Here is a 576716-nt window from a genome sequence, read left to right on the forward strand (position 1 = left end):
TTTTCATGTTGACAGGTGCTATTGACTGTCGGCTGGGAGAGCCAAACTTTTCACTTGCTACTGGCCTTTCTTTACTGGGACAACTGCGACCTCTAGTGGCTTGTGTTGGGTAATTGCGAGTAGGCTGGGTCTTTGTGTGTTGCCCGGCGGATATCAATGGATCTCCCTTTCTGTGGGCAGGGTTTGCTTTAGGCTGTTTCTCTGCTTTCGCAGCGCCTGGAGGGGTAATGGACCCGGGGGGGGGGTGCTGTTTGGCTGTTTACCTCCATTAGGGGTCTCAGAGCTGTTGTCCAGGGGGTTAGTGCGCCTGGTTTTCCCTGTAATTTCCTGCCACTGGACTGTGACCTATGCTGTTTCCGTCAAGCTGTTAAATCCCTGTCCCTTTAAGACTTTCATAGAGCCTCCGCTTTTCTTTGTCACAGGGGCATCAGCTTTGGCACCTGCTCAGAGTTCTCGCTGCCCTATTTAATTAGTTACCAGCCCTCCACGCATGCACTGTGCCTGCGCTCTGGTGCGGGTGGCTGGGGCTAGGTGTTCTGCAGTCCTGGCTCCGTCTCCCTCCCGCTCTGCCTACTCTTCTCCTACCGGGAGCTGGGGGGAGGTGTGCTCGGGTCCCGCCGGGCCGGGGCTTGTATCTTACCCCTTTCACCATGCTCTGGGTTCTCGCTGGTGTAGTTGTATTCTGTCTGTTGTCCTGTGTCTTCTGGTCTCTCTTTTAGGATTAGTTGTATTTGTTGTATTTTCAAAAATATATATGTTTTTGGGAGGAGATTCCCACTGTCCTACTCACGCCGCCATGTTGGCTCCACCCCCTAAAGGATCTCTTAACCTACAAAAGTTTACAGACTCTCCCTCCCTCCAGACTCCTGACCTTACTGTCCTCTTTCCTCCAAAATTCCATTCACCCCCTTTGCCATCCATACCCGAATCATGACTTTTTCCTCCTTAATGCTCCCTCACTCTCTCTCGCTTTTTTCCCTCATTCCTATTGTCTTCCCCGCCACCCCAGCCTCCTTTGTATGGTGATTCAAAGTAAGACAGACTTACACACAGCATCAAACAAAAGTTACTGCCCTCATTGCCACATCAGACTGCCCTCTGAAACGCTGCTCTGAGCCTTTATACCTCCACTTTCCTCCCTCCACCGAAGTGTTCACTAGCAGCTACCTTTATTCTCCCTACCTCTGCTTCCTCTATGACCAAAAACAAGCCTGTTGCAGGTGATGGCCAGACACCTACGGAGATGTCCCTATTGGTCCTGCACCATTCACTACATGGGTAACTCCCAGTACCCACAGTATTACTCCTCCAACCCATTCTCTTCAATACTAACAAACCCCTTCCTCACCTGGCTGTGGCCCATTGCAGGACCTATAATAATCATTCTCCTCGCCTGTCTCTTTTTGCCTTGTAAAGTTTTTCAAATCTCAAGTTGGTAAAATCTCTAATCAAACTTTCTACCAGCTTTTAGCCACAGAAGATCCCTCACCCTCACGTAACCTCCTCACCACACGCTGAGATGGACCCCTCTCTCCGCTGGAAACTGTTCCTGGAAACAATGGCCACAGACGCCTGGCTCCTGACACCCGTATCCTCTTGGCACCATTAGAATCAACAAGTCCTCGACCTATGATTACAGGGAACCTGCATTGATTTCCAACCTGAAGAAGTTCACATCTACTCGTCCTTACTGTGGGGAGTCCTATCAACCCTTTCCTCCCAGTCCTCAAGCCCTCACTCCCTTCTCCGCCCCCGTTCAGCAGGAAGCAGTCAGAGAGAAAGCAATGTCCACAACCCCATAGAGGAGAAAGGGGGGAGTGAAGGGCCCCCACTCATAAGATGGCGAACTTCCTGCTTCTCTTCTGGGTCCTCGGTTCCCACCGGCACCACCTGAAGCCCAATCACCCCTCGCCCCCCTCCCACTCCCAGCACCTAGCCAATAGCCACCAGCCCAGTAGAAGTGACACCTCAATCAGCTCATTCCCCTTCCTATATAACCCAGCACCTTTCCCTAATAAAGCGGAATTCTCCGGTGAATTGCTGCTGTGTGTCACTCCTTTCCTTTCAGCCTATGTCTTCATTATGTCATTAGATCATGCCATTGTAAGGTTTACTCTAGCCTGCTAGAAGGCCCACCTATAAACAGAATAATAAAGACAGGAAGATTCCATATTAAAGCTTAAAGTTCAAATTGTATTTTTAAAAAACCCAAGAAGTTAAGATTCTAAACATACTCTTTAGCAAACAGACAATAATTCAGCCCCACTTGGACAAAGGGCAGGCAGTCTTGATTGATATGCTCCCAGACAGGGAAGCTGCTATCCTAGGAGGGAACCAGAGCAGTAAATTTCTTGTGTTAAGCTAATTTTACAGAACTACCTGGAGGACTGAGAACACTTAACAAGTCCACACTCCTACCCCTTTGTCACATTCCTGAGAAATCCTTAAAGGGCATGTAAGTTGAGGAAGAGGAAATCGTGGGGCAAAATACCTCTAAAAACTGAAGTCATTCAGAGGGAGAAATAAAGTTTAAAACCTGTTTATTACTTACAAACTGCAGTCCAGCACCAACTCTCTCCCCTGTTCCAGAAGGAAGCAAGCCAGCAAACCAGCCAGCCAGCTCCCCTTAATCTCTCAGGTTCAGACGTGCCCTGGTTGCCCAGGTAATTACCCATTGACATGGAGATGAACTTCTCTCCACCCCTAAGGGTATGTAAATGCACTAAAGCCAGGCAAGATATTCTGGAAATGTTACAATTTTACCCACAGGCCACCCCTCCAGAAGTCTCGCTTTACAATCTATGCATTCAGCTTCTTCTGTAATGGTCCCTGGGTGAGAAAACTGGAGCACTGTGACCAGACTAATGACATAACAATAACAAGAGCAATAAAATCATGACAATCCTCAAGGTTTCATTTCATTTAGGTTCAAAGTCTTATGCAGATTAAGTACGTAGCTCATCCATGCCATAGGCAGGCAGTAGTCGAGGGTTCAGAGAAATCATCATGCGGCAGCTGTAGCCAGGGGGTGCATTCAGGCCACAAGGACTGTAGGAGAAAATAACCTTAAGGGTGATAAGATACATTTTAATGACCCCAGCACAGACAAATCATGTTCATCAGGTAGCATACATTCAAGAGAGCGGTCTTGTGATGAAACAGTGGCAGGAATGGGATCTCATACTCATCTACTATACCAGACTTTCAACCCCCTCCCTGTGGGAGTTACAGATGGGTCAATATATAGGGCTATGGGAGGTACATTCACTTGCCATAAAGATCAAACAAAACTTCCCCACAAGACCCTCTTACCTCCTGGACGTTTTGGGTACACTACCATGACTTTGGGGGCCATTTAGCTGTTATTCCAGGAATACACAGGATGCCAGCTTCCAGGTCTTTGCCCCAAGGTGCCAGAAGGGCCAGTCATCACTGGTCCATGTGTCAAAATGTCCAGGACCAGGTCCATTCAACAGGGTCTCCAGGGTTTAATGCAGTTGGGGCTGGAAGCAGGATGTTGCTCTGCTGGCCATATCCTGGCTTCAGTAACTCCTCTGTGGTTTGCACATACAGTTGTATAGGAGAGGCAGCAATGTGTGTTAGCATGCCACAGGGCTCAAGTCTCCTTTATGTGGCTTCTCATTCAAATGCTGCAGCACTGTCCATAGGTGAACTGACCAACCCCATAGACTATTGGTATCCGACTTCAGGACAGATTTCAACAAACCATTGTCCTTCTCTATCCTGCCTGCCCCAGTAGGATTATATGGTACATGAAACTTCCACCTTATTCCTTATTGCTGCTTCCATCCTTGTAATGCATGTCCAGTAAAGTGGGTGCCTTGATCGCTCTCAATAACCTGCAGCCAGCCATAGGCTGCAAAGAGATGCTCCAGGCCCCTCTTGGTGGTTTGCTGATCTAAACGACGTGCAGGAAAAGCAATCAATAGTCCAGTAGCCACGTCCACACAAGTCATGGCATACCAAAATCCTTCTGATATGGGCAGAGGCCCAATACAGTCTATTGGCCACGTGACAAGGGGTATTGGCCCCCTTAATTGTCCCATGTTGCTGTGGGACTTGGTGTAAGGCCATCTTACAGCATACAAGGCACTCCTTCCAGGCTCTGCTGACTTCTTAAAATGTCAATGGCAAGCTCCACCTATGCGCTACAGCCCACATTGTCTTTTGCCCCGTGTGCAACAAATGCTGGTGCAGCAATTGGGCCACATCAGAGGCAGGCTTTCCTTCTAGCCTATGCAACTGGGCCAATGTGTCTGGTTCATCATTCCCAGAGGATGTCAAAGGCAAATGGCCAGTCACATGATATACAGTAACTGTCTTAGTCTGACCAGAGGCCCACAGGTCTTGCCACAACTCTTGCCCCCAAAGGGGCCAGTGACCAACCATCCAGTTGGCATGGTACCATGTCAGTAGCCACAGGGCCAAGCCCCAATAGACAGCCCAGTTGTCAGTGCAGACAACTGTGGGGGAAGGCTCCTGGGTGATCACGAGCCATACGGCCCACAACTCGGCCCATTGACTGCTCTTCCCCTCTCCATCCTCCATCCGTATTGTCTGAGTCTTAGGATGGACAGCCCCAGCCCTCCACTTCGGGGGCTGGCCATTACTTGAGCCATCTGTGTACCAAGTATCTTCAGGTATAGGGGCTTTTCCCTCCTGATAAGGAGTCTTGGCTACCAAGGGCTTAAAAGCAAGTTCTTCCTGCCTTCCCCTGGTATAGGTCACTGGCCCCAATAAGCACTGGAGCTCTCCACTTAAGGGGCTAGTAGGTTACTGTGCTGCTGAAAATATGTGCTCCATTTGGTCAGTGGATGTGTCTGTGCCACACCACTCTGTGGCCTTTGGGTCCAGTCTCACACCCACCCTGTGATGTGATAGGTGGTTTTTACCTTGGTTGGAGCTGTTCTGGTGATGAGCTCCAAGACCAGCAGGGCATGGTACACAGCAGAATTGCCCCTTCTAAATCTGAAAGAGAATCAGATGTGAGCATAACATCAATGTAGTGATACAAACGCACTGTTTGCAGTTTCTTCCATGTGGCCAAGTCCTGGGCTACAAGTCCATGACAGATGGTGGGACTGTAGAGATATCCCCGTGGAAGGACAGTGAATGTCCACTGCCAGCCTTCCCACGTGAAGTCAACCATAGGCTTTCCTGTGCTATGTCAATAGAGAAGAAAGCATTAGGAAGATATACTATATAATGATACATAATAATCCCAGCTCATGACTGAGGGTGTCCAGAATGTCTGCTATAGAGGGGACAGCAGCATGAAAAGGGGGTGTGACTTTCTTCAATTCCTTATAGTCCACAGTCATACGCCCAGAGCCATCTGGCTTTCTCACTGGCCACACTGGGGAATTAAAAGGACTCTGAGTGGGCTTTATGATGCCCACCCTCTCCAACTCCTGTAGAGTTTCTCCAATGTCCTTGTATCTCCCAGGCAATTTATACTGCTTAGTATTTGTCACCTGGCGAGGTACAGGCAGAGCTACTTACAGTGAGTGCTTAGAATGTCCCCTCAGAACTGCCTTTACCACACACACCCTCAGTCTGAACTCACCTGCGGTGGTCTGCAACCACAGGCCCTGCAGAATATCTACCCCCAAAATATAGTTAGGGATGGGAGAAATGCACATAGTATACTCTTTTGGGAATAAACGCCCTATCCCCAATGGGATTTGGACTTTCTTCACTCTAATTGCCATACCCCTGTGGGTAAAATTGTAGCATTTCCAGAATATCTCACCTGGCTTTAGTATGTCTGCATTATCAATAGGCATTAGAGGTGGAAAGAAGTATGGCTTTAGTGCATTTGAATCTTTCCTCCGGGGTGGAGAAATTCACCTCCATATCAATGGGTGATTACCTGGGCAACCGAGGGCTTATCTGTACCTGAGAGGTGAGGAGGAGGCTGGTGTGGTTGCTGCTGGAGCTGAAAGAAAGACAGACTGGGACTTCAGTTTGTGAGGAATAAATGGGTTTTAAACTTTATTTCTCCCTTGAACTGATTTTGGTTTTTAGAGGTATTTTGCCCCGAGATTTCCTCTCCCTGGACCGACACCCCCATAACCATCTGTTACAGCAGGGATCACAGGAAAATGCTCAGGGTTGCCATGAATCAGAGAACACTCAGCTCCTGTGTCCACCAGCACCAGGACACGTATATTCACAGGGGACCAATGAATTGCTAATTCTACATGTGGCCTCTGGTCCCCACCACGTCCACCAAGGTGGGGACTTTGACCCCCAACTCAGTCGAACTGTGATGCCCAATTGTCCTCCTGTGGGGGTGAGGGCTCAGGCAAATCCTGAGTACTGCCTCCTATGAAGTTTTGCAGGGACATAGGCCAGGCATGAGGCCTTGACTCTGGTTTCCGTGTCCTGGACCTCAGTGGTTGGAACTGCTGCTCTGGCTTTAATTGGTGCCACAGTTCTAACAATATTCTATTGGGCTGCCCATCGAGTTTTTCTTTCACTACCCTGGTCTTTATCAAATCAGTCCACATCTGGGTCATTGATGTAAGATAAATTCTAACCAAAATAACTAAGCGACGAGAAGCAACAAAGGGCCAGGCAGTTTATTTGAGCGCAATTCCCGGGTGATGGTCTGGCCATCACAGGCTGGGGAAGTCACGCCCAGGAGGAGAGGAGGGGAGTTTTTAAGAGAACAGGGAAGGGAGGGGGAAGTGGGCCAAGTTAGGGGTAGGTGGGGAATTTTTATTGGCTCAGGGTTGGGTGATGGACAGCCAGAGGTCTCCTCCTTCTGGATGGAGGGGGTCTGAATCAGGGGTTTGTCAGCACGTCATGGGACTGGAATCCAGGAAGAGCTGTTTGTTCCTTCCCCATATGGCACAGAGCTACTTGGCACTGTCTCTGCTCTGCCTGCATTGTCCTCGCCCTTGTCCCTCCAGTACCTCCAGCTTTACATTCCAGCCTTTTGGTCATAATGGGTGATGACCCAATCTGGCTACTTCTGGCTGACAAGGGGCGCCGTGGGGTGGGGGTGGGGGTTTCCTAGCATGTAGTTACATTGCTCTGACTGCAAATATCCTGCCTTGCTTTCTCCAGAGGCTCTCCCTTATTCTGTCTAAGCCTATGGTTCCTGTCTCATTTTCACTTCTACAGATATACTCTAGCTGCTGCTAGGGAAAGGGGGTGATGACCGTTCTGGCTCTTCATGCTGAGAGGGAATGCAATAAAGGGTGCAGCTAGGTTTCCATCACTAGTCAGTTGAGAGGGCTTCAGAAGGTTGGTGCTTCTATTCTGGGTTTAATTTCTATTACTATTTGCAGTTATGTGACTTCTAGGAAAGATAGAACAAATTGTGTTATTAGGTTAAGTAGCAACATCTGGATTTGGATTTTCTATTCTGGAAGGACAAACTTGATGAGATTAAGAATGCATGGCTGAATATGAGAACTAAAAATATGAAGAGTCTAATTGAGAATCATAGCCAGGTATCATGGGGAAAGTAGAATTCTGGATCAAGTTTACATCACAATAACTAGTATTAGGATTTAGTATAGATAAGACTGTATTACTGAAACAATACTTTTCTCTAAAATCACTCTCATTTTTATTAGAAGTAGCCAGATTAATAAAATAATTAACAGTTGGCTTGATTATTTACATAAGTACAGCAAGAAGAGTAATTGATTACATGAGATGTTTTAAATGTGCTTTGCTGGAACTTTTTGTAAGGAATTTCAGATTGAACTTTTAAAGCCCTCTCGAGGCCAGAAAGCCAAGTAAGACTTGCCATCAGGTTTTGCCTGAGGTACCTGTAGATTTGGGTGAATTCCTCTCTTCTCGAGGTCCCCAAGACATCTTGAGGTTCCTGCACCTGCCAGGAAGTGACTTTCCTTACTCACCTGGTAAGGCTGCTGGGAACCCTGTAAGCAAGGTACCAGGCCAGTTCTTCCAAGTGGCTTGGTTGGCTATATAAAGTCAACCTTAGTTCCTTAAAGCTGTTCATATCTGAGCTTTATGCACATGTCTCTCAGGTATGACATTCCAGTCAAAGTCTTGGTAGTATAATCTGTGTCTTTAATTGGTCCTCTTACAAGGGAAGCAGGTTCTTATTGAACTTATGCAAATACTGCCACGAAATATAAAAATACTCATTGAGAGTTTTTAAATTCTGGAGGGATTAGGTAGAGAGAAAGATAAATGTTTCAATTCTGCTTATAAACATATGGTCATTTACTGAACTGTTGTCAGCTTAAGAGAAAAAGCTTAAAACACTTTATCAACAACATTTGAAGCAAAAAGCCACAAAATTATCTTCCTTAGTTTACTTAATCCTATGTAACTAATACCTGTTCTGCTGAAATCTAGTTTTTCACTAGTTTAGGAGTAATAAAACAGTGAGGATAGATGACAAAAGACTTACAAATGACAATGGTTAAAGATCTGATGAGAGCTTACTGTAAGACAGTTGTCATAAGGAAATTTGGATCTTTCTGTAACACAAAACATTCAGTAACAAAGTTTAGCATCATTCCCTGTGACAGTGCCTTCTAGGTAATTAAGCAGGTAAATAAGCCAAATTAGCCAAATATTTTCTCCAATGAGAAAAATTCCTCTGACATGTTCCAGGGGCCCTCTGGAAAATATGAGTTAACTAGAGATAAAAGCACCTTTTTGCATTTGATTTTGGGAAGTTGTCAGAAGAAAGTTTCTTTGGCACTTGCTTAAATAGGATTATAGGTTGCCATGAAGCAATACTTATCCAATTAACTAGAATGACAACAAAGTACTTCAAAGGCAAATAAAGAAGGTTATACAGTTGTTAGCAAAGTTTAGCTTTTAGTCCTTTTAATATTAAGATTTCATTTTCTTAAAGACTCTGACAACTCACTGAGACTTTAAGCATAAGAAACTGCTTTGATAAAACAATTAGAAGAACTCTCTGCTATCTTTCAGTATTAAGAGCAGACTAACAGTTAAGAAAACTTTGTCTTTTTAACTGAAAACAAAATTCTAATTTTGCTGTATACTTGATACTGAGACTCATTTGCTTTAATGTTATATAGCATGACCATATTAAATTCTTCCACAAAATTTTTACAATTTTCTTTTATCAAAAGACATATATTTTTAGCATGCAGAAATGTTTTCCTTACAATTTTAAGTAGTTTTGATTAGAACTTAAAATTATTACTTTAACCTTCAGTGAACACTGAAAAATAGGCTACAGTAAACTGTTACACTAGCATTCTTCAGATTGATACATCTATGAATGTATATTATCAGTTTTGGAAATGTGCTTTATAGCACAATTTCTCATTTGGCACAAAATATGTCTATATAACTTAGCAAACTTTAAGAATTTCGGTTACTACAAAGATTCTCAGGCTGTAGGTAGGTATACACACTGTAACACACAATTAAAAAGGTGTTCACTTGCCACACTTATTTAGTTCACTCATTCCTAATAATTATGCTAGATTACTTACAAGACCTTTACTGAATATTAGACAAAGCCAATCCTTTAAGCATTTTATTCTTAAAAGATTTAACAGATAACATCAAGTTAAATGACTTTAGGTAAACTTAGGCAGCTGATAACCATAAGGACATGTCCGTTTCAGTTAAACTTAAATTTGCATTAATGCTTAATATTTATTAGATTTTCTGGAAGTTTTAGAATGCCCAATTTTCACAAGCACTTGTTTTTAAATCAATTTTTATTAATACCATCCGGAGGTAGGAAAATATTTTTCATTTACACACTTAGACACACAAACATACAAATTGAGACATAATGAGTACAGCTAGCAACACTTTTCATATAAAAACATATACACAGATAGACAAATGGATATAAAGATTTGAGTTACTGATATTTAATTGCTTTCTTTCTTTTTAGCTTCTTGTCCATGGCTTCTGGAACCAGAGGGCGGGAGGAGTGTGTTCCGGTGGGGGAAGAGGGGGGTGAAGGTGGAAGGAGAGGGGGAGGGGGTGGTGCAGCCACTGGAAGAGGAAAGGATCAGGAAGACAGCATGGTTGAGAATGTAGGACTTTAAGATGGCAACAAAATGGGGGAGGACAAAGATCTTAAAGATGGTGGCAGAGAGGGGTAGGGGTAGTGAGCTGAGGGAGGTGGGAGACCAAGGTCCTCCGGCGGATCTGAAAAGGAAGAAGGACTGGGCAGAGTAAGAGACTGACAATCTTTAACTGGAGATCAGGCCAGGAGAACCTGGGTCATTGAACACTTAACATAAAGGTCTGGGTGGGAGAGCAAAGTCCAAAAAGCCTGCACATATGGGATTTCACCCTACTTTCTGCTCTGGTGGCAATAATTAGTCAAGTCGGTGAGGAGGCCAAAATTGAAAGTTCCCTCAGGGAGCCAGTGAGATTGATTGTCCAAGGGATACTGAGGCCCGGCCTCAGAGCAAAGAAAGACCAGCTTCCATTTGTGAACTTCCCGGGACAAATATAGAGTAGCCAAATTAGAAATGAGGCACCGCAATGGGGTCTGAGCCTCCACTTTCTAGGGCTGGTTCCCCATGTCTGCCTCACCTCCCCAACTAATCCCACTGAGAGGAGCGGCCAGCATCCCAAGCATGCCAAGTCAGGGGAGACGTCCTGGGACCCTGGGTGAGGGACATCTCCCACACTGCAGGGCCAGGAGTGGACCAGATGCCAGCAGAGGGTGGGCCAGATGCCCTAACCTGGACGTAGCTATGATTTCTAATGGACCAGGTGAAATGGAGTTAGGAACAGAAACAGACCAGGGGAAACTGAGGGACTCACCAGAAAATAGTCCATGCAGCAGAGAGCAGGCTGAGGTCCCGGGTTGGGGAAGGAGAGGGCAGGGCCGCCAGTGGCCAGTCGGAGCCCCGCGATCATGCTCCTTCCCAGGATTTCGGCACCAAATGTAAGATAAATTCTAACTGAAATAAGCAGGCGACGAGATGCAACAAAGGGCCAGGCAGTTTATTTGAGCGCAATTCCCGGGTGATGGTCTGGCTATCACAGGCTGGGGAAGTCAGGCCCAGGAGGAGAGGAGGGGAGTTTTTAAGAGAACACGGAAGGGAGGGGGAAGTGGGCCATGTTAGGGGTAGGTGGGGAATTTTTATTGGCTCAGGGTTGGGTGATGGACAGCCAGAGTCTCCTCCTTCCGGATGGAGGGTGTCTGCATCCGGGGTTTGTCAGCACGTCATGGGACTGGAATCCAGGAAGAGCTGTTCATTCCTTCTCCATACAGCACAGAGCTACTTGGTGCTGTCTCTGCTCTGCCTGCATTGTCCTCACCCTTCTCCCTCCAGTGCCTCCAGCCTTACACTTGAGACCTTCATGGGTGTTTTGCACCTCTCCTTTCAGTCGAAGCCTGTACTTCCTTCTGTTCTCATTATTTCAACCTCCCCAGATCTGCTAAAGTACAAGTAGCCTCACTTATGGGTTGCCCTAGGTAGGGGGTGGGGTTGGGGGGAGAGTATTCACTAGGGACACAAAGAGAGATATGGGGGGCTGTATGTAGCACCAGATTTCTCATTCCTGTAGTGAACACCTCCTCATCAATTCCCACAGTACCTGTTGGAGTTCTGCAAATGTTTTCCAACTACTGGGAAAATATGGTAAATCACCCTGATTAGGCCTAACTACCGTGATGGCAGCTGTCAGCCATTCCAGGAGTGTCTGATTCTCTGAAGTGTGATGGTCATTTTGCAACCACTGCTGGAGGGAAGAGTGAGTCATCAGGGAAGTCATTTTACTCATCTCAGTACTTGACATAACAATGTTTTCCACCCCCAAGTCCCAGAGATGTAAAAGCCATGTAGGCAGAGGTTCCGATGGCCTCTGCCTATACTGGACTCTTGTGTCTACCAGCTCATCCTGGGTATGGGGGTGGAGCATGGAGTGTTCTCCAACCTGGGGAGGGGGCTGCTCCTTCCCCTGAGGAGCCCGCAGTTGTCTCATTTTTCTTGTTTTTATATTTTTAACATTTTTTATTTTGATATCATTAATGTACAATTACATGAACAAAATTATGGTTACTAGACTCCCCCTATTATCAAGTCCCCACCCCATACCCCATTACAGTCACTGTCCATCAGTGTAGTAAGATGCTATAGAATCACTACTTGTCTGCTCTGTGTTGTACTGCCTTCCCCGTGCCTCCCACTACATTATATGTGCTAATCATAATGCCACTTTTCCCCCTTATCCCTCCCTTCCCACCCATCCTCCCCAGTCCCTTTCCCTTTGGTAACTGTTAGTCCACTCTTGGGTTCTGTGAGTCTGCTGCTGTTTTGTTCATTCAGTTTTTGCTTTGTTCTTATACTCCACAGATGAGTGAAATCATTTGATACTTGTCTTTCTCTGCCTGGCTTATTTCACTGAGCATAATACCCTGCTGCTCCATCCATGTTGTTGCAAGTGGTAGGATTTGTTTTCTTCTTATGGCTGAATAATATCCCATTGTGCATATGTACCACCTCTTCTTTATCCATTCATCTACTGATGGACACTTAGTTTGCTTCCATTTCTTGGCTATTGTAAATAGTGCTGTGATAAACATAGGGGTGTATCTGTCTTTTTCAAACTGGGTTCCTGCATTCTTAGAGTAAATTCCTATGAGTGGAATTCCTGGGTCAAATGGTATTTATATTTTTAATTTTTTGAGGAATGTCCATACTGCTTTCCACAATGGTTGAACTAATTTACATTCCCACCAGCAGTGTAGGAGGGTTCCCCTTTCTCCACATCCTCGCCAACATTTGTTGTTGTTTGTCTTTTGGATGCTGGCAATCCTAACTGGTGTGAGGTGATACCTCATTGTGGTTTTAATTTGCATTTCTCTGATGATTAGCAATGTGGAGCATCTTTTCATGTGCCTGTTGGCCATCTGAATTTCTTTCATTTTTACTTTCTTAATTACACCTGGACAGGACTTTAAAACAGAAGAAGATGGTACCTCCGGTGGTGGCCTGGGTAGCAGATCCATCAGTGGCCCCACCTCCTCCTCTTCTCCCTCAGGCTTCTCCACCAATGGCTCCTCCTCCACCATTTCCGGGGCTGAAGGCACTACTGTTTCCTCCCCCTCCCCCATGGCCTCCTGCAATGTGGCTTTTCCTGCCATCTTCCCCCTCACCACTGCCAAGGTATCTTCTAGGAGCGTGACCTGCCTTTTCAGTAACTGTCTCTTTTCTTTAATAGCATTCCATAGGTTATCACCCAGCTCCTCTAAGCGATGCGGAAGTGTCTCTCTCCTGCCTAAGTCCCTCTCTCTCCTCACTACCACTCTTGATAATCCTCTCTTTTTCCTGTATAACATTTTTCACTATCTCGATGAAAAGAAACCCTACAATGCCAGCCTTTACATAGCCCCCTAAGCAGTCTTCCAACTCACTGAGGGCTAATTCTGCAGTTTCTGGTGTTTCCATCCTTCCCCAGTTCTAGGGAAGGCCCCACCCCTCTAAGAGGTTCTTTACTCTAGACCAATTCCCCAGTAGGGGTTCCCAAATTGGAAGCCCCACAACTGGGGGGATAATAACAGGTGAAGTGGCACCCTCTGCTGCTGCATCCACTAGGGACTCCCCACCATCCACAGGAGCAGCCCTCCCAAAGGTTGCACCCATTATGACAAATTTCGGGTACAGAGGAATCCTGCCAACTGCCACTAGATGTAAAACCCATTTGTTGCTCACAAACTGCAGTCCTGGGCCATCTCTCTTACCTGCTCCAGCAAAATCAGCTGTCTTCCTCACCTCTCAGGTATAGATAAGCCCTCCAGTTGCCCAGGTAATTACCCATTGATTCTGGAAATGTTACAGATTTACCCACAGGCTACCCCTCCAGAAATCTCACCTTACAATTTACTCATTCCCCCTCCCTCTCCCCCCAGGGTTCCAACTAATCTAATAACACCCAATAGCAACAGCAGTAAAATCTTGATAATCCTTAAACCAGAGGATTCAGGCTATGCAGATTAAGTAAATGTACTTTACAGCACAATCTCCCACTAAGCACAAAATATGTTTCTACACTTGTTTACTCATTCCTAACAACCATGATAGATTGCTCACTGTGGGTAAAATTGTAATATTTCCAGAATATCTCACCTGGCTTCAGTATATCTGCATATGAATAGACATTCAAAGGTGCAGAGAAGTATGGCTTTAGGGCATTTGCACCATTCCTCAGGGGGTGGAGAGAAGTTCATCTCCATATCAATGGGTAATTACCTGGGCAACGAAGGGCGTGTCTGAACCTGAGAGGTTAAAGGGGGGGTGCTGGCTTGCTTGCCAGTTTTGTTGCTGCTGGAGCAGGAGAGAGACCTGGGCTGGACTGCAGTTTGTAAGCAATAAACAGGTTTTAAACTTTTCTCCCTCTGACTGATTTTGGTTTTTAGAGGTATTTTGCCCTGGGATTTCATCTCCCCGTACTTACACTTTCGAAAATTTTACCAAACATTAGACAAAGTCAAGCCTCTCTTTAAGCATTTTTTTCTTGACAACAGCAACACAATCATGATAATTCTCAAACCTAAGAATTCAGCTAGGTTCAAAATCCCATGCAGATTAAGTCTCAAGTTCATCCATTCCAGCCATTACATGGCAGCTGCAGCCAGGGGGCATCCAGGACACAAAGACTGTAAAAGCAAATAACTGTGATTTTGGGGGGCATTTTGCTATTATTCTAGGAGTACAAAGGAGGCCAGCTCCCAGGTCTTTTCCCCAAGTTGCCAGAAGAGCCAGTCATCATTGGTCCACGTGTCGAAATGTCCAGGGCTATGTCCATTTTATTCCTAATTGCTGCACCCAACCATGCAATGCACGTCCAATAAAGTAGGTGCCTTGATCATTCTCAATCACTGGCGACCATCCATAGGCTGCAGTGAGATGCTCTAGGCCCCTCTTGGTGGTTTGCTGATCTGCACAACATGGAGGGCACTACTTCCAGGCTTGGCTGACTTCTTCAAAGGTCTATGGCAAGCCCCACCATCAGGCTACAGCCCACATTGCCCCTCGTGAAACAAACGCTGATGTAGCCATTGGGCCACATCAGAGGCAGGCTTTCCATCTATCCAGGGCACCTGGGCCAATTTGCCTGCTTTACCATTCTCTGGGGATGCCAAATCAAATGTCAAGACACATGGTATATGGTAGGTGTCTGTGCCACACCACTCTGTGGCCTTTGGGTCCAATCTCCCTCCCACCCTGCAATGGGATTGGTGGTTATTAGCTTGGTTGGAGCTTTTGCAGTGATGGGCTCCATAGCCAGCAAGGCGTGGTACACAGCAGCCAGTTGCTTCTCTATCAAGGTGACCTGGGCCTCTGCTCCTTTCCATAGTTGTGACCAGGCTCCAGCTGGCAGCAAGAGCAGCAGCAGTGGCAGAAGCAGTAGCCTTAGGCTCGGGCCACGGGCTGGGGACAGCATGGCCAACAGTGGTGGTGGTGCCTCCACGACCACACGAGTGTAGACACATGTCTCTTGGCGTGAGTGCCACTTCTCCCCATCATTTCTAGGGGTGGCCCTCCCAAAGGTCACACCCATTATGACAGATTTCAGGTTCCTGCCGACTGCGCCAGAATGTAAATCCAGAGAGAGGAAATCCTGGGGCAAAATACCTCTAAAAACTGAAATTAGTCAAAGGGAGAAATAAAGTTTAAAACCCGTTTATTGCTCAAAAAAGTGCTCTCCCAGGTCATCTCTCTTTCCTGCTCCAGCAGAAGCAAAACTGTCCCTCCCCTCACCTTTCAGGTACAGACAAGCCCTCCATTGCCCAGGTAATCACCCATTGATATGGAGATGAACTGCTCTCCACCCCTGAGGAATAATGTAAATGCACTAAAACCATACTTCTCTCCACCTCTGAATGGCTATTGATATGCAAATGTACTAAAGCCCGGTGAGATATTCTGGAAATGTTACAATTTTACCCACAGAATCTTAGCCTTAGGATAGGTCTCTCCTGTTCTTACTGTTTGTATCTCAGCATTTTTCATCATAGGCAGGAAATATTAATCGTGATGCTTGTTCCATGTTCCTGCCCCACCTCACTACCCTGAATTTGTTACAACTGACAGGTTTTGAGAATGCCCTAGGAATTGCCCAGTGAGGTCATTTAGCATTTGCATGAGCTTGATCATATTACAAGGAGAAGGATCCTGCCTCATTTGTAGTTCTAAAGTTCTTCCAGTATTATCCCAATTGAGAGTGTTTGTCCAGTGCTGGGCCCAGCTCTTGCCAACAAGTATGTAATTTAGCTGGTAATAATCTGTGAAATGGGGTTGATAAGTTTGAATAACTATAGTAAATTCCTCAGCAAATTTGTGAGGATCCTTAGTCACTCTGGGAATCTTTGACTATACCTTGCAATTCAGCTTTAGTCCAGGGAACATAAGAAATTATGGGTTTAGCATTCAAATCCTCAGAGGGTCTGGCTTTAGAAGAGCAGGTTTTAATAGGTTCAGGAAAAGAGGAAAGAGGAGAAAAAAGAGCTCAGCGAGAGGCTTCGAATGAGGAAGCAGAGGGCATAAAGTAGGTGGGTCCAGTTCGGAGCTAAAGAGGAGGCAGCACCGGGCGGGGCCTTGGTGTGAAATGGCTGTTGAGTTCCTGGAGACAAGGAGTGGGCGTAAGCAAGCACACCAGGACAAAAAGGGCAGGGAGAAAGAGGTCTCGGATGCTTTTTTGTCTTCCTTTAACTGTTTACTCACCTGAGTTAATTTAGAAATGATATTTTCTGAAGAGGTGATTTTAGAATACTGAAAATGTTCGGAATCCTCAAGGTGCCAATTAAAGTAGGCATCCCATTCATCTTTTAAAAAATTGAAATATAGTATATATACAATGTTATATTGGTTTTGTGGTGGGAAGCCAAGCCAAGAAAAGGGACAATGTTTCTTTAAGGTTTTAAGAATGCCGAGGAATACCAGGGAGCTTGAGTTTGAAGCATTGTAACAATGTCCCCTCCACCAGACCCACTGATATGGAACAGCTTGTTGATCATAGTCATGTAGGCCCATTAGTTTATAATAGAGTATCGGGTACCCTTTATTGAGATAGGTTAAAATATAACTAGCATTCTGGCTGAACCTACAGGACACTAACAGCTTCCACTGCAGCATTCCTGGGGCCTACTCTCCTTTACCCTTGTAGTGAATGTATAAAGGGCAAGGCCCCCGCTATGATATGAATCCGCAGAGCCAGTGCTGCACTAATAAACTGCTTCTCGCCAAATGTCTCGGTGTCCCGACTCCTTGTTTGTAGTTGCTGCAGTTCCTGCAACAGTTTCAGATGAACACCTTAATGATTCTTCAATTACATACATTACTAAATGCTCACTGTAATAAGTGCAGTTACCCTCCATCACCATACAAAGATATTGCAATACTATGAGTTATATTCTTTATGCTATACTTCGATCCCTGTGACTAAATTATTTTATAATCTGAAGTTTGTATGTTTTTATCCCTTTTACCTACTTTACATGTTTTGCCGCCACCACTACCAAGGTAACCAGCCCTTCTCTGTGTTTGTGAATTTATTTCTGTTGTGTGTTTTGTTCATTTGTTTTCTTTTTAAGTTCCCCATATAAGTGAAACCATTCAGCTTTGACTGACTTATTTCACTTAGCATGATACCCTCTAGGTCCATCCATGTTGTCACAAGTGGCAAGATGTCTTTCTTTTTTTATGATTGAATGGTATTCCACTGTGCATATGCACCACACCTTCTTTATCCATTCATCTATTGATGGACACATCAGTTACTTCCAAATCATGGCTATTGTAAATAATGCTGTGATAAACATAGGAGTGAACGTATCTTGTTGGGTTAATGATTTTGTTTTCTTCAGGTAGATTCCTAGAAATGGAGTTGCTGGATCATTGTGGATAAAACTGCAATATTTCCAGAATCTCTCACCTGCCCAGTCCATCTCCATAGCAATAGGTAATTACAAGGGAGAGTGAAGGCATATCTGGACCACAGAGGTGTGGTGGGGTCCTTTTGCACCTGATCTGTGAAAGACATGGGCAAGCAGAAGTAGACAACTGCTTGTAAGCAATAAATGGGTTTGTTCCACTTTATTTCTCCCTTTGACTGATTTTGGCTTCAAAGGTTATTTGCCTTGGGCTGGGAACATATTCCCCCTTCCCCACCAGAGTTATAGTTATATAGTTTTATTTTAGTTTTTTCAGAAATCTCCATACCATTTTACACACTGGTTGCACCAATAGTGCAGGGTACAATCCCACTGGTAGTGTACAAGAGTTCCCTTTTCTTCACATTTTCACAAACATTTGCCATTTCTTCTTTTGTTGACACTAGCCATTCTGACTGGTGTGAAGTAGTATCCCATTGTGGTTTTGATTTGCATTTCCCTGATGATTAGGATGTTTAGCATCTTTTTGTCTGTATGTTTTCTATGGAAAAATGTTTGTTCAGGTCCTCTGTCCATTTTTTAATTAGATTATTTGTTTTTTTGGTATTGAATTATATGACTTGTTTATATATTTTGGATATTGGCTCCTTATTATATATCATTTGCAAATATATTCTCCTATATGGTAGATTGTCTTTCTGTTTTGTCTATGGTGTCCTTTGCTGTGCAGAAGCTTGTTAGTTTGATGTAGTCCCACTTGTTTATTTATGCTTTTTTTTTGTTTCCTTGCTCAGGGACATCTATCCAGAAAAACACTACTGATGATGTTACTGCCTATGCTTTCTTCTAAGAGTTTTATGGTTTCAGATATTATATTTAGGTCTTTAACACATTTTCAATTTATTTTTGTGTATGATATAAGACAGTGATCCACTTTCATTCTTTTGCATGTAGCTGTCCAGTTTTGCCAACACTATTTATTGAAGAGTTGTCTTTTCCTCATTGTATATTCTTGCCTCCTTTGTCATAAATTAATTGACTATGTATGCATGGGTTTATTTCTGGGCTTTCTATTCTGTTCCATTGATCTATGTATCTGTTTTTATGCCAATACCATATTGTTTTGACTATTATATCTTTGTAATATGGTTTGAAATCAGGGAGCATTATGACTCCAGCTTTGTTCTTTCTCAAGATTGCTTTAGCTATTCAGAGTCTTTTATGGTTCCACATAAATTTTAGGATTGTTTGTTCTATTTCTGTGAAAAATGCCATTGGAATTTTGACAGATTGCATTGACTCTGTAGATTGCCTTGGGTAGTATAGACATTGGGTAGTATTAATGATATTAATTTTTCTAATCCATGAGCATGGAACAACTTTCTATTTATTTGTGTCTTCTTCAATTTCTTTCATCAATATCTTATAGTTTTCAGTTTACAGGTTTCTCATCTCCTTGGCTAAATTTATTCCTAGGTGTTTAATTTTTTTAATGTACTACTTATAAATGGGATTGTTTCCTTAATTTCTCTTTATGTTAGTTTTTTATTACTATGTAGGAATGCAACAGACTTTTGCACATTGATTTTGTATCCTGCAACTTTACTGAATTTGTTTATTAACTCAAAAAGATTTTTGGTGGAGTCTTTAGTATCGTCTATATATATTATGTCATCTGCAAATAGTGATGATTTTACTTCTTCCTTACTAATTTGTTTATTTCTTTTTCCTGTCCTATTGCTGTAGCTAGGACTCCTATGATTATGTTAAATATAAGTGGTGAGAGCGGGCATCCTTGCCTTGTTCCTTATCTTAGAGGAAAATATTTCAGCTTTTCACCATTGAGTATGATATTAGCTATGGATTTGTCATATGTGGCCTTTAATATGTTAAGATATGTGCCTGCTACACCCACTTTTTGAGAATTTTTACTACAGTGGATGTTATATTTTGTCAAATGCTTTTTTTCAGCATGTATTGAGATGATCATATGGTTTTTAACCTTCCTTTTGTTAATGTGGAGTATCACATTGATTGATTTGCAGACATTCGACTATCCTCACATTTGGGGGACAAAGTATTTTAATTATGGTGAAAGATCTTTTCAGTGTATTTTTGAATTCAGTTTGCTAATATTTTGTTAGGGATTTTTCCATCTATGTTCATCAGGGATATTGGTCCTCAATCTTCCTTCCTTCCTTCCTTCCTCCCTCCCTCCCTCCCTCCCTTCCTCTCCTTTCTTTCCACTTTCTTTTTTTTCTTTTTGTAGTGTCCTTGTCTGGTGTTAATACCAGGATAATGCTGGCCTCATGGAATGAATTTGGAGAGTTTCCTTCCTCTTCACTTTTTGGAATAGTTTGAGTAGATAGATAAATTCTTCTTTAAGTGTTCTGTAGAATTCACCTATGAAGCCATCTTGTCCTGGCCTTTTGTTTGTTGGGGGCTTTTTGATTACCAATTCAGTTTTATTACTAGTAATTTGTCTGTTCAAAATTTCCATTTTTTCCTGCTTCAGTCTTCGAAGATTGCATGTTTCTAGGAATTTATACATTTCTTCTAAGCTGTCCAATTCATTGGTATATAATTTTTCATAATACTCTCTTATAGTTGTCTGTATTTCTGTGGTGTTTGTTGCAGTTTCTCTTTCATTTCTGATTTTATTAGTTTGAATCTTCTCTCTCTTTTTCTTGATGAGTCTAGCTAAAGGTTTATCAATTTTTAAAATTTTTTCAAAAATCTAGCTTAGTTTTATTCATCTTTTGTATTTTTTTAGTCTCTATTTCATTTATTTCTGCTTTGATCTTTGTTATTTCCTTTCTTCTCCTAACTTTGGACTTTGTTCTTCTTTTTCTAGTTCCTTTAGGTGTTGGGTTAGTTTATTTATTCCAGATGTTATTTTGCTTGTTGAAGTATGTTTGTATTATTAAAAACTTCCCTCTTAGGACTGCTTTTCCTGCATCCCAAAGATTTTGAACCACTGTATTTTTATTTTCATTATTCTCCAAGTATTTTTTATTTCTTCAAAAAAGATGCTTGATATTATTTTAATCTTCTAAATTTATTGAGACTTGCTTCATGGCCTAATGTGTGATCTATTCTGGAAGATGTTCCAAGTGCACTCGAAAACAACAAATATTTTGTTTTTGGATATAATGTTCTGTATATATCTGTTAATTCTATTTGGTCTAATGTGTTATTCAAATCCACTGTTTCCTTCTCTATTTTTCTGTCTGGATAATCTATCCATTGATATAATTGGAGTATTAAAGTCCTCTACTATTATTGAATTACTGTCAATCTCTCCCTTCATGTCTGCTAATATTTGCTTTATATATTTAGGCATTCCTTTGTTAAGTGCATAGTGATTTACAACTTTAATAGCTTCTTGCTAGATTGTGCCTTTAATTATTATATAATGTCTTCTTTGTCTCTGTTCCAGTCTTTGTTTAAAGTCCATTTTGTCTGATATAAGTATTTCTATTCCAGCTTTTTTCATTCTTATTTACACAAAATTTTTTTTCCTTCCCTTCAGTTTCAGTCTGAGTGTGTCTTTAGGTCTAAAATGAGTCTCTTTTAGGCAGCAAACAGATGGATCCTTTTTTTCTTAATCCTTTCAGTCACCCTATGTCTTTTGATTGAAGTATTGAATGCATTTAAATTTAAGGTGATTATTGATAGGTATATAGTTATTGCTATTTTGTTAAATGTTTCCTGGTTGTTTTTGTTCTTCTCTGATCTTTTCTTTTTCTCTTGCTCTCCCCTTGTGCATTATGACTTTCCTTAGTGTTATGTTTGGATTCTCTTCTCTTTATTTTTTATTTTATTTTGTTTTATTTTGTATGTGTTTATCCATTATAGGCTTTTGTCTTGTGGTTCCCATAGGGTTCTTATATGTTATCCTACATATATAGCAATCTCTAATAAGTTGATGGTCACTTAAGTTTGAAGATTTTTTTTTTACTCCCCCTTCTCCATATTTTCTGTTATGATGCCTTCCGTTACAACTTTTTAGTGGTTCCCTTAACTATTTTTTAGATTTAATTGATTTTACTGCTTTACTACTTTTTGACCTTCATAATAGCTTTTAAGTGATTCTACTATATCTGGCATATGTTTTATTTTACCTGTGAAGTATTCCATTTCATATTTTCTTGCTTCTAGTTAGGGTCTTTTCTTTTCCTCTTAGAGAAAACCCTTTAACATTTCTTGTAAGGCCAGTTTAATGGCCAGAAAATAGCTTATATTTTCTATGAAGTACTTTATCTCTCCTTCCAATCAGAATAACTTTGCCAGATAAAGTATAATTGTTTGGAGGTTTTCTCTTTCAGCACTTTGAATATATCATACCATTCCCTTCTGGCCTGTAGAGTTTCTGTTGAAAATCAGCTGATAGCACTATAGGGTTTCCCTTGTCAGTAACTTGTTGCTTTACTCTTGCTGCTTTTAAGATTCTCACATTGTCTTTGATCTCTGACACTTTGATTATGACTTGTCTTGGTGTGGCCCTCCTTGGGTTTATCTGCTTTGGGACTCGCTGTGCTTCCTGGCTTTGGATGTCTGGTTCTTTCTTGAGCTTTAGTGAAATTTTCACCTGCTATTTCTTCAAACAACTTTTGTATTCCATTCTCTCTCTTTCTCTCTTTCTGGGACTCCTACAATGTGAATATTTGGACATTTGATATTATATACTAGAGCTCCCCTATCCTTATTTCTTTTTACTCTTTTTTCTTTCTAATGTTCAGCTTTCCATTACTCTGTCTTCTAAGTCACTGATCCACTAATCTACAGTTGATTCCCTCCAGTGTATTTTTCATTTAGTTTATTATATTCTTCATCTCTGATTGGTTCTGTTTCATATTTTCTATCTGTTTGTAGAGGTTCTCACTGAGTTCCTCCGCTCTTCTCTCAAGTCTGGTGAGAATCTTTGTAATCATTAATTTGAACTCTGTACCCAATAGATTGCTTAACTGCATTTCATTTAGCTCCTTCTGTGAAGTTTTATCATGTTCTTTTGTTTTAAGCATATCCCTCTGTCTCCGCATTTTGTTTGATTTCCTGTGCTTGATTCTATGAATTAGTAGATGTGTTCTCTCTCCCATTCTTGTAGGTTTGGCCTTGTGTAGGGAAGGCCACCTGGGTAGACTGCATGTGCCTGATGGTTTTGACTGGCTGGCTGGAGGCCCAGTACATGTGAGCTGGTGCTCTCAGAGTATGGCTAGAGGGAGACATGGTTGGAGGGGGCCAATCAGAGTGCCTCTTGAGTAGATACCAATAGGGCCCATACTGACAGAGAGGCAGCAGGCCCTGGTACAGTCTCCAGGAAAGCCTCACCTCTGCAGCTATTGTGCAGTGGTGAAGCAGTGGCTCAGTGCACTCTTCAGAAACCTGTGGTTACTGGCTCTGCTGTTGTGGTGCAGTCCCAAGTCCGGACGTGGCTTCCAGGGAAACCCCGCATCTACAGCTCCTGATTTGGGACCTACAGTGCAGCAGCAGCTCTCCGGGGACCAGTGGCAACTGGCTCCATGATGTCAGGGCAGCTGTGGCTCAAGTGCATTTTCCAGCTGATGAATCTAGGTGTGGTTGGGCACTGAGAAGCTGCCTAAATCAAGTCTTAAATTGGTGTGGGCACCCCAGCCCTGCTTCCCCTTCACTATCAATGGGGAAGGAGAAAATAAAGGTGCTCACAGGACCTCCGATTGGTAGAGAGTTCCATTAATCTCCCCACAAAAGGGTGGGTGCTTTAGTTCTAAAAATCAGTATTTTCACTTATAGTTTAGATGACTTTTAAAGCATGGCTTTCTTTCTCTGCCCTCGGGCAGAGTCTGTGTTCTGGTGTTTCAGCAATATCCCTTCTCTGTGCAGGTCATTGCACTGGCAGAGAGGTGCCTTGTTACCTTGTCTCTTTATCTCCTGCCATTTCTTTAAATGTTATCTTTCCGTTCCTCACTGTGCAGGTGTTTACTCTTCTTCAGGATGAATTGGTCTGTATGTAGGTGTAGATCTGCTGTGAAGTTGGGAGGAGGTGAGTTCAAGCTCTCTCTGCACAGTCACCTTCACCCATTTAGCATTTTGAAAAGGTACCAGAGCCATGACTTTCTAATTTATTCTTGAGAAAATTAATTTGGGGAGATCAAATGTTCCCCATAATAACCACTGAAGTTATAAATTATCTTAAGTTAAACTGGTCTGCTTGTTTAAACCAAAAATGTGCATGAGGACAGGACATAGCTTTTAAAAAGAAAGCCCGGTGGCATCCCAGAATAAGACCTCTTCTGAGAGATTTTAGAGGATTAAGATCCCATTACTTAAAACCAGAATTTCAGAAAAACAAATGAGTAATCCCCAGAAAGGACAAAACTTTCACCAGTATTGAAAGGACAAAACTGTTAAATCCCAAATAAAGCCTGGAGAGCTTAAAATGCAGAGTGGACCCTGGGTCCAAGAGACTTTCAAATTGCAGGGTCAATGAGAAAACTGTAAACTTAATGGGCTTAGTGAGTGCCCACGTCCTGTCTGCTCACCAGCTTTGGAGTTATTGGGGGTCTTCTATGGATCCCACTTCTCTAACACCAGTACCGACCCTAGAAGTAAAACAGCCAGTTATTTTATCATTTTACTATTTACCAGCAAAATGGGTTTATTCAGGAATGGCAGAGGAATTGCAATTAGGAATGTAAAAGCTATCATAAACATAGGCAAGTTCAGAGATCAAAGGAGAGGAATATTTATAGAGAAAAGGAGGAAATTTGGAGGGACTGCTCTGAACTAAAGTCCATTGGAGGAAAGCAAGAGTTCAGGGTGGTGGTGGTTTCTCATTGGCTGAGTTGTGGTATTTTTTTATTGGCTGAGATTGTTACTGGGCTAGGTGAAATTCTTATTTCCTCCCACTGGAGTAGTAAAGTAGGCTTCTAATATTTCGGAGTGCAAGGTAAGTCTTTTCCTGTAGGGGTTTACAATTGGATGATAAGTAGTGTGGTGTAAGAGCTCCCCCTTCTGGCCTCTCAACTCCATTTTAAATGACTTTTCATTTATTTAGCTTCATAAGTGCAACAAAGACTGACCAGATAGAAACACGGAGATGGGTCCAAATGAGTCTAAATTAAGAAGGTAAGGAAAAAAATGTCAAAAGCTTAGAAATTCCACTTTGGGGTGTAGGTTGTTTGGTGTTTAAAATGTGTTTGTAATGAAGATATGATAAATTAGGGTGTCAGAAAATAATTGAAATTAAGATGAGCAAAATTATAAAGTAGATTAAGTATATGAAAGAATTCTAATTGTAATCACATACAAGAGTCACTTAAAGTTTTAAGCAAAAATGGTCTGTGATTGTGCAGCATAATAATCTCTTTATTAAGTTAGCCTCACTGCTATTTTTTATTAGAATGGTAAATTCTATTTGTGTATACTCTTTGTAAATCTGTCTTCACATAATGTGCCCCTTCATTCACCACCTGAAGCAGCAGATTGATCAGAGGGATCTAGTGGCAAGAAACCGAGGCAAGAAGCAGCCAGTCAGTAGCCAAGGACCTCTGCCAACGGCCATCACACGGTGTTTTGAACTAAGTGGATCATCTTTGAGTGAATCAACCAGCCCTGCTCAAACCTTCAGATGACCATAGCCAGGGCCAATGTCCTGATTTCGGTCTCATAAAAGACCCCAAACCAGAACAACTGGCTTGTGGCACTCTCAAATTTCTGACTCACAGAAATTATTTGATAACAAATATTTGTTATTTTCAGCTATGGGGTAATTTGTGATGTAGCAATACATGCTACTACACCCCCACTATCTCTGTGCTGATTTTTAAATCCTTTTGTTAATTTTGCCTATTCTTGAATTTCATACAAATAGTGTCATACTGCGTGTCATTAATAATTGATTTTAAAAATCTAATTTTATTTTTAATAGTTGGAGCTTTTCATGAAAAATTTCTAGAGGAATTAGCTGTTCATTGAATTATCAAAAGAGTAACATTCAATGGAGAAGCATTTCTTAATTGTCTCAGCAGTTTCTTATTTATGTATGTATGTTTGCATGTGTGTTCTTTCCCATTAGTTAGCCTTTTATCACATTTTTTTTTCTTTAAGAAAAATACTTATTTAATTCTTAGGAATGATCCTTCCATGGTATCTCATACAACTAGGACCTAGCTCAGGGCCTTGAACCCCGTAGGTGCTCAATAGCTACACAATAAGTAGATACAAAGCTAAGTCAATGGGTTATTGCCAACAATTCCAACTGCCTAAGTGATAAAGGATCAGATTATGTGGTCCTTCCTGCCTTCTGCATTTTGTTACACATGCCTTCTGACCTATAGCCCGTATAACTATAACAAAAGTAGGTGTTTGACAGGCCTACTATGAGCTTTCTGTAGCAATCAAAAGCACCCGAAACAGCATCTTGCATCACTCTGGACATGAAGCACATACCCCACTTACCACCTGCAGGTTTTGGCTGGTGATTTGGCCTCAGAAATGTCAGGATTAAGTCATAAAGATATGCAAAATGATTTTTTTTTCCAAATCCAAGTTTAACCACCTTCTCTGAATAATGCTGTTACTTGTTTTGGAGAACACATACACTGCTTAATTTCAAAGATACCAACATAGCGCTTTCTTTCTGTTTGCATTCCTGGTGGTGGTATCAGGTGCACCCTCGAGGTGCAGAACAGCACTGGTGAGTTTGCGGACCTGTACCTGCTGCAGAAACACTCTGCCAGCAACTGTATCATAAGCACCAAGGGTCACATGGCCATCCAGATGAATGTGGCCAAGGTTGACAACAGGTACAGAAAGGTTCAAAACCTACATTGTCTGTGGGGCCATTCGCAGAGTGGGAGAGACAGAGACTCCATGAATGGACTGGCCACGGCGAATGGCATCATCTCAAAGACCTCTGACTGAAGAGGATCATAAATGTGGAATATTCGTTGTAAAGAAATAGTGAAATCTGCCCACCCCCCAAAAAACCCTCCACAAAGATGCCAAGGTAGAAAAATCAAGGTCCATTGTTTCTATAACAAGTATGGGGTGAATGCAGAAAGCAGGTAACAAGAATGTAAATTCTCACATCTCAAAATATGATGGGGACAAGAAGGATGAGAGAGCCAATCTGAGGGACTCCCAGTGGCTAAATCTGGGACAACTGAAACAATACCAATAATGATGATACTAGTAAATTATAGCCCACATTATATCCCATGAATAAAATAAGAATCCATAGCTTCATGCTGATATAAGAAAAACATTGAATAAATGATAAAGAATTAGGAAAAGCTATTTATCGAAGTAGAACTCTAAGTAATAACAGTAGATGGAATGATGGAAATAGAACATTATTTTTGGCAAAAGTACAGAGATAATTGTTTTATACAAGAATCATCAATGGATGCTAAAATTGGCACATGAAAGTATTTACATAGTCTCAAAGTATCTTCCCACAAGATATTAATTAGTTACAAAAAGGAAAATAGTAGTCACAGCTTTGACCAAGTGAACAAAGTCAGCCTCATTATCAAAGGGACAGAATAATATCATGTGCCTTCTGATGAGCCTCATAGGGGGGACACAACATTATTTCTGTTACATTTTGGCCAAAAAATGCATAACCTGAATTTAATCATGAGCAAACATCAGTCATATCCAAACTGATATATATATTTCATTATAGTATTGATATACAACTTATGAAGGTTTCACATGAACAACATTGTGGTTTCAACATTCACTCATATTATCAAGTCCTCACCCCCCCCACCCCACCCCCATTGCAGTCACTGTCTGTCAGCATAGTAAGATGCTGTAGAGTCATTACTTGTCTTCTCCATGCGGTACTTCTTCCCCGTGACCTACCTATATCATGATTGCCAATTATAATGCCCCTTAATCTCCTCTCCCTCCTTCCACACCCACCCTCCCCAACTCCTCCCCTTAGGTAACCACTAGTCCCTTCTTGGAGTCTGTGAGTCTGTTGCTGTTTTGTTCCTTCAGTTTTTTTATTTTATATTTTTATTTATTTATTTCTAAATTTTTATTTTGGTATCATTAATCTACAATTACATGAAAAACATTATGTTTACTAGGCTTCCCCCTTCACCAAGTCCCCCCCACATACCCCTTCACAGTCACTGTCCATCTGTGTAGTAAGATGCTGTAAAATCACTACTTGTCTTCTTTGTGTTGCACAGTCCTCCCTGTGCCCCCCATGCACTATACATGCTAATCATAACATCCTCTTTCTTTTTCCCTCACCCTTATCCCTCCCTTCCCACCCATCCTCCCCAGACCCTTTCCCTTTGGTAACTGTTAGTCCATTCTTGGGTTCTGTGATTCTGCTGCTGTTTTGTTCCTTCAGTTTTCCTTTGTTCTTACACTCCACATATGAGTGAAATCATTTGGTACTTGTCTTTCTCCGCCTGGCTTATTTCACTGAGCATAATAATAATACCCTCTAGCTCCATCCGTGTTGTTGCGAATGGTAGGATTTGTTTTTTTCTTATGGCTGAGTAATATTCCATTGTGTATATGTACCACATCTTCTTTATCCATTCATCTACTGATGGACACTTAGGTTGCTTCCATATCTTGGCTATTGTAAATAGCGCAGTGATAAACATAGGGATACATCTGTCTTTTTCAAATCGGAGTGCTGCATTCTTAGGGTAAATTCCTAGAAGTGGAATTCCTGGGTCAAATGGTATTTTTATTTTGAGCATTCTGAGGAACCTCCAAACTGCTTTCCAGAATGGTTGAACTAATTTACATTTCCACCAGCAGTGAAGGAGGGTTCCCCTTTCTCCACAACCTGTTTGTCTTTTCGATGATGGCCATCTTGACTGGTGTGAGGTGATATCTCATGGTGGTTTTAATTTGCATTTCTCTGATGATTAGCGATGTGGAGCATCTTTTCATGTGCCTGTTGGCCATCTGAATTTCTTCTTTAGAGAACTGTCTATTCAGCTCCTCTGCCCATTTTTTAATTGGACTATTTGCTTTTTGTTTGTTGAGGTGTGTGGGCTCTTTATATATTTTGGATGTCAATCCTTTATCGGATCTGTCATTTACGAATATATTCTCCCATACTGTAGGATACCTTTTTGTTCTATTGATGGTGTCCTTTGCTGTACAGAAGCTTTTTAGCTTGATATAGTCCGACTTGTTCATTTTTGCTTTTGTTTTCCCTGCCTGGGGAGATATGTTCATGAAGAAGTCACTCATGTTTATGTCCATGAAATTTTTGCCTATGTTTTTTTCTAAGAGTTTTATGGTTTCATGACTTACATTCAAGTCTTTGATCCATTTCGAATTTACTCTTCTGTATGGGGTTAGACAGTGATCCAGTTTCATTCTCTTACATGTAGCTGTCCAGTTTTGCCAGCACCATCTGTTGAAGAGACTGTCATTTCCCCATTGTATGTCCCTGGCTCCCTTATCATATATTAATTGGCCATATATGTTTGGGTTAATGTCTGGAGTCCCTATTCTGTTCCACTGGCCTATGGCTCTGTTCTTGTGCCAGTACCAAATTGTCTTGATTACTATGGCTTTGTAGTAGAGCTTGAAGTTGGGGAGCGAGATCCCCCCCACTTTATTCTTCCTTCTCAGGACTGCTTTGGCAATTCAGTGTCTTTGGGTGTTCCATATGAATTTTTGAACTATTTGTTCCAGTTCGTGGAAGAATGCTGTTGGTAATTTGATAGGGACTGCATCCAATCTGTAGATTGCTTTGGGCAGGATGGCCATTCTGACGATATTAATTCTTCCTAGCCAAGAGCGTGGGATGAGTTTCCATTTGTTAGCGTCCTCTTTAATTTCTCTTGAGAGTGTCTTATAGTTTTCAGGGTATAGGTCTTTCGCTTCCTTGGTTAGGTTTATTCCTAGGTATTTTATTCTTTTTGATACAGTTGTGAATGGAATTGTTTTCCTGATTTCCCTCTCCATTGGTTCATTGTTAGTGTACAGGAAAGCCACAGATTTCTGTGTGTTGATTTTGTGTCCTGCAACTCAGCTGTATTCCGATATCAGTTCTAGTAGTTTTGTAGTGGAGTCTTTAGGGTTTTTTATGTACAATATCATGTCATCTGCAAACAGGGACAGTTTAACTTCTTCCATACCAGTCTGGATGCCTTTTATTTCTTTGTTTTGCCTGATTGTCATGGCTAGGACCTCTAGAACTACGTTGAACAAAAGTGGAGAGTGTGGGCATCCCTGTCTTGTTCCCCATCTCAGAGGAAAAGCTTTCAGCTTTTCACTCTTAAGTATGATGTTGGTTGTTGGTTTGTCATATATGGTCTTTATTATGTTGAGGTACTTGCCCTTTATAGCCATTCTATTGATAGTTTTTATAATGAATGGATGTTGCGTTTTGTTGAATGCTTTTTCAGCATCTATGGAGATGATCATGCGGTTTTTGTCCTTCTTTTTGATGATGTGGTGGATGATCTTGATGGATTTTCGAACATTGCACCACCCTTGCATCCCTGGAATAAATCTCTCATGATCATGCTGGATGATCTTTTTGATGTATTTTTAAATTTGATTTGCTAATATTTTGTTAAGTATTTTTGCATCTTTGTTCATCAGGGATGTTGGTCTGTAATTTATTTTTTTCTTTTTGCGTTGTTTTTGCCTGGTTTTGGTATTAGAGTGATGCTGGCCTCATAGAATGTGTTTGGAAGTATTCCCTCCTCTTCTACTTTTTAGAAAACTTTAAGAAGGATGGGTATTAGGTCTTCACTAAATGTTTGATAAAATTCAACAGTGAAGCCATGTGGTCCAGAGGTTTTTGTCCTTAGGTAACTTTTTTTTTTATTACCCATTCAATTTCATTGCTGGTAATTGGTCTATTCAGATTTTCTGTTTCTTCGATGGGTCAGCCTTGGAAGGTTGTACTTTTCTAGAAAGTTGTCTATTTCTTCTAGGTTATCCAGTTTGTTAGCGTATAATTTTTCATAGTAATAATAATTCTTTGTATTTCTGTGGTGTCTGTAGTGATTTTTCCTTTCTCATTTCTGTTTCTGTTTGTAGACTCTCTTTTTTTCTTGATAAGTCTGATTTGGGGTTTACCTATTTTGTTTATTTTCTCAAAGAACCAGCTCCTACTTTCATTGATTCTATTGTTTTGTTCTTCTCAATTTTATTTTTTTATGCTCTAATCTTTATTATGTCTCCCCTTCTACTGACTTTGGACCTCATTTGTTCTTATTTTTCTAGTTTCATTAATTGTGAATTTAGACTCTTCATATGAGATTGTTCTTTCTTGAGGTATGCCTGTATTGCAATATACTTCCCTCTTAGCATGGCCTTTGCTGCATCCTACAGATTCTGTAGTGCTGTTATTGTTGCCATTTGTCTCTATATATTGCTTGATCTCTGTGTTTATTTGGTCATTGATCCATTGATTATTTAGGAGCATATTGTTAAGCCTCTGTGTGTTTGTGGGCTTTTTTGTTTTCTTTGTGTAATTCATTTCTAGTTTCATACCTTTGTGGTCTGAGAAGCTGGTTGGTACAATTTCAGTCTTCTTGAATTTACTGATGATCTTTTTGTGGCCTAGTATGTGATCTATTCTTGAAAATGTTCCATGTATGCTTGAGAAGAATGTGTATCCTGCTGCTTTTGGGTGGAATGTTCTGTAGATACCTGTTAGGTCCATCTGTAATGTGTTGTTCAGTGCCTATGTCTCCTTACTTGTTTTCTGTCTGGTGGATCTGTCCTTTGGAGTGAGTGGTGTGATGAAGTCTCCTAAAATGAATGCCTTGAATTTTATTTCCCTCTTTAATTCTGTTAGCATTTGTGTCACATATGCTGGTGCTCCTGTGTTGGGTGCATACATATTTATAATGGTTATATCCTCTTGTTCGACTGACTCCTTTATCATTATGTAATGTTCTTCTTTGTCTCTTTTTACTGTCTTTGTTTTGAAGTTTCTTTCTTCTGGTAGAAGTACTGCAACTCCTGCTTTTTTCTCCATATTTGTTGTGTGAAATATCTTTTTCCATCCCTTCACTTTTAGTCTGTGTATGTCTTTGGGCTTGAGGTGAGTCTCTTGTAGGCAGCATATAGATGGGTTTTGTTTTTTTACCCATTCAGTGACTCTGTCTTTTGATTGGTGCATTCAGTCCTTTTACATTTAGGGTGATTATCGATAGGTATGTACTTATTGTCATTGCAGGCTTTAGATTCGTGGTTACCAAAAGTCCAAATGTAAGTTTCTTACTATCTTACAGTCTAGTTTAACTCATTTAATATGCTATTAAACTCAATCTAAAGTTTCTTTTTTATTTCCTCCTTTTTCTTCCTCCTCTATTCTTTATATAGTAGGTGTCACATTCTGTACTTTTTGTCTGTCCCTTGACTGATTTCAGGAATAGTTGATTTGATTTTGCATCTGCTTAGTAAATAATTAAAATGCTCTCTTTACTGTGGTTTTACTTCCTCTGCTGACAGCTATGTAGCCTTAGGAACACTTCCATCTTTAGCAGTCACTCCAAGATACACTGTATAGATGGTTTGTGGGAAGTAAATTCTCTCAACTTTTGCTTATCTGGAAATTGTTTAATCCCTACTTTAAATTTAAATGACAGTCTTGCTGGGTAGAGTATTCTTGGTTTGAGGCCCTTCTGCTTCATTGCATTAACTATATCATGCCACCCCCTTCTGGCCTGTAAGTTTTCTGTTGAAATGTCTGATGATAACTTGATGGGCTTTCCTTTGTATGTGATATTTTTTCTCTCTCTGACTCCTTTTAATACTATGTGTTTATCCTTGATCTTTGTCATTTTAATTATTATATATATTGGTGTTTTCTTCCTTCAGTTCCTTGTGTTGGGAGATCTGCGCACCTCCATGGCCTGAGAGACTATCTCCTTCCTCAGACTGGGGAAGTTTACAGCAATTACCTCTTCAATGACACTTTTGATCCCTTTTTCTCTCTCTTCTTTTTCTGGTACCCTTATAATGTGAATATTGTTCTGCTTGGATTGGTTACACAGTTCTCTCAATACTCTTTCATTCCTAGAGATCCTTTTTTCTCTCTGTGCCTCAGCTTCTTTGCATTCCTATTCTCTAATTTCTATTTCATTTACTGTCTCCTCTGCTTCATCTAATCTGCTTTTATATCCCTCCATTGTATGTTTCATTTCAGATACTGTATTCTTGAACATTTGTATCTCATTCCTGAATTTCTCCCTGAATTCTTGAATATTTTTTTTGTAGTTCCATGAGCATGTTCACGATTTTTATTTTGAAATCACTTTCAGGAAGATTGATTAGTTCAGTTTCACTTGTCCTTCTTTCTGGTGTTTGTGGGATTTGGGTTTGAACCAGGTTCCTTTGATGTTTCATATTTGTAAGTGGCACCCTCTAGTGCCCAGAAGCTCTACTCTCTGGAGGTGCTTAGCCCCTGGAGCGATGGCAGGGGTTGCAGGTGAGTGGCGCTGGTGCCTACCATTACAAAAATGTCCTTTTTTGCTTTCCAGCTGCCATGCTTCTCTCCACTGCCAGGGCCAGTGGATCAAGCACACAGGGAGGAGCCTCTATGTTTTGCAGTTGTGCTGTCATAGGCGGGGCCGCCCTCTGGATGGCCTGGCAAAATGGTGGGGGCTGCTGGTTTGTGAGCTGATGCCGATTGAGAGAAAGGTGCAGCAGGCTGCGTACTGTGGTGGGGAGCCTTGTAGAAACATTGCCATTCAGGCGATGGAGCCCTTGAAGCTCCTGAAAGTTCCCAACCTGCTGGGCAGTGTGTGCCTGGACAATTTTGTCCACCTGTCCTTTCTCCTGAGCAGCAAGGTCTGTGCAATCCTTGTCTCTTTAGCAGCCTTCTCACTGTTAAGAAGTCTCTCAGACTGCCTGCCTTTCTCTTCTCCCAGAGCGGTCGGATCTGCACCCCTATTTTCCACAAACAGCTGGAATCTCAGTGTCTCCAAGTATTCCACCTGTCTTAGCTTTCCATCACCCCTAGTGTCCAGAGCACCATGTAATGTTGGTTTATGCTCCCAAAGCAGATATCCAGAGCTGGGTGTTCAGCAGTCCTAGGCCTTCACCCCTTCCCTGCTCAGTTTCTTCCTCCCTCCTGTGAGCTGGGGGAGGGAATTGGCTTGGGTCCCTCTGGATCACGACTTTGGTACTTTATCCTTTTCCTTGAGGTCTGCTGGTTTCCCCAGGTGTAGACAATCTGCCACAGCCTTCTTTCCTCTTGCTCTTTCAGAACTTCATATATTTGCTGTATTTTCATATTATCTGTGGTTTTGGGAGATTTCTGTCTCACCTGTCATGCTGCCATCTTTAATCTTCTCCCCTCTATGTTTAAGTTTTTGAGGAACCTCCATATTGCTTTCCACAATGGCTGAACTAATTTACATTCCACCAACAGTGTAGGAGGGTTCCCTTTTCTCTGCATCCTCACCACCATTTGTTTTTTCTTGTTTTTTGGAAAGTGGCCACCTAACTGGTGTGAGGTGATGTCTCATTGTGGTTTTAATTTTCAATTCCCTGATGATTAACGATATGGAGCATCTTTTCATGTGCCTGTTGGCCATCTGAATTTCTTCTTTGGAGAAGCATCTGTTCAGATCCTCTGCCCATTTTTAAATCAGGAATTCTGTTTTTTGTGTGTTGAGGCATGTGAGCTCTTTATATATTTTGGATGTTAACCCATTATAAGTCATTTATGAATATATCCTCCCATATTGTAGGATGCCTTTTTTTTCTGATGCTGATGTCCTATGTTGTACAGAACGTTTTTAGTTACAAAATAGTCTCATACTCTTCAAAAGTGCCAAGGTGTTAAAGGCAAAAAGTGAGGAATAGTCTAGGTAAGTGTTATAAAACTTTAGTATACATCATAAACTCCTGTGAGGGCTTGCTGAAACACAAATTGTGCTTCTTGCCTCTTTCCCTCAGAGTTTCTGATTCATAGGTCTAGGAGAGGGCCTGAAAATTTGCACATCTAAGTTAATAGGTTATATGTGTGCTGGTAGACCATAGTTGGAGAACCAATTGTCTAGAATGGACAAGCTATAGCCCATTAGCCAAATCCAGACGACTGTTTTTCTATGTGAAGTTGTATTGGGACATAGCCCCAACCATTTGTTTATGTACTGTCTGTGGCTACTTTTGGCCAACTTCAGTAGTTCTAACAGAAATCATCTTCTCAGAGAGCATAAAATATTTATTATCTGACCCTTTGTAGAACATGTTTGCCAACCTTTGGTATAATATTTAAATTAGGGAACATGATAACTAAATATGTCTCTTGAATTGGAACCTGGATAAGAACAATGGTGTTAGTGGGACAATTAGCAAAATTGAATGAGGATTACAGACTAGATAATAGACCTTATTAACATTAATTTTCTGATTTTGATCTTTACTGTGGTTATGTTAGATGCTAACATTTCAAGAATCTGATAGATGGTGTATGAGAATTCTTTGTATGATTTTTGCAACTTTGTGTAAGTCTGAAATTATTTTGAAATAAAGTGTTTTAAAAATCCAAAATAAAATGATACAAAAAATAGGTCTGTGTTTGATAAGCTTAATACTGCACAGGCAGTTGGGTGGAAGATGTGTTAATAAAGAGTACCTGGGCTATGAATGTTTAGTTTCCCCAATCTGAATTGTTCCCTGAATCATGAGGAAAATTCTATTTATCCCCAGTGGTACAAGACAAGCTTTAACCTACAGTTTGGAAATTGATTTCAATTCTCAGGTGGACTGAAATGCCAGAGGCGATCTGTCTGAATTTAGATGGAAGAAAGGCACCCAATTGACCTCTCCAATGCAACTTCTTGTCAGGAGATATTTCCTGTTAGGAGCTTTCATGGGCAAAACAGTACTTGACTGCTTATAATAAGCATTTTCTTGTTACTATTATTGTGCTTCATTTTCTTGTAATGAAATCCTTGGGGTGCCAGTTAGTTGGTGTCTTTGTTAGACTCAAAGAGTTGCTGGTCAGGACATACATCAAATTTTGCCTACTCTAGGGAATTGAGTAGTGCAGAGATTCAGGAGTGGGAAAGGTTTCTGGCTTTCAGTGTTTCTCATTCCCCTGGGCCTCTGTATTATAATCATGCTCCTTTCCCACTTCTCCCAATAGATAGCAAAAAGATATCCACTCTGCTTTTCTTTATCTCCTACTCAAGTCTTATTAAGCCATCACAGATATTTTCTGGGAACAAACAGTATAGTGATTTATCTGTATTAGGCAAACAGCTTCAAAAATTTCTAATCTCACATAAGTTATCTATATATATTTTTGTTTGTTTGTTTGTTTGCTTTTGTTTTAAAGAAAGAGGCCAATGTGAAACTTTTTTTCTCTATGCAAATTTTCACTTTTAGTTTGCACTTGAGACTTTTCTCAGGCCTGGTACTTAGGCCTGTCTTAGGCACTGAGCTCAAAAACAGCTCTGCTGAGTGAAAATGGAGCTCCTGCCCTACCACCGCTTGCTCCTTTCTCATGATTATACTTAATGGGTGACCTAGTTTTGACCCCCACCCCCACCACCTTTTACAACCCAGGGTAGAAAAGAAGAGGAATGGGCCAGAGTCACACCTACTCCAAAATTGGACCACAGGGGTAAGTTGGGGAATTCCAGTGAAGTCTCTAGAAGTATATTCCACCCCTTGCAACCTTGTCCCTATAGGACGATTTCTATGGAGCCCTTCTGTGCACATTCCCTCCAGCTCTCCCTCTCCTGACACTGGTGAGGAGTAGGCCTGGGTGCCCCTATTTCCAGGCTGAGGAAAACAGTGTTAGGGATGATTGACTTGCCCAGGGTACATGGCTTGTAAATCACAGTTTGTTCATATTTAGCTCATTCTTTAAAAACCAAAGATTATAGGTAATATGCTAGGAGCCCTGCAGTGGGCTCCAATCAAACAAAGTCCCTTACCTTCATAGCTTCAATCTGGTGATTGATGCATTTTCAGTCATCCTCAACTGTTTTCTAATTCCTTTCCCACACAAATCAAAATATAGTACAACACATACGCGCCCCAATGCACACTTAAAACAACAAACAGTCATAACAATAAGTGAAGCCAACACCAGTTCCTCCATACTTCAGATTTGGGAAATGCTTAGTTTCCTTCAGTGTCTTTTTACTCATTTCATACCTTTTCTCATTCCACTTTCACTCATCTAAGTGCATCTTTGGAATAAAAAGCATCTGCTATATGGCTAAGGGAAGAGGCTATGGTGGAGAGGAGTCAAGATAACCTTTCACCTGGGCATGGGTATTCTGTCTGGAGGAGAACTGTCTGGCCAGCTGCCTTGACCTGTCACCTGATGATGCCCCTCATAGACCTGGAAGCTACCAGGGACACCAAACAGTCAGGGCCTCTGCCTTGTTGGATCAAGGGTATCTTCAGAGTTCTCAGAGAGGTACTATGTTGCATCCCAAAATAACTTTCTCAGAAAAACTAACTTTTTCCCATTAATTTTAATTTTAAAAACTCAGTGTATAAATTGGAATTTTCCTTGTGTGATATGGCAATGTGCTTATTTATTAAAATGTGAATATTGAAAAGAAGTTTTAAATAGATGAAGCCAGTGGACAAAATCTTCATAATCCTCGAATCTGGATCATGATAAATCATTGGCCCATTAGTTCTACTCTTCAGGGTATTATGGAAATTTTTATCATGACAATTTAAAAGAAAATGAAAAGGGGTGATTCTTGAAGAAGACGTATAGAGAAGACAAAAGTATTCCCAAGACTTCAAAAGCTCCTTCCCTGAGTAAGGTTGTCTTACACTGGAGGTGATGAAGCTCCTTGTTTTGCCATTCAGAATCTAGTAGCTTACCTAAACCCTCGGAGCCTCAGTTTTGTTAGTCACTTGTTTGAAAGTCACATATTTTTAGGAAGTGGTAAAAATGTCATGAAGTCCAACAAACGATGAGAAGGAGTGCAATTCCTAAAAGATTGGAACTCTGTTTGGGTCTCTGCCCTAGTGCTTAGAGCATAAAGGGAATTATATCTTTTATTCATGAAATAAAAAAACTGGTTTTTGGGTAAAAACAATAAAAAATATAGGAAACACTTTGGTGTTATAAACAATATAATAAGAAGAGATTTCTCAAGATGGTGGCAGAAATCTCCTCCTAAAACCACATATATTTTGAAAATACAGCAAATACAACTATTCCTAAAAGAGAGATCAGAAGATACAGTACAAATCCAGGCTACATCTACATCTGTGAGAACTCAGCATCTCACTAAAAGGGTAAGATACAAAGCTGTGACCTGGTGGAACCCGAACACTACCCCTATCACAGCTCACTGGTGGGAGGAAAAGAATCAGACTGGGGAGGGAGTGGAAGCACAGGACTGCTAAATATCCAGCCCTAGTAATCTGCACCAGGAGCACAGACACACATTTCATGGTGTACTGGATATTAGAGAAATGGAAAAGTAAAATCCAAGACTGAGACTGCGAGTGGGTCCCCACAGCCAGCTGTCCTGGGACAACAGAAAAGCAGGCACTTTAAAAGTCTTAAAGGGACAAGGGTTTAACAAGTAGACAAAATCGTCCTGGCACACTCAGCCCAGCAGGCTGGGAATCTTAAGGAACTTCAAGCGCCCTAACCCCCTGGGTGGCAACACAGCTCTGAAGTCCCTCATGGCAATAAGCAGCCTGCCGTTCATTCTCCCCCACCAATACCGCAAGCAAACCGACTGACCCGCCATTGCTGTGGACCAGCCAGGAAGCAGCCCTGCCCACAGCTACCACACAGAGTCTTCTCCAAGTGCACACCTAACTGGGCCACACCCAGAGGCTGCCCCCTGCATGCATCTGCCCAGCACAGACAGAGGAGAGATGGCACAGAGCCCAGAAGGCCCAAAGGGGCTTTATCCTCACAGCGCACCTGTGCTGCTTGTCTGCAACTCCTGCCAGTGCCCTAGGCCATCCCAAGGGCTGCCCTGCCCACAGCAGCTCAGGAGATCAACCCAGAGGATGCACCCTGCACCGGGTTGACTGTCACAGGCAGAGGAAGCCAGCGTAGAGTCAGGAAGGCATGAAGGGGTGCTGTTCTCATAGGAGAACACATTCCTCTTGCGGTTGACCCCCACCAGTGCCCTGGGCCATCCTGAGGGCCGCACCGCCCAAGGCAGCTCAGAGGATGAACCTAGAGACTGCTCCCTGTGTGCAGTTAACTGACACAGGCAGCAGAGAAGAGCAAGGCAAACTGCAAGCAGGAAGGGACTTTGTTGTTCCAGCTGACACACTCACCTCTCACCGGCAATCATTTCAATCACCATGAAAAGGCAGAAGAACCTGGTCCAGTCCCAAATCATTCAAACACCAGAGAGAGGGCCTGGTGAGACCGAAATAACCATTCTTCCTGAAAGAGAATTCAAAATAAAAGTCATAACCATGCTGATGGTCTGCAGAGAAATATGTAAAAGCTAAGGGATGAAGTCCGGAGGGAGATAACACAAATGAAACAAACAACAGAGGAATTAACACCAGACTGGATGAGGTGCAAGAGACTGTTAATGGAATAGAAATCAGAGAACAAGAATACAGAGAAACTGAGGCAGAGAGAGATTAAAGGATCTCTAGGAATGAAAGAATATTAAGAGAACAGTGTGACAAATCCAAATGAACAATATTCACATTATAGGGGTGCCAGAAGAAGAAGAAGAGAGAAAAAGGGATAGAAAGTGTATTTGAAGGAATAATTGCTGAAAACTTCCCGAAGCTGGGGAAGGAAATAGTCTCTCAGACCATGGAAGCCCCCAGACCTCCCAACACAAGAGACCCAAGAAGGACAACACCAAGACATATAATAATTAAAATGGCAAAGATCAAAGACAAGGACAGGGAATTAAAAGCAACCAGAGGGAGAAAAAAGGTCACCTACAAAGGAAAACCCATCAGGCGATCATCAGACTTCTCAACAGAAACCTTACAGAACAGAAGAGAATGGCATGATATATTTAATGCAATGAAACAGAAGGGCCTCAAACCAAGAACACTGTATCAAGCAACATTATCATTCAAATTTGAAGGAGGAATTAAACAATTCCCAGATAAGCAAAAGTTGAGGGAATTTACCTTCCACAAACCACCTCTATAGTGTATTTTAAAGGGACTGCTCTAGATGGAAATACTCCAAAGGCTAAATCGATGTCACTAGAGAAAATAAAAACACAGCAAAGAAAACAAACCAACTAAATACTAACTATAGGCACAAAATAAAATCAGCTATCCACAAAAGCAGTCAAGGGAAACACAAAAGGAAAAAGAATAAAACACCTAACATAGAAAGAGTGGAGGAGGAGGAATAAAAAGGAAGAGAAATAAATAATCATCAGACAGTGTTTATAATAGCATAACAAGTGAGTTTAGTTAGGTGGTTAGATAGTAAAGAAGCTATCCTTGAACCTCTGGTAACCACAAATTCAAAGCCTGCAATGGCAATAAGTACATATCTATTGATAATTACCCTAAATATAAATGGACTGAGTGCGCCAATAAAAATACACAGAGTAATAGAATGGATAAAAAAGCAAGACCCATTTATATGTTGCTTACAAGCAACTCTCCTCAAACCCAAAGGTATACACAGACTAAAAATGAAAGGATGAAAAAAGACATTTCATGCAAAAAGTAGAGAGAAAAAAGCAGGCATTGCAGTACTTGTATCAGACAAAATGGACTTCAAAAACAAGAAAGTAACAAGAGATAAAGAAGGACATTACATAATGATAAAGGAGTCAGTCGAACAAGAGGATATAACCATTATAAATATGTATGCACCCAACACAGGAGCACCTAAGTATGTGAAACAAATACTAACAGAATTAAAGGATGAAACAGAATGCAATGCATTCATTTTAGGACACTTCAACACTCTACTCACTACAAAGGACAGATCAACCAGACAGAAAATAAATAAGGACACAGAGGCACTGAACAACACACTAGAATATATGGAACTTACAGACATCTACAGAACTCTACATCCAAATGCAGTAAGATACACATGCTTTTCAAGTGCAAATGGAACATTTTCCAGAATAGACCACATACTAGCCTACAAAAAGAGCCTCAGTAAATTAAAAAAGATTGAAATTCTACCAACTGACTTTTCAGACCACAAAGGTATAAAACTAGAAATAAATTGTACAAAGAGAACAAGGCTCAAAAACACATGGAGGCTTAACAACATGATCCTAAATAATCAGTGGATCAATGACCAACTTAAAACAGAGATCAAGCAATATATGGAGACAAACGGAAACAACAGTACAATGCCACAACTTCAGCGGGATGCAGTGAAGGCACTTTTAAGAGGAAAGTATATAGCAATCCAGGCATATTTAAAGAAGGAAGAACAATCCCAAATGAATAGTTTAAATTCACAATTATTGAAGCTGGAAAAAGAAGAACAAATGAGGCCCAAAGTCAGCAGAAGGAGGGACATAATAAAGATCAGAGAAGAAATAAATAAAATTGAGAAGAATAAAATAATAGAAAAAATCAATGAAACCAAGAGCAGATTCTTTGAGAAAATAAACAAAATAGATAAGCCCCTAGCCAGACTTATTAAGATAAAAAGAGAATCAACACACATAAACAGAATAAGAAATGAGAAAGGAAAAATAATGATGGACACTGTCAAAATACAAAAAATTATTAGAAAATACTATGAAAATCTAAATGCTAACTAGATAATGTAGAAGAAATGGACAATTTCCTAGAAAAATACAACCTTCCACGACTGACCAAGGAAGAACCAGAAAATCTAAACAGACCAATTACTAGCAAGGAAATTGAATCAGGAATCATAAAACTACCCAAGAACAAAAACCCAAACCAGATGGATTCACTGCTGAATTTTATCAGACATGTAAAGAAGACATAATACCCATTCTCCTTAAAGTTTTCAAAAAAATAGAAGAGGAGGGAGTACTTCCAAACTCATTCTATGAAGACAGCAGCACTCTAATACCAAAACCAGGCAAAGACCCATAAAAAAGAAAATTACAGACCAATATCCCTGGTGTAGATGCAAATATATTCAACAAAATATTAGCAAACCAAATTCAAAAATACATCAAGAGGATCATACACCATGATCAAGTGGGATTCATCTCAGGGATGCAAGGATGGTACAACATTCAAAAATCCATCAACATTATCCAATACATCAACAAAAGGGACAAAAACCACATGATCATCTCCAGAGATGCTGAAAAAGCATTTGACAAAATTCAACATCTATTCATGATAAAAACTCTCAACAAAATGGGTATAGAGGGCAAGTACCTCAACATAATAAAGGCTATATATGACAAACCCACAACCAACATCATACTAAACAGTGAAAAGCTGAAAGCTTTTCCCCTAAGTTCGGGAACAAGACAAGGATGCCCACTCTCCCCACTTTTACTCAACATAGTACTGGAGGTTCTAGCCACAGTATTCAGACAAAACAAAGGACTAAATGCATCCATATTGGTAAAGAAGAAGTCATACTGTCCCTGTTTGCAGATGACATGATATTGTACATAAAAAACCCTCAAGACTCCACTCCAAAACTACTAGAATGAATATCTGAATTCAGCAAAGTTGCAGGGTGCAAAATTACTACACAGATATCTTTTGCTTTCCTATACACTAACAAAGAACTAGCAGAAAGAGAAATCAGGAAAACAATTCCATTCCCAATTGCATCAAAAAGAACAAAATACCTAGGAACAAACCTAACCAAGGAAGAGAAAGACCTATACCATGAGAACTACAAGACACTCTTAAGATAAATTAAAGAGGACACTAATGAATGGAAACTCATCCCATGCTCTTGGCTAGGAAGAATTAATATTGTCAAAATGGCCATCCTGCCTAAAACAATCTACAGATTCAATGCAATCCCTATCAAAATACCAACAGATTCTTCAGTGAACTGGAACAAACAGTTCAAAAATTCGTATGGAACCACAAAAGACCCCAAATACCTAAAACAATCATGAGAAGGAAGAATAAAGCAGGGGATATCTCACTTCCTAACTTCAAGCTCTACTGCAAAACCACCGTAATCAAGACAATTTGGTACTGGCACAAGAACAGACCCATAGGCCAGTGGAACAGAATAGAGAGTCCAGATATTAACCCAAACATATATGGCCAATTAATATACAATAAAGGAGCCATGGATATACAATGGGGAAGTGACTACCTCTTCAACAGCTGTGTTGGCAAAACTGGACAGCTACATGTAAGAGAATGAAACTGGATCATTGACTAAGCCCATACACAAAAGTAAACTCGAAATGGATCAAAGATCTGAATGTAAGTCAGGAAACCATAAAACTCTTAGACAAAAACATAGGCAAAAATCTCTTGGACATAAACATGAGCAACTTCTTCATGGAAACATCTCCCTGGGCAAAGGAAACAAAAGGAAAAATGAACAAGCAGGACCATATCAAGCTGAAAAGCTTCTGTACAGCAAAGGACACCATCAATAGAACAAAAAGGCATCGTACAGTTTGGGAGAATATACTCATAAATGACATATCCAATAAAGGGTTGACATCCAAAATATATAAAGAGCTCACACACCTCAACAAACAAAAAGCAAATAATCCAATTAAAAAATGGGCAGAGGATCTGAACAGGCACTTCTCCAAAGAAGAAATTCAGATGGCCAAGAGGCACATGAAAAGATGTTCCGCATCACTAATCATCAGAGACATGCAAATTAAAACCACAATGAGATATCACCTCACACCAGTTAGAATAGTCAAAATCCAAAAGACAAACAACAACAAATATTGGCGAGGATGTGGGGAAAGGGGAACCCTTCTACACTGCTAGGGGGAATGTAAGTTAGTTCAACCATTGTGGAAAGCAATATTGACGTTCCTCAAAAAACAAAAAAATACAAAAACCATTTGACCCAGGAATTGCACTACTAGGAATTTACCATAAGAATGCAGGAGCCCAGTTTCAAAAAGTCATATGCACCCCTATGTTTACTGAAGCACTATTTACAATAGCCAAAAAATGGAAGCAACCTAAGTGTCCATCCGTAGAGGAACGGATAAAGAAGATGTGGTACATATACACAATGGAATATTATTCAGCCATAAGAAGAAAACAAATCCTACCATTTGCAACAACGTGGATGGAGCTAAAGGGCATTATGTTCAGTGAAATAAGCCAGGTGGAGAAAGACAAGTATCAAATGATTTCAGTCATCTGCAGAGTATAAGAACAAAGCAAAAACTGAGCAGCAGACTCACAGAACCCAGGAATGGGTTAACAGTTACCAAAGGGAAAGAGACTGGGGAGGATGGGTGGGAAGGGAGGAATAAGGGGACAAAGGGGCATTACCATTAGCACACATAATGTAGGGGGTGGGCATGGGGAACACAGTACAACACAGAGAATACAAGTAGTGATTCTATAGCATCTTACTATGCTGATGGACAGTGACTGTAATGGGGTATGTGGTGGGGACTTGTTAATGGGGAGAGTCTAGTAACCGTAATGTTGCTTATGTAATTGTACATTAATGATACCAAAAAACCCCACAAAACAATATAATAAGTAGTAATATGTAATACAGTGTAATATATAAGATAACAATACTATAGTAGTATTATAAATAACCATTATTAGTCTCATAGATTGTTAGCATTATTAATTTATAAATAGGCCTAATAGATATTGGTACCACACTACCATGGATCCTTTGATATCTCTGTGTACAACTGAGGAAACAGCAGTTGGCTATGTGAATGGCTCGGCCTTTCTGGTGGTGTATTAGAACAGACTGAATTATGCTATGATTAGAAATCTACTTTCTTCATTAAGCTGATCTCCATGTCTTTCTTATCACGAGGTCTTATGAAATGGCCATGTAAACACATAGTTGTAAGTGGCCACAGTAGGGGAAGAGAAAACTGGAGGGTCATTTGGCCCAGAAATAGGCATGACCATTTCATACATCAGTCCATTGTCTAGTAGCAGTTACAGGGTCCTCCTAGCTGTAAGGAGAGTGTGAGTGAGGCATGCCATTCAGCAAGCAGTAATTTCTCTGACACAGGCAGATATATGGTAGATATAGCTCCAACCAGATCTGAATGTGAGATCACTTTTGGCTGTGAAGATCTGAAAAGGCTTGGGAAGACTTATTGTTTTCACTGGATCTTCTAGAATGAGCAGTCACTGGAGAAGCTGTGTTGAGAATGGGGAGGAACCTCGCAGATAATGGAACAGCACAGGAAGAATAAAGTACTAAATGTTTTAGGAATCTATTTTGCTAGAAAGGATAGGCTGTACAGGACATCCTGGGAATGAAGCCTAGAAATCAGTAGGCAACTGGATAGAGCATATATATAATGCTAATGGGTTTATACTATAGACAAAATTACTGAAAGCTTTTAAAACTTGAATAGATATTATGGAATGGGAAGGGATAGTATAATTGTGCCATGATATGGATGAAGATTCCCCAAATCCAGAAAACTAAAGTGACTTACCCAGGGTCATGTAGATAATTTGTAAAAATCCAGGATTAAAATTCATATCTCCTGATTTTAAGTTCAGATTCTGTGTAACTCTCTCATGATTATGACATGATTGTAGAAAATTAATCTGGAAGTGGTACACAGAATGGATAAGATGGTGGGAAGCCCAGAAATGGGAAGACCAATTTAAAGATTATAATTTCCTTCCAAATGATGGGGAGAAGGACTCTTACCAAGGCCACTAACCAAGAGGTATGGAGAAATGTGCGTTTGGAGCTGGACGGAGAGGAGTAACTTCCTATTAGAGTTGGAGAGTACTTTCTGCTTCCTGCATGACTTCATGTGCTATGACTTCAGCCAAACTTGTACTCCTCTTTCTGGTGAGGCTGAAAGGAGGAAATGAGCATATGTGGTCCTCTCCACTTACTTTCCTTCTCTGCTATGCAGTTGGGGGACTTAGCCTTTGGTGAGTGAATTTAATTCTGTATTGTGGGAGAGTGTTAGCAGGCTTATGTGGCCATAGATTCAAGCCACATTTCCAAACTCAGCATTATCAGTAAGAAAGCTATTCCCTTTGTTACCATTTGTCTCTCTAGTATGCTTTGATTGTTAACTGGTCCTAAACTAAGGAAGAGAAAGGTTGGTTATTTACTATCCTCCCTAGACTGCGAGGCTATAAAAAGAGAATCATAATTTTAGAATGGAAAAGACTTCAGAAATTTTCCAGGTCAACACTGTTTATAAGAAAAGTAACAGTTCTAGAAAGTTTGTCATACCTGAGGTCACAGTTGCAGTTAAGTATACTAGTACTAGTATTAGAATACTAATTCAGAGATTTCTCCTGCTTGATTATGGATAAGATGGTTATGGGAAAATAGCCATAGTATAAATGGACATAGGAAGCCAACAGCATGGACAGCAGGGAGGTGAAAATATAGGCCCAGAAATATAAATTTGTTTAAGTGATTTTTTTTCCTGTGGACTTTATATATTTTTGATAATAAGTCTTCCACGAATTCATTTATGCTTTCCACCTTCAGTGGCGTGTGTTCAAAGTCCTTCCCCTCCTCTGCATTATGAAAATGTGCACCTAGAAAAGATAAGTAAATACAGAAGACATAAGTAAATATATGTGATATTTATAGAAAACACAGGTAATTATTTACAGTTTGGTTTTTTACATTAAAAATCTTAATACAGTTGAAGTTTTGACAGTAGGTTTTAACTTAAAATTTCATGTCAAAATATCGTTTGTTGGAAAAATCTATCCTTTTCTCACTGATTTGAAAGACTACCTCTTATATGCCTGGGACTATTTCTAAATTTTCCTTGTTGTCCATTGATCTGTCTGGCTATATCTTTGCCAATTCAACCCCATTGTAGGTATTTTTGGATTTCATGTGACAGTCTTCATGGACAGCATGGGAAACAGTTAGGCACTGGGTTCAAGCTTACCTGGGTTTGAATCCAGGCTGTCTCACTTGTAGATATATGTCCATAAAGAAGTGAATTAACCCTCAGAGCCTCAGTTTATTCATTGAAAGTGATAAGAATTGTCTAAAACTAACAAAATTGTTTTGAAAGTAATTTTTATTATCTCCTGCCACCTGGTGTCTTGACCAAGTTCCTACAACATGTAATTGTGGGTTGTTAATAAAAACCATCATAGCTAATATTTATTAGATATTTTTCTGGTCCAGGCACTGTAGTATACCTTTTATATATGATAATTAGGTAATTCAACAAATACTTATTGAGTGACTGCTTTGTACAAGTCTCTTTTATATATTATGTAATTTCATCAACATTACAGCCCTCTAGGTAAGTCTTAGTGTTCTCATGACACTCAGAGAGACTGAGTGATGCACCCAAGGCTTTGTAGCCAGATATGGAAGAACAGGTATTTAAACTAATTATTTTTCTCTCACTGCCTCTATAATATATAACAGTTAATCTACTCTTTATTTATGTGGCCATTTTTCTTTTATAGGATGGTAATGATGTTTCTAATATAACAACTTTATCAATAATCTTTTAATAAATTTTAATAAATGTGTCTTCCTTGGGTGTAAATGACTTTATTTCATTTAAATTCCTTTGTTAGCTTTTTGGCTATACCTCTTTGAAAGATTTTGGTGTTTGCTCAAGGGATTGTAAAATCCATTCTTTATATATCACTATTAATCAAAACACTATGGTGTTGACATAACAGACACATAGATTAGTGAAATAGAACAAAGCGTAGATATACATGTATGCTCAATTAATTTATGACAAAGGAGCCAAGAATATACAATGGGGAAAGGGTTGTTTCTTCAATAAATGGCATTGGGAACGTGGGGAAGTTGGGGTTCCTATGGCCAGGATCCTCACTGAACTTAAAGCACCTGATGATGTAACTGGCCTGTTGCTAGGCTACTTCTTCCACACCTTTAGTCAATAAGCTATTATTGCGCTACATAGAGAGCTTGGCTCAGTGCTCTGGGCGGAGGGTGAGACGCTACTGCTCAACCTACCGCAGTGAGAACAAGCTGGGTAATAAACCCTTTCACCCCAAAGAATGTTTTGCTGTCAATTTCTTGGTCACATTGAATCCACAGCGAACTTGCCTGGGGCTGAAACCCATTGGCAAGACAATTAGCAAAGTTGGCAGGGTTCATTGTTGACCAAGGAAAAAGACAGGCTGCCCTTATGGGAGGGATGCTTTAGCGGGCTGCCGCTGTGAATGGGGAGACAGTGGACTGTCCCCCAATGGGTATGTGTCTGAGGTGGCTTGCCTCCTAGAGGACTGGGCCCCACCCCAGGACTGGAGGCAAGTGGAGGTGATATCTGAGGCAGTACGGATAGCCCTTGGTATAATAAGTAGGTCTTTTGAGAGACAGAGTGCCCATGAGGCAGTGGGGACTGTGGGTTGGCTGCTTCTCACAGTATTAAAAAAGTCTACAGAAGAGACCCAAGAAATGGCAGCATGAGAACACAAGCTGCAAACTTCTGTGGATTCTTTGAAGAAGGAAATGACATTGATGCGAGAGGAGGTGGCATGAGAACACTGGCAGCAAGGTGCCATTGAAGAGGTAAAAGATTCCTTATAGAGGAAGTGGAGTTGGTAGTGCTGCCAGGTCCTCTGAAGGAGGAAAAGGCCATCAAGGAAAAAGACGAACTCCTGAGAGAAGCACAGGCAGAGGTGGCACGAGGACGTCAGCTGCGAAGCATTGAGGTGAAGGTAAGAGAGCTGCTGAAGACTGAGCTGGCATTGCTGCGAGGCACTGTAGCAGAGGAGGCACTCGGGGGAAGGGAGAGAAAGGTGCCATCAGCCCCAGAAATGGAGGAGCTGGGGAAAGATGAAGGGGTGGTGCCAGAGGCACTGACCCCTCCTGTATGGAAAGCATGTCCAGTGGTTGTAAAGAAAATAAAGACCCAGCAGCTGAAAGTTCCCCCAGGAGAGGAGCAGCCGCCTCTCCAGGTTGTGGAGCAGTCTATGGTCCGCCCCTACACTCAGGCTGAGCTGGTGGATTTGGGCTCCTGGTTTAGGCAGAAGCCCTCGGAGTCAATATCAGCTTGCCTCCTGTGTCTGTGGGTCTTAGGGGTGGATGGAATTGTTCTGTTGGGATCAGAGATGGGAAAGCTGGCTTCCCTGACAGTGCAGCCTGCCTTGAGGCAGCGATTAAAAAATGCACATCAGACCCCAGGGAGTCACTCCCTCCTCAACTGGCTTATGTCTGCACTTCATGCTGTGTGGCCCAATCAGGGTGATCAACCATTCTCTCCTGTTAGATGGCAGACGTATGCTGAGCTCCAACAGGTGCTACAAGAGCTAGGCATAAGAAATGCCATCTATAGTCTAGAGAATTATGGCCCAGATGAAGATATTTTCACTTCTGGGATGAAAAATGTGCTTCAGATGGCTCCCACATCCCTGTTTGGGTCTCTAGTGGCCATCCTTTCCCCTTACTTACGGCAACCCATAAGCGAGGTGACATGTACAGTAGCAGACTTAGGAGAGGCTGAAGCAATGAGAACCTGGAAAGAAATAAGCTCTGCTACTCACAAGAAGGACTTACAGGGCCCCATGAAGGTTACGAGGACCCAGATGTGGGTTGATTTAATATGGGCAGGAGCAGATGGAAGGAAATTAGATGGGAATTCAAATAGGATCTTACTAGAGCTATGGCAACAGCTGAAACCAGAGCAGTAGTTCTAGCCATTAAGACCAAAGAGGCAGAGGTCAGAGACAGAGCCATGAGGCTGGCCTGTGTGTTTGCAAGACTTCCTGCTGGAGAGTGAGCCAACCTCACTTGAGCCCACACAGGAAGATCATTGGGGAACATGGTTCAACTGAGGGGAATTCAAGGTATCTGCCCTGAGGGACCAGTGGGGATCAGAGGACACATGTTAAAATAGCTATCCATTGGTTCCCAGTGAACATACAACGTGTCCTGGCTCTGGTGGATACTGGGGCTAAATGTTCACTGATTCATGGTAACCCTGAGCGGTTCCCCAGGATCCCCACTATCATAGATGGATACAGAGGAAAGGCTATCAGAGTGAAATAAGCCCAAATCCCTTTGGAAATAAGGCATCTTCCTCCAAAAGAGTATACTGTGTATATATCTCCTATCCCTGAGTAGATTTTAGGGATTGATATCCCTGCAGGGTCTACAGTAGCAAACCACTGCAGGTGAGTTCAGACTGAGAGTACGTGTGGTGAAGGCAGTTCTGAGGGGCCGTGCTAGGCACCCACCCATAGCTTTGCCTGTGCCTCAGCGGGTGACTAATACCAAACAATACAAACTTCCTGGAGGGCATAAAGAGATTGGAGAAACTCTCCAGGAGCTGGAAAAGGTGGGTATTATAAAGCCCACCCATAGTCCTTTCAATTCCCCAGTGTGGCCAGTAAAAAGGCCAGATGGCTCTTGGCGTATATGACTGTGGATTACAGAGAACTAAATAAAGTCATACCCCCTATGCATGCTGTTGTCCCCTCTTTTGCAGGCTTGATGGATACCCTCAGCCATGAACTAAGAACATACCATTATGTGGTAGATCTTGCTAATGCCTTCTTTTCCATTGACATTGAGCAGGAAAGTCAGGAACAGTTTGCCCTCATGTGGGAAGGACGGCAATAGACATGCACCATCCTCCCACAGGGATACCTCCACAGCCCCACCGTCTCTCATGGACTTGTAGCCCAGGACTTGGCTACATGGGAGAAACCGCCAACGGTGCAGCTGTACCATTATATTGATGATGTCATGCTCACGTCAGATTCTCTTTCAGATCTAGAAGGTGCCGTCCCTAGACTGCTGCAACATTTATAGGAGAAAGAATGGCCTGTGAACAGCACCAAGGTTCAGGGACCTGGTTTGTCTGCCAAATTCCTGTGGGTTGTCTGGTTAGGTAAGACCAAAGTTATGCCAGAAGCAGTTATAGATAAAGTCCAGGCCTTTCCTGCCCCTATAACTGTAGCATTACTACAGGAGTTTCTGGGTCTTCTAGGCTACTGGAGAGTGTTTATCCCACACTTGGCACAAATTCTGAAGCCCTTGTACTGGTTGGTATGAAAGGGTGTCAGGTGGGACTGGGATGAGACATGTGCATCTGCCTTTACTACAGCAAAATGGGCAGTCAAGGCCATGCAGGCCCTGAGTGTGATAGACCCATCAAGGCCCTGTGAGCTGGATGTTCATGTGACTGAAGATGGTTATGGCTGGGGTCTCTGGCAATGACTTGAATGAACTTGCCCACTTATTGGATTCTGGTCACAACTCCAGAAAGGGGCAGAGGTATGATATAGTTTGATAGAAAAACAACTGGCTGCCATGTATCATGCCTTGCTGGCAACAGAACCCATCACTGGAATGGCCCAAATAAAGGTAATAACCACCTATCCCATCTTGGGATGGGTACAAAACTGGACCCAAAAGCCAAGGAGTGGTGTGGCACAAACATCCACACTAGCCAAGTGGGGTGCTTACCTACAGCAGCATAGTGCCCTCTCTAGTAGTCCCTTGAGTGAAGAACTCCAGCGCTTGCTGGGGCCAGTGACATATACTAGTGAAAAGCAGGAAGAACTTGTTTTTGAATCATTAGTAGCAGAGAGACCCCGAAAGGGAGCCCTGAGCCCCATAGACACGTTAACACATATGGCTGCCTCCCCTATACAAGTGCAAGTACAAACCAAGGAAGAATCACTGAAGCTGAGATTTGGCCACCAGAATAATATCTTGCTGCCAGCACCAACTGCACTGAACACTGGAGACTCCACTGAGTGGATGTGGCCTTGGACGTTTCAACACATGGACCAACGATGGCTGGCTTTCCTGGCACCTTGGGGACAAGGCCTGGAAGCTGGCCTCTTGTGTATTCCTGGAATAACAGCAGAGTGGCCCCAAAGGTCACAGTAGCATATCCTGAATGGTGAGAAGGTAGGAGCATCTTACTGGGGAGTTTTGTTTTATCATTATGGCCAATGCATGCACCCCCAGTAGCATTATTGAATGTAGACTATGAAAGTGTACAATTGTTATTGTTGAATTGTCTATTTCTCTCCTTCACTTCTATTAGGTTTTGCCTTTTGTATTTCAGTGCTTTGTGTGTAGGTTGCATATATAATTGTTACAGCTTCCTGATGATTGACACTTTTAACATTACAAAATGTCCCTATTTATCTATAGTAATTTTTTTTCGGTCTTAAGAGTCTATTTTATCTGGTGTTAGTGTACTCACTCTACCTTTCTTGTGGTTGCTGTTTGCATGATATATCTTTTTCATCCTTTTATTTTCATAGTTTTAAATGTAAAGTGTATCTTTTGTAGACAGCATTTAGTTGGATCTTGTTTTTTGAATCCATTCTGACAATCTGTGCCTTTCGATAGTCTGTTTTTTCTGCCTCTATTGATCACTTTTTTTCCTTTTTCAGTCTGTTGATAATGGTGAATTGTATTGACTAATTTTCAAATGCTAAACCAACCTTGCATTCCCATGCTTAAATCCATTTGGTCATGATGTACTATCTTTGTTAATATATTGCTTTGTTATATTACTAGAATTTTGATGAGGATTTTTATGTCTATGTTCTGGAAGAATATTTGTTTTTAATTCTCCTTTCTTACAATGTCTTCATCTAATCTTAATATCAGGGTAATGCTATCATCATAGAATGGATAGGGAAGTATTACCGTAATCTTCTATATCTTGCAATCAAAAAAATAAAATTGGTAATATTCTTTAAATATTTGATCGAGTTTTACCATTGAAACCATCTGAACTTGAAGTTTTTCTCTATTGGAATGTTTAAAGCATGAATTTAATTTCTTTGATAAATATAAGATTATTCAGATTATCTTCTTGCTCTAACTAAAGCTTTTTCTAAACTCCTTCCATTTCTGTGAATCTAATGCCAAGTCTTTTTATTCTTCACTTATACATATATTTGGAATTTGTAGACTTCTGTCTGTTGTAATATTTCTGTAGATATGAATTGGTTATGATTTATTTGCTTTCTCTTTTACATTTTTTCTTTTTAAGGGAAGATGTGGGAGGATTCAGATTTATGAAGCCACCATTATCCTGCAGAATCCAGAAGCATATTAAAGTAGTCTTTAGTGATAATGTTCCAGTCTGTGTTGAAGTATCCAGAGGAAGGACTTTCATGCTAAAATTTTCATGACTGGAGGGGCTACACAGGTGCCTCCAAGGCAGAATGACTGTGTGGTCACTAAGTCTTCTTCCAGCTTCCAAGTGCCAATTCACTCTTTTGGTGGTTGCAGCTCCTTGATTAAAGTTTGAGTAACCTTTTACTTTGTATATAGTCTTGGTCAGCAAGATACCCTTCTCTTCCTTAGACAAGGGATAACAATGAGCAATCTGGACTAACCAGACTCTCTCCTCGAGGAACGCAGCCTTGAACAGAATCACTCAAAGACAGATAGAACAGTTGAAGTCAATTCATCCTAGGAGTTATGATAAACTTTATAAGGCTTTAAATTACCCCGTTTTAGATCTCTGGGGTGGCTGTGGTTTCTGCTTTTTCTGAGATGTTTGTTTCTTCAGTTTTTGTGGGCCATCCCTTTTCTTCTAAAGTAATTACAGTGCTGCTTAAATATGCCAGAGATGATTTCTGTAACTTGTAACCAAATAACCCTAACTGATAAAGGAGTGAGTGGGGGTAAGGTGGTGGCTATTCTTCTCTAGACAGAGAACACAGTGCACAGAAAGACTTTGTGGTATTTGTAGGGGATTGTCTATGTGATATATGGACCAACCATGTGAAGCTTATTAAAAATGCAGATGCTCTAGTCCAGTCCCAGTGAGAAAGAATTTCTCAGTGTGTGTGGGTCAGGGAATCAAATTTGAACAAATTTCTCAGGGATTATTCTGCATAATACATTTGAGAAACACCACATAAGGGAACAGATTTTGAAATTAAAAAAAACATTGTTTGGAATGATCGAAGCTATTTAAACTATGGTTAGTCAATTAATCTCTCTGATCCTGTTTTCTCACCTGTAAAATGAAGATGGTAAGACCTTGCTCATCAAGTTGAAAGACTGATATATGTATAAAAAGGATTTGAATATTGCTTCAATAGAGGACAATTGTACCATTTGTGGGTGTTAAGATTCCAAAATCTAGTATGTCTAAGGTAAAAATTGTGAGCAGCAAAAATTATGGTTGAAAATCATGTGAATCCACAACAGTAACATGAGGCCACATTTAGATGTTGTGTTGCAGACAAATGTATTGTCTTTCACTAAGCATATAAGTGAGAATTTTCCTTAAGTTAGAATAGTTAGAATAGCTGAATATCATTAAAGAAGTTGGCTTGTGCTTAAGTTGAATTTCACTAATAAAAAAAAATTCACAACTTTATATTCTCAAATTATTTCTTACTCATGCTCCATGTCAGACAAGGGTGGATGGAGGAGGGTGTTGCTCCAGGTAGTGTCGCTCCAGGAACAGGCTGATGATGGCTGTGCTAGTGTCAGGAATGTTGCTAGTTGATTAGGCAGAAGAAAATAGAGAATTGGCCACCAGCTCTTAAATTTTCGTCCCAGGCATAGTTCCTTACACTTGTGCTCAAATTCAGTGGCAGAGCAAGTTACAGCGCCATGCCTAATTTCAGGTGGCTAGGGAAATGCAATCTGCCTGAGTTCTCAGAAGCACAGGGAATAGAAGTATTTGTGAGTATTGCTAATGTTTACCACATGGAGTCTATTACATCAGTATGTTTTGAAAGGTCTCTAGGTGATTCTAATGTGAAGTAATCAAATCAATTCAAGTAAAATCAAAGTCAATACAAATGTATATATTCTTATTAAGTATTCAAAGAGAGTTAGAATAAAGAGCGGAAGCTCTGAGTAATGATTCCCGCAGTTCTTTGAAACTCAAAACCAATGATCATGCCAATCCATAACCCTTTCCATCCCTTCCTTATAGCATAGAATAGGAGAGAATTAAAATAGGATGCACTGCAAAAAGAAAGTATAAATCTTAAAAATGAAAGCCATGGGGACTGCCAGTGTATATGGAACTTTAGAAAGAACAGCCCCAGCCTCGCCGTGAACACCGCGGACCACAGCGCGCTGCAGTGCCCCGCGGCCGGCAGGGCGAAGGCTCCGCCTCCAGGCACCGTTTACTCGGAGGCCACCTGCGCGCTCCGCCTCAGCCCTCACACTTGCGCACAGCGCCAAACACCGCCCGGCCGTCCTCGTGGCCTTCCCCACCCCCGGGTTCCGGGCTCCGGTTGGTCCGTTTCCCGGGACCGCCCCTTGGGCCCAGCCAATGAGGGAGCCACCTCGGAGATCCGCCCTCCCTGGCGGGCGGGGGCGGAGGAGCCGCGAACCCCGGCAGCCAGTGGGCATGGCGGCGGCGGGGGCGCCTGCTGGCCGGCTGCTGAGGCTGCGTGCGGCGGGTGCCGAGGGCCGCTGGCGTCGCCTGTGCGGGGGCCCGCCCATGCGGGGCTTCCTGCAGCCCCCGACGCGGCAGGTGGCCCACTTCACGTTCCAGCCGGACCCGGCGCCCCACCAGTACGGTGAGTGGGGCTGCCCTGCCGCTCCCGCTGCGACCCGGGCTCCCCGGCCCCCGGGCCTGGCAAGGAGGCCGCCTGCCCGGGCGCCGGCGGCTGCTGTCTCCTCGCGCTCCGTTGCATTCCCCGTCTTGCTTCCCGGAGCTTCCCCGCTCGGGTCCGACGGGTGTTCCCCCTCCCCCTCCCAGGCGGCAGCCTCCGGGCGCCCTCGGGCGGGTGCGGGGCGCCCTGCTGTCTGGGGCGCCCGGGGCGGGGGCGGCGCCTGCGGAGCGCCTTCCCTTTCTCCGCTCTCCATCCTTGCTTTCAGAGCCCTGGGCTGGTGTTTGCTAACTATAGGCAGCGGTATCAAAGGAAACAGAAGTTTGTTCCATTTCTTTTTTTCTTTTCATTGGCAGTTAAGGGAAAAAGGCGGGCCTAAGTAATTGAGTTGATTTACTAAGGTCACAGAACTGGTTCTTCCTACAGATGGGAAAGAATGCAGGCTTCTGGGCTAGACTGCTGCCTATCCAAGGTGGGGCAGTCGGTGGAGGTGACAGGAGAAGGAAGCCATTTAGTTCTTTTAAGGGTAGGAAGGGCATGTATCAAACTACTCACGGTATTACAGTTGCGTGACTCCTACCATTTCTAATGTGAGTTTTAATTTCTTAAAGAGCCAGTGTCTGTCATCAGAACATCAGAAACAATGAGAAAAGTTGCCTTTTCTTTGTCTAATAACTTCATATTATAGGGCTGACGTTTTTCGAAGTGTGACTTTACTTGTGAATGGTAAGAGTAAACATATCAAGTGCTTACCACAGGTAGGCACTGTGCTGAAAAAGTTACATTCACCATTTCATTTGATGCTTAGGACAACCTTCAGAGGTAGGTGATGTTTAATTCCCACTTTTCAGTTAAGTTACTGAGGTCTTGAGATAGGTTGTCCAAGGTTATACAGACAAATTAGTGATCACTTCTGCTCTGGAATCTAATTATTCAGATTATTATTCTAAACAATTATCTAAATATCTAAATTATCTAATTATCTAAATTATCTAATTATCTAAATATCTAAATAATCTAATTATTCTAAACAACATGCTAAAATTTATTAAGTGTCCCAGTTGTGTGAAAACAATAGATACCATAAAGGTGAATAGCAATTTTTTTCTCACCTCCTGGATGAATCTTGAATTCTGTCTTCAAAGCAAAGAAACTTTAGCTCAACACTTGAGAAATACAGCACTGGTCTTCTAATCCCCTTCCATAGTTATGAAATTAATAAAATCCAAGTAATTTGATAATCCTGTTTTTTTTAAAATTATAAAGATAATAGCATATTACAGATAATTTGGATAATAGGAAAAGGTAAAAAAAGAGTAAGTCTCACTACCCACTACTGTTTGTAAATATTGCTAACATTTTGGGATATATCCTTTAAGGTATTTTCTTCTAGTTGAGTGGAATTAAATTTTCCCTTAATTGTACCTTTACTACCAATGCAATCTGCATTATTTAATCAGAAGCATTTTATCATATCGTTGTAACATTTTTACAACCTTTAGAAGAAGACATTCAGTGGAGTAGAAACACTATAATTCGGTGATTAAAATCTTGGCCCTTGTACAGATTGTCCTAGGTTTGGTCTTGACCCTGTTACTTATGACTTGGACTCATTACCTACACATTATAAGCCTCAGTTTCTTTATAAGGAGATAATAATATGTACTTAAAAGGTTGTTAGGACTAAATAAAAATAATGTGTGTAAGATACTTAACAGTCTGATTACTAAGAAGCATTCACTCAAATGGAAACTTAATTATCATTATGTTTTTGTTTTACAGCTTTGCAATGTTGTAAATAATGTAGATAGGAACATTTCATGTATCTTTTGTGTATCTGAAATTATTTCTTCAGGTTAAAGTCCTAGGGATGAGATTTCTGACTCAAAGACATGAATAGTTTAGTGGGTTTTTAATGCATACTTCCAGTGACCAGTTTATACTTCCGTCTGCATGTATAACAGTAAGTTTTGGGTGTCATGTGAAAATCATAGATGTGCTGTGATAGTGTTGATTTATATTAAGAAATATATGTTGGTTTTTGTCCCCTTGTCCTGGCACAAAGCTCCTAAAACCCTTGAAATTTCCTGTGAGGAGAGCAATAAGGTTGTTTTTTGTTGTATAGTTGGTACTTTTGGAAAGCCTATAGATCACCTAAACATGGTGGCTGGTCACCAGAGGAACCATGTGATTAAAGGGCTGGAACTTTCTGTCCTCCTCTGGGGAGGGGAGAGAGCCTGAGGTTGAATAAATTTAATCAGTTATACCTACATAATGAAGCTTCTACAAAAAACCTGCAAGGATGGGGTTGAGGGAGCTTCCAGGTTAGTGAATAGGTAGAGATTCAGAGAGAGTGGCAGCCCTTCTTCCCCATGCTTTGCCCTTTGCCCTGTCTCTTCCTTGTGGTTGTTCCTGAGTTACATCCTTTTATAATAAACCAGTCATCTAGTAAGTAAAATATTTCTCTTAAGTTCTGTAAGCCCCTCCAGCAAATCAAGGGCAGCAAAATAAGCCACCCTTACGGAGCAGCTGCTTTGACCTCCACAAAACCAGGGTGGAAAATCGTTTCCCAGAAGAAACAAAGACAGCAAGGGTGAAGGCGCTTAGTGGAGCCATCCTAGTTGGGTATGGGGAGTAGGCAACTCTCAGATCAAGGGTGGACTGAAGAGCCCTTCTTTATGGGGATGAGGGTCTTCTTTCCAGTACTAGAATTTGTAGAGAGGGGAATAACATGAGTAAAGAGGTTGAAAATCATGGGGCTTTATGAGGAACAATAAGTAGTGAGTTGGTTTGGAGGACAAAGAAAAGGGGTAGGAAATAGGACTGGAAACGTAAATGGAGACCTCAAAAGCCAGCATGAACACTGGGAGAGAGAAAAGATTGTTTATCTCCATTGGGCCCTACACTGTGCCAAGTGTATTGTATTCAGTTTTGTTCTGTGTTTCCACTCATTCTATCATTGCTCATCCAAATCTTACCATTCTGTTCCCCAAAGAATGATGATAATGATGATAGCAGACACTTTTATCAGCACTCACCATGTGCCAGACACTATTCTGAATGCCTTATATGTATCAATTCATGTAATCCTCATAAAACGGCGCTCTCATGGAATCCTATTATACACATTTTATGGCTGAAGAACCTGAGAGACGGAGACGTTAAACTTCTACTTTCTGACATTTAAACATCTGTAGGTCACACCACTTATAAGAGGTGGAGCCAGGCTTCACTTTTTAAAAAAAAATTTTGGTATCATTAATAGTGGGCTTCATTTTTAAGTAGTCTGGCTCAGTTTGGCTCCAAGACTCCTTGCTCCTGAGCAGTCTACTACTCTCTCGCATGCATTATTTTACATGCTTGAATTTCTTCAAACACTTGACCCCCTCAGATGTGGCTTTCCCCAAATACACTGCTTCTTTAGCATCTTGTTTGAGTAGAGATCTCTATATGTCCTTTTCACTGTAATGTACCTACTTCATGTTTCTTTTTTTTTTTTTTTTGGTATCATTAATCTACAATTACATGAGGAACATTATGTTTAATGGACTCCCCCATTCATCAAGTCCCCCACCAAACCCCATTACAGTCACTGTCCATCAGCATAGTAAGATGCTATGGAGTCACTACTTGTCTTCTCTGTGTTGCACAGTCCTCCCTGTGCTGCCCCCCACATTATACATGCTTATCTTAATGGTCCCTTTCTCCCCCCACCCCCCACGTTATCCCTTCCTTCCCACCCATCCTCCCCAGTCCCTTTCCCTTTGGTAACTGTTAGTTCATTCTTGGGTTCTGTGACTCTGCTGCTGTTTTGTTCCTACACTTTTTCTTTGTTCTTATACTCCACATATGAGTGAAATCATTTGGTAGTTGTCTTTCTCTGCCTGGCTTATTTCACTGAGCATAATACCCTCTAGCTCCATCCGTGTTGTTGCAAATGGTAGGATTTGTTTTCTTCTTATGGCTGAATAATATTCCATTGTGTATATGTACCACATCTTCTTTATCCATTCATCTATTGATGGACACTTAGGTTGCTTCCATTTCTTGACTATTGTAAATAGTGCTGTGATAAACATAGGGGTGCATCTGTCTTTTTCAAACTGGGGTGCTGTATTCTTAGGGTAAATTCCTATAAGTGGAATTCCTGGGTCGAATGGTATTTCTATTTTGAGCTCTTTGAGGAACCTCCATACTGCCTTCCACAGTGGTTGGACTAATTTACATCCCCACCAGCAGTGTAGGAGGGTTTCCCTTTCTCCACAACCTCACCAACATTTGTTGCTTGTCTTTTGGATGGTGGCAGTCCTTACTGGTGTGAGGTGATATCTCCTTGTGGATTTAATTTGCATTTCTCTGATGACTAGTGATGTGGAGCATCTTTTCATGTGTCTGTTGGCCATCTGAATTTCTTCTTTGGAGAACTGTTCAGCTTCACTGTCCATTTTCTAAATGGATTATTAGCTTTTTGTTTGTTGAGGTGTGTGAGCTCTTTATATATTTTGGATGTCAGCCCTTTATCGGATCTATCATTTATGACTATATTGTCCCATATTGTAGGATGCCTTTTTTGTTCTATTGATGGTGTCCTTTGCTGCACAGAAGCTTTTCGGCTTGATATAGTCCCACTTGTTCATTTTTGCATTTGTTTCCCTTGCCCGGGGAGATATGTTCATGAAGAAGTCGCTCATGTTTATATTCAAGAGATTTTTGCCTATATTTTTTTCTAAGAGTTAAATGGTTTCATGACTTACATTCAGGTCTTTGATCCATTTCAAATTTACTTTTGTGTATGGGGTTAGACAATGATCCAGTTTCATTCTTTTTTTTAAAAAATTTTTTCTTTAGTGTTTTTTATTTTTTAATTTTTATTCATATTATTATCATTAATCTACAGTTACATAAAGAACATTATGGTTACTAGACTCCCCCCTTCACCAAGTTCCCCCCCACAAACCCCATGACAGTCACTGTCCATCAGCATAGTAAGATGCTGTAGAATCACTACTTGTCTTCTCTGTGTTGCACATCGCTCCCTATGCCCCCCCACATTATACATGCTAATCGTAAGGCTTCCTTTCTTTTTCCCTGCCCTTATCCCTCCCTTCCCACCCATCCTCCCCAGTCCCTTTCCCTTTGGTAACCATTCGTCCACTCTTGGGTTCTGTGATTCAGCTCTGTTTTGTTCCTTCAGTTTTTCTTTGTTCTTATACTCCACATATGAGTGAAATCATTTGATACTTGTCTCTCTCCGCCTGGCTTATTTCACAGGGCATAATACCCTCTAGCTCCATCCATGTTGTTGCAAATGGTAGGATTTGTTTTCTTCTTATGGCTGAATAATATTCCATTGTGATGTACCACATCTTCTTGATCCATTCATCTATTGATGGACACTTAGGCTGCTGCCATTTCTTGGCTATTGTAAATATTGCTGCGATAAACATAGGGGTGCATCTGTCTTTTTCAAACTGGGCTGCTGCATTCTTAGGGTTAAATTCCTATAAGTGGAATTCCTGGGTCAAATGGTATTTCTGTTTTGAGCTTTTTGAGGAACTTCCATACTGCACAATGGTTGAACTAATTTGCATTCCCACCAGCAGTGTAGGAGGGCTCCCCTTTCTCTGCAACCTCACCAACATTTGTTGTTTTTGTCATTTGGGTGGTGGCCATCTTAACTGGTGTGAGGTGATATCTCATTGTGGTTTTAATTTCTCTGATGATTAGTGATGTGGAGCATCTTTTCATGTGCCTGTTGGCCATCTGAATTTCTTCTTTGGAGAACTGTCTGTTCAGATCCTCTGCCCACTTTTTAATTGGATTATTTGCTTTTTGTTTGTTGAGGTGTGTGAGCTCTTTATATATTTTGGATGTCAATCCTTTATCGGATCTGTCATTTATGAATATATTCTCCCATACTGTAGGATGCCTTTTTTGTTCTATTGATGGTGTCCTTTGCTGTACAGAAGCTTTTCAGCTTGATATAGTCCCACTTGCTCATTTTTCATTTTTGCTTTTGTTCCCCTTTCCTGGGGAGATATGTTCATGAAGAAGTTGCTCATGTTAATGTCCAAGAGATTTTTGCCTATATTTTTTCTAAGAGTTTTATGGTTTCATGACTCACATAGGTCTTTGATCCATTTCGAAGTTACTTTTGTGTATGGGGTTAGACAATGATCCAGTTTCATTCTCTTACATGTAGCTGTCCAGTTTTACCAGTGCCAACTGTTGAAGAGACTGTTATTTCCCCATTGTATGTCCATGGCTCCTTTATCATATATTAATTGACCATATATGTTTGGGTTAATGTCTGGAGTCTCTGTTCTGTTCTACTGGTCTGTGGCTCTGTTCTTGTGCCAGTACCAAATTGTCTTGATTACTGTGGCTTTGTAGTAGAGCTTGAAGTTGGGAAGTGAGATTCCCCCCCCACCCCCAACTTTATTCTTCCTTTTCAGGTTTGCTTTGGCTATTCGGGGTCTTTGGTGTTTCCATATGAATTTTTGAACTATTTGTTCCAGCTCGTTGCAGAATGCTGTTGGTAATTTGATAGGGATTGCATCGAATCTGTATATTGCTTTGGGCAGGATGGCCATTTGACCATATTAATTCTTCCTAGCCAAGAGCATGGGATGAGTTTCCATTTGTTAGGGTCCTCTTTAATTTCTCTTTAGAGTGTCTTATAGTTTTCAGGGTATAGGTCTTTCACTTCCTTGGTTAGATTTATTCCTAAGTATTTTATTCTTTTTGATGCAATTGTGAATGGAATTGTTTTCCCAATTTCTCTTTCCATTAGTTCATTGTTAGAGTATAGGAAAGCCACAGATTTCTGTGTATTAATTTTGTATCCTGCAACATTGCTGAATTCCAATATCAGTTCTAGTAGTTTTGTAGTGGAGTCTTTAGGGTTTTTTATTTACAGTATCATGTCATCTGCAAATAGTGACAGTTTAACTTCTTCTTTACCAATCTGGATTCCTTGTATTTATTTGTTTTGTCTAATTGCCGTGGCCAGGACCTCCAGTACTATGTTGAATAACAGTGGGAGAGTGCACATCCCTGTCTTGTTCCTGATATCAGAGGAAAAGCTTTCAGCTTCTTGTTGTTTAGTATGATGTTGGCTGTGGGTTTATCATATATGTCCTTTATTATGTATAGGTACTTGCCATCTGTACCCATTTTGTTGAGAGTTTTTATCATGAATGGATGTTGAATTTTGTCGAATGCATTTTCAGCATCTCTGGAGATGATCATGTGGTTTTTGTCCTTTTTCTTTATGTGGTGGATGATGATGTTGGATTTTCGAATGTTGTACCATCATTGCATCCCTGGGATGACTCCCACTTGGTCATGGTGTATGATCCTTTTGATCTGTTTTTGAATTCGGTTTGCAAATATTTTGTTGAGTATTTTTGCATCTATGTTCATCAGTGATATTGGTCTGCAATTTTCTTTTTTGATGGGGTCTTTGCCTGGTTTTGGTATTAGGGTGATGTTGACTTCATAGAATGAGTTTGGGAGTATTCCTTCCTCTTCTACTTTTTGGTAAACTTTAAGGGGAATGGGTATTATGTCTTCTCTAAATGTCTGATAAAATTCCGAGGTAAATCTGTCTGGCCCGGGGGTTTTGTTCTTGGGTAGTTTTTGATTACCACTTCAATTTCATTGCTGGTAATCGGTCTGTTTAGATTTTGTGTTTCTTCCTTGGTCAGTCTTGGAAGGTTGTATTTTTCTAGGAAGTTGTCCATTTCTTCTAGGTTTTCCAGCTTGTTAGCATATAGGTTTTCATAGTATACTCTAATAATTCTTTGTATTTCTGTGGGGTCCATCATGATTTTTCCTTTATTTCTGATTCTGTTGATGTGTGTTGATTATCTTTTTCTCTTAATAAGTCTGGCTAGGTGGTTATCTATTTTGTTTATTTTCTCAAAGAACCATTTCTTGGTTTCATTGATTTTTTTCTATTATTTTATTCTTCTCAATTTTATTTATTTGTTCTCTGATCTTTATTATATCCTCCTTCTGCTGACTTTAGGCCTTTTGTTCTAGTTTTTCCAATTTCAGTAATTGTGACTTTAGACTATTCATTTGGGATTGTTCTTCCCTACTTAAATATGCCTGGATTGCTATATCCTTTCCTCTTAAGACTCCTCTCCCTGCCTCCCAGAGAAGTTGGGGCTTTGTGTTGTTGTTGTCATTTGTTTCCATATATTGCTTGATCTCTATTTTAATTTGGTCATTGATCCATTGATTATTTAGGAGCATGTTGTTAAGCCACCATGTGTTTGTGAGCCTTTTTACTTTCTTTGCACAATTTATTTCTAGTTTTATACCTTTGTGGTCTGAAAAGTTGGTTGGTAGAATTTCAATCTTGGAATTTACTGAGGCTCTTTTTGTGGCCTAGTATGTGGTCTAGTCTGGAGAATGTTCCATGTGCACTTGAGAAGAATGTGTATCCTGTTGCTTTTGGATGTAGAGTTCTATAGATGTCTATTAGGTCCGTTTGTTCTAGTGTGTTGTTCAGTGCCTCTGTGTCCTTACTTATTTTCTGTCTGGCGGATCTGTCTTCTGGAGTGAGTGGTGTGTTGAAGTCTCCTAAAATGAATGCATTGCATTCTGTTTCCTCCTTCAATTCTGTTAGTATTTGTTTCACATATGCTGGTGCTCCGGTATTGGGTGCATATATGTTTATAATGGTTATTTCCTCTTGTTGGACTGAGCTCTTTATCGTTATCTAATGTCCTTCTTTATCTCTTGTGACTTTCTTTGTTTTGAAGTCTATTTTGTCTAATACTAGTACTGCAACTCCTGCTTTTTTCTCCCTGTTGTTTGCATGAAGTATATTTTTCCATCCCTTGACTTTTAGTCTGTTCATGTCTTTGGGTTTGAGGTGAGTCTCTTGTAAGCAGCATATGGATGGGTCTTGCTTTTTTATCCATTCTATTACTCTGTCTTTTGATTCGTGCATTTAGTCCATTTACATTTAGGGTGATTATTGAAGTGTATGTTCTTATTGCCATTGTGGGCTTAAGATTCGTGGTTGCCAAAGGTTAGCTTCTTTTCTATCTTACTGTCTAATGTAACTCGCTTATTGAGCTATTATAAACATTGTCTGATGATCCTTTGTTTCTCTCCCTTCTTATTCCTCCTTGTCCATTCTTTATATGTTGAGTGTTTTATTCTGTGCTCTTTTGTGTTTCCTTTTCCTGCTTTTGTGGGTATTTGATTTTATTTTTTGCCTTTAGTTATTGTTTGTTTGATCTGCTTTCTTTGCAGTGATTTTATTTTCTCTGGTGACATCTGTTTAGCCTTAAGAGTGCTCCCATGTAGGGCAGTCCCTCTAAAATACCCTGTAGAGGTGGTTTGTGAGAGGGAAATTCCCTCAACTTTTGCTTGTCTGGGAATTGTTTAACCCCTCCTTCATATTTAAATGATAATCGTGCTGGATACAGTATCCTTTGTAAGGCCCTTCTGTTTCATTGCATTAAATTTATCATGCCATTCTCTTCTGACCTGTAAGGTTTCTGTTGAGAAGTCTGATGATTTTTTCTTTGTAGGTGACCTTTTTCCTCTCTCTAGCTGCCTTTAAAACTGTGTCCTTGTCCTTGATGTTCACCATTTTATTATGTGGCTTGGTGTTGTTCTCCTTGGGTCCCTTCTGTTGTGAGTTCTGTTTGCTTCCGTGGTCTGAGCGACTATTTCCTCCCCCAGTTTGGGGAAGTTTTCAGCAATTATTTCTTCAAATACACTTTCTATCCCTTTTTCTCTCTCCTCTTCTTCTTCTGGTACCCCTATAATGCAGATATTGTTCCTTTTCAATTGGTCACACAGTTCTCTTAATATTGTTTCATTCCTGGAGATCCTTTTCTCTCTCTCTGCATCAGCTTCTCTGTGTTCCTGTCCTCTGGTTTCTATTCCATTAACAGCCTCTTCTACTTCATCCATTCTGCTTTTAAGTCCTTCCAGAGATTGTTTTATTTCTGTAGTCTCCCTCCCTACTTTGTGTTAGCTCTTGCATTTTTCTCTGCAGCTCCATCAGCATGGTGATGACCTTTATTTTGAATTCTTTTTCAGGATGATTGGTTATGTTTTTCTCGTGAAGTTCCTTCTCGGGGTTTGTCTGTTAGTCTAGTCTGGATCAAATTCTTCTGCCTTTTCATGGCGACAGAGGTAGTTGTGGGGAGTTGGTATGTGTGTCAGTTGTAGAATGTCCCTTCTTGCTAGTTTGTAGCCTTCCTCTCCTTTGAGAATGGCATCCCCTAGCAGCTTGTGCTAGGCAGCTGCGTGCTGACGGGGTCTCTGATTCTTGCCCAGGCTGCTGTGGAGGAAGCTCTGCGTGGCTGCTGTGGGCGTGGCCACTCTCAGGCTGGTGCTCTGGTATGGCTGGGCCATGCCGGAGGGGGAATGGATGGGAGGCTGTTTATCACCGTGAGGGGCCTCTAAGCCGCACTGCTGTCCAGGGGGTTAGGGCGCCCGTAATCTCCGGGATTCCCAGCTGCTGGGCTGAGTGTCCTGGGATGCTTCCGTCTAGCCGTAAGGCCCCTGTCCCTTTAAGACTTTCAAAGAGCACTTTTCTTTTGTCCCAGGGGTGCCAGCCTTGGGGACCCACTCGCAGATTTTACTGTCCCATTTCCCTAGTATCCAGCACACCATGCACTGTGTGTCTGTGCTCCTGGTGTGTATGGCTAGGGCTGGGTGTTTAGCAGTCCTGGGCTCCCTCTCCCTCCCCACTCCAACTCATTTCCTCCTGCCGAGGAGCTGGGGTGAGGGGTGCTCATGTCCTGCTGGGCTGTGGCTTGTATCTTACCCCCTTTGCGAGGCGCTTGGTTCTCGCAGGTGTAGATGTAGCCTGGCTGTTTTCCTGTATCTTCTGGTCTCTCTTTTAGGAATAGTTGTATTTGTTGTACTTCCAAAAATATATATGGTTTTGGGAGGAGATTGCTGCTGCTCTACTCACAGTGCCATCTTTGCTCCTCCCCCAGCTTTTTGTATTTTTAAAAAGTCATTATTGAAACAGCCTCATGTGTTTATTTGTTCAGTCATTCTTTCAGCATATCTTTATTGAGCATGTATTGCATATCAGACATAAATGCTGAGCATATACCTCTGATCAAAAGCAGATGAGAACCTCTGCCTTCGGGGAGGTTATGCTTTGTTGTGGCCATACGTTCCACTGATGTCTTTGCAGCAATGATGATGACCTTGTTTTTCACAATGTTCCATATAGGACAGTATCAAGTGAGATGCTCATTTCCAACCATAAAGCCCTGCTTTGCTAATGGGTACCTATTAGCTTTCATCCTTGACTTGGAAAATTATATTGCTCTGTATGTTCTTACATTTGTTTTGGTATAACTTATCTTGGAAAGAAGAGTTACCAGTCTGGTTTTGAAATTTAGCAGCCATTTATTAACACTGGTAATTGCATGATTTGGCATTTGTGTTTAATAATTTTTTAGTGATGTTCATAGGCATACCTTTTTCTCCTCTTTTTTAAGGTCTACCAGGTTATAGCTGGTTAGATGTGCTGTGCTACAGGTGTGTTTATTTTATCATGAGGGAACATAGGATGGTTTTATGGAACATATCAGTGGTTTTTGGTATAACCTACAGGAGAATAAATAACTCTAAAGAAAATATTTCAAATATTTGTACCTGTGAATAACGGTGCTTTCTTTCTGACCCATACACGAATTATACCAAACTTTAAAAAGAATTGGAAGTAGATGCTGTTTTGTCATTTAAGATTTCTATAAGCATCTAGTAGGAGAGAAGTTAATCCCAAGCCCTAAACTTTTGAATCTACTTGAAAAAAAGTATTCAGGAGTAAAAATTTATGTGCTTACATGGAATTATAACCTTTAAATACCATTGCTTGTAAATTATTTTCTCATAGGATGAGTACATTCTTTGTGGTTATCAAGCAATACTTCCAGGTTTACTTTGTGCGATTTATATTTTTAAAGTCTTTTTTTATTTTGTCCTGCTGAAAACTTGCTGAGCAGCAGTGACATGAGATGACATGGGGACATTCAGTATTAATTCAAATGGTCAGCAGGCTTGAAGTAATTACCAGCTTAGATGTTTAGGCATTTTCATTCACCTTAGCTTCTTAGCTATGAAAATCCTAATGGACAAATAAAAATCATACTTTAGGAAATATATGAAATAGGGGATAGAGTAGGGGTGTCATGGTAGTTGGAAGAAAAGTTTACCCTAACCCATTATCATCTGATGCTGGGTACATAAATACTTTAGAGAATTTCTATAGAATGGAGAAGGATTTAAGAAAAATATCTATTAAGTGATAAAGTCTTAGCCTGAAGAAAAATAAGTCATGAACTGATTGTGGACATGCGATGTGATTATGTATCCTTTAGCAGAAATGGTATGACATAGTTTCTTGAATAAATTCCTATTATTCCCTTCAGAAGAGTACAAACAGGCCTTTGTTCTGGGCACAGAGAGCAGCAGGGCATAACTGATTGGGTATTGCCAAGACCGGAAGCCATCGGTGTTGAAAGTGTCAGAGAGAGAGAAGAGATGTCTGAGGCCCGAGTGGGTAGAGAATCAAAAGGTCTGGTGTTAGTGAATATGGAAGCTTTAAGATGTCATAGATCAGAGCCTGCTGTGGATCTGAGATGGGCTTGAGAAGATTATGGGTCTCCAGGAAAAGGATGGCAGTAGCAGTACCTTTGTGACCCACACTGGGAACTTAGACCTTGGTTGTAGAACTTCTCAGGCTACTGAAGAGTACAGGGGACAGTAGTCAGGGCAAGCAGCAGGTGTTAAAGGAATTTAATATCAGCATGGCTGTGGGTCAGTGTGGTATCAGTGCATTGATCAGGCATTAAAATGAAGACTGGGCCTGGGTCAGAGAAGATACAGGCAGTAGACTTTTCTGCTCTGAATGGTTCTTTGGGAGAGAAGTTGACCTAAAGTTCTAGGATGACTGTGGGCACTGGACAGCACTGAGCCTTAAACAAACCTCTAAAGTAATGATGTTTCTGAATCCCAGTATTTGGCACTTTACCAAATAAAGCATTATACCATTCAGAATAATGCCAAGGTCAAGATGAAGGGCATGGAGAAAGTCTAAAAGCTAACAATATAGTTAATATTCAGCATACACTGTATCAGGGATTTTGAATGTATTGTTTCATTTAGTCCTCCCAGAAATGCATTTAGGGAGATAGAGGTTGGCTTGCAGAGATTCTGTGTGAGCAGTAAGGTAATAGGAAGGACCCAGTCGAACATGTTGGGGTTGGGATCGTAGTATTTCCACAGTGGTGACAGGTCTGGGTCCTGACGTGTATTGCTAGCCCTCCTCATTGTCTTACTGCCCATGACCATTTGCTCTTACTGGCATGGTTAACACATGCCACTGGTCATGTGCATTTGTTATGGCTTATGTTCCCAATGCCCTTCCAGGGCGTGTTCCCAGGTCACTCTCACTCTGGCTTGTTCCTTTTATGGTTTTCTATAGTTTTTACTTATTGTCTACTCACATGTCATCAGTTGATAATACTCACTCTTCCTTTCTATACTTGTTTTTAAATTGTTTATTATGTTTTAATTTTGCCTCATCACCAAGCATCTTGAAGTCTGTGTTGCTTTTGTATCTTTCCCAGAGCCAGTATCATTGTAAATCATCCAATAAATTCATATAATATATTCTATACCATCCTTTCTGTCTTGATTTTAATCACATTGTAATCAACTATGAAAGAGTTTCTATTTTAGTATATTTAATGATGTGTGAAATGTCACTTTTTTTTTTTTAATTTTCACAGGGCAGACTCAGAAAATGAATCTTTTCCAGGCAGTAACGAGTGCATTGGATAACTCATTGGCCAAAGACCCTACTGCAGGTAAACTTCCTTTGTGCTTGACTGTGTAGCTGTGCAAATTCAGAATTAAAGATTTGCTGTAAATACATATCTGGAGCTCAGTGGTTAACATTACATCTACCTGAAGTTTTTTAAAGACCTGATCAAATGCTTAAGGTTAAATAATCAAATTATTATATTAACACATTTTTTTATCCACAAATTATGAATTTGTTCTCATGTTTAATATCAAGTTAACTTTCTCCCATATTATGTCTGGTCCTGATATGATATTAATACCTTCTGGATTAATATTTTCCTGTGTACTCTTGTTTCTCTAACATATAGGAAAAAAGTACTGGTTTGTTCAGATATTCATTTGTAAAATAAAGATTTGATTAGTGCTTTCCTTTGAGATACATTGTCGTTCAAAGTGTAAGACATTTTGTAAATAATTTAAATATTTATAAATGACTTTATAAGTAACTTAATCTGAACAATTTAAATTATTGACATATGAACAGTTGTCCTGCTGTATATTTTATGAATTTGGTTGGCTTTACTTCATATATATTTATATTTGTACACCTTGGGATTCCACTTGAGAATCCCTAGGTTTAAGTCAAGTAAAAAGCAGATTATTTTTTAAGAGGAAGTGGGAGCTAGACTAGTGGATGATTAGACCTTGCTTTGTTTTGAATGCTAACTGAAAATGATTGATTCAGATGATTAAATAAGGCTGAGTTATTTTTCTTGAGATATACAGAGGTACATTACTGGGACTAGAATTCAGCTCTGTGAATACCCATTGTGTTTTTTTTCTTTGCCTTACTATGAAGCTTCTCTGAATTTCCACCTGCACTATTCTTTGCTTTGCTCACTATGTTCCGCAATGCTTGCCTCCTTTCTTTTTCACACAATCTGAGTCACTTCCCCATTTGTGACTGTTCTTTCAGCTTGGAAAACCACTGGCCAAGGGCCCCAGAGCCTGGAGTGTGAGTCATGGTTCTGCCTGTTGCTTTCTGACTTGTCAAGTCACTTTAGTACTTCTCTGGCTTCATTTTCTTCATGGATAAAACAAGATGATGCTCTAGATCTGTGGTTCTTTCTTGACAGGGGTGATTTTAATCCCTTTCCTTACATTTAAAATGTCTGGAGCACTTTTGGCTGCTGTGGCTGTGTGTGTGGAGCAACTCTCATCCACTGGGCAGAGACCAGGGATGTGGCTGTGCATCTGCAATGCACAGGACAGGCTGCTGCAGCAAAAGAGTCATCTGGTTCAAAATGTCAGTAATGTCAAAATTGAGAAACCTAGATTTAGACCTACATTTATTTCTATTTTCTGATTTAAAATGCAAATATTAAAGTACTTATTTCTCGTTGCTGGTATCATGTAGGATTAAATAAAATGTCTTCCTTTAACATTGATTTTCAGTAATATTTGGTGAAGATGTTGCCTTTGGTGGAGTCTTTAGATGTACTGTTGGCTTGCGAGACAAGTATGGTAAGTTAGTATCTTCATATGAACAGTATTCCTATAGAACTTTTACTTAAAGTTATCTAAAAAATGCAAAATATGCCTGCTAAATTGTCTGCCATATCCTTATTGTATGGATGGGTTCCTTTTCATTTTCATAGCCATCCCAAGAATCCTTCAACATAGATATCTACAAATGTGTTCTAGCTGTAATGTCCCTCTGATCTAGTTCATATTTATACACATAGATTCTGAAATACATTATTTACCATCTCATTCATATGTCCAGGAATCTTTGATCTCTTATTGCTGCCTACATTAGTCAATTTCATTTCTAGTGCCTCTAGTTCAAGATTCTGCCCGATTGGTCTCCATTAATGGATTACGTCTTTTATTACCTGCATTAGTCAGGGTTCTCCAAAGAAATAGAAGCATTAGGATATATCTGTATATCTATGTCTATTTTTGTGTATGTATATATATGTATTATTTATATGTATCTATATCTTTGTGTGTGTGCATATCTCTATATCTGTATATATCTGTATCTATGCATGTATCTATGTGTATGTCTATATGAAAGAAAGAGAGAGAGATTTATTTTTTAAGGAATTGGCTCACACAATCATGGGGACTGGCAGGTCAGAAATCTAGAGGGCAAGCCAGCAGGCTGGAGACCCAGGAATGGGGTCTTGCCTGAAGGTTTCAGCCCGGGGCAAGGTCACTGTAGATTCAGTGAGACCTAGAAATGACAGTGGAACATTCTTGGGGTAAAAGGGTTTACACCTGGCTTTATTGTACTGGTGTAGGTTGAACACTAGGATTGCGTCTGCATCCACTAGCCTGCAGGTCTGTAATTCTCCTCTATCTGCCTCCTCCCAGAGCACTGGGCGGAGCTCTTTGGATAGTGACGCAGTCAATAGTAGCTTATTGCTTATGGGTGTGGAAGCATTAGCCTAGCAGTGGGCCAATTACATCAACAAGTAGTTTCGGGTCAGGTGAGGATCCTGGCCATAGGAACTTCCAATTTCCCCACAGAGGGTTTCTACATTGCAGTCTTCCAACTGAATTTCTTCTTGCTTGGGAAACTTGTTTCTTCTAAGGTCTTCCAGGGATTGGATGAGGCCTACTCACATTATGAAGGGCAATTTCCTTTACTTAAAAGTCTACTGATTGAAATACTGTTATGGGTGATTTTGAGGTGCTTTTGACCTTTTATTTCTTCTCTCAGTCTTATCTAACCTGGAAGTCCACAAAGCAGTTAAGTTTATGGTCAGGAGTTGATACCTGCTTTTCTTCTTACCTTTACCACTGCCCTGTAAAGCTCAAGTTTGTCTGCACAGTAAGTAGAAATTGTCTTTTATATGTATATTTTTCTAACTGTTTCTCCTTCTTGTCTCACTTCTCTCTGAGGCTATGTTATACTAGAGTTCAAGAAACCATAGCATGTTGCATCTCACAGTAACTTTCAGATAGTTGTTTTTTCTTCCTTTTACTGCAGGTTGATTTTCTGGGTTCTGTGCCTCTGCTTTTTCACAGTTGCCTATTTCTAACAGTTTAGAATTTGAGATAGTTTGTTCAATATCACCTGTCTCAAACTGTCAGTTTCAGCTATTCAGACTCCTGTGAACTTCAGATATTAAAAAAAATTGAAAACCTTTTTATACATTTGATTTCAAAAGTAATTGTGGATAAAATGAAAGTCCCTGTGGTCAGCATTCTCTTCTGGCCCTGGTCAGCTAGCTCACTACACATGTGTGGGCAGCATGTTGCTATTAACTCTATAAAGAGCTCCACCCAGTGCTCTTGGTGACATGGTAGCCTGGCTGCATGGCTGCCAGGCTGCAGGAGAGCAGAGACTGGAGTGGTGGCAGTGCTGAGGAAAGAGACTGAGACGGCTCTGTGGGCTGAGAGGCCCAGAGAGAGACAGGCTTGCTGCATGCAGACTCACTCTGAGTGGATGGGATCCTAGTAATTGACCTGCCACCATGGGAATAAAGTTGGGTATAAACCCTTTCACCCGAAGAACGTTCCATTTTCATTCCTTGGTCTCATTGAATCCGTAGTGAACTTGCCCGGGGCTGAACCCCATTGGCAAGACAGTAATGCATATGCATTGTAGAACATTTGGAAATACACATAAAGGAGAAAATAAAAATTCCCCATCCTTCCAGAGATAACCTAGAGAAAATCACTGTACATTTCTTGATGTATACACTTCTAGACTGCATTTGAATGTGTTCGTATATATTAACAATTTTTAAATTACTATTTTATTATTTTCTAATTTTGTTATCATAAGTGTACAATTACATGAACATTATGGTTACTAGACTCCCCCTATTATCAAGTCCTGACCACATACCCCACTACAGTCACTGTCCATAAGCGTAGTAAGATGCTATAGAATCACTTCTTGTTTCCTCTGTGTTATACTGCCTTCCCCGTGTCCGCCCCCTACATTATATGTGCTAATCATAACTCCCATTTACCCCCCTTATCCCTCCCTTCCTACCCATCCTCCCCAGTCCTTTTCCCTTTGGTAACTGTTAGTTCATTCTTGGTTTCTGTGAGTCTGCTGCTGTTTTGTTCCCTTCAGTTTTTTCTTTGTTCTTATACTCCACATATGAGTGAAATCATTTGATACTTGTCTTTTTCCACCTGGCTTATTTCACTGAGCATAATACCCTCTAGCTTCATCCATGTTGCTGCAAATGGTAGGATTTGTTTTCTTCTTATGGCTGAATAATATTCCATTGTGTATATGTACCACATCTTCTTTATCCATTCATCTACTGATGGACACTTGAGTTGCTTCCATATCTTGGCTATTGTAAATAGTGCTGCGATAAACACAGGGGTGCATCTGTCATTTTCAAACTGGGCTGCTGCATTTTTAGGGTAAATTCTTAGGAGTGGAATTCCTGGGTCAAATGGAGTTTCTGAGGAGCCTCCATACTGCTTTCCACAGTGGTTGAACTAATTTGCATTCCCACCAGCAGTGTAGGGGGATTCCCCTTTCTCCGCAACCTCACCAACATTTGTTGTTTTTGTCTTTTGGGTGGTGGCCATCTTAACTGGTGTGAGGTGATATCTCATTGTGGTTTTAATTTCTCTGATGATTAGTGATGTGGAGCATCTTTTCATGTGCCTGTTGGCCATCTGAATTTCTTCTTTGGAGAACTGTCTGTTCAGATCCTCTGCCCACTTTTTAATTGGATTATTTGCTTTTTGTTTGTTGAGGTGTGTGAGCTCTTTATATATTTTGGATGTCAATCCTTTATCGGATCTGTCATTTATGAATATATTCTCCCATACTGTAGGATGCCTTTTTTGTTCTATTGATGGTGTCCTTTGCTGTACAGAAGCTTTTCAGCTTGATATAGTCCCACTTGCTCATTTTTCATTTTTGCTTTTGTTCCCCTTTCCTGGGGAGATATGTTCATGAAGAAGTTGCTCATGTTAATGTCCAAGAGATTTTTGCCTATATTTTTTCTAAGAGTTTTATGGTTTCATGACTCACATAGGTCTTTGATCCATTTCGAAGTTACTTTTGTGTATGGGGTTAGACAATGATCCAGTTTCATTCTCTTTCATGTAGCTGTCCAGTTTTGCCAACACCAGCTGTTGAAGAGGCTGTGATTTTCCCAATGTATGTCCATGGCTCCTTTATTGTATATTAATTAAACATATATGTTTGGGTTAATATCTGGACTATTCTGTTCCACTGGTCTGATGGTCTGTTGTGCCAGTACCAAACTGTCTTGATTACTGTGGCTTTGTAGTAGAGCTTGAAGTTGGGAAGCGAGATCCCCCCTGCTTTATTCTTCCTTCTCAGGATTGCTTTGGCTATTTGGGGTCTTTTATGTTTCCATATGAATTTTAGAACTGTTTGTTCCAGTTCATTAAAGAATGCTGTTGGCTTTTGATAGGGATCGCATTAAATCTGTAGATTGCTTTAGGCAGGATGGCCATTTTGATGATATTAATTCTTCCTAACCAAGAGCATGGGATGAGTTTCCATTTGTTAGTGTCCTCTTTAATTTCTCCTAAGAGTGTCTTGTAGTTTTCAGGGTATAGGTCTTTCACTTCCTCGGTTAAGTTTATTCCTAGGTATTTTATTCTTTTTGAAGCAATTGTGAATGGAATTGTTTTCCTGATGTCTCTTTCTGCTAGTTTATCGTTAGTGTATAGGAAAGCAACAGATTTCTGTGTATTAATTTTGTATCCTGCATCTTTGCTGAATTCAGATATTAGTTCTGGTCATTTCAGGGTGGAGTCTTTAGGGTTTTTTATGTACGATATCATGTCATCTGCAAATAGTGACAGTTTAACTTCTTTACCAATTTGGATTCGTTGTATTTCTTTGTTTTGTCTAATTGCCGTGGCTAGGACCTCCAGTACTATGCTGAATAACAGTGGGGAGAGTGGGCACCCCTGTCTCGTTCCCCATCTCAGAGGAAAAGCTTTCCGCTTCTCACTGTTAAATATGATATCGGCTGTGGGTTTGTCATATATGGCCTTTATTATGTTGAGGTACTTGCCCTGTATACCCATTTTGTTGAGAGTTTTTATCATGAATGGATGTTGAATTTTGTTGAATGCTTTTTCAGCATCTATGGATGATCATGTGTTTTCTGTCCTTTTTGTTGATGTGGTGGATGGTGTTGATTGATTTTCAAATGTTGTACCATCCTTGCATCCCTGAGATGAATCCCACTTGATCATGGTGTATGATCCTCTTGACGTATTTTTGAATTTGGTTTGCTAATATTTTGTTGAGTATTATTGCATCTATGTTCATCAGGGATATTGGTCTGTAATTTTCTTATTTGTTGGGGTCTTTGCCTGGTTTTGGTATTAAGAGTGATGCTGGCTTCATAGAATGAGTTTGGAAGTATTCCCTCCTGTTCTATTTTTTGGAAAACTTTAAGGAGAATGGGTATTATGTCTCCTCTAAATGTCTGATAAAATTCAGCAGTGAATCCATCTGGCCCAGAGGTTTTGTTCTTGGGTAGTGTTTTGATTACCGATTCAATTTCATTGCTGGTAATTGGTCTGTTTAGATTTTGTGTTTCTTCCTTGGTCAGTCTTGGAAGGTTGTATTTTTCTAGGAAGTTGTCCATTTCTTCTAGGTTTTCCAGTTTCTTAGCATATAGATTCTCATAGTACTCTCTAATAATTCTTTGTATTTCTGTGGGGTCCATCGTGATTTTTCCCTTTCTCATTTCTAATTCTGTTTATGTGTGTAGATTCTCTTTTTCTCTTAATAAGTTTGGCTAGGGGCTTATCTATTTTGTTTATTTTCTCAAAGAACCAGCTCTTGGTTTCATTGATCTTTGCCATTTTAATTACTATATGTCTTGGTGTCATCTTCCTTGGGTCCCTTGTGCTGGGACATCTGTGCATCTCCATGGCTTGAGAGACTATCTCCTTCCCCAGATTAAGGAAGTTTTCAGCAAGTACCTCCTCAATAACACTTTGTATCCCTTTTCCTCTCTCTTATTCTACTGGTACCCCTGTAATGTGGATATTGTTCCGTTTGGATTGGTCACACAGTTCTCTCAATATTCTTTCATTCTTAGATGTCCTTTTTACTCTCTGTGCTTCATCTTCTTTGTATTCCTCTTCTCTAATTTCTGTTCCATTTACCGTTTCTTCTACTACATGTAAACTGCTTTTAAATCCCTCCATTGTATGTTTCATTTCAGAATATGAAATTTATTAATGATTGAATCTCCATCTTAAATTTTTCCCTGAGTTATTGAATATTTTTCTGTACCTCCATGAGCATGTTTATGATTTTTATTTGAACTCTCTTTCAGGAAGATTGGTGAGTTCAGTTTCATTGGCCCTTTTTCTGTGGTTTGTGAGATTTTCGTCTGAACCAGGGATCTTTGATGTTTCATAATTCTATGTGGTGCCCACTAGTGCTCAGAAACTCTGGTCTCTTGAGCTGCTCCACCCCTTGGGGGTTGCAGGAGAGTGGCATTGGTGCCTGGGGAGGGAGGAAAGATCTGTTTCCTGGTTCCCGTCTGGGGTGCCTGTCTCCGGTGTCAGAGCCAGTGGGCCGAGCACACAGGTGTAAGCCTCTGTGCTTGGCATCTCTAGCTGTTGTAGGTGGGGCCTTCGTCTGGCTGGCCTGACGTCAGTGCAGTGATTGCTGGTTTGCAAGCAGGTACCTGCAGGCCATGAGGAAGGCGCAGCAGGCTGCGTGTCACAGTGGGGGGCCCTGGAGCTGATAGCCAGCCAGGGGGATGGAGCGCCTGAAGCTCCTCAATGTTCCCAACCTGCTGGGCAGAGCACGCCCAGACAACCTTGTCCAGCTCTCCCTTGTCCCACGCAGCAAGCTCTGTGCAAACCCCGCACCTTCAGCAGCCCTTTCACTGCTAGGAAGCCTCTCAGACCACCTGCCTTTCCTTTGTTCCAGAGTGGCCAGATGTCGCTTCCCGCCCTCCACAAATGGGTGGAATCTCAGTCTCTCAAGCACTCCGCCCGTCCCAGCTCCCCAATCCCACCAATCTCCAGAGCACCACACAATTTAGGTCTGTGGTCCAAAGCAGATCTCCAGGGCCAGGTGTTCAGCAGTCCCAGGCTTTCACGCCCTCCCCGCTCTGTTCCTCTTCCTCCCTCTGGTGAGCTGGGGTAGGGGAAGTGCCTGGGTCCCACTGGATCAAGGCTTTCATACATTACCCTATTCCGTGAGGTTTGCTCTGTTTGTGAGGTCTGTGTGCAGTCTGGTGCAGCCTTCTTTCCTGTTGCTGTTTTAGGGTTAGTTGTATTAACTATATTTTTGCACTATATGTGGTTTTTGAGAGGAATTCTGTCTCACCTCTCACACCGCCATCTTCAATCTCCATATTAACTAATGTTTAAAACAATTATACTTTTGTTTTTTCCTTAGGATTTTCATCTCTGCTTACATTGCCCATCTGTTCCTGCGTGCTGTCTGCTGTTTCATTAGCGCTGTTAGCATATAAAACTGTAGGTGTTTTAAATTCTTGGTTTGATAATTTCAATATCCTTGCCATGTCTAGCTCTGATGCTTGCTGTGTCTCCTCAATTTGTGCATTTTACCTTTTGGTGTGCCTTGTAATTTTCTCTTGATAGCTAGACGTGATTGACTGAGAACAGGAACTGCTGTAATCAGACCTTTAGTGACCTGGTGGTGAAAAGGGGGGTGGAGGAGAAGCACCTGTCGTTCTTCAAGGTCTCAAGCCTTTTAGTGAGCCTGTCCCTCTGGTCAGTGAACCTCACCAGTGTTTCAGGTTCTTTCTTCCTCCTCAGGTAGGAGAGGATCACTAGAGTGTGCTGGAGTGGGGGCTTACCTTCCCCTGAGTTGATTGGGCTCCGATAATACCCAGCAGGTCCGGCCTTCTTAAAAGGAAGTGCTCTGATGCATTTCACGCTGATTCCTTGCACACTTCCCCTGCTGGAAGCAGGAGGGGATTCTTCTCCAGTATTGATTACAGGAACCTGATGGAGTTCCTGGGGGTAAACCTTACAAAATTGTAGGGTCCCAACTATGGCTGGGTCCCCTAGAGTTTTTAACTCTCAGACTTACTCTTGCTGAGCTTCCAGCAAGTTGTTAATTCCAGTTCAAGTTTTCCTGACCTGGCACTGGCTCCTGCAGTGATTTCTACTAGTGAGTCTCTGTTCAGGTAAGTTGAGATTCCCTACATTTGTCTCTCCCGTCTTGGGGACAGCAGTTTGCTCTGTGTCTTCCCTCTCTAATGGATCCAAGAAGAGTTGTTGATTTTTTTTAGTCTGTTCAGCTTTTTACTTGTTAGGACAGAATGGCAACTTCCAGATTTCTTAGATGTGAAATTGGAAACCAGCAGCCAAATTATGCTTTTGTAATTTAGTCCTTTTATCTGGTATAGCTATGCTGCTGAGTAATTTTTAGCCTTCAGTGTTGTCTTGCTGTCTTGCCAATGGGTTTCAGCCCTGGACAAGTTCACTATGTATTCAATATGATCAAAGAAATTGACAGCAAAGCGTTCTTGGGGTGAAACGGTTATATCCAACTTTATTACCAGGTGGCAGGTCAGTCACTAAAATCTCATTCACTCAGAGTAAGTCTGCATGCAGTAAGCCTGTCTCTGCCTCTGGGCCCCTCTGCCTGCACAGCTGTCCCACACAGCCTTCCTCTGGGCCTCTGCACAGTCATCCCACACAGCCAACTTCTGGGCTTCTGTCCTCGGTGCTGCCACTACTCCGGCCTCTGCCCTGTCCTCCTGCAGCCTTGCAGCCCTGCTACTGTGTCACACCTGGAGCACTGGGCAGACCTCTTTATATAGAGTGAACAGCTATGTGTTGCCCACAGGTGTGCAGTGAGCTAATCAACCAGGGCCAGGTGAGAATCCTGGCCACAGGAGCTCTCATTTTGTCCATACTCCACCCCTCCTGGATTCTCTCCTCTCAATCTATGTGCCCTTAGTCCTCTGCAATGGTCCCTGTGCAAGGAAGCTCGAACATTCTTCTCCAGCCTCTCCAGCAAAAAGTCTTGCAGACACACAGGCTGGACTCGTGGCTCTGTCTCTGACCTCTGCCTCTTTGGTCTTAATGGCTAGAAATGCTGCACTGGTTTCAGTTGTTGACATAGCCCAGTAAGATCCTATTTGGCTTCCCATCTAATTTCCTTCCATCTACTCCTGCCCATACCAAATCAACCCACATCTGGGTCCTTGTAAGCTTCATAGGGCCCCTTAAATCCTTCTTGTGAGTAGTAGGTCTTATTTCTTTCTGGGTTCTCCTTGCTTCAGCCTCTTCTAAGTCTGCTACTGTATGTGTCAACTTACATTTTGTAATCGCTGCTTCAAGGTGGGCTGCACTGTCAGGGAAGACAGCTTTCCCATCTCTGATCCCAACAGAAAAATTCCATCCACCCCTAAGTCCCACGGCCACTGGCTCAGACTGAGTATAGGGGTGGACCATAGAGTGCTCCACGACCAGGGGAGGGGGCTGCTCCTCTCCTTGGGGAATCTTCAGCTACTGGGTCTTTATTTTCTTTACAAACACTGGGTGTGCTTTCAATACAGGAGGGACCAGTGCCTCCAGCACCACCCCTTCAACTTTCCCCAGCTCCTCCATTTCTGGGGCTGATGACACCTTTCTCTCCACTCTCCCAGGTGCCTCCTCTGCTACAGTGCCTCGCAACAATGCAAGCTCAATCTTCAGAAACTCTCTTACCTTCACCTCAATGCTTTGCAGCTGACATTCTCATGCCACCTCCGCCTGTGCTTCTCTCAGAAGTTCGTCTTTTTCCTTGATGGCCTCTTCCTCCTTCAGAACACCAGTCAGTGCTGCCATCTCGTTCTGTAAAGAATTGTTTACCTCTCCAATGGCACCTTGCTGTTGGCATTCTTATGCTGCCTCCTCTCGTATCAATGCCATTTACTTCTTTAGGGAATCCACAGAAGTTTACAGCTTGTGTTCTTGTGCTGCCATTTCTTGGGTCTCCTCTGTAGACCTTTTTAATACTGTGAGAAGAAGCCATGCCACAGTCCTCACTGCCTCACGGGCACTCTGTCTTTCAAAGGATCTACTTACTATACCAGGGGTGACCCCTACTGCCTGAGGTGTCACCTCCACTTGCCTCCAGTCCTGGGGTGGGGCCCAGCCCTCTAGGAGGCAAGCCACCTCAGACCACATACCCATTAGGGATGATCCACTGCCTTCCCATTCACAGGGGCAGCCCGCTGAAGCACCCCTCCCATAAGAGCAGCCTGTATTTTCCCTTGGTCAACAATGAACCCTGCAGACTATGCCAGTTGTCTTGCCAGTGGGTTTTAGCCCCAGGCAAGTTCGCTATGGATTCAATGTGACCAAAGATATTGACAGCAAAATGTTACTGGGGTGAAAGGATTATACCCAACTTTATTTTGAGGTGGCAGGTCAGTCACCAAAATCTCACTCACTCAGAGTGAGTCTGCATGCAGCAAGCGGGTCCCTGCCTCCGGGCCCCTCTGTCTGCATAGCTGTCCTCTGGGCTTCTCTGCACAGTTGTACCACACAGCTGTCCTCTGGGTCTCTGTCCTCTGTGCTGCCACCACTCCAGGCTCTGCTCTGCTCTCCTGAGGTCTTGCAGCCCTGCCACCGTGTTCCACCCAGAGCACTGGGCGGAGCTCTTCATATAGAGTCAACAGCCATGTATTGCTGTCTTGCCAATGGGTTTCAGCCCCAGGCAAGTTTGCTATGGATTCAGTGTGACCAAAGATATTGACAGCAAAATGTTCTTTGGGGTGAAAGGCTTTATTACCCAGCTTGTTCTCCTGGGGTAGGTCGAGCAGTAGCATCTCTGCCTCTGCCCAGAGCACTAGGCTGAGCTCTCTATATAGCACAATAATTGCTTATTGCCTACAGGTGTGGAAGCAGTAGCCTAGCAACAGGCCAGTTACATAATCAGGGGGTTTAAATTCAGTGAGGATCCTGGCCACAGGAACCCCAACTTCCTCACACTCCACCCCTCCAGGATTCTCGCCTTACAGTCTACACGCTTTTAGTCTTACGCAATGGTCCCTGTGTGAGAAAGCTAGAGCACTGTAACCAGATTCCACAATAGCAACAGAAGATAACAACAACTTAGAGATAATAAAAATTAAGATACAGCAATATTTTGATACAGGTAACAAATTATAATAATCCTCAAGCCATAGGAGTTTCCTAATAACAAAAGTTATAATCATCCTCAAGCCAGAGGAAGTTCCCAATCCACAAAGACTTTAGGGGCGATAAGACACATGTTTTAATGCCACCAACATAGGCGAATCTTGTCCATCAGGTAGGATGCATGCAAGAGAGTGGTCCTGTTATAGGATTGTAGCGGGAAGGGGTTCCCTTCCAGGTCTAGTATGCCATACTTTTACTTCTTTCTGCCTGGGGGTTACTGAAGGGTCTGTATATGGTGCCACTGCAGGTGCATGCACTGGCCATAATGATAAAACGAAACTCCACAGTAAGATGCTCCTACCTTCTGGCCGTGCAGGCTATACTGCTGTGACCTTTGGCGGCCACCCTGCTGTTCTTCCAGTAATACACAGGAGGCCAGCTTCCAGGCCTTGTCCCCAGGTGCCAGGAGAGCCAGCCATCTTTGGTCCATGTGTCGAAAGGTCCAAGGCCACGTCTACTCAGTGGAGTCTTTGGGGTTCAGTGGAGTTGGTGCTGGCAGCAAGATGTTATTCTGGTGACTGAACCTCGGCTTCAGTGATTCTTCCTTGGTTTGTACTTGCAGTTTTATAGGGGAGGCAGCCATATGTGTTAACATGTCTACAGGGCTCAGGGCTCCCTTTCAGGATCTCTCTGTTGAAGCTATAGCCTAGCAAGAGGTCAGTTACATCATAAAGTGGTTTAAGTTCAGTGAGGGTCCTGGCCATAGGAACTCCAACTTCCCCACACTCCACCCCTCCACTATTCTCCCCTTACAATCTTCACGCTTTCAATCTTATGCAGTGTTCCCTGGGTGAGAAAGCTGAATTTCACAATAGCAACAGAAGATAACAACAACTTAGAGATAATAAAAATTAAGATACAGCAAGATTTTGTTACAGGTAACAGAAATTATAATAATCCTCAAGCCAGAGGAGGTTCCTAATAACAAAAATTACAATAATCCTCAAGCCAGGAGAAGTTCCCAATCCACAAAGGCTTTAGGAGGAGATTAGACACATGTTTTAATGCCACCGACATAGGCAAATCTTGTCCATCAGGTAGGATGCATGCAAGAGAGTGGTCCTGTTATAGGATTGTAGCAGAAAGGGGTTCCCTTCCAGGTCTAGTATGCCATACTTTTACTTCTTTCTGCCTGGGGGTTACTGAAGGGTCTGTATATGGTGCCACTGCAGGTGCATGCACTGGCCATAATGATAAAACGAAACTCCACAGTAAGATGCTCCTACCTTCTGGCCGTGCAGGCTATACTGCTGTGACCTTTGGCGGCCACCCTGCTGTTCTTCCAGTAATACACAGGAGGCCAGCTTCCAGGCCTTGTCCCCAAGGTGCCAGGAGAGCCAGCCATCTTTGGTCCATGTGTCAAAAGGTCCAAGGCCACGTCTACTCAGTGGAGTCTCTGGGGTTCAGTGGAGTTGGTACTGGCAGAAAGATGTTATTTTGGTGGCCGAACCTCAGCTTCAGTGATTCTTCCTTGGTTTGTACTTGCAGTTGTATAGTCGAGGCAGCCATATGTGTTACCATGGCTACAGGGCTCAGCGCTCCCTTTCAGGGTCTCTGTGTTGAAGCCATAGCCTATGAAGAGGCCAGTTATGTCATAAAGTGGTTTAAGTTCAGGGAGGATCCTGGCCATAGGAACCCCAGCTTCCCCACACTCCACCACTCCAGTATTCTCGCCTTCCAATCTATACGCTTTCAATCTTCCGCAGTGGTCCCTGTGTGAGAGAAAGCTGGATTCCACATTAGCAACAGAAGCTAACAACAACTTAGAGATAATTAAAATTAAGATACTCCAAGATTTTGACACAGGTAACAAAATGATAATCCCCAAGTCAGAGGAGTTTCCTAATAACAAAACTTACAATAATCCTCAAGCCAGAGGAAGTTCTCAATCCACGAACACTTTAGGGGCGATAAGATACATGTTTAAATGCCACCAACAAAAGCAAATGTTGTCCATCAGGTAGGATGCATGCGAGAGAGTGGTCCTGTTATAGGATTATAGCAGGAAGGGTGTCCCTTCCATGTCTAGTATGCCATACTTTTAGTTCTTTCTGCATGGGGGTTACTGAAGGTTTCATATATAGTGCTACTGGAGGTGCATGCACTGGCCATAACGATGAAACAAAACTCCCCGGTAAGATGCTCCTACCTTCTGGCCATTCAGGATATACTACTGTGACCTTTTGTAGCCACCCTGTTGTTATTCCAGGAATACACAGGATGGCCGCTTCCAGGCCTTGTCCCCAAGGTGCCAGGAGAGCCAGCCATCGTTGGTCCATGTGTCAAAAGGTCCAAGGCCACGTCCACTCAATGGAGTCTCCGGGGTTCAGTGGAGTTGGTGCTGCCAGCAAGATGTTATTCTGGTGGCCAATCCTCGGCTTCAGTGATTCTTCCTTGGTTTGCACTTGTAGTTGTATAGGGGAGGCAGCCATATGTGTTAACATGTCTATGGTGCTCAGGGCTCTCCTTCAGGGTCTCTCTATTGAAGCTGTAGCCTAGCAAGAGGCCAGTTACATCATAAAGTGGTTTAAGTTCAGTGAGATTCCTGGCCATAGGAACCCTAGCTTCTCCACAATTGCCCACAGGTGTGCAGTGGGTTAGTGTACCAGGGCCAGTTGAGAATCCTGGCCACAGGAACTCTCATTTCATTCACACTTGCCTGGGTGTTTCAGTCCTGGACAAGTTCACTATGAATTCAGTGGGAACAAAGAAATGACAATGGAATGTTCTTGGGGTGATTGGTTTTATACTCAATTTTATTCCCCCAGTGGTAGGTCAATCACCAGAATCTCATCCAATCAGAGCGAGTCTTCATGCAGCAATTCTGTCTCTGTGCCTCTCTAGCCGCACAGTAGTCTCAGTCTCTGTCCTTGGTGCTGCCACCACTCCTGTCTCATGTCTGCTCTCTTGCAGCCTTGCAGCCATGCCACTGTGTTGCCCAGAGCACTGGGCGGAGCTCTTTATATAGTGTCAGTAACAATGTATTGCCCACATGTGTGTAGTGACCTAGCCAACCAGGACCAGGTGAGAACCCTAGCTATAGGAACCTTCACTTTATCCACAACTTTTTCTTCTTGCATGAGGCAGTGTGGTAGCATGCCATGTCCTTGTTTGAGCTGGTGAGTCTTGTGTTGGTTGTCTTCCCAGGTTCCCACCCTTGGTGCTCTTCTTACTGTGCCCACTCTGGGACATTTCATCCATGTCCCTTGCTGCTCTGGAGCCTAACTTCAGGTCATTAATAATTCTTATTTGGACAGTTTTTATCGCTTTTCCTAATTAGTAATCACCTTCCTTCCAATCCCTACTTTGTTGCCAGTGTAATAATTTAAAATGCACATTTCTTGGCAGATTGTGCAAAAGACTTTGTTTTGAGATAGGCCCTTTACCTACCTATCTGGCCTCATTCATTTTATTCCTTATATTGGATTACTGGATGTTTCCCAAAGCCCCTGTTTCTTTCTGCCTTCCTTTGCATGTGCCATTTGGATATCTCTCCCTCATCTAACTACCTGGTAAATTCCTATTTCACCTTCAGAAGATTCCTCTATAATAGCTCTTCTGACCCTCTGAACAGACCCAGGCTGTACTTTATCACTATTCAGATTTTGCATCTTTTCATATTGCAAAGCTGTGTTAAAATTGTCTCCTCACCAGATTTCTGCACCAGACAACTTCTCAAAAGCAACAGATATTTAAATAATCTGTGCATCCCTAGCTCCTAATATAGTGTCAGGCAGTACTTATTTATAAACAAATGGTGTTGAGTGAATTTACTCTTCACTCTCACACCAAGATAGTGAGTGGCCTAAGGCCTCAGAAAGAGGATTTTCTTACCTCCCTTTAGTGACTTCTTGTTATTCTAATTTTCTTTCATAAAAAGTAGGTTAAAACAGGGAGAAACTAACATTTACCTTGAGAAAGTCCACTACTCATAAAGGGCAGCTGCAGATTTAATGTCTGCATGAGAGGAGGTTGAGCTAATTAACTTGGAGCTTCATTGTCAGCAGCTGTTGTGAATCTTCACAGTTACAGGACTAAATTCAAATTTAGAATGATTTCAGGTTGATCAGTATGAACAATTAAATCACCACTACTCTCTAATGAGAAGGAGTGAGTTTCAGTTTTCAGGAGAGAAGAATAAGGAAATGTTGAAGAGATATTAAAATAGAACTTTCTGCATATTTAAAAAATAGTGCATGCCTTTTAAAAAGAATAGTTCTTTGCCCTTCTGAGTATAGGCCAGAAATTTTTTAGCTCTACAGAAACATGTTGGCTTAGTATTCTTTTTTGAAGGTACACGAATTTGTGATTAAAATAATTAAAAGGTTATATTGATATAATTGAAGTACATTGCATTGAATGACGTTGCAAAGAAAACCTCTTAAGGGATTGTTCGTTGGCTTTCTGGGGAGAGAGAGCTTTATGTTGAATGGAAAGGAATCGCTGTCGGTAGGTGGCAGCCTACACTTTAAAGTGAGACTCTCTTTGTTGACATTGTACCAGTCCTCTGCAGCTGCCGAGAGGCATTTTCAGTTCCATCCCAGTGGAGATGTTGAAGGATTATAGGTTACTGACATAATATTGTAAAACTGGATATTACTTAATATTAAAAGAAGGAATTGCATAATTGGGGACGATGCTATAAAAAAAGGAAAAGAGCTATTTTATACTCCAGGTAATCTAGCACCACTAACCTGCTTTTCTCCTCCTTTGTCCTTTGATAGAACAAAATAATAGGAGTGCTTTGAAAATTGAAAATAGAGTAGTATAACACCATCAACACTTTACATACCAAATGGGACCTTTAAACTTTTCAGACAAGGGGCTCCCTTGATCAGGAGCAACAGTTGAAACAATGGAAATTCTAGGGATAGGAGAGTCAGTTAAAAAGGTTGTTGATTTTTAGGGTATGTGTGATTTTTTATGTTGAATACTACACATCCTTTCATTTATATAAGTAATGAGATAGATTCGACATGTCATATACAAAGTCTGTCCTCATTATTGCCATTCTTTGTATGAGAGAGTGTGTGTTTTTTATTCAAATATGACTTTGTGATGTCAGGTTCTTGGTGTGTCTTTATTTAACACTGTACTGATGTGAATATTGCTGGGCTGTGGTTCATGAGGTTATATTTTCGTTCACTTATTGCAGGAAACCTAGGGTGAGAAAACGAATAGCAGAGGACTTGCTGATTTCACCCATATGCATAAACATCTGCCTTTTCATGGATTTGATGTTTTTCCATTACTATATTCATTTCTGTACACCACAACTGTGGCCTGTTATAGAAGCTTGGGAAAATGAATATAACCACTTATTTGTTTTCTTATGTAAACATCACAGAAATTGTATAACTAGATACTTTAATACACTGAGTGCAGAAAGGAAAACTAGAAAGACAAGTTATCCTCTGACATGCACCAGTATTTGGGAGATGACTTTGGGCCTCTGTCCTCATCAGTAAACTGAAAGAAAACGACCAGATGGTCCTCAGGGACACACATGTACGTGTTCTTTGTGCTTTTCTCTTTTAAAAAAGAGGAACACATTTGCTTTATGCTTTCATTTTGCGTTTAGAGGTGTTATGAATATGACAATTGTTAGGTCATAGAATTATGGACTACCTTAGGTACCTGATTTTCTCATAAGTCCTTTTTCGATTATAATTTTAAAATTTGGGTGCTGAAGGCAAAAACCTTTTTACAGTCTTCTACATTTTTACATGAATTTTAAATGAACATCTTCATTGGAAAAAGTGACCTTTGCTGTGTTCGTGCTGCAAAGAAAGGGTTATTTGGGTGATAATCATATTCTTGGATTCAGTGTCAGGGTTCCATTGAAGGATGGCAATCTGAAATAGGGTTTGGCCTCTAGGCAGTTGAACCTGATTTTTTAAAAAATTTTATTTTGTAATCATTAATCTACAATTATATGAAGAACATTATGTTTACTAGGCTCCCTGCTTCACCAAGTCCCCCTCACGCACTCCATTACAATCACTGTCCATAAGCATAGTAAGATGTTGTAGAGTCACTGCTTGTCTTCTCTGTGTTGCCCAGCCCCCCCCATTATACATGCTAATCGTAATGCCCCCTTTCATTTTCCCTGCCCTAATCTCTCCCATCTCACCCATCCTCCCCAGTGGGGAGAGTGGGCATCCCTGTCTTGTTCCCAATCTTAGAGGAAAAGCTTTCAGCTTCTCACTGTTAAATATGATGTCGGCTGTGGGTTTGTCATATATGGCCTTTATTATGTTGAGGTACTTGCCCTGTATACCCATTTTGTTGAGAGTTTTTATCATGAATGGATGTTGAATTTTGTCGAATGCTTTTTCAGCATCTATGGAGATGATCATGTGGTTTTTATCTTTCTTTTTATTTATGTGGTGGATGATGTTGATGGATTTTTGAATGTTGTACCATTGTTGCATCCCTGGGATGAATCCCACTTTGTCATGGTGTATGATCTTTTTGATGTGTTTTTGAATTCGATTTTCAAATATTTTGTTGAGTATTTTTACATCTACGTTCATCAGGGATATTGGTCTGTAATTTTCTTTTTTGATGGGGTCTTTGCCTGGGTTTGGTATTAGGGTGATGTTGGCTTCATAGAATGAGTTTGGGAGTATTCCCTCCTCTTCTATTTTTTGGAAAACTTTAAGGAGAATGGGTATTATGTCTTCCCTGTATGTCTGATAAACTTCTGAGGTAAATCCATCTGGCCCGGGGGTTTTGTTCTTTGGTAGTTTTTTGATTACCGCTTCAATTTTTTGCTGGTAATTGGTTTGTTTAGATTTTGTGTTTCTTCCTTGGTCAGTCTTGGAAGGTTGTATTTTTCTAGTAAGTTGTCCATTTCTCCTAGGTTTTCCAGCTTGTTAGCATATAGGTTTTCATAGTATTCTCTAATAATTCTTTGTATTTCTGTGGGGTCCATCATGATTTTTCCTTTCTTGTTTCTGATTCTGTGGATAGGTGTTGATTGTCTTTTTCTCTTAATAAGTCTGGCTAGAGGCTTATCTATTTTGTTTATTTTCTCAAAGAACCAGCTCTTGGTTTCATTGATTTTTTTCTATTGTTTTATTCTTCTCAATTTTATTTATTTCTTCTCTGATCTTTATTATGTCCCTCCTTCTGCTGACTTTAGGCCTCTTTTGTTCTTCTTTTTCCAATTTTGATAATTGTGACATTAGACTATTCATTTTGGATTGTTCTTCCTTCTTTAAATATGCCTGGAGTGCTGTATACTTCCCTCTCAAGACTGTCCCACAGAAGTTGGGGCTTTGTGTTGTTGTTGTCATTTGTTTCCATATATTCCTTGATCTCTATTTTAATTTGGTCATTGATCCACTGATTATTTAGGAGCATGTTGTTAAGCCACCATGTGTTTGTGGGCCTTTTTGCATTCTTTGTACACTTTATTTCTAGTTTTATACCTTTGTGGTCTGAAAAGTTGGTAGAATTTAAACCTTGGAATTTACTGAGGCTCTTTTTGTGGCCTAGTATGTGACTTATTCTGGAGAATGTTCCATGTGCACTTGAGTAGAGTGTGTATCCTGTTGCTCTTCGAAGTAGAGTTCTGTGGATTACTATAGGTCCATCTGTTGTTCTAGTGTGTTGTTCAGTGCCACTGCGTCCTTACTTATTTTCTGTCTGGTGGATCTATCCTTTGGAGTGAGTGGTCTGTTGAAGTTTCCTAAAATGATTGCATTGCATTCTATTTCCCCTTTTAGTTCTTTAGTATTTGTTTTGGTGCACCCGTGTTGGGTGCATAAATACTTATAATGGTCATATCCTCTTGTTGGACTGAGCCCTTTATCATTATGTAATGTCCTTCTTTATCTCTTGCTACTTTCTTTGTTTTGAAGTCTCTTTTGTCTAATACTAGTACTGCAACACCTGCTTTTTTCTCCCTGTTGTTTGCATGAAATATCTTTTTCCATTACCGTGACTTTTAGTCTGTGCATGTCTTTGGGTTTGAGGTGCATCTCTTGTAAGCAGCATTTAGATGGGTCTTGCTTTTTTATCCAATCTATTACTCTGTGTCTTCTTATTGGTACATTCAGTCCATTTACATTTAGGGTGATTATTGAAAGATATGTACTTATTGCCATTGTAGGCTTTAGATTCGTGGTTATCAAAGGTTCAAGGTTAGGTTCTTTATTATCTTACTGTCCAGCTTAACTCACTTATTGAGCTATCATAAGCACTGTCTGGTGATCCTTTATTTTTCTCCGTTTTTATTCCTCCTCCTCCATTCTTTATATGTTGAGTGTTTTATTCTGTGCTCTTTTGTGTTTCCTTTAACTGCTTTTGTAGGTAGTTAATTTTATTTTTTGCCTTTAGTTAGTATTTGGCTGGTCTGCTTTCTTTGCTGTGATTTTATTTTCTGTGGTGACATCCATTTAGCCTTAGGAGTGCTCCCATTTAGAGCAGTCCCTCTAAAATACCCTGTGGAGGTGGTTCGTGGGAGATAAATTCCCTCAACTTTTGCTTGTCTGGGAATTGTTTAATCCCTCCTTCATATTTAAATGATAATTGTGCTGGATACGGTATCCTTGGTTCAAGGCCCTTCTGTTTCATTGCATTAAATATATCATGCCATTCTCTTCTGGCCTGTAAGGTTTCTTTTGAGGATTCTGATGATAGCCTGATTGGTTTTCCTGTAGGTGACCTTTTTCCTCTCTCTAGCTCCCTTTAAAACTCTTTCCTTGTCCTTGATCTTTGCCATTTTAATTATTATGTGTCTTGGTGTTGTCCTCCTTGGATCCCTTATGTTGGGAGTTCTTTGTACTTCCATGGTGTGAGCGATTATTTCCTCCCCTAGTTTGGGGAAGTTTTCAGCAATTATTTCTTCAAAGACACTTTCTATTCCTTTTTATCTCTCTTCTTCTGGTACCCCTATAATGCGGATATTGTTCCTTTTGGATTGGTCACACAGTTCTCTTAAAGTTGTTTCATTCCTGGAGATCCTTTTCTCTCTCTCTGCATCAGTTTCTCTGCATTCCTGTTCTCTGGTTTCTATTCCATCAATGGCCTCTTGCATCTCTTTCATTCTGCTTTTAAATCCTTCCAGAGTTTGTTTTATTTCTGTATTCTCCCTCCCTACTTTGTCCTTTATCTCTTGTAGTTTTCTCTGCAGCTCCATCAGCCTGGTTATCACCTTTATTTTGAATTCTTTTTCAGGAAGATTGGTTAGATCTATCTCTCCAAGCTCAGAGGTTTTCTCTGTGATTTTTGGTCTGGATCAATTTCTTCTGCCTTTTCATGGTGATAGAGGTAGTTGTGGGGAGTTGGCAGGTGTGTCAGCTGGGAGAACGTCCCTTCTTGCTAGTTTGTGGCCTTCCTGCCCTGGGAGAACAGCGACCCCTAGCGGCTTGTGCTGGGCAGCTGTGTGCAGACAGTGTCTCTGATTCTTGCCTGGCCCCTGTGGAGTAAGCTCCGCCTGGTTGCTGTGGGTGTGGCCAGCCTCAGTCTGCTGCTCCACTATGGTGGGGCCAGTCCGGAGGGGGAATGGGCGGGAGGCTGTTTATTGCCATGAGGGGACTCACAGCCGTGCTGCTGCCCAGCGGGTTAGGGTGCCCTGTGCTCCCTGGGATTCCCAGCTGCTGGGCTAAGTGTCCTGGGATGCTTCCATCCAGCTGTGCGGTCCCTGTCCCTTTAAGACTTTCAAAGGGCACTTGCTTTTCTTTTGTCCCAGGGACGGCTGCGGGGACCTGCTCGCAGGTTTTACTGTTCCGTTTCCCTAGTATCCAGCACACCATGCACTGTGTGTCTGTGCTCCGGTGAAGATGGCTAGGGCTGGGTATTTAGCAGTCCTGGGCTCCGTCTCCCTCCCTGCTCTGACTCCTCTCCTCCCACTGGGAGCTGGGGTGGGGGACGCTCGAGTCTCGTCTGGCCGTGGCTTGTATCTTACCTCCTTTGCGAGGTGCTTGGTTCTCGCAGGTGTAGATGTAGCCTGGCTGTTGTCCTGTATCTGCTGGTCTCTCTTTTAGGGATAGTTGTACTTGTTGTATTTTCAAAAATATATATGGTTTTGGGAACAGATTTCCACTGATCTACTCATGCTGCCATCTTGGCTTCTCCCCTAGTTGAACCTAATTTTACTGAAGAAAAACTTGGTAAACTAATGACAGTTCTTCAAGGAAAGGGAATACTTGTTTATTCCCCCTATTGAAGTATATATGTTTATGACTTAAGAGTAGATTGAATACCAGATACAGATTGTAAGATGTCTAAGTGTTCCATGAATTTGAAGTAAAAACAGGTATGGATAAGATGGAAATAATTTTTCTTCTAATATTCTTATTGAAAAATATATTGAAAGGATTGTTAGTAGCTTCAAATATTTTTCCCACTTCCTGAAAGTCACTTTAAATTACTCCTGGTATTACAAGGCCTCTTTGATTTCTAAAACTACACATGTGATAGAACTAGATAAAGAACATGTTTAATATGTGTTTCTCTTTATCTGTTCCAGTTGAAGGAGTTATCCTAGAAAATAAGATGAAAATATTATTGACATATACTTGATTTACATTTGTTTCCCATATACACTGCCTTGTTAGAATTGGTACAAATGGTCCCTTTATTTCAATTTCTGTAAAAACCAAAATGAGTATCCTTACAGCTGGCATGTTGATCAGTGGATTAATAAATAACTTTTAAGAAAATAAGATACTTACTATGATTTGTAGGATATCAGCTGGAGAGAAATTGAGGATATGTCTAGTGCAGTGGCTCTCAACTGTGGGTGACCTTTGCACTGCTGGGTTGTTTGGCCCCGTCTGGGGACAGTTTTGGTCTCAGAGCAGGGCATTGCAGGGCATGTAGAGGGCAGAGGGCAGGGGTACTGACAAGCATCCTACGATGCCTGGAGCAGACTGCTCCCACCAAACAGATTACCTGGCCCAAAAAATCAAAGGTAGCTGATTTTTAGGGTAGGTGTGATTTTTTATGTTGAATACTACACATCCTTGTGTAGGTTGAAAAACTCTGATCTTGTTCTTCTCCACGTAATGTAGAAACTGAAGTTCTCAGAGGTTAGTGTTATGAGTTGCCCTGTGGCAAATGGGTAAACCGGATCCCAAGCTCAAGCTTCCAAAAACCCAGTTCTGAGCTTTTTATAAATACATTGTTTTTCCTTCTTATTTATAAATGAACAACTCATTAATTTAAAACAAGAGAAATGTAAGGAATTTATAAGATATTTCAATAAAGTTCAAGGATTTTGATTATTCATGGAGTAGGAAGGAGCTTGTCAACAATAACCGACATTAAAAAGTTTTAAAAAATTCTTTTGTGAACAAGTTTTTTGATTAGTGCTTTATGTTTTGGGATGGTAGCTGCTGCTTTGACAGTTTTTTTCTTTATTTTTCTTTCCTTAGTTGATTAAACAATAAATATTAGAGCTGCCAAGAGGTGTTCTCTTTCACATTTTAAGTATCAGAGTGTAATGCCCTTAAGCCAGTTTTTCTTCAACATTAGTTGATGGCAGACTTTTAAAATGATCAATTATGAATATAAACAGGGGTTTAGGAGATAGCCTTGAACTAAAGTAGAACATGAAAAATGGGGTTGTAGGTCATTATTGTCAGAAAATACAAAATTGGTTTATATGTCTTTTTAAATATGAGAAGAAGTAATGAAACCATTAGTATAGAGTAGAAGTTATTTTACATTTTCTCTGTCAAGTATGATCTACATATCCATTTAATATTAGGGGTGATGTGGCTAAGTTAGCTTCCCAAATTTGTTGCCAAGTCTTATGAAAGTCCTCTTCCAGACTGGTACTTTTAATTGAGGCTAAAACATGAAATTTTTTTCCTTTGTTTAATATTTATTCAATTTTGATGCACTAGACACTTTTAATTCTCCTTTTTTGGACAGTTCAGTTTCTAATTTTTATACACCAGAGCTAGTGGGTTTTCAAAAAATTATTTTAATTTTTATGTATTCAAATTGTGACTTGATTCAAATAAAGTTTTTAATTTCGAGCCTTTTTTTTAAATCCCAGAAATGATCAGAGATGGAAAGGGATCAGTATAACAATTTTTATATAGACGGTTCAGATGGCTCAGTATCTGGGAATGCCTGGATTCTCCTATTTTGTTCATCTTGAGGAAACTGATCACAAAGCCCATTAAATTACAACAGACTGAATGTTCTTCCTTCTAGATGTGGTATGTCTGATGGCCGTGGGGCAACTTTACGCCAATGCTGAGCTCAGAGACTGAGCTGTTGTCACTTACCTGAAGCTGTTTACTTGTCTCAGGAGGTTTGACTCTAAGTGTGTAGGTTATTACATAGCTGCACCGTCCATGCTTAATTCTAGCTTGGAATTCCACTCTTGGCACCTTCAGTGCAGTTATAAGGTCACATAATAGCTATGTTCACCAGGAAAAACAATTTACCAGTCAAATTGGGAGTAGCCAGTAAAAGCAACCCCATGTGGAAGACAACATTAATGGCATTTGGCAGAATTTGTTGAGTGAGGCCTTCTATGTAACATCGTAGAAGATTGGAGAGCAGTGCTTTGTTTTCTGTTCCCATTTAGCGAGGATGAGATTTCTCAGTTGCTTTGATTGGCAGAGGAGATGAGGGATCAGTTAGGTAAAGGTTGGCAAATATCTTGTGCTAAGGAATCACTTGGGAAGCTTGTTGGACAAAAAGTTTTCAGTTTCCTAGTGAGCAGCTACACCCAAAGGCAGCTTTAGCAATTAGGTGCTTGACCTACTCTAGTGGCGTCCTGCCATCCCTCTCCCCCCGAGGTCCTTTGGCCACCAGCCAGAAGTGGTGGCATCTGGCCAACCTTATATTAGCCAAAAGATTCTTTTTCTTTAGTTTTGGATCCTGGACACTCAAGCATCATCAATAAGGGGTTTCCGTTCATCTCAGTTTCTGGGTAGGCTACTAACTTAACCTTCATATTTTCCTCTATTGATCTCGGCCAGTTTATAGGCCAGCAGAAACAAAGACACTTGTTTCTAAGCCAAAAGGGAACACAAACACAGTATTACCTTCTTAATTAATAGAGATCCTGTAAACACTGAATTTGAGTATTTCTTTCTTGAAAAAGTTTCCTTGAAATTCAAAAGGTAACTTTTAAATCACTTTAGAAACATGTTAATTCTTGAAGAAACAAACATTTAAATGGCATAAACCCCATTACATCTGTTCAAATCTCAGTTGAACACTGACAGGATAAACATTAAAGAGAAAAGTCCTGCAGCACTCTTCGACAAATTCTTAGGTTTAATAGTACAATTCAAGTCATCTGCCTGCAGAAGGCACCTTTGTCTTTTGTTAAAGATTCTGGAGTTTCTGCCCAAGGCTGATTTAGCTATTTAGCTTTTAATTACTCTATCTGTGTATCTATATCAAAAAAGTTTACATGTCTGCCGGTAGTGTTTCTCGTTGTACAAAAAGAGGAAAGTTAGATACTGTGGTGCACCCCTACTGTATGAATTGCATTCTCTTCAGTGGCTGCATTCGCCCGCAGTCTGCTGCATCAGGAGAGCCAGGGTGTGTTGTGTGCCACTAATCTACCTAGTCTCTCCTGATTTCTCTGAGATACATGTAAGCAGAATTTGAGCCAAATAGTCTGCATGAAGCATTCCTCTTTTTCAGTTATTGCCAGATTACCTTTATTTGCCCTCATACCTAGTTCATGCTATATTTCTTCAGATATGGATCAGAAGATAGCTCACTACCCAGTTTTAGCTTCCATTGTACCTAAAGATTTCAGTAAAGTAAAATTTCAGTAAAATGAGTTCCCTATTTTTCTCAGCTAGGTGATCTTTAGCTGTCAATATTCATTTTACTAAAGGAGCAACAGCCAAGGTACTGCAAATTCCTTCACTATTTAAATTTTTTTGTAGGAGGATAGTGTTACTGCTGACACTTGCACCCTATGTCCTGTTCCTCTCATAATTCCATGTTTCAAGCAATTACAAGATCAGATAATAAATAATTGTTCTTTATAAGACTTATAGATGGTCTGTGACTTGCAGTGGGAGATGAGTCTAACATACCAGGATTTCCTTGCTCCATTTTATTTTTGCAGGTCCCCTTCTGGTATTATTTGTACCTATGTGTGATCTCTAGGAGGGTTTGGCTCAACAGCATGAGCCTTTCCTCCCTAATTTCTGCTGGACTGACAAAGAATTTGGTCCAGTTGTTAGCACTGATGTACTGTCTCCCTTCCAGACCCCATAGAATCTATTTTTCTCTCATGGGTCCCTTTTGTGGAGAATTTAACAGTTTGTCACTGTCTTGCTTTCTCTGTCCTCTTCTTGCCATCACTGTGTTTGTGGCCATCAGTGGACTGAGATCCATCCTCTGGAGAACAGCCAAAGAAGGGAATGAAGACGCCTCTGCGGATAGGGCTGTGAGGTGTGGACCAGTGGTCCCTGCCTTTGCCAGTGCTGCATCAGAGGTGCTCGAGGTCACTTTCATCTTCATCGGTTTCCCCAGACCGCCTTGTGCACACATAAATGCAGGTAAAATCAGTGGGCTAGCTGTGCAAGTGGAAGCTCAAGGTGAGCCATCTGGCTTTGTCTCCAGCTAGAATCCTTCTCCTAAATCCCCCTGTATAGAAATCATGGAGCCTCTGCTGTCTGGCATCTCCATCAGTTTCTTTGTTTGGGTCAGTTTTACAGTTTCTGCAGACTGGAAGGTTGCTACTCACAATAGTCCTGGGTCCACTTAAAAATTTGATATGATTGCTAGGCCAACTGCTGGCAGGTAACAAAGGGATAATGAGGGTGGTGATGGGCTGAAGGGCAGTCAGCAGAGAAAGGCTGGCACTGACTGTTGCCATTGCCACATGAGCACAAGAATAGGTCGTTCATATTTAAAGTGTCACCTGACTGGTGGAAACAACATCCCCTAACTTTATTTTGGGTTTAGGTACTTCTTTAGTATGTCCTTTTGATTTCTCAGTTTATTTTCCTGGTTACAGGATCAATTTATTAGGCCTAAGAGCTTGTTGGAGATGCCAGCCCGGGAAGGTAGATTCTGTTCAGGTGTGTGCGTGTGTGTATGTGTGTATCTACTTGTGGGCTAAGTGTTTGACGTCGGTCTCCAGACAGCAACATTGCCATTCACTTCACAGCACTGCCTCTCAGCCTTGCCGTGATGTTGCACTACTGACGTGTCCATGTCAGCCCAGAGACTGAGCTCTTGTCTGGGATGTAGACAGGGTGTTGGACAGGGACCTCTAAGAGGTCCCCAGGTGACTTAACTTAAACCAAGTTTGAGAACTGGTCTAGAAAGTACTAAAATTAAGATATGATCCCTGCCTTTAAGGCAATCCCAGTACACTTGATAGGCCAATCATAACTCTAGGGTAAGTAAAATAACTGTAAAGAATGAAATAACAATGTAACACTGTGTAAGAAGGGCTCAGTTACTTGGTTTCTCTTATTTAGGCCAGAATTTAAATGACAGAGGTGAACTAAATTGTACACTAAAAGTTTTGATAGAAAATGGTTTCTGAAACTTCTGGAAAGAGACTATTGAATGTAGGGATCTATCTACTTTTGTTCCCTCTCAAAGCCCTTCTAAAATGTCAAGTGATCTTTTGTAAAGGCCAAAATCCACAAGGAAGGGGAGAATGAGATTGGAGACATTAACTATATGTTGGAGGGTGGAAGGTAAAGAGTGTAATAGGCTGAGAAAAAGAGAGTCCAGAATGGGCAGTGGGGCAGCTAGATTACAGCACAGGATCACCCTAGAGCCAGCCTAGGTTACGGCACAGAAATGCCCTAGAACCAGGCTAGTTACGGCACAGAATTGCCTGACCCCAGAAATTGGCAACACCAAGTACCTCTAGGAATAGGGGTGAAGAAGATGGGCTCTAGAATAGGAGAGTTGGTCGACAGTCTTTTTTTAAGAAGCCCTCAGATCTCCAGCTTCTCATTACCACCTGGCAGAATCCCATAGTTTAATTTTCCATGGAGAGGGTAGATGTAGATCCATATAGAGGTAAGGGAGGCTGGTAAATGTAGTCATTGTTTTGTGCAGGTGTATGCTCAGCTAAAACTTCTGGGTTCTGTTACTGTAGAAGGGAGAATGAATATTGGGGGATAATTATCGATCAGCACTGTGCTTACATATACTAGTGTGGCTGCCTCAGTATAATCATACTAGTGACGGTAAGGATGCTGATGATAATAACAAATGCTTCCACATACGCCCAACGTGATTCTCGGCACTACAAACACTAACTCGCCTGATCCTCACAGTCCTGTGAAATTAGTTCTGGTATCCCATTTTGAGATGGAAAAATTGAGTCACAGAGGATAAGTAACTTCCTCAAGGTCTCACGACTGGAACCAGGTTGAAGGCCTCATCTTTCTGTGATTAAAGCTGACATTGTGATTGTTTCAGAAAAACTTGATTTCTAATTAATGTGTAATGTACTGGTTTTGTATTCCCTTTGGGAAAAAAATGATTTTACTGATAGGTATACTTGATAAATATGAGGAATTGTTAGTTTTATAAAACTTTTATGTTTGAACGCATTCAAGAAATATTAGAATACAAATAATATTAAGTTAACATTTGAAGTCTTTTAACTTTCTGTCTAAAATGGGTTCATATGTTTTTGAATACTGTTGTAGATGGTGGCAAGTGTCACAACTGGTAATTCAGAACACAGCTCCGGCCGCAGCGTTGGGGAGTTGTGAGGCTAAAGGCAGGGAGATCAGGGTTCAGAGGTTGTGTGCATTAGAATCACCGGGAAGGCTTGCCCAACCGCAGTACTGGGCAGCACCCCCAAAGCTGATTCAGAAAGTCTGAGGTGGGAACTAAGAATTTTTACTTCTGGTGAGTTTCCAGGTGCTGCTGCCCCTCCTGCTGGTAAAGGGAGCACAGTTTAAGAACTGCTGTCTCTAAGAGGTAATGAGGGTTGGCAGTGGAGGGAAGATGGAGTCAGGGAGGGGTCAGCGAAGAGTCAATCTGGGAGGATTGATGAGATTTTTGATTCTCCGGAAGGTGAAGCAAATAGGAGGGTCTAAGGCAGTTGTTAGGGGTTAAATAATGAATGGAGGATGTATTGAAAAGCGTCTCTTGGTATGCAGATAGGAGGCCATTGGTGACTTGCTGACTTGAAGCAATTTTCCTGGCAAAGTGGGGTCAGAATCAGATGACTAAGGATTCCTGAAATAGCAGATAGAATATAGATTTTTAAACACTCTCGGACACTGGAGTATACCCCACCATTGTTCCTGGCCAGCCCTCAGGTCTGGGCCAGACCGATGCCTTCCATCTTGTCACGCAGCCTGGTGCTTTCTGGTTCTCCTTTGACCTTTTGTTTAAAAATAGATCTGACTTAAAAGAAAATGCCCGTATCCATTTTATTCTAAATGAAACTCATCCTTCTGCATTTTCCTTGCATTTTATTAGGCATGGCGACTGAGGCTCCGTCTGCCTCTTGGGTCCTGCTTGTGGATCTGAAACATCTCAGATGCAAAGCCTCACAGTCGACAAGTTCCCTTGGACTTGCGTGGGTTCCCTCTCACTGTTGTCCCTGGTGCTGCTGTCACAGTTCATGCCCTCACTACTTCTGATCTGTATGGTAATAGATTTGTCATAAGAGTTTTTGTTCTCACTATCCTTCCTATTCTGGGTCATATTATATACTTCTGAGATTAATTTTTCCAGAATACAGCTCTGATCACAATACTTCCTTGCTTACGTAAAACCTTCTACATATTTTATAGTAAAGTTCAGTTTTCTTAGGTTAGCATTTAAGATCTTAAGTGATCTGGCTTTGACTCTTTTAACTTTGTGGCATCCCTTGCTCCTCCCCACCCCATCTCTTGGCTGTGTCCTGCTTCTCTTGAGTCGCCCTTAGGCTTCTCTGCCCCTCTGCCTTTCATGCACTGTTACTGCCCCTTAAGGTCCTCCCGCTGCTTCAGATCCAACTGGTACTTCCAGACGCCACATGTTGTCCTCACAGCCATTGCTGCATAAAATTTCTCTGTTATTCTTGTCAGTTTCAATCTAGCACTGCATCTATAGCTCATTATACTTATTTTATCCCATATTTAACTTACATGTAAAAATTCATCTTTATGTCTCCTGTGATGCCCATAATAGTGACAAATGCAGAAATTGGTTGAATGAATAGAAGAATGGGAAACCAGTTGTCATGATTAAGTGCAAATAAAGTGATCATGTAGCTGACACAATAAGAGTATTGCATACTGTGAATGATTTCTGATGGGATTTCTGATGCTGCTGTGGGGGAGGGCTTAATGGGCCTCCTCTAAGGATGGTCCATCAGCTCTTCTGTTGATAGACTTTTTTCATTGTTCAGAAATCTTATTTAACTTATTTCTTAGTGCTTGATTGTCCTAGATATTTCAGTGAGCTGAATACTCTCTTTAGTGTGAGATGTCACTGTTATAAATTATGCTATTCATGGCAAGCTTGTTAAGCATTGCCTTGATGACACGTGTGTAAGTACACATGTACACACATGAATTCACACATTTTACCTGGGCTTAATATGACAGCAAACTGTGTTTTCCACATAGTGGTATTTACTAGCCTGATTAATGATCAATAATAACTTGCTGCCTTTTGATAAATTCCATTGATGTGTTTTCTGATTCTGCTTTTATTTACTCATTGGAGTGTAAGCTGGAGAAGTGCTGTACACAAAGAGTTAGGCTGTAGAAGTGATGTGTGGGATTTGTTGGTTATAATTGATTTTATAGGAAGAGACATCTAGAGCCATTGTTAGAAATTAAAATGCTGTAAATTATAAAAATTATAAAACTGCAAATCTAGAATGGAGTGATATAATTGAATTTTCAAAACTTGTTTTCTTTTTGGGTAGGCATCAATCATTTGGGGCTTTCAAATTATTCCTTTTGGACCATACTAAGAATCACAATAATTATATTTGTGTTTTGCTCTTCCTATGTGTGGGCTTTCAATTAGTTTTTATAGCAGTGAGACTCACAGATATATATATTTTTAAAGCATATACAGTTAGTGAATGTTGTTTATTTTCTAGCTAAAACTGGTTCTTCATTCTTTTGAGCTTTATTTTATTAATAGCTCATCAATTTAGACTTAGATTTGGTTTAATGTTAACTCTCTCCTGTTTACCAAGGGGAAAGCTCATTTATTTTTCATGATTCTTTGTCAGGTTGTTTCCTTGGCTTCTGAGAAAAGGGCACCAACCTATTTAGATAGGGAAGTTTAGGCTATTTATAAAGCTAGGCAGGTTAATTGAAATTGACAGCTTGGTAATGTCCTCCTTGGTGAATGACGCACAGGGGTTTTAGATGATGTTGGCATGCTGTTTTCACTTATAGTCAGGAATCAGCCAGAGGAATTTGTGTGCTTTGAGCTTTGATGTTGACGTAGGTACTGGGCACAGATAAGTTTTAGGAAACATCTCATTTCCATGTAAATGAAGGAAGACTAAAAAAAAAAATTTAGATGGCTTGCCCTTAAATTCCAGCTGGTATCACAAAGATGATGAAAATATATTTCTTTTGACTTTCTGGAAAAACTGCTTTGGTATTCAAGCAAAGTGAAGTAATTACAGTTTTATTCAGAAATACTTTTTATATTCACTTTTCTGGATCTCTGTTCAGTATCAGCTATGTGTATATATATTTGAAAACTCTCCAAGTATCACTTTAGGAAAGTCTAACTTAAGCTTAAATATTTATATGGTACATACTCCTTAGAACCCAAAAATTTAGACTAAATTTGTTTAAATTCAGTTTCATTCAAGATAAGGTGATTTTATAAGTGGGAATTTTACCTATTTAAATCACATCGATTACAATCAGAGACAAGATTTCAGTTTGTGCATAAGTGTCAAAACACCAGTGGTTGATCTATTACTAGTTATAATATGTCTTCTGTGGTTCCATAGCCCTCAACAAAGCCAGTGCTGGGCAACTCCTGGAGATGTCCGGGGCTGCGGGAATGCTGAACCTGTGCTGCCAAGGTCATGCTGAGCCTTTTTGGATCATCACGTCAAAAGGGTCTAACTCAGACATAATGCAAATAGCACACAGCACATTGTTCAGTCACCAGACAACAGTTTGCTCAGGTGCCCTTGAGGGTAGTATAGAGCCAGGACTTCCACATGGCTGCTTGCTTCAATAACACTGATCAACTGGCCCTCATTTCCAAGGGCACTTGGGGGCTTTGGGTTCCTTTGGATTCAGTCCTTGGCCTGCATAATCTCCAGGCCCCTGCAGATACATTGCAGCTGCAGCAGCCTTTTTCCCTCAGTCTAGGATTTGCTTGTGAGTATCAGTTCTTCACTGTCACTCCTGGGATATCTCTTGCAGGTTAGTAGTGGCTGGGCCTCCTGTTGATAGCCCTACTCTGCTTAGTGGTAAATCTCAGGATCTGTGAATGAAGATGTGTGCGTCTTCTGCTGTGCCTATCCATGGTCTTGCTAATGGAACAAGATTTTGGTTCATAGTGTAGCATTGCTTGTCACAGCTCTGCTGCCACGACTGACCTTCCTTCTTAGCCCATTCTTCACCCCAAATGGAGAGAGAGCTTACTGCGGAGTCTCTAAGTGTCTCAGGAGGTTCTCTGCTCCCATGTGCCTCTCAACTAATGACTGTTAAATCCTGTTTATTCTATAGTGTTTCTCAAGCCCATTCTCCTTTTTATTTTCTTGACAACTGTCCTGATAAGTTTGCAAACCATAAAGCATTATAAGAATGTAAAGAACTTGGATATGCCTTATCTTATTTGACCCTCAGATGAACCCTGGTTGGTATGCAGGTTAGTTGTTTTTACCCTAACTTTATGAATGAAGAAACAAGCACAATCCAAGACCATACGACCGGGGAGGTGTGGAGTCACATCTAAACCCAGCTGTTCTGCGTCCAGAGCCTACGCCTTTAAACACTATGCTAAATAGCATATATACACCAAATTTCCTAACTGAATCTTTTACTACTGTTTCTAATCCCTTTATACTTCTGCTTCCTTGGTTCACTTCCCAACTCTGAATTTGCATTTCATTTTCTGCCTGTGTGCCTTTGGTCATACTGTTCCCTTTCCACTTCTACCTATCAAGATTCTGTCCATCCCCCAGTGCCTTCTCTTTCATGAAACTTTGCATAAGGTCCAAGCCTGAAAGAATCTCTCCTTCCTTTCTCCTGTAATTGCATTTTATTTTTACACCATTTTCTTGAAGTAGTTATTTATATTTTACTTATCTCCTTATAACATAAGTTGTTTGAATGTTTAAATGTTTAAAATTCTTTAAATGGTATCTCACTTATTCTTGTTATATGTAGCATCCAACTCTGGTGCCTTCTTCATGGCCAAGTACATATTGTGTAAAATTTATTCCACTGGGTAAAAACAAATCATATCAAGTTATATTTTTCACTGCATCCGAATTAAAGCCTTTGATAGTGTCAAAAGGATTCAGGAGGGTTTGATACTATATCCTTTGCCACATCTACCTAATAAACTTAGGAAGGTGTACTTGAGATAGCTATTTTTATTATATCCTCAGTTTGCTTTACCTCTTAGGATAGAACTGATTTATTGAAGATCATATCTAAATTGCAACCAATTGAACACTTTATCTTAAAATAATTTAATTCCAGTGTTCCCTATTTCTAGTAGTCTCTAATTTGGCCATTGCTAATGGTAATTGGCAAGCAAAAGAAAATCCAACTTTTAAGTACCAAAATAATTTTTATTTTATCCTTTAAGGTTTCTTTATAATTCATAAGAAAGTAAAATCTCTTTAAAGTTTATGTCTTATTCTAAGAGCACAGCAAGCAGGAATAGAATTAAATTTTTAAAATAACTAAATTAGGGTAATTTGAACTATGAAATTTATAGTCAGTTGGAGCGATTCAATTGAATATGAACTGATATGAGGACTTTTCCTAGAATGTCTCTTAAGTCTATTTTTCCTTTCCCCTCTACCACTTTTCTCGTAAGAATAGAATACTGTAAAACTGTTGGATACTTTACTATCATTAACATTAGTTTTATGCACAAGTTTGGAGATTTTATACTGTTTTCTTTTAATTTTTTATTTTGTATCATTAATCTACAGTTACATGAGGAACATTATGTTTACTAGACTCCCCCCTTCACAAAGTCCCCCCCACAAACCACATTACAGTCACTGTCCATCAGCGTAGTAAGATGTTGTAGAATCACTACTGTCTTCTCTGTGTTGCACAGCCCTCCTGTGTCTCCCCCCACGTTATACATGCTAATCTTAATGTCCCCTTTCTCCTCCCCCTGCCTTATCATTCCCTTCCCACCCATCCTCCCCATTCCCTTTCCCTTTGGTAAATGTTAGTCCATTCTTGGGTTCTGTGAGTCTGCTGCTGTTTTGTCCCTTCAGTGTTTCTCTTTGTTCTTATACTCCACATATGAGTGAAATCATTTGATACTTGTCTTTCTCTGTCTGGCTTATTTCACTGAGCATAATACCCTCTAGCTCCATCCATGTTGTTGCAAGTGGTAGGATTTGTTTTCTTCTTATGGCTGAATAATATTCCATTGTGTGTATGTACCACCTCTTCTTTATCCATTCATCTCCTGATGGACACTTGGGTTGCTTCCATTTCTTGGCTATTGTAAATAGTGCTGCGATAAACATAAGGGTGCATCTGTCTTTTTCAAACTGGGGTGCTGTATTCTTAGGGTAAATTCCTAGAAGTGGAATTCCTGGGTCAAATGATATTCCTATTTTGAGCTTTTTGAGGAACCTCCATACTGCTTTCCACAGTGGTTGAACTAATTTACATTCCCACTAGCAGTGTAGGAGGGTTCCCCTTTCTCCACAATCTTGCCAACATTTGTTGTTGTTTGTCTTTTGGATGATGGCAGTCCTTACTGGTATGAGGTGATATCTCATTGTGGTTTTAATTTGCATTTCTCTGATGACTAGCAATGCAGAGCATCTTTTCATGTGTCTGTTGGCCATTTGAATTTCTTCTTTGGAGAACTGTCTGTTCAGCTACTCTCCCCATTTTTTGATTGGATTATTTGCTTTTTGTTTGTTGAGGTGTGTGAGCTCTCTATATATTTTGGATGTCAACCCTTTATTGGATCTGTCATTTATGAATATATTCTTGCATACTGTAGGATGCCTTTTTGTTCTATTGATAGTGTCCTTTGCTGTACAGAAGCTTTTCAGCTTGATATAGTCCCATTTGTTCATTTTTGCTTTTGTTTTCCTTGCCTGGGGATATATGTCATGAAGAAGTCGCTCATGTTTATGTTGAAGAGATTTTTGCCTATGTTTTTTTCTAAGAGTTTTATGGTTTCATGACTTACATTCAGGTCTTTGATCCATTCCAAATTTACTTTTGTGTATGGGGTTAGACAGTGATCCAGTTTCATTCTCTTACATGTAGCTGTCCAGTTTTGCCAATACCAGCTATTGAAGAGGCTGTCATTTCCCCATTGGATGTCCATGGCTCCTTTATCGTATATTAATTGACCATATATGTTTGGGTTAATATCTGGGCTCTCTGTTCTGTTCCACTGGTCTGAGGGTCTGTTCTTGTGCCAGTACCAAATTGTCTTGATTACTATGGCTTTGTAGTAGAGCTTGAAGTTGGGGAGTGAGATTCCCCCCCACTTTATTCTTCCTTCTCAGGATTGCTTTGGCTATTTGGGGTCTTTGGTGTTTTCATATGATTTTTTGAACTATTTGTTTAAGTTCGTTGAAGAATGCTGTTGGTAATTTGATAGGGCTTGCATTGAATCTGTATATTGCTTTGGGCAGGATGGCCATTTTGACAATATTAATTCTTCCTAGCCAAGAGCATGGGATGAGTTTCCATTTTTTAGTGACCTCTTTAATTTCTCTTAAGAGTGTCTTATAGTTTTCAGGGTACAGGTCTTTCACTTCCTTGGTTAGGTTTATTCCTAGGTATTTTATTCTTTTTGATGCAAATGGCAATGGAAATGTTTTCCTGATTTCTCTTTCTGTTAGTTAATTGTTAGTGTATAGGAAAGCCACAGATTTCTGTGTATTAATTTTGTATCCTGCAACATTGCTGAATTCCATATTAGTTCTAGTAGTTTTGGGGTGGAGTCTTTAGGGCTTTTTATGTACAATGTCATGTCATCTGCAAATAGGGACAGTTTGACTTCTTCTTTACCAATTTGGATTCCTTGTATTTCTTTGTTTTGTCTAATTGCCATGGCTAGGACCTCCAGTACTATCTTGAATAAAAGTGGGGAGGGTGGGCATCCCTGTCTTGTTCCTGATCTCAGTGGAAAAGCCTTCAGCCTCTCACTGTTCAGTGTGATGTTGGCTGTGGGTTTATCATATATGGCCTTTATTATGTTGAGGTACTTGCCCTCTATGCCCATTTTGTTGAGAGTTTTTATCATGAATGAATGTTGAGATTTGTCGAATGCTTCTTCAGCATCTATGGAGATGATCATGTGGTTTTTGTCTTTCTTTTGGTTTATGTGGTGGATGATGTTAATGGATTTTCGAATGTTATACCATCCTTGCATCCCTGGGTTGAATCCCACTTGGTCATGGTGTATGATCCTCTTGATGTATTTTTAAATTCAGTTTGCTAATATTTTGTTGAGTATTTTTGCATCTATGTTCATCAGGGATATTGGTCTGTAATATTCTTTTTTGGTGGGGTCTTTGCCTGGTTTTGGTATTAGGGTGATGCTGGCTTCATAGAATGAGTTTGGGAGTATTCCCTCCTCTTCTATTTTTTGGAAAACTTTAAGGAGAATGGGTATTATGTCTTCTCTGTATGTTTGATAAAATTCTGAGGTAAATCCCTCTGTCCTGGGGGTTATGCTCTTGGGTAGTTTTTTGATTACCGCTTCTGTTTTGTTGCTGGCAATTAGTCTGTTAGATTTTCTGTTTCTTTCTGGGTCAGTCTTGGAGGGTTGTATTTTTCCAGGAAGTTGTCCATTTCTTCTAGGTTTCCCAGTTTGTTAGCATACAGGTTTTCATAGTATTCTCTAATAATTCTTTGTATTTCTGTGGGGTCTGTCGTGATTTTTCCTTTCTCGTTTCTGATTCTGTTGATTTGTGTTGACTCTCTTCTCCTCTTAATAAATCTGGCTAGAGGCTTATCTATTTTGTTTATTTTCTTGAAGAACCAGCTCTTAGTTTCATTGATTTTTGCTATTGTTTTATTCTTCCCAATTTTATTTATTTCTTCTCTCATCTTTATTATGTCCCTCCTTCTGCTGACTTTAGGCCTCATTTGTTCTTTTTTCCAATTTCAGTAATTGTGACTTTAGACTATTCATTTGGGATTGTTCTTCCTTCTTTTAGTATGCCTGGATTGCTGTATACTTTCCTCTTAGAACTGCTTTTGCTGCGTGCCACAGAAGTTGGGGGTTTGTGTTGTTGTCATTTGTCTCCATATATTGCTTGATCTCTGTTTTGACTTGGTCATTGATCCATTGATTATTTAGGAGCATGTTGTTAAGCCTCCTTCTGTTTGTGAGCCTTTTTGCTTTCTTTGTACAATTTATTTCTAGTTTTATCCCTTTGTGGTCCGAGAAGTTGGTTGGTAGAATTTTAGTCTTTTTGAATTTACTGAGGCTCTTTTTGTGACCTAGTATGTGGTCTATTCTGGAAAGTGTTCCATGTGCACTTGAGATGAATGTGTATCCTGCTGCTTTTGGATGTAGAGTTCTGTAGATGTCTATTAGGTCGATCTGTTCTGGTGTGGTTTTCAGTGCCTCTGTGTCCTTACTTATTTTCTGTCTGGTGATCTATCCATTGGAGTGAGTGGTGTGTTGAAGTCTCCTAAAATGAATGCACTGCATTCTGTTTCCTCCTTTAATTCTGTTAGTATTTGTTTCACATATGCTGGTGCTCCTGTATTGGGTGCATATATATTTATAATGGTTATATCCTCTTGTTGGACTGACCCCTTTATCATTACGTAATGTCCTTCTTTATCTCTTGTTACTTTCTTTATTTTGAAGTGTGTTTTGTCTGATACTAGTACTCCATCACCTGCTTTTTTCTCCCTGTTGTTTGCATGAAATATCTTTTTCCATCCCTTGACTTTTAGTCTGTGTATGTCTTTGGGTTTGAGGTGCATCTCTTGTAAGCAGCATATAGATGGGTCTTGCTTTTTTTATCCATTCTATTACTCTGTGTCTTTTGATTGGTACATTTAGTTCATTTACATTTAGGGTGATTATTGAAAGATATGTACTTATTGCCATTGCAGGCTTTAGATAGGTTACCAAAGGTTCAAGGTTAGCTTCTTTACTATCTAACTGTCTAACTTAATTTGCTTATTGAGCTATTATAAACACAGTCTGGTGATTCTTTATTTCTCTCCCTTCTTATCCTCCTCCTCCGTTCTTTATATGTTAGGTGTTTTATTCTGTACTCTTTTGTGTTTCCCTCGACTCCTTTTGTGAGTAGTTGATTTTATTTTTTGCCTTTAGTTAGTATTTGGTTGGTCTGCTTTCTTTGCTGTGATTTTATTTTCTCTGGTGACATCTATTTAGCCTTTGGAGTGCTTCCATTTAGAGCAGTCCCTCTAAAATACCCTGTAGAGGTGGTTTGTGGGAGGCAGATTCCCTCAACTTTTTCTTGTCTGGCAATTGTTTAATCCCTCCTTCATATTTAAATGATAATTGTGCTGGATACGGTATCCTTGGTTCAAGGCCCTTCTGTTTCATTGCATTAAATATATCATGCCATTCTCTTCTGGCCTGTAAGGTTTCTTTTGAGGATTCTGATGATAGCCTGATTGGTTTTCCTGTAGGTGACCTTTTTCCTCTCTCTAGCTCCCTTTAAAACTCTTTCCTTGTCCTTGATCTTTGCCATTTTAATTATTATGTGTCTTGGTGTTGTCCTCCTTGGGTCCCTTCTGTTGGGAGTTCTGTGGGCTTCTGTGTGTGGTCTGAGAGACTATTTCCTCCCCCAGTTTGGGGAAGTTTTCAGCAGTTATTTCTTCAAATATACTTTGTATTCCTTTTTCTCTCTTTTCTTCTTCTGGTATCCCTATAATGCGGATATTGTTCCATTTGGATTGGTCACACAGTTGTCTTGATATTCTTTCATTCCTGGAGATCCTTTTATCTCTCTCTGCCTCAGCTTCTCTGTGTTCCTGGTCTCTGATTTCTATTCCATTAATGGCCTCTTGTACCTCATCCAGTCTCCTCTTAAGTCCTTCCAGAGATTGTTTTATTTCTTTATTTGTCCTCCCAACTTTGTCTGTTAGCTCTTGCATATTTCTCTGCCACTCCATCAGCATGGTTATTACCTTTATTTTGAATTCTTTTTCAGGAAGATTGGTTAAGTCTATATCCCCAGGCTCCTTCTCGGGAGTTGTCTGTGTGATTCTGGTCTGGATCAAATTCTTCTGCCTTTTCATGGCGATAGTGGTAGTCATGGGCAGTTGGTATGTGTGTCAGCTGGGAGAACAAAGTCCCTTCCTGTTTGCCCATCGCCTTCCTCTCCTGCGAGAACGGGAACCCCTAGTGGCTTGTCCCGGGGATCTGTGCACCAATGGGGCCTGTGAGTCTGGCCCAGGTGGCTGCAGAGGAGGCTCCAACGCTTGCTGTGGGTGCGGCCACTCTTAGGCTACTCCCCTGCTATGGTGGGGCCGTGCAGAAGGGGGAATGCACGGGAGGCTCTTTATCACTGTGAGGGGCCTCAGAGCTGCGCTGCCTCCAAGAGGTTTAGGGCACCCAGAGTTCCCCGGGATTCCCAGCTTCTGATCTGAGTGTCCCGGGACTCTTAATGTGCAGCTGTGAGTTCCCTGTCCCTTTAAGACTTTCAAAGAGCACTTGCTTTTCTTTTGTCCCAGGGTCGCTGGCTGCGGGGACCTGTCACAGATTTTACTGTTTTGTTTCCCTAATATCCAGCACACCATGCACTGTGTGTCTGTGTTCCTGGTGCGAATGACTAGGGCTGGGTATTTAGCAGTCTTGGGCTCCCTCTCTCTCCCCACTCTGATTCCTTTACTCCCGCCGGGGAGCTGGGGTGGGGGTGGGGGCGCTCGGGTCCCACCGGGCCACGGCTTGTTTCTTACCCCCTTCTTGAGGCGCTGAGTTCTCGCAGATGTAGATGTTGCCTGGCTGTTGTGCTGTATCTCCTGGTCTCTCTTTTAGGAATAGTTGCATTTTCAAAAATATATATGGTTTTGGGAGGAGATTTCCACTGCCCTACTAACACCGCCATCTTAGCTCTATACTGTCTTTTTGAGATAGAAACATATATGCATTTATACAGAATAACAGTGCTATCTTGCTGTGTAGTTCATTACTGAATCAAAGTTTGAAGCAGCTCTTTTAAAAGTTATGCTTAAACTATCAATTCAGTGCTTTCTGGACCACTTTTTAAATCACTGTTTAAAAGGTGCTTTTTATTTTACTTCATTTTTGGAAACTAGGTTATGCACTGTGAAGGCTTAACCCAGCTATTTTGCTTGCATAAGGTCTTTGGAGAAACTTTGAGGGACTTCTAAGAATTGTCCATAAAGACTTATTATGCTCAGATTAAATGTTTAGAACTATTTTGCATCTGTATGTGATGACAGATGATTATGGTCTAATTTGATATATTTTAGCATTCATGAGTAGTTTGCAACAGCCAATTTAGTAAAGAAATATCTCTAGGAGAATGGATCAAGCCTTGATTAGGGTGGCAGGGATGCTAGTTACTGGCTGTTGACTTTGGGCCAGTCACTGAAATTAAGACTTGGTTTCCTTATTTGAAAAATGTGGGGCTGGTGGGCAGGGCTTCAGTAGCGCTAGGGTTTTGTGATTGCGTATTTTGTTTTCTGCTTGATGTCCTTTAATCTGCAACCATTATTTTTCCATGATCATTGGGTTATCTCATGGATTCTCTACCTAGTTTTTCCTTTTGATTTTTTAAATTTATTAAGGTTTCATTGATATACACTCTTATAAAGGTTTCACATGAAAAACATTGTGGTTACTACAGTCACCCATATCATCAAGTCCCCCCCACCCCCCATTGTAGTCACTGTCCATCAGCGTAGTAAGATGCTATAGAATCACTACTTGTCTTCTCTGTGCTATACTGCCTTCTCCATGACCCACCACACCATGTGTGCCAACTTTTGATTTATTTAAAGAGCATATTTTTACCTCTTGTGAGATTCCTTGTCAGCATAATTTAAATTTCTTTCTTCTCAACAGATAAAATACAGGAGTGTTCCTATATTTTCTTTAATTTAGAAACCTTTATTTAAATGAAAGATTAATTTACCCCCATGATTTCTTCTTTATTCCTGTTAATCATACAATTTTTTAAAAATAAAAATCTTTGGTTACTAATAATATATGCTTTTAAACAAGTGTCACACTCTTCATGGATAATTTACTTAAACACCTTTTTTTTCCAGTCTATTCCTTTGTAGAATTTTTCTTAAATTGAGCAATGGAGTTGATTTATTTGAGATTTTCTTAGGATATTATTTCTTTAACTGGTGTTGGCTAACTGTGTGTGGCTATGGGTATATTCTAGGAGTTTTTACATTTTTGGTGAAATTTAAAATCTTGGCATTTTAATATCATTGATAATATTTAAAAAAATAGGTATTCTGGATCATCTGGATCACCTGCCATATGATAAAATTGGTGTTTGTGTTTATCATGCTGTGTTATGTGGAGGACAGTTACTTCACAGTGTCTGACCTTTAGCAAGATGTCACTGAGATTCAAGTAATGAACAGTGCTAGGAGTACCACTGGGTGCCACACCCAAAGGAGCCCACAGGATAGTGGTAACAGTTCAAATTGTAGGCAGAAGAATTTCAGATTCCATTTTCTTGTATAGCCACTTTTATCAGTTCATTAATAGTAAGAATACACTGAAGAATTTCTTTACCTGATTTCAGTAATGATTGAATAGGCACACATTTAATGCAGAGTTCACTGCAGTTGTGGTGCCATCTTTATCTTGAAGTAATTTCCCTAAAATTAGCACTCAGGGGATGCTTATGGGTAGTTTTGGTTAGTAGGCCTAATCATCCTCAACTCTTAATGAAAGACGGGAGGTTATACATACTATTTTATGCAGTGAATTTAAGTGAAAAAGCATTTTTTTATTAGAATGATTAGAGTAAAAAATCAGAATTAGACCTAAAGCTATATTGGTTGTTGTCATTTTAGCAGAAAATAACTGTTCTGTTATATTCTATTTTTGCTGTTAATTTGAATTTAATTGGCTATATAGTTATTTTTGTGCTTAATACATTCTTTTGTCTTTTTATCAGAGTAATAAATTCTAAGTTAAATTTTGTATATATTAAAATGACATTAAAACTGATTTAAATTGGCATTAGAAATATGAGAGAATTATTTATTATTTCTCCTTTAAAAGTTGTCTGTCTAGAGGGAGTGAGGTGAAAAACAAAGTTGTCCACCTAGCCATTGCTTTGACAAATCCTGGTCTATGATATTGGTGGTTATTATATCATAGTCATAGTGGCTAACCTTCAACCAGATGTGTTCCCTGTTTCAGTTCCTATGAGTTGCTTAAAATTAAGTTGATGCTTCCTTTTCTGTCATTTCTAAAATTAATTTCTCTGAGATGTGGCTACCTAAAATATAGCCATGATGTAAGTAAATCCACTAACTTGGTTGTGGATATCTGGATTTTCAATATACTATGATCTAACATGACTTTATAATTTTCCCACATTTTGGCTCTTATTTTTATGTTAATAGTTTGGTCATTTTTTTCATTCATTCATTGAACAAAGTTTTTAAAAAATTCATTCATTGAACAAATATTTTTGTTCATCCATTGAACAGTTATTTTTAAAACATTACTATGTGCCCAAGGACTGTTCTAGGTACTAGAGATGACTGAACATGGTTCTCATCTTTATGCTTGGGTAAGTCTGCAGTCTCTCTTTGCTGTCACATTTTCCCATTATTTGAAGGAAAAATTTCATCTATTAAGAGTTTGGTTGAAATAGATGTGTCATATCTGTCTTGCTGTCATATCTACATGTCTTGAGCACTTGGTGGGACATTACCATGTCTTGTTTGCCAAGGAGTTATGTGCCTTTTCAACCAAGCATGGCGGTCTTTTAAACTTGTTCATTCAAGTAATGCTACTGAATGATTACAAAATTCAAGATGTACTAGGTACTATTGAAAGTCCAAAGGTGACTGAGATACAGGGTGCATTCTCAGTAGAGGAGCTTGCAAATTTTAATCTACTTACTGAATCCTTGGAACTGAGTGGGATTTGTTGGATTTGTGGGTATTGTTGGATGTGCACCCAAAATTGTATACTTGTTGATTAAAGGGGCTTTTACATTTCATCCATCCATCCCTTCGTTCAGTAAACATTTACTAAGCATGAACATTTGCTCCTGGTTGATTTGTATCTTACTTTTCCTCTTACCCATTATATAATGACCCAGATCTCTTTCCCAGGAGTGTCCAGAAGAGTAGAGGGATAATCTATAGGAGAAGGCTTACAAGACGTCTTTTCTACCCATTGTTGCATATAGGTGATGATTTGGAGAGTGTTATTGTAAGATAATTGTTAATACCGGTAAACTCCCTAAATCTGGAAACCTAGAACCTGGCGTCTTCTGAAGCCATAAATATAGTGCTACTTTCAAGTGAAAGCAGGATTGAGCAGAGATTGATGTCCACAAGTGATGCAGATCCTGGGACAGCCTTGGCCAACTGTGTGGGGTCTGTGGATCCATCGTAATGCCCCTTTTGAGTTGTCCCTGGTTGGACTGAAGTGACGAGGCCTTTATATTCTCATACTGATCAGTCACCAGATGGTGGCCACTAAGCACAACCTTGAGCTAGAAACTTCAAGTTGCTGCAATTGAGGCAGTCCCCAAAGGGACCAGCAGCATTCTCAGCAACCAGTGCCACAAGCTCTTCACAGATGGAGTGCTGGCCTGTGTTCATCCCAGTGCTCATCCTAGGTAGTAGACTGTGACCATAACTGCCTTGATAATAGGATGGCTTAATGACTCACCTTTTCATTTCTACTCCAGGTCATGAGTATCTTAATTTTAGATGCTAATATATGGTAGGTTAATTATGGCTAAGGTGAACACTTGGTTTCTTTACCTTATTACTTTCTAATATTAATATTAGATATTAATATTAACTCTAATAATAAAGTGACTATAAATCTTGGTTTGCCCAGAACAGTCAGGTTTACCCAGACTACTCAGTTTAGGCCTTTTGAGAAAAATTAACATTGGTTAATTATTTCTAATATTCTAAATACTCCCAGACATATTTCAGTTTGGAAGATAAAGTTGTATGATCATCCTACGTAGTATTTTTTTTTTAATTGCATGTTTATTATTCTCTAAATGTCTTTCTGGCCTGCTTACCTAATGAATGGGATAGTCTATTCTTTTCCACTTATTTAAGAGGCAGAAGCGATCTTCTGAGTTAACTTTGTATTTTTGCTCTCTTTGACCGTAAAACAAATGCTTTTCATCTTTATTAAATTCTTCAAACTTTAAAATGTGAAATCATAAAACATTCCAGAAATTCCATAACTAAAATTATTGGGTATATTATTTTTTACCCCTCAGTGTTAATATTGTAATTATGATGACATTTATTTCCCCTGGTTTATTTTGTAGCTTAGTCACAAATGTTTATGCCCTTATTTATCTTTTTGCTTAGGGAATCTGGGACTTGAGCTATTTCCCTGATGGAGTTGACTTTTTTTTTCTGGAAGGATAATCTGACCTATTCAGATTTGTATCCTAAGGAAATACAAGTTGCTTAGAGGTGGGCAGTTTTAAAGCTGCCTTTTCAGAAATATTTGGGAAAAAGAAAAACTTAATTCTACCTAAGTTAGATTTAATAACTTGCAGGACCACTTTGTTCACAAGGAAAACTTTAACTTAACACTAGTTACAGGTTCCAGAAAATGTCTAGGTATTGAAGACACCGAGATACTCCATGACTTTTTTCACTTCCTTACCAGGAAGTAGTTCATTGTTATCTTACACCGTGGCTTCTTTTTTGCTAATTGTTTCTTTGCATTCTTTTCACTGTTTCTAGTCTACAGTTGTGGCCTAAATATTGTGATAGAGAACAGGGTTTGCTGGGAGTTTCGTTGTGTCTGTGGTTCCTTTGGCCAGAGAATCAACTGTTGCTTGGTTTTCTTCTGATGTCCAGCATTGTACAGTGGGCAGTATCTTTACCAGACCCTGCTGGTGATTTAAAACTTCTTTTTCATGTTCCCTTTGCAAAAGAAGAAAACTACTAGAAAATGGTAATATGACTTTGTGCTTGATTTTCAACAAATGATAAATTGACAAGTCAATTAAAAAAATCAACCATCTTGCATTCTAAACATATTTTCATTGACTCAGGGGTCATGGAGTTGTATAGAAGAGATAGAACCTAATATTTAGGCAAAGGAAGCAGAATTTAAGAAAACAGTATGTTGTGTGAGTATCTTCTAGTTACCTGTATTATCAATAGCAGCAAGTTTATCTGAAATGTTAATTTAATCTTACACAATTATGTATGGTTTAGGAAGAAATAATTGAGATAGTGTCAACTTTTTTTCTGACCCAAAGCTGTTGGTCATTGAAGAATTGTTTTAGATTAGGCATAGTTTTTTTTCTCATATGAAATGAAAGGCAGCTAACGCCTAACTACACATGTGTCGAGCCCGATTGGCAGTGCTCTGATGGAGGCCCCTTCTCTTTGCAACTGTCTTTGGCCTCAGAAACTCACAATGTCATTAGACGTCAGCTGCCTTTGTAAGATGTGAATTGCAGCTGATCTTAGATCTGTGATCCCACACTGGTCTGTGTGGGATTGTTGTAGTCACATAATACTACTGAGTAGTACTGAATTTGAGAAATTTGGTTCCAAATATCAATCAGCTGAGTTCAGTCATCTCAGAAAATAAAGACTTACAAAGTTGACTTCTAAATCAAAAGAAGCCTAGCTTTCCTTATCTAATTTTTCCTTTCAAAATAAATATTTATGGAATACTTTAAATAATTCAGTAAGTTATTGAATACTGAACACAAACACTGTCCTTCCTTGCCATCTACTGACCCCCCCACCAACTCGCCCAGCCCGCTGCCCGTCTCTCTAGTGCGTCTGTCAGTGTGCACAGCGACCATCTCCTCGAATTTCCAGCTTCTCAGTTTTTTTATCCCTCTCTCCTCTGATGATTTCTGTCCTCCATTCCACTTCAGCTTCTCACTTTACAGTCATAATCCCTGACTTTGTCTTTATCGGTAACTGCATAATTTCAATTTGAAGTATCTCCAGTTGTGACCTCCACCTGACACCTCCCCAGCTTATTGTTTCTAGTACCTCCTTTCCAATAATCTTTTGACCTTGTTGATTTTTAAGATCCATGAATTCCACTGTCTTTCACTCCTTTATACCCAGTTTAAATTCATTTCATTTTTTTGCTTGGCAAAAACCAATTGTAAATTAAATCCATCTTTAAATTCTAAACCCTGGGCTGAATCTTGCTGGAGCAAAACTTGGCATCTTGCCATGTTTTCTCACTTTAGGTTTTGGACTAGATATTTCCAGGGGCCGCTTGTGCTGTCCACTACCATGCTGCGTGTTCCCCAGCCATTCACCCTTCCTTTTCTTGGATGACTATTTCATACTTTCTCCTCCTCACCATTGCCTCCCCTGTCCTTACTCTTAGCTAATAACTTAGTTTCATATTTTACCAAGAAGATAAGTGGAAATCAGAGCACTTTTGGCAAGCTCTCATGGCCCTGTGTAGCCACGTGCCACTGTCAGTGGCCACACTCTCTTTCTTCCTGCATGCTGGGTGAGTGGAAGTTTCCTGGCAATTGTCTGCACTAGACCCCTTTCTCTTCTGTCACCTTTTCAAAAATGCAGTTTTCTCTCCATTTCATGAGTCTTCTCCGTGGTCATTTCCTGTCTATTGTTCATTCCTATTAGCCTGCAAATATTTTATATTTTCCATCTTAAAAAAACGAAACCCTCTACTGATCCCATTTCCCTCTCCAGTTAGTTGTTGCTCCCATTGTCTTCTTCCCTTTATAGCAAAATTTCCCTGAATAATTGTCATTGCTCATGGTCTCCAGTTTCTCTTCTCTTCCCTCTTGCACTAGGCTTTTGTTTTCTTCCTCTCTCCTACTTTGTAGGCACCACCAAGGTTGCCACTTACAAAATTCTCAGCCCTCATCTCACTTTGAATTGACAGTGAGCAGCACAAGTCAGTCACTGTCTCCTCTCAGAGACACTGTCCTCATTGGGCCTCTAGGTCAGCACATTATCCTAGTTTTCCTCCAAATTCTGGCTTTTTTTTTCTTCTCAACTTTGCTGATTATTTCTCACCTCTTTTTAATATTGAATCTCTTCTTTCTACGTACCTATTTAAATTTATGTGGTGATTTCATCTAGTATATTTTGTAAAGTCAACTTTATGCTGAAGACTTTCAGTTCATTTATATCCAGCAGTCTCAGCAGCTTTATCTTAATGTCTTAAGGCATCTCAAACTTATCTTCAGAACTGAGCTCCTGATATCTCATCACGACATGATTCTTAATAGTCTCCTTTTCTTAGTCAGTGGCAGTTCTTTTATTCAGGTTGCTTGGGCCAAAAGCCTTTGAATCATCCATCCTTTTGCATTTTTCTGACTCATACTCATATCCATTTCAACAGCAAATTCTTTTGACTGGATCTTTAGACTATATCAGTCTCACACCTTTTCTGCAATTATGTATCATCATCTCTTACTGGCATTATTGCAGTATCCTGTAATCAGTGTTGCTATGTCCACCCTTGCCCATTTACAGGCTATTCACCAAATACCAGCCAGAGCAATACTGTTGAAATGCAGTTCAGACAACAGCATGACTTTGTTCAATGGCTTCCTGTCTCACTTAGCTACTTAGTGTCTCCCACATTATCATAGTAGAAGTCAGAGTGGTTACAGTGACCTACAGGGCCCTGTCTGACCTGTGCCACTTCTCTATCCCATCCTCTTAACTCTTCAACTTATCTTCTGTCACTATTTCTCTTCCTCCCGATCACGCATTCTGGACTTCCTGCCTTTCCTTTGACATGATAAACATACTCATACCCCAGGACCTTGGCCCTTGTTGGTCCTTTTGCCTGGAGCATTCATTCCCTCAGATAAATGCACGTAACACTTGCTCACTTCCTTCAGCTCTTTCCTTGGGTGTTACTTTCATGATTTCCCCACTTGAAACTGCAGTAGGGCCACTTCCTACTCCTGATCACTTATTCCCCGCTTTACTGTTCTCCAGAGCACTTGTCATCATTAACACTATATATTTTACTCATTTATTTTGTTTTTATTGTCTGTTTCCCCTCACTAGAATAAATTCCATGAGGATAGGTATTTTTTTTCTGTTTGGTTTGCTATGTCCTCTATATCTAGAATAGTGTCTATGCAATATTAGGTACTTTAGAACATTGGGGAAGGGCGAATTATCAGTATTGTGAGTATTCCATTACAGGTAGGAAACTGGCTTAGGGACTTGAGTAATTTGTGATGATAGCACTTCCACCCAGATCTATCTTGGCTGATGAAGCAATCATTGTATGTATTATTTTACCCATTGGGATACTGTGTTTACGAACTTTATGTGAGTTAATTGCATTATAACATAGATAAAGTCATCACTATTGTGAATTTGATGTGTATTCTTTCAATCATTACCCTTTTGGAGAAAATAGAAACTGATTTTTAACATTTAGCTTTTACTGAAGCAGTTTATTAGGTCTTAGAAATTTGTCAGAGTTGCTGTACTTCCTCAAACTAAGCATGTTTTGGAATAAGGGTTCTGAAAAACTTTTCTGCCTTCTAAAAGCAAAAACCATATTAACTGACATGAAGAATATCTGAATCCAGGGAACTTGAAGCAGCATGTAATAAATAAGAACCCTGTTTATCTGGTTAAGGTGGTTCAGTTAGTCTAGGGATGTGGATTCCACAGGTGGCAGCTGGACTCTATATTCATTTTATACCACTGAATTGTTCTGAATTCAATGGAGTCATAGGTTTTCAGAAATTATCAAGCTACTTGTACCCAAATAGGGAACTGATGAGGGACAGAGGTCCAATTTCAGAAGATAGTCAGAGATGTGATGAGTATGAATCATGCTTTCAGTTTTTGCAGCTGCTTTTTGAGTGCAAACTACAGGATGTGTCTAGTTGGCATTTACCAGCACCTGCCCTATTGATGGTTCTTACTCAAAAGGAATGACTGAGCTGCAAGTGAATACTGTGCATCAAGAAGAACTGGTATCCTTGGATTATGGAAACCGCAACTATGAATCCCAGATCTGTCTCCAAATGTTTGGTCACCTGGCCAGAGCTTGTGTCCATCTGGCTTCTGAAATTAGAATTTTTCTTGACATGCTGATGTTGGCTAAAAGGTAGTGAGATTTCAAATGGGAATTGTATGCTAATAGCATTGTACCTTGTTGATTCAGTGTAAAGTCTGAAGTGTTCAGCAAACATTTGAAATTTGGAGTCTCAAACTCCAATTTCTGTCTCCTCTTCAGTAGGTAGAGCTGAAGTCTTTGCTCAACTCTTTGCAGTTCGAGCTGTTATTTGTTGGGTTCTTGGTTTCTCTTGCAGGCACAGGGGTTAGCCAAAGATCTGAGCAGAGTTTCTGCATCTGATTTGGGGTGCCCCCAAGTAGTGCTCTTCATTTAGGGATTTAGTCTCTCAATTTCTAGCCATTGGCAATCCCAGACTCCGTTCTCTGACACCTCAAGCCCAGGAGACTGAGTAGTTTGTCTGAATTCTAGCTGTCCCATGTCCATGTCATAGAGACTGGGGACGTCTCTCAGGGGGCAAGCCTTGTAAATGTCATGCTCATTCACTGCTTCCTTTTTATCAAGGTCAAGCCCCCTTTGGGTTTCGCCTGCTTTTTGGCTCTCTATTGCTTGTTAAGTAGCTGTTTTATTTTGTCCAGAGTAGATAGTCATCAGACATGGGTGTTAGTTTAGGGAAAAACAAAACAAAACAAAACAAAACAAAACAAAACAAACTACTATTACTGAGTTCAAGACCTCAGTGAGTTGTGATGCATAGTTTTCATTCTCATTCTGTTCAAAATACTTTCTAACTTAGATTCTGATTTCTTCCTTGAGGCATAGGTTGCTTAGACATATATTTAAAATTTTTTTCTAACATAAAGATTTTCTGATTATCTTTTTGTTAATGACTTCTAGCTTCCAACATGGTCAGAATGTATAAACTCGATGATTTTTATCCTTTGAAACTTGCTGAGATTAGGTTGCCCTGTTGATGGTCAGTTAATGTCAATGTTCTATTTACTTGAAAAGGATTTATGTTTTTAGCTCTCAGGTACACAGTCCTGTGCATGTCAGTTAAGTCATGTTTGTTAATCATGTTCAACTATAGTTTTTCCCTTTTTGTTTTGGTATGCTTTTTCACTGTTAGTGAGATTGGTACATTAAAATCTCCCACTATATTGGAAATTTATCCATTTTTCCTTCTAATTCTGTTAATTTTTCCTATTTATTTGGAGCCTGTATCGTTATGTGAATATAAATTTATAATTATGTCCTCCTTGTGAATTGAACCCTTTAACAGTACACATTTTGCCTCTTCTTCTCTGGTAATGCCTTGTCCCTTATAGTCTACCTTGTCTCCTCTTAACATAGTGACATCAACTCTCTTTGGTTAGGTTTTTCATTTTAAATTTCTTCCCTTCTTTTTTACTTAAAACTTTTCTGTTATCTTTACTCTTTGAATGTTTTAAGTAGTTGAGTTTTGCTTTCTTTTATCTTAGTATGACAATCTTTCTTCTAATTGGAACACTTAGGCTACTTAATATAATTACTAGTTAATGTAATACTATGTTTGTCCTTAAATCAGCCATCATACTAGTTATTTTCTATTTCCTTTGTCTATGCTTTTTTTTCTTCTGTCTCACCATTGTTAACTCACTGAATTTTCAGTTATATTGTGTATTATGTTACTCTCATTTGTTATATTAAGATGACTTTATTTTCTTTTTTAAAGGAAAAGATAGAGTGTTTAATACCCCATTGTGTGAACAAGGAATTGTTGGGTTTGGAATTGGAATTGCAGTCACAGGAGCTACTGCCATTGCAGAAATTCAGTTTGCAGATTATATTTTCCCTGCATTTGATCAGGTAAGAAGATTGCATTTTATTGTAAGTGGACACTTCTAAGGTTGTGAAGTCCATGAAGTATTGACGTGTCCTCCAAACTCACTCCCTATCTTAGAAACTTTTTGTTACCTTGGAGCTAGCACATTAAGAACTGTGTTATTAGGAGCATATATTTAGAGATGTAATAAAATGATAAGAAAGTAGATGGGAAGAAAGGACTCATGTCCCCTCTCTTTTCCCCTCTCAGATTGTTAATGAAGCTGCCAAGTATCGCTATCGCTCTGGAGATCTTTTTAATTGTGGAAGCCTCACCATTCGGTCCCCTTGGGGTTGTGTTGGCCATGGGGCTCTCTATCATTCTCAGAGTCCAGAAGCTTTTTTTGCTCACTGCCCAGGAATCAAGGTATCCTCATTTATGTATTTTTTTAATCTTTATTTGATGTTTCCATTTTGGTTCATTCCATTAAATAATGTACTTGTTTAGAGGAAAACAAACAGGATTTTTAGAGTTTATGGGAAGTTCATTGTCTTTTTAAAAGAGAGCTTAGTATTTTTTTTTTAGTTTTTATTTTAGGTCAACTGTCAAATGCCCAGGTTTATAGAATATTCTCTTTGAAGTAGCACTGGCTTGACCCTGACATGAATTTCATTGTCTTTAAAGCATAAGACTGAGAACATAGTTGTTTGATCTCCTTCCTCTTTCAAAGCTCTGTTTGTTTCTGACAGTGCTTTCTCACTCAGCTGATTCTGGGGTAATTTTAATAAATCTATTGTTTAATCCATATTTACCTCAAAGTCAGAGAAATGAGACTTTTGCTGTTAGTCTATTTCTTGCTTTTTAAATCAAGAGAAGGTATATTTTCCAGTCCAGGTAAGGTAATACTTGCTCAAATAACTATTGTAAGCATCTTTTTTATAAGCACAATAATCTTAGGTCTTCCACAATAGCTTAGGTCTTTTGATTAAAAAAGAAAAAAATATGTATTTGCACATTTTGTCTTAATTTTTTACATTATCTTTTTTTCTATTTCTATTTACTGAAGAGCTTCCAATGAATCTTTATAGAAACTCAAATATGTCCACCCAGGGCTATATGTTTTTTGATAACATAAATTGGTTGTTAATTTGTCTGTTTTATCCTTATTTGTTTGTTCTATCAGAGCAAAGTCATGAAGTTTTTCATAGTTGAGTAGAGATTGCACAATTTTTCAATGTAAATTAGAAGTAGTAGCTTGGGACAGAAGCCGCTTTTGAGGCAATAGTTATTTTTGTGCTTTAGCTGAACATTGATAAACATTTAACGTTTATGATGTTACCCAGTATTTAAGAACAGATCTTTTCTCTTAATCTACTTTGTCATCACCCTGCCTTTCTTTATCCAAAATGAAAATACCAAATAGTACAAAATGATAAAAATAAATACATGAAGAAAGCAGATGCTGAGAAATTAATGTGTTGAGTATATTTATGGAAAATGAAATAGTGAGATTTGTGCTGTTTTATTTTTTAAATAAAAATCCTTCAATAAAATAGTGTATAAATTACTTTGAAAGCCAAATGTAGTTTGTTTCAAGGACTCTTACTTGATTCTTTGTGATAAATTCAGGTTTATTTTACTAACTCTTCCTATGCAACATGTCTTAATGCAGTTATTTAACATTCATAAAAACTAAGCACAAGTTTGTGATTTGAGGAAGTTAAGAGCCAAGGCTCTGGCATCAAAACTGGACGAGCATGTCTGGTCTAGCAAGCAATGTGACCTTGGGCAAGTTACTTGATCTCTCTTTAAGCCTCAATCTTTATTTGTAAATTGGGGAAAATAATAGCTAACTTGTGGGTTGCTATGAACAGTAGATGAATTAATCTATATAGAGTGCTTGCCCAGTTAACACATTTGCTACCTGCTGTTATCATCCTTCTTATTGTCAAACTCATTAAGAAAGTCCTGCAGCCCTTTACTATTAACTGGAAGTGTGTGGTATCCAGACGTTTAGCTTTGCAGTAACTAGACATTATAGTGCTTGGAATGTAAAGTTCAGTGGATTATTTTTCCACTTAGGAAATGAAGACCATATTTTTCATGGAAAAGGAGAGTTTGGTATGTTAAACTTTTGGAGAACAGAGCTGCAGGCCCTGTGGAAGTAGCAGAGCACTAGAAAAGATTTCTTTATAGGTAAATACAGAAAGATATTGGCAAGTTTACTTCTCTATTTTGATGAATGCTGTTGGAGGGTTCCTTTTATTTTTTTTATGTATATTGTAAGTTTAGCTCCTTAAGAGAAGAACAATATCTAAGTAACCAGAATATAGTGTGGGCATCTGATAAATATTTGTTGAACAAATGGAATTTTTTGGAGATAATATGTAAACTTTATAATAAATGGTAATTAGATTAATAATATAAGATTTCTACATTAGTAACAATTGGTTATTTAAGTATCAACCCTCCTTATAAGTGAATTTACTGGGATACATTTTCATTGAAATTAACTTTTAAAAAAAATCTGTTTTTGCAGGTGGTTGTACCCAGAAGCCCTTTCCAGGCCAAGGGACTTCTTTTGTCATGCATAGAGGATAAAAATCCTTGTATATTTTTTGAACCTAAAATACTTTACAGGGCAGCAGGTAAAGGTTTCCCTTATTTCATATTTGTGAATATCTTTGTATATTTTGTTATGCCCAGCTGAAAATTATAACTTTCTTTCATAATCTTGATTTGTATTTTTCTTACAGAAGAAGGCTCTGATTAATTTCTTCTATATTTAGTCTGTCCTCAGCGGTATATTTCATGTTAACCTTAGGGAAAAATCCACCTGTTTTTATGTTTTATGTTTAACCATTTTATATTTTGACTGTGGAAACAAAGAAGCAATGTGAAATGGTAGTAAGAACATAGGGACAATGTTTTGCTACATAGTAGATAATTAATAAATGTGGGCTGAATGAAAAAGTGAATGAGTTCATGGTACTAAATAATATCAAATACCTGTTTAGCTAAAGTGTCCTTATAAGTTTTCAGCTAAATTAGAAATGTTTGATAGTGAAGGATATATTACTAATGCTGTGACATCAGGTCTACACTGGGATGACTGTCGAAGCAAACTGAGGTGCTTGCTGAAAATCGTGTCTGTAACTCATGTACGATTGCTTATTTATCAGCTGTAGTGGAAATTTTAAACATTAGACTTCTATCTATGAAGTATATTTCATTATGAATTCAAGAGACATTGTTTGGCAAATGATTTTCCTTGAACAATTAAGCTTAAAAATATTGTGATGTGGTTTGTATGTAATAAAACGCACAGATACCAAGTATTCAGTTTGAAAGATTTTTTTAACAGTCTTATATATCCATGTAACCACTGTGCGTAATATGACAACATTTTTCATCACTTCAGCAAGCTCCTTCCTGCTTTTTCCCTGCCAGTCCATTCTGCCAGGCACCTGATTGCTGTCACCATAGATTAGTTGCACATGTTTTTGGGCTTCATCTAAACAAATTACACAGTATATATTCTTTTGTGTTTGCCTTCTTTTGCTCAACCTAATGTTTTTGAGATTCATTTATGTTGTTGCTTGTATTAGTAGTTTATTCCTTTTTCATTGCTTGGTAGCATTTCCATTGTGTGACTATACAGTTTTTCTGTTCCCCTGTTGATAAACAAATGTCCATCATTGTTTTTTAGTTTTTGCCTATTTTGTACAAGGCTGCTAGGGACATTCGCATGTACATTTTTGTGTACATAATGTTTCATTGTTGGGGGGTAACAAACATACAGGAATGGGATTTGTGTGTCACAGGGTAGATACAGATATAATTAAGAATCTACTGATGTTTTTCATTTTACATGTGCTATTTTATACTTTCTCTGGAAATTAATCAGAGTTCCAGTTGCTTCTAAGTTAAATATATTTTGAATTGGATTTCTACAGTTTTTAGAAACTCTATTGTGACCTGTCTACTGTTACAGAATAAAAATTAAAGATTTAATATCTTGAGTTAACAGGAAAACACTGATGGTATATACTGAGTAGCTATTTGACTTTTAATTACTTTAGTTACACTACCGATATTTGTGAGGCCAACCCACTGTTAAAGCTTATCAATTAGTGCAGAGTTTTCTCCCAGTATTTAATAGATGGAGACTGAATAAAAGAAAATTTGGAAAAGTAATATTCACTTTGCTGCAAATTTTAAAATTAGGATTGGTAAAGGAAATGTTGAAAGTTATAGAATTCCAGCTAAGAGAAAGAGCATGAGAAATTTGTTGCAGGATTGGCCCTGGAGGAGATGGTGAAAGACTCTAGTGAACAAGAAGGCTCAGAACCTTTTAGAAGTTTCTGCTTGATCGATTATGTGCCATTCCTAGAACTCTCTTCTCTTGATCCCTAGTGGCTTGGTAAAGACCAAAATAAACACCGGTTATTTCACAGCTTGAGAGCCTCTCTGCATAAGATAGGCTGGGAAAAAAGAGCTAGCCACCCAAATCTTCATGTCAGTCTTTTCTAGGTGGTTATCAGAGTTGATCCCTGAGCCAGCAGCATAAAGGCATCCTGGGAGCTGACCTTAATTCATGATTGACCGAATTGGAGCCTCTCTTAGTAAGTCTCCAAGTAGTTCTGACTCACTGAAGCTTGAGAACCAGTGCTTAATGTCAGTGCTGAAGCAGCAACAGATTTTACTGTATTTTATTCTTGGTTCTTATACAGAATTCAGGTTGCTTTTAACCCATCATTTTCTTAGATTTGTCCTCTGGTTCAAATCAGTACCGTGCAGCTTGCTGTATCCTGGTTTCTGCTTGTGGGGTGGTAGGGGTGTGGCCTCTGCATGTCCTAGCACTGACTCCTCCCTTGCTTTCTACATGCAGCCCACTCTTCTCCGGCTCTCAGATCTGCTTCACACTGGTGCTCGCCAAACTTCCACTTGTTTGGAATGTTAGAAAAAGAAATGGAGCATTTTGTTTCATTAATCTGAGGTGCTTTATGGAAGACATTTCTGTATTGACCAAACAGACCGATAAAAGAAGGTTCTTTAGAGTCATTTCAAAGATCAGAGTAGCCTGATAGTCTTCCTATTGCCACCACTTATAAACTAAGGTATCTATGAATTTAGTAGATAAATTTATTTTCTAGATTCTTCTTGAATTTCCATCCTACATTTGGGAATAGTTAAAACACAGTAGGCTGCATATATGAATTTTACATTTAGAGTTTTTTAAAAATTCATATTGGGAAAGGTCAGAGTAATATAGGTGTTATATTAAATACTAGGATGACAATTCTTTATAAAAGTAATTGGGAGTTGTATTCATCAGATGATAGTTCATTTAGGTTAATTATATTCTTAATGAAATGGAACATAGTCAAGAATAAGGTAGCTTTTGAAGAGTCTGAGGTAATGTTTATAAAATCTGTGCAATTGAATCCTTTATTTATTTATGGAATGATATCTTAAACAGATATATTCATGAGTTAGACAACTCTAAAAAGTTAGATGTATTTTTTAGGCTAACAGTGAAAACCATAATAAGACCTTGAATAAGATGGAAATCTATTTCTCTGCCGTAAGTGCCCAGGTCAGCTCCAGGGTGGCCGTGGTGGCGCCTCTGTCATCACGGCCCAAGGGCCCTCTGGTCTCTGTCCTGTCCTCTGGCGCTCAGCGCCTGGGCCCGGATCCACTTCGCTCCTAGCGTCCCAAAGACATTTCAGCCACCAGGAGAGGGAAAGGGGAGGCGGAAGGGAAAAGGGATTCTGCTCTGAGAAGAATGACTGGGAAATTGCACATACTAAATCTACTCACGTTCCATTGGCCGGAAGTTCATCACAGGGCCATGCCTAGCCACAAGGAGGCTGGGAAAAGTAGGTTTTAGCTTAGTGCCAAACTAAAATTTTTATTATACAATGAAGGGATATTGACAACTACCAGTCTCTACCACAGTTCTTGTGTGGTTTCCAAAAGAAGGGAATTTTAAAGAGGGAATAGGGTTATTAGAAATATGATTATTTACCCTTTGATCCATAGTCCACTCTAAGAATCTACTTCAGAGAGATACTGGTAAAAGTCTGAAGAAACACTACTGTTTATTGCAGTGCCTTATATAAGCAGGGACTGGAAACAACCCATTTGTCTATCACTAGGGTATTTTGGGTTGGTTGCAAAGCTAGGCTACATCTATCTGCTGGATTATACTGCAGCTCTTTAAAGGAATGAGATCTCTAGATAACTGCTAGAGATCAGGGTTTTAGCAGATGTAAGACACTAGATACAAGGAATTTGTATAGGCATTATTCCTATAATATATGCACTTATAGAAGCTAGTCTATGCTAAATTTGTTGCTTCTATATTTGGTGTTGTATCCTGAAATCTACAGGGCAAACTGTGCGGAAGGGAAGATGGACATAAAGTATGGGAGAGCAAGGACAGATTCAAAGCTGCTTGGGTGGATTGGCACCCACAGGACAGTCTGGGACTCTCACTGCCTCCAGTCCTTGGTGTGAAGAAAGAATTGATCCTAGGGATAGGAGTCTTTAATAGCCTGTCTAAGAAATGATGAGGGCCAGAACTGGCAGAGAGGGATGGATGGGTTATGACTTTGTTACATTGTATGAAATACTTGGTGTCTAAATGAATTTAAGGAGGGGAAAGAAGAAGGTGTCAGTAGTTTGAGTACAGAATATGGTTTCCTTGTCTGGTAGTAATGGAAGAATGGTAGATTAGATACCCTGAAATAAATGGGGATGTATTTATTTTAAATGTATACTGAGCTGGCATGGAGGTTAGGATTGTGCGGAGTACTGAAATGAAGCTCAGAAACTTGGGATGTAATTGAATGCCAAAGTATCCCTGTGGATGTTTGCCAGGGCTTGGAGACACTGCAATTCTGCTTTGATGACTTCATGGGACACTGGTGGTCAGACATACAAAGTCCAGGGCCTAGTGTAGGTAGAATCTATAAGGAACCCTTGCTTAAGGATGTGTACGCCACATCCATAGGGTGAGGTGGAGGGATGACAGGAAGGTAAGTGACCTGTCTTGATTGATGGAGAGAAAAGAAAATCTCAAGAATTTTTATCACAAGATGGCTCCTCCAGAGATTTAAATAATGCCAGTGTGGTCTGAAAATTAATAAGGAGATAATTTAAAGTTGTTCTGGGTTGGTGGCACCACAAGAGAGCTGTTGGAATGACACAAAGTCCTCTCTGGAGTCACTTCAACTCAGGCTTTAGAATAGTCCCACAGATAAAGTTCCAAGGAAAAAATAGTGTTTTATTTAGCAGAAAAAAGAAAAGGCAGATGTAGGCCCATTGAGATTTCAGATACTAAAATGATCACATAGAGAATATAAAAAATAGATTTCATATTAGTAAAAGGAGACACTTCAGAATATAAGCTGTTGACAAGCAAATTTGAAGAATGGAATGCAGTGTCTGTAACAGAAAAAAAAATCTCTGGTTTAACTAGAAATTATAACAGATAAAGGGAAAATGAGTAAACTGGAAGGCCAAAAGTATTAGCTGCATATAGTTTAGAGAAAGAAGGAACATATGAGAGAAATGTTGAATATGGAGGGAGAATGGGAAGGTCTAAATATATTCAAGAAGCAGAGTCGAGTGTGTTGCTTAATAATGTTCATTCATAGAATTTTGCTGACAGAAAAGTAATTCCTTGGCATATTTTTGCTATTCTGTGCTATTGGAACTAGCTTGGTGCAGTAGGAAGTATCAACTATTACTCATTAACCGTTACTTTGCATCAGCTATTACCTGCTTTTCCCACCGGCAGCATCATTTAATAAGATGTTATTTTCCCAAAGCTAGAATAGTATTCTGCACATAATTCCTGAAACAGAGTGTTTATATGCAACTCTTTAAAGGAATGAGATCTCTAGAATAACTTTTGGAGATCAGGGTTTGATCAGATATAAAACACTAGATACAAGGAATATAGGATAGGCATTATACCTATAATATATGCAATTATAGAAGCTGAACAGTCTTCAGGGATATAGGTAAAGAGTTCCTTAGGAAGCTAAAGTATTTGGTATCTATAAAAATAAGCTTGCTAATTCAAAGAAAAATTTTCCCCTAATGTATAATTTTTACCTCTATCATTTATATCTCTAAATCTAATTCAAGATTCAGTTATAGAAGCAAGTAGTTATTCAAGGCTTTAGCTTGTAGATGTACACAGTTCTTTTTTGTTCATTAATCTTTTAGCGTCTATTGGCCCTTTATTTTCCATGTTCTTCCCATGGTCTCTGTTCTTACCCTACCCCATGTGGTTCTGAAGGGGCTACCAGTCATCACATCTGATGCCTATGGTCTCAGGTGATGGATGTGAGGTCAACTCAGCTATTCTGAGTTCTGTTCTGGGATTTTGTTTGTGGAGAGCTGTACTTTCTATAGGTGTTTTGCCTGGGATGATGTGAGGTTGGGGCCACTAAGTCTCTTACCACTTAGTCAGTGATAGTCTGTAGTAGAAAAATCGTGAGGCCAAACATGTTCACTGGGGATGGGAGGGAGGGAGGAGACAACTAGACATCAGAAGTTAAAGTCCGTACCATTTCAGTTCTTTAGGTTAGTTCTTAAAGTTCCGTGAATTACTTTTATTCCTGTAATTTTCCTTTGAATTTCCTTAGATCCTTCCATTTAATCAAGCACATTTTAAATTTAACCTTCTCTGAGTATCAGTCCCCACTAATATATCATAAGTAATCCTGACTGATAGTATGTCATCTTGGTAAGAAAGATGTTTCTCTTTTAAGATGGAAATATCCCCAGTTTATACACAAAAGTAAACTCAAAATGGATCAAAGATCTGAATTCAAGTCATGAAACCATAAAACTCTTAGAAGAAAATGTAGGCAAAAATCTTTTGAATATAAACATGAGCAATTTTTTCCTGAACACATCTCCTTGGGCAAGGGAAACAAGCAAAAATGAACCAATGGGACTACATCAAACTAAAAGGCTTTTCTGTACAGCAAAGGACCCCATCAGCAGAACAAAAAAGGCATCCTACAGTATGGGAGTATATATTTGAAAATGACATATCTGACAAGGGGTTGACATCTAAAATATATAAAGAGCTCATATGCCTCAACATCCAAAAAGCAAATAACCTGATTAAAAAATGGGTGGAGGAGATGAACAGACACTTCTCCAAAAAAGAAATGCAAATGGCCAGCAGGCACGTGAAATGATGCTCCACATCACTAATTATCAGGGAAATGCAAATTAAAACCACAATAAGATATTACCTCACACCATCTAGGATGGCCAAATCCAAAAGACAAGGAACAATAAATGCTGATGAGGACGTGGAGAAAGGGGAACCCTCCTATACTGCTGGGGAGAATGTAAATTAGTTAAACCTTTGTGGAAAGCAATATGGAGGTTCCTCAAAAATCTAAAAGTAAAAATACCATTTGACCCAGGAATTCCACTCCTACGAATTTACCCAAAGAAAACAAGATCCCTGATTCAAAAAGACATCTGCACCCCTATGTTTATCGCAGCACTATTTAGCCAAGATACGGAAGTAATCTAAGTGTCCATCAGTAGATGAATGGATAAAGAAGAGGTGGTACATATACACAATGGAATACTATTCAGCCATAATAAAGAAACAAACCCTACCATTTGCAACAACATGGATGGAGCAAGAGGGTATTATATTCAGTGAAATAAGCCAAGTGGAGAAAGACAAGTACCAAATGATTTCTCTCATTTGTGTGGAATAACAACAAAGCAAAACTGAAGGAACAAAACAGCAGCAGACTCACAGACTCCAGGAAGGGACTAGTGGTTCCCAATGGGGAGGGGTGGGAGAAGGTGGGTGGGGAGGGAGAGAAGGAGAAGGGGATTGAGGGGTATTATGATTAGGACACATGGTATCAGGGGGTCATGGAAAGACAGTGTAGCACAGAGAAGACAAGTAGTGACTCTGTGGCATCTTACTATGCTGATGGACAGTGACTGTAGTGGGGTGTGGGGGGGACTTGATAATATGGGTGAATGTAGTAACCATAATGTTTTTCATGTGAAACCTTCATAAGAGTTTATATTAATGATACCTTAATAAAAAAATATCCCCAGTTTGACAAGCACAATAAAATTCAGCCTTTTTAACTTAATACAAATGCTACTTTAGTCCTAATACTTGAAGTATGAATCCCATCTATATATAATAGTACTTCATAAGATTGTGAAGAGAATTAAGTGAGGTAATTCACATGTATCTGTCTTATGTTTAAGCACTTTTTGAACATGTGTGTGCTAGATACAGAGCTATACTGTGCACACTTATGGACTCTTACTTAATCCTCATGACATTATCATTAAAACTATTACTTCATCACCATTGTATAGGTGAGGAACCAGAGCTCAGGGAAGTTAAGCGACTTGGGCAAAGCCACACAGCCAGGATTCAAACCCAGACAACTGGCTTTAGGACGAGGTATTGAGCATTTATTGCACAAGTGGTTCCATTTAATCTTCACAGAAACCTTATGAGGTGTGTTATCCTGAAACTGAAGTTTATAGAGTTTAAGAAACTTGCTTACATAGGAGTAAGTGAGAATAGGTTTAAATGAAGATGTTCTGACCCCAGAGGCTGCCCTCTTTCTAACATTACCCTATTTTGTAACCCATTTAAACTTTATTGAATGGAGGGCATAAATGAAACTGTTTCCTCCAGTGTCCTACTTTCATGTCAAGAAATATGCTGTCCATTTTAATTCTGTAGGAAAATGAAAAAAGGTCCACTTTTTTATTGAATAGAAAATATGCTATCTATAGCCATGCTTTAAGGCAGTACATCACTTATACAGTATATACTGTGAGGTTTGAATATGCATGACATTAATTTCTCTATTGGTATGGGATTAATTTACTTCTTAGAAAGTTATAAAAATTGTTCATGTCACAAGTCCAGGGTGTTCACAGATGGAGTCTGGGAGCCTCTGCTCCATGTAGTCATTAAGGGACCTAGTCACATGTCCCCAACTAGAAGGAAAGACAGCTAAAAAATGTAGTCTTCCTGCATTTTGAGGGGGGGATAAAACTTTGGTGAGTGCTCAGCATTGTCCCTTTCACGGCCACTCTTGACCTCCCTCAGCCCCTCTTTTTGGACCCGGCTCCTCTGTACTGGCCTACCTTCAAGCATCCTTACTGTGGGGACTCTTCACATGTCTGGTCTACAGCATAGAAGTTATTTCTTTCAGTTCAGCCATTAACTTTATAAATTGTAAAGATGAAAATAAAAATAGGTAAGGCATTCTCTATGCTGCACTTTTCTTGAATTTTGTTTCTACTTATTCTGAATATACAATTAATCGATATAAAACAAGTCTTTTAAATTTAGAAGGAAAATAACTAATATCTGGATTAATGTAATTATGACATTCAAATGCAATTGAACTTTAAAAAATGGCAGAGGGATATTTAGAAAAGATAGAAAAGGAAGAGCAATCTAGACAGTGAAAATTTACAAAATAGTTATGATTCAAAGAGAATGAGTCAGTGTGACATTATCAGATAGAGGTAGCTTGTGGAGAAGCTGTTCTTTTGTATCTTTTGAACTTTTTGGTTTTATTTAATTGAATGAGTCCTGACATCAATGATTAGAAGTAAATATGATTTTCTAGTGAGAAAAAACGGAAGACCAAAGGCCTTGTGCTACTTATTTACAAGATTCAAATTACCCTTTCGGGTGGAAATAATAGGTCATAATGATTTTTTTTTAAAGCAAATACACCAACTGTATGTGAATTCATACATTCTGAAGTGAAGAAAATTGTTTTCAGTAGGTTTTGAATAGTAGAAGGCTCTAAAAGTATTTTTGCCCAATTTCACTGTACACAAGAAGAATGTTTACATTTAAAATTTTTTTTGGTTGGTGTCATTAAGCCGATCACGTATTTTTATGCAGTCGAGTACATGTAATGCTAGGTACACTCATTGAGAAGAACTAAGCTTGATCTAATAATACAAGAAAATTTAATTCATTTGTTAGATTTTTGAATTAATTTTTAAATTGAAATAAAACTTGTAGGGAATTTAAAAAGTCAAATCGTATGTTTTGTAACAAAAAATAGTCATTGCTTATCTCAACCTTCAGATCCATTCTTCTCTCCCCATAGGCAATCCTTTTAAACTCTTTTAGTAGTTTCTTGTAATTTACTATCATACTTATAAATAATATGTTTCTACTGCTTTTTAACATTTTAGGGATTATTATTTTAACTTCTTACTAGATTTCAACTGTTCTATGCCACCGTTTATTCCCCAGCATGCTGTCCCTCCTCCAACACATTCAGACGTTTTCTTACATCTTCATAGAGTTACAGTATAATTTTTGTTCAGGTAATTCTTTGGTGTTTCCATTGCTATGACCATATTGGTAAGATTCACAGTTGAACAAGAAAAAAAAAGAAAAAGAAAAAGAAAGCATTCTTCATTTCTTCTTTGGTATACAACTGTTTTCTCTGAACAAAATGTTCTTTTTCTCTCTTTTTTTTTTTTTCCATTTGCTTAATTTCTTATGTTCCTGTTACTAATATAGTCCCTAATCACCTCAGTATAATCTGTTCTCATTATGTTTGGACATGTTTTGTGGCCAGTCAGGATTTCTTTTTCCTGTAGACATCCTTTCTGCTCTGGGGAAGTCTAATAAAGTGGTTAAGTATATGGATTCTTGAACCAGACTGCCTGAGTTTGAAGTACTGGCTCTACTCCTTACTAGCTCGGTGACTTTTGGCTACCTACTTAACCTTTCTGTTTCAGTTTCCTCCCTGTGGAATGAGGACAATGGTGATACCTATGTCATTAAGTTGACTTAAAGATGGCAGGATTGAATGAACAGATTTAAAGGCACTTAGTGTACAGCCTGGCACAGTGGAAGTTCTTAGTTCTTGTGGTGGTTGATGTGATTGTTCTTTCCAGAGATAGTTGTATTGTTATTCTTTGGTATGTGATAAAAATATATCTGGGCACACATCAGTTATTTTATGTGTATTTATAAGGTCAGTGATAAGGTTTGCTAAGTGTTAACTTGGATCCCTAACTACAAAGAAGTAGTTGCATTATTCTATTGGGCTAATTTAATTTAATTTTTTAAAAAATAAGATACATACCTGATGAAACTAAGGTATTCTAATATTTTAGTATAAGTAATGTTATACTCAGTGGTTAATAATGCCTTACATTGTTTTCCTAAAGATTTTTCTTATTATGAAGAAAATGCATCCTCCATCAACAACCTTTTGATGCCTAACAAGCCACTCCTAAAATTTATTGCCTTTAATCAACAACTTTTTTATATAGCTCATGTGCAGGTCAGCAGTTTAGACTGAGCTCATCTAGACTGTTCGAGTTTAATCTGGGCTTCCTCATAGATCTGCTGTTAGTTAAAGATCCGGTGTGGGTTGGATTTGCTGTCACACATGTCTGCGACCATGGCTGGTAGGCTGTGATCCGTTTTGTCTTCCATCTTCCACCAGGCTAATTTGAACCTATTCACATAGTGGAAGCAGAGGTTTCAAGGAAGCAAGTAGAAATACACAAGTCTTTTGAAGCATAGGCTAGAAACTGGCACACCTCACTTCTGTGTTGGCCAAAGCATGTCACAGGGTCAGCCCAAGTTCCTTAGAAGGACAGATCAACTCCATCTCTTCATAGAACAGCTGCAAAGTCATATTGCAAAGGGTATGGATTCAGGGGATTAGAGGATTGTGGCTATTGTTCAATTTTTCATATATGCTTATTGAAACTCTTGGAATGTACAAAAGACAAAAAGAGCTAAAAAATTCATCCCAAACAATTACTGACTTTTTGTTGTGTACACTGCTAGACTTTTATCTACACTTAAACATACATTTTTGCCGTAAATTAATTTCAGTTTTTTCATTTGATTATAACTGACATTTTACATTTCATGTTAATACCATATTTGTTCTTTATTATTCACATAGACTTCTATCTTAACCTTGTGTGGAGTAGCATTTATTGCAAACCTAAACCAGGCAGGGAATGCAGTTAATAGATTTTTATTCTATTTTGTGATTGGAAGGCCTGATCTAGTATTAAGTAGCAAGAACAATGAAAAGGTTTTCACTTAAAGTGCACAATTACCTTTGATTTTATTTATGTATCTTCTGTGATTGACCTGATGATAAACTGAAATACTACTGATGGAATAGGATGCAATGGAATTAAAAAAAAATTTTTTTTATTATGGTATCATTAATACAAAATTATATGAGCAACATGTGGTTACTACATTCCCCCTATTATCAAGTCCCCACCACATACCCCATTGCAGTCGCTATGCATCAGCATAGTAAGATGCTATAGAGCTAGTACTTGTCTTCTCTGCGCTATACTTCCTTCCCCGTGCCCCACCCCCCTGCTACATTATGTGTGCTAGTCATATTGCCCCTTAATCCCCTTATCCCTCCCTTCCCACCCGCCCTCCACAGTCCCTTTCCCTTTGGCAACTGTTAGTTCATTCTTGGGTTCTGTGAGTCTGCTGCTATGTAGTTCCTTCAGTTTTTGCTTTGTTCTTACACCCCACAGACGACTGAAATCATTTGGTACTTGTCTTTCTCCTCCTGGCTTATTTCACTGAGCATAATACCTTCTAGCTCCATCTGTGTTGTTACAAATGGTAAGATTGTTTTCTTTTATGGCTGAATAATATTCCATTATGTACCACCTCTTCTTTATCCATTCATTTGCTGATGGACACTTAGGTTGCTTCCATTTCTTGGCTATTGTAAATAGTGCTGCGATAAACATAGGGGTGCATCTGTTTTTTTCAAACTGGGCTGCTACATTCTTAGGGTAAATTCCTAGGAGTGGAATTCCTGGGTCAAATGGTATTTCTATTTTGAGTTTTTTGAGGAATCTCCATACTGCTTTCCACAATGGTTGAACTAATTTACATTCCCACCAGCAGTGTAGGAGAGTTCCCCTTTCTCCACATCCTCCCCAACATTTGTTGTTTGTCTTTTGGATGTTGGCCATCCTAACTGGTGTGTGGTGATATCTCATGGTCGTTTTAATTTGCATTTCTCTGATGATTAGTGATGTGGAGCATCTTTTCATGTGCTTGTTGCCCATCTGAATTTCTTCTTCGGAGAAGTGTCTTTTCAGATGCTCTGCCCATTTTTAAATTGGATTATTTGCTTTTTGTTTGTTGAGGCATGTGAGCTCTTTATATATTTTGGATGTCAACCCCTTATCAGATACGTCATTAATGAATATATTCTCACATCGTGTAGGGTGCTTTTTTGTTCTGCTGATTGTGTCCTTTACTGTACAGAAGCTTTTTAGTTTGATATAGTGCCACTTGTTCATTTTTGCTTTTGTTTCCCTAGCCCGGGGAGATACGTTCATGAAAAAGTTGCTCATGTTTATATTCAAGAGAGTTTTGCCTGTGTTTTCTTCTAAGAGTTTTATGGTTTCATGACTTACATTCAGGTCTTTGATCCATGTCGAGTTTACTTTTGTGTATGGGGTTTGACAATAATCCAGTTTCATTATCTTGCATGTAGCTGTCCAGTTTTGCCAACACCAGCTGGTGAAGTGGCTGTCATTTCCCTATTGTATTTCCATGGTTCCTTTATCATATATTAATTGACCATATATGCTTGGGTTTATATTTGGAATCTCTATTCTGTTCCATTGCTCTATGGGTCTGTTCTTGTGCCAGTACCAAATTGTCTTGATTACTGTGGCTTTGCAGTAGAGCTTGAAGTTGGGAAGCATAATCTGCTTTATTTTTCCTTCTCAGATTGCTTTGGCTATTCGGGATCTTTTGTGGGTCCATGTGAATTTTAGAATTATTTGTTCCAGTACATTGAAGAGTGCTGTTGGTATTTTGATAGGGATTACATGGAATCTGTAGATTGCTTTAGGCAGGATGACCATTTTGACAATATTAATTCTTCCTAGCCAAGAGCATGGGATGAGTTTCCATTTATTAGTGTCCTCTTTAATTTCTCTCAAGAGTGTCTTGTAGTTTTCAGGGTATAGGTGTTTCACTTTCTTGGTTAGGTTTATTCCTAGGTATTTTTTATTTATTTATTTATTTTTTGAGAGGGCATCTCTCATATTTATTGATCAAATGGTTGTTAACAACAATAAAATTCTGTATAGGGGACTCAGTGCACAATCATTAATCAACCCCAAGCCTAATTCTCAACAGTCTCCAATCTTCTGAAGCATAATGAACAAGTTCTTACATGGTGAACAAGTTCTTACATAGTGATTAAGTTCTTAGATGGTGAACAGTGCAAGGGCAGTCATATCACAGAAACTTTCGGTTTTGATCACGCATCATGAACTATAAACAATCAAGTCAGATATGATTATTCATTTGATTTTTATACTTGATTTATATGTGAATCCCACATTTCTCCCTTATTATTATTATTTTTTTAATAAAATGCTGAAGTGATACATAGATGCAAGATAAAGGTAGAAAACATAATTTAGTGCTGTAAGAGGGCAAATGTAGATGATCAGGTCTGTGCCTATAGACTAAGTATTAATCCAAGCTAGACAAGGGCAACAAAACATCCACGGATGCAGAAGATTTCTCTCAAAACAGGGGGGGTGAGGTTCTAAGCCTCACCTCTGTTGATCCCCAATTTCTTACCTGATGGCCCCCCTGCGACTGTGCCTGTCTTAGGTTGTTCCTCCCTTGAGGAATCTTACCCATTTCTGGCTAACCAGCCGTCTTCCAGGGCCATACAGGGAAATGTAAAGTTGGTAAGTGAGAGAGAAGCAATATTCTTTGAAAAGGTTAGCTTTTTACTTTTTTGCAGATTTATGCCCTGTGGCTTCTATGCCTAGCATTTGTCTTGAGGTGTCTTTACCACTTGGAAGAATTATGATACTTGGTAATTTTCAATATGAGGCATGAATTCTTTAAGGGCTGTAATTAGGAAGGAAGAAGAAAAGCTATAGAAGTAGCAGATGGAAGAAAACATGGGAAGATTGATTATTTCTTTGACATAACCTCTTGTAGAGTAATATAAGCATGTATAGGTTTTGATAAATTACTAATTAAATTGTGTACACACATTAACAGAATAGGAATACAGATACCTAACAAAAGCAGACCTACAATTACCAGCCATATCCAGTGAAACCAAGAAAACCAGTTAGGTACCCTAGGCATTTGTTAAAACTTATCAATAATATGATGGATATTGTCTAACTGAATTTGAATAGTTTGGGAAAAATCAGACAAATTAAAACAACACATTCCTGGGAACTGTTCACATCCCACATGTTCTTTTAACAGTAGATAGTCTGTAGTTGCACGATTTTGGAGCACTGCAACCTGCACTTCTCCTAATTCTTGGTTGAGTTCTGACAATATAGATCCAGTCAAATTTGTTGTTTTACTGTATGCACAGGCCAGCTTAGATATCTCCTTCCTCATTCCAATGGCAAGTCCAGGAACTGGTGGGATGAATGCAGCTACAACTGCAACAGCGCCAGGACCTTTGTTGAAGTTTTTTGATGATCATCTTCTGGAATGACTCTTCCAGAGAATGTTGATGTTGGAAGTTCTTCTTCATATCGTATCTTAATTCGTTTTTTGGGTAGCCAAATTAGGCTTTGGTCCTCTGTATAAACAGAAACAAACCCTTTGCCCACACTTTGATATGACCTTTATACCATTCTGAAGAACCTATTGGGGATGACCACACAGGAACTGCTGCTTATTTTTTAAGAGAAAGAAATACTATCAGAAAAATGTACTTCCCTAGCTGATCATCCGAAACCCTTTAAAAGATCAAAATTAAGGATATGTAAAGCATGCATTAATCGTTGTTTTGCAGTTAATTTTATCCTATCAGGGAGTAATCCCCCCCCTTTTTTTTGTTATCATTAATCTACAACTACATGAAGAATATTATGTTTACTAGGCTCTCCCCTACACCAAGTCCCCCCCACAAACCGCATTACAGTCACTGTCCATCAGCATAGCAAAATGTTGTAGAATCACTACTTGTCTTCTCTGTGTTGCAGAGCCCTCCCCTTTCCCCAACCCACCATATTATACATGCTAATCATAATACCCCGTTTCTTCTTCCCCGCCCTTATCTGTCCCTACCCTCCCATTCTCCCCAGTCTCTTTCTCTTTGGTAACTGTTAGTCCCTTCTTGGGTTCTGTGATTCTGCTGCTGTTTTGTTCCTTCAGTTTTTCCTTTGTTCTTATACTCCACAGATGAGTGAAATCATTTGGTATTTGTCTTTCTCCGCTTGGCTTATTTCACTGAGCATAATACCCTCTAGCTCCATCCATGTTGTTGCAAATGGTAGGATTTGTTTTCTTCTTATGGCTGAATAATATTCCATTGTGTATATGTACCACATCTTCTTTATCCATTCATCTACTGATGGACACTTAGGTTGCTTCCATTTCTTGGCTATTGTAAATAGTGCTGCGATAAACATAGGGGTGCATCTGTCTTTTTCAAACTGGGCTGCTGCATTCTTAGGGTAAATTCCTGGAAGTGGAATTCCTAGGTCAAATGGTAAGTCTATTTTGAGCTTTTTGAGGAACCTCCATACTGCTTTCCACAATGGTTGAACTAATTTACATCCCCACCAGCAGTGTAGGAGGGCTCCCCTTTCTCTGCAACCTCACCAACATTTGTTGTTTTTGTCTTTTGGGTGGTGGCCATCTTAACTGGTGTGAGGTGATATCTCATTGTGGTTTTAATTTCTCTGATGATTAGTGATGTGGAGCATCTTTTCATGTGCCTGTTGGCCATCTGAATTTCTTCTTTGGAGAACTGTCTGTTCAGATCCTCTGCCCACTTTTTAATTGGATTATTTGCTTTTTGTTTGTTGAGGTGTGTGAGCTCTTTATATATTTTGGATGTCAATCCTTTATCGGATCTGTCATTTATGAATATATTCTCCCATACTGTAGGATGCCTTTTTTGTTCTATTGATGGTGTCCTTTGCTGTACAGAAGCTTTTCAGCTTGATATAGTCCCACTTGTTCATTTTTGCTTTTGTTTTCCTTGCCCAGGGAGATATGTTCATGAAGAAGTTGCTAATGTTTATGTTGAAGAGATTTTTGCTTATGTTTTTTCCTAAGTTTTATGGTTTTATGACTTAATTCAGGTCTTTGATCCATTTCAAATTTACTTTTGTGTATGGGGTTAGACAACGGTCCAGTTTCATTCTCTTACATGTAGCTGTCCAGTTTGGCCAGCACCATCTGTTGAAGAGACTGTCATTTCCCCATTGTATGTCCATGGCTCCTTTATCGAATAATAATTGACCATATATGTTTGGGTTAATGTCTGGAGTCTAATCTGTTCCAGTGGTTTATGGCTCTGTTCTTGTGCCAGTATCAAATTATCCTGATTACTATGGCTTTGTAGTAGAGCTTGAAGTTGGGGAGTGAGATTCCCCCCCACTTTATTCTTCCTTCTCAGGATTGCTTTGGCTATTTGGGGTCTTTGGTGTTTCCATATGAATTTTTAAACTATTTGTTCCAGTTCGTTGAAGAATGCTGTTGGTAATTTGATAGGGATTGCATCAAATCTGTATATTGCTTTGGGCAGGATGGCCGTTTTGACTATATTAATTTTTCCTAGCCAAGAGCATGGGATGAGTTTCCATTTGTTAGTGTCCTCTTTAATTTCTCTTAAGAGTGTCTTACAGTTTTCAGGGTATAGTCTTTCACTTCTTTGGTTAGGTTTATTCCTAGGTATTTTATTCTTTTTGATGCAATTGTGAATGGAATTGTTTTCCTGATCTCTTTCTATTGGTTCATTGTTAGTGTATATGAAGCCACAGATTTCTGTGTGTTAATTTTATATCCTGCAACTTTGCTGTATTCCGATATCAGTTCTAGTAGTTTTGTAGTGGAGTCTTTAGGGTTTTTTATATACAATATCATGTCATCTGCAAATAGTGGCAGTTTAACTTCTTCTTTACCAATCTGGGTTCCTTGTATTTATTTGTTTTGTCTAATTGCCGTGGCTAGGACCTCCAGTACTATGTTGAATAACAGTGGGGAGAGTGGGCATCCCTGTCTTGTTCCCTTATCTCAGAGGAAAAGTTTTCAACTTCTCATTGTTCAGTATGATGTTAGCTGTGGGTTTATCATATATGGCTTATATTATGTTCAAGTACTTGCCCTCTGTACCCATTTTGCTGAGAGTTTTTATCATGAATGGATGTTGAATTTTGTCAAATGCTTTTTCAGCATCTATGGAGATGATCATGTGGTTTTTGTCCTTTTTGTTTATGTGGTGGATGATGTTGATGGATTTTTGAATGTTGTATCATCCTTGCATCCCTGGGATGACTCCCACTTGGTCATGGTGTATGATCCTTTTATTTTTGGATTCGGTTTGCTAATATTTTATTTAGTATTTTTGCATCTACATTCATCAGGGATATTGGTCTGTAATTTTCTTTTTTGCTGGGGTCTTTCCTTGGTTTTGGTATTAGGGTGATGTTGGTTTCATAGAATGAGTTTGGGAGTGTTCCCTCCTCTTCTACTTTTTGGAAAAGTTTAAGGAGAATGGTTATTATGTCTTCTCTGTATGTCTGATAAAATTCCAAGATAAATCTGTCTCGTCCGGGGGTTTTGTTCTTGGGTGGGTTTTTTGATTACTGCTTCAATTTCTTTGCTCGTAATTGGTTTGTTTAACTTTTGTGTTTCTTCTTTGGTCAGTCTTGGAAGGTTGTATTTTTCTAGGAAGTTGTCCATTTCTTCTAGGTTTTCCAGCTTGTTAGCATATAGGTTTTCATAGTAGTCTTTAATAATACTTTGTTTTTCTGTGGAGTCTGTCGTGATTTTTTCATTCTTGTTTCTGATTCTGTTGATGTGTGTTGATTCTCTTTTCTCTTCATAAGTTTGACTAGAGGCTTATCTATTTTGTTTATTTTCTCAAAGAACCAGCTCTTGGATTCATTGATTTTTTTCTATTATTTTATTCTTCTCAATTTTGTTTATTTCTTCTCTGATCTTTATTATGTCCCTCCTTCTGCTGACTTTAGTCCTCATTTGTTCTTCTTTTTCCAGTTTCGATAATTGTGATGTTAGACTATTCATTTCGGATTGTTCTTCCTTCTTTAAGTGTGCCTGGATTGCTATATACTTTCCTCTTAAGACTGCTTTCCCTGCGTCCCACAGAAGTTGGAGCTTTGTGTTGTTGTTGTCATTTGTTTCCATATATTCCTTGATCTCTATTTTAATTTGTTGATACATTGATTATTTAGGAGCATGTTGTTAAGCCTCCATGTGTTTGTGAGCCTCTTTGCTTTCTTTGTACAGTTTATTTCTAGTTTTATACCTTTGTGGTCTGAAAAGTTGGTTGGTACAATTTCAATCTTTTGGAATTTACTGAGGCTCTTTTTGTGACTAGTAGGTCTATTCTGGAGAATGTTCCATATGCACTTGAGAGGAATGTGTATACTCTTGCTTTTGCATGTAGAGTTCTATAGATATCTATTATGTCCATCTTTTCTAGTGTGTTGTTCAGTGCCTCCATGTCCTTACTTATTTTCTGTCCGGTGGATCTATCTTTTGGGGTGAGTGGTGTGTTGAAGTCTCCTAAAATGAATGCATTGCATTCTATTTCCTCCTTTAGTTCTGTTAGTATTTGTTTCACATAATGCTGGTGCTCCTGTGTTGGGTGCATATATATTTAGAATGGTTATATCCTCTTGTTGGACTGAGCCCTTTATCATTATGTAATGTCCTTCTTTATCTCTTGTTACTTTCTTTGTTTTGAAGTCTATTTTGTCTGATACTAGTACTGTACCCCCTGCTTTCTTCTCTCTGTTGTTTGCATGAAATATGTTTTTCCATCCTTTGACTTTTAGTCTGTGCATGTCTTTGGGTTTGAGGTGAGTTTCTTATAAGCAGCATATAGATGGGTGCTTTTTTATCCATTCTATTACTCTGTGTCTTTTGATTTGTGCATTCAGTCCATTTACATTTAGGGTGATTATTGAAAGATATGTACTTATTGCCATTGCAGGCTTTAGATTCATGGTGACCAGAGGTTCAAGGTTAGCTTCTTTAATATCTTACTGCCTATATTAGCTCACTTATTGAGCTGTTATATACACTGTCTGGAGATTCTTTTCTTCTCTCCCTTCTTATTCCTCCTCCTCCATTCTTTATATGTTGGTTGTTTTATTTTGTGCTCTCTCGTGTTTCCTTTAACTGCTTTTCGTGGGTAGTTGATTTTATTTTTTGCCTTTAGTTAGTATCTGGTTGGTCTGCTTTCTTTGTTGTGATTTTATTTTCTCTGGTGACATCTGTTTAGTCTTAGGAGTGCTCCCGTCTAAAATAGTCCCTCTAAAATACTCTGTTGAGGTTGTTTGTGGGAGGCAAATTCCCTGAACTTTTGCTTGTTTGGGAATTTTTAAATCCCTCCTTCATATTTAAATGATAATTGTGCTGGATACAGTATTCTTGGTTCAAGGCCCTTCTGTTTCATTGCATTAAATATATCATGCCATTCTCTTCTGGCCTGTAAGGTTTCTGTTGAGAAGTCTGATGATAGCCTGATGGGTTTTCCTTTATCGGTGACCTTTTTCTTCTCTCTTGCTGCCTTTAAAACTCTGTCCTTGTCCTTGATCTTTGCCATTTAATTATTATGTGTCTTGGTGTTGTTCTCCTTGGGTCCTTTCTGTTGGGAGTTCTGTGTACTTCCATATTCTGATCGATTATTTCCTCCCCCTGTTTTGCGAAGTTTTCAGCAATTATTTCTTCAAAGATATGTTCTATTCCTTTTTCTCTCTCTTCTCCTGGTACCCCTATAATGCGGATATTGTTCCTTTTGGATTGGTCACACAGTTCTCTTAATATTGTTTCATTCCTGGAGATCCTTTTATCTCTCTCTGTGTCATCTTCTATGCATTCCTGTTCTCTGGTTTCTATTCTATCAATGGCCTCTTGCCTCTTATCCATTCTGCTTATAAATGCTTCCAAAGATTGTTTCACTTCTGTAATCTCCCTCCGGACGTCATCCCTTAGCTCTTGTATATTTCTCTGCATCTCCTTCAGCATGTTTATGATTTTTATTTTGAATTCTTTTTCAGGAAGACTGGTTAGGTCTGTCTCCTTCTCAGGTGTTGTCTCTGTGTTCTTTGTGTGCCTCAAATTCTGCCTTTTCATGGTGATAGAGATAGTTTGTGGAGCTGGCATGAGTGACGGCTGGGAGAACGTCCCTTCTTGTTCATTTGTGGCCTTCCTCTGCTGGGAGAACAACGACCTCTATGGCTTGTGTTGGGCAGCTGCGTGCAGACGGGTCTTCTGGTTCTTGCCCGTCTGCTATGGAGTTAATCTCCGCAGTTGCTGTGGGCGTGGCCTGCCTCCAGCCGCCGCTCTGATATGGCGGAGCTGCGTCAGAGGGGAACGGCTGGGAGGCTGTTTATCTCCAGTAGGGGCTTCTTGAGTTGCCCTGGTATCCAGGGCGTTAGGGTGCCCGGTGTTCCTCCGGATTCTCTGCTGCTGGGCTAAGTGTCCTGGGACGCTTCCGTCCAGCTGTGGGGTCCCTGTCCGTTTAAGACTTCCAAAAAGCACTCGCTTTTCTTTGTCGCCGGGTGCGGGTACCCACTTACAGTTCTTACTCTCCTGTTTCCCTAGTTTTCAGCACCTCACGCATGCACTGTGTCTGTGCTCTGGTGTGGATGGCTAGGGCTGGCTATTTAGCAGTCCTGGGCTCCCTCTCCCTCCCTGCTTCGACTCTTCTCCTCCCGCCGGGAGCTGGGGTAAGGGGCGCTCGGGTCCTGCTGGGCTGCGGATTGTATCTTACCCCCTTCACGAGGTGCTGGGTTCTTGCCAGTGTGAATGTAGTCTGGCTGTTGTCCTGTGTCTTCTGGTCTCTCTTTTAGGAAGAGTTGTCTTCGTTGTATTTTAAAAAATATATGTGGTTTTGCGAGGAGATTTCCGCTGCTCTACTCACGCCGCCAACTTGGCTCCACCTGTATTCCTAGGTATTTTATTCTTTTTGATGCAATTGTGAATGGAATTGTTTTCCTGATTTCTCTTTCTACTAGTTCATTGTTAGTGTATAAGAATACAACAGATTTCTGTGTATTAATTTTGTATCCTGCAACTTTGCTGAATTCAGGTATTAGATCTAGTTGTTTTTGAGTGGATTCTTTAGTTTTTTTTATGTAGAATATCATGTCATCTGCAAATAGTGACAGTTTGACTTCTTCCTTACCAATCTGGATGCCTTGTATTTCTTTGTGTTTTCTGATTGCCGTGGCTAGGGCCTGCAGCACTATGTTAAATAAAAGCAGAGAGAGTGGGCATCCTTGTCTTGTTCCTGATCTTAGAGGAAAACCTTTCAGCCTTTCACTGTTGAATATGATGTTGGCTGTGGGTTTTTCATATATGGCTTTTATTATGTTGAGGTACTTGCCCTCTTTACCCATTTTGTTGAGAGTTTTTATCATGAAAGGATTTTGAATTTTGTCGAATGCTTTTTCAGCATCTGTGGAGATGATCATGTGGTGTTTTTCCTTTTTGTTGTTGTGGTGGATGATGTTGATGGCTTTTCGAATGTTGTACTGTCCCTGCATCCCTGAGATGAATCCCACTTGATCATGATGAATGATCCTCTTGTATTTTTGAATTCTGTTTGCTAATATTTTGTTGAGTATTTTTGCATCTATGTTCATTAGGGATATTGGTCTGTAATTTTCTTTTTTTGTGGGATTTTTGCTTGGTTTTGGTATTAGAGTAATGCTGGCTTCATAGAATGAGTTTGGAAGTATTTCCTCCTATTTTTTGGAAAACTTTAAGGAGAAAGGGTATTATGTCTTCTCTAAATATTTGACAAAATTCAGTGGTGAATCCATCTGTCTTGGGAGTTTTGTTTTTGGGTAGTTTTTTGATTACTGATTGGATTTCATTGCTGGTAATTGGTCTGTTTAGATTTTCTGCTTCTTCCTGGGTTAGGCTTGGAAGGTTGTATTTTTCTAGAAAGTTGTCCATTTCTTTCAGGTTATCCAGTGTTCTAGCATATAATTTTTCATAGTATTCTCTCATAATTCTTTGTATTTCTGTGGTATCTGTAGTGACTTTTCCTTTTTGATATCCGATTCTGTTCATGTGCATAGACTCTTTTTTTCTTGATAAGTCTGGCTAGGGCTTTATCTATTTTGTTTATTTTCTCAGAGGTCCAGCTCTTGGTTTCATTAATTTTTTCTATTGTTTTGTTCTGCTCAATTTTATTTATTTCTTCTCTGATCTTTATTATGTTCCTCCTTCTTTGACTTTGGGCCTCATTTATTCTTTTTCCAGCTTCAATAATTGGATTTAGACTATTCATTTGGGATTGTTCTTCTTTCTTTAAATATGCTGGTTTGCTATATACTTTCCTCTTAGAACTGCCTTTGCTGCATCCCACAGAAGTTGGGGAGCTGCGCTGTTGTTTTCATTCATCTCCATATATTGCTTGATCTCTGTTATAGTTTGGTCATTGATCCATTGATTATATAGGATCATGTTGTTCAGCCTCCATGTGTCTGTGAGCCTTTTTTTCTTTGTACAATTTATTTATAGTTTTATACCTTTGGGATCTGAGAAGTTGGTTGGTACATTTTCAGTCTTTTTAATTTGCTGAGGCTCTTTTTGTGGCCTAGTATGTGATCTATTCTGGAAATTATTCCATATGCACCTGAGAGGACTGTATCCTGCTGTTTTTGGGTGGAATGTTGTATAGATGTCTGTTAGGTCCATCTGTTCTAATGTGTTGTTCAGTGTGTCCGTCCCCTCCCTGCTTCTGATCCGCAGACAAGGAAGGAGATGCAATGAGATATCGAAGATCTGAATGGGCTAGCCAGGGGACTCAAAGTGTAACAGCTCAAGAGTAATGCCGAGAAGGCACTCCTCATATTTATTGAGTAAATGAATATCTGAAGAATTCTGAGTAGGGGGTTCAGCACATGATCATCATCTATCTTTGAGTCCTGCCCAAGGGCGGGACACTCCTCAAGGGTACCGAAACCATGTGAGGGCGGTCACGAGCTGTAGGAACTTTTTATGGCTTTAATCACTCTGTCCTTGGCCAAACATCAGAGGTCTTAGGAGAGACAATCAAGTCACAAATCTTCATACATTTGATTTCTGTATTACTTGATTTATATATTAAGCCCATTAATCCCACATCAGTGCCTCTGTCTCCTTACTTATTTTCTGTTTGGTTGATCTGTCCTTTGGTGTGAGTGGCATGTTGATGTCTCCTAAAATAAATGCATTACATTCTGTTTCCCCCTTTAATTCTGTTAGTATTTGTTTCATATATTCAGGTGCTCTTATGTTGGGTGCATAGATTTTTTTTTGTACTTTTAAAAAATTTTATTTTGGTATCATTAATCTACAATTACATGAAGAACATTATGTTTACTAGGCTCCCTCCTTCACCAAGTCCCCACCCCCCCACAAACCCCATTACAACATTTTACGTGCTAATTGTAATGCTCCCTTTCTTTTTCCCCGTCCTTATCCCTCCCTTCCACCCATCCTCCCCAGTCCTTTTCCTTTTGGTAACTATTAGTCCATTCTTGGGTTCTGTGGTTCTGCTGCTGTTTTGTTCCTTCAGTTTTTCTTTGTTCTTATACTCCACAGATGACTGAAATCATTTGGTACTTGTCTTTCTCCACCTGGCTTTTTTCACTGAGCATAATACACTCTAGCTCCATCCGGGTGCATAGATATTTTTAATGGTTAAATCATCTTGTTGGACTGACCCATTTTTCATTATGTAATGTCCTTCCTTATCTTTTGTTACTTTCCTTCTTTTGAAGTCTATTTTGTCTGATACAAGTACTGCAAAACCTGCTTTTTTTCTCCCTATTATTTGCATGAAACATCTTTTTCCATCCCTTCACTTTTAGTCTGTGTATGTCTTTGTGTTTGAAGTGAGTCTCTTGTAGGCAGCACATAGATGGGTATTGTTTTTTTATCCATTCTGTAACTCTGTGTCTTTTGATTGGTACATTCAGTCCATTTACATTGAGGTTGATTATCAGTAGGTATGTACTTATTGCCATTGCAGGCTTTAGATTCGTGGTTACCAAAGGTTCAAGGGAAGCTTCTTTACTATGTAACCATCTAACTTAACTAACTTATTATGCTATTATAAACACAATCTGATGATTCTTTTTTTTCTCCTTTCTTTTTCTTCCTCCTCTAATCTTTGTATGTGAAGTGTCATATTCTATAGTTTTTGTGTATCTCTTGACTGACCTTGTGGGTATGTTATTTAATTTTCTATTTGGTTAGTATTTAGTTGGTCTTCCTTTGCTGTGATTTTATTTTCTCCCGTGACAGCTGTTTAGCCTTAGGAGCACTTCCATCTAGAGCATTTCCTTTAAAATGCACTATAGAGATGGTCTGTAGGATGTAAATTCCCTCAACTTTTGCTATCTGGGAATTGTTTAATCCCTCCTTCAAATTTAAATGATAATCTTGCTGGATAGAGTGTTCCTGGTATAAGGCCCTTCTGTTTCATTGCATTGAATATATCATGCTGCTCCCTTCTGACCTGTAAGGTTTCTGCAGAGAAGTCTGATGATAGCCTGATGGGCTTTCCTTTGTATGTCATCTTTTTTCTCTCTCTGGCTGCTTTTAATACTCTGTCTTTGTCTTTGATCTTTTCCTTTTTATTATTGTATGTCTTTGTGTCTTTGTGTTGTTCTCCTTGGATCCTGTGTGTTGGGAGATCTATGAACTTCCATGGCCTGAGAGACTCTTTACTTCCCTGGATTGGGGGAATCTCTCTCTTCTTCTTCTGGTACCCCTATAATGCGAATATTGTTCCTTTTGGATTGGTCACATAGTTCTCTTAATCTTTCATTCCTATATATCCTTTTTTCTCTCTCTGCCTCAGCTTCTCTGTATTTGTGTTCTCTAGTTTCTGTTTCATTTACTTTCCTCTCTACTTCATCTAATCTGCTTTTAAATCCTTCCACTGTATGTTTCATTTCAGATACCGAATTCTTCAATGTTTGTATCTCATTTCTGAATTCCTCCCTGTGTTTGAATATCTTTCTGTAGTTCCATGAGCATATTTTTGATTCTTATTTTGAAATCTCTTTCAGGAAGATTAATTAGTTCATTTTTACTTGTTCCCCTTTCTGGTGTTTGTTGGATTTTGGTTTGAACCTGATTCCTTTGGCATTTCATATTTGTAGGTGGTGCTCTTCAAAAGGTCTACTCTGGAGTTGCTCAGTTGCTGGAGTGATGGTGGGCATTGCAGGGGAGTGCTACTTGTGCCTGCCAGGAGCAAAAACTCTTTTCTGCTTCCCAGCTGCAGTGCCTCCCTCCACTGCTAGGGCCAGTGGGCCAAGTGCACAGGGAGAATTCTCTATGCTTTGCACTTGTAGCTGCTGTAGGCTGGGCCACCCTCTAGCTGGCCTGTCCCAGTGGCAGGGGCAGCTGTTTTGTGAGCTGTTGCCTGCCATGAGGAAAAGATCAGCAGGCTGCTTTTTGAGGTTGTGGGGGGGCCTCGTAGCTGCATTGGTATCTAGGGGATGGACGGCCTGAAGCTCCTGAAAGCTCCCAATCTGCTGGGCAGAATGTGCCCGGACAATTTTGTCCACCTGTCCTTTCTCCTGAAGAGCAAGCTTTGTACAGTCCTGTCCCTTTAGCAGTCCTCTCACTGTTAGAAAGTCTCTCAGACTCCCTGCCTTTCTTTTGTCCCATAGCAGCCCGTTGTGGATATGTGTTTTCCACAAGCTGCTGGAATCTCAGTCTCTCCAAGTATTCCCCTTGTTTTAGCTTTCCAACCTGACTAATCTCCAGATCAACATGTAATGTAGGTTCGTGCTCCCACAGCATATCTCCAGGGCTGGGTGTTTAGCAGTCCTTGGCCTTCACTCTCTCCGTGCTTCATTTCTCTTCCTCCTTCCTCTTAGCTGGGGTCGGGGAAGGGCTTGGATCCCTCCCGATCATGGCTTTGGTAATTTACCCTTTTCTTGAGGTCTGCTGTTTTCCCCAGGTGTTAGCAGTCTGCCTCAGCCTTTTTTCCTGTTGCTCTTTCAGGATTAGATTGTATTTTCTATATTTTCATATTATATGTGGGTTTGGGGTTTGTGTCTCACTTCTCACGCCACCATCTTTAAGCCTTCTCACCTCCTAGATTCTTAAAACCAATTCTTGCTTCTCTGTGAATCCCTAGGTCTGTTTGCATTGCTGTATCATGTTTTTCTTTGCTGAACATCTCTCTCCATCTTTTTAAACTCCCTGTTGAGTGTGTGCTTGTTAGGGACAAGCCTCTTTTGGTTTCATAGTCTAGCATCTTGCATGATGTTGCATACACTGGGTATGCAATAACTGTTAAAGACTAAATTCATACTATTCATGGTATATTATTTACATGCTGGGCCTTATTATTATTATTATTTTTTATTTTCTCCTGGGCTATGGCTTTTAAAAATTTTTAAATTTTGTTATCATTAATCTACAATTACATGAAGAACATTGTGTTTACTAGGCTCCCCCCTTCACCAAGTCCCCCCCACACCCCCCCTTATAGTCACTGTCCATCAGCATAGTAAGATGCTGTAGAATCACTACTTGTCTTCAGTGTGTTGCACAGCCCTCCCTATGCCCCCCCACATGCTAATTATACATGCTAATTGTAATACCCCCTTTCTTTTTCCCCACCCTTATCCCTCACTTCCCACCTCATCTGGGCCTTATTTTAATAATGTATTTAAGATGACATAAACATTACAACAAATTAGAAGAAAATTAGAAGGAGTAGGATGGAAATAAAATGGGTTTAGGCATGAACTAATTCATGCTATGAGCATGTACTGCATGTGTAATTTGAATATGTGTGTTGGCAATTACAAGGAAACCATAAATGTGGAACTTATACATTAAGAAAATCTATCTTATCTGTTGTTTGAACAAAAAAATAGCATTTTTTCATTTTTATCTTGGAAATATTTATTTTTCTAAGTCACACATTTTTGTCAGCATATTTCTGATATTGAAGGGTTTCTCTGGGTAATGCTCACTGGTGATGAGAGTAGAAGTTAATTGGAATTTGGTAAAATGGAGTGGTGTCAGTTCTATGCTATGCAAGCAGTAGTATGACTGTATGGGGTACTCTTTAGTTCCTGAAGTTTGTGCTCTAATTCCTCTTTCCTGCTCTTTTTCAAAAAGCATATAGTCATGGTGTAGGAATCCCTGAATGCTGATTTGAATAATAACATTCTCTTGTAATAAATATCTTTTAAATTAATATAAGTAAAATATTTGTGAATTATAGCTTGCTCTCTAGGTGACTTGTTAGTCAAGTATAAATAAGTGAGCATATTAAAATTGTATTCTTATTCTGCTCTCAGATTAAGTTTATGTAAATCTAATAGGTTTTTGGTTGTTTTGATATAACACTCTTCTAGAATCTAATTCTTTGCTTTTTTTTTTAATGGAGGGCTGAGCTTTGTTTGCAGTGTTGTGCCTTAATTAACTGTTAAAGTAATGAGGTCTTATTATTCTGGGTAATTTATTTAATACAATGAAGCTGTTAGTCACTCCCTGACAATTTTGCAAAGGAAGTGGGCCAGGATGCCAATCCATTTCTTTTGCTGTGCCAGCCCTTAGACTTGTGTGTTTCAGGGGTTTGCTAATCACTAGCTGGCAACTGATTTATAAGGCGGGAAAGAAAGGACTCTTGAATGGCAGCCACTGACTTACCAGCAGGCGGGAGTGTGTACTGGCTTCAGGCTTTGTCAACTGGCTTGCAGATACTGCTGCCAGAGGAGAGTAGACTTGATGAGGCAAAGTGCCTATGTGCTACCTTTGGCATGTTTGTGATATCGCTGGTGTCATCTTCACCATCATTTGGTTTAGCAGCTAAGAACTGCTAAGTAGAATATCTACTCCAGTTGAATATGTCTGTTTCTCCCTGTCTGTTCCTTTGTTATCCATCCATCCATCCATCCATCCATCCATCATCCATCCATCTAATAGTAGATTTAAGCCATTAAAGAATTAGTCTCTGAAAGCAGTGTAGAATTGAGGTTGGTGAGTTTTTCTGTTAAGGGGCAGATAGTAAGTATTTTAGGTTATAGGTCATGTTGTCTCTTGCAACTATTCACTTGTGCTGTTGTAGGGAAGATAACAGCCATACATAATATGAAAATGAATGGATGTGGCTGTGTTCAATAAAACATTGTTTGCAAAAATTGATTTGCTTACCCCTGGTTTAGACAGTGGGGGTATCTGTCTCAACAAAGTATGTGACCTACACAAAATGTTAAAATGCTTTTAATGATTGTTTTCTAACACAGCTTGTATCTCAGGTTTGTTAGTTTGTCATCTGCTTTGAGGTTTACCCACCAAAGTAGTTATTAAATATTAAGTGTTTTACCATTTTATTTTACTTAAAAATACTAATTTAAAAATACATCTCTTTGGCTGGTTATAAAAATATAAGTTTGGAAATATAGAAAATTTTATTCTTTATTATTTGTGTATATTACTGATAATAGCAACATTAAATTTGATTTTTACTTGCAATTTAAAAAGCTATATATTTTTTTATTTAAAAAGTTTTTTCCCCATTTCCCCACAAAATCCTATAAAATAAACTGAAGGAAATTACATCTTTTCATATTAGCATCTTTTTTTTTGTTATTGAAGTATCATTAATATACAATCTTGTATTGGTTTCAGATATACAAAACAGTGGTTCAACAGTTTACTGGTATTATTAAATCCTCACTCCCCACTAGTGCCGTTACTGTCTGCCAGTATAGGATGCTGCAAGATCATTGACTTTACTCTCCCTGCTGTACTACTATCCCCATGACCAACTCATATTATGATTGATAATTTTTGTTCCTCTTATCCCCATCATGCTCTCCATCTACCCACCACAACCCCTACCCAGTGGTAACCACCAGTCACTTCTCAGTGTTGATGAATCTACTGCTGTTTTGTTCATTTTGCTTTGTTTTGTTTTTGTATTCTACAAATAAGTGAAATCATATGGTATTTGTCTTTCTCCTTCTGGCTTATTTCACTGAGCATAATACCCTCTATGTTGTTGCAAATGACAGGATTTCTTTTTTTTCTATTGTGTATATGTACCACATCTTCTTTATCCATTCATCTATTAATGGACACTTAGGTTGCTTCTGTAATGTGGCAATTATAAATAATGTAGTGATAAACATTGGAGTGCATGTATCTTTTAGAATAAGGGATTTTGTTTTCTTCAGATAAATTCCTAGAAGTGGAATTACTAGGTCATATAGTATTTCTATTTTTAGTTTTTTGATGAACCTCCATATTGCTTTCCAGAGTGGTTATGCAACTTTACTTTCCTACCAGTAATGTAGGAGGGCTCCGTTTTCTCCATATCCTCACCAATACTTGCTATTTTTTTGTCTTTTGGATAGTGGCCATCCTGACTGTTGTGAGGTGATATCTCATTGTGGTTTGATTTGCATATCCTTGATGATTAGAGATGTGGAGCATCTTTTCATGTGCCTGTTGGCTAACTGTATTTCTTCCTTAGAGTTATATTGGTTCAGGTCCTCTGCCCATTTTTTTTAATCAGGTTATTTGTTTTTACGTGTTGAAGCATATGAGTTCTTTATAAATATTGGATATCAACCCTTATCAGATAGATCATTTCTGAATATATTCTGTATTGTAGGTTGCCTTTTTGTTCTACTAACAGTGTCCTTTGCTGTACAGAACCTTGTTAGTTTGATTTAGTCCCACTTGTTAATTTTTGATTTTGCTTCTGTTGCCCAAGGAGATGTGTCCAGGAAAAAACTGGTTATGCTTATGTTCAAGAGATTTTACCCTATGTTTTCTTCTAAGAGCTTTATGGTTTCATGTCTTATATTTGGGTCTTTGATCCATTTTGAGCTTACTTTTGTGTTTGGAGTTAGACAGTAACCTAGTTTTATACTCTTGCATATATCCATCCAGTTTTCCCAACACTAGATATTGAAGAGGTTGTTTTTCCCCATATAAATGGCACCTTTATCATATATTAATTGAACATATATACATGGGTTTATATCTGGGCTCTCTAGTCTGTTCCATTGGTCTATGTGTCTGTCCGTGTGCCAGTATAATACTGTTTTGATCACTGTAGCTTTGTGGTATAACTTTAAGTCGGGGAGCATAATCCCCACAATTTAGTTCTTCTTTCTCAGGATTGCTTTGACTATTAGGGTCTTTTTTGGTTCCATATGAATTTTAGGGTTTTTTGTTCTAGTTCATTGAAAAATGCTGTTGGTATTTTGGTAGGGATTGCATTGTAAATTGCTTTGGGCAGATGGCCATTTGTATATAAATTCTATCTATCCATGAGCATGGGATAGATTTCCATTTATTTGTGTTTCCTATAATTTCTCTCATGAGTGTTTTATAATTTTCAGAGTACAGTTCTTTTCACCTCCTTAGTTAAGTTTATTCCTAGGTATTTTATTCTTTTTGATGCAATTGTAAATGGAATTGTTTTCCTGATTTCTCTTTCTGCTAGGTCTTTGTTAGTATATAGGAACGCTACATATTTCTGTATATTAATTTTGTATACTGAAACTTTGCTGAATCCAGTTATTGTAATAGTTTGTTGGTGGAGTCTTAGGGTTTTCTATGTATGATATCATATCATCTGCAAATAGTGGCAATTTAACTTCTTACCAATTTGTATGCCTTTTATCTCTTTATCTTGTCTGATTGCCATGGCTAGGACCTCCAGTACTATGTTGAATAAAAGTGGTGAGACTGGGCATCCTTGTCTTGTTCCTGATCTTAAAGGAAGAACTTTCAGATTTTCGCCATTGACTATTATGTTAGCTGTGGATTTGTCATATATTGACTTTATTATGTTGAGGTATGTTTTCCTCTATACCCATTTTGTTGAGATTTTTTTATCATGAATGGATGTTAAATTTTATGAAGTACTTTTCAGCATCTATTGAGTTGATCATGTGGTTTTTATCCCTCTTTTTGTTAATGTGTAGTATGACATTGGTTGATTTATGAATATTATACAATTCTTGCATCCCTGGAATAAATCCCACTTGGTTGTGATGGATGATCCTTTGATATATATATTTTTTTCTGTTTGCTAATAATTTGTTGAGTATTTCTGCATCTATGTTCATCAGGGATATTGCTCTGTTATTTTCTTTTTTATGTAGTGTCTTTGCCTGGTTTTGATATTACAACAATGCTGGCATAATAGAATGTGTTTGGAAGTATTTTTATGTTTGGTAGAATTCAGCTGTGAAGCTGTCTGGTCCTGGACTTTTGTTTATTGGGAGTTTTTTGATTACCTATTAATTTCATTGCTGGCAATAGGTCATTCACATTTTTTGTTTCCTCCTGGGCCATTCTTGGAAGGTTGTAGTTTTCTATGAATTTGTCCATTTCTTACAGGTTGTGCAATTAATTGGCATATAATTTTCCATAGAGTTCTTTAATAATTCTTTGTATTTTTGTGGTATCCATGGTGACTCTTCCTTTTTCATTTCTAATTTTTTTTATTTGTGTCCTCTCTCTTTTTTCTTGGTAAATCTGGCTAGGGGTTTGTCTGTTTTACTGATCTTCTCAAAGAACCAGCTCTTGGTGTCATTGTTTTTTTTCTGTTGTTTTATTCTCTATTTTATTTGTTTCTGCTCTGATTTATTATGTTCCTCCTTTTACTGACTTTGGGTTTTATTTGTTCTTCTATTTCTGGTTTCTTTAATTGGGAGTTTAGGCTGTTTATTTGGGATTGTTCTTGTTTCTTGTGATTGGTCTGTTTTGCTATGCATGTCCCTTTTAGAACCATCTTTGTGGCATCCCACAGATTTTGGACTGTTGAATTTTTGTTTTAATTTGTTTCCATGTATCACTTGATTTCTGTTTTAATTTTTTCATTGAATCATTGATTATTTAGAAGCATATTGTTTAGCTTTCATGTATTTGTGGGCTTTTTCATTTACCGGGTCTAATTTATTTCTAGTTTCATAACATTGTGGTCTGAGAAGCCGCTTGATACAATTTCTTTTTGAATTTATTGAGGCTGTTTTTGTGGCTTAGTGTATGATCTATTCTGGAAAATGTTCCATGTACACTTGAGAAAAATATGTATCCTACTGCTTTTGAGTGGAATGTTCTGTAGATATCTGTTAAGTCCATTTGATCTAATGTGTTGTTCAGTGTCTCTGTTTCCTTATTTATTTTCTGTCTGATTGATATATCTGCTGGTGTGAATGGTGTGTTAAAGTCTCCCAAAATGAATCAGTTGCAGTCTATTTCCCTTTAATTCTGTTAGTATTTGTTGTCTGATAATTGTTATGTAATTTCCCTTTTCTCTTGTTACTTTCTTTTGTTTGAAGTCTATTTTGCCTCATATAAGTACTCCCATTCCTGTGTTTTTCTCCCTATCATTTGCATGAAATACCTTTTTTCCATCCCTTCACTTTCAGTCTGTGTGTGTCTTTGGGTCTGAAATGAGTCTCTTGTAGGCAGCATATAGACAGGTCTTGTATCTTTATTCATTGTGCCAACCACTGTCTTTTGGTACATTCAGTCCATTTATATTTAAGGCAATTATTGCTAGGCATGTACTTATTGCTGTGTTTTGGTTATTTTTGTAATGTCGCTTTGTTCCTTTCTTCCTCTCTTATACTCTTGTTATGTGATGGTTTTCTTTAGTGTTGTCATTGGATTTCTCTTTTTACATTTTGTGTGTATCTATTACAGGCTGTAGGCTTGTGGTTACAAGAAGGTTCATGGATAGCTTCCTAACTAACAGTCTACAGTAAGTTGATGAGTTCTCTATATCAAATACAATCTAAAAGCAATTTTTTATTCTTCTTCCTCCTCTATACTTTATATATTAGATGTCATAATCTGCATTTTTTTGTGTATCCTTTGACTGAGTTTGTGTATAGTTGGTTTTACTACTTTTGTTGTGTTTTGTTTTAATTTCATACTTGCTTGATAAGTAATTGGTGTACTACTTTGGGTTTATTTTCACTGGTGAAAACTATTTAGGCTTAGGAACATCTCCATCTACAGCAGTTCCTTTAATATATCCTTTAATGCCAGTTTAGTAGTGGGAAATTTCTTCAGCTATTTATCTGGGAAATGTTTAATCTATCCTTCAAATTTGAGTCATACCTTGCTGGGATGAGGATTCTTTGTTGAAGGTCCTTCTGTTTCAATACATTATTTATTTCATGACACTCCCTTCTGGCCTGTAAAGTTTTTGCTGAGAAGTCTTCTGATAGCTTGATCAGGTTGACCTTTTAGTAATCTTTTTTTCTCTCCCTGGCTGCTTCCAGTGCCCCCTCCTTATCCTTCCTCTGTCTCCCTCATTCTAATTCTGTCTCTATGTGGTCTTCCTGGGGCTCCTTCTGTACCGCTCCCTGGGCTTCCACAACCTGGGTGTCTATTTCCTTCCCCACTTTGGGGACATTTTCAGTAATTATTTCCTCAAGGAGACTGTCCACCCTGTTGTCTGTCTGATCTCCTCTGGTCCCCTTAGTATGTGAATATTGCTTCATTTGGAGTTCTCACTCAGCCCTCTTAGCCTTCTCTCATTCCAAGAGACCCTTTTCTCTCTGTTCCTTGGCCTCCCTGCGGCCTGTGCTCCGACCCCCTCCCACTGAGCGTCTCCTAGACTTCAGCAGTCTATTTTATTCATTCCTCCTTTGCATGTATCCTCTCAGTTGCTGTGTTCCTCAGCTCTCAGTGGCTCTGTTTCATCTCTTCTGTCTTTCTGGTGAAGTTTCCTCTGCGATCATCAATACTTGTCCTTAGATCGGTGAGCATATTTATGACTGGCACCTTGGTATCTTTTTTAAGAATATTGGTGTTCTGTTGTTTCATTTAGCCCTCTTTCTGGTGTCTTAGCTGTAGTTTTGTTTGGAACGTATTCCTCTGCCTCCTCATTTTGTCAGGGTTTCTGTGTTTCTTCCTTTGTCTTGGACGAATCTGCTATGCCTCCTTGTGTGGAGAGTAATGGCTTTATGAGAAAGGTGTCCTGTGGTGCCCAGAAGCTCAGGACTCTTTGCTTCCCAGTGCCTGGTTCTCCTCTGTGCTGGAGCCCCAGCTGCTGTTGGTGGGCAATGATTGGGGTCGTCTTTCTGTCTGCTGACAGTGGTCTGTCTCAGTACAGTGGAAGGCAGTTTGCCTCAGCTGGCCTTTTGTGATCAGAGCAGGGGTGCTTCTGTTGGGATTACTGTGGGCCTGGCTGCCCTTCATCTGCCCTGCACGAGTGTTGGGGCTACTGGGTTAATGGGGTGGGTGGGGTGTTTGTTTGGCTCTGGGGCAGGCTTGCACTGGCAGCAGGAGTCTCTTTGGTCAGGACTGCCTGTGATGAGGGCAGAGTGCCTGGAGCTGTCTCCTGGAGGCACCTCTCTAATTGGGCTGAGACAGGGTGGAGAAAGCTAGGAAAGCCTTCCTCTGCCTGCCGGGCAGAAAGTCTGGCACTGCTGGGCCGAGCAGGTGGGTGAGTGTACAGGGAAGCCTCTCACAGCTGAGCTGCCAGCCAAGGGGGTTGCAGCGTTCGGGGCTTCCTGGCGTGCCAACCTGTTGGGCCATGTGAAGGCTGGGATGTGTTGTCCACCTGCCCTTCTCCTGTGGAGAGAGCTGTCTGACTCTTGCTCCTTTGGCATCCAGCTCCTGGCACATCTTTCAAAGTGCTGCCTCTGTTTTGGGTCTCAGTGGGACCAGCAGAGTGTGCCTGTTCTCCCCAAGCTTCTGGAGTCTCAGCCTCCCAGAGTGCTCTGACTCTCGCCAGTGTCCAGCCCCACTAATCACCAGGACCCAGTGCAGTGCAGACTACTGCTCCCAGAGCATATCTGCAGGGCCGGGTGTGCAGAGCTCTTGAGCACCTGCACCTTTCCTGTGCTGTTACTCTTCCCTCTGCTTGTGGACTGAGACAAGGGGAGGGCTTGGGGCCCACTGGAATACAGCTCGCCACGTTACCCTTCTCTGGTGGTCCTCTCTCCTCCCCCAGGTGTAGGTGGTCTGTCCTACAGTCTCCAGGTCATTGTCAGGGTGAGCTGTAGTTGCTGTAGTTGCTTCTTTGGTGTGTGTGGGGGAGGAGGTTTCCACTTTGCCTTCCTACTCCACCATCTTTTTCCCCCTCCTCTTAAAAACAATATTTTGACATGAAAATGTGGCCAAGATAAATTGCTAAATGGAAAAAAGGAAGATTTTAGAAGGGTTTTAAACATTGTATATAATGTGACTATTTGTGGAAAAAAATCCAAGTAGTTTTTATATATTTCTATTTATATACACACATACTTATATATTGTAAATATCTGAAAAGATACTGAATCAGTCAGAGTTCTTAATTTTCAAGCAAATGAGATCAACTTTGTCCAATATAAGTAAAAAAGATCACTTGAAAGATAGTAAATAACGCTGAGATCTCTGGAGTGCCTATAGAACTAGAAGTAATGCCCAAAGTCTACTGTGTGACGTGTTCCACAAAGACACCCTGTCGGTGGATGTGGGTGTGCAGTCTGAATGACTGAGACCACTGAGACTTCTGCTGGAGTTTTGGCCAGTGTTACCAGTACTCTGGAATGTATTCTGTATACTTGCTGTTCTTTTTTGTCATCTGTTTACAGTTCAGAATCTTGCATAGGTGCATTTGATTGTCAGAGCTTATGTTTTGTGCCCTATTTGCAAGTGAAGCTGGGAAAGTGAATATGTGGGCCTTCTGTAGTGGGCAGAGGCCCTGCCTCATCAGATGGGGTGTTGCCTAACGTAGAAAGGGGATAAGGAGCTTGGACAACAGACCAAAAACCGTCCACTGCAGATAGTCAGGGATTGCTGGTGTTGGTTAGTTCTGAGCAGTGGGGATGGAAGGGCTTAATGGGCTGCTAAGGGAACCTTTCTGTGCTCTTTGAATTAAAAAAAATCATATAACAATGATAATAAAAAGACTTTGGGGAACAAAAGTAGACTTCATTTTTTCCCACCACTTCCACTGTTATACTGCTCCCACTGGCATCCATGAGGGCTTCCCAACATAATGGGACAATTCCATCAAACTTTCCAAATCAGTTTTATTGAGAAATTCACCCTACGATTTCCTCTTAACTTCAGTCACCTCTATGTTGCTTGTACATAGTTGGGCAGAGAAATCATGAAATGGTTTTCACTGGGATACTACTGGCTTCTTCTTCCTTTTTGTCTGGTGGAACTAATTTAGTATAATTCTTTGAGGTCTATAGGATTCAGCTTTGAAAATTAAGGTGTTGTATTGGCTGATATGGTTGATGCAGTGTTGATAAATGCAAGGTGCAAAACTAAAATATACTTAAAATTTGGCTGTACTGTGTGATTTTTCTGTTTTTCTACTATTTGTTTCTCTATAAAAAACTAGTCTGAGAGCTTTAGTTCAATAAAGTATTAGCATATTAAAGCTTTTTAAACTCTATTTCTTAGAACAGTTTTGATTTATAAAACAAGTATGAAGATTGTACAGTAGAGTTTCCATATGCCCCACACATCCAGGTTTCCATACATTTGTAACAATTAATTACCCAATATTGATATATTATCATTGACAAAAGCCCATGATTTATTAAGATTTTATTAGTTTTTATCTCAAATCCTTTTTTCTTTTCCAGGATAGTTGATGTATTTTATACATTTATATAGTACTTTTTCATATGTGTAGTAACGTCATAGAGCTATATAATTCTATTTCTGATAGAATCTGAGGGAAAATAAATAAAATCTTGGCCACAATGAGATTCTATATTCTTTTATGTACAAATTTCTTATGAGAAAGAATAATTAACCTTTAATTTTTTTCTGTTCCATATTCAGTGGAACAAGTTCCTGTAGATCCATACAACATCCCCCTGTCCCAGGCTGAAGTTATACAGGAAGGGAGTGATGTCACTCTAGTCGCTTGGGGCACCCAGGTCAGTAGCACTCACAGCAGTTGGTAATGTCCATGCGTGCTTGGAAGCTGTCATTTTTAATCATGATACCATGAAGAATTTAAAGTGATGTTTTCCTTATGTCTCAAAGTCTTGTATGTGGCTACATGTATATCTGGTACTGACTTCTGATTGAAGGTGGGTGCTTATCACTCATATTAAAATAAATATGCATATGGTGAATCTATTAAAAATACACTGGGTTTGCAAAAATGTATTCATTGAAAATACTTTTTATAAAGTACACCTTACCTGTCTTCACTACTTATTTCTGCAGTTGACTGTCATTTGCATCCCATCTGCTGTCATCTCCCATGAACAGTTTCCTGGATATGTACCCGTGCAGTGGTGTAGCCTCAGAATTCCATACTCTTCTCTTTTCTAGCAAACCTCATCCCTGAACTATCTCAGGTTTCTCTGGTGCTTGTCACATTGCTTTACCTGCGAACTTTTAAATTCAGGACCCTTTTTCCCTCTGGCCATAGACTGCCGTCTTTTATACTTTTATCTCTTTGTTTTAAAGAAATGGTCAGTTTTTCTTTATTCCATGTAAAGGAAATTCTTGCTTATTTTAGAAAATTTAATACAGCATTGTATAAAGAAGACAATGAAAATCATTTGCAATACCACAGCTTCCCACTTCCTTCTCCACTTTGATTTTGGCTTGGGCAGCTGCAGTCCTCGGGGTTTCTCGCCTTTCTGGCTTAGTCTTCTGTCCACATCTCTGTCTCTCTTAGCAGTTGTCCTTACTTCTCTCTTTAACGGAGAGATTAGAGTGGGTTAGACATAACCTGGCTTTTCCTTCACACCAGTCACTTGGCTGTCAGTCCTTTCCTCTTTCCCTTTTGTCCTCAAAGAAGAGGGGTCTGATTTCCATAACTGCCTCTCCAGACCTCATTCAGATACTACTAGATTTTAACTTCCCCAGGTCTGTGACTCATTAGCTGGTGTCTCTCTCTCCTACATCTTCAGTTTCTCCTTTTCATGTCCCTTTTATTAAAAAGGTATGTATCTCTATCTAAAAAATAACTTTTCTCTACCCTACTTTTCCCTTAAATGCCAGTATATCTCCCTCCTTTATCACTAAACCTAAACAATTTTCTACTACTCATATGTAGTTCCTGTATGTTCTTGTACCTCATGAGTTTTGCTCCTCCTAATTTCCTAATACTATTTCTGCTAACATTGCTAATCTTCTAACCGTAAATCCAATGCTTATGCCATATTGCTATGGTCTATGACACTTTTTATATGAAACCCTTTCTTCTTTTGCTTCTGTTTCTTTAACTGTGTTTTCATCGTTTTTTAAAAAAGTGAGCTCTAGTTTCCTTCAGTGTTGATCATCCACAGGGTTCCATAATTTTGCCCTTTGCTTCTCCCTCTGCATGCTTTCTCTAGAAACTTAACCTATTCCTGTGATTTTATTTACCTTCTGTGTGCTGATATCTTAAGTATCAGTAAGTCTAGCAATGACTGCTCTCCCTTTCTGTAAGAATCTCTTGCCAATTGTTTTCTAGAAATCTATATTTGACTATTTTGGAGGGATATAGGGTTCAACATTTCTAAAATAAATTTAGTTCTTCATGCAAATTCCCCTGTTTTTAAACACTATCTCTGTTAATGATATCAGAATTCAACTAATTTTTCAGACCTGAATCTCTATAGTTAATCTTTGCATGTTTTTATCCTTAATTCAGGTTCATGTGATCCGAGAGGTAGCTTCCATGGCTCAGGAGAAGCTGGGAGTGTCCTGTGAAGTCATTGATCTGAGGACTATAATACCTTGGGATGTGGATACAGTTTGCAAGGTATGAATATAGTGTGATAGAGTATCATTTCCTCAAAATCTTGGGCCAGATTTGTTGGTTGTTTGCAAAGAATTATTTTGAAATTTTAAGCTTTATGAGAGTTTTCAACTGATTAAAATACCTCAAAGTTTACACCATGAATGAAATGAGTGCTGTCTAGTCAGCTTAATGCTCAAGGAAACAAATCACTTTAGGTTTATTCCCTTCTGTAGTTCTGTGTTGAAAATATTATAAAACTGTCCTTCATGCACCCAGCTAGTTTTGAGTTGTGTGAATAGTAGAGTAGTGCAAATAGCATATCAGGGATATTGAAGTCACCTGTGTTTTTAACTTATTATTATTGTTTATGGTTTGATATCTAGGTTTAATATAGTCAGCTAAATGGTTTGGCTGCATTTTTATTCGTTTCTTGTCCAAAAGAGATGGAAATGGATTATTTTAACAACTCTCTTTGCATAGCCTTAATACTGTGGATCACAATTTGAATGCTATGTTGTGGGATTCTGGCTACTCTGATTCAGTTTTCTATCAAAGTAGTCTCTTTACATCCTGCTCTCAAGAATGTAGTTTAGTTCTTACTTACTTGGCTATAATCAGTATCTTTGTATGAAGATAAAAAGTCTAGATAAAGTAAAGTGCATCTTTTCCCATGTTGGTATATAGGGAAGGTCAGGCTCTTTTTTTTGTGATGGTCTTATCTCCTAAAGTTTAGGTAACACTGCATACATTATTTTTTCTCTTACTTTACTATTACAGTCATTGAATACTAGTAAGGACTTTTTTTTTTTTTTACACTGATAAATGGAAAAATTCTAGTTTTTAATTTTTTTTTTTTTTTTTGAGGGCATCTCTCATATTTATTGAACAAATGGTTGTTAACGACAATAAAATTCTGTATAGGGGAGTCAATGCTCAATGCACAATCATTAATCCACCCCAAGCCTAATTTTCGTCAGTCTCCAATCTTCTGAGGCATAACAAACAAGTTCTTACATGAAGAACAAATTCTTACATAATGAATAAGTTACATAGTGAACAGTACAAGGGCAGTCATCACAGAAACTTTCGGTTTTGCTCATGCATTATGAACTATAAACAGTCAGTTCAAATATGAATACTCATTTGGTTTTTATACTTGATTTATATGTGGATACCACATTTCTCTCTTTATTATTATTATTTTTAATAAAATGCTGAAGTGGTAGGTAGATACAAGATAAAGGTAGAAAACATAGTTTAGTGTTGTAAGAGAGCAAATGTAGATGATCAGGTGTGTGCCTGTAGACTATGTGTTAATCCAAGCTAGACATGGGCAATAAAACATCCACGTATGCAGAAGATTTCTCTCAGAACAGGGGGGGTGAGGTTCGAAGCCTCACCTCTGTTGATCCCCCATTTCTCACCTGATGGCCCCCCTGCGACTGTGCCTGTCTTAGGTTGTTCCTCCCTTGAGGAATCTTACCCGTCTCTGGCTAACCAGTCATCTTCCGGGGCCATACAGGGAAATGTGAAGTTGGTAAGTGAGAGGGAAGCCTTATTGTTTGAAAAGGTTAGCTTTTTACTTCTTTGCATATTTATGCCCTGTGGCTTCTATGCCCAGCATTTGTCTTGAGGTATCTTTACCACTTGGAAGAATTATGATACTCGGTAAATTTGATATGAGGCACGAATTCTATTGAAGGGTTGTAATTAGGAAGGAAGAAGAAAAGCTATAGAAGTAGCAGGCGGAAGAAAACATGGGAAGATTGATTATTTCTTTGACATATGTTCTTGTAGTGTACTTCAGCATGTATAGGTTTTAAGCGACTACTTAAATTGCGCACACACATTAACATAATGGGAGTATAGTTACATAACCAAAGCATATCTGTAATTACCAGCCATCTCCAGTGAAACCAAGAAAACCAGTTAGGCACCTTAGGCATTTGTGAAAACTTATCTATGATATGGTGGAAATTGTCCAACTGAACTTGAACAGTCTGAGAGAAATCAGACAAATTAAAACAACCCATTCCTGGGGAATGTTCACATCCCTTATGTTCTTTTAACAGTAAATAGTCTGTAGTTGTAAGATTTTGGAGCACTACAATTTGCACTTCTCCTAATTCTTGGTTGAGTTCCAACAGTATAGACCCAGTCAAATTTGTTGTTTTACTGTATGCACAGGCCAGCTTAGATATCTCCTTCTTCATTCCCATGGCAAGTCCAGGAACTGGTGGGATGAGTGCATCTACAGCTGTAGCAGTGCGTGGATCTTTGTTGGGTTTTTTGATGATCATCTTCTGGCATGAGTCTTCCAGAGAGTGCAGATGTTGGAAGTTCTCTTTCATATCGTATCTTAGTTCATTTTCGGGATAGCCAAATTAGGCTTTGATCTTCTGTATAGACGCAAACAGACCCTTTGCCTACACTTTTATATGCCCTTTATACCCTTGTGTAGAACTCACTGGAGGTTACCACACAGGAACTGCCCTTTTTTTTTTTTTTTGCTTTCTTTTTGGTATCACTAATCTACACTTACATGACGAATATTATGTTTACTAGGCTCTCCCCTATACCAGGTCTCCCCCATAAACCCCTTTACAGACACTGTCCATCAGCATAGCAAAATGTTGTAGAATCACTACTTGCCTTCTCTGTGTTGTACAGCCCTCCCTTTTCTCCTACCCCCCCATGCATGTTAATCTTAACACCCCCCTACTTCTCCCCCCCTTATCCCTCCCTACCCACCCATCCTCCCCAGTCCCTTTCCCTTTGGTGCCTGTTAGTACATTCATGAGTTCTGTGATTCTAGTGCTGTTTTGTTCCTTCAGTTTTTCCTTTGTTCTTATATTCCACAGATAAGTGAAATCCTTTGGTATTTCTCTTTCTCCGCTTGGCTTGTTTCACTGAGCATAATACCCTCCAGCTCCATCCATGTTGCTGCAAATGATTGGATTTTCCCTTTTCTTATGGCTGAGTAGTATTCCATTGTGTATATGTACCACATCTTCTTTATCCATTCATCTATTGATGGACATTTAGGTTGCTTCCAATTCTTGGCTATTGTAAATAGTGCTGCAATAAACATAGGGGTGCATCTGTCTTTCTCAAACTTGATTGCTGCGTTCTTAGGGTAAATTCCTAGGAGTGGAATTCCTGGGTCAAATGGTAAGTCTGTTTTGAGCATTTTGATGTACCTCCATACTGCTTTCCACAATGGTTGAACTAACTTACATTCCCACCAGCAGTGTAGGAGGGTTCCCCTTTCTCCACAGCCTCGCCAACATTTGTTGTTGTTTGTCTTTTGGATGGCAGCCATCCTTACTGGTGTGAGGTGATACCTCATTGTAGTTTTAATTTGCATTTCTCTGATAATTAGTGATGTGGAGCATCTTTTCATGTGTCTGTTGGCCATCTGTATTTCTTTTTTGGAGAACTGTCTGTTCAGTTCCTCTGCCCATTTTTAATTGGGTTATTTGTTTTTTGTTTGTTGAGGCGTGTGAGCTCTTTATATATTCTGGACATCAAGCCTTTATCGGATGTGTCATTTTCAAATTCTCCCATACTGTAGGGATCCTTCTTGTTCTATTGATGGTGTCTTTTGCTGTACAGTAGCTTTTCAGCTTAATATAGTCCCACTTACTCATTTTTGCTGTTGTTTTCCTTGCCCGGGGAGATATGTTCAAGAAGAGGTCACTCATGTTTATGTCTAAGAAGTTTTCGCCTATGTTTTCTTCCAAGAGTTTAATGGTTTCATGGCTTACATTCAGGTCTTTGATCCATTTTGAGTTTACTTTTGTATATGGGGTTAGACAATGGTCCAGTTTCATTCTCCTACATGTAGCTGTCCAGTTTTGCCAGCACCACCTGTTGAAGAGACTGTCATTTCCCCATTGTATGTCCATGGCTCCTTTATCAAATATTAATTGACCATATATGTCTGGGTTAATGTCTGGATTCTTTAGTCTGTTCCATTGGTCTGTGGCTCTGCTCTTGTGCCAGTACCAAATTGTCTTGATTACTATGGCTTTATAGTAGAGCTTGAAGTTGGGGAGTGAGATCCCCCCTACTTTATTCTTCTTTCTCAGGATTGCTTTGGCTATTCGGGGTCTTTGGTGTTTCCATATGAATTTTTGAATTATTTGTTCCAGTTCATTGAAGAATGTTGCTGGTAGTTTCATAGGGATTGCATCAAATCTGTATATTGCTTTGGGCAGGATGGCCATTTTGACGATATTAATTTTTCCTAGCCACGAGCATGGGATGAGTTTCCATCTGTTAGTGTCCTCTTTAATTTCTCTTAAGAGTGACTTGTAGTTTTCAGAGTATAAGTCTTTCACTTCTTTGGTTAGGTTTATTCCTAGGTATTTTATTTTTTTTGATGCAATTGTGAATGGAGTTGTTTTCCTGATTTCTCTTTCTGTTGGTTCATTGTTAGTATATAGGAAAGCCACAGATTTCTGTGTGTTGATTTTGTATCCTGCAACTTTGCTGTATTCCGATATCAGTTCTAGTAGTTTTGGGGTGGAGTCTTTTGGGTTTTTTATGTACAGTAACATGTCATCTGCAGATAGTGACAGTTTAACTTCTTCTTTACCAATCTGGATTCCTTGTATTTCTTTGTTTTGTCTGATTGCCGTGGCTAGGACCTCCAGTACTATGTTAAATAACAGTGGAGAGAGTGGGCATCCTTGTCTAGTTCCCGATCTCAGAGGAAATGCTTTCAGCTTCTCGCTGTTCAATATAATATTGGCTGTGGGTTTATCATAGATGGCCTTTATTATGTTGAGGTACTTGCCCTCTATTCCCATTTTGCTGAGAGTTTTTAACATGAATGGATGTTGAACTTTGTCAAGTGCTTTTTCAGCATCTGTGGAGATGATCATGTGGTTTTTGTCCTTCTTTTTGTTCATGTGATGGATGATGTTGATGGACTTTCGAATGTTGTACCATCCTTGCATCCCTGGGATGAATCCCACTTGGTCATGGTGTATGATCCTTTTGATGTATTTTTGAATTCGGTTTGCTAATATTTTGTTCAATATTTTTGCATCTATGTTCATCAGGGATATTGGTCTGTAATTTTCTTTTTTGGTGGGGTCTTTGCCTGGTTTTGGTATTAGGGTGATGTTAGCTTCATAGAATGAGTTTGGGAGTATCCCCTCCTCCTCTATTTTTTGGAAAACTTTAAGGAGAATGGTATTATGTCTTCCCTGTATGTCTGATAAAATTCCGAGGTAAATCCATCTGGCCCGGGGGTTTTGTTCTTTGGTAGTATTTTGATTACCGCTTCAATTTCGTTGCTGGTAATTGGTCTGTTTAGATTTTCTGTTTCTTCGTGGGTCAATCTTGGAAGGTTATATTTTTCTAGGAAGTTGTCCATTTCTCCTAGGTTTCCCAGCTTGTTAGCATATAGGTTTTCATAGTATTCTCCAATAATTCTTTGCATTTCTGTGGGGTCCGTCGTGATTTTTCCTTTCTCGTTTCTGATACTGTTGATTTGTGTTGACTCTCTTTTCTTCTTAATAAGTCTGGCTAGAGGCTTATCTATTTTGTTTATTTTCTCGAAGAACCAGCTCTTGGTTTCATTGATTTTTGTTATTGTTTTATTCTTCTCAATTTTATTTATTTCTTCTCTGATCTTTATTATGTCCCTCCTTCTGCTGACTTTAGGCCTCATTTGTTCATCTTTTTCCAATTTCGATAATTGTGACTTTAGACTATTCATTTGGGATTGTTCTTCCTTCTTTAAATATGTGTGGATTGCTATATACTTTTCTCTGAAGACTGCTTTTGCTGCATCCCGCAGAAGTTGGGGCTTTGTGTTGTTGTCATTTGTTTCCATATATTGCTTGATCTCTATTTTGATTTAGTTGTTGATCCATTGATTATTTAGGAGCATGTTTTTAAGCCTCCATGTGTTTGTGAGCCTTTTTGCTTTCTTTATACAATTATTTCTAGTTTTATACCTTTGTTTTCTGAAAAGTTGGTTGGTAGAATTTCAGTCTTTTTGAACTTACTGAGGCTCTTTTTGTGGCCTAGTATGTGGTCTATTCTGGAGAATGTTCCATGTGCAGTTGAGGAGAATGTGTATCCTGTTGCTTTTGGATGTAGAGTTCTGTAGATGTCTATTAGGTCCATCTGTTCTAGTGTGTTGTTCAGTGCCTCTGTGTCCTTACTTATTTTCTGTATGGTGGATCTGTCCATTGGAGTGAGTGGTGTGTTGAAGTCTCCTAAAATGAATGCATTGCATTCTATTTCCTCCTTTAGTTCTGTTAGTATTTGTTTCACATATGCTGGTGCTCCTGTGTTGGGTGCATATATATTTAGAATGGTTATATCCTCTTGTTGGACTGACCCCTTTATCATTACATCATGTCCTTCTTTATCTTTTGTTACTTTCTTTGTTTTGAAGTCTATTGTGTCTGATACTAGTACTACAACCCCTGCTTTTTTCTCCCTGTTGTTTGCATGAATTATCTTTTTCCATCCCTTGACTTTTAGTCTGTGCATGTCTTTGGGTTGGTGGTGAGTCTCTTGTAAGCAGCATGTAGATGGGTCTTGCTTTTTTATCCGTTCAATCACTCTGTGTGTTTTGATTGGTGCATTCAGCCCATTTTCATTTAGGGTGATTATTGAAAGATATGTACTTATTGCCATTGCAGGCTTTAGATTCATAGTTACCAAAAGTTCAAGGTTAATTTTTTTACTATCTAAGAGTCTAACTTACCTCTCTTAATATGCTGTTACAAACACAATGTAAAGGTTCTTTTTTTTCCTCCTCCTTTTTCTTCCTCCTCCATTCTTTATGTATTAGGTATCATATTCTGTGTTCTTTGTCTATACCTTGATTGACTTTGGGGATAGTTATTTTAATTATGCATTTGCTTAGTAATTAGCTGTTCTACTTTCTTTGGTGTGGTTTTATTTCCTCTGGTAACAGGTATTAAACCTTAGGAACACTTCTGTCTATAGCAGTCTGTCCAAAATAGACTGTAGAGATGGTTTGTGGGAGGTAAATTCTCTCAGCTTTTGCTCATCTGGAAATTATTTAATCCTTCCTTCAAATTTAAATGATAATCTTGCCAGATAAAGTAATCTTGGTTCCAGGCCCTCCTGCTTCATGGCATTAAATACATCATGCCACTCCCTTCTGGCCTGTAAGGTTTCTGCTGAGAAGTCCGATGTTAACGTGATGGGCTTTCCTTTGTATGTGATTTTATTTCTCTCTCTGGCTGCTTTTAATAGTCTGTCCTTATCCTTGATTTTTGTCAATTTAATTATTTTATGTCTTGGTGTTTTCTTCCTTGGGTCCCTTGTGTTGGGATATCTGTGGTTCTCCATGGCCTGAGGGACTATCTCCTTCCCCAGATTGGGGAAGTTTTCAGCAACTACCTCCTCAAAGATACTTTCTTTCCCTTTCTCTCTCTCCTCTTCTTCTGGTGTCCCTATAATGCGAATATTGTACTGTTTGGATTGGTCACACAGTTCTGTCAATATTCTTTCATTCTTAGAGATCCTTTTTTCTCTGTGGGCCTCAGGTTCTTTGTATTCCTCTTCTCTAGTTTCTATTTCATTTATCATGTCCTCCACCATATCCAACCCACTTTTAATACCCTCCGTTGTGTTCTTCAACGATTGGATCTCCGACCCGAATTCATTCCTGAATTCCTGGATGTCTTTCCGTACCTCTATTAGCATGTTGATTTTTATTTTGAACTCCCTTTCAGGAAGAGTCATGAGGTCCATGTCATTTAAGTCTTTCTCCAGAGTTATATTAATAATTTACTCTGGACCAGGTTCCTTTGGTGCTTCATATTTGTATATGGTGCCCTCTAGTGTCCAGAAGCTCTAATCTGGAGCTGCTCAGCCCCTGAAACAATGTTGGGGGTCCCAGGGGAGCGGTTTTGGTGCCTGAGGGGAGGAAAGAGCTGTTTTTTTCTTCCCTGCTGCTATGCCTGCCTCTACTGCCTGAACCTGTGGGCCGAGCACACAGGTATAAGCTTTTGTCCCAGATTAGCTGGATATGGATCCCTGCTTTCCACAAGCAGCTGGAATCTCAGTCTCTCCAGGAATTCTCCCTATATTAACTTTCCAACCCGGTAGTCATGCAAGTCTCATGAAAGCTCCATGAAATGTAGGTTTGTGCTCCCAGAGCAGATCTCCAGAGCTAGGTATACAGGAGTCCCAGGCCTTCCACTCCCTCCCTGTTCTGTTTCTCTTACACCTGCCGATGAGCTGGGGTGGGGGAAGAGCTTGGGTCCTACTGGGCTACGGCTCTGGTACAGTACCGCAGTCGGTGAGTTCTGCTCTTTTCTCCAGGTGTGTGCAGTGTGGCGCAGTTCTCTTTCCTGTTGCTCTCTCCGGATTAGTTGCACCAACTATATTTTCTAATTGTATACGGTTTTAGGAGGAAGCCTCTGTCTTTTTTCTCACGCTGCCATCTTTAATCTATGAGTTCTTTATATATTTTGGATGTTAACCCCTTGTGAGATATGTCATTTACAAATATATTCTCCCATACTGTAGGATGCCTTCTTTTTCTGCTGATAGTGTCCTTTGCTGTACAGAAGCTTTTTAGCATGATGTATTCCCATTTGTTCATTTTTGATTTTTTTTTCCCCTTGCCCCAGGAGATACGTTCAGGAAAAGTTGCTTATGTTTATATTCAAGAGGTTTTTGTCTATGTTGTCTTCTAAGAGTTTTTATGGTTTCATGATTTACATTCAGGTCTTTGATCCATTTCGAGTTTACTTTTGTGTATGAGGTTAGATAATAATCCAGTTTCATTCTCTTACATGTATCTGTCCAGTTTTGCCAACATCATCTGTTGAATAGGCTGTCATTTCCCCATTGTATATCCATGGCTCCTTTATTGTATATTAATTGGCCATATTTGGTTGGGTTAGCGCTGTGTTTTATGACAAATGTCTTCTGACAAATTTATATCTATCAGCTTTATTCATTACATGTTAAACTGAACACCAAAGTGCATCTTTTGGAATACCTAATCAAGAAAGACCTGTTAAAGGTAATAATGATTTATTGGACATATACATTAGCATACTGTGCATAGTAATATGACTTGGGGACAGTTGAGAATTGGTTATTTTAATCTGAATTTAACTATGATTTAAAATCATAGTCATACTTTTTGCTTAAGCCTTGAAGCATTGCTTGGGCATTATAAGCCTGAAAATTTGCTTGGGCAAAGAGAAACAAACAAAGTTTTTGAATTTTCTCAGGGAAGCTACGAAATTAGAGACTTGAGTGGACCTAAAAACTGTAACCAATTTATCTATTCAGTTCCGAACCTGGTAATTAGAAGCTAAGCTAGAAGCCTTCGCAAGTGGAATAGAAATCCTCAGTTTTGAGGTGCTTAGGTGACAGAGACCTGCTCTGGGGAGTGGGGATATGGGTAAAGGTGGAGTGGCTCAAGAACATCCGTGATGAGAGCTGAATGCTCTGAAATGAGTGGTGAATCTACAGTGATCTGCAGCTGCTTTTTCCTTGGTGTCATCTGCTAATTAAGCCTCAGCGAGAAGCCAGTTATTCAGGTGTGTAGAACTCACCCTTCATTGGACTGTAATGACAGAATTGGAAACTTAAGAGGTCGTAAACACACAGTTGACTTGCCTCTCAAGATATTTGCCAAATTCCAAAGCTATGTATGGTGGGAACTAAGCAGAAAATACCTGAAAAGCTGAGCCATTGGTTAAGGTTGAACTGATAAATACCATTCACACTCTCAATTAAAAGCGGTGGAGTCTGGTCTTAGGATTGGATGCAAATCAGAAGTAGATCAAACTTTCCCAAATCCACAACACAGCCTCTACCCATATCAGATCCTTACTGGGTTAATGCAATTTACCTTCTGCTCTGTCTACCCAGCAGAACAGGAAGTCAGTTTTCCCATCATCTGGAACCTCTGAATCAGCATTTTAAAAAAAGGTTAAGTATATGAAGAGGTAGGACCATTTGCTCAAAAAACCAAGAGAAAATACAAACACTGGCAGAAACACAGGTGATCCAGATATTGGAGTTAGCAGACAAAGACTTTGTGATTATTATGTTTAGGAACTGTCTTGCCAATGGGTTTCAGCAAGTTCACATATGGATTCAATGTGACCAAAGAAAATGATGGTAAAACGTTCTTGGGGTGAAAGGGTTTATTACCCGGCTACCTCTCCTGGTGGTAGGTCAAGCACTAGCATCTCTGCCTCTGCCCAGAGCACTGGGCTGAGCTCTCTGTATTGTGCAATAATAGCTTATTGCCTATGGGGGTGGAGGCGGTAGCCTAGCAACAGGCCAGTTACATCATCAGGTGGTTTTTAGTTCAGTGAGGATCCTGGCCATAGGAACCCCAACTTCCCCACAGGAACATAGAGGAAAGGGAACAAAAGAAGTAAGAAGATAGAGAATTATCCTAGAGAATGTGTGTATGTGTGTTTCAGATATTGTAGAAGCCAAAACAGTTTGACATATTTACACATATTGGGCTTAGTAGATGATAGTACTAGATGAAGTAGAAGGCAAGTTAATAGAAAATGTCCATACTGAAGTAAACTGAAAAAAATAAGACTAAAACAGAAAAGACCATAAAACACACTTGGATCTGATTGGAAGGTCTGTCCCACATACAGTTTGAATTCCAGAAGGAGAAGAGATAATGAATTGGTCAGAAACAATATCATCAACATACTCAAGATACCTATAAGAAGGATATATTGAAAGAAGACCATATCCGTGTACACAGTGGAGTGACATCTTAAATTGCTGAAAATGCCAAGCTAGAGTTCTATACCCAATGCAAAGATACTTTTAAAGTTAAGATGAAAGAAAAAGTTAAGGCAAATAGAAATTGAGAGAATTCATCACCAGCACATTTTCACTAAAACAAACACTTATAAAGGAGTTACTTAAAAGGAAAAAATGATCCTGGAAGAAAGTCAGGATGGGCTTATAGGGGCTTAATTTTCTGTTCTAGGATTAAGTGTTAAATTTTTATTAGATTATAATAAGTCAAGGATACATGTTGTAACCTGTAGAGTTAGCAACTGAAATAGTGAAAGTAAATCCAGAAAGGTAAAAAGGGAATTGTAGATTAATACAAATATTTGGTTAAACTAAAAGAAAGGAAAATGTATACAAAAAACAGGTGTCAATAGGAAGCAGTAAGATGACAGATACCCAGGTATATATGTAATTAAATTAAATGCAAATGGGTTAAATGATCCTAGTGAAATCCTGATTGTCAGACTTGATTAAAAAACACCACCAAAAGCATGCACCTTAAAAGACACATGTTTTAAATATAAGGACACAGAAAAGTTGAAAGGGACAGAAAATATTTATGTAGTTGTACTAACTTCAAATAAAGTTTTTAAGGCAAGAAGCACAACTAGAAATAAAGAGGAACATTTCATAATTCTAGTGGAATTAGTCCACCATGAAGATGTCAGTCTTAAATCTTCCACCCTAAATAGTGTAGTATGGCTTTAAGATGTATAAAACAAATAAAATATGAAACTACAAGGAGATATAGACATATCCACAATCATAGTGGGAGACTTTGACATCCCTCTTAAAAATTGATCAAAGAGATAATGGTAAATATATAGAAGATCTGAGCACACAGTTAATAAGTCTGTCCTCATTGTATATCCAGATGTGCAAGAAATCATCTTTTTTTATTGAAGAATAATTGACCTACAATATTGTATTCATTTCAAGTGCATAATGTAGTGATTCGATATTTATATACATCATGAAATTGTTACCAAAGAAGTCTGGCTCAATTGAATATGAAACATTTGTCAAAATTGACCAGATGCTGGGACATAAACATAACCTTAACAAATTTCAAAAGTTTCAAGTCCTTTAGAGTATGTCTGACAATACTGGAATCTAGTTAGAAAAAGACAACTGGAAAAGTCCCAACTTCCTACAAATTAAATAATTTACATTTACCCATGGGTTGTTAAGATAAACAGGAATTAGTACTTCTATTGAACTGAATGGTTATGAAGATGCATATCACAAGTTTCAGGATTCAGCTAAAGTCATGCTAGAGGGAACTTTTAAGAGAACTGGTAATGTTTGTAAAACATTAAAAAGTCATATTAAGGGAGAAACTGAGTGATTCGTATGTGAGAACTTTATGCACAAAATCATAACATTATTCAGGCAGTTAATAAGATTCAAACAAACTGAAGCACATACCATGTTAATTGATTATAGGGTTAAGAATAGGTAAGGCAGTCTTGAAGAGAGCTGAAGGACTTAATTATCAAATGTGTTGTAACATTATAGTAATTACAATATTGTATTGGTATAAAGGTAGACAAATGGATCAGTGGAATAGACTAAAGAGTCCAAAAACAGAGTTGGTCATCTGATTCAGGACAAAGGTGACAGTGCAATTCAGAGAGGAAAAGGTGATGCTGAATAAATGATGCTGGTTTGTCGGGCACTGTGGAAGCCAATTATGTTAATCCTTAACCACTCAAACATCAATTCCAAGTGGACTGCAGATCTAATTATGAAAGAAAAATCATAAAGGTCTTGGGAGGATCACTGAATATTGTTATGATCTTGGGTAGGCAAAGATTTGTTGAACAAAACAAAAAAACACAAACACATATTAAAAAGGATGATAAAACTGGACATTAATATTAAAATATTTAGTCCTCAAAGGGCTCCAATAGGAGAGTAAATAGATTTGGAGAAACTGATGGAAATTTTTACCCTGAAATATAAAGAACTGCTATAATCAAAAGGAAAAACAGCCACATGTATATCCATGTAGATAGCCATGTATCCCAATAGATACTGGGCAAAAGGCTTGAGAAGGCTTTTCACAAAGGAAGACATCCAGATGGCCAATAAATACACGAAAAATTGCTCAATTGCTTTAATCATTAGGACATGGAAATTAAAACTATAATGCACAAGGCAGCAAAAAGATGTGAAGTAGGATGGCAGTTGAACACTTCCTCCCACATACACTCCTAGGGAGCAACTACAGCAAATACAGCTCACCTTGACAATGACCTGAAGACTGCAGAACAGACCGTCTACACCTGGGGAAGGAGAGAGACCCACACAGAGAAGGGTAAAATGGGAGACAGATCTGGACCCAAGCCCTTACTCCGTCTCAGCCCATAAGCAGGAGGGAGAGGAGTGGAGTAGAGAGGGGGATAAATACTCAGGAATCTGGCATACCTGGCCCTGGAGATCTGTTCTGCTAGAGTCCACATTGCAGTGGGCTTTGGTGATTAATGGGGCTGGACACCTGAGAGTTGGAGCACTCTGGGGGCTGAGATTCCTTTCCCTTGAGGAGGACCCGCATGCCCTGTCTGTCTCACTGAGGCCCAACACAGAGGGAGCAGTTTAAAAGATTTACCAGCAGTGGAAAGTGTTGCAGAGGGGTGGGAGTTGGAGGGAGCTCTTTCCAGAGAAGAAAGGGCAAGGAAACAATGCTTTCCCAGCCCTTATTCAGCCCAAATTTCGGATGCCCTTGGGAGCCAGCTCCAAAAAGCTCTGTCTTCCTCACTAGTGGCTCAACCCCATGGAGGTGCTCCTGTGGGCACTTGCCCACCCTCCTGCTCTGCTCAGCAGTGGTCTGACTTTGCCAGCTGGCAAACAGGGAGGGGATGACACTTTCCCACTTCTCCTTGTCTGCCATCAGTTCTCTTGGTCAGTGCTTGGGGGAGCCAGCTCTAAACTTCCCACCTCCCTTGCAGGCAGCCCGGCCCTGCAGTGGTGCTCCACTGTGTACCTGCCCTGCCCAGCCACTCGGCCCAGCAGCAGTCTGATTTTGTGACACGTAGAGAGGGCAGACACTTTCTCAGCTCTCCGGCTTTCCTGGCCCTCCAGGCCCTCCCTCAGCTCACCTGGACAAGTGCTTGTGGGAGCCAGCTCTAAACTCTCAAACTCAGTGTCTCATGGTGCACCTGTGCCAGCCAGCACACTTGTGCAGTGGAGGAAAAGAATAAAAAAGAAGTACTTTTAAATTGTGTTTGAAATAGAATGACCATAATTGTAATATAGACTGTTAGATAGTTAGGAAGCTGTCTATAAATCTTAGAGTAACCAGAAACCTAAAGCCTGTAATAGATACACAACAAATTTAAAAAAATAAATCCATTTACAAGAGTAAAGAAAACTGTCACATAACAATAGAATATAAGGAAGAAAGGATTAGAGGAGAATTACAAAAACAACCAGAAAACAATAAAATAACCATAAGTACATACCTATCAATAACTACCTTAAATATAGGTGGACTGAATGCACCAATCAAAAGACACAGGGTAGCAGAATGGATAAGAAATGAGACCCATGTATATGCTGCCTACAAGAGACTCATTTCAGACCTAAAGACATACATAGACTGAAAGTGAAGGAATGAAAAAAGATAGTTCATGCAAATAATAGGGAGAGAAAAGCAGGAGTAACAGTACTTATATCAGACAAAATAGACTTCAAGACAAAGAAAGTAATGAGAGACATTCCATAATGATAAAGGGGTCAGTTCAACAAGATGATATAAGAATTGTAAATACCTATGCACCCAACATAGGAACATTTAAATATGTAAAACAAATACTAACAGACCTAAAGGGAGAAATAGCAACACAGTCATATTAGGATATTTTAACACCCCACTTACATCAATGGATAGATCATCCAGACAGAAAAATTAAGGAAACAGATGTTGAATGACACGTTAGAACAGATGGGCTTAACAGATATTTACAGAACATTCCATCCAAAAGCAGCAGGATACACACTTTTCTCAAGTGCACATGGAATTTTCTCCAGATAGATCACATATTAGGACACAAAAAGAGCCTCAATAAATTAAAAAGAGATTAAAATTGTACCAGGAAAATTTTCAGATCACAGCAGTATGAAACTAGAAATCAGTCACATGAACAAAAAAGCCTACAAATACATGGAAGCTAAATAACATGTTCTAAATAATCAATGGATCAATGAACAAATCAAAACAGAATTCAGGCAATACATGGAGGCAAATGAAAACAAAAGTACAATGGTTTAAAATAAGTGAGATAAGCAAAAGTGGTTCTAAGAAAGAAGTACATAGCAATACAGGCCTACTTAAGAAACAAGAGCAGTCCCAGATAATCTAAAACTCACAACTAAAGAAACTAGAAAAATAAAAATGAAACCCTAAGGTAGAAGGAGGAGCATTAATAAAGATTAGAGCAGAAATAAATAAAATAGAGAAGAGTAAAACAACAGAAAAAAATCAATGAAACCAAGGGTTGTTTGAGAAAATAAACAAAATAGACAAACCCCTACCCAGACTTATCAAGGAAAAAAGAGAGTCTACACACATAAACAGAATCAGAAATAAGAAAGGAAAAATCACTATGGAAACAACAGAAATACAAAGAATTATGACAATACTATGAAAAATTATATGCAACAAACTGGATAACCTAGAAGAAATGGGCAACTTTCTAGAAAAATACAACCTTCCAAGGCTGATTCAGGAGAAAATCTGTAAAGACCAATTACCAGCAAGGAAATTGAATTGGCAATCAAAAAACTACCTAAGAACAAAACGCCTGGACCAGATGGTTTCACTGCTGAATTTTATCAAATATTTAGTGAAGACCTAATACCCATCCTCCTTAAAGTTTTCCAAAAAGTACAGGAGGAGGAAATACTCCCAAACTCATTCTATGAGGCCAACATCACTCTAATAACAAAACCAGGAAAAGACACCAGAAAAAAAGAAAATTACAGACCAATATGCCTGATGAAAATAGATGCAAAAATACTCAACAAAATATTAGGAAATCGAATTCAAAAATACATCAAAAAGATCATCCATCACAATCAAGTGGGATTCATCCCAGGGATGCCGGGGTATTACAACATTCAAAAATCCATCAACATCATCCATCACATCAACAAAAAGAAAGACAAAAACCACATGATCATCTCCATAGATGCTGAAACAGCATTTGACAAAATTCAACATCTGTTCATGATAAAAACTTTCAACAAAATGGGTATAGAGGGCAAGTACCTCAACATAATAAAGGCCATATATGACAACCCCCAACATTATACTTAACAGCATGAAGCTGAAAGCCTTTCCTTTAAGTTTGGGAATAAGACAAGATGACCACTCTCCTCACTTCTATTCAACATAGTTTTGGAGGTCTTAGCCATGGCAGTAAGAAAATTACAAAGAAATAAAAGGCATCCAGATTGGCAAGGAAGAAGTTAAACTGTCCCTGTTTGCAGATGACATATTGTACATAAAAAACCCTAAAGAATCCACTTGAAACTACTAGATCTAATACCTGAATTCAGCAAAGTTTCGGGATACAAAATTAATACACCAAAATCTGTTGCATTCCTATACACTAACGATGAACTAGAAGAAAGAGAAAGGGAAACCGTTCAATTCACAACTGTATCAAAAAGAATAAAATACCTTGGAATAAAACAAACCAAGGAAGTGAAAGACCTGTACTCTGAAAAGTACAAGACACTCATGAGAGAAATTAAAGAAGATACCAATAAATGGAAACACATCCCATGCTCATGGAGAGGAAGAATTAATATTGTCAAAATGACCATCCTACCTAAAGCAATCTACAGATTCAGTGCAATTCCTATCTAAATACCAAGAGCATTCTTCAACAAATTAGAGTAGATAGTTCTAAAATTCATTTGGAACCACAAAAGTCCTTGAAAAGTCAAAGCAGTCCTGAAAAGGAAGAATAAAGTGTGGGGAATTATGTACCCTGACTTCAAGCTCTACTACAAAGCCACACTAATCAAGACAATATGGTACTGGCACAAGAACAGACCCATAGACCAACGGAACAGCCTAGAGAGCCCAGATATAAACCCAAGCATATATGGTCAATTAATATACGATAAAGGAGCCATGGACATACAATGGGGAAATGACAGCCTCTTCAACAACTGGTGTTGGCAATACTGGAAAGCTACATGCAAGAGAATGCAACTGGATTATTGTCTAACCCCATACACAAAAGTAAACTCAAAATGGATCAAAGACCTGAATGTAAGTCATGAAAGCATAAAACTCTTAGACGGCAACATAGGCAAAAATCTTCTGAATATAAGCATGAGCAACTTCCTCCTGAATGCATCTCTTTGAGCAGGGGAAACAAAGCAAAAATGAACTCATGGGACTATATCAAACTAAAAAGTTTCTGTATGGCAAAGGACACCATCAACAACAAAAAGGCATCCTACAGTATGGGAAAATATATTTGTAAATGACATATCTGACAAAGGGTTAACATCCAAAATATATAAAGAACTCACATGCCTCAACATCCAAAAAGCGAATAACCCGATTGAAAAATGGGCAGAGGATATGAGGAGACAATTCTCCAAAGAAGAAATTCACATGTCGAACAGATACATGAAAAGATGCTCCACATCACTAATCATCAGGGAAATACAAATTAAAACCACAATGAGATATCACCTCACATCATTAAGGATGGCCAGCATAAAAAAGACTAAGAACACCAAGTGCTGGCGAGCATGCAGAGAAAGGGAACCTTCCCACACTGCTGGTGGGAATGTAAGCTAGTTCAACCATTGTGGAAAGCAATGTGGAGGTTCCTCAAAAAACTAAAAACAGAAATACCATTTGACCCGGGAATCCCACTCCTTGGAATTTACCCAAAAAATACAACTTCTCAATTCAAAAAGACATATGCACCCCTATGTTTATTGCAGCACTATTTACAATAGCCAAGATATGGAAGCCACCTAAGTGCCCATCAGTAGATGAATGGATAAAGAAGGGTTGATACATATGCATAATGGAATACTATGCAGCCATAAGAAAGAAACAAATCCTACCATTTGCAACAGCATGGATGGAGCTAGAGGATATTATGTTCAGTGAAATAAGCTATGCGGAGAAAAAAAGTGCCAAATGATTTCCCTCATTTTTGGAGTGTAACAATGAAGCAAAACTGAAGGAACAAAATAGCAGACTCACAGACTCCAAAAGGGACTAGCGGTTACCAAAGGGGAGGGGCGGGGAAGGCGGGTGGTGTGGGAGGGAGAAGGGGATTGAGGGGTGTTATGTTTAGTACGCAGGGTGTGGGGGCCATGGGGAACACAGTGTAGCACAGAGAAGGCAAATAGTGAATCTGGCATGTTGCTACACTGATAGACAGTGATGGCATTGGTGTATGGGTGGGGACTTGATAATATGGGTAAATGTAGTAACTACATTGTTTTTTCATGTTCATAAGAGTGTATATCAATAGTACCTTAATAAAAAATTAAGAAAAAAAAGCATTTGACAAAATTCAACAACCTTTCATGATAAAGGCTCTCAACAAAATGGGTTTAGCAGGATTGTACCTCAGCATAATAAAGGCCATATACAACAAACCCACAGCTAACATCATACTGAATGGTGAAAAGCTGAAGCACTTCCTTTATAATCAGGAACAAGACAGGATCTCACCACTTTTACTCAACATAATACTGGAGGCCCTAGCTGCAGCGTTCAGACAAGATAAAGAGATAAAAGGCATTCATATTGGTAAGGAAGAAGTAAAATTGTCACTATTTGCAGATGACATGATGCTGTATATAGAAAACCCTAAGACCTCCACCAAAAAACTGGTAGAATTAGTAACTGGATTCAGCAAAATCACTGAATACAAAATCAGTATACAGAAATCTGATGCATTCCTATACACTAGCAATGAACTAGCAGAAAGAGAATTCAGGAAAACTGTTCCATTTACAGTTGCATCAAACAGAATAAATACCTAGGAATAAACCTAAGGAGGTGAAAGACCAGTACTCTAAAACCTATAAGAAACTGATAACAGAAATTGAGGAAGACACAAATAGATGGAAATCTATCCCATGCTCAGGGATAGGAAGAATTAATATTTTCAAAATGGTCATCTTGCCAAAAGCAATTTACAAATTCAATGCAATCCCTATCTGTATATCAACAGCATTTTTCAATGAGCTATACATAGCAAATAATTCTAAAATTCAGATGGAACCACAAAACACCCCAATCAGCCAAACAATCTTTTTTTAAGTATAATTTCCATTTAATGTTTTTTTTTTTTTTGCTTGCAGTAGTTTTTCTACAGTTCTTTAGGACTTAGCTCTTTACATGGGCTTTGGTGCAGGTCATGGAGCAGCACCCACAGGTCTAAATCAGTGTGGGGTGTTTGGTCCTTCTGTGCCTCACAAGAATGATTCCTGACTACCTTGTTGTGAATTGCACATCTCACACAGTAATGTAGCTTAGCATATAGCTTACGAAGCACGTAAGTGTTGAACACACTCGCTTCAGAAATACCCCTGGTAACAATGACCTCTACTATATTTTGAACGACAAACTTCTTAATGGCCTTGTCCTTGGGCAAACATTGTGTGCAGTTAGTCCAGTGGATAAGCTGCACATGGCCACAGCCCTTTCTATTGGTCCTTTTTCTCTTGGTCATGTTCTCAGGCCTGAGAGAGCCCAAAGCGATCTTGAGAAAGAAGATCAAATCGGGGGGTATTATGCTCCCTGACTTCAAGCTCTACTACAAAGCTACAGTAATCAAAATAGTGTGGTACTGGCACAAGAACAGACCCATAGATCAATGCAACAGAATAGAGTACCCAGATGTAAACCCACGTGTATATGGTGAATTAATATATCATAAAGGAACCATAAATATATGATGGGGAATAGTTCAATAAATGGTGTTGGGAAAGCCAGACAGCTACTTGCAAGAGAATTGAACTGCATTACTACCTAACCCCATAAACAAAAATAAACTTGAAGTGGATTGAAAACCTAAATATAAGACATGAGAACATAAAACTCTTAGAGGAAAACAGGCAAAAATCTCTTGAATGTAAGTATGAGCAATTTTTTTCTGGACTTGTTTCCCTGGGCAAGGGAAACAAAAGCAAAAATGAAGAAGTGGGACTACATCAAACTAAAAAGATTCTATACAGCAAAAGACACAATCAACACAACAAAAAGGCAATCTAAAGTATGAGAGAAGGTATTTGTAAATAGGATACCTCATAAGGGGCTAACATCCAAAATATATAAACAATTCATACAACTCACCACCAAAAAAACAAATAACCCAATTAAAAACTGGGTGGAGGACTTGAACTGACATTTGTTCAAAGAAGAAATACAGATGGCCAACAAGCACATGAAAAGATGCTCCACATCACTAATCATCAGGGAAATGCAAACCAAAAATACAGTAAGATATCATCTCACACCAGTCAGAAAGGCCACTATCCAAAAGAGAAGAAATAACAAGTGTTGTCAAGGATGCGGAGAATGGGAATCCTCTTACACTCTTGATGGGAATGTAAGTTAGTGCAGCCAGTATGGGAAGCAGTATGGAGGTGCCTCAAAAAAACTAAAACTAGAAATACGTATGATCCAGTAATTTCACTTCTAGAAATTTACCCAAGGAAAAAATCTCTTTCCAAAGGATACATGCACACCTGTGTTTATTGTTGCATTATTTACAATAGCCAAGGTAATGGAAGTAATCAAAGTATTCATGAATATATGAATAGATAAAGAGGCTGTACATACACACAATGGAATATTACCCATAAAAAGGAAAGAAATCCTGCCTTTTGTGACAATATGGGTGGACTTAGAGGGTATTAATGCTAAGTGAAATGCGCCATGCAGAGAAAAACAAATACCGTATGATTTCACTTATCTGTGGAATTTAAAAACAAAACAAAATAAAACAAAATGAACAAAACAGCAGTAGACTCATAGACACTAAAGTGACTGGTGGTTACTGTGGGGAAGGGTTGGGTTGGAGTGGGTGGATGAAATAGGAGATGGTGATAAAGATGCATAAAATCTCAGTCATAATATAAATTAGTCACTGATGAAAATACAGCATAGAGAATATAGCCAATGGTTCTGTAACATCCTTCTATATTGACAGTACCTGCAGTAATGGTGGTGAGGATTTAATAGCATATATAAATGTTGAATCACTATGTTCTATACTTGAAACCAATGTAATATAGGATATCAACTCCAAGATACATAACAAAAAATATGTAATAAAAAAAGAAGCTAATTTGACAATGCCACATTCTGTGTGGTTGCAGTCTTATGACATTCTGGAAAAGGCAGAACTGTACCAATGGTCAGTAGATTAATGGTAAATTAGGTGCTCTCGTTTGTATAAATAATGAAATAAAGCAACAGCAAGAAGAAAGAAACTGTGACATGGGGCCACTGAGGAGACCATTCTTGTAAAGTGAAGAATGCCCCTGGTACCTGGTGTTGATTAGGGTGTGGAGCAGCCCATACCTAATGTACTCTTGTTGGGAATATAAATTGCTACAACCATTAGAAAAATAAAATTGCTTGGCATTTTCTGCCTGAATCCTGTGACCCAGCAATTCCACTCCTGTATATATACCCAACAGAAAATTACAAAAGGTAAGTTCAAGAATATTCGTGGGTGCACTGTTTCTAGTAGCTTCACAGTGTAAATTACCTAAATGCACATCAAATAGAGGATGGAAAAATAATAGAGTAGAATATTGTTTTGCAATGAAAACAAGTGAACTAAAACTTTAATGTAACAATGTGTTTCATCACACAGTCAATTTGAGTTAAAGAAAAAGTCATATACAAATAGGTACATACTATAGGAATCCATTTATATAAAGTTCACAAGTGACAAAACTACGGTGTTGTAGGTCAGGACTGTTATTATCATGGTGGTTCATGATTGGAAGAGAGGGTACGAGGGCTACAAGTTGCTGGTAACAGTTTCTTGTTCTCAGTATGGTTCTATTTTTTTGAAAATATATTTTCAGTTTTATACACGTTCTGTTTTTTACAATTGAGCAAAACACTGTGCACTTTTTTTCACGTATATGTTATCTTTCAACAGAAAGTTAAAACAAAGAAAGGGAAGAATAAAAAAGCCCCGTTGCTCCCACTGATTAGTTTCCTTGAATTTGTCCTGCAGTGGGTCCTTTTTATAGCCTTTGGGAGAGCCGTGTTGTACTTCGCCCCAGAGGAGTTTCTTTTGTCATTCAACTCTGTCCCTACCCTTTGTCTGACTTCTCCTCATAACCAAGCTCAGTTGTCACAGTGATGTAAAACAGGAGCTTCTAAGCAGAACTGCTTTTCCTGAGACTCCCCAGGACTAAGAACAGTAGTTAAATGTTGTGGACTTCAATGGATTTTGCTGCTCAGATACAGACCACATTCAAATGAGTCAGAAAGTGATCTCCAAGTTAACAAGCAGTGTTGGGCCCAGAGTTAGTCAGACTTTGAGGTGCTGTCTGGCTTGAAAGGAAGTTGTGTTTTTGTTTTTGTATTTTTAAATGGATAGAAATTCAGAGAAGCTGCTTAGGAAAAATAAAAACTTAATGTTGGCAGGCCCCTTAATAACAGTTTGTGGTTTACTCTTAATTGCCCCATGTGTTTTCAAGTTCCTTCAACAGCGCATGGCAGAAATTTCACACATAAAAGTTAATCAACTGTTGCTGCACAAGTACTCGCCCCTCCCGACTGAGCCTCCTCCGGCCATCAACCAGCCTTAAACCCCCCTCCCCATGACGCCCCCTGTCAGCCGGAAGTAGCCAGATCGAGTCATTGCCCATCATGACCAAAAGGCTGGAATGTAAGGATGGAGGCACTAGGGGAAGGGGTGAGCCTGATGGACAAGCTCAGGCCTCACGAGGCGAAGAGACCAACAGGTTCCAGTCTGACAACATTCCAGAGCCTGATAACACTCCCAATTAGAGCCCTTCCCCCAAGCTAAAGGATTAGTGGTAACTTTCCAGTACCTGGATAAAGGCCAATGAGAGACCCCCACGTACCCTAAGTGAGCCAATCCTCAAACCACTGTACACCTTTGCTCTCCCTCCCACTGCCTTCTTTAAAAACTTGCTGCCTGCCCTGCTGGGTGTGACTTCCCCGACCTGTGTTTCAGACCGAGGAACATCACCCAGAGATTGCATTCAAATAAACTGCCTGGCCATTTGTTGCCTCTCTTCACCTGCTTATTTCGGTTAGAATTTATTGAAATTTATCTTACAAAACCATTGAGACTTTTTGAGACTAGAAGGGATATGATGTGACTACTGTTTGAAAGGATCAACTCTGCCTATGGCAAGAAGAGGGCAGAGGCTGAGGCAGTATAGTTCAGAAGCTCCTGCCCCAGGTGAGAAATGCTAATAGTTTGGAGCATGAGCAGGGTAACAGCAGTAGGGCCAGCAGTCAGATTTTGGACAAACTATGGAGGCAAACCCAGCAGAATCTGCTTTGGAATTGATATGGCAAGGCAGAGCATGAAAAAGAAATTTAAAAAGACTCCAAGGTGTACTTTTATTCATTTTCAGAGTTTACTGGTTGAGCCTGGAAAAAACTAACGGGAACTGCTGCCACCGGGGGGCGTTGGATGGAGGTGCAGAGGAAACAATCAGACACATTGCTGAGTATATGTGAAACATTAAGAAACCGCACTGTTTCTCTAATGACTCCGGCCTAGGAAAGTGGTGCTCCTGCTGGTCGTAGAGAGAGGTCCGACTGAATCTTCTGTTTTAGTGCCTGTTCTGTTTTTAGAATATTACTTGATACCTGTGCCTGGGTGTTTAAGAACTTCCATGAGAGTGGGATTTACAGTGGTCCATTCCCTCTTGATGTATACTGTGCCCTGTGGGGACCATTGGTAACTATTGCATAGCTTGCCCTGTACTCCATTTTCTCAGCGTGGATCTCATGGGTCACTAATGGTAATGTATAGCTTATCTTGTATTCTGAAGAACATGTTGTCAGAGACTCTTCTTGCTGTTTTTTTCTACTGCATGAATTCTACATGTGTCTAATTCAGGATGACATCTCTCATACATGTCGGACTGGAAAATACATGTCAGAGATTTGGTCATACAAAAGCACAGCATAGGGTTTGAGAAAGTGTTTAAGATGTCTGTGTGTACTGGTATTTGAATCGGTCCCTGACAACTTACACGTGGGCAACTTTGGGTGCCTACTTCTCGGTTGATTCCATAAAGAGTTGGAGCTTAAACTTCCATGCAGAATAACTCTGCCTGGAGACTACTGAGCTATTCATCTGGCTGGTTGTACTTGACACGACTAACCCACAGCTTAAGAGGACTCACCTCACAAGACACCCGCTCATCATGTCTGGGTACCTGTTTGAGCCTAGAAAGGTGATACCAGGAGGAATGCCCGTGTAGTTGACTGCTGAGGGTGTAGTGAGGATTACTGTATAAGGCCCTGTCCAGTGGGGTTGGAGAGATTTTGGCTGGAGTTTTCTTAGGAATACCTTGTCTCTTGGCTGAAGGATCACTACATCTCCTGGGTTGTTGGATGATGTAGGTTGGGGTAGGAGCTGGTATGCCTGTTCTCTAAGAAGATGTTTCAACAGTGTAAAGTAAGGAAGGTGGGAGGCTAAAGGAGGAGAGGTAGCGGGCAGGCCTGTGTTTAGTAAGAAGGGCCTGCCATACATCAGCTTAAATGCGCTTAGTCTAGCCGGTCCCCGGGGGGACCAGCACACAGCTGAGCAAGAGCAATGGGGAGAAGATCGGGCCATGAGAGCTTTACCTCTAGAGACAGCTTAGTTAGTTGGTCTTTTAAGAGACCGTTAGCCCTTTCGACCTTACCCGACGATTGGGGGTGGTAGGGTATATGGAGGTTCCAGGTGATATTGAGAGCCTCTGCTATTAGCTGAGTGATCTGAGAGACGAAAGCAGGCCCGTTGTCTGACTGTAGTGAGGCAGGCAGGCCAAAGCAGGGGATGATATACGCCACCAATGTCTGTGTTACTACTGAAGCTGTCTCTTGGCTGGTGGGGAAGGCTTCAATCTACCCTGAAAAGGTATCAACCAGAACTAGTAAATACCGGAGCTTTTTATGCTTAGGCATGTGGGTGCAATCAACCTGCCAGTCCTGTCCAGGGATTGTTCCTCTCATCTGGTGGAGGGCCATCTGGATCTTCAGAGCACCTTGAGATGAGACGCGATGACAAATTGTGCAGGCTTGGTGCACCTGATCTATGGCCTTGCAGAGACCATAAGGGGCAAATATGGGGGAGAGAAACTGGTGCATGACTTCCAGCCCAATGTGTAGAAACTGATGAATTTTGGATATGACATCTCTGCTTTGGGCTTGGGGGAGGGTAATTCATCTCCCGAGATAAATCCATCCCTGATCTCTCAACATCCCTCCTTGATGTAGAAGCAGTTGCCGTTCATTATCGGGGTATTGGGGCAATAGAGAGGGGGAAAGAAACAGCACAGAGGGTTGCCCCGACCCAGGTGTTAATTTTCAGGCTGTGGCATCTGCCAACGCATTACTTCTGGTTACTGGATCGTTTGCAGTCTAATGTCCCTTACAATGCATGATGGCCACTTCTTTGGGGTCTTGTAGGGCTTGTAGCAGGCAGCTGATAGCCCTACCATTGATGATTGGGGTTCCCTTAGTGGTAAGGAAGCCCCTTTCTTTCCAAATCGCAGCATGAGTGTGTGTAATTAGGAAGGCATATTTAGAGTCAGTATAAATTGTGGCCCTCTTCCCAGCTGCCAGCTGTAATGCCCGGGTAAGAGCTACTAATTTGGCTTTCTGGGAGGTGGTCCCAGATGGGAGTAGGTTTGCTTCTATCACCTGTGACAGAGTCACCACTGCAGAGGCTGCCCTTCGCACCCCATCACTCCACTGAGCTTCCGTCCACGAAAAAAGTCAAGTTAGGGTCTTTGAGGGGCACGTCCTGTAGGCCCTCTCTAGGTTTTCTAAGAGCTTCTACAATCTCTACACAGGAATGAGTGGGCTGATCTGCTTGATCACTGATGGGAAGCAAGGAGGTTAGGTTAAGGGGTGGAGAAACTTGTAGGGTTACCTGTGGCTGTTCAATGAACAGAAGGTGGAATTCTTGTATCCTTGAAGGACTCAAGGAGGCCAGGGATTTATGACTCAGAAGATCCTGTAACTGGTGTGGGGAATACACAGTAATGGGCTGTTGGAGGGTTAATTTCAGGGCTTCTTGGGCCAGACTTCCCGCAGCTGCCAGGGCTTGGAGGCAAGGTTGCCACCCCCTGGCAGTGGTATCTAACTGTTTGGAGAGAAAGGCAACGGGATGGTACCCCGGCCCCACTGGCTGTACTAGCACTCCGGTTGCCACTCTTGCCTTCTCTGCTGTATATAGAGTAAAGGGCTTAGTTAAGTTGGGGAGCATCAACGGGGGGTGGATGAAAGCAACACATCTTGCAACTGATTGAAAGCAGAAGCCACCTCGGTGGGTGAAGTCAGCAGCCTAGTAGGAGTCTCTGTGGCAGCCACATAAAGCGCTCTGGCCAGAAGGGCAAAGTTAGGCACCCAGTGTCTGAAAAACCCTACTAATCCTAGAAAGGATAGTATCTCAGCTTTTGAAGTTGGTGGCAGGAGAGCTTTAATTGCAGCCGCTTGGTCTGCCGTCCGGGCTTTAGTGGTGGGAGTTAGAGTTAGCTCGAGGTATGTGACTTGAGGTAGAGACAGCTGTGCTTTGGCAGGGGATACCCTGTATCCCATGTCTGCCAGGAAGTTAAGAAGGGATGTGGTGTCCAGGACTGAGGCCTCCTTTGAGGGGCTGCAAAGTAAAAGTTCATCTACGTATTGGAGGAGAGTACTCTTGCCTGTTGAATGTCGCGAGAGGTTTTCTGCCAGGCGCTGTCCAAAAAGATGGGGGCTATCTCTAAAACCTTGAGGTAGAACTGTCCAGGTCAGTTGTCTAGATCGACAGGTGTCAGGGTCTTCTCACGTAAAGGCAAATAGCACCTGCAAGTCTGAGTGGAGAGGTATAGTGAAAAAGGCATCTTTAAGGTCCATTACAGTAGAATGAGAGGAACCGGAAGGGACCTGAGACAGAAGAGTATATGGGTTAGGCACTACTGAGTGTAAGGGAATAACAGCCTTGTTAATTATTTGGAGGTCTTGAATGAGGCAATACACTCTAGAAGGCTTTTTTTACTGGCAAGATGGGAGTATTGCATGGAGAGTTAGTCGGTACTAAAAGCCCCTGCGGGAGTAGACAATTAACAGTAGGCTGTAGTCCCGTTCGATGAGCCTGTGAAATAGGAAATTGAGGCCGAGAGGGGAAGCGGGATGGGTCTTTAAGGCGTATTAAAACTGGGGTGTGGTGGGTTGCCACCACAGGGGTGAAGATGTCTCACACAACCAGATTGACAGCAGTCCAGGAAGTCAGGGGACTCAGGTTACCATCATCTAACTCTCCTTCGCCAACCAAAGCAATGAGGGAGTTTCTGGCGTCCTGTAAGCATTTAAAAGGTGGGAGGGAAATAGAGGCTCCTAACTTATAGAGCAAATCCCGTCCTAACAGAGGGGTAGGACAGGAAGGCATGACTAGAAAGGAATGGGTAAACGGGATGCTTTGGAAGGTGCAGGCTACCGGGCTCATCTCTAAAGGCTTGGAGAGGGTTTTTATGACTTTAATTACGGAGACCTTGGCAGGGTTCAAAGGCTTTTTAAAGGAGGGGGGAGAACAGAGTAGGTAGCCCCCACATCTACCAAGAAGGAGATGGGCTTACTTGCTACTTACAGCTTGGCCCTGGGCTTGGCGAGGGTGATCAGGTGTCTGAGTCTAGGTGTTTTCAGTTTTCGAGGATGCCTAGCAGGTCTGAAGGGTAGTCTTTTGAGGGCGTCTGCCCCCCATGGGGCTCTGCTGCCGGAGGAGGACTATCTCTGAGTGGACAGTCTACTTTTCAATGACTTTGCTTACTGCAGCTGGGGCACAGTCTGGTCGGTCTGCATGGTTGGTTGGGGCACTTCCGTGCTCAGTGCCTTTCTTCACTTCACTGAAAACAAGGGCCTGGAGGTTCGAGTTGATCTTCAGGGATACTCTGATGATCTCTATGAGCTGGCTGCAGAGCAGCTGTTGTTATGGTGCGAGTCTGTTCTGCCATTCGGGCAACTGACTTCTTCTCGCTCTCATCCTCTTGGGCACAAAAAACTTTAAATGCTATATCTACTAGGCCTCTTAGAGGGGTTTGGGGACTATCTTCAGCTTTTTAAAGCTTGCGCCTGATGTCGGGAGCTGACTGAGTTATGACTAGGACAGAGGAACTTAATGCTGAGGCCGGGTCAATTTTAGTAAAAGCTCTTAGAGTTTCTTTTAGGCACTTGAGGAATTCTGACGGGTTTTTGTCAGGCTTCTGGGTAATCTCTTTAAGCTTATCATAGTTTATAGCTTTTTGGGCGGTTGAGTTCATACTTGCTAATAAGTAGCGAACTGTGCGATCCCGGAACGCTTCACCCTTGGGAGTATTATAATTTCACATGGGTTCTTGTAGAGGAACAGCTTCCCTGCTATAGGTTTCCATTCATCTGTGGCATGGGCTTCATTGGCACAGTGCTGTGCTGCTGCCGTGACACGGTTATATTTTTCTGGGGTTAGAGTGAATTGGAGGACTACATGCACATCGTGCCAGGTGAGCTTGTAAGCTCAAGTGAGATATTTAAACTGCTTAGCGAACATTACGGGGTTGGAGGAAAAGGACTCTAATCGCTGTTCTACTTGGGATAAGTCTGCCAGAGAAAAAGGAACATGAACCTGCACTGCTCTTTCAGCCCTCGCTACTTCTCTCAGAGGAGCTATCACGTGAGCTTGAGACTGCTGTGACTTAGAGTGGGTTACAGGAGGGCTGGACCATTTGGGTGCCAGCTGTGGTGAGTAAGACAGCAGTGGGTTCAAAGGAGGGGATGGAGGGGGCGACTTTGGCAGTGGGGGATACAACTTGGGAATTGATGCGGAGCTTGAAGGCAGGGGACTGGGGAATGGGGGAGTTCTATCTGTTTTATCCAAAGTGGAGTCGGCACTTGTGGAGCAAGATGGCGGCACGACTGGAAGAGAAGGGGAACAACATGGTGGAGAAACTGAAAGAGAAGGAGAACAAGGTGGTGGAGAAACCAGAAGAGAAGGAGAACAAGATGGTGGAGAAACTGGAAGAGAAGGAGAACGAGATGGTGAAGAAACTGGAAGAGAAGGAGAACAAGGTGGTGGAGAAACCGGAAGAGAAGGAGAACAAGATGGAGGATAGATACATTGAGGAAGGGAGCTGGCCCCTGCAGTGGGCTTGGAGGAGCGGGAAGGGGGGTAGCTGAGATCTTCCGCTGAGTCTGTCATAGAAGAGCCTCCCAGTAATAGGAGGGGTAGAGATTGGCGGTTTTTGGCGGAGGCCTGGACTAACAAAACTTGGGAAGGAGTACACTTAACACACAAATTTGGGCGGGTGCGCAGAGTTCAAAAAGCCTGCACATATGGGATTTTACTCTACTTTCCGCTTCAATGGCAATAATTAGTTAAGTCGGTGAGGAGGCCAACATCGAAAGTTCCCTCAGGTGGCCAGCAAGATTGGTTGTCCAAGGGATACTGAGGCCCAGCTTGAGAGCACAGGAAGACCAGCTTCTGTTTGCAAACTTCCCGGGACAAATATAGAGTAGCCAGATTAGAAATGAGACACCACAGTGGGGTCTGGGCTTCCACTTTTGAGGGCTGGTTCTCTATGTCTGCGTCACTTCTTAACTAATCCTGCTGGAGGAGCACCCAGTGTCCCAAGCGTGCCAAGTCACGGGAGATGTCCTGGGAGCCTGGGTGAGGGACGTTTCCCACACCGCAGGGCCAGGGGCCCTCAGACGTCCTGGGGCCTGGGGTAGGGACGTCTCCCATACCGCAGGGCCAGGGGCAGGACGGATGCCTGCAGAGGGTGGGCGGAATGCCCAGGGGCTGGATGCCCCCCTGGAAGGTACGTACGATTTTTAACGGACTAGGTGAAACGGAGTTAGGAAGGGAAACAGACTGGGGGAAACTGAGGGAATCACCGGAAAATGGTCCAGGCAGCAGAGAGCAGGCTGAGGTCCCGGGTTGGGGAAGGAGGGGGCGGGGCCACCGGTGGCCGGTCGGGGCCCCGCACTCACACTCATTCCTGGGTTTCTGCACCAAATGTAAGATAAATTTCAATAAATTCCAACCGAAATAAGCAGGCAAAGAGAGGCAACAAAGGGCCAGGCAGTTTATTTGAACGCAATTTCTGGGTGATTTTCCTCGGTCTGAAACACAAGCTGGGGAAGTCATACCCAGCAGGACAGGCAGCAAGTTTTTAAAGAAGGCAGTGGGAGGGAGAGCAGAGGTGTACAGTGGTGTGAGGATTGGCTCGCTTAGGGTACGTGGGGGTCTCATTGGCCGTTAGCCAGGTACTGGAAAGTTACCACTAATCTTTTAGCTTGGGGGAAGGGCTCTAGTTGGGAGTGTTATCCAATCAGGCTCTGGAATGTTGTCAGACCGGAACCTATTAGTCTCTTCGCCTCGTGAAGCCTGAGCTTGTCCATCAGGCTCACCCCTTCCCCTAGTGCCTCCATCCTTACAGGTTTCCCATTAAACTCAGTGCAAAAAAATTCCTTACCAACTGCTGCAGGGATTGACCTGATGGCACCACTCTTCACATCACACTGCCTGCCCGTCCGTCAGGAAATGCCCTTGGTTGGCTTTCAGCCAAGTCACTCATAGGTCCCCTCTCAGGCGTTATTTTCTCATTAAGGCTTTCTCTGACCACTTTAGTCAATATTGGATTCCATCCCTCCTATCAGGACTCCCTTTCCCCTCTTTGTCTCTAGAGGTATTAACACTAGCTAACATAGGATGTGATTTTATTACTTTTCTGTGGATCTTTCTTACCCTTACTAGACAGTAGGTTCTGTGAGGGCAGGTATTTTTGTCTGTTGGCCCACTTCTGAATTCTCAGTACCTGAAACTGCCTAGCATAGGCTTGGTGTGTTTAGTAAATACTTGCTAACAAATTATCAATGTCAGCAACAGAAAGTTTGGCAATTTACTATGAAAACTGTTAAAATATAGAACCATCTTGAATTTGGTACTTGTTGCTTATATGAAAAAGTAAAAACTCTACAATATTGCTTTATGAATAAAAATTGCTTTAGAAATAAATTTAAGTTAAAGCATTTATGTAAAATCTAAGGTTTTAGTGTGACCTTGCTTTATTTTTAACAGTTGTCCTTTTTTCACAGTGACACATAGAAGTTATTCATTTGAACTCTCTTTAGAATATTACCAATTTATTCAAAAAGGCAAAGTGAAATTGGCTACAGTAAACTGCAGCTATCTATAATTTCTGAGAAATGAGTTCTCATAATTTTCTGCATAGATGAGAGTTACTGTTCTGTATAGCAGCTTTTAAAATTTCTTAACCTTTTGGATGTCAATATTTCTAAAACCTTTTCACTTATATGTTCTCAAAGAAAATATAATGTATATAATTTCATCTTTTAAAATTAATTTAGTCCAAATGAACATAGATTATACTGACTGTATTGACATGTACAATTATTAAGGTTATATAGTGTTTACTTCATTGGTACATTTCTGTGCTTATTTTTCATGATTTTAAGCCTTTTTAAATGTGAATTTTATTTTTTGGCTGCCTCATTATCGCCAGCTGTGTATGAGATCCAGACGACCAGGCTTTATAACTGAGACATGTACATTGGCCAGGGAAGGTCTGTAATGTATTTTCATTAATGAGGAACATATGCTTTACTCTTCAAACCTTATGATATCAGTTTGAGCTTTTTAGTACCATTCTCTTCTCATTTACTTGTCTGTATTGCAGGTGGGTCGCTGTCATGGCGTTTAGTGCTGGAAGAGGTCAGCCTGGGCCTTCTCCCTTTGGTGTTCCTGGTGGTCCTAGGAGTGACCTGTGACTTTTATATCCATCATGGCTGTTAAGTGCTGCTTCTGATTAGGGTTTTTCTCTGTACAAACATTATGTGGTACAAGAGACATTCCCCCCTAGGCCCCCAAGTAATTTACTTTCTTTTGAGGTATTTAGGGTTTTTCAGAAAAAATTTTTTAAGAAAGGAAATAATATAGGAAGGGTTTTCTGGTCTACCCCCTCCATGCCTCTCTCCACCTCTAGCTTTCTCTTTTAAACCTAAATTATGTAGCAAAAAATGATGTTGTGCCAGTAGATGCAAATGGGTTCTTCTTTGGCTACATATTGAGGCCTCTGTAGGATCAGAACATTTTGGGGGTAGGCTGTCACTGGAGCAGGGCAAGGCCTCAGCAATACTACACAGTGGGGCAGAAGCTGGGTCAGTGCTCTGTGGCATGGAGGAGTGGCCATGGGAGGTGGAGTTTCAGGGTCCCTAGATCATCCTTTCCTTCTACCCTTTCACCCTGTTTCCATTCTTGCTTTGAAAGACTCCGTTGGGGCCCTGGATAGAGTTAAGGCAGGTTCTAAGGCTGGCAGAATGCGGTGGGTGTGCGAGGTTCTGGGAGCAGAGAGTCCTGCAATAAAAAAAGAAAGGGCTGTGTAAGAGTGGGACTGGCGGGGGAGTTGTGCCTAGGTCATCAGGATGGGGTGATCATTTAAATGTAAAGAACTAAGTTTGCTTAGTCTTTGTATTTGCACATGGTGTTAGTGTATTTGTGAATAGTACAAAACATGCTTAGAAGGCCCATAGTGCCCTTGAAGGTAAACACAAAAACATGGATTATATTTTATTACTTTAATTCTAATTTTGTAGCCTTTAAGTTTGTTTTCATTTTCATAGGGTTGATTTAGACTGCCATAGATTCATTTTCATCAAGATGGCTAACACTAACAGGCTCGTATTTAGGGTCTGTACTTGGCCCTGAATGTCTCTGAATTGTTTTAATGGGGAAGCTGGAGAATTTGTCCTCAGAGAACCCATAATGGTTTGGTGCCACCAGTTGTACAGGCGTATATTCTTATTTGATTTCTTGAACCTAATTGAATAACTCAGTAATTTAATAGTAGTTCTTTTGTTTGAGGCTTTTAATTTGTGAGGGGGAGGGGAAAGAATATGTGAATGAATGAGAACAAAATCATAGCCACAGGGTGGGCATTGGGCTTGGGAAGGGAGTCAGCTGGTGATCACGGATGCCCCCGAAGGCCTCTTGCAAGCCAACTTTCATGGGTAAGGGTACCCGTTTCCTTTAGTGGGGCCTGGTTCTGTCATTGCAAACTGGGCGGATTTTATGTTAGAGCTCTGAATACCTAGTATGACAGTGCTTATTTTCTAAAACGTATGTTATAGTATAACCTAAAGGTTTTCTTTAATATGTGTATCAGAACAACTGATGATCTGTTAGACTGAAAACAAATTAGGAGTTTCTCTGCTCTTTTCTTTTACTAAGTTTTAGTAAAAACATGAAATCAAAGAATATGCCCAGATGAGAATTAAATCTCTTTCCCAGTTCAAAGGTATTTTGGGTCTAAAAGTATTACTGATTTAACATGTATTTAATTGTTGAGAGTATTTATATTTTTCTGGTGGTAGACTATAAAGTTATTTTAAGTTGTATGTGAAAAACTACATGTATTTTTCTTTCATGATTTAATAAGCTTCTAATACCAAAAACCTAGTTAATGTTATCTGGGGTAAAATGAAATACTTTCCTTGAGTTAAAATGAAAATAAGTATCATTTTAGTTTGGAATTATTCTGGATGTAGGTTGACCTTGCCAAGAAAACAGGTAGGTGGGGCCAGTTATCTTGTCTGATAAGAAGTTTCTCTTTCCAAAATGAAAAGGCTGACAATTTGGTACTTGATTCTGCCTTTGCCAAGTCATTGTTCCTGTAGGATTTTCTTTGTCATTGCCACACCAAGTTAGTTGTTACAGTAATTGGAACAAGTCCTAGGTTCTTAGATTGTTACATTTGGGATGTGACTTCTGCATTTATTGCCATGTGTGGTGGCCCTCTGCCAATTCCTCTGAGTTCCATGGGGGCAGGGGTTTTTGTATATTTTGTTTATTACTGTATCTATAAGAGTCTTGAAGGGTGTCTAGTACATAGAAGATATTCAGTAAGTATTTGCTGAATGATCTTAATTGAATTTCAAAAATACCATAAACTCTATGTAGTAATTGGTTTTTCAGTGAAAGAAATTAAAGGAAAAATTGATAATTCCTTTAGGAAAAAATATACTGAAAGTATTCTGCTACCTCATCTATTTTTTTGGTATGACTTGTTTTAGGTATGTTTTGGAGAAAATTAAAATAATAACTGGGTTCTGATCTAACTTGGTGTACAATGTACTTTACATAACAAGGCTTAACATAGTGCCTGATGAAAGTTAAGTAAAAATATTAAAACAACATGTTCTGCACATATCCTTAAGTATTCACGACAGTTCTGATTAGACAAACATTTCATTATTTTATGGGTAAGCAGACAGGTTTAGAGAAGGTGACTTGCTCCAGGCCACAAAGACGATGAGGGTGGAGCTGGTTGGACTCAGAGCTGTTGCTTTTTTATTGCAGCATGTAGCTTTGCAATCAGAGTTTGAGTGGTATTTGTAAATACTTTTCAGATTGAGGAAATAACTGATTCGTGATGTAATGTGAATGTGGCTTGAAAGTATAAAAGATTTGGCAATAGAAGTATGTATGGGTAGAGGTAGTACTTTTTAGTTAGCGTGGGCTGTCAGAACTGTCAATGTTCTGATTTAATCCTTTCTATTCTATAAACTAAGAATATTTACTCCTATTTTAGAGATGGGGAATTGTCTTGGAAAGGTTAGAAGCTACCCTAAATCTCTGTTTTTGAACGCTGATATTTTTATAGAATGACAGGGTCTCATGTTAGGATAGTTATATTACCATTAACTTCATGTTTTAAAAACTATTTGAGGTTTGCTGATTAAATGCTTCTAAATTTGAGCTCTCAATGTATTTTATAACATTTCAGAGATTTTCTGTCACATTTGCCCACCTGTATAACACTTTTTAAAAAAGTAAAACATTCCTAAATACTGTATACACCTTGTAAAGTACACTACCATATTTCATTTCATTTGGCATTTTTTTTCCCCTTATACATGCTACTGGAAAATTCAAGATTAAATTACATAATTTTTCTATGTCAAATCCTGTTTGATGTGTCCTCTTAACCATATTATCTGAGGTTCATTGAAGATTTTCATTTATTTAAGCGATTTGCTTTAGCTGTTAGGAACAGCAGCAAAAAGAAAGAAACCCATTATTTCATTTCATAATATAAAAAGGTCAGAGGTACTTTGTGAACTTAGTTTAACATTTTAGGTGTAATGCAAGAAGTCTTCATTTGTTGAATTCTTTGATGGCCATTTAACTTTCTCATTGAACTGGTACTTAGAAATGGTAGTACTTACACTATAATCAGTCAGATTTTCTTGCCTTTTGCATTATAACAGCATGGTTTTGCAGTCTCTAGCTGTTATAATTTAACTTAAAAATATATTGAAATTGGTATGCAAAGGTTTTAAAAAAATTAGGAAGTATGCCATTTACCTCTTTGATTTGTCTGCTACAAAATTGAGGCTACCCTCATCAGTCATGGACAGCCAACCCTTCCAGGTACATAAGCTCCCTTTCACACCCTGCTTTACTTTTTCTTCTGAGAACTTGGTTTTCATTCTACTTGTTTATATTTTCTTTTCCTTAAGTTACATGGTTTTTCACATAGCTTTCTTAAGTCTATTTTTCAGTGTTTTATGTGTTTTTGTTGATATTGTGATCGTATCTTTGTTACAACAGTTTTTCCTTTTCCCCTTGTGTGCCAGTGGAGAGATTTAACAAAGTAATAGCCACCAAACTATTTGTTGTTTTGCTCTTTTGATGGCTACTTCCATCTCTAAGTATATATTTTACAGGTATTTTGGCTAAAATGTAATTTATTCATTTCTTCAGAGTCTTGAATTCTACACAAATACTCGCTAAAAATAATAAGGTTTATGGAAAAAATAGGTTGGGTGGTGTGAGTAAAATTGTAACATTTCCAGAATATCTCGCCTGGCTTTAGTACATCTGCATATCAATAGGCTTTCAGAGGTGGAAAGAAGTAAGGTTTTAGTGCATTTGCATCATTCCTCAGGGGTGGAGAGAAGTTCATCTCCATATCATTGGGTAATTACCTGGGCAAGGAGGGCTTATCTGTATCCAAGAGGTGAGGGGAGGAGGGCCGGTTTCGCTGCAGCTGGAGCAGGAAAGAGATGGGCCTGACTGAACTTTTCTAAGCAATAAATGGGTTTTAAACTTTGTTTCTCCCTTTGACTGATTTCAGTTTTTAGAGGTATTTTGCCCCGGGATTTTCTCTCCCCAGAACTTATATCTGGTGCTGTCGGTAGGATTCCTCTGAAACTGAAATCTGTCATAATGGGTGTGACCTTTGGGAAGGCTGCCGCTAGAAATGATGGGGAGAGGTGGCGCTCCTGCTGAGGAATGTGTGTCTACACTCGTGTGGTCATGGAGGCGTCACCACTGCTGCTGGCCGCGCTGACCCAGGCCTGTGGCCAAGCCTAAGGCTACTGCTTTTGCTACTGCTGTTACTCCTGCTGCTGGCGGCAGCCTGGTCACAACTATGGAAAGGAGCAGAGGTCCAGTTCACCTTGATAGAGAAGCAACTGGCTGCTGTGTACCATGCTTTGCTGGCTATGGAGCCCATCGCTGGAGCAGTTCCAACCAAGGTAATAACCACCTATCCGATCGTGGGGTGGGGGAGACTCTGGATCCAAAGGCCATGGAGTGGTATGGTACAGATACCTACTGTATATCATGTGACTGGCCATTTGCCTTTGGCATCCCTAGAGAATGGTGAAGCAGACACATTGGCACAGGTGTGCTGGCTAGAAGGAAAGCCTGCCTCTGATGTGGCCCAATGGCTACACCAGCATTTGTTGCATGCGGGGCAAAAGACAATGTGGGCCCATCGGTGGGGCTTGCCATTGGCCTTTGAAGAAGTCAGCTGAGCCTGGAAGGAGTGCCCTGCATGTTGTAAAGATGAGCAGACCACCAAGAGGGGCCTAGAGCATCTCTTTGCAGCCTAAGGCTGGTTGCTAGTGATTGAGAGTGATCAAGGCACTCACTTTATTGGACATGCGTTGCAAGGATGGGTGCAGCAATTAGGAGTAAAATGGATGTGGCCCTGGACATTTCAACACATGGACCAGCGATGGCTAGCTCTTCTGGCACCTTGGAGAAAAGGCCTGGAAGCTGGCCTGTGTATTCCTGGAATAACAGCAAAGTGGCCCCCCAAAATCACTGTTATTTGCTTCTACAGTCCTTGTGTCCTGCATGCACCCCTGGCTGTAGCTGCTGCATGATGGCTGAAATGGATGAGCTTTGGACTTAATCTGCATGGGACTTTGAACCTAGCTGAATCCTCTGGCTTGAGAATTATCATGATTGTGTTGCTGTTGTCAAGGAAAAAATGCTTAAAAAGAGGCTTGGCTTTGTCTAATGTTTGGTAAAAGTTTTGTGAGTAATCTAGCATAGTTGTTAGGAATACGTAAACAAGTGTAGAAACGTATTTTGTGCTTAGTGAGAGATTGTGCTGTAAAGTATATTTATTTAATCTGCATAGGTTGAATCCTCTAGTTTGAGGATTATCAAGATTTTATTGCTATTGCTATTGTATGTTACCAGATTGGTTGGAAGAGGGGGAACAAGTAAATTGTAAGGCGAGATTTCTGGAGGGGTGGCCTGTGGGTAAAATTGTAATGTTTCCAGAATATCTTGCCTGGCTTTAGTACATCTGCATATCAATAGGCATTCAGAGGTGTAGAGAAGTATGGCTTTAGTGCATTTGCATCATTCCTCTGGGGTGGAGAGAAGTTCATCTCCATATCACTGGGTGATTACCTGGGCAACTGAGGGCTTATCTGTAACTGAGAGGTAAGGGGGAGGGCTGGTTTTGCTGCTGCTGGAGCAGGAGAGAGAGATGGGCTGGACTGTAGTTTTGTAAGCAATAAACGGGTTTTAAACTTTGTTTCTCCCTTTGACTGATTTTGGTTTTTAGAGGTATTTTGCCCCAGGATTTCTGGACTTACAGGCAGACCAGTTAAAACCTATAGAACTTTGTAACTAGAGCACAGAAGTGTTTGTAATGAGTCTGGAAGGATTGAACCTGCTGAGTTATGGAGTTAAGGGCAAAATGCATAAACGTTGGGTAGAACCATGTAATAAACACTTCACAGTAGAGCAGATGGGCCAGCCTGAGTCAGGAAGCATGGTGTATGGAACTGTGTTTCTCTGAGGCGCTCAGTACCGCGATTATGCTTTGTCTTGTACCGTTTCTTCATGTCATAAAACATCCATGTGCTGGAGTGTAAGTCTGGGGAGAGGAAATCTTGGGGCAAAATAACTCTAAAAACTGAAATCAGTCAAAGAGAGCAATAAAGTTTAAAATCCATTTATTGCTCACGTATTGCAGTCTGGGGCCATTTCTCTCTTTCCTGCTTCAGCAGAAACCAAAAATTAGCCCTCGCCTTCACCTCTCCAGTACAGATAAGCCCTCCTTGCCCAGGTAATTTACCCACTGATATGGAGATGAACTTCTCTCCACCCTTGAGTGCCTGTTGATGTGCAGATGTACTAAAGCCAGGCGAGATATTCTGGAAATACTACAATTTTACCCACATGGAGCAAACTGCATATATGCCAGTAAAACTATTTCAGTGCTGCTGCCTCTGACCTAAAACGTGTTTCACACCTTGTGGCAGAAAAATGAGCTCCCCTTGCCCAGTGCATTCTCTCCTGTGGCTCAGTGATGAATTAGGTAGTTTGTTTCTTTTGTAATATATATATTTTTTCTTCATGTTGATTTTTCTGGAGAGCAGAATGGCTCAGTTTTCCTATAAGTCTCTGTCCTCAGTAGATTTCTCCTTTGTGGGAAAAGTTGAATAGATCTGTGCACTTGGGTGTGACTTTGCTTTAGGGTGAATGAATGAGAAGTCTGTCCTTCTGCAGGAGGTGGGGCATGCCTGTAGATGTACAAATGAGCTAGGCTTGCCTTTGGGACATCAACCCTCACAGTATAGGCCTATCTTTGTAGACAATTTGAAAGGTTTAACAGAGACTAGCTTCTCTGCCTGGATTGTCTCTGGGGTCATTGTTGGATATGTTTTATTTGGAGGGAAGTGGGGCAATTGGTACATCTGCTTTATTTAATACCCCTGTTTTCCTTCCCAGTTCTCACATGCATTGTCCACATCTGCTCATGGGCCCATCTGGGGCCTCTGGGGAGATGGTCTCCTCTTCCCCTGTCCACCCTTCCTTCCCTCCCCCATGTGTTTGAGCTTTAGCTTCCTCTGCTCTTGGTCTACATTTTCATCAAATATCCACAAGAGACTTGTTTTAGTCTGTTTGTCTAATAATCACTACCACTTCCCAATTTTGTTATTTCTGTCTTTTATAGATTTTCTCCCTTTTGTATTCATTTCCTGTCTTAGGAGAGAAGGGAGACAAAAGCATATATTCAGCCCATCATTTTGAGTTGGAAAGCTTCTTTATTTTGTTTTTTCATTTTTTATAACAGAAGCATGATGATTTGTGCATTTCTGTATATGTATTGCCATTTCCCCAAAATCTTACAATTTCAAGTTTCTTAGTTGATTTTCTGGGTGGCTCATTTTATTCTGCAAGTAAGACCAATATTGTCTCTTCTATCTATGTACTTATTTTCTCATTTGGCTAGAACTACTGAACAATGTTGAATGACAGTGATGATAGCAGATATTGAATGTGATATTTCTAAAGTCCAATCTTGAACTGATTGAATTGTAAAGTAGAAAATAGACAGTGTCAACTTTATTATATACATTTCTGACTTACCAAGAAAGATAAATGAAATTTCCTGCACAGGCAATGTTTTTTATTTTTGTTTTTTTTAAAAATTATTATATTGGCTTCAGTTGTACCACGTAGTGATTTGAGAGTTATATACATTGTGGGTAAAATTGTAATATTTCCAGAATATCTTGCCTGGCTTTAGTACATCTGCATATCAGTAGGCGTTCAGAGGTGGAGGGAAGTATGGCTTTAGTGCATTTGCGTCATTCCTTAGGTGGAGAGAAGTTCATCTCCATATCAGTGAGTAATTAACCTGGGCAACTGAGGGCTTATCTGTGCCTGAGAAGTGAGGGGAGGGCCAGTTTGCTTCTGCTGGAGCAGGAAAGAGAGATGACCCGGGACTGCAGCTTGTGAGCAATAAATGGATTTTAAACTTTGTTTCTCTCTCTTTGACTGATTTCGGTTTTTAAAGGTATTTTGCCCCGGGATTTCCTCTCCCCAGACTTACATCTGGCACAGTCAGCAGGGTTCCTCTGAAACTGAAATATGTTACAGTGGGTGCTCTGCTGCTGGCTGGAGCCTGGTCACAACTATGGAAAGGAGCAGAGGTCTGCTACATCTTAATAGAGAAGCAACTGGCTGCTGTGTACCATGCCTTGTTGGCTACGGAGCCCATCACTGGAAAAGCTCCGACCAAGGTAATAACCACCTATCCCATCACGGGGTGGGTGAGAGACTGGACCCAAAGGCCATGGAATGGCATAGCACAGACACTTACTGTATATCATGTGACTGGCCATTTGCTTTTGGCATCCCCAAAGAATGGTGAAGCAGACAGATTGGCCCAGGTGCACGGGCTAGAAGGAAAGCCTGCCTCTGATATGGCTTAATGGGGCCCCAATGGAGTGTTTGTTGCACGTGGGGTGAGAAACAGTGTCGGCTGTACCCCATCGGTGGGGTTGCCGTTGATTTTTGAAGAAGTCAGCTGGAGTCCAGAAGGAGTGCCCTGCATGTTGAGCAGATCAGCAAACCATCAAGAGGGGCCTAGAGTGTCTCTTTGCAGCCTATGGCCGGTCGCTGGTGATTGAGAGTGATTAATGCACCCACTTTATTGGACATGTGTTGCAAGGATGGGTGTAGCAATTAGGAATAAAATGGACATGGCCCTGAACATTTTGACACATGGACCAGCGATGGCTGGCTCTCCTGGCACCTTGGGGAAAAGGCCTGGAAGCTGGCCTGTGTATTCCTGGAATAACAGCAAAGTGGCCCCCCAAAATCACCGTTATTTGCTTCTACAGTCCTTGTGTTCTGCATGCGCCCCCTGGCTGCAACTGCTGCATGATGGCTGGAATGTACGAGCTTTGTACTTAATCTGCATGGGACTTTGAACCTAGTTGAATCCTCTGGCTTGAGAATTATCATGCTTGTGTTGCTGTTGTCAAGAAAAAAATGCTTAAAGAGAGGCTTGACTTTGTCTGATGTTCAGTAAAAGTTTTGTGAGTAATCTAGTCATAGTTGTTTCGAATGAGTAAACAAGTGTAGAAACATTTTGTGTTTAGTGAGAGATTGTGCTGTAAAATACATTTACTTAATCTGCATAGGCTGAATCCTCTGGCTTGAGGATTATCAAGATTTTATTGCTGTTGCTATTGTATGTTACTAGATTGGTCTGAAGACGGGGAACAAGTAAATTGTAAGGCGAGATTTCTGGAGGGGTGGCCTGTGGATAAAATTGTAATATTTCCAGAATATCTCACCTGGCTTTAGTACATCTGCCTATCAGTAGGTGTTCAGAGGTGGAGGGAAGTAAGGCTTTAGTGCATTTTTATCATTACCTGGGCAACTGAGGGCTTATCTGTGCCTGAGAACTGAGGGGCAGGGCTGTTTTTGCTTCTGCTGTAGCAGGAAAAAGAGACAACCTGGGACTGCAGCTTGTGAGCAGTGAACGGATTTTAAACTTTATTTCTCCCTTTGACTGATTTCGGTTTTTAGAGATATTTCCCCTGGTTTTCCTCTCCCCAGACATACTACATTATGAAATGCTTACCACAATAAGTATAGTTACTCTCACCATACAAAAATATTACAATATTACTGACTATTTCCTATGCTGTACTTTTCATCCCTGTGACTTACTTTATAATTCAAAGTTTGTACCTCTTTATCCTCCTTCACTCATTTCACCTATCACCCCTGATCCATTTCCTCTATGGAAATCACCAGTTTGTTCTCTGAATTTGAGTCTACTTTTTTTTTAGATTCCACAGATAAGTGAAATCATGGTATTTGTCTTTGCTTGGCTTATTTCACTGAGTATAATGCCCTCTAGGTTCATCCATTTTATCGCAAATGTCAGGACTTCTTTTTTTTTTATGGCTGAATAATTTCCATGGTCTATGTGTACATATCTTCTTTATCCATTCATCTGTTAATGGGTATTTAGGTTGCTTCCATATGTTGTATATTGTAAATATGCTGCAGTAAACATTTATCTTTAACAGGTTATTTTTTGAGTGAATGGATTTGTCTCTTAAGACAGCTTGAGTATCTCTTAGACTTCTTTTACCAATAATCACAGTTTAGAATTGGGGGTGAGGAAGAAGGGTAAGTTAGCTTTTTTAAATGGAGTCACTAAATTTTAAATCACAAGAGTGGTAAATCCTCGGCAGCAAAATTAGTATTATTTCTTGCCATTAAATCAGGAAAAGTAACTCACTTAACTGGCAGCTATAAAGTCAGTGATGACTTAGTGAAACAACCATAACTAGAGAGATACCTGCATGTGATAAATGTTGTCTACCCGACTGACAGTGAAGTGACAAGTTGTTGCAAGGGCAAAAAGCTCTGGTTATTATCATATAGAAGAAACTGAAAGCTTGATTTATTTTTATTTTTTAAAGGTGCTTTAAGAATTTTCTTCTAGGTAGTAAAACAGATGCATGATGTGAAACTCCAGCATACAGTGTTTGGTAAGCTTGGTGGAAGTTGCAGAAAAGTGATTTTATGTCAAAGTAAAAAGACTATATATCAGTTTTTTCTGCAAAGGCACCTTAAATTATTTGAAACTGTCAAAAATGAAATGAGTTGCCTCTTGTGGTTTGAGATCCTCCTTAGAGAGGCATGTGATCATCGGGCAGAGGTGTTTAGGGAAGGATGGGGGAAAATGGCCTAAACAGTCTCTCCTAAATCTCTAAATCTACATTAGAAGATTTTGTAAAATAAAGGAAAACTATCCTTTACCATTTTGTTATGTAAAAAGTAATATAAAATAATACATATATTTAAAAGTTATCCATTAACCTTTTATGTTTTATACAGGTTTCCTCTTTATATTTCTGGTAAATTACTTTGTGTTCATAGACTTTTCTTTTACTAGCTTTATTCTTTTTACCATAATCAAATGGTATATAATTTTAGTTTTGTCAGTATAACAGAAATCCACTCGCCAATTTCTATAGTGACTTTTTTAAATGACATCTTCTGCATTTTCCTTTTTAACTTTCTGCTGCTGTACTGTCTTTCCCCCTTCCGACCTTCCCCCCATCCTCCACCCCAGATCAAACCCACTTTGACCTAGACCAGACCACCTGCAGGCCCTGTGAGTCATTCACTTCCATTCTCACTGCTTCATTCAGGCCACCGTGCCTTCTCTCTGGGATGTGGTGTCCTCTTGCTCCTTGAAGCCTCTCCTTCTTGCCAGGGTAATTTCTGAACCAAAGAACTGCTTGCATGGCGACTCCCGTGGTGCAACTCTGCCTGTGGTTTCAGCTTGCCTTCAGGACAGAATGTAAGATCTTACCACATGTGATCCTCCTTTTTCTGACCTCAGTGTGACTTCTCTATCATTTTCTCCACACATATGATAGTCTTGCTATACTCAATTGCTTGTGGTTCCCCGGAAGTATCCCATATCCCATTCGTTGTCACTTCAGTTCTCTGGCACATGCAGTTTCCTCTGCCCCTTCATCCCTGGATGGATCTGAGATCTGATCAGTCTTTCAACACTCAGTTTACAAGTTTTCTCCTCCAGGAAGCTTCTCTTGACCTGCTTCTCCACTGTCTTTGAAGTTTGTATTGAAGTCGTCTTCTCAGTGTTCACACGTACTTTGCATCCAGCTCTCAGAGAAGGTTTTCCTTTGTGTTGTAGTTTGTCACCGTCTCATCTAGTCCTTCTCCTAACTCTGCCTTTTATCTCTGTATTTTCACAACTGGTAGTATGCATAGCAGCACAGAGTAGATGTGAAATAAAGTTCATTTCTTGTCCCATAATATGTGAACTTTCCACTTATCCAGAGATTGAGTTTCTCAGAATTTCAGTTTTCTAGGGTGTGACTAAGAATCTTGAGCTAAGTAGGAAGAGACTTCTAAGAAGCTTGAGGTGGTCACCATAAAACCCACACCTATAAGCACACATGCACTGATTCTGTAGGAGAGGCTACAGGCCCTCAGTCCTGTACCTTTAGCTTTTACTTGGCATAGATTCTAACAAACTGTTTACTTAGTGTTAAAGTTCACAATAAGTTAGAAGTAACACATTAGAAGATGAGGAAAAGTTATGTTGATAAAGGTAAGGATATTGGTAAGACTAAAGTTCATATATTGATGCCTGAGAACATGGTACTCTGGGAAAAGATTAAAAAGTACATAAAGTATTTTTAAAAATCACAGCAGTGTGTAGTCATTTAATATAGAAACAAGGTAGACATTTACCTTGATTACTTGGTACTATAATTGATGTTCCAAATTCAGTCAGTCGTCATGAAGAGATTAATTTCTGTTCTGTATCCTATTTGAAATACAATATTATTGCTTAAAGGTATGAGTAGGGTGAACTCTCAAATAGATTGAATAACAGAGTCCCCTACAGTGCCAAATAAATGAGTTCTTGTGAAGTTTCTTTCTGAAAGCTGCAGGGTACCGGTGCTTTGCTTCTATCATTAATTTCCCTTTGGTTGTATTCACATTACTAATAATGCTATGTAGTGATCTTCTGTTAGGGCATTTTTCCATTTATTTCTGATTTCTCATGTCACATTTGGAAACTAATAAAATGGCCTCTTTCTCTCTGCTCTAATTGTTCTTCAGTTTTTTGAATCATAGGATTACTGATGAATTTTTGATCGTGGAGATCTCCATTTTTCCTTAATTCTGATATTATCTTATATTAACACTGTCCTGCACTTTGCAAACTTTAACTGGATTGGAGGGGAGAAAGAAAGGGGGTGGTTAGTCCTCCGTGTTTGTGGCTTGAAATACTGAGGTGTGACAGATCCCATGGTAGTGACAGTACTACAAGTCCACGTGCTGGGCTTGGAACTGCTGATCTTGGTGTGATTCACCTGAGACAATTTCTTGCATTTCTCAGTGTGGTTGAACTCCTCCAGGGGAGGTTGAGCTGATGGTGCCAAGAGGTGGAGGGCATGTTGACTACTCTTTTAAGTAGCCTTTTATCTGAGAGTCTAGTTTTTCATTAATATTTCTGACCAAAAGTATAGATGGTTGGAAATATGGATTTTTGTTTTTAATTAGTCTCTCTAGGGATGAGAGGTTTATTTTTGAGGTATGGAATTTTAAGGAAGCCTGACAGCCTCAGTTTCTGTGTGACTAAAAAATTTTGGCAACTGAGAAAGCTTTCACAACTAGGAGTTAGAGCCGGATTTTCCAGTGGCTAACCTGTTCTGCTGTTCCAGGCCTATGGTGCTATCTTGGGGCTGTCACACTCTTTCCCCTGCAGTGGCTCCAAAGGCTCTCACAGGGCTTATCCAAAGGCTCTCACAGGGCTTATCCTTCCACTGTGTGCATTTTAAAGATCTTTACTATTGCATCCCATATTTATACATTTTAATTAGGTTAGTTGATATCTACCACAGCTACAGGGTTGTGTAACACTTCATTATCTCTACAAGAAAGATATTTTCCTTCTCTCTTCTACCACCATTAGAATTATAATGCTATTTTGTTACCATAGTTTTAAACTTGAGAGGCAGGGATGTTTGTTGTTTTGCCCAAGATCCAATAGGAAAATAGAGTAGTAGCCAAAAGTGAACAGATGTTGGAAACCACCTACTTCAGCTTCCTGTGCACTGCATTTTAACCCCCTGCAGACAGTCATCAAGGTCCTATGAGATTCTTCCTGTAAAGCGAGGCAACCAGTTCTCTTGTGCAGTTCTCATTGTTAGAAAGTTTTCAGTTGAAATTTGCTTTTCTTTTACCTCCACTTATTGGTTCTTATTCTTCTGTTTTGTAAGGCTACATTTGTACCTACTTCTACTAGACTTGTCTTCATATATTTGGACTGCTTCCAAGCCTCCCGCGTACTCTCCTCATCTCTAGACTAAATATTCTGTTCATCCCTTTCAGCTGTTACGTAAGTCTTCTGGTATTCTGGTTCCTCACTGTACTGATGCTAATCCCTGAACATACTTTGAATGTCCAGTGACTGTTTTAACTTCAAATGACTTATAAATTATACTTGAGATACTGTCTGAAGTAGCTGAATGCCTAGTAGGACTTGTATTCCCCTAAGGCCTGACCTCTATCATGACCTAGGTTGAGATAGATGCTTATGTTTCTTTTTTGGAATACCTGAAAAGGTAGTGACTATTTAAAAAAACAATTCCTTTATGAAATACCAACTATAAAATAATAGGGCATATTACAGTGCAAAATATTGGAAATAATACTTGAGTGAGTGTTCTTCTCTTAGAAGGGCACTTAGATGCTTTCATTCTTGGAACAGTCAAAAGTTTTTGACAAAAGATGGAGTCTTTCACAGATGCAAAATATCCTTGCAGTGTTTATTCAGTGATCAGTCAGAGTGCCCAGCCAGGAGAAGACCACTCATTCATGTCAGTGTACAGTGCTTCAGTCTTCTCCGCATTTGCTCACATTGTTTACTGTCTCTTCATAGAGCAATTGGGAAAATACAGCTAGGTTGTCTGACAAAATTTTTAAAAACCTTTAGTCAGTGTTGTTATTGTTTTGTCCATTACCAGTTACTCACTCATTTCCTTTGCTAGGATGATGTTCACTGTGCTTTGTTAGATGATCTCAGCCATTTATCAATGACATTTTTGTAAATGGAATATTGTTTATTTTTAATTCTAAAATTATTGAAATATATATTTACTTTACTATAAATTCAGGGCTGTGTAGCTGATAGACCTTGCCAAATTATGGCAATGAGAGTTTCGTGCTATTTTAGGACAAGTAATTCTTTAATGACTATATCAACAATATTGTAGTATAATATATATATTGTTCTATTCTTTTTTTATAGTGTTTTATTCTTTTTTTCTTCTCCACGAGATAATTTTTTAAATGTGTGGCTGTTGTGAGATACTTAGTCCAGTAATACGTTGCATATAAGGACATTGTGGGTAAAATTGCAGTGTTTTCAGAATCTCTTGCCAGGCCTTCATGCATCTCCATATCAATAGGTGCTTCCAAGGGGTGGAAAGAAGTAGTCCATCTCCGTATCAATAGGTAATTACAAGGGGGAGTGAGGGCATATCTGGACTGGAGAGGGTGGGTGGGGTTCCTTTGTTACAGTTGGCTTGCGAGAGACATGGGTGAGCAGAAGTAGTCGACTGCTTGTAATCAATAAACGGGTTTCTCCCAGTTTATTTCTCCCTTTGACCGATTTCGGTTTCAAAGGTATTTTGCCCTGGGATTTTCTCCCCAGAGTTATAGACATTGAATGAGAGGTTCTTGTGTTACAAGGGAAGGATGTTAAAAAACCAAAATCTCTCAAGTAACTTTGGTTTGTAGCAGTTCCACCCTCAGGGAAGGGAGACTCGTTGAAACTTCTGTGACTGGTAACCTTGAGAAAGAGCATGTGTGGTCTTGTTGGACTGAATCCTTTAGCCATCTTATCAAGCTGAGGCTATAAAAAAAGGATCAGTTTTCATTCCTTTTCAGCCCATTAACTACAATGGTAGGAGTCCATGGATGGTATGTTTGGTCCTTTGACAAGTAACTATAGGGTATGAGTCATGAATATTTCCCATTACTTGATTTTATCCCTTGTCTCCCCAAAATCACTCACCAGAAATATGTAATAAGTTGAATTTGCTTGGCTCACTTACCTTGTTTGGGAGAATGGGTGAGAAAGATGCTAGTTGGAACTCTTAGATTTTTCTGTAGCAGGTGCCTGCTGTTAGCCTTCAGTGAGGATAACCTGATACATGCCTTCCTTCCTTTGCTGCTGTGAAGCCTACTGTCCTGGCTTTTGGAGGCCTCCAGTCTGTAACACCAACTGCGCGCCTCTGTCAGTGCACAGAACTCTGGGGCGTGAGGAGGGGTCTCAGATCTTGGTTTTCTGCTGGTTGCTGGATGGCTGGTGGATAGTCAAATTCCTCTCTATTTTCTCCCTTACTTTATAAAATTGAGAGTTTCTTATTCTTTTTATTCCTAAAGAAAGTTTGCAACAATTAAAGAAAAGGCAAATAAGAGTTTCTTGAAGGAGTTAACACCTATCTGAATACTTTAGCTAATGTACATAGGGTGACTTATGAGTTCTACAATAAATTAAACAAAATGCCTCACATGGGTTCAATATGTATTCCAGATCATCTTTGTTAAATAAAAGATGTAAGTGTGGTCTAAGTTGTGTAGATCATTTTATCTTCTTGAGGAAAAGCAATGTAGTTATTTATGTTGTCCATATACATTGGATGATAGCATTAAAGAACTTCAGGAGACACGGAATATACGCTTTGGCTCTTAAACCCTTGAAGTCCCTTCAGAGAGTCCAGATGACTTATGTGGACCCTCCAAAATCATCTATTTAACCACATTTTAAAATTGTATCAGGATTATTTCATCTTTAAGCCTCTCACTTTTTAATTTAATTTTGCTCTTTTTTTTTTAAAGAGATGAATTATACTTAACTTGGAAATGTATTTGGGCTCCAGTTTACATAAATTCAGTTCCAGTTTTTGTAACCCAAAGTCTTTTAGACCTTTAAAATCCCATTAGTTCATTAGCATTCTACTTCTCATATTTGGGTGCCCTATAAGCTTGTAGACTTCAGTCACCTGAGTGGCAATCTGAAATTAATAATGCACTTTGTAGTTAATAATGCAGTCTCCTCTTAGGTGTATAACCTCAAAACTCCTTAAAGGGATTCTTCTTTGTACTTGAGGTGACAATGATGCTGAAGTCTGATGTGAGGTTTTGAAAAGTATAATGCACTTGAATAATGGTAGAACTGTTAGGGGGGCATTGTGTATTTTCCATGGTTCTTGTCCCCTCTGCAGCAAAGAATTGAAGGTAAGAGACACAGTAGTGAAGCAGAGTAAAAGGTTTATATAAAGGTACTTAAAGAGAGAAAAAGTACAGGCAAGCTCAAGGAAGAGAGGTGCCTGAAAGGTTGGAGAGAGAAAGTTTAAGGCTACATACTTAAAAAGTGCAGGTAACCTCAGAGAGAGGTTGTGCCCTGAAAGGTTTAGGGTCTGGGATTTTATAGGCAGTTGAGGATTTTCAGGAATGAGACAAAGGGCTAGGGGTGTAGCTTTGGTAAGTGTTCCTAGAATGTTCGTTCATCCTTGATGAGACATTAAGTCTCTTATCAGTCTTCCAGGTAGTTCTGCAAAATTAGCATAAGAAATTTACTGCTCTGATTCCCTTCCAGGATAGTAGCTTCCTGGTCTGGGAGCATATCAATCAAGACTGCCTGCCCTGCCTCCAAGGTGGGCTGAGTTATTGTCTGTTTGCTAAAGAGTAAGTAAGGAATCTTACTTCTTAACTTCCTGGATTTTAAAATGCAATCTTACCTTTAAGATGGAATCCTTCCTGCCTTTTACTATGTTGTTTATGGCTGGGCCTGCTTGCTAAATTAGTTGCCCAGGTTGCAATTACTTGATTAGGGCTGAAGGAGGAAAAACAGCATACAGGTAAAGTTAAAAAATAAGCCGGGCCTGCATAATTAACACAATAAAGACATGGGCTATGCTGAGATACCCTTCTTTATCTGGGGAATGGTCAAACATTTCCAGACCAAGTTGCTCCTGGTTTTTTGAGCTTTAACTTATTAACTCATTAACTCTGAGTGTTTTCTGTCTCTCTAGTTTTAACTGGTTAACTCTTTGAGTCCCTTGTAGTTGGCTTTACTGACCTTAATTCTCTCTCCACCCCACTCATATCTAATTTCCTGCCTAACAGAACTGTTATCTGTTAAGAGTGAGTCTGTGACTCACTGCAGTTTCCTTGCTTTTTCTTCCCATGAGCCATAGAGGGAACCCACTGTAGGGGTTGGGAATATTCTTATGCCTGTGGGATGACAGAGTGGTTGCTTTTTTCATCCACCACATGTGGTGATTAGACTGTTCAGAATGATCCTGCGGTGCTCTCTGAACAAATAGCAGCAGCCTTCCAAACAACTTATAATAAATCAAGTATGTTAGACATTTTTCCCAGCCAGAGGTAATGTTCAGTAGTAGAGGGATAAATTTAAAGTGACTCTTACTGGAAAACTTAGGATGCCTAGATGGACAAAGGATGCAGTCATGCTGTTAGGAATAAACTCCTTTCTCATTTTCAGGTGAGATATATGATGGTTCATTTAAATTACATTTTCATGATTTCTTAGAAAATAGATTGATAAAACATAAAAACTTTAGTGAACTGATAGTCTATTTCAGCTGTTACAGAGTCTTTGTTTCCTATATTCAAAAACAGTTAAGGTGTGGTTCATTTTCCCAGATGCTTAATAACTGATCTAGTTTCGTAAATGATATGTATTCCATGTAATAGAGTGAAATATAATTCCTGGGGGAATTCTGGAAAGGTAGCATTGAAACTGGTGTCTCTGAGTGCCCTCTCAACCACCTGAGGTAGCAGCTTCAGAATTTCTAGAAGGAAGTTGGTTGTTTAAGTAGGGGATATCTTGAGGACTTGTCTTGAAACACTATTTTCTTTGCCTACAATGTGTTAACTCAGGTTTTGTGTGTATGTGGATGGGGTTGGGGTGGAGGGCTCTCTGTGTCACAGCCTCTGAGGATTCCTCTGCTCCTTATGTCAGATCAAAGCTGCAACAGACACCTGCAGACACTCGAAGTGTTCTCCTGACTGAAATTTTGACTAGCTTGGGGCCTCGGAAGCCTTTAGAACTTTGTTCTTCTCTCTGCAGGGTGGGAGGGAAAGAACTAGCAGTGGAGAGGCCTAATGTGAGGATCTAGACTTCATGGCTGCCTGGGAGTGTGAGAGCTCCTCAGGGAAGCCTGGCACTTGCCCAGTACTCCTGTGGCACAGACTCTTCACTGAAACACTATTGAAGACACCCTGCCAAACTAGGAGATGCTAAAGGCATTCTCATTAAAATTATGTATTCATTCAGTTTATTCCTTGGGCTCCTTCTAGCACTTTTTAGGTGTTTTAGAAATGGAGGGCATAGCAGCAGACAAAAGAGGTAGTTGTGTCCTCTTGGAGCTTGGATTCTGATTCTGAGACAATCGGTGAACAGGTTGTGTGTGTGTGTGTATAAATTATATGTATACACAATATGTATATATATATATGTATTTAGGTCAGGTCATGGTTAGTTTTATGAGGAATGATAAAGTTTGAAGAGTGAGGTGAAAGGAGGTACTATGTTATACATTTGGTCAGGAATGTTTGCTCTGGGGAGGGGTGAACTTTTGAGCAGATACTTAAGAAGGAAGCTACGTAAATATCTGGAGATGAAGAGAAGGCAACATTATAGCGATGCAAAGGGCCTAAGGCAGGAATGTGCTTGGCCTGTGTGTGTGTAAAAGATGAGGTGGTAGAAATAAACAGCAGCCGATTAGGAATGACTACTTTCACCATTATTAATTAACACTATTCTGGTTGATCTAAATAATGATATAAAGACTAGAAAGTTTAAAAATTGCTATAGATGTAGAAAAAATAAAACAGTATTTTACATGACACACATACACTTGTGAAACTCAGGAGACTTTAAACAATTGAGAATTAAAAAAACTGAGAAAGGCAGCTTGATATACAATGAATATTAAAAAATCAGGTTTTTCCCTGTACTAGTGAAAAACAGCAAGAAATGGAAAAATGATCAAAATATTATATTCATAATAAAATAAGTGATAAAAAAGAATATATTTCACAAGAAAGATAGTTGATGGATGCAGAAAATTATAAAAAATTATAAAATCTTATGGACAGTCTTAAAACAAGACTTACACATAGTCTGTTCCTGATGGCAAGGCAGTATCACAAAACACCATTTAATACAATTTTTTCAATCTGAGTGGAGTTTTTTAGTTTTAACTGCTTGAAAATAGTTGAAATTTTATATAGAAAAATGAATGCCCAAATATAGCCAAGAAAAAATGAAGGGGATTTTCTGTTAACTGAAATTAACATGTATTATAAAGCCATGTTTGCAATCTATGGTAACAATTAACATTCTGGTCGGGGTTAGCCGACTTTCTGTAAATTGCAAGATAGTAAATGTTTTTAACTTTGTGGGCTGCATTGTCTCTGTCTTGACTACTCATCTCTGCCTTTGTAGCATGAAAACATTCTTGTGGATGTGACTGGATTTATTTTTCAAACTGGCTTTAGAACTCATGATACAGATCTTAGAATAAAATACTGTCCAGAAACAGACAGCCTCATATGCAACAAAGGCTATATTTCAAGTCATTTGGAAAGGACAGTTTATTTAATGAATGGCTGGCTGAGTTTACTGATCTGAAAAAATAGCATTGAAATTCAAATAACACAAAGGTCTGAATACATCAAGATTTAAAGAGACTAAACAAAATAATACAGGAAAATTGAAGAGAATGTTATATAATTTAGGACTGGAGAGTATAGTTTTTTTTATTAAGGTATCATTGATATACACTCCAATGAAGGTTTCATATGAGCTATGGTCACTACATTCACCCTTATTATCGAGTCCTCCCCACACCTCACCATAGTCACTGCCCATCAGCATCTCAAGATGCCACACAGTCACTACTTGTCTTCTCTGTGCTACACTGTCTTCCCCATGATCCACCACAAAACATGTTTGCAAATCATAATGCCCCTCAATACCCATCTCCTGCCCTCCCCCACACCTCCCCTTTGGTAACTGCTAGTCCCTTCTTGGAGTCTGGGAGTCTGCTGCTGCATTATTCTTTCAGTTTTGCTTTGCTGTTATACTCCACAAATGAGTAAATCATTTGGTACTTGTCTTTCTCCACTGGCTTATTTCACTGAGCATAACACCCTCTAGTTCCATCCATGTCATTGCAAATGGTATTTGTTTCCTTCTTATGGCTGAATAATATTCGATTGTGTAAATATCCACATCTTCTTTATCCATTCATCTACTGATGGACACTTGGGTTGTTTCTGTATCTTGGCTATTGTAAATAATGCTGTGATAAACATAGGGGTGCATATGTCTTTTTGAATTTGGGATCTTGTTTTCTTTGAGTAAATTCATAGGAGTGGAATTCCTGGGTCAAATGGTATTTCTATGTTTAGTTTTTTGAGGAACTTCCCTATTGATTTTCACAATGGTTGAACTAGTTTACATTCCCACCAGCAGTGTAGGAGGGTTCCCCTTTCTCCACATCCTCACCAGCATTTGTTGTTCCTAGTCTTTTCAATGTTGGTCATCCTAACTGCTGTGAGGTGATATCTCATGTGGTTTTAATTTTCATTTCCTTGATAATTAGCGATGTGGAGCATCTTTTCATGTGCTTGTTGGCCATCTGAATTTCTTCTTTGGGGAAGTGTTTGTTCATTTTCCATGCCCATTTTTTAATCAGCTTATTTGGTTTTTGGGTGCTGAGGTGTTTGAGTTCTTTATAGGTTTTGGATGTTAATCCTTGTTGGACATGTTGTTTACAAATATATTCTCCCATACTGTAGAATGCCTTTTTGTTCTGCTGATGGTGTGCTTTTTGTACAGAAGCTTTTTGGTTTGATGTAGTCCCAATTGTTCATTTTTGATTTTGTTTCCCGGGCCTGAGATGTGTTCAGAAAAAAGTTGCTAATGTTTATGTTCAAGAGGTTTTTGCCTACGTTTTCTTCTAAGAGTTTTAGGGTCACAACTTACATTCAGTTCTTTGATCCATTTTGAGCTTACTTTTGTTTATGGAGTTAGACAGTAATCCAGTTTCATTCTCTTACATGTAGCTGTCCAGTTTTGCCAACACCAGTTGAAGATGCTGTTGTTTCCCTATTTTATATCCATGGCTCCTTTATTGTATATTAATTGACCATATATGCTTGGGTTTATATCTGGGCTCTATTCTGTTCCATTGTTCTATGGGTCTGTTCTTGTGCCAGTATCAAATTGTCTTGATTGCTGTGACTTTGTAGTAGAGCTTAATGTTGGGAAGTGTAATACCCCTAGCTTTATTCTTCCTTCTCAGGATTGCTTTGGTTATCGGGGTCTTTTGTGGTTCCATATGAAGTTTAGAACTATTTGCTCTAGTTCGTTGAAGAATGCCATTGGTATTTTGATAGGGATTGCATTGAATCTGTAGATTGCTTTAGGCAGGATGGCCATTTTGGCAATATTCTTCCCATGGGATATATTTCCACTTATTGGTATCTTTAATTTTTCTCAAGAATGTCTTGTAGTTTTCAGAGTACATGTCTTTCACCTCCTTGGTTAGGTTTATTCCTAGGTATTTTATTCTTTTTGATGCAATTGTGAATGGAGTAGTTGTCCTGATTTCTCTTTCTGCTGGTTTATTATTAGTGTATAAGAATGCAACAGATTTCTGTGTATTTTTTTTGTATCCTGCAACTTTGCTGTATTCGGTGATTAGTTCTAGTAGTTTTGGGGTGGATTGTTTAGGGTTTTTATGTACAATATCATGTCATCTGCAAACAGTGACAGTTTAATTTCTTCTTTACCAATCTTGATGCCTTTTATTTCTTTGTGTTGTCTGATTGCTGTTGCTAGGACCTCCAGTACTATGTTGAATAAAAGTGATAGTGGGCATCCTTGTCTTTTCCCAATCTTACAGGGAAAGCTTTCAGCTTTTTTCTGTTAAGTATGATGTTGGCTGTGTATGGCCTTTATTATGTTGAAGTATGTGCCCTCTATACCCATTTTGTTAAATTTTTATCATGAACGGGTATGAATTTTGTTGAATGCTTTTCAGCATCTTTGGAGATGATCATGTGATTTTTTTCCTTTTTGTTCATGTGGTGTATGATGTATTTTTGAATATTGTACCAGACTTGCGTCCCTGAATAAGTCCTACTTGATCATGATGGATTGTCTTTTTGATGTATTGTTGAATTTGCTTGGCTAATATTTTGTTGAGGATATTTGCATCTATGTTCATCAGGAATATTGCTCTGTAGTTTTCTTTTTTGGTGCTGTTGTTTGGTTTTGCTATTAGAGTGATGTTGACCTCATAGAATGAGTTTGGAAGTATTCCCTCCTCTCCTACTTTTTGGAAAACTTTTAGTAAGATGGTTATTAAGTCTTTATTAAATGTTTGATAAATTTCAGCCATGAAGCCATCTGGTCCAGGGATTTTGTTCTTAGGTAGTTTTTTGATTACCAATTCAATTTCCTTGCTGGTAATTGGTCTGTTCAGATTTTCTGTTTCTTCCTGGGTCAGTCTTGGAAGGTTATATATTTCTAAAAAGCTGTCCATTTCTTCTAGGTTTTCTGATTTGTTAGCATATAATTTTTCATAGTATTCTTTAATAATTCTTCATGTGTATGTGATGTCCATAGTGATTTTTCCTTTTTCATTTCCGATTCTATTTATGTGTGTAGACTCTCTGGTTTTCTTGATAAGGCTGTCTGTGGTTTAACTATTTTGTTTATTTTCTTGCAGAACCAGTTCCTGTTTTCATTTATTTTTTCTATTTTATTCTTCTCAATTTTATTTATTTCTGCTCTTATCTTTATTGTGTCACTCCTTCTGCTGACTTTGGGCCTCCTTTGTTCTTCTTTTTCTAGTTTCATTAACTGTGAGTTCATTTTTTGTTTGTTTGTTGAGGTAAGCCTGTATTGCAATATACTTCCCTCTTATAATGGCCTTCATTGTGTCTCACCGATTTTGCAGTGTTGAATTATTGTTGTCATTTGTCTCCATATATTGTTTGATCTCTGTTTTTTTTTGGTCATTGATCCATTGATTATTTAAGAGTATGTTGTTAAGCCTCCATGTGTTTGTGGGCTTTTTCTTTTCTTTGCGTAGTTTATTTCTAGTTTCATACTTTTGTGGCCTGAGAAGCTGGTTGGTTTAATTTCAATCCTTCTGAATTTACTGAGGCTATTTTTGTGGCCTAGTATATAATCTATCTTGAACATGTTCCATGTGCCCTTGAGAACAATGTGTTTTTGGTGGAGTGTTCTGTACATGTCTGTTAGGTCCATCTGTTCTAATATGTTGTTCAGTGCCTCTCTCTCCTTAGTTATTTCTGTCTGGTTGTTCTGTCCTTTGGAGTGAGTGGTGTGTTGAAGTCTTCTAGAATAAATGCATTGCATTGTATTTCCCCTTTTAATTCTGTTAGTATTTGTTTCACATGTGTAGGTGCTGCATAGATATTTATAATGGTTATATCCTGTTGTTGGACTGACCTGTTTATGATTATGTAATGTCCTGCTTTGTTTCTTGTTACTTCATTTTGAAGTCTGTTTTGTCTGATGCAAGTAAAACAATTCCTGCTTTTTTCTCCCTATTATTTGCATGAAATATCTTTTCCATTCCTTCACTTTTATTCTATGTATGTCTTTGGGTTTGAGGTGAGTCTCTTATAGGCAGCATATAGACAGGTATTGTTTTTTTTATCCATTCTGTAACTCTGTGTCTTTTGATTGGTGCCATCAGTCCATTTACATTTAGGGTGATCATTGATAGATTTGTACTTACTGCCATTGTGGGCTTTAGATTCATTGTTACCAAATGTTCAAGGGTAGCTTCTTTATTCTCTTATTTTCTAACATAAGTCACTTCGTACACTATTACACAATGTAAAGCTTCTTTTTTTCCCCTCCCTTCTTTTTCTTCCTCCTCTGCTATTCATATATGTGTCATATTCTGTACTCTTGTGTGTCCTTTGACTCACTTTGTGTGTAGTTCATTTAATTTTGCATTTGCTTCGTAATAATTGGTCCATGAGTTAGAAGACTGCTTAGAGGCCTGGAGTGGCCATGTAGCCACTAGAATTGTAGGATCTGTTATTGGGATATTGGGAAGTGTATTGAAGAGAGAGAGGACTTTGAAGGGCAGAGAGGGTTATTGAGGGGAGACAGCGAGATGGCAGGAGAGGGGCACACTTCAGCATCGCTTGGAGGAGCTGGGTAATGACCTATGGGATGTCCTTAAGAAAGAGAGACAGTTATTGAGAGGTTAGGTCCTGTTCCTGGAAAATTCCTTAGAAGCAACAAGGGGGGAGTCAGTAGGAGAGTACTCATTGCAAATGTTCATGGGGGAGGGGGTGGAAAGAACAGTGCCTTCAGCTCCAGATATAGTGGAGGCCGTGTCAGTAGAGGATAAGGGGGTGAGGCTATGGGTCAATATGTTGCTGAGGTCACCACCTGAGACACCAGCCTCTCCTGTATTAAAGGCCTGTCTCATTGTAATTAAGAAAGTAAAAGCACAGCAACCACGGACTCCCGAAGGGGAGGAGCCCCACCCCCCCGCCAGGTTGTGGAGCACTCTGTGCTCTGCCCCTATACCCAGGATGAGCTGGTGGACATGAGCACCTGGTATCTGCAGAAGCCATCAGAACCTCTGCCTACATGGATTTTGTGTCTCTTGGATATGGGGGTGGAAAACATTGTTATGCTGGGTTCTGAAATGAGTAGACTGGCTTCTCTGACAACTTGCCCTTCCCTCTGGCAGTTGTTGCAAAGTGCCCGTCACACCTCAGGGAATTGGGTGCTTCTGAATTGGTTGACAGCAGCCATCAGGGCAGTTTGGCCTAATCAGAGTGATTTACCATACTTACCCACTAGCTGGAAAAGGTATGCAGAGCTCCAGCAGGTGTTGTTAGAATTGGGCACGAAAAAATATCATCTATAATATGGACCGCCAGGGCCCCAGTGAGGGGTTCTTTACTATAGGAATGAGAAATCTGATGCTCCATACAGCTCCCCTCTCTCTCTTTGTGTCCCTACTGACTATTCTTGCCCCCTACATGGGGCAACCCATAAGTGAGGCTCCTTGTACTTTAGCAGATCTGGGGAGGTTGAAACAATAAGAGCATGGAAGGAAGTATGGGCCATGACTGAGAGGAGAGGTGCAAAGGGCCCCGTGAAGGTCTCGAGGACCCAGATGTGGGTTGATTTGATAAAGGCCGGGGTAGTGAAAGAAAAACTTGATGGGCAGCCCAATAAGATCTTGAGAGAACTGTGGCACCAATTAAAGCCAGAGCAGCAGCTCCAGCCGCTGAGGTCCAGGACACGGAAGCCAGAGGCAAAGCCCCATGTTTGGCCTGTGTCCCTGCAAAACTTCTAGGGGAACATTACTCAGGTTCTTCCTGGGCTGTCACCCCACAGTATGACAATTGGGCATCACGATCTGACTGTGGAAAGGGTGAAGGACCCCACCTAGGGGGAATATGGGGACTGGAGGCAGCATGTAAAATTAGCAATTCATTGGTCTCCTGTGAATGTACAATGTGTCCTGGCGCTGGTGGACATGGGAGCTCACCCTGAGCATTTTCCTGGGACCCCTGCTGTGACAGATGGCTATGTGGATAAGGCAATTAGAATGAAAAAGCCCAAATCCCATTGATGATAGGGTTTTTTACCCCAAAGGGGTATATACTGTGTACATTTCTCCCCTCCCTGAATATATTTTGGGGATTGACATCCTGCAGGGCCTGTGGTTACAGACCACTGCAGATGAGTTCAGACTGAGGGTATGTGTGGCAAAGGCAGTATTGAGGGAACATTCTAAGCACCCATCTGTAGCTTTGCCTTAACCTTGGTGAGTGACAAATACTAAGCAGTATAAGTTGACTGGGGGGCACAAGGAAGTTGAAGAAACTCTACAGGAATTGAAGAAGGTGGGCATCATAAAGCCCACTCATAGTCTTTTTAATTCCCCACTGTGACCAGTGAAAAAGCCAGACTGCTCCTAGGATATGACTGGACTGTACAGAATTGAATAAAGTCACACTTCTTGCATGCTGCTGTCCCCTCAGTAGTAGCCCTTGTGGACGCACTAAGTCATGAACTGGGGATGTATCATTATGTTGTGGACCTTGCTAATGCTTTTTTGTGTATTGACATAGCAAGGTAAGTCAGGACAGTTTGCCTTCATGTGGGAAGTGTGGCAGTGGACATTGACTGTCCTTCCACAGGGATACTTCCACAGTCCCACCCTTTGTTATGGACTTGTAGCCTAGAACTTGGCCACCTGGAAGAAACTGCAAACAGTGCAGCTGTTTCACTATATTGATGATATTAGGCTCACATCTGATTCTCTTGCAGATTTAGAAGGGGCAGTTCCTAGACTGCTGCAACATCTACAGGAGAAAGGATGGGCTGTGAACAGCACCAAGGTTCAGGGATCTGGTTTGTCTATGAAATTCTTGGGAGTTGTGTGGTTGGGTAAAAACTAAAGTTGTTCCTGAAGCAGTTATAGACAAGGTCCAGGCTTTCCCTACCTCTACCACTATGGCAGTATTAAAAGTTTTTGGGTCTTTTTGGCTACTGGAGAGTGTTTATCCCACACTTGGCTCAAATTCTGAAGCCCTTATACCAGTTGGCATGAAAGGGCACCAGGTGGGACTGGGATGAGACATTTGCAGCTGCCTTTACTGCTGCTAAGCGAGCAGTCAAGGCCGTACAGGCCGTGAGTGTAATGGATTCATCAAGGCTCTGGGAGCAGGATGTTCATGTAACCGAAGATGGTTATGGATGGGGTTTTTGGCAGCAGCTTGAGTGGGCATGCCAACTTGTTGGATTCTGTTCACAACTATGAAAAGGCGCAGAAGTCTGGTACACCTTGATAGAGAAGCAACTGGCTTCTGTCTAGCACACCTTGCTGGCTACGGAGCCCATCACCAGAACAGCTCCAATGAGGGTAATAACCACCTATGCCATTGGTGGGTGGGTGTGAGACTAGACCCAAAGGCCACAGAGTGGCATGGCACAGACACCTATACTGGCCAAATGGGGTGCATATTTACAGCAGCATAGTGCTGTCTCTTCTAGCCCCTTAAGTGGAGAATTCCAATGCTTACTGGTGCTAGTGACATACCACCAGTGGAAAGCAGGAAGAATTTGCTTTTTAGTCACTGTTATCTGAAAGTCCTTATCAGGAGAGAAAAGCTCCTATACCTGAAGATGCTAGGTATACAGACAGCTGCAGTTGTTGGCAGCCCCTGAAGTGGAGGCCTGTGGCTTTCCATCCTGACTGAGACAATATGGATGGAGGACAGAGAGGGGAAGAGCAGCCAATGGGCTGAGCTGTGGGCAGTATGGCTCGTGATCACCCAGGAGCCTTCCCCCACAGTTGTCTGCACTGACAGCTGGGCCATCTATTGGGGCTTGACTCTGTGACTACCAACCTGGTACTGTGTCAACTGGCTGGTTGGTCACCAGCCTCTTTTGGGGCAATAGTTGTGGCAAGACCTATGGGCCTCTGGTCAGACTAAGACAGTTACTGTATATCATGTGACTGGTCATTTGCCTTTGACATCCTCAGGGAATGATGAAGCAGACACATTAGCCCAGGTGCATTGGATAGAAGGAAAGCCTCCCTCTGGTGTAGCCCAATGGTTACGTCAGTGTTTGTTGTATGTGGGGCAGATGACAATTTGGACTGTAGCCCTTGCTGTTGACCTTTGAAAAAGTCAGCACAGCTCAGAAGGAGTGCCTTGTGTGCTCTAAGAGGGACTTAACTCTGAGTCCCACAGCAACATGGGGCAATAGTAAGGGAGCCAATACCCCTTGTCAGGTGGCAGATAGATTATATTGGGCCTCTACCCATATCAGAAGGGTATTGGTATGCCATGAGTTGTGTGGATACAGCTACAGGCCTGTTGGTTGCTTTTTCTACATGTTGTGCAGATCAGCAAACCACCAAAAGGGACCTATAGTGTCTCTTTGCAGCCTATGACTGGCCGCAGGTGATTGACAGTGATCAAGGCACCCATTTTACTGGACACATTTTACTGTGTTACATGAATGCGTGCAGCAATTAGGAATAAATTGGAAGTTTCATGTATCATATAACTCTACTGGGGCAGAAGTGATAGAGAGGTAGAGTGGTTTGTTGAAATCTGTTGGACACCAATAGTCTATGGAGCTGGTCAGTTTCCTTTTGGACAGTGCTATGGTGTTTGAATGAGAAGCCCCGAAAAGGAGCCTTGAGTCCTGTAGGCATGCTAACACACATTGCTGCCTCTCATATACAATTGTATGTGCAAACTAAAGAGGAGTTATTGAAGTCAGAATAGGGCCAGCAGAGCAATATCCTGCTGCCAGCCCCAACTGCATGAAACCCTGGAGACACTGTTTAGTGGATGTGGCCCTAGGCATTTTGACACATGGACCAGTGGTGGCTGGCCCTTCTGGCACCTTGAGGAAAATGCCTGGAAGCTGGCCTCATGTGTACTCCTGGAGTAACAGTAGAGTGGCTCCCAAAGATCATGGTAGTATACCTAAAATGTCCGGGAGGTAAGAGCATCTTACAGGGAAGTTTTGTTTGATCTTTATGGCTGATGCATGTACCTCCCGTATTCCTATGGACTGACCCATCCATAACACCCACAGGGAAGGGGATCTAAGTATGGTATACTAGACCAGGACAAGATTCCATTCCCCCACTGTCCTATCACAGGACCACTCTCTTGCATGTATCCTACCTGATGGACAAGATTTGCCTCTGCTAGTGTCATTAAAACATGTACGTCATTGCCCTGAAGGTAATTTTTTCTACAGTCCTTGTGGCCTGGATGTGCCCCCTGGAGTCAGCTTCCATATGATTATTGCTCTGAACTCTCTACCTCTTCAGCTACTGAGTGCCTGTGGAATGGGCGAGCTATGTATGGACTTAATATGCATAGGCCTTTGAACCTAGCTGAATCCTCCAGCTTGAGGATTATCATGATTTTATATTATTAGTATGGTTACAATGCTCTAGTTTTCTTGCATAGGGGCCATTGTGGGTGATGGTGAACATGTAGATTGTGAGGTGAGATTTCTGGAGGGGTGGGCTTTTGGTAAAATTGCAGTATTTCCAGAATCTCCCACTTGGCTTTAGTGCATCTGTATATTAATAGGTGTTTCCAAGGGGTGGATAGAAGTAGCCTATCTCCATATCAATAGGTATTTCAAGGGGTGGAGAGATGTTTTCCATCTACATATCAATAGGTAATTACAAGGGTGTGGGAGGGCTTATCTGGGCTGTAGAGGTTGGTTGAGTTTTCTTCTGCTGCAGCCTGGTCAAGAGAGAGATTGGATGACTGCCTGTGATAAATAAATGTTTTTTATTTAACTTTGTTTCTATCTTTGGCTGATTTTTGTTTCAAAGATATTTTTACGCTGGAATTTTTCCCCCAGAGTTACACTTAGAGATCCATTTTTATCTCTGTGCCTCAGCTTCTTTGTATTCCTTTTCTATAATTTCTGTTTCATTTACCATCTCCTTTACTTCATTAATCTGCATTTAAATCCCTCCACTGTGTTTGATTTTGGATACTGTATTTTTCAAAGTCCCTTTCTCTTTGTTGAAGTCATCCCCGAGGTCTTGAATATTTTTCTGTAGCTCCACGATCATGTTTATGATTTTTATTTTGAAATCTTTATCAGGAAGATTGGTGATTTCAGTTTTACTTGGCTCTCTTTCTGGTGTTTATTGGATTTTGGTTTGTGCCAGGTTTTTTTTTTTGACATTTCATATTTGTAAGGAATAATATGGAATAATAACTTTGTGTAGTTGGTGCCTTCTAGTGCCCAGAAACTCTACTCTCTGGAGCTGCTCAGCACCTGGAGTGATAGCTGGGGTCACAGGCAAGTGGTGCTCATGCCTGACAGGAGGAAAGAGCTCTTTCCTGCTCCCTGGCTGCTGTGCCTACCTCCACTGCCAGGGCCTGTGAGCTGAGCACACAGGGAGGCCCCTCTATGCTACATTCCTGTAGCTGCCATAGGCGGGGCTGCCCTCTGGCTGGCCTGGTGCAGTGGTGGTTGCAGCCGGTTTGCGAGCTGGTGCCAGCTGGGAGTTAGGAGTGGCAGACTGTGTGTGACATTGTGGGGCTTTTGGGCTGCATCACCAGCCATGGGGATGGTGCATCTGAAGCTCCTGAAAGTTCCCAACCTGCCACATCTGAGTCTGCGCTGATGATTTTGTTCACCTGTCCTTTCTCCTGAGCAGCAAGCTCTGTGCAATCCTTGCCTCTTTAACAGCCCTTTCACTGTTGGGAAGTCTCTCACTGTTACTGCCTTTCTTTTGTCCCAGAGCAGCCAGTTGTGGGTACCTGTTCTCCACAAGCAGCTGGAAGCTCAGTTTTCCGAGTATTCTGCCTGACTTAGATTTCCAACCCCACCGATTCTCCAGAGCACCATGTAATGTAGGTTTGTGCTCCTGAGCAGACCTCCAGGGCTGGGTGTTCAGCAGTCCTAGGCCAAAACCCCTCCCCACTCCATGTCTGGTCCTCCCCTACTCCCACCCTGGTGAGCTGTGGTAGGGGTAGTGGGGGAATGGCTTGGGTCCTGCCCTGTTGTGGCTTTTGCTACTTTATCCTTTTCTGTGAAGTCTTCTCTTTTTCTCAGATGTAGGCAGTCCATTGCAATCTTTTTTCCAGTCACTTTTTCAGTATTCATTATATTTGTTGTATTTTTGTATTATATGTGGTTTTGGGAGGAGGTTTCTGTCTCACTTCTCATGGCGCCATCTTTAAGCCTCTCAAGTTAACAGCCAAAGAGAGACATAGGGCAATATCCCAAATAAAAGAGCTTCTATCCTCGTGGAGCTTGGGGCCTGACTCAGTGGCATGTGGAGGGGCTCTGCTTCCCCAAGCACAGGAGCTCTCTCTGACCAAGAAGCAGGAGCCAACTGGTGGAGCAGGAAAAAGGAGGGCACCTGGAGGATATGATTTTAAGCAAGACAGAAACTGTAGAAGCTATAAAGACATTTGACTATATATAAATGAAATTTTGTTTGTGGCAAAATTACAAAATTTGGTAACATATAAAAAAAATGCAGTGTGTGAATAGCAAAGTGCCTCTACCAGTTTTCCCAGTAAAAAAAAAAGAAAATAGAAAAGAAGACAGGTCTTATAAAGAGAAATTAAATATGGCCAGTGGCTATAGGAAAAGATGCCTAGCATTGCTAGATGCTGTTTTTGTAAAGCAGGCTAATTATAGCACTTATCTCATATTTGTTGTATGTGAGATAATGCAAATAAGATATTAAAACGCAAATAAGATATCACTTGACATATAGTATGTGCAGATAACGCAAATAAGATATTAAAACACTTGACATATAGTATGTGCTCAATAAACGTTAGTTTATTACTATATTAGAAATAAAATCATGAGTAGGCAAGGATTGCCATGAAAGGTTTATTGCAGTTTTATTTGTAGTTGAGAATAATTGAAGACAAACAGAATGGCCCACATGAAGATATTTCATGTGAATCATTAACTGTGGAATTTTATGCAATTATTAAAAGTAACTTTTAAATTATATCCATAGGTTTAAAAAGTGGTTTATAATGTATTATTTGTGAGAAAACAAAATGTATTATTTGTGAGATTTTAGAGAAATACAGCAAGTAAGATTTCAGTTTACAGATTTATATGGCAAAAATACTTTATTTTTCATCGTAAGCCCACAGGCTTTTATTTTTTAATTTTTTAAAATTAAGGTATCATTGATATACACTCTTGTGAAGGTTTCACATGAAAAACAATGTGGTTACTACATTCATACATGTTATCGAGTCCCCCCTCATACCTCATTGCAGTCACTGTCTATCAGTGTAGTAAGATGCCACAGTCACTACTTGTCTTCTCTGTGCTATACTCTCTTCCCCATGATGCCCCCACACCATGTGTACTAATCATAATACCCCTCAATCTCCTCCCTCCCTCCCTACACACCCTTCTCCATTCCTCCCCTTTAGTAACTGCTAGTCCCTTCTTGGAGTTCGTGAGTCTACTGCTGTTTTGTTCCTTCAGTTTTGCTTCATTATACTCCACAAATGAGGGAAATCATTTGGTATTTGTCTTTCTCTGCCTGACTTATTTCACTGAGCATAATAATCTGTAGCTCCATCCATGTTGTTGCTAATGGTAGGATTTGTTTTCTTCTTATGGCCGAATAGTATTCCATTGTGTATATCCACCTCTTCTTTATCCATTCATCTACTGATGGACACTTGAGTTGCTTCCATATCTTGGCTATTGTAAATAGTGCTGTGATAAACATCAGGTGTATATGTCTTTTTGAATCTGAGAAGTTGTTTTCTTTGGGTAAATTCCTAGGAGTGGGATTCCTGGGTCAAATGGTATTTCTATTTTTAGTTTTTTGAGGAACCTCCATATTGCTTTCTACAATGGTTGAACTAGCTTACATTCCCACCAGCAGTGTAGGAGGGTTCCCCTTTCTCCACATCCTCACCAGCATTTGTTGTTCTTAGTCTTTTTGATGTTGGCCATCCTAACTGGTGTGAGGTGATATCTCATTGTGGTTTTAATTTGCATTTCCCTGGTAATTACCAGTCTGGAGCATCTTTTCATGTGCCTGTTCTCACCTGAATTTCTTTGGAGAATTGTCTGTTCATATCCTCCAACTATTTTTTTAATAGGATTATTTGCTTTTTGGTTGTTGAGGCATGTGAGTTCTTTATATATTTTGGATGTTAACACTTGTTGGATATGTCATTTACAAATATATTCTCCCATACTGTAGGATGCCTTGTTGTTCTGCTGATGGTGTCATTTGCTGTACAGAAGCTTTTTAGCTGGATTTAGTTCCATTTTCTATTTTTCCTTTGTCCGAGAAGATGCATTCAGGAAAAAGTTGCTCATGTTTATATTCAGGATATTTTTGCCTATGTTGTCTTCTAAGAATTTTATGGTTTCATGAGTTACATTCAGGTCTTTGATCCATTTTGAGTTTGCTTTTGTGTTTGGGGTTAGGCAGTAATCCAGTTTCATTCTCTTGCATGTAGCTGTCCAATTTGCCAACACCAATTGTTGAAGAGACTGTTATTTCCCCATTGTATGTCCATGGCTCCTTTATTGTATATTAATTGGCCCTATGTGCTTGGGTTTATATCTGCGCTCTCTGTTCTGTTCCATTGGTCTATGGGTCTGTTCTTGTGCCAGTACCAAATTGTCTTGATTACTGTGGCTTTATAGTAGAGATTGAAGTCAGGGAGTATAATCCCCCAGCTTTATCCTTCCTTCTCAAGGCTTTTTTGTCTGCTTGGCGTCTTTTGTGGTTCCATATGAATCTTAGAATTATTTGCTCTAGTTTGTTGAAGAATGCCATTGGTATTTTGATAGGGAGTATGTTGAATCTGTAGATTGGTTTAGGCAGGATGGTCATTTTATCAATATTTATTCTTCCTATCCATGAGCATGGGATGTATTTCCATTTATTGGTATCTTTAATTTCTCTCATGAGTGTCTTTTAGTTTTCAGGTTATAGGTCTTTCACTTCCTTGGTTAGGTTTATTCCTAGGTGTTTTATTCTTACTGATGCAATTGTGAATGAAATTGTTTTCCTCATTTCTCTTTCTGCTAGTTCATTGTTAGTGTATAGGAATGCAACAGATTTCTGTTTATCAATTTTGTATCCCACAACTTTGTTGAATTCAGTTATTAGTTCTAGTAGTTTTGGGGTGTATTCTTTAGGGATTTTATGTTCAGTATCATATCATCTGAAAACAATGACAATTTAATTTCTTACTTACCAATCTGGATGCCTTTTATTTCTTTGTGTTGTCTGATTGCCGTGGCTAGGACCTCCAGAACTATGTTGAATAGAAGTGTGGAGAGTGGGCAACCTTGTCTTGTTCTCAATCTTAAAGGAAAAGCTTTCAGCTTCTCGCTGTTAAGTATGATGTTGGCTGTGGATTTGTCATATATGGCCTTTATTGTGTTGAGGTACTTGCCCTCTATACCTATTTTGTTGAGAGTTTTTATCATGAATAGATGTTGAATTTTGTCGAATGCTTTTTCAGCATCTATGGAGATGATCATGTGGATTTTGTCCTTTTTTTTGTTGATGTGGTGGATGGTGTTGATGGATTTTCTAATATTGTACCATCCTTGCATCCATGGAATAAATCCTACTTGATCATGGTGGGTGATATTTTTGATGTAATTTTGAATTCCATTTGTGAATATTTTGTTGAGGATTTTTCATGTTGATCCATGTTCATCATGGATATTAGTCTGCAATTTTTTTTTGTGTATGTTGTCTTTGCCTGTTTTTGGTATTAGAGTGATGCTGGCCTCATAGAATGAATTTGGATATATTTCCTCCTCTTCTACCTTTTGGAAAACTTTCAGGAGGATGGGTATTAGGTGTTTGATAAAATTCAGTGGTGAACCCATTTGGTTTAGGGCTTTTGTTCTTAGGTAGTTTTTTGAATACCAATTCAGTTTTAATGCTGGTGATTTCGTCTGTTCAGATTTTCTGTTTCTTCCTGGGTTACTCTGATGTTTTTATAGGATGATGAAACATTAAATTTCTACTTTTAAAATCACTGTTTTGATGCATATCATTCCCAAAACAGCCTAGAATTGACTGCCGTCTCCAATGTACCCTTCAGTATTTAATCTCTTGTTCCCTTTTTTAAATCTAACGTGCAATGCAGCATAAATTTTTGTTCTACTTTAAAATATCAGTGTTTTAGAGAAATAAAGCATGGAGGTTTTTTCTATTGACTCCCTTTCTTTTGGGATACTCTCTTGCCTTTTTTTTTTTTTTTAGTGTTAATTTTTTAGGGCAGTTATAGGTTTACAAAAAGTTGGGCAGAAGATACAAAAATTTCCCATACACTGCCTGCCATCTCACATGCATACCATCACCCATTAGCAACATAATTCCTCAGAGTCATAACTTTTCTTTTTGGATCAAGGATGGACCTATACATCACAGTCATCCAAATGTCGTAGATTACTTTAAGGTTTACTCTTGGTATTGTATATTCTATGGGTTTGGACAAGTGTATAATGACAAATATTCATCATTGTAGTATGTTGAGTGTTCTCACTGCCCATCAAATTCTCTGTGCTTGGCTTTCTCATTCCTCCTCCCTATCTCCAGAGCCACTGGCAACCACTCATCTTTTTATTGTCTCCATTGATTTGCCTTTCCCAGAATGTCATATAGTTGAAATCACACAGTCTCTAGCCTTTCTGGGATTCGTTTGTTTTGCTTAATTATATGCATCTAAGGTTCTTCCATGTCTCCTCGTAGTTTTATCATCTTTTTTTTAGTGCTAGATATTCCATTGACTGGATATACCACTGTTCATTTATCTGTTGACCTACTATAGGACATCTTGGTTGCCTCTAAGTTCTGGCAGTTATAATTAAAACTTCTATAAACATCTGTATGCAGGTTATTTTTAGGGACACAAGTTTTCAGCTCCTTTTGGTAAATTCCAAGGAGCATGAATGCTGGATTGTATGTAAGAAAGCCTATGTTTAGCTTTTTTAGTAAGAAACTGCCAAACTGTCAAACTGTCTTTCAAAGTAGCTGTACCATCTTTCATTTCTACCAGCAATGAATGAGAGTTCCTTTTGCTCTATGTCCCCAGCAGCATTTGGTCTGTTATTGTTGTGGATGCTGGCTATTCAATAGGTATGTGGTGGTATCTCTTTGTTGTTTTAATTTGCATTTCCCTTATGACACATGATGTGGAATATTTTTTCATATGCTTATTTGACATTTGTATATCTTCTTTGGTGAGGTGTCTGTTAAGATCTTTGATTTATTTTTTAATTGGATTGTTTGTTTTCTTATTGTTTTAAGAGTTACTTGTATATTTTGATTAACAGTCCATTATCAGATTGAAAATATTTTGTTCTGTGGCTTATCTTCTCATTCTCTTGATATACTATCTTTTGCAGACCAGAAGTTTTTAATTTTAGTGAAGTCCATAATATCAATTATTCTTCATGGATAGTGTCTTTGGTGTTATATCTAAAATGCCACCAGGGCTCTTGCTGTCCTGCTCTCCAAGGCACTTAGCAGTCAGTTTGGAACTGATGCACACCAAGAGAGTCTGACCGCTTAGTTAAAACAAAGCATCCCCAGTATCTGTGGGTAACATGATGATTTCTGCCCAGTGCTCTGAATGGCAAAGTGCAGAAATTCAATGAAGTGTGAGTAAAGTGCTTTCTCTACTAGTATTTCTTCTTCACCCTTTCCCCTCTTTCTCCTCTTCCTCCTCTCTGCCTTCCCCCTCTTCCTCCTCCTCCTCCTGCCTCTTCCTTTCCTCCTCCTGTTCCTCCTTTCTTCTTCCTTCTTTGCTGTCAGGTTGTCACCTGTCTCTCAAACCTGTCATACTGTTACCTCTTCCTCCCTCTTTTCATTTCTGCTTCTAATTGGGAAAGAGAGAGCTGGAGTTGGTATTTGTACACATTGAGATCCTGTAGGCATAGAAGACTTGTAAGAATGATGTAAGTAAGCTTTATAAAATGGACATTTCAATATCTTTTGGCTAGAAAATAGGCATTTTTTTCTTTCTTAAATTAGCTGTGCGCTGTATAACTGAGAATTCCAGTGAAGTAGGAGGTAATATTATGTGTGAACATTACTTGCTTTTTACTACTTTACAATCTTCTAAGCTATTACATTTTGAATACAGTATAAATCACTCATTTGTTTACTCATCAGATTTCTGTTGTGGCCTTCCTATGTTCTAGCCGCCTGACTGTTGGAGATGATAGTTACTACAGATAAGCATGGTTCCTGTCTGCACACAGACTACAGGCTAGTGGGAGAGAGAGTCATTATTCAAAATCAGAGAAACAAAATATCATAGAAAAGTAAATGTATAATGGGGACAGAACTGTAGAGCTGTTCTCAAGGTTACATAAGGAATCATAAAACCTTCAGAGTAGTACAAAGTAAGCATTAATTTAGTTCAACTGAAATTTTGATTTAATTGCAGATCAGTGGCACTCTGGAATCCATGCTTCAGGAAAAAACAACAACAGCATTTTTCTGGAATACTGCATCTCCATAATATGCACCCACATATTGAGACTATTAACTATAAATAAATACTACTAGAATCATAACTATTACTGCATTTCAAAACCCCATTTCCATTGATAATTACCACACTATTAGCACTATTTTTTATAATCATTTCAATTTATTATAAAAATTATTTATGAAATATTTACACTTTTTTTCATACCATTCAAAATCTGTGCATTTAACAGCCCATCTCAGTTTGGACTAATCACATTTTTTTTTCATTTTTTAAAATTCATTTAATTATCATTAATCTACAATTACATGAAGAACATTATGGTTACTAGACTCCCCCCTTCAACAAGTTCCCCCCCTACAAACCCCATTACAGTCACTGTCCATCAGCATAGCAAGATGCTGTAGACTCACTACTTGTCTTCTCTGTGTTGCACAGCCCTCCCTATGCAACCCCCACATTATACATGCTAATCGTAAGGCCCTCTTTCTTTTTCCCTGCCCTTATCCCTCCTTTTCCATCCCTCCTGCCCAGTCCCTTTCCGTTTGGTACCCATTATTCCATTCTTGGGTTCTGTGATTCTGCTGCTGTTTTGTTCCTCCAGTTTTTCTTTGTTCTTATACTCCACATATGAGTGAAATCATTTGGTACTTGTCTTTTTCAGCTTGGCTTATTTCATTGAGCATAATACCCTCTAGGTCCATCCATGTTGCTGCAAATGGTAGGATTTGTTTTCTTCTTATGGCTGAATAATATTCCATTGTGTATATGTACCACATCTTCTTTATCCATTCATCTACTGATGGACACTTAGGTTGCTTCCATTTCTTGGCTATTGTGAATAGTGCTGCAATAAACATAGGGGTGCATCTGTCTTTTTCAAACTGGAATGCTGCATTCTTAGGGTAAATTCGTAGAAGTGGAATTCCTGGGTCAAATGGTATTTCTATTTTGAGCTTTTTGAGGAACCTCCATACTGCTTTGAACAATGGTTGAACTAATTTACATTCCTACCAGCAGTGTAGGAGGGTTCCCCTTTCTCCGCAACCTTGCCAACATTTGTTGTTTGTCTTTTGGATGGCCACCAACCTTACTGGGTGAGGTGATATCTTATTGTGGTTTTAATTTGCATTTCTCTGATGACAAGCGATATGGAGCATCTTTTCATATGTCTGTTGGCCATCTGAATTTCTTCTTTGGAGAACTGTCTGTTCAGCTCCTCTGCCTAGTTTTTAATTGGATTATTTGCTTTTTGTTTGTTGAGGTATGTGAGCTCTTTATATATTTTGGATGTCAACCCTTTATCGGATCTGTCATTTATGAATATATTCTCCTATACTGTAGGGTACCTTTTCGTTCTGTTGATGGCGTCCTTTGCTGTACAGAAGCTTTTCAGCTTAATATAGTCCCACTTGTTCATTTTTGCTTTTGTTTCCCTTGCCCAGGGAGATATGTTCATGAAGAAGTTGCTCATGTTTATGTCCAAGAGATTTTTGCCTATGCTTTTTTCTAAGAGTTTTATGGTTTCATGACTTACATTCAGGTCTTTGATCCATTTTGAATTTACTTTTGTGTATGGGGTTAGACAATGGTCCAGTTTCATTCTCTTACATGTAGCTGTCCAGTTTTGCCAGCACCATCTGTTGAAGAGACTGTCATCTCCCCATTGTATGTCCATGGCTCCTTTATCATATATCAATTGACCACATATGTTTGGGTTAATATCTGGGGTCTCTATTCTATTCCACTGGTCTGTGGCTCTGTTCTTGTGCCAGTACCAAATTGTCTTGATTACTGTGGCTTTGTAGTAGAGCTTGAAGTTGGGGAGCGAGACCCCCCCCCACTTTATTCTTCCTTCTCAGGATTGCTTTGGCTATTTGGGGTCTTTGGTGTTTCCATATGAATTTTTGACCTAGTTGTTCCAGTTTGTTGAATAATGTTGGTAATTTGATAGAGATTGCATCAAATCTGTGCATTGCTTTGGGCAGGATGGCCATGCTGGCGATATTAATTCTTCCTAGCCAAGAGCATGGGATGAGTTTCCATTTGTTAGTGTCCTCTTTAATTTCTCTTTAGAGTGTCTTATAGTTTCCAGGGTATAGGTCTTTCACTTCTTTGGTAAGGTTTATTCCCATGTATTTTATTCTTTTTGATGCTATTGTGAATGGAATTGTCTTCCTGATTTCTCTTTCTATTAGTTCATTGTTAGTGTACAGGAAAGCCACAGATTTCTGTGTGTTAATTTTGTATCCTGCAACTTTGCTGTATTCTGATATCATCTCTAGTAGTTTTGGAGTGGGGTCTTTAGGGTTTTATCATGTCATCTGCAAATAGTGACAGTTCAACTTCTTCTTTACTAATCTGGATTCCTTGTATTTCCTTGTTTTGTCTAATTGCCATGGCTAGGACCTCCAGTACTATGTTGAATAACAGTGGGGAGAGTGGGCATCCCTGTCTTGTTCCCCATCTCAGAGGAACAGCTTTCAGCCTCTCGCTGTTCAGTATGATGTTGGCTGTGGGTTTGTCATATACGGCCTTTATTATGTTGAGGTACCTGCCCTCTATACCCATTTTGTTGAGAGTTTTTATCATGAATGGATGTTGAGTTTTGTTGAATGCTTTTTCAGCATCTATGGAGATGATCATGTGGTTTTTGTCCTTCTTTTTGTTGATGTGGTGGATGATGTTGATGGATTTTCGGATGTTGTACCATTCCTTGCATCCCTGGGATGAATCCCACTTGGTCATGGTGTATGATCCTTTTGATGTATTTTTGAATTCGGTTTGCTAATATTTTGTTGAGTATTTTTGCGTTTATGTTCATCAGGGATATTGGTCTGTAATTTTCCTTTTTCATGGGGTCTTTGCCTGGTTTTGGTATTAGGTGATGTTGGCTTCATGGAATGAGTTTGGGAGTATTCCCTCCTCTTCTATTTTTTGGAAAACTTTAAGGAGAATGGGTATTATATCTTCTCTGTATGTCTGATAAAATTCCGAGGTAAATCCATCTGGCCCAGGGGTTTTGTTCGTGGGAAGTTTTTTGATAACTGCTTCAATTTCTTTGCTGGTGATTGGTTTGCGTAGATTTTCTGTTTCTTCCTTGGTCAGTCTTGGAAGGTTGTATTTTTCTAGGAAGGTGTCCATTTCTCCTAGGTTTTCCAGCTTCTTAGCATGTAGGTTTTCATAGTAGCCTCTAATAATTCTTTGTATTTCTTTTGGGTCCGTTGTGATGTTTCCTTCTCATTTCTGATTCTGTTGATGTGTGTTGGTTCTGTTTTTCTCTTAATAAGTTTGGCTATACGCTTATCTATTTTGTTTATTTTCTCAAAGAACCAGCTCTTGGTTGGTTTCATTGATTTTTTCTATTGTTTTATTCTTCTCAATTTTATTTATTTCTTCTCTTATCTTTATTATGTCCCTCCTTATGCTAACTTTAGGTCTCATTTGTTCTTCTTTTTCCAATTTTGATAATTGTGATGTTAGATTATTCATTTGGGTTTGTTCTTCTTTCTTTAACTATGCCTGGATTGCTATATACTTTCCTCTTAAGACTGCTTTCGCTGTATCCCACAGAAGTTTGGGCTTTGTGTTGTTGTTGTCATTTATTTCCATATATTGCTGGATCTCCATTTTAATTTGGTCATTGATCCATTGACTATTTAGGAGTGTGTTGTTAAGCCTCCATGTGTTTGTGAGCCTTTTTGCTTTCTTTGTACAATTTATTTCTAGTTTTATGCCTTTGTGGTCTGAAAAGTTGGTTGGTAGAATTTCAATGTTTTTGAATTTACTGAGGCTCTTTTTGTGGCCTACTATGTGGTCTATTCTGGAGAATGTTCCATGTGCACTTGAGAAGAATGTGTAACCTGTTGCTTTTGGGTGTACAGTTCTACAGATGTCTATTAGGTCCATCTGTTCTAGTGTGTTGTTCAGTGCCTCTGTGTCCTTACTTATTTTCTGTCTGGTGGATCTGTCCTTTGGAAGTGAGTGTTGTGTTGAAGTCTTCTAAAATGAATGCATTGCATTCTATTTCCTCCTTTAGTTCTGTTAGTGTTTGTTTCACATATGTGGTGCTCTTGTGTTGGGTGCATATATATTTATAGTGGTTATATCCTCTTGTTCGACTGAGCCCTTTATCATTATGTAATGTCCTTCTTTATCTCTTGTTACTTTCTTTGTTTTGAAGTCTATTTTGTGTGATAGTAGTACTGCAACACCTGCTTTTTTCTCCCTATTGTTTGCATGAAATATCTTTTTCCATCCCTTGACTTTTAGTCTGTATATGTCTTCAGGTTTGAGGTGACTTTCTTATAAGCAGCATATAGATGGATCTTGTTTTTTTATCCATTCAGTGACTCTATGTCTTTTGATTGGTGCATTCAGTCCATTTACATTTAGGGTGATTATCGATAGGTATGTACTTATTGCCATTTCAGGCTTTAGATTCATGGTTACCAAAGGTTCCAGGTTACTTTCCTTACTATCTAAAGGTCTAACTTAACTCACTTAGTATGCTGTTACAAACACAATCTAAAGATTCTTTTCTGTTTCTCCTCCTCTTTCTTCCTCCTTCATTCTGTATATATTAGGTTTCAAATTCTGTACTTTTTGTCTATCCCTTGATTGACATTGGGGATAGTCAATTAATTTTGCATTTGCCTCGCAATCAGCTGCTCCACCCTCCCTACCATTGTTTTACTACATCTGGTGACAGCTATCCAACCCTAGGAACACTTCCATCTATAGCAGTCCCTCCAAAATAGACTGCAGAAATGGTTTGTGGGAGGTAAACTTCCTCAGCTTTTGCTTATCTGGAAATTGTTTAATCCCTCCTTCAAATTTAAATGATAATATTGCTGGATAAAGTAATCTTGGTTCCAGGCCCTTCTGCTTCATGGCATTAAATACATCATGCCACTCCCTTCTTGCCTGTAAGGTTTCTGCTGAGAAGTCTGATGTTAACATGATGGGCTTTCCTTTGTATGTGATCTTATTTCTGCCTCTGGCTGCTTTTAACAGTCTGGCCTTATCCTTGATCTTTCCCATTTTAATTACTATGTGTCTTGGTGTTGTCTTCCTTGGGTCCCTTGTGTTGGGGATCTGTGGATCTCCATGGCCTGAGAGACTATCTCCTTCCCCAGATTGGGGAAGTTTTCAGCAACTACCTCCTCAAAGACTCTTTCTATCACTTTCTCTCTCTCTTCTTCTGGTATCCCTATTATGTGAATATTGTTCTGCTTGGATTGGTCACACAGTTCTCTCAATATTCTTTCATTTTTAGAGATCCTTTTTCCTCTCTGTGGCTCAGCTTCTTTGTATTCCTCTTCTCTAGTTTCTATTTCATTTATTGTCTCGTCCACCGAATCCAACCTGCTTTTAATACCCTCCATTGTGCTCTTCAACGATTCTATCTCTGACCTGAATTCATTCCTGAGTTCTTGGATGTCTTTCTGTACCTCCATTAGCATGTTGATGATTTTTATTTGGAACTCCCTTTCAGGAAGAGTCATGAAGTCCGTATCATTTAAATCTTTCTCCAGAGTTGTATTAATAATTTTAATCTGAACAAGGTTCCTTTGGTGTTTCATGTTTGTATATGGTGCCCTCTAGTGTCCAGAAGCTCTATTCTGGAGCTGCTCTGACCCTGACGCAATGTCGCACACCTCAGGGGAGCGGTACTGGTGCCCCGGGGGAGGAAAGACCTGTTCCCCGCCTCCCGGCTGCTGTGCCTTTCTCCACTGCCTGAGCCGGTGGGCCGGTCACACAGGTATAAGTTTTTGTCCCAGAGCAGCCGGATATGGATCCCTGCTTTCCACAAGTGGCCGGAATCCCAGTCTCCCCAGGAACTCTGCCTGTATTAACTTTCTAACCTGCTAGTCATGCGATTCTCATGAAAGCACCATGAAATGTAGGTTTGTGCTCCCAGAGAAGATCTCTGGAGCTAGGTATTCAGCAGTCCCAAGCCTTCCACTCCCTCCCTGCTCCGTTTGTCTTCCTCCCGCTGGTGAGCTGGGTGAGGGAAGGGCTCAGGTCCCGCGGAGCCACAGCTCTGGTACGTTACCCTGGTTGGTGAGGTCTGCTCTTTTCTCCAGTGTGTGCAGTCTCATGCCATCCTCTTTCCTGTTGCTCTTTCAGGATTGGTTGCGCCAACTATATTTTCTAATTGTATCCAGTTTTAGGAGGAAGCCTCTGTCTCTCCTCTCATGCCACCATCTTTAATCCAATCTATTAACAGTATTAATACATGAAGGGGATTTATATCCTTACATCAACCACAGAAATTGCATATTCTAAAGGTGACTAGTAGTTCTACTGAACTGTCAACAAGAGAGGGGAAAGTAGGCATTCCTTGTAGTTGATAAACTAATTGTGATTCTGCAATAGATGTGCTTTTTAGATCTAGATATTTGCTTGTTAGAATTTTCTCAAAGTTCTGTTCTTTCATCAAATAATTTATTTTGGGCCTCCTATAAACAGTGGAATCCCTTTTTTCTGTGATACGTACACATGATATATACCCTGTAACATACATATGCCTGTATGTGTGTGTATTTATACTATATATTAGCATGGTCTCCTCTTTCTCACTTAATGACAAACACACTATAAAATAATAGAAAGCGAAGATAAAAATCGTCCAGAAGTCCATCCCTTAAATCATTATCATCGTTTGCTTATATCACTGTATGAATATGTCATTTGCAGAGTAATATTTAACAATATCAAAGTGACAATTTAATATTTTATACCTGTTTTTAATGCTTTTCAACTCATTTATTTAAAAAATTATTTCCCTCTCATCACTTGCACCCCAAATATATTCAATGGTAGTACCTTAATGTATATATTTTTATGATTTTAATTGTCAAGTACTTTCTTGGACTTAATTATTGTTTCTGTCTTGGCATAATCTTGCTCTTATTGGCATAGCAAACATAAAATGTCCAAAATCCAAAAACAAATCAAAATTTGATTTTATTTTCAAAAGTTCAGATTTCCCCTTTAATCCATTTCTTGAAATGGCTTATACTGTTTATCAACCTAGTTGTATCCAGGTTAGTGGCCTTTCTCAAATCATTTTAGTATGACTTTTAGAAATTAGAATTCTTTATCTGTTACAGTGAAACTTACTTGGTGTCATTCCCAATAGGGAATAAAAATTAGTTACCTTTGTCTAATAAACATTTACATTCTTTTATTTCTTGGAGGAGGCCACTATTTTCTATTTGACAGGGTTATTTCTCTCTGGATTAGTAGTTTCTGGCTATTTTCAGAATGAACCCTTTTCATTTTAATTAGGCTTCCATAGCTCAGAGGGATTATTTGAAATTTCTTTACTTAAATGTTGTGTCTATTTATAGTTCCCAATCTCTTCATTTTATCTACTTTGCTTGTCAAATGTCCAGTGAATGGAGTACTACTGTCGGGTCTCAATTTGTCAGACCTACTCTTTCCTGATATTCTAAGTGTATATCCGTTTTTATTCAGAAGCCTCTGAAAGGAGTTATAACTTGTTTTCTGACATTCTAAACTCTGGTAAGTCAAAAGAACATAAATAGCAGTTGTACAGAGGACACAGTGTCAGTCATCACAACCTCATGTCTTTTTATTACTCTATGAAGAAAAGAAGAAAATAGTTTTAAAAGAACGTGGTGGGTGGACCCTCAGAGTTCCTAACCTGACTTTCATCAAAAGTATGAATACAATGGAGCCAAGGTCGGTGGTGTGAGTAGGGCAGTGGAAATCTCCTCCTAAAACCATATATATTTTTAAAAATACACAAATGCAACTATTCCTAAAAGAGAAAAGTGGATACAGCACAACAGGCTGGCTACATCTACATCTGCGAGAACTCGGCGCCTCATGAAGGGGGTGAGATACAAGCCAGGGCCCGGCAGGATCCGAGCGCTCCCCGTATCGCAGCACCCTGACAGGAGAAAAGGAATCGGAGCGGGGAGGGAGTGGAAGCCCAGGACTGCTAAATAACCAACTCTAGTTATCCATACTGGGAGCGCAGACACACATTGCATGGTGTGCTGGATATTAGAGAAACGGTAAAGTAAAATCTGCGAGTGGATCTCTGCAGCCAGCTCCACTGGGGCAAAAGAAAAGCAAGTGCTTTTTGAAAGTCTTAAAGGGACAGGGGCCTCACAGCTGGATGGAAGTCCCGGCAAACTCAACTCGGCAGGCTGGGAATTCAGAGGAACTTTGGGCATGCCAACCCCCTGGGTGACAACGCACCCCTGAAGCACCTCACAATGATAAGCAGCCTGCCAGTCATTCCCCTTGCCGGTGCAGCCCCGACACAGTGGCCGAACAGCTAGACAGTGGCTGCGCATGGCCGAGTGGCTGGAGAGTGAAGTGCACCCCCGCGGTGGTGGAATGTTCAGACAGAGGCTGCACCTGCCTACCTAGGCAGAGTGGCCATGTGCACAGAAACCACCCAGAATCTCCTCCCAGTGCCTAGCCACCCAGGCTAGACCCAGAGTCCACTGCTGGTACGCAGCTGCCTGGCGCAGGCAGTGGAAACTTGGGCAAGGCGTGAAGGGGTGCCATTCTCACAGGATGCCTGCCACTCCCCGCAGGGCTCTGGGCTACCCTAATGGTGACCCTGCCTACAGCAGCTTACGGGATTAATCCAGAGGGTGCTGCAGGTGTGCGGGTAAATGACACAGGCAGTGGAGAAGGGCAAGGCAACCAACAAGAAGAAAAGAACATTGGTCTCCCAGCTGACATACGTGCTACCTGCCTACAGCTACCTCTATCACCATGAAAAGGCAGAAGAACCTGGTTCAGTCCAGAATTACCCAGAGAACCCCTGAGAGAGGACCTGGGTAGGTAAATTTGACCAATCTTCCTGAGAAAGAATTCAAAATAAAGGTCATAACCATGCTGATGGACCTGCAGAAAAATATGCATGAGATAAGGGATGAAGACCAGAGAGAGAGTACAGAAATAAAACAATCTCTGAAGGACTTAAGAGCAGACTGGATGAGTTGCAAGAGGCCGTTAATGGAATACAAATCAGAGAAGAGGAACACAGAGAAGCTGAAGCAGAGAGAGATAAAAGGATCTCCAGGAATGAAAGAATATTAAGAGAACTGTGTGACCAATCCAAATGGAACAATATTTGCGTTACAGGAGTGCCAGAAGAAGAACAGAGAGAAAAAGGGATAGAAAGTGTCTTTGAAGATATAATTGCTGATAACTTCCCCAAACTGGGGGAAGAAATAGTCTATCAGACCAAGGAAGCCCAGAGATCTCCTAACACAAGAGACCCAAGGACAACACCAAGACATATAATAATTAAAATGGCAAAGATCAAAGACAAGCACAGGGTATTAAAGGCAGCCAGAGAGAGAAAAAAGGTCACCTACAAAGGAAAACCCATCAGGCTATCACCAGACTTCTCAACAGAAATCTTATAGGCCAGAAGAGAATGATACATTTAATGCAATGAAACAGAAGGGCCTTAAACCAAGAATACTGTCTCCAGCACAATTATCATTCAAAGATGAAGGAGGGATTAAGCAATTCCCAGACAAGCAAAAGTTGAGGTAATTTGCCTCCCACAAACCACTTCTACAGGATATTTTAAAGGGACTGCTCTAGGTGGAAGCACTCCTAAGGCTAAATGGATGTGAACAGAGAAAATAAAACCACAAGAAAGAAAGCAGACTAACCAAATACTAACTAAAGGCAAAAAATAAAATCAACTACTCACAAAAATAGTCAAAGGAAACACACACACACACAAAAAAGAGTACAGAATAAAACACCCAACATATGAAGAATGGAGGAGGAGGAATAAGAAGGGAGAGAAATAAAGAATCATCAGACTTTGTTTATGATAGCTTAATAAGAGAGTTAAATTAGACAGTTAAATAGTAAAGAAGCTACCCTTGAACCTTTGGTAACCATGAATCTAAAGCCTGCAGTGGCAGTAAGTACATACCTATTGATAATCAATCTTAATTTAAATGGACTGAATGCACCAATGTAAAGACACAGACTAATAGAATGGATAAAAAAGCAAGACCCATCTATATGCTGCCTACAAGAGACTCACCTCAAACCCAAAGACATATACAGAGTAAAAGTCAAGGGATGGAAAAAGATATTTCATGTAAACAATAAGGAGATAAAAGCAGGTTTTGCAGTACTTGTATCAGACAAAGTAGACTTCAAAACAAAGAAAGTAACAAGAGACAAAGAGGGACATTACATAATGATAAGGGGATCAGTTCAACAAGAGTATATAACCTTTATAAATATCTGTGTACCCAACAGAGGAGCACCTACATATGTGAAACAAATACTAAGAGAAAGGAGGAAATAGAATGCAGTGCATTCATTTTAGGAGACTTCAACACACCACTCACTCCAAATGACAGATCCACCAGACAGAAAATAAGTAAGGACACAGAGGCACTGAACAACACACTAGAACAGATGAACCTAACAGAGCTCTACAGAACTCTACACCCAAAAGCAACAGGATACACATTCTTCTCAAGTGCAAATGAACATTTTGCAGATAATACCACATACTAGGCCACAAAAAGAGCCTCAGTAAATTTAGAAAGATTGAAATTCTACCAACCAACTTCTCAGATCACAAAGGTATAAAACTAGAAAGAAATTGTACAAAGAAAAAAAGGCTCACAAACACACAGAGGCTTAACAACTTGCTCCTAAATAATCCATGGATCAATGACCAAATTAAAACAGAGTTCAAGCAATACATGGAGACAAATGACAACAACAGCAAAGGCAATTCTAAAAGGAAAGTATATAGCAATCCAGGCCTATTTAGAGGAGGAAGAACAATCCCAAATGAATAGTCTAAAGTCACAATTATTGAAACTGGATGAAAAAGAAGAACAAATGAGGCCCAAAGTCAACAGAAGGAGGGACATAATAAAGATCAAAGAAGAAATAAATAAAATTGAGAAGCAGAAAACAATAGAAAAAATCAGTGAAACCAAGAGCTGGTTCTTTGAGAAATAAACAAAATAGATAAGCCTCTAGTCAGACTTATTAAGAGAAAAAGAGAACCTACACACATAAAGAGAATCAGAAATGGGAAAGGAAAAATCACTATGGGCACCACAAATACAAGGAATTATTAGAGACTACTATGAAAACATATATGCTAACAAGCTGGAAAACCTAGAAGAAATTGACAACTTCCTAGAAAAATACACTCTTCCAAGACTAACCAAGGAAGAAACAGAAAATCTAAACAGACCAATTACCAGCAAAGAAATTGAATTGGTAATCAAAAAACTACCCAAACGCAAAACCCTCAGGCTAGATGAATTCACTGCTGAATTTTATCAGACATATAGAGAATACATAATCCTTAAAGTTTTCCAAAAAATAGAAGAGGAGGGAATACTTCCAAACTCATTTTATGAAGCTAGCATCACTCTAATACCAAAACCAGGCAACCCCCCCTCCACACAAAGATTACAGACCAATATCCCTGATGAACAAAGGTGCAAAAATACTCAACAAAATATTAGCAAACTGAATTCAAAAATACATCAAGAGGATCATACCCCATGATCAAGTGGGATTCATCTCAGGGATGCAATGATGCTACAACATTCTAATATCTATCAACATCATCCACTACATCAACAGAAAGACAGACAAAACCCACATGATCATCTCCATAGATGCTGAATAAGCATTTGACAAAATTCAACATCCATTTATAATAAAAACTCTTAACAAAATGAGTATAGATGGCAGGTACTTCAACATAATAAAGGCCATATACGATAAACCCACAGCCAACATCATACTGAACAGTGAGAAGCTGAAAGCTTTTCCTCTGTGATCGGAAACAAGACAGGGATGCCCACTCTCCCCACTGTTATTCAACATAGTACTGGAGGTCATAGCCACAGCAATTAGACAAAACAAAGAAATAAAAGGCATGCAGATTGATAAGGAAGGAGTCAAACTGTCACTATTTGCAGATGACATGATATTTTACATAAAAAACCCTAAAGAATCCACTCCAAAAGTACTAGATCTAATTCAGCAAAGTTGGAGGAAAAAAATTCATACACAGAAATCTGTTGCTTTCCTATACACTAATGATTAACTAGCAGAAAGAGAAACCAGGAAAACAATTCCATTCGCAATTGCATCAAAAAGAATAAAATAGCTTGGAATAAACCTAAACAAGGGAGTGAAAGACCTATACTCTGAAAACTACAAGACACTCTTAAGAGAAATTAAATAGGACACTAACAAATCAAAATTCATCCCATGGTCTTGCTTAGGAAGAATTAATATTGTCAAAATGGCCATACTGTCTAAAGCAATCTACAGGTTCAATGCAATGACTATCAAAATACCAACAGCATTCTTCAATGAACTGGAACAAATAGTCCTAAAATTCATATGGAACTACAAAAGACCCCAAATAGCCAAAGCAATCCTGAGAAGGAAGAATAAAGCAGGGGGGATTATGCTTCCCAACTTAAAGCTCTACTACAAAGCCACAGTAATCAAGACAATTTGGTACTGGCACAAGAACAGACCCATGGACCAGTGGAACAGAATAGAGAGTCCAGATTTAACCCAAACATATATTGTCAATTAATATATGACAAAGGATCCATGGATATACAATGGGGAAATAACAGCCTCTTCAACAGCTGGTGTTGGCAAAACTGGACAGATACGTGTAAGAGAATGAAACTGGATCATTGTCTAACACCATACACAAAAATATGTTTGAAATGGATGAGATCTGAATGTAAGTCAGGAAAGCATAAAACTCTTAGAAAAAAACATAGGCAAAAATCTCTTGGATGTAAACATGAGCAGCTTCTTCATGAACATATCTTCCCAGGCAAGGGAAACAAAAACAAAAATGAATAAGTGGGACTGTATCAAACTGAAAAGTTTCTGTACAGCAAAGGACACCATCAATAGAACAAAAAGGTAGCCTACAGTATGGGAGAATATATTCATAAATGACATATCCAATAAAGGGTTGACATCCAAAATATATAAAGAGCTCATGCACCTCAACAAACAAAAAGCAAATAATCCAATTTAAAAATGGCAGAGGATATGAACAGACACTTTTCCAAAGAAGAAACTCAGATGGCCAACAGGCACATGAAAAGATGCTCCACATCGCTAATCATCAGAAAAATGCAAATTAAAACCACAGGGAGATATCACCTCACACCAGTTGGGATGGCCGCCATCCAAAGGACAGACATCAAGAAATGTTGGTGAGGATGTGGAGAAAGGGAAACCTTCCTACACTGCTGGTGGGAATGTAAATTAGGTCAACCATTATGGAAAGCAATATGGAGGTTCCTCAAGAAGCTCAAAATAGAAATCCCGTTTGACCCAGGAATTCCCCTCCTAGGAATTTATCTAAGAACGCAGCATCCCAGATTCAAAAAGACATATGTACCCCTATGTTTATCACAGCACTATTTATAATAGTCAAGAAATGGAAGCAACCTAAGTGTTCATCAGCAGATGAATGGATAAAGAAGATGTGGTACATACTGGAATATTATTCAGCCATAAGAAGAATGCAAATCCTACCATTTGCAACAACATGGGTGGAGCTAGAGGGTATTTTGCTCAGTAAAATAAGCCAGGTGGAGAAAGACAACTGTCAGATGATTTCACTCATCTGTGGAGTATTAGAATCAAGCAAAAACTGAAGGAACTAAACAGCAGCAGACTCACAGAACACAAGAATGTACTAACAGTTACCAAAGGGAAAGGGACTGGGGAGGATGGGTGGGAAGGGAGGGATAAGGGGGGGAAAGGGGCCTTCCAATTAGCACACATATGTAGGGGGGGTTCACCGGGAAGGGAGTACAACACATAGAAGACAAGTAGTGATTGTATAACATCTTACTACGTCATGGACAGTGACTGTAATGGGGTATGCGGTGGGGACTTGGTAATGGGGGAGTCTAGTAACCATAATGTTGTTCATGTAATTGTATATTAATGATATCCAAAAAAAATTTTCAATGTTTTGTCTCTGTTTGAAATGTGCATATGCACATTCACTTAAGTTTTAACTGAAACTATAGTCCCCAGTTTATCTGTAAAACTGAGAATTTCATCTATGAGCATAAGTGTAATTTTAGGTCTCATGGCCTGTATTGTTTAGTTCCCTTGTAGCCAAGGCTTTCTATTATTTATATGGGATAAAAGCTAAACACCCTCCCTATATAGCTTTTTCAAAGATTCCTTATTGTCTTAGCATGAGGTAGTTATAGTGAAACACTTATTTATAGAGAGGTTAAAGAAACGGGTACAAATCAGGAACAAACAAGAGTTGAGCCGAGACTTGAAACCAGGCTGTTCCACTCAGAGTCCTGTTCCACTCCAGAGTCCTTGCTCTTAACCAATACTCTGTGCTGCCTTATTTATCTGTATATAGTACATGCACGTATGTGATGTATATCCAAAAAAAGAGAGATGTTGAAAGAGATGTTCTTTGTCTGATATTTTGTAATGGAGACCATTATCACTTTTAAGCCATGGCACTCGGGATAGGTTGCTGTTTGTTGTTTCCATCAGGAGAGTAGGTTCGGATCTCCTCTGTCAGTTGGAGAGGGAAGGGTGGCGTGGAAGGAGAAGGGGGGGCTGTTGCGAGGTCATCGCTGTGTACAAACCATTTCATATCTAGTGTGAATATAGTGTGTCCAAACCATTCCCTATCAAATACATATCTAAAACTTAAATGTGTTTTTTAAGGTTCTATTTTGGTTGGCATGATTTTTTGTTTGTTTGTTTGTTTTTTTATTGAAGGGTAGTTGACAACAGTATTGCATTACATTAGTTTCAGGTGTACAACACAGTGATTCAACATTTATATACATGATAATTCTAGGTACCAGGTATCACCATACCAAGTTGTTACAATATTTTGACTATATTCCTTATGCTATACATTACATCCCGGTTACTTATTTATTTTACAATTGGAAGTGTGTTTATATATATATATATATATATATATATATATATATAGTGAGGGCATCTCTCATATTTATTGATCAAATAGTTGTTAACCACAACAAATCTCTGTATAGGGGGGTCAATACTCAATGCACAATCATTAATCCACCCCAAGCCCAATTTTCGTCAGTCTCCAATCTTCTGATGCATAATGAACAAATTCTTACATGGAGAACAAATTCTTACATAGTGAATAAGTTACATGGTGAACAGTGCAAGGGCAGTCATCACAGAAGCTTTCGGTTTTGTTAATGCATTATGAACTATACACAGTCAGTTCAAATATGAATATTCATTTGATTTTTAAACCTGATTTATATGTGGATACCACATTTCTCTATTATTATTATTTTTAATAAAATGCTGAAGTGGTAGGTAGATACGAGATAAAGGTAGAAAACAGAGTTTAGTGTTGTAAGAGAGCAAATGTAGATGATCAGGTGTGTGCCTGTAGACTATGTGTTAATCCGAGCTAGATGAGGGCAATAAACATCCATGTATGCAGAAGATTTCTCTCAGAACATGAGGGGGGAGGTTCTAAGCCTCACCTCTGCTGCTCCCCATTTTCTCACCAGATGGCCCCCTGCGACTGTGCCTGTCTTAGGTTGTTCCTCCCTTGAGGAATCTTACCCGTCTCTGGCTAACCAGTCATCTTCCGGGGCCATACAGGGAAATGTTAAGTTGGTAAGTGAGAGAGAAGCCTTATTGTTTGAAAAGGTTAGCTTTTTACTTCTTTGCATATTTATGCCCTGTGGCTTCTATGCCCAGCATTTGTCTTGAGGTGTCTTTACCACTTGGAAGAATTATGATACTCGGTAAATTCGACATGTGGCACGAGTTCTATTTAAAGGTTGTGATTAGGTAGGAAGAAGAAAATCTATAGAAGTAGCAGGCAGAAGAAAACCTGGGAAGATTGATTATTTCTTTGACATATCTTCTTGTAGAGTAACTTTAGCATGGATAGGTTTTAAACTACTAATTAAATTGTGCACACACATTAACATAATAGGAATATAGTTACCTAACCAAAGCATACCTGTAATTACCAGCCATCTCCAGTGAAACCAAGAAAACCAGTTAGGCACCTTAGGCATTTGTGAAAACTTATCTATGATATGGTGGATATTGTCCGACTGAACTTAAACAGTCTGAGAGAATTCAGATAAACTAGAACAACCCATTCCTGGGGACTGTTCATATCCCATATGTTCTTTTAACGATAAATAGTCTGTGGTTGTAAGATTTTGGAGTGCTACAATTTGCACTTCTCCTAATTCTTGGTTGAGTTCTAACAGTATAGATCCAGTCCAATTTTTGTTTTACTGTATGCACAGGCCAGCTTAGATATCTCCTTCATCATTCCCATGGCAAGTCCAGGAACTGGTGGGATGAGTGCATCTACACCTGTGACAGTGTGTGGATCTTTGTTGGAGTTTTTTTTTTTTTGCTGATCATCTTCTGTCATGAGTCTTCCCGAGAGTGCTGATGTTGGAAGTTCTTTTTCATATCGTATCTTAGTTCATTTTCGGGGTAGCCAAATTAGGCTTTGATCCTCTGTATAAACACAAACAGACCCTTTGCCTACACTTTCATATGCCCTTTATATCATTGTGTAGAACTCATTAGAGGTCACTACATAGGAACTGCTTTTTTTTTTTTTTTTTTTTTAATCATTAATCTACACTTACATGACGAATACTTTGTTTACTAGGCTCTCCCCTATACCAGGTCCCCCCTATATACTCCTTTACAGTCACTGTCCATCAGCGTAGCAAACTGTTGTAGAATCACTACTTGTCTTCTCTGTGTTGTACAGCCCTCCCCTTTCTCCCACCCCGCTATGGATGCTAATCTTAATACCCCTCTTTTTCTGCCCCCCCTTATCCCTCCCTACCCACCCATCCTCTCCAGTCCCTTTCCCTTTGGTACCTGTTAGTCCATTCTTGAGTTCTGTGATTCTGTTGCTGTTTTGTTCCTTCAGTTTTTCCTTTGTTCTTATATTCCACAGATGAGAGAAATCATTTGGTATTTCTCTTTCTCTGCTTGGCTTGTTTCACTGAGCATAATACCCTCCAGCTCCATCCATGTTGCTGCAAATGGTTGGATTTGCCCTTTTCTTATGGCTGAGTAGTATTCCATTGTGTATATGTACCACATCTTCTTTATCCATTCATCTATCGATGGACATTTAGGTTGCTTCCAATTCTTGGGGTTGGCATGATTTTATAAAACCAAACTCTCTTCTTTCTCTTTCCCTCATTCCTTTCTTTCCCTTCACTTTTCTTCCTCTTCCTCTACCCCTACCCCCTCTCTCCCACTCCTCTTCCTCTTTTCCTTTCTTTCTTTCTAATGATTGTCCAGGTAATTGTCTTTAAATTATTCAGTAAACAGCTAGTTATTGACCACATTTCAGATAGGAAATTCGTTGCTCTGTGATGAGTATACACCACTGGATGCTGATGACAGTGTGCACAGGCAGTGTGCATCTCAAAGCCCCACTCTGAAGAAACTTTGTGATTGAAGAAGCCTTTGTCTGTTGCTTTAGGTGATGAAGAAGCCAGACCAGTGCTGACAGTAGGGCTTCCTGCAATGGTGGGCAAGCTCTGTATGTGCACTGTTCAGTCCTGTTGTCACTAGCCACATGTGACTGCCAAGCACTTGAAATGTGACTAGTGTGACTGAAGAACTGAATTTTAATGTTAATTTACTTAAATTTAAAATAGTTACATGTGCTAGTGGCATTATTGGAGAGTGTGAGTCTGGACACTTAGGTGGCTGGAGTGACTGAATGCTTTACAATGGGAAAGTTATATTCTCAGATCAATTATTTTTCCTTTAGTATTTTTCTCTTTCCTGAATTTTTTTCTTTTATCCCTTCTTTCTCTCCTCAAATTTTTTCTCAGTTTTGATATATAATTGACAATAGAAACATTGAGTTAACTTAAGGTGTACATGATAATTTAGTACATGCATATATGGTGAAATGGTTGCCACATACGGTCAAGATGTCCATCACATCATGTAATTACCTTTCTGTTTGTGTGTGGGATGAGATCACTTTAGATCTACTCTCTTAGCAACTTTGAAGTACTTAGTGCAGTATTGCGAACTATAGTACTGTGCCATAGAATATATCCCCAGAATTAATTCATCTTGTAACTGGAAGTTTGTACTCTTTGACCAACATATTTCCTGTGCCTCCTAGGCCCTGACAGCCACCACTTTAGTGTTTGTGTCTATGAGTTCAACTTGTTTAGATTCCACAAGTAAATGAGATCATGTAGAATTTATTTTTCACCGTCTGACTTATTTCACTTAACATAATGCTCTCAAGGTCCACCTATGTTGCTGCAAATGGCAGAATTCCCTTCTTTCTCATGGCTGAATAATGTTCCACTCTGTGTATATACACCATGTCACCTTTATCCACTCATCTATCTACAGGTGCTCAGGCTGTTTCCATGTCTTGGCTGTTGTTCTGTAAATGATTTGGTAGTGAACATGGTAGTGCAGATATCTCTTCCAGAGAGTGATTTTCTTTGGATATACTAGTCTGTAGGATTTCCTCTGCATAAGATCAGATCGTCTGCAAACACAGACAGTTTTACTTCTTCCTTCTGAGTTTGATCCCTTTTATTGCTTGTCTAATTGTTCTGGTTCACATTTCTAGTACTTTGTTGAACAATGGGGTGACACTGGGCACTTTTGTCCTGTTCTGCCTGATCTTAGAGGAAAAGATTTCTGCTTTTCACCTTTGAGTGTGATGTTAGCTTGTCATAAATAGCCTTTATTATGTTGAGGTACATTCCTTCTAGACCCAGTTTGTCGAATTTTTATCATGAGTGGATGTTGTATTTTTGTCAAGTGCTTTTTCTGTATCTATTGAGATGATCACATGATTTTTATCCTTCATGTTTTTATATAGTCTAACTACATACATATGCATAGTATGGCTTCACATATTTTACATTTTTAAAAATATGGTTTCTTACTGTACATATTTTTCTGCATTTTTTCTTTTTTTAGAGTTATTCATTCAACAAAAATTTATGGAGCATCTGCTTTGTGCTAGACATTGTTATTGGTGTGTAAGATACATCAAGTGAGCAAAAGAAAAGCCCTTCTTTCTAGGCATTAATATTCTAGCTAGAAGAGACAGACAATATATAATAGACTTTTAAAAGGTCTGTTATATAGTATGTTAGAGGGAGACACTATAGGGAAAAAGAAAGTTGATAGGGCAAGGCAGTTAGAGGGGTAGGAGGTAGCAGGCTGCAATTTAATATAAGTGTATAAAGGTAGGCCTCATTGATAAGGCAGTTGAGCAGATTTTGAAGGAGTTGTATTGGCCATACAATTTTCTGGAGGGAAAAATAAATGCAAGGGCCATAAGGCAGAAATGTGCCTTGCATGCTGAGGAAACACCAAGGACGTTCATGTGGCTGTAGTATTGATGGTAACAGCAAGTGTAGCCAGAGGTGAGGTTGGAGAGTAGAGTGTCAGTACTTTGGCATCTGCTTTGAGTGAAATTCATGCTATTATTGAATGAAATGACGTAAAATATTGTAAAAGGCTTGATCAGGTTGCTGTGTTGGAATACACTGAGTATGGAGTCAGGGAGACCAATTAGGAGATGATTATAGAAATTTAGAAGAGAAATGATGGTGATTTGGACCAAAGTGAGTACCAGTAGAGGTGGTGAGAGAAGTGGTCAGTTTTTTTTAAAGCAGATACAGTAGGACTTCCTGACAGATTGGGTGTTAGGAGTGGGAAAGGGCAAAGGATGACGCCAGTGTTTTGACTAGAGCTACTGGAAGGGTAGAGTTGCTGCTGACTGAAATGATATGACTGCAAGGATATGCTTTGTGGAGGGAAGAGAAGGAATTGAGTTTTGACTGTGTTGTGTTTTATATGAGTCAAATTTGGGAAAAAGTTCTGAGCTGGGAATATACATTTGAAAGTCATAAGTATATAGATGGTATAATCCAAAAGACTGGATAAGTTCATCAAGGGAATAAGTGTAGATAGATAATAGATATAGAGAGATAACCTTGGGATACTCTAACTTTTAGAAATCAGGGAGAAGGGAAGGCACCAGCAGAGGAGACTGAGAAAGAGTATCAGTGAGGTTTAGGATACACAAGGCAGTGTGAAATCCAGGAAGCCAAGTGAAGAAAGCGTCAAGGAAGAGCGTGTGGTCAGCTGTGCAAAGTGCTGTGATCTAATCTCTCAGATGAGTATTGAGAACTAAGCAATGATCTTGTGAACGCAGAGGTCACTGGTGAACTTAGTAAGAAAAAATTTAGTGAAGTGCTGGGGGAAAAAACCTGAGTGAGGTGTGTTTAAGAGAAAAGAGAAATTGAAACAGCTAATGTAGAAAATTGTCAAGGAGTTTTTTTGGCAAAGGGGAAGCAAAGGAGATTGGTATAGAATAGTGGAAGCAGGCTCAGGAGAATGTGTTGTTTTCCTCTGTTTTAAAGAGGTGGGATAAATAAGAGTATGAGGACAATGGTCCTGTAAGCATGATTTTGAGAAGTTTGCTTTTACACACACATATATATGCATATATCTTTTCTAATTTATTCTAACTGCTAGCGTTCTATTGTATGAACTGCTCAAAGTTCATTTATCTCTTCTCTCATTAATGCATATTTAACATTTCCAGTTTTCTATATTATATACAGTGCTTCAGGGAATATTTTTGTTTATGTTGCCTTGTGCATGTATGTACTATTTTGCACATACCTGGCAATGAAACTTCTTGGTCATACTTTACCTGTATTTTCAACTTTAATAGATATTTTCAAATTGTTCTACAGTGTAGTTGACCATTTTACACTCAAAAGCTGTTATGTGAGATGTCTTGCTGTGATGAATTTCGTCCTGTGAAGTGATATCCTACTGGGTTCAGATTTGCATTTCTGCTATTACTTAAGAGGTTGAACAGCTTTTCATCAGTGTTTCAGCCATTCTGGTTCCTCCCCTATGAATTTTCTCCCATTTTTCTAGTGGGGAAAAATACAAAATTTCTTACTGATTTTTGGAGTTCTTTTTATTTTCTAGAGTAGAAACCTTTATGAGTCAGGAATATTGCAAGTATCCCTTCTCAGTCTGTGACTTAACATTTTCAATTTTTTAATGGTATCTTTTGATGCAGAAAAGTTTAAGATTTTATTACCAGATTTATTCATCTCTTTATTCGTAGTTTGTAATTCTTCTGTCTTAAATCCCCCCTTTCACAAGATTGTAAAGATACTTGTTTATATTTCTTTGAACAGTTGAAGTTTTAACTTTCAAGCTTAGTTTAGGTCTTTAATCACCTTTAATCACATCTGATATTTTTAGTGGTGTTTAGGATAGGAACCCTGTTTTATTTTTGACCCTGAACCACTTTTTGACTAGTCTCTCCTTTTCCATGGACTTGTGTTACATCTTATTTCAGTATCTGCTTTTCGTGTACACATGTGTTTGTTTATGTGGCTCTCTGTTGTATTTCTTTGCAGCTCTTTTGAATCTTCCACTGATTTTCACTGTCTTAACAATACAGCTTCCACTCCATTCACTGTCTTCACAGTAAGGCTTTACAATAAATCTAGATATATCAACCTGCTCTTCATACTTTTTCATGGCTATTTTTGGTCCTTGTATTTTCTGTAGGAATTTGAAAACTAACCTGACAAGTTCAACACACACACAAACAACCTGTTGGAATATTGATGGGAATTGCATTTTTAATTTATAGATAATTGGGGAATATGACGTCTTGACAATTTGATTCTTCGCCTGTTTGAGTATGTCATACCTCCATGTATTCAAGCCATCCTGTATTCTTTAATAATCTTTTGTATTTTTCTCCACAAATTCCTTGCTTAAGTTCGGTTAGATTTATCTCCTAGATATCCTAGAGATTTAATTGCTGTGATAAATAGAATCCATTTTTTTCAGTTACATTTTCTTTTATTACTGGTCCAGAGCAACATTATTTATCATCAAATATGGAGATATATGGAGGTTGAGTGAATTAGTAAAAGAGAGGGCAGGCTGGTGGAGGCAGAGGCCCCTAAAGTGGAGAGCCCATACAGAGGGACTGAGCCAAATAGCATGAGTGAGAGAAGAGAGCCCCACATAGCTGTGTGAGGCAGGCCCCAAAACTTGGTGACTGAGGAAAGTGAAGGAATGAAGTGCAGTGAAAGTGAAGGGAAAGAGATTTGGGAACATGATAATTATTAAATGATGATCTTGTTGAATGACATTGGGTGCATAAGTGGTAGAGTCAAAAGTTCAACTGAAGGCTGTGTTTTAGTCAAGGAACTTTGTAAGAACTAGTATTGGCTCAGCTACAGTCTTGGTAGCCTTCCTTGTGTGGATCAAGGTGATGGGGTGGGAATCCAGCTGCAGGAGCCAGCAGTCCCGTCAGGTCTCAGGGCTCTCTGTCAGTCGGGTTTTGGTCGTTGCTGACAGTCATCTGGTTTTTCACTTATAGTTTCTCTGTCATCCTGGCTTCCTCAGCTCTGATCCAATCTTTCAATGGTAGTGCCTGCCACCATCTGGCAATTTTCCTATACATTTTACTTTAGATTCCAAACTATGATGTGATGTTGGCCCAGTCACCTTTTTAATCAGCCTCATAAGCCACAGGGCCAGCCCACAGATTGGGTTTTTTTGTTTGTTTCCATTTGGTTTGTTTTTTTGGTTTGTTTCATTGGTTCAGTCCTTTGTAGGATAACTACACATCTTAGTTTGCCCAGCATAATTTTTAATCCAAAACAATTATTAATAGTACCTCTTTTCTTCTCAGGACAGTCTCAGTTTGGATGGTACATTATTTGATCACGTTCCTCATTAGTCACCAGGGGCTACAAATCATGACTCCTTATTCCAAAAGCAGAGATTGTAAGAGAGGAGTGTGGTGCTGATTGGGAACTAGGCTCAGGAGCCTGAGTGACATCGCTGATGTATCTGGGGTGTAGTAACGGCAGGCTCAAGGAATCCGAGAGGTGTCCAGAGATAGTCCCCTGGTAATGCGGGGAAGAGAACAGATAACATATGCCATTTAGGCAGGTGCCTAGAGACCCAAGTCAAGCAGTAGTAAAGGTAGATCTGGAGTCAGTATTCAGATGGGGTCAGAGTGGAGAGCGGTTTGGCAGGTGGTAGAGACTGGCATCTCTTTATTAGGCAAAGGTCTCTGTCTCTTGATGAAGGCTTTAGGGGAAAGGACTCAGGCATGGAACATCAGAGCTTTAGTGCTGCATCCCGGTCACAGACTGGCCAGTCACTGTTCTGGAAAACATGTCAGCATTGAGCCATGAAGACACACAGGACAGGGGAGCCTGACCCACACTGAGACCCAGCCAGTCGTGCAGGGACGTTAAGAGCATGAACCAAGCAGCTCATTCCCAGGCAGAAGCTGTTATGTTTTATTCTGCAGTACCAACACGAAGGGTGGAATGTTAGTAGGTGTGATCCCAAAGGTAGGAGTATCCCAGTCAGGGGAAGGAGTAAGGAGTTGGGGTCCTTGTGGTTCGAGACAGTCCTGCTCCTTAATGAGACAAGAGCTGCATCAGAATAAATCTGATACAGGAAGATTCCTGGTGAATTAGAAAGAATATTTTAAATTCATGTCTGGATAAAATAGGTTAAATTCAGTACTTTGCCAACAGCAAACAATTAGCCAGAGAAGTCCAGGTATTTGTATTTTTAAAAATCTTGCTTTAAATTGTTCTTAATGTAACTATAGGGATTTAGAATTATGAAGTATATGTTTATATCTGCCTATTTTAATCCAGTCCTCTATATCTGCCTATTTTAATAAATTTATATAAGGATAAATGAGTAATTCACTTCTTTCAGTAAACTGTGACAGTGAGAAGTCACAAGCTCTAAATATATATAAGCAAATTGTCTGAAAAATTACCCCATTTCCTGCTGACTGGTCTTATAAATCTGAGTCTATAAAGTGACAGAAGCTACTGGGTTTTTATGTTGGGGAAACTGTAATTGTGAAACACATGTTAAGTACTGATATTTGGGAAAGGTTGAAATTTTTGATTATAGATGGAAATGAAGGCTGGAGAGGTGTGGAGAGGTAAGGGCAGAGTTTCAAAGTTATTTTGTGTGTATGTATAGATAGTTATGTGTCTTAAACCGTAAGATGCTATAACTGTAGGTATGGGTTGTAGTAAAAGTAATAGCTAGGCAATAAGTAGTTTCAAAGACATGTTAGAAAATTAAGTTCTTTTGAGGTAGTATCCCATAGAGACTCTAAAAGGAGTTGCTCATACATCAAATCCTGAAGGGCTCCAACATAATTATTTAAAAAAAGTAGATCGATTAAAATTACCATTTAGAGAATTAGGCAAAATTCTTTTGTTTTGTTGTTATTATCTAAATAGGGAACAGAACTGTCTCTGTCCTGAGGGTGGTGTTTTGAATGAGTAATAGGTGTTTTGTTTGTACTTTGAGGGATTGTCCTTTAGGGGGATAGTTTTCTGGAGTAAAATTTATGTCTGTGTGTCTACTATAATAGTAGCAGATAATGTCTTTTAACAGCTTATGGAAAGAATTAGTTTCTTCTCTACCAAAAAGCTGGTCTTGTGGAAGTTGACAAAACACATTATATTATGATTTTTGGCTCAAGAAAATAATGATATCTTGGAAAAAGTGAAGGAGTATGGCAGTGGAAGAAAGATGTCTGTAATATAACAGACAAATTATTTAAACAAAAGATACAATGTTTCTTTAATTGGATTCTCATGGACTATTGCTTAAAATGTGCTGACCAAAGGCAGTATCTGGAAGAAAGGAAATTTGGATTTCTGAATTGTGGTTTTTAAAGCTTGGGTTCAATTTAATTTAACACACTTTTATTGAGCATCTACTCTGGAGCCAGAGAGCCCAAGTGTGATTCTCAGTTCTGTTATTCTACCTCTCTGTGCACAGTCTGTTTCCTCATCTCTGAAATGGAGATGATCATACTAGTCCTTATCTTCTGTGAGTCTTTTGAGGATGAACTGAATTTTAATGCACGTAAAATACTTAGTACTGTACTTGCCACTTTGACACAGAAAGTCAGCTGACTTAGAGACTGGGAATTTTAAAGATGTTCACAGAGTCTTCGTGAAGGAGGCAAATAAGTGACCCAGCAATTTTAGTATTTTGTGATATGTCAAGATTGTGTGATTATGTTTATCAAATGGTTGCTGTGGGACACAGGTGGAACTAGTAACAGTCTTAGGGGACAGTTTTCTGGAGTACAATATAAAAAAGGTATTCTGTAGGAAAAGAGAAAAAGTTCCTCCAAAAAGTCCAGGAAACCAGAGTAGATGAAGCCAGAGGCTGGGACACACTAAACTGCAGCTTTTTGGGCTTCCTTTCTTGCCGGTCTTACCACTAAATCTGGACACTGTTAGGCACAGGGTCAAGACGTGATTGCAACCATTTGAAGTTCCAGTACTCCTTTCATTTTTATGGTCAGTTACAGAATCAGCTGAGTCTGATAGAATTGGAATAATAGGAATAGCAAACGACTATTCCTTAGTGCAGTTCTCCATGCTATTGTATAAAGTGCTGACTTCTGTTAGAAGAATGATGTGAAGAAAGAGCAGCACTTTTATGTCAAGGCCCTTCTCTTCTACGTTTTCAGTTCTAATGAGTTAAGAAGTGGAGAGGTGAGTTTAAAAACAAAAGGAAGACATTTTAAGACCAATGTGTGGGAATCATGCTTGAAGATAATTTGATGTTACACTATTCTGTGATTCTCTAACCCATGGAAACTTTAAACCATTAAGCAATACAAAGTTCATACATTTGTGGACGTGCAGAGGCGTGACTTTATTTCTCTGTAATTGAACTCAGTTTAGCTCTGGAACTTCTGCTGGTAGTGAGAAAACATCTCTTTAACAACACTTGGGGGTAAATATTCATTCAAACATAAGATATAGTGCAGTCTGCAAAAGTTATAATCATTCTTAGGACTTTGTTCCAGTTCTGTGGCTCTCCCTCCACCTCAGCTTCACCCCCACCCCAACATACTCTAGATGGAATCTCAGTGTAGGGGAAGCACTGGCAGAGACAGCCATCTGATCTGTTGTCCCCTAGGCCTCCCTGTCCTGCGTGTCCTGTCCTGCTTGGACTTTGGCCTTTGTCTTCATGTTGTCCCCTGTTGCTGCATCCAAAGCTGGGGCATCTTGGGGTGGATTTTTTAGGTAAGATAGAACCATGTTGACTGCTTGCTGATCTGCTGGCTGGCCCCAGAGTCCTGCATGCTCAGTATCCCTACTCTGACACCCACTGGTGGAATAAAAGCGCTGCCACCCCTCCCTTGAAGGGACCATGGGAATGTTTTTGGATTTCTTTGACATGTCACAGGAGTCAGGGAGACAGGGAAATTTAAACCTTTAACCCCCTTCTGCTCCAGCAAACTTTGCCGCCATTGCTGTTCTGTAGCATGTGCTCAGCACTGACTTGAAGGACCTGTCAAAACGGCTCTCCTGGAGGGTTTAGGCTGGAAACTGGGCACAAGCCCCTACTGTTTGTGGATCCTCTCCTTGGTCTGTCTGAATTTCTTACCACCTTACCAACCCATCCCCTTTTCATTTCTCTTCCCCACACTTGTGTGCACATGCCTTTATGGGCCTGGACTGTCTAAATGGATCAGACACTTTGGCTGATAGAAAGAGGTAAGGACCAATCAGACTTTGGTCCTTTCCTAAAGCCAGGAAACTGTTCTGCTATCATACCGTGCTATTGCCATACTCTATGAGTGACCTTCATATAAACTCTCAATTCTAAATGTTCCAAGCCAAATGTTACTGGAACATCAAAACATACCATTTCTCTTTCAAGCTCTTGTAATAGAGAGTGTGGTTTTAAGACAGTGGCTTCTGCTCATCTCATTTTAAAAGTTCTATTTGGAGAGTTAGAACTGAATGACAGCCTTTTTTTTTTTTCTTTATCTGCCTGTTCCCCAAAGATGAAACGGTCTTATCTTTACTGGGAAGAGCACCGAAATCAGTAAGAATGCAAGAAATCAGATAATATTTCAAAAATACTATCCTTTTAAATTTTACTGATAGATCTGAGTTGTTAAGCCACATGAGAGAAGTACTCATTTATTTATAGACCTAACTTTGTGATAGTCAGGCTGATATCCATGCATATTTATAAACAGAATTGTTATTTTTTTAAAAGTGTGTTACAGGTGAGCTAATGTTTAATGTAGAGAGGAAAAGTGTTGGTCAGTTTACATTCTGACTCCTCTCTGATTCACTTGGATATCTTTACAATTTATTTAAACTTTCCAGAACCTTACCTCTCAGACAGAATGAATCACATATGACAAGAAGTGTATTGTCTATACTTTTGGAGAGTCTATAGAAGGATGTCAGCAGCCAACAAAATTATATTATTAGAGACATAAAATGAATGGAAATGGTTCTTGAAGTGATCCCTGTTCAGTTCCTGAAATAGCAGGTCCTGAATAATCAGCATTATGAATTGCTGCTGATGGCTGTATTGGTGGATGTCTGTGGGCGACAAGGACACTGGAATATTGGCTGTGTCAGGGTGGTTTGGCTGCTTCCTGTTACTTAACATGCAGAATTATCCATAGCTCTTTCTAAATTGCTGTTGAATCCCTCAGTATCTTAGTGGGAGTTCCAAGTATCGTTTGCCTAGTAATTATAAGATCTGCTTGCCTCAGAGTTTTTCAGAGAATAAAATGAGGTAATATATGTGAACATTGCAAAATTCAACTTCATGCAAGTATCAGGTTGTTATTAATTTCGACTAACTTGCCTACTATTCTTTATTTTCCCTTCACGTATTTTTCTTTCTCTTCAATATTTTGGGATATTCTTGCCTGTAGGGCTTGTCTTTTAAAGAGAGTAATCCTTTCTCAGAATCAGTACCCTAGCTGGTCAGTGTCATCTGTCATCTCAGCATCTTTTCCACTGTTTAAGCCAAGTCCTGGGGCTTCTTTGGTTCTTTTTGGGTCAGTGACTGTTTTTTGAACATGGGGTAAGTTTACAAATGTACTGCTTTTTTATACTGAACTGTTCTCTGCTATATGGTTTAATTTTTTTCTCTAGTCTTCTTTGGGCTTATAGCTTATAAAATGGTTTGGAAAAAGATTAATTCATATTCAATGTTTGGGTCAAGTCCCAATGTATATTAAGTGCAAAGTATAATGATAGTACTGGGAAAGGGTGAGCCAAGGCTTTTGCCTTGAATACAACTCAGTGTTCGCACCATTCACAAAGGCTGGGAATGCAAGAGGTAGAGCGGAGAAGGAAGGAGGACTGGGGCAGAGCTGGGAGAGTGATGAGAGATTTGTTGGCTTTGGATAGGGGGAAAGCTTCAGGAGCCGAGGTTGTGATACTGGGAGAGGCTCAGACTCCAAGAGGGTAGATCTGGGAGTCCTTAGTACAGACTGTTTGAAGCCAAGGGAGTGAATGAACGGAAATGGAGATGGAGTCCAGGCTGAGTAACTACCAGACTTGCCACAGTTATTCTGTAAACAGATAACTGGGTGGGGGAGGACCCTTCCAAATAGCTATGGTGATGTTGAAATATTTATGTGCTAAATGTCACTGATAGGCTTTATGGAAACTACAGTTTTGAAAATCAGTGACAGCCTTAAGATTCTCAACCTTTGCACTATTTGCATTTGTTCTAGATAATTCTTTGCAGTCAAGAGCTATTTAGCAGTATCCCTGGTCTGTACCCACTAGAGGGTGGTAGCATTCCATGACCCTACCCCCACCCCACCAGTGTGACAAGTAAAACTGTCTGCAGACCTTGCTAAATGTCCCATGGGCTAGAGAGTGCCACCTGAGCAAGTTCTCTTGAGTTTATATACAGCATTTTGGGAGGAGCTACATTAGCTTTTCTCCGAAACAGCTGAAAAATATATTTGCTTTTGCAATTATGTCGACCCCCATTTAGGAAACAGTTTTCTCATCCTGGAGACCATAATTCTATAGTTTTTTTTTTTTATTATTACATCATCTACCATATATAAAAGCACAGACAGTGGGTAGTTTCCAATCAGATCTTGTATTTCTCTCTGTGTGTATCATACATAAATGAAGGGGGATGCTATAGTCTTAAGTAGTGAAATAACTTGGGGTTATTATGCAACCATTTCACAGGTATTACTGGCAGTTCCTTAAGTGTCAAATATTTTAGGGCTGCTGAGGTAAGAGCGTAGGGTTCAGATGAGGTAGACATGAACCTTGTTAAAGTAAAAAAGGGAATATGGAATGAATACAGTATGGAAACTATGAATCTCATCCACAAGAGTCCACATGGCCCAGTGGAGAGAGAATGCTTATCCAAGCTTAATTACTGGCTCCCTGTGTGTACTTGGGCAAGTTGCTTAACCTCTCTGTTCCTGACTCCTCATTTGGAAAACCCACTTAGGGCTGTGAGGATTTAATGTGATCATTATATAAAGAGCTTAGAATTGTAGCAGCAGTTTTTATGGTTTAATGGTGAATGTTTAGACTGTTTGCTTAGGAATTTTGTGGTAAATATTCACGAATATTTACTTTGATTGTTAAAAGAGGTCAGGATTCTTCCCATCTACTAGGTAGTATCCTTGCTTAAGTCATTTAACTTTATAGACTCTAGATTTCTTGTAGTCAAACCTTGAAATCAATAATCTTTGATTTTCCAAGCTTTGAAATTCCATTTTATTTTGCTGTTTAGAAATCTAGGTCTCTTTTTGTTAAAAATATTTCTATTAACTAATTTGAGTTCAACTCATCTGCTCATAAATAGCCATAGCAATTGTGAAGTCTTTCACAAATAATCCTATCATTTTTCATGTCAGTATGCAAAAACAGAACAAATTGCTTATGTGATATTTTATAGGTTAATTATGTATTAGATTCTTATTCAGGGTTAGAGGGTAGTATAAGCTTATTTAAAATGTTTCCAGAACATTCAGCCTGACACAGGGATATGTGACAAAGGCTAAATTTGATTAAGATGATATTTGTAACCAAATGCTTTTAATTGCCAAGCAATCTGTTGCTATAGGAGGGGTGAGTCATGTGTCCTTTCTATGTTAGGTTTTTCTCCCTCTTGCCTTCGGTTTATTGTATAAACTAAGGGTAGTATGTACAAGTAAGAGACAGCAACTCCGAATTTTCAGATTTTGCTCATACTCTCATATTCTTATGGTGAACTACCTCTTAGTGTCTTAATGACCACCTTTTTCTTTTATGTGTTCTGTTTGTTTATAGTATTTGTGGCAGTCAATACCAACAGATGGTTGGCTTCCTCATATAGAATTTGTTAAGATAATGATAGGCTGTTAAGTTATTAAGCCTCAAATATAACCCACAAAAATACTTGGCAATAAGCTGTGTATAGATTTTTGATTGACTTATTAACTTATTAGATTCTAGTGCTGCTAAGTAGAAATCAGTGGGGACTTTATCATATAAATATTAAAACTAGTATAAACAGAGAATATGAATTGATACAGAACATAAACTCAATTTTGTATCATACAGTAGTAACATTTGAAATGCTTATGATGGTGCTGGTCATTATGAGAAGAGCTTTATGTGCATTTTTTCATTTAGACCTCCCAGTAGTACTGCCTGGTAGGTGTTACTGCTCCACCCATTTTATAAATGAAGAAACTGAGGCTTGGGTTAAGCGGGTTGCCGTGTTTACATACACAGATAGCGATGAGCGAGCGAGGGGTTGCTCCAAGGTGCCCAGGCCTAAAGCCCATGCTACAGCAGCATTTAAAATAAAATTTCCAAAATTTCTTTCATACAACACTGGTACTTATTTTTGTTTATATTAAATGAAGCGGCAAATTGGGTGGTTTCTGGAGAAATTCAGGTTCAAACTGTGTAATCGCTGAGATCATTCATATCATTTTTGTCATCACATCTGATGAGCCAGACTGTGTCACGACCTGAACATGGTCATGGGAGATTCTCCACTCGCTAGCATCCTGGTTGCAAAACCACATTTTGACAAGGTTATCATTCATGTTATTTTAACAGATTTTCTGACTTAAATTTTTTGAGGTTAATAGAAACTGATTTGTATTTTAAGAGTATAGAATGAATGGAAGCCAAAATAAAGCTGTTTACTTTGCATAAAACTAGGTAAATAAATGGTCACCATCTGAGATACTTATCCATGAAAATAAAATTTCTAATGTTTAAAACAATCTAAATTCAATTTCTTAACTGAAACTTTTCGAAAGAATAATTATACATAAATTGAAGAGATACTTAAAGAGTAACAGATATTGAAAGTATCAGATAACTATTAAGCATCAAGAAACTGTAATCACACAGTTTAAACCATAACCGTCTGGTTGGAAAGCTTGTTTGTAAGCCCCTTGTGGTGTAGCTATTCCCCCATTCCCTTCCTCCTCTTCTCTGCTCACCCCTTCTTCCTGTCCGCATCATGGTTGTGTCATCCCCATCCCCATCCACTCCATTAATTTCTTCCTGACGTCTACATCATACAGGCATATCATCTGACATCTGCGTCAGTGACAAGCAACGCATAATTACTCAGGTTTAGGTAAGCAAAGGAGTGATCTCTTTGGAAGGATATCTTGTAGTTTGTAGTTTGAGTATAACGTGAGGACGCAAGCCTTTGGAGCTGCGCCAGGGTGCACGGCCATGCCCGCAGTGGGTCAGAGGCAGGAGCAGATGCTGACCCTTCAGTCCGAGGCCGGCTGGGCGGGCCCCGGGGCCTTGGCTCCCAGCCTCTGAACAGGTTGGCCCGCTAACCCAGTGTGCCAGGCAGATGTAGATTTTTATGTGTGCCAAGACTTAAAAACAGCTGGGAAGCACCTAGGAGAATGGGAGATGGCAAATCCAGAGATGAAGGCAGGTTGTAGGAAGTAGTGGGTGTTCTCTTCAGGTGTCACCTGTGTGGTAAAATGAGAGGGTGATTCTCATGCAAACATACTGTTCACGCCTATGTCAACTTTCAGGAGAGAGTTTTATTAATCTTACTTTTGGACTATATGTCTAGTCCTTGGTCAAGAGACTGAAGGGTACTTTGCTTGATCACATGCCCAGCATGCCATCTATGCAAAGAGGATAAACTTCCAAAGGAAAATTCACCTGTAGGATGGATGGTAGAGAGGGAAAATAGTAACGTGTCATGTCATGCCATGTCATTTTATCATGCATGAAAATACATTTTTTGATATGTTAATCACAGGTGATCTTTGGTCCAAAATTCATGGCTATAAAGTATAATGTTTTTCAGAATATTAAGTTTTCATAATTAACCATGGTTTTTCAACCATAGATTGTTTTTAACCTTAAAGAAGATAGAAAGTTTTAGCTTTTGTAGACCACTAATTCCTGTCAAGATTTCTGAAATATAAATATTATTATTAAGATAGAAGTAGGTTCTAAAAAAATCTTCAGAACTTGAATTAAATTAAATTGTCTTAAGGCAATATCTCATAAGTAATTATTTCTCTGCTGAAATAATCATGGTCATTTATTACAAAATAACTAAGATTTTGTATCAATGTTAATTTTACATTTTATTCAGGCACATGCAATGTGTCTATGTGATCCTCAAGGATGGGCCATAGATCCACCTTATCCCTTTTTTTTATGATAAAATCTAAGGTGAAAATTTCTCCTCTGATTTCTTAGTATATCCTAATGTTATTAGTACCATTATTAGTACTTCATATCTGTTATTATTTTATCCTAATCCCATCCCCATACTTCCTTTGTTGCACCTATTGTTTTTTTTTCATAGCATGGTTTTTTAATCAGATTTGTTTTGAAAATTTGTTTTTGTTGCCAAATTCTGAATTATGAAGTATGACTGTAATGTGAGTGATCTTTTTAATTGTTCATAAACAAATTTTAAAGATATTCCAAAAGAAAAGTTCTAAAAATGTGTTAAGCAAAACCTTTATGGTTTGAATAATAATATCCTCAGACAAGTATTTTGAAAAGCAATGTCCATTGTTTAAAAAAGAGCCTGATATTAGTACTACAGGTTCTAATGTTTTGCTGTTGTTTTCTTGCAAACTCCTTGAAGGCAGTGCTCACATGTTATTTATGTTGATTTTGTACCTTATTGATTTTTGCCAACTGGACATTGCACCTCCATAAACTACAGTATGGAAAAGAGATAAGTAAACCTTTTATATAAACCTCTGTGAGAATTATAAAATAGTCATCCTTCTACAGTTTTCCAAAAAAAGTGAATCTTCTGTGAAATGGTTTGCATATTTCATGCCTTTCTCTCCATTAATACTGCCATCTATTTTTATTTATTTAAAAACTGTTCTGTTACTAATTTTTTAGATCCTTAGCTTTATAAAAAATAAAGGGACAGAAATTCAGATCACCACAGTTTATTACTAAGGAACCTACTGTACAGCATGCAGTGGGAAGGAACTAAACATGGAGAAAACAGTTTTCCATATTACAGGGTCATAAAACTAGTAGGATTTTACCACTATTACAACATATAGGGATGCAGGTCATGAATTTGGATCCATGTGATAAGAGAAAACAGAACTTAAGTTTTCAATTTGGAACTGTGTTGTATAATTTCCTATGGAATATGTATGTCTTAGCCTTGTGTGCATAAAGAATATGTCTTCTGTACTATGTATAATGTTTCTTATTAGAGAAAATATAAAGGATATAAAAATCTTAAGTATATTATCCTAGTCATTAAAATTATTTATGGACAACTAATAAGATAATAAGTCAGCTGCAGATGTCTGACTATTGAGTTCTGGTAGTGTTTGTGCCCTGATGCTATTTGCTTTTGTTTACTTCCTCCTGCTTTGGAACCAATCAGGCCGTCCCTCTCCTGTGTATCTCCTTTACGGTCACAGTATTACCACACTCACAACACTTCAGACACTTCCAGTCACCAAGTGCGGGAGGATTCTGCCCCTCACCCCTGCCTCCTGCCCAGTTCTCCAGCACTTGTAGGTGGGTGCCCTGCAATTTCACTCAGTGCTGACACTGTCTGCCTGGAAATATGTCAGATGCCACAGGTTAAGGGCTCAGTCCCACAAGGCTGCTTCCACCATACTTTAGATGCCAATTGCAGGTAACAGGTCCCCAGGTTACCTACAACTTCTGTCTGTCCTGGCTAAAAATCGGAAGTTCTCATGACCCCCTTCTCAGGCTCAATTAATTTGCTAGAGCAGCTCACAGAACTCAGGGAAACACTTATGTTTACCAGTCTATTAAAGGATATGCTAAGTGATACAAATGAATAGGCAGATGAAGACATAAATAGGGCGAGATCTGGAAGGTCCCAAGCTTAGAAGCTTTGGTGCTCATCACTGCTGGTAGGTAGATTTGTCCACCTCCCTGGAAGCCCTCCAAACCCTGTAGCAGTGAGGTTTTTATGGAGGCTTCGTCATATAGGTGTGATCAGTTAACTCCATTTCAGCCCTTTCTCAGGAGACTTGGGGTAGGGGCTGAAAATTCCAAGCTTCTAATCATTGCATGGCCTTTCAGGTGACCAGCCCCCATCCAGGAGCCCACCCAGAGTTGCCTCAGTAGAACAAAAGACACTCCTGTCACCCTGGGCACTACAAGGGTTTTGGGAGGCCTGTGCCAGGAACCGGTGGCAGAAACTAAATACTAGGACAAAAGGTGCTTCTAGTGCTCTTATCACTTTGGAAATAACAAGGGTTTCAGGAGCTCTATGCCAGGAACCAGGGGCCAAGACTAATATATATTTTCTAACATCTCACATTCCCAAAGGTTGTAAGTTCTATAATAGCTTGTCTTTGAATTAAGAAACTTTTCACTTCCCTTTGGGTCATTAGACTAGCAGTAAATCAATTTAAGTCAATCAAATAAAAGTTGACAAAAATGACTTGTTAATTTCCTCTTTTTTAATGTCAACTTGTATAAATTATATAATCTATGTGTATGAATGTGTGTATATATATGTATCCATACTTATATATATATGCATGTGTATATGTATGTAAAGATGTCTAAGAACATCTTTTTGTGGTTTAAATTCACAAAATTGCCAATTTTTGTAAAGCTTTTTGTAGTTCAGCTTTTTATTTGGAAAGAAAACAGTCTCATGGCAGTTCTTTCATAGGTCTAACTGAATATAGAACTTTTCTCTGCTGGTGAAATCAGGTAGTTCATAAAGGCCTCAGTCATACTTTCTAAACTAAATATACTGTGACTGACATCTTCTCTTGGTTTAGCTTTTCAGGCAAGAGATAGAATTTTTAATATTTAGCTATGGTAAATGTATTTTTGGACAGTAGTATGGTTTAAAATAGAAACTTTTAATTAGTTGTTGGGTAATAGGAGAGGATGTTTTCAAATTTATAGTGGATGGCTTATCTCTAAAATCTAGTATTTTCCTGATGCAATTTTATAGTTTCTATAGTTGCTTACAATGTATCTATGTTAAGAATAAGTCTGTCACAGAGAAAGACAAATATTATATGATCTCACTTGTATGTAGACTCTAAAGAAGCCTGAACTCATAAAAACAGAGAACAGGTTGGTAGGAGCAGGCGCAGTGGGTGGGGGATGGGTGAGATGGTTAAAGGACACAGACTTCCAGTGTTAACATGAAGAAGTTCTAGGCATGCAATGTACACATAATTATAGTTAATAGTATACTTGTGAGTTGCTATGGTTCTCACACACAGAACTATAGCTGTGAGGTGATGGATGTGTTAACCTTACTGTGGTAATCACTTCACAGCACATACCAAATCATTGCATTATACACCTTAAACTTACATAATGTTACATGTCAATTATATCTCAAAGCTGGGGTGGGGGGAGAGAATAAATTTGCCCATTCGTGTTACAGTTTCTTTAATGTTCTTATGAGACTACTTGTAAAGGGGAGAATTCATGTTTAGCCCTTTATCAAATTAGTTTATTAAGCAGTTACTTCTGTGAACTGAGGCACTAAGGCTCGGCAGTAAGAAAAAGTCCCTCCTGTCGTGGGCTTATATTCTTACATTGGGCTGATTGACTACTTTTGGTTTAAAATCCTAGTTTCTCTTGTCTTTAATATCTCTCTCTCTCTCTGCCCACACGTAAACCATGAACATACCCCCAAAGCATATACTTACATATGCACACACATTATAGATGTTACATATATATGCATATGTTTTATACATATATATATACAGTATATCTTGTGAGTCAACTCATACTTGTTTTTGTGATAGAACCTATAAATCAATGAATTATGTATAACAATAATGCACATGTTAAGAATCTGAATTCTGCCTTTAAATATCCCTTATTATATATACCAACATTTCTACTTAATGTTCTGACTCTATAATATGTCTTCCATATTAACTCATTCAGACTTTTCCTTTTTCTCCTCTGACTGAAACAAGTGAGTTTGTGACTCATCAAAGTGACTGGTGAGGTACTGTTTCTGCCTAAAGTCCAGAAGTACTCACAGATCAGCGATCGGTTCTGTGTTCACCACTCCTGGTCAGCTTTGCATGGTGCAGATGCCTAAGGAGAAAAGCTCACCAAACTGAGTTTAGAATTCATATTTTCAGGGGCTTTTGGAACCTGAAGGGACTTGTTTAATCTCAGAGAAAACCAGTAGTATCTGATTATAAATAGAAGACAGGGCAATGGCTTAAGATACTCATTTCTTTGTTTAGATGGATACCAGAGAAAATATTCAACAAAGTTTTCTTTCCTTAAAAATGTCAACCTTGTAATCATTTTTGTACTGCTAAGTAGTTCCATGGAATAAAAAGTCCTGAAGCAAGGAACAGTGATTGCTGACCCTCCCTTTCCTACCTTTTGTGCCTGTTTACAACTTGCTCTTCTTTGCTGTTTTGGTGGGTTTGATGCACTGGGGTTAAAGTTAGGGACAGGCTGCTTAGCTGGCTCTGAGCCTCACCCAGAGACCGGGAGAGTGAGATCTGCCTTTTCCTCACCCAGGATTCCTGGTTTGGGTGTTATTCCCTAAGCAGTGATCCTGATGAAGAGAACAGATATTTCTGGACAACTGTGATTATTGCATGTTAACTTCTCATATTTCATTAGCACTCAACTCTGATACTATAATTCTTGGTCAGGAGACGTCTGTGCCTCTGTGCCCCTTACCTTCTCTATCCAACAATAATGTTCTGTAGACAGTTATCACTATTTCTGCTAAAGGGATTCTTTCCTGAATCTACCTGTTAAAGAAATAATTTCTCCCATCATCTTGGTATTAATGAAAGTGTGAAATTTATGTACTTTCTCTCTGCACCATCTTAGTTATATATACTCAAAAATATGTGTGTAACTTTGGCTGAAACATCCTTTGAGTTTTACTATGCCACTTCTTTGAGTTGTAAAAATGACCCAAAAGATTTTAAGCCTGCCATGTATTATGAACTACATGTGATTTTTGCTTTATGATGGAGTAAAAACCCATTTACTTCAACAGAATTGGACCAGGTTTTAGAAAATAAAAGCATTTATCCATGGTGATGGAGAAATGTGGCAGGAGTTATACTTTTGATCATTCCTTAGAGAAGTATTACCTTGGTAAACAGCCAGCTGGCTTCAGGGAAAATTGTACTCTTGATACATGCTTAAACAAGTGGTGTAAAATGTGCCTGGCTGACAGTGTTGATTTTGGTTAGGGTCACTTGCTTGTTATTCACGTTGTGTTGGGAGCACAAGGGATAATAACAGTTTCTACCCTTCAGAACCCGTAGGATGGCCAGACGTAGTGTTTCCCTCTGTTGTCAACACTTGAGAAAAATTTGCTAAATCGAGACTTATGAATTGAAAAGGAAAAAATATTAGTAATTGTTTGTTTTAGGTAGAGAAAAATTCACTTTTTCAAATTATTTTAGAAAAGACCTTTGGAGTTGAAATTTACAAAAAAAATGTGCTTTTTAACCAATATAATTTGATTTTTAATTCCGGTATTTTGCCTAACAATCTTGAAATTAATTTCTTTCTTTCTCTCAGATGCTTTGCTCTAGGACATTGTGGCAACCCATATTACAATCCTTTAGGGACCTGGGTTAACTCATTGGCTTGTGTGAGTGGCTCTAATATTGTGTTTGACATGAACCAATGACCTTTGGAATTTACACAGCATTAAAAGTTAACTGGGAAATTGCATGTAATACTCAAATAAGATGATGGTGATTTTCAAGTTTATACCAATGTCCCAAACTTTCTTAGTTGGCATTATTCCATTTCCTAATTACTGGCAGAGAATGGAGCAAAGACATGAGGTTCAGATGGTTGTATATTATGTAATTAGACTCCATTGTTTCCTTGGGCAGTGGACTATAGGTGCTGTTAACTGTTCACAAGTTATCTTTGTGATTCTGATTAGCTGATTTACCGCTTAAGATTTTTCAGGAGAGGAGTGCTGTCTGAGATAATCAGTCTGGCAAGGATCTAGGTGACATTAGTGATACTAGGAAATAATGTCCTAGTGTCGGTTTCAGAATAGAGACTAGTGAGGAAACAAGATGTGATACTTTTTCAGGAGAAAGTCCCTGGTGAACAATTGACTTTGATTCTGTACTTTTTCATTTGGAATATTGTGTTCTGAAAAGGTTTTATTTGCAGTCCCAAAAGAGACCAACTTAAGAAATTTGATGCACTAAGCACTTTTAAAATGCTATCTGTATCTACCACAAAAACTGAAGAAGTCTGATTAAGAAATTAAAAAGAAAAAGATTAAAAGTGATTACTGGTTAGACATCAGTAATTGTTATGGAAATGCAAATCAAAAACCAAATGAGAAACTATCTCATACCTATTAGGATGGCTACTATAAAAAAAAACAAGGTTGGTGAGGATGTAGAGAAGTTGGCACTCCTGTGCATTGCTGGTGGGAATGTAAAATGGTGCAACTACTGTGGAAACCAGTATGGCTATTCCTCAAAAAATTAAACATAACGTTATTGCATTCAGTTCCCCTTCTGGGTATATTTTGAAAAGGAGTGAAAACAGAGACTTGAGCAGGTATTTGTACACCCACATTCATAGCAGCATTATTCACAATAGCCAAATGGTGGAAGTAATTCAAGTGCCCAGAGGTAAATGATGAATGAAATGTGGTATATTGCATCCAGTGGAATGTTAGTCACCCTTAAAGAGGGAAATTTTGACGCACTCCACAACATAGATGACCCTGGAAGACATTATGCTCAGTGAAATAAGCCAGTCAGAAAATGACACATATTGTATGATTCCACTTATATGAGGCTCTTAGAGTCACCATATTTGTAGAAACAGAAAGTAGAATGAAGGGTGCTAGGGGCTGAGGGAGGGGAGGGATGGGGAGTTAGTGTTCAATGGGCCCAGAATTTCAGTTGGGAAAATGAAGAAGTCCTAGAGATGTATAGTAGTGTTGGTTTTACAACGGCGTGAATGTGCTAAATACCACAGAATTGTTCAGTTAAAAATGGTAAAACAAACACCATCTGTATGGAATTTCGATTACTCCATAATCATAATCTAGATGCTAAACTAGATATGTGAATTGCCTGTAAATTATCAGTGCCATATAGGAAATAGTTATATAATGCCATGGTAGCAGAGTAGTATTACTTGAATGAAGGTAAAGCGCCGAGTTGATGAATAATTATGAGTGGAATGCTACAACCAGTGATCTTGACTATTGGGTCAGGTTCTGGGTTTTGCCACTTTCTCATTTATTGCAAGAATATAAGCATACTTAGAGTAAGAGTTTAGTTATGTGGTGCTTCTGAAAGTTCCTGCTATTGCACACAGCAACAGCAATGGGCAGGAAGAGCTACAGATGGCTCAGAGAGAGGGGAGGTGGGAGACAGAAATCCCTGACGCTGTTTCAGAGGCACAGCATGACTTTGTGATAGTCCTTACTGACAGTTCTCCATAACTCTATGACACGGAAGTCAGTGATATTAATATCCAAGTGACATGTTATAATTTCATAAGAAGAAACAGATAAGAGTTAAAGGAACGGTTAGGTACGGGCTTATGGAAATAGTTTATATCCTGCTGAAAATTGATAGGGCAGTGATGAGAATGGAGGTAGGAAAACAACTTGAAGTAGCTACTTCTGTCTTTGAAAAATTGCTTTGGGGGAGGCGGAGCCAACATGGCGGCGTGAGTAGGACAGTGGGAATCTCCTCCCAAAAACATATATACTTTTGAAAATACAACAAACACAACTAGCCCTAAAAGAGAGACCAGAAGACGCAGGACAGTGGCCAGACTGCAGCTACACCAGCGAGAACCCAGCGACTGGTGAAAGGGGTAAGATACAAGCCCCGGACTGCAGGACCCGAGCGCCCCTCCCCCCAGCTCCCGGTGGGAGAAGAATAGGCAGAGCGGGAGGGAGACGGAGCCCAGGACTGCCGAACACCCAGCCCCAGCCATCCGGGCCAGAGCGCAGACACAGTACATGCCCAGGGGGCCCTGGATACTGGGGGAACAGGGAGTAAGACCACTGAGCGGGTGCTGAAGCTGATGCCCCTGTGACAAAGAAAAGCGGGGGCTTTTTGAAAGTCTTAAAGGGACAGGGACTTAACAGCTTGACGGAAACAACCCAGGTCACAGTACAGCAGCTGGAAATTACAGGGAAAACCGGGTGCACTAACCCCCTGGGCAACAGCTCTGAGACCCCTCACGGAGGCAAACAGTCAAGCAGCCCCCCCATCCATCACCCCACCGGGCGCTGCGAAAGCAGAGAAGCAGCCTGAGACAAATTCCGCCCACAGAAAGGGAAATTTCTCCCTTCCGGCCAGGCAAGACACAAAGACCCACTCTACACGCAATTACCCAACACAAGCCACTAGGGGTCGCAGTTGTCCCAGTAAAGAAAGGCCAGTAGCAAGTGAAAATTTTGGCCCTCCCAGCTGACAGTCAATAGCACCTGTCAACATGAAAAGGCAAAAAAATATGATCCAGACAAGACTAACCCAGACAGCTTCAGCATCTGCTACATCTTCCCCTGAGAAGGAATCTGGGGAGATAGATTTAGCCAGTCTACCTGAAAAAGAATTCAAAACAAAAGTCATAACCATGCTGATGGACTTGCAGAGAAATATGCAAGAACTAAGGAAGGAGAATTCAGAAATAAAACAAGCTCTGGAAGGACTTCAAAACAGAATGGACGAGATGCAAGAGACCATTAATGGACTAGAAAACAGAGAACAGGAACGCAGAGAAGCTGATGCAGAGAGAGATAAAAGGATCTCCAGGAATGAAAGAATTTTAAGAGAGCTGAGTGATCAATCTAAAAGGAATAATATAAGAATCATAGGTATTCCAGAAGAAGTAGAGAGAGAAAAGGGGATAGAAAATGTCTTTGAAGAAATAATTGCTGAAAATTTCCCCAAACTAGGGGAAGAAATGGCCTCTCAGACCACAGAGGTACACAGAACTCCCATGACAAGGGATCCAAGGAGGGCAACACCAAGACACATAATAATTAAAATGGCAAAGATCAAAGACAAGGACAAAGTATTACAAGCAGCCAGAGAGAAAAAAAAGGTTACCTACAAAGGAAAACCCATCAGGCTATCATCAGACTTCTCAACAGAAACCCTACAGGCCAGAAGAGAATGGCATGATATACTTAATGCAATGAAACAGAAGGGCCTCGAACCAAGACTGCTGTATCCAGCACGAATATCATTTAAATATGAAGGAGGGATTAAACAATTCCCAGACAAGCAAAAGTTGAGGGAATTTGCCTCCCACAAACCACCTCTACAGGGCATCCTACAGGGACTGCTCTAGATGGGAGCACTCCTAAAAAGAGCACATAACAAAACACCCAACATATGAAGAAGGGAGGAGGAGGAATAAGAAGGGAGAGAAATAAAGAATCATCAGACTGTGTTTATAATAGCTCAACAAGCGAGTTAAGTTAGACAGTAAGACAGTAAAGAAGCTAACCCTAAACCTTTGGTAACCACAAACTTAAAGCCTGCAATGGCAATAAATTCATACCTTTCAATAATCACCCTAAATGTAAATGGACTGAATGCACCAATCAAAAGACACAGAGTAATAGAATGGATAAAAAAGCAAGATCCATCCATATGCTGCTTACAAGAGACTCACCTCAAACCCAAAGACGTGCACAGACTTAAAGTCAAGGGATGGAAAAAGATATTTCAAGCAAACAACAGAGAGAAGAAAGCAGGTGTTGCAATTCTGGTATCAGACAAAACAGACTTCAAAATAAAGAAAGTAACAAAAGACAAAGAAGGACATTACATAATGATAAAGGGCTCAGTCCATCAAGAGGATATAACCATTATAAATATATATGCACCCAATACAAGAGCACCAACATACCTGAAACAAATATTAATAGAACTAAAGGAGGAAATAGAATGCAATGCATTCATTCTAGGAGACTTCAACACACCACTCACTCCAAAGGACAGATCCACCAGACAGAAAATAAGTAAGGACACAGAGGCACTGAACAACACATTAGAACAGATGGACATAATAGACATCTACAGAACTCTACGTCCAAAAGCAACAGGATACACGTTCTTCTCAAGTGCACATGGAACATTCTCCAGAATAGACCACATACTAGGACACAAAAAGAGCCTCAGTAAATTCCAAAAGATTGAAATCCTACCAACCAACTTTTCAGACGAGAAAGGCATTAAACTAGAAATAAACTGTTCAAAGAAAGTAAAAAGGCTCACAAACACATGGAGGCTAAACAACACGCTCCTAAATAATCAATGGATCAATGACCAAATCAAAATGGAGATCCAGCAATATATGGAAACAAATGACAACAACAACACTAAGCCCCAACTTCTGTGGGACACAGCAAAAGCAGTCTTAAGAGGAAAGTATATAGCAATCCAAGCATATTTAAAAAAGGAAGAGCAATCCCAAATGAACGGTCTAATGTCACAACTATCGAAATTGGAAAAAGAAGAACAAATGAGGCCTAAGGTCAGCAGAAGAAGGGACATAATAAAGATCAGAGAAGAAATAAATAAAATTGAGAAGAATAAAACAATAGCAAAAATCAATGAAACCAGGAGCTGGTTCTTCGAGAAAATAAACAAAATAGATAAGCCTCTAGCCAGACTTATTAAGAGGAAAAGAGAGTCAACACAAATCAACAGTATCAGAAATGAGAAAGGAAAAATCACGACGGATCCCGCAGAAATACAAAGAATTATTAGAGACTACTATGAAAACCTATATGCTAACAAGTTGGAAACCTAGGAGAAATGGACAACTTCCTAGAAAAATACAACCTTCCAAGACTGACCCAAAAAGAAACAGAAAATCTAAACAGACCAATTACCAGCAACGAAATTGAAGCGGTAATCAAAAAACTACCAAAGAACAAAACCCCCGGGCCAGATGGATTTACCTCGGAATTTTATCAGACATACAGGGAAGACATAATACCCATTCTCCTTAAAGTTTTCCAAGAAATAGAAGAGGAGGGGATACTCCCAAACTCATTCTATGAAGCTAACATCACCCTAATACCAAAACCAGGCAAAGACACCAGCAAAAAAGAAAACTACAGACCAATATCCCTGATGAACGTAGACGCAAAAATACTCAACAAAATTTTAGCAAACCGAATTCAAAAATACATCAAAACCATCGTACACCATGACCAAGTGGGATTCATCCCAGGGATGCAAGGATGGCACAACATTCGAAAGTCCATCAATATCATCCACCACATCAACAAAAAGAAAGACAAAAACCACATGATCATCTCCATAGATGCTGAAAAAGCATTTGACAAAGTTCAACATCCATTCATGATAAAAACTCTCAGCAAAATGGGAATAGAGGGCAAGTACCTCAACATAATAAAGGCCATCTATGAAAAACCCACAGCCAACATTATATTGAATAGCGAGAAGCTGAAAGCATTTCCTCTGAGATCGGGAACTAGACAGGGATGCCCACTCTCTCCACTGTTATTTAACATTGTACTGGAGGTCCTAGCCACGGCAATCAGACAAAACAAAAAAATACAAGGAATCCAGATTGGCAAAGAAGAAGTCAAACTGTCACTATTTGCAGATGACATGATACTGTACATAAAAAACCCTAAAGACTCCACCCCAGAATTACTAGAACTGATATCGGAGTACAGCAAAGTTGCAGGATACAAAATCAACACACAGAAATCTGTGGCTTTCCTATATATCAACAATGAACCAACAGAAAGAGAAATCAGGAAAACAACTCCATTCACAATTGCATCAAAAAAAATAAAATACCTAGGAATAAACCTAACCAAAGAAGTGAAAGACTTATATTCTGAAAACTACAAGTCACTCTTAAAAGAAATTAAAGGGGACACTAACAGATGGAAACGCATCCCATGCTCATGGCTAGGAACAATTAATATCATCAAAATGGCCATCCTGCCCAAAGCAATATACAGATTTGATGCAATCCCTTTGAAACTACCAGCAACATTCTTCAATGAACTGGAACAAATAATTCAAAAATTCATATGGAAACACAAAAGACCCCGAATAGCCAAAGCAATCCTGAGAAAGAAGAATAAAGTAGGGGGGATCTCACTCCCCAACTTCAAGCTCTATTATAAAGCCATAGTAATCAAGACAATTTGGTACTGGCACAAGAACAGAGCCACAGACCAATGGAACAGACTAGACAATCCAGACATTAACTCAGACATATATGGTCAATTAATATTTGATAAAGGAGCCATGGACATACAATGGCGAAATGACAGTCTCTTCAACAGATGGTGCTGGCAAAACTGGACAGCTACATGTAGGAGAATGAAACTGGACCATCGTCTAACCCCATATACAAAAGTAAACTCAAAATGGATCAAAGACCTGAATGTAAGTCATGAAACCATTAAACTCTTGGAAGAAAACATAGGCACAAACCTCTTAGACAGAAACATGAGTGATCTCTTCTTGAACATATCTCCCCAGGCAAGGAAAACAACAGCAAAAATGAACAAGTGGGACTATATTAAGCTGAAAAGCTTCTGTACAGCAAAAGACACCATCAATAGAACAAAAAGGAACCCTACAGTATGGGAGAATATATTTGAAAATGACACATCCGATAAAGGCTTGACGTCCAGAATATATAAAGAGCTCACACGCCTCAACAAACAAAAAACAAATAACCCAATTAAAAAATGGGCAAAGGAACTGAACAGACGGTTCTCCAAAAAAGAAATACAGATGGCCAACAGACACATGAAAAGATGCTCCACATCGCTAATTATCAGAGAAATGCAAATTAAAACTACAATGAGGTATCACCTCACACCAGTAAGGATGGCTGCCATCCAAAAGACAAACAACAACAAATGTTGGCGAGGCTGTGGAGAAAGGGGAACCCTCCTACACTGCTGGTGGGAATGTAAACTTGTTCAACCATTGTGGAAAGCAGTATGGAGGTACATCAAAATGCTCAAAACAGACATACCATTTGACCCAGGAATTGCACTCCTAGGAATTTACCCTAAGAATGCAGCAATCAAGTATGAGAAAGACCAATGTACCCCTATGTTTATCGCAGCACTATTTACAATAGCCAAGAATTGGAAGCAACCTAAATGTCCATCGATAGATGAATGGATAAAGAAGATGTGGTACATATACACAATGGAATACTACTCAGCCATAAGAAAAGGGCAAATCCAACCATTTGCAGCAACATGGATGGAGCTGGAGGGTATTTTGCTCAGTGAAACAAGCCAAGCAGAGAAAGAGAAATACCAAATGATTTCACTTATCTGTGGAATATAAGAACAAAGGAAAAACTGAAGGAACAAAACAGCAGCAGAATCACAGAACTCAAGAATGGACTAACAGGTACCAAAGGGAAAGGGACTGGGGAGGATGGGTGGGTAGGGAGGGATAAGGGGGGGCAGAAAAAGAGGGGTATTAAGATTAGCATCCATAGCGGGGTGGGAGAAAGGGGAGGGCTGTACAACACAGAGAAGACAAGTAGTGATTCTACAACAGGTTGCTACGCTGATGGACAGTGACTGTAAAGGAGTATATAGGGGGGACCTGGTATAGGGGAGAGCCTAGTAAACAAAGTATTCGTCATGTAAGTGTAGATTAATGATTAAAAAAAAAAATGCAGTTCCCATGTGGTGACCTCTAATGAGTTCTACACAATGATATAAAGGACATATAAAAGTATAGGCAAAGGGTCTGTTTGTGTTTATACAGAGGATCAAAGCCTAATTTGGCTACCCCGAAAATCAACTAAGATACGATATGAAAAAGAACTTCCAACATCAGCACTCTCGGGAAGACTCATGACAGAAGATGATCAGAAAAAAAAAAATACTTCAACAAAGATCCACGCACTGTCACAGGTGTAGATGCACTCATCCCACCAGTTCCTGGACCTGCCATGGGAAAGATGAAGGAGATATCTAGGCTGGCCTGTGCATACAGTAAAACAAAAATTGGACTGGATCTATACTGTTGGAACTCAATCAAGAATTAGGAGAAGTGGAAATTTTAGCACTCCAAAATCTTACAACTACAGACTATTTACTGTTAAAAGAACATACGGCATGTGAACAGTCCCCAGGAATGGGTTGTTTTAATTTGTCTGATTTCTCTCAGACTGTTCAAGTTCAGTTGGACAATATCCACCATATCATAGATAAGTTTTCACAAATGCCTAAGGTGCCTAACTGGTTTTCTTGGTTTCACTGGAGATGGCTGGTAATTACAGATATGCTTTGGTTATGTAACTATACTCCTATTATGTTAGTGTGTGTGCACAATTTAAGTAGTAGCTTAAAACCTATACATGCTGAAGTTACTCTACAAGAAGATATGTCAAAGAAATAATCAATCTTCCCAGGTTTTCTTCTGCCTGCTACTTCTATAGATTTTCTTCTTCCTACCTAATCACAACCTTTAAATAGAACTCGTGCCACATATCGAATTTACCGAGTATCATAATTCTTCCAAGTGGTAAAGATACCTCAAGACAAATGCTGGGCATAGAAGCCACAGGGCATAAATATGCAAAGAAGTAAAAAGCTAACCTTTTCAAACAATAAGGCTTCCCTCTCACTTACCAACTTAACATTTCCCTGTATGGCCCCGGAAGATGACTGGTTAGCCAGAGACGGGTAAGATTCCTCAAGGGAGGAACAACCTAAGACAGGCACAGTCGCAGGGGGCCATCTGGTGAGAAAATGGGGAGCAGCAGAGGTGAGGCTTAGAACCTCCCCCCTCATGTTCTGAGAGAAATCTTCTGCATACATGGATGTTTATTGCCCTCATCTAGCTCGGATTAACATAGTCTACAGGCACACACCTGATCATCTACATTTGCTCTCTTACAACACTAAACTCTGTTTTCTACCTTTATCTTGTATCTACCTATCACTTCAGCATTTTATTAAAAATAATAATAATAGAGAAATGTGGTATCCACATATAAATCAAGTTTAAAAATCAAATGAGTATTCATATTTGAACTGTGTATAGTTCATAATGCATGAACAAAACCGAAAGCTTCTGTGATGACTGCCCTTGCACTGTTCACCATGTAACTTATTCACTATGTAAGAATTTGTACTCCATGTAAGAATTTGTTCGTTATGCATCAGAAGATTGGAGACTGACGAAAATTAGGCTTGGCGTGGATTAATGATTGTGCATTGAGCATTGACTCCCCTATACAGAATTTTATTGTTGTTAACAACCATTTTATCAATAAATATGAGAGATGCCCTCACATAAAAAAAAAAAAGTACAGACTTCCAATTGTAAAATAAATAAGTAACCGGGATGTAATGTATAGCATAAGGAATATAGTCAAAATATTGTAACAACTTGGTATGGTGATACCTGGTACCTAGAATTATCATGTATATAATTGTTGAATCACTGTGTTGTACACCTGAAACTAATGTAATGCAATGCTGTTGTCAACTACCCTTCAATTAAAAAAAAAAAAAATTGCTTTGTTTTCACACACACAAAAATTATGTTGATACCTGTGGATGGGTTTGCTTTGCATGATGTTTAAGCTAATGAGGAAAGAAAGAAAAAACCTTTAAAACACATTTATTTACATATTTACCTATGTTTAGCTACATATCTAATAACTGTCCACCTGGCCAGTACGTCACCCTCATGGCGATGTGCCCTTTTGTCAGTAGGGAAGGAAAGTTCATGTTCAGTAGAAAGGAGAATTAGTGTTCTGTGTGGTGGTGTTATTTGTTACAATCATGCATTTAAAAAAGATATTACATAAAAACAGAAACTTGTTTTGTACTACTAATTCCTTATTCCAAAACTAATCTAGAATAGGAAAAATAGATGGAAAGGGTTGGCCCAGGACAGTCCTCTAGTAGAATTAGAACAATGATTAGAGTTAGTTTTTAGGACTTCCCTTTCACTGTTTCTCTTAGCACTGTTAGTCCCTCCTAAGAACTAAAAGTCATGAGAAAATAGAGACTTGCTAGTGATTAATTTAAATCACCATGTCCATATGCTTTAAAAAAATCAGCCTTAACATTTATTGAGCATCTACATTCACACCATGTATTAGGTATTGTGGCTAGGTACAGAATACTTGATACTTTCTGAACTTTGTTCTGTTGAACTGTTTAGAGTCTGCTGGAGGAGTTAGTATAGACTTACACCCCTTCCCCATGAAAAATAATACTCCCCAAAACAAAAAGATGCTAGCTACTTCTTAAGAACTATTTTAATAATATATGGACTTTCCCCAAATAATGTATGTAGTTTTGCTCAATTTAATGTATATTTGTCATATGCTATGTTTGTGGTAGACATAAATATTAGTAACAGAGTCCCCGTCTTCAAATTTGTGATTTTGGGTGTAGTTTGAAAAGTTACTAAGGTACATGTACACAGAGGTGTCCTGTGAGGTAAATCGCTAGTGTTCTTGAGAGAGCCCGGCCGTGAATGCTGCCAAGAGCCAGCGCTCTGCACCTGCCCTTGTACCTGGCCTTCAGGTGTCACAGGATATCCTTGTGTTGTCGGCTGCCTCAGATTCTACTAGGGAATGGTTGCTAGAATGTATTTAAGCAAATGGAGGAATAAGGTGTCAGGGGGTCAAAATAAGGTAAAGCCTAGCTAACTGGGGGGATTAGGGAGAGGCAGCAGTATGAGTTGGGTCTTGAGGGGAAGATAGAATGCTTGCCAATTTGGGGAAGGAAGTCAGAGGTGAGAGAGCCGGGGTCACCTTCACAGAGTGTCAAGTGGCCTGGCATGACGGGCCTTGAGGGGCTATGATGAAGCAAGCTGGAAAAATAAGATTGATGGACAGAAATATGTTTATCTGACATGTTTGTAAACAACAGCTTTCAGAAAACTCTCCACTTCTAATTTTTACAAAAGTGGTTTTCCTAGGCTCTTCAGTCTTTCAGCTCTGATTGTATACTTAATCCAAGCAAAAATGAACTGGTGAGGATGTCTGAAAATTTCCCAAACGTTTCATGCTTTTGTTAGTATTTATTTGCTCATTCTTCTCCTGTTGATTTTATTCAGTTCTCTTTATGCTCTGCTTGCTCCCTTACCTACTTTTTCCACATGAGTGGTGAAGCTCTGAGGACTTTTCACACCACTTTCCTACAATGCCAAAGTATTTGTAAACCCCATCACTAATACCCTTGCCAAAGGGACTTTCCTGAACTTTCTCCTGAGTTCATGACTATTCTCTCTCTTTCAGTGCTGGCATTTTGCCAGTGGAATATCAATCTGTGGTCTGATTGTGCGTGAAGGTCATGCTGATTAATAATAGTTACTAGTCATCTGCTAATACATTTGTTAGCCAGTGATTGTGAGGTTTCTCTGGCTAACTTTTCAAATGCATTTGGCTACTAAACAAGAAAACATATCCAAAATTTAATTCATTTGCAATGATATTTGTAGCTAATTAAAATCATGTCCTTAATGATTCTATATAATTATTGACTAATATGTTCTTGATTAATGAAACAGAGGTGTATGATTTTACAATTACTTATTATATGTATTTATAAGCATTTGATTAAAAAAAAAGGTAAAGGCCAGCTTTGATGTTTCATTTGCTTTTCATTAGCTTTATATTCAGATATAAAATGGTAAAATGGCTATAAATTGCCTTGCCCAAGTTGCTTCCTTATTTGATCTTCTTAGCAGTCACAGTAGGCTGCTGAACTTGCTATTCCTCAGGTTGAATTGCTCTGTAGAAGGAAATCTTGTTATAGATTTTGAGTAAGAAGTAAAATATATGTATTTTTGGCTTTTTTGAATGTCAGTTTTGCACTTTCAGGAATATGCTAGCTTAACGGTCTGCCTGTCTGCATCATTTTCTCCTGGAATGACAACTTGTTTTCCTGATTGGGTTGTGTTAAAATCTTTAAAGGCTACATTCACTAAACCATATGTCCAATGTTTGGCCAGCCAACAGCTGTGCAGTCATTTTAACAGACTGTAAGTTAGCAATTCTGCTATTACCACAGGTATGTTACTGTTAAGGCTACATTAAGATATCTTCAGTTTGGAGTCTATTTCATTTCTAAATTGTTCTGGGGTGTGCTGAGGTATACTTTGCACTATCTTTTAAAATGAATTTTACTCAGAAAGCAATAGCTTCAAGAAATTAAATGAGGACATGCTTAATATAGTTAAATTGTTTTAATAGAGTTTTATCTAAACTTTTCTTGAGTGTTTACCATATTCTCAGCTTTGTGCTAGGTATCCTGCATAGATAACTTGAAGTTATAATTAGTAGTAATAACATCTGGGTAGAAGATGGACAAAGGAAAAAATTGTAGGGTGGCGGAAGCAGGAACAAGTGTCTTCAGGGTTTCATTAGAACAGTGTGGTCACGGTCTCTCTGTTGTTGGCAGTGTTGTCACGTTTTCAGTGTTAAGATTTTGAAGACTTCTCTTGATGCTGCTGATTCTTCTGGGGGAGGGAATGACTACCTGAAATAGTGAAAAAATTGAGAATCCAGGGGAGAAATTCAGGGCAGACCAGTGCTAATGAACTAAGCAGCCACAGGCTGCTTCACTTTTAGCTTTGCAGAATTGTGTTTTAAGTTTTCTTGACAAATCTCTAACTGTTGTAGGGAACAAAGCCCTTTTGTTTTGTGGTATGGGGCACAGAGAGCAGTTACAGTCCCAGTCTTCCTTTGGCTTGGCTTTCTCTGGGGCCATTTGTTGCCTCTAATGTCCTGGTGCTGCACCTGCCTACAGCCAGAATCCTGAGGCAGGTCTTAGTGGCAAGAAGTTGAAGAAGTAGATCTGGAAAATGCAGCCTTACGTGATCTTTCCTGGCTTTGATAAATCAACCTTTCGTATTGAAAAGTTGTTAAGACCCTTTAAAATTTTTTCAAGTGGCAGAATACACTTTTCTTCGAAGAAAACTTGACTATAAAAATCATATTCTTCTAAAAAAAGAATTCTAAAGTATTATTAGTATTTATATATATAGTTACTTATTTTAAAAAGGTTATTGGCTATCTCCACCAAAAGGCACTATATTAGTTTTTACTTAAGTAAGTCAAAGTGCTAAATTTGGCTAGAAACATTTCCTGGCAGTTTTATATTTTGTGCCTAAATGGATGAAAATAAAATGCCTGTTAAAATTGACAAAAATTAGTATTTAATCAGAATATCGAATTGAATCACAAAGAATAGAGTGACATTCTTCAATTTTGTAGATTTGTTAATGATGTTATTATAATGTTAACAAAATGTTAACTTCCAAAATAGGAAAGAAGCCATCTTCAGAAATTTGTAAAATGGTGAATGATAAAAAGCACATACCTAGTTGAATTTATATTATACCTTATCAAAGCATTGATCTGTATTTGTAGACTCAATCTATAATGATACGTACTAATTCTTTGAGTTTGTGGCCTTGAAAATATCCTTATTCTAAATTTGGGCATTTTTCAGAATTTTGATGTAATTTGATTTTATGTATTGTAATACTTCTCAGATAATTTGAGTTGTTTTTAAGAAACAAAAATGAAACTTAGGTGCTTTTCAAACACAATGAAGTGATCAATATAAAATGCTTAGTTCAAAGCCTAGCACTCAGCAGCTCATGTGACCATCAGTTATTCGTGATTATGATCATTATTTCTGACTCCTCTTCTTGTCATACTCTCTCTCACTCGTTTATGTATGGTGAAAATTCCCATAAACTCAGTGTTACTACTTTTCATTACCCTCTAGCTCTTCTAGTTTTAGAAATTTCTGGAATTTTTTTCTATAACTGTCAGCATAAACTCCAGATCCAAGAACACATGTTTACATAACACACACACAGAGGTGTTGAAGAATGTTACCTTCCTCACACTAGTAGGTTATTTCCCATTTTGTCTAGGATCCAACAGTTTGAGAGTCGAGAGATGGGCTGGCTGTGACCCTGACGTGCAGCAGATCATACAGGGACTGGGACTGGAAAGCTGACTCCCTCTGTTCCCAGTGCACCTATTTGCTGCTGGAATTTGGGGCCTCAGAATTCCTTTGTATCTGAAATTAGCCCTAAGATACCATAAAAAACATTCTTATATTTTTTAAAGGAGATTGTGATGGCAATATTTTTGTTACTTTCAGCATTATCTCAAGGGCTTTCTCTTTATTTTTATTTATTTTAGACTTAATTGAGAATGTTTTTAGTAATAAAAGAATACGTTTTACATCAAGTAAAAAACAGAAGTCCTTTCCCCACAATTCTTTCACTGTCACTCCTTAGGAGAAACATGTTTTGGTGGTTTGAATGAATTTATCTATCTGCACATACTGGCTCAGTATATGTAGCTTAGCCATGCTGATTGGTATCTCCACTGATGTGGCTGAGGTTTCTCATAAAAATGAGGTTATATTGTTCTACAATTTGTTTATTTTACCAGTTAACTTATCACAACATCTTTCATGGCCCATGTCTTTTTCATGGCGGCATAATACTTGACTGTATTGATTCTTCTTGGTTTATTTAACATTTCTCTTGCTGAAGGTACTCAAGTCTCTATATTTCATCTGCTTACATATCATGTTGCATGAACTCCAGGGGCTGGAAGCTTTTGTTCTGGCTACACCTGTGCTTAGTTTTGCCACTATATTCTGTAGGCTATAGGAAGACTAGGCCGTCTGCCCTGGCTGCTTATTGACCTTCTGGGATAATTCTAAAGGTTGTCATTTGATCTTGGATAAGCCTGAGCCCAGATAAGGAAAAAATACCAATTCTGTTCTGTGGGGTTTTAAGGTAATATCAGCATTTTTATAGGCCTTTCTTATTTCTACCTGCTAGACACTTAAGATGTACCATCTAGCTGGGATGAATTTTGGCTATGTCCTCCTTAGGTACTTATACATAGGCAAAATTCTGGGATTCAGAGCTATGAGAAAGATCTGGTTATCAAATCTTTTTTTAAAATTAGTAATCCTTTAAGTCAGGACATCTTTTTAAAGAATACTTTGAAAATTGTTTTCTTCATGATTGGAATACTTTTGTCTCTTTATATTTATAATCAGGTGCGTTAAAACTTAATTTGTGACTTTCATAAATGGCATAATTAATCACAGTCATAAAATCCAAATAACCAATACTCCAAGATTAGCATTTTGCTGGGGTGGGGATGGTATTCATTAAGGTGTTCATAAAAAATTGTATGTTTTTAAGTCACTATTTACTCAGGAGATATAGTAATTTATTTTTGTCATGGCTACTGGCCTTATCTTGGAGATTAACATCTGCTGGCTGAAGATGCTGCATAATTTTAAAATTCTGAACTCTAATTTTCTAGAATTAAGGAAACCTTATATATGCATATTTCTGCTTGGAAGATATTATTTCATATTCATGAAATGATAATGTAGAATTTAAGGAAGATGATATCAAATTATTAGAATGTAGAAGAGAAATTATACTTTTCTTTGGTAATATGGTAATTATTTAACACGTTTTAAGCAATAACTTGCTGTTGATTTTAATACTTTTTACCTTTCAGTACAGCTGGCATCCTGCTGTGAAGTCATAGCTATACTTTTTGATTTATTGTTGTACAGAGTATGTCATGCATAGTGTGAACAGCCGCACTGACCCAGTATTGAGAATACATCTTTGTTGTTTATGACATATTCTACATTAATATGGAATTGAGGTCACTGACCAGGTTTTAATGAAATGAATGAAGAAGGTTGTAACTCTTTACTTTTGCAATGATTTCTTCCTGCTAGGTTTCTTTGAATATCTTGTATCTTGAGCTTTTCTGCCACAGCTTTTACATGTTATTTTTGTGTTTTCTTTCTCCATAAAACAATATTTTCTAAGACTATTTATATGTAAATATACCCCAAAATGAACAAAAAGCACTTTCATTCTTAAAGTAATATGTAGAAAAAAAGATACTGAGATATGAAAATGTGAAATATAGTAATTCAGTTTATAAAAAAAATATTTTTAATGGAAGGCATTTTTAATGGCATACATGGAATTAGGAATCTCATTTTCCTTTTGTTTTAGGATTATAAACTATATTGAAAAATTTAACAGTACAAAAATCAAATTACTGTCCAGTTGAAAGGGAGTTTTAAACTTGGCATAAAATTGTACTGGATTTAAATAATCTGTTTTTATTACTTCATCAAAACTACCACAGTATATTTGAAAATATGTATTCTCTTCAACATCAGGTTTTCCTTTTTTTTTTCAGTCTGTGATCAAAACAGGACGACTGCTCATCAGTCACGAGGCTCCCTTGACTGGTGGCTTTGCATCAGAGATCAGCTCAACAGTTCAGGTACAGTAACTTTCTGAAACTGATTTTAACATTTGCGCAATTGCATGTGTCTATTCCAAGAAAAAAAATTATTTATCACAATATATAAAAGTATGCACTTTTAGGAAATGCACTTTTTCCATTTGATTCCACATCATTGTCCTTTAGTTTCTCATTAAATCTAGCAAAGAGGTCTTTAATAATGAAAGCAGAAAATTCCTTTGTAGGAAGAAGAAAGTTTGAAAATGAGTTTAACAAATTAATGTTAGTTATATTGGTGAGGATAACAGGAAATGAGAACTCTTTTAAATTTGAATGATGTTTCTCTTTTGATAAAATTATTATGAAATGTGTTGATGAAAATTGATTTTAGATTTTAACAGCCTTTCACTTAGAAAAAATGAATATGTCAAAAGTCAGTAATTTAAATTCAATAATTTCAAAATCAGTAATTCATTACTTTAATAATCATATTATGTTATCTTATTGGCAACACTTTAGAAATGATTTAGAAACATTTCTTTTTAAAAAGTGGTCAGTTAGGATGTTGCATATCAGGAAAAAAAATCCTATATACTTCTTTTGGAGGATTTTTACTTAAAACTTTTATTCATATTTATACCACAGTTATGAATAAGATGATTTAAATGATTATCATTTTTCCTAATTTTTTAAATAGAAAACTAACTGTTTTAAATGTATATGCATTTTAAATTCATAATATCTTTGCAGTATGCAAACATTTTACTTTCCTTTCCTGGTATCAAGATTATCCTATTGTTGAAATACATGTAAGTTGAGAATGCCTTTAAGAGTATGTGGTTTAGAAACGATATAAAATTGTGATATGAGTAATGGTCCATTTTTATTTTTAATCTTTTAAACAGTAAATCATGATTTCTACCTGTAAAATACCTTAAATGCCAATTAACAGCATTGTAAGCATATTAAAATTAGATGGCAAATTTAAGCATAATTGCTTTTAAAGCTAGATCAAATAACCATAATATGGTAAAAAATAAAATTATACTGTTGTTTTTACATATGTACATACTGTCACTAACAGGAAAAGCAAATAGTTGAGTTTTTAGATTTGTTGTTTTCTTATTTATTATAAAAATTAAAATTTGAAACATACTTATCGTTTTATAGCATGAGTACCTGGTATTGTGCATTTTATTCATTGAGTAGCATAATCTAATAACTTTGTAATGGAGAAAAAATGGGGGTTTCAAAAATGAATCACTCTAATACCAAGGTGCTTTTTTAAGTCAGAGCAAAATTGGGATTTTCTGATTCTTATTAATATACAGTTTACTAAACCATCTGAAATGACAGTAACTGTTTCCATGGGAACCTTTATCTGACAGCCTTGTTTCATTTTGCCCACTGAATGGCATCCTGTTGTTATCTCAGAAATTTCATTTGCATTTAAAACAGGTAGAACATAGAATTAGAAATTGTAACTCCTCTTATGAATCCACTTTCTCCAAGTGTGCTTTTTAAATCTGGTATCCATAAATTACTAGTAAACTATAGTAGAATATAATATATTTTTCAGACTGGTAAATAATTAGATTATCTAATGTAGCATCTATTAATCTTGAATACTATGTGGATTTGTTTCAACAGAAAAGTGTCTCTGAGGTTACACTTGTGAATTCCAGTTTGAGGAACATGGTGTATTACAAGTTAAACACTGTCACCATAGAAAGCTAACACCAACACGATCATAAACACTGTATCAAAATCAAATCCTAAAATTAAGTGGTAATAAGTGGAGGTAAAAGTTGTGAATGAGATTATACAGAATATAATTATATTTATGTTATAAATGAAGACACCAAAATAAGACACCAGACATGTTATAACTCTCACAAGATTCCCAAGAATATGCCTGTAGATGCTTAGGTGTCTGCAGCCTGTAGTCTGAGAAACCCTAACCTAAACCAACTGTATTCCTTTTACAGATTAGTATGTGTTATCTTCCACAGTCATGTGACTAACCTGGTTTGAAAAGACAGTGGACAATCTGGGGCTAGGACAGGAGTCTTGAATAAATGTGTGTGTGCATATGCATTCAGAATTGTCCCTACCGCCAAAAGGAAGATAGACATTTTGGATTCATTATAAAATGTTCACTGTTTTCCATGTTAAAATCATTTGACCAGCTAACCACAAAATGAATTTAGATAGTAATGTAAAATTTGTATAGGGATCTGCACTTGATATTTTGGAGAATTAGATTTTGGGTTTATTCATATGAGGGTGAACTTGAAAATGTTTACAGTTGTTTTTGCTTAATTCAGATTTCATTTGCACAGATAGAAAGTGTGGAAAATGAATTTTAATGAAATATAATTGACCCTGATCCCCAAGTGTTTGCCTGCTGTGACTTTAATGTGTTGATAAGGAAGGGGGGAAAAAGGCTAGAAGCCTTGAAATATTGTTTTTCTTTTTGGTAATAGTGTTTGCATATAATTTAGAGTAACCTGAATAATAAAATCTACTTTTCAGTAATTGCTTTATGTATTTATACAACTAAATGCAATATACTCTATGGAGCATCTTTATGGAAGGCCTCATTCCTTATTACAAGTGAAACCTGCATCATATTACCACTGCCTTTTGGATTGTTTAAACTGAAATCACTTTAAGTATGAAGTGCAGTTGCTTTCACCATTTGGAGTGATTCATATTTCTGTATTTCTTTTTGTTGTGTATACTTTATAAAGTTAAAAAAATAAAACAGGGTTAAGATATTGAAAGTCAATTTTCTTTAATGGCAGGAAAAAGGTATACAGCTTTTATTGTTACCTTGGAAAATAAATTTGAAATCATGGATGAAAATGATCTATAATTTTGAGCAGTACTGATTAAAATACTGAGTCATTCTTATTGTATCACAAATATAATTTTCTGTGAAAGAGAGCGCACACACAGATCTGCCCCATGAGCAATGTTCTTAGGGACATGTCTGATGGCTCTTTAAATGCTTATGGTTTGATCTTACCAAATTGTTCTTAATGTTATAATATTTTAAGAGAATGATTATTAAAAATAAAACTGTTTTGAATACTTTCAAATCTGAGAGCACCATTTTTTGTTTTCCTCGTAATAATTTTAAATTAGTACCCATATTAAATATAAAAAAATATCGAAGAGATTACAGCACTTTAAGAGTATTCTTAGTTATAGTTGATATTTTTAGATAGAAAAATTGTATCATTCTGTATAAAACTGGGTATCAAATATGAACATTTTTTTTGCTAGATATAGTAAGTATTGCTGGCATTACTATTAAGATTATTTTTAGTTATGCAGATAAAATATGAAAGGAATGAATATAAAATGTATTCATATTTTATTTATATAACTTTAATTTATGGCACATAACTCTTCCATCATACAAGAATTTCAGTGTTGACATCTTGTTCTGTCTGTTGCCTCTTTTTCATAAAGCCACTTAATTTATTATTTAAAAATTTCATTAACAGTGTTTGATATATATTCAGCTCACAGAAGTGATTAGGAGACTATTTTATATTGTAAACATAAAATTTTTAAACATATAGTTATGAATAGTTTCCTGATAAAATTTACATAAATGCTTACAAAAATTGAAATCAATGCATTGAACCTAAGCATCGCTTTGCATTCCCATGGGGTTAATTTGGAAGTTAACTGGGAGGTGAAACAAGCTGAGGTCTGGTTTGTTTGGCTCCTCTCTGCCGAGGATCCCCTGCTCATCCTCCGCCAGCCGAGCCTCACGTCTCTTCGCGTCTAATTTCGCATTCCCGTCTGTTCTCACTTTGGGGTGAGGGAACTTTTCCCTTCTCCCATTTGACACATCCTGAAACCTGGGGGTGTCTGGTCTCATGGAGTTAGCATTCTTTTGTTCACCCTGATTTGTGGAAGAGTGCAGAGACAGCAGAGCTTTAGGTAATTCATTGACCTCTCTTTGTAGTTTGAACAAAGATTTTGTTGTTTCAGGAAATTATGTGAATTAATTTTATATGACATTTGTATTCCTCAGCTTTTTGTAACAACCACTTAAAAAAATTTACTGTGAAAAAAAAAGTGTTAACTTCGTCCATTTTCATATTCCCCCAAATTAATTTGTTATATGCTCTAGAATGCAATATTCAAAATAGGCATTATTTATTTAAATATTAAGACCAGATAATTTATGGTGTTTTAGCAGCTTTAAATAGCGTAATCTCTTTGAGCTTTGTGGAAACCAAACTTTATTATTAATTTCTAACATATTTCCATAATGATGAAATAAATTTTGACTCTGATAGGCTTGTGATTTAAAAAAAAGTTTATTTTTTTTCTGGATTCAGTGATTAATAAGAGTGCCAAAAATTTTAGGGGCTTGGGGTTGGCTTAAAGATTTGAATTTTTTTTTTTTAACACATGGAAGCAATAAGTCTGCAATAAAATGTCCAATTGGAGAGGATGGTAAGTTTCCATACCATTGTTCATCCTTTCTGTGCGGTCTCTTTTCCTAGAATAAGAACTGAGAAATCGTGCATACTGACATATATTTGTTAAGATAATCATTTTCTATCATTTGAGAAGATTTTTATAGGATTTACATGAATCATTATGCACAAGGAAACCTTCATAATTTTCAAGTAAAGGAATTTTGCTTCTCTCAGTGTCTCATATTAGGATTATACAGAAGGACTTTTTTCTTACAAACATCACTACCAAATTTATAAGCACTCTGTTTAAAATCTGAAAAAGAGGGAAAAAGGTCCTAAATGTTTCTCAGTTTTAGGCATCATGGAAAATATGTTTAATTATAATTACCATGTTGATAAATAAGAGTCACCAGAGAAAACTATCACAGGAGTGATAGGACAAATAGTTTACTGCATTTTGTAGTCTTAATTTTCTTTTTGTACCAGTGATGCAAAATAACAATGAGGAAAAGTGAACTTACATACTAAAATCTATTTAAGTGAAGCAGAGCATCAGAAAGCCAGTTTAATACAGAGTGTTCAGATATAGGATACCATTATTTAAATAAAATTTTGCCCTGAAGCCCGCTGAGTGTTCATGTTCAGTAAACAGTTTCTGTGGCCATAGATACGAACCAAAGACTAAATCTTTCCAAGGATGCACCATGGATTCGGCTGCAGCATCACTGTTTGTAGTTAAATCTGTGTTACATCCTCCGCCTTTCCTGGACCATACCTCGTCTCCTTCTATGTCTTTTTCCTTTGCTCTTTAGTGTAAATGTGGCCAAACTTCTACCATCACCCCTCTTCTAATCTTCATTCTTTCTTGGGCAGTCTCAATCATTTGCATAGTTATCCTTCAGCCTTTCAAATTTGAAATCAAGATTTGCTCTGCGTGCTCAGCATTAGGCTCAGAATTCCAGCTTCATGCTGACTTTGGTAGTGGTAGATTTGTACGATAAAATGGTTCATGTGGAAGGATCCTAACATAAAACAGAAAAGGTGGACATCAGGACATGGATGTCTGCCAGTTCCTGGTAATCAGCTTATCTCAGAATGAACTCTATTTCTCCTTGACACTTTCTGGGCTTTTTAAATTGTCTTCTTATCTATCTCTGCCCCTCAGCCTGTCACGTCTTACCACATTATTCTCCACTGTTTTCTTAAAACATGCATCAAGTTTCTTCCATCCTCTGTTTGAAAACTTCTAATAGATCTTCTTTCGCTATAGAAATATCTAGATATTTCAATATCCTGCCCAAACCAATGTTTCCAGTGTCATTTCTCACATTCTTTTATCATTACAGTATGTTGATCACACTAGCCTACTGGCCATTTTCTTTCTTTTTTTTTTTTATTTTGCTATTGTTAATGTACAATTACATGAGCAACATTATGGTTACTAGACTCCCCCCATTATCAAGTCCCCATCACATACCCCCTTACAGTCACTGTCCATCAGTGTAGTAAGATGCTATAGAGTCACTACTTGTCTTCACTGTGTTATACTGCCTACTGGCCATTTTCTGCATGATAATTTTTGCGACCACCCTTTGAGTACTCTGGGCCCAGCCTTAGTTTAGGCTTTTCATTCAAGAAAGGAATCCTTGTTTTAGACACTTAGGAGTTCAATAGAAGAAATTAGGCTAAACAGATAATTATACTATGGTGTACTAAAATTTACTATACTAAGATAGAGAAAATTCAGAGGACTATGGGATTATAAATTTGTCCATCACCTACCCCACATGTAAGCTAAGTTAACTCTTGGAGGATGAGTAAGACCCTGAGAGTGAAGGTGGGTGGGGATTGCAGGCAGAAGGAATGATATGAATGAGGAGGCAGGAAAATATTTGTTATTCTAGGGATTAAATTGGTTTTAGTGTGGTTGAAGAGGAGCATGTGAGGCTATAGCACTAGGTAAGGACCAATAAGGAAGTAGGAATGAGATCCTAAAGAATCTTACATGTAACACCAAGGGATTTTAGTGTGAAAGAAATGGATATGACAGCGTGCAGCCAGCTCATGTAGCTACAAATTCCAGTTCTCCCATAATGTATTTAAAATATGCCTTATAGAGTTCTTGGCAAATAAGAAGTATAATGGAGTTATGTTCTGATAAACCCATCATAAATTGAAAATATTGCAAATCAAAAATGTATTTAATACAGCTATCCTGTTGAACACAGTTTAGCCTAGCCTACCTTAAATGTGCTCAGAGCACTTAGATCAGCCTACAGTTGGGCAAAATAAGATAAAAACACAATAAAACATGGAACTTATTTTGTAATGCGGTGTTGAATATCTCATGTAATTTATTGACTACTGTACTGAAAGTGAGAAATGGAATGGTTGTATGGCTACAGAATGGTTGTATCAGTTGTTTACCCTTGTGATTGCGTTGCTGACAAGGAGCTATGGCTTGCCGCCCTGCCGGCATCCTGAGCAAGTGTCTTACCCCCATCAAGAGGGTGAAGTACTGCATAGGGCTAGTGTGGGAAAAAGTCTGAATTCGAAGTACAGTTTCTACTGAATGGTTTTGCACCATCATAAAGTTGAAAATTTTAAGTCAAGCTATTTTAAGTCAGAAACTGTAGTAGGAAAACAATAGTCACAATTATTTTTACTTAAGGTAAAAAGGTATAGTTAAAAGGATTTTAAGCAAGAGAAAATAGAAGGATTTACAATTTAGAAAAAAAACTCTTTGGCACTTACGTTGAAGATGCATTGGAAGGGGTGAAGCAGGATGTCACAAAGATTAATGAAGAAACTATTTCCATAACTTAGGTTAGAGATTTGAGGGTCTTCTAAACCAAGGAGATGGGAATGGGGCTGGAGAGAAAGGTGAATTTTTGAGAGACTGTAAGAGGGAGGATCTGAAAGAAAAGTTGCTGGCTAATTGGATAGGTGTTGGGTAGGGACTGAAGTGGATGACAGAGAGACATTAGAAATCAGGAGTAAGGCTTTGCTTGGTTTCTAAATTGGGTGATTTTGTAAAGGCAGTGCAGCTGCACTGAGCTGAAAATACCACTGGAAAACAGGTTTAAGCACATCTTTTGTAAGATGATTTCATTTTGGACTTGTAGTATTTGAGACAGGGATGAAAATGTGTGTCTGCAGCTCAGGAGAGGATCTAAGATGTAGGAAAAGATTAAAGATTCATCAGTTTTATAGTGATGGCCGAGGTCATGGGCGTGAGTGTGATCACACAGGAAAGGACTCTTGAGAAGGGCGTGTTCTGAAGAAGAAGCCCTCAGATATACCATCATTTAAAAGAAAGAGAGGAAGAAGAGCTGTAAAGGAGGGTGAGATGCAGTGGCCAGAGAGAAAGAAGCAAGCAGGAGGGAGCTGTAGAAGACCAGAAGGGAGAGCCTCCCCACAGACTGTAGGGCCGGCATTACCAAGTGCTTCCAGAGTTTGTCAGCCATGGTAGTACCTGCAGTGGAGCAACTGGAAGACATAGGCGACTTTGGTGAAAGCATAGTTGTGGCTAGGATGAGAACCACAGTACATCTGGGCTGGTGAGTGAATGAGAAGCGAAGACCTGAAACAAGGAAACATGATTTCAAGACATATGACTTTTAAGGAAAAAAGAAGAGTAAAGTAGTTAGAACAAAAGATTAATATGTATACTATATCTCTTGATGCTATTCACCCAGCATGGAATGCCGTTTTCTCAGTTTGAATCCCCGCCCCAGCAGCCTCCTTGACTGCTTCCTCGCCTTCATCCGCCCTCCACATCCCCATCGTCTTGTGTCCTGCTCTCTCAGATCTGCCCTTGGCTTTCCATTTCCCTAATAAACTTTAAGTGAACTTAAAAAGAAAGAAAAGAAAACTACAAAATGTTTTGAAAATAGAGAAAAAGTGATACTGAGATGAGTAAGACATTTTTGAGCAAAATTTAAAAAGCAGGATCAATCATATTGTCACAGATAATAAATTTAAAATGAAAATGGAAAATATTTATGTAACAAAAACACGCATCATTAAAAGGGGAATGACAACTGGGTAAGTGTTGAAACACATCACAAAAGATTAATATGTATACTATATTAAATATTACTATCATAAGGAAATTAACAGTGCCTTTATTTAAAAGTCAGAGACAGATTATTTTTAGAACTATTAATAGGCAATAAATGTGAAAATATTAAGCCACTTATTATGGCTAAAAAGTAAATTTCAAAAATAAGATAACTATCATTTGTTACCCATAACAGTGGCACTGCTTAAAAATGAATTAATTATGTTTAGTGTTGAGGTCGTACAGGGTGAATGTACAAATTGATGCATCTCCCAAAGAAGTCACTTTTAAAATGAGGGACAACAGACCATGTACCCATCAACTGGCCAGTCCCCTTGGCCATGTTGTGCAACATATGAGGCAAATGTGGAGAAGCCTGTTAAATTTGTCAAGAAATTTTGGACATGTTTTGTCAGTGTTGTATTCACAAGCAGTAAGGGATTGGGCTGGCATTTCTCAGCTAGTGTTTCATGTATCTTGGTGGGCAGTTAAGTTGCTGCTGTTGAAAGCTCATTTTATTTTGGTAATTTACTGTAATTAAATTCACAATTCACAATAGTTTATGTTTTGTTACAAGGGCCATCTCTTTACATGAATGAGTTCACAGCTCACAAGACATGGTTGAGTTTAAAATAGACATTGAAATAGAGATTAATTACTGCTAATGAATTTTCTGCTGTTTGAATCCAAACATCTGTGAAAATTGGGACAAGTTTAGCACAAATACAAGCAGTTGGAAGTGAAAACTATAAAACTATAAGCAGAAATCATCTAGTTTAGAATTGCTTTGATTTTTCCAGTCTATCAATATTAATGAAAGTGGTAAAGATGTTTTAATTTGCAAAATTCTGAAAATTTGCATTTGATTGGGGAAGTATTGAATATTTGATTATTTTCTTCCAAGTTATGTTAAAGAAGGAACTTTATTTTTAATTTGTTTATCCATTTGAAGAGACATACTTAACTGTTTTAATCTTTCAGAGGATCATGTAATGATATATACTATTTAAGATAGTTTTATATTGCAGATGCCACCAAAAAATCTATTCGCCTTTATTGGAATTATTAGGCAAAAGGTGTAATTCATGGCTGTTCTCTTAAGAGAGTCTAAGTATATGTTTTAAGAAGTGCCTTGAGATGACTAAAATTTCAAAACCCACATTTATATCATCCTCAATTATAGTTGTGCCATTATTTAAAACAAGTCATGATCATTTTCTGTCTCTTGATGGATTAGTTTGTCCTCTTAATAACTTCATTTCTGCATTTCTTTCTTGGACTGATTTTTAATTCCCAGCTTAGAATACAATAGTGTAATATACTTGCCACACCTGTATTGTTGAGTGTTTTCTGGGTAGTCAGACAGAATCTTTTCCCTGAGATGGCTTATATTTTTAAATGTCCTAGCACCATTTTTCTCCTCTATTTCACTGTTCTTTTAAAAATATCAGTGGTTAGCTCCATATTAGGAGTTAAAGAAATTGAAACTTAGTTTTCCATGTATAGCTCATTACTGAAGAACCTCCTGCCTCTGTACTCTGACAATAAATTTATGCTTTATTTTTCAACCATGAGCTTTTCTGGGCATAGCTTTCTACTTAAGAGTGCATAGCAGACCAAATTCAATGTATTTTGTGAATAATATTCAACATAATACAATCCTATATTTTATTAAAACCACCTTTCATGCGGCAGTTCCAAGAACATAGTTTCAGGTACATTAAAATAATGAAGTATTATAGAAATATTGATGGAATAGTTATTTAATGTAATGGAAAGTTTTATTATGTATGCAGCTATCAACTTACCTAATAAGCATCCATTTTAGTAAGACGCATGTACTTTTCAAAAGGAGGGCGCTGACTAACCTGTGTTTACTCTGGGCCATGGGGGCCGCAGTAGCCTAGGTGAAGCTAAATCATCCAAGCAGTGAGCATGCCGCTTGGAATCCTTTTTAGCCCTTCAGAGAACAACTGAATCTTTTTCTTCCTTTCTTGCCACCTTGCCTCCCCTTTCTCCTTTTCCTTTGCCTTTCCTGACAGTTTTCTCCATGCTAGCATATGCAGACTTGCAGATCATTGCAGCAAAACTATGATTCTGCTCTCACTGTGGACAGATTAAGCATAATTCTAGGTTGTTTATACTTAATGAAAGCCTTGTCCATCCTAGTAGACAATAATTAATAGTGCCCTTTAATACTGGATGAAGATAAAGGAGTGAGGTTGGATATACGGCAAAATTTTCTTTTTCACATGATTGATCAAAGCTGGTATTTTAAAAAATTGAATTTACTTAATACCACTTATAAAGCATTTTTAGCATGAATCCTCTATCAGGATAAAGTGTGCGTGTGTGTGTAAAATAAGGAGGTTGATTCTCCATACATTGCCTTTCTCGTCAAAAGAATATATGAATTAACTTTTTACTGATGAATTTTTTAAATGGTGTAATAGAATGGGATGTTATGTTTAACACTTCTGCCTAGGATGTTAATTTCCTCCAAGGGTACATAGCTACCAGTAGTTTTAATGATTCTATTAGAGGATAATTTGCTAAAGTTGAAACTAGGGGGATCGTTGTGATACATAATTAAGAAAGGCATTCTTTTCCAAATCTGAAATTTTAAAAAAGTGGGGGTCCATAAAACATATTTTAATTATTTCCCCTAAGTATAAGGCCAATTTTTATTTTTTCGTTCAGTGCAAATGTCCTCAAAAAATTTTTCTTTTGAAATGGTGGTGAAGGAACTTGCTTATTACTTGGAAACCTCATTTTGTGTGACTTTTCTCATTGCTTTCCTTGTTGCTCAATATTGGAACAAAATATTTGTTCATCAGTAAAGAAGCATTTAGTTACTAATCTAAAGTTAGTGTGGTCTCTAAGATCATTGTGTTGCAATTCTTTTAGAACCAAGGCTTGGCTCACTTGTAACCAGCTAATGAATTTGTTTTTCCCAGGAGAAACAGCTTTAAAGTGTTTTTTAAGTTCTGAGAGGATAGAATTCCGTGTTCTACAGGTAGAAATGTTTCCCTTGAGTTACTGGGAAGAATAGATGGGCTTATCAGGTAAATACTAGTTTGTGTATTGAAAGTCTTTGCCTTAAAACTATGAAGCCAACAGTCCCTCTTACTGTCCATAACATTTTTAAATGGATAACTATTTTAGAGGTAAAGTCTTAAGTCCTTTGTTTTTATTGAAGGTTTTTATAAGTGAAGTTAATTTTGTTTTTTAGTGTTATGTAGGTGGAATATGATCACCTGTAATAATTATCTTTTCGTGCTATGTGCAAGTTGAACATTTTTTAAGTGTGATTTTCTATTTGCATTTTCATGAAGCCTTTGGTCATCTGTATGTCATAAGAGCTGAGGTCTATATAAGGGTGCATTTATCTAAAGAAGAAATGTTCATAAATTTATAGTAAGTGGTCATAGAGTTTCAGCTTCCATGTCAGGCTAAGGAGAGGTAAACTGTTAGGAAGTAGGAAAATTAGACCCACTTCTGTTAGTCCAGCCGTTAAAACTATTGTTCTCATTCCTACCAGTTCTAATTTCCTATAGGAAGCTTGTCTTAGAGACAGAGGAGACTTGAGCTGGCAGTGGAATAAGTGTGGCCATATAATTTATCTTTCACATTTGGACAGCAGGCAAGGGGTCATTCCATGTAAACCAGGATGTATGATCACCTACTCATGCTACTTTATGGGATAGTACTCATATCCTATGTCAATTACAGCGTCATGCAACTGTCTTAAGTAAAGGATTAGTGACAGTGGAATTAGAACTATAGGAAGGATTCTTAGTAAGTTGAAATAAGATCTCTTAAATGTCCAAGAACTAAAAAAAGGCGGGGGGGAGTTCAAGAACATACTGCCGTTTCTCTGTTCAGTGATTATTTCTTTTTAAATAGAATGTGAAAGAAGAATTTAAGGTGGATAATCTTTGCCAGTGGCTACTTCTGCTTGTTCTCATGTGTAATTTATTTTTTAGTTACTGGCAAACTACCAGCAAATCAGTGAATGATTTTCTAATTATGTTAGAAATAAATCCAACTTGCTTGAAAATGGCAAAAAGTCTGAAATATTTTTAAAATAATTTTTTAAATGTCCCCCCAAGTTTGGTGTTTGGTTGGTTGTATTATGTACAAAATGAAGGTGAAATGTAGTTATATATCTTAATAAACCTTTTACTTTTTAGCTGCCCTACCAATTGAGAATGATAAAAATGAGTTTCTATTAATAACAACTTTTAACTTTTACAAGTTTGGGTCTTTTTGAAATAATTTCTAAAGGGGAAAATTACATTGTTCCCTATGGTAAATTAAAGAGCTGGGGAGATTAAGTAACCATTTCACTGTGTTTAGTCTTTCAGTAAACTTTATTTTCATTACACTGAATCATATTATTAAAGGCCTAAAATGATTGCATAAAATTTATTTAATGGTATACTAACTTTGGGGTATATGTTCCTGAAAAATGCCTTGACAAGAAAGGCAAGATCAATATCTCATAGGCAGTGGAGATTGAGGAGCAAATAAATACGACATTAAAAATAAACATGTATTTAAAATAGAGTAAATAAGGACCCTACTTTCAAAAGAAACTGGAATATTGGGTGTTGGCCTCCTGCATAGGTATCCCTTCCCCTGAGTGATCTTCAGTTCATACAATGGTGCTGACCTGCATGTACCATCAAGTATATTCTCCCATAAATTTTGTGTTATACAGATTATACAGATTATACTTCATCTTTTTAAAGGTTTATAAATGTTTTTTGCATTACAAGGGTTTTTGTTTTGTTTGTACAGTTGACCCTTGAACAACATGGGTTTGACCTGTTGTCATTTAGACATGGGTTTTTTTCAATAAATGTATTGGAAAATTTGGGGGAGATTTGTGATGATTTGATAAAACATTTTTTTAAACTTAATGTAAGAATACAATGTATAAAGCATATACAGAATATGTGTTAATTGATTTTATGTCACCATAAGGCTTCTGGTCAACAGGAGGCTGTTAGTACTTAAGTTTTTGGGGAGCCAAAAGTTACATGTGGGTTTTTCAACTGAGCGGGGCTTGGCTTCCCTGACCACCACATTGTTTAAGGGTCAACTGTGCATATATATCTTGTTTTTCTTACATCTGAGCATTTCTTACATTTCTTACTTAAATATTACAAAATATTTATGAAACTTCCCAGTCTTTCACAAATTACCCTGGGGGCTTATGGCCTGGACTTTGTTCATATGTGGAGTGGCTGAAGTAACACGTGGTGTTGGGAAGCCTTGGGGCAGGAATAGAGGTTTCAGGAGCACAAGTGGTTAGGTGTCCTTTTGCTTTAGGGGCCAGTGTAACTGTGCATATATAAATACATCTCACATTTTAATATTTTGAAATGAAAAGCTCTTTTTCAAAACAAAGGTAGAGAAAACCCTCATTGCTAAGGCATTATTGAATGGCCGATCTGTGTATTTCTAGAACTTTTGAATATCTCTCTCTTTTTTTGTTTTATACGGGAGAGGAGTTTATTTTTATGATTTTAATGAAGCATTTTGATAATATGGTTGCATTTAAAATTTCACTGCACAGGCTAAATTTAATCTAAAATTTGCCACTTTTCATTGATTCTATGAGAACTTTTAGGGTGATGAACAGTACAATATTGAATTTTCAAGGGGGGAAGATTGGAAATCCAAAGACATAAAATCTATAGACAGACAGTAGCCAGAGAAAAATATAAAACATTATATACAGGGAGCAACGCTGCAAAATTATGGTCACTTCTCATGAGAAACAATGAAAGACAGAAGACAATGGAATGACATCTTTCAAGAACTGAAAGGAAGAAAACTAACAACCCAGAAATCTGTATTCACTCAAACTATACTTCAGGAATGGAGGAAAAATAGAATTTCCAGATAAATAAAAAGTGAGAGAATTCATTGCCATTAGACCTGTAATGCAAGAAATACTGACAGAAATTCTTCATGCTGAAAGGAAATAACCCTGGATGGTCACTCAGATTTATGACTGAGTCTGTAGAAAACACATTCTTTTCAAATGCACACAGAATGTTTGCCAAAATAGGCTTTATGTTATGCCATAAACAAGTTTTATTTATTTTTTATTTATTTTTATTTATTTTTAAATTTTATTTTGGTATCGTTAATCTACAGTTACATGAAGGACATTATGTTTACTAGGCTCCCCCCTTCACCAAGTCCCCCCAACATCCCCGTTCACAGTCACTATCCACCAACATAGTAAGATGCTGTAAAATCACTACTTGTCTTCTCTGTGTTGCACAGGCCTCCCCGTACCCCAACCCCACTATACATGCTAATTGTAATGCCCCCTTTCTTTTTTTCCTCACCCTTATCCCTCCCTTCCCACCCGTACTCCCCAGTCCCTTTCCCTTTGGTAACTATTAGTCCATTCTTGAGTTCTGTGCTTCTGCTGCTGTTTTGTTTGTTCAGTTTTCTTTTGTTCTTATACTCCACATATGAGTGATATCATTTGGTACTTGTCTTTCTCTGTCTGGCTTATTTCACTGAGCATAATACCATCTAGCTCCATCCATGTTGTTGTGAATGGTAGGATTTGTTTTTTTCTTATGGCTGAGTAATATTCGATTGTGTATATGTACCACATCTTCTTTATCCATTCATCTACTGATGGACATTTAGGTTGCTTCCATATCTTGGCTATTGTAAATAGTGCAGTGATAAACATAGGGGTGCATCTGTCTTTTTCAAACTGGAGTGCTGCATTCTTGGGGTAAATTCCTAGAAGTGGAATTCCTGGGTCAAATGGTATTTCTATTTTGAGCATTTTGAGGAACCTCCATACTGCTTTCCACAATGGTTGAACTAATTTGCATTCCCACCAGCAGTGTAGGAGGGTTCCCCTTTCTCCACAACCTCGCCAACATTTGTTGTTGTTTGTCTTTTGGATGGTAGCCATCCTTACTGGTGTGAGATGATATCTCATTGTGGTTTTAATTTGCATTTCTCTGATGACAAGCGATGTGGAGCATCTTTTCATGTGCCTGTTGGCCATCTGAATTTCTTCTTTAGAGAACTGTCTATTCAGCTCCTCTGCCCATTTTTTAATTGGGTTATTTGCTTTTTGTTTGTTGAGGTGTGTGGGCTCTTTATATATTTTGGATGTCAACCCTTTATCGGATCTGTCATTTATGAATATATTCTCCCATACTGTAGGATACCTTTTTGTTCTATTGATGGTATCCTTTGCTGTACAGAAGCTTTTCAGCTTGATATAGTCCCATTTGTTCATTTTTGCTTTTGTTTCCCTTGCCCAGAGAGATATGTTCAAGAAGAGGTTCCTCATGTTTATGTCTAAGAGATTTTTGCCTATGTTTTTTTCTAAGAGTTTTATGGTTTCATGACTTACATTCAAGTCTTTGATCCATTTTGAATTTACTTTTGTGTATGGGGTTAGACAGTGATCCAGTTTCATTCTCTTACATGTAGCTCTCCAGTTTTGCCAGCACCATCTATTGAAGAGACTGTCATTTCCCCATTGAATGTCCATGGCCCCTTTATCGAATATTAGTTGACCATATATGTTTGGAGTCTCTATTCTGTTCCATTGGTCTGTGGCTCTGTTCTTGTGCCAGTACCAAATTGTCTTGATTACTGTGGCTTTGTAGTAGAGCTTGAAGTTGGGGAGTGAGATTCCCCCCCACTTTATTCTTCCTTCTCAGGATTGCTTTAGCTATTCAGGGTCTTTGGTGTTTCCATATGAATTTTTGAACTATTTGTTCCAGTTCATTGAAGAATGCTTTTGGTAGTTTGATAGAGATTGCATCGAATCTATATATTGCTTTGGGTAGGATGGCCATTTTGACGATATTAATTCTTCCTAGCTAGGAGCATGGGATGAGTTTCCATTTTTTAGTGACCTTTAATTTCTCTTAAGAGTGTCTTATAGTTTTCAGGGTATAGGTCTTTTACTTCCTTGGTTAGGTTTATTCCTAGGTATTTTATTCTTTTTGATGCTATTGTGAATGGAATTGTCTTCCTGATTTCTCTTTCTATTAGTTTATTGTTAGTGTATGGGAAAGCCACAGATTTTTGTGTGTTAATTTTGTATCCTGCAACTTTGCTGAATTCCGATATTAGCTCTAGTAGTTTTGGGGTGGAGTCTTTAGGGATTTTTATGTACAATATCATGTCATCTGCAAATAGTGACAGTTTAAGTTCTTCTTTACCAATATGGATTCCTTGTATTTCTTTGTTTTGTCTAATTGCCATGGCTAGGACCTCCAGAACTATGTTGAATAACAGTGGGGAGAGTGGGCATCCCTGTCTTGTTCCCAATCACAGAGGAAAAGCTTTCAGCTTCTCGCTGTTCAGTATGATGTTGGCTGCGGGTTTGTCATATATGGCCTTTAGTATGTTGAGGTACTTGCCCTCTATACTCATTTTGTTGAGAGTTTTTATCATGAATGGATGTTGAATTTTATCGAATGCTTTTTCAGCATCTATGGAGATGATCATGTGGTTTTTGTCTTTCTTTTTGTTGATGTGGTGGATGATGTTGATGGATTTTCGAATGTTGTACCATCCTTGCATCCCTGGGATGAATCCCACTTGGTCATGGTGTATGATCCTTGTGATGTATTTTTGAATACAGTTTGCTAATATTTTGTTGAGTATTTTTGCATCTACGTTCATCAGGGATATCGGTCTGTAGTTTTCTTTTTTGGTGGTGTCTTTGCCTGGTTTTGGTATTAGGGTAATGTTGGCTTCATAGAATGAGTTTGGGAGTATTCCCTCCTCTCATATTTTTTGGAAAACTTTAAGGAGAATGGGTATTATGTCTTCTCTATATGTCTGATAAACTTCTGAGGTAAGTCCATCTGGCCCTGGGGTTTTGTTCTTTGGTAGTTTTTTGATTACCGCTTCAATTTCGTTGCTGGTAATTGGTCTGTTTAGATTTTCTGTTTCTTTCTGGGTCAGTCTTGGAAGGTTGTATTTTTCTAGGAAGTTGTCCATTTCTTCTAGGTTTCCCAGCTTGTTAGCATATAGGTTTTCATAGTACTCTCTAATAATTCTTTGTATTTCTGTGGGGTCTGTCGTGATTTTTCCTTTCTCGTTTCTGATTCTGTTGATTTGTGTTGACTCTCTTTTCGTCTTAATAAATCTGGCTAGAGGCTTATCTATTCTGTTTATTTTCTTGAAGAACCAGCTCTTGGTTTCATTGATTTTTGCTATTGTTTTATACTTCTCAATTTTATTTATTTCTTCTCTGATCTTTATTAAATCCCTCCTTCTGCTGACCTTAGGCATCATTTGTTCTTTTTCTAATTTTGATAATTGTGACATTAGACCATTCATTTGGGATTGTTCTTCCTTCTTTAAATATTGCTATATACTTTCCTCTTAAGACTGCTTTTGCTGTATCCCACAGTAGTTGGGGCTTTGTGTTGTTGTTGTTGTTTGTTTCCATATATTGCTGGATCTCCATTTTAATTTGGTCATTGATCCATTGATTATTTAGGAGCATGTTGTTAAGCCTCCATGTGTTTGTGAGCCTTTTTGCTTTCTTTATAGTCTGAAAAGTTGGTTGGTAGGATTTCAATCTTTTGGAATTTACTGAGGCTCTTTTTGTGGCCTAGTGTGCGTTCTATTCTGGAGAGTGTTCCATGTGCACTTGAGAAGAATATGTATCCTGTTGCTTTTGGATGTTTAGTTCTGTAGATGTTTATTAGGTCCATCTTTTCTAGTGTGTTGTTCAGTGCCTCTGTGTCCTTACTTATTTTCTGTCTGCTGGATCTGTCCTTTGAAGTGAGTGGTGTGTTGAAGTGTCCCAAAATGAATGCATTGCATTCTATTTCCTCCTTTAATTCTGTTAGTATTTGTTTCACATATGTTGGTGCTCCTGTATTGGGTGCATATATAGTTATAATGGTTATATTCTCTTGTTGGACTGAGCCCTTTATCATTATGTAATGTCCTTCTTTATCTTTTGTTACTTTCTTTATTTTGAAGTCTATTTTGTCTTATACTAGTATTGCAACACCTGCTTTTTTCTCTGTGTTGTTTTCATGAAATATCTTTTTCCATCCCTTGACTTTAAGTCTGTGCATGTCTTTGGGTTTGAGGTAAGTCTCTTGTAGGCAGCATATGGATGGGTCTTGCTTTTTTATCCATTCTGTTACTCTGTGTCTTTTGATTGGTGCATTCAGTCCCATTTACATTTAGGGTGATTATTGAAAGGTATGTACTTATTGCCATTGCAGGCTTTAAGTTTGTGGTTACCAAAGGTTCAAGGTTAGCTTCTTTACTATCTTACTGTCTAACTTAACTCTCTTATTAAGCTATTATAAACACGGTCTGATGATTCTTTTATTTCTCTCCCTTCATATTCCTTCTCCTCCCTTCTTCATATGTTGGGTGTTTTGTTTTATGCTCTTTTTAGGAGTGCTCCCATCTAGAGCAGTCCCTGTAAGATGCCCTGTAGAGGTGGTTTGTGGGAGGCAAATTCCCTCAATTTTTGCTTGTCTGGGAATTGTTTAATCCCTTCTTCATATTTAAATGATAATCGTGCTGGATAAAGTATTCTTGGTTCGAGGCCCTTCTGTTTCATTGCATTAACTATATTGTGTCATTCTCTTCTGGCCTGTAGGGTTTCTGTTGAGAAGTCTGATGATAGCCTGATGGGTTTTCCTTTGTAAGTGACCTTTTTTTCTCTCTGGCTTCCTTTAATACTCTGTCCTTGTCTTTGATCTTTGCCATTTTAATTATTATGTGTCTTGGTGTTGCCCTCCTTGGATCCTTTGTCATGGGAGTTCTTTGTACCTCTGTGGTCTGAGAGGCCATTTCCTCCCCTAGTTTGAGGAAGTTTCCAGCAATTATTTCTTCAAAGACACTTTCTATCCCTTTTTCTCTCTCTTCTTCTTCTCGTACCCCTATAATATGAATATTGTTCCATTTCGATTGGTCACACAGTTCTCTTAAAATTCTTTCATTCCTGGAGATCCTTTTATCTCTCTCTCTATCAGCTTCTGTCCGTTCCTGTTCTCTGTTTTCTAGTCCATTAATGGTCTCTTGCATCTCCTCCATTCTGTTTTGAAGTCCTTCCAGAGCTTGTTTTATTTCTGTATTCTCTCTCCTTAGTTCTTGCATATTTCTCTGGAAGTCCATCAGCATAGTTGTGACTTTTGTTTTGAATTCTTTTTCAGGAAGACTGGTTAAATCTATCTCCCCAGGTTCCTTCTCAGGGGAAGATGTAGAAGATGTTGAAGCTGTCTGGGTTAGTCTTGTCTGGATCAAATTTTTTTGCCTTTTCATGTTGATAGGTGCAGTGGAGTGCTATTGACGCGTCTATCAGCTGGGAGAGTCAAGCCGCTTTCCACTTGGCTCCTGGCCTTTCTGTACTGGGACAACTGCAACCCCTAGTGGCTTGTGTTGGGCAATTTCGTGCAGACTGGGTCTTTGTATCTTGCCCGGTGGGTATGGAGGAAGCTCCCTTGCTGAGGACGTGGCCAGCCTCAGGCTTCTGCTCTGCTATGGCGGGGCCCCGGAGGGGTAATGGACAGGGGGCTGTTTGGCTGTTTACCTCCGTGAGGGGTTTCAGAGCTGTTGCCCAGGGGGTTAGTGCGCCCAGAGTTCCCTGGAATTTCCAGCTGCTGGACTGTGATGTGGGATGCTTCCGTCAAGCTGTGGGGTCCCTGTCACTTTCAGACTTTCAAAAAGCACTCTCTTTTCTTTGTCACAGGGGCGCCAGCTTCGGGACCCGCTCACAGGTCCTACTGTCCTGCTTCCCTAGTATCCAGGACCCCACGCATGCACTGTGTCTGCGCTCTCGTGCGGATGGCTGGGGCTGGGTGTTTAGCAGTCCTGGGCTCCCTCTCCCTCCCCGCTCTGACTCCTCTCCTCCCACCGGGAGCTGGGGGGAGGGGCGCTTGCGTCCCGCCGGGCTGCGGCTTGTATCTTACCCCTTTCACCAGGCGCTGGGTTCTCGCAGGTGTGGATGTAGTCTGGCTGTTGTCCTGTGTCTTCTGGTCCCTCTTTTAGGATTAGTTGTATTTGTTGTATTTTCAAAAATATATATGTTTTTGGGAGGAGATTCCCACTGTCTTACTCATGCCGCCATCTTGGCTCTGCCCCTGCCATAAACAAGTTTTAATAAGATTTAGATGTTTGAAGTCTTACACAGTATGTTGTCTGACCACAATGAAACTAAATAGAAATATTTTATATTAAATATAAAAGAAAATATTAAAATATTAAAATATTTGGAAATTAAAATACAATTCTAAATGATAGGCCAAATAATAAATAACAAGGGAAATTATAAAATCTTAGATAACAAGGGCAATTATAAAATCTTATGAATTGAATAATAATGACTATATGAAATAAAATTTGTGCAGAGAACTAATGCAGTATAAAGAGGAATATGTGTAACTATAAAAGCTCAGAATAAAGAATAAAACTTAAACAATGTTTAAAGTTTCCACCTTAAGGTAGGGAAAGGAAAACAAAATATACCAATAGTAAGTAGAAGGAAGGAAATAATAACATTGAGAACATAAATCAGTAAAATAGAGAACAGAGAAATTACAAAACAAAAAAAATGGTTCTTAGGAAAGATTAATAAAATGAATAATCTTCTAGCAAGGCCGATCAACAAAAAGAGAGAGAGAACATAAATCACCAATACCAGGAATGAAAGTGGGAATGTCACTGCAGATCCAATAAGCATCAGAATGATGTGAGGGAAAGCCTGGAGTGACTTTATGGGCTGGACGTCTGTTGGCCCAGGTGCTCTGACAAGGTGGGAGCACAAGGAGCAGGGCCTGGGTGGGCTGCAAACGCATGCAAGCTCTCAAGCACCTGCTATGCGCTCCTCACTCGGCTGAGAATTTTATGGATCATCTATTTAATTTCTCACGATCTTAATGATGTGTCTGTTATGCTCATTTTTACAGATTAGGAAATTGAGGCTCAGGGAGGGTTATTAATTTATCCACAACTAGATAGCAGGCAAGTAAAGGGACTGGAAATTGTACCACATCTGTCTCCCGGGCACATATGCTCCTTGATTCTTTTTATGTGTTGTGGACATACCAGTAATTAATCCCAGCAAGTGAAGCAGAAAGCTAACGGAGCGTGTGAAACTGGATCTCCTGTGTGGGGTGTTAGAGATTCCTGATGACCATGTTGTTTCCCCTTATTTATTTAATCCCAAATGTCTTTTTGTTTTTTATGTGTAGTATTCTCAAAACCTATTTTCTCTATTTGTTCCACAAAACCAGAAGGTTATTACAAAATAAGTTGAATATTGAGAAAACTTTTACTTTGTAACACAAATGAAAGTGCCACACCTACCCTCCACCCCCCTGCCTACATGAACACGAGCAGCGTTTCAGTGATTAAATGCTCATTCTCATAAAGGGGGAATAATGACACTGAAAAGAAAATATGTTCTTTTCCAGGAGCTGTCATGAAAAAATGACAGTTAAGCTTTTTGCAACTCTTTTTTAATGTGCTGTAAAAAGGAGGCTTTTTAAAAACGGCTAAGGCCCCATTCATTGTCTGGCACGTAGAATATATCAAGAAAAGATTGTTGCTGCTTGTAGAATGCAAAATATTTTGGGTGAACTTAAAAGTAATGAAAGGTTAATATATTTTTATAGGTATTTTTTTACAGTCTAATTAAGCTTATTATACTTAAATGTTTACATTAGATGAATTAATAATGATTCAGTAATTCAGCTCAGAAATATGTATATGAAATTTATGTTGAAAACTCTAATAAAAATATCTTTGCATGTACTAAAAATATTTCATGTTTGTTATATAATTAAAACTATTAATACTAAGTTATCTTTGATAAGAAATCAGCATTTTTCATATGCGTTTTATAAGTGATCTGTGAATGCCAAAAGCTTGTTACACACAGTTTTATTCTGCAAACTGTTCAATTCTGTAGTCATGATATAATGAGCATGAAACATGTTGGAGCACTGGATGTTTGAAATGCTGACTTTTCTGGCAAAGCTGTATGTTGTCAAGAAGGTGATAGGAGCATTTTCTAATACAACTAGCACAATCTATGTTTGTTACATGCCAGTATAAACCAAAGGAACTTGAATTTTCTAGCTAGTCAGACTTTGAAAACAACAACCAGTTCTATCATTAACTGTACTTTTATTTTTGTTTAGCTTTAAAATGTATTTTGGATTTGTTTTCTTCAGTTACATTGTAAAGGGAACAGGGGAAATATTACATGAAGTTGTGTTGAAACAAAATTCTGGAATAAAATGAAACATGAGCTTGCTGTGAAATAAACATTGCATTGTGAACATATGGAACAAAGCAGCATTTATTGGAAAACAGATCTGGCGGGTGGTGGTGACACTACTTATGTTTGAGATGCACAAGTATCAGTGTTAGCTTAAAAAGGATAGTAATGCTGTTTAAAGAAAAGGGCAGGATTTCCAGTGTGTTCAGTAAGAAATGCAGATTTAAAAGACTTTATGAAAATTAGGAAGTAAAATCATACAGGGAAAACTCTTCACATATTACCTGAACTCAAGGGATAATCCTATTGTATTTTACAGCTTCAGTTAATGGGATTTATATAATCCCATGTCAAGATCCTGTAGTAATAAACAGACTAGATAAAAGAAGGTATTTTCAAAACTAGCTAAGGCCACTCAGAGGTTATAACCAAGTCTGCCAAAAATAGACAAAAGACAAAAGAAACTAAAAATTAGGGGAGAACATATGAAGTTGAATTTAAAAAGTCTTAGAGAATGTCCAACCCAATTTCCTACTTCTCTGCCCTAGTCTCTCTTGATCCTCTTTTAACTTCACACACCCATGAGTGTGCCCCATAAACTTGCCTGTGGGACAGACGCCGGCATCTGTGTAAGCATCAGCAGGTCTCTTCAGGCCTAGAGCAAATTGACAAAAGACCAGAGTCAACTCTGCCTGCGCCAAGATCTCTTTTTCAAAACACTAGTCCACAATGAAATGAGAATGATAAGAACCCCCCATTTCCCTTGCCCCTTGCCTCTCTTATTTAATGGAAATAGAAACTGTTCAGACACCCGCACACATCCTTGGGAAGACTGGTCCTCTTCTCTGTGGCTTTGTTCATCTTGGTTTATCGGTGCTCATGCATTCTCTCTTACCAGATGATGATGTTAACTGACTTTTGTTTGAATATCTTTATCAACAATTCACCCTGATGCCTACCAGCCATTTCTTTCTATGTTTTTGTTTAGGAAATTGTACCAACTCATAAGATGGTGCTATAGACCAATTTTTTCATTATCACGCAGACATTTTAGCTACTGAAATCGGTCTCTATTTTGTTTTTGCTTTTCATTGCACAACAAATAGATCCACTTAGGTAGGTGTCCAAGAAAATATTAATAAGAACAGCCTGTCCTTAAGGAGTGTTCCAAGAATGTTCAAGTTTCTCAGTAATTTTTTTTAAAAGTCTTACACATTTCAAGGTTTTTTTTTGAAGTGTTGGAGCTAAGTGATCAAGAAATTCAGTTACAGGTAACATTGGACCTTTGAAGCCCAAACTACGTAATTCATTTGAAAGATTTTTTTTAAAGTTTTTTTCTCTGTAGTTCATCTTTGAACCATTTGCTGATTTGCTTGTGTTTTGTTTAAGGAAAATTGGGAGCATGAAAAGTTAAAATATAGTAAAGGCTGTGTAGCCATCATTTACAATCCCAGACACCATTCTAAGCATTTTACCTGGGTTATTTAATTTACAATACTATTAAAACAAAACTCTAACAAAAATGGTACTATAAAATAGGAACCACTTTTGTCTCCATTTTAAAAAGATGAGGGAACTGAGATAACAGAGGAGTTCAGCAACTTGATCAAGATCAGACAGCTCGTAGGTAGCACATTTGAACTTTGTCATCTGATTCCAGATTGCTCAATTTCCCTAAAATTTGTCTCTGGCAGGAAAACTCTGTATCTTAGTAAAAGTTGAAAAATACTTACATTAAATATTTTTGAGTATGCTTATGAAAAATTTGGTCTACTGGAATTAGTTTTTACAATAGCTTTTCAGTCTTTTAATATGTGCCTAATATGAATTTTAGTGGTAAACAAATGCTATAAATAATCCATAGTTGAATAATCCTTTTCTTGTTTGTTTTTTTAAGCAGCAAGATAATTTTGTAAGCATTATAAGATGATCAAATTGTGCAACATCATAAATATTGCCATAAATTTTAGACAGTTTTTTTTTATACAAATTGGCATTATTTATAACATCAGGTTTGTGAACGGGGTTTTTTTCCTCAAAGAACTAGATTTCACTTGGGATAATTTAAAAAATTACAGATAATCTTAAGTTTTCAAATACCAATAAACTTCCATGTTACCAGTAGGAGGAATTCAGCAAGCAAACTTTCTGCTGTACTTTACTGCTCTTCAAAGACAATATAGACAATTAGCTGTTAGATGGTATCTCTGTATGCTGTGAATTCTGAGTGTGAAGTGTTTGATATTTAATTTGATGTTTTCGATTTGTAGTGTTATTTCCCAGCTTTGGCTAAGAACTCTGTTTTGTAAGATGATCAGGTCTCTGTATAAAAAATAGAAATGTGATTCAAGGAATCTTTTCTATATTTTAATATCTTTTAAAACTACTATTTCACTATACTCTAGAGGAATGAAAAAACAATAACTTAAAAATCAACATTAATAGAAGTGAAATATAGTAAGTTAATTGTATACAACTTACTTAAAAATTTTTTTTACATCAACAAACAAACACAAAGCTACTGGACAGATAAGACTCGTGGTGGTATAGATTCTTTGGAAAGGACTATAGGTTATTTATTTTTATTGCTTAGCTGAGTACTCAGCTAAAAATAATAACATCCAGAAAGCACAACTGATGAGTCTGTGCCTTGTTGTTCCTAGTTGCTAGCTGGTTTCTGTGGGTTCATTATGTGCCTGGTTTTTAGTTTTACTAGTGATTATTTTATTTGAATTAATTGTGACTAGATTTGAAGTATTTATAAAACCTTTACAGAAGTTGTATCTCACTTTATTTGGGGCAGTGCAGTGTGTCTGGGTTGGTAATGTGCAGGCTTAGAAGCTGGGTATTGTTTGCTGGTGAGGCAGAAATTAACAACTTGAATTCTCAGGAGAGGATGCAGTTACTTCTTTAAACTGTTAAGTTTCCTTTAGGCATAGAAGGGGGTAGTATACTCCTTACTCAGGTCTGTTTTACTCTCAGCTTTATTTTTAACTTTCTATTGCCCTAATCTTTTGGTTATTGTACCATCTTTATATTTTCTTATTCGTTGTGCTTAATTTCAGTGGGAAGAAGAAAGTGTAGAAATAGTGGTTCTTAGGTTAGGTTGTTTGCCTAGGCTATACTGTAGGAAGTTGGCTAACCATGTTTTCAACCTAAACTATGAGGATGGAGGTTGCAGGAACCTCTAAAATGTCAGAGTAGGAAAACTGGACATGACCTCTTAATAGCTCAAGAAGAATTGGATGCAGTTTAGCACCATCTGTGAATGCTTTTGAGACTCTCACATATTCTTTCTTTACTGTTCTTCCTTATTCCTCCCAATTAAAGATTTTTCCCCCTCCCCCCTTTCTGAAACAATGCTTTCCTCACTGCCTCCTAGACATTTACTGTTCCCCCTCTATGTCGTTAAAAACCAACTCTTTTATAAGCCTTCCAAGTATCATTCTGGGGGCTTCTTAACTGACTCTGAAATTCCCTGCAGCTGTGCGGTTGATTGTGGAGCTGCTTGGTGGAAGTTCGGGAGCACAGTGTGACGCTGATCAAAGTTACCATGGTTTTAAAAATGAACCAATGTCACATCTTATAAAAACAGCTATTGTCTGAAAATATTAACTTAAGTAACTTTAAAGAAAGCTTTTAGAAAATACAAGTTTTATATTCAAACCCCTTAAGGTATTTTAGGAAACGTAGCTAGCAGTAATTTTTTCTTCCGAGATTTTAAAAAGTTGTTTAAGGTAATAGACCAGTTCTCTAGTGTGAAGCTTTGAATGGGGATGGAGTTTAAATAGAGGTGTCAGGAAGCCATGCTGTGTGGATTTTTAACTCATAAATTCCTTAGGTATGTTTGCTCTATCCCACCTCTCTCTGCAGAAATTGGAAGGAAGAAATGTGCCAAAGCAGATCAGATAAACATGTGTAGGGATTTATGGTCTTATTTCTGATTGACGTGTATGAAAACTAAATGCTCTATTTCAGTTATGAGTGAGGTAGGACTTGACTTTGCATCATAGTTACCGGAGTCCAGCTCCAGCTGGGGGGGCGTGTGTGAAGCCCAAAAGGATGAGACGAGTTGGTGCACGGAGAGACAGGACACAGAGTCAGATGGAGGTGGTCTCTCGACAAAGAGCTGATGACAGCTTTATTTATACCATTTTGCACAAGGATATGATTATTCTTTATTTGTTCTTTTGATTAACAAGCATAGGCAAGCTTTTTTCTTTCTATTTCCTTTTAATCTATGCATGGTTAGCCAAGTGTTAGGTGATTTTTTTTTCTGTTTTTTGACCTAAACTTTTCTTAGCAACATTTACTCTATTGTGTTTCTTGTTTCTATGCAAAGCGGTTTCTAAGTAATGCATGTGACCACAGAAACGTGCAGCATGTAGCAGTAACTATGGAGTCTATCGGCTCAGGGTGAAATACAGGTCACCTACTGCTACAGTTAGCTAGGTAGGTATGGTCATCTATATTTTTAATGCAATGGGTACATTTTATCCCCTCATAATATTTATTCCATCGTAGGTAGATGCAAGATAAAGATAGAAAGCATGATTTAGTGCTGTAAGAAGGCAAGTTTAGATGATCAGGTCTGTGCCTATAGACTAGGTATTAATGCAAGTTAGACAAGGGCAACAAAACATCAACGGGTGCAGAAGATTTCTCTCAAAACTGGGGGGGGTGAGGTTCTAAGCCTCACCTCTGTTGGCCCCCCTGTGACTGTGCCTATCTTAGGTTGTTCCTCCCTTGAGGAATCTTACCCGTCTCTGGCTAACCAGCCATCTTCTGGGGCCATACAGGAAGATGTAAAGCTGGTAAGTGAGAGAGAAGCAATGTTCTTTGAAAAGGTTAGCTTTTTTGTTGTTTTACTTTTTTGCAGATTTATGCCCTGTGGCTTCTATGCCCAGTTCTTGTCTTGAGGTATCTTTACCACTTGGAAGAATTATGATACTCGGTAATTCCAAATATGAGGCACAAGTTCTAGTAAAAGGCTATAATTAGGAAGAAAGAAGAAAAGCTATAGAAGTAGCAGAAGGAAGAAAACATGAGAAGATTGATGAAGTGTCACACAGGGTTATTCTATTCAGTATTCCCCTATAACTCTATTTCTCTAGTTTTCCTATAAAACTCTTCATCACTAATTTCACTAGCATTACAGAAATGGGGACATTCCCCCTTAGGTGGAGATGGGGTAGTCAGTGTTTGACTAACTAACTCCAGGTTTCGGTATTCCATGCCAAGATCGCCATCTGGCCCCTGCGTGTTCTATTCTTCAGGAGCACTGTCCTGAAAAGCTTCTGGGAAGTTTATGTTCTCCTCCTTTCCGTGCTGCTATATCAAGGGTTAGCTTAGCCCTTGGCAACAATGCAAGCAAAAACAAAGCCAGTAGTATAATGGAGAAAAACAAAATCAAGGTGGGCAATAGGGGGAGCCAGCCGTGAGGGCCCCTGCTTTGTGGGGGTCTTCCTCCACCCTGAGCTTCGCTACCCAGCTTGAGTAGCATGGCTCCTGGCACATAGTTTAAGCAATTTGATCAACATCTTCTTTAAGTTGAGATACTAATTTAAAGGGAAAAAATAAAAAATTGAGCCAAATTAGAGATTGTTTCGTATGAACACAAAGGAATGCTGGAAAGAAAGTTTAGAAAATTGTCTCTAATTTGCTGAAGACAGGAAGGCTATGGTGGTAATAACTGATTAATTCAAAAGTAGTTGCCATCCTGTTATGATCAAATACTCTTAATTACATTTGTGAAAAATATCAAGACTGTTAGAAAGTAGATGCATTAGCAATGTTTTGGTATTTTTCATCCTTTTTTTTTTTTTACTTATTAGAGGCTTTTGACAGATCAGGATGCCCTCCTTTCACTCAAGTCACATAACTAGCGGCTGATTCTGAGCCTTGCTCCCCAGGCCTTCAGTTGGTCTTGACTGTGACTTTTCTTTCCCAAGAGGCATAACGACATTGGAGAAAAAGACTTTACTTAATTAAATGGACCAGAGTTAGAATCTATTATGCAATAGCTGTGTTTTCTTGGGAAAACTGTTTTCCTTTATAAACCTCAATTTCCTTATCTGGACAATGGGGATGATTGGTCTAACATGTAGGGATTATATGAGATAATGTATGCGAAGTGTCTAGTGCATTTCCAAATACATAATAGTAATGCAGTAAGTTGTTTGTATTTCTCTTTTTTATATATTCTAAAATTGGCTCTAATGGTAAATAAATATCTCTGTCCCCTCTGTCAGTGGCTTGTGCTTCACAGTCCTAACAATTGCCTTTACATTTTTCCCACCCACATCCCCCATGAAAGAGCATGCTTCTCTTACACTAGAATAAATTGAAACCCAAAAGTCCCCAGATGTGTCCATTAGTGGCTACAAAAATACGTTGTAGTGAAAAATATCAGTATACTGAAAGGGCAACAAAACTACAAAATATATATAGACATTAGTAAATTTATAAATTGTGTTTGGTATATTTTATTTTAATATCAAACATCTAAATGTACGAACTGACATTTTTGGTTCTTGTCTCATTCTTTTTAGCAGAAAATGAAGTACACACTTCACAATGGAGTGAAATTTAAAAATTAGGCTATAAACCCACTTAAAGAGAAAAAAACTTACTGAAATTGTAAATCCATTGGAGAATTGTGCCCAGATGTGTTTTAGACTACTTACCACTGTGTGTCTTCAAATACAACCAACTTAAAAAGATATAGAAACTATTTTCAAAGTAAAATCACAAACTACCTAATACTTTATTCAATTTAACCCAGCAAAAGTTTTTGAATGCCAAATACTACAAAGGTCTCTATAATTGCAGCTAAGGGATTGTCCCTGGCCCCAGAAATGTTTCAGTCTAGCAGATTAATTATAATATAAAATAGAATAAGTTGAGAAAAATTGGAAAAAAAGAAAAATAAGCTGTAAGATCCATGAAGCCATGGCTATTTTTACCATAACTGTCCCTTTGTCCCTAATATGTTATTTTATTTTTACACTTTTGGGATTATGCTTTGTGTATGTTGTGTGTTTCCTGCTTTTTTTCATTTGGCTCTATAGCATGAGCATTGTCCCATATCCTTAATTGCATTAAAATGTCTGACGGCTCTAAAGTATTCCATCACGTGAGAGTAGCTTAAACTTCTGTTGTTGACTGTGTTGTTTGTATAGTCGCCACTTCAAGCCTCAGTGGAAATGAAAGAGCAAAATATCACTAATGTTGATTTTTATCATAAAGTATATTCAAATGTATTTTCTTTATTAAACATCAAAGTTAGTGCCAGGTCACTATATTATACTGTTTAGCCTTATACATAAGCTGTGAGGCAGTACTATTCAGATTAGATGTAAAAAAGGTAGATTTCCCTATTTACTGATTTAGGTGGCCATTCATGTGTATATATATGTACATGCTCATAATTTTCATAATTTTACCCAAATTAACTTGTTTATTTTGATATTATCACTTGTTAAAATATTTCTTTATAATAAACCTATTGGATATTTTTTAGTCTATTGAAAGTATAGATTATTGACAGTAAATTTGAATATCAAGAATACATTTTGCCTACTATTTTTGTCTCACTTTCTGTGGCCTCACCATTCATTTTATTGAAATATTTCTTTTTGAAATATTTACGTGTATAGCATTGCTTTTTAGCTATTTTAGATAGAGAGGAAGCCATCGTGCCCTGTAATTTAACCTGTTGTTCATTCCTCCTGTAAAGTGCAGTTCATAGTATTTCACTGTGATGTGAAGAGTAAATTATGTTTTTTTCAAATGTTCAAAGGGAAAGGATGATCAGGTAAAAAAAAAAAAAATAAAGCACCTACCACAGTACTTGAAAGAGTGGGCACAGAATAAATGACCACTTCATTCTCTTACTTTCCTGTTTGCACTGTAAGTTATAGCATAAACTGGCTGTAGAAGATTCTACCAGGAAAAATGCTGTCTCAGTTGGAGCCTTTTAAAAAGTGACCCTATCTGTCAGAGATATTGCTCCCATCAGGCAAGGTGTTAGACAAGGGTGATTTCTAAGGTTTCATTCATACTCTGTAATTTGAAGATTCTGAAACAGTGAAAATAACTGGTAGGCTTCATTAGGTAGTACAGTCTCAAGTTTAGGATAATTTAGTTTGAGAGTTAAAACCTAAAATAGATGTTAAGCCATTTACAAACCTCAGTGAGCTATTTTTTAATTGAGAGTCCAATCTCAGTTAAAGAGAGTCCAATCTCTTATGAATTTATACTATACTTGATTGTTTTAGATTTTCCTTGAATCATAGTTATTTAATTTGTATATAAAATGTAATTCTAATTCTGTATGATTGTGACAAAATAGTGAAATTCAAACACAAACTGGTCTTTTTTTTTTCCATCTTGCATCAGTCTTTTCTCTGTATCACATGGTCATTTTTCTAATTCTTTACAAGATAAAAATATGCTTCTTTCCATCACCCACCAACAACTGCTAACTCTGTATCATGTGACTTTGTGATGGGCAACAATGTCAGCAGATGTGTTTATGATGCCCACTCTTCATTCCGTTTAACTTCACTCATAACTAACGGGAAAATTGTAAAATCAAGATACTGCCTACAAACAGTTCTTAAAATGAAGTATTTCATGCTATTAACTTGTCTTGTGATTTGTGCTTTCTTTGCCTAGAAGTACTGGCAGAATGGGGATGAAAGTGACCTTACTTGTTCTAACCCCTCGGCGGCAGCTGTTGTTTTCCCACAGCCCGGGCTTGGGTCCCGTGTGACAGGGTGTTCTGCAGGCTGCCCCTTGTCCCATGCATGGACTGCTCTGACCTTGGATTGCAATGAGGGCAGAACCATTTAGGAGCACTGAACAGTGTGGCTTTTGTTCTGTTTGTTTTTACATGTTCTAAATTGGCTCAAATCAGGCTTCCCAGAAGATAATCTTAGGGTGGGGCTTACAATTAGAGCAGCATTTCTCCAAAGATGAGAAAGATGTGCCCTATCAACCTTTTATATTAGGTGTTCTCTCTAGGCTTGCTCTAATTCTTTTAAAAGGTTTCCTTCCAATTCCTTGTCAGGGTCTGATATTTGTGGCCTTCCTCTCTGACACACACTTGGTGTCTCTGCAGTTTTCCGCATCACCCTCAAAGAGGAGAATTGACCTAGAATTCAAAGACTTGGCATTAGTTTTGTATTGCTGCCATAACAGATTACCAAAAACATAGTGGCTTAAAACAACATAAGTTTATTATTTCACAGTTCTGTAGGTCTGATGTCCAATACATGTCTCAGTGGGATAAAATCAGGGCTGGGCAGGGCTGCACTCCTTTCTGGAGGCCTCTCTAAGGAGTCTTCCCTGTCCTTTCTAGCTTCTAGATGCTGCTTATATTCCTGGGTTCATGGCACTTCCATCTTCAAAGCCTGCAGTGTTGCATCTCTGTCTGCTCCCTTAGACACATTTCCCTCTTACTGACTACAGCTGGGGAAAGTGCTCCACAGTAAAGATTTGTGTGATTAGATTGGGTCACCTGGATAATGCAGGGTAATCTTCCCATCTCAAGGTCCTTAATCACATCTGCAAAATCCCTTTCGCCATGTAAAGTAACACGTACACTTTCTGAGAGTTGGTACCTGGGCATTTTTCAGGGCAGTACTCTTCTATCACATGCTCTCCTCCCTTTCCCTGGGCCACACGGGCCTGGGGACTCAGAAGACACTGCCCATCCCTCTTCCTCATCACTGCCGTGGACTCATGATATAATCATTTTTAAAAACACAAAACCCTGTGCATCTGGCTCCAGACCAGGGCTTCTCAGCCTATTTCCCTTCTGCTTTAACAGACTAGATTTTTGGCTATCTCTCCTCTGCTTTCCTGCAGCAGCTCTACGTCTTGTTTTCAATGCCTTCACCGAGTCCTCAATGTGCCCGTGTTCGTCCTGCAACTTTCCTTAGCCCTGCATGTTAAGACATACTGAAGTGGCCGTAGAATCCCAACAATTGCAGGTTTTTGGACAACGATCCACAACCCCATCATCAGGGCCCTACTCCTTCCCTTTGTGGCTTTTCTCTGTAAAGAGAACTTTGGGGCTCCTAAAACCAGCTAAGAAGTTCAATCAGTTTATCTTTCAAATGTTCAAAGGGAAAGGATGATCAGGTAAAAAGATATGGCCCCTGCCCTCAAGAAGGTAACAGTCTGACAGGGAGACAGACATGCAGGATGATCATTGCAGTGTCCAGGATGCACATGTGCATCTGTGTGATGTATATATGTGCCTGCGTGTGTGTATGTTACAATGGGAGCTCAGGACAGGGGAGTCCCCAGGTCTCCCTTGGGGATTCAGGGAAAGTTGTCCAGAGGTGGCTGGGGTTGGGGAGCTGGCAGCATGACCATGCAAACCACGTAAGTCTTTTGCTTTCACTCAGTCTGTATGGAAAGAGCTATGCTCGTGTAATTTTTTCTTATTAAGGTATCATTGATATACACTTTTATGAAGATTTCACATGAAAAACAATGTGGTTGCTACATTCACCCATATTATTGAGTTCACCCCCCCAAACCCCATTGCAGTCACTGTCCATCAGTGTAGTAAGATGCCACAGAGTCACTACTTGTCTTCTCTGTGCTACACTGTCTTCCCTGTGACCACCCCCCACACACCCCATGTGTACTCATCATAATATCCCTCAATTCCCTTCTCCCTCCCTCCCCACCCGCCCTCTCCCACCCTTCCCATTTGGTAACTGCTAGTCCCCTCTTGGAATCTGGGAGTCTGCTTCTGTTTTGTTCCTTCAGTTTTGCTTCGTTGTTATACTCCACAAATGAGGGAAATCATTTGGTACTTGTCTTTCTCCACCTCGCTTATTTCACTGAGCATAATACCCTCTAGTGCCATCCATGTTGTTGCAAATGGTAGGATTTGTTTTCTTCTAATGGCTGAATAGTATTCCATTGTGTATATATACCACCTCTTCTTTATCCATTCATCTACTGATGGACACTTAGGTTGCTTCCATATCTTGGCTATGGTAAATAGTGCTGCAATAGGGATGCATATGTCTTTTTGAATCTGAGAACTTGTATTCTATGGGTAAATTTCCTAGGAGTGGAATTCCTGGGTCAAATGATATTAGTGTTTTTAGTTTTTTGAGGAACCTCCATACTGCTTTCCACAGTTGTTGAACTAGCTTACATTCCCACCAGCAGTGTAGATGGGTTCCCCTTTCTCCACATCCTCGCCAGCATTTGTTGTTCCTAGTCTTTTCAATGTTGGCCATCCTTACTGGTGAGAGGTAATATCTCATTGTGGTTTTAATTTGCATTTCTCTGATGATTAGCGATGTGGAGCATCTTTTCATGTGCCTGTTGGCCATCTGAGTTTCTTCTTTGGAGAACTGTCTATTCAGATCCTCTGCCCATTTTTTAATGGGCTTATTTGCTTTTTGGGTGTTGAGGTGTGTGAGTTCTTTATATATTTTGGATGTTAACCCCTTGTTGGATCTGTCATTTACAAATATATTCTCCCATCCTGTAGGATGCCTTTTTGTTCTGCTGATAGGGTCCTTTGCTGTACAGAAGCTTTTAATCATGATGTAGTCCCATTTGTTCATTTTTGCTTTTGTTTCCCTTGCCAGAGGAGATGTGTTCAGGAAAAAGTTGGTCATGTTTGTATTCAAGAGATTTTTGCCTATGTTGTCGTCTAAGAGTTTTATGGTTTCATGACTTACATTCAGGTCTTTGATCCATTTCCAGTTTACTTTTGTGTATGGGGTTAGACAATAATCCAGTTTCATTCTCTTGCATGTAGCTGTCCAGTTTTGTCAACACCAGCTGTTGAAGAGGCTGTAATTTCCTTATTGTATATCCATGGTTCCTTTATCATATATTAATTGACCATTTATGCTTGGGTTTATAACTGGGCTCTCTAGTTTGTCCCATTGGTCTATGGGTCTGTTCTTGTGCCAGTACCAAATTGTCTTGATTACTGTGGCTTTGTAGTAGAGCTTGAAGTTGGGGAGTTTAATCCCCCAGCTTTATTCTTTCTTCTCAAGATGGCTTTGGCTATTTGTGGTCTTTTGTGGTTCTACATGAATTTTAGAAGTATTTGCTCTAGTTCATTGAAGAATGCTGTTAGTATTTTGATAGGGATTGCATTGAATCTGTAGATTTTCTTAGGCAGGATGACCATTTTGACAATATTAATTCTTTCTAACCATGAGCACGGGATGAGTTTCCATTTATCGGTATCTTCTTTAATTTCTGTCATGAGTGTCTTGTAGTTTTCAGAGTATAGGGCTTTCACTTTCTTGGTTAGGTTTATTCATAGGTATTTTATTCTTTTTGCTGCAATTGTGAATGGAATTGTTTTTCCTGATTTCTCTTTCTGCTAGTTCATCATTAGTGTATGGGAATGCAACAGATTTCTGTGTATTAATTTTGTATCCTGCAACTTTGCTGAATTCAGATATTAGATATAGTAGTTTGGGGGTGAATTCTTTACAGGTTTTTATGTACAATATCATGTCTCTACAAACAGTGACTGTTTAACTTCTTTCTTCCTTACCAATCTGGATGCCCTTTATTTCTTTGTGTTATCTGATTGCCGTGGCTAGGACCTCCAGAACTATGTTGAATAAATGTGGGGAGAGTGGGCATCCCTGTCTTGTTCCCGATCTTAAAGGAGAAGCTTTCAGCTTCTCGCTGTTAAGTATGATGTTGCCTGTGGGTTTGTCATATATGACCTTTATTATGTTGAGGTACTTGCCCTCTATACCCATTTTGTTGAGAGTTTTTATCATGAATGGATGTTGAATTTTGTGGAATGCTTTTTCAGCATCTCTGGAGATGATCATGTGGTTTTTGTCCTTTTTGTTGATGTGGTGGATGATGTTGATGGATTTTTGAATATTGTACCATTCTTACATCCCTGGAATAAATCCTACTTGTTCATGTTGGATGATCTTTTTAATGTATTTTTGTATTTGGTTTTTAATACTTTGTTGAGTATTTTTACATCTGTGTTCATCAGGGATATTGGTCTGTAATTTTCTTTTTTTGTGGTGTCTTTTCCTGGTTTTGGTATTAGAGTGATGCTGGCCTCATAGAATGAATTTGGGAGTATTCCCTCCTCTTGTACTTTTTGTAAAACTTTAAAGAAAGTGGGTATTAGGTCTTCATTAAATGTTTGGTAAAATTCAGCAATGTAGCCATGTGGTCCAGAGGTTTTGCTCTTAGGTAGTTTTTTGATTACTGATTCAATTTAGTTGCTGGTAATTGGTCTATTCAGATTTTTTGTTTCTTCTTGGATCAGCATCGGAAGGTGGTATTTTTCTAGTAAGTTGTCCATTTCTTCTAGGTTATCCAGTTTGTTAGCATATAATTTTTCATATTATTCTGTCATAAGTCTTTGTATTTCTGTTGTGTCTGTAGTGATTTTTCCTTTCTCATTTCTGATTCTGTTTATGTGTGTAGACTCTTTTTTTCTTGATAGATCTGGCTAGGGGTTTATCTATTTTGTTTATTTTCTTGAAGAACCAGCTCCTGCTTTCATTGATTCTCTCTTTTGCTTTATGTTTATATTCTCAATTTTATTTAATTCTGCTCTAATCTTGTTATGTCCCTCCTTCTACTGACTCTGGGCCTCATTTATTCTTCTTTTTCTAGTTTCGTTAATTCTGAGTTCAGACTGTTCATATGGGATTGTTCTTCTTTCCTGAGGTAGGCCTTTATTGCAATATACTTTCCTCTTAGCATGGCCTTTGCTGCGTCCCACAGATTGTGGGGTGTTGAATATTGTTGTCATTTTTCTCCATATATTGCTTGATCTCTGTTTTTATTTGGTCTTTCATCCATTGATTATTTAGGAGCATGTTGGGAAGCCTTCATGTGTTTGTGGGCTTTTTTGTTTTCTTTGTGTAATTTATTTCTAGTTTCAGATCTTTGTGATCTGAGAAGCTGGTTGGTACAATTTCAACCTTTTTGAATTTACTGAGGCTCTTTTTGTGACCTAGTGTATGATCTTTTCTTGAAAATGTTCCATGTGCACTTGAGAAGAATGAGTATCCTGTTGCCTTTGTATGGAGTGTTCTGTAGATGTCTGTTAGGTCCATCTGTTCTAATACATTGTTCAGTGCCTCTGTGTCCTTACTTATTTTCTGTCTCATTGATCTGTCCTTTGGAGTGTGTGGTGTGTTGAAGTCTCCTAAAATGAATGGACTACATTCTCTTTACCCCTTTCATTCTGTTAGTATTTGTGCCACATATTTAGGTGCTCGTACATTGGGTGCAAAGCTATTTATAATGGTTATAAATAGCTTCGGTCCACCCTATATGTAATGTAGTTCTTTGTCTCTTATTACTTTCTTTGGTTTGAAATTATTTTGTCTGATAGAAGTACTGCTAGTCCTGCTTTTTTCTCTGTAGTATTTGCATGAAATATCTTTTTCCATCCCTTCACTTTTAGTCTGTGTATGATTTTGGGTTTGAAATGAGTCTCTTGTAGGCAGCGTATAGATGGGTCTTGTTTTTTAATCCATTCTGCTACATTATGTCTTTTGATTGGTGCATTCATCCCATTTACATTTAGGGTGATTACCGATAGATAAGTACTTGATTGTCATTGTAGGTTTTAAATTTGTGTTTACCAAATGTTGCAGGATATCTTTCTCACTATCTGACAGTCTAACTTAAATCTGTGGTTACTCTATTTCAGACATGATCCAAAGGTATTTTTTTTCCCCTCCCTTCCTTCCTCTTCTTCCTCCTCCACACTTTGTATGTTAGGTGTCATGTTCTGCACTCTTTGTGTATCCTTTGACTAAATTTTTGAGTAGTTGATTTAATTTAGTATTTACTCAGTAATTAATTGGTCTACTACCTTTTCTGTGGGTTTACTTTCTCTAGTGACAGCTAGTTAGCCTTAGGTGCATTTCCATCTAGTGCAGGCCCTTTAAGAGATCTTGTAGAAATGGTTTAATGGCAGTGAATTCCCTCAACTTTTGCTTATCTGTAAATTATTGTTTAATGTTTTCTTCAAATTTAAATGATAATCTTACCAGGTTGTATTCTTGGTTGGAGGTCCTTCTGTTTCATTCCATTGAATATATCATGCGACTCCCTTCTGGCCTGTAAGGTTTCTTCTGAGAAGTCTGATGATAGCCTGATGGGTTTTCCTTTGTAGGTGATCTTTTCTCTCTCTGGCTGCTTTTAATATTCTGTCCTTGTCCTTGGTCTTTGCCATTTTAATTATTATATGTCTTGGCACTGTCTTCCTGGGGTCCCTTGTGTTGGGAGATCTGTGCACCGCCACAGCCTGAGAGACTATCTCCTTCCCCAGATTGGGGAAGTTTTCAGCAATTACTTCCTCAAAGACATTTTCTATTCCTTTTTCTCTCTCTTTGTCTTCTGGTACCCCTATAATGTGAATAATATTCTGTTTGGATTGGCCACACAGGTCTCTCATTCTTCTTTCATTCCTAGAGATTCTTTTTCTTTCTGTGCCTCAGCTTCTTTGTTTTCCTGTTCTCTAATTTCTATTTCATTTACCTTCTCCTCTACTACATCTAATCTGCTTTTAAATCCTTCCATTTTGTGTTTTATTTCAGATTCTGTATTCTTTAGCTCTTAGAGGCTTTTTTTCAAGATTTCTGTCTCTTTGTTGAAGTTCTCCCTTACATCTTGAATATTTTTCTATAAATCTGTGTTTTTATTACTTTTATTTTGAAATCTTTATCAAGAAGATTTGTGATTTCACTTTCACTAAGCACCCTTTCTAGTGTTTTTTCTTGTATTTTTGTTTAGACCAAATTGCTTTACCTCTTCATTTTTTAAAAATATTTTCTATGGAATGATAGCTTTGTGTAGAAGGTACCCACTCATACCCAGAAGCTCAGTTTCCTGTGCTGGATCCCCAGCCATTGGTGTGCACTGGCTGTGGCACCTCTCTGCCTTGCTCTTAGTGGTGTGATCTCAGGTGGGCTGTGTGGGCCATCAGCTGATTGCATGAGCAGGGAGAATACTCTCCAGAGCTGCTGAGGTTGGAGCTGCCCTTCCTATGGCTGCTGCAATGGTGGGGCTGCAGGAGAGCGGGTCTGGTGCCTGGAGGAAAGAGCTTGGTTGGGAGGCTTTCCTGCCTTCCCAGCTATAACACCTGCCTCCCCTGTCAGGGCAAGTGGGCCCTGCACAGAGGGAGAAGCCTTATTGCTGTGCCTTTGTGGCTGCCATGGGTGGAGCCACCCTCCGGCCTTCCTGCCGTGATGGTAGGGGTGGCAGGTGATCAGCACTGGCACCTGCCTGGAGGAGTGAGCAGCAGGCTGTGCACCACAGGAGAGAGCCTCGGGGCTGTGTTGCCAGCCAGGAGGATGGAGCATCTGAAGCTCCCGAGGGTTCCCATCCTGCTGGACTGAGCGGGCTTGGGAAGGTCTTGTCCATCTGCCCTTTCTCCTGAGCAGAGAGCTCTGTGTATTCTTTGCCTTTCTAGTGCCCCTTTCACTGCTGTGAAGTCACTCAAACTGACAACTTTTCTTTTGTCTCGGGAACTGGTAGTGTGTCCCTGTTCTCCATAAGCAGCTAGAATCGCAGCCTCTCCAAGTATTCCGTCCATCTTTGCTTTCTAACCCCATTAATCTCCAGAGCACCATGTAATGTGGGTTTGTGTTCGTGGAGCAGATCTCCAGGGCCAGGTGTTCAGGGGTCCTGGGCTTCTATTCCCTCCCCTCTCTGCTCCTCTTCCTCTCACCTGTTGGTTGGGTTGAGGGCAGACTTGCCACTGGATTGTGGCATTGCCACTTTACCCTTTTCTGTGAGATTTTCTCTTCTTCCAAGATGTAGACAGACTCTTCTGCAGTCTTCAGATCATTTTCCAGACTAATTGTATTCGCTGTATTTTCATGTTCTGTGTGATTTTGGGAGGAGATTTCTGCCTTTCTTCTTACATTGCCATCTTTCTCCCAGAATCCCTTTAAAATTACTCTTAAAAATTTGGGAATAAATTTTTCAGAAAGAAGTTCTACCACAAGGTGACTGCAGCAGAGTCCTGGAACTGCCGCTTGACTACAGTCAGAGTCATGCGTCCCTTGGATCCTCTCCATAGTCGTCAAGGTTGGAGTGTCCCTTAGGTGTGGTGTTTGGACCCCTGTCCTGGGTCTGTGACCTCCTGTTTGTCTGCACTGTGATGTAGTATAGGTTAAGAAACAAGGAAACTAATATCCACTGTGTGATAAGCACATAGTATATTTCACTAAAATTAACACATCCAGTTTTTAGAAGCCTGTGAAATGGGCCTACATTTCCACAAATGAGAAAAACTTAGGAGACTTGCCCAGAGTCAGATGCTCATTGACAGAACTGTACACAAGTGCTTGGCTATTACATCAGTTCTAGACCTTTCTACCTTCTCACATCCATACTTATTTGTTATGGAAAGATGCACATCAGCAAGATGCTTTTTTTAACCTGTGTCTTAAACTTTTGAAAATTTTGAAATAATTATAAGCCCTCAGAAGGTACAAAAATATTACTTGCAGTCCTGTATATCCTTCACCCAGATTCCCTCCATGGTTGCATACTATATAACTCTAGAATAATATCAAAACCAGGAAATTGACATTGGTACAATACTGTTACCTAGACTACAGAACTTTCACCTTTCATTCAACCTGTATTCGTGTGTGTGTGTTGTGTAGTTGTGTGCAGTTTTATCCCATGTGTAGACTTGAAGAAACACCATCACAATCAAGGTATAGAATTGTTCCATCACCATACTCTTTTATGTTTGCACCCTCCCCAACCCCCAATTCACTGGCAACCACTAATCTTTTCTACATACCTATAGTTTTATCATTTCAAGAATGTTTATATAAATGGAATTTTTGAGACTTGACAGTTTTAGCTAAGCATGATGCCCTTGAACTCTACCCAGGCTGTTGTGTATATCAATAGTTTGTTCCTATTTATTACTGATTAGTTTTTCATGGTATGTATGAATACAGCACAGTTTTTAAAATCATTCTCCCACTAAAGGATGTTTGAGTTGTTTTTAGTTTTTGCTATTATGAAAAAGCTGTTGTGAATATTTGTGTACATGTTTTGTGTGGATACCAGTTTCAGTTCTGTGGGATAAACTGCTGGGTGACATGGGAAGTGCATGTTCAGTTTTGTAAGAAACTACTAGACTAATTTCCAGAGTGGCTATACTATTTTACATTCCCACCACCAATATGTATGAGATCCCCACATCTTCATCCATGTTTGGTGTTGTCAGTTTATTTTTATCTTTATTTTTCTGTTTCGTAGGTGTGGTGATTAATTCATTGTGGTTTAATTTTCATTTCCTCAACAGCTCATGTGTCAAACATCTTTTCATGTACTTATTTGTTGTCTTTCTCCATCTGTAGCTATCTTTTGCCTACTTCCTAATTGGATCATTACTGTTTCTACTGTTCAGTTTTGAGAGTTGTTTACATATCCTGTGATGTAAGACCTCTGGTATGTGGTTTGCAGATACTTGCTTCGTCTACCCTGTGCCTTTTAAATGTGTAACAATTTTCCATTTCCTAGAGGTTCTGATCTTCCTTGAGGAGATGGCTCCTACCTTTTAAACTCCAGGAAACTACCTTGTGCTCTTCACCATCAAAGAAGTTGTTATCAAACTTCCTGGATTTTTATTAGAAAAGAAATAGCGTTTTCCCACCCTCTCTGCACTCACTGTTCAAGAGATTCTGACACTTCCTCTGAGGGTATCTTTCTGCAGCCCTTTTGTTTATGGTGATAAGATTATATCCACCGATACGGCCAGCTCTTGTGAACTTTTGGATCTCCTTTCTATGAAGTTAGCCTCTTCCAGTGTTTACTGAGAATAAACATTAAAATCATTTTGTGACTTCTTAAATCATTGGGGTTCCTTTTGTCTCTTTTTTTTGTTTGTTTTGGCTCTGTGGACATCTGTGTTTTCTTCTTTTTTTTTTTTTTGCCATTTGAGTTTTAAAATGGTTCTGATAACCTTCTGAGTTGAAGCTTTGTCAAGAATTCAGGGCTGAAGTTCTTTCTGTTCAAAATCTGTTGGGTTCTGTTATCATTATTGAAGGGCTAACTGCTCTCAAGCCCTTGCCTCTCTCTCAGCCTGAGAGATGTGAAAATAAATGAAAACTGGAATTTCTCAGGTAAACCTCTACCTCATGAGGACCTGCTAGGTGCCAGGCTTTGTAGGCAAGGATGACTTCTATAAAGGGATTCAGGAAAGAGCATTTACTCTTCCAGTGCCTGGCAATTATTTTCCTTTATTATCATGCTCATGAGTGTATGTCAGTACTGTGGATGGAGTACTAGAAAAGTTAAGCCATGTGGTCTTGTCAAATGATGTAGTTGATTGATAACAGATTCAGGACAAGAACCTGAATGTTCTACTTATTGGTACAGTATTAGTCTGAAACCCAAAAAGTCAACGTGTTTTGTCATTCTTTACTTTTTCACAAAGAGAGCTTTTTTCCCACAACATAAAAAGATAGCTAATTGGAGTTAAACATTCTAAAAGATTCCAAATAATAATTTGAAGTAATAGAATTTTCAAACTATCAGAATTTTTATAAATCAATTAAAATTAATGCTAAGCCAAACAAACATACCTCCTCAACATTGTATGATCAGGTACATAGAAAACTTTCTAGTTCTGTTTTGCCTTCGTTTTTAGGTCACCTCACAATCAATGTAAGTTGCTAGGTAGTCACGCTATCATGGGACTATAGTTTACTATGTTGTAATTAGCTTTGGTGACGGGAAACCCAAAGGCAGTGTGGGGGAGGGGGAGGCTTCTGTGTGCTGCCCCTGGGTAGAGCATAGGAAAACCTGGTTCTATCTGCAGTGGATTCCTACTCTTGCCAAAGGAACAATAGACAACATTTATAAAAATAAGGTCTTTATGAGCATTGGCAGGGTGCTCAATTTTGTGCCTTTTCCTTTATAGTAATCATAAAAACATACTGAGACCTATGCAGAGATAAGAAATAGGGAAATCACTAGTGTGAGTAGATAGGAAATTGTTATCATCATTAAGACACTGGATATGGTCATAAATATATTGGATCACTAGGAGAGAAAAGATGTTTGAATACTAGCCAAGAAAGGATTATAGTTAGCTACAAGCTATAGTAAAGTACTTTCAATTCTGAAATAACCTATTTTTGTATTCCTAATTTCCTCAGAAGTGGGCATTTCAGTATTGATACTTAGAAAGTTTTCTACTGAATGAAATGATCACTTCCCCCAAATTACACATGAAAATTATCTGTTCATATTGTGTATTTTGACTAACTACCCTCATCCCTGAAATGCTTGTTCTCTTACTCAGATTATGGACAACTCGAGTATTCCTTTCTGATGGTATTTCTGATTTCTGATAAATGAGCCCTGAGTATACCCAGAAAAGCTTGTAAATCTCTGTGGCTCTTCTCCTGTGTACACTGTGAAATACAGATATGTAAAATGTCCATACCGTTGGTCTCCGCCCTCCTGCCAGGGCGGGTCTGTCGGCTGTCCAGCCGTCTGGTCGTCCCCCCTTCTCCCCATTGCTCTGCGGTCCCTCCTGCTGCGTGCCCTCCCGCCCTCCCCGGCCCGGCTCCACAGGCTTTCCCCCCATCCTGGGATCACACCAGGCTCCTTCCTGCCTCTGTGCCTTTGTGTGTACTGTGTGTGAGCTGGCCAGAATGCTCCTCCTGGGTTCCTGCAAACTGGCTCCTCATGGCTTTCACAGGCCACCTCCTCAGAAGAAGCCATCCCTGAGCTCCCTGTATGCCCAGAGCGCCCTGTGCTGCCTGTCACAGGCCTCTCGAGCACTTCCCTCCCAGTGCTTCCTCATACACATTCCTGCCACTAGAATACACTACTGTGAAGGTACAGGCCTAATGAGCTCTGAAATATTTGATTGATGAATGATTGAACAAGTTAATGAAAAAAAAACCAGCACCAAGGTCCTGAAGGCTCCCTGGAATAAGGTATTTGAGCTGAATTTGAGAAGTGGCCTGTGCGTAGATGGCAGGGGTTAGAAAAATAAGAGTTTGAGAAGAGAGGTTTGTGCAGGGTGATGGTGATAAAAAAAGTGATCTTTGGAATGGAGGTGGTCTGTGCATGTCTGTGCTGGGCTACAGAGGGAAATAAGGGTAAGTAGAGAATGAGCTTTGGGGAACCAGGAAAAACTTTTAACCAGGGGAGGAAGGACATGATCACAATGGCAACAGTGTGGTGTCTGGTAGATGAGTAAGTGTGTTCAGTAATTGCTAAGGAGTAAGAATCTCCACACCCTGCTTCCTGTCCTCTGATGTTTTACTTCATCAGTGACTAAGGTCATTAATGCACCAGAGTGAAACAGAATATAAGTAATAACTGGAATTGCTTTGGTTGTTAGCAGGTATTTACTGGTTCCAGCTGTGTCAGGCATTGTACCTGCTCTGCTGTGGGCTGTGAAGACTAGTGTACAGGATACTTGGCAGTGTTGGTCTTGCGTAGCTAAAATGAGACTCAATTTCGCTACTGACACTTGAGCCAGCAAAGACAAGTCTGGCAAATACCTTAAATAGGAGGAGATGTAGTTAATAAGTGTAATCAATTTGTTTATTACTCTGCAGAGTAATAATTATATATTTGGAAGCAACCACAGATAGGAAACGTAACTATTGAAATGTGTACCTCTTTTAAGAAACTCTGAGAGCTGCATGGACGCATATGCTGTTTCCTTGTCAGTTTTGCTTCTAATACATCATTTGCTCTCCGGAGACCCGATTTCCTTCTTCATACATAACATACGCCAGCTGTAACATCTTTAGATTACTTATATCACAAATTTTACCTTGTTGTGAAACTGAACTGAAGTACAGTGGCTGGCTTCAAAATCTTTGCATTTATTTACAAAACAATTGTAGTAAATAATTCAGTCAGCAAAGATATTGTTTTGGTTAAAAAGTGGTATATTTTAGTCTTGAAACTAGTTCATGTTGTTATTGACACAGAAAAGGAAATGATGGAGTTTCTTTTTGTGGGAGGAGGTGGTTTTTCCTCCCCCCCCAGAATATCAGTGCTCTTCGCTGTTGCTTATTGATAGGGAAAGGTTAGTTGCCATAGCAATCAGCCTCTGGAGGGAATGCGGTCACGGCCTTAAGCATCCGGCAACCCACCCTGTCTGGAGAGCCCCTCTGAAAAGAATTTCCTTCTATGGAAATTATTTGAGTTACTGAAATAAAAATAGTTTAATTTCTATAGGTCATAATTGTTCATAGGTTTGTTTTGCACACTTGCCTACTATAATTAAATGAACAGCATTTATAATAAACTATATGTGATTTTCTTTATGAATGAGGTTAAATATATTGCATGTTAATTGTTCCATAAATATTTTCTCAAACACACAAAGCAACCTTTACTCTTTTACATGTGAGGAATAGAGCTTGAAAACCAATATCACAAAATGCTGACTGAATGTATTTATCAATATTTGGTGTTTTCAGAATTTCAGTGAATGTTCTTAAGAAACTCTCATGGCATACCGAAATCTGCTCAAGCTGTGCTGGGTGAAACAAGTGACTTCATACCCATCTATAACGCTCATATAACAGTAACATAAACCTGCAATCAGTAGTTCTGAATCCACAGTTGCCTGTAGGGCAGATGGATGTGTGAACATTGCACTCACAGGACCAAGACCGCACATTTGCTCTGCAGCTGTGTGTAATGGTATCAGTTTGGCGCACAGCATGATTGTTTTGGTGGCAGAATAAACACTTCAGATTCCTTTTGGCAGTTCTGAAGTAACTGAAGTACTTACTGCTGAAGTGAATCATACAAACTTAATTAGATTTGCTACATAATTAGCATTTGAGGAAACCTAAAGAAAATCCTGTGGCTTGATGATTTATTTTATCAAATAGAAACATGTTCATTTAGGGGACTGAGAATTGATGAAATTTGAATGCATCGTGACCCCAGATATATACGTATATAATTTTCTAATCAAGCTTTTAAAGCAGTACTTTCCCAGGGATGACGGAAATGCTTATCTCAGACAACTGGGACCTGTCTTCTTCCATGCACGCAGATGGACCCCCCTGCACACACACATGTCCACTTGATGGCACCTATGTGTGTGCAATCAGCTTTACATGTATAATAAGATCCCACAACTATTTGATAGCTACCCCCGTGTCAGCAGTGGAGACTGTGCCAGTAACCGCTAATTGGAGCTGGTACGTACAGTCTGAGTCAGGGAGACCCCTACTGCACTTCAATTTACATTTAATTTAAGATTAATTTAGCTGCAATGTCTTGTCTGTTGTTTTAGTTACAAAAAACATTTAATTTTATTCTTAAAAGACATTTCTTTAAATACTACAGAACATTTTTTCTGTAGTTTTAGAGTTCTATAAAGTGAGTTAACTGTGGAGAATAGCTATAAAATATTTACTTTGAGGAGAGGATTACATTTCATATTATAATTTAAGGCTGGGATAAAACTTGTAACCTATGTTTATTTAAAATATTGTTCTAATCTATCAGAGAGCTGTCACATTCTTACCAAGTTACTTAACTACCTAAGTTTAGATTCTGTCATAGATAAGGAAATGAAAGGCAGCAAGTTTAATTTCCTGATGAAGCACTTAAATGATTTTTTGTTACTCTTACAGTAGAGGAAACTTTAAACTCACAGCCTGGCATAGGTTGAACATCGAATTTTTTCTGAGAATTCAAAATCGGATTCAGAATTCAAAGTGGCAGCTCATGCTCTGTGCTCAAACTGGCAATTAACTAGAAACAAGTTCCACTAGTTTGCACCCTGCCCCTCACTTACCCATCTTTTCCCCAGTAAGTATCTGAAAGAAAGAAAATATATAAATCCCACCTCAACCTACTGTAACTCTAGAGATCCACCTATTTCCCAGTAAACACCCCCACCCTAGATACTAAACTACTAAGCTTTTTATGAAAGTCAGAAAAAAATCTTGGTTGGACTTGATATAAACAAGTAGACAGCTTCACCAGTTTCTCTTCCACAGGTACAATGATAGCGCTAGAGACAAATTTCACCTTGTTTTCCAGCAAAATTCTTGCCCACTTTTAACTGCACAGTCTTGCAGTGCAGGGTCACCCAGGCAGACTGGTCTGGATCCCAGCAGAGCTGTGTGCACCTGTGTGGCCTGGGCCCCTCGCAGAGCCGTTGCCAGCCTCAGCGCCTCCCTGTTGCCACCACGCAGAGTGTAAAGGATTAAATAACACTGTATAAATAATTATACTTGTTTGTTACTAAATGAGGATATGTCTTTGGTTACTATTTGATTAATGTCTGGCTTTTCTGCTCTCTGTTCACATGGACATATTTCTTTTTCTGAACTAATAGGCATGTGGATTTCTTTTCCATGTTGTTTCTCTGGATATTCACCAGAGCATGTTGATTAAACACAGAATTATTTGTTTGTGACGGTGTGTGCTTATGTACAGCATTATCTGTGTATCTGACAAGTAAGGAAACTGCTGTGATCTCTTTTGGGGAATCAGTGCTGTGTCTTAGCGTGATTCCTACTTGAGGGACCTGATTGAATTTATATAGTTTAGCCTCAAGTAAAAAGACCAAAATAGCAAAAATAATAGTAGATAAAAAATAGTAAGTAAATGCTCTGATCCATCTAAATACAATAAGTGAGCATTGCTCTTTTATAGGAACTATATGAATTTAGTTCATCTATGAATAGTACCTTTGGGTATTACTAATATTATATTTTTGTACTTAACTATAAAAGTATCCAGAACTAGGTCACAGTTATTAACTGCCCCTTCACTAGTGTATCTGCGGTTTTATCAGGCTTGTTAAAAATTTGTCCACAGTGGACATGAAATATAGACTTTGTAAGAATTGGGTTCATCTTATCTGCATGCAGTTTGTCTAATTATGGGAGTAAAAAAGAGGCATGTGTATTTTCCCCCTCTCAATTCTTGAAATTCTAACATGAAAATGTGTGTATGCAAATGCATAGGCAATCAGAAAAGCTTATTTGTAAGAAATATTAACCAACTTGAAAGGTAGAAACATAGATATTGTAAATACAGTAAAGAAGAAAATAGATTTTGGCCTCTGCATTTTATTTTAATTGGATACAGCAATAATTATAATTTCCAGATTTGTTTTAGTGAAATGGTTATCTGCATATAAATAATGAGGTACTTAGATCAAAGAATTCCTGCCAGCACTTGCTTACTTTGTTAATTTGTTCAATTATTAAACTTCAGGACTGCTACTACTACTGGCATCCAACTAATAAATTTTTGTCCACCTCTCCCTAAAAATCAGTGATAGCTTAGAACAATTATTTATGCTGTGTTTTTCTTAGTAAAATTATAGTAATTTACTGACCAGAAGTAAATTGCTAAAGAATAACTTAGTCTGATTTATTCATTCAGTAGAACCAGGCTTAAAGGCTGTATTGCTGTGACATCCAAAGTTAACTTTAAAAAATTGTGTTTAATTTCAGTAAAAACATTGACACTTCCCTTTTGGCATTATGTAGATAAAATAAAGTTGATTTTTCCCCATTGCCTTTCTTATGTTTATGTTTCAGCATTCTTTTAAACATAAACTAAAACATAAAGTTTAACATTTAAAGAGTAGGAAAAAAAAATCCTTTGTATCATAACAAAGGAATATCATTTGTAAAAGTGCAAATATTTTAGTCATCATTTTTTAAATCCAGATTCTCAAACTATAGAAAGATGGTGCCAGATAGGGGGAAATAACTCTATCTAGTAGTTTCATTTTATAATTAGTCTTGAAACTTTAAAAAAAGTTGCAAAATTAGGACAGTAACAAATCCTAGTAGAAATTTTCTCAGTGCAGGTTCAGTCCCCCAAATTCTAAAAGAATATATTTTCTATGTCATGAGACAAAGGAATCATCAGATTACTTTAGTCAGGATTGATTTCTGCCTTTCAAGCACCATTTGGTGGTGTTAGAATGCTGTACAAAGAACGTTGTAGAAAAACAAGCAGAAAAATCGAATGCTTTGTAAGATCATCAAAAGTCGCTTTATAGGAGTATTTTAAGTTTCTTGGTGCCAAGTAAAGCAAAAATCCTACCTTACAAAAGAGCGATTTGTTCATGCGATGACCCAGTGCTGCAAAGCTTATGTTTATCATTAAGCATCCACATTTTAAGGAAATTCCACTTTCAAACTTTGCTGCCGTTGATGCTTTCTTCTATAGGAAGAATTTTGAACTATAAAATTTGAGAGGGTTCAGCATCTGTGGAAATTTGAGAGCATTGCCTTTTCCCCCCTCTATTGAATATAAATTGTTTTAACAAAAGCATTGTAGCCACAGTACATTTTAAATGTTAAATTTGCATGTAGTATTTCTCAGAAGAATTTAAACTTCAGACTTTGAACTTCTAAAAGCTCAGAACATTTTTGGAGACTGACTGCAGCAAATAAACAATGTGTTGCAGAAAATTCAGTGAAGAAATTATTTTTTTTTAAAGCTATTTCTCACAGCGCTGTTCAGGCAAAAGTGGTAAGGCAACTTCAGATCACAGCGCAAGACTGTATCTAGGGGGGAGTTTCAAACCAGAACCAGGCCTTTAGAGGTTTTACCTGGAAAACCAAAATGGTTTGGGTGGGGTACTAGTTTTACTTTTGTGATTGCTGGTTAGTTTTTATGAAAATTGAAATGAGTTGATAATATAGTAGTGCAGTCCCTGGCCATAACGAACACTGTGTGCTTTTTTAAAAAGTGATTTTAGACAAGATTAAGAATTACAGAAATGAGTTAGCACTTACTTTCACTTATTTCTGATGATAAAGTTAAATTTACAAAACTCATTTTGAGAAAAAAGCAATCCCTATTATGTAATACATTATTAATTTTAGTGTTAAATTTTGATTTTAAAATTTGTTTTACTTCAGTTTCTACAGTTAACATATTCAGATTCATAGATAATTTTATATTAACATGTTTATATTCTAACAGTACTATTTGAACCATGACTCATTTCTATGCATATTTTAATAATCTCCAACTCTGTTTTAGGTAGCTAGACTGTATCCAGGGAAACCTCTTTAGCTCAGAAATTATATTTCTGTCTAACTTCAGAATATAAGCTTCCATTTTAAAAATGGAATTTGAATTTAAATAAATCCTAACTTAGAATTCAATTCCATTCTCTAGTTGAAAGAAATCTTAGAAAACAGAAATTGTTCTGAATTGACAGTAATTTGCATTAAAGAGGAAGAAATGGACATTTTTTAAAAAGTCAGCAGATATTGAAGACTTTTCAGTGAAGTTAAGGTCCAGAGATCTCAGCTTCTAATTTAGTCAAGATTATGATTTTACATGGAAGCTTTGCTGAAATACTTGGATTTGACTATAATGTTTAGGTGTTATACAAAGCTGGATAAAATTATATTATTCACTTACTGTTTTGTTTAGTTATATTGGTTCAACTGTGTCTTAAAAGTGACAGACCTCATTTCAACAAGTGTTGAATGCATTCCTTATGCATGGTATTTGAAAAATAAAATAACCACAGCTGTAATATTCTAATATTTGAGGGTAGGTTAGGGATTGTTGTCTGAAGAATTAATTTCATAGATCTATACTGTATAAGAAATTGCTACAGCCTAATACATATTTTAAGCTCTGTGTTAAAAACATGATGCATACTAATAAAACCATTGGATTAAAAAAGTTAGTATTTTATTTTACACTAGTAAAGTTTTGTTTATTTGATTCAGTAATGAAATTAATTTGGAGTTGCTGGCATAGTGCCTTCACAGGTTTTTGTAGCTCATTTGCTAAGAAAGTGTGACTCAAGACACCAGAATAATTTTTCTCATCTGCTAAGACTCATTTTTGGTTGTGGGCAATTTTCATGGCAGATTAAAAACAAATTTAAAACAAATATTCTCTGATAATATTTTGGAAGCTGGGTGATGTCTAACATTACATAAGTAACTTTGACAAATCAACTTGCATTCAAAATACAAGCCTCTTGTTCATTGACTTTATCAAGTATACATCATTTTGTGTATTCAGTTTTGATCATATTTTTAGAGTTTAACTCTTGCACTGCTTATTATGACCACTGGACAACTAATTGCATTTAGAAGCAAAATCTCAATTATTTTATTGTTTATTTAATAATTAACAAGGACTAAATGGTATGAAATTACGTTTAAAACCTAAGCACATTCACAAATCACTTAAAGCTACTTTGTAATGTTTTCTTGTAGAGAAGAAATGATAATTCTATGATCTATATGTCTTGTTCAGTACTTATTACATTTATAGCTTAATTTAGCCTGATCCCCATTCCCTTCTTGGAAACAAAAAGTGTACTCTCATAGTATAAATGGGTTTGGTGACATAATCATGATGATGTAAAATATCCTGGACATTTTTGTTTGCAAAATAATTTAAAAATCAATTTTCTGAGTTATTACTTTAAAATTAAGTCATGGGCTTGTGTTTCTTATTGTTCCAAGGTGGAACATAAAATCCTAGTTTATCAGATAATACTATAGGCGATGTATGTTTGATTTGATTTGTGATGTGTTTCTCATTAAAAAGTGTCCTGCTTTTCTGACTTCCCATTAAATGTTGAGAAAAATCAGTTGAATAGTTTTTCAGAAAAATTAAAGGAATTTCACCAGCCTATATCAGCTGAGAAAGTAGGAATGTATATAGAAGATCTTAAATTTTCTTATCTGCTTTTAAAGTTTTCTTCACAACTTTCCAACTCAAGATGGTATGTAGTCTTGCACACTGGGCTATATCCAACTTTCTGTCATTAGAAAGACTGAATAAAAATTCTTCCAAAATTTTTCTTAGAAAGAAATCTGAGCCTAGAGTTGCCTTAAATTAAATAAGAAGATTAATTTAAAATTAAATTGAATGATACTGGATAGTTTTTATTCTTCATTCTATTTTTCATAGTGTGTATGCCTTGATTACATTCAGTTATATGTTGGGCCGTTTCACTTATAACCTTCTAGTGGTTGACTATCAGGTCACTTTTCTATAGGAGCACTGTTTGGAAATTATGTTCTTTGAGGGTATGGGGAAGGGCGGAATTTTTTAACCATTTCCAGAGCTCTTGACTTCCTGGTCTAACCATGCTTATTAATCTGACATTCCAGCCCCGGTAACTGGCAATTCATGTCCAGACTCCTTGCTGCCCACCAGAGGGCAGTACCAGACTCTGCCTTTCCTTGAGGCCCGAGTACACACTGCCTGGCCCCCTCAAGAGGAGGTGTCTCTGCCCTCCTTCCTCATAGAGCACGTAACTTATTTTTTGGTATCTTAGATTGTTTAAGGCTTAATGAGTGTCCCATAAATGGTACTGTTCCTGCACTGTTGCAGTAAGGGATATTACTTTTCAGTGTTGACAATTTGTACTAGAATCTTGACTTCAACGATGATTTGGTCAATCATTTCAAACACCTTATGTGTATTATGACCTGGAAACCTTAAAGAGGAAGACAGAAATCCAGCAACCACTGAGCACTATGATATGTCAGGCATGAAACCAGGTACTTTTCATATGCTTCTGTACAATCTAGAGAGGCAAACAGGCAAGGTGACAATAGAATTACAAAACAATAAGACAATACAATAACAGAAACTTTATTACTTTTCTAATTGCTGTTGAGTAAAGAGAGGCTTGGAGAGATTAGACATAGTAGAACAAAGATTCTCTTAAGATAGAATTCCAAATTCCATGCTGTATCAATTATATTATGCAGCCTCGCCATAAAAACAACAGAAAGATTTGTTGAGGGTGACTGAAGCCACAGTGTCAGAATGCCCAAGACTGATCTCAGTGCTGTAACTCTTATGACGTGGTGACAGGAGGATTTATGGTTGATGCACTTAACACCTTTAATGGAGAGATGGGGTTAAGTGTAAAGAGATCTTGAATGATCCCATGAAAGCCTTACTATATATGCATTTACATACATATAATATACAATCTATATTACATTCACCAAAACAGTAATAAATTCAGTACACTTTAAAAAACCTATCAATATTTGATTTATCTTAAAACAGTAATTGATCCTATTTCATTAATTTTCACTTACCCTTCCTTACCTGCTAGAAAATTTACAGGATCTCTGTCCTCCACAATCCCAACAAGATAGTTATAAATTTGTTTTGTTACAGAAAATAGGCAAATAAAGAATTTATTTTGCCTGTGTCTATTATTTTTTAGGATTTGGATTCTTTCACATTGTCTGAGTCCTTTTCTGGCCATAATATTAGTAGCAATCTGATGACTAATATAGAGACAGTTGGAGTTGTGTGTGTTGACTCATTCAGGACAGCCAGGAGGCTCCTGCCCCCGGGGGCCCATCACCCCCGGGTGCCTTCACCCTCAGGTGCTCTCGATTTCTTCACGTGTCCTAGGCTCTGCCCCGAGGGGCTTCTCACCCTGGACTTAACCATTATGCCTCTCTAGGCTCTGTTGTAAAACCTTAATCCCCGGCTGCCTTACATTTTACCATTCTTTTTCATTCCTTTTTTTTCTTCTTGTTATTGTTCTCCTTAATTGTAGGACCTCAAAGTGTGCAGAGGAGTGACGCCCCACAGCCGGTGCGCCTCTCCCGCAGCTGCAGCCTTGGGCTGCTCCCTCGCTTTGGCTTCCTGTCGGAGGCAGCGTGTTAACACCCACCGCATATGTTTGTTCAAATTATTAAACGAGATAACATACAACTCTTTTAGCACCATGCCTGCTACAGAAGTACTGTTTACTGTTGTTATTATTAATGTATTTTAGAAAGAAAATTCTCATAATTACCAAAACATATTCGGACGTAAATTTCAGATACTGTGTATTAGAATTTATGCAAGGGTCTTCTGGAGGGATTTTTTTTTTTTCTTTAAGCACCTGATTATTTATGTGAAAACACATACCACGATATATATAGGTTTTACTACATAATTGGTTTGGGGTTCAAAATTTCAGTCCTTTTCACTGGTTCCAGGGGAAACTTTGAACCATGAATCGTTGGAGAAAATTTCTCTTAACACCTGTCTGACTCTCTTCTGCTGCGCTGGTTATGTGTGATACTATGATCTCCTTGGGAACTTTACAGTCCTGTCTGTCATTTTCCATGTGGACTGAGCCAGTCCCCATATAAGCTCACCAGGAAGAGAGACTAGCAACGGACACTTCCCATCTTAGCACCTGTACTGGACACGACCTGTAATTCTCACAACAACCCTCAGTTAGGTAATTTTTTCTTTCTAATTTTATGTGCATTACTATTTCTGAATCAAAAATCATCAAACACAGTTTAAAAAACATGAGTATACCTATACGGCCAATGGAAAAAAAGAATATGATTAATCTGGACTGTCTTGAAAATTCAGGGTACATGGTTGCTATAGTTACGGTATTATAATGTGGTATATAAGTAACAGACATATTTTGTGAAGAATTGGTATGGTACATTGATCTACAGATCTGCCAATGAGATTCAGATATTTTTTTATGAGCATACGTGTGTGTATATATACAGCTTCTGTATGAGAAAAAAACAGGTTGAACAAGGATGTCCTGTTGTGATAGTTGCCCAAAGAAACATAGAGTCACACATAAATTATTTGTATGTGAACCAGTTCAGTGTGAAATAAATCTGCACAGCTGCTTGACCCAAATATCATAGTTCCAATTTCTTTAAAAGAAGTTTTAACATAAGTCCATGGAATGAATAAGTTGTCTCTTTAATAATACTTTAGTTAACAAAGCATTAATATTTCAAACTGTTTCAATTGGTCAGTGTATATCCTTATAAAATTGAATTTTAGTCTTCTGTTATATATCCTTAAGTTATCTTCCATGGTGCTTACATTTTATATATTTATATATAGTAGTCTATAGTAATTTAATTCCTCATAATGCACAGTAATTATTTCCAAATTAAGGAACGGCAACATGTGAAATCACATACCTATGTAACACAAAATGGAAACTTTTATTCACATAAGAAGGTGATTCTTCACTTTTTTGCTTTATTTCATTGTCATTTAATTACAGAAGTAACAGAAACCCAAAGGATACCTATACAGTGCCAAGTGGAGTCCTTTCTCACCTCCTTGTCCCTCCCAGACCTGAAGGGCCACCACTGTCTATAGTTCACTGTGACCTTGCAGACCTTCATCTTATGCCAGTGCCAACATACAGATGTTTTCCTGTAAAGAGTAATTATCACATTCTTGAAGAAATAGGAATATTGCTATTTGAAAAAAAAATTTTGTTTGATGTTAATTAGTTATGCTAAAATCAGTGGTTTTCAGGAACATTGACAGATCATTTTGTTGTACACCAGCTTTCCAGCATACTAGAAAAAAAAATTTTTACAACAGGTATAAAAATCACAGGCATTTAGTGAAATATTTTGCCCTTAATTTTCTCTGTTTTATAGCACCATGGTTAGTTTGTTTATGAAAAGAACAGTATTCAGGAAAGAAGGAAAAACAGCCTTATAAAGTAATAAAACTAAGTTAATCCCAAATTGACAATTTTATTCCTTTTAAAGGTTTTTGTGGCAATCAAGGAGCAATCTATCATGTCTTTTGAGCTTAGTAGTGGTATGTTTTAGGTGTGATTTTTTTTTTTTAACCTTATGTATGCAAGGTTCTCAGTTTGTCAATGAGCATTTCCTGTTTTTCAGAAAGTACACTTACTTTTTGGTTGTAAGTTACATTGGTTAACGGGACAGAAGGAGGTCTGCAATTTGCCATTTGGTTCTCTTTGTAGCTAATTTGTCCTGTTTCCAGGCCCTTTCTGTCCCAATATACTTGAAGAAATATGCACAGAGGATAGGGGATGAGCGTGAGGTATCAGAATTTCTTCATGTAAAAATGTATGCTCAAGTAGAAATTTAAAAATACAGTTAGTAAAATATGTAAGAAAATGGACCTTCTCAATTCTTTGTGAGGCAAAGCAATAAAGAGAGTGGTGTATAAAAAAACCCCAAGATTTGGTTTCGTTTCAGGTAATAGCTGTGAATGGTAAAATTATTTTCCCAGGAATAGCTTAATCGCCTATGTCTCTTTTTAGAACTCTAAATTTATTTTCAAATTTAAATTTGTCACCTGAATAAATCATATATGTATGTATTTTTTTTTTCCCTGAAGATAATTCCCTACAGGGCTCCCATAGTTGAGATGGTACTCATGAAGTTCATAGTCACAGGAGTGATAGATACTGGGCAATTACAATGTGTCATGCTGAATTCAGTGCTGTGAGACCTCAGGGCAGAATCACCTCTCTAGCTGGTGCTGCAGGGTTGGAGGTGCAGTCAAGGAAGGCTTCCTGGCAGAAATGACTCCTACAGTGGTTACTGAGAGATGTGTACACGTCAGTCTGGCAATGAGCACTGGGGTGAGGGCATGGGGGTGAGTGGCCTGGGCACTGACAACATCTATAAAAGTCTTGTCAGGAGAGAGGCCAGGGTACAGTCAAGTAACTGGTAAAAGTACAGTTTGGCTGTGTAATTACAAACATTTATTATGAAAGTAATACATGTTCAGCCTAATAATAAATAAATAAATAAGTAAGTAATACATATTCATTTTACATTAAATTTGAAAAATACAGGAAACAAGAGAAAACACATACTATCACTACTTTCAGGGTGCAGAGTTTACTGTGAACATTTGCTATGCTTCTATTGTGCCACACATTTATATTTGTGTAACAGCATATATAATCCCAGTTTCACTTAAACAACAGAAATGTATGTAGGTATAAAATAAGTATATAGGGAAACATATTTTTAATTAAAACTGGGATCATGCAAAATATACTATTTGTTACCTGCTTTTTTAAGCTGCTTTTTTCACATTACAGAATACTTAATTTTTTTAAATTAAGGTATCATTGATATACAATCTTATGAAGGTTTCATATGAGCAACATTGTGGTTACTACATTCACCCATATTATCAAGTCCCCCCAACACACCACATTGCAGTCACTGTCCATCAGTGTAGTAATATGCTATAGAGTCACTACTTGTCTTTTCCGTGCTATACTGCCTTCCCCGTGACCTACCTATATTGTGTGTGCTAATTATATTACCCCTTAATCCCCTTCTCTCTCCTTTCCCACCCAGCCTCCCCAAACCCTCCCCTTTGGTAACCCCAAGTCCCTTCTTGGAGTCTGTGAGTCTGCTGCTGTTTTGTTCTTTCAGCTTTGTTGTTATAATCTACAAATGAGTGAAATCATTTGGTACTTGTCTTTCTCCACCTGGCTTATTTCACTGAGCATAATACCCTCTAGCTCCATCCATGTTGTTGCAAATGGTAGGATTTGTTTCCTTTTTATGTCTGAATAATAATCCATTGTGTATATGTACCACATCTTCTTTATCCATTCATTTACTGGTGGACACTTAGGTTGCTTCCATGTCTTGGCTGTTGTAAATAGTGCTGTGATAAACATAGGGGTGCATACGTCTTTTTGAATCAGGGATCTTGTTTTCTTCAGGTAAATTCCTAGGAGTGGAATTACTAGGTCAAATGGCATTTCTAATTTTAGTTTTCTGAGGAACCTCCATGTTGCTTTCCACAATGGTTGAACTAATTTACATTCCCACCAGCAGTGTAGGAGGGTTCCTCTTTCTCTGCATCCTCATCAGCATTTGTTGTTCCTAGTCTTTTTCTATGTTGGCCATCCTAACTGGTGTGAGGTGATATCTCATTGTGGTTTTAATTTGCATTTCCCTGATGATTAGCGATGTAGAGCATCTTTTCATGTGCCTGTTGGCCATCTGAATTTCTTCTTTGGAGAAGTGCCTGTTCAGATCCTCCACCGATTTTTTTAATCAGGTTATTTGTTTTTTGGGTGTTGAGGTGTGTGAGCTCTTTGTATATTTTGGATGTCAACCCCTTATCGGATAAGTTGTTTATGAATATATTCTCCCATACTGTAGGATGCCTTTTTGTTCTGCTGTTGGTGTCCTTTGCTGTACAGAAGCTTTTTAGCATGATGTAGTCCCATTTGTTCATTTTTGCTTTTGTTTCCCTTGCCCAAGGAGATGTGTTCAGGAAAAAGTTGTTCGTGTTTATATTCAATAGATTTTTGCCTATGTTTTCTTACATGAGTTTTATGATTTCATGACTTACATTCAGGTCTTTGGTCCATTTTGAGTTTACTTTTGTATATGGAGCTAGACAATGTCCATTTTCATTCTCTTACATGTAGCTGTCCAGTTTTGCCTACAACAGTTGTTGAAGAGGCTGTCATTTCTCCATTGTATATGCATGGCTCCTTTATCATATATTAGTTGGCCATATATGTGTGTGTTTATATCTGGGCTCTCTATTCTGTTGTATTGATATTTGGGTCTGTTCTTGTGCCAGTACCAAATTGTTTTGATTACTATAGCATCATAGTAGAGCTTGATGTCTGGGAGCATAGTCCCTCCAACTGTGTTCTTCCTTCTTAGGGTTACTTTGGCTATTCTGAGTTATACTTAATTATTTTAATGCCCTCTGATACAACTGTATTTTACATTGAAATGTTTCATCTCTGTGAATAAAAAGAAATATTCTTGGAGTTAACCATCTGTTTTCTTCCCTGCAGGAAGAATGTTTCCTGAACCTAGAGGCTCCTATATCGAGAGTATGTGGGTATGACACACCATTTCCTCACATTTTTGAGCCATTCTATATCCCAGACAAATGGAAATGCTATGATGCCCTTCGAAAAATGATCAACTATTGACCACATAGTAAGTTTGCCTTATATTTTGAAACAAGAAGGCTAGTTATGTCCCAAACATTAATGTACTGTTAAGCAGGAGCAACAATCATCAGTGTGTTATATTTTGGTAAATAGCAAATTCTAGAACAGAAATATGCATTTCAGAAAAAAATTCAAGTGTATAGTAGTATATTTACATTTAAATGGCCCTTCAGGCAACATTAATTTGGGCTCCTGTGATTTAAACTAGATGATGATCCATAATATTCTGAAATTTACCTTTATATTATCAAAAAGTTTTGTTGAACAGGAAACTTATATTGTATATAAGGAAAACTTTTACTTAAAATAAAAATGTAGCAGCACCACCATTTCAGAACCTTTTTGGCAAGTGAATGTTTTAAAATTGTGGATAAGTGATATTTATTTATTATAATTTTCTAAGTCATGCTTTCTACCCTTTCAGTAGCATTTGTCTAGCAAATATGAATGCTGTTAAATACTATCAAGTTTTCTGCATGTAATGTATAGAAGTTGCTATCACTGACACACACTTATATTTTATTTGGCTTTTTTGAAATGCATAGATAGGATTAAATAGTTTACATTTTAATATCTGTGTTGTCCAAAAAAAATAAATGAATAATACATTTTGAAGAATCACAGGCTTTCAAAGAAAAAGGGAGGATAAGCTCTGTGTGAAAACAGCCCATACTTTTTAAAGATAAATGTTATAATTCCTGAATTATGTGTATGGGTGGTAAAGCTAACTCGGCTAAAACCAGAAAAATACCTTTTAATTTGTGCAGATAGAGAAAATAATGTCCCCCATCTACTACTATGATCCCCACATTTTTTGTAGTTCTATTCTGAGAATATTGTTACAGATACAAGTTAGTCCACATATCCCCAATATTCTGTCAGACATGCAGATGTAGATGCTGTATTTCTGATGTCCTCTTAATGTCAGTGAAAGCAACTGGCTTCTACAGTAAGTCACATGTAGGACTGATCACAGGACTTCTTTGCGCTTTTTGTCCAGTTTGTTCCTTCCATGGACCATCCATAACAGAGAGTCAAAGTAATAACGTGTGACCATATGTCTTATTGCAATTTTTGAAGTCTTTATTTAGGTGCCAGTTTTAAATTTGGATATGTATTTTTTTTAACATAAAAACCTGTTTAAACCTATTATGAAAACATGGTAAAGAAGAATAGCATTTCTGTGCTCAAAGTTAAATATGGCATTAAAGAAAGTAGTTGTGCAATTAAGAAACCTGTATTTAATTCACAGTGGCCAGAATATCTGTAATTGTTACTAATTTCTTTTACAGAAAAATTGGAAGATTATATGACTAGATGAAATATTTTTCTGAATTTTTTGTATTTCCACAGACTTACTTCTTCTTTAAAAGAACTTTTATGAACTGAACCATCTTGGATATTGGCTGAAAAATTATAAATTAGTTATTGTATTAACACATATAAATTAATGATTTCCATTAAGAATGTTTCAGGTTAACTTTTTTAAATGTTCCACATGGAAGTCTTATAAATTCCATTTAATTGTATCTGTAAATACTGGGTGTGGGAAAGTATTCAATAAAGCAAAATCAGATTGTTTCAAGGTTGTATGTCCTTTTTTTCTCATTAGTCAGAAGAATTTTGTCACAGACTAATAGATTGTTAACTTGTTAATTAAATCTGAATAAAAGTGAAATGTTTAGGTATGCTGATTTTTCAACCTCACTGTATTTAGTTTAATTCTTTATGGCTAAATGGTTGTATACTGATGAAACTTCTGGAATATTTTTCCCCATTCTCCCCTCTTGTCTCAACAAGGTGTACTGATGGACACTCACTTTTCTTCCAGAGCGTGGTGGGGCAAGATATTCTCCTCCTGATGGAGAGAGCCTGAGCCTCTTTGGTTACAAGATTGCCAAGTTCTTGCTACAGTCGTATTTTTTCTGCCATGATGTTGCAATGCAAATATTTTTCCATGTTCTTTATATTTTATGAAGATAAAAAGGAAAACATTAGCAGCAACAAAAAGCTCTGGCAGGAGGAAGCCTTCTTGTGGACCTCGGCAGCATCCTTTGTTTCTTACTCTCCCTCTTCTGCCCTTCGCCTCGCCGTAGTCGTGAAATGGGCCTGCACAGCTTGGGGAACCCTTGGCAGAAGCCTGCATCCCCCGCCCTACCTGCAGTGGTGGTGCCGTTGGGCCTGCCTCCCTGCTTACAGACTCCAGAAGAGTTTCTTCTCACCAGTTCTTTCAGGAAGACTCATCCCCCTAAAAAGCAGAGAAACAGGATCATACAGTGTTTTCCTTTCTCTATCAGCACTGACAAAACGGACATTTTTTTATGATTACTAATGTATATTTTACTTTAAAACTACAGTTTAAAAAGTTGTGTCCTTTTATCAGATATTTGGAGAATACAGTAACATTTTTAGATTGCCAGACATTTAGACGTAAAGCTAAGGCACTTTATCGCAGACTCTGGATAGCAGCGGGCCAAAATAAAGAACCACAGCATTTGTTTGGGTAAAAATAAAGCCATGTTCTTGGTCAAAAATAGGAACACCTGTGTATTACAGGACGGGAAAGGATGCATTTGTCAGCAAAGGTCCGGAGAAGACTTAGGGCATCCAGCCGGCTTGCGGCCCTGAGTGTTTGGGGTGGCTTGGGCCTTGCTCTCCACCCATGGCTCCTTGTGGGGCATCCTGCACCCCCCTGGCGAGCCCGGCAGGGCAGGAAATGCCAGCCACACCTTGGCCTACAGTGGGTTCTATTTGGACAATTTTTGTTAACTGAATTTATTGTTTTAGTTGATATTATTTTAAGTCACTTAAGTGCTATCGCCATTGGTATCTTTTTAATACCATTTTTCTTTCTTTTCATTTGGTATTTGTCCTGTTAATGGGTTTCAGCCCCAGGCAAGTTCACTATGGATTCAATGTAACTAAAGAAATTGACAGCAAAACGTTCTTTGGGGTGAAAGGGTTTATTACCTGGCTTGTTCTCCCGGTGGCAGGTTGAGCACTAGCGTCTGTGTCTCCAGCCAGAGCACTGGGCTGAGCTCTCTATATAGTGCAATTATAGCTTATTGCCTAAAGGTGTGGAAGTGGCAGCCTGGCAACAGGCCAGTTACATCATCAGGTGGTTTAGGTTCAGTGAGGATCCTGGCCATAGGAACCCCAACTTCCCCGCAGTATTATAAGAATTTTCTCTTAGCTATTTTAATTTTATTTTCTTGAACTCTGTTTTTGAGATAGTGAGCATGAGGGCGACTGCGGGGATAATCTGTGTGTTGAGCACCTGCATTTGAGGCGTTTCCCTCCAGTCACCCTATAATCCCCACCTAAATACCCGCGTCTCTTCCAAAATGAATGGTTTCCAGTCAATACTAAACTCAGTCTTTGGCACACGTTGTACATATACAACTAAATGGTTGTCTTAAATACATTTTTTACATGAAACAAATATTCCATATTGTGAAAATAAGAAAATTATGATAAGACACTCAGAGATGTTAAATGAATGCCAAGTTGAGAATCCCCCAGTAATCCAGCCCCAGCAAAATAATAAATCTGCTCCCAGTGACAACATGGTGCTAAGACTGGATATAATCTTCTGTAGTTCATACTACCCAATTCCTTTAGGAAAAAATATAACATCCATGTTCTAAACAACTGACAGGTATTACCCAAGCTAAGTAAACAGACCTGTATACATTAGAAAAAGACATGAGGCACGAGATCAAGAAAGCTGCCTCAGTTCAGTTCTTTATGTTTAAGTCACACGATCTAGAAACTCTCAGTGAGAACCTTAAGACATCCCTTAGAAGGTCCACATTCGCTTTAGAGAAACCCCTCTCTCTTCAACTTTCCTGGGGTAGACTTGTGTGCCGCCTGTGTTCACTGCCCCCGTCTTCTAGTAACAGCCCTGCCATTTGTTTAGAGTACCCCTCCTCACTGCACGGGTCTTGGGAGGGGCTGCCGATCCCAGCAGTACAGCATTAGCCACAGAGATGGCCCTGGCCCAGGCTGGGTTGGCTCCCTCAGAACAGAAAGTCAGGTCACCCATGCAGAAACAAAACCGTCTCAGCCTGGTCAATGATACTAAATTCCAAAGACTAGTTCTCAGATGGTTGCCTGTTCCACATACACCTTGGGATGCAAACGGATGGTGTTGGCCAGCTTGGCAGACAGCATCATTACCTTTACAGAGTGCTTGGCTGAGCAGTGAGAAGCATGACCCCAAAGCTGCCAGGTCAGAATTTCCAGAGAGAGAGGTGAATTTTGGAGACTGTGATGTGTTCCCCAGGCCATCTAGTTTGGAAAGAAATAGAAAATATTCATACATGGGCAAAGATTTAGGAAGATGAGAAATAAAATAAGAGCAAGAATAAGGAAATCATAGCTGGAAAGGATGGAAGTAAGAATGGAAACAAGCTAAATAAAAATATATACATCTAAATAATTGTCTTAAATATACTCTTTATGTGAAACAAATGTTCCATATTATAAAAAATAAAATGGTGGTGATAAATCTGATTTAAATTGAGAGTCTGGAGTAGTAGATTCACCAAGAGTTCAGAAGTGCCAAACTCTTCATCTTCAGTAAAGAGAAGTATAGCTTTATTATTCTGCTGATTTTGAAAGTTTAGTATTGGTTTTTAAATGCCTTGAGAATTAAGCTAACCACAAATTAAAAGCAGCATATGTGTCTTCCACATCATTGCATAAACCACCTCTGCTATACCTAATCTATTCATTCCACAAACATTTAGTGGGTAATTGTGGGACAGGCACTGAGCTAGATCCATAGGTGCAAAGTTAACTAAGAAACAGCCCATGGAAAGAAAAATTTAAAGAGCAAGGAAAGGAAAATAGGAAAAAGTAAGGCCAAACGTAATTACAACAATAAATGTAATAGGGTAAATTTCCTAGTTAAAGAGAAAAATCAGATTGGGCTAAATCTGATTAAAAGCTGTTTATGAGGGAAGGACCTTGAAATAAGTTGACCTAGAAAAGTTAAAATTTTTAAATGAACAAATAAAAGTTAGGAAAAAATAACTATAAAGAAAACAAATACGGCAGAATTCATATCCGACAAAAAACAAGGGAAAAAGATTTGTAGTCAGTATTAACAAAATAATGTATCACAGTGAAGATATGACAGTTAAATTCTTTATGTTCTAAATGTATAGTATTAAAATATAAACAAAACAATATAGAAAATATGGATAGAGCAGTTGTAGAAGTCTTTGTTACTCTACTTGCAATTTAATAGACAATAGTAATACAGTTGAGTCAATAGAAATATATTTTAAGCTTTTTTTCATAGAGTATATTGTCTTTTACAGTACACACAATTTGAAAAATTATCATATATTAAGGTACAATGAAAAATAACAGTAAATTCCCCACAGAAAGAGTATTAAAAGGTATTAAATGTTTTCTGACCACATCCTAGATGAATAACAAATATTCCAACTACTTAGAATAAGAAAGTACCCAGCTGCATAGCTGTGGGGCCAAGAAGGAAAAATGCTAACAATTACAAAATGTTTAAACAGAAGATGCTGATGTGCTTCAGCCAAGATTTAACTCTGAGGTAAGTTCGTAGACTTTAAATCTTTTTAAATAGAGAAACTAAAAATACAAGAGTACAAGAACAAAGGACGAAGAAGCACAAGAAGAATGAAAAAAAAAAAAAGAGCAGCAAAGTTCCAAATGAGAAAACACTGTAAATCAAAGTAATTTCTTCATAAAAATGAAAGTTTTTCTTTCATTTTATAATGTCTGTGTCCTATAGAGCTATGCTTCTATGTTACCATGGCATCAGCAAATAAAGGCCATGTAATGGCTATATTGGATCAGCTAATACCATCAAAGTCCTTTGAGAGGAGGAAAGTATTTAGCAAAACCTAATTGTTTTTCCATAATATTGATAAGCAAAGGTTTTTGTTATTAGGATATTTCAGTCCATCATTTTAAGACATTAAGTTCTTTTAAAGCCTGTCAATTTCTTTCACTTAGGCCTACATGGCTATCATAAACATTTACTATGAATTTTTACAAGATACAGTGACTATAAACAATTAGAATAATTATTTTTTTAAAAGTTCCATGATCACTGGAGTCTACTACTTACTATCCTGGGATTTTTTTTTTCTCCATCAGCAGTGTCTTACTGGTTCCACAAAGGCAGGGGGATTTTGGTTTGCTTGTTTGCCGCCAGTTCTGCAGAGCCTGGAATAGTATCTGGCCTACAGAGGCTCCCATTATGTCGCTAAACGAACAAATGAATGCAGGCCTAGTAGCTGAATCAGACATTGTACCTGAAAAGCACTTAGGTAGAGCCCTCTTTGGGCTCTTATAAATAGTGTAGCTATTTAAAGTGATATTTTGATAGCATTTGGTATTTTACACCACTTGACGTTCTATACCACCAGAGGCATGGGGTTGTACTTATTTCTTAAGGAATTTCAGGAACAGAAACAGTTCTTCATGTAGGGCTAGACCCCAAGAGATGAGCATTATTTCTATATTTTTAGGCCTGTTTCTTCAGATTTCAAAACCATGTATTTTTTAAGTGGCTCCATGACAGTATTATACATTAAAATGTGTATGTAAATGAACAAACCAGAATAGAATGCTCTTTCAAAACTTAATTTGGAAGTGATGAAATGGTCAGTAACTTTTCTTTATTAATCTCTGTTCGTGTGATCACAATGGAGAGTCAGCATATCTCAAAGCAAAGCAACCCTCCCAGGGGCCCCATCTGTGCCTTGTCCCCTTCAGGCTGGTAGCCTCTGCAGACCTCGTACGGGGCCAGTGGCAGGGCTCCACTCCTTGGCCACAATCACTGACTGAGGGTGGAAGGTGACCGACTGGGTGTATCTTCAGGAATTTTCAAACACACAGATTTGAAAAGATGCTAATTCTAGAGGCTTGTGGCTACCTTTCCTATGGTGGAAGGCCATCTTTCTAGTTCTGTTGCTTGCAACCCAAAGCACCCTATTTCTATCATCCTAAATGCTTTGGAATGTGTTAACTTTGACACAAGAAAGCCCACATGGTTTTAATAAAATAGACTTGGGGAAAACCCTCTCCCTTTGGGACTAGTCTGCGTATTGTGCTTGATTTTTCCTTGCCTACAACATACAAATTAGCTGCAGATATTGTTGTGTTAATGTCAAGTGTCTTAGCCATAAAACAAATGAATTCAGACTTTGAACCAGAAAGTTCAGTGCTAGCAACCTTCCCGTAGGCCTGGAAAATGAGCAGCATCTGTCTTTAGAAGCCTTACTCTTTGGAAGCTTTTCATGCAAAGTTCTTTACTGCAGTCATGAGACTTTAGAATTGTTGTCAAATTCACCCCTATAGCCGAAAAACAGCCCTTGGGAGTTTCCTTTCTCCGAGAAGTTTAATATGCCTATTTTGTCAGTCTGATAGCAAACTTTTTTTTTAAGATTGCTTTGTGTAAATTTCCCATATTTACCCTTCTTCCATTGAATTATAAATTTACTTTCACTTAAAAATATATATATATATTTTTTATTAAGGTATCATTGATATACACTCTTATGAAGGTTTCACAGGAAAAGCAATGTGGTTATTACATTCACCCTTATTATCGAGTCCCCCCAAATCGCATTGCAGTCACTGTCCATCAGTGTAGTAAGATGCCACAGAGTCACTATTTGTCTTCTCTGTGCTACACTGTCTTCCCCATGATTCCCCCAACACACCATGTGCACAAATCATAATAACCCTCAATCCCCTTCTCCCTCCCTCCACACCTGCCCTCCCCCACCCCTCCCCTTTGGTCACCACTAGTCCCTTCTTGGAGTCTGTGAGTCTGTTGCTATTTTATTCCTTCAGTTGTGCTTCGTTGTTATACTCCACATATGAGTGAAATCATTTGATACTTGTCTTTCTCTGCCTGACTTATTTCACTGAGTATAATACCCTCTAGCTCCATCCATGCTGTTGCAAATGGTAGGATTTGTTTCTTATGGCTGAATAGTATTCCATTGCGTATATGTACCACCTCTTCTTTATCCATTCATCTACTGATGGACACTTAGGACACTTATTGTAAATAGTGCTGTGATAAACATAGGGGTGCATATGCCTTTTTGAATCTGAGAATTGTTTTCTTTGGGTAAATTCCTAGGAATGGATTTCCTGGGTCAAATGGTATTTTACTTTCACTCTTATTTCATATTTTATGTGAAATATTTCAAAGAGGTTAGAGAACAATGTAGTGAATGCATACCTTCCAACTAACATAAAAATTGAAAGTACAACTCATCTTTCTAGGCTCTCCTGATGCAGACGAAAAATTAAAGTCTATTAATAGTAACAAGTAGTGTGTTTTTTAAAGAAAAAAAATAGTTCCAACTGCTGGAGTCTGACAAGGGTTTCCTTAATTATTAGTGGGAATTGCTGGAGGGTTGCTATTGATCAGTCATTTGAACAGCATTGTGGAGTCCATGCTTCTCTGGTGGCTTCTGCTCCCTCCAGGAATGTCTGCCTCCAGCAGCTTCGGGGGGCATTGGAGGGGCCGTCCGCAGCTGGCACTCTGCCCCTCAAGTCTCCCCTCAAAGCGTTCCAGCAGGTTCTAGGTGTAGGTGCAGACATATTGATGCTGTCTTCCTTGGGCCTCTGAAACAGTGACGGTGGTCTGTGTTCTCCCTGAAGCAGGAGGATCTCTCATCTCCCATTGAGACACACATGGATCCCAAGATAGTGTGGCCGTGTGCCTCAACATTCAAGGCTACCTGGAGAAACAGATCAATTGCGGGACTTAAGAGTGGTAGAACCTCTGTCCCTCTTTGGGGCCCAGGCATTGTTACTGGGCTGAGTCTGGATCCCCAGCTCATCTCCGAGAATGGCCTTCTCCTCAGGGCTGCTGTATTTCTCAGTACACATGTACCATTGGCCGACCTGCACACCAGTCCAGGCAGCCAATCTAGATCCCACAACCAGCATATATTAGTTCTAACTTGGCATACTCTTCTAAGTAAAGACCTCGTGTCTATTAGATTTATTTGATGTTACTAAGTGCACAGCAACAATTTTCATATGGGAAAATTGCCTAGGAGAAAATTAAATAACAGTAGTTTGTGATGTGCAGTATATCTATATGGTTAGAGACAATGTAGAATTTGCATGTAATGATTATAAAAATTTTGTAGCAACTTGGAAATATGCTCATAGTGGAAAAATCAGGATGCAGAATTATGTGTATATTCTAATTACAACTATTATTACCTATGATTTTTCTTGCACAGGAGTGGTTAGAGACCACATCAGCAGTGTTAAGAGTGAGGACAATGAGCTATATCATAATAAAAGAGAATTTTCTTTTTAGCATGTTTATTGTGCAAAGTAATAAAGTACTGAATATGCACTTTACTAAACTGTTGGCAAGTATTAAGTATTACATAACCTTAATGTTCTTTAAAACACAGTCCCTAAGCACAGTACTAAAGACACTTTTTGTCCTTCTGATTATTGCAAGAACCTGAAATAGAATACATTGTTTTTTTCCTTCTTTGTTCCTCTCAAACTTCGTCCCTCCTCCCCTCCCCACCTCCCTCTCTGTTTCTCTCTCTCTCACATATGACAAATGATCTGTTTGATAAATTCAGAAGGGAAGATTGGAAAAGAAAGAATTCGCCTTCTACTGTACCATACTAATGCCTTTGTAAAGTTTAGACCCTTCTATTAAGATTTACAAGAGTATATTTTAGGGTCACAGAAGAAGAGAGATGTCATGTTCAAAGTTCTTGACTAGGGTCTAATCAAGGGATGATTTACAAAGATACGGGCAGACGTCTGGAACTGGGGATGAAGGCTGAAGCATCCAGGAACTATGGCTCTGGGAAGTTGTTACCAGCCCTAAGTGGACGGAGCGATGTGGAAGGGATGGTCCTGGAGCATGGTGAGGGCTACAGCCATGGAGGGAGGGTGCAGCCTCAGAGAAACAGAAGAGCTGCTGAAATGGCGTCGAGGAGCAGAGGTACATATTCTGGTGTCCTATCCCTAATGGTCTGGCACTGTTTCCCATGGGCCAAACCCAGGTGCAAGCCAAGAGGCCACAGTGGCCTGCTGCTGTCTGTGTGAGTTGGCATCTCTGGGAACAGCAGGGCAGAGCAAGGCGGAGTGTGGACTTAGGGAGGCAGGTGGAGAATGACCCGTCCAAGGAGCCCCAAGCTAGTCCATGTCATGGCAGACAGCCACGTAGATATTGTTTCACTACAAGCTTACTGTTTTTGAAGCAGGTGAAAAATATAGGTCCTTTTAGTCATGCCACCTTCTCCTGGGTGGGCTGTGCTTTTGATAGCTGTGTGTCCTTCTGATGGAAATGTCTATACCCTGTATGTGCAGTGATACTCGGGAGTCCTCGGTGTTCCTGCAAAAACCTGGACTGGGTGCACGCTCGGCCCCTGGCACGGCTGCCGCACTGGAGCTCTTCCACGCTCTCTGCCGGAGCGCATCTGTCTCCTGGTTCCGTGCTGCTTTCTTCTTCCACGTGGTTGGAGCACATCGTGCAGCATATTCCTTAGGAAGTCTTCATGGGAAGCTAATTTCTGAGAACTTTCATGTTAGAAAATGTCTAATCCTTAACTAATAATAGTTTGGCTAGGTGTAAAATTTTAGGCTAAGAAACAATTTTGCCTCAGAACAGTTAAGGCATTGCATAATATGCTTCTCACACTTGTCTGAGTCTCTTATTTTTCTTAAAATATGTCTCTGTCAGACTTTTTTGGGTATTTCCTTAACCTTATCTTCTAATCTCAATACTATTCTTATTTTGGCCAACTTTTAAAAAATTTTTGTTCCTTTCTCATAGCGTCATCTTTTCCTAGGCTGCCATGAATATACATATGTGCATATACAGGTGTATGTGTTTATTGTTTTACTCTCTCAGGATATATATTAGAGCTGTGGCTTTTTTAGAAGTTTTGTTGTGTTTTCTGAGTCATATTATTTCATCCAGTTTCCATTTTTCTGTTTATTTTGGTTTCTCTCTTTTGTCTTATGTATGGTGATTGCCAGTAGCTTGTATTCAAGACTGAGGCATCAACTGATGATTCAGATTGTTGTGTATACCTACCGCGGACTATTGTTCAACTACTGTAAACGTGAATGAAGTCCTGATTTATGCTGCGATGCAGATGAACCTCCAAAACATGCTAGTGAGAGAAGCCAGATACAAAAGGTCACACATTGTATGATTCTGTGTATATGAAACACTCAGAATCAGTAAGTCCCTGGAGACAGAATGCAGATTGATGGTTGTGAGGGGCTGGGAGAAGGGGAGAAAGGGCAGAAAGTGCCTGATGGGTGAGGAGTTTTCCTTTGGAGTGATGGAACCAGAGAGAACTAGAGAGAGAGGGTAGTTGCACAGCACAGATGTAGTAAATGCCTCCGAATTGTTCACTTTAAAATGGTTAACTTTATGTTATGTGAAGATCACCTCCACAGTCCTGTGGATGTGGCTGTGTGTGTCCTGACAAGCAGCAGCCTTCGTTCCTGGGTGAGGAAGCAGAGCCTCCCACTCTGAGAGGCCCTCAGCTCTGCTGTCCTCCGCCCTGGGCTCCTCCCGGTCACCCCCTCTCCGGGCTCGGTCCCAGCCCCACCGCCCGCACCAGGGACCAGGGCTCCTCCGCGGCACAGCCTCTCAGTGAGCTCGTGCTCCGTTTCCCATCATCTTTGTCATTGGGTTCATACGTTCATAAGTTTTTCCTTTATCATTTAATGCCAGTGGAGAGGAGAGAAAGCTGTCTGTGTTCAGTACGCAGGTCTAACTAGAAGCCTGTGTTGTTTTTTTGATAACTTGTCAGGAGAAATTTTACCACATAATGAAAAGAATGCCACCCAATCGTCAGCTCCAAAGTGAGCTGCCTTTCCGAGCAACTTGGTAAATCGCCGGATCTTGTGCCTGGTATCTAACTGCTAAGGGGGGCGTGCCGAGGCATGACAGACAGAACACGGGCGGGCCCACATTTAAGTGCTGGTTATGTGCCAAGAGAACAACACTTTACCTCAGGCTTCAAGTGCAAATCTCTGGAATTAAACTAATATTTACATGTCTTGAGTGATTGTTTTGCAAAGTATCAATTTTCATAACTCTCCTTGAAGTAGGTGAAGATGAAATCACGCAGTGTCTCCAGAGCCCTAGAACATCACGTGCTTCTGTTACAGACTTCTCACTGCCGCCCGCCACCACCCAGTCCGCAGGGGAAGGAGCCCGCCTTGCCCATCCCCATCCAGAGTAGCTCAATGAATGATTTCACAATATATGGGGCTCCTGCTATGGCAATAGTAGCGTGAATGGAAGAAATAGGTTGATAAATGTAAAGTGATCTTAGAATTGAGTATCATCGATGACTAAAACTAAGAGATTTATGTTCACAGATTGCTAATTAGCAATCCTGTTTTTTATTCCAGGAAATCTACTGGTACATGTACATTTCATTGCAAGGACCCAAGATCTACTCATTCATTTACGTAAGGTGCAGTTTATTCTAGTGAATCTAATTGCAGGAAGAACTCTAAGACTCAACAAGAATTAGAAAGTTATCTTACGGTGGCTGTTTTTTTCAATGACCCCCATCCTGTCTCCATTTCTCGTGGGGGCCTCTTGCTACCTCCTCTGCAGACCAGTGTCCTTCTTTTCTGTCTGCCAACCTTCTCGATTCGCTCACACCTCATGCTTGGCTGCTTTAAAACAGCGACCTCTCTCTACCTGGCCTTCTAGCTTGGCGTCACATAGTTAAAACGACCGCAGCATTGGCTCATTCTCATCCCAGCTTCCTGGGAGCAGGACTGAGAGGCCCAGCTGGCGTCGGACCCTCCCCTGGTCCACGGTGGGGCCAGGGTGTGCAGGTGCTCTGCATGTGGAGGGGGCGAAGATGGCATTTCTGCTAGAGTGTACTTGACAGGTCCCCTTCTCTGAAAGAACTGATTACTATTGTTGTCTTTATTATTACTTCTCCATATGTAAACTGTTTTGTGCAGAGCTCAGTGGATGCAGTTCAGGCGCAGGGTGGAGTCCTTCGGAGGGCTCTGTGAAGCCGAGGAGCACCGGCGCGTGTCTTTCGGGCTGTCCAGTCTGGCGCTGCTCTTACTGTGATCAAACAGAAGCACTCACCCCCATCAGAAATAGTTTTACTCTGCTTCAGTTACATTTCTTAAGTGGTCATTCAGACACTGGAAGCTTATAAAGAAATCAGCAAATAGAGTTTGGAACGTAAAGACTCTGCTGCCCCAAGGCTGGAGAGCCACATGTGGACAGAGGGACCGACAGGTCCCCATCTCTGCGGTTCTCTAAGCCTGGCTACACCGGAGGTCGCACACGGTAGGTTGAAAAGGAACTGGAAGAGAAGGCAGATTCTGAGAAAGAGTCACAAAACTGGCATGGCAGAGAGCTGGAGCTGCTCAAGGAGCAAAGGTCATGCTTTATACAGAAACAGTGGTCCTGAGAGTCGCATGATTAAAGTGATTGTTTATTGTATTGTTACTTGTACAGGCCATCTGTGTGCTAGGCTGTCTCTGAGAAATGGTGATTAATTGCAAGGATAGGCACGGACTGGAACTAGAAGCCTATCTGGGCTCTGAAGCTGCACTAGGAAAGCAACTTCCAGTTTCTCCTCTGTGATGGTCAGCTCGGTCTGCTTTCATGCTCTATTTCCTTACTTCAGTCTCCTGTATCAAGGGAATCCAGTTCCCATTCTGACACAGGGTAAACCCTTGAGCTCCAATTCTGGTGCTTTCGATTTCCTATAGCCAGGATGGAACTGGTTTTATAGAAGGTACATCAATGCTTTCTTCCAACAGGGGTCATTAGAGATCAGGGTGAATAACGGAGCTGATGATGCTTAACAAATTCCTGGTGTAATCAGAGGTTGATATTATTGATTTTTCAATCCTCCAGCCAGCTGGCAAGCCACCCAGAGTGCCCCTCTTGGTGCTAATGAAGTGCTGGGTCACTCTCCTAGCTTTTCTGGGGAGAACCAGGGCTAAGGGCAACCTAGGGTTGTTGTAGGACCTGCCAAGCCTTATAGAGGGCCTTCCCCTCTCTTGGAATGATCCCTAGAAGAGAAATTTTTGAGTAGGCTCTGAAACCTAAGTGGTTATTTATACTGTGGAAGAGAGCAGAGAAGCCTTTATAGCTAGGGGCATGTGCAAGATCTGACGGGAGAAGAGCAGATCATGTGGACCTCACAGCTTAATGACACTTTTCTCAAAAAAGTGGCCCTAAAACTTTTAAAAATTAGAACCTGCTTGAGTTTTATGCTTAATAAATGTTGTTCTGTCAGTTCCTCGACTTTAAAGAAAGTTGCATTAACCAGAGATGTGCCTTTAGATGTAAGTTTAAATAAAGCACCTCTAAAGAGTAAAATTCTATGTAATTTTGCATAAATGTAGCTATTTTGTCATACTACAATTTTCTGCTTTGCTCCTTATGTCTACAATTTTGCTGTTTGTCATGGATTCGGGTAGTTTATTCCAGTGCAAGCTTGGCCACATTTGTAGGGTGCAGATGGTAATTATTCTCTGCCCAAAACCAGACAAGATGCCCCAAGTACTTGGTTTGATGACACTAGGAAAATTTTTAGCAAAGAAAATAATGAATGCTCTTCAAATATGGTCACAAACACGAGGCAAAAGTAGTTTCAAAAGGTCACTTTTATTTCTGCTTTTGTTCTACCTTTTCTATTTCTCTATCCGGTTTATTGGTGAGAATTTGAGCATGTTGACATGAACATTTCTGAGAAGGCTGAGATTGCAATAAAGTCTCGGGCTAATATGTTTTTGATTACAGGAAACTACTCTTTGAAGAGCCTATCTTTAGGAAACACTTCTTCTCTTGTCTCTTCAAATAAAAGATCACTCTGAAGTCCTAATAGTCTTGTAAGCATTTTTTCTTATTTCCTTCTCATCACACATGAAAATTAATATTTTGAACTTTCTACACTTTTTGTGTAAAATATTATTCATGCACTAAGTTCCTCAGAGTCAGAAAAGCTGACCCTATTCTATGAACATTGTTGTACGAACTGTGTTATAAGCATTGCACTGGGCTGTGGGCCAAGGAGATTACAAACAAAATGTAGGATCAAGTCCATGCTTCCCATAACATACAATGCAGTTAAGCAGAAGGAGTGCAGCAGTATTTTGACATTTTCTTTTAAAATAGATAAACTTAACTCTCTAGAAGTTGGAGGCCTACATAAAAATATTAAGAGATTAAAAGCACAAACAATATATAAATGTGGAAAAAAGTTGTATAGGTGGCTTGTAGGTAGCATTTAGGCAAACCCATGGTTACTTATAGCCTTACAGCTTCACAATGAGCACCGGGCTACCTCTGAGAACACAGGATCACCATGATTTATGCCATGGACACACAGACATTTGGGGCAGTTGGGTAAAAGTTACAGACAATTCCCAAATACTCCTAACGAGCACATGACACGCTTTCTTCCTTATAAAGTGTGGAACGACTAACACTAGCCCTGCAGTGATGCTCTGCAGCTTCTTTATTTTTAAATTCATGTGTGTGTATGAGTCACACGCACTAGGATTTAGAGAATGTTTATCACTTACATATTTGTATTTCTGCTTGAACTCAAACGTGCAATTACCCCAAACCTGAAATGAATAGGACCAACTGAAGGAAGAAAGAACAGCCAGCGTCCTCAGCCCACACCACAAATGACCAGCTCTTTGAAAAGGGCTACCGGCAGCTCCGAGGCCTGCAGAGCAGCACAGATATCTGAACAGCGTTGCTGTTGGGTATGAAGAGGGTTTCTTGGTGGATGAGAGGAGGGCGGAGACCTCTGTTTCTGTCTTGATGTGAGGAGGGGAGGGCCCGAGCCGAGAAGTGAGGGTGAGAAGATTGCCTGCCGTGCTCTCTGATTTTTCAAAATAAATCTACATGTAAAACATATTTATAGACTATTTCAGAGGTAAGCAGAGCCTCTGTTTTTCTTCAAGCCTCTGTTACGACCACTTACACCAGAGTGAGGGAGCCCAGTCAGGAGCCTCAAACTCTGTGGCCCCTGCTGAGACTAACAGCCGAGCCTGTTCACACTGTTAAGAGGCAGGTCCGCGGTGACAGGAGCGCGGGCTGGCGGGGCCCGGGGAGATGGATTCGCCCCTGCCCTTGGCTTTCCCTGTACGACCGGGGAGCCTGTCGGAAGCGCAGGTGGGGCCAAGAATCCATTCGGAGCAGGAGGCTCTAACACGACCCTCTTGGAAATATTTGAAAAGCAAATGAGCTCACTACGATTGGTGATTGGTAACAGTCCTGCAGGTATCATCACTCAAAAATGCCTCCTGGTGTGGCATATGCAGTTTGTGTTTTTATTAGTATGGAATGTGTTTCAGTTTCCTGCAGGCCAGTGTCAGCCTCTAGACTAATGCCATAACCTCAGACCTGGAATAATCGAAGTGCGAATTTCCCTGCCACTTGGCACTGAGCGCTACTCATCAGCTGCTGAGGCAGAAAGGGTAGAGCCAAGTCCCACGTGGGCCAGCTGGCTTATAAAGGCATCGAGTGAATTCCCACCTCTAGGCAACAGTAGGCAGAGGCCTATCATGGGGCACAATCTGATCTTGAGGAAAGTGTGTGGGTGTTAAGTGTTCTGTACTACAGGTAGTCCGTACCTATAACTAGAAAAAACCCCACCAAATATGGCCTACTGTCTAGAATATCCCTAGCATCCTGTTCATAGACTTAACATTTCCCTGTAATGGGGAGAAGAAAATCTCCCATTTTCCCATTTCATAATATAGGGCCTAAATAATAAAGAGTTCTATGGGAAGCAAGATACATAAATCAGTTTATCCAGTCATCCACCCACCCACCCACCCATCCATCCATCCATCCATCCATCCATCCTGGCTTCTAATACACTTTTTGAGGGTATAGTTAACCCTGCCTGCATTAATGTTCTCTTTGCTGACTCTAAAATCCTTTCAGATTTGGCTTCCGATCCACCTACTGTCCCCATACGGCTCTCTCAAAAGTCACCTCCATTTCAACGTCTATTCTCAATCCCCACCTCTGGGACAGCAAGGCTCTGAAGTGAGCCACCTGCCTGTAGCCCCGGCTCTGTGCCAGCCAGGAGAGCAGGCATGAACCGTCTTGTTCCTTTGCGGTTCCCGGCAGGCGAGCTGTCCCAGGGCTGCGCTTGAGTGAATGGCCCTCAGCACTCTCCCCAGACACTTCTCCTTTGGCTTCCGTGACTCTGATCGCCCTGGGTCTCCTTCGACTTGACGATCCGTTCAAAGAGTAGTCTCCATGATTTATGGGGTGCAATGCAAAATAAAAACATATCCCTTGTTCAAAAAGTATGAAAAAGCTCCATGAGTGACACTCGAATATAAAATCTTTGCCCTTCCCTTGCAGTTTCTCTCTTGTTGTAGTGTATTTTTATTTGCTATTTAATGTCATTATAAGTAAAGAAAAAGTAACTTTTAAATTACTAGCATAAATTTTAGCATTCATTTTTATACTGTACACCAATTTTTAATGCAAATTTAAGAGCATTTAGCTTTTATGTGGAATTTTAATGTAGAAAAAGGATACAAAAAGATTATTCATGCTTCTTAGAATGCCATCGATTTCTTTCAATCCAGCAAATTCTGGTTTGAGCAGAAATCACGGCCGTTGGTGCTTTCAGCCTTCCTCTAGGCCTCCTGACTCAGTCGACAATTATGTCATATTCACCGTGGGCCTTGCTGAACCCCCACGTGTCCTGGGCGCCGGAACTCCGTGCGGCAGGTGAGTGGGGTGGGCCGTGGGTGTGCACGTGGCGGCTGCTTCCTCTCCTTACTCCCACGCTCCATTGCCCCACCCAAACCTTAGTTACAAAAACAAAGTTCAGGGATCAGATTATTAAGAATCCCAACACTGCAGTAATAGAGTGCCTCACCAGGCTTGGCCCCCCTGAGCTTAGAGTCTTGCGAGGCGGTATGGGGTGCACACCACTGAGGCTGTTCCAGGCCTCTCGGGGTTCCCTGTTTCATCCTAACAAGTGTCGTGTGTAATTTTGCCATCCTCTTTTTGTAGATTTTATTCACCCTTATAATTCAATTTACACCTCTCTGTCTCTAGCTCTCAGCTTTCCCTCAGGCTGTGAACATCCAAAGTGCTTGCCAGACACATTGCAGCACACAACACATCTAAAATAAAATCCAGTGTTTTTCCACCCAAGCTCTTCCTCTCTAGTTCAATTACTGGAATCAAAATTCAGTAACTTAGTCCACAGTCTGCACAAAGCTGATAACATGGTAGTTGCTCAATACACTACTGGTGTGTTGCTCATATTAAATATCTGCTCCCAGGTATAAATTTGTAGGATTCAGTCTCAGTCATTCAGAATTGTTCTGGTTGTAGATGACCCACATCTTTATTTCTTTTCTCTTCTACTTTAAAAATTATTCTCATAATATATCTTCAAGGCACTGTACAGAAGCAAGGAATTAATACAAAGTTTAACCATCCATTTCTACTTAACCCTAACCAAAACCTTTTAACAAGAAGGATACTGATGTTAATAGTTAAAATGGATACTGGATGGTGGAGTAGGCTGCACTTACACATGCTCACGACTTTGCCAGCCAGTCATTCTCAAATTAGCTGCTTCATGTCACCTCTTCCTTTTCCAGATTTTTATGTATATGTACTTTAAAAAAAGTCTTCCAGTGGGCCTCCAACTTAGTCCCCTTAAAAGCCACATTGGCTACTGTCCTGTTATTTGTATTCTTCTTTGTTGCATGAATTGTAATTGGATGGACTTTAATTATGGTGTCTTGATATTTCCAGTGCCTCCCACTACTGGTTAGGATGTAAGTACAATGGCAGTGTTGTTTCTCTGGCACTTTCAGCTCAGGCTAGAACCCAGGAAAAGTTCAAGTGTATTAAAAACTACACCACCACCCAAAAAAAAAAAAGATAAACAGAACTAATCAAGGAAGATGGGGGTTTGGATTATTGCAAACCTCATTATGGTATTTAGTTTATGTTTGAGGTTCAAGTCAGTTCTTGTTTTTCTGGGACCCCTAAGCCAATTCCTAGCCATCTCTGCTCAGGATTGGCCTGTGGAAAGACTAGCTGCCTTCTTGTCTGACTGTGGCTCATCCAGTCATTTACTGCCTGCAACACTGAGGTAGAATTTTTACTTATTTCAGATGGCCAAGGCACTGGAAATAATGTGCTACTTGTATAATAAATCCAAAAAAATGCCAAAATAACATGTGGCTTCCAAAAGTGGCCCACAGAGCTGTTCAGCACAAGAAATAGGAAGCCAATTGAGAATTTAGCATCAACCCTGCCATCCAAATCTGAATTCTGGCAGAAATTAAAGCACTAGTTTTTTGTGAAATTTGAAAGTAAAATTTTAAGTAACTTTTACTTCTAGGTTGTTTTAATACATATTTCATTTATGGTACATTCTAGTAATCCTCTAATTTGGAGGTACCCCAAACTATTCCTTTAAAGAGTCTTAACCGTTCTGTGACATTTTAGTATGCAACATCAAAGCATCAATAAAGCAAGATATCAATCAAAAAAAACATCGATTGACTTTTTGATGCATCCAACACTATTCTAAAACAGTAGTGATAATTCCTACCTTCAGAAAATGAATCTTTCTGAGTAACAAAGGCATATGAATAATTAGAGGACAGTACACTAACAGTATATAGTTCTATTAAAGAAAGAGGTCAGAAGAGGAAGAAGTCTGATCCTTATGGGGAGGAGAAACTAAGGCTTAAATTGTCTTCCTCCCTGGAAATTGGTGAGGATGTCTGCGGGAATCCTCAGAGGACTTGTGAAAAATAAAACACCCAAGGGCTTTTAGGCGTCTCTAGATGCTGCATTTCTTTAGCTGTAAAAGGAATGACAGTTTCAAAGACCGAGCAGTGTGGCATAATGAAGAGCTCAGATGTGACCCAGATTATGGAGGAATTTAAGAACTTGAAAGAATAGCTTGTTTTGATAGAGTAAGAAATTATTTCTTAATGAGAGTTGCCTGGCAGAGGGCAATAAGAAAGGTCTATTTTTAATTGGACTGTCTTTTTACTATTGGGTTGGAAGAGTTCCTTATATATGTTAGATACAGGTCCTTTATGAGACACACAGTTTACAAATCAGATTTACAAACTCATTCTGTGGGTTCTTTTCACTTTCTTCATGGTGTACTTTACAGCACAAGAGTTTGTAGTCTGAAGTCCAATTTATCTTTTTTTTTCTTTTGCCGCCCATCTTTTGGTGTCAAAATAGTTGCCTTCCAAACCCAATGTCAGTAAGTTTTACTCCTATGTTTTCTTCTAAAAGTTTTACAGTTTAGTTCTTACATTTAGGTCTTTGATCTTTTCTGAGTTAACTTTTGTATATGATGTGAAGTATGAGTACATTGTTTTGATAATTTAAGCTTTGTAGTAAGTTTTGAAATTCAGAAATGTGATCCCATTCTTCCTGCTTTGTTCTTTTTTAAGATTGTTTTGGCTATTCTGAGTCATTTGCAGTACAAGTGAATTTTAGATTCAGTTTGTCCATTTCTATAAAGAAGTCAGCTGGGATTCTGAGGGGCTTGTAGATCAGTTTGGAAAGTAGTGCCATCTTAACAACATTAAATCTTTATATACATAAACATGGGATGTTTTTCCATATATTTAGATCTTTAATATTTTTGACAATGTTTTGTAGCTTTCAGAATATAAATTTTTACTTCTGATAAATTTATTCCTAAGTATTTTATTCTTTTTGATGATGCTATTGTGAATGGAATTATTTCTTAAATTCATTTTTAGGTTAATTATTGTAGAGAAAGATAAGTGATTTTTTTTTTTGAGAGGACATCTCTCATATTTATTGATCAGATGGTTGTTAACAACAATAAAATCTGTATAGGGGACTCAATGAACAATCATTAATCAACCCCAAGCCTAATTCTCAACAGTCTCCAATCTTCTAAAGCATAACAAACAAGTTCTTACATAGTGAATATGTTCTTACATGGTGAACAGTGCAAGGGCAGTCATATTACAGAAACTTTTGGTTTTGATCACACATCATGAACTATAAACAATCAGGTCAAATATGATTATTCGTTTGATTGATTTATTTATTTTTTGCCAAACTTTTTTTTTTTTTTGAGAGGGCATCTCTCATATTTATTGATCAGATGGTTGTTAACAACAATAAATTCTGTATAGGGGACTCAATGAACAATCTTTAATCAACCCCAAGCCTAATTCTCAACAGTCTCCAATCTTCTGAAACATAACGAACAAGTTTTTATATGGTGAACAAGTTCTTACATAGTGAATAAGTTCTTACATGGTGAACAGTGCAAGGGCAGTCATCACAGAAGCTTTCGGTTTTGATCACGCATCATGAACTATAAACAATCAGGTCAATTATGATTATTCGTTTGATTTTTATACTTGATTTATATGTGAATCCCACATTTCTCCCTTATTATTATTACTATTATTATTATTATTTTTTTAAATAAAATGCTGAAGTGGTAGGTAGGTGCAAGATAAAGGTAGAAAACATAGTTTAGTGCTGTAAGAGGGCTAATGTAGATGATCCGGTGTGTGCCTATAGACTAAGTATTAATCCAAGCTAGACAAGGGCAATAAAACATCCACGGATGCAGAAGATTTCTCTCAAAACAGTGGGGGTGAGGTTCTAAGCCTCACCTCTGTTGATCCCCAATTTCTCACCTGATGGCCCCCCTGCGACTGTGCCTGTCTTAGGTTGTTCCTGCCTTGAGGAATCTTACCCGACTCTGGGTAACCAGTCATCTTCCGGAGCCATACAGGGAAATGTGAAGTTGGCAAGTGAGAGAGAAGCAATATTGTTTGAAAAGGTTAGCTTTTTACTTTTTTGCAGATTTATGCCCTGTGGCTTCTATGCCCAGCATTTGTCTTGAGGTATCTTTACGACTTCGAAGAATTATGATACTCGGTAATTTCTATATGAGGCACGAATTCTACTTAGGGGTTGTAATTATGAAGGAAGAAGAGAAGCTATAGAAGTAGCATATGGAAGAAAACATGGGAAGATTGATTATTTCTTTGACATAACTTCTTGTAGAGTAACATAAGCATGTATAGGTTTTAACAAACTACTAATTAAATTGCATACACACATTAACATAATAGGAATACAGCTACATAACCAAAGCAGACCTACAATTACCAGCCATCTCCAGTGAGACCAAGAAAACCAGTTAGGCACCCTAGGCATTTGTGAAAACTTATCAATGATATGATGGATATTGTCTAACTGAATTTGAATAGTTTGAGAAAAATCAGACAAATTAAAACAACACGTTCCTGGGAACTGTTCACATCCCATATGTTCTTTTAACAGTAGATAGTCTATAGTCGCAAGATTTTGGAGCCCTGCAACTTGCACTTCTCCTAATTCTTGGTTGAGTTCCAACAGTATAGATGCAGTCAAATTTGTTGTTTTACTGTATGCACAGGCCAGCTTAGATATCTCCTTCTTCATTCCAATGGCAAGGCCAGGAACCGGTGGGATGAATGCAGCTACAACTGCAACAGCACCAGGATCTTTGTTGAAGTTTTTTGATGATCATCTTCTGGAATGACTCTTCCAGAGAATGTTGATGTTGGAAGTTCTTCTTCATATCGTATCTTAATTCATTTTCTGGGTAGCCAAATTAGGCTTTGATCCTCTGTATAAACACAAAGAAACCCTTTGCCCACACTTTGATATGACCTTTATACCATTGTGAAGAACCTATTGGAGATCACCACACAGGAACTGCCTTTTTTTTTTAAGAAAAAGGAATATTATCAGAAAAATGTACTTCCATAGCTGATCATCTGACACCCTTTAAATGATCAAAATTAAGGATATTTAAAGCATGCATTAATCAGTGATTTGCAGTTAGTTTTATGCTATCAGGGAGTAATCCCCCTTTTCTTTCTTTTTTTTTCTATCATTAATCTACAATTACATGAAGAACATTATGTTTACTAGGCTCTCCCCTGTACCAGTTCCCCTCCACAAACCCCCTTACAGTCACTGTCCATCAACATAGCAAAATGTTGTATAATCATGACTTGTCTTCTCTGTGTTGTACAGCCCTCCCCTTTCTCCCACCCCCCCATTATGCATGCTAATCATAAAATCCCCTTTCTTCTTCCCCACCCTTTTCCCTCCCTACCTACCCATTCTCCCCAGTCCCTTTCCCTTTGGTACCTGTTAGTCCATTCTTGGGTTCTGTGATTCTGCCGCTGTTTTGTTCCTTCAGTTTTTCCTTTGTTCTTATACTCCACAGATGAGTGAAATCATTTGGTATTTGTCTTTCTCCGCTTGGCTTATTTCGCTGAGCATAATACCCTCTAGCTCCATCCATGTTGTTGCAAATGGTAGGATTTGTTTTCTTCTTATGGCTGAATAATATTCCATTGTGTATATGTACCACATCTTCTTTATCCATTCATCTACTGATGGACACTTAGGTTGCTTCCAATTCTTGGCTATTGTAAATAGTGCAGTGATAAACATAAGGGTGCATCTGTCTTTTCCAAACTTGAGTGCTGCATTCTTAGGGTAAATTCCTAGGAGTGCAATTCCTGCGTCAAATGGTAAGTCTATTTTGAGCGTTTTGAGGAACCTCCATACTGCTTTCCACAATGGTTGAACTAATTTACGTCCCCACCAGCAGTGTAGGAGGGTTCCCCTTTCTCCACAGCCTCGCCAACATTTGTTGTTGTTTGTCTTTTGGATGGTAGCCATCCTTACTGGTATGAGGCGATACCTCATTGTGGTTTTAATTTGCATTTCTCTGATAATTAGCGATGTGGAGCATCTTTTCATGTGTCTGTTGGCCATCTGTATTTCTTTTTTGGAGAACTGTCTGTTCAGTTCCTCTGCCCATTTTTTAATTGGATTATTTGTTTTCTGTATGTTGAGGAGCGTGAGCTCTTTATATATTTTGGACATCAAGCCTTTATCGGATCTGTCATTTACAAATATATTCTCCCATACTGTAGGGTACCTCTTTGTTATATTGATGGTGTCTTTTGCTGTACAGAAGCTTTTCAGCTTAATATAGTCCCACCTGTTCATTTTTGCCATTGTTTTCCTTGCCTGGGGAGATATGTTCAAGAAGAGGTCACCCATGTTTATGTCTAAGAGGTTTTTGCCTATTTTTTTTTCTAAGAGTTTAATGGTTTCATGACTTACATTCAGGTCTTTGATCCATTTTGAATTTACTTTTGTGTATGGGGTTAGACAATGGTCCAGTTTCATTCTCCTACATGTAGCTGTCCACTTTTGTCAGCACCATCTGTTGAAGAGACTGTCGTTTTGCCATTGTATGTCCCTGGCTCCTTTATCAAATATTAATTGACCATATATGTTTGGGTTAAAGTCTGGAGTCTCTAACCTGTTCCACTGGTTGGTGGCTCTGTTCTTGTGCCAGTACCAAATTGTCTTGATTACTATGGCTTTGTAGTAGAGCTTGAAGTTGGGGAGTGAGATCCCCCCTACTTTATTCTTCTTTCTCAGGATTGCTTTGGCTATTCGGGGTCTTTTGTGTTTCCATATGAATTTTTGAATTATTTGTTCCAGTTCATTGAAGAATGTTGCTGGTAGTTTCATAGGGATTGCATCAAATCTGTATATTGCTTTGGGCAGGATGGCCATTTTGATGATATTAATTGTTCCTAGCCATGAGCATGGGATGCGTTTCCATCTGTTAGTGTCCCCTTTAATTTCTCTTAAGAGTGACTTGTAGTTTTCAGGGTATAGGTCTTTCACTTCTTTGGTTAGCTTTATTCCTAGGTATTTTATTCTTTTTGATGCAATTGTGAATGGAGTTGTTTTCTTGATTTCTCTTTCTTTTGGTTCATTCTTAGTATATAGGAAAGCCACAGATTTCTGTGTGTTAATTTTGTATCCTGCAACTTTGCTGTATTCCAATATCAGTTCTAGTAGTTTTGGAGTGGAGTCTTTAGGGTTTTTTATGTACAATATCATGTCATCTGCAAATAGTGACAGTTTAAGTTCTTCTTTACCAATCTGGATTCCTTGTATTTCTTTGTTTTGTCTAATTGCCATGGCTAGGACCTCCAGTACTATGTTAAATAACAGTGGGGAGAGTGGGCATCCCTGTCTTGTTCCCGATCTCCGAGGAAAAGCTTTCAGCATCTCACTGTTCAATATAATGTTGGCTGTGGGTTTGTCATATATGGCCTTTATTATGTTGAGGTACCTGCCCTCTATACCCATTTTCTGAGAGTTTTTATCATGAATGGATGTTGAATTTTGTCAAATGCTTTTTCAGCATCTATGGAGATGATCATGTGGTTTTTGTCTTTCTTTTTGTTGCTGTGGTGGATGATGTTGATGGATTTTCTAATGTTGTACCATCCTTGCCTCCCTGGGATGAATCCCACTTGGTCATGGTGTATGATCCTTTAGGTATATTTTTGAATTCGGTTTGCCAGTATTTTATTGAGTATTTTTCATCTACATTCATCAGGGATATTGGTCTGTAGTTTTCTTTTTTGATGGGGTCTTTGCCTGGTTTTGGTATTAGGGTGATGTTGGCTTCATAGAATGAGTTTGGGAGTATTCCCTCCTCTTCTATTTTTTGGAAAACTTTAAGTAGAATGGGTATTATGTCTTCTCTGTGTGTCTGATAAAATTTCGAGGTAAATCAGTCCGGCCCGGGGGGTTTTAATCTTGGGTAGTTTTTTGATTACCGTTTCAATTTCTTTGCTCATACCTGGTTTGTTTAACTTTTGTGTTTCTTCCTTGGTCAGTCTTGGAAGGTTGTATTTTTCTAGGAAGTTGTCCATTTTGTCTAGGTTTTCCAGCTTGTTGGCATATAGGTTTTCATAGTAGTCTTTAATAATTCTTTGTATTTCTGTGGAGTCTGTTGTGATTTTTTCATTCTCATTTCTGATTCTGTTGATGTGTGTTGATTCTCTTTTTCTCTTTATAAGTTTGGCTAGAGGCTTACCTATTTTGTTTATTTTCTCAAAGAACCAGCTCTTGGTTTCATTAATTTTTTCTATTATTTTATTCTTCTCAATTTTGTTTATTTCTTCTCTGATCTTTATTATGTCCCTCCTTCTGCTGACTTTAGGCCTCATTTGTTCTTCTTTTTCCAGTTTTGATAGTTGTGATGTTAGACTATTCATTTGGGATTGCTCTTCCTTCTTCAAGTGTGCCTGGATCGTTTTATACTTTCCTCTTAAGACTGCTTTCGCTGCGTCCCACAGAAGTTGGGGCTTTGTGTTGTTGTCCCCATATATTGCTTGATCTCTATTTTAATTTGTTCATTGATCCATTGATTATTTACAAGCAAGTTGTTAAGCCTCCATGTGTTTGTGAGCCTTTTTGTTTTCTTTGTAGAATTTATTTCTACTTTTATACCTTTGTGGTCTGAAAAGTTGGTTGGTAGAATTTCAATCTTTTGGAATTTACTGAGGCTCTTTTTGTGGGCTAGTATGTGGTCTATTCTGGAGAATGTTACATGTGCGCTTGAGAAGAATGTATAACCTGTTGCTTTTGGATGTAGAGTTCTATAGATGTCTATTAGGTCCATCTGTTCTACTGTGTTGTTCAGTTCCTCCATGTCCTTACTTATTTTCTGCCCAGTGGATCTATCCTTTGGGCTGAGTGACGTGTTGAAGTCTCCTAAAATGAATGCATTGTAGTCTATTTCCCCCTTTAGTTCTGTTAGTATTTGTTTCACATATGCTGGGGCTCCTGTGTTGGGTGCATATGTATTTAGAATGGTTATATCCTCTTGTTTGACTGAGCCCTTTATCATTATGTAGTGTCCTTCTTTATCTCTTATTACTTTCTTTGTTTTGAAGTCTAATTTGTCTGATATTAGTACTGCAACCCCTGCTTTCTTCTTGCTGTTGTTTGCCTGAAATATGTTTTTCCATCCCTTGACTTTTAATCTGTGCATGTCTTTGGGTTTGAGGTGAGTTTCTTGTAAGCAGCATATAGATGGGTCTTGCTTTTTTATCCATTCTATTACTCTGTGTCTTTTGATTGGTGCATTCAGTCCATTTACATTTAGGGTGACTATTGAAAGATATGTACTTATTGCCATTGCAGGCTTTAGATTCGTGGTTACCAAAGGTTCAAGTTAGCCTCTTTAGTATCTTACTGCCTAACTTAGCTCACTTACTGAGCTGTTATATACAGTGTCTGGAGATTCTTTTCTTCTTTCCCTTCTTATTCTTCCTCCTCCATTCTTCATATGTTGGGTGTTCTGTTCTGTGCTCTTTTTAGAAGTGCTCCCATCTAGAGAAGTCCCTGTAAGATGACCTGTAGAGGTGGTTTGTGGGAGGCAAATTCCCTCAACTTTTGCTTTTCTGGGAATTGTTTAATCCCTCCTTCATATTTAAATGATAATCGTGCTGGATACAGTATCCTTGGTTCAAGGCGCTTCTGTTTCATTGCATTAAATATATCATGTCATTCTCTTCTGGCCTGTAAGATTTCTGTTGAGAAGTCTGATGATAGCCTGATGGGTTTTCCTTTATAGGTGATCTTTTTCTCTCTAGCTGCCTTTAAAACTCTTTACTTGTCCTTGATCTTTGCCATTTTAATTATTATGTGTCTTGATATTGTCCTCCTTGGGAACTTTCTGTTGGGAGTTCTGTGTATTTCTGTGATCTGTTAGATTATTTCCTCCCCCAGTTTGGGGAAGTTTTCGGCAATTATTTCTTCGAAGACACTTCCTATCCCTTTTCCTCTCTCTTCTTCTTCTGGGACCCCTATAGTATGGATATTGTTCCTTTTGGATTGGTCACACATTTCTCTTAATATTGTTTCATTCCTGGAGATCCTTTTATCTCTCTCTATGTCAGCTTCTATGCGTTCCTGTTCTCTGGTTTCAATTCCATCAGTGGCCTCTTGCATCTTATCCATTCTGCTTATAAATCCTTCCAGAGTTTGTTTCACTTCTGTAATCTCCTTCCTGGCATCTGTAATCTCCCTCCAGACTTCATCCCTTAGCTCTTGCATATTTCTCTGCATCTCCGTCAGTATGTTCATGATTTTTATTTTGAATTCTTTTTCAGGAAGACTGGTTAGGTCTGTCTCCTTCTCAGGTGTTTACTCTGTGATCTTTGCCTGTAATTTTGCCTTTTCATGGTGATAGAGATAGTTTGCAGAGCTGGCATGTGTGACGGCTGGAAGAACTTCCTTTCTTGTTGGTTTGTGGCCCTCCTCTCCTGGGAGAACAGCGACCTCTAGTGGCTTGTGCTGTGCAGCTGCGTTAAGACAAGGCTTCTGATTCCTGCCCAGCTGCTATGGAGTTTATCTCCACTGTTGCTGTGGGCGTGGCCTGCCTCGGGCCCCTGCTCCAATATAGTGGAGCCGCGTTGGAAGGGGAGAGGCTGGGAGGCTATTTATCTCCGTCGGGGCCTCCGTGCTCCCTGCAGCCCAGGGGTTAGGGTGCCCAGAGGTCCCCATATTCCCTGCTGCCGGGCTAATTGTCCCAGGATGCTTCCATCCCGTTTTGGGGTCCCTGTCCCTTTAAGACTTCCAAAAAGCACTCGCAACAACAACAACAAAAATTAAATAAATAATTAAAAAATAAAATAGCCACTCGCTTTTCTTTGTCCCCAGGCGGCACCAGCCTCAGGGACCCGCTCACAGGTCTTGCTGTCCTGTTTCCCTAGTATCCAGGTCCCCACGCATGCACTGTGTCTGCGCTCTGGTCCGGATGGCTGGGGCTGGGTGTTTAGCACGCCTGGGCTCCCTCTCCCTCCCCGCTCGGACTCCTCTCCTCCCGCTAGGAGCTGGGGTGAGGGGCGCTCGGGTCCCGCCAGGCCGGGGCTTGTATCTTACCCCCTTCACAAGGCTCTGGGTTCTCGCAGGTGTGGATGTGGTCTGGATGTTGTCCTGTGTCCTCTGGTCTCTGTTCTAGGAAGAGTTGTCTTTGTTATATTTTCATAAATATATGTGGTTTTGGGAGGAGATTTCGGCTGCTCTACTCACGCTGCCATCTTGGCTCCTATTCGTTTGATTTTTATATTTGATTTATATGTGAATCCCACATTTCTCCCTTAGTATTATTATTATTATTATTTTTTAAATAAAGTGCTGAAGTGGTAGGTAGATGCAAGATAAAGGTAGAAAACATAGTTTAGTGCTGTAAGAGGGCGAATGTAGATGATCAGGTGTGTGCCTATAGACTAAGTATTAATCCAAGCTAGACAAGGGCTACAAAACATCCATGGATGCAGAAGATTTCTCTCAGAATAGGGCTGGTGAGGTTCTAAGCCTCACCTCTGTTGATCCCCAATTTCTCACCTGATGACCCCCCTGCGACTGTGCCTGTCTTAGGTTGTTCCTCCCTTGAGGAATCTTACCTGTCTCTGGCTAACCAGTCATCTTCCGGGGCCATACAGGGAAATGTAATGTTGGTAAGTTGAGAGAGAAGCAAATTGTTTGAAAAGGTTAGCTTTTTACTTCTTTGCAGCTTTATGCCCTGTGGCTTCTATGCCCAGCATTTGTCTTGAGGTAGAAAGATAAGTGATTTTTGTATATTGATCTTATATCCCGCAATGTTGCTGAACTCATTTATTAGTTCTAGTCGTTTTTTAGTGGATTCCTTAGGATTGTCAATATACTAGATTATATCATCTGCTAATAGAGAGGGGTTTTACTTCTTCCTTTCCTATCTGTGTCAGGGAATTGTTATCTATATTTTATTTAGGTATGGATGGTAGGTATATAGTTCAGGCATAAAAAGTGAGCAGGTGTTTTTTTCCTGTCTTTCTTAGATGCTTTCTTTTTACTCTTTCATGTTATTTGTATGACCTGTTATAGAGAAGCCTGCATTTGTGATTCTCTGTTATTCTCACATTCCTCTTGAATAAGATATAAGCTGCTATATGATAAACCCCATCTCACTAAAGTCAGTGACCCGTCTGCGAATAGAACTACCAAATACTGATGTATATTTGTAACCCTGGACTCAGAATATAGATCATGCCAGATGTTCAGTGTATCAGGTCCCTTTCTCATGTTGAAATGGAATATATTTTGCCTTTCACTCATGATCTATATAGCTACCAGTAGAGGAAGTTTTATATCTGATGTTTTTTCTCACTGCCTGTTATTTAACAGTTACACAGTGTTTGCTATTCATTTTTTTCCCTAAGGCATCACATTTAAATATGAAACCCAGTTGGTGAGGTCAGCAGGCTTTCTAACAGAAACATTTTTTTTCTTCATTGAGATATTTCTTACGTGTTATTCTTTCAGGGGCTTATTACTAGGTATTTTTTTCTAAAAACATTTCACTAAATTATGTTTCTGTGGTTATTTTTGCTAACTAAAGTTTCTATATAAAGTCTACATCATTTCTCTGTTAAGGGTATTTCTAATCACCAGCAATAAAATTTATTCTTTATTTCACAGAGATGCAAAATGGTGGGCCCTGTAATTCTCATAACATCTATTTTATTAACTGCCCTAAAAACCAATAACTCTGTTCTTCAAAAAGGTGTTTCATATTTACATATTCAGTATATTCCTCTGAGGTTTGGAGAAATTCCCAACACTGATTAAATAAGTTAAACCTGTAGTGTGAAGCTTTTCTATAAATTATTTGTTGTGTTTTTACTAAATACAATATAACTTGTGGTAAGTTTGAACCCGTCAGCAAAAATCCTATTTAATAACCAATAGATTAATTTTGATGGTAGCTATAACATATTCCAGGAAGAGGGAACTAATGTTGAAAATGTTTACCATCACCCTTGATGTGTTTTCTACAATCATGGAATCCAAACTAAAAAGTACCTCTTTTTTATTTCTTTCAACCATCAAATTGGTTTAATAAGATTTAAAAGACATAATATTTATTTATAATACCCAGGTTTCTAGATATAAAGACATAAATTGTGGCTTATCAATTTTGGTTCTTGTAAAGATGTATAAGAAAGAAAGAAGTAAGAAAGTGTTTGAAATAGCATTGAGATAACATGTGGCATTTGAAGTCTTGTCCCATTTAGAGAGCTTATGGATCAAAATGTATTGATCCAGGGGTATCTTCAGTAGATTTGAAATGTATTTTTGTAATCTTTTTTTATTAAAGTGTCATTGATATACAATCTTAGGAAAGTTTCAAATGAACAACACTGTGGTTTCAACAATCACCCATATTATCAAGTCCCCCCCGCACCACATTGCAGTCACCACCCATCAGGGTAGTAAAATGCTATAGAGTCATTATTTGTCTTCATCATGCTATAATGTCTTCCCTATGACCTATCAATATAGTGATTGAAAATTATGGTGCCCCTTAATCCCCTTCTCCCTCCACATCCTCCTTCCCAACCTCTCCCCTTTGGTAACCGCTAGTCCCTTCTTGCAGTCTGTGAGCCTGCTGCTGTTTTGTTCCTTCAGTTTTGCTTTGTTGTTATACTCCACAAATGAGGGGAATCATTAGGTACTTGTTTTTCTCCACCTGACTTATTTCACTGAGCATAATACCCTCTAGCTCCATCCATGTTGTTGCAAATGGTAGGATTTGTTTTCTTCTTATGGCTGAATAACATTCCATTGTGTATATGTACCACATCTTCTTTATCCATTTATCTACTGATGGACAATTAGGTTGCTTCCATTTCTTGGCTATTGTAAACAGTGCTGCAGTAAAGATATGGGTGCATATGTCTTTTTAAAATCTGTGATCTTGTTTTCTTCAGATAAATTCCTAGGAGTGGAATTACTGACTCAAATGGTATTTCTAGTTTTAGTTTTTTGAGGAACCTCCATATTGCTTTCCACAATGGTTGAACTAATTTACATTCTCACCAACAGTGTAAGAGGGTTGCCCGTTCTCTGCATCCTCACCAGCATTTGTTGTTCTTGTTTTTTTGATGGTGGCCGTCCTAACTGGTGTGGGGTGATCTCATTGTGGTTTTAATTTTCATTTCTCTGATGATTAGCGATGTGGAGCATCTTTTCATGTGCCTGTTGGCTACCTGAATTTCTTCTTTGGAGAAGAGTCTGTTTATACCCTCCACCCATTTTTTAATTGTGTTATTTGCTTTTTCGGGTGTTGAGGCATGTGAACTCTAAATGTTTTGAGTGTTAACTCCTGATAGGATAAATCATTTATGAGTATATTCTCTCAGTTTGAAGGGTGCCTTCTTGTTCTGCTGATGGTGTGCTTTGCTGCACAGAAGCTTTTTAGTTTGATGTAGTCCCATGTGTTCATTTTTTATTTTGTTTCCCTTGCCCAAGTAGATGTGTTCAGGAAAAAGTTGCTCATGTTTATATTCAGGAGATTTTTACTTATGCTTTCTTCTATAAGTTTTATGCTTTCATGAGTTACATTCAGGTCTTTGGTCCATTTCGAATTTACTTTTGTGTATTGAGTTAGACAATGTCCATTTTCATTCTCTTGCATGTAGCTGTCCAGTTTTGCCAACACCAGTCATTGAAGAGGCTGTCATTTCCCCATTGTATGTCCATGGCTCCTTTATCATATATTAATTGGGCATATACATGTATGTTTTTATCTGGTCTCTCTATTCTGTTCCACTGGTCTGTGGCTTTGTTCTTGTGCCAGTACCAAACCGGTTACTAGTCTTGGTTACTGTGGCTTTGTAATAGAGCTTGAAGTTGGGGAGTGTAATCTCCCCAGCTTTGTTTTTCTTTCTCAGGATTGCATTGGCTGTTCAGGGCCTTTTGTGGTTCCATATGAATTTTAGAACTATTTGTTGTAGTTAATTGAAGAATGCTTTTGGTATTTGATTGGGATTACATTGAAGCTGTAGACTGCTTTAGTCAGGATGGCCATTTTGACAATATTAAGTATTTCTATCCATGAGCACTGGATAGATTTCCATTTATTGATGTCTTCTTTTATTTTTCCCAAGAGTGTCTTGTAGTTTTCAAGGTATAGGTCTTTCACCTCCTTGGTTAGGTTTATTCCTAGGTATTTTATTCTTTTTGATGCAATTGTAAATGGAGTAGTTTTCCTGATTTCTCTTTCTGCTAGTTCATCATTAGTATATAGGAATGCTACAGATTTCTGTGTACTCATTTTGTATCCCACAACTTCACAACTTTGTTGAATTCAGCAATTAGTTCTAGTAGTTTCAGGGTGTATTCTTTAGGGTTTTTTATGTACAATATCATGTCATCTGCAAACAGTGATAGTTCCACTTCGTCCTTACCAATCTGAATGCCTTTTATTTCTTTGTGTTGTCTGATTGCCGTGGCTAGGACCCCCAGTACTATATTGAATAAAAGTGGAGAGAGTGGGCATTCATGTCTTGTTCCTTATCTTCAAAAAAAACTTACACCTTTTGGCTGTTAAGTATGATGTTGGCTGTGGGTTTGTCATGTATGATCTTTATTATGTTGAGGTACTTGCCCTCCATATCTACCTATTTTGTTGAGAGTTTTTATCATGAATGGATATTGAATTTTGTTGAATGCTTTTTCAGCATCTATGGAGATGATCATGTGGTTTCTGTCCTTCTTTTATTGATGTGGTGGATAATGTTGATGGATTTTTGAGTATTGTACTATTCTTGCATCCCTGGAATAAATCCCACTTGTTCCTGATGGATGATCTTTTTGAATTTGGTTTGCTAATATTTTGTTGATTATTTTTGCATCTGTGTTCATCAGGGACATTGGTCTGCAATTTTCTTCTTTTGTGGTGTCTTTTTCTGGTTTTAATATTAGAGTGATGCTGGCCTCATAGGATGAATTTGGAAGTATTTCCTCCCCTTCTACATTTTTGAATATTTTAAGGAGGATGGGTATTAGGTCTTCACTAAATATTTGATAAATTTCAGTGGTGAAACCATCTGGTCAGATGTTTTGTTCTTAGTTAGTTTTTTGATTACCAATTCAATTTTGTTGCTGGTAATTGGCCTGTTCAGATTTTCTGTTTCTTTCTCAATCAGTCTTGGAAGGTTGTATTTTTCTAGAAAGTTATGCATTTCTTCTATGTTGTACAATTTGTTACATATAATTTTTCACAGTATTCTCGAATAATTCTTTGTATTTCCCTGTTATCCGTTCTGATTTTTCCTTTTTCATTTCTGATTCTGTTTTTGTATGTACACTCCCTTTTTCTTGATAAGTCTGTCTTATCTATTTGGTTTATTTTCTTGAAGAATCAGCTCCTGGTTTCATTAATTCTTTCTATTATTTTATTCCTCTTAATTTTATTTATTTCTGCTCTGATCTTTATTATGTTCCCCCTTCTATTGACTTTGGGCCTCATTTGTTCTTCTTTTTCTAGTTTCATTAATTGTGAGTTTAGACTGTTCTTTTGGGATTGTTCTTGTTTCTTGAGGTAAACCTGTATTGCTATATATCTTCCTCTTAGAACTACTTTCGCTGCATCCCACAAGTTTTGGGCTGTTGAGTTGTTTTTCTCATTTGTCTCCATATATTTCTTGATCTCTGTTTTTATTTGATCATTGATCCATTGATTATTTAGGAGCATGTTGTTAAGCCTCTATGTGTTTGTGTGCTTTTTTCTTTGCTTTGCTTAATTTATTTCTAGTTTCATGCCTTTGTGGTCTGAGAATCTGGTTGGTACAATTTAATTTTTTTTTAACTTACTGAGACTCTTTTATGGCCTAGTACATGATTTTTTGTGGAAAGTATTCCATGTGCACTTGAGAAGATTATATCATGCTGCTTTTGGGTGTAGAGTTCTGTAGACGTCTGTTAGGTCCATCTGTTCTAATGTATTGTTCAGTGCCTCTTTTTCCTTACATACTTTCTGTCTGGTTGATCTGTCTATTGGTGTGAAATGTGTATTAAAATCTCCTTGACAAAATGTGTTGCATTCTATTTCCCACTTTAATTCTTTTCGTATTCGTTGCACATATTTAGGTGCTTCTATATTGGGTGCATAGGTATTTATAATGGTTATATTCTCTTGTTGGCCTAACCCCTTTATTATTATGTAAAGACCTTCTGTCCTTCTTTGTCTCTTGTTACTTTCTTCATTTTGAAGTCTATTTTGTCTGATGCAAGTACTGCAACTCCTGCTTTTTTCTCCCTATTATTTGCATGGAATATCATTTTCATCCCTTCACTGATAGTCTGTGTATGTCTTTGGGTTTGAAATGAATCTTTTGTAGGCAACATATTGATGGGTGTTGTTTCCTTATGCATTATGCATCTCTATGTCTTTTGATTGGTGCATTCAGTCCATTTACATTTAAGATGATTATCAATAGATACGTTCGTATTGCCATTGTAAGCTTTAGATCTGTGTTTACCAAAGGTTTGGGGTAGTTTCCTTATCTAACAGGCTTTCTTAAATCTCTGATTACTTTATTTCAAACACAATCTAGGGGGGCGGAGCCAACATGGCAGTGTGAGTAGGACAGTGGGAATCTCCTCCCCAAAACATATAGACTTTTGAAAATACAACAAACACAACTAGCCCTAAAAGAGAGACCAGAAGACGCAGGACAGTGGCCAGATTGCAGCTACACCAGCGAGAACCCAGCGACTGGTGAAAGGGGTAAGATACAAGCCCCGGCCCGGCGGGACCCGAGCAACCCTCCCCCCAGCTCCCGGCGGGAGAAGAGCAGGCAGAGCGGGAGGGAGACGGAGCCCAGGACTGCTGAACACCCAGCCCCAGCCATCCGGGCAAGAGCGCAGACACAGTGCATGCCCAGGGGGCCCTGGATACTGGGGGAACAGGGAGTAAGACCTCTGAGCGGGTGCTGAAGCTGATGCCCCTGTGACAAAGAAAAGCGGGGGCTTTTTGAAAGTCTTAAAGGGACAGGGACTTAACAGCTTGACGGAAACAGCCCAGGTCACAGTACAGCAGCTGGAAATTACAGGGAAAACCGGGTGCACTAACCCCCTGGGCAACAGCTCTGAGACCCCTCACGGAGGTAAACAGTCAAGCAGCCCCCCCATCCATTACCCCTCCGGGTGCTGCGAAAGCAGAGAAGCAGCCTGAGACAAATTCCGCCCACAGAAAGGGAAATTTCTCCCTTCCGGCCGGGCAAGACACAAAGACCCACTCTACACGCAATTACCCAACACAAGCCACTAGGGGTCGCAGTTGTCCCAGTAAAGAAAGGCCAGTAGCAAGTGAAAATTTTGGCCCTCCCAGCTGACAGTCGATAGCACCTGTCAACATGAAAAGGCAAAAAAATATGATCCAGACAAGACTAACCCAGACAGCTTTGGCATCTGCTACATCTTCCCCTGAGAAGGAATCTGGGGAGATAGATTTAGCCAGTCTTCCTGAAAAAGAATTCAAAACAAAAGTCATAACCATGCTGATGGACTTGCAGAGAAATATGCAAGAACTAAGGAAGGAGAATTCAGAAATAAAACAAGCTCTGGAAGGACTTCAAAACAGAATGGATGATGCAAGAGACCATTAATGGACTAGAAAACAGAGAACAGGAACGCAGAGAAGCTGATGCAGAGAGAGATAAAAGGATCTCCAGGAATGAAAGAATTTTAAGAGAGCTGAGTGACCAATCTAAAAGGAATAATATAAGAATCATAGGTATTCCAGAAGAAGTAGAGAGAGAAAAGGGGATAGAAAATGTCTTTGAAGAAATAATTGCTGAAAACTTCCCCAAACTAGGGGGAGAAATGGCCTCTCAGACCACAGAGGTACACAGAACTCCCATGACAAGGGATCCAAGGAGGGCAACACCAAGACACATAATAATTAAAATGGCAAAGATAAAAGACAAGGACAAAGTATTACAGGCAGCCAGTGAGAAAAAAAGGTTACCTACAAAGGAAAACCCATCAGGCTATCATCAGACTTCTCAACAGAAACCCTACAGGCCAGAAGAGAATGGCATGATATACTTAATGCAATGAAACAGAAGGGCCTCGAACCAAGACTACTGTATCCAGCACGAATATCATTTAAATATGAAGGAGGGATTAAACAATTCCCAGACAAGCAAAAGTTGAGGGAATTTGCCTCCCACAAACCACCTCTACAGGGCATCCTACAGGGACTGTTCTAGATGGGAGCACTCCTAAAAAGAGCACACAACAAAACACCCAACATATGAAGAAGGGAGGAGGAGGAATAAGAAGGGAGAGAAATAAAGAATCATCAGACTGTGTTTATAATAGCTCAACAAACGAGTTAAGTTAGACAGTAAGATAGTAAAGAAGGTAACCCTAAACCTTTGGTAACCACAAACTTAAAGCCTGCAATGGCAATAAATTCATACCTTTCAATAATCACCCTAAATGTAAATGGACTGAATGCACCAATCAAAAGACACAGAGTAATAGAATGGATAAAAAAGCAAGATCCATCCATATGCTGCTTACAAGAGACTCACCTCAAACCCAAAGACGCGCACAGACTTAAAGTCAAGGGATGGAAAAAGATATTTCAAGCAAACAACAGAGAGAAGAAAGCAGGTGTTGCAATTCTGGTATCAGACAAAACAGACTTCAAAATAAAGAAAGTAACAAAAGACAAAGAAGGACATTACATAATGATAAAGGGCTCAGTCCATCAAGAGGATATAACCATTATAAATATATATGCACCCAATACAGGAGCACCAACATACCTGAAACAAATATTAATAGAACTAAAGGAGGAAATAGAATGCAATGCATTCATTCTAGGAGACTTCAACACACCACTCACTCCAAAGGACAGATCCACCAGACAGAAAATAAGTAAGGACACAGAGGCACTGAACAACACACTAGAACAGATGGACCTAATAGACATCTACAGAACTCTACATCCAAAAGCAACAGGATACACATTCTTCTCAAGTGCACATGGAACATTCTCCAGAATAGACCACATACTAGGACACAAAAAGAGCCTCAGTAAATTCCAAAAGATTGAAACCCTACCAACCAACTTTTCAGACCACAAAGGCATTAAACTGGAAATAAACTGTTCAAAGAAAGCAAAAAGGCTCACAAACACATGGAGGCTAAACAACACGCTCCTAAATAATCAATGGATCAATGACCAAATCAAAATGGAGATCCAGCAATATATGGAAACAAATGACAACAACAACACTAAGCCCCAACTTCTGTGGGACACAGCAAAAGCAGTCTTAAGAGGAAAGTATATAGCAATCCAAGCATATTTAAAAAAGGAAGAGCAATCCCAAATGAATGGTCTAATGTCACAACTATCGAAATTGGAAAAAGAAGAACAAATGAGGCCTAAGGTCAGCAGAAGGAGGGACATAATAAAGATCAGAGAAGAAATAAATAAAATTGAGAAGAATAAAACAATAGCAAAAATCAATGAAACCAAGAGCTGGTTCTTCGAGAAAATAAACAAAATAGACAAGCCTCTAGCCAGACTTATTAAGAGGAAAAGAGAGTCAACACAAATCAACAGTATCAGAAACGAGAAAGGAAAAATCACGACGGACCCCGCAGAAATACAAAGAATTATTAGAGACTACTATGAAAACCTATATGCTAACAAGCTGGGAAACCTAGGAGAAATGGACAACTTCCTACAAACACAATCTAAAGTTTCTTTTTTTCCCCTCCTCTTCTTTTTTTTCCTCCTCCTCCACTCTTTTGTTATATGTTAGATGTCATATTCTATAGTACTCTTTGTATATCCCTTGACTGCCTTTTTGGTAGGTGATTTAATTTTGCATTTGCTTAGTAATTAATTGGTCTACTTCCTTCACTGTGGGTTTATTTTCTCTGGTGACAGCTATTATTTCTGTCTAGAGCAGTCCCTTTTTAGAGATCTTGTAGAAATGGTTTAGCACTAGTGAATCAACTTTTGCTTATCTGGAAATTGTTTAATCCTTACTTCAAATTTAAAATGATAATCTTACTGGGTAGGGTATTCTTGGTTGGAGGCCCTTCTGTTTCATTGCATAAATACATCATGCCACTCCCTTCCTGCCTGTAAGGTTTCTGCTGAGAAGTCTGATGATAGCCTGGGCTTTCCTTTATAAGTGATCTTTTTCTCTTTCTGGCTGCTTTCAATACTCTCTCCTTGTCCTTGATCATCACTATTTTAAGTATTATATGTTTTGGTGTTGTCTTTCTAGGGTCCTTTGTGTTGGGAGATCTCTGAACTTCCATGACCTGAGTGACTATTTCCTTCCTCAGATTGGGGAAGTTTTCAACAATTATTTCATCAGAGAAACTTTGTATCCCTTTGTCTCTCTTTTCTTCTTCTGGTGTCCCTATAATGCAAATATTATTCTGCTTGGATTGGCCACACAGCTCTGTCATTGTTCTCTCATTCCTAGAAATCCTTTTTTCTCTCTGTTCCTCAGCTTCTTTGTTTTCCTCTTCTCCAATTTCTATTTCACTTACTGTCTCCTCTACCTCAGCCAATCTACTTTTAAATCCCTCCATTGTATGTTTTATTTCAGATACTATATTATTCAAAATTTCTGTCTCTTTATTGAAGTCCTCCCTGAGATCTTGAATATTTTTCTGTAGCTCTGTGAGCATGTTTAAGACTTTCATTTTGAAACTTTATCACGAAGATTGGTGATTTCACTTTCACTAAGCCCTTTTTTTGGTGTTTTTCCTTGAATTTTTATTTGGACCCCTGTCCTTCATTGTTTTCATTCCTCTCTTTGTTCATTTTTTTAGTTTTTCTTGTAGAATAATAGATTTGTGTAGGGGAAGCCCTGTAATGCCCAGAAGTTCAATTCCTGGGCATAAGCCCAAGCTGTTGGCATGCAGTTTGTGTGGTACCTGTCTGCCTTGCTTATTGTGTTCTACTCTGGCCTCCCAGCAGTGTTGGGGGTGCAGGCAAGCAGTACCAGTGCCTGCCTGGAGGAAATTGCTCCTGGAGCTAGGATGCACATGCATGCTGGGCTGTTGGGCTGGAGCTGCCCTCTGCTCAGTCTGCTGTCATAGCATGGGCCATGGTGAACATGACCAGCATCTGCCAGGAGGAAAGAGCTCCCAGAGTTGGCTCTTGCACTCAGCTCCCTGGCTGGCCCAAAATAGAGCTGAGTAGGCTGAGGGCTCTCCCCCTTCCTATCTAGGAGTAATGTTTGATTTCACTGCTGGCTAGCAGGCAGCACACCACTGCGAGGAGTCTCCAGTCTGTGTTGCCAGTGAGAGGTATGGAGCATCTGAAGCTCCTCAGGGCTCCCTACCTGTTGGGCTGAGGGCAGGCTGGGAAGGTATTGTCCACCTGATATTTCCTAAGCAGAGAGCACCGTGTAGTTCCTGCCCCTCTGGCACCCCTCTCAGTGCTGGGAAATCTTTCAAGCTGCCTGCTTTTTTTTTTTTCCTCTGGGGGATCTGTGGAATGTGCCTGTTCTTCACAGGTGGCTGGGATCTCAGCCTCTCCACATGTTCTGCCCATCTCTTTTGTGCAGCCCCACCAATCACCAGAGCACCATGCAATGTGGACTCATGTCCCTGGAGAGGATCTTCCAGGGCCAGGTGTTCAGGGTCCAGGGCTTCTACTCCCTCTCTACTCTGTTTCTCTTCCTCCTGACCATGAGCTGGTGTGGGAAAAGGACTTGGGTCCTGCCAGATTTGCTACTTTACCCTTTTCTGCCAGGTTTTCTCTTTTCCCCAGATGTAGGCAGTCTGTTCTTCAGTCTTTGGTTCTCTCTTTCAGTATTAGTGGTATTTGCTGTATTTTCATGTTCAATGTGATTTTAGGAGATTTTTGCCTTGCCTTTCAACACTGCCATCTTAAAACATAATTTTTTATCACTAATATATACTACTCTATGCACACATTTCACTGAAAATCCCTATGTAAAACACTTTCAAGTGGCATTAGTGAAATGTTCATGCCTTGGGGTGCAAGCATCTCTGTAGATGCTCTGGTCCAGCACTCAAGCTGCTGCCCTGACTTGTACCTCCTATATTTACCCAAATGTGCATTCCATTCTCAAGGGATTATATCCTCTGCAACTCTCTCTTCACTCTGTCATTGCCCTGGAAATCATCCCTGTCTTCAAAATGATTTAAAAAAAAAATTGTAGTTTGAAATGGTTCTTTACTTTAAAAAAAAATCCAAAGAACCAATGTGCCAACCAGTAAAATATAATCAAAGGATTCTTACTAATAAAATTGAAATATTATTGTATTTTTTATATTATATTGTATTCTTTCCTCTTATAGCATTTAACAAATTCTTATTTTCAATATAATTCATTCCAGTCATTTATTATTTTTTTCATTTATGGTTACTGTATCAGTCAACTTTTGCTAAACCATACTTTGGATATATATATAAGCATTGCAATCACAATCGCCTATAATAACCAACTTTTATTTCTCTTATACATGTCAACTGAGGGCCATCTTTGGCACTATTCCATATCTTCTGCATGTGGAGATCAGGCTGAAGGAACAGCTCTTATGTTGGTCTCATTTTGGAGGGAAAAGCGTAATGCAAAACCATGTGTTGTCTCCTACAACTTTTGTTGGGAAGGAACATGCATCACTTCAATTCATATTTTAGTGGCCAAAGCTGATCACATGGCCACACCTGAGCTAATGAGATAGAGAAGTATAGTCCTGCCTTAGAAAAGAGGACTGAAAATCAAATGCAATGAATAGAAATGCTTAATTCTCTAAGAAAGAAAAGCTGCACATAATTTGGGGAAAATAACATAAACATCTGCAGTCCATTGATTATGAAAAGTCATGTAGACTACTGGGAGTTAGGGATTTTAAAAGGTTGGTAATTTGAACTCTTCCTCTCCATTCTCATTCCCAGCTCTTTGCCTCTCCAAAGCCAGTTAACCACTAGAACCTAATGAGCTAAGGAGCATATGACTCTGGACTCTTTGGGGGCCTTAAATGGGAAAGTGGTGCAGAATGTGCCCTCTTGGGGAGACTGAATAACTGCTTGAGCCCTGGGAATGAGGACCAAAAGGCAGGAGATCCTTAGGAGACACTAGTGCCTGCCCAGCACCTGTTTTGTTCCCCATTTCCTTCCTCTCCCCCTTGTCCATATAGACATTTGATTCAGGGTAAAGTGATCCCATCACCCCTCCCCGCTGGTCTAAACCAATCGTGATAATTCATTCCCCTTGTCAGCCCTTGCTTCAGGATGCTTATAAGACCCATTTCTGGCTAATGAAATGTGATAGGCAGAATTCTAGGGTTTCCTTTTTTTTAGAGAAAATTTCTTCACTCCTACTAAAAGATAAAGATAATCCTCTTTTTTCTTGTCCTTATGTTTGGAAAGGCTGAGCCATCTTTTGACTGTGAAAGGGGACAGCCTTAGGGCAAATTCAACACTCTGGGGACAAAAGAGCAGGGGAATGAAAAGAATTTGGCTCCTTTATATTGTGTTTCAGGTACTGATTGCATTCAATTTAGAATCTTCCTACTCTTTGACTTCTGACTATATAAGAAAAAAATTCTTATTGTTTAAGCTAGTGGTGCATAGGGTTTATTACTTAAAGAAACAGTCTAACTGAGAATAACCTATAAATACTCTAAACAGATACTGACAGATTGCTTTATGATCTCACCAACAGTATATGAGAATGCCCATTTCATGACATTATAACCTGTATTAATTGGACAGGCTAAAAAATGGCATCTGTTTACTTAGGCTTATCTTCAATTTAAAGTGTGATCAATTATTTTATGTAAGTTCCTTTCCCTCTTTTTCTTTAGTGATTTTTTTCATGTCTTCCACCAAGTCTTCTAAAAGAATGTTGGATATTTCTGTCACTGATTTATAAGAGTTTCTGACATAATTAGAATATTATCACTATTTTCCATAATTTTTATAAACATTTTCCTAGTTTGCTTTTCAATTTCCAAACAATTTCATTTTAGGTGCATAGAAAATTTAATTTTTATACAACCAATTGTATAAACTATATAAATACTTCATTCTTCAGATGACTAGACAGTTCAAATGCCCTTGTGCATTATCTTGCCTGAGGGTTTGAGCCCTAGAGAAGTTTACTCTGGATCAATGAGATCGAATAACAAAAATGGAATGTTGAGGGTAGAAAGGGCCTTATACTAAGCTTTATCCTCACAGCCGTAGTTCGAGTGCTAGAATCTCGTTATCTCTGTCTCCACTTCACGCTCTGCCCTCACCTCCCCCTCTGCTCTTCTCTCTCCTGCTCCCTTGCTTTCTTCTCTAGCTCTTCTCTTAGCACTGGGGGAACTCTTTATAGCAACACAGGCAATAATGGCTTAACTTCAGTGGGTATCCAAGTGTGCCCCTGCGCAGTAGCCTAAGTATTACATCATTGCACATATACAGTGGGTAGATTAGGATCAGGTGAGGATCCTGGCCATGGAATTTCCTTTTTCCCTATACTCCACCTCTCCAGGATTCTCACCTCACAATCTATGTGTCCTCAATCTTCTATGATGGTCCCTGTGCACAGAAGCTGGAACATTGTAACCAGATTCCACAACAGCAACAGAGATAACCATGGCATACAGATGAAGACAAATGATAATAATAAGTTGTCCTCAAGCCTGAGCAGATTGCTTGCCACTAAGTGGTTATTCCAACCATATTCAAACCAGTTCTACTCAAATAGTTCTATTCAAACAAGTTGTACTTTATCCCGAAGTGTTGTACCCATTCTTAGAGTGCATGTCCAGTGAAGTGGTGTCTTGATCACTCTCAATTACCTGGGTCAGCCATAGGCTTCAAAGATATGCTGTAGGCCTCTTTTGGTCATTTGTTGTTCTGCACAACATGCATGAAAAGCAACCAGAAGTTCAATAGCTGTGTTCATACCAGTCATAACATATTGGTACCCTTCTGACATGGGCAGAGGCCCAATATAGCCTATCTTCCACCTGATGAGGGGTATTGGCCCCTTAGCTATTGTCCCAGATTGCTGTGAGACTCAGTGTAAGTCCCTTTTAGAGCACACAATGCACTCTTCCTGGACTCTGCTGACCTCTTCAAAGATTAAAGACAGGCCCAACTGATGGACTACAGCCCATATTGTCTTCTGCCCCACAGTAACAAACACTGATGTGACTGTTGGGCTATATCAGAAAGCAGGCTTTCTTTTCAGCCAATGTACTTGGGCCAATTCATCTACTTCATCATTTCCTGGAGATGACAGCAGTAAATGGCCTGTGCTCCTTCCTAGAGTTGTGACCAGAATCTAAGAGGTGGGCAAGTTCATTCAAGCTGCTGCCAGATGCCCCATCCGTAATGGTCTTCAGTTACATGAACATGCAGCTCACAGGGCCTTAATGGTTCTATCACACACAAGACCTACTTATCCTTGACTGACTGTTTTGCAGTGGTAAAAGCAGGTGTGTAAGTCTCATCCCAGTCCTACCTGATATCCTTTCATAGCAAATGTTATAAAGGCCTCAGAATTTGTTCCAAGTGTGGGATAAACACCCTCCAGTAGCCTAAAAGATCCAAGACCTCTTGCAGTAATGCCACATTTGTCTGTAGGAAAATCAGAAGCATAAATCATATACAGTATTAGATACCTTGTTACCTATGGCATTTGGGCTTGTTTCACTCTAAGAGACTTAACCCCATATTCATCTATAACAGCTAGGGTCCCAGGAAACCACTCAGATTTGCCATAAGTCAGTGAGCATTCAGCTCCTGTGTCCACCAGTCAGGACACTTTGTACATTCACTGTGGACCAATGAATTGATATTTCAACTTGTAGCCTCCAGTCCCTGAAGGCAGGTGTCTTCACCCTCACCTCAGTCAAACTGTATCACCCAGTTGTCTTCCTGCGAGGGTCCAGGCGGGGTCGGTTCACTCTCCAAGAAGAAGCCCTGCAGATACATGGGATGGACTTGTGGCTTTGTCTTCAGCTTCCATTTCTTTGTCCTCAGTGGCTGAAGTGCTTGATCCAGCTCCAATTGTTGCCACAGATTCAGTAAGATTTTATTTGACTTTCCATCCAATTTCTCTTTGTATGCTCCTGCCTTTATCAAATCATCTCACATCTGGGTCCTCAGGACCTTCATGGTGCCTTAAACTCTTCCTCTCAGTAGCAGACTGCGCTCCCTTCTGTGCCTATGCTGCTTCAGCCTCACCCAAATCTGCCACAGTACAGGTGACCTTGTTCATGAGTTGCCCTAAGTGAGGGGAGAAAATGGCCAGTAGAGACCCAAGAAGGATGGGGGAGCCGTTTGCAGCATGGTATCCCTCACCCCTGAGGTAAATGGCTCCTCATGTGGGCCATGATTGCCTGGGTTATAAATGGCCTTTTTCATGCCCAACTCCCTTAACCCCTTTTGGAGCTCAGCATATGTCTGTCATCTAGCAAGGGACGATGGTAAATCATCCTGATTGTGTGCCATCAGCCAATCAAAGAGGGAGCAGTTTCCTGGTATGCATTTTGTAATCACTGACACAGGGCGATTTGTAACTCAACAAATCAATGAGTTGTCAAGGAAGCCAGCCTTCCCATTTCTAATCCAGACAGAATAATCCCATCCACCCCTCAATTGCAAAGGTGAAGGAGCCAAGCTGACAATGACTCTGAAGATTTATGCCAAAACTGGGAGCCCAAATGCACCAGCTCTGCCTGGATATAGGGGCAGAGCATGGAGTGCTCCACGACCTGGAGAGGGGGCTGCACCTCTCCCAGAGGAACCTGCAGTTGCTGCATCTTTAATTTCTTAACTACAACCGGGTGGGATTTCAGTAGAGGATTGGTGCCTCCAGCAACACTCCCACCATCTCGTTCTTGTCTGACCTGTTTTCCACCATTTCTGGAGCTTACAGCATCACTACACCCTTTACCTCCCCCACAGCACTTCACAGCCTGTGTTCTTGTCCTGCTGCTTCTCGTACTGCCATTACATGTTTTACCCCTTCCACAGCACCTCACAGTGACACCATCTCAGTTATCAATAATTTTTTACCTCATCCATGGCACCTTGCAGTCTTCATTCCTGTGATTCCTCTTTTGCTTCTAGCAGGAGTACGTCCTTCTCCTTTATGGCCTTTCTCAACCCTGTGAGAAATAGCCAACCCATGGTTTCTGCTGCCTGAAAGGCACTTTGTTTCTTTAAGGAATTCTCTATTTTGCAGAGGGGCTCCTTTGCTGCCTCAGGCATCACCTCCACCCCGTTCCCCCAGTCCTGGGGAGGGGTAAGCCACCTTGGACCATATGCCTACTGGGGAATACCTGGGTGTCTCCCCATCCATAGGGGCAGCACACTAAAGTACCCCTCCCATAAGGGCAGCTTTATCCATTTTTCAGTCTGTAGTGAGTCCTGCCAACTATGCCAAGTGTATTACCTGAGGGTTTCAGCTCCAGGCAATTTCACTCTGGATTCCATGAGAACAAATAATGAAAATGGGACACTGGGGGTAAAAAGGGCCTTATACCAAGCTTTATTCTCACAGTGGTAGGTTGAGCACTAGAATTCTGTCTCCCTCCATCTCTGCCTCCAGCTCAGCCTCTGCCCCAGGCACTGTCTCCACTCCAGCCTCTGCTCTCCTCTCTTCTGTTCTCTTGCATTCTTCTCTACACTCTGCTCTTAACCCTGGGGGATCTCTTTATAGCAACACAGGCAATAATGGCTTATTGTCAATGGGTATCCAAGCATGCATCTGTGCAGTAGGCCAAGTATTACATCATTGCATTTACACAGTGGGTAGATTAGGATCAGGTGAGGATCCTGGCCATGGAACATCCATTTTCCCTACATACATAAAAATAGTTATTCACCAATAACTTTCAAGTGTTACATAGTTTCAAATTGTACATTTACATATTCAACTCACTTAAAATTTGTTTATGATGTGAGGTGAGGATTCTTTTTTTCAAAATATTCATCTCGTTGTCTCCTTAAAAAATTTAATGATTTTTAGATAGGTAGTATATTCATATGGTTCAAAATTAAAAAATTTAAAAATAATATGGGTTTAATGTAGAAAGTACTGTTATACTTTTCTTTATATACATTTTATCAAGAATTATTTTTCTATATTTAGTTGAATGAGATAGATTTTGAGCAATTATTTAGAAAATAAGATTTTATCTGCCAATATTTTTACACCATAATTTTCTCTTTCATGAGCTCATGATTTTACTCTCTTAATCAGTTGGAAGACAATTATGAGTAATTTTTTTCAAGAGGTTAACATAAGTGGTATAGTGGGTTTAGTGGTGACCCCAAAGATATGTCCGCATTCTAATCCCCAGAACCTGTGATTATTACCTTATATGGCAAAAGAACAAAATTACCTTATGTGGTAAAATATGTGATTAAGTTGAGGATCTTGAGAAAAGGTTACTCTAGAATATCCAGGTGAACCCAGAGCAATCACATATATCCTCATAACAGGGAGGCAGAGGGAGTTTTGACACAGATATGAAGAAGAGAAGACCAGGTGAAGGGGGCAGAGATTGGAGTGACAGAGTTGTAAGCCAAGGAACACCAAAGATTGCTGGTGCCATTGGAAGGTAGAAGAGATAGAAAGATGGATTCATCCTCTGAGCCTCCAGAAGAAACAGAGTGTAGCTAACATCTTGATTTTAAACTTTGGCCTCCAAACCCATGAGAAAATTAATTACTCTTCTAAGCCACCAAGGTTGTGGTAAGTTGTTACAGAAGTCCTGGGAAACTAAGGGTTTTGTTTTATGAACACTGATACAATAAACAAGAATGTCTTTCTCTACCTTAACATATGCACTACAAATTGCCAAGGTATAAAATTCGGGGGTTACAGCATTATTCCATTAGTATTCTCTGGACATTGCTTTATTGACTATTACTCTTGACCATCATTCCTTTTAAGGAAACATACATTTTCTTCCTGCTTATTTGTAGGATCCTTTTTCTCCATCCTTTTGATGTTAGAAGTTAATACTATTTCAAGGATATGCCTCTTAACTGATAATTCTCTAGAATGGAGTGAACCTTTTAATACACATACAGAGGTTATTTTCTTCAGCTCTGAATATTTTGTTATATTAGAGCTCTGTATTATTCTGTTCCGGATGCTATAAAAAAATACCATTGCCTGAGTGGCTTATAAAGAACATGAATTTATTTCTAATAGTTCTGGAGGCCAGGATGTGAAGATTAGGGTGCTGGCAGATTTAGTGTCTGGTGAGGAGAGTTCATAGATAGTTGTTTTCTGGTTCAAAGACAGACTATAGATGTCTTTCTGGTTCTGTGCTTTCTGCCTCATAGCTGTCTTTCCACTGTAATCTTACTAGTGGAAGGAATGAGAGAGCTCTCTTGGTTCTCTTTTACAAGGGCCCTAATCCCATTCATGAGGGCTGTGCTTGCATGACCTGATCACTTTCCAAAGTCTCCTCCTCCTAGTACCATCACACTGGTATTTTAACTAGTGATTGAATTTACACTGGTAATTCAATAAATTTTGGGGAACCACAAACATTCAGTACATTGCAGGCTCTGATTATTATTTTTATTTTATTTATTTCATGCTTTTCTTTACTAACACATATGCCCTATGTTGGCCTTCTTCTCTGACTTCAATTTTGACAATCCCTTTTTTCATCATTTTCATGTGTTGTCCCTTTCCTTTGTCTTCTTGAATGGCTGTTTAAATTTGTCCTCAATACTATTGTTTCCATTTTATGTAACAGTTCTTATGTTACAGTTGTCAATGTTAGTTTTTATTCTGCTGTTATGTTGTTAGCTCTGTTTCAGTCCAATTTAGTTTAGAGTTGTCTTTTCTAACTTGTTCCATGTGATTTTTGAATTCTTGTTTAAAGAGGCTTTACCTTCTTATTCTTATTTAAGCATTTTCCTGAAAAGTTCTTATGGATCCTTTAGTAGACAATTTTTAGAAACATATATTCTGTATCACCCAAATAACATTTTCTCATATAATTACATCTTTTTCTTATTAAACTACATTTAATATTCTTGTTAAAATAACAGAAAACCTATAGCAAGCGTACCACAAAGAAAACAATTCTCTGCTCAACTTGGCTTACCCTTGACCATTCCGATTCCCTCTGTCCAAAGACAACCATTTTGAACTCTCTCATTTTGTTCCTTCTGATAATTACCTTCTTAGTCTAAATAACATGCTTATATTGCTATCTCTTGATTTTATTATTGTTTTGAGTTTATTATCATACATGATAATTATGAACATGAGAATTAACTTTCTAATATTATCTTTCTAATACATCCCTACCCCAGTATGCCAGAAGAGAATTTCCATAATTTTTCTATCAATAGTATTTAATGTTTACATTATTATGACTAGCTGTATTTCTCTCATTAGCCACATAATGTAGCATAAATGCAACTGTTTTGCTCTCCCTGTAGTCTCTAATTACCTATTTATTATTTGATTAATTTTGATATACCTATCATTGATTCATAAATAAAGTCTTCCACAGAAGATTAATCTTCTTTCAATTTACCAGTATTATTTTTCTTTTGGAGACACCCTTTCTGGAGCCCTTCAAATTCCACTCTGAGACACACCACATGCTCTCTGGACCTGCAGCATAGCGATCATCTTGGGATTTTGCTTCATGATTGTGTTGGAATCGCCCTTCACCATCACCCTGGGAATTCACTTCTTTCCTGTATTGAACTCCTTTTCTGGACTCCCTTTTTTCTGTATTCCTCTTTCCTGCATTTTATCAGTAGAGCTTATTTTCTAGGGGTGGCCAGATAAAGGGTGTAAATGAACTAAAATTTTAAAACTTGCATGTCTAAAAAACCTTTTTTATTCTACCCTCACACTTTTCTGCTCCTTTGACAAGATATAGATTTGCAGCTTATAGATATTTTTCTTTTACATCTATATAAACTTTATTTTCTTTCATGTCTATATCTATCTTTCTTTTATATCTTGACATCTTCACTCTATTTACTTGTAGAGTCTAGTGTTACTTTGAGAACAGTGCATTCACTTCCTTTGTGCACTGATTTTGTTGCATCCACTTGGGAGGCTTCTCAGGATGTTTATCTCTGAGGTTCTTGAATGTTCACTAACAAGTAACTTGGAAAGTGCTCATTTGTTGAGATGTGTGAAGCAAACCTACAATCTGGAAGATTATGCTGTTTCTAGAAATTTACATTAAATCAGATATTTTTCTTCCTTACATTTTCTCTAAACTCTCTCGTCTTTCTTTCACTTGGATATTGACAACCCTGGTTTATAACCTCTACTATTTTCCATTATTTATCTTTTTATTCTACTTCCTGGCAGGTTTTCTCACCTTTCTCTTTTTTAACATTTTCCTTGAATTTATATTGTTGAATCTTTGGTATCCAAAATTATCTTTGTGTTCTCTGGACATGTCTTTGTGAAAATAGGATTTTTTTTGGTTTTGATTCAGTGTTTTTCTCATCTTTTTAAGGATGTTAATTTTTCTCATCTTTTTGAAAACTTCTGCTCCCCGTGTTGTCTCTGCCTCCCCTGAGTTCCTCTGTTTCTACTTGTGTGTCTTCATCTTTTTCATGTTTGGGATTCTCCTCAACCTCTGATGATCCTAGGCCACTTAAATCTTTTTGTAAGCTTTGTGTGTGGAGTAGAAGAGGCTTACCAACTAACAGCTCCACTAAAGTTTGAGTGGACAGAAATCTAGACATTTTTCTGGGAGAAACCCCAACTTCAGTACCTCTAGGTCTTGCCTTGCAGATGGGTGTGCTTCCCCAGTATGGAGCCGCCCAGTCCCTCTCTGTGAGGTGTACATGTGTCTGTGCTTCACAGCCGAGGAGGAAGGGAGCTGGAGTGTCACAGGTGCACATGTTGGGCCTCTTGGTTTGATCTTCCAAATCCTATGGGACTCTAGCCCCACTCTCAGCTATGCCCAGAGTTCCTGATCCCAGAGTCTCTTTGGTTCAACTTGTCCAAAAAGCTTACTTTGGCTAAATAGGTGTGGGTATTTGCCAGGTTGCACAGACTTTGTGGGGAGCTCTAAGGGGTCTATCTACTTCCTTCATATACTTTTGAGCAACACTTCTGCTCTTAATTCTAACCTATAGAAGAATTAACAGAAGGTAGCTTGAAGTTTTTCTGGTTTCTGTGGTGCCAGCTGGCTTGCTTGCCACCTGCCTCCAACCCCCAGCATCCTTGTGAGGTCAGATGCTCCTCTACTATCTGTTTTTCAGTTTCACATTTTTGTTCATATCTCTTGTTTACTCTTATCTTCTCTTGTTCCCTGTGTCCTTTTGAATTTACCTAAAGTTTACATGTGTGTGTATTTCAATTTCTTTAAATAATTTGGGATGTCAAGAGATAGCAGAGGTAAATATATTTTCAATTCACCTTGAAGTCCCAAACATTATCTCTATCCTTTTTCTTCTGCATTAATTTTTTGTAGGCTCTTTGTTGTTGCTTTCTTCTTGGTCTTCTGCCTCCCATGTTGGGTGACTTGTGGGAACCAGTGGGTCACATAGTCATCTTGCTCTGTTCTCATTACTCTTCAAATATATAGCTGTGTAGCAAGGGAATCTCCAGAACTCCTGAATTAGTCACTGATTTCTATATTGCTTGCTCACTTTTTTCTTTTTTTTTGGTATCATTAAAATACACTTACATGAACAACACTGTGGTTACTAGACTCCCCCTTCCATTATCAAGTCCGCCCACCCCATACCCCATCACAGTCACTGTCCATCAGCGTAGTAAGATGCAATATAATCCCCACTTGTCTTCTTGTTGCTATACTGCCTTCCCTGTGTGCCACCCTACATTATGTGTGCTAATCATAATGCCCCTTTTCCCCCTTATTACTCCCTTCCCACCCATCCTCCCCAGTTCCTTTCCCTTTGGTAACTGCCCACTCTTGCATTCTGTGAGTCTGCTGCTGTTTTGTTCCTTCAGTTTTTTCTTTGTTCTTATACTCCACAGATAAGTGAAATCATTTGGTACTTGTCTTTCTCCACCTGCTTGGCTTATTTTACTGAGCATAATACCCTCTAGCTCCATCCATGTTGTTGCAAATGGTAGGATTTGTTTTCTTCTAATGGCTGAATAATATTCCATTGTGTATATGTACCACATCTTCTTTATCCATTCATCTATCGATGGACATTTAGGTTGCTTCCAATTCTTGGCTATTGTAAATAGCGCTGCGATAAACATAGGGGTGCATCTGTCTTTTTCAAACTGGGCTGCTGCATTCTTAGGGTAAATTCCTAGAAGTGGGATTCCTGGGTCAAATGGTAAGTCTATTTTGAACTTTTTGAGGAACCTCCATACTGCTTTCCACAACGGTTGAACTATTTACATTCCCACCAGCAGTGTAGGAGGGTTCCCCTTTCTCCACAACCTCGCCAACATTTGTTGTTGTTTGTCTTTTGGAAGTTGGCCATCCTAACTGGTGTGAGGTGATATCTCATTGTGGTTTTAATTTGCATTTCTCTGATGATTAGCAATGTGGAGCATCTTTTCATGTGCCTTTGGTCATCTTAATTTCTTCTTTGGAGAAGTGTCTGTTCAGATCCTCTGCCCATTTTTTAATTGGGTTACTTGATTTTTGTTTGGTGAGGTGCATGAGCTCTTTGTATGTTTTGGATGTCAACCCCTTATTGAATGTGTCATTTATGAATATATTCTCCCATACTGTAGGATGCCTTTTTGTTCTATTGATGGTGTCCTTTGCTGGACAGAAGCTTTTTCAGCTTGATATAGTCCCACTTGTTCATTTTTGCTTTTGTTTCCCTTGCCCATGGAGATATGTTCAAGAAGTTGCTCATGTCTATATTCAATAGTGTTTTGCCTATATTTTCTTCTAAGAGTTTTATGGTTTCATGACTTCCATTCAGGTCTTTATCCATTTTGAATTTACTTTTGTGTATGGGGTTAGACAATAATCCAGCTTCATTTTTTTGCATGGAGCTGCCAGTTTTGCCAACACCAGCTGTTGAAGAGGCTGTAATTTCCCCATTGTATATCCATGGCTCCTTTATTGTATGTTAATTGACCATATATGCTTGGCTTTATATCTGTGCTCTCTATTCTGTTCCACTGCTTTATGGGTCTGTTCTTGTGTCAGTACAAAATTGTCTTGATTACCTTAGCTTTGTAGTAGAACTTTAAGTTGGGAAGTGAGATTCCCCCTGCTTTATTCTTCCTTCTCAGGAGTGCTTTGGCTATTCAGGGTCTTTTGTGGTTCCATATGAACTTTTGAATGATTTGTTCCAGTTCGTTGAAGAATGCTGTTGGTAATTTGGTAGGGATTGCATTGAATCTGTAGATTGCTTTAGGCAGGATGTCCATTTTAACAATATTAATTCTTCCTATCCAAGAGCATGAAATGAATTTCTATTTGTTAGTAGCCTCTTTAATTTCTCTTAGGAGTGTCTTGTAGTTTTCAGGGTATAGGTCTTTCATTTCCTTGGTTAGGTTTATTCTTACATATTTTATTATTTTTGATGCAATTGTGAATGGAATTGTTTTCCTGATTTCTCTTTCTGCTAGTTCATCGTTAGTGTATAGGAATGCAACAGATTTCTGTGTATTAATTTTGTATAGTGCAACTTTGCTGAATTCAGATATTAGTTCTAGTAGTTTTGGAGTGAATTCTTTAGGTTTTTTTATGTACAATATCATGCCATCTGTAAACAGTGACAGTTTGACTTCTTCCTTACCAATCTGGATTCCTTTTATTTCTTTGTGTTGTCTGATTGGTGGCTAGGACCTCCAGAACTGTGTTGAATAAAAATGGGGAGAGTGGGTGTCCTTGTCTTGTTCTCGATCTTAAAGGAATAGCTTTCAGCTTCTCACAGTTAAGTATAATGTTGGCTATGGATTTGTCATATATGGCCTTTATTATGTTGAGGTACTCTGTACCCATTTTGTTGAGAGTTTTTACCATGAATGGATGTTGAATTTTATCAAATGCTTTTTCAGCATCTATGGAGATGATCATGTGGTTTTTGTCCTTCATTTTGTTGATGTGGTGAATGATGTTGATGGATTTTCGAATGTTGTACCATCTTTGCATCCGTGAGATGAATCCCACTTGATCATGGTGTATGATCCCCTCGATGTACTTTTGAATTCGGTTTGCTAATATTTTTTTTTTTTTTGAAAAGTTGGATGAAATTCATGTTTTATTTATTTATTTATTTTTTTAAATAATTATTTTTTATTGAAGGGTAGTTGACGCACAGTATTACATTACATTAGTTTCAAGTGTACAACACAGTGGTAGAACATTTATATACATAATTCTAGGTTCCAGCTATCACCCTACCAAGCTGTTACAATATCTTGACTATATTCCTTATGCTATACATTACATCCCGGTTACTTATTTATTTTACCATTGGAAGTCTGTCCTTTTTTTTTTTTTTTTGTGAGGGCATCTCTCATATTTATTGATCAAATGGTTGTTAACGATAATAAAATTCTGTATAGGGGAGTCAATGCTCAATGCACAATCATTAATCCACCCCAAGCCTAATTTTCGTCAGTCTCCAATCTTCTGAGGCATAACAAACAAGTTCTTACATGTAGAACAAATTCTTACATAGTGAATAAGTTACATGGTGAACAGTGCAAGGGCAGTCATCACAGAAACTTTCGGTTTTGCTCATGCATTATGAACTCTAAACAGTCAGTTCAAATATGAATACTCATTTGGTTTTTATACTTGATTTATATGTGGATACCACATTTCTCTCTTTATTATTATTATTTTTAATAAAATGCTGAAGTGGTAGGTAGATACAAGATAAAGGTAGAAAACATAGTTTAGTGTTGTAAGAGAGCAAATGTAGATGATCAGGTGTGTGCCTGTAGACTATGTGTTAATCCAAGCTAGACCAGGGCAATAAAACATCCACGTATGCAGAAGATTTCTCTCAGAACAGGAGGCGTGAGGTTCTAAGCCTCACCTCTGTTGATCCCCAATTTCTCACCTGATGGCCCCCCTGCAACTGTGCCTGTCTTAGGTTGTTCCTCCCTTGAGGAATCTTACCTGTCTCTGGCTAACCAGTCATCTTCCGGGGCCATACAGGGAAATGTGAAGTTGGTAAGTGAGAGGGAAGCCTTATTGTTTGAAAAGGTTAGCTTTTTACTTCTTTGCATATTTATGCCCTGTGGCTTCTATGCCCAGCATTTGTCTTGAGGTATCTTTACCACTTGGAGGAGTTATGATACTCAGTAAATTTGATATGAGGTTTGCTAATATTTTGTTGAGTATTTTTGCATATGTTCATCAGGGTTATTCTGCAGTTTTCTTTTTTTGTGTGTGTCTTTGTCTGGTTTTGGTATTAAAGTGATAATGGCTTCATAGAATGAGTTTGGAAGTATTCCTCTTCTATTTTTTTGGAAAACTTTAAGGAGAATGAGTATAATATCTTCTCTAAATGTTTGATAAAATTCAGTGGTGAATCCATCTGGCCTGGGTGTTTTGTTCTTGAGTAGTTTTTTGAAAACTCATTCAATTTTGTTGCTTGTAATTGGTCTGTTTAGATTTTCTGTTTCTTCCTGGGTCAGCCTTGGAAGGTTGTATTTTTCTAGAAAGTTGTCCATTTCTTCTAGGTTATCCAGTTTGTTAGCACATATATTTTCATAGTATTCTCTAATAATTCTTTGTATTTCTATGGTATCTGTTGTGATTTCTCCTTTCTCATTTCTGATTCTGTTTATGTGTGTAGATTCTCTTTTTTTTCTTAATTAGTTTGGCTAGGGGTTTATCTATTTTGTTTATTTTCTCAAAGAACCAGCTCTTGGTGTCATTAATTTTGTCTATTGTTTATTCTTCTCAATTTTATTTATTTCTTCTCTGATTTTTATTATGTTCCTCCTTCTGCTGACTTTGTGCTACACTGCTCTTCTTTTTCCAGTTTCAATAATTGTGACTTTAGACTATTCATTTGGGCTTGTTCTTCCTCCTTTAAATATGCCTGGATTGCTATATACTTTCCTCTTAGAATTGTCTTCTCTGTGTCCCACAGAAGTTGGTGCATTGTGCTGTTGTTTTCATTTGTCTACATATATTGCCTGATCTCTATTTTAATTTGGTCATTATCCATTGATTATTTAGGAGCATGTTGTTATGCATCCATGTGTTTGTGAGCCTTTTTATTTTCTTTGTACCATTTATTTCTAGTTTTATACCCTTGTGATCTGAGAATTTGGTTGGTACAATTTCAATCTTTTTGAATTTACTGAGGCTCTTTTTGTGGCCTAGTATGTAATCTATTCTGGAAAATGTTCCATGTACACTTGAATAGAATGTATATCCTGCTGTTCTTGGTTGGAGAGCTCTGTAGATGTCTGTTAGGTCCTTCTGTTCTAGTGTGTTGTTCAATGCCTCTGTCTCCTTACTTATTTTCTTTCTGGTTGATCAGTTCTTTGGTGTGAGTGGAGTGTTGAAGTCTCCTATAATGAGTGCATTGCATTCTATTTCCCCTTTTAATTGTTTTAGTATTTGTTTCACATATGTCGGTCCCCCTGTGTTGGGTGCATAGATACTTATAATGGTTATATTTTCTTGTTGGATTGATCCCTTTATCATTATGTAATGTCCTTCTTTTTCTCTTGTGACTTTCTTTGTTTTGAAGTCTATTTTGTCTCATACAAGTACTGCAACACCTGCATTTTTCTCCCTATTAGTTGCATGAAATGTCTTTTTCTATCCCTTCACTTTTAGTCTGTGTATGTCTTTGGGTTTGAAGTGGGTCTTTTTTAGGCAACATATAGTTGGGTCTTGTTTGTTATCCATTCAGTGATTCTGTGTCTTTTGACTGGTGCATTCAGACCATTTACATTTATTGTGATTATCAATAGGTATGTAGTTATTGCCATTGCAGGCTTTAGATTTGTGGTTACCAAAGGTTCAAGGGTAACTTTCTTACTATCTAAGAGTCTAACTTAACTCCCTTAGTATGCTATTACAAACACAATCTAAAGGTTCTTTTTTTCTCTTTCTTCCTCCTCCATTCTTTGTATATTAGGTATAATATTCTGTATTCTTTGTCTATCCCTTGATTGACTTTGGGGATAGTTGATTTAATTTTGCATTTGCTTCATAATTAAGTTTTTTTACTTTGCTGTGGTTTTATTTCCCTTGTTGACAGCTATTTAGCCTTAGGAATACTTCCATCTATAGCTGTCCCTCCAAAATGCACTGTGGAGATGGTTTGTTGGTGGTAAATTCTCTCAGGTTTTGCTTATCTGGAAATTGTTTAATCCCTCCTTCAAATTTAAATGATAATCTTGCTGGATGAAGTAATTTTGGTTCAAGGCCCTTCTGCTTCATTGCATTAAATACATTATACCACTCCCTTCTGGCCTGTAAGGTTTCTGCTGAGAAGTGTGATGATAGCCTGATGGATTTTCCTTTGTATGTGATTTTATGTCTCTCTCTGGCTGCTTTTAATAGTCTATCTTTATCCTTGATCTTCGCCATTTTAATTATTATGTGACTTGGTGTTGTCTTCCTTGGGTCCCTTGTGTTGGGAGATCTGTGCACCTCCATGGCCTGAGAGACTAACTCCTTCTCCAGATTGGGGAAGTTTTCAGCAATTACTTCCTCAAAGACACTTTCTATCTGTTTTTCTCTCTCTTCTTCTTCTGGTACCATTATAATGCAAATATTGTTCCGTTTGGATTGATCACACAGTTCTCTCAATATTCTTTCATTCTTAGAGATTCTTTTTTCTCTCTGTGCCTCAGCTTCTTTGTATTCCTCTTTCATAATTTATATTTCACTTATCATCTCCTCCACTTTAATATAATCTGCTTTTAGTACCCTCCTTTGTGTTTTTCAACAATTGGATCTCCATCCTAAATTCGTTCCTGAGTTCTTGAAAATTTTTCTGTACTTCCATGAACATATTAATGATTTTTATTTTGAAATCTCTTTTGGGAAGATTCATGAGGTCGATTTCATTTGAATCTTTCTCATGTGTATTCATAAGTTTTCCTTGAACCAGGTTCCTTTGAAGTTTCCTAATTTGTCTGTGGTGCCATCTAGTGCCCAGAGGCTCTACTCTCTGGAGCTGCTCAGCTCCTGGAGAAATGTCAGGGGTTGCAGGGGCATGGGGTTGGTGCTTGGTGGGAGGAAAGAGCTGTTTCCTGCTTCCTGGATGCTGTGCCTTTTTCCACTGCCAGAACCAGTGGGCTGAACACACAGGTGTAAGCCTCTGTGCTTTGTATTTGTAGCTGCCGTGGGTGGGGCTTCCATCTGGCTGGCCTGATGGCAGGGCAGGGGTTGCTGGTTTGCAAGCCTGAGCCAGGTGCAGGATAACCAGGAGGAAGACACAGCAGCTGAGTTTCATGGTGGCGGGCCTTGGAGCTGCATAGAGAGCCAGGGGGCTGGAGCCCGTGAAGATTGTTTAAGCTCCCAACCCTGTTCTGTGAGGTCTGCTCTTTTCTCCAGGTGTATGCACTCTGGTGCATCCTTCTTTCCTGTTGCTCTTTCAGGATTTGTTGTACTAATTATATTTTCATACTATATGTGGTTTTAGGAGGATGCCTCTGTTTCACCTCTCATGCCGTCTTTCATCCAGTCCTCTATATTGCTCGCTTTCATGGAGTATATCTCTGCTCTGTTCTAGGTTGTTTTCCTTTTTCTTTCTCCTATCCCTACTTCATTTGAACTGATAATATTGAAAAATTATATTATAGGCACTCACTGCCCCTGTGGTCTTTCCTAAGTACTTTGTCTATCAAGACTACTTGCCTCAGAAGATGCACTATACCCAGAAATTTACTTTGTACCTGATTGTTTCCCAGGAGTTGCAGTATCTGGAGCTAGGCAAAGGATCCCCTGCTTTAGAGAGCATCTCTCAGGGGTAGAGAGGGATATTGGTTGTTATTTGTCCCAGAACTCTGACTATTGGACAGAAGGGTCCAGAGGCATGAAATTCATTTTAAGAATTTTGTTCCATGGAGAAAAAGAGTGTGTCAAAAGCTAAAGCTCTACCAAGTGCCTTTTAGCTAGTGCTACTTTCTCCAGGTCTGAATGTCTTTCAGTCTTTGTTTTCAATGTTATTGAGAATTTTCATCTATTTTTATTTTCAATATTTATTGAAAGAGAATGATTGGGGATTGCCACCCAGATTCCTCTTGAGCCAGAATTCTTTCCTATTTTAAATTGTACTTGTGGTTAATTTTAAACCATAAAACATCCTCCTAACGTATAGTTCTCTAACATTCTCTCTAATGTCAAAACTGAAAGGTTGTAAAGAATTTTGCATATTTATACTCTTTTCTCAGTCTACCTCTTATCCCTACAATCACTTCCTGGTTTTTGGTATTATAAAGCAGATTAGTGTAACTACATATTTTTGTATTACACACTTCCTTTTAATAATTATTTTGGATATTTGCATTTGATTTTATTAACATGCATTTAAAAAAATTTGAGCTCTTTCAGGAGTTTTAATGCTTATTTCCCAATATTATTTTTTAACTATAAAACTCCCATTCTTACTTCCATTATTTACTCCCATTTAGATTATGCTATTCAGTGAAAAACTTTAGGTTTTGTTTTCTATATTTTTTTGAAGGATTACTGGAGTCAAGTATTTCTGAATTCTTACATATTTGAGAATTTCATTTTATTGGTTAAGTACCTGAGTGATACATTTTACTCTTCATATAAAATTCTTTCATCAAACCTCCTTCCCTCAGAACCAAAGATGTTGTCACATTGTCTCCTGAAATGTCAAGTTGCAGAGGGAAATGTTTGCCGGTCGAATTTTGTTGCTTTACTTATAATCTATTTTTAATTTGTTTGCTTGCATGTATCCTTGTAGGATTTCCTTTTTCTTATGCTTTCAATTCCAAAATTCTTCTGTAATGCATTTGGCATGGATGTCTTTTCAATACATTTACCTGGACTATGATTAGCTATTCTCATCTGCATTTTGGGGTCTCTTATTTTAAAGTTTTTCCTTCAGTTATTTTTTTGTTACTTCCTATTATTTGTTCCATATTCTTATTTTAGAGCATGTTCAAGTCTGAAATAAAAGCCTCTGTTCTCATTCTCTGCTGTCCATATCTATCATACCCTTTTCCCTTTTTTCTTTCTGTGTTCACGGCAGCCATCATAAGTTTGTTCCATATCCTAACATTTCAGTTTTGCTCTTTCTTCCTGAATTGAAGCTTTACCTTTCTCCTGAAAACCTACTAAACAATGCTTCTCAGTCCCTCTTGAAGTTATGGATTTCCATGTGAACAAATTTTACCAATGGAATATATAAAGAACCTATCCAAACCACTACTACACCTGGCCCGTAGAAATGTTCCATAAATCTTCCATGTTATTTCCCATTCCATGACAACCTTCAAAGCTATGTGTTGAAGATGGTGGAGCCACATGGTAGAAGGAAACTGCTTCCCTGAATTAGCAATTGGAGAGGAGCCATCTTCTAATGAGGAACATGTGTTTTGGATTTCACATACCAGAAAAATAAACTTTTATTTTCTTGATCCACTGAAATGTGGGGGAGGCAGAGTTATTTGTAATAGCAGTAAGTATTATTTTAGCTAATATCCATAGCCTGTTTGTTCACTATGCTGTTTTGGCCTCTCTTTTGTAAAAATCATATCTTTGACATCTTTTTGAGAATGACCAGTTTTCTCTAATTTTATCTGAATGACATCTAAGTCTTGGTACAATGTGTTCTTTCTCTTATAAATTCCATGTTAATTTTTGTCTCCTTTACACATTCTTTAAAATGTAATGATTGTAGCAACATAGAGATTGTCAGTGGGTTGTGTGATTTTTACTCTGGGATCCTTACATATTGGAAGGTTTCCAGGATCTGATCAGTGTCCATATAGAGCTACTTTTTGCATCAAGGCACAATTCTATGCTACTCTCCTGATCTGATCCTTTAATTACTGTGAACCAAAAGAAATCATAGTAGAAAACATAAGACTCCCTGCATGCACTGGTGTCAGGCTCTTCCTGTTTCTGCTCCAGCTCCAGTGCTTTACCTCAGGGCAAAACTAGTTACTTTCCACTCTCTGCAAACATGTGTATGTTTTATTGACTTGTTTCATGTTTAAGTTGTAACTACAACTGGCCAGGAGTATATTGAGTGTGGTTAAAGACCAGTAATCAGCTCATCCCACAAACAATATATTTTAAGTGGGAGACAGCTCCACAATTACTTTGTGATGAGAACTTGGGCCTTTGTTTTACTTAAAATACAGATTCCTAGGCCCCACAATGTAAATTATGATTTAGCAATTCTAAGCCCATGAATCTCTATTTTTAAAAAGTTCAAAGTGATTTTGACATGCAGATAAATACATGATCTGGAGGAAATTAACATTATAACAGACAATTTAAAATATAAATTTTCATAACCCATGTTTCCATCAGTAGATAAATGGATATAAAAAATCACTACATACATAAAATGGAATATTATTGAGCCTTGAAAAAGAAGGGACTTCTAACACATACTACAACATGGATGAACTTGAAGACATTATGCTAAGTAAAATAAACCAGTCAAATAAGGACAAATATTGTATTATTTCACTTATATGATATACCTACAGTAGTCAAATTCATTGAGACAGAAAGTAGAAAGGTGGTTGTTAGGGACAGGGTGGAGTGGAGAGTCATCATCTAATGAGTAGAAAGTTTTGGTTTTGGAAGTTAAAGAATGTTCTGGAGATGGATGGTGGTGGTGGCTGCATGATCTAGATGTGCTTAATATCATTGAAATGTACACTTGAAATTATTTAAATGGAAAAATTTTTTGTGTATTTTCCTACAATTTAAAAGACAAAATGCATAAAACATAACTAAAGTTACTCCCCATTATTCCCTTTAAATTTCTATATTATTAGAATCATAGACTTGAGCGCCAGAAAGGTTTTAGATATGAAGAGGCCCTGCGAGAGGGAGAGATTTATGGAAGGCAAGCAAGTAAGTGAGCAACAGAGACAAAACTATAAGCTCTAAGTCTTGGTTCTTTTTCTCAGAATACAATACTTTAAGTACTGAGTGCTCTGTTTTCCTGATTGTTGGTATGAATTTTGGATACTGTGTTGTGACTTCCAACAATCTCCTTAAGACAGAGAGGTATATTCAGCAGGAAGCAGTATATCCACTATTATTTCTAGTAAGTCCAATAAAGGTCTTGGGATATTGGAAACAGCTAGGCTTTTCAGGAATGGGTGCATCTGGGGGCTTTCTCAGGTTGACAGGAGAGCACAGGAGCTAATATTGTGGTTGGGTCACTGACATGGAGAGCCCTGGGTTCTGGAGTGAGAGTGGAGAGGAGATCAGGAAAAGCTTGTCATCACCTTCCTGGCTTTGAAGATTCCAAGTAAGCCTGGTGGACACCTCTGTGGTGTGTTATGACTAATCAAATAATACTTATGCAAAGATGAGGCATAGCCAGAATTACAGATGACTATCTGGAAAAGACTTTTCCTACACTAAAGAAGTGGAACAACTCACTGATAGAGAATTTAATGAATTACAGCTTGGAAGAAGCCAAACAATGATGAGTTTTATACTAATTTACCACACACAGAAATTTCTCCAATCATAGAGGGGGTGGTGACTAAGCCCTGTGTAAGGGACTTAACTGGGTTGTATGTATGCCACAGCTTTGGAAAAAGAGAATGCTAACATTCCATAGGCCACACTGGAATTCAAGACCAAAATACTCAACTTCTCCAATGGTTGAGTATAAATTGTACAACCACTGAGCTGCCAGAATTTCCTCTAGTTATGACTTGTTACAGATAGATGCAGCTGCCATATGTCACTGAGAAACCATAACAGTCTGCCCATGTCAGCTGAAGAAATACATGGATTCAAAGAGTTTGCCCTTCCAGGATTTTTCAGGGTAAACCACTGTGTACATGTGAAGTGTATGAAAATAAAAATCATTTCAAAAGCAGCATTAAGTGGAAGGATTTAAAATAGCATATGTGGGGATAGTTCATTTTTTTTCCTGGGAAACCACCAACAGCTTTGGATACATGGTTACCTCAGCAGCTGATGACAAACCAAAGAAAGCTAATCACTTCAGTATGATCTTCTGCAAGGGTCTCATAATTTACCATCTTAGGTGTTCACATTCCAGTAAATTTTTCTTTTCTTGGTGTCCACAGTATTATGTGCTTTAAGAGGAAAAATGTACAGTTTGAGTTGGACCTCTTTCTCTTAATTTTAAAAATCAAATGAGACAAATATAACATTTAAATAATTTTCAAAGCAGGAGGATTTCTTCTCATACTTACAAGCTAAAGAGAATGTTTTCTTCAACTTTGTACCTGAGAAAAACCCAACCTTAGTTTACTTTTTCATTTCAGGTCTTCCTGGCAAAGACTGACTGCTGACATGGCTCTGGTGCAGGCTCATATTTTCTTCCTGGATTATATTTTTGCAGAATAGTATATTAAATACAGCTCCTACAGGCATAATCACCTCACTCCACAACCAGACAAAGATAGGCTACTTATCATCTATTCCAGATTTTCTGGAAAACAGAAAAAGTGTTTTCTAGTAAATGAAAGGCAGTAAGAATGTCTGGCACTGAGGCATTCTCTGTAACTAGTGATAATATTTGTATGAAGATGATTTGATACTGCATCCTATAATCTGTTGGATTCATTTTGCCTCCTTGGCTGGGCATGATCACTTCTAAAACTGGAGTTTAGCTTCACTTATTTTCTCTATTATGTTTATGTTTCTTCTGATCTTTTACTACTTCTTTCTGTTTAATATGGGTTTGATTTGCTCTTCTAGCTTATTAAGAGAAAAGCTTAGATCATTGATTTGAGAAGTTCTTTTCTAATATAATCATACAATGCTATAAATTTCCCTCTAAGCACCACTTTAGCTGCCTCCCACAAATTTTGGTATGTTGCACTTTAATTTTTATTAAGTACAAAATGTCTTTCAATTTTCCATGCGATATCTTCTTTGATCCTTTGGTTATTTAGAAGCATGTTTTTTAAATCTCCAAAAATTTGGAGATTTAAAAAAATCTGTCACTAACTCCTAATTATCTTGTGGCCAGAGAACATATTTTATAAGAATTCTATTTTTTAAAATTTTGGGGGACTTTTCTTATGGCCCAGAATATACTCTATTTTGTAAATATTCTGTGTCTGTCTAGTTTAAAAAATGTGTATTTTACTGTTTGGGGAGAGAATAATCATATATATCAATTAAGTCAAATTAGTTGAAAGTGTTGTTCATACTTCCTGTGTCCTATTTTTTGTCTAATTGTTTTATGTATATTGTTGAGAGAAAATTATTGAAATTTTCATCTATAAATTGGGTTATCTATTTTTCCTTTTAGTGTTATCAATATTTGCTTTATGTATGTTTAAGCTCAAAATGTATTTGTGTATTTATTAGGTGCACAAACATTTAGAATTATTATGTTCTCTAGATGAATTATCCCTTTATAGTTATGAAATGTCCCTCTTTATTCCTGGAAACATTCCTTGTTCTAAAATCTAATTCACCTGAAATTAATATAACCATTCCAGCTTTATTATGCCTAGTGTTTGCATGATATATTTTATTCCCTTCTCTTACTAACTTATATATGTCTTCATGTTTAAAGTGGCTTTCCTGTGGACATAAAGTTAGGCTGTTCTTTTTAATTAAGTTTGACAATTTCTGACTTATATTGAGCTAAATCTGGTCTAAATCTATCATCTTCCTATTTGTGTTCCATTTGTCCCATCTATTCTTTGATGCTTTATTCTTATTTTCTGCCTTAACTTAAATTAAGTTCTTTTATGACTCCACTTCATCTTCTCTATGATTGTATCAGCTCTTCCTCTTTTTGAAGTCCCTTGGTTGTTGCTTCAGGGTTTAGAGCACACATCTTTAACTTACATAGTCTACATTCAAATAGTAATGTTATACTTCACATATAGTATAAGAATCTTAAAATAACAGTTTCATTTTCCTCTTCCCATATAAGAATCTTAAAATAACATAGTTTCATTTTCCTCTTCCCAACCTTTTTGCTTTTACAGTCATTCATTTTACTTCTACATTCATTAAACTTCTGGAGTTTATGTTATAAACTGCAAAATATATGGTTATTTTTGTTTAAATAATTATCTTTTAAAAATATTTTTAAATGAGAAAAACATTTTTAAAGGGATTTTACTTTACCCACATGTTTATCATTTCCATCATTCTTTATTCTATCCTGTAGATTTTAGTTTCCATCTGTTATCATTTTCATTCTGCCTGAGCACTCCCTTAAATATTTCTGTGTGTATGTACATATCTGCTAACAATGAATTCTCTCAGCTTTTTATTTCTTTCCTTTTGGTCTAAAAATTTTTTTTATTATACCTTCATTTTTGAAAATTTTTTGCTAACTATAGAATTCTGGATTTACAATTTTCTTTTAATTTTTTAAAAATGTTATGTCATTGTGTCTCTGGCTTGTGTTCTTCTTGATAAAAAGTCTGCTGTTATTCATATCTTTATTCTCTTATACATGATATGCCCCCCTCATGGCTTATTTTAATATTTTTTTCTTTGTCACTGGTTTTCAATAGTTATATATGATGTACATTTGTGTGTTTTTCTCTCCTTTGCTTTGGATTTACTAAATTTATTGAATATCTGAGTTAATAGTTTTTTTCAGCTGTGGAAATTTTTCAGTCATTCTTTCTTTAAATATTTTCTCCCTTCCTCCACCATTCCATTTCTGGACTCTTACTGCACCAATGTGCAACCAGTTGATAGCGTTTCACATGTCTCTGATGCACTATTATTTATTTATTTACTGGTAGGGGAAAGGGTCTTTTTTAGTTTTTATAATCTCTGTGCTTCATTTTCAAGAGTTCATATTCTTATGTTTTCCTTCACTTTTCTTTTGCCTTATATAATATAATATGTTGCTAATAACCTCCAATACTTTTTCAATTTCAAATATTACTTTTTTCACCTCATAAACTTTCATATTTTTTATATCTTCCATTTCTCTCTTCATCATTTCAATGTTTTTTTCTACTTCTTGAATATGTACAGTACATTTATAATAATTATAAAAGCTGTTCTAAAGTCTCTGAAATTTTATCACATTTGTCAAATACAGGTCTATTTCTGTTGATTGGCTTTTCTCTTAATTTTAGGGTAAAATTTTTCCAATTCTTGAATGCTGATAATTTTTCATTGGATGTTGGGTCTTATGATTCTTTTAATTACTGGATCCTGGTTTTAAATATTTTTTTGTCTTTCTTTCTTTAGAAAGTGTTGGATTTTGTTCTGATCTAAGCTACTTGAAACTAGTTTGATACTTTTGAGGCCTTCTTAGGTCCAGAGATGCCTCTTGTCTCAAGCTAACTTAGCCCTACCGCTAAGGCAATGCCCTTCGAGGAACTCTACCTAATTTCTTGTATCTTATGAAATTGCTCTAGTCTGGCCAGTAAGAATATGAAGTATTTCCTGCCCCTTTGGAACCTCTAACTTGTTAAGCCTACTATTTTCAATGGTTCTTTCTCTGGCTTTGGGTACTTTCTTCTTATGCATTCCCATATATATATTCAGCCAGATACTTGGTGTATTTTTCTGTAGATATTTGGAGCTTTCTCTCTGTGTGGCTAACTCTTCTCCAGTACTCTTTTCTGCAAGTACTCACTATCTTTGCCTTCCTGAACTCTACCCTCAAACTTAGGAAGACTGTGTAATTCATTTTGGTTCCCGCACTTTGTACTGCAGTCTGGTAACTACGTCTAGGCAGGAAGTCAGAGCACTTGCACAATTCCCTTGTGTGCTTCTCTTCTCTCTGGGGTCACAGGCCCTGCTGTTTGTGAACCATTGCTCATGGCAAAGTTTCCAGCTGGGAAAAATCTGATTCTACAAAAATTTGTCATGTCATTCTTCACTTTTTATTTCTCATTTAAGTTTTTTATATTCAGGAACCAGTATAGAGTAATGAGAAAGAATGAGGCCATGGAGATGAACTATTCAGGCCTTAATCATAACTCTAAATATGCATTAATTATTCAGTTTATTCATGAGTTTATTCTTTTATTTTCATAGTATTTATTGAATGTCTACTTCATGTTGGGCACTGTGCTAGGCACTGCACTAGTTTGTTGCCTATAAAATAGGGAGAAATAATACTTACCTCATTGTGGTAGATTGCAAAAGTAGCCACAAATATTTCCATCTATTTCCCACTGTGATGTTGCAGACTCCCTACCAAGAGTTAAGAGTCTTTTCATTTATCCATTAAATCTGGGCTGGCCTTGTGACTCACGTTGGTCTATATACTGTGGTGGAAGAGATGTGTGCTGAGTTCTGAGCCTGGAGCTCCAGAGACTTTGCAGGTTTCTACTTTCATGAAACCTTGTGTCTGCCATGTGAGTAGGCCTGAGCTGGCCCACTGGAGAGGGAGAGGCCTAGAGGAAAGAAACATCGATTATCCCAGCCATGGTAATCAAGACCATTATAAACCAGTCAGCCCCAGGCCACCCACAAGCCTATTATGTATCAAGCACTGTGCTATATTCTAAACCCAGTTTATCCGTTTCAGTGAGCCTAGTTAAGTTTTACTGATTCTGGTTCAGACTGGATGAAATGCCAGCTTGAGCCTAGTCTAAATTTTTAACCTACAGAATTGAGAATTAAATTAATGTCTGTTTTAAGTCCCTATACCACCCCAATGTTTTAGACTAGTTCATTATGCAGAAAAATTGAAGAGATACACTATATAAGATTGTGGTGGAAGTTAAAGAATAATATGCATAAAGTTCCCTAGCACAGTGCCTGATATGTAGTGGGTTCTCAATAAGTGTTTAGAATTGCTGTTTTTAACATCACTGCCATTATCAGAGATTTGTATGTCATACTGGTGGATAGAAACTGTTTGAGACCTCTGAATGCTTTCCTAATTCTGAATTCCTTACATGTGTAACTTCAACTGTATAGCTGATATACATACACATACACACACATCACATGAACGCATATCTATACACATATATTAACTCTTAAATAATAAAACATTTTTTATGACATGATAACTTAGTGTACTGTTATTCAACCCACTTAAGAAATAGGTTTGTCTGGTAATAATGTATATATCATATAGTGCATATGTGAATAAAATTTTTTTCAAAAATTTGAACATTAAAGTACACTAAGCAGTAAAACTAAGTGTGACTCAACTTTGATGATCCAGAAGGCACTAAAGGCTCTTTTTAGATTGTAAATATTAACTATCATTGTGTGATATCTATGAAAATATTGGTAAATTAATGTTTTTTTGATTGAATAGAAGATAAGTAAGCTACATAGTTGTGCATGGCTACTTTTTGAGTAAATAAAGTTTGAAATTTCAGCTTAGTCATTTCCTCAAGACAATTTTTCTGACATCTCTGACTAAATTATATATTCCAATTATGTATTTTCTGCAAACTATATTTGTTCTTTTTATCATTTGTTACAACTACAATCAAGTAATTAGTTCTGTAAGTGTTTAATATCAAACTCTTCTATTCCATAATAAACTCCACTTCAACATTTACGCCTGGCATTTAATGCAGTGACTGGCACTTAGTAGGTACTTGGTAAATATTGTTTGGAGGAAAAGACGAAAAGTAGGCTAAGGACTGAAAAATGTCACTAGGGTTTAATAACAGAAGTCATTAAGACATGTTGATAGCAATCAGATTGATGGGAAAAGACAAGACTGCAGGTGAGTCAATATTGCACAAAGTGCTGAGAAAACAGAAAAGAACCCAAAAGTCGAAGTTACTAACTTTATTTCAAAATGACAAATTCCTTTTATACTTGATTATTTTTTTCTTTAAATTAAAAAAAATTAAATCTAAAGTGTCAGGTAAAATATTACAAAATTATTTTTATTAACTCGACCATTAACATGTCTCTGAGAATCAGCACACCAGGCACCTTTCTAAGTGGTGGGTTCTCTGTGACACTAACCTCTTTCAGTTTTATTTGCGCACTTGTTTTGAGCTCTCCAGTTTGACGGTCAAAAGGATGTATGCATAATAGAACAGGGCAATATGTTCAGTTTGTTTACTGTGGACTAATTGAAGAGGCTCCAGATAGTGTCATTTGTATATTTGTATTATTTAAAATCAAGTAAAGATTTATCTTTCAGGATCTGATATGTATATTTTCTTTACTTCTCTTGGGAAGAAAGGACACATCTTTCTGTTCACCCTCTTCCTTTGAAAGTGATTTCATTATTTTAAGTATCAGTTTTAATCATTGTGTGAAATTAAAGACAAGAATTGAATGACCTTCAATTTAAATGCCATAAATATTTAAGGAAATGGACTTTTCAATTTTGGGAAATGGTGTGTCAGATGAACAGGTGTCACTGCAGGTTAAAGTGAGGCCTTCCATTACCGGCCATCTGCACTGTGATTTGACTTGGGTCACATGTGTGCATGAGATGGGCCACCTCAAACCTAACTCCTTCAGAACTCTTTCCCTAGTAGAAAGCCATTAACAAATAATGCACTCTAAGTTCTATCATCAGTCTTCTAAAAGAAGATTGGGGTTGAGATGGCAAGAAGATTAAAGCCAGGCCCTTGAGCAGGCAGTTGGCCTGGGCAGTTTTCTTTTTGTATAGTGTGTCCCAGTAAGCAGCTAGTAAGTCCTTTACCACAGGTGAGTGAACTCAGTTGAAAGGAATATCCTAGAGACACTAAATGAAGCAAAGTCCTACTGACACAATTTCAGAAAGGAAAATGTACCAAGCTAAAAACAGAAATAAAATATATCTTCAGGTAACAAACACGGGCATGTGGGATTTCTATGAGCTCAGAAAAGACTAATTGGTGTAACCTAAAAGGGGCGTGGGATGGCAGTTGACCGTTTCCAGAAAAGGAGCAAAGTTTCTTTAAAACATTAGAAATCTTGTACAATGCAAATGCTGAAGGAGCTGTCCATTCATTCTTTTCTTTTGATTCTTTTTATATGACATTCACTTATTATTTATGACTGTGCTTAAGGAAGCCATCTGGTAAAGGCAGTGGTAAACTACCTGTTCCTCTGCTTTATGTTGAGTACTTAGTCTTCGCATCACCTTTTATACAGCCCTTGGCTCATGCATACATTCCACAGATACCCTGTTTATGAGGTCAGAATGAAGCAGACTGCAGGCTGAAGTCCTGAAGTTACCTTTATTGGTACCTGACTGGACCCCATCTCCTCTGACAGCAGTTACCAGGCTCAGTAGAGAGTGACAGCACATCAGAAGCTTTGGTACATTTCCAGCAGTAAACCTTGATCACATTTATGCATCTTATATTGCTTTCATTACTATATTTCCAAAGTGCCTTTTTCACATGGCCGTTTTATTGCTCCCTTTGAGTTGCCAAATTCTCTGACTCCATCTCTTATCTCCAAAAAAGGCATTAAACTATTCTGCTGGTCTTATCATCTTCCAGAAAACAATAAAGGCCATTTTGTATGCCTGTAGTTAAATGTCTTCACTGTGCCAGCAAGACAGGGGTCAGGCCTGTCTTCCAGTGCAGGCTGAAATCCAACTGGAGGTGATTACAGCTTCCTCTATTCTCTACCCCAGGTCTAGCTTTAGAACTAGCTTCTTGCTGTAGAGCACACATTTGGTGAATTTCATTTCTAGCCACCAAATTCTTTTTAGGCTTATTTGTGTGTATTTTCAAAATGTTAAGTAATTACAAATTTATTTATTTTTCCCTCATTAATAATTTTTATTTTGATTACACAATGAAATGATAATGTCTTGGATATATTGAGTTAATTAAAAGTTTCAAATTACAATTACTATTATCTTTTTAAATGTGGTTACATAAAATTTTAAATAACATATGTGGCTCATACTGTTTCTGTTGTGCAGTGCTGGTCTAAAAGACATTCTGTCAAGGGGTGCATTCCAAATGCTTGCATTTCAGTAGATCTCGAAGAAATTAGAAGCTCTGGATAGGAAAATGGGATCTTGCATGGGAAAAATGCAGATACATGACACCACAAGGTTATTTAGCAGAAGAGGGTAGACCAGTTGGCCACAACCGCCCCCTCGCCTCCTCACCCCCACCCCTGCCGCTTGCATTTGCATTTGATCTTGTTCTCAGGACTTTTCTGATTTTCTCTTGTCCGTTTTACCATCATATCAATATGCTGGTCAGAAAGCCCAATGATGACAGCTAACATCGAGCTGAGAATTTGCTACACCTGTTCTGGCTCTGTTCTGTTACTGAGACCTTGCTCTGTGCCTTGGGCTGTATTATTCCTTTAGCTACATTTGCGTTAATGAAGTAGACACCTGACTACCCCCATTTTACAAACAAGCAGAATAGACAGATGGTCCACAAAAGGACTGAGGTGGTGGAAGTTGCAGGAGGTGGGAGGCGAGGGGCAGAGGGTAGTCATAGGTGTGGCTCCTGTTCCTGGCTTGACAAGTAGGAGACTGCTGGCTCCACACCCTGGTCAGGGAGGCAGGAGGGAGCGGTCCCCTTGCCATCCTCCCAGCAGATGCCTGGTAGGAGGCCTGGTGTGTAGCATGTGCACATCAAAATGTGTTGAATCACCGCCCCCCCCCGATCCTTGTCCCTTCCTCCTCACTTTAATCAAGCTCCTTCCTCGTTCCCATTGCTCTTCCTGGGGAAACTCCTGCATTGGACAAAGGATAGTCATTAGAGTCAGACAGACTCAGGTTGGAGCCAAGACCTGCTAGTTGCTCTATGTTGACAGATAGTAACTGCCCTAGTTGGGGTGAGGATTTAGTAATGTGCATAACAGTTGAATCACTGTGTCGTATACTTATAACCAAAATAATATTGTATATCAACCATACTTCAATAAAAAAATTCTAAAAAAAAAAAAGACCTGCTAGTATCTGGCTGAGTTTCAGGCAGGAAAGTGACACTCCATGACCCCCCTTATAAGATGTGGGAACTAACACCCCCCCCTCATAGGCTGTGATGTGGATTTAAGGACATGACGAATGTAAGGAAGGTGCAGGTGTACAGAAGGTGCTAGTAAATATTAGCTAGTGTCATTATTTGTCCTTTTCTTGTAGCTCACTTCTGCAGCTCTCGGTTTTCTGCTCTCAGTTGCGGGAGGGGTGGGGAGGCAGACTGGTGGCCTGGGGGCTGGGGATTAGAAGGGAGCGGCTTCCATGCGTAGCCCACCTCTGACCACCTCAGGCCATTTCACTTCTTACTCCGCCTGTGAAGTCCTTGGGCTCTCAAAAGAGCCAGTCTCCTTTGGTCTAGCAAAAGATTTTTTTTCTTTTTTTTAAATAATTATTTTTTATTGAAGGGTAGTTGACGCACAGTATTACATTACATTAGTTTCAAGTGTACAACACAGTGATAAAACATTTATATACATAATTCTAGGTTCCAGCTATCACCCTACCAAGCTGTTACAATATCTTGACTATATTCCTTATGCTATACATTACATCCCGGTTACTTATTTATTTTACCATTGGAAGTCTGTCCTTTTTTTTTTTTTTTTTTGTGAGGGCATCTCTCCTATTTATTGATCAAATGGTTGTTAATGACAATAAAATTCTGTATAGGAGAGTCAATGCTCAATGCACAATCATTAATCCACCCCAAGCCTAATTTTTGTCAGTCTCCAATCTTCTGAGGCATAACAAACAAGTTCTTACATGTAGAACAAATTCTTACATAGTGAATAAGTTACATGGTGAACAGTACAAGGGCAGTCATCACAGAAACTTTCGGTTTTGCTCATGCATTATGAACTATAAACAGTCAGTTCAAATATGAATACTCATTTGGTTTTTATACTTGATTTATATGTGGATACCACATTTCTCTCTTTATTATTATTATTTTTAATAAAATGCTGAAGTGGTAGGTAGATACAGGATAAAGGTAGAAAACATAGTTTAGTGTTGTAAGAGAGCAAATGTAGATGATCAGGTGTGTGCCTGTAGACTATGTGTTAATCCAAGCTAGACAAGGGCAATAAAACATCCACGTATGCAGAAGATTTCTCTCAGAACAGTGGGGGTGAGGTTCTAAGCCTCACCTCTGTTGATCCCCAATTTCTCACCTGATGACCCCCCTGCGACTGTGCCTGTCTTAGGTTGTTCCTCCCTTGAGGAATCTTACCCGTCTCTGGCTAACCAGTCATCTTCCGGGGCCATACAGGGAAATGTGAAGTTGGTAAGTGAGAGGGAAGCCTTAGTGTTTGAAATGGTTAGCTTTTTATTTCTTTGCATATTTATGCCCTGTGGCTTGTATGCCCAGCATTTGTCAAGAGGTATCTTTACCACTTGGAAGAATTATGATACTCGGTAAATTTGATATGAGGCACGAATTCTATTTAAGGGTTGTAATTAGGAAGGAAGAAGAAAAGCTATAGAAGTAGCAGGAGGAAGAAAACATGGGAAGATTGATTATTTCTTTGACATATCTTCTTGTAGAGTAACTTCAGCATGAATAGGTTTTAAGCTACTACTTATATTGCGCACACACATTAACATAATAGGAGTATAGTTACATAACCAAAGCATACCTGTAATTACCAGCCATCTCCAATGAAACCAAGAAAACCAGTTAGGCACCTTAGGCATTTGTGAAAACTTATCTATGATATGGTGGATATTGTCCAACTGAACTTGAACAGTCTGAGAGAAATCAGACAAATTAAAACAACCCATTCCTGGGGAATGTTCACATCCCTTATGTTCTTTTAACAGTAAATAGTCTGTAGTTGTAAGATTTTGGAGCGCTACAATTTGCACTTCTCCTAATTCTTGGTTGAGTTCCAACAGTATAGATCCAGTCAAATTTGCTGTTTTACTGTATGCACAGGCCAGCTTGGATATCTCCTTCCTCATTCCCATGGCAAGTCCAGGAGCTGGTGGGATGAGTGCAGCTACAGCTGTAGCAGTGCGTGGATCTTTGTTGGGGTTTTTCGATGAGCATCTTCTGGCATGAGTCTTCCAGAGAGTGCTGATGTTGGAAGTTCTTTTTCATATCGTATCTTAGTTCATTTTCAGGGTAGCTCAATTAGGCTTTGATATTCTGTATAAACGCAAACAGACCCTTTGCCTACACTTTTATATGCCCTTTATACCCTTGTGTAGAACTCATTGGAGGATACCACACAGGAACTGCCCTTTTTTTTTTTTTTTTTTGGTATCACTAATCTACACTTACATGACGATTACTTTGTTTACTAGGCTCTCCCCTATACCAGGTCTCCCCTATAAACCCCTTTACAGTCACTGTCCATCAGCATAGCAAAATGTTGTAGAATCACTACTTGCCTTCTCTGTGTTGTACAGCCCTCCCTTTTCTCCTACCCCCCCTTGCATGCTAATCTTAATACCCCCCTACTTCTCCCCCCCTTATCCCTCCCTACCCACCCATCATCCCCAGTCCCTTTCCCTTTGGTACCTGTTAGTCCAGTCTTGAGTTCTGTGATTCTGCTGCTGTTTTGTTCCTTCAGTTTTTCCTTTGTTCTTATATTCCACAGATGAGTGAAATCATTTGGTATTTCTCTTTCTCCGCTTGGCTTGTTTCACTGAGCATAATACCCTCCAGCTCCATCTATGTTGCTGCAAATGGTTGGATTTGCCCTTTTCTTATGGCTGAGTAGTATTCCATTGTGTATATGTACCACATCTTCTTTATCCATTCATCTATCGATGGACATTTAGGTTGCTTCCAATTCTTGGCTATTGTAAATAGTGCTGCGATAAACATAGGGGTGCACTGATCTTTCTCATACTTGATTGCTGCATTCTTAGGGTAAATTCCTAGGAGTGTAACTCCTGGGTCAAATTGTAAGTCTGTTTTAAGCATTTTGATGTACCTCCATACTGCTTTCCACAATGGTTGAACTAACTTACATTCCCACCAGCAGTGTAGGAGGGTTCCCCTTTCTCCACAGCCTCGCCAACATTTGTTGTTGTTTGTCTTTTGGATGGCAGCCATCCTTACTGGTGTGAGGTGATACCTCATTGTAGTTTTAATTTGCATTTCTCTGATAATTAGTGATGTGGAGCATCTTTTCATGTGTCTGTTGGCCATCTGTATTTCTTTTTTGGAGAACTGTCTGTTCAGTTCCTCTGCCCATTTTTTAATTGGGTTATTTGTTTTTTGTTTGTTGAGGCGTGTGAGCTCTTTATATATTCTGGACGTCAAGCCTTTATCGGATGTGTCATTTTCAAATATATTCTCCCATACTGTAGGGTTCCTTTTTGTTCTATTGATGGTGTCTTTTGCTGTACAGAAGCTTTTCAGCTTAATATAGTCCCACTTACTCATTTTTGCTGTTGTTTTCCTTGCCCGGGGAGATATGTTCAAGAAGAGGTCACTCATGTTTATGTCTAAGAAGTTTTTACCTATGTTTTCTTCCAAGAGTTTAATGGTTTCATGACTTACATTGAGGTCTTTGATCCATTTTGAGTTTACTTTTGTATATAGGGTTAGACAATGGTCCAGTTTCATTCTCCTACATGTAGCTGTCCAGTTTTGCCAGCACCATCTGTTGAAGAGACTGTCATTTTGCCATTGTATGTCCATGGCTCCTTTATTAAATATTAATTGACCATATATGTCTGGGTTAATGTCTGGATTCTCTAGTCTGTTCCATTGGTCTGTGGCTCTGCTCTTGTGCCAGTACCAAATTGTCTTGATTACTATGGCTTTATAGTAGAGCTTGAAGTTGGGGAGTGAGATCCCCCCTACTTTATTCTTCTTTCTCAGGATTGCTTTGGCTATTCAGGGTCTTTGGTGCTTCCATATGAATTTTTGAATTATTTGTTCTAGTTCATTGAATAATGTTGCTGGTAGTTTCATAGGGATTGCATCAAATCTGTATATTGCTTTGGGCAGGATGGCCATTTTGACGATATTAATTCTTCCTAGCCACGAGCATCGGATGAGTTTCCATCTGTTAGTGTCCCCTTTAATTTCTCTTGAGTGACTTGTAGTTTTCAGAGTATAAGTCTTTCACTTCTTTGGTTAGGTTTATTCCTAGGTATTTTATTTTATTTTATTTTATTTTTATTTATTTATTTATTTTTTTAGATAATTATTTTTTATTGAAGGGTAGTTGACACACAGTATTACATTACATTAGTTTCAGGTGTACAACACAGTGATTCAACATTTATATACATGATAATTCTAGGTACCAGCTATCACCATACCAAGTTGTTACTACATTTTGACTATATTCCTTATGCTATACAGTACATCCCGGTTACTTATTTATTTTACAATTGGAAGTGTGTACTTTTTTTTTGGTTGTTGTTGTTAGGGCATCTCTCATATTTATTGATCAAATGGTTGTTAACAACAATAAAATTCTGTATAGGGGAGTCAATGCTCAATGCACAATCATTAATCCACCCCAAGCCTAATTTTCGTCAGTCTCCAATCTTCTGAAGCATAACGAACAAGTTCTTACATGGAGAACAAATTCTTACATAGTGAATAAGTTACATGGTGAACAGTACAAGGGCAGTCATCACAGAAACTTTCGGTTTTGCTCATGCATTATGAACTATAAACAGTCAGTTCAAATATGAATACACATTTGATGTTTATACTTGATTTATATGTGGATACCACATTTCTCTCTTTATTATTTTTAATAAAATGCTGAAGTGGTAGGTAGATACAACATAAAGGTAGAAAACATAGTTTAGTGTTGTAAGAGAGCAAATGTAGATGATCAGGTGTGTGCCTGTAGACTATGTGTTAATCCAAGCTAGACAAGGGCAATAAAACATCCACATATGTATTTTATTTTTTTTGATGCAATTGTGAATGGAGTTGTTTTCCTGATTTCTCTTTCTGTTGATTTATTGTTAGTATATAGGAAAGCCACAGATTTCTGTGTGTTGATTTTGTATCCTGCAACTTTGCTGTATTCCGATATCAGTTCTAGTAGTTTTGGGGTGGAGTCTTTAGGGTTTTTTATGTACAGTATCATGTCATCTGCAAATAGTGACAGTTTAACTTCTTCTTTACCAATCTGGATTCCTTGTGTTTCTTTGTTCTGTCTGATTGCTGTGGCTAGGACCTCCAGTACTATGTTAAATAACAGTGGAGAGAGTGGGCATCCCTGTCTAGTTCCCAATCTCAGAGGAAATGCTTTCAGCTTCTCGCTGTTCAATATAATGTTGGCTGTGGGTTTATCATAGATGGCCTTTATTATGTTGAGGTACTTGCCCTCTATTCCCATTTTGCTGAGAGTTTTTATCATGAATGGATTTTGAAATTTGTCAAATGCTTTTTCAGCATCTATGGATATGATCATGTGGTTTTTGTCTTTCTTTTTGTTGATGTGGTGGATGATGTTGATGGACTTTCGAATGTTGTGCCATCCTTGCATCCCTGGGATGAATCCCACTTGGTGATGGTGTATGATCCTTTTGATGTATTTTTGAATTCGGTTTGCTAATAGTTTGTTGAGTATTTTTACATCTACTTTCATCAGGGATATTGGTCTGTAGTTTTCTTTTTTGCTGGTGTCTTTGCCTGGTTTTGGTATTAGGGTGATGTTAGCTTCATAGAATGAGTTTGGGAGTATCCCCTCCTCCTCTATTTTTTGGAAAACTTTAAGGAGAATGGGTATTATGTCTTCCCTGTATGTCTGATAAAATTCCGAGGTAAGTCCATCTGGCCTGCGGGGTTTTGTTCTTTGGTAGTTTTTTGATTACCGCTTCAATTTCGTCACTGGTTATTGGTCTGTTTAGATTTTCTGTTTCTTTCTGGGTCAATCTTGGAAGGTTGTATTTTTCTAGGAAGTTGTCCATTTCTCCTAGGTTTCCCAGCTTGGTAGCATATAGGTTTTCATAGTATTCTCTAATAATTCTTTGTATTTCCGTGGGGTCCATCGTGATTTTTCCTTTCTCGTTTCTGATTCTGTTGATTTGTGTTGACTCTCTTTTCTTCTTAATAAGTCTGGCTAGAGACTTATCTATTTTGTTTATTTTCTCGAAGAACCAGCTCTTGGTTTCATTGATTTTTGCTATTGTTTTATTCTTCTCAATTTTATTTATTTCTTCTCTGATCTTTATTATGTCCCTCCTTCTGCTGACCTTAGGCCTCATCTGTTCTTCTTTTTCCAATTTCGATAATTGTGACATTAGACCATTCATTTGGGATTGCTCTTCCTTTTTTAAATATGCTTGGATTGCTATATACTTTCCTCTTAAGACTGCTTTTGCTGTGTCCCACAGAAGTTGGGGCTTAGTGTTGTTGTTGTCATTTGTTTCCATATATTGCTGGATCTCCATTTTGATTTGGTCATTGATCCATTGATTTTTTAGGAGCGTGTTGTTAAGCCTCCATGTGTTTGTGAGCCTCTTTGCTTTCTTTGTACAGTTTATTTCTAGTTTTATGCCTTTGTGGTCTGAAAAGTTGGTTGGTAGGATTTCAATCTTTTTGAATTTACCGAGGCTCTTTTTGTGGGCTAGTATGTGGTCTATTCTGGAGAATGTTTCATATGCACCTGAGAAGAATGTATATCCTGTTGCTTTTGGATGTAGAGTTCTATAGATGTCTATTAGGTCCATCTGCTCTACTGTGTTGTTCAGTGCTTCCGTGTCCTTACTTATTTTCTGCCCGGTGGATCTATCCTTTGGGGTGAGTGGTGTGTTGAAGTCTCCTAGAATGAATGCATTGCAGTCTATATCCCCCTTTAGTTCTGTTAGTATTTGTTTCACATATGCTGGTGCTCCTGTGTTGGGTGCATATATATTTAGAATGGTTATATCCTCTTGTTTGACTGAGCCCTTTATCATTATGTAGTGTCCTTCTTTATCTCTTGTTATTTTCTTTGTTTTAAAGTCTATTTTGTCTGATATTAGTACTGCAACCCCTGCTTTCTTCTCTCTGTTGTTTGACTGAAATATGTTTTTCCATCCCTTGACTTTTAGTCTGTACATGTCTTTGGGTTTGAGGTGAGTTTCTTGTAAGCAGCATATAGATGGGTCTTGCTTTTTTATCCATTCTGTTACTCTGTGTCTTTTGATTGGTGCATTCAACCCATTAACATTTAGGGTGACTATTGAAAGATATGTACTTATTGCCATTGCAGGCTTTAAATTCGTGGTTACCAAAGGTTCAAGGTTAGCCTCTTTAGTATCTTACTGCCTAACTTAGCTCGCTTATTGAGCTGTTATATACACTGTCTGGAGATTCTTTTCTTCTCTCCCTTCTTATTCCTCCTCCTCGATTCTTCATATGTTGGGTGTTTTGTGCTGTGCTCTTTCTAGGAGTGCTCCCACCTAGAGCAGTCCCTGTAAGATGTTCTGTAGAGGTGGTTTGTGGAAAGCAAATTCCCTCAGCTTTTGTTTGTCTGGGAATTGTTTAATCCCACCGTCATATTTGAATGATAGTCGTGCTGGATACAGTATCCTTGGTTCAAGGCCCTTCTGTTTCATTGTATTAAATATATCATGCCATTCTCTTCTGGCCTGTAGGGTTTCTGTTGAGAAATCTGACGTTAGCCTGATGGGTTTTCCTTTATAGGTGACCTTTTTCTCTCTAGCTGCCTTTAAGACTCTTTCCTTGTCCTTGATCTTTGCCATTTTAATTATTATGTGTCCTGGTGTTGTCCTCCTTGGATCCTTTCTGTTGGGGGTTCTGTGTATTTCCGTGGTCTGTTCGATTATTTCCTCCCCCAGTTTGGGGAAGTTTTCAGCAATTATTTCTTCTAAGATACTTTCCATCTCTTTTCCTCTCTCTTCTTCTTCTGGGACCCCTATAATATGGATATTGTTCCTTTTGGATTGGTCACACAGTTCTCTTAATATTGTTTCATTCCTGGAGATCCTTTTGTCTCTCTCTATATCAGCTTCTATGCGTTCCTGTTCTCTGATTTCAATTCCATCAATGGCCTCTTGCATTCTATCCATTCTGCTTATAAACCCTTCCAGAGTTTGTTTCATTTCTGCGATCTCCTTTCTGGCATCTGTGATCTCCCTCCGGACTTCATCCCATTTCTCTTGCGTATTTCTCTGCATCTCTGTCAGCATGTTTATGATTCTTATTTTGAATTCTTTGTCAGGAAGACTGGTTAGGTCTGTCTCCTTCTCTGGTGTTGTCTCTGTGATCTTTGTCTGCCTGTAGCTTTGCCTTTTCATGGTGATAGGAATAGTCTGCAGAACTGGGACGAGTGACGGCTGGAAGGACTTCCTTTCTTGTTGGTTTGTGGCCCTCCTCTCCTGGGAGAACAGCGACCTCTAGTGGCTTGTGCTGGGCAGCTGTGCGCAGACAGGGCTTCTGCTTCCTGCCCGGCTGCTATGGAGTTTATCTCCGCTGTTGCTGTGGGCGTGGCCTGGCTCGGGCAGCTGCTCCGAAGTGGTGGAGTCTAGTTGGAGCGGGAGCGGCTGGGAGGGTATTTATCTTCGTAAGGGGCCTCCCTGCTCCCTGCAGCCCAGGGGTTAGGGTGCCCAGAGATCCCGGATTCCCTACCTCTGGATTAAGTGTCCCACCCTGCCCCTTTAAGACTTCCAGAACGCACCCGCCAAAACAAAACAATGACCACCAAAAAAAAATAATAATAATAATTTTAAATTAAAAAAAAATTTTTTTTTAATTAAAAAAAAAGGTGGTTGCTCGTTTTTCTTTATTCTCTGGTGCTAGCCTCAGGCTTCTGCTCACTGGTCTTGCTGCCCTGTTTCCCTAGTATTGGGGTCCCTATCCCTTTAAGACTACCAAAAAGCGCTCGCCAAAACAAAACAGCAAAAAAAAAAAAATGGGCGCTCGCTTTTCTGGTGTCCTCCTGCTCCAGGCCACCAGTGCCCGCTCACTGTTCTTGCTGCCCTGTTTCCCTAGTATTGGGGTCCCTATCCCTTTAAGACTTCCAAAAAGCGCTCGCCAAAACAAAACAGCAAAAAAGCAAAAAAAAAAAAAAAAATGGTCGCACGCTTTTCTTATGTCCTCTGGCACCCGGCCTCCAGTGCCCGCTCACTGTTCTTGCTGCCCTGTTTCCCTAGCATCCTTGGCCCCCTGGGCACGTACTGCGTCTGCGCTCTGGCCCGGATGGCTGGGGCTTGGTGTTCGGCAGTCCTGGGCTCCGTCTCCCTCCCGCTCTGGCTGCTCTTCTCCTGCCGGGAGCTGGGGGGAGGGGCGCTCGGGTCCCGCCGGGCCAGGGCTTGTGTCTTACCCCCTTCGCAAGGCGCTGGGTTCTCTCAGGTGCGGATGTGGTCTGGATATTGTCCTGTGTCCTCTGGTCTTTATTCTAGGAAGGGTTGTCTTTGTTATATTTTCATAGATATATGTTGTTTTGGGAGGAGATTTCCACTGCTCTACTCATGCGGCCATCTTCCGCCCCTCCCAAGATTTTTTTTCTTAAGCAATTGCTTTCTATAATATTTTGAGGACTCTTTTCTGCTTTCGAATATCTGTTCATAATTAACAAGCCTGGGCAGCTGCCCTTTGGAAGCTGGTGATCTGCTTTGTGTATAGAGGTGGCAAGCAGTGAGCAGGAGCCCAGTTAGCATGTGCTTTCAAGCGGGATCTTCCTGGCTCTCAGTTGCCGTGGTCCTGTGACTAGCTATGGGCCCCACTTGCGATTATGACTCTCTGGGAGCTCAGCTGATGGTTAGCATTTTTTAGCAATAAAGTATTTTTTCAATAAGGTATGTATATTTTTCTTTTAGACCTGTAATGTTTTAAAATGTATTTTATTAAATTTGGAATGGATGTATGTCTCTAGCAATATGAGGGACATTCTAAACGATTATTAAGGGAGGAGTAATATCCCCATGTGGAGGTAAGATGATGATTATTGAAATTTTACCATTTTTTTGGGGGGGGGCCTGCAGAGATATTTGGTGTTCATGTGTCCAAAAAAGAATAAATTGGCATTCTTGTGCCAAAAGTTGTTTTTTCTTGTCAATTGTCTAATAAATATGGAGTGTACTGTAATGGTAACACCCATGGTTGTTTTTAAAAATAATTTCCTCAAAGAACAGAGGGAAAACATTGTATTTTTAATATCTGAGTCTCCCCAGCCTTTGAGATTGTTGTTTGGAAATTTTGGAAGAGCTTTGCAGCAACATTTCACATATGAAAACTTTTATAAGATTCATCAGGGTTCTGGGTACAGCTTTTAGTGGGGTGATCTATTAATTTAATTTAATTTTTATTTTTTTTATTAAGGTATCATTGATATACACTCTTATGAAGGTTTCACAGGAAAAGCAATGTGGGCCTGGATTGCTATATACTTTCCTCTTAAGACTGCTTTTGCTGCCTTCCACAGAAGTTGGGGCTTTGTGTTGTTGCTGTCATTTGTTTCCATATATTGCTGGATCTCCATTTTAATTTGGTTGTTGATCCATTGATTATTTAGGAGCATGTTGTTAAGCCTCCATGTGTTTGTGAGCCTTTTTGCTTTCTTTGTACAGTTTATTTCTAGTTTTATGCCTTTGTGGTCTGAAAAGTTGGTTGGTAGGATTTCAATCTTTTGGAATTTACTGAGGCTCTTTTTGTGGGCTAGTATGTGGTCTATTCTGGAGAATGTTCCATGTGCACTTGAGAAGAATGTGTATCCTGTTGCTTTTGGATGTAGAGTTCTGTAGATGTCTATTAGGTCCATCTGTTCTAGTGTGTTGTACAGTGCCTCTGTGTCCTTACTTATTTTCTGTTTGGTGGATCTGTCCTTTGGAGTGAGTGGTGTGTTTAAGTCTCCCAGAATGAATGCATTGCATTCTATTTCCTCCTTTAGTTCTGTTAGTATTTGTTTCACATATATTGGTGCTCCTGTATTGGGTGCATATGTAGTTATAATGGTTATATCCTCTTGTTGGACTGAGCCCTTTATCATTATGTAATGTCCTTCCTTATCTCTTGTTATTTTCTTTGTTTTGAAGTCTATTTTGTCTGATACTAGTACTGCAACACCTGCTTTTTGCTTCCTGTTGTTTGCATGAAATATCTTTTTCATCCCTTGACTTTTAATCTGTGCATGTCTTTGGGTTTGAGGTGAGTCTCTTGTAAGCAGCATATAGGTGGGTCTTGCTTTTTTATCCATTCTGTTACTCTGTGTCTTTTGATTGGTGCATTCAGTCCGTTTACATTTAGGGTGATTATTGAATGATATGTACTTATTGCCATTGCAGGCTTTAGATTTGTGGTTACCAAAGGTTCAAGGTTAGCTTCTTTACTACCTTACTGTCTAACTTAACTCACTTATTGAGCTATTATAAACACAGTCTAATTATTCTTTATTTCTCTCCCTTCTTATTCCTCCTCCTCCATTCTTCATAAGTTGGGTGTTTTGTTCTGTGCTCTTTTTAGGAGTGCTCCCATCTAGAGCAGTCCCTGTAAGATGCCCTGTAGAGGTGGTTTGTGGGAGGCAAATTCCCTCAACTTTGCTTGTCTGGGAATTGTTTAATCCCTCCTTCATATTTAAATGATAATCATGCTGGATACAATATCCTTGGTTCAAGGCCCTTCTGTTTCATTGCATTAAATATATCATGCCATTCTCTTCTGGCCTGTAAAGATTCTTCTGAGAAGTCTGATGTTAGCCTGATGGGTTTTCCTTTGTAGGTGACCTTTTTTCTCTCTCTGGCTGCCTTTAATACTCTGTCCTTGTCCTTGATCTTTGCCATTTTCATTATTATGTGCCTTGGTGTTGTTCTCTTTGGGTCCCTTCTGTTGGGATTTCTGTGTGCTTCCATGGTCTGAGCAACTATTTCCTCCCCCAGTTTGGGGAAGTTCTCAGCAATTATTTCTTCAAAGACACTTTCTATCCCTTTTTCTCTCTCTTCTTCTCCTGGTACCCCTATAATATGGATATTATTCCCTTTGGATTGGTCACACAGTTCTCTTAATATTGTTTCATTTCTGGAGATCCTTTTATCTCTCTCTGCATCAGCTTCTATGCGTTCCTGTTCTCTGGTTTCTATTCCATTAACAGCCTCTTGCACCTTTTCCATTCTGCTTTTAAGTCCTTCCAGAGATTGTTTTATTTCTGTAGTCTCCCTCTGTACTCACTCCTTTAGCTCTTGCATATTTCTCTGCAGATCCATGAACATGCTTATGATTTTTATTTTCAATTCTTTTTCAGGGAGACTGGTTAGGTCTGTCTCTACAGATCCTCTCTCAGGGGTTGTCTGGACTATTTTGGACTGGAATAAATTTTTCTGCCTTTTCATGGTGATAGAGGTGACTGTAGGCAGGTTGTGGGTGTGTCAGCTGGGAGAAGAAAGTCCTTTACTGCTTGCTGGATGCCTTGCCCTTCTCCGCTGCCTGGGTTGGTTACCTGCACTCCTGGAGCAGCCACTGGGTTAATCCCCTAAGCTGCTGTGGGCGGAGTCTCTGTCAGAGCAGTGCAGAGCACTGCGGGGAGTGGCAGGCACACCAGATGCACTCCTCCATGATAGTGGTGCCCCTGCCAGGCAGCTGTGTGCCGGCTGCGGCCTTTGGGTCTGGCCCGAGCAGCTGTGCATTGGGCTAGGATTATGGTAGGCTGCTGGGAGCATGGCTGCTCCCTCTGTCACTGCTGCAGTTGCACATGGGCCTCTTCTGTGCCCCTCTGGCACTGTGGCCACTGGTGCACGCGGGCTGCTCCTGGGCTGCTTGGTCGTTGCTGCTGCGGGCTTGTGCAGACCTCTCCTGGACCCCTCTGGTGCCTTGGCTGCCGGTGCCCACAGGCTGCTCCCAGGCTGCTCGGTCGCCACTGCGGATGGCTTGCATGGGCCACTCCCGGTCCCCTCTGGTGCCGCTGCCCCCTGGCGTGCGCTGCCACTCTCTCACTACTGGGCCGGTGTATCGGGGTCCACACCAGTTGGGGGAACATCTGGCAGGCTGCTTAGTGCCATGAGGGGCTTCAGAGCTGCACTGCCACCTAGGGGATTAGGGTGCCTAAAGTTCCCCAGGATTCCCAGCTGCTGGCTAAGTGTGCCAGGATGACCTCGTCCAGCTGTGGGGTCCCTGTCTCTTTAAGACTTGTAAAAAGCACTCGCTTTTCTTTTGTCTCAGGGGTACCAGTTGCAGGGACCTGCCTGCAGGTTTTGCTTTTCTGTTTCTCTAATACCCAGCACACATTGTGTCTGCGCTCTGTGTGTGGATTTCTAGAGCTGGTTGTTTAGCAGTCCTGGGCTTTCACTCCCTCCCCGTTCTGACTCCTTTCCTCCCGCCAGGCTCTGGGGTGGGGGGCATTTGGGTCCCGCCTGGCCGCAGCTTGTATCTTACCTCCTTTGTGTGATGTTGAGTTCTCGCAGATGTAGATGTATCCTGGCTGTTGTGCTGTATCCACTGGTGTCTCTTTAAGGAATAGTTGTATTTATTGTATTTTCATAAATATATATGTTTTTGGGAGGAGATTTCTACTGAACTACTCACACCGCCATCTTGGCTCTGCCCTTGTAATTTATTTTTAGTTTCATACCTTAGTGGTCTGAGAAGCTGGTTGGTACAATTTCAATCTTTTTTAATGTAATGAGGCTCTTTTTGTGGCCTAGTATATGATCTATTCTTGAAAATGTTCCATGTGCACTTGAGAAGAATGTGTATTCTGCTGCTTTTGGGTGTAGAGTTCTGTAGATGTCTGTTAGGTCCATCTGTTCTAGGGTGTTGTTCAGTGCCTCTGTGTCCTTACTTATTTTCTTTCTGGTCGTTCTGTCCTTTGGAGTGAGTGCTGTGTTGAAGTCTCCTAGAATGAATGCATTACAATCTATTTCCCCTTTTAATTTTGTTAGTATTTCTTTCACATATGTAGGTGCTCCTGTGCTGGGTGCATAGATATTTATAATAGTTATATCCTCTTGCTGGACTGACCCTTTTATCATTATGTAATATCTTTCTTTGTCTTTTCTGACTCTGTTTTTTTTGAAGTCTATTTTGTCTGATACAAGTACTGCAACTCCTGCTTTACTCTCCCTATTAGTTGCATGAAGTATCTTTTTTCATCCCTTTATTTTTAGTCTGTGTATGTTTTGGAGTTTAAAGTGACTCTCTTGTAGGCAGTATATAGATGTGTCATTTTTTTATCCATTCAGTGACTTTATGTCTTTTGATTTTTGCATTTATACCATTTATGTTTAGGTTGATTATTGATAGGTATCTATTTATTACCATTGCAGGCTTTAGATTCATGGTTACCAGAGTTTCAAGAGTAAATCCCTTACTATGTAACAATCTAATTTAACTCAACTAGTATGGTATTACAAACAAAACCTAAAGGTTTTTTTTCCCTATCCTTTCTTTCTCCTCCTTCTTTTAATATTAAGTATCATATTCTATACTGTTTGTTTATCCATTGATTGTCTTTGGGGTAGTTGATTTGATTTTGCATCTGCTTAGTAATTAATTATTCTACTTTCTTTACTGTGGTTTTATTTACCTTGGTGATAGCTTTTTAGCCTTAGAAACACTTCCATCTATAGCAGTCTTTCCAAAATCCTCTGTAAAGGTGGTTTGTGGGAGACAAATTCTCTCAGCTTTTGCTTATCTGAAAATTATTTAAGCCCCCCTTCAAATTTAAGTGATAATCTTGCCAGGTAGAGTATTTTTGTTTCAAATCCCTTCTGTTTCATTGCATTAAATGTATCATGCCACTCTCTTCTGACCTTTAAGCTTTCTCTTGAGAAGTCTGATGATAGCTGGATAGGTTTTCATTTGTATGTGATCTTTTCTCTCTCTCTAGCTACTTTTAAAAGTCTGTCCTTATCCTTGATCTTTGCCATTTTAATTATATATATATATATATATATATATATATATATATATATATATATATATATATATATATAGGTATAGTTTATCTACAGTTACATGAGGAACATTATGTTTACTAGACTCCCCTCATCACCAAATCCCCTCTGCAAACCCCATTACAGTCACTGTCCATCAGCGTAGTAAGATGCTGTAGAATCACTACTTATCTTCTCTGTGTTGCACAGCCCTCCCTGTGCTCCCCCCCAACATTTTACATGCTATTTGTAATGACCCATTTCTTCCCCCCCAACCCTCCCTTCCCACCCATCCTCCCCAGTCCCTTTCCCTTTGGTAACTGCTAGACCATTCTTGGGTTCTGTGTTTCTGCTGTTGTTTTGTTCCTTCAGTTTTCCTTTGTTCTTATACTCCACATATGAGTGAAATCATTTGGTATTTGTCTTTCTCTGCCTGGCTTATTTCAGTGAGAATAATACCCTCTAGCTCCGTCCATGTTGTTGCAAATGGTAGGATTTGTTTTCTTCTAATGGCTGAATAATACTCCATTGTGTATATGTACCACATCTTCTCTATCCATTCATCTACTGATGGATACTTAGGTTGTTTCCATTTCTTGGCTATTGTAAATAGTGCTGCGATAAACATAGGGATGCATCTGTCTTTTTAAAACTGGGATCCTGCATTCTTAGGGTAAATTCCTAGAAGTAGAATTCCTGGGTTGAATGGAATTTCTATTTTGAGCTTTTTGAGGAACCTCCATACTGCTTTCCACAATGGTTGAACTAATTTACATTCCTACCAGCAGTGTAGGAGGGTTCCCCTTTCTCCACACCTCATCAACATTTGTTTTTGTTTTTGTTTTGGATGGTGGCGATCCTTACTGATGTGAGGTGATATCTCATTTTGGGTTTAATTTGCATTTCTCTGATGATTAGCGATGTGGAGCATCTTTTCATGTGTCTATTGGTATTGGCCATGTGAATTTCTTCATTGGAGAAGTGTCTGTTCACCTCCTCTGCCCATTTTTTAATTGGATTTTTTGCTTTTTGTTTGTTGAGGTGAGTGAGCTCTTTATATATTTTGGATGTCAACCCTTTATCAGATCTTTCATTTATGAATATATTCTCCCATACTGTAGGATGCCTTTTTATTCTCTTGGTGGTATCCTTTGCTGTACAGAAGCTTTTCAGCTTGATATAGTCCCACTTGTTCATTTTTGCTTTTGTTTCCCTTGCCCCGGGGAGATATGTTCATGAAGAAGTCACTCATGTTTATGTGCAAGAGATTTTTGCCTATGTTTTCCTCCAAGAGTTTTATGGTTTCATGACTTACATTCAGGTCTTTGATCCATTTCAAATTTACTTTTGTGTATGGGGTTAGACAATGATCCAGTTTCATTCTCTTACATGTAGCTGTCCAGTTTTGCCAACACCAGCAGTTGAATAGGCTGTCATTTTCTCATTGTATGTCCTTGGCTCCTTTATCATATAGTAATTGACCATATATGTTTGGGTTAATATCTGGAGTCTCTATTCTGTTCCACTGGTCTGTGGCTCTGTTCTTGTGCCAGTACCAAATTGTCTTGATTACTGTGGCTTGGTAGTACAGCTTGAATTTGGGAAGCAAGATACCCCCCACTTTATTCTTCTTTCTCAGGATTGCTTTGGCTATTCAGCATCTTTTGTGGTTCCATATTAATTTTAAAACTATTTTTTCCAGTTCATTGAAGAATGTTGTTGGTATTTTGATAGGCATTGCATTGAATCTATAGATTGCTTTAGGCAGGATGGCCATTTTGACAATATTAATTCTTTCTTGCCAAGAGCATGGGATGAATTTCCATTTGTTAGTGTCCTCTTTCATTTCTCTTAAGAGTGTCTTGTAATTTTCAGGGTATAGATCTTTCACTTCCTTGGTTAGGTTTATTTGTAGGTATTTTATTCTTTTTCATGGAATTGTGAATGGAATTGTTTTCCTGATTTCTCTTTCTGTTAATTCATCGTTAGTGTATAGGAAAGCAACAGATTTCTGTGTATTAATTTTGTATCCTGCAGGTTTGCGGAATTCAGATATTAGTTTTAGTAGTTTTGGAATGGAGTTTTTAGGGATTTTTATGTACAATATCATTAATTATTATGTTTCTTTGTGTTATCTTCCTTTGGCCCCTTGTGTTGGGAGATCTATGCACCTCCATGGCCTGAGAGGCAATCTGCTTCCTCAGATTGTGGAAGTTTTCAGCAATTATCTCCTCAAAGGCACTTTCTACCCATTTTCCTCTCTCTTCTTCTTCTGGTACCCATATTATGTGAATATTTTTCTGTTTGTATTGGTCACACAAGTCTCTCTATTCTTTCATTCATAGAGATCTTTTTTTCTCTCTGTGCCTCAGCTTCTTGTATTCCTCTTCTCTAATTATATTCCATTTACCATGTCTTCTACTACATCTGATCTGCTTTTAAATCCCTCCATTGTATGTTTCATTTCAGATATGGAATTTCTTAATTGAATCTCCATCCTAAATTCATTCCTGAGTTTTTGAATATTTTTCTGTACCTCCATGAGTATGTTTATGATTTTTATTTTGAACTCTCTTTCAGGAAGATTGGTGATTTCAGTTTCACTTGGCCCTTCTTCTGTTGTTTGTGAGATTTTGGTTTGAACTAGGTTTCTTTGACTTTTCACATTTGTATGTGGTGCCCTCTAGTGCCCAGAAGTTCTAGTGTCTCAATCTGCTCAGACCCTGGAGTAAGATCGGGGGTCGCAGAGGAGCCGCGCTGGTGCCTAGGGGGAGAAAAGAGCTGTTTCTTGCTTCCCGGCTGCAGTGTCTGTCTCCACTTCAGAACTAGTGTGCTGAGCACACAGGTGTAAGCCTGTATGCTTTGCTTTTGTAGTTGTTGTAGGTGGGGCCTCCCTCTGGCTGGCTTGATGCCAGGGCAGGGACTGCTGGTTTGTGAGCCGGTGCAGGCTGGCCAGGAGGAAGGCACAGAAGGCTGCATATCACAGTGCAGGGCTTCAGAGCTGAGTAACCAGCCATGGGGATGAAGCGCCTGAAGCTCCTGAAAGTTCCCAACCTGGTGGGCAGAGCGCGCCCAGGCAACATTATCCACCTATCCCTTCTCCAGAGCAGCAAGCTCTGTGCAGTCCCTGCCCCTTCAGCAGCCCTCTCACTGGTTGGAAGCCTCTCAGACCGCCCACCTTTCCTTTGTCCTAGAGTAGCCTGATGTGGATCTCTGTCTTCCACAAAGGGCTGGAATCTCAGTCTCTCCAGGTATTTTGCCTGTCTTAGCTTTCCAACACCATTAATCTCCAGGGCCCTGTGCAGTGTAGGTTTGCGCTCCCAAAGCAGATCTCTAGTGCTGGGTTTTCAGCAGTCCTAGGCATCCACCCTCTCCTCATTCCATTTCTCTTCCTCCTGCTGGTGACCTGGGTGGGGGAAGGGCTTGGATCCTGCTGGATCAAGGCTTTGATATGTTACTCTGTTTTCATTTAGGTCTGCTGTGTTCTCTTGGTGTATGCAGTCCTGCACAGCCTTCTTTCCTGTTGCTCTTTTAGGGTTAGTTGTAATAACTATTCTTTCATATTATATGTGGTTTTGGGAGGAGTTTTCTGTCTCACCTCTCATGCCACCATCTGATGGTTCCACCATTAATCTGATTCCTACAAATTTATTTTTATCTAGCCTTTTGAAAAGTGGACTGGATTTGAACAGTCATGAGATAAAATTGCCACAAATTGAAGAAAAAAGTGTGATAAGTTGGGTGTGCTGGGAACTTTGTTCTAAGTCATTGAAATATTTGTAGGAAATTTCTACAGAGAAGGAGAAATGACTAGTTACTTTAGATGGTCCAGGGTAGATCAAATAGTAGTAAATGCTTTTAAAAAATAGTACTGGACTTTGTGAAGGGGAGACCCTAGTAAACATAATGTTCTTCATGTAATTGTAGATTATTGACAACAAAATAAAAGGAAAAAAAGTAGTACTGGAATAAAATTTCTATGGAGTTTAAAGCACATGTATGTAAAAATATCACCTTTCAAACATAACAATTTTATTTTTTCCTGAATTTGACTTTAGGAAATGCTACCACTGAAATTTGGTTCATTTACTTGAATCATTACTATGATACTTGGGAATTGAGTAAGTGTAACAAGACTGATAATTCCACCAAGTCAGTTCTATTCTTCCAAGAAGCTTAAACTGTGCTTGAGTCCCAGCCTCCTTTGCAGTTAGATGGCCAAGTATTTATTAACAGAATGCAAGCAAAAGTAATGAGCTTGGATCTGGAAATTAAAACATTGGGCAAAACTCCAGACTCTCAATGTGGTAGGAATCTAGCTTCCTTAGTGTTCCATAGGATAGGGGAGAAATAAAGTGGCAGGAACCTGGGTCTCTGAATGACTGCATGTAGCAGATCTGTGGTATCAGTGTGAACTATTCATTTCAATTCTGTTACATGAGGAAAAAAAAGACATTTCTATATTCCTTAAGCCACTGTATTTTTTATCCTTTCTGTTAGAGGAGCTCATCCTTTAAAATAACTAACATAGTTATACCTCCATTTAATTGGGAAATGATGTGTGAGGCTATGTTAAGGTTTATGTGTGGTTTTAAAATTTAAGAAACAAATAGACTTTGAAAATGTTTCTTTTCTTATTGGTGACACAAACAACAGTGCACATTTTTCATAAACCTATTTTTTCATACATATAAAATATAAAGTTTTATCAATGCTGAGGAGGGTGTGAGGACTCTTGAACTTTTATAGAGTGTGGCTTAAACAGTAATGATTATGGTCTTTTGGAAGCTGTTTGGTAATATCTATGAGAAACAAAAACTTGCATCACCTTTGGGTTCCACGTCTTGAAATTTTTCTTACAGAAATATTTGTACATGTGCACAAACATACATGTAAGAAGATGAGAGTTCCAAGGATTTTTTGTAATAGGAAAAATTGTAAACAACCTAAGCATCTATTAATACAGAATAATTACATTAATTATGAGAAAATCAATGCTCTAAGATCCTTGTTAAGAAAGGTGAGGAATGATTGCATGTTATGGTTTGGGAAGATGACTAGGAAGTAATAATAAGAAAATATGTCACATAACAGTGTGCATATTATGACTCCACTTGAGTAAAAATTCCCATGTATGGCTGTGCGTGTGTGTGTGTGTGTGTTTCTGAGTGTGTATCTAGTCAGAAGAAATTGAAGCTGAGATAACTGTGTGATCTGCCTTTGTGTCCTTTCATTTTCTATAGTGACTGAGATATAATGGAAGCCAGATGTTGACCCAGATATAATGAGTTTCATCCTTCCTGTCATGCAAAGTATAACAAGCTGCATCCACATGAATACATCTGTAAGTTGTGCAGGAAAAGCATAGGAAGAAAATGCATTGGGGTCACCTCTGGCAAGGCACAGGAGATTTGCAGCATGTATTAGAATGCAATGGTGGACTATCACTTTTCTATTCTTTATAGTTCTTTATTCTTTAACGTTTTAAATATGTTCCATGACTCCTTGACTCAAAAGCAGAACATTAAGAGCCACAAAATAAAGTGATAGGAGAAAATTTACACACTGTAGGAGCTTTTTGAGAGTGTTAGATGCTGATGCTGCAGGGGCTTTAAATTCACAAAACCATGGACTTCAAATAAATTAGTCTTGATCTAAAAGGAAGGCTCTGGGTTAGAAAGAAATTAAAATAAAAATGGAAAATATGACATGCTGGAACTCTTCAAGCAACTTTTGGCCTTTTCTGTGAGAACAGTGCAGCTTCCCTGTTGGTAAATTTGGGAATAATGGAGAATGTGTCACAGGCTGTGAGGTTCTAGGCTGAATGTATAGCTGCAGCTGGGAGAGTGTTGTTCCAGAAAGAGTTGAAGACAACGCCAGGTTAACAAGCAGGCAAGCCCTCTGAAGGTGGCTTTTAAAAAGTAAGGCCTTTTGCAAAAAGTCTGGTGGAAAACTGTAAGGATAGATAACAGATAAGTAGAATAGATAAATTAGTATTCTTTAGGATTAATGATAATGCTTTGAAGTTTTCTTTCAAGAAACAAAATTAAAGTGTAAAAACACCTTGGACTATTATTTTAACAGCTTAGGGATTTTTTTTTTAACTGAACTTTGTGGTGGTTGTAAACACTTTATCCAGGGTCAGCTATAATGTGAACACTTGGATGGGTCTCAACTTTAGAAATTCAAACTTAGAAAATTCAATTCAAATTTCTAAACTCAAATTTAGAAATTCAAACTCAGTTATACCAAATCAAATTTGTTTTAAATGCCCTTAACTATTAAGCAAAATGCAACAATACCCATATCTTCTTTTTCTCATGCAGTAGTAGTATGGCTGGGTGTGTTAAAATAATTTAAATAAATTAAAATGAAGCTTACATCCAAAGGCTATTCTGAAGACTACTCTGGAAAATGCCAGTGCTTGGCATGAGTGGTTCTGGACTATTCTGCCCAAAGCTTTCAGTAGAGTAGTGATGAACTGCAGTTTGGATTGTCCCAGTAGATAAAAGTAAAATATATTCTTCAAAAAAGCAATTGTGCTATCAGGCATTCATTCAACACATATTCATGAATCCCTAAATGGATTTAGGGGAAGTTAAAAAAGTTGTAGATTTCGTTTAAAGGGAAGAAGAGTATATATATATATATATATATATATATGTGTGTGTGTGTGTGTGTGTGTGTGTGTGTGTGTGTGTGTGTGTGTGTGTATGTGTGTGTGTGTGTATTATTATATAAGAATGCAACATATTTCTGTGTATTAATTTTGTATCCTGCAACTTTGCTGAATTCAGTTATTAGTTCTAATAGTTTTTGGGTGGAATATTTAGGTTTTTTTAATGTACAATATCATGTCATTAGTAAACAGTGGCAGTTTAACTTCTTTCTTCCTTACCAATCTGGATGCCTTTTATTTGTGTTGTCAGTTGCCGTGGTCAGGACCTCCAGAACTATGCTGAACAAAAGTGGGGAGAGTCTTGTTCCCAATCTTAGAGGAAAAGCTTTCAGCTTCTCGCTGTTAAGTATGATGTTGGCTGTGGGTCTGTCATATATGGCCTTTATTTTGTTCAGGTACTTGCCCTCTACACCCATTTTGTTGAGAGTTTTTATCATGGATGGATGTTGAATTTTGTCAAATGCTTTTTCAACACCTATTGAGATGATCATGTGATTTTTGTCCTTCTTTTTGTTGATGTGTTGGATGATGTTGATGAATTTTCTAATATTGTAACATCCTTGCATCCCTGGAATAAATCCCACTTGGTCATGGTGGATGATATTTTTGGTGTATTTTTGAAATTGGTTTGCTAATATTTTGTTGAGTATTTTTGCAACTATGTTCATCAGGGATATCAGTCTGCAATTTTCTTTTTTTGTGGTGTCTTTGCCTGGTGTTGGTATTAGAGTGATGCTGGCCTCATAGAATGAAGTATTCCCTCCTCTTCAACTTTTGGAAAACTTTAAGGAGGATGAGTTTTAGGTCTTCTATAAATGTCTGATAAAATTCAGCAGTGAATCCATCTGGTCTGGGAGTTTCGTTTTTAGGTAGTTTTTGATTAGTAATTCAGTTTCATTGCTGGCAATTGATCTGTTCAGATTTTCTGTTTCTTCCTGGTTCAGTCTTGGAAGGTTGTGTTTTTCTAGAGAGTTATCCATTTCTTCTAGGTTATCCAATTTGTTAGCATATAATTTTTCATATTATTCTCTAATAATTATTTGTATTTCTGTGGTGTCTGTTGTAAATTTTCCTTTTTCATTTCCGATTCTGTTTATGTGTGTAGACTCTTTTTTTCTTGATAAGTCTGACTAGGGGTTTATCTGTTTTGTTATTTTCTCAAATAATCAGCTCCTGGTTTAATTGAGTCTATTTTATTCTTCTCAATTTAATTTATTTCTGCTCTGATCATAAATATGTCCCTCCTTCTACTGACTTTGGGCCTCCTTTATTCTTCTTTTTCTAGTTTCATTAATTGTAAGTTTAGACTGTTCATTTGGGATTGTTCTTGTTTCTTGATGTAAGCCTTTATTACAATATATTTTCTTCTTAGAACTGCCTTCACTGCATCCCACAGGTTATGGGGTGTTGAGTTGTTTTGATTTTTCTCCATATATTGCTTGATCTCTGTTTTTATTTGGTCATTGATTCATTGATTATTTAGGAGCATGTTGTTAAGCCTCCATGTATTTGTGGGTTTTTTCTTTTCTTTGTGTAATTTATTTTTAGTTTCATACTTTGTGGTCTGAGAAGTTGGTAGGCACAATTTCAGTCCTTTTGCATTTACTTAGGTTGTTTTTTTGTCCTAGTATGTGATCTATTCTGGAAAATGTTCCATGTGCACTGCTGCCTTTGGGTGGAGTGTTCTGTAGATGTCTGTTAGGTCCATCTGTTCTAATGTGTTGTTCAGTGCCTCTGTTTCCTGACTTATTTTTTGTCTGGTTGATCTGTCTTTTGCAGTCAGTGGTGTACTGAAGTCTCCTAAAATGAATGCACTGCATTCTGTTTCCCCCTTTAATTCTGTTAGTATTTGTTTCACAATGTAGGTGCTCCTGTGTTGGGTGCATAGATATTTATAATTGTTATAACCTCTTGTTGGATTGACCCCTTTATCATTATGTAATGTTCTTCTTTGTCTCTTGTTACTTTCTTCATTTTGAAGTCTATTTTGTCTGATACAAGTACTGTAACTCCTGCTTTTTTCTTCCTATTATTTGCATGAAATATCTTTTCCATCCCTTCACTTTTAGTCTGTGTGTGTCTTTGGGTTTGAAATGAGTCTCTTGTAGGCAGCATATGGTCTTGTTTTTTATCTGTTCTGCTACACTATGTTGATTGGTGCATTCAGTCCATTTACATTTAGGGTAATTATTGATAGGTATGTACTTATTGCCATTGGAGGCTTTAGATTCATGGTTATCAAAGGTTCAAGGGCATCTTCTTTATTACCTAAAAGTCTAACTTAACTTGTTTATTATGCTATTTCAAACACAATCTAAAGGATTTTTTTTGCTCCCTTATTTTTCTTCCTTGTCCACTCTTTGTATATTAGGTGTCATATTCTGTACTCTTTGTGTATCCCTTGACTGACTTTGTGGGTAGTGGATTTAATTTTGCATTTGCTTAGTACTTAATTGGTCCACTTCCCTCTCAAGTTGTTTTATTTTCTCTGGTGACAGCTATTTAGCCTTAGGAGCACTTCCATCTATACCAGTACCTCCAAAATGCACTGTAGAGATGGTTTGTGGGAGGCAAATTCCCTCAACTTTTTTATCTGGAGATTGTTTAATCCCTGTTTCAAATTTAAATGATGATCTTCCCAAGTAGAGTATTCTGCTTCATTGCATTAAATATATCATGCCACTCCCTTCTGGCATGTAAGGTTTCTGCTGAGAAGTCTGATGATAGCCTGATGAGCTTTCCTTCTTACATGATCTTTTTTCTCTGTCTGGCCTCTTTCAATACTCTCTCTTTTCCTTAATCTTTGCCATTTTAATTATTATATGTCTTGGTGTTTTCTTCCTTGGATCCCTTGTATTGGGAGATCTCTGCACTTCCATGACCTGAAAAACTATTTGCTTCCCCACATTGGGGAAGTTTTCAGCAATTATTTCCTCAAAGAGACTTTCTATCCCTTTTTTCCCTTTTTCTTCTGGTACCCCTAAAATGTGAATGTTGTTCTGTTTGGATTTGTCACACAATTCTCTTAATATTCTTTCATTCCTAGAGATCCTTTTTTTCCTCTGTGCCTCAGTTTCTTTGTATTCCTGTTCTCTAATTTCTGTTTCATTTACCATCTCATCTACCTCATCTAATCTGTTTTAAAATCCATCCATGTATGTCTCATTTCAGATACTATATTTTTCAAAAATTCTGTCTCTTTCTTGAAATCCTCCCTGAGGTCTTGAATTTTTCTCTGTAGCTCCATGAGTATGTTTATGGTTTTAATTTTGAAATCTTTATCAAGAAAATTGGTAATTTCAGTTTCATCTAACTTTCTTTCTGGTGATTGAGGGATTTTGGTTTGTACAAGGTTCTTATGTAATATGGGTTTGTGCTCCCAGAGCAGATCTCCAGGGATGGGTGTTTAGCAGTCCTGGGTTTCTGCTTCCTCCCTGCCCCTTTTTTGTACCTTTTGCCTGTGAGCTGGGATGGGGGAGGGCTTGGTTTCTGCCAGATCATAGCTTTGCTACTTTACCCTTTTCTGCCAGGTCTTCTCTTTTCCTCAGATGTAGGTAGTCTGATGCAGTCTTCTTTCTGGTCACTCAGGATTAGTTGTATTTGCTGTATTTTCGTGTTATATGTGGTTGTTGAAGGAGGTTTCTGCCTCATTTCTCATGCTGTCATCTTTTCCTGGTAGGGAAGAATAGTATTAATCAAATACTTTTAATGTGAAAACACATTATAGTAAATAGTACCATCAAAATGCTTTAGGATTCCAAATAAGAATGGAAAAATCCCTCTAAGTCTTAATGGTTTCACAGAGGAGGTGACATTTAAGAGTCTTCATGGATGTCTAAGATCATCACCAAATATTGAAAGGGACAAGTGATATAAAGGCAACTTTGTATGCATATAACATGTGTTAAAAACACAGTTGTAGGTAAGAACATGAAATTATAACAGGGTAGCATTTTGAAAAATAAGGTTGTTACAGAAAAAATAGATATTTTTATGATTGATAAAACCACACAACTGTTATATTTTCAGATTGAATTTTATGTGGAATTGCATTTATCATCTTCAGCCTGGTTGGTGCACAATAATTGCTTAATAACTGATGGGCTGAATTGAATTCAACACCTTTTTCTAAATGTCTACTATGTACATTGTATTTGCAAACAATTTTTCTTGCATCTTGCCTATAGATATGGCCACCATAACACCTAACTTTCCAGAGCAGATGTTAGCTTCCAATTTTGTGTTCTATTATCTTTATTGTCCTCATAAACATTCTTATCCTTGTCAAATCACATTTCAATTTTGTTTTGGGAATATTAATTCATTTTATATTATTGTAATAACCTAAGAAATGTGACAAAGTATTACATTGCTTGTATTTTCCTTTCCTTTTCCCTATGATTTCTTAATACAACAAGATGGTCTCAAATTCTTAATTTTGTTTACATATAAAAATGAAGAGACTAATACAATCTTTGGAGTCCTTTTAAACTATAAAGTTTTGTTTTCAAGCAGTAACCACCTTCAGTGTGAAGCAAGCACCCCATTGCCTCTTGTTTAGATCTCCTCTGCTTGCCAATATCTAACTATACGCAGTTCTGCAAAGTATGTTAAACCACCACCTACAATAGGTTTGTTTGTCATTGCTGTTGTTTCTCTTTTCTAAAGGGAAAAACCCATGAGGATTCATTTATAAACCTGGTGAGACTGTTGGTGAGACTCATGTGGATGCAGCAGAGAGAATGGCTTATAAGGCAGGGGACAGAGGAAGCAAGCACAGCTGTAAACATATCTGTATCTACAGTTACCTTAAGGATATTTCAACACTCCATAGGGTGAATGACTCTGTGTGGCTGATTTTAATTTAAAGAGACCACATCTGAAGTATCATCAGACAATGGGGCTTGCAGCAGACTCAGGTAGCAGAGACCATAAAGTTGGCCTTGTGGGTCCTACCCCTGCACATTTTTCCTGGAGATGACATGCAGAAAATGAAATATCCCAACCCCTTAGTTCCTCTGGACAAAATTCACTCTTTAAACTTTCTACATACATTTATTTCATTGCCTTCTTTGGCAAACTAGTCACATCGAAACTTTAGATCCAAGGTGGGGCATATAAGAGAATAAATAAATACCATGAGCCATCTCTGTGCTGTATTATTCAAGGGGCAGGGGTTAGGAAAAGGGAATGCTCAGGAGAACGTTCAGGAAACAGTGAGCAGTGTAGCATGACTATAGTACAAGGTGCAGAGAGAGCCAAAGAATGAGATTTGTTTGGAAGGATGGGTCATGCGGATTTCAGCATATGTGTGTGAGAGTGCTCAGTCCTAAGCTTGGCCCCCCTGGCACTACCTGACGCGGTGGGATGACTGGGCTGGTCTGCCATGGTCCTTCTTGAGAAGATACAGAGCACATTTCTCATGGTTTCCTGTGTTTGTAAAGCAGGGTATTGGCACAAGGACAACAGACCTGCTCTCCTTAAGAGAACTGTGCTGTGTTGTAGCACAGCCAGGCCCTGGGAAGGAGGAGCACCGACTCGGGTGGTGTTCAAGCATCAGCAAGCCCAGCACCTCCCACCCCAGGAGCGAGTAAGTGTCCAGAGTGGTGAGGAAGGGCAGGGGTGACAAAACTTGTGATGTGGGTGAGAGTCCCTGCAGGTCTCCAAGAATAAAAGCCAGGTCTCTCTGGGTGTGGTCAGCTGGGTTGTCCAGTTGAAAATCCAGGTGAGAGTCATCTTTCTGACCCATGTTTCTGTGCCTCGATTTTTTCATCTGCCAAATGGGGGCAATAACTCCTGCCCTGTCCTCTTACTGTAAGGATCAGATGCATGATGTATGTAGAAATAGATGTCATTAATTGAACATTTATAGTGCACCAGAAGCTGGACCAGGCACTCTATTTATTACCTCATTAAGCCTCACAAGTATCCTCTAAGGCAATACTCCTTCCCTTTCAGATGTGGAAAAAAGTGTGACAAGGTTAAAATTACCTGGTCATCTGTGTGTTTAACCCATTTGTATTGATCACCCAACATGTGCCAAACATGGTGATAGACCCTGGGAATAGAGTGGTGAATCAGCTGTATGAGGTCCCTGTGCTATTGAAGCTTACATTCCACAGGGGCAGATAAACAGTAAAAGTAAACAAATAATTAAAATTAATAATAAATGTTAATTAATATAGAAAAATAAGACATGGTTATGTCAAATGGAATCTACTTGTCCTCCATTCCCTACATTTTCTATAGACTCAAAATTTAGATCCAAAGGCTTACACTCAGGTTCATCTTTTTTGATAAAAAGCCTTCGTAACTGTTGTGTGAACTTCATATGACATCACATCAGGGGCTCATCATGTCTGGTTGTCCTTATTTTGGAGATGATGATATGGACAGCCTCACCCCTCCAGTATAAACTTGTATTCTTCCTTCATAACTAACCATCAATCCACACAGTAATAATTTGGCATCCTGCAAATATCCAGTCCCCCTCAACCTTTCACCAAATGTTTTTACAATCTATTGATAATCATTTCCTGAAACTATTATCTTATCAGGGGTTGTGAAAGTGTGATTGTATAACACCGTGATCATTGATTCAATTACCTTCTGTAATCTCTCTGTAAAGAAGAGCTTTTTCTCATCAACCAGTAATATTTGTTTTACTGAAAAACAGTTCATATAGGTCATATTGAAATGTTTAAGCATTTAATTTTTCCCATTAGTTTCCAATAGGAGTTGGAGACAAAACTATCTCAGTGGTGACTAATGATTTTGGCTTTCCCTTTTTTGAGTATTATAATGAACTCATGGACTTTAATATAACAATTATTTCCAACTACTGTGGTCAGTAGCCTTTTTGAGTCCAAGCTGGTTAACAGGATTCTGAGTGCGGTGTGAAGGAAAAATCCTCTGATGGAAAGAGCTGCAGAGGAAAAAATGTTATCGGGGTGGTGTTTCATGTTCACTAAGGTGAAGCAGTTCATAAACTGGTCAACTTAATACCAAAGCAAGTTCCTTCTGCTACTCCCAGCTCTTTTTAAAGCAAAATGTAAAAGTACTTCAAAATTTAAGCATATTATTCCCCCCCACCCAGTAATATTCTGCTTAGAATGTATATTAATCAGCTTTTGCTGAGAGAACAATCTGCAAATCTCAGTGGGCTGAAGCAACAAACATTTATACCTTACTCATAACATGGTCTTGGGCTGTGCTTTGGCTGTGGCTGCTGGAGATGGGCTCCACCCTGCTCTGCATGCCCGCGCCTTCTGGGACCCGGGCAGGATCTGTCACTATGTGGTGCGGTCTGGTGCTGGAGCTGAAAGAGTGAGAGAGCTGGGGGCAAACAATGAAGTGTTTTAAATTTCAGACATGGTTTACACCGCATCTGCTCAATCCCATTGGTGAAAGCATGTCATATATGGCCAAGCCTGATTTCAGCAGACAGGGATGTCTATTTCTCCATCAGGAGGCCCTGCAAATCACACAACAAAGGCAAGGAATTAAAGGTTTCTTACATGGGGAGTGGAGAACAAATACTTGAGAAAAAGAATGCAATTTCTTGCAGATTGTTATATTTGGTATATTTCATAATAGGAATAGAGTCATGAATATGGCATTATGCAAGCATTTTCTCAACAAACAGATGCAAGGATGTAAGAATAAAAAATGATCACAAATTAAAAAGTGCTTAACGTACCATAAAGGATTATGAAGTGTTATTTTTATTATTGTTTCAGAATGTCTATGTGTGTGATATCTTCTTTTACTTACAGAGGTATCCTTTAGTTTCAAAATATAATTGTTTTTAATTTATTCACAATTCTAAGAAGCAGATTAGAGGCAAAAAGTTGTAGATCAAGGGACAATAGATAGCAAAGGAAGTCATAAGAATAACTAAATCAAGTGCAAATAAAATCTCAGTAATCAGGGCTATTTGGGATGACTTAGGGGCAAATATTTTTGTACAACTTAAAACCCCTTAGCACACAATAAACCATTTCTTATATTGGCAGCATTGTGCCTTTTTGTTTTCTATCAAAGTACATTACCTTCCCTACAAGACACATACACAGACATATACACAAACATGCACCGATAGTCCTGATACATGAAAATCACATGCATTTAGCTCCTGTTTTCATATGTAATATATAATAATGATTATGGTACACACATATGCCAGTTTGGACAGAGTAAGTCATGCTGTAGTAACAAACAACGCCCGAACTTTTGATGCGTGAAAACAGCAAAGGTTTATTCATTTTTCATGTTTCATCTCCAGTAGGGTAAACCGGGGCAGTAATGGTTTACCCACTGTTGTTGCCTAAAGCCTCTGCCTGATGAAGCCTCCATCTGAATACATGGTTTACTGTCACTGAAGCGACAAAATGGGAGACATGAACCATCACAGGCTCTTGTAGCTTCTGTCTGGAAGTGCTACATGTCACTTCTCTACATTCCATGGCCAAAGTAAATCACTGGACCAGTTCAAGGGGCAGGGAAAAAGTACGGGAAAAGCACAGGACCCCTGCTAGGGCGGGAGCTGCAATTCTACCATATGCTCAAAGAGAAGAATTAGACATTTAGTGAATGGCTTTACTGACCAATCCCATGTGTTCCTATGTGTCTGGGCCTTCTGGTAATACAGAAAAACTTAGTTGGGCAGCCTGCCTGGCTCTGAGAAAGAAATGAGACTCTGGGTTGCTGAGGTTTGATGGGCATGACAGAAAAAAAAGAGTTGCATGGTGTGGTGCAATGGGGGGAGCCTGAAGATACCCCCAGCTTCAGGATGCGGCAAGTCCCCAACGCGTAAGAGATTTTAGTGTGTTCAAATCTTTTCTAAATCTCTTCCTGTTCTTCCTGTTCTTCCTGGTTTGCTTACAGAGTTAGATACCCTACGAGTTCCTCATATTCCCCTTTCTCACCATTTCCATTATCCTATTTCAGTACTGACGGAGTTAACTGGCTCCTCCCCCTCTTCTCCGCACCCCTGCCTTGATTTTCCACAAACAGAAGTCTGAGAAAGTCTCTCCTTAGCACTGCTCCTTTTCTTTCTGTTGGGCTCTGGCTTGGACTCTTGTTAGATGAACATAAATTCATGTGGCAATGACTCTTAAACGAATCTGCTTCATACAATCTACCTGACCAATTTCTCGTTAACTTTGAGAAGAGTAGCTTTGAAGTGGGTGCAGGGAGTGTCCTAGAGGCCAATACTGTGAATATAGGAAGAAGAAGGAATAGTTGTGAAAGCACAGATGAGAACTCAACAGGCAGAGGCCCTGGTACTAAGCCCGTGACTCCGTAGGAGCATTCACATGGAGAAGACTGGAAATATGCTCTGTCTCTTGAGATCACAACCCCACAATCAGCTCTGGTCCTCCTGCAAAGAGTGTTTCTAGATCATTGTTCTTTCCAAGTGTAGTTAGTCACTCTTTTTTCCTTGGTGGTCTGACAGAGGAAAGTACTGGCCACACAGTATTGTGGTATGTCAGCTTGCAGAGCTGGAAGGCACTGCTGCTCACACACACAGCCCACTCCACTCTGAAGGATCTATACTTTCTGTTTAATGAAGTACTGAGGTTGTGGAAATCTCAGTTATGGAACGTTTGTGGGATAATGGCCTGAGTGGTTGTAACTCCCTTAGAGAATAGAAGTCAGGACTACAGACTGCATGGCCTCTGATCTTCCACAGAGACCTGGATGGAGCTGAGTATTGTTTGCAAGGCACTAGATACGTAACTGTTTTTCCAGACGGGTCCTCAGGGGATTAAGACCTGGAAGACCCTTGGAGTGCATGTATGGACCTTTCTGCAGGACCACACAATGCGCCAGCAGCCCTGTTTAGCCAGGTTTTCCGAGGCTGATGAGGTCCTTCTATGCTTTTCAGAGGCATTTTCAGTTCATTTTTCGGCTGGTCCTGGCTCGTCCTTCCTCATTTGTGCCCAGGTTGTCCTCCTTAATGACCCTCCTTTATGGTTTGAGCTTTCCTGCTTTGCTCAGTTTCAGAGATGATCCTGATTCTAACTGCTCTTTAGACCTGAGCTCAGACCCCACTTTGTCTATGAATCCTCCCTAATCACTCCTGCTGGGAATGGGCCTGCTTCTTTCTTTCCTATTTTACACGTGAGCCAGAACTCGCATTCCTCCTGCCCCCCATTTCTCTCATAAACACGAAACCAACTTGGATTTAGCACTGTGAATGGATTTCATGCTCCCAAGAGTAATATCCTTAACGATCAGGGTCCTACATGCGGAAAGTGGGAGTGAAAGTGTAGAGATGGGAAAACATCTTACATCCTTTTACGATCGTGGTTGTCAGCTGAGGTTACTCCTCACACTGACACATTAATAAAATTGTGTCACATTCCCTGGGAAGTGCAAGCCTCCCCTAAGAGTTCTATAAGTTTCAGGAGGTTTTTAGCCTCATTTCTCTAATTAGCTTACCTCATTCCCATTTCCTATTCATCTGAATCTCACACATGTCTCATCTTCTAAAGGCGTTTCCTTATCAGCTCTGCACTAACCTCCACTTGCAAACTACTTTTGTTTGATTTCCTGTTTAATATTGATCATAGAAGGAGGCCATTGTAGTAGTGACTGTATTGAAGTTGTGGCACCACCTAGACTGCTCTGGTGCCACACAGTGAGCACAGGGTGTCCAGCACTGCCTTTCCCCACTGTCCTTTCAGCTCCAGTCAGCTGAGGGATTTCTCACCATTTGACATTTCTCCACAAGACCTGTCTTGTGCAGTAGGATGGGCCCTGCACCCCTAGGTCACTATGCTTTTCATGTGTCTCCAGTGCACAGAAATCCCCACCCTCTAAATTCTCCTTAATTTTTTATCAAGTTAATTTAGGATCTTTTTTCTTCCCAGCACATTTCCAACCACATGCTAGGCCATACGTATAAAGCAAGGGTGGCAGACTAAAGAGAAGACATGTACTTACTCTCTCAGGGGCAGGAGGAGCTCAGGTTGTTACCTTTAATAGCAAGTGTTCTATTCATTCAGATATATTTAAATTATTTTTTGTCTTTATTTTAGTTTTGGTATCTTTTTGGAGCATAAAGCATAATGCTTTTCCCACAGTAGATATTCAACAACTGTATGTTGACTGAAAAACAAAAGAACAATGAAATCCAAAGTACTTCCCTGCTCAGTTAGAATATAGCTGAAAACATTTGGAATTCTCTCACTTGTCTCATCAGCCCCACTTCCTTTACCAGCCTCTGAATTCTTGTCTGCAGCCTATTGGCTGGTTGTCATTTTAATCTTTTAACTTAAAAGATTAAAAGATTTAATCTCTTAAAAGATTATGCAATATATTTTATATTTGAGATGTAAGATTCTATCTTATGAGGGCTTAAGGGATGTATAGATATCCAAAGTACAGCAGCTAAGCACTTAAGTATGAAGATAATATTTGGGTAGAAGGTCCTGCCAAATGCTCCTTAAATGCCACCTCCTTAGTGGCCCCATATACTGTAAGACAGCATTTTTCCAAGTGGATTCTCAGACCTGTATCAAAATCATTTTGGGTACTTAGTAAAAACACACAATCTTATTGAATCAAAATCTATGAATGTTTTTATTGCCTTCTTAATAAGTTCCCTGGGGGAATTCTTGTGCTTAAAAATGTGAAATGCATACTTTTGTCATCTGTGTGCTGGATAGAAAATAATTCTTCCCTTCTTAGGACAAGTGCACCTTCTATCATGACCCACCTGCCTCCTCATGGGGGAAAGAATGGGTTTGTTTTGCTATGTTGACAGTCATACACTTTCCTGTTTTGTTTCTTTGTTGTGAAAGAAACTGTTCATTTTTTCTTGAGAATAAGTCATTTAGATTTGCTCATCATGAACAGATTACTAGACATAACCTCTTGTAAACTTAATCTAGTACACTCCTCTTTCAAATAAGGAGCTAGAGAGCAGACATGAAGCATGTGGATGGATTCAGTGGCGTTTTAAACCACAGGAGGAAATGATCCAGGAAGAAGGGACCTCAGCGGGAATGTGGCTTGCAACCAGAAGTACTGAATGCGGTACACCTGGTGTAAGATTGGGGCCTGTAGGAGCCTTCAATGGCCAGCCACCTCTGCGGGACTCTAGCCTGTTGCCTTCTTTGAAAACAAGCTCCTGGATCCTCAGAACCATGGGAAATTAGTGCTGCACCAGTGGGGAAAATCCCACCCACCCAATCACCTACAGTTACTGCCCGACTCTCAGGAACTCACCTCCTATGCAAATGCTGACCCTGCTAAGTGTGTGAGTTCTGGCACAGTGTCCAGGCTGAACTGGCGCAAACTGTCTTCTGTCTGTTCAAGTGACTCACTGAGTGTTCGGAGCACATTTTCCCTTTCCTGGCTGCCAGCTGTAGCTATTGGCTCTCTTGCTCTCTCTTTGGAACGACTTGGCGCCCCTGTGCTAATGCATTCACTTGAACTGATGTGAAATTGTGTGGAGTCCTACAAAAAATCATAAAACTCAATTTAGCCTGAGGCTGAATGTGGGATCTGTCACATCTATCATAACATCAGACATGGATCCTTACCACTTTCTGCCCATTGCTGCTCACTAAGTCTATTTGTGGCCTTCTTACCACTTCCCAGCGTACAGAAGCCTCACAAACTGCCAGGACATGAAAGTGCCAGTGGTCAGGAAATCAGAGGCAAATGTGTCCTCTCTCATCTGTGTCTTAAGACAAGAAATGAAGGGCTTGTATATCTGGAAATATGGGCAATTTTTCTCTCTTCTCTGCTATCCTCGGGATTTACATGTAGTTTGCAGGGCATTATCTAGAACCTGTATACGGATGTAGATCTCATGTAAGTGAATTATCTTCCCAGCTAACCTACTGTCTTCATTAAGAGCAGGGACATCTTTTGTGACTGCCCCAAAGCCTAGTTTCCTCCACTTCAACTGAACCTTAGAAACTAGGCTTGCTGGGAGAATGAATGGGGGAGACTCCTGTGGAAAAGCCAAGTATTTTGAAGGAAAGGCTGTTTGCCAGTCATATTAATTTTTTCCACACACTTTTTACACCATCAAAGGAAAGTTTCTCTTATTCTTGAATAAGAAAAAATGCATAATAAATTAGTCTGCTGTAACTTAATTTCACCTCTTGGGTCAAGCAAATAGCCAGAATAAAGTTTTGAAGAAAAAGTGTTTGTAGGCATCTGGGCACACAGCAGATGCTAAGTATTTTAAATGAATTTGTGTGTGTGTATGAATGTCTAAATTTTTCAGTTATTGTTTAGTGGGTGGAAGAGGCAGCAGGGGCTCTGTAAATATAGGTAGTGTGTACAGTGCCTAAGATTTTGGGCTCTGGAGCCAGAGACTGAATCTGTGCTTACGCCACATACTAGCCGAGTGAATACGTGTGACATCACTTAACCTCTTTAAGTCTTGGGTGATTCATGTATCAAATGTGCATAATAGAAACCCTCTCATAGGGCTGTGGTTAGATTTAAATGAGATTATTAACATCAAGTGCGTAGTCAGGGACTTATATGATCAATAAACAACCAATAAACAATAACTATTATTATTAATAGTATTTGATTAAATGCAGGCTTTGAGGATGGGATATTCAAGGCTGATACTCATGTTTTGTTTTGTTTCTAATGTTGGCCTGAATTCCTGAATAGTTCACTCTGAAAGAAAGGGGAAAAATCACCAAACTGTCATGAAAAACAAAACTAAGTTAAAGTAAGTGAAATAGAAGTGTTTGGTGCAGTCTTATTGGCTTATTGTTACCTCGTGGAAAGCTGGCTAAATAAAGACTTTGTGAAAGACAGAATTGTTCCATCACTTTTATTCCCAAATATGTAACTAGTGTTCTTACTGACTCTTCAAAGATTAAATTTCAAGCTTATGTAACTGCATGGAATTACTTGGTGATTTGAATGATTCCAATTCATTGTGACAAGTTGGACCCATAAACCATCTCCCAAGCCATCCCAAATAGATAAAGATCATCTACTGTCAATAAAACTGGGATTTAAGTTCAGAAAAGTTGGCAGAAGATATGTTTTTCATGTGCTTCCATAGTTTTTGAGGGTTGTTCCATTCTAAACTATCAGAGAGTATTGATTTTACACCAATGGCTTCTTTATTAAAACAAATGTAAAAATAACTAACTGCTTATACATTTTAAGTCTTGAAATTAGCTAAATGATGGGTAGATATTATAACAAGAAGCTTTGAATTTTCTGGGAAAATCACATTTTATTTTTCCAATTGATATATCCAAGAAATACTGAGAATATTTAATATCTTTAAACCAAGACCACATTTTTAAAGAATAATAAAATTGCCCACAATATCCTTCTAAAGCAAAAATCATTATCATTAAAAGTGGATATTTCTGGAACTAAACACATGCTAATGTAGAAGCACTTGCTTAATTTATATTTCCATGAACTCTGACTTTCATTTCAAGGACACGAAGCAGGAAAGTCATCTGGGATACCCCACCCTAAGCAGAGGGTGAATTTATTACATCCACAAGTGAAGACTGCCCGAGTATTGGCTCACTACTTGACAGAAGAAGGAAAACAAAAATATTCCACACCCTTTTCATTTAGAGGAAGATCATGTTTCAAGTTTATCCTCAATAATCGAAGCTGAAAGGACCTGCAGTTGTGTGACTTGGTGGTGTATTTCGGCTGTGAAAATAATAGGAAGAATTGGTTGCAATTGTAAAACCTGGTGAGCTCCAGTCCAGAGTGAACCAAAACTCTGCTTAGAAACTACCTTTGGATCAAGACTGATCTTCTTGTCCTGAAATGATACTGAATCAGACAGAAACTTTTCAAGCTTTATCTTGCTTGCCTGCTCCACACCGTCTGACCGCAGACCAGACCCTCCTCTGTCAGACACCCTTGCGTGGCTCCTGCAGCTCCCCGTGCTCAGGGAGGCTTTCCACTCTTCCCAGGGGTGGCTCTTCTTTCTTGGCTGATCCCTTAATAGTTGGTCTTCTTATGATACTTGTTATGATCCTGTTATATCTCATGTCATACAGAGTCCCTGGTGGTGTCATTCACTTATGACATCACCTGCTACACATAGGGGTTGAGAATCAAAAATCTGTATTTCCTAAGATAAAAATCTATATTTCTACCTCCTTACTTGAACATTCTTCTGGCACCTTGAACTGAGCACTTCCAAACTGAACTCATATGCTCTGCCCTGCTTCTCCTAGACTTCCTTTCTCGTTGGATAGTATCACTCAGTTATCTGATTCAAAACCTACATGTTGTCTTTGACTCCTTTGCCTCCATTATTGCCCACAAATAATCGATCTCCAAAACGTGCTGCATCTACATGCTCCTCGCCTGTGTCGTGTCTGTCTGTCTCTGTCCGTGTTCACTGCAGGGTCTCAGCTCGGGTTCCTGCCGTCGTTTTCTCAGTCACTGCCTCAGACTTCCAACCGGCTCTGCCTGGCTCCTCCTCTGCTCCAGACTTTGATAAGGTGTTCTAAGGTAGACGTTTTCTCATTCCTCTCATCTGATTAAAACCTTTCAAAAATTCACCATTATCCTTATGATAAAGTTCAGACTTATAACCATCAGCACAGAATATTGCGGACGCTCTGACTCGCTTTTCAAGAGCCTCTTTGGCTTTTGCTCCTGGCAGTTCCCTTGTGCTTGAACTGTAGCCACACCGAGGTGTGCAGATGTCCTGAAAGGACCGTTTTCTGTCTCTTCTCTGGGACTTTGCATGTCTTTTCCTCTCTGCTCGGAACAATCTCTCTTTGTCCGGCTTACACCCACTCCTCCTTTCATCGGAGAAGGCATTTCACCTGGGAACCCTTCCCTGGTCCTCCTTTCCAGATCTGAGTCAGGTGCTCTGTTATCGCCTCTGTGATGTCTGACGTCTTTACATTTCACCGCGCTTACAGAGAGGATTGTCAATGCCTGTTTGCTTTTCTGTCTCCTCTAATAGCTATTTGAGGTCAAGAACCATATCTTTTTGACCTTGTTCTCCTAATGCCTTCCTTAGTACTTGGGACATCGGAGACACTCACGAGATTTGTTTTAGAGTTAACTACTTAATCGTTGAATTACAACTCAAGGAGAAAAATGCGATTCAGGTACCTTATTTTGGAGTCACCCAGCATCAGATGAGGCTCTCTGGTCGGCCTTCCACAGTTGGACGCCTCCCACTCACACTCTGGCAGTGAGAGCAGCAGAGAGAGAGTTGACCACTGAACTGAGGCTATGGTAACTCCAGACTGGCCTCTGAAAGTCCTCAACTAGAATTCCAGGAGTCTTCTCTATGTCTTTCTTAGGAAGCAAAAGACAGAGTGTTCATTGTTCTTAAAGGCATTATGTGCCCCATGGTTTCTGAAACCAGGGAAATATTTCACTCCACATTCATGGCTTTTGGAAACCCATGTGGAATCCAGAATGTTGGACCTGATGCTCCATGAGTTTGTGGGAATCAAATCAAGGTTGTCAAGGGCCACACACTGCCAAGAGTGCTTGGTATTTCTATAAAGTTTTCGTCTTCCAGATGAACCTTGGGATTATTTGTCTGTGGTTCTGCCAGGGGCCTCTCCAGGCTGTGATTCCTTGGGAACAAACTGCCACGAACATGATCTCAGGTCCTCATTGTGCTGCCGTTGCATGAGATATGCAACTTATCAAACAACTAACAGAGCCAAGCTTTCTGAGCTGCAGGACTGTTCAGAGGGTTTGGAATGACAAACACCCACAATTAAAACAAAAAAGGAGGATGAATAAATGAGCTGAGAATCACATAATTTTCTAAATTAGATTTATCTGTAAGATTTAAATATGTGCAAATGTATTTTGAATGATCTGGTATGAATTATGGTTTTGTTATTAAACAGCTATTTTGCTTTGTGCTTATGTGTGAAGTAAAAAGAGACTTCCTTTGCTGGATCTTTCTTTTTGGTAAGTATTGAATTTTGAGAGTATACTAGTCTTTTTAGCCAAACTAAAAAATTTCTCAGAATTTAAAGGATACTCCTTCTGAATTCAAGCTGTGTTTGTGCTTGGTAACATATTTTTTCTTTGGCAATGAAAAGGAAAGTTTGATTCTTATAACTTGGTAGGCCTCAAACAGGCTCACAGACAAGCTGCAGTCCTTATGATGGAGATGTGGAGGAAAGCAATAATTGAGAACAAAATTTTCCTCAAAATGAAGCAAACAAATGAGAAATTCAAAGATAGAGAAGAATTGTTTATAACAAGAATTTTGAGATTTGGGGTTTCTCATATTTCAGTTTTTAGAATTTTTTAAAATTCTCAAACTAATGGATTTTCTTTGCCCTTGCTGTTTGCTTCAGGTTCCTATCCATAAATAGCAGAAAGAAAGTGGTTTGGTTATTTTCAAGGATTAAGAAAAACAACTACTACTATAGGTCATGATACTGAACACACAGGTTCCCATTTAATGTTTACACTTTCCCTACATGATAATACTATTTCCCCCATTTACACATGGTGATGATGGGGCTCAGACAGGTGAACCGATGCACCCAAACACCTTCACAGGTGGAAAACCTCGGGCCCTGTCCAGCTGCTATGTTCTGTGCTGGAGTGTTCTCTGAGCCCAGCGTTCCTGCGGGCTAGCTCCCACCCCTGGATATGTCCTACTTTCCTTGCTTTATCTGGGCACCTCCTTTGTCTTTGAAAACTCAGCATTTTTAGGCACCTTCTCTGGTTTTCTTCTAGTATATCAGCGTTAGATAGGTGCTCTCCTGGATTCGCCAAGTCTGTGAGCCTGCCTCACAGCCTTATCACAAGCTTGCTGAGTCTCTACTGTCTTACCACCTGGACTGTCAGCTCCAGTCATGGGTGGCCCTGGGTCATCTGTGCATCTTCAGTGATTCACTTGGTTTTAACAAATAATTCATATTTGTGGAATCTAAAAATAAATTAGTAACTCCCTCAGAATTTCTATAATCACTCATTGCTTTATCTTAAAAAAGTCCCCTCAATATCTAATAAAGATCCCTCTCCCAGCCCTGTCCCGTGGAGGCCACTCACTGAGAGAGTGAAAGGAGAACGTTTGTTTCTCATTCCCACATTTCTTTCACACCACTCTTCATAAGGATCCCCAAATTGCTCTTCAGAAGAAGGGCTATGCTCTTTATTGTGCTGCTCCTTCACATCTGCATTATGTCTGGGCTCCATGATCTAAGGCAGAGAAAACAGAGCCTCGGGTAAGGATTTAGTGCTAGGACTTTATTTGGGAGTTCAATTCCAGGGCAGTGAGCATGCGACAAAAGGAAAGGGCTGCGGGGAGGGATGGGAAGCATCTGCACATCACTTGCTTCCCAGTAAGTTGCAAAGAGCCATTTCCAATGGTTTGGCAGGTGGCTGCACTTGGCCACACCGGACATCTCCCACAGACTGGTGGGGGTGGTAAGGGAGGAGGAATGAACCCGGAAGGTTTTCTCCTGCCTCCCTTTGGCCAAGACGGCGCTCTGAGAAGTTAACTACCCTGCATGCCGAGCTCGGTCCTACCAATATTGGCAGCCTTTTAGGAAGCCAGATGTACACCCTGTGGCAGCATTTCCCCCAATCTGGAAGGGATGGGAGGAGCCAGAGACTGCAGGCATGATGTGGGTGCTTTTAGAAGACTGGCTGCGTGGGCCTGCATGAATACATGTGCTGCTTTGGTGGTGGACGCTGTAGATCCCAGAATCGGTTAAGACGGAGAGACTCAGAAGCAGCACAGAGGTCGCACACAGGTGCAATTCCACCTTGTATATCCAATTCATTTTTCTCTTTACACTGTTCCTGTCGTTCCTTCCTGACCTGTGGTGTGGCCGGTCCAAACTTCTTTACCTGGACAACAGGCTGGCAACTCATGCACAGTTCAACATGTTTAAAACCAAATTCATGTGCTATTTTTATAGCAAAGCATTTCTCTTTTTTGATTTTCCCCATTTCTCTTCATGGAAACACTAATAATCATTCAGATCAAAACTCAAGAGCTGTCTCTGATTTCATGCCTCCTTCTTCATATAGACAGGGTCAAGAACACAAACCTATCAGCGATTCTGCAGTGACAAGGCTACTCTCTGGCACAGAACACACATTCAGGATGTGTATGAATAAAGTCAGTGGGTGGATGTCTATACTTTTCAGTTTGCGGCTGTAGGAAATGCTGTTTACTCATGGGGAAGGAGAAGAGGAAATAGAGAAATCAATAAATCAGGTGTGGCTTTAGGCACCTCTAACACACAAGCTTCTGCTGGGAGATCGGGACGTCTCGGCGCTTCGCGTCTCCATTGTTCCCAGCGGCCGACGTGCCGCCACCAGCCCCTGTAGAAAGAAGTCAGGGGAACATCAAAAGAAGGCTTTAAAAAGGACACTAGATTTATTGGTTTGTTATAATGACTTGCTTTTGATGGAAGAATCTCCAGGGTACTTGAGTTGATGGCCTCAGACCTTCGGTCCAGTGCTGAGGTCTGACAAAATTTCTCAAGTTCATGTTAGGACATTTCTGCTTTTTCTCTGACAAAGTAGGGAACGAGCCGTAGGAGGAAGTCAAGTATGTTTCTCACTAGGCTCACCTTCTGTTTCTCCTCTTTGCATACATTGCTAATGAAGGATTTTTCGGAAGATTGTAGGAATAAGGCACAGAGGCATTTGGAATTGTACGAGAAAGAGCGTGTCAGATTTGGGGGTTTGGAAGGTTTAGACATGTCAAAATGGTGAGTGAATGCTGTCACCTTGAATATAATAAAAAGAGCTCTTCATTCCAACTGCTAAAACCTACTAATCAGGAACCCAGTCGGAAGGAGTCACTATTCCTTCATATTGTTATTGTATCTCCCTGCTGTAGAAAAACTGCCTTTAATGAAAAAGAAAATTAGATTCCAAAAGTGATATTTTTCCAGCAACATCTCTAATGGTCTTTTCATCTCCCTGGTGAACTCACTGTAGCTATGGAAATTCTAATTTCCTATCTTGAGCCAGCTTTAGACATATCCTTGCTTATATGCTCCAAATGGACTTGTCAACTAATGAACAAAGAAATGAGTTTTTTTTTTTTGGATGTGTTTAAATATTTCTTGCTCAGATTTAAAGGTCGGGGAATTTTAGGGTCAATTTTGCTCCATAATTTTTCTATGTAACATGCTCACTTCCCATTAAAACCTAGTTGTTTTTCTACCAAGAAGGTGTTAGGCTTCTAATTGCTCATGGAAATTGTACTTTGCAAAAGCATTACCTCATCCAAGTCTATGTTCCCAGTGAACCCTTCATCAAGTGGACTTGATGTCTTAATTTTTTCCTTTTTTAGCAAGACTCATAACTAGTTACTTATGCAGGCCTTATTAGTGAAGTGAGAGGGAATGAGGGGAATAAAAACCGTATGGCAACTACAATCATTAGAACTGAACACAACTATTACTGCCCCATCTGATGCTAAGATTTTAGGGTAAGTCAAGGTGTTTCTTCAGAGTCAAAGTGAGGGTAATAGGGATCAAAGCATTTATTTAGACCTTGGGTCAAGCCCATGAACTCTGCAGGTACAAAGATAACTGTGCCATGGGTTTGCTCTCAAGGATGCTAAGACATGCCCGTGGTTTGTCTATTCATTCAATAAACATTTTCTGAACATGTTTGTCTACTGAGGTGGATCCTGGAGAGTCAATGGTACTGGTACAAATCCTTGCAAGTGCTGAATATAAGGCCTACAATAAAGTAATAGGCTATGAATAAAGAACAGATAATGCATAGTGGTTATTCACAGGATATGGTGCCTACCTGCGTGTGGATGGGAATTAAGACTTCATGAGCATTTACTCTGGGCTTTAAGGATGGGCACGCCTAGATATGTAGTGTTGCTGAGAAAGATTGTCCTCAACAGAGGAAACATTAAAACCGAGGACTCCCCAAATGTTCTATAATATGATTCTCAAGCTCAAGGGATCCAAAATCTTTCCTCAAAATCGTGGCGAACGGAAGTCAGTGGGGCAGGTTTCCCCCTGCGCAGTCAGAGGAGTCTTGGGGAAGATCAACTGGCAGGACAGTGTAAGGTATGTCTGGGTGTGTTACATTAGGCCATGTTTTCTTTACAAATATAGTCAAAGTTCATAGGCTTGAGAAAAACCCTGGGAGTCGTTCACAGAGAATGAGAGGAAACATAGGCTGCACCTCACTGCACAGACGCTGTTCAGGACGCAACAGGATGCAAGTCTGCCTCCGCTCTCAGTTCCGGGAGACGGTCTGGGGCGCCTTGCTCAGCACCGAGGGAATTTTTGCTTACATTTTCCATTTGCCTTTAATCTTATTTATTTCAGTTAGCATAATTTACTATCTAGGTACCTTAACCAATTAGGATACAAAGTGAACTGGAATTACCCTAATTTAAACAGATCACTTTGTGCAGAGGTAAATTTGCATGAACATTACCTCCCCAACTAGACTACGACCTCCTCAAGGAGAGTATAATGTTACTTAATTTAAGAAAATAACCATCTAGTTCTATGTAGGTAGGGAGAGCACAAATGTTGCTGATATTAAACAGAGATAGCACAGATCTGAAGCTTTTTTCTAAGGGCTAAAATTTCAGAGTAGGTTCAGGTAGTAAATATTCCCCCAGGGCTCAGACAAAAGGGGTGGTTTATATATATTTTCTCTCTCTCTTTCCAGATAAGCTTATGGGAATCTGCCAAGGGAAACTGACAAACCCACTTAGTCTTGCTCAATGTCTCTTTTGAGAATCAGGAAGAGCTTGTGTATCTGAGATTACACGGAAGTCAGGGTACTAATCCTGCAATCCATGGATACCTTATCCCTTCTTATCACTGGCCTCCATACTGAACTACCACCATCTCGTCCATTTTTAGAAGTTTTTGACTTTTGTTTCTTATTATATGGAAATCTAAGTGGCATAACATTGTAATACAATTGTAATCTTTGTAATCTCTTAAAATATATCTTGAGCATTTTTCCATATTATCACATAATCTTTTACAGCACTATTTTATGAGCATTGCGTTATATGTTGGCATTATTCATTTTACCCTTGGGATGAATGCATCATACTTGTGAAAAGTGCTTGCAATCTACAAATCAGTATGTATGGCTTGCTTCTCTTACAGTCTTCTCATTGCCCTCTCCGGAGTTAATTATCATCCATATCTTGAAGTTCACTGATTTGGCATTTTATATATATTTTTATCTGTATGTATTGAAACTTTATTCTTTTAAAAACATAAATATTGAATATTGAATTGATAACATTAGATAGAAAGAACATGTTTTTAAACTATATATATGGCATAAAAATAACTACTATGGAAACCTGTGGGTCCAATCAGCCAGTTTCAGAAATAGAATATCACTGATACCACATTCTCCCAATGGTTGTTGCTTTCTGAAATTTTCTGTAAATCCTTCACAAACTTTGCTTTAAAATTTTAAAACATTTAGAGCCCTGAGTTTTAAAATGTTATATGGTTTCAAACGCTATAGTAGAGGAGACATGTTTTCTAAATGTTCTAGACCAGAATATTGACTTTTACATGGCAACAATGTTTTTAATAGTAACAATGGCAGGGATAGCCAGCATAAACTCTTCCAAAATACCTCTTTAAAATTATGATGTAGTTCTATCTTTATTCTTTTGGTAGTTGTACTGTTCATTTGAACATTAAGGTTAGTGCCACCTAAGTGGTTTCCTGCTGTAAGGAATGTGATGACATTCTCCATCTATAGGATATCGAGTGCTTCAGACATTGTGCAATTTTCCATTCAATTACAACAGGAATCCAGGACAATATGGTATGGACCCCTTTCTGCATGACATGGAAAGGCTGTACTTTATTTGTGTCTTTTCATTTTTGTTCATCTGTCTTTACAGAAATGTACTGGTTTTTTATTAGTCTTCTTGAAGAACCAACTTTTGACTTCATTGAATCTTTATATTGTATGTGTGTTTTTTAATCCATTAATTTTACACATTGTTTTTTTTCTTTTGTATGTGTGTGCATGTTTTAGGGAGGGGGTTTCTGCTCTACTTTTTTTGTATTGAAGCATAGTTGATTTACAATCTTATATTGGTTTCAAGTATACAACACAGTGGTTTAACAGTTAGCCACATTATTAAATCTTCATCCCAGCACTTGCTGTCGACATAGAAAAATATTATAGCATCATTGGCTATATTCTCCATGCTATACCATCTCTGTGGCCAAATTATATTATGATTGAGAATTTTTGTGCCCCTTAATCCCTCTTACTTTTTCCACCCACACACCCAAAACCCTCTACCATGTTAATCACCAGTCACTTCTCAGTGTCTATGAGTCTACTACAGTTTTGCTCATTTAGTTCTTAGATTCCATGAATAAGTGAAATAATATGGTATTTGTTTTTCTCCACCTGGCTTATTTCACTTAGCAAAATATCCTCTAGGTCTATCCATGTTATTGCAAATGGCAAGATTTCTTTTTTTATGGCTGAATAAAATTCTACTGTGTATATGTACCACTTATTCTTTATCCATTTATCTATGAAAGGACACTGGTTCCTGCTATATCTTGGCTATTGTAAATAATGCAGCAGTAAACATAGGGGTGCATATATCTTTTTGAATCAGGAATTTTGTTTTCTTTAGGTAAATTCCTAGAAGTAAAATTACTGGGCTGAATAGTATTTCTATTTTTAGTTCATTGAGGAAACTCCATACTTTACATTCCCACCAACAGTGTAGGAGGGTGCCCTGTTCTCCACATCGTTGCCAACACTTGCTATTTCCTGACTTATGGGAAGTGGCCATTCTGACTGGTGTGAGGTGATACCTCATTGTGGTTTTGATTTGCATTTCCCAGATGACTAATGATGTGGAGAGTCTTTTCATATGCCTGTAAGCCATTTGCATTTCTTTGGAAAAATGTGCGTTCAGGTCCCTCCACCCATTTTTTAAACAGGTTATTTATTTTTTTAGGTGTTGAGACAGATGAGTTCTTTATATATTTTGGAATGTTAACCTCTTATTGGATAAGTCATTTACAAATATATATTCCTATATGGCAGGTTGCCTTTGATTTTCTGTTGATAGTGATTTCTGCTGTACAGCAGCTTTTTAGTTTGATGTAGTCCCACTTGTTCATTTTTTATTTTGTTTTCCTTGCCTGAAGAGATATGTCCAGAAAAAAATTGCTCGTACTTATGTTCAAGAGATTTTTGCCTATGTTTTCTTCTAAGAGTTTTGTTTCACGTCTTACATTCAGGTCTTTGCTCCATTTAGAGTTTACATTTGTGTATGGAGTTAGATAGCAATCCAGTTTCATTCCTTTGCATGTAGCTGCTCAATTTTCCCAACACCAGTTTTTGAAGAGACTGTCTTTTTCCTGTTGTTGTATATTAGTTGACCATATATGTGTGGATTTATATCTGGTCTCTCTATTCTGTTCCACTGATCTATGGGTCTGTCTTGTGCCAGGGCCATACTGTTTTGATTGCTGTAGCTTTGTGGAATAGTCTGAAGTCAGGAAGCATAACACCCCCAGCATTGTTCTCTCTCAGGATGGCTTTGTATATGTGGGGTATTTTTTGCTTCCATATGTATTTTAGGATTATTTGTTCTAATTAGTTGAAAAAATGCCATTGTTTTTTTTGATAGGGATTGCATTAAATTGGTAAATTGCCTTGGGCAGGAGGGCCATTTTGACAATATTAACTTCCTATCCATGAGCAAGGGACAGATTTTCATTTATTTGTGCCTTCTTTAATTTCTTGCATCAGCATCTTATACTGTTCTGAGTACAGGTCTTTCACCTCCTTGGTTAGGTTTATTCTTAGGTATTTTATTCTTTCTGATACAATTGTAAATGGATTGTTTTCCAGATTTCTCTTTCTGTTAGTTTGTTGTTAGTATATAAGAATGCAACAGATTTCTGTGTATTAACTGTGTATCTTGCAAGTTTCCAGAATTCAGTTATTAGCTGTAATAGTGTTTTGGTAGAGTCTTTAGGGTTTTCTATGTATATCATAATGTCATCCAAAAATAGTGAGTTTTACTTCTTCCTTACCAATTTTGATGCCTTTTAACTCTTTATCCTGTTTAATTGCTGTGACTAGGACTTCCAGTACTATGTTGAATAAAAGTGGTGAGAGCAGACATCCTTCTCTTATTCCTGATCTTGGAGGAAAAGCCCATTGTGTATGATGTTGGCTGTGGGTTTGTCATGTATGGACTTTATTATGTTGAGTACATTTCCTCTGTACTCATTCTGTTGAAAGTTTTTATCACTCTGGTACTGAATTTTGTCAAGTGCTCTTCAGCTTCTATTGAGATACTCATATAATTTTTAATCATTTTTTGTTAATGTGGCTCATCACATTGATTGATTTACAAATATTGTACTATCCTACATCCCTGGAATAAATCCCAGTTGTCAATGATGGATGATCCTACTGATTTTTTAAAAATCTGTTTGCTAATATTCTGTTGAGGATTTTTGCATCTATGTTCATCAGGAATATTGGTCTATAATTTTCTTTTTTGGTATTGTCTTTGTCTGGTTTGGTATTAGAGGGATGCTGTCCTCATAGAATGAGTTGGGATGTATTTCCTCCTCTTCTACTTTTTGGAGTACTTTAAGAAGGATTGGTATTAACTTTTCTTTAAAAGTTTGGGAGAATTCAATTGTGAAGCTGTCTGGTCTATGAATTCTGTTGGGATTTTTTTGACTACTAATTCAATTTCATTACTGGTAATTGGTCTGTTCAGATTTTCTGCTTCTTCCTGGGTCAGTTTTGGAAGGTTGTACCTTTGTAGGAATTTGTCCATTTTTGCTAGGTTGTCCAGTTTATTGGCATACAATTTTTCATAGATTTCTCTAATAGTTCTTTGTATTTCTATTGTGTCTGTTGTAACTATTCCTTTTTTGTTTCTGATTTTGTTTGTGCCCTCTCTCTTTTTTTCTCGATAAGTTTGTTTGATAAGTCTTGGGGTTTGTTTATTTTGTTTAACTTGTCAAAGAACCAGCTCTTGGTTTCATTGACTTTTTTCTGTTATTTTATTATTCTGCATTTTATTTATTTCTGCTCTGATCTTTATTATATCCTTCTTTCTACTAACTTTGGGTTTCATTTGTTTTGTTTCCTAATTTCTTTAGTTGTGAGTATAGACTGATTATTTGGCATTGTTCTTGTTTCTTGAGGTAGGTCTGTGTGCTATGGACTTGCCATTTAGAACTCCTTTTGCAAATCACACCAATTTTGAATGGTTGTATTTTTGTTTTCATTTGTCATCTATCACTTGCGTTCTACTGTGATTTGTTCATTGATCCATTTATTTAGAAGCATGTTGTTTAGCTTTGATGTATTTGTTGGTTTTCTCTTTCCTTTGTGTAGCTTATTTCTAGTTTCATACCTTTGTGATCTGAGAATTTGCTTGACACAATTTCAATCTTTTTGAATTTACTGAGGTCCTTTTTGTGGCCTAGTATGTGATTTATTCTGGAGAACATTCCATGTACATGAGAAAAATGTGTATCCTGCTGCTTTGGGTGAAATGTTTGTATATATCTGTTAAGCCCAACTGATCTAATGTGTTGTTCAATGCCTCTGTTTCCTTATTTATTTTCTGTCTGGTTGATCTGTCTGTTGATGTAAGTGGGATGTTAAAGTGCTTCCAGGACATGGGTGTCTATTTCCTTCCCCAGATTGGGAAAGTTTTCATCAGTTATTCAAAGAGATTTTCTATTCCTTTGTCTCTCTGTACTCCCCCTGGTACTCCTATTATATGAATATTGTTTTGTTTGCAGTTGCCACAGAGCTCTTAGCATCCTCTAATTTCTAGAGATTCTTTTTCTCTCTGTTCCTCAGCTTTGTTGTTTTCCTATTTTCTAATATCCATCTCATTGGTTGTATCCTCTACTTGTAGTGATCTGTTATTCACTCCCTCCATTGTATTTTTCATTTCAGTTACTATGTTTTTCAGCTCTGAGTTGCTTTTTTTCAATTTTTCTATCTCTTTGTTGAAATTTTCCCTGAGACTATCAATATTTTTCCACATATCACTGAGCACATTTATGACTGTTACTTTGAAATTGTTATCAAGAAGGTTGGTGATAACTGTTTCATTTAGCCCTCTTTCTGGTGTCTTACAGTTTTGTTTGGAACATATTCCTGTCTCCTCATTTTGTCTGTGTTTCTTCCTTTGTATTAGATAGATCCTCTATGCCTCCTAATCTAGAGAGTAATGGCTTCCTGAAGAAGGCACTCTGTGGTGCCCAGATGCTGAAGACTTTTTGCTTACCAGTGCCTGGTTCTCCTTAATGGTGGAGCCCTAGTTGCTGTTGGTGGGCTATGGGCAGGGCCATCTTTCTGCCTGTCTGCCAGCAGTGGCTGATCTCAGTTTGCTATGAGTGGAAGCTTTCTTCAGCTGGCCCTTTGTGAGCTGAACTGTGGCCCTTGTGCTGGGATCATTGTGGAAAGGGCCACCTTTCTGCTTGCCCTGAAGCTATGGTGGCACTGCTGGGCTGCTGGGCTGGTGGAGTAGTTGCACAGGGGAGCATGGTGTGGGGCTGGGCTACCAGCAAGGAGGAAGGAGCATTGGAGTTGGCTCTTGAAGTGCCTTACCAGTTGGATTGAGACAGGTCTGAGAAAACTGGGAGGGCCTCCCTCTGCCTTCCAGGCAGCAAAGTCTGACCACTGCTGGGCTGCTTTGGGCTCGATGGGTGGGTGGCACTCAGGGAAGAACCTTGGGTCTGAGCCACCTTCAGTGGGGATGAAACATTTGGAGCTTCAGTGAGTATCTCACCAGTTGGGCTGAATGAGCGCTTGGGAAGCATAGTCCACCCACCCTTCCTCCTGTGGAGAGAGCTCTATCCATCCCTTGGCCCTCTGACACCCTTCCTGCTGCGGATATATCTTTCATACTGCCACCTCTGTGTTGGGTCTCAGTGGGACTCACAGAGCATGCCTGTCCTCCATAAATAGCAGGAGTCTCCCCTCCCAGAGTGCTCCAGCTACCCTTAGTGTCAGCCCCATTCATCACCAAAGCCCAACACAAGTGGACTCGTGTTCCCAGAGCAGGAACCCAGGGGCAGGTGTGCAGAGCTCCTTAGCACCCATCCCCTCCCAGCTCTGTCTCTCCTCCTCCCACTTGTGCGCTGGGATGGGGAAGGGCTTGAGCTGTGCTCAGTCATGGCTCTGCCACTCTGCCTTCTCTGTGTGGTCTTCTCTTCTTCACCAGGTGTGGATGGTCTGTTCTGCAGTCTCCAGATTGTTTTCAGGGTGAGCTGTATTTGTTATAGTTGCTTCTTTGGTGTGTGTGTGGGAGGAAGTTTCTGTCTTGACTTCCTACTCTGCCATCTTTTTTCCCATCCCCCTGTTCTACTTCTAACATCTGAAGGTGAATTATTAGCTGAGTAAGCATGGAGAGAATGGTCAGAAGCACTGTAAGGTGCTCTTGTCTTGGCCCTTACAGTGCCATAAAAGTCCTTCCTTTGCTCTCACCTATTTTTGGCCATTAAATTCAGAGGACACAGTACATTTAGTAGGATTTTAGTGGGCTCTAGAAAATGACTATGCCTCAAAACAGATGGAGTCATACACCAGGAATCCTTGGTGATTGTGATGTAAGGAGAAACAAATTTCTATTTTATTAAGTCACTGAGACTTCAAGGTTTGCCTGTTTGGAAACTTAGTATAGCCTGATGAATACAGTGTTCAAGTGCTCTGTGTTGTACTGATATTTTGTCTGTTTATTTCAGCAATTACTGAATAAATATGTTAAATTACTTCACTCTCATAGTGGATTTTGTGAATATCTACTTGTTTTTGTGTTTTTTAAATAAATATTTCTATTGTCTGTAGATTTTTAGGAACATATAAATTTAGAATGGCTTTATTTTCCTGGTAAATTTGGTCTATTTTCATTATAGAGAGACTTTTTATTTCCAGTAATGCTTTTTGCCTCAGAGTCTATTTTGTTTGATTTAAATATAATTATTCCAACTTTGGTGGGTATTTGGCTATGATATTTCTTCTATACTTTAGCTTTTATTCACTCTGTATCTGTATCTTTAGGTGTATCTCTTCAGATGCATTAAAAAAATCTAGTCAATTATTTTTGTCTAAATGATACCTTTTATTGTAGTTTTAGATAAATTTGTATGTATAATATCTTAATTTTTTTCTGCATTTCTATTTTTTCTGTTTTAAAAAAGTATTCACAATCTGAAGATTAAATGTTTCTTTTCATTCCATTTCTCTTAATTTCTGTGAGTTTGGAAAGAATATTACTTTTCTGGATATAATATATCCTTTAGAATTTTCTTTAAGGAAGGTGTTGCTTTAAGGAAGAAGTAAATGCTCTTAGGTTTTGCTTGTTTGTTTATAATTCTTTTAATCTTATCACTGTTTTAAAAAATATAATTTTATTGGGTTATACAATTCTACATTGAAGCTTCTGTTTGTAGGAATTATAGATTAGATTGTAAAAGAGCAATTTTCTCTCTGAAAGTGGCTAAAATTCTGGGTTATTGTGAAATACCTGATGGAAGGCATTGATGAGGTACTGAGGGGGCCATAAAATATATGTCAAGATCTTAAAGAGAAGGGAATTGAAAAGGTGAGCCAAGCAATACTCACTGCCTTTCTTCCCAAAGCATTTGCTGATTTTTAGTGCTGCCAGGCTGAAAGATAAGCAGAGCTTTTGTTATCCCTGGGGATACAAAAGTAGTATATTTTATAGTATTCATCAAAAAAAAAAAGAAAATAAATGTGTCATTAAGGAGAAAATAGAAGAAGGGAAGTAGAAAATATTTTGTTAATCCAAAGTAGGCAAGAAAGAAGTAAAAGAGGAATACAAAACAGGTATTACAAATGAAAATAAATAGTAACATGATGTTTAAAATGAAATATGTCAGTACATTAAATACTCTTATTAATAGAAGAATAATATTATACTGGAGAGACAACAAAACTCAACTCTCTGCTGTTGTAAAAAGATATGCCTTAAATATGAAAACAGAAAGGTTGAAGACAAAAGAACGGAAAGAGTATTAATGTAAACACCAGTGCTTCTCAGTTGATTTATTTTCTATTAACAAAATGAAGTTATTTTGTTCTTTTCAACTTTCACTATTGCTTTTGAGAAATCAGTTGTCAATATAATTGTCATTCATTTGAAGATAATCTGTATTTCTTTTCTGGCTGATATGGAGATTTTGTCTTTAGTGTTACATGGTTTTGCCATGGTGTGCTTAGATGGAGTTTTCATTTTATTTATCTTACTTGAGATTCATTAGTTTTCCTATAGCTATTAAGTAATTAGTTGTGTAAATTTCTTACCCATTATCCTTTCAAATATTTTGTCTGTTTAATTTCCTATCTCTATTTCCATTTATATTTAAATGGATGTTTGATCTTCCTACTTTATTCTCCTTGTCTCTTAGCTACTTTATCCCATCTGTCTATTTATATGTGCAACATTCTAGAAATTTCAGATAAACATTCTAGTTAATGAATTTCATTTTTGGTTAGGTCTAATGTGTTGTACTTTGAGTATTTTATATGTTACTATAGCTTTTATTTCTAAAGACGTTTTATGTTTTATATTTTAAAATTGATAATTCTGATACTTGAGGTCTTTGTGAGTCTCAATAACCTTGTATTCTTATTTGGAAATAGGATCTTTGCAGATGTAATTAAGATGAAGTCATGTTGGAGTAGAGTGGGCTTAAATAGAGTGTGATTTTTGTCCTTATAAGAAGAGAAGAGAAGTTCTTGTTCGGCAACATGTCTTAATTCAAGCATTGATTGTTTAACTCTAGATTGACACCAAATAGGGAAAGAACTGTCTTTTCAGTTATGTATTCTATATCAAGAGATTTCTTTCTTTTCCTTTATTGACTCGATTTATGATGTGATCATATAGTATAGTTCTGTGTTATAGGTTAATTTACATAGTGATATTACTCTGAGGTTAATCAAGAAAAAATAATTCAGTCATACCTAAAGAATTGGATCAACTAATATTTATCAAGAATTTTTTTAAAGATAGTGGAATAAAAGACTCTACTTGTAAGTATATAGGACTCTTGGAAATTCATTCATTCATTCAATCATTCACATGTTTATTCAAAAATATGTATTTCATGCTGACAGTAGAACCCATACTAGGTGCAAAAATATAGGTTGGGGAAGAAATAATATACAAATTAAGTAATTTAAATGTACAGTATGTTAGATGGTGATGAGTAATTTGGAGGAAAATAAATGTGAAGTGGAAGATGGATAGTCAAGGAGTAGGTTGCCATCTTTAAGAGGGTGGTCAGGGAGGAGTAAGGAGGTGCCAAGTGAACACCCGACGGACTGGATGACACACCAAGGCAGATTTTCAAGCCTGAATTACAGGGGAGAGGCCTGAGTTGGAGAAGAGCTCACATAAATATGTTTAGAGAAACTTACTAGAATATCTTCTGTTTTTAAGAATTGCATACTTATTTACAGAAGATACTATAACTGTAGAACAATATTATAAAATTTTCAGTTTATCTGAAGTTCTTTCTCTGTAAGCCCTTATCTGTTCTAGAACTAGTTCTAGTAATTTAACCAAAAGCTTTGATAACAAGCCATTGAGATATATTGGGGTAAGTATGCCGTCAGCTATCAAGTGTATGATCATGTAGTGGCTTGGCTGGGAAAGAATTTGGTTTGGAGATTCAGGGAAGTCAGAATGGAAGGAATTCATTTAAAGCAAGAATAGCAAGGCAGCTGCCGTGCAGGCAGCACAGAACAAGGGAGAGCAGAGGCAGGAAAGGGAGGCTCACTGAACTCCTGCTCAGCACAGGGCAGGTCCCTTGCCAACTCCTGAAGCCAGGGTCACCTGGCGTCCAATATCTGCTTGAATCTGCAAGGTGTGGGAACTAAGCCCCTACCGTTCCAGGATGTGGGGGAGCCACAGAGCACTGGATGGAGTGAGACTTTGTTCTGGGAACATCCCAAAGCAGAGACAGGAGATTTTCAGACAGGCTACTAAGGAGCATGATGGTACAGGTGCAGTCCTGTCTGGGTCACCCAGGCAACGGGAACTTGCAAGCCCAAATAAGAGCTCTCAGGAGCCCGTCCCTGCTTGTCTGAAGTAGAACAGAGAGAGTGACATACTGGAAGAAAGGGGAGTGTGGGTAACCTCAGAGAGGAGGTGCATTAAAGAATTTAGGGTTTGTGGTTTTATAGGGCTTTCTGGGTAGGGATCAGCATAAGGCATGATGTATGCAGGTGATTTATAATTCCTTTGAAGTTTTGTCTTAAGAATAGGGCTGTGTTGGTCCAAATCTCAGCATTCCACATAGATGTGTTTATACTTCAGAGGTCTATCTCCCGTCCTGGTTATAAAGTTACTTAATTGAGTAAGGGCTGGAAGAAGAGGAAGAACAGCATATAGATTAAGGTAAAGAGTTAGATGGGTCCTTCCTGCAGGTTGAGCAGACTTTGCTGCCGCACAGCCCTGGTCCTGTCTCCCTGCCCTTGCTCAGGAGGTAGGGCAGAGAAGTCCTTGACTGACAGTCTTTGTCCTTGGCAGCCTGGGAATTATTTTTCATCTGGGGAGTATCCAGACATTCCAAGTCACTCCTGGCCTTTGAAACTTCAACTAATTAACTCTGTGAGTCCTTTCTGGCCCTCTGGTTTTATCTGGTTAACACTTTGAGTCCCTTTTAGTGGGCTTTACTGACTTTGTTCTCTCTACCTTGCTCATGTCCGTCTTTTTGCCTAACAGCTTGAGGTGTTTGTGTACATTTTACAGTCTTGGAAACACTGTAGTGCTCAGGTCTACTTGAGATGTAGGAAACTTAAGCAAGGCACTTTGTTGCACCTGTTACCTCAGAATCACTATTTGTAAAATAAAAGGATTAGGCTAAATGGCTTTCAAAAAGACATTTTTGTTGTCACATTCCATGATTGTGTTTGCTTTGATTCCTATGTGGAGCATTTTAAATTGTGAATATATTGCCTAATTCAGCAGATTTTCCATAAGGAATTTTCTTTGCTCTTGTTAGTAATGGTTCTTTATATACTTTACTCACAGGGCTTTCCTTATTGAGAGAACTTATTTACAAATTTGACTGGATTGAGGGGAAGAGATGCTGTGTGAGATGAACTTAGAATGTTTCATAAGATTCTTATGAGACTTTTTTGCCTTGGTTACCATGATGTTTAAAGCAAATTAATGCAAATTTAGCCTATTTTTTGGATCCTAAACATTCATTAAATTTAAAGAGATTTCAAACTTTTAAGGTCTTGAAAACAAGTATTATCTTCTGGTTTATTTAATTTAATTTTTTGTCATTGTTGAAGAAGTCATCACTTTGCCAACTCTCTAAATCCTGTTAGAAGACTGTAATCTTCTTACTTTGACTATTTCTCCTTTACCTAGTCACTATTTCTATGTCATTCAAAAGTAAGGATATATACACTTGTTTAGCTTCAGAAGTTTAGTTTATTTTATTCATTTCTAGTTACTGCTTTTCTTTGAAGTGTTATCATTAATAAATCAACTGAATGATGAGATTCTTTTCTCTCTAAAAAGTAGTACATATCACTGATTGAATCCAGAGAAGCAAAGTTTAGGAAAACATAACTGACTCAGTATCTTAGTGAGCAATCACATGACTTAAAGCCACTCAGGAAGTTTGAATTCCTGGAAGCATTGAGAACAAAAGAGAGCCATCCCTTAAAACACTAATGAAAGGTCATTTAACAGGTTGGCACATAGTGAGTGTTCAGTAAATACTAGCTGAGTGAAATAAACAACACATTATAATACATTTTAAGAATCTACTCTGATAAAAAGTGCCAGGGCAAACTTAAAAAAAATTATGTGTATTGCTTGGGACTCTATTGAATATATTTTTTAGAAGGGTGTGATTATTATTTATTCAAAACTTTGTTTTCACATAGCATTTGTGGTGGTGACCACAGGAACGTGTTTCTTCCAGAATAAACTCCAGAGATAAGGAATAAGTCAGGTGGATCTTATTTTAGTCAAAACCTGGATAACTGAGATGAGGAGGTGGAGAGACTACAGGTTTAAAGGCCGTGAACCAGTCTCATTGTTGGGATTCAACAACCAAAATAGAATTGAAACAAGAAGAATAAAAATATTATAAAATCACTTTGTTGTGATGTGTGCTCTTGAGCAGAAAGAGGAGGAGAAAACCTTAAAGAGAGAATACCCTGAAATGGAAAGGCATCATGAGATGATGATGATAACAGAAATGGGAGCTAGTATTTGCTAACCATTTATTATGTACCAGGCCCTCGATTAAGCACTTTGCATGGATTATTTCATTTCATCCTCAGAACAATCTTTCTTTTTTTTAAATCCTAGATATATCTGTATTGTTCTCTTTTCAATGAAGTTTAGGAACATAAAAATCTTTTCTCATGGTTCCACAGCCAAGGAAGTGATAGATCTGGGATTATAATACATGTATTGTGATTCTAGGACCTAGATGCATGTCCACTGCATTATAGTGCAGTACGTGACATGAGGAAGAGTTCTGGGAAATTGAAAAAAAAAAAAGAGCAAGAATGGAATTTATATGAATTAACACTTGCATTGGAGGCAGTAAAGATCAAAATTGATAATGCTAAAAATTTGAATCAGTGATGTGGAGGACCCCTGAAAGACTCTTACCACAAAACAAAAAGATAAAATATTAAGGGACATGATGATAGAGGACGGACTGTGGAGATCCAGCCTGAGAATTATATGTACTTCTGAAGACAAAAGCATGATTGACACAGAACATAGTTGAAAGATATACTTGACACAGAATCTTTTTTAAGTATAAAAAGACCTAGAGATGCAAATCAAAAGGGCTCGCTGAATTCCAGGAAAAGAAAAATAAATGAAGATATGCCTTATCCCTCCTTGAAACATTTTGAATTGACAATTAGTTTTCTAAACAATTCGACTCTTACAAGCATCTTGGTATAAAACGGGCTGACACCAAAATCCACCACACCAACAGTAAACATCAGAGAACCATGGAACGATCTCCACAGAGCCATTTGTGTGTGAGGGGCAACAGAGAGACCCTGTCAGGTACTCATAGGCTCAGGAAGTATATTTACACCCTTTTTGAAAAATTACTTAAATCTGTACATTAACTCATCAATACAGGATTTTTAAAGCAATGAAGTTATGGAGTGAATGTATAGGCATTTTTCCCCCTCCTTTTTTAGAAGTCTATTCATTCAAAGGAAATAAATTATAATGCAGAAAATAATATGTGACAATATATTCACCACAATATTATATGTTACAGTCAAATTTGGAAATAACACTAAAGGTTCCCCATTAGAAGACTACGTGATGTCATTCAGTCATTAAGATGATCAATACAAAGGTATTTAAATGATGCAGGAAATCCTTTCACAGCCCTTGTTTTGTGTGATTTCACTTATGTAAGGACAAATGCATTGAGCAATTGTTGGAAGGAAATAATTCACTTTAATTTTGTCTGGTGAGAAAGTATAATTTGTGTGATTTTTCGTATTTTTCTAATTCTTTATAAAAATTTTGCAATAAACACATAAGACAATTTACAACAATGAAAACACTGAAGACTAGGACTTGATACCTTCAAAATTAATTTGGGGTTAATGTTAGAAAACCAGACATCTGTGGATTGTCCAGGGTGGACACAGAATTGAAACTTTATCACCCGTACAGAATACGTAGTGTAGCCACCCCATAGCCCTCGGGCCCCAGGGCACACGCCCGAACGACCTTGGGCGCCAGGGTAGCTTTGGCCACTAAGCTTGGAAGAAAGTGCTCTTCTTTTGGAATATTTGTTCTCCCCCCTGCTATGCTTCATGAGTTTTCTTTTTTTGCTTTTTCTTCTGACGGAACTGGAACTTTCACTGTAGTTTCCTTCAACCTTGCAATTTCTTCAAACCATTTGGATGGTTAACATCTCAAATTCCCAATAGTTAACTTCATATAACTTTCTCAAAGGTAATTTCTCCAAAGTCATTGGAATTGCTCCACTTTCAGCAGAAATCTTTTCCTTTCAGCAGAAATCCTTTTCAGTGATATTTATACAACATAAAAATTTGCTGTTTTATGCAGAAATATTTTTCAAATAGACCATCTTTTATTCTTTTTCCTAAAATACTTATATAAAGAATTTATCATTTTAACAAAGTATGCCAGCATATCTGCTTTTCCCAGAAATGCTGAAAAGGATTTGTTAAAGTGATGCACTGTCATTCTGATCATAATTCATATCCCAGAGTTTCATAAAACATAATGACTGGGTGGAGGTCAGCAGCAGAGAAAACTGAACACTGCTTAGACCTTTATGCAGATCTGTAGCACGTTGAAGTTATATGTGATTAAGCAAAGTAAATTCTGAAACAGAAAGCAAACATTTTCTTTATATTTTTAAATAATATTTCAGTTTCTACTATTTTTGTGAACATATTCTCTGTATTCTTCCCTCATATTGTATTTGCCATAAATAGCTTTTTCATCTTGTATGTCTCGAAGTAAGTGTCTGTTTTTGTACTTCACTGGTAAATGTTTAATTTCTCCTCTGTTGTATTTCTCTTCACCTCACATCTTTGCTTCTGTCCCCAAGTATGATCCCAAGCATGAACAGTTACAAGAAATTCTAACAGAGTTACTTGATACTTTCAATAAAGCCCACTTTCAAACAGTCCCAAGGCAGTTATTTTATGGTACCATGCAATTTGTTCACACATATGCCATGTTAAGACAAAAACAAAAAGCACAGTTTAAACAACATGTGAAAGGTCTTTTTGAGGGACCAGAAGCATTTATTTTTAAATGCTTGCTTTATTGTCCATGAAAGTAATAAATAGATATCAGTTGTTTTTTGGAGTTTTTTCAGATCCAAATCTAAATATTATTACCGGTTGTAGAAGTTCTGTGATTTGTATAACCCTGAGACTTTAAACTAATATTGAAGTTACTTGCTTTTAAGAGGCAAAATAGTACAGGAGCTTAATTCATGGAATTTGGGAGCCAAATTGCCTGGGTTCTAGTCAGTCTCTTCCATGCCACTTTCTGGTTGTGTGAACTTGAGCCAGTTATTTACTATTCTGAGTTTTTTTTCTCAGCTATAAAATGAACATAATAATAGTATTCATTTCAAGGTTAATCAATATAAAACATTTAGAAGAGTTCCTGGTACATGGTAAGTTATACGTGTTCAATATTTTTACTTCCTATGTTATTATTTTTAAAGTTAGGATTTTCCTATAACATATCTCATGCTATATAAAGATGTATAGAATGGTTTACCTAGTGGATTACTCTCCTTCCTTTTATAAGAATGAGATTAAAAATTAAATTGTCTGCTGTTCATGTGTATCCATTTAATAATTTCTACATAGTTTAAGATTCTCTTTCATTTTTTGATAACCCTGTACCTTAGTTGGAAGTATCTGAAAACTCTTTTGCAAATATATCTTTTCTTACTAAAGTCTTTTTTAAAGTTAAAATATGAGAATTTAATCTACCTAAAGATAGAGTCTATTTTCACCTAGTGAAAAAAATCAATAAAAGAAAGAAATTTAAAAAAGAATAGAGGTGATTCTTAAAGAAAACAGCTGAAAATTTCTACATCATTGGTTCCTTCTTTGTTCATTCAACCAATACTTTTTAAAACACTTTAGGAAATTAATTACAAACACTACCTCCTGACCTCAAGTTGTCTGTTACTGAATAGCAACTCATTGCAGTGAATGTTATGGTGGCTGAAGATAGAATTCTTGGTTTAGTCTAGACAGAGAATTTGTAAAATCTACAAAAGAAGTTGTTAAGAGTGATAAAAACCAAACTCTACATGGCGAGTGATATAAATTTTATTACTGCCATCATATTAGCTAATACTTTATTGTGTCCTAAATACTTCAATTATTATATAACAACAATCATGTAACAATAATTATAAAAGTTCATTTCATTTTACAGGTATTTAAAATGAAACTTAGAAAGGAGAAAGAACTTTTCTGGAGTCAGGCGGCTCTCAGAAAAGCCCACCTGATCGTCCTATCCAGAGTATATTCCCATCAGATCCATCCCTCTACTACACTTTGCCCTGTTGTGTATCCTTCATTTGAAATTCTCACTTATCTTTTCATTTGCATATTTACTTTTGTCTCCCTGACACTATCCTCTGTATTACAGCAGAGTGGCACCATGCCTAATACCTAATGGGCTAAATCTCACAAAATGAATAAATGTTTAATTCTGCTTTATATAATCCTTAAAATAACCTTATAATTATTATTTTAGCAAATAAGGAGGCTAAAACTGGAAGTTTAAGATTCAGTTAAAACAATGGAAAAAGAAGTAAGGGACTGATATGTCTTAAAATGTGTCATTTTTGTTTGGGTATCAGATCAGTCCTTTTCCTTTGTCAAAAGGAGTGTTGGACACCATCCTGCGATTGTGCTCCTTGTCTCAAAAGAGAGTGTGTGATACAAATGTTGATGTATAGTAAGACTCATATTGAAAAGATAGTTGTTTAGTCACAGTTCCCACGAGAAGGGGTCATGTCATTTGAATGGGGGACACAGGGAAGTATTGGGGTTGGTTACAAGGCAGAGGGAGGGGGCAAGTGTGGGCAAGAAACCTTATTACAGTTTCTGTGGAAAGGAACTGGTGAGGAAGGGTAAGCAGGCGTAGGATTGGCGAGTGTGAACGATTTCAGCAGGGTCTGGAGTGCAGGGACTGTCCCGGCTGTCTGGTGCCTGGGCCTGCTGACGAAGGAAGGTGGATGGTGACCCACAGGGTGGGCGCCCAGGAACACAGATGGCTGAGCTTTGAACTCTGGATCGGTTTGCATTCGAAGAGCACACTCGTGGCCAGATACTCTCTCTAGGAACTGGCTGACTCTGGGAGAGACAGTCCTCTAGAGTCGGCAAGACCCCATATGTCAAAGCACAAGAGTACAGAAAATAAAAAAGTGCAGTTATTACATTCCTTAGCTGTGCTTCTGAGATAATGATTACAGAAAAACACTAAGACCACATTTCTTAGTGTAACTCCAGGGGGAAAAATATGTTCTCAGCCCAGGGCAATCAGTCAAAGGGAGAAATAATGTTGTAGAAACTTATTTATTGCTTAGAAGCAGTCGTCCACTTTTGATCGCCTGTGTCTCTGGTGACCTGTCTGCAAAAGGGGACTCCCCCCAACCTCTCCATTCCAGATATGCCCTCGCTCTCCCTTATACTTATTGATATGGAGATGGACTACTTCTCTACACCTTGGGAACACCCACTGATATGGAGATACACTAAGGCCAGGCAAGAGTTTCTGGAAATACTGCAATTTTACCCACACTTAGCCACTCGGGTTAGAACCATTCCCTTGAAACAAATGGTAGATTTATATGAACAACTGATTGTTCCTTAAACATTTCATACAATTTGCATTATTTAAAATAAAAGCAAAAATGTGTTGTATGTTTTCTGCTACCTTTTCATGAACTTTAATTTCTCGACCTTTGTCTTCTAGGAGAAGAAATAATCATTTAATATGATAGAGTGGTTCTCAACTGGGGGTGGGTGGGAATTTTGTTCCCCGATGGGACCTTTGACGATGTGTGGAGACATTTCTGGTTTTCACAGCTGAGGGGATGCTAGTGGCATCTAGCTTGTAGAGACCAAGTGTGTTGCCAAACACCCTATAACACACAGAATATCTCCTACAGCAAATAATCATCTGGCTCAAAATGTCAATAATGCTGAGGTTAAGAAACCCTGATACAATAAAGTAATTGCGAATTCACCTTCTACTTTCTCACCTTCTTCACCTGCACGTATAGAGATATGGGAGCTCTTTCTGTTAGGATGTTAGAGAATAAAGCATAAACTTGAGAAATGAATCTGGATTTTGACTTTTTTCCTTGCTGTTCACATCCTTCTTGCTCCTTGCCTCATGTTGGAGATAGAATTCAACTCTGTACCTTCAGTTCCTGTATTTAGAACTCAGATGACCATGTTTCAAGTTTCTGTTATAGTTGCTACATTACATTTAAGAGAACTCTTAAATTTGTTTTCATACTTGCTGAAAAGAACGAGGAAAAGTGGATGGAAAAGGTCATTAGATGGAAATACCTATTCAATATTCAATGAATAAATCTCTGCCGAGTGAGAGCTTAGTTTGAAAAACTTATTATAGCATTGCAAAATACGGATGTTGTTTATTTTACCTGAGGCAACTTTCTTTTAGTAATATTCAGTGTGGATTAAAAGGTGGCACCATTAGTGCGGTTCTTTAGTCTCTGCATGACATTCAAATAGAGGTTAAAAAATAAAATGCAGAGACCACTGAGAATGAGAAAAGAAAATCCTATCACTTGAAGGTTAAGTGAGACTGTTGAAGAGGAGAGAGTCTAGAATTTGGAGATCCCAGAGAAACAAACGTCAACTAGATGGGTCCTCATCTCTCAGATGGCACATGTGTGCTTAGAGGTCATAGCATCCAGCAGACTATGACACTGGCCAAAAGTTTCCAACCCAGTACTTTATTTCTCAAAGTCCTACATCTCCAAATTTACAAAGCAAGTTCATGTTTGTGTGTGTATAATTTTGTATGATTTATTTTTCAAGTGTATAGATGGGTAAATCACTTGAACATTTTGGTTATCACATTTATAAAATGAAATAAACCTTCACATATTTGAATACTTTTATAAATGGATATGTTGTACATATGAATTCACTGTGATGAAAATAACAAGGATCATATTCATAAAAAGCAGCGATTCTTACAGTGGGAGGGCTTGCTTAAACCCAGATTGCTGGACCCCACCCTGAGTTTCCAATTCAGTAGGTCTGGGGTGGGGTCTGAGAATTTGCATTACTAATAAGATGATTCTGAAACTGCAGATGCAGGACCCCACTTTGAGAGCCACTAATCTGTAAACTTAGTGATTTCCCATGCATGATATTATTTAGTCTTCACCACAACCATGACCAATAAGAATTACTATTCTCATGCTATACAAGTGGATGCTGAGCTCAGATGATTAAGTAGGTTACCTAAGCTCACCCAACTGATATGACAAGAAGCAGAAGGGAATTCTGTACTGGCACCAGTTTTCTGGTATCCTTTCTCTGATACCTGGTATTATTACCCTAATACTGTGATAGTGCTTTATTTCTGAATGAGGAGTGTTGGTCTACATATTATTTCTTCCATTATTTACAGCAGGTACTGTATTTATGTATAGTAAATATACATTTACTTATAATATTAAATATGAATTATGTGTAGTAAATATATCTGACTTAGGTGTTTTCATTCTTTCTTCATAAATAAGATGCTGTCTATGACTTGAATAAAAGTCTTAAATATATAATAATAGACAGAATCCAAGTTTCATAGAGGGCATGGATGATATTTTCTTTACTTATTTTAGACATAGTGGTATTTGGCCTGGTGTCACATGTTCAGTTATTATAGCATTCTTTTTATTACTAGTTATGGACTTGAATTTCAGAGATTCAAGCAAGAGAAATTTGGAGTGTAGAAGTGAATGGACTTTTGTCTAATGTTAATTAAATAACTTAAGATGAATACTTTATTAAGCCCATTATTTCACTTGCTTTCAATAGGAGAACAGAGGGAAATTGAAAGACTGTAGCCGGGTATGGATATGTAAATAAAATTAAAGCACTCTTCATGAAGAATGAACTTCTTAGTGAACCAAGAAGAATTTTAGGATTCTTAATATGCTATTATATTATAATTCAGATTCAAATCAAGTAGAAAGAAGCCAGGCCTTTTACAATACCACCTTGTGAGGCAAGATTCTGCCAGGTGACTCCTGTTTTCAATTTGGGAGCTCTACACTTTTCAAGTCTATAGTTTTAAAGTTTTAAAAAAATTATTATATATATATATATATATATAATATATATTCATATTTGTTTCCAGGCACTCTGCCTACTTTTGTTCTGGCTTTCCTTTTTTTTCTTTTTTCTTTCTTCACTGCTCGAGTCCAACACAAATGGTTCCCTTTCAACACATAGCTCTGCACATTATTCAAGATGGAAATAAGGCTAGAGAGTCATTTTCTCATGCTATTTCTAAGACTAAATTCAGTTTTGCCTCCAGGCCAATTCCTATGGAAAACCCAACCAAAAACTTCTGGAAAACCTAACCAGTGTCTTCAGCAAAAGAAGTTTGAGGTTCCATGGCCCATTTACCATCTCCTCCAGTGAATAACAAACTGGTTGGACTGCATTGCCATTATAAGACTATCATAGCAGTAAATTTTATGGAATAACTGAACCATAATTACAAAGAAAAACCAACATAGCAGTAAAACAATTTTAAAAAGTATTTTTCATTTAGACCAAATCTTCTATTCTCAGAAGACATTCGCCCTGAACCCAAGAAGGGCCGACGGCGGACTGCAGGTGCTCCTTCAGGGGCATCTCTCCTCACGCGGGGGCTTGGGCTGTGAGCCACAGAACGTGTTCTCAGAGTTTATCTGAACAGACGTCTCTCCATAGCAGTAAGGGTGTAGAATGTGTTCTCTCAAGAAGGATCTTCCTGGAGTATAGATGTATGATTGCTCTTTATATGCAAGGTCTCTGCTTGCCTTACAAATGCTTGTAGTTTGCATATAGATACTGAAAACACAGGCTCACCATTAAAGGTGGAACCTTAAGTCTCCAAATAGCTGACCTTACCCTCTATTTTGTCTGGTGGAGCAGCAGGGGTGATGGCCTCTTTTCTTTCATCATTGGCTTGTCCAAAGCTTATGATGAATTGCTTAAAAATAATCAATCACCTTTTAAATACCCTGAGCTACTTTCCTCTTTACTATTTCAATAACCCTTTATTTTAAATACCTCCCTTGTACACAGTTCATGTTATCTTAATTATTTTCATCATCATACCACTGAAGCTTAAAGTTGAAATTTTCTTGTCCCCATTAATTTAAGATAAATTCACATTGGCTTCTTGATGCAATAGCCATTTGTTGTTTTGACTTGGCACTTTACCATATATTTAAAGTTTCTGTATCCATTTAAAAATTATCTGCATTTTAATAAGTTCTACCACAGAATCATGGTAGAGACATGGAGGTGAATATATCTAATCTGGAAATATGAAAAATAACACTAGACTTGAGGCTTTCCTATGTACTGTTTGAGGTTTTGTAATTTTTACCTGAACTTGTGCAAGGGTAAAGCCAAGGGCCATCCTGAGGGCTCTAGTGTTAGGAAGTGCACCCATTGTCCCAATCTCTGTTCTTCCCTGATATTTAGGGCCCCAGGGTAGAGAAGTGGAAGGAAAAATGTAGTTTAGTGATTAAGAGCTTGGATTATAGTGCTGGATAGAATGTTGGTTCAAATCTGTGTTCTTCTGCTCCTTAGTTATGTAACCCTTGGATTTTTACTTACCCTGAGTTGCCTAACTTTTAAAAATGGGATTATGTGATTTCCTATTCAAAGTATTCTTTTGAATATTTAACAAGAAATTGTGGGCAAACATCAGGCATAATGCCTGGCACAGAGCAAGCAGTCAGTGTAGAAGAGCTTCCAGTCCTGTACAGTTACCTGGCTCAGGGGCAGCATTGTTTCAGTTTGTATTAGTAACATCTGTTGTGGTCAGAATCACTGAAGCACTACCCTACTTCTCCTTTCCTATGTTTGTTTTTGCAGGCTTCTGATGTATTTCTTCCATGGCTTAATTTGACAAGTAACAAATTTGATGATGGCCAGGGGGAAGACAATTTTCTAAGTCTGTTCAGAATACATGGGTCTTCTGCAGAATTTATCCCTATACTACTATTAAAGGGGTGCTAAAAGGAAAGATGGGTTTTGACAACCAAGTATGAAAATTTTAGGCTTCAGTGCATGCTTATTAGTATGCAAATGACACAGCTTATTCTCTCACTGCTTAGGATCCATGTATATAGAAATTATTGAGCAGTCCTCCCCATTTGTTGACCCAGTTACTCTTCGAGCAGTGGACTACACTTTGTCCAATTTAGGGGACACTTAGTTTGTAGGCCATGAGAAAATTTAAACATACCAAAATATTAGGAATTTTGCCATTATCCTGAGCCAATGACTCATGAATTTCTGGATAATGTATGAAGGGGAAAACGGCGCCGAGAGGTGATTAGGAAGAGGACACAGAGGTGTTTTCCTTGGTTCCCCGGAAGCCTTTTTGACTCTTAGGGCTCTGTCTTCTTTACAGGCCCATTTCTCTCCCTGTACATAAAACACTGGGGTTTTTCCTCACATATGTGGTCTTCTCACAACACATGCTTTGAAGTGATCTCATTTATGCTTGGATCTTGATTACCATTTATCTCTCTCTTTCTCTCTCAGACATTTTGCTTGACACTCACTGTCTTATTTCCAACTTAGTTCCAAGGGAAAGGAAGCAGTTGGAGATTCTATAAGTTTTGTGGGCTGCTCAATTTTAATGCATGTCAGGGTAAAACCTTCATGGAACCAATTCAATCAGCTCCTCTCCCTGTCACTGATTCTCAGCCTTCTCTCTGTTTACCTATTACCCAACTTAGGCCTCTGGGAGTCATTCTGTGTGACCTTCCTTCCCTTCAGCACCCACATCCACTAGGATCTGACCATTCTGATCCTTGAGAATTCAAGCAATTTCTCTTGCTTGAATCTCTTATTTATTTCTTGACTCTCTCTCTTCTAATCTGCACCTAACTTTAGTGCATTATATTACTATTATTTATTTATTTATTTTTGCAATTTTTGAAGTAGACTTCTAACTAGATCTATCCTGCATACAGGCCACCAGTGTGGAGGGTCTGAAATGTAAATCTGATCATTTTTCTCCCTGCCATGGGGTACAGTCCAAATCCTTAAGGGAACACAAAAAGGCTTTCACGACCTGACTGACTGGACACTCACTGTCCAAATTTGATGCTCCAGTTATATGGAAAGGCTAATGGATCTCTGCATACATGACCTTTTTTTCTGAGCCTGTGTGTTTTTATTTTTTATTTTTTTATTTGTCTCCTTGACTTATCATGCTGTTCCTAGCCTTTCCACCTGTCTAACTCTTGCACATTTTCTATGAATTAGGTGAGATGGTAATTTTCCCTTGAAGTCTTCACTGAATTGATTTCCCATTTAGTCTGGATTGACATTTGTCATAATTTGGGTTCTCCAGAAGCAGATCCTAAGAGGACAACTCATGTAAAAGTGGTAATAAGCTTTCCCAGAAACACCAGTAAGGGAAGTGCCCCCAGTGAGGGAAAGGGAGCGGGTAAACGTGTATTATGCAAAGTCCTGCCAAAGGTGACTGGCTCAGTCTGCAGGGGAGCTCTGAAAAGAGCTTCAGTCACTCCTCGAGTTGGCTTGTTGTGAGGGAGAAGGAATGGTTATACTTATGTATCATGCAGCCATTGCCGGGGTTCTACTCCAGGAGAATGTAAAATCTCAGGCATTTGGAGCACTTTGTGTGAACAGTCAAGCATGGGCTGCCTATTGTGAGTGAAAGAATACTGCGAGAGAGTGTGCACGGAGCTGTCAGAGGGAGCAAGGGGTGCTAGTGGGGCACCTGCTCCTGGATTCCATTGTCAGAGGAATCAAGGGGTACCAGTAGGGCCTCTGCTCCTAGATTCCACTGTCACAGGGATCAGGGGGTACAAGTGTGGCATCTGCTCCTAGATTCCACTGTCACAAGGATCACAGGATACGAGTGGGGCATCTGCTCCTGGATTCCACTGTCAGAGGGATCAGGGGGTACGAGTGGGATGTCTGCTCCTAGATTCCACTGTCACAGGGATCATGGGGTACGAGTGGGGGATCTGCTCCTAGATTCCACTGTCAGAGGGATCAAGGGGTACAAGTGGGGCATCTGCTCCTAGATTCCACTGTCACAGGGATCACGGGGTATGAGTGGGACGTCTGCTCCTGGATTCCACTGTCAGAAGGTTCAAGGGGTATGAGTGGTGCTTCTGCTCCTGGATTCCATTCTGGATGGTCCCACAATATTGTCCCATCCAAAAAGTGAGGTTTATTTTGCTTTCCATATCAAGGGACACACTGTAGCAGAACTGCGAGGCATCTCAGTAGGAGAGGGTGGGGAGGGCTTTTCCCAGGGCTTGGGCTTGTGCTGAGTGGTTCTGTGAAGGGTTCTTCTCCAGGAGGCAGCTTTCAGCTTTCTGTTGAAGCCATCAAGGGGCAGAGCAGTTCAGCAATTGCTACCCCGGTGGTCTTTCCACAGGAGGCAAGAGGAGTGAAGTTGGGCTACTGATGTTATGGGTGGATGGGAGGCAGCACTTTACTCAAGAAGGTGGTAGTCATTTTGTAGCTACAGTGTGGCTTTGGAGATGCCATTGCTAGAAATATTGTTACTATTCGCTTGCTTGGAGCTTGGACAGGAGGGCAAGGGAGCAAACCAAATGATTCTTCTTCCAACTGGACCAGATTTCCACAGGGGCTCTTAAGTGTTGAATAGGACTCAGTTACCAGTCAAGGTCCCTGCACAAACAGGTGACACACTCAGACTGGGTGATTTTGAGGATGTTATAAAGGGGTCATTTACAAAGATGTGGGTAGGATACAGGGAAACCATATAGGTAACCAGGACACAGGACGGGAGGAGATTCTGTAATCCTTCCTAGGCCTGAAGGAGTGAAGGGAGGACGTGTTGACAGAACCTAAGACACAGCAGACTGCGTGGGAAAGGGCAACCCAACAGGAAAGCGACATTTATTCAGAGGATTCAGCAAGCTGGGGTAAACCTCCTCTGAAGGAGCCAGGGGAATGTGCTTAGACTTTACTCTCCAGTATCTTATTGGTGTTTGCAGCTACCAACACAACAGAGGGCAGAGGGCAGGGGCATATTTTGATATGGTGTTTTAAACCAGCCTCCTGGGACACAGCAGGGTGGGTTGGGGTGGAAAGTGGATCTGAGGGGGCAGATGGAAGGAATCTGGCACACCCACTGAGAGGTCTCTGAAAGTGCTTTCATCCTAATTTGTCATACTTACATCAACATATATCCGCTCAGGGTAAGGTTTGTCCTGGCACCTGCTTCTTGTGACCATACACTGTTCTTCTGAAAATTACTGGAATAGCTTTTACCAGATGATGATGTTGCCAATTACAGGTAAAATAATAGACTTTGTAAAAAACAGAAACTTGCATTACAGTCATCTGTGACCACACCTTCCATCTAGTTGTCTCAGGGGTATTTGTGCTTGGGTCATTCTACAATAGCTGATGAATATACCAAAGGATTGTTCTGCAGGTAATTCACTTGTATCATGAATTTTCTAAAGTTTTTCAATAAACCTTAACAATATCTACTTAGAATCAAGACCTCTGTTTTAAAAGAAAAAGACACTTATGCACCATGTACAGTGATGCAGTTTTGCATTGAGAGCTATTTGAATGGAAAAACAATAGAAGAAAAAGCACTTAACAGTCTCACGGGCAGGTCTCAGAAGTAGTTGAGAATAGGGGAGGGTGTTATTAAGATTGAGGAGGGGACTGACAATGTGAACAGCTTTTCAGGAAACGATATGAAAAATAATCAGGGAGGTCACATCTACCTAGAGCAAAGTTGTCCATATTGCTATCTACATTATCTCCTTCTTTATCAATACAGCAAAAGAACAAAGATTATAAATATTAAACAATGGTGATATGATAAATATAAAATAACTCAGGCAAAGGGTCTGGGGAATGAAAGGAATTACTTTGAAGTTTGATAACAGGTATAGTTACTGAATTTCTGTGCAATGGATAGGATTAAATTATTACATGTAAAACAGCACTCTTAAGGGAAATATATCTGATTATAGGTATGAAACAAAAGAAGAAAAATTGAAAGATGAATAATTTAGCTTAGAGATGCCAAGAATAAAGAGGAAATATAAATGTGACCAATGAAAGAAGTCATCTGGAAACCAGTAAATAAATATGACTAAGAATACAGTGGCATATCTGGATTTTTTTATTTTTTAGGAATATGTGGCACATGAAGTATATTTTGGGGGCATGACCAAAGAATGGAAAACTTTTCAGCAATAGTTACCTGTCTCTGCTCCTGAATATCCATGATGCCTAGGGTAAGTCTCTGCATGTTTGATGCCAGTTCCTGCATCTGAGTTGAGATAGGTCCTCTTGAAGGATTTTACTAATGCTAAATTTACATAATACCAAATGACACTGTATCCTACCACAGATGCTAGTGGTTATTCATTTATTTAATGAGGTGTAACACACAAATAGTAAATTTGTATGTGCACGAATCTTATGTATAGAGCTCAGGGAATCTGTTCAAATGTAATCATCACCTAAATCAACATAGGGTGTTTCTAACACCCCAGAAGTTTTCCCTGTGCCCCTTAGAGTCCATATCCTCCTTTCTAAAGGTAGTTGTCTCATTTGACATCTATTTCAGTAGATTATATTTGCCAGTTTTTGAACTGCATAAGCATGGAATCTTACAGTATTCAAAATATCATTATTTAACTTATCAGTGTTATTAAAAAAGGAGAATCTTAATTATAATCGGTTTTAATTGACTCAGGATTGTGTTAAACGACTTTATGTGCTTTTTGCTTTTTACACAACTAAGGTCATTCATGTAATTTTATTTATTGTGCCCAAGTTACTTGGGTAGTTTTCTTCCAGGTGGGAATATCCTACCTTCTCAAATATGACTGTCCAGTTCTCACTCGGTTTCAAGGTCCAGTTCAACTCCACTGTCTCCATGATACCTTTTCATAACTATCCAGTTTACATTATTGTCCTGTTTTCTGACTTCTGTATAGTTCTTAGTCTATAATATTTAGCTTGGACATTAATCATACAATGCTATTAAACTGTTCCATATATTTGTAGTAATTGCTTTTAAAAAAATTTCATGTGACAATGAAGAGACAATTTCATCAGTTATTTTTTTAAATTTCAGAATAATGTGAATACCACTGAATAAAAATGGTTGGTAGTATGCACATGTGTGTATTGTTCTCTCCATTATATAATCAGTATATAAGAATGTGGACTCGAGTCAGACAGAGTGATTTGGATTAAGGCTACCATTTATAAGCAGTTGGTTTATGGAAAATTTACCTAACTCTTTTAAGCTTTGATTTTGCCATCTCTAAAATGGAGGTCATAGAATTTGCACATGCATATAAACTTCTCAGTCCTTTTAGTTTTGACTAGAATTTCCAATCTTATTTTACTGTGTTGAAAAGCCATCCTTTAAAAGTGGTTCTGCCACATTTTCACTAACACTGTTTTAGTCTTAGAATTGAACCAGTAAATTATGTTTAAATGCTCAACCTTCAGAAACCTGTTTCAGGGTGACACCTTATAGAGGGTCTGTTAAAGAAATAACTTAGTTTCCTACTTAGACCCCTATTTGTGGGTTTTAATCCATGCTGCTGGAAGGAATTGCCAACACATTCTGATGCAACATTTATTAGGCTCCTAATAGGTGCCAATGCCATGGTAACATGCATGCATACAGTATTAGCTGACCTAGGAGCTGGATAACAAGTAAATGTGAATGGTACAAAATATTACTCAGTGCCTACTTACAGTAGTTTTTTCTGAAAGGGTTTTTCATTAAAATCTTTGACACTAATAAAATTAGATATAAAAGATTAGAAAAGAAAGTCAAACTGTATCTTTTTCCAACTTATTTTTGACCACATTAAAGCTCAAGGAAATGAGAAAGTACTTATTTGTATCCAAACCTTTAGTATTGAGTGTGTAATTTGTGTACAAAATTCCTGGAGGAAAATTAGGCCAACCTACATTAAAAATTGAAGGCAGGAGCTCTGGTGCACAGTGCAGCGGGGTGACTGGCAGAGGAAGAGGCGGAAGGCCACGTTTCGGTGAAGCAGCGTCGCTGGGCCGGGAATGGGAGCAGGAAAGGACGCAGCACTGTCAGCAGGACCGAGGGGCAGAATGAGGCCTTACGGAGCAGGGCAGCGGTTGGGCAGGCGAAGGGCCGCAAGGGAAAAGGAGCATCTCCCAAACGGGAGGGCGCTGCAGTGTCTGGGCCCGGGGCTGACCAGGGTACGGGGGCGCTAGAGCGTCGGGGCGGCGGCGCGAGAGCCCGGGGCACGTGAGAGGCGCGAGAAAGAGGAGCCCGCGCCGTCAGTGTGGCAGGGCAGCTGAGCAGAGGCGATGAGCCAGCTGAATTTGCGGAACTGAAACTGGACGATTGTTTGGGTTTCTTCTGCTTGCAATGCCACTGTTCCTGATAACTGGGTTGTATTTATAATTGCATTTGGAATGTGTTGATTCTATTCACGTCAAGATGACAGAGACATGACTGCTATTAAAAAGGACTCTTAAAAAAGGTTAATGGGAAGTTATCACTTTGAGGATTATGAGCGAATTGAATTACATTCTTGTCTACATATATTCTAAAATATTGACCATTTTAAATTAAGCTTTGAAATGTAGGCTTTTGGGGAAAGAAGGAGCACATTGCCACACACTGCTGTGTCCCAATATGGGGTAAACCTGTGCCATGGATCTTTTCCTAAATCAGCCTTATGCTGAAGTCAGCATATCACTAAACAAACAAACAAGACAACAACAAAACAACAAGAAACTTTTCATGGACTGCCAGGTCAATGTGGCTTTCCTACCATATTAGAACGAATTGAATTCTGACATAATACCCTTTTCATCTCCTCTGTTCCAATTCTTGGGTGTTTATATAGCAATTTTGGTCATATTTTGGTAATGATGTAGATTTATGAAGGATTATAACAGATGATTCATACAAAATCTTATTTTTTTTCATTTCTGGAATCCTCCTGGCATGACTTCCAAAACTCAGCCACTAATAGAACATAAATATAGTGTGGCTATGTTTCTATTTCTAGAAAAAAGTGTAGTAACTGTAGTACTGAAACCTGGGGGTGGTTGGATTTTGATGCTTCCAAATCAGCAAAAACATACTCACTTGCAACTTTTTAGGGTCATATTCATTCTGTGTTTATCTTGGTGCTTTGTAATAACATGGCTAGATTTTGTCAATTCTGTGTTTTTTTATTAAGCAATTTCCCACTTGTTTTTAGAGAGATTCACTTGAGTTCTAAGAATACATGTAAAACTTTTAGGTACTGTTTTTGTTAAATTTGCTGACAAAATTTTAATAGCCCTTTCTCTAAAATCCTTGCTGTCTAGAATGTCTCCTAGGTAACATGGCATTAAAGTTAGAACTGAACTTTATTTTGATATTATTCTTGCAATGGAAATAAATGTTTAATTTTTAAGGAAAGGAGACTCTATCCCAGTTTGTGGAAATAATTTAGACCAAAAAAAACCCAAGACTTTTATCAACCTGAATATATAAGTCAAATTCACCATTTAAAATTGTTTTTTTCTATTTTGTTATCCAAACTTGAAAACAACAAATAATCAGGTTCCCTTATGTTAGGAAAGGGAAACCAATTTACTATTTTTTTTTAAAACTGGGATTTATAATTCTTTCAACATTTATGAAGTCTTCACTGAGGGTGTGCTATGTGCCAGATCTTAGTTAAGGCCCAGAGATTCAGGGGTGAGCAGAAAAGATGCAGGTCCTGCCCTGGCCAACTAGACCTTGCAGAAGAAAGTCACACATTTTCTTCATGGCTTTCTTATCTTGCAGTGAAATCTATATGTAATTACATATAACTAATTTTTCAATATGTGTATATATACATTCTTAATTATATCACATAAATGATGACTAATTCAAGTTTGTAGTGACTCAAAATATTCTTCTTAGCTAAGTAACATGTAACATTGTTAGTTTCAGATATAAAACATAGTGATTTGGTATTTGTATATGTTGCAAAATGATCAGCACAGTAGGTCTAGTTAACATCCATGTTCATACATACTTACAAAATGTGTTTTCTTGTGATTACAATTTTTAAGATCTACTCTCCTAACAACTTTCAGTATGCAGTACGGTAGTATTAACTATCGTCACCATGCTGTACATTATATCCCCATGACTTATTTTATAACTAGAAGTTTGTTAACTTTTGACCCTCTTCATCATTTTGCCTCCACCTGCGCCCCTCCCTCTGGTGACCAACAGTCTGTTTTCTGTATGTAGCTTGGTTTCCCCACTCTCTTTTTTCAGATTCCACATAACGGAGATCATACAGAATCTGTCTTTCTCTCTCTGACTTAATTCACTTAGCATAATGCCATCAAGGGTCATCCATGTTGTTGCAAATGGCAAGATTTCCTTCTTTTTTATAGTTGAATAATATTACATTGTATGCATGTTTTGCTAACAGCTGTTCGAACAGGTGTGAGGTGATTAAAACTGTGGTTTTAATTTGTATTTCCCTGATGATGAGTGAGGCTGAGCACCTTTTCATGTATCTTTTTGGCCATCTGTGTCGTCTTTAGAAAAATGTTGATTGATATCCTCTGCCTATTTTTAAACTGCGTTGTTTTAGCTTAGCTCTAATGAAATACTTCTTTACAGGAAAAAAAGATCTGTATATCATCTCCCAGTGTTCTTGAATGTTTACATTTTTTTGCTATCAGATAAAGGTACAAGTAATTCTTTAGTAATATTGTCTATAAATATTCATAAATGACACATTCAAAATGTGTATCTAAATTTAAAGCACATGCACTTAAATCAAAGGCGGACTCTAAAATGATCATTAATATAGCTGGTATTTGCCTTAACACAGGACATTTATAAAAAGGTACATTTATCAATTTAAGTACATTTATATCACATGTGGATGATAGATAATTAAAATAACTTCTGAATGAGAGTTTAGGAACTGACACAGGGAAATGTTTTTTTTTTGTTTTGTTTTTTTTTTTAATAATTATTTTTTTATTGAAGGGTAGTTGACGCACAGTATTACATTACATTAGTTTCAAGTGTACAACACAGTGGTAGAACATTTATATACATAATTCTAGGTTCCAGCTATCACCCTACCAAGCTGTTACATTATCTTGACTATATTCCTTATGCTATACATTACATCCCGGTTACTAATTTATTTTACCATTGGAAGTCTGTCCTTTTTTTTTTTTTTTTTTGTGAGGGCATCTCTCATATTTATTGATCAAATGATTGTTAACGACAATAAAATTCTGTATAGGGGAGTCAATGCTCAATGCACAATCATTAATCCACCCCAAGCCTAATTTTCGTCAGTCTCCAATCTTCTGAGGCATAACAAACAAGTTCTTACATGGAGAACAAATTCTTACATAATGAATAAGTTACATAGTGAACAGTACAAGGGCAGTCATCACAGAAACTTTCAGTTTTGCTCATGCATTATGAACTCTAAACAGTCAGTTCAAATATGAATACTCATTTGGTTTTTATACTTGATTTATGTGTGGATACTACATTTCTCTCTTTATTATTATTTTTAATAAAATGCTGAAGTGGTAGGTAGATACAAGATAAAGGTAGAAAACATAGTTTAGTGTTGTAAGAGAGCAAATGTAGATGATCAGGTGTGTGCCTGTAGACTATGTGTTAATCCAAGCTAGACCAGGGCAATAAAACATCCACGTATGCAGAAGATATCTCTCAGAACGGGGGGGTGAGGTTCTAAGCCTCACCTCTGTTGATCCCCAATTTCTCACCTGATGGCCCCCCTGCGACTGTGCCTGTCTTAGGTTGTTCCTCCCTTGAGGAATCTTACCCGTCTCTGGCTAACCAGTCATCTTCCGGGGCCATACAGGGAAATGTGAAGTTGGTAAGTGAGAGAGAAGCCTTATTGTTTGAAAAGGTTAGCTTTTTACATCTTTGCATATTTATGCCCTGTGGCTTCTATGCCCAGCATTTGTCTTGAGGTATCTTTACCACTTGGAAGAATTATGATACTCGATAAATTTGATACGAGGCACGAATTCTATTTAAGGGTTGTAATTAGGAAGGAAGAAGAAAAGCTGTAGAAGTAGCAGGCGGAAGAAAACATGGGAAGATTGATTATTTCTTTGGCATATCTTCTTGTAGAGTAACTTCAGCATGAATAGGTTTTAAGCTACTACTTAAATTGCGCACACACATTAACATAATAGGAGTATAGTTACATAACCAAAGCATACCTGTAATTACCAGCCATCTCCAGTGAAACCAAGAAAACCAGTTAGGCACCTTAGGCATTTGTGAAAACTTATCTATGACATGGTGGATATTGTCCAACTGAACTTGAACAGTCTGAGAGAAATCAGACAAATTAAAACAACCCATTCCTGGGGAATGTTCACATGCCATATGTTCTTTTAACAGTAAATAGTCTGTAGTTGTAAGACTTTGGAGCGCTACAATTTGCACTTCTCCAAATTCTTGGTTGAGTTCCAACAGTATAGATCCAGTCAAATTTGTTGTTTTACTGTATGCACAGGCCAGTTTAGATTTCTCCTTCCTCATTCCCATGGCAAGTCCAGGAACGGGTGGGATGAGTGCATCTACAGCTGTAGCAGTGCGTGGATCTTTGTTGGGGTTTTTTGATGATCATCTTCTGGCATGAGTCTTCCAGAGAGTGCTGATGTTGGAAGTTCTTTTTCATATCGTATCTTAGTTCATTTTTGGGGTAGCCCAATTAGGCTTTGATCCTCTGTATAAACACAAACAGACCCTTTGCCTACACTTTTATATGCCCTTTATACCCTTGTGTAGAACTCGTTGGAGGTTACCACACAGGAACTTCCCTTTTTTTTTTTTTTTTTTGGTATCACTAATCTACACTTATATGACGAATACTTTGTTTACTAGGCTCTCCCCTATACCAGGTCTCCCCTATAAACCCCTTTACAGTCACTGTCCATCAGCATAGCAAAATGTTGTAGAATCACTACTTGCCTTCTCTGTGTTGTACAGCCCTCCCTTTTCTCCTACCCCCCCTTGCATGCTCATCTTAATACCCCCCTACTTCTCCCCCCCTTATCCCTCCCTACCCACCCATCCTCCCCAGTCCCTTTCCCTTTGTTACCTGTTAGTCCATTGTTGAGTTCTGTGATTCTGGTGCTGTTTTGTTCCTTCAGTTTTTCCTTTGTTCTTATATTCCACAGATAAGTGAAATCATTTGGTATCTCTCTTTCTCCGCTTGGCTTGTTTCACTGAGCATAATACCCTCCAGCTCCATCCATGTTGCTGCAAATGATTGGATTTGCCCTTTTCTTATGGCTGAGTAGTATTCCATTGTGTATATGTACCACATCTTCTTTATCCATTCATCTATTGATGGACATTTAGGTTGCTTCCAATTCTTGGCTATTGTAAATAGTGCTGCAATAAACATAGGGGTGCATCTGTCTTTCTCAAACTTGATTGCTGCGTTCTTAGGGTAAATTCCTAGGAGTGCAATTCCTGGGTCAAATGTAAGTCTGTTTTGAGCATTTTGATGTACCTCCATACTGCTTTCCACAATGGTTGAACTAACTTACATTCCCACCAGCAGTGTAGGAGGGTTCCCCTTTCTCCACAGCCTCGCCAACATTTGTTGTTGTTTGTCTTTTGGATGGCAGCCATCCTTACTGGTGTGAGGTGATACCTCATTGTAGTTTTAATTTGCATTTCTCTGATAATTAGCGATGTGGAGCATCTTTTCATGTGTCTGTTGGCCATCTGTATTTCTTTTTTGGAGAACTGTGTGTTCAGTTCCTCTGCCCATTTTTTAATTGGGTTATTTGTTTTTTGTTTGTTGAGGCGTGTGAGCTCCTTATATATTCTGGACGTCAAGCCTTTATCGGATGTGTCATTTTCAAATATATTCTCCCATACTGTAGGGATCCTTCTTGTTCTATTGATGGTGTCTTTTGCTGTACAGAAGCTTTTCAGCTTAATATAGTCCCACTTACTCATTTTTGCTGTTGTTTTCCTTGCCCGGGGAGATATGTTCAAGAAGAGGTCACTCATGTTTATGTCTAAGAGGTTTTTGCCTATGTTTTCTTCCAAGAGTTTAATGGTTTCATGGCTTACATTCAGGTCTTTGATCCATTTTGAGTTTACTTTTGTATATGGGGTTAGACAATGGTCCAGTTTCATTCTCCTACATGTAGCTGTCCAGTTTTGCCAGCACCACCTGTTGAAGAGACTGTCATTTCGCCATTGTATGTCCATGGCTCCTTTATCAAATATTAATTGACCATATATGTCTGGGTTAATGTCTGGATTCTCTAGTCTGTTCCATTGGTCTGTGGCTCTGCTCTTGTGCCAGTACCAAATTGTCTTGATTACTATGGCTTTATAGTAGAGCTTGAAGTTGGGGAGTGAGATCCCCCCTACTTTATTCTTCTTTCTCAGGATTGCTTTGGCTATTTGGGGTCTTTGGTGTTTCCATATGAATTTTTGAATTATTTGTTCCAGTTCATTGAAGAATGTTGCTGGTAGTTTCATAGGGATTGCATCAAATCTGTATATTGCTTTGGGCAGGATGGCCATTTTGACGATATTAATTCTTCCTAGCCACGAGCATCGGATGAGTTTCCATCTGTTAGTGTCCCCTTTAATTTCTCTTTAGAGTGACTTGTAGTTTTCAGAGTATAAGTCTTTCACTTCTTTGGTTAGGTTTATTCCTAGGTATTTTATTTTTTTTGATGCAATTGTGAATGGAGTTGTTTTCCTGATTTCTCTTTCTGTTGGTTCATTGTTAGTATACAGGAAAGCCACAGATTTCTGTGTGTTGATTTTGTATCCTGCAACTTTGCTGTATTCCGATATCAGTTCTAGTAGTTTTGGGGTGGAGTCTTTAGGGTGTTTTATGTACAGTATCATGTCATCTGCAAATAGTGACAGTTTAACTTCTTCTTTACCAATCTGGATTCCTTGTATTTCTTTATTTTGTCTGATTGCCGTGGCTAGGACCTCCAGTACTATGTTAAATAACAGTGGAGAGAGTGGGCATCCCTGTCTAGTTCCTGATCTCAGAGGAAATGCTTTCAGCTTCTCGCTGTTCAATATAATGTTGGCTGTGGGTTTATCATAGATGGCCTTTAGTATGTTGAGGTACTTGCCCTCTATTCCCATTTTGCTGACAGTTTTTAACATGAATGGATGTTGAACTTTGTCAAATGCTTTTTCAGCATCTATGGAGATGATCATGTGGTTTTTGTCTTTCTTTTTGTTGATGTGGTGGATGATGTTGATGGACTTTCGAATGTTGTACCATCCTTGCATCCCTGGGATGAATCCCACTTGGTCATGGTGTATGATCCTTTTGATGTATTTTTGAATTCGGTTTGCTAATATTTTGTTGAGTATTTTTGCATCTACGTTCATCAGGGATATTGGTCTGTAGTTTTCTTTTTTGGTGGGGTCTTTGCCTGGTTTTGGTATTAGGGTGATGTTAGCTTCATAGAATGAGTTTGGGAGTATCCCCTCCTCCTCTATTTTTTGGAAAACTTTAAGGAGAATGGGTATTATGTCTTCCCTGTATGTCTGATAAAATTCTGAGGTAAATCCATCTGGCCTGGGAGTTTTGTTCTTTGGTAGTTTTTTGATTACCGCTTCAATTTCGTTGCTGGTAATTGGTCTGTTTAGATTTTCTGTTTCTTCCTGCGTCAATCTTGGAAGGTTATATATTTCTAGGAAGTTGTCCATTTCTCCTAGGTTTCCCAGCTTGTTAGCATATAGGTTTTCATAGTATTCTCCAATAATTCTTTGCATTTCTGTGGGGTCCGTCGTGATTTTTCCTTTCTCGTTTCTGATACTGTTGATTTGTGTTGACTCTCTTTTCTTCTTAATAAGTCTGGCTAGAGGCTTATCTATTTTGTTTATTTTCTCAAAGAACCAGCTCTTGGTTTCATTGATTTTTGCTATTGTTTTATTCTTCTCAATTTTATTTATTTCTTCTCTGATCTTTATTATGTCCCTCCTTCTGCTGACCTTAGGCCTCATCTGTTCTTCTTTTTCCAATTTCGATAATTGTGACATTAGACCATTCATTTGGGATTGCTCTTCCTTTTTTAAATATGCTTGGATTGCTATATACTTTCCTCTTAAGACTGCTTTTGCTGCGTCCCACAGAAGTTGGGGCTTAGTGTTGTTGTTGTCACTTGTTTCCATATATTGCTGGATCTCCATTTTGATTTGGTCATTGATCCATTGATTATTTAGGAGCGTGTTGTTAAGCCTCCATGTGTTTGTGAGCCTCTTTGCTTTCTTTGTACAGTTTATTTCTACTTTTATGCCTTTGTGGTCTGAAAAGTTGGTTGGTAGGATTTCAATCTTTTGGAATTTTCTGAGGCTCTTTTTGTGGCCTAGTATGTGGTCTATTCTGGAGAATGTTCCATGTGCACTTGAGAAGAATGTATATCCCACTGCTTTTGGATGTAGAGTTCTATAGATGTCTATTAGGTCCATCTGCTCTACTGTGTTGTTCAGTGCTTCCGTGTCCTTACTTATTTTCTGCCCAGTGGATCTATCCTTTGCTGTGAGTGGTGTGTTGAAGTCTCCTAGAATGAATGCATTGCAGTCTATATCCCCCTTTAGTTCTGTTAGTATTTGTTTCACATATGCTGGTGCTCCTGTGTTGGGTGCATATATATTTAGAACGGTTATATCCTCTTGTTTGACTGAGCCCTTTATCATTATGTAGTGTCCTTCTTTATCTCTTGTTACTTTCTTTGTTTTGAAGTCTATTTTGTCTGATATTAGTACTGCAACCCCTGCTTTCTTCTCACTGTTGTTTGCTTGAAATATGTTTTTCCATCCCTTGACTTTTAGTCTGTACATGTCTTTGGGTTTGAGGTGAGTTTCTTGTAAGCAGCATATAGATGGGTCTTGCTTTTTTATCCATTCTGTTACTCTGTGTCTTTTGATTGGTGCATTCAACCCATTAACATTTAGGGTGACTATTGAAAGATATGTACTTATTGCCATTGCAGGCTTTAAATTCGTGGTTACCAAAGGTTCAAGGTTAGCCTCTTTAGTATCTTACTGCCTAACTTAGCTCGCTTATTGAGCTGTTATATACACTGTCTGGAGATTCTTTTCTTCTCTCCCTTCTTGTTCCTCCTTCTCGATTCTTCATATGTTGGGTGTTTTGTGCTGTGCTCTTTCTAGGAGTGCTCCCATCTAGAGCAGTCCCTGTAAGATGTTCTGTAGTGGTGGTTTGTGGAAAGCAAATTCCCTCAGCTTTTGTTTGTCTGGGAATTGTTTAATCCCACCGTCATATTTGAATGATAGTCGTGTTGGATACAGTATCCTTGGTTCAAGGCCCTTCTGTTTCATTGTATTAAATATATCATGCCATTCTCTTCTGGCATGTAAAGTTTCTGTTGAGAAATCTGACGTTAGCCTGATGGGTTTCCCTTTATAGGTGACCTTTTTCTCTCTAGCTGCCTTTAACACTCTTTCCTTGTCCTTGATCTTTGCCATTTTAATTATTATGTGTCTTGGTGTTGTCCTTCTTGGATCCTTTCTGTTGGGGGTTCTGTGTATTTCCGTGGTCTGTTCGATTACTTCCTCCCCCAGTTTGGGAAGTTTTCAGCAATTATTTCTTCTAAGATACTTTCCATCTCTTTTCCTCTCTCTTCTTCTTCTGGGACCCCTATAATATGGATATTGTTCCTTTTGGATTGGTCACACAGTTCTCTTAACATTGTTTCATTCCTGGAGATCCTTTTGTCTCTCTCTATGTCAGCTTCTATGCATTCCTGTTCTCTGATTTCAATTCCATCAATGGCCTCTTGCATTCTATCCATTCTGCTTATAAACCCTTCCAGAGTTTGTTTCATTTCTGCGATCTCCTTTCTGGCATCTGTGATCTCCTTCCGGACTTCATCCCTTTTCTCTTGCGTATTTCTCTGCATCTCTGTCAGCATGTTTATGATTCTTATTTTGAATTCTTTGTCAGGAAGACTGGTTAGGTCTGTCTCCTTCTCTGGTGTTGTCTCTGTGATCTTTGTCTGCCTGTAGCTTTGCCTTTTCATGGTGATAGGAATAGTTTGCAGAGCTGGGACGAGTGACGGCTGGAAGGACTTCCTTTCTTGTTGGTTTGTGGCCCTCCTCTCCTGGGAGAACAGCGACCTCTAGTGGCTTGTGCTGCACAGCTGCGTGCAGACAGGGTTTCTGCTTCCTGCCCGGCTGCTATGGAGTTAATCTCCGCTGTTGCCGTGGGCGTGGCCTGGCACGTGCAGCTACTCCAAAATGGTGGAGTCGAGTTGGAGCAGGAGCTGCTGGGAGGCTATTTATCTCCGTAAGGGGCCTGCCTGCTCCCTGCAGCCCAGGGGTTAGGGTGCCCAGAGATCCCGGATTCCCTACCTCTGGATTAAGTGACCCGCCCTGCCCCTTTAAGACTTCCAAAAAGCTCCCGCCAAAACAAAACAACGACCACAAAAAAAAAAAAATAAGAAAAAAAATTTTTTTAATTAAAAAAAAAAAAAAAATTAAAAAAAAAAAAAAAAGTGGGGGTGGTCGTTCGTTTTTCTTTATTCTCCGGTGCCAGCCTCAGGCCTCTGCTCACCGGTCTTTCTGCCCTGTTTCCCTAGTATTGGGCTCCCTATCCCTTTAAGACTTCCAAAAAGCGCTCGCCAAAACAAAACAGCAAAAAAGCAAAAAAAAAAAAATGGTCGCGCGCTTTTCTTATGTCCTCTGTCGCCCAGCCTCCAGTGCCTGCTCACTGTTCTTGCTGCCCTGTTTCCCTAGTATTGGGGTCCCTATCCCTTTAAGACTTCCAAAAAGCGCTCGCCAAAACAAAACAGCAAAAAAGCAAAAAAATAATGGTCGCGCGCTTTTCTTATGTCCTCTGTCGCCCAGCCTCCAGTGCCTGCTCACTGTTCTTGCTGCCCTGTTTCCCTAGTATTGGGGTCCCTATCCCTTTAAGACTTCCAAAAAGCGCTCGCCTAAACAAAACAGCAAAAAACAAACAAAAAAAATGGTCGCACGCTTTTCTTATGTCCTCTGTCGCCCAGCCTCCAGTGCCTGCTCACTGTTCTTGCTGCCCTGTTTCCCTAGTATTGGGGTCCCTATCCCTTTAAGACTTCCAAAAAGCGCTCGCCAAAACAAAACAGCAAAAAAGCAAAAAAAAAAATGGTCGCGCGCTTTTCTTATGTCCTCTGTCGCCCAGCCTCCAGTGCCTGCTCACTGTTCTTGCTGCCCTGTTTCCCTAGTATTGGGGTCCCTATCCCTTTAAGACTTCCAAAAAGCGCTCGCCAAAACAAAACAGCAAAAAAGCAAAAAAAAAAAATGGTCGCGCGCTTTTTTTATGCCCTCTGGCGCCCAGCCTCCAGTGCCTGCTCACTGTTCTTGCTGCCCTGTTTTCCTAGTATCGAGGGCCCTGCACTCTGGCCCGGATGCCTGGGGCTGGGTGTTCTGCAGTCCTGGGCTCCGTCTCTCTCCCGCTCTGCCTGCTCTTCTCCCGCCGGGAGCTGGGGGGAGGGGTGCTCGGCTCCCGCGGGGCCGGGGCTTGTATCTTACCCCCTTCGCGAGGCGCTGGGTTCTCTCAGGTGCGGATGTGGTCTGGATATTGTCCTGTGTCCTCTGGTCTTTATTCTAGGAAGGGTTGTCTTTGTTATATTTTCATAGATATATGTTGTTTTGGGAGGAGATTTCCGCTGCTCTACTCACGCCGCCATCTTCTGCCCCTCCCTATCCAGGGAAATGTTTTAATTACCATATGCTTTAAGTAATTTGTTTTAGAATCTTTTCCTTTCAAAAACAGCTATTTCATTTATTTTTTATGGGAATTCAATACATTAAAATTTGTTCTTTCTCCAGATACATTAAGGACTAGTAGATCAGAGCTGATGCTTTATTCCCAGCCCAAAAATATTTAATCTTTTTTGTATAATACTGATTGACTGGGCCTAGTTTAGGTGTTATATTCAACACGTTTTGTGTCTCTTATTGGAAAGCTCATGGGTGCTACATCTGATGCATGGGTACTGTGGCAGACTGTGATACGCCGTCCAGACCCCCGATCCGGACCACAGAGATCATTCTCTCAGCCACTGGGAAGCCGTCAGCTATCAGCCCTCTGTGGGGATTGCGTCAAGTCCCTTGCCCTAAACAGCCCACATCCAGTTGTTGCCAGGCAGCGGCTTCTGGGGAGGCCTCGCCCTGCGCACTAGGTGGGATCTAGACCTTCCTGAGGGAGCGTTCTTGACTGTGGATGAGAAAGAATTCTCCAGCAGTTTGGACAGGTGAGGAAGGAATTCATTAAAGCAAGAGTAGCAGGGAATGGCAGCCACTCTGCAGGCAGCAGAGAGCAAGGGAGGGCGGAGGGAGGAGGGGAGGCTCACCGGACTCCTGGTTGGCACAGGGCAGATCCCTCGCCAACTCCTGAAGCCGGGGTCAGCCAGCCTCTGGTGTCGACTTGGATCTGCACGGTGTGCGGACTAAGCTCCTACCACCCCAGGATCTGGGGGTGCTGCAGAGCACTGGATGGCATGAGATTATGTTCTGAGGACTTCCCAAGGCAAAGAAAGGAGATTTTCAGGCAGGCTACTAAAGAACGTCATCGTACAACTGCAGTCCTGTCCGGGTCACCCAGGTTATGGGAACTTGAAGCCCAAACCAGAGCTCTCAGTAGCCCCTCTCTGCTTCTCAGGAGCAGAACAGAGAGAGTGAAGGCTTTTGCTTATGTCTGGAAAATAGAATGAAATAGCAAAGTGACAAAGATACTTACTGGAAGAGCAGAGACAAAATGCAGTAAGTTGAGCAGTGAAAAGGATTTATTTAAGAAGTATGTGCTCAGATAGGAGGCACGCTTAGGGGCTTAGGATTCTGTCTTTTAAGCCCTTCAAGAACAGGGTCAAGGTGGCAGCCCAAGCTGGGGGAGGTGCAGGCTGGACACGTGGCCTCACGAGGCCTCTCTGGGGAGAGACATTGTGTCACCACCCACAGTCAGTCCTCCAGGTATTCTGTAAGATAAACTTAACATGAGGAATTTACTATCCTGTTCCCCAAGATAGTGGTTACCCTCAAGCAGTGGGAACATAGTAGGACTGCTTGCCCTGCCTCAAGATAGGTTGTCAGCTGATTACCAAAGAATCTGTTAGGAATCTTACCTCCTAACTCCCTGGTTTTTAAAATAGAATCTTCACCTTAAAATGCAGTCCCTCCTGTTAGCACTATGATATTTATCACTCAGCTTTTTTGCAAATTAATCATGATGCTTGTCCCATGTCTCTGCCCCAGCTCACAACCACTGATCAACGTGGGGTATGAAGGCCTCGCCTCCTCAGGGCTTCCTAGCTCTGCAGCAACCTGTGGGGCCAGGGGCTGCTGGTGGTGCTGGGAATGCAGTGCAGCTCAGTGTCTCTGCCACCTACTCCTCCCTGCCACTGGTGCTGATGCCAAGAGGTCTCCCCCAAGTAGTCACTCAGAGGTGCTGCTGGAGGAACCCGGGCTGTGAGTATGCCCATGAGCTCAGAAGCTACATGTCTTCATGGCGTTGCAAATCAACAGTACATTCCAAAAGCTCTTACTCAACCGAAATGCATTCTGGCTGGTTAATGGTGTAAGTTTAATGAAGATAGAACATCTTGATTTTATTAATATTTTCTGATTTCTAAAACAAACAGCTTCTTCACTTAATTATGGTCAGCTAGTAATTAAAAGCAGATAAACTACATGACAAATAATTGAACTCATCAGAAATATTTTAAAAATCCATAGTAATCACATTTTTCTTTTGTGAATGTCTTTGTACTATTTTAACCTGCCGATTGAGCAGGCTGTGGTCTGATTTTAAACAAAGGGAAAGATGAAACACACTTGTTAATCATGCTGCAACTTCTGAAACAGCTGTTGCTATGGGAGATACTGTCCCAGTATTTCTTTTGAATTTTACATGAGGACATTTACTTACTCTTTAGCGTTGCAAATTACCAGAGTGATTTAGGTAGTTCTAAAACATGAAACTCCCTTTCCTTGTTTGAATATACAGCCTTGCTTTATGGCATCCGTCTGAGAGTAATGTCTTTTCAGCAAAGCAAGGAGAATCTGTGAAGTATAATTGCTCACCAAGAACGTGTCTTATTAGTAGTACAATTTCTCAAGAAGGCTGTAAAGAAGAGAAACTGTGCTTAGGGAGTTAATGAAACAATACAGCTGTTTGCCCAGCCAGTTTTTCCAGGTGTAGCATCTGCCCCTCTCAAACAAAATCTATAGTTTCAGAATAGAAGAATCCCTGCGCATGTGCCGGTGGTCAGACCCAGAGAAGTAGGGGCTCATCCAAGAGAAACAAGATTAAAAATTCTGCAAAAGACAGAAATCTGGATGTGCACCAAGCAACTTTTCATCAGTGTGTCTGTCTGACAGGGAGCATTTTCCAATGGCCTCCTTCCTTCTTCTTTAGAAATAAGCTCAACTGACGTGTTCCCAGGCATTGCAACAAACAACTGCTTTAGGCATGGAGAAGCATTAGTAAATGATGTTTGTTAAAGGTAGCTTAGATGCCACGCCCCCTCAAGTCGTCAAATCCAGTGACAAACCAATTCTAGGAAAATTCTCTGCAGTCCACGTGGAGACTTGAAGGTGTGATTCTCTTAAAGGCTCAGGCCTTGAGTCAAGCAGGCTGGGCAGATGCGGTGGGGAGAAAGAACACTATTAATTCTGACCTCTGTTAAAGAAATGGCAGATTTCCAGAACTCATTAACTGCTGCCTCTCGTTCATTTTCCACTTAAGCTCCCTCCAGCTCCAGCGGTCTCTGCAGCATCCCTGAAGGTAGGCGGGGCTTGCCTTGGTGCCAGCAGAGGGCGCATCCCACAGCCAGCAGCGAAGGAGACTCCCACCTGGCCACAGGGAACTTCAGAACTTCGCCTCCAGGTGCCGGGCTTTTTCTCAACCCGGTGTTACGTGGCTTTAGCCTTTAAACTGCCCCTGTCAGGCAGGAAGGCTTTGGAAATCGGAGACATTGAAAACACACAGGGTTCAAATGTTTTGCACCAAGCGGGTGTTTACAGGAAAAGGAAAGCCTGGTGAGTCATCCTTCTTTTTTAAAATGGAAACTACCAAGAATCTGTAGGTGCACATTGCAACTCTATGCATTTAAATCGATCAAGCCTTAAATGTTAATGTATTAAAAGGATAACATGGGAATGGGATGCTGTAATATAATAGAGTTAGTTTTATTAGTAATAGAGTAATTAGTTTGAAAGATTTTTTGCCGTAGCTGCTTTCTTTTAATTCACCTGGGTAACAGGACTCTTCAATATTCAGAAGGGAGCAGGGAACACAAACTTCACCATCATCAGTAATCCTGAATTACAGCCCCATTGTGAGTGGAAATTTGTTAGTAGGCCATGCTGCAGGCTGTGGCCTAAAATAAGGGAAAGGAAGTAAGGCTCAAGGAGGAGAGTAGAAGAGAACCGCATGAGCCTGGTAGAGAATTTGAGAATGGCTGTGTTCTCTGAATGATCAGCTATCTTCTTCCAATGGGTGTGCTGCACAAGTTACTTTAAAGTTGTATCACCCTATATCTTTTAAAAGCCTCTCAACTTTGTGTCATCAGCAAACAGGATGAGCATGCCTTGTGTGTATTCATTCATGCAACGTAAATATTGAACAGAAAGGGATCCGTTGCCATGTGTCTAGGAATTTTTCTCTAGGGTGACACTCTTTCATTAATTAGTATTCCTTGACATAGTTGTTAAACAAGATGTTAAGTCCTGATAATTGCTTTTATTCAACTTGTACTTTTTATGTTGTCTATGAAACCAAGATTTTCCAAATGACTTGCTGAATAAAAACCACTTTGCCATTTTTCTGAGGCAGGAAAATGTAGTACAGGAGAGTACAGACTTTAAAACTAGCCTGCCTGGGCTAGAATCCTGGCTCAACTATAAATAATTAGCTCTATGTCCTTTTGTAAGTTGCTTAATTTTTCTGTGCCTTAGTTTCCTTATCAGCACAATGAAGATAACAATAGCATCTGCCTCACAAGGCTTCTATGTGGATGAAAGAATCAGTGACAGGTGCTCAGGCCAAGAGCTGAGCCCACTGTCAGTGCTGTCCAAGTGTTCACTGCTCCTGTCGCCACTGCCATGGAGCTATCCTCTCCAAGTGGTGAGTCCTTTATGACTTGCTGGTATTTAAACTGTGCTGACATGCTAGAATTGCTGTTCACTTCAAAGTGCACAGAATGTAAAGGTCTGAAAGTCAGTCCCAGAATTTTCCTGCAAATTAACCCTGTTGAGGCATCCCTTTTTTACAGCACAGATTACATGGGCTGTGAAATACGCAGTAGATACAAAATATATCGTGAATATTAGATACCTAAACCATCTGTTCTTCCAAATACAGCATTAATTCTGCTGACAGGTTTTTTCTACCAATAGCTGAAGCTGTCTTGGGGAAAAGCAAGTGGATCCATCATGTCACCATCTACCCTTGAGCAGTTTACTGAACCTCCCTAAGCCTCAGGTTTCCTTTTTTTCCTCTCCTTTTTTTCCTCTTCTTCTTATGAAATAGGAATGAGAATACAAATTTAGTATATTGATTTATTCAAAGGGAGTATATTGAGTAACTAATATGTACCTTGCATAAAATATCTAGAGATGTTTTACTCACATTGTGTTACACTGAATAAAACAGTCTTTTCTGTGACAATAGATAGAAAAAGCAACTAATACATTAAGTGATAAAAAGTGCTATAAAAACATAAAGCAGAATAAGGGGCTAAAATGGTACAAGGGGCAGCAGATGTGACAGCTTTTCTAATAGTGGTTGTTTGCACATTTGAAAATTCTTTCTGTCATATATAACACTACAAAATTTTTGACTGGAACTGAAAGGTGAGGAAACTTCTTTTAAAACTGTCCACAGACTAATGAAGCTCAATTCCAAGTATCTTCTTTATGGAGCTCCCATAGCATGGCGTGTGATACGCTGGAGGCCTGGGCAAGGGGCTTTTGGAGAAGAGCTGCTCACCCCCTGTGAGAAGCATAGATGACCACGTCTTAAGGAAAAGGGTATTTGCCTATGTTTCCATGGCTTCAGTTTCTCTTCATGGGGGGAGAAAAGAATGACATCTGTAATTATTTCAGCAATGAATTGTTTGCTCTGAAATCACTTAAAATAAACACAACACAGTATTTTCCATATAGACACTTTTCATTCTCACTTTGAAATGCCTTAGCTGAAGCATTAGTAATTCACTGGATTACCTTCATTTTCTTTCTCCAGAGAAACTGGATACCCTTGGGCCTTTCCACCTCTTGTAAAAGCTTAGAAAGAGCACAGTGCTACTTGGGACTATGGCAACTGAAAGTTATTTCTGGGCTATTTGAAATAATAAAAACTCCAGGAAACCCAGCAACTTCTGCACAGCATATGTAATCTTAACAGGGAAGCCGTTGTCCTTCTGGCAAAACCCCATGAAACACAATTGGACTTTTTTCGTTAAGAAGTGTCAGCAAGGCGCTGTGAGGATTCACAGGCTGAGCTTCGGTCAAAACTTGTTTTTTTTTTGTGTCTGTAGGACTCCAGCATGTCTATGGCTGGTATAGGAGACCCTACCTCACTGTTCCTCCCACCATTTTTGGAGCAATTTCTCCTTTTTGCTGAGCCCTTGTTCTTTTCCAGTTAAAGAGCTCTCAAAGTGTAAATCTAAAGTGAAAGTTGGATGGGGAGATTGGACCTGAATTAAGGTCTACTTTCTTTATTTTCCTTCTCAAATGGGGTTGTCTGAATTTCAAATCATGCTTGCTTACTCTGGCTGAATTTCTTATTTTCTTTTGTTCATTCTTGATAGTACATTGTAGTTTTGCACTAATATTGTTTTCAATTATTTCCAAAGACATCCTTTGAAATAATTGAGTTATTTGGTTTTCAAGGAATATTCTGTTGTTTCCCCTCCAAATTTATGAGCCTTGTCAGTATAATCCAGAACTTGGATATCTGAACAGACCTCCTGTGTAGGACATTCTTCCGGCTTTACTCTTTGAATGTGCTCTGTGGCCCAGATCCTGGGTTTTTAGATTTGACACTAACACAAAGCCACATGTCAATGTATTTCTTAAGTGTACGTTTGGATAGACAAATTATATTCAATAATTGCTGTGGGCTTCATGAAGTTCAAAGTTCTCTTTTGTAGAGGAAATGCATTAAAACACTTTCAAGTTCTTCTGGAATTCGAGCTTGAGTAAGTCACCACCACCAGGCTACCTGCTTGGGTTCAGGGCTGTTTCTGTGAGTGCTTTCTACTTGGTCTTTCAAAAATGTGAGTGGGCTGTGTGAGAGTAAATAGTCACCATTTGTTCTCTTCCAGGGTCAGATTACATGATAATTACTATGGTGATGTTCTATACAGAGTGTGTACTTTCTGTGTAAACAGATTTTAAAATCCCCCTAGATAGACCCTGGTCAGGGTGATCAAAAGTTTGTGGCCTTGATTTCTCTCAAAAAGGTATTGGCAAGCTTGTGGTGATGCTGGGAATGTAAATAGTGAGACAGACTTCCCACCACTTGTAATCAGAAATAAAGGACTTAATCCATGCCTAGCATCCAAGGTACAGAAAGGCAAAGCTAAGAGGAAAATGCCCCAGGAGGTGCATCGAGTCTACCAGCGGGTACTGTGACACTGTGTGCCTCTCTTAGTGAGTTTCCCATTAGCCTCATCAAACGTTATTACTCACCTCCTCCCTTTCCGGAACTCTCGATTAGTTCTACTGAGCCACTCGGTGCTAAGCACCCGGATGCGCTGCCGGCGCTGGGAGAGAGAACGCTTTGATTTTGGCTTAGGCAGTGCATCCCTGGTTGGCCCTCCCTACCTGATTATCAGTGAGACAGGGAGACAGCAAAATGGGAGGTGGGGTTTGCAGGAGATTTTCCTTTCTTTTCTTTTTCTAGAGTGGCTACAATGAAGATAAGATAAACCAGCAGTTCCTGTGTAAGGCACTGCCAGCCTCCTCCCACTATGGGAAAATGCTCTGGAGAGTCAGAGGTAGAGACTCGACGCCTACATCTGCTCCTGATTAAACTTCCCTTAATCCCAGCCCCAGCAGCCTCTGTGTTCTTCCTCTTGCTTACTCTTAGAACAAAGCTTCTGTGAAACGTTTAACCTGCACACTTTACAGGCATGAAAGACGCTCTAGAGCCCAGGAGAAGGGCCTTAGTTCTGCCAGCACCCACCACCCAGTGGCTTCTGGGGCTCCTTGTACAGGATTACTTTAAAAGTTCAAGCCAATGGATTGAGCAGCATCTTTTTGGAATTTAGATCTATTCTTTAAAAGTCTGTAATTGGATTATAAATAAAATTCTCAAGAAGCTATCTTTAAATTACTTGAACCATGGAAAATGTCCAAGAAATTTACAAAAGTTAATTCTCCACTTCTCTTTCTCTCCCAACTGGTCCCCCCAATTCCCTCATTTAATTTATTCTCGTAACTGGATAAATTAGCAACTATCCTATTCTGTTAGAAAGTCTATGAGATGATAAAGAGGAAAAAAGTTAATCAAATGGAAGAAATTGCAGAGGGATAGTAGATTCAGAAATAAATTATTTCAGCATGTGAGGTTTTTACTGGGCTGCCAAAGAAAATCCATGTAGTGGGTCACAAGCATGGAGTCAGCAGCTGGTAGGCTTACGTTTCTTGGTTTAGAAAAAAAGATGGGTGTTCAGATATTAAATTTTCTAAGAATTTGGGTGGTTTGGAATAGAGTATGTACATATGAGTATTAATTCAGAAAATAGATTTTGGCAATCTTGATTAAAAGTGAATTTAACAATTATTAATCTGTCATTATTAATGACACAGGATATTTGACCATATTTCATTTCAATATTTTAAATTACAAGTACTGGGCTGGAAGGAAGGAAATCGAGTTACAGTTCTGATTTTGTTACTAACAAATAATGTAATTTTGGGAAAATTCACTTAAGTTTTAGGGGCCTCAGTTTACCAAAGGTTTGTAATGTCTAATTAGTACTTTCTAACTTTGCAACTGAAGATTCACCCCAAGCAAAGAAATTTTCAGCATCACTTCAGATGTGTCCTCTGCTCTGGTTAGAAATGATACCACATTTCTGGATGCTTTGTAGCTATCACAAATCTGTGCTATCACACAAGTAAACTTCTGCTTTTCAAACACAAGTTTGAGGGCTGTTGTTGATACAAATGAGATGCATGAACTGAAATAAGCCACAAACTCAAGTGGATTGTCAAGGTTTCCCAGGAAAAATTGTACTTATTTATTTTGTAGGGAACAAATATTCTGCAGGATTCTGAATCAAGTGATATTTTTGTGCTTATACATTTCTAAAAATCTAGTTCTGAAAATACAGTAGGCTCTATGGGACAATTAGTAAAACAAAATTAAAAAGCTTCATTAAATTGGTTGTGGTAGTCAAGGGCCAAACAAGAAAAAGCTAAAACCTCAGGACCAATAAAAAGTCACATTTTTAAACTCTTTTGTGAATCATAGACCTTAGAAAGTCTGAGAAAAACTTTGGAAATCCTATTACAGGCTCACACCTCAAAAGGCATTTGCATATCCACACATTTACTTACAATCTCAAGAGACTCCAAAGGCAAAAGAATTTCCTTCCTTAGAGGAATTTTCTGAGGCCCAATGGGTGCTCTCTATATTTCAGTCTTTGTGGTAATCTTTGTCATCTGAACTGTAGCATTAGAACTAGGGCAGATATGACTTCTCTTTTATCCAAATAAAGAAGAGCACAGGGGCATAGATAGAACACGACTGGTGGATCTTGCAGCACTTCTTTAGCTTTGTGCTCATGTTCAGGAATCTGTGCTTCTGAGAACACATCAGTTGTGAGTTAGCCAAATTTGTGGTAAATTGCTGGGGCAAAGAAAGCTTGAATTTAAAATAAGCTGTGGATGGTCTACAAAGTGTATGCAATATATGTGGATAATTACAAGCTTTCAAAAAGTTTTTATGTATTAATCAGCATTTACCCCAAGGAGGAATCTGAGAATATTCAAAAAAGTCACAGTAATTCCCACACAGATAGATATATTTTACCATAGCATGTGAATAGACTTTGGAGGGTGACTACAATTTCTCCTTCCAGATTTTTCAAATAATATTCTTCTATATTTAGAGGTATATTCTGCTCTAAAGTATCATAGGAGAGAACAAAAGAAAATGTTTGGCTTCTCTCCCCTCTCTCTTTCCCACCCACCTTTTGCTTTTCTCTGCACTTCTCTGTGGCACTTTCTCTTCTCAGTTCTGAAGACAATTTTAGGGAGGACTCACTTAATGTATTGTTCTGGAGAATTCTTAGGGACAGCCAAAAGTGATGTTGAGTCTGATTCTTATTAGGGTCAGAGCTGAGCAAGTTTTTAAATGAAACCATTTGTTAGGGTTTATTTTGCCAATGCATATATTATTCATTTCACTGTTACAACAACATTCTCCAGTAGATATCATTAACAGTGTCTTATGAAGTGTAAGTCAGGACTGGAAGGGGCTGGGTGAATCGTCCCAGGCGGCTGAGGCTGTGAGTTCCAGAGCCAGGTCCAGCTAACTGCACATGTGCATTCCCTTTATATATCTTTAGCTTCAACTCCAAGCAGTGTTTAGGCACATAGCAGATGCTCAGTGAAGAATTAGAGAATGTTGTTTGAAGGATATAACTAACTTCAAAACTACACCAGCTTCCTAAGGTGGCATCTAGCCAAATATGTTGCCATTCATCATCCTCTGCTCTGAACTAGTGTTAGGCTTCTGTGCTCTTTGAAGCAGAGTGGTGGACTAGACAACCACAGCTGGAAACGTCATGTTCTGGAACCTTTAAAACTGAATGACTTCATCACTAATAAACATTCTTTGAAGTTGTAGATAAAATGATTAAGAAGTCCACATATGCCTTTTAAATAATAACATGTCTTTTAATCAAATAATAGAAGATAGGTGTACAAATACACCAAAAAGTAGCTGAGCCATTTATATCCTGGTATTACATAATCCAAATAATATTTTACTATCTTTAAGAATTAGGAAATATTAAATGTTGAAATTTTATAAATACACTAACATTTTTCACCTCACTAATGTTGATTTTTAATCCTGGAAGATATTAAAATAATTGTAACCAGCTTTCATGTATCAGTGAAAATTCAAAGCAACATTTTTCTGTCTGATATTTAGTTTGGCTTTTTAAAAGTATCTATATTAGAAAGTTCTAGACTGACTTCCTGTTATGTATACTTTGAGGGCAAAAAACTTTGAATAATGCTATAAAGTTTTTTAAGTTCATTGAACTTATTGGTCATTTCTATTATTAGGTCAAATCTAAAATATCCTGAATTTTTCAGCATTTGTGTAAATAATGGTACATACATGGAGGAAGTTAGCAGGCCTGGGTTCTTGGATATACTGAACCCTTGCCTTGGTTGTTGATTGTCTGCATGGAATAAAAGAGCAAAAACAAAAATAAAAACTACAAGTGAGAGACTGTGCATAATTCTATTGCTGTTTACCTGTGTTTCTTTGTTTAATTCTTTCTCCTTAATAAATGAATCGGGCAAAATCCTTGCCTGAATGATGAAAGGAGTAATGGTTACAAACCATCGAGAACAAAATGCGGGTCCGTATAAACCTGTATTTATGATTCGTAATGGTCTCTATCATCATTTACTCCTTGGATGGTCATTTTAGGAGGTAGAAATAGGGAACAGATGTTCTAAATTGAGTTTATTGGCTCCTAACCTGGAGCTGGAGTTAGGTCTCCCTGTTCCTACTGACATCCTGTCACTGACTCAAAGGTTCTGCACAGAGCTTGGAAGCCAGAAATCCATCCACCCTTGCTTCAGAGGCAGGGTGCTGGCAGGTGTTCATGGCTTACTTTGTTCGCTGTGCCTCTTATTTCCTCTCAATGCAACTCCTTGATAGAAAACCTACCCAGACAGTCCAGGCTTTTCTCAAATGTCACTGTCAAGGTTTGTAACCTGTGGGAGCAGGGATAAGGATGTAATCACAGGTGTAGCATATGGAAGAAATGTGCTGGGTTGCTCTGCTGTGTTTTGGGGAACAGGGACATACTTACAAGGGCAAGGTCATGAAGAACACCGTCCCATGTATCATACATGGCACTCAGTAAACAAGTCATGGTGCACTCTGTTGTGCTGTGCTTAAGAAACCCTGAACAAACACTGTGCAGAGAGGTGGTTCACAGGATGGTGATTTGTGTGTGTTGAGGAGATGGCTGGAAGAGTGAATGAACTATTTGGGGAAAAAATCCCAAGCCTGGGACTCACTCCCTCTAACCTACATAGATACAAGCTCCTGCTGATGCCTGGGTCTCAAGTATTCCTGCATTACTTAAGCTCTTTCCTTGAAAGCACTTTCTAAGGTATTCAGAAAGCTTGGTGATTTGATGGCAGTCCTCTGTAGCATTATTCATTGTTTCCACAAACTCATTTTTGCCTAAAACTACTTCCCCTGAACAAAGAAAGATACAGGTTTTGTGGAACCCACTACTTATAATTTTTTGGAACCCTCTTTAAGAAAAAGACTACAATATTATGAATGTAAAACTAAGTACAAAAGTTACTACTTGTTTAGAATGAGAAAAAGAGCACATTGAATCAAAATTGAAAAGCTGAAAATTATCACAAACATAATAGAATTCAGAAAATTAGAGTATTTGTGTTAATAAACTTCCAGACACATTTCTACAAGGCTTTTTGTCCCCTTCAGTGTTTTTGGCTGCATAACCTCTGATTGCCTATTTTTTATTAAGACAATTTTTTAGGATAGTTTTAGGTTTACAACAAAACAGAGAGAGGTGCAGAGGTTCCTCATATGTCCGCTGCCCCCACACATGTGTAGCTTCCCCCATTAGCAACATCACTCATTAGAGTGGGACATTTTTACCAAGGGTGGACCTACACGGACACATCACTATCCTGCTAAGTCCGTGTTCTACTGTAGGGTTCACTCCTGGTGTTGTACAGTGTATGGGTTTGGATAAAAGTATAGTTTTTATTATATTATTATATACTTATTCTTATTGTATAATATCACTATTATAATATCATACAGGTTATTTTCACTGCCCTATGAATCCCCTGTGCTCTGCCTATTAATTTCTTGTCCCCAACCCCAGACAACCACTGATATTTTCAGTCTCCTTAGTTTTGCTTTTTATAGGAAGTCATATAATTGGTATGGTACAGAATGTTGGCTTTTCAGATTGGCTTCTTCCACTTAGTAAAATACATTTTGGGTCCCTTCCTGTCTTTTCATGGCTTCACAGCTCAATTCTTTGTAGCACTGAGTAATCTGTCACTAGATACACCACAGCTGACTTTTCCACTCACCTACTGAAGGACATCTTGGTTGCTTCTCATATTTAGCAACTATGAATAAAGCTGCTATAAACATTGTGTGAAGGCTTTTATGTGGATGTACATTTTCAACTCCTTGAGAAAAATACCAAGGTGGGCTATTGCTGGCTTGTATGCTAAGAGTGTATCTAATTTTTAAAGATCTGATTGCCTCTTTACTTGATGATTTTCTAATACTGTTTTCTATGGAGAGAGTAGACAGATAATTCAGTCTTTCCTCTAACCAGCTGAATGAAATTTGTTTATTGCCAAAAGCTGGGATGCATAAAACACACAATTTCAGAAGTTTGGTGTGCTTATAATTGTTTGCTTGCTTCACTGAGTATATTTCTGTCAGGGAAGTACTTCTGTTCAAGGCTTACTAAAGTGCCAGTTCCTCTGCTTACAGTGTCACAGGTCTGGCAATCAGAAGTGCTTTCTGAAGACTAGGAGTCTATACAGTTCGAGTCTTGTTTCTCTTTATGTGATCTTCCTGGTCCCCAGGTTGTGAAGTGTAGGTGACAGGCCTGCACCTTTGTGTCAGCACAGAGAGTGATGGCAGTGTTTTTGAAGACCATTCCTGTGCTGTGAAGGAGAGCAGTAGCTTAACAATACACAGAGGTGACTGTGTGTCTTGCCAATGGGTTTCAGCTCTGGGCAAGTACACTATGGATTCAATGTGACCAAAGAAATGACAGTAGAACATTCTTGGGGTGAAATGGTTATACCCAACTTTATTTCCATGGTGGTAGGTCAATCACTAAAATCTCTTTCACTCAGAGTGAGTCTGCATGCAGCAAGCTGGTCTCTGCCTCCAGGCCTCTCTGCCTGCACAGCCACAGCCGTCCTCTGGGCCTCTGTCCTCGTTGGTGCCACCACTCCAGCCTCTGCTCTCCTGCAGCTGTGCCATCATGTCACCCAGAGCACTGGGCAGGGCTCTTCATATAGAGTCAGTCACAACGTCTTGCCCACACATGTGTAGTGAGCAAGCTGACCAGGGCCAGGTGAGAATTCAGGCCACAAGAACTTTCATTTTATCCACAGTGAGGAAGGAATTCATTAAAGTGAGAGTGTCAGGGAATTTTTATTTCTGTTTTTTTACACATTCTTTTTTTTTTAATTGCAGTATGTTGACATGCAGTCTTATGTTGGTTTCAAGTATACAACACAGTGGTTCAACAGTTACCTGCATTATTAAATCCTCACCCCCACTAGTGTGATTATGATCTGTCAACATAGGAAGATGTTACAGAATCATTGGTATATGCTCCATGCTGTACTATCATCTCTGTGACCAACTTATATTATGATTGGAAATTTTTGGTTCCCTTTATTTCCCTCCTCCTCCCACCCACTTATACACTCCCTCCCCCATGTAGGCACCAGGAACTTCTCAGCATCTCTGAGTCTGGTGCTATTTTGTTCATTTGATTTGGTTTTACTTTTATATTCCACAAATAAGTGAAATCATATGGTAGTTGCCTTTCTCTGCCTGACTTATTCACTTAGCATAATACCCTCTAGGTCCACTCATATTGTTGCAAATGGGAGAGTTTCTTTTTTGTTTTAATGGCTTAATAATATTCCATCGTGTATATGTACCACATCTTGTTTATCCATTCATCTATTGATAGGCACTTTGGTTGCTTCCATATCTTGGCTATTGTAAATAATGTGGTAATAATAATAGGGGTGCATATATCTTTTTGAATCAGGGATTTTGTTTTCTTTAGGTAAATTCCTAGAGGTGGAATTACTGAGTCATATGGTATTTCTATTTTTAGTTTTTTGTGGACCCTCCATACTGCCTTCCACAGTGGCTGCACCAATTTACCTTCCCATCAACAGTGTAGGAGGGTTCCTTTACTCCACATCCTCACCAACACTGTTATTTCTTGCCTTTTGGATAGTGGCCATTCTAACTGGTGTGAAGTATTTTACACATTCTTATTAAAATTTTTCTATTTCATATTTTGTTGTCATTGTGAAGAGCATATTTTTTCTCTTGAATTGTTTATATGTTCATTGCTGGTATATAGAAAAACTTGATTTTTCTGTCTTTAGTTGGTATTTATTAGTCATTTTGACTTACTAATTGTAATAATTGTTCAGTTAAGATAGACATTCTTTGAGGAAGTATTCTTCTGTTTACTAAGGGCTTGAGACAGTCAGGTTGAGGCAATGCTTTTTGGGCTTTGTCTTGCCAATGGGTTTCAGCCCCAAGGAAGTTCACTATGGATTCAGTGAGATCAGGAAATGACAATGGAACATTCTTGGGGTGAAAGGGTTTATTACCCAGCTTGTTCTCCCAGTGATAGGTCGAGCACTAGAATTACATCTGCATCCAACAGTCTGCAGGTCTGTAATCCTCCTTTGTCCCTGCCTCCTCCCGAACACTGGGCAGAGATCTTTATATAGGGACTCAGTCAGTAATAGCTCATAATAATAATCATATAATTATTCATTAAATTTACTTACATGATAAGTTGATTAATGTATTTCTTTGTACTAAGTCATACATTTTTCAATAAAACCTTTTTGTTCCTGGTGTTCTACTCTTTTAATATTCTGCTGAACTCTTTCTTAAAAAAATAATGTAGGTGCGAGAATATGTTCTACCAGTATATAGGAAAGCAAGTATTTATAAGCAACATCAATGTTTAAAACTAGGATATTGGTTAAATAATTTAAACCATGTATTCTGTGGAGAAAGTGAAGGTACCTGTGGCCAGGATTCCCACCTGGCCCTGGTCAGCTTGCTCACTACACACGTGTGTGCAAGACGTTGTGACTGACTCTATATGAAGAGCCCTGCCCAGTGCTCTGGGTGACATGGTGGCACAGCTGCAGGAGAGCAGAGCCTGGAGTGGCGGCAGCACTGAGGACAGAGGCTGAGATGGCTGTGGGGCAGAGAGGCCTAGAGGCAGAGACTGGCTTGCTGTGTGCAGACTCGCTCTGGGTGGATGGGATTCTAGTGACTGACCTGCCACCGTGGGAATAAAGGTGGATATGGACCCTTCACCCCAAGTACATTCCAAAACGTCATTTTTTTAGTCTCATTAAATCCATAGTGAACTTGTCTGGGGCTGAAACCCACTGGCAAGTTATATCTTCATTTGAGAATAAGGAAACATTAAAAAGATGTTATAGAACTGTATTTCCTAATATACTTATATGATTTGGTGAAAAAGCAGCAAGTATAGAATGAGCCCATTAACAAATTGTGTTTGTGGGTATGTATGCTTGATTATGTTGTGTGAGCGTATGTGTGTATGTGATTGAGTATGTTTGTGTGTGTGTATCCATGTGTGTATGTACTTTGAATAATCTGTATCAGAGTTGTAGCCATGAGGTTTCTCTGGGTGAATTGAGATTATAGTTTTCATTTATTATTTTTAGAAAAATGACATTATAGATTTCTTGTAAAAATTTTATATCCAATATGAGAAGTTCAACTACTACCCAATGCAGAAACAACCATTGCTAATGTCTCTGCCTCCAGGCCTCTCTGCCTCCGGGCCTCTCTTCTGCACAGCTGTCCCAGTCTCTGTCCTTGCCACTGCCACCACTCCAGCCTCTGCTTTGCTCTCTGGCAGCTGTGCCACCCTGTCACCCAGAGCACTGGGCAGGGATCTTTATATAGAGTCAATGACAGTGTATTGCCCACATGTGTGTAGTGCCAAGCCGACCAGGGCCAGGTGAGAATCCTGGCCACAGGAACCTTCACTTTATCCACAGCTAACAATAAGTGACAATCCTTCCAGGTATCTCTTATGTATATGTACACATAGAAGGCTACAAGGACATGAATACTTTTAAAACTGTAATATTTCATACTTTATTTTAAATATTTTTTTATTTGAGCATTTATGCAAAAAGAATAAACTAAGTGAAACTAAGTAGATCACTCAGCATCAGATTGTGTCTTTATTAGCTTGCTCAGGCTGTCATAACCAAAGACCATGGACCAGGTACCTTATACAACAGAAATTAATTTTGTCATGACTCTAGAGGCTAGAACTCTGAGGTGAAGGTGTTGGAGGTCTGGTGTCTGCTGAGGCCTCTCTCCTTGGCTCTTGGCTGTGTTCCTGCTGTGCCCTCACGTGGTCGCCCCTCTGTGTTTCTGTGTCCTCATTGTCTGCTCCTCCCAGGACACAGGTGCACTGCATTGGCGCCCTCACTAACGAACCCATTCAGAGTTAACCACGTCTTTGGAAGCCCTATCTCCAAACAGAGTCAGGTTCTGTGGTATTGGGGGTTAGGTCTTCAACATAAGAACATTCAGTCCACAACAGGTTCTTTACTGAGAGATATTTTAATTCCTAATCACTCAAAGGTTAAGAAAAATGACTGTGTGAAATCAATAGGATGTTGGGTATTGTGGATGAAGTGAAGTTTCCCATAGCCAGGATCCTCACCTGAACCTAAACTACTTGATGAAGCAACTGGCCTGCTGCTAGGCTACTGCTTCCACACCCATAGGCAATTAGCTATTACTGACTGAGTCACTGTATAAAGAGCTCTGCCCAGTGATCTGGGCACAGGCAGAGACAAAGGAGGATAACAGACCGGCAGACTGTTGGATGCAGATGTAATTCTAGTGTTCGACCTATTGCTGGGAGAACAAGCTGGGTAATAAGCCCTTTACACCAAGAATGTTCCATTGTCATTCCCCGGGCTCACTGAATCCATAGTGAACTTGCCTGGGGCCAAAATCCATTGGCAAGACAGGTATCTTTCTAAAAATTATACATTGTATTTCTAGTGCATATACTTCTTCCCACCTTCTTCTTCTCCACCTATTAAATTAATATTAATATAGTAAGTTGATTTTTAATAATTTAAATTTAGTAACTCATTTGTCACAGTTCACAACTGCTCCTCAGTTCTTGTCCCGACTGAGACAAAGAACTGAAAGGCAGGGACAATGGTGAAGCAAAGCTAAGGTTTATTTGAGTGCACTCTGAGAGAAGAGCATGCCAGAGTCAGAACCTGCTAAGGTCCTGTCCTGTAAGGGAAGGTCTCTTTTATTAAGCCCTAGCTGGGGAGTTGACTTTTTGATTGACAGGGTGAGGTTTTGTGTGCATGTGTTTTCCCAGACGCACACCAAAAAGCCTATGGTGTGTGTGTGTGTGTGTGTGTGTGTATGTGTGTGTGTAAAACTGCAATGTAGGTTTTATGCTAATGAGATTGTAATGAAGTAAGGTTAAGTGGGGTCAAATTATTATCTAACTGTGCTTGAATGGCAATTGGGTTTGAACCAGCTAGTCCTGGACTTCTCAGATAAGGAAGTCATCTCCCAACAAAGTTCTGTTTTTTGTCAAGTAGGGCCTCTCCAGCTGGGCAGTCCTTTCCCTCCAAACCTATCTTCTTCTCCAACTGCTTGTATCTATCTTCTTACCTAACAAATTGATAATATAATATGAAATAATCTATAATAATATTATGTCAAGTACATTATGTAATAATATGTAATATAATATAGAAATTAGCAAAATAACAAATTTAATAAATTAATATGATAAATTAATGCAATCATTTATATTAAATACATAATTGCTTTTGTATTGTCAAGATTTATATTATTTGTGTTCTATTATTCATTAAGTGTAATTCCTATAGTCATATAGCTTTAGTTCTAAATTTAATGGGTTCAGTGCTTACTACCAGTCTTATCACAGTTTCTCTCTTTGATTTATTGCCCACTTCCTATCACCAAGTAGAATTTAAGGTAAAGTCCGTAAGTACTGCTATTCCATGAATTCTTTCACCTGGAAGGCTATCAGTCTATTGCCTCCCTCCATGATGAGGCTAACTGCGGGTACCATTCTTAGATCTAGTTTCTATATGTGACAAACACATCTCTTACCGGCCTGTCCAGCTGACTTTGCAGGAGGTCCTGGAGAGGACATGCCATCCCGCTGGATCCAGGCAATCAGAGGCTCCTTACTCCTGCCTCTGTCCTTGGAATGTACTTCTGCCTACTACTCCCATGCTAGGAGCCATTTCAAGGATGTGGCCTTGAGAGAGCTGGGTATTGAGATCACGTGCAATGAATACATGACTGAACCCAGTTAAAGCCTCTATATAAACTTGTTTTTTGGCAGGCAGGTGTGGAGATCTATTCATCTTGTGGATGCCCAAGACATGCCTCGTGAGTAAGTTCTCTTGCTTATTAAACCTGCCATCTATCAATCTGAAGTGGCCTGCAGCTTTCTTCTGTCTGTCCTTGACCTCCATGGATAGGCTTCAGTTTGTGAACCAACACTACTAGACAAATTTTGTTTTACTTAGTAATTTAATAAAATTGATTTTGTTGCTGAAATTGAAAAGTTGGGAGAATTAAGACAAATTTGAATTTTGGGGTTTTCTGGAAAATATAGACAATCTAGTAATACAATATTGTTTTTTAACTGCTTCATATTCCCTAAAGGCAAAATTTGCTATAGGTCTATCTATCTTGTTTTTGATAGTGTGTGTGTGATAGTGTACTCTCCAATGCATAGAATCCAATGTGTTTCAGTCACTTATATGTCTGTCTCATCCAGTGGGGATTAGACTTTTCAACTCTAGCCTTAGAATATTTTTGACATTGATTTTTTATTTCATGGCACTGAGTATTAGGCTTGTCACTTTACTGTGATTTCCCCATTCATTTTGTGGTGGGTTTGATTTACTTGAAATTTTTTTCCTCAGGAAGGTCCCAGGTATTTTTTAATTCTTTCATATTTCAGAACTTGTGCCTGTTGCCCTCATTCTGAGACCAATGTGTCCGACTGTAATATACTTTGATATATTATAATTCTTTTCTTTGGGATATTGTAGATACTGATCTACTGTTTTCTGGCTTAGTATGTTGCTGTGGAGAGGTCTGCAACTAACCTGATTTCCCTCCTTTTATTTGACTTGATTTTTTTATCTGGATGGTAGACAAATATATTCTTTGTCCTTGAATCTTAATAATTTAGCCAGGATATGTTACAATGTTGTCCTTTCATCTGTGATTCTCTGTCATTTCAGGGATTTTTCTTTTACATGTTTCTGAATATTTCTTTTTTATTTTTTGGATCACAATTACAAGGGCATAAAATACCCTTCTGTTATACTGGCTTTGCACTCTGTCAGCTTCTTTCTAGCTTGTTTTTTGGTATTAATATTATCTCAAACCTTTCCTCTATCCCCTTAAAATAACTTTATCTCTTTCTTGATCTTTATAATTTATGAAATAGGTATATAATGATTCTAATGATGTTGTTGCACTTTCAATTTATTTCTGCACCCTTCCTTTCTATCTACTTTTATTGTTTTATGAGCTTTCTTTTCTTCATATTCCTATTAAGTTCTTACACGCTATGAATCAAGTTCAGGGAATCCTGCTTTTGGCATATGTTTTCTTTCCAACTGATTTTTCTGACTCTTTTATAGGCCCTGTCACTTTTCCTCCCTGTATTTTTGTCATGTTTATGCATAACTGCAATGACAGTTCCTTTACTCTTGTCCATGCATTACATGGGCAGAATCCAGAACTTTGATTTGCTCTGAAGTGTGTCTGTGAATTCTCCAGGATACTCTTTCCGTGAGATCTCTCCACTTTGTCTTTCTTGCTGAGAGCTACACTCTGAGACCTGGGTGCTGCTACCTCTCAATTTATTTTAGTCTTGTCATGAGAGTGAGGAAGGTGGAAAGCTCAGGCTTTACTTTTTCTTTTCTGCTTTGGGTTAATATCCTGCTTCACAACGCATTCCATCTGCCTGGGGCTGTGTTCTCTTCCCAAGCCCTTCAGATCGGTCTTGCAGTTTGTGTGTGGTGACCTGAAGCTTATGCTTCCAGTAAAGAGAGTTACTCCAGTAAAGAGAGATTTCCTTTGTTTCACTTACACCTTTCTCCCAGGGTACCTTTGGGTATTCATCTCTATGCCCCAGTTAGAATAGGAAAAGACAATGCTTCCTGTGTGTTTTAGCCCCATTATAACGCTAAGTGGGGGACAAGCAGAGTTTCACCTTCTGCTTAATCTCTCAATTTTTGGCTTTCAGACAGTTTTTATTTTTTCTTATTTATCTGCTTTTTTGGCCTTCATTCCTGCCATTTATTGCTGGAGAACTTTAGCGCCCCCTATTTTTTCCTTTCCTGTTGGGAGGAGGCATAATAGTGTTCCCTGGAAGTTTTCTCCTCCACAAGTTCCTTTGGTGGAGATATTAGCGAAGGTGCTCCCTTGACTTTCTTGCTTGCAGCCTGCTTTCCCAGCTTCGCTCTATTTTTAGGAATGTTAGTAACACTTTTGAGGACATGGATAGATCATCTATCTTGCCTATTATTTCTTCTGAGAGATGCAGTGAGGTGAAAGGACTTGCTGGTTGGTGAAAGCATTTATATTTATTTGCTTGGCCATACCTTTTCAAAATTTTTACCATGTATTTTTGTTCCCTTCACCAAGTGTTGGAATAGGCAGATCCTCTTACTGTCTACTGTCTTAACTGGGAAGTCTAAAGTAATTTACCATTTGTTTCTTTTTTATGAGGTAGGCCAATATGTGTTTATTTATTTAAATTTTTTTCTGCCAAAGACATATATTTCTCCGGTTAATTATTTTAAAAGTCACAAATATTATGCTGAAATAGATTTTATATGATTTATTTAGGGTTGTACAACTTTGTGATGCAGTCTGTGGTTTCTTTTTGAACTACACTGTTAGTTTTGCTATAGGAGTTATGCTGGTTTTATATAAAGATATAGGAAGTTCAAATATTTTTATGTATTCTGAAAAAGTTTAACAAGCATGGGAATTACTTTTTTCTTGAAGGTTTTGTTGAATTTACTTATATATCTGTCAGGTCCCAGTGGCCATTTCAGGGATACATTTTGAATCATTATTTTTCATGGTTATCAGTCTATTTTTGCTTCTTGAAATAATTTTGGTAATTTCTTAGAAAATTGTACATTTCATTCAGATTTTTTCCATATTTAGCATCTCAAATTTTTGGAACATTTTTTGTGTTTATAAGGCATTTCTCATTTTTTGTGTGTACATTTATATTTCCACTTTTAAGTTATTACATATTCCAGAGTTTTGTTTCTTTTCTGACCCTAATAACAAAAGCTTAAATTTCTTTATCAAGACTAGTCTCCCTGTTTTCTTAATACATTAATTTTCTTTTTATTTATTGATTTGAATTTTTATATATCAGAATACCTTCTCCACAGTTTTAGCTGAGTAAGTATATTATTGGATTATATCTTTTCATTGCAGAAAAATCTATAGATTTTCACCATAATCATTTACATTTTGAAATTGTAGAAGGGAAATATGAGGCCAGTCTCATTTTTGTGCTCTTGTATGTGACATAAATATTTTCTACCTAGATTTTTGTATACTGACTTATTTTTCTAAAATGAAACAAAGGTGGGGGATGATGCATAATTATTGGTCTCTTTATGATTGTTCTTTTTTTTCAGTTCATGAAAGTTTTCTTCTGTAATATCTTTGGTTATTATTTTTATTCAAATTATTTGTTTTTCTTCCGAGTAGCAATTATTTGAATGTTGGCTCCACAGACTCTGTCCTCCTTATCTATTTTCTTACCTTTATTGTTTCTGCTTTGCCCTCCATCATCTTCTACACACTGAGATTGCTTTTTAAATTTGTCCTCCAGATCATTATTTCCATTTGCAATGTATATTCTATTATTTTCCACTACCAATGTGGTTTACATTTTCCTATGGATTTTTTAATTTTTTGAAACTCTTCTTGTCTATTTACTTTTTAAAATCTCATCCTGAAGTTTCCACAGCTTAACTTGCGTGCTTCTTATAGCTTTTTGTGTCATAGAGCCCATCTTCTTTGTATTTGCTAGAGGATGCCATCTAGACAAATAGCACCGCCACTAAAAATAAAATAGCAACACTAATAAAAAAAAGTAAAGAAAGAAAAAAGAAAGATGAATTTGGTTTATTTCATTAGGTATTTTTCTGTGCCCTGTGGTAGATGATTGTCAGAGGTGAGCTGTTCTTCCATGTTCGCAGACTGAGGCTCCATTTCTTTCTTTCTACAATATTGCTTTGCAGGCCCACGAGGATGTTTATTAGGCATAGTGCCCATTCTAATTCCAGATTCTAGGAAGCTTTCCCCTAAAGTAATCTGTCTTCTATAGGTTCCTCCTCTCTTACTTTTACAGCCTGATTTTTTTGCAAGAGTTCTATTTTGCAGGATGCACATCGCCACTAGGACCCCCTCGGCCCTGGGCTCTGCTTGGGCTGGCGTAATGGCTCACATCAGCACTCTCTTGCCTTCTGGAGGGTGCTGTTTGAGCAAATGTAGATGGACTGATGGGAGCTCAGTAATGACTGACATAAGAAGCAGCACCCACATGGTGGAGGACTGGGTGTCATCCTGATCCAACATCATGCCTATGCAGCTGGCCAGAGAAAGGAAGAAGAACAGAAGAGCATGAAAGGAACCCTTGCAGCTGAGAAGGATGGGTGGGAACAGTGTTGGGGGAGAGATGTTTGTGTAGGATACTGACAGTCTTTGTCACAGCCTGGGTCTGTCTCAGTCTGAGCTGACTGCAGAAGGAATTAAAAGTACTCCTTGTTATCAAACATTAGCTACAAAAAGGGTCAGCATCGTTGCATTCATCATTTCTTCTCAGGCTTACTTATATTCCTTACATTATGTTTGAACCTATTTCCTCAACTCCAGTAATTTTATGGAGCCTGTAATGTTAGAAAGATGACATAAACAGTTAAGGTCTCACAGTGTATGCCGCATCTTTCCACCCTCTCCCTTTTGCATGACAGGTTGTTTATTCTCTTCTTCTTGGGGGTAATACCAGAGTACCGCGATTTGTCAGCCCTGGTTCCCTGACCTCACATCCTCTCCTCTCCACCCCAACTGCCACTTATCAGAGAGTCCTGGAGTTCCCACTTTGGTCTTTTCTGCTGCCAGCACAATTAATTTCCCATTCTCATTTTCCTTCTTGCTTCTCACTCTATTCCTACTAATAGTATTATGCCATCAACACTAATGTTAACATTTTTATTATTCTTTACTTCTTACAAAGTGCTTTCTTATACTTTTGTTTCATTTGCACCTTACAGCCATCCTGCAATCTTTTTTCTTAAATTTTCACCAAGGCATATGTTTTAGAGATTAGTGATTAAACGAATCCATCTGGTTAAGTGCTGAAACTGTAACTCCCACCCAGATCCAATCACACATCTTATAAGCTTTCTACCACAGTGCGCTGCAAGCTGCAGCTCTTACCCGTGGCCTCTCAGCAGCAATGCAAGTGATGAAAAGTCCTGAATTAGTGGGTACATGAGAAGGAAACCTATAATGTGTACCTAACTGAAACAGAGACCATGTGGCCCAAGTAGGTGGATATGATCCTCATTACAATGTAGCAATGAACATTGGCTCCCAAATATTCATGCTTAAGGACAATGGACCTCAAAATATTCCTTTCCCTTATCAAAGTATTCCTCACACAGTGCAGAGGAGCACAAATAATGAACAGCTGCAACAGCAAAACCTCTGGAGTTTTTAAACTAAGCTTGTGGGCTCCTAATGGTGCAAGTGAAGCAATCCCTGGGTGGTAGCAACCACGCAGATCAGAGACAATTGACTAACTTTTTTCAGTGGTTAGGGCTTCACACAATGGCCTCAGATAAAAAAGGAAGCTGCAGGCAGAAAACCATGAACTCTGGAGACTGGCTGATTCAAAAAAGCAAATAGGTGGTAGTGATATAATGATAATTTTTTCCCAAGGGAAAGTCAGGTTAGACAGCCTTGTAGTGAGTGTGAAAAGTACAGGACACATTAGTTCAGATGGAATGTTCAGCTTCTAAGCTTGGGTTCCTCAGATTATTTCTTAACTGTCCTTGGAATCACTGAATTCTGTAATAACACTCCAGATTGCTAAAGTTTGGACATAAACATATTTGCCTAAAAGTGAAATTAAGCTTCAATCCAATATATTCAATATTTCATTAGAAATTTATCATTTTAATACCAAGTTCAGCTGGTGGTATGGTGGATGGGGCAAAGAAGAGGTCTCAGTTCTCATGGAAATATGCAGACTTGTAAGGATCCCTTATATTTGATTCTTGTACCATCTGCTCTTCTGTACAATGGAGCATTTAATCATCATTGTGATTTATACAGACTATAGATAATAGAGTTGAGCAATATTTTAAGATAATACTCTACTTGCTTCTGTTATGCATTCATTCATTTATTCATTCAATCAGTCGCTTAAAGGATATTTACTAAGTGCATCTACAACATACCAGATACTGTTCTACCTGCTGGGGATAACACAGGCAAAGATCCCTGCCTTCAGGGAAATAGTGCCTCTCCCATCCTCAGCATCTCAGGCATGGCCAAGAGGAAAGAAGGAAATAGACTCACATCTTGGTTTTCCATGAACCTGAGCCATGTTCACAGAAAAGAAGCCTGATGTACTGTTGGCCCAAATATGGATATCATTCAACCTCTGCAGTTAAATTTCTTTTTTTAAATTTAGTGCTTTTCAAGGTCCACTCCCTTCCCAGTGCACAGCCCTTCTTACTGTGTATTGTGTGTATCTGATCTGTCCCTCTTATTTACTCTGCACTGTGGTTCCTGGAGGTGCTAGGCTCTCAGACATTTGAACTTACATCCTGAAAACTTAGAAAGTTGTGAAGGAAATAAAAGAGAAAAGGGTTCCTGGGCCCCAGAGAATATAGGCGTAGAAATAGGAAGTTCAAGGATTTTTTTTCTAACCACAAACTAGAAAGAGATTCCCGTTCGGCCCAAGGAGAGGCGTGAACAGGTTTTAGGCCTCAGAGCAGGGGCAACTTTGCTTCCTGGGAGCGGATAGCAAGAATGCAGAGGAGAATTTCTCTGTGGCACCTTTGGTCAGACTGGTCTGTAGGAAGGTCACAGCAGATTCTCCAGGGGTAGTATTGCAGGGAAGCAGCAGATAGGGCTATGGAACAAGGCCCATGACATCCTGTGACTTATGTGGATTGATGACCAATATCTGAAGACCACAGAGCACTAAACTCTATGCCTTGCCTGGGCAAAGTCTATGAGTTTTGAACTTTCAGTATCACAGCTCTGGGATCCAGGGGATACCTCACAAATAGCCAAGGTTGCATTTTCCCAGCTGGCATAGCACTTGAATTTGTCAGTCAAGTTGAGTACTGGAACATCGGGCAGTGTGTTTTCCGGACACTTCAGTCAGTTAGACTGAGATGCACGTTTATGTTGCACACTTACGGAAGGAAGCTTCTGCCACGTGGTATCAGTGGAGGCAGGCAGGATTGGAAGGTGGCCGTGTTTCATGGTGAAGGACAATTGTTCCTTGTGATCTTAGTTGCTGTTCTTTTGTGAAAGGCTTGGTGTGAAAGCTCTTTTTTGCCCTTGCAAGTTTTTCTTGCAGCTCTTTCGTTTTCCTGTTGTATTCCTCATTCCTGTCCCTTGGTTCAATTTGGCCACATGGAATGTTTCTGAAACCATAACTCGCTGTCACAGATCGGCTGCCAGGGAAGCCCCTTGCTCCTCAGGTCTCACCGGGGTAGTCCCTTTCCACAGCTCTCTCTCCTGGTTCCTGCACTCGCTCCCCCACAGGACTGTTCTCTGAGCTGCCCCAGGACGCTCCCTCTGGAGGCAAAGGTGTTGAGAGTGCAGTCGGCAGACCAGAGGCCAGCAGGCCCTGGAGACTTCTTACATTGTCAGGCCTGGCCCCAGACCTAGGGAATCAGAAAGCTGTGGGTAGAACCTAGCCGGCTCCAAGTTAACAAGCCCTCCAGAGAACTTGGGTGCTTGCTCAAGTTTGAGAAGCATGGCTGGAAAGGGAAGGCACTTTAAGAACGTGGTATTTGAGGCAGGCAGCAAGAAGAAGGGTCCTCTGTGGGCAGGAGTGTAGCTATCCTTTGTGAAAAACATGTACTCTCAAGCCCATGATTAAGTCTTCAAGCTCTACTGTATAAATTGCAGTTAATTTTCCTTACCAGTTAATTTCTTTGGTTAATTTAAACCAAAGTTCAATGTTTTGACTTTGTAGGCAACTTTTCAGGAAAATTCTGAAGATTCTAGAAATCTAGAGCTTCACTTTAGTTTTAGTCTTCCTTGCAACATTGTCTCAGTTAATTGATTTTCCATCACATCATGAGAATTTTTCACCGTTCTGTTCTGGATGTTATTTAATTTTCTTATTATTAGCCAATAAAAAAAGAAAGAAAAAAGATTTGACTTTGCAGAAAGCATGTGGAAAGTAAGATGAAAATTCTTATGTGAAGTGTTGCAAGGACGCTATAGGCATTCTTCTGGTAATGACGCATGCTCCTTATGGGACTCCTCATAAAAAGGAGTGCAAAAAGTTAGATTAAAAAAACTGAAACCTGGACAAATTTAATATTTCCAACAAGAGAGTCAGCAATCAGCAGGACTTTTTTTAGCTTCTGTGTTTCCATAACATGTGATTTGCTGCCTACTAGTTTGTGTTTTCATTCAGCAGTCCAACATGAATGGAGTGTCTCACTTTTTCTAAGTCAGTAAAGTATTGACTTTGCATCACAAGGGGAAAATATAAATGTAGGTCTTTCTCAGATGACCTCAACCACAATGTTAGAAAATTACTAAGTGTTAGGAATATCAAGTACAGTACTGGCACAGAGCAAAGTTTCACAGTTTGTGATGCATAGTGTAAAATCTCTAGATTCTGTTTTTAAATAATCAAACCAAATCAAAATTGTGGGCCCATTTAAATGTCTATTAGAAAAACAGGACCATCAAACCTCCAGGGTGATACTTTTGGAAGAATGTTATTAATATAGAAGACAGGGCATGCATCATGAACATTCCCAGAATTGAAAATGAAATTTCCAGTGGGTCAGTCATGACTCTGGAAAAAGTTTGCTTCCTGAGTTCTGCAAGAATACTGGGCTTTTAAAAAAATGCATTCAAACTTATTACGAAAAAATTTACTCCTATCACAGGTGGTTCATTTCCAAGTTTGCGCTTCTCTTTTGCGTCAGTAGCCACCCACTCAGAGTCATTTCCATTCTGATGTGAGTTGTATTTTCACTAGTGATGCTGTATTACACTCACATTCACTGGCTCTAGTCTCCACCCTTCATTGCTTTAAGGAAAAGGCAATATTTTAGCATCAAATTATTGTTTTAAGACAAAGGATGGGGTTGGTCAGGGAGAGTGAGGTTTACTTTGCTATCAGAATCAGTTTATTCTAGAAGCAGTTTGTCTAAAAGAAAGCCAAGTAGAAACATTCGTGTTTCAATTAGGAGAAGAGTAAATATTTTTGTGTATGAATAAATATACTAAAGGAAAAAATAAGGCAATTGTGTGTGGGTTTTTCCTTACAATGTTTGCCAACATGAGTAATTACATGTCAGATGTTAAGTCAGGTTGGATTTCCAGTTTGACATTGTCCCGTCCTCTTCCCTCCCTCCTTCCTCTTCTCTTCCTCCTGCCCCAACTCCCCTGTTTTGTCATCCAGTATATTTATTGGAGGATACGGGTATTCATTAAATCAAAAATTTTTTTTTACTTATCTTTTGGAAGTGAATAACTGAGCTTGGTTTGGAGACATGAAACAGAGGAAGCTGGGCCCCTGTGGTAAACAGAAGTGCCGCGCTGAAGGGGCTAACAAGTTAGTGGCGACCAGGACATGGATACAAAAACATTATGTCATAATGCTGCAATAAAACCATAAGCATAGCTGAGTGGCATGCATGGCACAAGAGGGAAGTCATGCTTGTTTTTAGAAAAGATAGCTTTGAGCTTGTCTAAATATGGATAATATTTGAAAGGTGAAGATGGAATGAAACACTGTTCCCACAGGAAGGAACAGAGGTGGGAAATATGGCTTAGAGAGGAATACACATGTCATGAATTATGGTTATGGAAGAACCACTAATATAAAGAAAAAACTTAGACTATAACAAAGACTCTAATGAAGAGGTTAAAAAAACCCCAAATCTAAGGGATGGGTAAAATGCCCAAAGATGGAAGGGGTGGACCCAAGATGGTCAGTCACACCCTCCCACTTGTTTCTTCCTCCATCCTAATGACAGTTGGGGCTATTCTAGTTGAGAAATATATTTTCTAGCCTAGCAGCTAAAGACAGAAATGCTGATAGGATAGTGGGTCCTGAGAGCAGTGAATTCTATAAATCTGTCTGTAAAACATCAAACCATCCAAAAATTTTAGGCCACTATTAATTTATCAAATAATTAGTCACTCAGTGTACATGGTCTGTATATTATTTGTCCAAAGTAATTCATTCAGGTTTAACATTTCACAAACAAAATAGCTAGGTTACTGTAGCAATTTTACAATTAAATGTACTGGACATTTTGGAATGGATGTCCTGAATCATGTAGACCCAGCCTATGTAAAAAAGAATCCTGGCCAGTGAGTTGGCTGGAGTTATTGTTAAACAAAAGCATAGCACTTTGTCACGGGGTTGAATGTACTATTCCTACCACATTCTTTTTTTTCAAGTGAGTCACTAGAACAACATCCTGACCCCACAATGTTACCAACAAAAGCACATCTTTATTTTTCTCTGGTTTCTCTTTGCAGCCAAGCAAGCCTTTGGCTGTATTATATTCATCAGCGAGAATTCCCTAAATACCAGCATCGGCATGGGCCATGGATTCAGGACAAATCTTGAATCCAGGATGAGAGACTTGATCTCCTCCTTTACTTGGGCATGCTGTAAAGCACAACATGATTTCACCAGCCCGTATCAGACTTGACACTTCAGTTCTCAGCATCAGAAAGGGATCTCCACTGGGTCTCATCTGCTGAGGATGTCTGGGGCCAGAGCATGAAACAGGAAACTGGCCTTTGCAGTGGGCAGAAGTGAGTGTTCGGTCTTGGTGTAGCTTTGTCTGAAATTCTTAAAGCTAGCATTCCTGCTGAGTTCTTATCCTGAATGTTTACATATGAAGATTAGTTGAAACTATTTCCCTTTTATGTGTCAGCACTGCTGTTCTAGAAGGTAGTAAGCATTATTTACCTTTAGCAGTGGACAGTGCAATGGTCAAAAAATCGGATGTGGGTAGTGAATTCATTTATCAATATCTAACAGCCCTAAACACTGGTAGGGGAGCATGTGCTTCCTCTGACTTAGATCCCAAACTGCAGCCAGTCTCCTCCTCAGTGAGCCCCTGCGCAGCTGCTTAGGGCGAGGGTGAGGCTGGCAGGAATGCTAGAGGGATTTGAATCAGTGTAGGGTGTGGCTTTGTACACACATCCACTGCAATCCCTTAAAAAGCCTGGTGCAGCCAGAGGGAGCTTGCACAAGAGCAGATGTGAGCTTTTGTACTCCTCTAAATAGCAAAATAAGAAATTCTCTAAGTCTTTAGACTGAAGGAAGACATAAATTATGATCATGTTTTCCATACTTTAATATTTCTGATACAAAAAAAAAGCCTTATGATACAAAATAGCTTATGACAGGAAAACAGCATACTCAGCTACACTGTTGACACAGTATTTAAATATCTTTCATTTACTATTTAAGTTAGACTATAATTAAAACTCAATATTGGAGACAAGATCAAAGAATATACTAGGTTATTCTTTTTTTTTCTGGCACTATTATGCTACTATGTCACAGCATAGAGAGATCTATGATCCTCCAGAGGATTTGTTTTTTCATTTTCCTACCTTTAGGAAGGAGAAATTCTTAACTAGTGTTGACAGCTGAGGCTCCATGGAGTCTTTCTATTTTATCCCCTGCTAGTCTCAAGTGCCACAAAATTCAAGGTGTCCTTCATTCTTTGCTTCCTGATACTTTTAGTGTAGAGCTCTGTTGCTCAAAGGACATGGACCTATGTTCAATCCTGTTTCTATCATTTACTGATTGTGTAAATGCAGGCAATTTATAGTTGGAAAATAGTTCTCCATGGTTCTCTTGCGTGTCTCTGTATGTTTCAAGCAGAGGCATTGATTGCCTTTGTTTCAGACATTTTTTTTTTGTAGTGAATGAGGTTTGAAGATAGTGTCTCCTTCTGGAGCACAGGACTGGTATGCTTAGTGTCCACTGTAAAATTTCCTGTAACACATTATAGAATTCCTGTAAGCTGATCTATCCATGTTCAGATGTTAGCAGACCCTCTTACTGTTGTTCTGTGGGAATTGGGATTGAGGAAATTGACAAAAGAAAGTGCTGATACTCTGGCTACTGCTAGTGCAGTGAATAAGTAACAAAGTCGTTTGTCTCTGACCCAGGAGACTTGTGCCTTCTGCAAGGCAGATGAAACTGTGGCAGGCTAACTTGTTAGCTTTCAAGTATGGTGAAATATCAGACCCTTAACAATTTTTGATGATTTTTTAACAGTATTAATCTTCAGTTCCCTCATCTGCAAAACAGACTTAAACTTACTGATGTGTTTACTGAGGACAATGAACTCAGTTTGAATCGTATACTAAAACCTCAGTAATTATTTGCTATCTTATTATTTAAGAGATGCATTTAAACTGAACCTTAAATAAACCAATTCTTATCTTAGGTGTAATCTTATTTTGAAAGAAAACTTCTGTTGAAAGATTCTGTTAAGAAACACAATTTCAAGATATCCCTCCCCAAATATAGTTTCTTTTGGAATCATTTTCTTTCATATGTGAGGTTCACACTTTCTCTTCTCTTTTTATTTTTCTGCAGTACATTTTTATATAAAATCTTGGCTGGATCTAATGTAGAAGCTTACCTTCAAAAACAAAAAAAAAGTGTTTTCTTTATTTGCTTTCATAGAAAGAAATGGGAAAAAGGAGATCTGTAGAAAACTTTCTTAGTTTAGCTTATGATAAAAATTTAACTAAAATATCTTTATTCCTTAAGAGAGTTGGGTGAAGGCACAATAGTGAAGCTGGCTTCAACTAAACGTGTCTTCATGGCCATTGAGAGTCTAAATCTAATGTGCATGTTTGTGGATGCCCTTGATATATGTAGACAAGAGAAATAAATTGCAGATATGACTATATTACTCTTTTTCTTAAAATATCTACTTGGATACTTTTACCTTTAAGGAAAAGTCGCAATTGTTTTTGGCCTGCTTTTAAAGGCTCTTCTGGTCTGTCCAGTTTCATCCTCAGCACATCTTTGCTTTGACTCTTTTACTTCTTCATAGGACTATGGACATTTTAAGCTCTCTCCCTCTCTGTACATACCTTTCTGTCTAGTATGTCTTTCTCTTCTTTTGACCCAACACAATCCCATTCATCCCTTAAGGGTTGTTTCAAGTTTTACTTTCTCTGGACAGGTGTCCTTGTTTATCCCGGAAGAACTGGCTGATCCTTTCTTTGACTCACACTTTAGTTAATGTCACTATTCTTACCCTTAAAGAATGGCTCTGTATTTACTTGCTGTAGTCTGTTTCGACTGATTGCTCTTGTTTGTGGGTAGATATAATCTTATTCATTTTTTATGACTTCGTTGACGTGCACAGTACTTGGCAAACGGTGAACTTTTTTCTTATCAGTGGTGTATAGATGGGACGGTTTAGCTTTTCTGAGATTTAAGGCCATCGAGTTTGTTTCATTGGCACTTGGTTAAACCTTACTGTTTCTCAGCGCTGGTTGCTCATTGGAATCCCATGGAGAGCTTTGAAAAAGTACCAGTGTGTGAGTCCAGGGACCTAATGTCACAGATTTGGATTTAGTTGGTTTTAAGTGGAACCCAGGTGTTCTTAATAATAATAGAGAGCACTTACCTAGATCTTACTATATAAGGTACTACTGCAGGCATTGTTTTAAGAACTTTACATTAATTTATAAGCATTTTTTGAAAGCCAATGTGGAGAACCACTACAGTCTAGCTAGTGGCAAGAAATCATTGAGGTTGACGTGAAATAATAGTACATAATGATAGAACTAAGATTCTTCTGGCAGAGACCATATCTTTCTGTTTTTGTTTTTTATTAAATAGGGGAGTAAAGAAGCAATCCCAATGTGTACAGTGTCATGAGTTGTGGTTAGACCAGAAAGAATTTTCAGTGACTGCAGGAAGAATTCAGATTGCAGAAGGAGATATTAAACATTGAGTCACTTTTCTAATTTTAGGTCCAATTCTCATGAGACAGCACTTTATTACCAAATTTGCCATAAAAATTTGTCTTTGTGAACTGTAGCTTTTCACTTTTGTAATGGAAGGGCTAATCTGATTTGAAGTCTTTGCCATTATTTAAAAGAAATGTAACATCTGGAAAAAAAGAGACTGATGATTTAAGTAAGGTGATATTATAAAAAGTTTACTAAAAATGGTCCCAGGTTAAAATAGTAAGTTTTAGTAAGAATAGAAAGAACAGTAAAAGGGAGATTTTATGTATCTTATTTAACTGTGAAATAGTATTTTCATAGAAAACACATTATAAAAATAATTTGCTTTTGCATTAGAACATATTTTCCTAGCTTTCTTAACTAACATTACTAATGTAGTTCAGGCCATCCTCAATACTACATACACATAGCTTCCTTATCAGGCTTCTTGCTGCTTTTCTGTCTCCTCCCATCCATCCTTCCTTCTGCCAATTACCTGTCATCACATATCTCAGCTGTGCATGGAGGGTTAACCTCAGTGAGGCAAGGCAGGCTTGGCACTGGACCTGGAATAAACCTGCTGTCTTGCCTGAGGGTTTCAGCCCTGGGAAAGTTCACTATGGATTCAGTGAGATCAAGAACTGACAATGGAACATTCTTGGAGTAAAAGGGTTTATACCCGGCTTTATTCTCCAGGCAATAGGTCAAGCACTAGAATTATGTCTGTATCCAGCAGTCTGCAGGTCCATAATCCACCTCATCTCTGCCTCCACCCAGAGCGCTGGGCAGAGCTCTTTATATATTGACTCAGGTAATAATAGCTCATTGCCTACGGGTGTGGAAACAGTAACCTAGCAGTAGGTCAATTATACAATCAAGTCGTTTAGGGTTAGGTGAGGATCCTGGCCATAGGAATTTCCATTTCTCCCACACCTGCCCACTTGGGTGGTACAGAGGGTAGAATAGTCTCTTAGAATTCAGTGTTTACAGAGCAAGGCAACTGGAAGCCACTTGATGTCATCATCCACTGGGTGTCAAGGAACCCACCTGAGGTAATTTAGGTTGCCAGGAAGCTGGAAGAACACGACTGTATGGAAGCCAGATTAAACAGTGCTGGAAGATGTACCCAGGCAGTAGGAGAGAAGTCATGCCTGCCAACAGCAGGCCCTGCCACAGCAGGTAGGATTTCACCTCCTATGGTGGATGAGCATTGTTTCAGGGGTAAGTCTCTACCCTGATAAGTCCTGAGGTCTCAGGAGGGCTACAGATAAAGGGAAGAAGCCAGTGCCTAATTATTAGAATTGAGAATAAGTTGGACCTAGTCTTAGAAATAAGACAACCAGTTTTTAGCCCCTAGGCACAAACTAGGAGGCAGATAAGTCACGAAAATGACTTGATCTTAGGTTTCAACATCAGACCAGAGCTCCTCAAGGGATCAGGTTCCACCTATAGGTAATGATGGTCAGATAGTTTAGATGTAGGGGGAAGATGGATGCAGTGTTTGACATACAGAAAAAAACCACATCTGAACACCTAACTCTGATATTTCTGATTCATATTCTTAATGGCTCCCTACTAATTAGAGAACAAGCCAGTCTCATTAATCTGACATGTAAGGCTTCCATAATCTTGTTTCAACTGTTTTTCATTCTTATTTTTTCACTTCTTCCTATGTCTTCCCCCCTCAATTTCTGTACCTACTTGCCTTGCATAGAGTCTATAGTTCCATAATCCAGTCTCATTAAATATTATTCTTTGTTTTAACACACCCTATACTTTACTGGCTTGATGCTTTTCTCAAAAATTTTCTTTCTTATCTACTGTAGAAACCATTCTTCAGTATCAAATGTTGGAAGTAATATTTTTTCTCTTTTTTGTACCTCTATTGTTGACAGACTTTCTCAAGCAAAGGTTCATGTTGGCCTGATTCTTCTTAATGTCTCACATCATGCACAACTTAGTGGGAAAGACAAAAATGCAGATTTTTCAAGACCTAATTTGCTGACCCAATTTTTTTGACGTTGCGTATATTTAAAAAGTTATAGGGGAGGGGCGTAAGATGGCGGCATGAGTAGAGCAGCGGAAATCTCCTCCCAAAACAACATATATCTATGAAAATATAACAAAGACAACCCTTCCTAGAATAAAGACCAGAGGACACAGGACAATATCCAGACCACATCCGCACCTGAGAGAACCCAGCGCCTCGCGAAGGGGGTAAGATACAAGCCCCGGCCCCGCGGGAGCCGAGCGCCCCTCCCCCCAGCTCCCGGCGGGAGAAGAGCAGGCAGAGCGGGAGGGAGACGGAGCACAGGGCTGCCGAGCACCCAGCCCCAGCCATCCGGGCCAGAGTGCAGGGCGCTCGATACTAGGAAAACAGGGCAGCAAGAACAGTGAGCAGGCACTGGAGGCTGGGCGACAGAGGACATAAGAAAAGCGCGCGACCATTTTTTTTTGCTTTTTTGCTGTTTTGTTTTGGTGAGCGCTTTTTGGAAGTCTTAAAGGGATAGGGACCCCAATACTAGGGAAACAGGGCAGAAAGACCGGTGAGCAGAGGCTTGAGGCTGGCACCGGAGAATAAAGAAAAATGAACGACCACCTTTTTTTTTTTTTTTAATTAAAAACTTTTTTTTTCTTTTTTTTTCTTTTTTTTTTTTTTTTGGTGGTCGTTGTTTTGTTTTGGCGGGTGCTTTTTGGAAGTCTTAAAGGGGCAGGGCGGGTCACTTAATCCAGAGGTAGGGAATCCGGGGATCTCTGGGCACCCTAACCCCTGGGCTGCAGGGAGCAGGGAGGCCTCTTACGGAGATAAATAGCCTCCCAGCAGCTCCTGCTCCAACGCGACTCCACCACTTTGGAGTAGCTGTCAAGCCAGGTCACGCCCACAGCAACAGCGGAGATTAACTCCATAGCAGCCGGGCAGGAAGCAGAAACCCTGTCTGCGCGCAGCTGCCCAGCACAAGCCACTAGAGGTCGCTGTTCTCCCAGGAGAGGAAGGCCACAAACCAACAAGAAGGGAAGTTCTTCCAGCTGTCACTAGTCCCAGCTCTGCAAACTATTCCTATCACCATGAAAAGGCAAAACTACAGGCAGACAAAGATCACAGAGACAACTCCAGAGAAGGAGACAGACCTAACTAGTCTTCCTGACAAAGAATTCAAAATAAGAATCATAAACATGCTGACAGAGATGCAGAGAAATACGCAAGAGAAATGGGATGAAGTCCGGAAGGAGATCACAGATGCCAGAAAGGAGATTGCAGAAATGAAACAAACTCTGGAAGGGTTTATAAGCAGAATGGATAGGATGCAAGAGGCCATTGATGGAATTGAAATCAGAGAACAGGAACGCATAGAAGCTGACATAGAGAGAGACAAAAGGATCTCCAGGAATGAAACAATATTTTCTGTGTGAAAAATCCAAAAGGAACAATATCCATATTATAGGGGTCCCAGAAGAAGAAGAGAGAGGAAAAGAGATGGAAAGTATCTTAGAAGAAATAATTGCTGAAAACTTCCCCACACTGGGGGAGGAAGTAATCGAACAGACCACGGAAATACACAGAACCCCCAACAGAAAGGATCCAAGGAGGACAACACCAAGACACATAATAATTAAAATGGCAAAGATCAAGGACAAGGAAAGAGTGTTAAAGGCAGCTAGAGAGAAAAAGGTCACCTATAAAGGGAAACCCAACAGGCTAACGTCAGATTTCTCAACAGAAACCCTACAGGTCAGAAGAGAATGGCATGATATATTTAATACAATGAAACAGAAGGGCCTTGAACCAAGGATACTGTATCCAGCACGACTATCATTCAAATATGATGGTGGGATTAAACAATTCCCAGACAAACAAAAGCTGAGGGAATTTGCTTTCCACAAACCACCTCTACAGAACATCTTACAGGGACTGCTCTAGATGGGAGCACTCCTAGAAAGAGCACAGCACAAAACACCCAACATATGAAGAATCGAGGAGGAGGAACAAGAAGGGAGAGAAGAAAAGAATCTCCGGACAGTGTATATAACAGCTCAATAAGCGAGCTAAGTTAGGCAGTAAGATACTAAAGAGGCTAACCTTGAACCTTTGGTAACCACGAATTTAAAGCCTGCAATGGCAATAAGTACATATCTTTCAATAGTCACCCTAAATGTTAATGGGTTGAATGCACCAATCAAAAGACACAGAGTAACAGAATGGATAAAAAAGCAAGACCCATCTATATGCTGCTTACAAGAAACTCACCTCAAACCCAAAGACATGTACAGACTAAAAGTCAAGGGATGGAAAAACATATTTCAAGCAAACAACAGTGAGAAGAAAGCAGGGGTTGCAGTACTAATATCAGACAAAATAGACTTCAAAACAAAGAAAGTAACAAGAGATAAACAAGGACACTACATAAAGATAAAGGGCTCAGTCCAACAAGAGGATATAACCATTCTAAATATATATGCACCCAACACAGGAGCACCAGCATATGTGAAACAAATACTAACAGAACTAAAGGGGGATATAGACTGCAATGCATTCATTCTAGGAGACTTCAACACACCACTCACCCCAAAGGATAGATCCACCAGGCAGAAAATAAGTAAGGACACGGAAGCACTGAACAACACAGTAGAGCAGATGGACCTAATAGACATCTATAGAACTCTACATCCAAAAGCAGCAGGATATACATTTTTCTCAAGTGCACATGGAACATTCTCCAGAATAGACCACATACTAGGCCACAAAAAAAGCATCAGAAAATTCCAAAAGATTGAAATCCTACCAACCAACTTTTCAGACCACAAAGGCATAAAGCTAGAAATAAACTGTACAAAGAAAGCAAAGAGGCTCACAAACACATGGAGGCTTAACAACACGCTCCTAAATAATCAATGGATCAATGACCAAATCAAAATGGAGATCCAGCAATATATGGAAACAAATGACAACAACAACACTAAGCCCCAACTTCTGTGGGACACAGCAAAAGCAGTCTTAAGAGGAAAGTATATAGCAATCCAAGCATATTTAAAAAAGGAAGAGCAATCCCAAATGAATGGTCTAATGTCACAATTATTGAAATTGGAAAAAGAAGAACAGATGAGGCCTAAGGTCAGCAGAAGGAGGAACATAATAAAGATCAGAGAAGAAATAAATAAAATTGAGAAGAATAAAACAATAGCAAAAATCAATGAAACCAAGAGCTGGTTCTTCGAGAAAATAAACAAAATAGATAAGCCTTTAGCCAGACTTATTAAGAAGAAAAGAGAGTCAACACAAATCAACAGTATCAGAAACGAGAAAGGAAAAATCACGACGGACCCCACGGAAATGCAAAGAATTATTGGAGAATACTATGAAAACCTATATGCTAACAAGCTGGGAAACCTAGGAGAAATGGACAACTTCCTAGAAAAATATAACCTTCCAAGATTGACCCAGGAAGAAACAGAAAATCTAAACAGACCAATTACAAGCAACGAAATTGAAGCGGTAATCAAAAAACTACCAAAGAACAAAACCCCCGGGCCAGATGGATTTACCTCGGAATTTTATCAGACATACAGGGAAGACATAATACCCATTCTCCTTAAAGTTTTCCAAAAAATCGAGGAGGAGGGGATACTCCCAAACTCATTCTATGAAGCTGACATCACCCTAATACCAAAACCAGGCAAAGACCCCACCAAAAAAGAAAACTACAGACCAATATCCCTGATGAACGTAGATGTAAAAATACTCAACAAAATATTAGCAAACCGAATTCAAAAATACATCAAAAGGATCATACACCATGACCAAGTGGGACTCATCCCAGGGATGCAAGGATGGTACAACATTCGGAAGTCCATCAACATCATCCACCACATCAACAAAAAGAAAGACAAAAACCACACGATCATCTCCATAGATGCTGAAAAAGCATTTGACAAAGTTCAACATCCATTCATGTTAAAAACTCTCAGCAAAATGGGAATAGAGGGCAAGTACCTCAACATAATAAAGGCCATCTATGATAAACCCACAGCCAACATTATATTGAACAGCGAGAAGCTGAAAGCATTTCCTCTGAGATCGGGAACTAGACAGGGATGCCCACTCTCTCCACTGTTATTTAACATAGTACTGGAGGTCATAGCCATGGCAATCAGACAAAATAAAGAAATACAAGGAATCCAGATTGGTAAAGAAGAAGTTAAACTGTCACTATTTGCAGATGACATGATACTGTACATAAAACACCCTAAAGACTCCACCCCAAAACTACTAGAACTGATATCGGAATACAGCAAAGTTGCAGGATACAAAATCAACACACAGAAATCTGTGGCTTTCCTATATACTAACAATGAACCAACAGAAAGAGAAATCAGGAAAACAACTCCATTCACAATTGCATCAAAAAAAATAAAATACCTAGGAATAAACCTAACCAAGGAAGTGAAAGACTTATACTCTGAAAACTAAAAGTCACTCTTAAGAGAAATTAAAGGGGACACTAACAGATGGAAACTCATCCCATGCTCGTGTCTAGGAAGAATTAATATCGTCAAAATGGCCATCCTGCCCAAAGCAATATACAGATTTGATGCAATCCCTATGAAACTACCAGCAACATTCTTCAATAAACTGGAACAAATAATACAAAAATTCATATGGAAACACCAAAGACCCCGAATAGCCAAAGCAATCCTGAGAAAGAAGAATAACGTAGGGGGGGATCTCACTCCCCAACTTCAAGCTCTACTATAAAGCCATAGTAATCAAGACAATTTGGTACTGGCACAAGAACAGAGCCACAGACCAATGGAACAGACTAGAGAATCCAGACATTAACCCAGACATATATGGTCAATTAATATTTGATAAAGGAGCCATGGACATACAATGGCGAAATGACAGTCTCTTCAATAGGTGGTGCTGGCAAAACTGGACAGCTACATGTAGGAGAATGAAACTGGACCATTGTCTAACCCCATATACAAAAGTAAACTCAAAATGGATCAAAGACCTGAATGTAAGTCATGAAACCATTAAACTCTTGGAAGAAAACATAGGCGAAAACCTCTTAGACATAAACATGAGTGACCTCTTCTTGAACATATCTCCCCGGGCAAGGAAAACAACAGCAAAAATGAGTAAGTGGGACTATATTAAGCTGAAAAGCTTCTGTACAGCAAAAGACACCATCAATAGAACAAGAAGGATCCCTACAGTATGGGAGAATATATTTGAAAATGACACATCCGATAAAGGCTTGACGTCCAGAATATATAAGGAGCTTACACACCTCAACAAACAAAAAACAAATAACCCAATTAAAAAATGGGCAGAGGAACTGAACAGACAGTTCTCCAAAAAAGATATACAGATGGCCAACAGACACATGAAAAGATGCTCCACATCGCTAATTATCAGAGAAATGCAAATTAAAACTACAATGAGGTATCACCTCACACCAGTAAGGATGGCTGCCATCCAAAAGACAAACAACAACAAATGTTGGCGAGGCTGTGGAGAAAGTGGAACCCTCCTACACTGCTGGTGGGAATGTAAGTTAGTTCAACCATTGTGGAAAGCAGTATGGAGGTACATCAAAATGCTCAAAACAGACTTACCATTTGACCCAGGAATTGCACTCCTAGGAATTTACCCTAAGAACGCAGCAATCAAGTTTGAGAAAGACAGATGCACCCCTATGTTTATTGCAGCACTATTTACAATAGCCAAGAATTGGAAGCAACCTAAATGTCCATCAATAGATGAATGGATAAAGAAGATGTGGTACATATACACAATGGAATACTACTCAGCCATAAGAAAAGGGCAAATCCAATCATTTGCAGCATCATGGATGTAGCTGGGGGGTATTATGCTCAGTGAAACAAGCCAAGCGGAGAAAGAGAAATACCAAATGATTTCACTTATCTGTGGAATATAAGAACAAAGGAAAAACTGAAGAAACAAAACAGCAGCAGAATCACAGAACTCAAGACTGGACTAACAGGTACCAAAGGGAAAGGGACTGGGGAGGATGGGTGGGTGGGGAGGGATAAGGGGGGGATAAGTAGGGGGGTATTAAGATTAACATACATGGGGGGGTAGGAGAAAAGGGAGGGCTGTACAACACAGAGAAGGTAAGTAGTGATTCTACAACATTTTGCTATGCTGATGGACAGTGACTGTAAAGGGGTTTATAGGGGAGACCTGGTATAGGGGAGAGCCTAGTAAACAAAGTATTCGTCATGTAAGTGTAGATTAGTGATACCAAAAAAAAAAAAAAAAAAAAGGGCAGTTCCTGTGTGGTAACCTCCAACAAGTTCTACACAAGGGTATAAAGGGCATATAAAAGTGTAGGCAAAGGGTCTGTTTGTGTTTATACAGAGGATCAAAGCCTAATTGGGCTACCCCGAAAATGAACCAAGATACGATATGAAAAAGAACTTCCAACATCTGCACTCTCTGGAAGACTCATGCCAGAAGATGATCATCAAAAAACCCCAACAAAGATCCACGCACTGTCACAGGTGTAGATGCACTCATCTCATCAGTTCCTGGACTTGCCATGGGAATGAGGAAGGAGATATCTAAGCTGGCCTGTGCATACAGTAAAACAACAAATTTGACTGGATCTATACTGTTGGAACTCAACCAAGAATTTGGAGAAGTGCGAATTGTAGCGCTCCAAAATCTTACAACTACAGACTATTTACTGTTAAAAGAACATACGGCATGTGAACAGTCCCCAGGAATGGGTTGTTTTAATTTGTCTGATTTCTCTCAGACTGTTCAAGTTCAGTTGGACAATATCCACCATATCATAGATAAGTTTTCACAAATGCCTAAGGTGCCTAACTGGTTTTCTTGGTTTCACTGGAGATGGCTGGTAATTACAGATATGCTTTGGTTATGTAACTATACTCCTATTATGTTAATGTGTGTGCACAATTTAAGTAGTAGCTTAAAACCTATACATGCTGAAGTTACTCTACAAGAAGATATGTCAAAGAAATAATCAATCTTCCCATGTTTTCTTCCGCCTGCTACTTCTATAGCTTTTCTTCTTCCTTCCTAACTACAACCCTTAAATAGAATTCGTGCCTCATATCAAATTTACCGAGTATCATAACTCCTCCAAGTGGTAAAGATACCTCAAGACAAATGCTGGGCATAGAAGCCACAGGGCATAAATATGCAAAGAAGTAAAAAGCTAACCTTTTCAAACAATAAGGCTTCCCTCTCACTTACCAACTTTACATTTCCCTGTATGGCCCCGGAAGATGACTGGTTAGCCAGAGACGGGTAAGATTCCTCAAGGGAGGAACAACCTAAGACAGGCACAGTCGCAGGGGGGCCATCAGGTGAGAAATTGGGGATCAACAGAGGTGAGGCTTAGAACCTCACCCCCCCTGTCCTGAGAGAAATCTTCTGCATACGTGGATGTTTTATTGCCCTGGTCTAGCTTGGATTAACACATAGTCTACAGGCACACACCTGATCATCTACATTTGCTCTCTTACAACACTAAACTATGTTTTCTACCTTTATCTTGTATCTACCTACCACTTCAGCATTTTATTAAAAATAATAATAATAAAGAGAGAAATGTGGTATCCACATATAAATCAAGTATAAAAACCAAATGAGTATTCATATTTGAACTGACTGTTTAGAGTTCATAATGCATGAGCAAAACCGAAAGTTTCTGTGATGTCTGCCCTTGTACTGTTCACCATGTAACTTATTCACTATGTAAGAATTTGTTCTCCATGTAAGAACTTGTTTGTTATGCCTCAGAAGATTGGAGACTGACGAAAATTAGGCTTGGGGTGGATTAATGATTGTGCATTGAGCATTGACTCCCCTATACAGAATTTTATTGTCGTTAACAACCATTTGATCAATAAATATGAGAGATGCCCTAACAAAAAAAAAAAGGACAGACTTCCAATGGTAAAATAAATAAGTATCCGGGATGTAATGTATAGCATAAGGAATATAGTCAAGATATTGTAACAGCTTGGTAGGGTGATAGCTGGAACCTAGAAATATGTATATAAATGTTCTACCACGGTGTTGTACACTTGAAACTAATGTAATGTAATACTGTGCGTCAACTACCCTTCAATAAAAAATAATTATTTAAAAAAAAAAAGTTATATTCATTTGCACATATTTTGAGTTTTTGTAGGTGATTGGATTTGAAGGAAAAGCCCATATTATTCTTGAGTTAACTGAAATCTTACTAGTAGACTTAGGAAAAATTCAGAAAATTCTTAAAAGAATTTCAGTATTTAGTGGTACAGTATATATATGTATACTATATATTCATTCCATTATATAATACACGGACTTTTGTATATGATTGTATTGCCATGATATGCAGGAACACAAAAACATGACAACATTGTTTTGATGAGCTTAGAAGACAAATGATTAATCTGGTTAATAAATTCAGTAGTAGGCCTAGTCTTTACCTTGAACCATTAATATAGAGTAATAGCAATTATTGAAAGATTGTATAGATGAGAAGGGGTTGATCAGTATTCAAAACTTATTCTCAATGTCATAACATCAGTGGCTGCAACCAGGCATGATTTCGACTTGCTCCTCAGGGACATCTAACAATATTGGAAATATTTGGGGTTTTCACAAGTGGGGGCTATGTTACTAGCATCTAGCGGGTAGAGTCCAGAGGCACTGCTAAATGCCCTATAGTGCGCAGGACACTCCCCCACAAGAAAGACTTATGTGGCCCAGAATGTCAGTAGATGTGAGGCTGAGAAACTGGGTGTAGACCAAGGCTAATGTTTGTTCTATTAAAATTAACTTAGAAAATATACAAAGTTCAATGAAACTGTCGGCCATAGAATCTGTTAACTGTTAACTTCAGAAATCTGTTAACTTCAGAAAGTAGCCTAAAGTTAATCAAAATAGAAATTATGTAAAGCACAATTAAGGTGCAGAATAATGACCTTTTAGAGGTTGTGGATTCTTATTACATTGAAATGTCCTATTTTCACTTTTGCTTAAATAATTGAGCTCAATCCTTAGTCTAATAAATAATTTAATAAATGAGAGGCTTTTGTGGTTGCTTTTAGGTTTGATTCACATGTGGTTAAAGTATATGTTTCCATGGTTTCACTGAATTTCAGGTCTTGCTTTATGGAGCAATACTGGTAAATGGAAAAACTGATATAAGGTAATTAGCCTGCTAATCAGCTGTAACTTTGGAATTTTCTTCCCTTTTCAAGGCTTTGCATAACTTGGGCTTTTACGCTTTATAGTAAACTGCTTATAACTCAAATGACTTATAGAAAAACTCTGTAAGGTGAGGTCAGTGTGCACTTTAAGGGCCAGGGCAAAAGACACTTTGCCATTTATTCTCACTGTTTTGTTTGGCCATGTCCACTACACCAGATGGACAAGCAGGGCACATATGGTGTATGAACTGACTGGGACTCCCAGCAGGCCTGTGCTGTGGATGCTGTGGCCTGCTGCTGTGCTTTTATGTTTGAGTTCAAAATACTCCTACTCATTAGTGCAGGGGCAGAGGCCAGGCCCAACTAAGCTCAGCGGGAAGCGGCAGCTCTGAAATCCAGAATGCTCCTCTAGGAAGAAGAGACCTTCAGCAACAAAGGGCTTCTTATGTTCTTTGTGCCATGAGGTTCCCCCTCTTCAGAACAGAGAGTTCTGTGGGGTTACAATTCGTGACTCAGGCTTGTGGGCAATTCCCATTTTGAACCTAGTTTTGGGTCTCTGGGTGGAATCTCCTTCTGGCCAGCCTGTGGCCACTCCTGGAGGCCAAGAAACTGCTGAGTGGATTCATGAAGATCAGGAAAAGATAGGCCATCTGTGGTGTTGACAACACTGCTCTGGGCCACGTGGGAGGGTCAGCCTGGGACCATCATCCTGGGATTAGTGTTCTGGGAACACTGGTCTTTTCCAAGGGTGGACCGCCTGAGTCAGATGGTGTGGTTCATGCCTTGTTCACTTTTGCTTCTATTGATTTGATGGTCATAATAACTTCCACATTTATACAGTGGTCTTGTGCAGGAGGCCTTAGTGGTTTTATGAGATCATGAGTGGTTATGAGCATGGAGTTTGGAATCAGAAAGATTAGGCTTAATTTACAATGTCTGTCACATGTTAGCATAGGACATTTCTAAGTTATTTAACCCCACTGAATCTCAATTTCCTCTAAAAATTGATACAAGTGTTTCTATAAGTAGATCAAATGAGATGTTATATTGTGTTGTGGTAGAGTGTGTGCTCCAGACCAGACTGCGTGGGACTGAATGCTGGTTCTGCCGTTTACTGGGTGGCTTTACACAATGCTTCACCTCCTGTGCTCTGTGGAGATAACAAGAGGGTCAGTTTTTAGAGGATTGTTGCCAGGATTAAGACTATCTAGGTAGAACACTTAGAACAATGTTGGGTATCTGGCAGTGCTTAAATTATTATTATAAGATTGTTAGCTAAATTATTATTGTGAGGTGAAAATAGTTTTCTCAGTAGCAGAGAAATCCTTTAATGCCGAGCATGTGTTCATTATGTACATGCATAGCATTTATAACTCACTGTTTTGTTTGGCCATGTCCATTACACCAGATGGACAAGCAGGGCACGAGAGAAACTCTTTTGAAAGCCCTTAGATATTGCATTATCTGGGTAGCTTCTCAGTTTCCACTGGGTTAAGAAGTTATCTCAGATACATAAGGGGCCACTTGTAAAACTGGAGCAAGGTGTCTGGTATTGTTCTTCAAACTGAGTCAAATTTAAGAAAAGTGTACACACACACACACACACATACTCATGCACATGCCTTATGACAGGTGTGGACGGGCATTTGGTCTAATGAAATGAAGCAGATGAAGAGAGTCTGATACAACTCAAGAGTGTTAGGAACTCTGGGCTCTAGATGCCCCTGGGTCTGAGATGCTGTTTGCCGCAGTGACTCCAAATCACCTTCTTGATTACTGGAAAGTCACGCTTGTATTACTTCCCTCACTTCTGTCATGCTGTCTGCTCCAGGAGGTCCCCTACATCATCCCTCCAAATCTCCATCTCTCCGTGGACCAGCTGCTCTAATTCTTTTCTTCTGTACTACTTTGGCTGGGAAATTGATCTCAATACATTACATTTGCATATTTTAGAAAACATTAAGAGGAGCACCTATTTACTCTTACACTACATTGAATTCTGACAGCTTTAGGTTTCCAGTCTACAACAGGTACACTTCTTGGTTGATATTTTGATAGACTGTACAAAAGTAGTAGATTGTTCATTTTTATGCATGTACTTAATGAAATTTTTAATTGTTTGAAAGGAGGAAAAAAATGTAAAATATATTATGAAAACCAATATATTTCATACCTTTATTATGTTAAAAAAACTTCTTTTTCAGATGAAAGAGCCACATGTTGAATGACAGAAAATAATTTACTGAGATATAATATATATTGGCTTAATAGCTTAATATCTCTTCCTGAGTCTAATTGGGTTTTAGGTAATTAAAAAGATACTAAAATGAAGTGTTAAAAGTTTCAAAGATTCTTTGTATGAGAATAAATTTTAGGAGTGTGTAACTCAGAAAGGTTTCATTTAAAGTTTAGCTGGCATATGATACCTTCAGTAAGCTAAAGTAAGAAAAGAATGATACCACAAATGTTTCATAATTAGTTTATCAAAATGAATGCATAAAATGTTTTACCTTATTATCTTATTCTTAAAATACTGAATTGAAGTGATTTTGCTATTAACTTTGTAGAAGTTTAGAAACTTTTTTCAAATAAGTTGTGCCGTCAGAATGAAATTGCAGCATGATGAGGCAGTGTCCTCAGAACTTCAAGATTTTCTTCAAACAGAAAAGCATATTTTATATTGTTTGAGTTTTCCAGTTCATTGGGACTGGGCAGCTTCCTGCATGTCTTGTCATAACTACTAATGTTAAATTTAGTCATATGTTCAGAAAATGGAGAAAAATGTTCACCACTGGCAGGTGAAAATAGGAAATAAAAATATTGACTTGGGATGTTCTCAGGATAATTAAATAGCTAATGAAAGGATTGTAGTTTCTAAGGCCACCATGGATGGGAAAGCGGGCATCAGTGTTGTATTTGGTTCCCAGCTGATTCCAATTCATGATGCCTGTAATTTCTGGCTATGTGAATAATGTGGCAAAATAGCTTGTATTGCAGTACAATGAAAAAAAAGTGCCTCCTAAAGGACTTATATTTTCAGGATTTCAGAAGAATCTTCCCTTCTCCATTTCCCCTCTTTTGGAAACATCTGGACTGTTTTGGAAATGTCTGGTCTTTCACTTTGATTCCAGGTCTAAACAAAATGAGTACATACTTAGTCACCACTGGCATTGTCTTTCTGGAAGACAAAGCTGTTTTGGATCTAATATGACCCCAAATAGAATAGTTACACGTGGTGGTGACACTATCAAAAATTAGTATATTGTTTGTTCACGTTCTGAATAGAACAGTAGGGTAAGGTATTTGGAAAGAATTTCTTCTACAGAAAGCTATTCATCTAGGAAATATTCATGGAAACAGTAGGGAAGCCATATATGAGGTACTGTGTGTGAAAAGAAAAATATGGTGTTTACATTTTTATCTACAAAAGCTAAATTTGATAGAATCTACTGAGAGGCAATGACTTCTCTTTTCAGAAAAAAGTAAAGACAATTAGCCATTTTTTGTAGTGGTTTTCAAGACTGATGGCAAAAGCATCAGGCACTTACTCCAAATGGTTTTTGATTAAGGTATATAAGTCACTCAGACTGTGTCCATTTTGTTTGAAAGTATTGTTTGTTGAATCCCTTGCCTATAGATGATATCAGGAAAATAACTTCTGTTGTGAATCACACCTGATGGATTAGACGGGAACTCTCAGTGCCCGGAGAAGGTGGGAGGAGGGAATCTCAGAGGAAGCAAAGAGTCTGTCTTGGGAGTTCTTGGAGTCCAGGAATCTCAGAGGGACAATAAACTCCTACCAGATAAAGAGATGCTTGAGAGCATGAGAGCATAGAGGACTTCACTTGGCTCTTTCTTGCGTGTGTGGAAAATGACCATGAACACTGTGCTGGATGACATTTTCAGACATCACTATTATCAAGATAACAGAATATTTGGTCCTCAAAAAGGGACAAGATTTACTCAGAAGCAAATCGTTCCTGAAGATTCTCTGAGCTGCGGTGAGAGATGCCAGGGAGGAAGTGGACTGGGCTAGGAGGCTGCAGAGCAAGTGGGCGGCAGGGGCCTCGGAGCGGGCGGAGTGGAAGGACGGTCACGCAGGAGGCCAGCCGCCAACTGCATTCAGACGCCTCCGTCCCCCTGCCAGGACTGGATATCCTGGGGGAAGGGGAAAAAACCATTCTGAATCGATTGAATTTATGTCTCACTTGACTAAGAAAAACTGTGAATAACTGGCAAAATAAACTTGGAATTCATTTAGTCAATTGCAGTCGTCAGGCAGTTAAACTCAAATAGAGAGAGATTTGTTATTTACATGTCTGAATTTTGTCAGTTAAAAATGTGTTTACAAAGATTGCTGATTTCAATGAATGTGCTTTGATTTCCTATGTTGTATATATAAAATGATTTTGGAACATTTATTTGATGCTAGCATCAGCTTTATAGATAAGTAAATGTAAACTCCCTTATAAAGTCCCCTTAATGGATTAAATGAAGAGAAATTAATAACCAGAAATGTTTATATAACCTATCAATTGATGGAACTATTTAAAATGATTAATGTTTTGAGTAAGAAATCACAAGATCTGTATCAATCATAAAAATCTCCAGAACGTTGCTTGTCAGTTTCTAGAAATGACCATTTAAGAGAATAGATTCTGTTTTGTGGATGTACTTACAGTGTTTGGAGTTGGGTCAGGGATATCCTAACTTCCTTCATAAGTATAAGACTATTGAAGGAAATAAAAACTATGCTTTCGAATTAAACACTTATATAATTTTTTGCTTTTCCTACTTTTTAAAGTGATTAAACTGAAAAGCTGGAGTCCATAGAATTGTAATAATTTCATTTAAGGATGCATTTTCCACATACCTGGTAATTTGCCATTCCTAAAGTGCTCTGGAGACATAAAAGTTCTGAAATGTTTAAGACTTGGATCCCACCTATAGAATGATCACAGTAGTGCACAGCATAGATCGTAGAGGTTTATGTCTAGACAGACTTGATGCTCTGAGACCTCAGTGATTTCGAGTACTGCTTTGAATTTATATAACCTATAGTAACTAATGATTATGTTGTAGAGTCTTGACTAGGAACTTGTAATATGTCCAGTCATTATCTTTCTAGCTTTTGTCTCTTTTTTATCTAAGTCGATATTCAGAAACACTCTTTCTTGGTAGGTATTGCATCATGCCTATTGCTGAAATCCCAAAGATTAATTCCTATTGCTTTTAAGTTATTACTAATAAATTGCATATATTATCATAGGAAACCTATCATGGATGGTGTTGCTAATAGCCTATAACTGGAGCCTGACAGGATTGGTTGTGTAAATTTAAAAAGTCTTTATGTATCTTTGACATATAACAAACTGCATATTTAAAGTATAAAACTTAATATTTTGTGATATATATATATATGTATGTATACATATACATACATATATATATATGCACACACACACATATGAAACTATCTGTGCAATGCACAATGGATATAGTGACATATTCATCATGTCAAAAGTACCCTGTGCCTTTTAGTAATACGTCCTTCTCACCTTTCCTTGTCCTAAATCTCTTCATCCCCAGGGATTACTTTGAATCTATAGATCAAGTTTAGAAGAACTAAAAACCTTGACAATATTGAGGCTCCCTCTCCATGATCATGGAGTCTCTCTTCATTTATTTAGTAATTTTATTTCACTCATCAGAGTTTTGTAGTTTTCTGCATATTAATCTTGTACATATTTTGCTAGATTTATATGTAAATATTTCTTAGTTTTGGTGTGATAATGTAAATGACATCATACTTTTAATTTCAAGCTCCACTTGTTCATTGCTGGTACTTGAGAAGGTTTGGTGTGATCAGTCTTTTTAATTTTAGCCAGTCTAATGGCTGTGTAATGGTGTTATCATTGTGGTTTTAATATGTACTTCCTTAATGACTGATAACATTGAACATCTCTTCCTGTGCTTATTTGTAATACATATATCGTCTTTCACAAAGTGTTTATTAAACTCACTTTGCCTATTTTTAAGTTCTCACACATATAACTCAGGAGTCCCAGGACCATCCACCCATTTGATGACTCACTAGAAGCATTCACAGGACTCAGCGTCAGTGGTACTCATGCCTGTGTTTTATCACAGTGATTAGCAATAGAAAAAAAGACACATCAGGCAGTGAGGAGGAATCCTAGTGCAGACTTCCAACATTTTCCCCCTTAGGAGGGATCATACCTAGCATGCTCCTTCCTCTAGTAGTGAAATGCAGCAGCATGTATGCAGTGTTTTGTCCTAGGGGAGCTGGCTTGAGAGAAAGTCCAAGGTTTCTATTTGGGCCTCATCTTGTAGATACTCTGATGATATACCCAATGATAAGTACTAAAATTCCAGGAAGAAAGTAGGTATTCACCATTAATCGTGTTCTTGGTACAGTCAAGGCAAGTTAATACAGCAGGGCACAGGACCCCAGGTGGGAAATATACCCTTTTAACATAGGGACATTCCCAAAGCCATGTCCCCAGATGCCAGCCATGGCCCTGCAAGCAAACCCTTCTAAATATCAAAAATACTATGTTAATTCTTCACACACACACACACACACACACACAGACACACACACACAGACACACACACACTTTCATTTTCATCAAAGCACTCTAATTATTGTGGGATATCTAGGAGGAAGTAAGGATATCGTAAACCAGAAGAAGGCATCGAATTGAGGGAGGCTACAAGCATAAGATACAGGGCAGTACAGCTTCTGGGAAGGTAGTATTTGCCTTGGGGTCATAGTCACTGGGATTTGAGTCAGACATAAGTTTATAATGTTTAGAAAGAAATCCAGTTTCACCTAAAAGTAGAACCTTGTTTAACTGATGACAGAGTGAGGCTGAGAAGAGGGCGGGATTTACAAAAATAGAGAACATTATTCAGGATAATTCTTTCAGATGGCCTGAAGCCCAGGGGACAAATTGGAGGCTGGGTAAACTGTGAATCAAGACCAGGGAAGAATGCTGGGGTGGACATGCTTTTCTCATTCAGGAAAGCTAGAGAGGCTGACTTTGGGGACGTGAATTCCTCCATACCAAGCAGTGTTAGCATCTTTGATTTACTCTGATTATGGTTCACTGAACATGGTTTGCCTCATATTCTCAGCCCTGCCCCTCTCCCCATGAAGGCTTCTGCCGTGTAATAAACAATGATCATTCCAATATTCTAATGGTAAAAAGTACTTCCTATAAGGCTGCTTCTTAGAATAACCCTCAATATAAGACAGTAAGTTAGGAAGGAGAATGGAGAATATGTGCAGATTAATAATTCAATCTACATGGGCAATGCACTACTGCACCATTTTAACTCAAGGACAGACTTCAGGGTATCTAGTGGAACTGACTCCTGGCATCCTTTGGGAAACATTATTACTTTTATACTAATATTACTGTTCTTGGCTCTTGATAACTATTGTAAGACACTATGTTCAAAATTAGGCTTCCTGAAAAATACCTGGACAGTAGGCACCAGAAGCATTCATGTTAAAAGAAACACTGGCTTTGGATTTACAAGATCACATTAAAATTAAGGCAGTCAAGAAAGACTTGTGCTCAAAGACAGGATCACCTTTTCTTAGCTGAGAGGTGGTAAGTTTGCCCACCCAAGTAATCAGGCAATTTTCAAAAGAATATCTCTAGGTGCAGACAAAATATAACTAGCTTTGAGATTATAATCCCTATTTAAATAATTTGTAGAGGTAGTTGGTTAAAGATGGAAAGGGGCTAATACCAGCAATTAGTCTTTGATGAAAATAGTAGGTGTTTAGATTGTGGGTCATTACCTGTAGTTTGATTGAGTTGCTAAATTTTCCTAGGTCACATTGACATATATGTACTAACTTGATCTTCATGAGACCTATGTATTTTGATACCTGTACCTTTTGTAACTGTGTTAAAAATCAAACAATTCCTATATAATTTTTTAGTCTTGATACAAAACATTTGTTGAGATAGCTTTATTTTTGGAATCCTAACTTTGTTGAATGAATATTTTTATTGGTGCCATTACCTATTGGCAGAGCTAATTGTGGGTTAATCATCTTAGTTCACTGTCCTAGGATCATAAAGTTAGTTAATTTTCCTATTGTCCTTGGTCCAATTAGTTGAGGCCTTAAAACAAATATATTACATATTATAGTATGAAAGAATATAGGAGCATATATAAAGGACAATAGCTAAAAATGGAAACTCAAATATAAGGATATCTAGAAAATTCAGATGTTCTTAAACACTAAATCATGGTTCTGAAATATTTTAATATTACATTCAGATAGGGAGAAATTCTCCATGTATCTATTCAGCATGTTACTGAAAATTCACATTTGAAATATTACTTTCCTTCAAATATTCAAATATTATTTCCCTTTTATTCATGGAGACAAACATGACTCAGTGAATTCACTGTTTCATGAAACAACTCAACACTTCTTGAAATCAGCTATGGCAAAGGAAGAGGAAAATAATTGTCAAAGACAAAGGGACAAATTAGCAGTGAGTGGCAATGTTATGGCTGTATCTACATGGGCACAAAGTGAAGTGAGAATCTAGTAATCATATAATTAATTTTCTTGGAATAAATAATCACCTCAGAAGATGAAGATAATGATGGTGATAGTGGTGATAGTGATATTTACAACTACTATTTATTGAGTGCTTAACAGGTGTCAGGCATTGTTCTAAGCATTGTCTTGCATTAATTCACTTGATTCTCAAAGAACCCTAAGAGATAAGTGTTACTTTTACCCCATTTTTATAGACAAATGGATTAAGGAACAGAGAAGTTAATAACTTGTTTGCAGTCATACACTAGCACTGGTAGAAATTTGATTCTATCTGAGGTACTTTAGTTTAGACTCTGTCTTCTAAACTATCCTTTTTGTAGGCAATTTGACAAATCTGATGTCAGCTTTCCCACTACTTCACATGATTATCTTCAGAGACAAAGAATTTTGGTGAATGGGTAACACTTTGAAAACTTGACTTTAGTAAGCAATATGAGGAACACAGAATCTCTGATTCAAAAACGTATATGCATCCCTATGTTTATTGTCTTATTGTTTACAAAAGCAAAGCTATGGAGGCAACCAAGTGTCCATCAGTAGATGAATAGATAAAGAAGATGTGGTACATATAAACAATGGAATTAATACTCAGTCATAAAAAGAAGGAAATCTTGTCCTTTGCAACAACATGGATGGATCTAGAGGCTATTATGCCTAGTAAAATAAGCCAGGCAGAGAAAGACAAATATCATATGTTTTCACTTACATGTAGAATCTAAAAACAAAACAAAACAAAACAAAATGGAAGGAAGGAGGATTAAAAATGGCAGTGTGAGAGGTGAGACAGAGGCTTCTTCCTAAAACTGCATATAATACAAAAATATAATTAATATGACTAATCCTGAAAGAGCAACAGGAAAGATGGCTGCACAAAACTGCATACACCTGGAGAAAAGAATAAACCTCATGAAACAGGGTAATGTACCAAAGCTGTGGCCTGGCTGGACCCAAGCCCTACCCCCACCCCAGCTCACTGGCGGGAGGAAGAGAAATGGAGTGGGGAGGGAGTGGCAGCCTGGGACTGCTGAATACCTAACTCCAGAGATCTACTTTGGGAGCAGAAAACCACTTTCATGTTGCTTTCATGGTTCTCTAGTGATTAGGGGGTTAGAAAGCTAAGACAGGCAGAATACCTGGAGAGACTGAGATTCCAGCCACTTGTGGAAAGCAGCGATCCATATCCAGCTGCTCTGTGACAAAAGAAAGTCTGAGACACTTCCTAATAACAGCAAGAGGGCTGCTAAAGGGGCAAGGATTGCACAGAGCTTACTGCTCAGGATAAAGGACAGGTAGACAAAATTGTCAGGGTGCACTGCTCCAGGTTGGGAACTTTCACGATCTTCAGGTGCTCCCGTCCCCTGGCTGGCTACAGAGCTTGAAGACCCCCTCCGTGATATGCAACTTACTGCGCCTTTCTCCTGGCCAGCCCCACCTGGCTCACAAATTGGAAAACCCTACCCTGGCATTAGGCCTGCCAGAGGGAAGCCCCATCTGCAGCAACTACAAACGCAAAGCATAGAGGCTTATACCTGTGTGCTCGCCCACTGGTTCAGGCAGTGGAGACAGACATAGCAGCTGGGAAGCAGGAAACAGCTCTTTCCTCCCCCCAGGCACCAATACCACTCCCCTTAGACCCCCGACATTGCTTCAGGCGCTGAGCAGCTCCAGAGGGTAGAGCTTATGGACACTAGAGGGTGCCATATACAAATATGAAATGCCAAAGAAACCTGGTAAAGAGTAAAATTATGAATACAGCACCTGAGAAAGATACAAATGAAATCAACCTCATGAATCTTCCTGAAAGGGAGTTCAAAATAAAAATCATTAACAGGCTCATGGAGGTACAGAAAAATATTCAACCATTCAGGAATGAATTCTGGTCAGAGATCCAATGGAGGGTATTAAAAGCAGATTAGATATGGTGGAGGAGATGATAAATGAAATAGAAACTAGAGAAGAAGAATACAAAGAAGCTGAGGCACAGAGAGAAAAAAGGATCTCTAAAAGTGAAAGAATATTGAGAGAACTGTGTGACTAATCCAAACAGAACAATATTCGCATTATAGGGGTACCAGAAGAAGAGAGAGAAACAGGGATAGAAAGTGTCTTTGAGGAGGTAGTTGCTGAAAAATTCCCCAATCTGGGGAAGCAGATATTCTCTCAGGCCATGGACATGCACAGATCTAAAAAAAACAAGGGACCCAAGGATTACATGCCTATCAATAATCACCCTAAATGTAAATGAAATGAATGCACCAATCAAAAGACATAGAGTCACTGAATGGATTAAAAAACAAGACCCATCTATATTCTGCCTACAAGAGATGCCAAGACATATAGTAATTAAAATGACAAAGTTCAAGGATAAGGACAGACTATTAAAAGCAGCCAGAGAGAGAAATAAGATCACATCCAAAGGAAAGCTCATCAGGCTATCATCACACTTTTCAGCAGAAACATTATAGGCCAGAAGGGAGTGGCATGATGCATTTAATGCAATGAAGCAGAAGAGCCTGGAACCAAGATTATTTCTACGGCAAGATTATCATTTAAATTTGAAGGAGGGATTAAACAATTTCCAGATAAGCAAAAGCTGAGAGAATTTACCTCCCACAAACCAGTTCTACAGTGTATTTTGGAGGGACTGCTATAGATGGAAGTGTTCCTAATGTTTAATAGCTGTCACCAGAGGTAATAAAACCACAGTAAAGAATGTAGAACAGTTAATTACTAAGCAAATGCAAAATTAAATTAACTATCCCCAAAGTCAATCAAGGGATAGAAAAAGAGTACAGGATATGATACATAATATATGAAGAATGGAGGAGGAAGTAAAAGAAGGAGAAAAAAGAACTTTTAGACTGTGTTTGTAATAGCATACTAACTGAGTTAAGTTAGACTCTTAGATAGTAAGCAAGTTATTCTTGAACCTTTGGTAACCACGAATCTAAAGCCTACAAGGGCAATAAGTACATGCCTATCAATAACCTCCCCAAATGTAAATGGAATGAATGCACCAATCAAAAGACATAGAGTCACTGAATGGATAAAAAAACAAGACCCATCTATATGCTGCCTACAAGAGACTCACTTTAAAACTAAAGACATACACAGACTAAAAGTGAAGGGATGGAAGAAGATAGGAGTTGCAGTACTTGTATCAGACAAAATAGGCATCAAAACAAAGAAAGTCAAAAGAGACAAAGAAGGACATTACATAATGATTAAGAGGTCAGTCCAACAAGAGGATATAACCATTATAAATATATATGTGCCCAACACAGAGGCACCAACATATGTGAAACAAATACTAACAGAATTAAAAGGGGAAATAGAATGTAATGCATTCATTCTAGGAGACTTCAATACTCCGCTTACTCCAAAGGACAGATGAACCAGACAGAAACTAAGTAAGGAGACAGAGGCACTGAACAACACATTAGAACAGATGGACCTAACAGACATCTACAGAACTCTATACACAAAAGAAGCAAAATACACATTCTTCTCAAGAGCACACAGAACATTTTCAAGAATAGATCATATACTAGGCCACGAAAAGAGCCTCGGTAAATTCAAAAAGACTGAAATTGTACCAACCAGTTTCTCAGAACACAAAGGTATGAAACTAGAAATAAATTATATAAACAAAATGAAAAAGCCCACAAACACATGGAGGCTTCACAACATGCTCTTAAATAATCAATGGATCAGTGACTAAATAAAAACAGAAATCAAGCAATATATGGAAACAAATGACAACAATAATTCAGCACCACAAAATCTGTGGGACACAGCGAAGGCCATGATAAGAGGAAAGTATATTGCAATATAGGCCTATCTCAGGAAAGAAGAACAATCCCATATGAACACTCAAAACTCACAATTAATGAATCTAGAAAAAGAAGAACAAATGAGGCCCAAAGTCAGTAGAAGGAGGGACATAATAAAGATTAAAGCAGAAATAAATAAAACCAAGAAGAATAAACAATATAAAGAATCAATGAAAGCAAGAGCTGGTTCTTTGAGAAAATAAACAATATAGATAAAACCCTAGCCACACTTGTCAAGAAAAAAAGAGAGTCTACACACATAAACAGAAACAGAAATGAGAAAGGAAAAATCATTAGGACACCACAGGAATACAAATAATTATTAGAGAATACTTTGAAAAATTATATGCCAACAAACTGGATAACCTAGAAGAAATGGACAACTTTCTAGAAAAATACAACCTTCCAAAGCTGACCCAGAAAGAAACAGAAAATCTGAACAGACCAATTACCAGCAACAAAATTGAACTGGTCATAACAAACTACCTAAGAACAAAAAACCTGGACCAGATGGCTTCACTGCTGAATTTTATCAAAGAGATAGTGAAGACCTGATACCATCCTCCTTAAAGTTTTCCAAAGAGTAGAAGAGGGAATACTTCCAAACTCATTCTATGAGGCCAGCATCACTCTAATACCAAAACCAGACAAAGACACCACAAAAAAAGAAAATTACAGACCAATATCCCTGATGAACATAGATCCAAAAATACTCAACAAAATATTAGCAAACCAAATTAAAAAACACATAAAAAAATCATGCACCATTATCAAATAGGATTTATTCCAGGGATGCAAGGATGATACAACATTTGAAAATCCATCAACATCATCCACCACATAAACAAAAAGGACAAAAACCAACTGATCATCTCCATAGATGCTGAAAAAGCATTCAACAAAATTCAACATCCATGCATGATAAAAACTCATAACAAAATGGGTGTAGAGGGCAAGTACCTCAACATAATAAAGGCCATATATGAAAACCCCCCAGCCAACATCATACTTAACAGCGAGAAGCTGAAAGCTTTTCCTTTAAGATCGGGAACAAGACAAGGATGCCCACTCTCTCCACTTTTATTCAACATAGTACTGGAGGTCCTAGCCATGGCAATCAGACAAAACAAAGAAATAAAAGGCATCCAGATTGGCGAGGAAGAAGTTAAACTGTCCCTGTTTGAAGATGACATGATATTGTACATAAAAAACCCTAAAGAATCCACTCCAAAACTACTAGATCTAATATCTGAATTCAGCAAAGTTGCAGGATACAAAATTAATACACAGAAATCTCTCTCATTCCTATACACTAATGATGAACTAGCAGCAAGAGCAATCAGGAAAACAATTCCATTCGCAATTGCATCAAAAAGAATAAAATACCTAGGAATAAACCTAACCAAGGAAGTGAAAGACCTATTCTCTGAAAACTATAAGGCACTCATGAGAGAAATTAAAGAAGATACCAATAAATGGAAATTCATCCCATTCTCTTGGGGAGGAAGAATTAATATTGTTAAAATGGCCATCCTGCCTAAAGCAATCTACAGAGTCAATGGAATCCCTATCAAAATACCAACAGCATTCTTCAATGAATTAGAGCAAATAGTTCTACAATTCATATGGAACCACAAAAGACCCCGAATAGCCAAAGCACTCCTGAGAAGGAAGAATAAAGTGGGGGGGATTATGTTCCCCAACTTCAAGCTCTACTACAAAGCCACAGTAATCAAGACAATTTCATACTGGCACAAGAACAGAACCATAGACCAATGGAACAGACTAGGGAGCCCTGATATAAACCCAAACATATATGGTCAGTTAATAAACTATAAAGGAGCCATGGGCATACAATGGGGAAATGACAGCCTCTTCAACATCTGGTGTTGGCAAAACTGGACAGCTATATGCAAGAGAATGAAACTGGATTATTGTTCAACCCCGTACAGAAAAGTAAACTCAAAATGGATCAAAGACCTAAATGTAAGTCATTAAAATATTAAACTCTTAGAAGACCACATAGGCAAATAGCTCCTGAATATAAGCATGAACAACTTCTTCCTGAATGCATCTCCTCGAGCAAGGGAAACAAAAGCAAAAATGCACACATGGGACTACATCAAACTAAAAAGTTTCTGTATGGCAAAGGACACCATCAACAGAACAAATTATGGGAGAATATATTTGTAAATGACATATCCAACAAGGGGTTAACATCCAAAATATATAAAGAACTCACATGCCTCAACACCCAAAAAGCAAATAACCCAATTAAAAAATGGGCAGAGGATATGAAGAGACAATTCTCTAAAGAAGAAATTCAGGTGGTCAACAGACACATGAAAATGAAAATATGCTCCACGTCATTAATCATCAGGGAAATGCAAATTAAAACCATAATGAGATATCACTTCACACCAGTAAGGATGGCCAGCATCAAAGAGACTAAGAACAAGAAATGCTGGAGAGGATGCGAAGAAAGGGAAACTCTCCTCCACTGCTGGTGGGAATGTAAGGTAGTTCAACCATTGTGGAAAGCGATATGGAAGTTCCTCAAAAAACTAAAAATAGAAATACCATTTGACTGGGGAATCCCACTCCTTGGAATTTACCCACAGAATGCAACATCTCAGATTCAAAAAGACATATGCATCCCTTTGTTTATTTTAGCACTATTTACAATAGCTAAGATATGGAAGCAATCTAAGTGTCCATCAGTAGATGAATGGACGAAGAAGAGGTGGTACATATACACAATGGAATACTATTCGGCTATAAGAAAGAAACAAATCCTACTATTTGCAACAACATGGATGGAGCTGCAGGATATTATGCTCAGTGAAATAAGCCAGGCGGAGAAAGACAAGTGCTAACTGATTTCCCTCATTTGTGGAGTATAACAACAAAGTAAAACTGAAGGAACAAAATAGCAGCAGACTCAGAGACTCCAAGAAGGGGCTAGCAGTTACCAAAGGGGAGGAGTGTGGGAGGATGGGTTGGGAGGGAGGGAGAAGAGAATTCAGGGGTATTATGTTTAGTACACATAATGTGAGGGGTCATGGGGAAAACAGTGTAGTATAGAGAAGGCAAACAGTGAATCTGTGGCATCTTACTACACTGACGGACAGTGACTGCATTGGAGAATGGGTGGGGACTTGATAATATGGGTAAATGTAGTAACCACATTGTTTTTTCGTGTGAAACCTTCATAAGAGTGTATGTCAATTACCTTAATAAAAAATTAAAAAACAAAACAAAACAAAAATAAAATGAACAAAACAGCAGTAGACTTACAGACACTGAAAAGTGACTCGTGGTTACTATTCATAAGGGGTTGTTGGGGTGGTTATGGATGAGGGAGATAAAGAGGCACAAAAGTCTCAGTCATAATGCAAGTTGTTCACGGGGATGGAAGTGCAGTGTGGAGAATGCAGTCAGTAGTTATGTGACATCTGTCTATGTTGACAGATAGTAACTGCACTAGTTAGGGTGAGGGATTAATAGGGTGTATAACTGTTGAATCATTATGTGGTGTACTTGGAAGGAGTGTAATATTGTGTATCGACTATACATCAATGTAAAAACAAACAAACAAACAACAAAAAAAACCCATGGAAACTAAAAATAAAAAAGAGGATGGATTATTTAACCAAAACTGTTAATCTGAAATTTAAAACTTTATTTAAAGTAATGGTAGACTTACTTGGTTTTATAGAGAAGCTTTTATATCCTGGACTAATGATACGGCTGTCTGCTTCCTCAGGGAAGCTCAACGTGTGAGACAAGAAGACAGTAGCCTGCAGGGAATTAAACATGGCTGCTGGAACGTCTCTTCATCGATAATATTCTCACCCCACCAGTCCTGGTGCTGGCAGCTCCTCTGCGGGAGGCAGTGCTGTAGAAGATGGACAGGCACAGATGGCGTCAGCAGCAGTGTGGCTGGGTCTAGGCTTTTGGTGAGGTGGAGAGGGCGGAAGGCCTTGGCTTCAGGTCTTTGTGAAGGAAGGTTCTTCCTATTTCTAACAATCCTGTAGGAGAAGGTAATGACTGCTAAAATGCATAGGCTCTTAGGATTGATAATGACATTAATCAGTAGTATCTAGTGAGATTTAATTAATTAGATTCCTCTTCAGGTAACCATATTAGAGAAGGTCATGTATGATCAGTGGCAGTTGGAAGGTGGCAAGGAGAGCAGGGAACAGTCTTCGGGAAGCACTGCAGAGCCAGGGAAAGTGCAAGAGGGTGTTACGGATCCTCAGCAGGACGCTGTGTTGTGCATAAGAGAGAGGTGAGGAAGCTGCAGTAGGAACAGTCGTTTGGTATTTCACATCATTGCCTTGGTCTGTCTATCACAATTTCACTGCCACACCACCTTCCAGCCCCCAACGTGCCCTGCAATTCCTTCACCTCAGAAGAGTTGTAAGGATTGCCTGACACCCTTTCCTCTTCATTAATTCCTGTGCCTACTCATTTCATCATCCCCTGCACATGCTAATCTTGAACTGTATTTCCTACAGCCTGTTTTTTGATCAGACTTTCCAAATCCATTAGCTAAAAACTAAATGGTGGAAAGGTATATCTACTAGTAATCCTTATATCTCGTTTACTCCTTCCTTAGTGTAGAAGACTGTCCTCTGGATCACGGTAGGTAAAGTTCAGGAGTTGTGCCTTTAGGTTCTGATAAGTGTTGAGGGAAGGAGTTCAGGCCGACCCGAGGGTCTGTGGCATTCCCGAGACGTGGCACAGCTTCTGGTTCTCCGTATCGGGGTTTTTCCATCCCACCACACCGGCGTGCCGTGTTTGTGCGTCAACCCCCAGCACACACGCACTTACTCTTATTGATGCTGAAACTAGTATCTGTACCTGAGCTTTCAGTAATGGAAACAGCTTTCCTATTATTTTCCCTCACAGTGAAGTAGAAGAAATACTTTAATCAGACCTATGATTTGTGAACAGTTTAAAAAGGTGGTTACCATGTTGATTGTATCTAGTTTGTCCACGTATCTAAGCACTGGAATAAAGAGATTTATTACTCTTCATGATGTCAAGATTCCTAAGAGACACCAGATGAAATTACAGACTGGGGCTTGGTTACCCTGGTTATGTTCCATTATGTGTTGTGAGATGGTAAAGAGAGAAGGATTTGTGTTTTATGAAAATTAGAATCGAAATCTCCTTAAGGGCGGAGATTTGGGCTGTTTTGTTCACTGGTATATGTCAGCACTGTGAGGCTTTTGAGTCAATAATTGTTGACTGAAAAGCATCAGCCTCACCGTATGTCTCAATCTTTGCAGTAGGATTAGGCACTAGGAGTGTTGGGTCCTGCTTCTCTCCTTACCAACTGATGCCCCTCACCCCAACTTCTAACTTGTTTTCTACCACAACATTATCAGAATTCACCAGGATATAATTAAGTCACTAGTATTCCATTGATTGTTTTTTTTTTTGGCAAACTGTGTAATTGTTTTTAACCCACAGTAAATTCTGGGTGGAAAAAAAAATTATGTTGGTACTGAATGCTTTAAATAATATCTGGACTTAGATGGAAAATGTATATTATACATTATCTCTGATCAACATATTAACAGATGCAAATTTTGTCATTTATTTGATAAGTCAAGCTACCATTTCCCAGAAAGCTCTGCTACCATTTTATAGTTTGGCTATAAAGCCAAAGAACAAAAATTACTTTTTCTCTTATTTTTGACTTCTTTAATTTTAGAAGAGGGGATGGACACAAGAAGTCAGACTCATCCTATCCCTTTATGAAGATTCTAAAAAAAATTCATCAGTCAGCTGGTTATGATGAACTGATGAATTTCTGAAGGATTAGAAATTATGTGATATATTGCTGTCCCAAACAGTGGAAATTGACAAAATAATTGGATTTTCCTTGGAGACAGAAGGGACCCTGCTTCCACTTACTCTTTTAGAGATAAAATTGACCAGTAATCCTGTAATGCTGGGTTTGACCATATGTTTGCTTTTTTTGAACTAATTTAGATTTGAAGTGAGCAGACATGTTTCTTTGGCCTGATTTTATTTTAATGGGTGGAAGTGTCCTGAAAATTTGAAACAACTGTCAATGTGTATCTTATTATATTTTGGACATCTGATTATTTGATCAGATTTTGACTTATGCTGAGTCTAAGTATAAATTAAAAAATTTTCATTTTGTTCATCAGGATTGTATGTTTATTGCAGGAAAAGCAAGTTGCCAAAAAAGAGGCATTTTTCTTTTGTTGAATCATTTTCTTCCTTTAAAAAAATAGTTTTATTGGGATATAATCCCAATACAGTTCATCCATTTAAAACATATAACTTAGTGACTTTTAGTATACTTATAGATTTGTCTCTTCATCACCACCACTTTAGTATTTTGAAAATTTTTATTATCTCCCAAAGAAACCTAACAATCCCACACCCCACACTGTTAGCTATAACCTCTTGAGCCCTACATCCCCCTGGCCAGGCAACCATGAATCTATTTTCTGTCTCCACAGATTGGGACATGTCATATAAATGGAGTCATATAATATGTGGCCTTTGTAAAACTGGCTTATTTCCCTTAGCTAAATGTTTCCAAGATTCACCCATGTTGTTGCTTGTATTGGTATTCCAGTTCTTTTTATTGTCAAATAATATTCCATTGCATGGATGTACTGAATTTTATTTAACCACTTTTTCTTTGATGGACATTTGAGTTGTTTCCACTTTTGGGCTTTTATGAATAATGCTGCTACAAACATTAACTTCCAAGTTTTTGTGTATGTTTTCATTTCTCTTGGGTATAGACCTAGGAATGGAATTGAGTCATATGACACCATGTTTAACCATTTGAGAAATTGCCGTACTGTTTTTCAAAGTGGCTACACCATTTTACATTCCCACTAGCAATATGAGGGTTCCAATTTCTCCACATTCTCACCAACACTTGTTATTCTGTCTTTGTTGTTATAGTCATTCTAGTGGGTATAAAGTGGTATCTCATTATGGTTCTGATTTGCTTTTCCTGGATGACTAATGGATGTTGGGTATTTTTTTTTCATATGCATACTGGCCTCTTATATATTTTATTTGGAGAAATGCCTGAAATGTTATAATTTTGTCTTTATATTCACATAGTGTTGGTGTCAACTTTTATGTTAAGAAATAACTTTGAGCTGATGATATAAAAATTAAGGAAAGAATCCAGTCACAAAGGACTACATGTTGCATATTTCCATTGGTAGGAAGTATCTATAATAGGCAGATCATTACACAGAGAAAGTAGATTGCTGGTTCCCCAGAGCCCAGAGAGAGGGGAAATGGGGCATCACTGCTGGACTGTCTTTTGGGTGATCAAAGTGTCCTAAAGCCAGGTTACAGTGATGGTTGCACAATTCTGTAGATAAGCTAAAACTATTGAATTGCATACTTTAGACAGGGATTTTATCATATGTAAATTAAATCTCAGTATAGCTGTGAGAAAGAAGGCCAGAGCAAAAAGAAACACGAACAAAAACAAAAATTAAGCAGTTAGTTCTCTTGAGCATCTGTCTGTTGAACTCCATTTTCCCCTTTGCAGTTTGCATAACTCCTAAGTCATGCTTAGTTGGAATAGAGAACAAATAATATGACATGGACATTTATTATGCCCTTTACTTCAAAACCAAGTGTCACTTGGTTTTATAAGATAATTTTTTTTTCTAATTTTTGAGCAAGAGTTTAGATGAAGTTAAAACTTCCAAACAAAATTAAGGGTTTTCTATAGTGCTTTTGTTTTTGGCATATCTTGTGCTTTAAAATGTAATAATGGGAATTTTAAGAGATTGTCAGTTAATTTAGCATTTTCAATTAACACTTATTAAGAGTTTTGTGATATGGCAAGCAATCTGCTAGACACTTTTATATGTTATCTTATTTAAGGTATTATTTACTCCATTTTATAGTTGAAAAGGCTGAAGGTACCTGTGTTTATTTTATTTATTAGCATAATCAGAATAGCATTTGGTTGTGTTAAGACATGGAGGGAAGTTTCCAATCATTTCCCTTGGAATATCCTAAGAAGACAGTAGTTATTGAACATTCTGTTTCAGAAGAGAAGATGGGAGGGAAACAAAGTCCCTGGTCCTAAGTGATTTTGAAGTTTAGCTAGGCAAACACCAGTTAGTTTCACACCTAAGGAATAATCCTCTATGGCTTGAAGCTGGCCCCTATGAGTCATCCTTCCTTTTTCTGAAAGGTAGCATGTGTTTGCAGTTGAGCAGTTTTATTAGCATATTTGTTGCCTGTACAGTTTTAGGAATCTAACAGCCTTCTTTAATTTTGTCCTCTTTCTGTACCCTTCAGTCTTAGCTGTTAGTGCTTGTTGCCACATGATTCTCAAGAATTTCATGAATCTCCTGGCTATGTCATGGGCATTCACTCCATTAGATTAGAAGCTCCTAATCAATCTTATTTTTGTCTTTAGTTGAGGTGGCTTAGGGGATCTGTAAGTCACATGCATATCTTTTCTAAGAGTCCTCTGTATGCCTATTCTGAACTTTTGATTTTTTGCAATATTGGCAAAGTTTTTTAGGCACATCCTTAGTTTTTTTTCTCTAGAGCATGCTTTCCTGACAGTGAATCTCTTATTTTTTGCATCTTCTGAATCTGCATAAACTAAGGAAAACCCAAATCATCATGTCCTGGTTCATTTTGTTTAATAGTTCTTTGCAAATTATCTATTCCCTCTAAAATTTTACTTTAAGCAGTAAGAAGAAACCAGACTGCATATTCAATACTTTGTTTGGAAATCTCCTAAACTAAAAATCCAAGTTCATCGCTTATATGTTTTGGAAGTGGTAAAAGGTTGGTAAATACAAAGGACACTTATCCTTATTTAAAACATCCTTAAAAGATAATTTAGTGTTTAAAATAATAATAAAAACAATGAATTGTAGAGTTTATAGCACATGTAGACAATAATAGCATAAGGGATAATAGAAAAGAGAGAAATCCAAGTGTACTGCCATCGGTCTTTTTTGTAGTATGTATGGCAATAAATTATTTGATATTAACATGTGATAGGTTAAAGAGGTATGTTGTAAACATGGCACCCACTAAAAAGACAGAATGAAGAGAAATAGGTAATAAGCCAATAGCAAAGATAAAATGGAATTTAAAAGTATTTAATCCAAAATTAGTCAGAAAAAGAGAAACAAATGACAAAGAACAGGTATGACATAGAAACCTATTAGAAAGATGGTAGATTTTTTACCAAATCATGAAATTTATATGTTAGTATATTAGTGTATATATAATTATGTATAACATGTGAAAAGCAGATTGTTGGACTGACTAAAAAACAAGCCCCAACTATATCCTTTTTATAAGGACCACCTTAAAAATAAAGTCACACAGGAGCTACAGTATGAGGATGGAAAAAGATATATCATGCAAACACTAATAAAAAGAAACCAGGAGACTTTATTTTAATATTAGACAAAGTACATTTTGAAACAAGAAATAATACTAGGAATAAAGAGAAACATTAGATACTGGTAATGAGACTCATTTACCAAGGGACATAACAATCCTAAATGTTTATACAACTAACAATTTAAGTTCAAAAACTGATGGAACTGAGCACTTTTCCATTTTTAAATTTTAAACTTTTAAGCTCCTCAAATGCAATTCTCCTACTATTGGAATTTTCAAGAATCTATATCTAATGGAAGAGAAGGATTTACTGTATAATAGTTAAATCATTCACATAAGTATTGTTTTTTGAAGATAAAACTCTAATTCCAACATAAATACATTATAGAATACAAAAATACAAAATACATACCAAGAATTGTATGTATGTCATTTAATGGACATCATAATCCATATTACACATAAGGAAACCCAATGAAATTGCACACTTGCCCAAGGTCACACAGTAAGGAACATGGCCAAAATTAGAACTCAGGTCTGCTTGCTGCTAAGCCCATGATCTTGCCACAACCTGAGGGCTTGAAATAATCTTAAAAAAAAAATAACTCTAATTTTGATCTCAGTGTAAAAGATAGTCATCCTCTGAAACAGCAAGGAGGTTGTAAAGGAAGAGAAAGCCATTTGTTGAATAACTGCTTTTGTTTCAGAGAACTGTTAATGACCCCATTTATTTTCAGTGAGGATCCCATTCTGTTGGAGCCACAAATCCAAGCATCATGTAAACATCTACAAGAAACCATGAAATATTTTCAGTAATGCATACTCTGTAATTTCAAAGATCTATATCCATCACGGCTGTGTTAATATTTGTTCAATGAATAAATGGATGGATGGCAATTCTATAGCCAAATAATGATACTATGAGGCATTAGTTGATTAATTCACATGTTTAAAAATATTGTGGACTGAAGTAGGGGGATTTGTAGAAACTATAGGTTTTCCTGGAATTGATAAAATCTTCCTATTTTAATATTTCCATGACTTTATTAAATAAGGCTTAAAAACCTGTTTTAACAAAGTAAGTAAAAATGAATCAAAGAAATACAGGACTTATCAAGATAAAGAGAGAACACAAGTAAACAAAACCAGATACTAAAAGGAGATATTACAACTGGACCACAGAAATACAAGGAATTATTAGAGAATACTATGAAAAATTATATTCCAATAAATTAGACAACCTGAAAGAACTGGACAAATTCCTAGAAAGGTAAAAGTATAACCTTCCAAGATTAACCCAGGAAGAAGCAGAAAATCTGAACAGAGAATTACCGGTAACAAAATTGAATCAATAATCAAAAAACTCCCAATAAACAAAAGTCCAGTAGCAGTTGGCTTCACAGCTGAATTCTACGAAACATTTAAAGAAGAGACAATACCCATCCTTCTTAACCTATTACAAAAACTAGAGGAGAGAGAATACTTCCAAAGTTATACTATGAGATCAGCATCACTCTAATACCAAACCAAAGACACTACAAAAAAAACACAAAAAAACCAGACCAATATCCCTGATGATCATAGATGCAAAAATCCTTAACAAAACATTAACAGACCAATTTCAAAAATACATAAAAGGATCATCCATCATGACCAAGTGGGAAGTATTCCAGAGATGCAAGGATGGTACATTATTCATAAATTAATCAATGTGATAACACCACATTAACAAAAAGAAGGGTAAAAACCATATGATCATCTCAACAGATGCTGAAAAGCATTTGAAAAAATTCAGCATCCAGTTATGATAAAAACTCAACAAAATGGGCATAAGGGAAATGTACCTCAACATAATAAAGGCCATATGTGACAAACATACAGCTAGCATAATACTCAATGGGGAAAAGCTGAAAACTTTTCCTCTAGGATCAGGTACAAGTAATAGGTGTCCACTCTCACCACTTTTATTCAGCACAGTACTGAAGTCCCAGCCATGGAAATAAGACAAATTAAAGAGATAAAAGGCATCCAAATTGGTAAGGAAGAAGTTAAACTGTCGCTGTTTGCAGATAACATGATATTATGCATAGAAAACCCTAAGACTCCACCCAAAAAGCTATTAGAACTAACAACTGGATTCAGCAAAGTTGCAGGATACAAAATTAATAACCAGAAATATCCGTTGCATTCCTATAGACTAACAATGAACTAGCAGAAAGAGAAATCAGGAAAACAATTCCATATACAATTGCATCAAAAAGAGTAAAATACCCAGGAAAAAAGTTAATCGATGATGTGAAAGAGTTGTATTCTGAAAAGTGTAAGACACTGATGAGAGAAATTAAAGAAAGATGAATAATTGGAAATCTATCTCTTGCTCATGAAAAGGAAGAATTAATATTATCAAAATGGCCAGACATAAACTCATGCATATATGGTCAATTAATATATGATAAAGGAGCTATGAATATACAATGGGAAAAAATGATATACTCTTCAATAACTGGTGTTGGGAAAATTGGACAGCTACATGCAAGAGAACAGAACTGGATTGCTGTCAAATTCCATACATAAAAGTAAACGAAATGGATTAAAGACCTAAGTGTAATGCAAAAACCCATAAAACAGAAGAAAACATAGGCAAAAATCAAAAATCTCTTGAACTTAATTAAGCATGAGCAATTTTTTTCTGGACGTGTCTCTCCAGGCAAGGGAAACAAAAAAATGAATTAAGTGGGACCACATCAAACTAAAAAGCATCTGTACAGCAAAGGACACTATCAACAAAATAAAAAGGCAACCTACAGTATGGGAGAATGTATTTGTAAATGATGAATTCAATAAGAGTTAACATCCAAAAAATATAAGAACTCATTAACTCAACACTAGGGAAAAAAACCCAGTTAAAAATTAGGTGGAGGATCTGAACAGATATTTTCCAAAGAAGAAATGTGGATGGCCAACAGGTACATGAAAAGATGCTCCACATCACTAATCATCAGGGAAATGCAAATCAAAGCCACAATGAGATTTCATCTCACACCAGTCAGAATGGTTACCAAAAGACGAGAAATAACAAGTGCTGGTATGTGGAAAAATGGGAACCCTCTTGCGCTATTGGTGGGAATGTCAACTGGTGCAGCCACTGCGGAAGGCAGTATGGAGGTTTCTCAAAAAACTAAAAATAGTAATACATATGACTCAGGAATTTCACTTCTAGGAATTTACCTGAAGAAAACAAATCCCTGATTTGGAAAGATATATACACCCCTGTGTTTATTTACAGTAGCCAAGATAAGGAATCAACGAAAGTATCTGTCAATGTACAAATGGATAAAGAAAAGGTGATACATATATGCAGTGGAACATTATTCAGTCATAAAGAAAAAAGAAATCCTGCCATTTGCAACAACATGGATGGAGCTAAGAGGATATTATGCTAAGTGAAATAAGCTAGGCAGAGAAAGACAAATACATATGATTTCATTTATTTGTGGAATACAAAAGCGAAACAAAATGAAGAAAACAGCAATAGTCTCAGAGACACTAAAAAGTGACTGGTGGTTACCACTGGTAAGGGATTGGGTGAGTGGGTGGGGAGGGTAAGGCAGGATAAGGGGGCACAAAAATTCTTAATCGTAATATATGTTGGTCATGGATATGGAGATAATATTACAGCATGGATAATATAGCCAATGATTCTGTAACTTCTTCCTATGTTGACAGATATCAGCTGCACCTGTTGGGGTGAGGATTTAATAATGGGGGCAACTGTTGAACCACTGTGTTGCATACTTGAAACCAAAATAAGAATGTATGCCAACTATATACATCAATACAAAAATTGAATATAAATGAAATACAGGAAGCACATTATTTGAAAACAAGGTTGAAAAAAGCTCTCTCTTTTGATTGCAACTATAATTTAAAAACTATTTTGAGAATAGTCAAAGCATCAAATCCTATGGCATTACCTTCATATCCATAGCTAGAACATGTTCATTCTCTAAGTTTCATGGAAAAGAGTTGGCAGAATTGATGTGTGGCTAAAAAAATATATCAAGAGCTAACATACAAAGCATAAAAGGTTTAAAGCGTTCTCAGAAATCATAATAAAGCCATAAAGCCTGCCAAATAATTGGAACAATAAAAGTAGGAAATTAATTTCAAGCAAGACTAAACATTTCAGCCAACAGCTGAGAGAGTTTTGAAGATTATGTACATTCTAGGAAAAATAAGTGAGGGCTTTTAAAGATCCAAGTGCTTAATTAATGGAGACTGAAGCCAAATGCAAGCATTGGGAGTATAGCAGAAAAACTGGCTTCTGGTTTCACAAAGGGGAATTTGCCTTAATAAAATTTATTAGTAAGAAGGATGAAGGTTCATAGAACAGGTTCCTTGAAGAAGCTGAAAAATGGACCAATATTCTGAGCTTTGAGATTTGATGTGTTTCTTGGTCCAAATAAAATATAACCAGGGTGTTAAAGGAAGTAGAGACAGAAATAGGAGATCCTTTTTATGAGTAGTTTTACAAATGCACTTAGTTCTGCAGAGACCCCCTGGGATTAGCCAATATGATGGAATTATTTCTAAAAGGTCTGGGATTTTACCAAGGTGGCTTGCATACCAATTGACATCACTCATAAGAAGTGTTAAAAGGTGTTTTGTGGGTCAAATGAAGAAACACTTGGAAGCTTTCTTGCATGAAGAAGGAATGCCAACTGACTTTTCAGATGGGAAATAGATGCTTCATTAAGTTGTCAAAATGTCAGAAAGGCATTATTTCTTCAGAAGGAAGAAGGTGTATAACACATCCTTAGCATTTCTATAGTGGGCAATTTATTGAAATGCTTTACTGGGGTTAAAACAATCTCTTTTAAAAGTGCCATAATGGAAAAATTGGTAGATTGAACTAAAACTTGCTAAATTGCAAGAAACAGAAGTTGTTTGGCAATTGGACCGTTGCTAGTTCAGAATATCATCATTTCTAGAGGACTTAATTTTGGCAGCCATGGAGAGACAGCCTCCTCTTTTTAGACATCTATGTGAAATCTCTCCTTAGGCAAACTGTGTATACATACTCATATATATATGTTATGTGACTTTAAGGTTCACAACTTATTTTTGAATACAATTTCAAAACTCAGGGAAAGGTAGTTCCATCAAAGACATCACTTTGGTGGTGGGCTTCATATTTATTTCAGAAATACCACTTTCAGACTAGTCATTCTTAGAATTTCTCCTGTGGAATTGTTCCTCAAGACTATGGCAAACTTTAAAAATTGTATTTAACAGTGAAAAATTTTCATACTTGAGTGAAAATATTATATTTGGGGAAGGTCCAAAGAAATTGGAGTCTCATATGGTAAAAAAAAGTGAGTGATTAAGCTGTTAATAATTTTTTAAAAATGAGGTGTTGCTAACGAGTAAATAACGTGATATTCCTTTGTGTTTTATAGCCTAGTTCTTAAAATATTCCCAAAGTATTTTAGACATGTTTTAATCAGTGAGGTATACTTGTAATAGGGCTAAAGATTCTCAAGGTAACAGCTTTGAAGGATAATTTTACAACGAGTTATAATGCACTGTCTAGAAAGCCAGTCTCATGGTGTTTATAGCTTCAACTTATAAAGAGAGAGAAGTAGAGAGATATTGATGTCTAGTGAAAATTCCTGGTGATTTTAAGATATGGGACACAGATATACTTACATTAAAAAAATTTTTTATTAAGGTATCATTGATATACACTCTTATGAAGGTTTCAAAAGAAAAACAATGTGGTTATTACATTCACCCTTATTATCAAGTTCCTTCCCATAACCCATTGCAGTCACTGTCAGTCAGTGTAGTAAGATGCCATATAGTCTCTATTTGTCTTCTCTGAGCTACACAGTCTTCTCTGTGACCCCCAACACACTATGTGCACCAATCATGATACCCTACAATCCCCTTCTCCCTCCCTGCCCACCCGCCCTCCCCTATCCATCCCCTTTGTTAACCACTAGTTCCTTCTTGGAGTCTGTGAGTCTGCTGCTATTTTGTTCCTTCAGTTTTGCTTCGTGGTTATACTCCACAAATGAGGGAAATCATTTGGTATTTGTCTTTCTCTGCCTGGCTTATTTCACTGAGCATAATACCCTCTAGCTCCATCCATGTTGCTGCAAATTGTAGGATTTGTTTCTTCCTTATGGCTGAATAGTACTCCATGGTGTATATGGACCACATCTTCTTTATCCATTCATCTACTGATGGATACTTAGGTTGCTTCCATATCTTGGCTATTGTAAATAGTGCTGCAATGAACAAAGGAGTCTTTTTGAATCTGAGAACTTGTTTTCTTTGGGTAAATTCCTAGGAGTGGAATTACTGAGTCAAATGGTATTTCTATTTTTAGTATTTTGAGGAACCTTCATATTGCTTTCCACAATGGTTGAACTGGTTTACATTCCCACCAGCAGTGTAGGAGGGTTTCCCTTTCTCCACATCCTTGTCAGCATTTGTTGTGCTTAGTCTTTCCTATGTTGGCCATCTTAACTGGTGTGAAATAATATCTCATTGTGGTTTTAATTTGCATTTCCCTGATAATTAGCAATGTGGAACATCTTTTCATGTGCTTGGTGGCCATCTGAATTTCTTCTTTGGAGAACTGTCTTTTCATATCCTCCACCCATTTTTTAAATTGGGTTATCTGCTTTTTGGGTGTTGAGGCATGTGAGTTCTTTATATATTTTGGAAGTTAACCCCTTGTCGGATATGTCATTTACAAATATATTCTCCCATACTGTAGAATGCCTTCCAGTTCTGCTGATGGTGCATTTGCTGTATGGAAGCTTTTTAGCATGATGTAGTCCCATTTGTTCATTTTTGCTTTTGTTTCCCTTATCTGAGGAGATGAGTTCAGGAAAAAGTTGCTCATGTTAATGTCTAAGAGATTTTTTGCCTATGTTTTCTTCTAAGAGTTTATGGTTTCATGACTTACATTCAGGTCTTTGATCAGTTTTGAGTTTACATTTGTGTATGGGATTAGACAATAATCCAATTTCATTCTCTTGCATGTAGCTGTCCAGTTTTGCCAACACCAGTTGTTGAAGAGGCTGTCATTTCCCCATTGCATATGCATGGCTCCTTTATCTTATATTAATTGACCATATATGGTTGACTTTACATCTGGGCTGTCTACTGTGTTCCATTGGTCTATGGGTCTGTTCTTGTGCCAGTACCAAATTGTCTTGATTACAGTGGCTTTGTAGTAGAGCATGAAGTTGGGGAGCATAATCCCCCTGATTTATTCTTCCTTCTCAGAATTGATTTGGCTATTTGGGGTCTTTTGTGGTTTCATAAGAATTTTTCTCTAGTTCATTGAAGAATGCTTTTGGTATTTTAATAGGGATTGCATTGAATCTGTAGATTGCTTTAGGTGGGATGGCCATTTTGACAATATTAATTATTAATTATTCCTACCCATGAGCATGGGATGTGTTTCCATTTATAGGTTTCTTCTTTAATTTCTATCATGAGTGTCTTGTAGTTTTCAGAGTATAGGTCTTTCACTTCCTTGGTTAGGTTTATTCCCAGGTATTTTATTCTTTTTGATGCAATTGTGAATGGAATTGTTTTCCTGATTGCTCTTGCTGCTAGTTCCTCATTAGTGTATAAGAATGCAACAGATTCCTGTGTACTAATTTTGTATTCTGCAACTTTGCTGAATTCAGAGATTAGATCCAGTAGTTTTGGAGTGGATTCTTTAGGGTGTTTTATGTACAGTATCATGTTATCTGCAAACAGGGACAGTTTAACTTTTTCCTTACCAATCTGGATGCCTTTTATTTCTTTGTGTTGTCTGAGTGCTGTGGCTAGGACCTCCAGAACTATGTTGAAAAGAAGTGGGGAGAGTGGGCATCTTTGTCTTGTTCCTGATCTTAGAGGAAAAGCTTTCAGCTTTTGGCTGTTAAGTATGATATTGGCTGTGGGTTTGTCATACATGGCCTTTATTATGTTGAGGTACTTGCCCTATACCCATTTTGTTGAGAGTTTTTATCATGAATGAATGTTGAATTTTGTTGAATGCTTTTTCAGCATCTATGGAGATGATATGTGGTTTTTGTCCTTCTTTTTGTTGATGTGGTGGATGATGTTGATGGATTTCCTAATGTTGTACCATCCTTGCATCCTGGGACAAATCCTACTTGAACATGATGGATGATCTTTTTGATGTGTTTTTGAAGTTGGTTTGCTAATATTTTGTTGAGTATTTTTGCATCTATGTTCATCAGGGATATTGGTCTGTAATTTTCTTTTTTTGTGCTGTCTTTGCTTGGTTTTGGTATTAGAGTTATGCTGGCCTCATAGAATGAGTTTGGAAGTATTCCCTCCTCTTCTACTTTTTGGAAAACTTTGAGGATGGGTATTAGCTCTTCACTAAATGTTTGATAAAATTCAGCAGTGAAACCATTTGGTCTAGGAGTTTTGTTCTTAGGTGGTTTTTTGATCACCAATTCAATTTTCTTGCTGGTAATTGGTCTATTCAGATTTTCTGTTTCTTCCTGAATCAGCCTTGGAAGGTTGTATTTTTCTAGGAAGTTGTCCATTTCTTCTAGGTTATCCAGTTTGTTAGCATATAATTTTCATAGTATTCTGTCATAATTATTTGTATATCTGTGTTGTCTGTAGTGGTTCTTCCTTTCTCAGTTCTGATTCTGTTTATGTGTGTAGACTCTCTGTTTTTCTTGATATGTCTGGCTAGGGGCTTATGTATTTTGTGTATTTTCTCAAAGAACCAGCACCTGCTTTCATTGATTCTTTCCATTGTTTTATTATTCTCAATTTTATTCATTTCTACTATCATCTTTATTATGTCCCTCTCTCCACTGACTTTGGGAACCATTTGTTCTTCTTCTTCTGGTTTCATTAATTGTGATTTTAGACTGCTTATATGGGATTGTTTTTCTTTCACGAGGTAGGCCTGTATTGCAATATACTTCTGTTAGCACAGCCTTTGCTGCATCCCACTGATTTTTGCACTGTTGAATTATTGTTGTCATTTGTCTCCATATATTGCTTGATCTCTGTTTTTATTTGGTCATTGATCCATTGATTATTTAGGGGCGTGTTATTTAGCCTCTATGTGTTTGTGGGCTTTTTTGTTTTCTTTGTGTAATTTATTTCTAGTTTCATGCGTTTGTGGTCTGTGAAGCTGGTTGGTACAATTCCAATCTTTTTGAATTTACTGAGGCTCTTTTTGTGGCCTAATATGTGATCTATTCTTGAAAATGTTACTTAATTGCTTAATCCCTCCTTCAAATTTAAGTGATAATCTTTCCAGGTGGACTATTATTGGTTCGAGGCCCTTCTGCTTCATTGCATTAAATATATCATGCCACTCCCTTTTAGCCTGTAATGTTTCTGTTGAGAAGTTTGATGATAGCCCGATGAGTTTTCCTTTGTATGTGATCTTTTCTCTCTCTAGCTGCTTTTAAAAGTCTGCCCTTAGCCTTGATCTTTGCCATTTTAATTATTATATGTCTTGGTGTTGTCCTCCTTGGGTCCCTTGTGTTGGGAGATCTGTGGACTTCCATGGTCTGTGAGACTATTTCCTACCCCTGATTGGGGAAGTTTTCAGCAATTACCTACTCAAAGACATTTTCTATCCCTTTTTCTCTCTCTTCTTCTTCTGGTACCCCTATAATGCAAATATTGTTCTGTTTGGATTGGTCACACAGTTCTCTCAATATTCTTTCATTCTTAGAGATCCTTTTTATGTCTGTGCCTCAGTTTCTTTGTATTCCTCTTCTCTAATTTCTCTTCCTTTTACTGTCTCTTCTACTACATCTAATATGCTTTTAAATCACTCCATTGTATGTTTTATTTCAGATATGAAATTTCTTAATGATTGTATCTACATTTTAAATTCATCTCTGAGTTCTTGAATATTTTTCTGTACCTCCATAAGCATGTATATGATTTTTATTTTGAACTTTCTTTCAGGAAGATTAGTGAGTTCAGTTTTACTTGGGTCTTTTTCTGGTTTGTGAGATTTTGGTCTGAACCAGGTTCCTTTGATGTTTCATATTTGTTTGTGGCGCCCTCTAGTGCCTGGAAGCTCTGCTCTCTGGGGCTGCTCAGCCCCTGGAGTGATGTCAGGGGTTGCAGGGGAGTGGTGCTGGTGCTTGGGTGGAGAAAAGAACTGTTTCTTCTTTTCGGGCTGCAGTTTCTGTCTCCACTGTCAGAAACAGGTGTAAGCCTCTGTGCTTTGTGTTGGTAGCTGCGACGGACATGGCCTCCCTCTGGATGGCCTTATGCCAGGGCAGGGACTGCCAATTTGCAAGCTGGTGCTGGCAGGCCAGGTGGAAGGCTCGGCAGGTTGCATGTCACAGTGGGGGCCTCAGAGCTGAGTAGCCAGCCAGGGGGATGGAGCCTCTGAAGCTCTTGAAAGTTCCCAGCCTGCACTGAGATAGAGTGCACCCAGACAACCTTGTCCACCTATCCCTTCTCCCGCTCAGTAATCTCTGTGCAAGCCTTGCCCCTTCAGCAGTGTTCTCGCTGCTAGAAAGCCTCTCAGACCGGCCACCTTTCCTTTGTCCCAGGGCAGCTGAATGTGGATCCCTGTCTTCCACAAATGGCTGGAATCTCAGTCTCTCCAAGTATTCTGCCTGTCTTAGCTTTCCAACCCCACTAATCTCCAGAGCACTATGCAATGTAGGTTTGTGCTCCCAAAATAGATCTCCAGGGCTGGGTGTTCAGCAGTCTTAGGCTTCCACCCCCTGCCCACTCTGTTTTTCTTCCTCCCTCTG

At 38.9% G+C, this 576716-nt stretch overlaps 1 protein-coding gene and 2 pseudogenes across 6 annotated transcripts; 2 read left to right on the forward strand and 1 right to left on the reverse strand.

Moving 5' to 3' along the window:
• The first annotated feature begins 24941 nt into the window (after nt 1–24941).
• On the forward strand, nt 24942–26767 carry LOC118929026 (40S ribosomal protein S21-like; annotated as a pseudogene).
• A 28404-nt stretch (nt 26768–55171) lies between these two features.
• BCKDHB (branched chain keto acid dehydrogenase E1 subunit beta) lies at nt 55172–345383 on the forward strand. 6 transcript variants are annotated; one of them, XM_057489377.1, is made up of 11 exons: nt 55172–55384; nt 69208–69285; nt 70679–70747; nt 120405–120538; nt 120765–120920; nt 123034–123142; nt 160363–160460; nt 162176–162286; nt 286794–286880; nt 287743–287797; nt 345236–345383. In XM_057489377.1, exons 1-10 carry the CDS (start codon nt 55213–55215, stop codon nt 287767–287769), a joined length of 1041 nt encoding a protein of 346 aa, XP_057345360.1. In that variant the 5' UTR covers nt 55172–55212; the 3' UTR covers nt 287770–287797; nt 345236–345383. The 6 variants fall into 6 exon arrangements, with proteins under 6 accessions (XP_057345360.1, XP_057345358.1, XP_036774682.2 ...); XM_057489375.1 differs by lacking the exon at nt 287743–287797 and adding an exon at nt 326615–326715; XM_036918787.2 differs by lacking the exon at nt 287743–287797 and having other exon boundaries at nt 55173–55384.
• LOC118929030 (40S ribosomal protein S26-like) lies at nt 181451–181788 on the reverse strand (annotated as a pseudogene).
• Nucleotides 345384–576716: the final 231333 nt, after the last annotated feature.

This window comes from Manis pentadactyla, chromosome 12, assembly GCF_030020395.1.
Source record: "Manis pentadactyla isolate mManPen7 chromosome 12, mManPen7.hap1, whole genome shotgun sequence".
NCBI lineage: Eukaryota > Metazoa > Chordata > Mammalia > Pholidota > Manidae > Manis > Manis pentadactyla.

What these genes read in the sequence shown, in the direction of transcription:
- BCKDHB (XM_036918787.2), top strand. Translation starts at nt 55,213, where the DNA reads ATGGCGGCGGCGGGGGCGCCTGCTGGCCGGCTGCTGAGGCTGCGTGCG. An exon ending in TGGCTTGCGAGACAAGTATG is followed by an intron (nt 70,748 to 120,404) that starts GTAAGTTAGTAT and finishes TCTTTTTTAAAG; the next exon opens with GAAAAGATAGAGTGTTTAAT. An exon ending in TAGTCGCTTGGGGCACCCAG is followed by an intron (nt 160,461 to 162,175) that starts GTCAGTAGCACT and finishes TCCTTAATTCAG; the next exon opens with GTTCATGTGATCCGAGAGGT.